This window comes from Scatophagus argus, chromosome 4 (assembly GCF_020382885.2).
Source record: "Scatophagus argus isolate fScaArg1 chromosome 4, fScaArg1.pri, whole genome shotgun sequence".
In the NCBI taxonomy this organism is placed as follows: domain Eukaryota; kingdom Metazoa; phylum Chordata; class Actinopteri; family Scatophagidae; genus Scatophagus; species Scatophagus argus.
The window spans coordinates 10,971,854-11,548,569 of NC_058496.1; the positions used below are offsets into that span (position 1 = coordinate 10,971,854).

The 576,716-nt window shown below is 41.4% G+C and overlaps 17 protein-coding genes and 1 long non-coding RNA gene across 46 annotated transcripts; 6 read left to right on the forward strand and 12 right to left on the reverse strand.

The window, feature by feature from the left end:
• Window positions 1-26,404: 26,404 nt before the first annotated feature.
• plk2b (polo-like kinase 2b (Drosophila)) lies at window positions 26,405-32,295 on the reverse strand. The gene is made up of 14 exons (XM_046387666.1): window positions 31,792-32,295; window positions 31,592-31,699; window positions 31,354-31,470; window positions 30,989-31,118; window positions 30,602-30,785; window positions 30,205-30,403; window positions 29,922-30,069; window positions 29,620-29,714; window positions 29,175-29,307; window positions 28,932-29,012; window positions 28,376-28,535; window positions 27,952-28,081; window positions 27,688-27,798; window positions 26,405-27,482 (listed from the first exon to the last, which is right to left on the reverse strand). The coding sequence occupies exons 1-14, from the start codon at window positions 31,975-31,977 to the stop codon at window positions 27,291-27,293; spliced, it is 1,974 nt and encodes a 657-aa protein (XP_046243622.1). The 5' UTR covers window positions 31,978-32,295; the 3' UTR covers window positions 26,405-27,290.
• Window positions 32,296-32,822: 527 nt separating this feature from the next.
• On the reverse strand, window positions 32,823-37,119 carry si:dkey-190g11.3 (uncharacterized protein LOC567059 homolog). 4 transcript variants are annotated; one of them, XM_046387669.1, is made up of 6 exons: window positions 36,965-37,119; window positions 35,539-35,712; window positions 34,218-34,322; window positions 33,896-34,036; window positions 33,770-33,820; window positions 32,823-33,672 (listed from the first exon to the last, which is right to left on the reverse strand). In XM_046387669.1, the coding sequence occupies exons 2-6, from the start codon at window positions 35,704-35,706 to the stop codon at window positions 33,487-33,489; spliced, it is 651 nt and encodes a 216-aa protein (XP_046243625.1). In that variant the 5' UTR covers window positions 35,707-35,712; window positions 36,965-37,119; the 3' UTR covers window positions 32,823-33,486. The 4 variants fall into 4 exon arrangements, with proteins under 4 accessions (XP_046243625.1, XP_046243626.1, XP_046243627.1 ...); XM_046387670.1 differs by lacking the exon at window positions 36,965-37,119 and adding an exon at window positions 36,528-36,958; XM_046387671.1 differs by lacking the exon at window positions 36,965-37,119 and adding an exon at window positions 36,852-36,870.
• Window positions 37,120-37,625: 506 nt separating this feature from the next.
• Window positions 37,626-46,577, forward strand: rab3c (RAB3C, member RAS oncogene family). The gene is made up of 5 exons (XM_046387672.1): window positions 37,626-37,743; window positions 39,566-39,790; window positions 43,164-43,282; window positions 46,136-46,260; window positions 46,387-46,577. The coding sequence occupies exons 1-5, from the start codon at window positions 37,726-37,728 to the stop codon at window positions 46,575-46,577; spliced, it is 678 nt and encodes a 225-aa protein (XP_046243628.1). The 5' UTR covers window positions 37,626-37,725.
• LOC124058430 lies at window positions 44,777-49,934 on the reverse strand. 2 transcript variants are annotated; one of them, XR_006843253.1, is made up of 3 exons: window positions 49,527-49,683; window positions 46,371-46,703; window positions 44,777-45,231 (listed from the first exon to the last, which is right to left on the reverse strand). It is a non-coding gene; the product is annotated as an uncharacterized LOC124058430 (long non-coding RNA). The 2 variants fall into 2 exon arrangements; XR_006843254.1 differs by lacking the exon at window positions 44,777-45,231 and having other exon boundaries at window positions 45,718-46,703; window positions 49,527-49,934.
• A 901-nt stretch (window positions 49,935-50,835) lies between these two features.
• Window positions 50,836-211,063, reverse strand: pde4d (phosphodiesterase 4D, cAMP-specific). 5 transcript variants are annotated; one of them, XM_046387674.1, is made up of 17 exons: window positions 210,802-211,063; window positions 193,826-193,883; window positions 180,450-180,688; window positions 73,962-74,153; window positions 72,099-72,135; window positions 71,906-71,982; window positions 71,425-71,474; window positions 66,670-66,782; window positions 58,700-58,793; window positions 58,140-58,315; window positions 57,906-58,004; window positions 57,629-57,793; window positions 57,303-57,402; window positions 55,623-55,777; window positions 55,359-55,481; window positions 54,865-55,047; window positions 50,836-54,774 (listed from the first exon to the last, which is right to left on the reverse strand). In XM_046387674.1, the coding sequence occupies exons 2-17, from the start codon at window positions 193,868-193,870 to the stop codon at window positions 54,256-54,258; spliced, it is 2,367 nt and encodes a 788-aa protein (XP_046243630.1). In that variant the 5' UTR covers window positions 193,871-193,883; window positions 210,802-211,063; the 3' UTR covers window positions 50,836-54,255. The 5 variants fall into 5 exon arrangements, with proteins under 5 accessions (XP_046243630.1, XP_046243629.1, XP_046243631.1 ...); XM_046387673.1 differs by lacking the exons at window positions 180,450-180,688; window positions 193,826-193,883; window positions 210,802-211,063 and adding an exon at window positions 174,646-176,581; XM_046387675.1 differs by lacking the exons at window positions 180,450-180,688; window positions 193,826-193,883; window positions 210,802-211,063 and adding an exon at window positions 136,887-137,300.
• Window positions 211,064-220,015: 8,952 nt separating this feature from the next.
• Window positions 220,016-225,644, reverse strand: elovl7a (ELOVL fatty acid elongase 7a). Its single transcript, XM_046387682.1, has 8 exons — window positions 225,492-225,644; window positions 223,434-223,523; window positions 223,057-223,247; window positions 222,510-222,590; window positions 222,316-222,372; window positions 222,066-222,171; window positions 221,775-221,911; window positions 220,016-221,647 (listed from the first exon to the last, which is right to left on the reverse strand). The coding sequence occupies exons 2-8, from the start codon at window positions 223,495-223,497 to the stop codon at window positions 221,399-221,401; spliced, it is 885 nt and encodes a 294-aa protein (XP_046243638.1). The 5' UTR covers window positions 223,498-223,523; window positions 225,492-225,644; the 3' UTR covers window positions 220,016-221,398.
• A 232-nt stretch (window positions 225,645-225,876) lies between these two features.
• Window positions 225,877-238,392, reverse strand: ercc8 (excision repair cross-complementation group 8). Of its 3 annotated transcripts, none has more exons than XM_046387679.1 (13): window positions 238,238-238,392; window positions 237,467-237,524; window positions 236,884-236,979; window positions 236,454-236,555; window positions 235,285-235,408; window positions 234,141-234,222; window positions 233,068-233,136; window positions 232,916-232,982; window positions 232,212-232,315; window positions 231,341-231,465; window positions 229,338-229,535; window positions 227,560-227,658; window positions 225,877-227,020 (listed from the first exon to the last, which is right to left on the reverse strand). In XM_046387679.1, exons 1-13 carry the CDS (start codon window positions 238,302-238,304, stop codon window positions 226,955-226,957), a joined length of 1,257 nt encoding a protein of 418 aa, XP_046243635.1. In that variant the 5' UTR covers window positions 238,305-238,392; the 3' UTR covers window positions 225,877-226,954. The 3 variants fall into 3 exon arrangements, with proteins under 3 accessions (XP_046243635.1, XP_046243637.1, XP_046243636.1); XM_046387681.1 differs by lacking the exon at window positions 238,238-238,392 and adding an exon at window positions 237,620-237,846; XM_046387680.1 differs by lacking the exon at window positions 238,238-238,392 and having other exon boundaries at window positions 237,467-237,846.
• On the forward strand, window positions 237,930-251,199 carry ndufaf2 (NADH:ubiquinone oxidoreductase complex assembly factor 2). 2 transcript variants are annotated; one of them, XM_046387684.1, is made up of 4 exons: window positions 237,930-238,132; window positions 247,422-247,511; window positions 248,488-248,528; window positions 250,545-251,199. In XM_046387684.1, the coding sequence occupies exons 1-4, from the start codon at window positions 238,018-238,020 to the stop codon at window positions 250,785-250,787; spliced, it is 489 nt and encodes a 162-aa protein (XP_046243640.1). In that variant the 5' UTR covers window positions 237,930-238,017; the 3' UTR covers window positions 250,788-251,199. The 2 variants fall into 2 exon arrangements, with proteins under 2 accessions (XP_046243640.1, XP_046243639.1); XM_046387683.1 differs by lacking the exon at window positions 237,930-238,132 and adding an exon at window positions 238,609-238,874.
• Window positions 251,200-251,945: 746 nt separating this feature from the next.
• smim15 (small integral membrane protein 15) lies at window positions 251,946-254,377 on the reverse strand. Of its 4 annotated transcripts, XM_046387687.1 has the most exons (3): window positions 254,222-254,314; window positions 253,034-253,078; window positions 251,946-252,639 (listed from the first exon to the last, which is right to left on the reverse strand). In XM_046387687.1, exon 3 carries the CDS (start codon window positions 252,604-252,606, stop codon window positions 252,382-252,384), a length of 225 nt encoding a protein of 74 aa, XP_046243643.1. In that variant the 5' UTR covers window positions 252,607-252,639; window positions 253,034-253,078; window positions 254,222-254,314; the 3' UTR covers window positions 251,946-252,381. The 4 variants fall into 4 exon arrangements, with proteins under 4 accessions (XP_046243643.1, XP_046243642.1, XP_046243644.1 ...); XM_046387686.1 differs by lacking the exon at window positions 253,034-253,078 and having other exon boundaries at window positions 251,946-252,637; window positions 254,222-254,377; XM_046387688.1 differs by lacking the exons at window positions 253,034-253,078; window positions 254,222-254,314 and adding an exon at window positions 253,786-254,186 and having other exon boundaries at window positions 251,946-252,637.
• A 2,374-nt stretch (window positions 254,378-256,751) lies between these two features.
• Window positions 256,752-298,290, forward strand: LOC124058436 (zinc finger SWIM domain-containing protein 6). Its single transcript, XM_046387690.1, has 14 exons — window positions 256,752-257,500; window positions 280,631-280,987; window positions 282,242-282,390; window positions 284,382-284,532; window positions 286,090-286,269; window positions 286,673-286,843; window positions 286,954-287,100; window positions 287,595-287,741; window positions 288,594-288,854; window positions 289,877-290,012; window positions 294,917-295,074; window positions 295,250-295,413; window positions 297,000-297,081; window positions 297,185-298,290. The coding sequence occupies exons 1-14, from the start codon at window positions 257,068-257,070 to the stop codon at window positions 298,048-298,050; spliced, it is 3,402 nt and encodes a 1,133-aa protein (XP_046243646.1). The 5' UTR covers window positions 256,752-257,067; the 3' UTR covers window positions 298,051-298,290.
• A 21,200-nt stretch (window positions 298,291-319,490) lies between these two features.
• On the forward strand, window positions 319,491-320,281 carry LOC124057661 (transmembrane protein 252-like). Its single transcript, XM_046386130.1, has 2 exons — window positions 319,491-319,756; window positions 320,020-320,281. Exons 1-2 carry the CDS (start codon window positions 319,491-319,493, stop codon window positions 320,279-320,281), a joined length of 528 nt encoding a protein of 175 aa, XP_046242086.1.
• Window positions 320,282-322,189: 1,908 nt separating this feature from the next.
• pgm5 (phosphoglucomutase 5) lies at window positions 322,190-346,488 on the reverse strand. Its single transcript, XM_046387691.1, has 11 exons — window positions 345,523-346,488; window positions 343,589-343,751; window positions 343,149-343,295; window positions 342,770-342,895; window positions 342,470-342,660; window positions 340,989-341,143; window positions 333,196-333,311; window positions 329,907-330,042; window positions 328,967-329,150; window positions 325,384-325,521; window positions 322,190-323,132 (listed from the first exon to the last, which is right to left on the reverse strand). Exons 1-11 carry the CDS (start codon window positions 345,778-345,780, stop codon window positions 323,043-323,045), a joined length of 1,704 nt encoding a protein of 567 aa, XP_046243647.1. The 5' UTR covers window positions 345,781-346,488; the 3' UTR covers window positions 322,190-323,042.
• A 217-nt stretch (window positions 346,489-346,705) lies between these two features.
• foxd5 (forkhead box D5) lies at window positions 346,706-349,703 on the reverse strand. The gene has a single exon (XM_046387695.1). The coding sequence runs from the start codon at window positions 348,403-348,405 to the stop codon at window positions 347,338-347,340; it is 1,068 nt and encodes a 355-aa protein (XP_046243651.1). The 5' UTR covers window positions 348,406-349,703; the 3' UTR covers window positions 346,706-347,337.
• A 632-nt stretch (window positions 349,704-350,335) lies between these two features.
• Window positions 350,336-363,055, reverse strand: cbwd (COBW domain containing). Of its 3 annotated transcripts, none has more exons than XM_046387693.1 (16): window positions 362,929-363,055; window positions 362,342-362,506; window positions 362,047-362,133; window positions 361,461-361,557; window positions 361,110-361,201; window positions 359,129-359,188; window positions 358,450-358,487; window positions 357,182-357,228; window positions 356,385-356,471; window positions 356,165-356,209; window positions 355,474-355,530; window positions 353,693-353,744; window positions 351,942-352,010; window positions 351,757-351,822; window positions 351,473-351,599; window positions 350,336-350,822 (listed from the first exon to the last, which is right to left on the reverse strand). In XM_046387693.1, exons 2-16 carry the CDS (start codon window positions 362,460-362,462, stop codon window positions 350,743-350,745), a joined length of 1,125 nt encoding a protein of 374 aa, XP_046243649.1. In that variant the 5' UTR covers window positions 362,463-362,506; window positions 362,929-363,055; the 3' UTR covers window positions 350,336-350,742. The 3 variants fall into 3 exon arrangements, with proteins under 3 accessions (XP_046243649.1, XP_046243648.1, XP_046243650.1); XM_046387692.1 differs by having other exon boundaries at window positions 362,342-362,501; window positions 362,929-363,042; XM_046387694.1 differs by lacking the exons at window positions 362,047-362,133; window positions 362,342-362,506; window positions 362,929-363,055 and adding an exon at window positions 361,856-362,030.
• Window positions 363,056-364,533: 1,478 nt separating this feature from the next.
• dock8 (dedicator of cytokinesis 8) lies at window positions 364,534-413,821 on the forward strand. 2 transcript variants are annotated; one of them, XM_046387696.1, is made up of 48 exons: window positions 364,534-364,783; window positions 372,215-372,314; window positions 376,349-376,524; window positions 377,095-377,166; window positions 377,791-377,896; window positions 381,566-381,775; window positions 382,249-382,334; window positions 383,064-383,130; window positions 386,350-386,499; window positions 386,748-386,828; window positions 386,995-387,157; window positions 387,243-387,379; window positions 387,764-387,857; window positions 388,422-388,584; window positions 389,665-389,782; window positions 390,241-390,311; window positions 390,475-390,619; window positions 390,909-391,010; window positions 391,157-391,252; window positions 391,442-391,676; window positions 392,191-392,355; window positions 392,450-392,625; window positions 393,078-393,170; window positions 393,932-394,027; window positions 394,545-394,694; window positions 394,962-395,075; window positions 395,328-395,483; window positions 395,718-395,857; window positions 396,118-396,281; window positions 396,814-396,965; window positions 398,311-398,493; window positions 398,730-398,856; window positions 399,363-399,450; window positions 399,598-399,694; window positions 400,312-400,446; window positions 400,685-400,837; window positions 403,316-403,474; window positions 403,574-403,674; window positions 404,709-404,901; window positions 405,500-405,643; window positions 406,068-406,199; window positions 406,530-406,664; window positions 407,086-407,175; window positions 407,550-407,786; window positions 407,895-408,038; window positions 409,156-409,262; window positions 411,104-411,274; window positions 412,019-413,821. In XM_046387696.1, exons 1-48 carry the CDS (start codon window positions 364,731-364,733, stop codon window positions 412,068-412,070), a joined length of 6,279 nt encoding a protein of 2,092 aa, XP_046243652.1. In that variant the 5' UTR covers window positions 364,534-364,730; the 3' UTR covers window positions 412,071-413,821. The 2 variants fall into 2 exon arrangements, with proteins under 2 accessions (XP_046243652.1, XP_046243653.1); XM_046387697.1 differs by lacking the exons at window positions 364,534-364,783; window positions 372,215-372,314 and adding an exon at window positions 372,554-374,277.
• A 271-nt stretch (window positions 413,822-414,092) lies between these two features.
• On the forward strand, window positions 414,093-483,429 carry LOC124058442 (aminopeptidase O (putative)). 10 transcript variants are annotated; one of them, XR_006843255.1, is made up of 19 exons: window positions 414,377-414,735; window positions 415,207-415,295; window positions 415,389-416,260; window positions 416,588-416,757; window positions 417,274-417,523; window positions 418,350-418,563; window positions 419,050-419,171; window positions 435,072-435,285; window positions 436,425-436,531; window positions 442,656-442,758; window positions 442,964-443,071; window positions 443,646-443,689; window positions 446,517-446,577; window positions 450,454-450,516; window positions 451,649-451,735; window positions 459,365-459,440; window positions 469,661-469,777; window positions 474,713-474,799; window positions 474,913-474,962. XR_006843255.1 is itself a non-coding variant. In XM_046387699.1 (19 exons), exons 3-18 carry the CDS (start codon window positions 415,431-415,433, stop codon window positions 475,051-475,053), a joined length of 2,718 nt encoding a protein of 905 aa, XP_046243655.1. In that variant the 5' UTR covers window positions 414,377-414,735; window positions 415,207-415,295; window positions 415,389-415,430; the 3' UTR covers window positions 475,054-475,061; window positions 482,730-483,429. The 10 variants fall into 10 exon arrangements, 9 of the variants coding, with proteins under 9 accessions (XP_046243657.1, XP_046243656.1, XP_046243655.1 ...); XM_046387699.1 differs by lacking the exon at window positions 459,365-459,440 and adding an exon at window positions 482,730-483,429 and having other exon boundaries at window positions 474,913-475,061; XM_046387704.1 differs by lacking the exon at window positions 459,365-459,440 and adding an exon at window positions 482,730-483,429 and having other exon boundaries at window positions 435,159-435,285; window positions 474,913-475,061.
• On the reverse strand, window positions 482,500-510,233 carry fancc (FA complementation group C). Of its 2 annotated transcripts, none has more exons than XM_046387709.1 (15): window positions 510,073-510,232; window positions 506,943-507,141; window positions 502,520-502,607; window positions 502,301-502,395; window positions 497,148-497,255; window positions 496,990-497,054; window positions 496,281-496,445; window positions 495,929-496,085; window positions 492,012-492,067; window positions 491,785-491,884; window positions 489,501-489,576; window positions 488,236-488,344; window positions 486,983-487,157; window positions 485,764-485,976; window positions 482,500-484,930 (listed from the first exon to the last, which is right to left on the reverse strand). In XM_046387709.1, exons 2-15 carry the CDS (start codon window positions 507,102-507,104, stop codon window positions 484,739-484,741), a joined length of 1,761 nt encoding a protein of 586 aa, XP_046243665.1. In that variant the 5' UTR covers window positions 507,105-507,141; window positions 510,073-510,232; the 3' UTR covers window positions 482,500-484,738. The 2 variants fall into 2 exon arrangements, with proteins under 2 accessions (XP_046243665.1, XP_046243666.1); XM_046387710.1 differs by having other exon boundaries at window positions 484,796-484,930; window positions 485,686-485,976; window positions 510,073-510,233.
• A 14,145-nt stretch (window positions 510,234-524,378) lies between these two features.
• Window positions 524,379-574,403, reverse strand: ptch1 (patched 1). 2 transcript variants are annotated; one of them, XM_046387712.1, is made up of 24 exons: window positions 574,173-574,403; window positions 570,244-570,436; window positions 556,421-556,610; window positions 555,955-556,024; window positions 555,717-555,808; window positions 553,801-553,999; window positions 553,528-553,649; window positions 550,876-551,023; window positions 549,285-549,416; window positions 548,943-549,098; window positions 548,405-548,503; window positions 547,246-547,371; window positions 544,203-544,321; window positions 542,949-543,630; window positions 542,228-542,537; window positions 540,660-540,802; window positions 536,024-536,207; window positions 534,075-534,355; window positions 532,027-532,164; window positions 531,663-531,805; window positions 528,287-528,386; window positions 527,832-528,188; window positions 527,189-527,735; window positions 524,379-527,082 (listed from the first exon to the last, which is right to left on the reverse strand). In XM_046387712.1, the coding sequence occupies exons 1-23, from the start codon at window positions 574,299-574,301 to the stop codon at window positions 527,190-527,192; spliced, it is 4,659 nt and encodes a 1,552-aa protein (XP_046243668.1). In that variant the 5' UTR covers window positions 574,302-574,403; the 3' UTR covers window positions 524,379-527,082; window position 527,189. The 2 variants fall into 2 exon arrangements, with proteins under 2 accessions (XP_046243668.1, XP_046243667.1); XM_046387711.1 differs by lacking the exon at window positions 574,173-574,403 and adding an exon at window positions 572,016-573,592.
• Between the last annotated feature and the right edge of the window lie 2,313 nt (window positions 574,404-576,716).

Below are 576,716 nucleotides of genomic sequence, written 5' to 3' on the forward strand. Positions count from 1 at the left end.
AGGGGGAAGAGGAGGAAGAGTGTGAAATGTTGGTCGGCTCTGGCAGAGAGAGAAGAGGATAACTTGCTCGAGAGCAAGCAAGCGAAATGAATCATCGATGGGATCCCATGAACACAGGGTGGTGAAACCTCCCCCTTAACGATTCCAGAGGAAGCCTCTCCCACAGGGTGAATAGGTGAGATTCAAAGAACTTCCCCCTGCAGTGAGAACATTCACCTCTGTGGTAGTAAATCAGGACATAGATTTGAAAAGGTGTGGGTGAAGCTGGGGTCACTAATGTCAAGGAGCAGCAGAATCCTTAACTGCTGTAAATCGCCTGAAGGCTGTGGCCCATTGCCAGTTTGCAGTCATGAAAAATTAATGTAGGGATCAAGGCATTTAAATTTTTGTGGAAAAACACTGGTCTAAAATCCTACCTTCAAGCATGTGTATGCGAAGAAATGCAAGCACATATTCTCCCCGGTTTTTCAAAAGCAACATGACTATATTTCTGGCATATTTTAAACATTACTCCATATCCTCTTTGCGATTCATGCTGATTTTTCACACTTGTGTGGGAATGTCCCCGAGAATGTGCCTTGGCTTGCACGACCACATAATGTGTGAATGCGTAGTTTCCACACACCTGTGCATGTCTATGTAGCAAGCCAGAATTTGTAAAACATTTGATGTCATGAGCTAAACATGACAGCAGAGGATATCAGTGAGAAAAGGAAGGAGGGGGGGATCTTAAATCATCAAGGACACAGCTGAGACTAGATTATTCAACCGAAACACACAGAAAGAAAGGCCAACACATAAATGCAATAAAAGAACTGATGATATGTCCTCTGGTCATTCAAATTCAATTTCACTTACTGGTGTGATACAAAAGTAATCCTGCCTTCTAACTAAGAAAAAAACAGGTCTGCTTTTTGACTGAGCCTCAGGTGATACAGGTTAACAAGAAGTACATTTCAGTGAATGACAGAAGGGAGAGTCACCTTGGCATTGCATGATGATTGTGTCACTCTATTGGAATGGACACTGACAGTAGTGTGTCACGTTCTACAGACTGCAGAATTTCAACGGGGAATTCAACCGGCAAATTTGACTCCCTGCTTACACACTGGGACTCAAGCTGGATTTGAACATATTTGTGTTTGTAATTGCTAAGACACTGGTCTGCATTGCAACAGAGATTGTATATTAAATGTGTACTGTGTTATTGTCATTCCTGTGTTTTTTCTGGAAGACACGGTTACCATTCCTGGTAAGCAGGAGCGGCACAAGCATGTGAGGGCATCCGCCAGTGAGAACTTCCGTGACAACACTGATCCACCCTTCTTTTATAATCCTGAAGCTAGATAGGGAACTAATATAAATACTACAGTATTTTGTGTGGATAAAGAAATTTCAGAAAATGTACTATTTTGACCGTCAAACACACAGTCGGATAAAGTATCAGTTTCTTCTTGCAGTACAGGGATTGGTGTGAGATGTAATTAGTCTCATCTCAAATCAACAGTCTGCTTCGGTTAATGAAAAATATTCTTCCAACAAATCCAAAGCAGCTTTAGTTACAGGTTGTATCTTGGGCATTTAACACACAATAGAAGTAGAAATTTACATATTCTGGTTCAAGAAGCCCTTGGCTTAAGCACTGTGGTGCATATTTTGTCTCACATTAATTCGGCCCAAAAACCAAACATGGCATCTTGAAGTTCCAGTCTTCAATGTAGGGTTGCAGTCTTGGTGCAACCCCTCGTTGAACCTCACTGTGGTAGGAAACTAGCTGCATTGTCTAAGAAATACAGAACGTTGGTTAAATCCTGACTGGCAGTGGAATGTTCTCGCTGTAGTAACTGATTGTCTTTCAGGCTTATGTGTGTGCTCGCATGCACTGGTGGGAGGCTTGGATACTTTCTGTATAGGTTTATCATATAGAAAATACAAATCTCAGTCAGATTCACATTTACACCTTTGGTCAATCCCAAATCTGTAACATTAGAGCATGAAAATTCCACAAAAGGACCTTTTTGCAAACTGCAAAATATTACTCCTACCACAGAATTAAAGATGGTGGAATATCATTACAGTTGCTGATTTACAAATCCTTCTGTGACACTCACTTCCCTCGAGATTGCTGAGGTCTGATCCACGTACCTCTGCAACAGCTGAGGTCAAAAAGTCCTGAAACAAAACAGGATGAGGATTTGTTGAATGGACTCCCTGTTTTTCTCATGAATGCTATTTTGGAAAACTGTGCACAGCTGATCCAGATGTTGACCTACAAATGTCCTTTTTAAAACTACTATACCTTGGTTCTAGCTCATCACCATCCATTTTGTTTAGATTCACAACTTCCTCTAATAAATATTTTGGATTTCTAGTACAGTTTGGCTCAACATTCAGTAGTTTCCAGAACTTAAGTGATACTAATTCACAGGTTAAGAGTATGTTGTGATTCAGTGCAGTGTTTTCTGTCAACAAACACCGTGGAGCTGTTGACAAGATACACTGTAAGGTACACGTCATCCAGTGTGTCAATGTTCAGCGATATTGCAGTGTTAACCCTGGAAAACAATGGATGAGGTAACTCTTAGAGGGTAAAAAAAAGGGCCTTTCTTTCATGGATGCTTTGAACACAGAGGAAATGGGGGTTGGGGGTGGTAAATAGAGATGGAGAAGAGGAAGGGGAGGAGCTTTCAGGCCTTGGTTCCCACTGACTGTGTGCAGCTGGAGGAGTAAAACAATAATGTGAAACAAACAGTGAAAGGAATAAACATGACTACTCCCTCAGGGAAGTCCCTGTGGTACCTGCAGGATAATATGACGGCCCGTGTTTCAGCAGATCCATGACATCAGAAATCACGTACGGTACTTCAAAGTCAAAGTCAACTTAAGTTATTTAATCCTTTATCACACTACCATTGGGTCAAAATTTTAAAACGCCCAATAATTTTTCAAATTTTTTTTAACACTAACACACTTAACTGAAGTGGTGAGCATCAGCCGTATTTTCATTAAGATGCTTTAGTTCAAAGACCAGGGTTCCCACGGTAAGTACAGCCTCACAAAGCTGATATTTCTGTGAAGTTCTTTCATTGACAACATCAGCCATACGTGTGAGTGAAATCACCAGCAGCTGAGGTAAAGCTTATTAACAGTCATTGTTCTCATAATTATCCCTCAGCATCCAGTTGAGCTTCCGGTGTGCGCTGAGTCATCTGTGGCAACTGTCATGGAGAGAGAGAGAGAGAGGGAGAGAGGGGGGAGAGCAGGGGAGAGGGTGCAATGTTCTTGGCATCCAGCACTGAAGTGCGGTTATTTTCACTTTGTCACAACCTGTTGTTGTTCTATTCTCTACAGTCTATCATGCATAGTCATGGGCTGTAACTAGTTCAAACTGTCTTTAAAAGGCATTTTTATCACCGCATATTGATTTCATTTTGTTCAAAGCGTGCAAAAATTGAATAATTAAACATGGCTGCACTCCCACCTGTGTAATTTGGACTCACCTTTGGAGGAAGACGGACGAAATGAAGAAGCAGTGTGAGAGAATAAAATGAATCTTTTAGGCATGGAGAAGAGATTATATAAAGCTTGCTCTATCAGAATGTTCTTCCATACAGGTTACTTTGCATCATTTACTCAGATGGCTCTAATTTGCTTCTCAAAACCAACAGTCAGTGATTGTAACACATCAGCGTATGAACATCTGCTGACATAATACATCAAAAAACACTGTAGTGCTTAACACCGCTAGATATCCTCACCACGGATAACACACAGCTGATTTTGACTAATGATGCAGCTTGTTGGTTTGTAAATATTTGTCTCCTACTATGGCTGATGCAGCTAGCATTATCCAGACCTGCTCCCCCATCGTGTTTACCCACACGCTAGAGAGAAATGAGACGCCTCTGTACCCTCAGCACTTCATCTGGCTCCTACCTCTGTTTACCAACCTACATGTGTCCTCATTATAACGCAGAGTGCAGCTGGCTAGACAACAGGCAGGGGCTTGTTGTCCTGAACCCTGCGGCTAGTGTACCAAAGTTCACCACATCAGGAAATCCCTGGATCAGTTAAGGACCACAGACGGTCAACTACGTACCAGTTTGCCAAGATACATGTTGTACAAGTTGTAGGAAGTCTGTTAAACAATAACCATTTGACAGTGGTACTTGAAATGCTGAAAAAAGTCCAGTTTGATGTATTGAAAAAACATGATTTGATTCTATCTATGAAAAGGTCAGTCTTCAAACTGTCTGCTATGTTGTTACTATGCAGGAAGTGCACTGCAGAAGGATTTGCAATTTGCAATTGCAAAAGACTGAAAAAAGAACAAAGATGAAGGAGAGAGAGAGAGAGAGAGAGAGAGGGGACAGTGAACAGAGTGGGTGACCTTTAGTGGACAGACAGGAGATTGGAAAGAGCAGCACAATCTTTTGAAGCTCTTTGAAGAGTCAGAGAGGTTTCTGGGCAGCTTAACTGGTTGTAATTACATGTTGCTCCATCTGGGTGAGAGTACAGAGCAGGCACCAAGGGCAGGGGGGGTGGGAGTAACTGGCACTGTGTGTTTGTGTAAATTCAGTATAGTAGAAGAAATGTTCTCAAGCCTGCAATCAAGTGACAAATGCTCCCTTGGAGATTTGTAGTTCGATTATTGCTGCACTAACCGGAAAGTATTTCTGCTATGTGATTTCTGTGATCTTCTGTGACAAAATTTCCTCCAGGAACATAGTTAAGTTGCTTTAAACTTAGACAAACTTCATTGCTGTAAAGTCAGAAAAATATGATGTCAGAATATCACCCTGCAATGTAATTGAATAAAAGCGCCTGGAATATAAGTGTGTGGAGTGTCTCTGTGTGGGTACAAGAGAAAGAAAGTGCGAGGCAGAAGGACTTGCTCTGGATGTGTGTGTAGCATGCATCTGTGAAGCTGTCTGTTTGTGCATGTACTGATGTGTCCATGTCAGTATGTGTCTGTGCGTGTGTGTGTTAACCAAAAGTGTTAAGTAACGGCCACATGGGGCAAGGGTGGCTAGTGTTGCTTGGTGGATGAACATGATGACTTTTGACAAAGTGTGTGTGTGTGTGTCCATGTGTGTGTGTGTGTGTGGCTGTAAGGACCACGGCTTCAGTGGAGCAGACAAGCTTCTTAGACTGAACTTTACTGCCGACTGAAGCTTCGCACAAACACATAAACACTGGCGACCACTTTCCAAAGAAAATGTTCCCTTTCTGTGCAGCATTATTGCAGGTGATATATTTGAATAGAAAGCTGTTGCTGTGACATGTTTACAAGTAGTATCAAGTAGTAGGACACAAATGCATTACTTATGATTGTATAATAATCACTTAGGAACATATCGTTAACCACTGGTTGGCATATAACAGCTTCCACAATAGAAATGATATAAATTATTATTATGTTTAATATCAATATCAATGACTTTATCACTTTCATTGTTATTGATATCATTTTTACAATTTACATAAACTAATTACATCAGTATAATCATTTCATCATCATTTTCTCACCATCACTACTTCCAAGATTTTTATTCAGATTACATGATCCAATAACACATCATCATAATCATCATCATTTTCACAGCTTAGTCTAAATAATCCTCTCCCTATATGGTCTGTTATTAAATTTCCACAGCATTATTGTTACATTTTTGAACAAGCACGTTATTCTATTTTACTTCGTTTTATTTAGTTATTTATTTTTAATATTATTTCCGTGTTGAAATGCTACAGTGGTAGCACAAGCAGTGACTCATGCAGGCAGGGGAAGCTGCTGTTGACAGGGGTGACCTTAAGAAAGAATGGCTCGTTGATACATCATCTGTGTGTCGGTCACCATGGACATAGCGACAGGAAGCAACACAAACCTGATGATCTAAAGAAATGCAGTGTGGTGTGACTGACATCAGTGGAGTTTGTCATGGTAACTCAGTATTGCTTGATGAAGTTTTAGATCAGGATTGTGACTCTGAAAATACTGTGACTGTTGGAAATGATAACATTCAAAGAGTTTTACATCTTTTTTAATATTCAGCAACCAGTATACCAGAAACAAAGACGCCAGTTTCTCCAGTCCTAAAAGCCCAAGGAATCAAAAGACCCCGCCAAGTTTTTTTTTTCTTTTTATCCTTTAATATTAACATCTCCTGATGCTGAGTCAGATCTTATCATATTTTTGTTCACTTTCCTCTTACATCTTCCTATATCAAGACCTGGATCCTGCTCTGCCTCTTATTTGCTGAATTCCCCCTACTCTAATTGGCGTACCTTGATATTTTTACGCTAATCCAGTTGTATTTAACGTCACTGTATATTGCATATAGTGTTGTGTCATGGATAACATTGATTCTAAAGGACTATGAGTTAACAGCTTGAGGCTGTATATTCTGCAGTAGTGTCTGTGCTCTCACAGTAAACACACCTGGGATACACAGAGCAGACAAGCTGGATTTCCCCTCCACACACACTGAGCATTAAAAACCAAAATGGGACTAAAATTACTTGGTTTCAGCAAGACGGTGTTAGCAAACTGTTAACTTGTAGTCATGCCTAAACTGAACTCATGAAAGCAACCAATCAGAGGCAGGGTAGAACTACAGCAATCCTACAATAACACAAACCAGTAATTCAAATATGTTTGACAACAGAATAGCTCTTGGGGTTGCTGTACACGTCTTTGTCCAAGGACCCATTGTCTCATAAAGCGATCCTGCCTTTCAGCATAACCTGATGTATTAGATTCAGCTGGGTTTGAATGTACAAAGGAAGCAACAGATGAACATTTACACCTAACACAATCATTTTGTCTGAGTGGTGTTGTTTTCAAAGAGAACAAAGACAACTACAGTAAAGATGGAGTCCTTATGGTTCAAGGGTTTCACTGGTTAATGAATTTGAATTTCAAAGCTTCAGCTGAACCTTTGGAAAGACCTCAACAAACAGATCAAGAAAGGAGGGAAGCGTGTTCTTTTTTTCTTGTTCTTTTTCTTTTTTTTCTATAGTGGTCCTCGTGGGTTGTACAATGTGTGTCAAAGAAACGTAACCTGGGTGGCACAAAGTCAAAGGTTGCTATGCACCTCAGACAAATGCCATAAAGCAGAGATGAAAGGTGTATCTAGCAGCAACTACAGACATTTTAATGAAAACTGAAGGGTTGTATTGTGTAATTGGTCGTAAAATGTCAGGGCAGCCAACAAAATAATGTAACGTACCTATCCCTGAAGTACAAATGTCACACCATGTAAACTCCCTGCATAAGAATGGTAGTAATGTCTGGAATCAGTAAACAATAGACAAAGCCTGCTTTGGCATTCAGGGAATGCAACTCAACAACTTCACACTGCAGTGACCAGTGTTTAAGTGACATCCTGAGAATGACTGGCATACTGATGCTATTTATCATATGACACGAGCAGTAAGCATGATGTCACATTCTCACATTTATTATGCAACTACCCTCACCACTCACCCTATTGGAAATGACTTAATCAACCCATTACTTTGTTTTATTATTGAATTTTAAACCTCAGTGGTCTCCCATAGAGAGTAAATGGAGTAAACACTGTGAAAAGTGTAATGTGCATTCAGCACATTATCTCAAGCTGACTCCTTGTATGAGAACACCCCCGTTCTCATACAATCGTTCATGGTCGGACATTTTTGTAATATTTCAAAAATATTCATACTCAGATATTCTACAAAGTCCTGCATCTGGCCACTTTCTACAGAGGAAACAAATTTAACAACAGACTTAAATTTATCCTTAATATATATTGTAAACCTGAAGGAGAGGTGCAAAGAGAATGAGGAATCTAATTCAAGAGGTCAAAGAGCTCTTTGTGAGCACATCTAACAAACATACGTCACATCACGATGCTCTGATATTTCCTGTACTGACTCATGTCATTTTATCTCTTTTATGATTCACACTTCACCTCCATGACCCCTTCGTGTTTCCTCTCTTCCATCCCTTCGTATTCGTTTTAGCTTTTAAGGATTTCATTTTGCATCTTACTGCCCATCTGTGTGCTCTCCATCTCACACAAGCTTCCTCTTCTCTCCCTTCATCACTATGTGTCCTCTATCTCTCTGCCTACTGTGCACATTAGTATTCTGTTCAGTCCCAGTCGGTCTAAGCAGGGAGGCTGTGGCTGTCTGCTCCTCTGGTCTGAACCCACTGGAGTGAGGCACCCCAGCATGGTACGCCGCTTTATTCATCAGTATGTTATTACTCAGACAGACACGCACATGCACAACCTCACACGTAAGCTTTCTGCTGAATCTCTACCTACCTCCATATCTCATCTGCACCACCAACACTCCTCCCAAACACACACACACACATCCACCATCTCTCTCCTCCTGTGTGGCGGTAAGCAGTGCTGCTGCACTGCGAGCCACCCCGGAGTGCAGTCGGAGCTGACAGATTTCATTAGAGCTGTGATGCAGCCTGTCTCATTGTCTGCCTTGATAAGTCCTCAAGGATAACACAGATGCAAGACATCACGACACAACACAGCACAGCACACAGCACAGCGCCCAACAGCACGACACACAACACAGCATGACAAAGCAAAACAAAGAGAGAGAGAGAGAGAGAGAGAGTGAAAAAGGGAGAACACAGCACGACACATCATCTTGCCAATCACCTTGAAATTACAACAGGCAATCAAGCAGTTTTATATTCCAGAAAAGCCAAACTGCATCACTGTGATTTTCATGTGAAAGCCACGTGTACTGTAAACACTGCTTCCTGGAGGACTGGGCTGCAAGGTAACAATGTTTTTTTCACAGAACATTGACTGTATCTTAGTAACCTGGGTGGCATTTGTAAAGACATTCAAATGTTCACTGGAGCAGAATATGCTAATTCTGACTTCAATGCCAACTCAAGCAAAGCAGGATACTTCAACTCCTGCTTGGGAAATGTGATAATTTCAGGCACCCAGCCTGCATATTTCACTCTCATGCACTCAGGGTATTCACAGCAAAGAAGGGCAGCTCTGAGAAATGAAAGCAGAGATCTGACCCTAAGGCCGTGGCTGTGAAGAGTTTGGAAGGTTTCATGTCGTCACTGAGATCTGTTGTGAGTCTATAAACATGTAATGCAAACACACAGACAGACAAACACACACACACAAACACACTATTGTGTTCCTGCTGTCTCATGAGGCACCAGTTCACAGCCCAAGGCCTCATTTTCCAAATATCAAATCTGTCACCATGCACACAAACCCTGTGATCTCAGTCAGCTACATATCACTTTCAGTACAGTCTTGATAGCTATGTAACTGCTGGCTAAACAAGCATTGTCAGTTGTATCATGTTTTTGTAACCATATAGTCTTGAAATGTATTAAATTATAATACTTAAGATTTCAAATTTGGTTGATTTAGTGACATTCATGGTTAATGCAAGTTAATACTACAGGTCCCAGAAAGTGAAGCAAACCTACTTTTATAACATTTTAATGCAGAATTTGCTGATATTCTGCATTTTCCTGTCACGCTATGAGCAATCATAATCTGCTTTTACGCTACAGGAGCTGCATTCCACACATCAGAGCAGAGTAAAGTTGTTTACCTTGTTGATAAGTTGTCACCTTCACTGTAACTTCAGGTCAACAGTGGCCCTGCATGAATAAAATGCAGCTGGAGCCAGTGGGGGCTGTTTGCAGTCTGATTCCCTGCTAACGTCTCACAGAGGATGTTCCTTCTTCTTCCATTACTGCCTGCAACGAAAATATGTCAGTCTGTTATATTGCAGATGCATCTTTAATGAGCAATGCTGTACAGTCCTGTGTCTGTGTTTCAATAAAAGCCACCCCTTGTTTTGACTGCTGAGTGTGTTTCATGTGAACGTGCAGGAGTACGAAATGCTCAGTTTGCATTGGCAGTAATTAACGCAGCTCATAAAGGGCCATGTGAGAGTGAACAGTAAACAGTTGGGTGTGTGGAGGCAATATGAGTCTCACGTGTTCATGTCAGACCCCGCCACAACAATGGAACACATTATGAAGAGAGGTAAGTACCGATGTAAATGCTAATGTTGAAATTTGTTTCTCCTTCAATAGCTACAAAAAAAAGAATTTGATTTCATTAATAACTTAACGGTTATAACTTTGAATATGTTGGACTGTAGTTTTCATTTTCCTTTTCTGTAGATGCAGGGCTATTACACACACCACATCACTTGTCCTTCACTCTCTGAACATCCCTCTGTGCTGCCCAAACGAATCAATACAATGAACCCGATAATCTTTAATGCTTAGCCACTCATGGTACTCGCATTCTGTATTTATGTCAGTGATTTCAAGTGGTGCTTCTACGTCTTCTATGTGCCTGTTGTGCTTGAGTTGTCTGGTCAGAAAGGTTGAGCTACATTCCACAAACAGAACATGATGAGAACATTCATGCTGCCAGCAGAATAACACTGGTTGTCTCCATGAACTGCATGACCTCAACATCTCAAATAGGCCAACTTATTTGGTTGAGCACAAAGCAATCAAACTGTCTCTTCAGGCAGAGACTCCTCTCTCTCTCTCTCTCTCTCTATCTTATTTTCCTATCTGCCTGAAAGTCATTGTATTCCCACAGAGCCTCCCAAGCACTGTGACAAAGTCATTTCAAGCTGTGGTCCTGTGAGAGCGCAGTGACGTTCTGGGACAAATCAGACACCCAAATTGTACTCTGCATGACGCCTGTGTCGTACGCAACGCTTCTGGCATGCTGAATTAACTTGTCATTTTTAGGGAAAATGCAGAATGTATTGTGGGTTGTTGAAGTGCTTAAATTTTTATTGTCTGTAGAAGCTGTTAAGCAGATATTTTACCTCATTTTCAAAAGCATAATGGCATAGCACTCTACAAGTAAAGGCTGGTGCGGCCTCACCTTAATTCTCATTTCTCTGCCTGCTATAAACAAGTGAGTCAGCCGTGGTATTGTTGGTATGCCACTGCAACTGACTGGTATGAACAAGCTAAAGGCATTCAAAGCAATAATGATACGGGAGGCACACTCAAATGATCTGTGTGTGGATGTATCTTCTCTTTTGCTTTGCCAAAAAATATGCAGGTCTTCTCAAGATCTTTTGTCTCATGAAAAAAATACAAACAATAAATTCAAATTCTGTTCTAGTAAAAACAACTTTTATCCGAGTGTGGAAATAATTTTGGTTTTTGTCAGTAAAATTGCATTTAAAGTTTTGGGGTTTTTTTGGATTTTCACTGTGAACCTTCAGTATTTAAACTCTGACGGTGTGAAGGAGAAGTTCTCAGCAAGACAATGTGTAAACCTCTGAGCTGCCTGACAAATAGTTTAGCAGTTCATTCTTGCTTTAATTCTTGCTTTTATTCTTACACAGCATGACATGCCTGGACATTTTCTGTAGCTGCAGCTCAAAATTAAGCTCTGAAAGAGAAATCAACTGATCCTGTTGCAACACAGGAACCAACATTTAGCTTTACGCATGTAACTAACATATCGCAAATGACTGCATCACTCCTGATGTGTCAGCGAAGTGATAGAGTAGAGTAAGAGACGCCCATGACGACCTCAACACGATCAGAATCACCATCAGTTTTATTGTCACATATGTTTACACATGCAAGGAATTTGTCTTGGCATCAGGTGTAATAACAAGATATAAATCTAGAATTAAATTAGGAATTACAAGTCTTACAAAAATTGAAAAAGTATGTGCAGTGAAATGACTGAAATTTTTACAATTAAATTAGCACAAAATATATTCCTGCAGTGTTCCCAGTGCTGAAAGAAAAACAGGAAGACCGGGAATGAGCGTTAATGTAACGCGTAAACAAGTTGTAGAGCACACGTAAATGTTCATATAATGTAATGTAGGAGCGTTAGAGTCCATGTTGGGGGGCATCCAGGAAGGTGTCTGGACTGATGATTTGTTTTTATTCATAAAGGGAACTAATATTTAATTGATCATTGGTATATAGCCAATGGCAGCCTAGTTAAAATAAGCTGAACTTAACACAACTTTTGAGTGACTACATCTGCGTCATCAGAGAGAAATCTCTCTTTCACACTGCGCAAAGAATACCAAAAGCCAAATACCATCATGAAATCACATTGTCATTGTGTCTGCATTTTCCCATTGAGACTGTAAATTTAAAAGCACTGTGTCCTATATTACTTTTAATATTTGCTCATCCTCTGCCATTTATCAATTGTCTGTCTCTATTCTGAAGCACTTTGTGACGTCTGCTCTTGAAAGGTGCCCCCTAAATAAACACGTACTTACTTGATTGTGTCTGTGGATATATTGGAAAAAACAATCTGCACACAATATTCCTCACACAAAATCCAACAAAAACAAACACGTATTTCAGAGATTTCATTATCTGTTCTGTGATAACACAAATACAACCTCTTGCAAATACACAACAGTTCACTGGGGCTTTTTATTTCAGACCCTTTCTTGATTTGTGCCCCTGAGGTGAAGAGTGAGTGACTCTTTGATTTCTGCTGTGAGAAAAATCACTCTAATCTCTCAAAAATCACATTTTTATCTCCTTAAAAGTACACATTGGTGGATGTTATTTAACGTTTTGCACGCGATGAGGATCTGATTAAAACAACCTCACTGATCAGTTAATGCATGTCCAGGTGGTAGTGATTGAGGATTGCTTTTTAATTGTGAAAACTAATATATTACTTCACTGTTTCTGTCTTGTCATATTTAGCGGTAGTGGAACCATTGCAGTTTTGTCGCAGGGAAACTTTCAGATACAGTTTTATGTAAATAGCTGCACTTTACAGTATGTCCGTACACTTTAACGCACAAAACCCTCCCAAACCCAAATAATGTCTAATCTTTAGAAAACAAGCAGAAAATCCACTGCACTGTTTTTGTTATCCTGCTAAAGGCTCAAGTGCACCTGTCGAGGAAAGCAGAGACAATGGGGTAAAATGAGCTCATCCATCAACTCCTCTGAACCCTTCCCATCTCTCTTGCCCTGCTCTCTGTTTCCTGTTGTGCAGGAAGCGTGGCTAAATCCGCTCCACCCAATGGTTGCAGGGTAAACACTGTGTTGGACAGAGAGCTAGAGAACAAGGGCGAGTGAGCTGTTGCGAGTTGTTAATAAACAGTCAAGTCTGATTACGGCTAAGTGGGACTCGTTGGGCAGATGAACTAAAGTCAATCTTGATTCATTAATGGAAAGTGAAATTAAAAATTAATCCATCAAAAAGCAAACAGCTTTGCTGAATTGTAAGGCATGAAGCAAATCTCTGCAGCTGCACATTTCTATTGTAAGAGGCTAGCAATAGCTCATTAACTCAGGAAACAGTCTGGCAGGAAAAGAACTATTGGGTTAATTTAGGTTGCAGGAAGCCTTGTGCTTAGACAGCCAGCTCTTTCCTGCTGGAAGGGAAGGTGTGACTGCTTACGCACTCACTGATCTGCATCTGCAGACCTTTTTATTTGCCCTCTCCAATCTGCAGTTACAGATATTAGTGTACGGTAAGTGGAACAAGGGTTTTTACTGTTAGCCATATCTCTCTTATCGCGTTTATATAAAGCACATAATGCATCCATTGTCAGTTAAGGGTTTCATATGGTTACTGAATCTTGAATGAGTGCTTTAAGGGTTACAAAGATGCCATTACACAGTTGGGTCCCATAGCTGGGCTGTGATCATAAAGTGGCTAATTGTGTACATCTCTTAGGTTAGTGGCATATGCTGCTGGTGTTTGTGGTCTGCTACTGTTGATGACTGCTATGCTGCTGCTGTTTTAATTAGGCCAATTATAAAATGGGAGATACAATTTCCCACTAGTATATATCGAGTCACACTAGCACATTTAACTGCTGACTAATGTATGGCACTGCACTTGACAGTCATGTTCCAGATGCAGATACTGCTCTTCACAGACATATGTCAATGGTGTGTCACTAGTCGGGATTGTATACATTTGACTTTCATTGGTGACAGCTGCCTACAAATGGTGTTTATCATCTAGTATGACATTGTGGCACAGTTGGCATTTTATGTAGTTAAATGCCTGTAAAACAAAACAAAAAAGTAGCAATCTGTGGAACAAAAATAAGCTGCTTATAAGCGCCACAGAATAACATTGTACAATATCTGGTATACAGCAGTGGCATATGCCACAAAGCTACAGTTCAGCAGCATTCACTCAGCCATTCACAGGATGAGACAATAAGCAAAAAATCAAGAATGCTTCAGGCACCAGCACATCCCAAGTCTACAGAAGCACGGAAGGCATGACAATTACAATGTGTGTGGAGTCTGTGCAACTGAATACTTTTTGTCTTAGATTCTATTCTAAGAGATGCTCCACCTTAATTACCATCTGTCATCCCAAAGTTGTTGTTTTTTTTCATTATTTATTCACTGATCAGTGAAGTATTTACTGACAAACTCAAAGTATAAAGGTATATTTTAAAGTCTGTCTTATTATTAGATGGCATGTATTACGCATTTTTGCGACAGCGATGCTGAAACAGAAATCAGTTTCTTGCCTATTCACTTCTCATCCCAATCTAAATGATTCATCATAAACGTGAGAGAAAGCGACTGAAGTGGTGGAAAAGAGTTTAAAGGGGAGCCTGCAGCTGAGTAATGAGCTGTTGTTTCTGCTGACATCTGTCAGAGCTTTGCAAAACCTGCTCATGTCTGTACTTTTAAGCTACAGTATATCACAGCAGTCCATCACAGGAAACTAAAGGAAACCTCTTCACACCCTTAGTGAATACCCACAAGGTCTCTCCTGAGTCAGAAACTTTATTATGTAGTGCATCTCACTACGGTGAACATTTGGCAAGCAAATGGTATTTTGGCATTTGGTTGCATTTAAATATCAGTGCTCAATTTGCCATTTGTGAGGTGAAGTGCAGCATATTTCTTAGTACTACTGCTACATCTCATTGGTAATTTTGCGCTTTTTCAGATGCCACATAAAATAATTTTGTTTATAAAAAGCCGATAATTCTGGCTAGAGCTGGTTTGGTCTCCTGTGGTCTCCATGTGTATTCTCTCCCTCTTGTCCTTATAGAAACACAATGATTAACAAAGTGACACACATGCATGCTCATACACACCACCACCAGCACCACCACACACACCTTGCCCTAATTGGCTTGCTGGATAGCTTTCACATCTCCCCAGTGCTCTGACAGTTGATTGCTGATAGACTGAAACTGCACATCCTGCTGTGAGGCTCCTGCGTCAACCCATCGTCATTCCAGTCCCCAAGTCGCGACAATTACACCCCTCCGCCACCAATCTTTTTATCTCCTAATAATTCCACAACAGTCGCACATTTTCTTGTAGCTGTTCACAGTGAACAAAACTATGAGTTCAGCCCTCCCTCATGCCGAAATTCTATTTTCTTCTCTTTCATTGACACATTCAAATCATCTGTAGAAAAATGGCTGCACTGACGTGAATAAAACATCATGAATAAATCCCACAATGGGGAACACGGTGCCATAATTCTGCAGTTCAATGCAAATAGAAAGCAGAGGTAGATCCATTAACTTTGCTTTTATAAACTGATTAGCTTAACAACATCCAATTTTCCATACATCTTCCTAAACCTAATAACAATTTGCAAAAACAAAAAAATGTATAGAGTCCTCATGTACATGTTTTCCTATATAGAAAAACCACCAAACAATAACTGAAATCTGGATAAAAAGAAACAGTACAAAATTCGCCTTGTCAGCCAATTTTGTTTCCAAATTTACATTATATATTATTTCAGAAAGTTTATGGTACGAAAAGATGTGGTTTCAAACTTTTTAGTTTTAGTCCATCAACTGAAATTGTGACTTGATCATTCATTTTTAATTACAAAAAAATCTATAAATAATAATAATAACTGAATTTACATCTATACACCTCTTAGATTTATAATAAGTTGAAATCAAATGTGGAAGAACATAAGTGGGTGTCATCTGCAAACAGATAAAACTGCAATATCTTAACAGATTTCATTACATAAAGAGACTGATCAGTAGCAAACTCTGCATATTAAAAAAAAAATACCACACACATTTAGTTTGAAAAATATATTAAGGCTATGTCATCATGTTTGTAGTATTGTTTTCATTAGAGTACTTCAGGCTCAGATTTTATTGATGAACGGGCTTGGAGAGCTTAGGACAAAGTAAATCTAACAAAGCAAAGTGAAAAACTGCACCTCTGTCTGTGGTTAGCAGCTTTCATAGAAGCAAACGTACGATCAGTTATGCACAGTAACTGTAAATGCATTGAGGTACTGCAATGTCTACCTCACTTTTTGTTGTTGCAGGTTTAGACAATACAGTACAACACATTTACTTAATACAACTGGTCTCCACTGTGTTATATAATCTTTGAGAAGTGAAAGCCTAATGTATTTTTAAAGGCGTCAGTCCCCTGAAGCCCTAGAAGTGAAATGTCTTCGACTGGGGCTGTGACACAAACGCTGACGCTGATGTCACTCTTAGTCTCATAGTCTTGTCTAGTCAATGCGTCAGAGGTGAAGATTTCATTTATTTTGAGTAACAAGGGGAGGTGGTGTGGGAGGGGTGTGGGGGGTGTGGGTGGGCATATGTTTGAAACAAACTGACAAATACCTACAGTTTCAAGTTTGAGTTTTATTGCCAGCTGGAAAATCATCCTATGAGTTATACACGTTAACATGTGATCTGATAATGTGTGTCACTGGTAAACAATGATGTCATTTTTATGTGCAAATCCAGATGAAAGACACACTGCCAGCATTATCGTGGCATCAGACTTTCTCAGACAAGTGCATAAGGGCTGAGTCGAAGCCTCGAAAAAGATAGAAGGATAAAAATACCTGACAGGATCTTTTAGTGGACTGAATGGAAATATGCACTGTGAAGGCCTTCATTCCCAGGGGTTGAATCAGAGATAACATCAATGAGAATCTGCTAGATGAATTACCCACTGTTCTTGGTGTTCTGCTCGAATTTTCGTGACAGTGACAAAAATAAGCTGGCTTTAATTATAGTGCTCGTTCCATTGCTTTTTCCTGCGCTTCCTGCATGTTAGGAATACTTCCGTGGGGTCTGAAAACGCCTTACTGCATATGTGTGCTTCGGTGTACATCTTACTCTCTCACTGAGACAAGTGCATGCAATAGTCAACAGTCTGATAGATATCTAACAATATATGCCTCAGGTAAGACAGCTGGCGCCCACCTCATGACTTCAGACATACGTGCATCTCTACACGGCATCTAGGTATCATTATCTTCCTGTGGTTTTGGACAATGGTTCCTCAAATTAAAAAACATGAGGAACAATGAACAACAGCCTCTTCTGCTCAGAGGTGACAGAGGCAGATTGCAGATAAAAACAGTACGAGGCGCAGTGATTGCCCAACTACTTTAAGTATCTTCCTCATTCTTGATATGGGAGTCTTGACAGTTGGGCTCTGAGGCATGTCTGGACTTGTTAATACTGTTGCAAAGGCTTGCTTGTAGCAGTGATTTCCTATATTTGTGAAGCATAGTCAAAGGGAACGCTTTCCACCACTCTTATCCAGTTGCTGATAACTGAGAGATTGAACTGTTCATGCAAGGTGCCTTAGACTGTATCTAACACAGTCTGATAACGAACAGAAAACCATTGTTGTATTTTCTACAGTTGTTTATTCCTATTCAGGGCCATAGGTGGTCCTCCACGACACAGAGATGAAACACACAGAGAAGTGAACTGTCCCTCTACAACTGTCTCTCAACACACTCAGCTCTTCAGTAACTCCCACCTCTCTCTGCAGTCATTCCTGTGTGGATACAAACTAGTTATTACAGTCATACTCAGTAGATAATAAAATTTTCAGCTCCTTTACTGAGGAAAGAGTAATAACATGGCACTAATAAAACTCAGAACAGTCATCCAATAAAATATCTTACTGCGGTTAAATTTCAAGTTTAGTACACAAATACAAATACAGAAGTAGGATGTCCTTAAGTAACACAAGTTAACATGTTCATCGTACACAATGGTCCACCTCTGAATTAAACATGTTTTTAGATCCACACAAAGAGTTAAAGCAAGGCATCTGGACTATGTAGAAACATAGTCCACTAACATAGAAACATAGTTCTCTATGTTTTTAGATCATCACGAAATTCACTGATTTTAAAGTTGTAGCAGGTGTGTCGGAGTGGAAGCGTGCTATTTCACGCTCTGCTGAGTTAAATCCGCAATGCTGCTTTGTATGTTAATAGTTCACCTTGTATGAAAGTAACAAGTAACTGCATCTGTCAAATAAATGTAGTGGATCAAAAATTAAGATACACCCTCAGAAAAATACGTAAAGAAGAGGAAAGATGAAGTAGCCTGAAATAGAAATTTCCAGAAATATACAAGTGAAGTACAAGTACTACAAAATTGCACTTCATTTCTCGACTTCCTGAAAGGCCTTAAGAGAGGCCAGTGGACCATTACAGAAAATTTACACCCACATCTATAATTTAGAGTAATTTGTTTGCCTTTGTACCAAGAGAAGAAAATCTGTGGGCAAAACCCACACACCTACGGGAAAACATGGAAATTTCACTGTGACAAAGCTGAAATTCAAACTGAGCCACCGAGCTGCAGTGAACCTGTTTGTGCAAATCCCTACCGTCGCACATGACACTGTAAATACATTCAAAGGGTGTTAGTCAAGCTTTGTGGGTCTGCAGGTGGGCTTTTAGCTGACACACACACACACAGATACACAGACAAAACTTACGATAACAGGCAGTCATCACATCACTCTGAACTGAGGATGAGTAAAGCTGTTTGTCTGTGTTGCTGCACTTAGCCACAGTAGTCGCACAGGTGAGCACAGGAAAGCCTCACACCTGTTCCAGGGCACGGAAAGTAAACTCATCTGAAGGGCAGACAGCAAGTCCTAATATGGATGTTAAAATTGCCCTTCAAAATGACAACCAAAACAAACTCTCACATGCACACATTTTAGAAAAAGAACACCTCTTGTTAAGAAAAATGGTATCTAGTTGGTCTTTTGACTTTTATTTTTGGAACTTTTTTTTTTTTGGCCTCACTGATTTATATTAATAGTACTAATGATTATTTTCAAAAGACACTGATTATACTGTGATGGATCATATACCTTTTTATGACAAGAGCAATATGTTGAATGTGTTTCCCTGGAAGCAGCTTTACATGGGCCCTGGACTTTTGGACTTGTGACCCTTTAAAATGAAACCTTGTCTCCAGGGAAACCCTTGTCACGTGTCCTTAGAGTGTTAACTAAACAAAGTGAGAGAGCATTCTCTCTTAGCTCATTTGAGGTATTTATGTATTTGCAGGAGGTACTTCATAAGAAAAAAAAAATTCAAAACACTTTCAGTGATGTGTAACTAAACTAATTATCAAGGATGCAAAAACAAAAATTAGGATTCAAAGAAGTTTTTTGGCTTTATTTGTCCTACAGATTATGTTTAGGGATTTGCAGGTCTGGTTATTAGCTTGTATTACACTTATTAGTCCAATTACTACATTAAGGTTTTCTTAGTGATTGCACTTAACCTCCTACTCCTCCGTCTAGCCTTAAACTCATGTGCCTTATTGTTCCCATCTCATCCGTCTTGCCAAATAGAGGATATCCAGTAGGATGTGTTCCTGTTCAAGTCCCCTGAAAGGAATACAAACATTGACAACAGCTATTGTCCTGCTGCATGGGTAACAGTAAATGGCATGACAGTTTGTCAATGTTATTGTGTCAAATTTGACTGTCTGAGGTTTTTTTCAGTCATTCTGAATCACTTATGACAGCTGCGGCTGCCCATTATTTTTATAGCAACCAATAAATCTATGATTCTTAACATCTGTACCTCTCAAACGGCTCGTTTCTGCTTTATACATTGTGAATACTAGCAGCTTAAAAAAAAAGATGAAACTTGAATCTTCAAAACAGATGTTATCTGAGTCCCAACCCCTAATGAGTTGACTCTCATTTATATTTACTGTACTGATGTTACCTTATCTTTGGCTCTTGAAGTAAATTAATGTTGAAGCCAAAAAAAAAAAAAAAAAAAAAAGCTGAAACAAAAGAACCTGAATGCGATAACAATGTTTGTATAGCATCATGTTTTTGCAGATGTTTTATCTGGGTGGACACTTCCTGTGGGCATGTGCTGAGTAACAAGAATTTTGCTGGTGCAGAACAAAATGATAGCAATACAGCAGATCAGCTGTGGATAAAAAAAAAAAAAACAAAACACTAAAATAAATTAAGATAAACAAGATGGGACAGCAGATGACCTGAAGTGGGAAATCAGACCCCAAAACTACTGCATTGAACATGTGCATATCCCAAAACTTTAGGCAGTTCTACCAAAATCAAGCTGTTCTGTAGACAAATGAGGTCTTGAATGATTGAAATGTTGTGTGTGTGTGTGTGTGCAAAGAGAAAGATCCATTCATTTCTGAATAAAATAACCAGTGTCTCAAATGTACACCAATTTTATGAAATAGTATGATCGAAACGTTTAACCGAGGAAGTGTGCACGTTATACAGGATGACTAACAGAGAGCAACCAAATGAAATGCAGCTGGATGTTTACGTGAGGGGGAAGATGAGAATACCAGTTGCCATAGAAACAGTAGTGTGTGTCTCCCACTCAGCTCAATGGGAGACCAAGTGGAGACTGACGATCTATTATCAGAGATGATGCATTGATTGGCTCATTGATGGGGTTGTCAGACGATTCCCCGGAAACGTTGCCCTACCACGGTAATCTCATGCCAGTCTCCTGGCATTTTACCTTTTCTTCCTCATGCTGAAGCAGGCAGGGATTTTTCATGAATCAGAGTACCTTGGCACACAACGAGGACAGGAATACAGTACGGTGAACAAACAGACATGATTGAGATGAAACTGCCACCTGCATTAAAATGAAAGGGCTTCATTCTTAAAGCAGTTTCAACTGAGTGATGCTGAGAGGTGGTTGTTTTTTCTTGCTTTCGGTGAACACATTCAGCTGCACGTATCGAGTAAATAAAATAGTAATTCAAGGCTCTCCTGTGGTTCGATGGTTAAGTCACAGAGACAGCAGTACATGTTTGTCTGCCACACAGAACTTTTCAGTCATTAATTACTCTCCCTAGAAAAAAATCACATTGCAATGTGCCCTTTTTCCTCTTCAAATGTAGCTGCTTTGAAAATGTTTTTGTGTTTGTGTGTCAGCCCTGTGCACTGTCATCAAAGTTAAGGGTTAGCCTCTGTGTGGAGATTCATCTTCCCTCAGCTGACATCATGAAGCCGGTCCTCCTCCATCCGGCACAACAATACATTCGTCCACCCCTGCATCAGTCCAATGCATGCTGGGAGAGCAGCAAATTGGATAACTTTACCTTTGGCATTTACTGGACGAAGGATTGTAACTGTGGGCTCGGAGAAATGCCAAAGGTACGTGGGTTATGTCACAGATCTTTCAGTTAGAAACTCTGAACAAACTTTGTATTAGTCACTGTGCCAAACTTCTGGAACTCTGTGAATGTATACTTAACTAATGTATACTTAACTCTTGTAATAAATTCACAATGTTAACTCTAAACTCTAATTAATTAAATTTACGGTCATCCACACGATTATGAGGTTTTAATGCTAAAGGTTGAATGTAATAAACAATATCAGAACAAAGAAGGGTTCATCTTTACGTTTGCACTCCTGTAAATTTGGTCACTTACAGAACTCTGGTTCTCATCCCTTAAGTTTGCAGTTTTATTAGAGCAAAAGTTTGTGGGCAAGTCATGACACTGCTGAAGCTCTAACACTGAATCAGTGCGTACCCTTGTATCAACAATTATGCATCTACTATCGTGACACTGACACATACTTATATGAAAATACATATTGTATTAGTGTTACATAATCACATCTCTGTCTATCAGTGACAACAGAATGTAGAGCTCCGCCATGAAGCCAGAGAGGAACACTGAAACATTGATATTCAACTATTAACTTGTTGAGCAAAGTGGCCCCGCCTAAATTCAAAAAAGATGGTATTAGTGTGTGTGTGTGTGTGTGTGTGTGTAGGATTTGCTTTGTCTGTTTATCTCTACTGTGAGTCACAGGATTGAAATGCTGCTTTGAAGCCTCTGGAGTTTCCTCCCTCCACAAGGCAGGTAGGTATTCAAACACTTGCCACACTTCACGGATCTTCGCTAAATTCCTTGCTTTCCACATTTAGTCTTTGAACCACATGCCTACACTAATTAATGTAATGGAACAATGAGAGGAGGACCATATAGGCCACATTTATTCCATTCAATGTTCTGATATTAAGCATAAACATACAAGTATTATTTATCGCTTTACAATCTTTCAACACTACTGTCCAGATTTTATAGAGTAGCTGTTGAACAAAAATCAACACTCAAGCTGAACTACAAAACTGCAGCTTCAATTGACAGTTAGAACAAATAAAATGTAATTAACTGTATCCCCGATAAGACAAGTTGAAACATTTGAGCATGCGAAACAAACTTCAGAAAAGTCGCTATAGCACACCCTCTCATTTGCTAGTATGGATGGAATGTGATCTCTACCATGTCAAGAAGAGCTTAAACAGTAATTACTTCCAAACCCAGCGCATTTCAATGATCATCTGTGCAACTACTATGCTATAATGACAGGATGGGGAGGTTGATGCTGCAGGATGTTTGGGCAAGCTCTGGTTTCCACAGGAATTTAACCAAAAAAGATCAGATTCCTGGGGCGGAGACAGGTTTTGTTTTTGTTTCTGTCACTGTACTGAGCTGTGGATTCATGAACCTCACTATTAATTTTATTGATCCATGATTATCATATCACTGAGAGAAAGATCTGGCTACTGGACTACCGTACAGAGGAAAGAGTTTTCATACTGAGTACAGAGGAACTGTAGGAGGTCTGAGAATTTGTTGAACTATCACTATATTTGGAATAGTTTTTATTTATATAAGAATTTTATACTCAAGTGATAATATAGCCCTTACAATGTATAATGGTGTTACATTTTCCTCATTTGAGTAATGGCTCAAGAAAGCTCAAATGTGGGTGAGTTTTTCTCAGTTTCAGTCTTATCTTTGCCCTTTGTCAGAAGGTTGCCCACACTCACAACCATGTGGTGTATTTATTAAAGAAGTCAGCAGGTCATTAATCCCATTTCCAAGAATTCACATTCTCTACTGACATCACGGCGGAGTGTGCTGGTGCGGTTGTTATTATAAGAACTGAACATCAAAAAAAAAAAAAAATCCCAGTTATAATAATCAGCCTGTGATGCTCATCGTCTGCACAAGACAGCCTTTTTCAGCAATCAAAAGACAGGGTGACGTAGGCTGTATGCATGGTTCGTTTCAGTTCACTCCAGTTCACTCATCTCAGTTCACTCCGGAGTTAGCCTGACACGTGATTAATGTCTGAATAGAGAAAACTTCCTTGTAGTTATGTGGTAATTACACTCATCTAATACTACACGAGGCACAAATGTTTAAGTAACAATTGAATCATTGTAAAATATACATATATATTGATTGAATTGGTTGAATGGGTATTTCAGTTTACTGAAATTATAATATACATTTTATTTTGGCTCATAGATTCAAGATGATTCTGAGCAAGCTTGTCCCTGAACTCATGACCTTTCTGACAGAGCCAGAGATGTATTTTAAGGAGCATGAGCACAAATGAAAAGAAATGTTAAAGCCTCAACACATTTGCATAAATCTCTGTGCTTGCAGATGGAAACAGGAAGACAGAGCGTCTGCTAAAAGCAGGCAGCAGTACAGCAGCAAGGATGCAGTGCTCATATGGGCTGCCTGGTGCTAAAGATTGCAGTCATGTATGACTGAAAAACAAGCAAGTACGAGATTTCCTTTCACCAAGGCCTTTGGTTTGAATGTGAGATCCCTCTCTGTCTTTCTACCTCCTCTACCCTTTGCAGCTGAGTTGGACTTGCCAGTACTCTTTGATCCATGAATAAACCAAAAGCTATCGTATCAATTCAGAAGGTTCTATTTTCAGCCAGGGGATAAAAAAGACTTTTCAGGAGAGATAATTGTACAAAATTACAGGAATCAGACGAGGGAGCATGAAGGAAGCACAACAGAGCATAAGTGGCCACTGCATCTTACAAGTTGACTCATTCTCAACATTTGACGTATGAGAACACCTGGAAGGAAACCAAATAGGTTGAGAGAGAGTGCGCGTGCCCGCACACACAAACACGCACACACACACACACACACACCTTTTACATGTTTGAACACGTTCAGAAGACACTTTTTCTTGGTAAGACTACTGTATTTGACCAGGTTTGCACTAGTGTCAACTCTACAAGTTTTGGCTGCTGCACATTACTCATCTCTGTAGTCGATACTGTAGTCATGTGGGCTTCAGTATCGAGAGAATGGGCAAAGCTACAGTCATCCCGGCTTCTTTATAGTACATCTGTTTTTGTCCACATAGTTGGAGGAGGAGTTCTGACATTTGATATGCAAAGGCCCTTTAATCTCCCAAGTGCATCCCGGTGTGTGAAAATATCAAAGCTTGTGCTTTTCTCTCTGGCAGAATATGCCTACTATCACTTTTAATGCCAAACTGACTCACTCTTCTGCCTGCAGAGAACTTTATGATAGAAGCTGTGGTGTAAAGATCCCTATTGTCGCTCCAGCTTAGGCTCATTGCAGAGCTAAGCCTGTCCACATTCATAAGACTTTTCCCACTGGCAACACGGCATAACAGAGAAGCAGCTTTGTGTGGGTGATACTGAAAACTACTAGTGTCATAAACATTTTTTTTTCACGACAGTGACACTAAGAACGTCAAGTGAAGTCACACTCAAAGCTCTTTGAACTCCACGGGGTTTTCTAATTGGTTCATATGTGTTATACTTACAGAAGTGGAGAAAGTTTCCGTGAGGCCAGTGATGATCAACTAACATTTGCTGACTCACTGACGGAATCCTGACCTGACCTGAATTTTTGCTTACATCATTATAGGAGCTGAACCTCATAGAATCTGCAGCTTTTCTTTATCCTTGTGTGCTTGAGAAGAGCCAGCAGTCTGTTACTAATTTGGTTCAACCTACTGCACCCATCTGATGGAAATGAAGCGCTCTTGTTCAGATGTTGGGACCGAGGGTAAAAATGCCCTTAGAAGGCCAGTAAACTTCACATCAACAACAAAATCTATTTCTGTCCGAGTGAGGCATCTATTCCAGGGGCCATTACTGTCAAAACACGTGCACTCAGACCTGGAGGTGTTGTCATGAATAATTCCTGCTCCTTCTTTTTGTAAGCTACTTCCCATTCTGCTTCTGTCTGTGTGGGTATGTTTATGCATGAGGCATTCATTATTGAACTCTGAAGAGCAAAGATATTTTGAGTGAACATCCAAGGGGATGACTCAAACATCCACGTTCAACTTCCATCATTACATAAGCACAGAAGGTGAAGAGGTGTTCAACAGACCGCCGGATCGGATACTCAGGTGGGGAAACGGGGAGGGTGCAAGCGGAAAAAGCCAATCAGTAGCAAAATGTATTTAGAATTTTAAAAAATAAAGTGTCACTACAGGAGTTCTGACTTTGAGTGAGGAGAAGCTGTGCTAGCTGTCTCTTACAATGCCTTCATTGATTTCCGACTCTGACCAAACTGGTCAGCAGTTGCTTGTTTCCATGGTTATAGTGAATTCGAATTCGAAAGGATGTCCAAGAATGATTGTAGTCGCTATGCCTCAAAAGCTCTGACGCAATCGCTGACATCGTACGAGCAAGTCTGTCACTTCCATTAATCCGTCTCTCCTTCTGGCTGCACGTCACTGTTTGACTGTCTTTCCTTCTGTATTCCTGAACCATGCAGCTGGCCTATCTGTTCTTCAGTGCCCTTGTTTGTATGCGAAGCAATGCATTTCTGTGTGTGTGTGTGTGTGTGTGCTTGTGTGAGATAACTTCAGCCACTGTGCATGGTCCTTCATCCACAGGGGGGTGGGGTGGGTGGGCTTGAGCCAGAGTATAAACAACTTCAGTGTAAACATGCCCTCTATCATGCATCCATCTCTTTCTATGCACCCATTTCCTACTGTAAACACAAGTTTTAAGATAAAATACTTGCTTTGACGTGGACCAGCGCAGATATAAGTGTAATTACAAGTTGAATCTAACTCACACCACACTGTCCACTGCATGAACCCAAGAACTGCTCATTATATATGAAACAAACAAGGATATAGTTCATTTTTAGATTTGTTTAAATGCTTCAAAAAAAAAAAACACACACACACACAAAAACTTCTATATAAAACTTAAGAGCATTGATTTCGAGGAAAAAACTCAAAAATAGCAGTAAATATCTAACAACAACAACAACAAACATCTTTTCTTTTTAGAAAATTCTCTTTATTATTAAATAAATAAATACTGCACTTTTCTTACACAATAATTTATTCAGGACATTTTCTACTAAGGTGATAATGGCTCTTAAGGGGTCCTTAGAGGATCCTTGGTAATGTTCTTTCTTTTTTTTTTTTTAAATGTCATTCTCTCCTCCTGCCTCCCCTCCTCCCCCCTCATGTCACCCTTCTGGTTTACAGCTCAGTGTGCTGAGTCCATCTGTCCGTTAAGAGAACCGATCGCAGTTCTAAGTGTGATGTTATATCCCTCACACACACACACACACACACACACACACACGCGTCTGCTGCCTCCACACACATATTAGCAAACCTTTCCTTTGCACTGCTGAGCTGGCTGTGATAAACACTATACATCATTTACAATATTCCACAGTCTAACTCTGATTACACCCAGAGCATCAAGTTATGCATGATCTCTATAAAACAGCATCAACTGTACTATACACATTTAAGCTGGTGCCTGCCCAGCATTTGTCTTTACTTCCCAATCATCCCTCTTTTCTCCCCCACAAACATCTGGGGTGCACATTCGTACCAACATACTCATTCCAACAAGCTCAGTCTTTCCTCTCCTCCAACAATTAACATACAAAACAGCCCTTTACTCTCTCGTTGTGCTACATTTCATTCTCCCATCCACTGAGTCCATCCGTATTATTTTTTTTTCCACCTGCACCTCTGCTCAGTCACGAAGGTGCGACAGTGTAGGAATGTTTAGTCACTTTTCCAAAGGTTCGACCACAAACTCGTCCTTCTCACACAGGTTCATCCGAATCCTGGTTCCACTGTAGCACTGCAGTAGTACGACGGGTAGATTTAACTCTGTCCATGGCACGTTAGTGTAGATTTAGCTGCATCTCTGCAGAAGCATGTTGAGGGAATACACCATGCGTTCGCGCAGGTCGCTGGGGCAGCCGGACTTCAGCAGGCAGCTGAGTTTGAAAGTTTTGGAGACGCGTTCCTCGTTGATGTATGTCAGCATGTACTCATCCCTCTGGCAACAAAGGATGATCTTGGTGTGGTCATGGTAAAAGTTGATCTTTGGAGATAAAAACAAAAAAAGTTTGTTAATTAGTTTCTTTTGACAGCTATTGGTCAAAGAAACTGCCCGTTAACTTCTTATTTGGTTTGTGGTATAACCCTCCTCCTCTGTTGCTGGGAATACTGTTGCCTTACACCTAAACAGTACACCTCTGAGCATGACATGTAATGGCTGTGCTTCCTGTGTGTGTGTGTGTGTTTACCTGGAAAGTGCCATCATTAAAGAGCATCATAAGGGCGCGGTCGGACTTGAGCCACTGCAGCAGGTAGAGTCTGGGCATGTGTGCATCTGTCATACTACCCAGATCCCCGCCCTGAGAAAGCAAAAGAGGAACACACCAGGATTAGACAAGTTGCAACATGAATGATATCATTTCTAATGCTTCAGGCAACAGGGAGACACATAAAAGCAAGAGAGATATAGATTACAGGAATAGAAGAGTGGGGGGATAGAGATATTTACTTACATCCATGAGGTTCTCCTCCATGTAGTGGGAAAAGTACTTGAGCACAGTCACCTGGCCTACAAAGTGTTCAGGAACCTCACAAGTGGGGAAGACAGAGCACTGGCCCAACTCTGCATAGTAATGGATGGTCCTGAAGAGATGAAGGCAAGGAGATAAACAAAAAGTTATGCAACCACTAAAATAAACATGTAAACAACAAGAACCAAACATGTGTGGATTTCCTTTACTGACTTCCTGACATTTAAAATCAGTTAGTAGTCTTATTCAGGAGTAGTTGAATTTAACAAGTCAAGGCATCCCTTTACTTTGGTAAAGTAGTACTATGTACTACAGCAAGCTTACACAAGCCACCTGCATTACAAGCAGTGATTAATAACTTTCAAACTGAAGGTGGAGTATTGTGAAAGCACAGAATAGTGCATACTTTCTGTCTGGCAGGAGGCTCATGTGAGTGCCGTTGTTGAAGAGAACTCCCACGGTGTGATCAGACAATTGGTAGCCAAAGCCATACTTGTTGGAGTAGTCCACCCATTTAGTCACCCACTGAAGATTGCAGCAGTTTGAGCCCTGAGGAATGTCATCCGCTGCAGGGTGAGAACACAAAGGAGGAGGATTAGAAGGTGCTTACAGGGAAGATTTAAAGACACGACAACCTTAAATGTGCAGCCTTGTACATTTGCATTTAGTAAAGCACCCGAGAGCTAAACTGATGCTAAACTCTGACGCTCAACTGCTACTTGGCTTTTAAGTGTCATCGGGGAGTCGGGAGGACATTTGGTTGCGTTAATAAAATCTGTGAGTGAATTTTCGAAAATGAATGGAACATTAATCTACATGTACTCCTCGTGAGTCAGAGTACTTTGATCATCTCTCTGTTTAGAGCAATGAGCTTTCACTGTATCATGAGACCTTTAAGTGTGGAATAATCTCATCAGTGGCTGCATGTATAGGCCATGACTTTGCAAATCATTTCAACTCACCTTTAGGCATACTCTCCAGACATCCCCTCAACACACTTGCAACAGTCTCAGCCACGCTCCCTGTCGTGTTGTCTTCAAGACCTTTAGGACAGACGACAACATTCGGTCATTTAGCGTGACGTTACGTCGGTCAATTTTCTCTGTCGTCAATGCACTGATTCAGTTTCCATGTGTGTAAAACAGAGTACTGTGTATACTGTCTCTCTGTGCTCGCTGTGTGCGTGTGAAACGAGGTGAACTTACATTCGCTGCTGCTGCTGCAGCTCCCCAGACTCCCTCTTACGATCAGACGGATGGTGTCTCGCGTCGACGGGGATTGGCTCTCTGTTGCCGGGGCAACAGGGCTTTCGGCAGATGGCGGAAGTAGACTTCCATTCTGAGGTGGGAAATTGGTGACGACAGGGGTTAGAATCTGCGAGTTTAGATCATCTCTTCCGACTATGACTCAGCGGTCACCCACAGATTCAAAGTGGTTGGCTTTAATGGTTTGAAATAAGTGCTTTTAGTTTGTTCAGAAACTGCTTGTTAGAAAGTTTAGTACAGCACCATTGTGACTCATTGGATTCTCCTCAACATGATATCTCAAATTTACTCATTTTTTTTTTAATGGCTCCATGAATAATGTACCGATAACATCACCTATGCTACATATCCTGTTTTGTGTTGAATAACTGAACACATAAATTACCTCAGAAATCTGTTTGCTTTGTTGTTGGCTGATGGCAGTTCTCTCCAAATCATGCTGCAGTTTGTAGATCTCCTCCTCCTCTTTGGTTAACTTATCTATCAAAGGCAATAATGACAGCAATTTTAGCCAGCAGCTACATAAACTGATACCAGAGCAATGTGGGACAAAATGTGGCACACGCTTGCAATCTTTCCAAAAACGAGATTTAATGACAATTTTACAAAGTGAAAAATAACTGGCTGGTGTGACAAGCGGCGTTTCAAGCGGCACATGAGTGGCTTAGTGGTTGATGTAATACTCACTCAGAGTCTCGTAATATTTGACCTTGTCTCTTCTTCCGCCAAAGAGCGCAGCGGCAGCTTTCTTGAAGAAGCTCTTGGCAGGACTAGAGACATGGAAATCTGGTGGTGAATGGCAACAGCTAGGCGGCAGACGTTCTGGACTGAAGCCCTGCAGAGAATGAAACTGGGTCAGTGTGCAGCGAGTGGGAAGGGGGTCACTGTCATACTCCCACAAAGTGACATTTACAGACAGACAGCCAAGAGAGCGGAAGAGACAGACAGAGAGGCCAAAATGGTGCCTAACCTGTGTGAAGAAGTCGTGCCTCAGAATGTGGTCCAGGTTTGGTCTGTCCTCTGGGGTCTTGGCTAACAGGTTGGCAATCAACTGCTTAGCCTGTGGCGACAGGGAGGAGGGCAGGGAATAACGCGCCTCTCTAATACACCTGTATGTCTCCTTCAGGTTGGTGGTCTCAAATGGTGGCCTGCCCAACAGCATGGTGTACCTGGAACAGGACAGAGGGCAAAAAGTGAGTGGATTCCCATCTAAAAATGTCCTAACACTCATCAGACAAGTGGTTGTAGGCGAAAGAGCAATGCATTGATCCATGAAATATGAAACCAATGTGTCATAAATAAAAATCAATTACTAATTACTAAACCTTTTAAGTGCCTAATGGTGAATTTATAGTTTGCCTACTCACATTACACAGCCTAGAGCCCAGATGTCTGATTCACAGCCGTGGCCCTGCTTGTTGAGCACCTCAGGGGACAGGTAGTTGGGAGTCCCACAGATCGTCTTCCTCCTGTTTCCTGCTGGCTCCAACTTGGCAGCCAGACCAAAGTCTCCGACCTTCAACTCCATTGACTCGCTCACAAAAAAGTTACCTGTGGGGTAGAAAAGGGGAATGAGAAGATGAACACTTGATATGCAACCTAGGATCAAAGGCTAAATACTGCACAGATTGATTAAAAAAGGGTTTGTTTTTTTTTTTAAAAAAAGATATCCTCTCTGTACATAATGCATCTTCACAATTGTGTGCAAAGTGTCTCAACATTGCAATGTGTCAATTTCTCATAAAATTTCTTACCAAGTTTCAAGTCTCTGTGAAGGATCTCTTGTTCGTGCAGGTACCTCAGCCCAGAGACGATCTGCCTTAAATAATAACGAACCTCTGGCTCAGTGAGCACTTTGCGAGCCTTCAGGATATGGGCTAATGACTGCAAAAGGACAAAGCATAGAGGAGGGAATGATTATATGACCATTTCCTGATGTGTAAATGAAGTGCTGTATCATATTTATTTCAAATATTTGTTCTTTTATTGCAGGGGTATCCTCTGTACACTGTGTGCTGTCTCATTGACTTTAGGTGCAATGCAGGTGTTATCCAAATTTGAAACACGGCAGTGGCAGAGCGTTAGTGGGAACCTTCAGGAAGTGACAAATAGCACTTACTTTTCTGCTGCAGTATTCCAACAGGATGTAGATGTTCTCCTTGTCCTCAAAATGGTGATAGAAGTGCACTATGTGCTTATGGTGCAATAATCTGTGCAGCTCAATTTCTCTGTCAATCTAGCGTGAGGGGGAAAAAAAACGAAATAATCACAAATTAATCGTAACTCTCAAGACAAATATTGTGATAACCGTCGTCCTGTCACACCAGCGCGCACAGGCACCGGAACTGCACGCTTACCTTCTCCCGTTGGTGAGGTTTGGAGACGCGCGCATGCGGGATGATTTTGGCTGCATAAACTTTGCTGGTGGAGAGGTCGGTCATCTCATAGCATTTTGCGAACCCTCCCTGGAAAGAGGAAAAACACAATTAACGTGCCGTCTTCGGTATAGCTGGTAAATCCAACAGAAAATCGACCACAGATTCTATGCTTGTGCTACCTTTCCCAAAACTTTTCCACGGCAGTAGCATTTCCCCGTGGCAGGATCGGTGATTATCCTGGCCATCTCTGAGGGCGCACTGCGCTCATCCATTCTCTTTCGGCGAGGTTCGCTGGACCTCGGCGTCGGTTCACACATACTGCTGCTGTTCGTCTGTTGCGGTCCGCTGTTTCTCCGTACTTCCATGAGTGATGCCTTACACTCCCAAACTCAGAATGCAGCCCGGAGAGTCAGTCTCTGGAGTTTTATACCCTGGCACCCTCCCCACCCCGCCGTCTGCCGCCCTCTCTCTGACGTCACGGTGTGACATGAGAGCATGAGGTCTAGCCTGATATCGATCACATTGCATGTAGCCTACATTGGTGTTGCTGACGGCACAGACATGAAAGCAAAGGCGATATAACAGATCGGATTCATGTTTTTAAGAATTCGTATGATCGTCTGCATCGTCAACCTCCACCCACAACAATAATGAAGCCGGGGATGGCGCATAGTTTACCTGTTTAGTTGACGGCGAATGGACCTTTTACATTTTGGTGTAAAATACAATTCAAGATGTTGAAAATTTGGTGCACCTTGTTAGACGAAATATCCACTGTGCAGAGGATAAACATTATCTGTATTCCATTCATGATCACACCATCCTGTGTTTTAGCAACAAACTGTTTAGAGCACTAGCACCCCCAGGCGGAGATTTCCGATACTACATTGTATTTAAAATTCAACACTGACGCGTGGAACTTAATTAGACTGTTCAGTGAACTGTGAGCAGATGTATGAGTGGAAAGGATGTAGAGGTGGTAATAATTCATTGGAAGATTCGTGTTATTATAGTCTGCAGAGGCAGGCACACTGTAATGGCACTGCAGGTGCTGCAGAAACTCAGCTTGAATGACAGCAAAATTCCATCTCGACCAATGCTGCACGGTACCTCAAACTTTGTCTTTGTAATTTTTTGTCGGTATCGAAATGAAACCAAAGCAACATATGATTAAAATCTTAATTTTGATACACAACCAAAATCAAATCACTTACTTATTGGCAAATGGCCTAATGTCCAGCAAATTTATTGATATACTTTCTTTAGATTTACTGCAAACAGACAGAAACAGAGCTTTATATATAACCATGGTTCTCAGACTAAGACTAAAGTGCCTATTAGTCTACCTGGTTACATACTCCACATATGTCACTCAGAGGTCAGGTGGCACATATAATTATTACAGACCACCTGTGAGGTGGTTGTGCACAGCATGACTGGGAGACCAACAGAATGAATAATTATAACTACAACCCCACAAAAGAAGGCATGACAGAACAACTGAATAAGATTCAAAACACTGACCTCACAATCTCTTCTGTAGCATGCTGCTAAAGAGGCTTCAGGTTGATGTGAAAGTAAGATTATTTGTAGTGTAGTCGCAAATTGAGAGCGGAATCAACAGTAATAGTCAAGATAGGAGCACAAGACTGACTTCAATATGGCAAAGGTTCAGGGTGTTCTGGTAGTGAAAAGACTGGACAAAAACTGCAGGAGCTACGTGATGTCAAATTTATCGTGACATCTTTTTCAGTCAGAGTCCATGTCATCCCATCAATGCTCAAAGACATCTTTCAAAAGGAACACAGGGAGGGTTTAGTGCTGCGGAGAATAGTGCCGGGAAATAACGAAATAACCCTGTGACTGTCACTTAATTACACCAGTGTGTCCGTTACTTTTCTTAGGTGTGAGCGCACGCTTCTAATGTCATAAGCAAATGCCTGATCGAGACCGGAGCCAACAGAGGACTGCTGCGGCCAGTTGGGGAAAGGGAAACGACATGTGATGACACGAGCATCATCAGGAAGCTCTTTCAAAAGCTTCTCACCCAGCACGGGCATCTGTAAACCAATCAGAAAAGGCTGCATCAGTCACTTCAAATGCTATGCATGCTTATAAAGTGTCAAAAGTTAAACAGGAAAGGAAAGAAATACCAACCACTCCTGGTGCAAGGAAAGCTGTCACATTATTATAAGCAGATAAATCAGTCTGTGAAAGAAGAAACATGGTTATACAAGAATTTAGGTCAGATAAAGGAATGAAATCTTTATATTGAGGTCTTACCCTCCAGAAGTCTTTGTTAACAAAGGTCACCTGCCTGGAGGGCACTCCTTTCCAGTGGGCTTTGCTCCTGGCATAGGCCACTAAAATGGAGTTAATTTCAAAGCCTGTGCACTGGAAACCAGCAGAAGATGCTGCAAACACCTGCAAAAATCAAATCTGTTAACATGAAATACAGCTACCATAGCCTACAGGAGGAGCAAGAGAAAATACAAGCATGCACAAAACACTCAGATTCAGTCTCCACAAGGAATGTAAATGATCACGAGTCAGATTAGCACTCTAGTTTTTGGACACATGTGAATGCGTTTTGCAGCTAACTTACCACTCTTCCATCTCCTGATCCCAGATCTACTAAGCGACCCGTTCGTCCCTCAAGCAGCTTCATAATATTCAGTGTTTGATCTTTACTGGAGGGCAAATAAGGAACCTGATCCACAGTGCAAACATACAGCAAGTCAATACATGTGACAGGTGGTACAGCAATTACTGTTGTTATTACAAGCCTTCCTTACTATCACGTTGCTAAATTATCAAAGTGACGTCTCTTAAAGTTAAGTAGGAGGCATCTTGTGTCCAGCAGCTAAACTTGTGAAATGAAAAATATCTGCATTTTTGTATATTCTACAAGCTAGTTAGCAAGCTAGCTAGTTAGTAAATAAATTAACAGATCATCCTTTGCATGAGTGAATTTAAGAATAGTAGAAAACAAATTGTCAAATGTTCATTTTTTTCTGAGTGGGGATGCCCCAGTGCTGACTCCATGGCTACAGCTTTGCTCTAAACAAAGCAACATGAATGTCTACACTGTCATGTGAAAGCATTTCTGGATATGCACCATACTGAACCCACTTGTGCTTACAAAAGCCAAATCCACGGATTGCTGTGACTGTAACCTTGAAATTAATGACGTACTCACTGTCAGTGAAGCCTTTTCTGCAATACCCGTCTGAATGACAAATTTAGGGTCTCTCTCTCTTGTCTCTAGCTGAGGTAAACTGAGTTTAATCTGTGATCATTTAACAGTTCACTGTTTTATGTGAGATACAGCTGTCCAGATAAACAAAGCGACACGTCATTACAGTAATCCAAAAAACACAGGTTAGAGGTAAATTAATCTTGAGCGCAAAAGTAGCTGCACGTTGATCATATTTAGTAAGTATTAGCATTAGCTTTAAATACTAATTCCTCTGACTTTAAAATATCAACACAAATTCAGATTCTTCATCTGGTAACAAATGTCTTACTTAATCTTTACAGAACACATCATAACCTGCCCCTGATTATCAGGTTTTCCTGTTCATCTTGCACTCACAATAAAGAAAAACAGCACATGCTCCATTATGTTAGCAAAAAATTGATCTCTGCACAAAATGTACTTCAGATTAATGCACTCTAGAAGGCGATGCAGTTCTCCATAATACATAATCATGGTTGTAGACTTACCCTTTTCTTCTTTTCCCCACATTTGTCGCTAGCATGGAGCACTATGCTCCAAAATAAGCAAATTATCGTTATTGTGAAAGTTATACTACATCTTGGCTTCTTTTCTTTGATTTTGCACAAACATGCAGCATTCGGTATTTGAAAGAGTGGAAAGAAGGCAAAGCAGGCTGGTAAAAACAGAGAAAGGAAACCTCAAACACCTGCAGTCTCCAAGGGATTTTGCGAAAGCCGGGCATAGTAAACAGGCTCCATACTCCATACAGGCATGTGATCAGAGCGCCTAAGGAGGCCGAGAGGACTGGATGGGATCTGCTGGTAGGGAGGACTCTGCCTTGGTCCTGCAGAATCACCTCAATGGAGTCCTCCATTGCAAACTTCCACCGATAAAAATCCAACAAATGACGAGATGTTGCTGCAGCTGGTAGAAAATATCATTGTGCATGGAAATATCTGTGAAGAACTCTCTAATGTTCTCTACTCTGACTGATACTGGATTCTTTAGGACAATACCAATAGTTCATGTAATGTGGAAACGTACAACAAGAACATTTTTGGTAAAGATCGTTTATATTTGGCTTTTTGTAGGCAGCTGGAGAAACAACCAACCAATAAGATCTTAGAAAGTTTGATTCAGAATGAGATCAATGTACACAGCAGGTTAGCTAACTGGCTACATTCATGGATGAGGTGGAACAAACTGTAAGCTGCTATCTGTTGTGAGTAGACTTTCAGAAAGAAAAACTCAAAATAGCAATTCAGTCTGGTTATCAGGCTAGACATTTTACAGACTACATAATAAAGTCTTTGTTTCCAAATGACCTCAATTTCTCAAGGCCTTTTCTTGTTATTTATTTGCCAACATACAGTATATACTGAAATCATATCAGCCCGCCGTAAAAGTAAAAAAGTAAAAGTAATTTCATTTTTGTAAACTAAATACTTGAAGCCATAACGCACAATTTTGAAGCCCATAATCTGTATTTATGTTACAAAAACCAATACATACAAGCAGTTGTGATCTGGACATCTCGAAAATGTTGATCTTTGTTTGAAAAACTGGATAAAAATCAACCAAGCAGTTTCCTTCTGTAAACAGATACAGCTCAGTTCACTTTCAAAAGGGTCAGCGAGCTTATATTGCAACTACTGTTATTTGACTTCTACTCATATTATTTTGTTAATCATTTACCACATGGAGGCCTTTGAGAGCTGCCAAGAAAAAACATCACCAGAGCATCTTTTCCAACAGCAGATGGTGCCACAGTGGCCTTTTCACATGCGGAAACCTCTAGAAAAGTTTTGTTTACCACGCGTGGCTCATGTACTGAAACAAAGTGAAACCAATAGCAGCTCTGTTTATTGTGTAACCACAAGATTTGGCTCACGGACCGCGAACGAGAAGCTCCACAACTAAAAATTATTCCAAATTTTCTGACTCTGGAAGAATCCGTTGCAAACAAACAAAAAAATACGTTTACGTATGCGTAAGCGGGCGAATGAATAATTAACCTACTAATGAGCAAGATCCACGCAAAACGGGTGCAGGTTTGGATCATTTGTGAAGTTATTACGCAAAACCTTCACGAAATATCAGTTTGCAAGGGCAGAAATGTTTGTGCAGCTTACCTGACCCGCCCCTTCGTCTGCTGCGCGCTCAGCAGCCTGCGCACAGACCCGCCAGTCAAAGGCCAGTCAGTCCGCACCACATCCCGCCCTGTAACTCCATACACGCCCTATCAAACGCCTGCAAACCGGCTCATGCAAGACGCCAGACAGCGTCAGGGCTCGGATCCAACTGTAGTCCTTCTTACATAATGCGTGTTGTGTCTGGTGCTGTGATCTTTCCTAGAGCCTGGTGAACTATAAAAAGCAGTGCCGGCTTCGGGTGTGAAATGATTAGTAAGAGATGTTTCCATCTCCAGCACTTGTTCAGAATAATTGCTGATACGAGCCCGCTGGTCTTCATTTCCTCATGACAATAGCACAGTTCTGTCTCAAATGAAGCATCCAGGTCTTATAATCTGCCGAAAAGAAGGCCGAAGTGATTACAATTGCAAAGATGCCCATGTTGTTGTTGTTGTTGTTTTCACTTCCGTTACGGCCTCATCCAGCACTTGCTCCCATTGAAGGGCGCATAATAATATTCATCACCACTCAGGCTTCTCCTATTTGCTCAGCCGCTTGCTCTCTGAAGCGGAGCTGGCTGCATGTGTGTGTGTGTGTGTGTGTGTGTGTGTGTGGCAGCAGGACCCACCGAAGGTGACGTAAAAGGAGAGGCCATTATATTTGCTTCCTGAAAAAAAAAAAGACAGAGAGATGCTATCCAGCTGGGAGTTCATTATAGCCAGTGGAGCGAATTTTTGAACAGACAGATATTACTGCCAAAAATGGACCTGTACGGAAAGGTAAGCCGCATGACTTTGTTGTAAAGCTACGGCCAATATCGTCCTACTGCCATAACGTGAGCGGCGAGAGACCGAGCAAGGGTTTTAAATGCAATTTTAGTCTCACATGATGGGGAGCGATAGCTGCTTGTTCACAAAAAAAGAGAAAGAAATGCGAATATATTTTCCTGCGCTTCCACAGTAAACCGTACAGCTGTTGGCAGCTGTGACGCACTGCACGCTGAGTAATGTAGTCGAATCTCTACTTTTGAAGTCGCCGTCCTCCGCCTCTCTGGGCAAAAACTACAACCTCCATCCAAACCCCCACCCCCCACCCCTCCATCGACGACGTCAGAGTCACGCACGAAACGCACTTCCCTTTGCTCGTGCCCATCTCACGCGAGCCAGCCCTTCATCAGCTCAGGGGCGCGTGCCACATCCGAAGCGCAGGGGACAGCTCCCAGGTGCTGGAATTGGTCCGTGCTCCAAAGAGAAAGAGAGACACGCCAGAGGGGGGAAGACAATCAACGCCTGCATTATACACAAACATAAAGCTCGTATTCTGCAAAAACAGGGGCAGATACAGATAGAGCCGAGGCCTTCAAAACAGGTTTGTTCAGCCAACGTTCATTTCATTTATTATTAGTTACGTGGAAGAATTTCACGAATAGATAAAAATGACCTCCTGCCCAGAATTGCTCGTCTAACGTTAGCTGGCATGCGGCTTCCGGCTCATCTACACCATGTCATTTCTTATCAGATCGGCTGCTTTTATTGTGGTGTGCGTAAAAGCAAGCGATGCACTGATATCTTAAAAGCGATGTCCTTGCAAATCCTGCCTCGGTGGTGGTGTTTTTTTTTTTGGTTTTTTTTACACGGAAGCGAATAGAAACCGGTGCAGGATGTGCAGGGTCGAGGTCCGGCATCTTTTATATGCGTGGATACGAGGAGAGCTTGGCTGCTCACGTTTGCCATTAAAGCGCAGTGGCTTTGTGAAAACATTCACCTTGGAGCAAAATGTGCTCTTGTCAGCTTGGTCGTAGTAGTCGCGTCCTCTCAGGTCGCTGACTGCTGACAGCTTGCACAGAAACGCTCAGTGTAGGTGTTGTTATGATGAAAGATTCATTTCGATTAAATCCTTTGTACAACAATAGGCTATAGGCCTGCAGTTTAATATATGGAGGAAGATTTCATGTACGATGAAATTGAAATCGTATGTCTATCAGGAGAACCTAAATGTAAAAGCAAAACATCAAACGTTCAGAGATGTGAATAATAAAATGAAGAAAAAAATTGGGATGTAAAATTGTTCTACGAAAGTGTGAAGCTGTATTTTTTTTTTCGTTTTTCCATTAAATGCCCACTTTGAAAATTTAAAACTGTATTTTGCACAATAAAAGTACTGACTTTGAATTGAATTGAAACAACAATAATGATAATCCCTCTGTTCCATTAAAGGATTTCAGAAGCTTCAGGGAAGACAAACTCAGCTTTTTCAAAATCCTGGTTATCTAATACTCATCAATACAACAGCTTGCTGTGTTGGTCATGCTGGTTTGCCTGACACAGCCTTCTGTCACCTCTGATCTGTGGCCTGTTCAGCAAGCTTGTACTGTTCCCTGTGAACAACATCTAGCTCTGTAGTCTCTCTTTTACCTCCTGGACTATACATCTGCTAGAGGTTGCTCTACAAAACGGCTGACAATCACCTGAAATACAAATAATCCGTCCTTTTGTAAGATGGGTTCACATCTTTTGTGCAACACAGTGCTGGAAAGCTTCAAATTAATTCAAGGTGAAGCTCTTAATGCAGTCTCTTCAGCATCTCTTTTTGTTATTGCAGATGGCTGCCACTCAAGATGTGAAAGGGAAGGGAGAGGGAGGGGACCAAAACTTCGACTACATGTTCAAGCTGCTGATCATCGGCAACAGCAGCGTGGGCAAAACGTCTTTCCTCTTCCGCTATGCCGATGACGCCTTCACTTCGGCCTTCGTCAGCACAGTGGGCATCGACTTCAAAGTGAAGACCGTGTACAAGAATGACAAGAGGATCAAACTGCAGATCTGGGTATGAAATATTAACATCCAAGCATTAAACATTTAGAAGTGAGCCCAAAAATGTCTGATTCAAACCAGAAGTGAAATATAAATATCAAAGATGTGTTATTTCTGTTTATCCGGCACTCTCTGGCTGGTCAAAACCAGAAAATAACTTATTTGCTTGAATAGTCTGTTGGTCCACATGGGATTTTCATAAGATCTAAAGAAGGTCTTGTCTTCTGTAGTCTTTCTTGACTACAAAGCAGCAATGTACAACAAGCCACAGTTTTACTTTCACGTTTCTTTGGTCATGCCAACCACGCACAAATTTCCATTTAATTCAGTTAAATCGAGAGAATTTGCATGTTGAAACACAGTTAATGTCTGGAAAAAATTAGTTTTCTGTTGTCCTCCAAGGTCTGCTGGAGGACTACCTCAGCTCTAAGGGGGAAGGGGACCTTCAGAGGTGCCCTGCCCCCTCGTTTCTCTTGTTCTACTTGTCTTTGTGTTCCCGCAGAGTGACTCCTGTCTGTAAAAGGCTGTCAATCTACGCCCAGAGCCCACTTTCTCCTGACCTCTGCCCGTATCTTTCTCTGTTGATCAATACATTTCAAGGACTGTGACAGGCTGCGACTTGATGGCTCTATGCTTAGCCAAGTCCTGCACACACAGGACCACCTATGCATTAATTCAGTTTTAGTCATGGTTTTGGCTCTGAGGACAGATCATGCTTGCTTGGTATGAATGGACACGCATACATTCTCATGTCATGCTGCATAAATACTTTGCACTATGTTATGTTATACATGTCTCAGATCATGAAGTGTATGTATAAGGTTTTTCAACATTACAGTTTTGTTTTTGACCATCCCAGCTATGCCATTTTACTATATTGGTATTTTAATTTCAGCATCTCAATTCACAACAAAATAGTACGTTTGGCCCTTTGTTCCTTAGTCCTACAACATGTGGCACATCAGCTGTGCACTTAATTAATTGAAAAAAGCTTTGGCTGTGTTGTGTTGTCTTGATGTAACACTCTACAGTGCAAGTATAGAGACAGATGGAAGTCTCAACATTACTGACAGGAGACTAGTAAGTGTTAGTTTGGCGCACAGTGGGGAAGAACACAGAAGCAACACCTTCCTCAGAATGTGTGGGCAACTGAAGAAGGTTTGAGGCTGTTTAATTAGGAGTTTATCTGAGCTACTGAGGCTGATCGTCTCATAATACCTCAGAGACAGCAAGGGGATAGATATCCAAGTTACTCTCCCTTTCTTTCTTTGTGTACAACAACAAGTGCCAAATTTGCCTCAGAGATTTTGCTCATTCTTGTCATACTAGTTGTCTTTTGCAATAATTAGCCATCCCAAGACATTTGTTGTTTGCTAATCACATGAAGAGACAAAGAAGTGACCCAGCAGGATGTGAAAACTGGATTTGAACAGTCTAATGGTTAATCGGGATAATGTGTTTTCATCATTAGCAAAGACAAGCATATTGAGGGACAAAAAGGATTGCCCTTGCATCCACATAATTGGCCTGTCTTTTTTAAGTGGGCGCAGAGAGAGCTGAGACTTACTGTACAGTAAGTGGTCATTTGAAGTGATGGCTATTGGCTATCGTCATTGTGGCAGACGCACCATTAATCTGCCGAGAGATAAAAGTGTCAAAGTACACCGTGCAGTTGTCCCTATTGTCGCATTTGGCTGATGTGAATAAAACACTACTCACTGTTGCCAAGACAAACCTTATGAGAAACTGAAACTCACTTAACTGAATGAAGAAGAGTCAAGGCAAGCGTCAGCCTCTGCTCACTATCTCTCCGCTTGAAGCAGACAGGTTCTTGGATTGATTTCTGGTGAGCTGCAGACTACAAGCGAAGCTTTTCAAGGAGCTCCAATTTACGGCACTAAGCATTTTTCTTCCCCTGTCCTGCACTTGTCTTTTTTAAACTGAGAACAAGTGAACCAGCTCAATAAAATAGCCTGGAAATGCAACGGTCATGGTCAAGCACTTGAATGTCAATCTATAGGATACAGGACAGTCTCAGACTTCAGAATTTAGACAAGAAAAAAGACTGAGGTAAAAAAAAAAAAAAAAACATTTAGATGATTTGTACATCCCATATCAAAATGTGGCACTGTATTGTAAAAAAAAGTAGATAAATTAATCATTCATGTAGTTCTACAAAAAGATATATATACAACACTAGCAGCTGACATAAAAAATGTATACATTCACATGCAATTTTGGTGTCATTGTAAAATGACAAAAGGTCCTAGCTGTGGTGTGTTTGCGTGTGTGTGTGTAATGGGCAGAATGTGAGATCTGTCTCTGTGGAGTGAAGGTCAGAGCTGTCCTCTGGCTATAACAGGCACACTGTTGCAGCCATGTACAGACTGATAGAGAGCAAAACCAATGTGGCAAATACAATCCAGAGCTGCCTGTCAGGCTTCAGTTTAACAAGAGCCAAGTAGAGCAGCCAGAAGTCCTCCATCATGATTCACAGGAGCCTGCAAACACACTTGTTGTGGGTGGAACAACAGTGCAGTAAACATGCAGTATAACCAGGAGGGACATCACTGGGTTTTATTATTGTATAACTTAGAAAATAACAAATCTACACATCTGTGAATAATTGCTGGAAGGTACGTCGAGGAAAAAGATCAAACAAACATAAATGCTCATGTTCCTCTTCCTTCCTCATGGACACACTTGCTGCAGAAAAGCTTCAGCTGTCTGAATTGGGCTCCATTAGCATTTTCATTTACATCTTGTAGCAGAGGCTGCAGCAGCCGCTTGTTTCCAGGGCAATCTGTGTACAATGTACTACGTCTCGAATGCTGTGTAATCACTGGCCTTTTTTCCCCCTCCTTTGAGCAATGTGTTCAGTCTTATCTTGAACAGCAAGCAGTTTCTGAATTTTTAAATAATTTATCCTCAGGTTTTTTACTTTTTTGCCATTTTCTTTTCTAAGAAATGCAAGCCATAAGCCAAGCTGTGAACACAGCACCACAGAGTGTGCTGCGTTCACAGCCGAGTGATTATTTTATTGAGGAAAGAATCAATCACTTTAGCCAAAACTAAATCACCGTTTTTGGCATCTCATCAATGCAAAGCCAGTGAGACAATTAGCGTAATGATTCTTTCCACATTGTGAACACAACAAACATGCCCTTAAGTAAATATAGATGTAGATATGTAGATAACAACCTAAAATGCTGCTCTAATATGAAATAATCTCTTAGTCGGTACAAATAGTTGCAGATTAATGTCGGCTCATTTATCATTATAGACTGGAATGTGCTCCACATGGTTATGTCCACATTGCTGAACCTGACAGTGTATATATCCTTCAACAGCCAACAGCAGTGCTAAATAATGTTGTCTGTGTGTAGGACACAGCAGGCCAGGAGCGCTACAGGACCATCACCACTGCCTACTACCGTGGGGCCATGGGCTTCATCCTAATGTATGACATCACCAATGAGGAGTCCTTCGGTGCTGTGCAGGACTGGTGAGTCGGTTTGGGCTCTCTGGCGTTGGTCTGCTTTTGACTGTTTTTAATGTATTTCATCTCTTATGTCGCGAGCCTCGCATCAACATATCAAAAGAGCCTTCTGTCCGTCACTATAACACAGTCAGTTGATATTATAGTCTTCCCCAAAATCTAAACAATTTGCCATCCTTGTCTTTAATAGCAATAACAGTACCTTTTTTCTCTATTTGACAGTTTTGTTATGTAGTGTGTATGTTTGTGTGTATCTTTGTCAGGCTGAGAGATCTAAGGGAAACTTGTCAAGGTCGTGGCTCTCGTCCATTCATGAGTCACACAATCGTCTGCAGGCCGAACAGTAATTCTCAGCCAAGCCCAAATGTCTGTGATTTATGATGATGCATTCGTGTCTAAAACGGGACTTGGGAGGCGACGTTCAGCTGGCTGCAAAAACCAGGTTTCTGGGTTAGGATTCTTGCTCTAGAAACAAGCACATTTTGACCAGCACAAACAGCACAGCACAACAGCCAATATTAGTATTGGTGAATACTCTTTCTCCTCGACTCTCTACAGGTGTTCTGTCAACTTCCAGTTTATTTACAACCTGCTGTTCTATATAGTTATCTCTTTCTGCCGGACCAAAGAGATTACGTGAGCACAGAATGAGCATTTTCAGTTCAGAGATTTCCTTGCTGTAATATTCTCACAATGTAACCGTTGCAGCTGCAAGGTAATAACTCAGACTTGATAGAGCTGGTGGTGTAATTTTCCAGCTTACACTTGCATGTTATATGACTTGCATCCATTGTAGGAGTATGACAATCACTATTAAGGTCAGTGTCTGCTTGGCACTCATCACTTAGCCAGCATTGGTTGACAGTTGCTTTAGGAAACACCTGTCATGGCTAAAGCACCTGCATTTAACCAAAGTGAACACACATTTTAAGTTTAGCATGGTTTTAATTTAAATATTTTTTTATTATTTAAATGCACTGTATTTAAATGCTGCACATCATCAACATGATTTGCATCAAAATAAATTTTACGTCGGTTTTCTTGTATAGGGAGGTTAGAGCCAGACACACCTATAATTCTTTTAAGGCCTGTTTGACACTTTGATGGAATACTGCAGTCTGAGCACCGTCTGTGATGGGTATCTTAATTAATGGAGCCAAGTGTGTGTCACTGGCTGTGGCAATACTGGAGGGTTACCTGTGAGCTTACTTGCCAGACAAATCAAATCAGTCAGCTGTATGCAAGGGAAAAGGGTCCTTTTTTACCTTTCATGTAGGCAGACTTCCTTCTTTTTGCCTTTGCCACAGGCTTTAATTCCACTTTCTCGTTCCCTTGTTCTTCCTGACAAGGTTGTAGAAAAAAAAAAAGGAGGTTGCCACGGCAACGGCTCCTTCTCGGCCTGTAAGCTTGTGACGTGCTCATTTCCCGACAGAGACAAAACAGGGAAATATTGTAACGCTGACATAACACACAGGGCCTTTAAGAAATCATACTAATTAGTTACATACTGCACACAAACAATTTTATTTATACATTTACTTTCAATTTTTGACCTCTCAGCTGTTCTCCACAGGCCTGATTGTTCAAAAATCATTAGTAAATACAGACTGTTTGTAGCCTGCATATGGTACACTTTATACAAACGCAACTGTTTTTCTGTCAGTGAAAATTATCAACATCAGTGGATTCAAAATGACCCACATGTGAACCGCTATAACAAGTCAGAACTGGACAGAGAGAGGAGGAGTGCCAACATCATGCTGCTCTCTGTCTTTCTGAGTCGTTTCTTCCTTACTGGCTCTCTCTCTAATGCTTTCAGCCTGTGGTATGTTAGCTGCCCTACTTAAAGTAAAACAGCAACACCACAGAAGGTATTTGTTCCCCTGAATTCCTTCTTGACATGTGCTGGAGGTCAGACCAGTACAAGGACCCCTCTGAATTTCACAGCAAATTTCCTGTAGATGAAAATTGAGAAAACTGTTATTGTGAGAGAAGCTTTGACATGGCACAAAATTTTAATTATTTCTTTAAAGTAAATACAGTATATATGGTACAGGTAAGGCGTCATTATATGTATATCTAGTAATCCTCTTGTTGAAATGGAGCTTTCAGTTTTGAAAATTTAAATCAGTTGTCAGGTCATAAAAACAATGATCTGTTGATCTTTACAAATCCATGTGTGATAGTCTCACAGTAGTCGTCAGTGCTGGGAAAATCATTTTTCCTCATCAATTTAAATTTTAAATAAATATAACAGTATTAAGTGTTACGGTCGTGCATTAAGGTATTAACAACCCAGCACAAGCTACTGTAATTGGTTGGTTTAAAAACTAAAAGAGCTCAATCTACTGAGCCTATTTACAGGGTGCACCGTCTTTGCAGTTAACACTTATTTGTGATTAGCTGACAAACCATTTTTGCATATATCGTCAGTGACATAATACAATAAGATAGGTCTTTATTAGTCCCGCACTGGGGAAATTCACAATATACCCTGTGTACCTATGATATCTTGCCAGATATTCGTAGGCCATACAGATAACAGCTTACAAACATAAGTCAGAAGAAGCAAAGGAAAAGATGAAAAGTATCAATATAAATTAGCTAGAAAATGGCAAATAATAAGCAATCTGAGAAATAGTGACTGTCTCCAGTGCAGGGTGCCGATTGACCCACTTTTCTACTGCTGCCACCAGTGACTCAAATATGACATGGTGACAAACTCAAGGTGATGTAATCGCTGTTCATGACCAGTCCAAATGGCAAACAGACTTTCTATCAAGTTGTTGTCTCTGCCGTCTTTCAGGTTAATCTCTTGTCTTTTTTTTTTTTGCTGTATTTGTTTCTGGTCACGTGCAGGTCAACCCAGATAAAAACCTACTCGTGGGATAATGCACAGGTGGTGCTGGCTGGAAATAAGTGCGATATGGAAGAGGAGAGAGTGGTCTCAGTGGATAGTGGCAGACTTCTGGCAGAGCAGTTGGGTAAGCCATGTAACCTGGGTGGTGTTTTTCCACGTGTCCAAGCCTTTCCCAAAAATTAAATCATAAATCTTCATCACATGGTCGCTGTCGTCTCTTCACGTTTACATTACCTGCTCTCTTTCCAAGGTTTCGAGTTCTTTGAGACCAGTGCGAAGGACAACGTCAACGTGAAGCAGACCTTTGAACGTCTTGTTGACCTAATTTGCGACAAGATGTCCGAGAGCTTGGACGCTGATCCAGCTATTACCACAGGCACTCCCACTGCCAAGCTCACAGACAGCGCTCCACCTCTCCAGCAGCCTGGATGCAACTGTTAGTGACTGATGTCAGGAAGCAAAGCGAGGGCAGCGCAGGTCCTGTAAGGTGGTAGTGTGTGCAGAGTTGTGTTCTCCCTCAGCAGTATCGATCCTGCTAGTGCTGCTTTCTCTGGACTAGTTCAAACCCTGTTGAGTAGTAGAGTTACAAAATCCAGTTGTTATTATCTCTAAACTTTAACACCTTATATCAAGAGCAAGTAAACAGACAAACAGGTATGGCTATTGTAAAATGTGTAACTTTACAGGATATCTAGACTACAGAGACACCATATTCTCATTCTTTAGCTATTTAGTGTGGTTATAAACCAAGTACGGTTAATAAGGCTGGAAATAGTCCATAGTCATGATGTACAGTTTATTCTAAAGACCTTTAAAATCTTTAAGACCTAGAATTATAATAAAATGAGGGATAGTCAGTGAATGCTTTAATTATTCTTTTATCTTTTACTTTTTGTACAGTATGAATTTTCCTTTTATAGGATTATTTTGTCTCCTAAAGCTGCCAAATCTATGATTTAGTGCACTATAGGATGTAGCGGCTTTCTTTTGTGTAACAAGTGTGTGGCTGTCGTGTGACTGTACAGTTAAGTGAGTGTGGATTTGCATGAGTGCAAGTTTTACGTCTGAGTCACAAATGAGCGCAACTTGCTCATCTAAATCTAATCTACCTTGGATTAAAAAAGTGGCCTTTCAGCATCTCCAACACGGCCTCTGTAAGTTCCTCTGTCACGCTAACTTTTGGAAGGACACCAGTACGTATAACATTGATGTGAGTACTGTTCCATGTTTTGCTGTTTGTAGATGTGTGATTTCTCTGATAAGTGTATCTGTGAATCTTAACAGCAACTATTCCTGATGACCCTTTACAGTTTGATGCAATGAGCATGCTGCCGAAAAGTCAATCATATGTACTCTTTTGTCTAAAGCTAAACCTAACCTTCCTCTGATTCCACATGGACATACGATCCAGCATTTTATCAAATAAAAATCTCACACTGACAAGGCAGTATATAATAGAAAACAACCGATTATCTCTGGCAGGGAATGAACAGCCATATATAAAAATATTCTAGAACTTTTCAGTCAGCATGCTAAAAAATTCGTTTGTACTATGAAATTAAATCCCTTCTTAAAGAAAAACCATCATACAGACATACTGTAGATTAACATGGGAGGCGGCCCTGAGGAGGCATGCACAGTACTGTAGCAGTCTTAATGATAACTTATGTCCATATTTAATAAGAGTTGTAGCTCATTTTAAGATGTAGAAAGAATTTCAGTTCTGCAATTCATAGAAAAAAAACCAAACATTTGTGCCAAAATGTCTCAGTTCCTTCAGTATCGTCAGTTGTTTGTTGCATAGTTGAATAAAAGCTCCAAAAAACTGCATGAAGTCAGTCTTGACTTAATTATATAGTTTTATATAATAATAAAAGTGTGTGTGTGTGTGTGTGTGTATGTATATATACATACACACACACACACACACATATGTGTATATACATATAGAAATATATCACTCTGTGTTAAGGATTTAGAAGCATTGTCATAGCACTCGCTGTGAGATGCAATGGGCCAACAAGTGCAATATTTTATGAATGAAACCCTGTACATAGTTCCTCCTGTCCTCGAGTACGATGACTATCTGCAGTATGTGAGAGACCGTTTGGTCACGGTGGTTGAAACTGTTGTACAATCTCTTAAAAAATAGAAAAAAAAAAAAAGAGTGTGTGTGCTTCATTCACTAACTGCAGCCACTGAGTGTGTGACTTGGTGTGTATGTAAGTGTGTATGTGTGTACCTGCCATATTGAACAGACAAATTACGTAATATATTGTATTGTTTGTGTATACCTTTTGTACAAATGTATCCATGTACTATATGCTGTTCCTGCTAACTGTCGAGTGTTGATTGAACTTGTGTTATCATGTCAAAATGCAGTGTTATTGTGAAAGATAGTCAGAGGGATACATATGGTCCAAGTCATATACCATACTGCTGTAACTCCAGGACAAGGGACACACATAAACTAGTTCAAAGACCCTGCCCATATGTGTGCACACGTCCTTTGTGCGTGTACATCTGTGATGTGTGTAATATTATAATTTTATGCCAATAGCCATGAAATAAATTACTGTATTGATCTCCAGTCAAGATTCATTTAATAGAGGAATAGATATATGGCAGTTCACATGCCCAGTCACTCACTCTGGTCAAATCTCATTTTAGAACAGTAGCCTACTGCTTTACACATGACTGAATATATTTGTTTCTCAGAGTGCAAGCAAAGTAAAAAAAAAAAAATATATATATGTTTTTGAGAATATAGGAAATAAATAAAATTCTGCTAGTGCGTCTCTGTCCTGTCTTTCGCTCCTTGCTGACTTTATGGAAGCATGAAGGGGGGGGCGTGCTGTTTCATTTGTGAGCAACGAGCACCACCTAGTGTCGGAGCGCTGCACCTACGCCAAGATGCAAAATCTGGTGATACAATGTGAACGTCTGAAAATGCAATTTGTCCATATTTTTGGTGGTCAGCCGAAGTGGTGGAAAATTCATTCACTCAAGTACTTTACTTGATTACTTACACTGTATGCTTCATATTTCTACATTACATTTTGGAGCCAAATGTTGTGCTTACATTTAACGTTGTACAATTGTACAATTTGGTAGCTACAGTCTACAGAGTAACTTTGCACAATGAAATTTTAGTCCCGATTAATATTGATATTCATTAACCCAAAAGTTATTATAGTTACAATTAGCCTCACCTCAACAGGTAAATGATTTTAACAACGACAAAAATAATATTAATATAGTGGTAAAATAAAACAAAATTTACTCAAGTTCTGAACAAACAAAATGTCTGATCAGTTCATTTCAAAAATAGAAGACCCGAACTGCAGAAGCAGACACGGGAATGAACATAGGAAACGTAAATACACTTACGTAAAGAGCGCACGTGAAGGAGGTGGGGTAACACAAAAACTAAAGGCGGCTGGAAGTCCAATTATGATCCAAATGAATGCGAGACAAAACAACAGAAAAATATCCAAGAAAAAAACGAAAAGGGAACACGGTGAGAAACTAAAAACTAAATACGCAGACTTAAGCGTCTTAAGAAAGAAAGAAAAAGACAAACCGGGAGGGAAAACAAACAAGGCACAGGTGAAACTAATTAAGGTAATACAGAAGGCGGGAAAAAGACAAACACAGGAAATGCAAAAGTAAACAAGACACAAGAGGAGAAAACTACAAAATAAAACAGAAACTAACTAAACTGAAAATCCAAACAATGTCAAGTAGCTGCATGTCAGCTACAACATGAAATAGCCTACTGTAAAACAGCAGTACGTCAGTAATAATTACCCAACAATCACATAATAATAAAGCACTAACAGCGGCCATTCTGCTGCATGTCTACTTCAGCCTTTGATATTTTGCTGGTATTACTTTCGTTTCCTTTATCCCAGGACCTTCACTGGTAACAAAGTATTTATACGCTGTGGCATGGCTATTTCATTTAAGTAAAGAATCTAATCAGATACTTTTCTTTTCAAACTGTGCACATAAATATACCAGATTTATAAAAGAGTGTATCTATGACCTACTGTAGTGATGTCTGATGATGTCAAAGAATTTATTGATCACTTCATAACTGGTACTGTTACAGTATTATATACAACATATAGTATTCTTTTATGTCTCTGTTGTAGATTCTAGGATATCAACTGATGGGTTTAAAAAGTTAAAAACCAAAACCAAAACCAAAAAAACAAACCAAACCAAAGGTTATGTTACAGTTGCCGTTACAGCCTTTTCTTCTTAATCAGGGATGTGATGATAACTGCTTGTTGAAATGACCAGCGGATGAAGTTGTTCAGATAAAATGAGTAGCTGAGTGACATTTACTGCTCATGTCTTTCAGCACTCAGAGATTCATAAAAGCTTATATGCAAAATAAAGAAGAAAAAGTTGATGTATCATCTCAAAAACATTATTAACATGGATATGTGGAAGATGCTATATAAAGAAAAAGTTTGTCTCAACAGAAAAACTGCAAACCACTCTCACTGGCTTAGGCGTGAGACAATCTGTGGGGAATAAATGAAATGCTAAATAAAGAAAATGTGTTCAGAATATTTGCAACACTTTCTCTCAGGCTGTGATTTCTTTCATCAGTGAAGTAAATGTACGTAGCATCCGTCCCACACTTTTATATCACCTTCGAATACAATGACAACAAGAAACCAGTGACTAGGCAGAATCAACCCATGCTTTATTTAATCCATTGCATATAAAAACTTTTTTTTTTCATTCTTTTTTATTTGTTTTTTACATAAAGTTGTATGATCTACAGTGCTATCCAATAAACTGCAATTAACAAGGAATCCATTAAAATAACATTTTAATTGTCTTGTGAAACTTCCAGACAAGTTGGCATTCTAAAGACATAACCCAAAAAATAATTGTCCTGAAGACCTTTTTTTTTTTTTTAGTTACAGTTTGTGTTTTCCTTTCATACCATAAAAAATAGAACACATAATGAGAAAAACCCCACTGTTTCCATTGGTCCAGGGCTGTTTAGAATCTACAGTATGTGTGTCAAAAGAAGAGTCCCATTTTCGGGACAATGATGCACTCACCCAAAGCCCTATCCCCCCCTCCCCCCTACATAAATATACTAAACCTTTCTCCTGTCCAGGCAGAAAAATGTTAGTGGTTTTGGATATTGCAAGTAATGTGAGTGGAACTGTGGGCCGAGCATAGATAAGCAACACACCGTCATTGTTTCAGCCATAATTAATGCAGCAGTGGCTGAACACGCAGATGTGTCTCAAAGATTCTGTGCTTTGTAGGCTGTGGTTGAGCAGCAACTACACACTCTTCTTGCACCCCATTCAGTATTTGTAGCTGTGATACAGCCACATGGATGTGCAGATTGCACTGCAGTAACTCTGCACAGACACAGCAAAGTTACGTCCATATCGTTTTACATCAGACCGGTTGTGTCACATCTTTGAGCGTAGTAGTGCAGCGCAGGGCGTAAGGAGGGTGCAAGTGGTTCCGACCAGGTCTACAGCAAATAAGACTCTTGGACATCCGGCTATAGGCCACACATCACTCAAATAGTAAATCTATGACTTGTGGTTGAGCTGAATCTCTGCAATCGTTCGCACCGACACCTACATTTTCCAATGCCACGTTTTCGACAGAACAATCTGTGTTTGGCTGTGATAGTGAAAAGGCAACATTTTCAAATTCACAACAGAAGTCCAGGTCAACCCATGCCAAAAGATTCACTAATGCAGCAAAAGAGAACTAGAAAATAAACTAGAAAAGGAAAAGGCTAAAGTAAATGACATGCGCTGAATTTAAGGCACAGCCCATGGGCCAAGGAACAGTTTCTTTTTAAAAAACAATTTGGCTTTCCCCCTTCTCTTCACTGAGCTAGTTCTCAGATAAGCAACATGTCGATGGATCATTTTTACACTGAAGCTCATGTGTAATAAACATTCTCTCAACAAGAGGTACATAATACAGCCACACCATCACCAAAAGGGATGATAAGAATCAACCATTTACGACAAACGGCATTATGATAGTAATAACATTAATAATTATATATTATATACAGCACAATAAATATATGTTTGTAAACAGCGATAAAACCAGAAATTTTTATTACAGGTAAGGGCATTGGGTGAGGATGAAAAACGAGAGGAAAAAAAGTCTTGGCACAAAATGAAAGATTAAATAAAAAGTTTGGAAATGACACATGATTAAAAGAAGCACTCTTGAAAAAGCAGTGTGCAGTATTTCAAGTGTTTTTTTCTTTTCTTTTTTTTTCATTTGTTGATTTTCTATATTTTTATGTACACACAGAGAGAAAAAAAAAATCATATTTGGGTATTGTAACTGGCAAGCCTGTATTGTGTTCTATGCTACAGTGAAATATTTACTGTACCACCTTTATATGGCAAAACAAAAACAAAAAAATAACTCAACAAATAGAAACAAAAACACACCAATAAATAACAGCGTCAGGTGAAAAGTGAAAAATGAGGATGAGACTCTTGGCTAAGGTGTAAGACCGCACTGTATTGATGAGTGACGAGCGAGTGTTTTTGGCGAGTTTAAACATACTAAAAATATTAAAGTGGCGATATATGAATATATCAGTGCATTAGGGTATCTAAGTAGAGGACAGTCTTATCTGATGACTACACAACGGAGCTGATTGTCTTGTCAAAAGACAGCAACTGGGCTTAATGTTGTAATGGCAAAATTAAACATCACTTTAAATAAATCGTTACACCTTAAAAGAAAACAAAGAGGCCGAAAATAAGCAGGTATGCAGCTGTAGGTGTTGTGTGCATCAAACAAAATGGGCAAAAAATAAAATAAATTTAAATTAAGGGCAATAAAAGCTTTCTGAACATTGGTATAAAATCACCCCAGTAGTTTTTAACACCGTGTCTATTTCTGTGTATTTCAGAGCACTAATCAAGCTTCTAAAACAAGGTGCTTTTTGTATCATCTACAAAGCATTGCATTGACTCAGGATGTGTTCAAAAGAACTGCAGGCAACAACAACAACAACAAAAATGGAAAGGCTTCAATCCACATCACAAACAATGTCAATGAGAGTAAAGCGTAAGACTTCGGGTTCCTGCTTCCTTCTCAGTGAAAATTCTCACCAAAATAAGAGTTATTATGAATAATTTCAACCCACAGAACTAACCAAAAATGACTTCAGTGGCATGGGAATAGTAGTATAAATGCTATTTGAGCAAGTGCAAACACCTCAGAACACTTCTAATGTAATCCAGCCATGAAGATACCCCTTCAAAACACTGACACATTTCTCAACCATTAGTGTCCAAAAGTTCTCTAATCTTCTTTGCTAACAAAAGAAAGCCTAAGATTGCAAAAGTAAATTCTAGAAAATATCTGCATCTTACATACAGTACAATACAAAATTAAAGAGGTCTAGGACAGCATCATGGCTGTTTGATTTGAGCTTTGTATCAGTCAGGTTTTCAAGGAAGACTTCCGACATCAGAAATGTGTCTTGAAAAGCTCCCCAGTGTGCTGCAGCTTTCATCTCTGTGGCGTCCCGTCAGGTTTTCAGCGGAACAGCAGCGTAAAATGCCTCCTAATTCGCAGTGGCGAGGAAATGACCTAACCGAGAGGGAGATTCTCCTTGAACACAACGATAAACCGTCTCTGTAGAGCATGGGCACTTGATAAAACACACAAACACTGCTAAATTTTCAGGCAAGGCTGAGACGAAGCGGAGGGAAGGAAAACGTGATATTACGTATCGCAGGAACAGCACTGAGCAGAATGCAGAACTGCTCATTGTGGTCCTAAACTTGAGCTTGTAAAAGGGTGGGGATGTAAAAGTGGGGAAAAAAAAGACACACCACTTCAGTACAAACGGGAATGGAAAGGAGTTTTCCTGAGTGCAAAAAAACTTGAAGAAGTACCGGTGGGCGTGTCTGAACAAAGATGGCAGGAGGAGCGGCCAAGGTGAAAATCAGCGCACGCTTTGGAACCATAACATAGATGTATAAAAAACACAGACAGACTCCACAAAACCCAAAAAATATTCTATAAATAATCATCTGTCATTACTAAGAAGAACAGTTAATCAGGTGCTGTCTATAAACTGCTATGTGTCGGTGGTTCTCTCTTTCTCCTCTTTCTCCTCTTCCTCATCCTCTTCCTCTGCTACCTCTTCCTCCACAACACATGGTTGTGAGCAGGGTGTCTCCCCCTCTTCCGCTACCTCCTCCTCCTCCTCCTCGTCATCCTCCCCCACCTGTTCGTCCAAAGGAATCTCTGTTGATTCAGAGTCCTGCGTGCAGAGTGTTTTAGAGTCAGTACAGCTGTTTTCCTCCTCTTCCTCCTCCTCCTCTTCTTCCTCTTCCTCCGGCTGGCTGCCACTGTCTTTCTCGGTGTCCGACTCCCCGTCCTCCTCCAGGGTGAGCTCAAATTGGAACTTGTCCCCTCCTGGGGGTCGCGTGCCATCTTCAGGCTCGTCCAAGGTAGGAGAGGGGCTTTGGGGGATGGTGCTTTGGTACCACTCCCTGTTGTCTTCCAACGTGTCCAGGATGTCCTGGGCGTCCGGGTGGACCAGGTCAGCCCATGTCTCCCACAAAGGGTGAACAATATAGTCTATAAAACCAACCTACAGGAAGCATGGAAGAAGAACACTCAGTGTGTGTTTATCCACAATATGCATGTTCATGTGCACTACATTTGTGTGCGTTAATATTACCTGGTTCTTTTCTACTGAAGCATTGTGCTTGTCACACATGGGGCTGATCTCCATGCCCCTCTCCCTTTCTCTGTCACCCTGACTGAAGAACTCCTCCATGATGCGGTCCGTCCACTGCCGGTACAGCTGGAGAGGCTTAGTGGGGTTGCTCAGGTCTGCACAGTGCACCATGTTCTGGAGAACCTGAATATAAGCAATAACAAGGTCTAAAACACAGCGCCTGCCAGGCTGAAACATAACTGTGGTATTTGAGGTTGAAAGCATGAAATGTTAATGAAATAAATGTGATTAGTGGATTTGTATGCAGAAGTGAAGTAGTTAATTTGAATGTTGGTTGCAAAACCTAAACCAAAAAAACCAAAGAGTCAAAAAGGGGGGAAAGAAATCATACTACTGACATACTACTAGTACTACTGTCACTACTCACATGACCTGCAAGTATTCACTTTGAAATCACCAACAGACAGTGATACGGATCTTGTTGTTATTCTGACCTGTATCCTGTCAGAGTAGTTGTCCAGCAGCAACACCCCAGAGCTGGTCACCTTCTTGGTTTCCACCATAGTTTTCAGATCAGCCAGTAGGTTCATGTGCTTGGACATGTCTGTTGCTAGCACCTGGGAATAACCAGAACAAACAGTTAGTATTCAACAGAGAAAACACACAGGATACACATAATGCACTCAGCTTTGTATCTGCTTATGTTACCCACTGAATAAGCTTTTCTTTATAGAAGACACGAAGTTCTTTTCACTTACAATGTCAATGACCATCTTTCGCAGTGATTGTCTTTGTTTTTTGGTCAGGTTTTGGAAGATGTCACAGTTCTCTTCTTGTAGAAGCTTGAAACCAACTGCTAGATGGTGGTTCTCCAACACCGATGAGTCATTGTACATCAATGCTAGCTCTGAATCTGTGCAGAGGACAAAATTGATAATATAAGTTTGTGAAATTGTGTTTTTTTTTCTGATTATAAAACAGTGTATGAGAAACCAAACTTGAAATGAATACAATAATGACATTACCAGAATGCATGCAAATTACTGGTTAATTTGAATGAATGATTTTTAAATGAGCAACATGATACATCCTTTCAACAGAATGAGATGCTAATTAAACCAACAAAGTTCACTACTAACAGGCCTGTCCAACTTCCATACGTGCAGCAACTACACATGTATCATCCCTCCCTTGCTGTGCGAGCAGCAGCAGCATGTTTTCCATTGAGAGGTTTCCCCACTCTGGGTCATTTGAAGGTCCTTTATCTGTATTTAGATTTTCCATTAAGATGCATTAGTCTTGGCCACAGTGGAACAGAGCAGCAGAGGGGAGAAAGGGGATCCTGCTCTGTTGCTCTGTGGCTGACAGAAGATCATTCTGGTGGCTCCAAACGAGGGTGACTCACACTGCCTTTACTGCAGGGATTCCCCATTTGGGCTTTTGGGAAGCACAACACACTTTGTGTGTTAAGTGTGTGAGACTGTGCAGTGTGTTTTCTGCTCTGATAAGGTATTACTAATGCTCTTATGCAACAGACACATGTGTAATAGGTCTCCAAAATGGCTGTTTAAAGTAATACCCGGTGGTTATAAACTTTATTTGTTTGTGTTTTCCTCTAAATTGTCAAATCAAGGTGGTATTTGTAGCACCCTGAGCCATGAGTGAGTCAGAAAAAGCAAACAGAGGAGGGGTTCAGTCTCTTGAGTGAGGACACCACGGAAAATCCACAGTCCTTACAAATATAATAAGGACATTTTTTTTTGTCTGTCGCTTATCCAGATCAACGAGGAAAGAGATGTTGCTGAAATTGCAGAATTGGAGGCAGAAATTGCAATGATGGCTACCTCACAACCAAAACTGCCTGCAGCTGTATGCATGGTTAGATATCTCAAGGGGACATTCATTTGCCTCCAGCTACATCTTTGGGGGTCTTTGGGGAGATGTTTTTCTCCTGTTTCCCAGGAAAGGGCACTACTGAGGATATTATTGATCTCCTCTTTGAACTCCTCTGCTTTGGAATCACATGTCACAGTCATTGCACCTGACTAAAGAAACACATGCTGGTGAAGACATGCACGTGTGTATGCAAATAAGTTCTCCATATCGTATATTACATATATATATGTGTGTGTGTGTGTGTGTGTGTGTGTGTGTACACGTGTGAGCTGTTTTGAACATTTTCTCATCAGTGTGTGGTAAATATGCATCATATTCATATTCATTTTATATATTACACATATATTGCATAATCACATGAGAAAGGATAACAGTCTGTAATATGCATGTGTGCATGTGTGTTCTCAGGAGGGAGGGGCCACAGTGTGTCTGTTCCCACCTGGGTATCAGACTCTGAGTGTGTTTTGCGTTAGTGAATATGCACTGATAACACTTCTGGGCCAATGACGTAGCTGTTAAGACAGCACCGTATTTAGACTCACTGGTGTTGATGAGGAACTGGTTGGAGACTCCAGGATGGTCCACATCGTGAATTGCACTGGCAAAGATGGCAGCTAGGATCTCAAGGTCTGTGAACACAGCCTGGTAGAAAAGAACCAAGCACAGGAGGAAGGAGGGAGGGGGGCAGCAGTGAGAGAATCAAATTGCTGGACAAAAATATCCTCGCAAGTAAGAGCCATTGATTGGACTTTGAGCAGGACTTTGATTGAAGCTGATTGTTGAAGCATGGGCTGCGTGTTTGCGCGTATATTTCTGAGCATGTGTGCATGTGTGTTAATTTACTTTGCGTGTGTTTGTGTGTGCACACCTCGAGGGCAGGGGTGGATAGCAGCACGTGAGTTGACTGGGTGACGTCAGCAGCATGTATGTTGTTATGGTACGCCACATCGCCATGGTAATGGTCTTCTAAGGTCATCAGGTAAGTTATAAAGGTGTCGAGTGGAATTTTAAAAGTTTTTAACAAGTCTCTCTCCTGCAAACCAGAAACACAAGCGTGAGTTTATGTTTACAACAATATCAGGATTCAGCAAGCATTTATTTCGTCGTAAAGGAATAAGACAAAAAGAAGAAGTGACAGTCCTTACCTGGAAAATCGTGTACATCATGACTGTCAGTGGCCGATTCCCAGAGAACTCTGAGATTTTAAAAACATTAAGGCCCCATTTATTCACATGCTCCAGCTCCTGAAAATGGAAGAGACACCATTAATAATAAATCATCCTTTTATCTTTGCTTTCATTGTTACCTGGGCCCCTAGCACAAAGTACATCACAGATAGTGTGCGCTGTATATTTGTCAAGACACACACACACACACACCTTTGCGAGTTCATCCTCGGTCTCGGTCTTGACGCCAAAGCGAGGGATATTTGAGTTTGTGAGGCTGGAGGAGTGTTGCAGCTTTTTCACCCCACTGATCTGAGACATGGGCTTGTTCTTCTTCTCTTTCTCCTTTTGCGTCTGAGGGGATGGCATCTCCACTTCGTGTTGCTTGTCTGGAGACATGCAGTGAAACACAATGTGAGTATGACAAAGTCTTTTACTGCATGCGATTTTGGGTATATGTTGTAGATGTCAAACCAGACTAAAATTAGTTTTCTTCCTGTAAATAGTGACTGTACTCGGTATGCAAGTCCTTCTACATGCTGGTTATTAAAACACTTTTACTTTGTTTGGGATCTTAATAGTTCTTGTAGTTTAAATGAGGTTTCATAATAATGATATGTACTGCTTTGGCAATATGCACAACTACTGACTCATTCTGAAGCTTGGCACCATATTTCAGGAAGGATGCAGATTTTTTTTTTCTTTTCTTTTCTTTTCTTTTTTTTTAAATTCATTCCAGACCTGTGAATCTATCTTCCTGGGTCATCACTCACCCAGGAAGGTGCTGGAGATGAACTCAGACACCTGGTTCCCAGAGCGGCTCATCTCCGATAGGTGAGTCAGCTCCCTGTTCAACATCCTCTTGAACTGAAAGCGGGACACACACACAGATAAGGGTTTCACAAAGTGAAAAAAAAAAACAAAACACTATTTAAACAGCCAGTACTCAGAGGTAGCATACACATATTGAAATAAATACCCAGGAACCACAAATGCAACTCAGGAGCTGAATAAACTCTGCTCATTTGAGTGTCAATGTTCTCAAAATATATTATTTCATATGTTGCATGAGGCACATTCAGAATGAGGTCACCAAAACAAAACCTTTTATTTTATTAAAATCACATTTTCATGATGTCAGTGAAGAAATCAAATGATTTTATTGACACAGATCCTCCCGCTGGCTGATGCCTTTTACTAACAGATTCTTTCCATCACAGGAGCTGTACCCAGGAATTTCACCATTTCTGGTGTGACACACACACACACACACACACACACAAACACACACACAGCAGGTCAGAGGGCTACAGCCAGGGATGTACGTAATCAGTAACCCATTTTCCCAGTTTTTCTTTCAGATTCTTTTTTTTCTTTTCTGCCACACTGCCTGCTCCTCCCTGCCTCTCCTTCAGCCTTTTCTCTCTCTTCTCTCTTCTGTGCCTAATTGGAGTGGCAGACCCAAATTTAGCTCCAGCTTCTGATTTGAAGAACAAACTGATTGATGTGGAGGAGGATGTTTGAAATCAGGTATTTTCCAAAGTGGTTAAAAAACAAAAATGTTACACAATGGACTGCAAAACAAAAACCTCTGAAACACAGCCGCTGCATTGTCTGAATCATTCTGGCTTCGGCCAAAATGCTTAACATATGTATATTGATTAATTATGTAAATCAATAATGATCAATTAAAATGGGGTATTACAACACTGCAGAGTGCTTACTGCGCAATTGCGTCTTGACATCCTATTGAAAAACACCCTTAGGCATTCAGTGGATGGCTTTTTAAAATGGAGACACAACAGGCAGAGAAGATTTGTAGTGTGCTTTTGTCAGGTAACAAGAGCCAGTAAGGCAGAAAAGTGACAGAGCTTTACGTACATGACATATAATTACTAAAACAAATCATTAAATGACAGTCAGATGAGGTGACTGCAAAAATTGAAGAATTGAAAGATATTTTTAAATTCAGATTTGTGGCTAACCTAAAATAAATAAATAAATAAAAAAATCCTCATTACATCAAAAAATATGGAGCAACCCAACTACCCAGAGGATTGCTGACCTAAAAAAAAAGTCTTCAGAGCTCTTACAGTTACTGCTTTATTTCATCTAAGAGATCCTTTGTGGAATTAAAAAAAAAAAAAAAAAAAGCTAAAATGACAAGTATTTAACAATTCAGTGGGTGTAGTAAAAGTGTCCGTGCTTTGAAATACAAACTCACTTGAAAATGTAACTACGTTTTTCTATGCTGCACATCCAGCCGTGTGTCTACACCTCCCAAAGCACCATCGCTTCTACGCAACACGGATACATCAAATACGAAAAATGACACACCTATGGAGCACTGTTTCATGTGCGACATGTTGGCAGGGAGCTTATACACAGTATGTTCATTTAATTTCATGGTTTTACACCCCTGTCAACCAAAAACCCAAATCTGGATCAAGGCTCAATTTACAAAAAAAGGACTTCCACTCTCTGGAAATGAATTTAGGAAAAAAAAAAAAAAAAAGCAGAGCAGAATAATCAATTAAAATACTACATCTTACCTTTATATATCCCCAGGACACTGACAGCAGATAATTTGCTTCAGGCATTTTGACAAATCAACAAAATAAATCCACAAGCAGAAAGATACAGGTTTAAAGCCCAAGTCAAGTTGAGCCCACAGCTCGGATGATAAAAGCACTAGGCAGTTAGTGAAACAAAAACAGCCCGCAGTTCTTGACAGTAATAGCCCTCAACCTGAAGAGCTTCAGCGTAAATCTGCTGCAAAGAGTCCATAAATGAAGCATCATGTTTCTGTTCTGCAAATATCCACAGAAATGAGCCCATGTTCCAGTAAGAAGAGAGGTGAAGCAGATTCTGAGAGAGGAGAACAAAGTGGCTCCCCAAAGATCTGATGAGAGCATATCGTGACCACACACACTGACATGTGCACACACACACAAGCACTCTCTCTCTCTCTCTCTCTCTCTCTCTCTCTCTCTCTCACATACACACACACAAACACACACACGGATATGGGGACACACTGCTGAGGTTGTGAATAATTGATGATGTTGCGGATGCTTGGTAGATGCCAAAGCACCAGGACGGCAAAAAATGTTTCTGTCAACAGCTCCCAAACAGGGCTGGCTCCCTGACTGCTTCTGTGTGTGTGTTTGTGTGTGTGTGTGTGTGTGTGTGACACAAGCTCCCATGTGAAGAGCACAGGCTGCTTCTCTTGCTGTGTCACACAACAGCAGCAAATCAGGGCCCAGATATGAAAGAAGTGTGAGCTCATCATCACCTCTGATTGGCTTGGATTGGAACGGAGTTGAGGTCACCTGCTGTGTGATTGGCTGGGACTGAAGTCAGTGGAAAATCTACCCCTTGCCTTTCCTTCCATTCCTGCAGTGCAGCGGGATGGGATTTTGTGCGTGCATGTGTGCGTGCACACATACTGTACATGTTTGCTGTTGTGCATGCAAGGCATTTTTGTATTACATACAACAGAGTGTGTGTGTACGTGCCTGTGTGTTGACTGACCTGACCTTCTGTACAGTATTATGTGCAAGCACAGGTTACCTCATCCATCATGCTAACAATGCTGAAAAACTGAGGTCAGCTTTCATGCCAGTATTCATGCGAGGTGAGTCACAGTAACATCACTGATGGGATGATGTAAACACACGAAAACCAATTAATCTTGCAAAAAGGAATGAGCGTCACAGTTATCTGAAGTGGGCTCAGTAGGACTGAAAATCAAAGCATGTGTGTCCACACAGGTTGCTGTGTGTGTCACGGAGCTCAAGAGGTTGTCGCTTTAGCTGGGAACAAGGACCAAACCTTATTAAAGGAAGCGTTTCAATGGAGTTTTTCCCATCAGTAACAACATGAATGGTCCCCTCGTGCATTAAACTGAAAACAGAATGCAAGTGGGAATAATGCGTCATGAACATATTTCACATCTCTGCCAGCTATTTCTATTGCCACTGATTCAACAGCGCTTTGTCATCTGCTGTTTTAATGTTCATTTGTAATCTCCCAGGACCATCTACACAGACAAGAAACCACAGACTGCAAAATATCAGGTCAGACGAGCAGCAACAAAACCTTCATTGCAAGGGTCATATAATACATCAGATGATAAAGCATAAAAATGTCAGAGGCAGTTGGGAGAATCTCACTTGAGAATATTTTGCAGGTAAAAAAGGTACAGATCACCTGAGTCCTAATGATATGGGATATCTAGGGTGAAGTAATGATTAGTGACTAGCAGGGATGGGTATTGAACTTCGATACTGAAATGAAAAGTAAAAGCGTATGACACTAAGTAATAAGTTTGAGAAAACAAAAAAGTTTTCCATTTAATCTTTAATGTATAGACAGTTGTGACAGGCCTCATTCATCAGGCGTTCACTTCCAGACGAAGCTCACTGGCGATAATTCATCATTTTGCTTAGCTATTCGTTGATCAAATAGTTCCTAATTTAAATCAAATGTATGGCAGTTTACAAAGGTTTTATTCTGACAATGTTTTCAGAACATTTAACACTTATGGCTTCTTTTATCTGAAAAAAAAATCAGTAGAATTAAATAAACTATGTATTTGTAAACTTTGACAATTAAACTTCACAGATGAATTATCCCTTCTTCTTCTCAATAAGAAAGTCCAATTAACTTGGAGAAATAAAGAGATAACTAATCAAGGAATAATGACAATGATGAACAGCACTAAAATTCAACAAGCGTTGATACAAAAGGTTTGTAAAAATGGCACAACTTGATTCAGACTTCTAAACACTGAGCTCAAACTCACTATAAAGCCCAGTGAACGCGAGTGGAGTTGCAGGTCTGCATGTTCATCATCACAATTATCCTTTTCACATTGTCGCACTGTTTTCACATTGTCCTTTGATATGTTGTTGTTGTTATAAAATATGGATTATCATCACTTTATTGGTGATGGGGGCACACTGAATTATACAGAATTAACTACAGGTAAATAAAAAAAACAGCTTTTAATTCTGTACAGAAAGTTTAATTATCAATCATGAATCTCTTCTTTCTCTTGGTGTGTTTGTGTGTGCGTGAGTGGGCATATGCACATGCACGTGTAGTGTGTCTATAATGGCTCAGTGGCTACAGGGATTGAAAAGGGACCAAACCTGTCTCTGCTTAGTTTACACCCCATCTTGACAGCCTGCCCGGCACTGGGAGTAATTTACAGCTACACTGGTGCAGATGAGAAAACTGGCTAACCGAGATCCAGTGCCTTTGATGGACTCAAGAGCCAAGCAGGCCAGCACACGCTCACTACACACACATACAGTCTACTCCTTGCAGAAGCATATACACAGATATAACACCCACAAACACACCTCTTATCCACACAGACCTCCTCTCTCCATCAGACAAATATAGTACACGCACATATTGATAGGTTAGCCAAGAGGTGTGAACACAAACTATTGGGTAAAAATTGGAAAGTGTCACACCAAGCTTAGCTGTGACTTGTGTCCAATTTGTTCTTTGGCGGAGTTACCGAAAATATCCATTCCCTGCTGTATTTAGCCCAAGACACCTACAGATCTCTGCTGCATTTGTTTCTTTTCTCACATTGCACATTCATTCTGGTAACAGACACCCCCTCTCCGCAAAACACACAGAGAGAGCAGGAACACTAATCGCCGCTACTGTGTTCAATGAATGTATCACTGATGGTAAGTAAGTCTGCTGTCCATTCATGATCTTAACAAAATGTGGTGATGAAAATCTGCACAGCATGTAGGAAGGTATCATTATAAGCGGCTAAAGGGTAATGTTAAGGGGAAAGACACCAGTGCGACCTACATAAACAAAACAAAACAAAACAAAAAGAAAAGTAAAGAACCTTTATTTTAATCGACCTAACCTTCTCTGTTCAAAAAAATCCAAAAGAAAACCTTATGGCACATTGTTCAGTTACTGAAGAATCATAACTGACAGAGTGATGACCCAATTCGGAGTCATTTCCTGGCTGAGGTAGATCTAACTTTTGAAGACATAGATGAACATAGCAGAGTACAGTAAATCTTACAGTAATCTTACAGTAAAGCTTAAACAAAAAAAAAACACCTATGAAGGTAACAGAAGCATGCCACAACTTTTTCTGAAAATGTAAAAGCCATTGTGGAAGCCCCTTCACCAACATGTAACTGAGCTTAAAAAGATTTATTTGGTGTCCTGGTAACTAAGAAATTCAACAAGTATTTGTATGGGTGTCAATACATTATCTATACTAATCATGAGCTGTTTCATCTAAAAGAAGCAGATTGATCAAATGGAAATCTCCACAAGTGCGTGTTGTGTGCAAAGAGGAAAACAACTTGCAAACGTAAATGTATTGATCAGCGCTTGTGTACCAGAAAAAAAGTCAAAGAAAAGGAAATAAACCTGTGCTGATCACGTCCTTGGTGACTCACCAGTGGATGGAATAAACATCACAATGGACCAATAAAGACAAAATGTCAGAAAAGTTACTCTGTCAGTGAATGCCTCTGTGCTGTGTGTGTGCCAACATATTATTTAAAACAGCAACAACACACTCAGGCGTCTTTAACATTAAGGTTTAAGCCAGGTTGTGCAGCATGTGTGGTGGCCAGATGGGAGATTCAGGCATATGCTGGGTGTATGACTTCTCACCTGTATACTCCCCTCAACCCCACAATCCCCCTCAAATACACCTCCAGAGAGAGCAATGCAAACCTTTAAGGAAGTAAAGTAACAGGAAAAGTGACACTTCCCAGGGAAAATGATCCAGATTCCTGTTAAACCATCGCATCACTCCTCCTCAAGGATCACTCCTGACTCAATAAGATCTATATGTGACCTGTAAAAACCCAGTGCCAGAGCCAAAGTTTAACAGAGCCCGTCAACAATCCGGACCATGGCACGATCAAAGCACTAAAAAGTTTTGCTCCATCTTATCTTCACCAGAAACTACTCTTTCGACCCTGAGGTTGGTCCGAGCAGTCTGAGCAGTTACCTCAGGAAATGATCAGAACAAATGTAGATGTAAAAGTAGAACAGGTAACTGAAAATAGACATCATTTGCAGAGTATGTATTTCAGCTAGTGTGAGATCCTTTATGGCAAATAGGTATGTCAACTTTAACCTTATGTTATAAGAGCTCTTGAACTTAAAAGAGTAACTCAGAGAAGGCTAATATTCAACACTCACATGCATTATTTCACCAAACATTATATCATTACTGATTGGAGGATGTTGGAAGCATATAAAAAAACTGTACTGCTTCCAGAAAGCAAACACAATGCACCAGCAGCTACACACAGTGTGAATGCTAAAGGACACAACTAAAGCACACATACTGACAGTGATTTTCACAGGAATATCTCCTGATATCAGCTTCAGAAGACACAAGATTCAGATTGCTGCTGCAGTTTTATTCAGAATACGTAAAGGGAGTTGCATTTTATTATTTCTTTTTAATCTCAGCCTTCCTTCATTGATGAATCAAGGCTCATGCTGAGTGTTGATAAATGAAAGTCTGCAGGATACAGACATAAAGTAATGGCTATGTGTGGGAGATGTAGTGACTGTCTTACCTATGGTGTGTGTGTGTGTGTGTTGCTCAAGTGAGGCTGGTTAGGCCTGTTGCTGTTGCCATAACAACCAGGCATGGCTGTGCTGGTGAGCAATGGTGAGTGCTCAGTAGATGCTACGGTTTTCCTGCTCACTTGCGAATGAGGTAGGTGTCCCGGTTATGCATGTGAGTGTGGTAACATCAGTGGTGAGTGTGCACACGCAAGCATGTGTGTGTGATTCCTTTGTCTGTCTGTCCTCCCCACCTCTAATACTGGTCCATCCCCCCTTGTGTGACATCACAGTGTGTGACATCACCAGAGCTGATCAGCATTCAGAGTGGCAGAGCAACCTCCCAACGCACACACATACACACACACAGGAAGCGACTGAGCATGCTCACAGCATATCTCCCAGCCTGCATGACGATGCTATCACTAACACACATAGATAATACAACACAGTCTAATGTGTGCCTTGATGGCTGAGTGCTGAAGCACAGAATACATACAGCTTATAACCAAATAATGATTGCACTGAGCAACACAGGCTGTAATGGTAACTACTGTGAGATGATAAACACTAATGAACAGGAAGAGAGGCCTGATGGCAGAGGAGCAGGTCACACATGTAGGAGGTGATGTTTATTCAACATAACATATACCATACTACTATGGATTGGATCTACATGCTCCTGTTATTTTTTTAGATAGCTTTCATGCATATCAGCTTGGCTTCTCATTGAGTAATAATTCACTGAGAATTTCAGAATTTGCTCACACCCTAAAGATTTTCTTTCTAGTTTTATGTTTCTTTATTCATGTTGCATGGTATGTGCGGATTGATCTCTAGCACTAAAACATTACACTACATACACACTATAAAATGTCACACTCACACCAAACTTTAATATCACATCCTGTTCACATCAGCTACAAAAAAAAAAACCCAAAGTGAATAGTGAATCCTGGGTAGCAGCTCCTGAACAGTTTTACAAAATTAACATAACACATTCATATAATGAGGCACATGAAGTCTGAATGGAAAACCCAAAGCCTTTATCACTGATTCTAAAAGATGCTACAAAAGTTGGTGTCCAGAGATGGAAGATGGAGGCCTTGACTCGACAAGTTGGTATGAACTTTCTTTCTTTTTTTATTATTATTCTTACCTTGTTTGAAGCCATCTCGCTGACTGAGTGTCTTGTCTGCAGTGTCTCCAGCTGGTCCAGACACCAGTCCAGCTCCTCCAGAGTCTCAGTGGCCAGTTTCTGGTAGGCCTCCTCTGCAGGGGCAAGACAGGAGGGCAAGGGGTCAGTAAGGGCCCGCTTCAGAGGGCTAGTGGACGGTCCAGGCCCGGGGTCTCCCACCCCACATACAGCTAAGCTGGGATACCCCGAGTAGACACATGGGTGACTCTTCATAGTGGACAGGTGAGCCAGCTGTGCGGGTCTGGGAGTAGGGCCTGTTGTCCTGCAGCCGAACCCACAGATGAACGGTCACAAGTCAGCTGTGGAAAAGCAAACTGATTCCCTTGGTGAAAAGAAAGCTCCAGTGGACTGCACTGCACTACAGTTCAAATCCTGGATTCTTCCCCCTTAAAAGTAAGTCAGATACAATCCCAGGAAGTACAGTTGTAGGTGACAGATGGCAAACAGCCACCCCCAAGTCAGTTGTGGGTGTTCAAGTGAAAAACAGTAATTCAAAAAAAAGGAAAAAAAAAAAAACAAAAAACACAGGAACCCACAGAGCATAAGGAGCAACAGACTCACAATCTGCCTTACACTGCACACATCATCACAGTCAGCGATCTAGGTGCATGAGGTTTACGCTGTCATTCATGAGAGAGATGAAATTCCAGTCATGTAGCAGAATGAACAGCAGTCTACTTAGCAGGCCCATGTCTGCCATAGGAGGGATGGAGGGAAGACAGGGACGGTGGAAAAAAGGATCCGGTGAGAGACTCAGAACCGGTCAAGATCCATGTCAATACTGTCCAGCACGGAACAAACACGAGATTGTTCACAGCATCCTGACAGGGTTAACAAATACAAAGACATCTCTCTCTCTCTCTCTCTCACACACACACACGGACACAAACAGACACACACATGCATACACACGCACACTCAGCCCAGACGAAATGCTAACCATAACACATCATGATTTTGTCTCCTTAGCCTCACTGCCAATAAAAACATCCATGGTATCCAGGAAGCAAAGGTTATAATCCGGTGCTGTGTATGTGTGTGTGTGTGTGTGTGTTGGATAGTGTTTCCTATAGACGCTGTGTGTATAGGGGGTGGGCTGCTGTTGCTTCGGCGTCCCTGGTAGCCAAACGTGCTGCTCTCCCCAAGCTGTACCTAAAGCCTGAGAGGACTGCACTGTGGATGGGGAAGGGAGAGTGACAAAACACGGACTGGAGTTCCAGAGGAGTGGAGCCTGAGCTGGGAGCTCCCTATACTGTGTGTGCACGCATGCTAATATGTGTTCAGCATACAAATAAACCAAAACAGAGAGGTAAACAAATAGATGGCTGACGATATGTAAAAAAGATGGAGGAGTGTTGTCGTGACAAGCAATACATCAAAGCGTCTTTCCTTTTAATGTGAAATTGAAAACATGCCCCTTTTCAAAGTCAGCCTATGTTAACAGAAAATGTCACCTTGTCAGGAGCCAATTGATATTGATGCCTTGACTAATTTGGCAAAGCACAGGCTTTTAATGTTATGTGATCTGTGATCTGGGAGTGGAGTCACTTTAACCGTAATTCAATTACACACGCGAGGAAAACAGTGGCAGATTAAAACACACAAGATTTGTGTTTACATTCAGACTGAAAGATGCACACCATTTTTGTGCCCACGCTGGACCAGTGACCGTCCCTAAACCTCTTTTGTCACCTCCTATTCTCAACAATTTCCCCCCTCTCCCGCTTCATTGTCTTTGACAAATCTCTCCCTCCTTCCATTAGTCCCCCCTTCCTCTCCCACACTCTTCGTTTCCTCCACTGATCTCTGAACATCCTTCCTCCTCCCTCCTTTGTCTCCTTTCAGTCTCTCTCTCTCTCTCCTCTTTCTTTCTCTCGGTTTCCCTCTCTCTCTCTCTCTCTCTCTCTCTGGTGTGGTGTCAGTGGCTGGGGTGCTACTCTTTCTGACAGCAACTGCACTGACGTCAATGACATTCTTCTCATGCTTAGTGCGACATCAGACACCGGCGCTCGGAGAGGCCACTCTGCCGCACAGACGCAGGGCTGCAGCCAAACTATGTACCGGAACACTCAGCAGTGAAGTTGGACTGTGAGAGGGAGAAGATGAGAGAGGAGGAGAATGAGGAGGAGGAGGAGGAAGAAGGGGAAAGAGGTGGGAAAACATGCAGAGATGACAGACAAGTAAGAGGAGAAGCTGAGATGTGATGTGATATTAATCGTTCAGACGGTTCATATAATGTCGTCATGTATTTTCCAAAAGGTTTGGAATTTCTAAGATGAGCCATTAACTTCAAATTTTACAAAAATGAACCTGTAAGGTACCACGTATGGAAACCAACAGACTACACTGTACCACAGGTGTCTCTTCAAAATGAACTGTTGCTCAGAGCAACGCTGTGGGAATGGGAATGGTATGGATAAAATGAAAAGAACAACAGCGGTAACCTTCATCTTTAGTACCTTCACTCTGCACTGGATGGATAGAAAAAATAACTACACATCTGTTAATTCCTCTTTAAAAGTGTATAGGAGACCTGGGCCATTTAAATTAAAAAATACAGTATTTATTTGGGATGTGATATTATCCTTTAGTGCCTCACATGCCCTCTTGGTTCCACATAAAGTATAAGATGCAACATCAAGGAAAGAGGGAAAGTTAGAGACTTATTTAGAGTGGTAAGTTTAAATACAGTTACAGAACTACCTGCAATTCTTTTAAAAATGATTCTAAAACACCTTTGTTTATCCTACCAGTTAGTCGATGACAGATGACAGAAAAGTGCACTAACAAGATGGAGAAGATGACAACGGGATGAGGACAGATGGGGAAAGTAAAAGAAGAGCAAAGAAGCCTAAATGTAATCCTTTGTTAATTCGCTTGTATCCCGTCACTAATTCTACCGAGTTACTAATAATAATGCCTCCTTTCTTTATTCTTTATCCGCAAGATGGCCTAGTCGCCACCTCAGCAAACCTATGCATTAAAGTAGTCAACAGTTTCAAACAATCATGCTCATGACTCACAGCTGTCACCAGTTTATGGCAGGGTCCATAATGGCCGTGCACCAGTATGATCGTATTCTAAATATAGCACAATGTCACCACGATCTGTTTACACATACATCCCATGAAGATTTCTGCCACATAACCTCCTTATATATGAGGAACTGCTTACTCTTTCCTGCACTAAATAATAGCAATAATGATAATTAAATAATTTATAATATGCCTGAATGTGTGTGTTTTTATAGGATTCTATAGGTGTTTGCTCACACCCTCAGGGATTATCTTACTAGACAAAACACGGTGAAATTATTTATTCATGGTGGAGGTTATATGGTCTCTCCTACAAACATCAGTTAGGTTTCAGCCACTGATACTGCTAAAAAGCAAAGTGACTGCCAAGGACAAGTCTATTCTAGCCATCTGAGACTGTCTGTGCCATGTCCTCCTCACAACAAAAACTCTTAAAGTAGGCCAGAGAGGCTGTGCAGTAGACGCTGTGTGTTTAGTGTTTACAGCATATTAAACTATGCAAGTCAGGTAAGGACTCTATTTGCTGGCTGACAGTCCATTCCTGAAGTATTGATATGTCTATGGCTAGGGATTAAATGTTAAAACGTGGCATTGAACTGGTGCCTATTTTCTATAAGCCAAAACTAAACACGCACAGAGAGGTGAAATTAATGGTTTCCCTTTAAATCTATTTCCTTTTATATGAAGACAACTGAAATAATAGCTCTGGAAAAAAGACAGACAAACAAAATTTGGTCTGCATCCACAACAAAACTGCAAGCTTACAAAGCATAAAAGCAGACACTGAGCAGTTGTTCATGAGCGAACTACCTGTCTCGCCAAACTTCCATAAGTTTTAGGGACTTCTGACAGAATCTTTGCTCAACAAATCGATTATTTCCATAAAAGGCTAGACCTATTCAAACTTTACAGAAAATAATAAAACCACTAGTGAACCACTTTTCAGCTAAATATGCCATCCATATCTGTATTCTGATCGCATTGGATACAACATTCATTTTCTCTGGCTCCCTCCGCAGCATGTCTGTGTTTGCCAGCTCCTCATCACCACCATGCTGATAACTCGCAATAGACAAAAACAGCACTATGACTACAAAAGCATTAGGGATGCACGATGACAGACACAACATCAAAAATTTAGAATGAAATATCGGCATCGGCCCAAAACGAGCATCCAATACGACAGGCCAAAAATGTGATGCTTTAATTCTCCGCATGTGATGCAAACCGTTGACAAAGTACCATTATATCGATAAGAGACATTAGTTTAGAAAAAACAAGTTCATATACTGACATCAACAATATATCAGATATATATGAAAATATCAGCATATCAGATATGGACAGAAATGCAATACTGTGCATCCCTAAACAGCAACATCTATATTGGTCTTAATATATTTAATCTCCAATTGTAACATATAGCTAATTCTACAAATACTACAAATACTTCAAATGTTAAGACACATGACCTGCAGTCCTCTTATTTAGCATTTACAAACAGTATATAAACATCTAGTAAAGGGTTTAGAACACTATAAGGACATTTCAAGTATTTAGTGAAGTTCTGCATTTGTCGACAACTGTAATTATTGTGATTCTCATACCCCACTATTGATCACACACACACAAAACACACTCAAACACACAAGTCATTTAGCTGCTCTTGCTGTTCACATACCTGTAAAGGTGGTCTTGGTGATAGGTGGTGGGTTACACATGGGTGATCTCCTGTCATGGGGGGAACAAACACACAAACTAAGACATTTCCGTCCCATAACAATACAATGAGTAGTTAGCCTCAAAGTATCTTATTTAAAACTTATCTAAAAGACTTTTTTCACTAAGGCAGGCCCATTTCCCTTCAATCATTTCCATACATGTAGCACTGAAGCACAGCATATGGTGAAATGCTATTGTTACTATTTTTGTAGTGCTCAATGCAAACAGCAGAGGGCGAGCAAAGACAAACTGGGAGATACTGAAGGCAGAACTGACAGGTGACTTCAAACCATTGCCTCTTGTTAAGAAGAAGATCTTAGTCATGGAGTGACATGTGATAAGCTGGCATGCTGACCATGTTATACAGTCAATCCTCCCACTATGTCAGACTTCATTTCTGTCTGAAAAAACACTAAAGCTTGGCAACTTTGGCAACTTACTTATTGGATGCTCTGTCTTGCTGTAGATTAGTTAATGCACCGAAGTTGTTTCGTACAGTTCTCAAGCTGGCAAGAACCTGAAGTGAAACATGACAGATTAGGGCTGAGTTATGCAGTATTGATCAGTTCATGACAATCCAAAACACCAAAACAAAAAAAGAATAGAAAGAAGGAAACTAGCACAAGTGCTCACCTGTGCAAATGGCGTTACAATCATATCGTCACCATGACTGAAAGACACAAGGAGAGTGGCCTTAATGTTAATTGCAGATCTACAGTACATTTGCATTCGACCAGAGGGGAGTGTGTTCATGTTCCGAAAAGGTCAAGAGGGCTGTGGAGTGGGGAGTGTGGGTCATCACATAAGATTAGTATCAGCGTCTCTGAAGCATTCCATCACAGTGACACGTTTACTCACCACGTCAGCTACCAGCTGAGGCCCTACTTCTCAACGTCTACTACCTTCAGAGCAATTTTAGTAAGACAACTGAGAATTTGTGCATCGAGACCGAATTTTTTTGGTCTCTCACAACCTTTCTCCACGGCCTTTCACACTTCCTTTCCATTCCACCCCTTATCTATAAAAGTATACCCCTTATGCAAACATTATTTCATATTTTCATTGACCTTGCCTCACTGAGTGCAAACTACCTGAATTAGGTAGAGTTTGAGAGTCTTGCTCAAGGGCACCTCGGTGGGCATTGTTAAGTGAGTGGAGGGTATTACTCATTCAATTCCAGCTAAAAGAATTTTAACCACCAAAACGTTGAGTCAGGTTCCCGGTGACCTCCAAGCTTTGTGATTGTGAACACTGTCAACATTTGTTCAGGTGACTGCAGTGTGTTAGAGTCATGGAGCTCTTCGCTTAATGCTCAGCTCTACACAGACCACAGTCACAATCAGTGTGACAAGTGACAAGCTTGGCAAGAAGGACAAATGACATGTAGGCTTGTCATGTGCTCTTATTGCAAGACAAATAGAAGGTACTCAGAGCAGAGATGATGGGCAATATGCCCTCTGGGAGCAATGGAAAGAATCTTTGCAGACAGATAAGAGGTGAAGCAGGAACACGTCTTCTCGGGGAACGAGCAGGCAGTCGTAGCTCTGTTCTGATGGGGTTTCTTTTTGTTTGTTTGTTTTTGCGAGGACTGTAAGTACATCAGCAATTTAATGTTGATGAACCCGATTTAGAAGCTGTATCATTAAGAATTTAATAAAGAGAGCTGTTCAGACAAGTAGCCTCCTGCTCTCAAGTTTCCGTGTGTATGCAAATCAGTAGGAAAAAAAAAGATATGAAAGAATGAGGCATAAAAGATTAATGGATACTCGTAATAATAGTTTTTAACGTGGTAACTGGAGAGTGGGCGTAGGTCAAGGAAGGGTCATTGGCTTAATACTCCAGAGCAAAAAGCAGCAGTGAGGAGGAAGTCTAAGATTACTGTGGGACACTATTTTTCATCCTTCTGTCTATTTGTCTTTCCTTCGGGCTGGATCGAAATGCCGCGTTTTCAGTCAATATTTTTATTCCATGTAGCACTAAGTGCATAGTACATGAAACTGGATAGTCACCATTGTGTGGGAAATGAGGGATGCTCTATCAGCATATACACTGACCCACAATATGCCAGTGGATTGTGTGGAGTGCTGTCCGCCACAGTTATAAGGCAATGGGAAATTAGTATAATAATATGATCACAGTGCACAAGTCCATCCCATTGTTCTTATGAGTTACACTGACATAACCAACAAATTGGGAAAATATCACAGCCACATAACCTAAGCTTATGGACACTTTGCGACCTTACTGCCTTCTTTATGCTACTGGTTATGCCTAAGAATAGATGTGACACCACACAATCAGCTGTTGGTCATGCACACTTCCCACCCAGACCATAGCGGGATGGCAGCTTTAGGATCTGCTCTGAGAAACATCCAGCACTGACAGGTTCAGACAGAACAGAAAAATTGCAGAATTAACCACATTTCAACACAATAAGGAGCATCTGGGTGAATTTTATGAAGGTTCAGGGGCAAGGAAAAGATGTCATGCACTCACATGTCACTGGCAATGGAGGAGTTTCGGGACATAGACTTGGGCGAGAGGTCGTAGTCACTGTCGGAACGGTAGAGAAACGACTCTCTCCGTTGGCTGTGGACAAAATTGGCCTGCAGGATGAGGCCTGAACCCGGGCTGGCCATTGGGTCCAGGGGGCTGCGCCCTGATGACGTGCCATTGTCCACATCAAAACTGCATATGGAGAGAGGGAGGGACGGAGAAAGACACAAAAAATTAGAATCAGAAAATGTGCAACTGTAATTTTTTTTAAATGAGAAAATGAGACTACATAGTAATATAAAACTAGCTAAGATTCATGCATGTCTGATGTCCTTTCAACAGTCCAAAGATGAGGGGATGAATTTTCTATTTGCACCAGTTTCCTCAGAATAAACTGCAGTAAAAATATGGACCATCTGACTGCACTTGAAGTGGTGCAACTTCTCCAGTCTTTGCACTTCAGTTCTTATAAAAAATCCCCCCAAAACATCACAGATAAAGTGCTGTCAGTAACAGACTGTACTAATGGCTGCATGATGTGGCTTGATTATCCATGTGTTAATAAATAGCAGGCTTTATGCACTTGTTAATTACATGTTAGAGGTCTTGATGACTTCAGAGCTAACCCACATACTGACTAACTCCACATGAATATATTATGTTTTTCAATGCAGCAGCACAGGCTCTGCTGTGCATTTCCATATGCTGCTGTAAAAATTGGCTCCGGTGTCATGAGCGGTGAAACTCAAAACATAACATGACATGCCTACACTGAGCATGACGAGCGTACCACGCAAGTGGGCCCTATAATGGGCTCGCCAGTGCTGCTGGCTGATGAAGATCTGTTCATAAGCTTAACCATTCAAAATTATAATCAGTCATTCCCTCATTATCTGGCAGATTACTGGATGATTATGATGGGTAGCAAACTAATTGGAACATTACCAGCAGTCAAGACTAATGCAGAAACACTGAGTGCCACCTACACACAACCAACAGTGATGCATTCTGGATATACTTTGTCTAAATTCTGCACAGGGCCACAGGGAATTCCTCTCCTCTGACAATGACACTGACTCATAGTTGAAAGGCATTCTTAAACCAGTGACACCATTTCTCACTGGGATGTCTCAATGAGCTCCTTAGTCTCCTAGGTGATTGTACGCTCAGGTGATGACTAACGTCTGTCATCAGGGGTATCTGCCTCATCGCTAAGGCTACCAAGCAATCCCATAATCCCATCTGGTGTCGATGCTAAGGTCAGGGGGGGATTCCCCCTAAGCGCGACACATACGGACGGGGATGACGTCCTCCTCTGCTCGTGTTAGGATTTTCCTGACAATATGTTTATTCATGTGGAAGAGGAGAGGAAACCTGAAGAACCGAGTAAACTGTGTGAGTGTACATGTGCTTGCATGCTGTAGAAAGCCAAGAAAGACATTCTTGTTACTAATCCATGAGAAATAACTAACATTGCTACTAGAATCCTTCCAATTTTCCATCTTGAGCTTGTATGATTGTATTTCAGATCACCAACAACAGATGATTCACTGATTTAACAAGTCCATAATTATCACTTTAATTTGTGTTTACCAAGTTTGGTTTGTAGTTTGTTGTTTCAAACAAGGAACTGTAGACTGAGATTTTGAGAGGAAGAATTCATTATGTGCTTCTGACAAAGCCATGGTACACAGGACATGCCAAGCGTATTTTCCACAACGACTAAATGGCTAACTGCTGTGCTATCTCTGTGTGATCTCTGTGAATAGCAGCAGCAAAGAGGGTGAAAACTTCAGTTGTGGAATGGGATAGTCTGGATGTCTGCCTGATAACTGAGGAAAGGGCAAACGTATTGTCCTCGTTCCTGTCTCTAACTAGCTCTTAGACAAACACACACACACACACACACATAGATCGAGAGGTGATATGCGAGCTGCAGTGGCTCCAGCAACATTTTTTTTTAACTGCTGTGTTTGTCTACCACACATCACCCCAATTTCTGTCCCTGAGTTCTCTCATTCTGTCACTCTATATTTAGTATAAGTTCAGGAGCATGTCAGTCCAAACCAGTATTGTCCACACACAAACACCCTCTTATCACATCACAAGTGCTTCATCTGTTTTCCAACCAAAGACTTAGTTGAGCGACTTACACATAGTATTTCCAGACATAGGCCAGGCCATTCTCCAGCTGTTTTGTGTGACGTGTGTATGGGTGTGTGTGTGTGTGTAATACTTAAAAAGGCAAAGATAAGAGAAGCAGTGATAGTGAAAGAAACACAACACCCAGCATATGTTTAACAACTGATTCATTATCACACATACTCTGACGTCACGTCCTTCACAGCTAAACTTCTGATACGTAACTCTACTCTCACCGTGTGCATGCGTGCATGCGTGTGTGTGTGTGTGAGTACAGCGTGAATCCACAGACACGCCCTCACTGGGAATGACAGAAACTAGTTTACTGAGGTGTTGCACCAGCATTGACATCACAGTGGGAACGCCTGGAATTTTTTTCCCTGCCCTGACACAACGCAGCAGGCTTTGATGAGCAAGCACGAGTTAGAGGGAAAAAAAAGGAAAAGGAAAAGAAAAAGAAAAAGAAAAAAGAAGTGAAAAACGTCAACACCCCTATGACTATGTTATGAGAATCAACAGAAAGCACGAGTACAACTAACAGTAGGATTGTGAAGGAGATGGGAACTAAAACCAGCATTACAAGCAGCCCGAGACACTGAGAAACCAAGGTTTACCTAAAAAGGAGTGATTCACAATGAGACAAACAGGCCAGGAAGGAAGGAGAGAGACGGAAGCAAACAGGGAAAGAGAGAAAAACTGAAAGGAAGAAAGAACGTAGCTGTAAAATATACAGTTTCATATTGATCAACAATGATGCAATTTGAGCTGTTTTTTGAATCTCTACATTTCCCCAGTGAACGCAATTAACTGATTAGATTCCCAGCCAAAACAGCAGACACAATTTTTAATTTACATGTGACTTCCACAAACATTTTAATTCGCTAAAACAGTTTTCTATAATACGTCACAAGTCAATCCATCTATTTCTATATGCTGGTAGGAACAATTTAAGTTTCACTTGAAAAACTTGCGCCGCAAAGCTAACTACAATGGCATCAATAATATCATCTGTTGAGATTGTGAGTTTGAGCAATAGACGAAATTATATACTACTTCAGGATACTACAATGTTCTAACAATAAATTAACATCAAAACATAACCACGTGTAATTTAGAGCAAATACACAAGTATATCTGGTTCCTCATCACAATTCATTGTTTTACCATAATAGTCAGGTTGGCCAACATAAGGTAGGTAATATTTTCTGTATTTCTGATGTTGTCTATAAACAACAAAAAAACCCCCGACTTGAATATAACTATTTTAGAAACTATTTTATCTTGAACAATCTCACTTCAGATCTAACACTTCACCCCAGACGGTAACATACTGGAGGGCTGGAGGTGCTGATAGCTAATCTTTGTTGTGATCAAAGCCAAATAACTGTCAGACATCTAAAGCTTCACTTCACTGGAAAATGTAAAAACATGACAGATAAACCGAGAAAAAAAGGTTTTGCAGCATTCTGAATAGCACTATGTAGGGAGTAATATAGCCGCAATAACTCACAGCTGCATGAGAAGACAAAAAGACGCCCTGTAGGGACGATGTTTCCCACAAGAGTAAAGTTTCGTGCTCGGGTTTAGAGTTGCAAGGGGGGGAAAAAAAAAGAAAAAGAAAGTTTGTTCATCGCTATCAAACCTCTCAGCATATGTTTAAACACAAGAAATGTACAGTTACGGTAAGAGCACTGAGGTGGACGAGTAGTGGCTGTTGTGACTTCATATTGTAGCACGCTACAGGTTATACATCCGAGCCAAAGGACACTGCACAGCTCTTTCATCTTCTGTCCCTCCCGTCTCAGACTCTTCAGCACTTCTGTCTTCATGTTCTTTCTCCTTCTCTGTCTTTCTCTCCCTTTCTCTTTCACACACACACACACACACACACATATATACAGACTAAATGGCGTAAATCAATGACTCATTCATGTCCAGCCCTGGGTCACTTGAGCAATGATAAACACCACAGGAGTTGATGTGACAGCAGCGTCAGGAGGCGTACTACAGAAGGAGGTCAGGGTATAAACGTCTTTGATACATAATCAGCTGAGGTGACGAGAGCGAGGCTCTGTTTTCCCAGTACGTTAAAGCAAACTTCTTATTATTGTCTCTTTAAAAAGTGCAAACAAGCACAATCAATATCAAATGTTTTGACAGTTGAAAAAAAAAGAAAAAAGAAAAAAAGAAACAGGCAAACTTTCACTAAAACTAGGACACAAATCTGGAGAGAGGATAGAAAAAACCAAAAAACCGCAGTTACAGGTGTGTTTGGAAAGTGTGCTGATCAGAACAGAGCTGTGTTTAAGCTGGCAGAGGGAAGACGACACTCGATTTATTTTAGAAAGCTGAGAGGACAAAGAGGGGAGCGAGCAGTGTAGGAAGGACAAGGGGGGACATGTCAGAGCTGTGTGTGTGTGTGTGCGCGTGTGTGTGATTATACTGTGTATTTACGAGGATTGTGATGAGCGCGTTCCATTGCATGCATGCGGGAGTGGTGGTACGTGATCCTGAACTTGTGTCTGGTAACCTTGACCATGTTGTTTGTGCAGCAACCCGTGACAGGCAGAAAGAGAGACCAAAGGTGACACACTGAGACAAGAGAGCTGACACGGATGATGCTTAAGATTCAGACATACTGCGAGTGATGGAAAAGGTTTTAATATTTATGCTTAGGAAATGTGACTTACTGCGACCGTCAGTGTACTCTGAATCCCACCAGAGACACCACAAGAGATCAGAATGTCAAACTCTTACTTGCTAAAAAACAAAACAAAAAAAAAGCTCAGGACTAACAGACTGAAAACATCACAAAACACCTTGTCAGCAGCACCTGCATCAGCTACAACATTAAAATATTAAAACCACTGAAGACAGTGAAGACATCAAAATTAATCATATCTTTACTATGCAATGCTCTGCGGGGAAACCCTGGGTTCTGGCAATCATGCGGCTGCTCTTTGCCTCGGCTTACACACACAATAATGAACCTTATGTTGCAGGCAAAACAGCTAATTCAACTGTTGAACACTCTCTTTAACATCGTTTAAAATGTTTAAAATGGCTCCATCAGGCAACACACTAGTGTATATGAACTTCTCATTTTCAGCAGTTTTTTCATCATTTTGAAATGAAAGTCAGCAGGGGAATAAACGGGGCTAAACAGCATCTTATCAACAAATAACATGTGACGCAAGACAGAAAAACAAAATGCGAGGCAGCCAGCACACATAGGGCAGTCAGGCAGTCAGGGCAGGCAGATAAGTGACTGACCACTTGCTGATACCCAGGACATGTTTTTTTTTTTCCTATCTGCCCTGCACTAATGCTCACACACCTTCTTAGTCACACATTCACACATGAGCGGAAGCAGCATGACACACACACACACACACACACACACAGACACTAAATGAATTTGCCACCCAACAGGTGGCAAATGCAGGAAATATTGGTCCATGGTAAATAAACCGCTGAGGGTTATGCCACATTGCACACTTTATGCTTGGTAACAATTTAAATTCTAATTAACATACAGTGCATGACATGAATTAGAAAGCTACACTGGAAAAAAACTCTCGTCTGCCTGAATATTTGAGTATACTGCGATGTTTTCACTGGCCAAAATTATGCCTAAAGGCTCACACTCTGTTGTTATCTCTCCCTCCCTCTTTCTCGCCACATCAGGTAGAAGCAATAAAATCCTTCACTTTTGTCATGACATCGCTCTAGTGTTCGCTGTCACTGCGGCATTCAGAAAACTCAGTCAATCATGAGAGACATATAAAGAAATCACCATGGCAATGTAGCGTCATCGCGGGTCACATGGTTCAAAGCAAACCAGTTTGATCCTATACACACACACACACACACAAGGTCCACTTAAAAATGAACCTATTTTCAGTCTTATTCATCGTTTCAGGTCTTTATTATTAAAGGTCAAATCTAGAAAACATGTTAGATAACTTGCAAGTTGTCAAGTCCTACAGGAGGACAGGTAACCTTCAACATCTACAGCCTGCCTGGCAAGCTCAAATGTGGATTGACAAAAGCCAGATGGAAACACTTAAGTTCAAAGTCACACATTCCCCACTTCTCCACGGTTTATCTCAGCACATTGTAACATCACCCCGGGTTTGAAAGTGTGGAAGAGATGCTGCAGTAGCTGTGGAACTCATTTCCAAATCCTCATCTTTAGCTTTATCCAAACTCAAGCTAACAGGCTGATGGATACTCAAAAGTCCACACACACAAACCTGAATTCACATGTGTGTGGAGTGGGTCCTTTTTAAGTTTGGTCAGGCCAGGGGACGTCAAACACCTGGACTACGTCTTAGATATGCACAAGCAGACACACAGGGAACTGCACACGTAAATACACAAGCACTCATGCAAACTTAAAGACACAAACAATGTCACAAACATAGAACTAAGTAACCCGTACAGAGACATTCTTGATGTGAATTTGAAGATTCAGGGACATCAGCGCCTCTTTCTGCATTACACATGCATACATTACACACGCGCAGTAACACAAACATCTAAAACGTTGCCTATAATTCAGGTGTTTTTAAGTGATAGTCACAAATCTACAGTAAATCTTCAGAGAACGAAGCCTTGATGAAACAGAAGAGAGGAGCGCAGGACAGATGGAGGAGGCGGAACGATTTGTCCAGCTGAGTACTGCTTTTGGTAGCCATTCAAGAAGCGGATTCATGAAAACCTAAGACTGCCAGATTCTCAGCTTTTAACATGAGAAAAAGCTACATCCTGCAGTCAGCTCTAACACTAGTGTCAGGTTTATGTGTAGCTACACGACTGCTTTCGCATCCTCTCCGCTGCATCCAACCACATCACATATTGTGTGTGATCTGACACGATATGATCTCACCTTCACAGACCTAATTAATACGTCTTCATTTCACATAAGTGTCACTTCCTGCTGGCGAGGTTGTAGAGCAGATTAATAAACTGACAAGATGAGAACACCATGAACCCTGCATGGAGGTCTGACGGGGTTCAACCGTATGCTGCTGGCCAAACACCACCCCACCAACACTGCGTATTTATCCGGGGTTATTCTGATTTATCTACAGCTTTGCCTCAGAGTATCACCATGGAAAATACTGTGAATATTAACTTCCAGCGTTATGGCTACGGTGCAGTTTCTTAGTTAGAAATGAATGCTGACAGGCAAGGACAAGTTGCGACGGGAGGGGGAAGCAGAAAGGAGGGGGAGGACGATTTGTGCCCCTGGCACTAGGCTCTGCATCCTGCATTTATCTGGAGCCATGTGCAGGCAGGAGAACGCAGTGAGACAACACATTCCTCAACATTCCTCCGCTGTTTTCCAACCTTATAGACAATTACACTAGCAGAAGGGACAGCAAGTTCTAATATAAGCACACTTATGGTTAGACACAGGGATCATGACAACTACAGGAAGGGTTATGTCATCACTGAGTCGAAGTGATAAAGCACAAAACACACCAGAGTGTAAGACAAAACCAATCTAATCTGACCACAGAACGTGTCATGCCTCGGGCAGAAATAATTGTTAGTGACCTATCTACTGAATGCAGAAGATTTTTGCAGCAAACACAGGAAGAAGCAGAGAAGTTCTGATTGAGAAGAAGCGTCATGCCATTCAGATGACAGCTAAGATGACATGCAGGGAAAAAAAATGAAGGAAGGAAGGAAGGAAGGGCTTGGGATGAAGCCGGCGAGGGAGAGGAAAAGTATTTCAGAGAGCAATCTACAGGAGGATGGAGAACAATAGTGCAACACACGAAACAATAACACACACAACAGAACTGACATGAAAATGAAGCCAACAGGACAAAGTTCCCCATCTATTTACCTTATTCCCTCTGTGTTCTTCAATGAGCTGGTGGAGCGCGACCGCGGCTTCAGAATGATACTCATCATCTGGCTCTTCCTTCCACATCCACGAACATTACATGTGCAAATGAGCACACACTCACACACCCCCCCCACACACTTTTGGGCCACCCGGAGCCCTTTGACCAGTCCTCCGCTGTGGTCTGACCACACTCCTCACTGGTCCAACAGGACCTTCCTTCCCTCGGCGACAGTCAGGTGGAGTGGTCAGGTCTGCCGAGCTGCTTGAGACCAAACCTGAGTCCAGTCGAACCGAACCCTCCGTCCAAGATTATTTCACACTGCTACTGCTGCTTCTCCTCCTCCTCCTCCGATCGTTTGACAGTAGGTGGTTTTATAGCCTGCTCTCCCTCCCTCTCTCGCCGTCACTCACTTGCACTTATCTTTCTTGCCGGATCAGTGTGTGATCTTCCTCTCTCCTAATCCAGCCATGCACTCACTTACTCTTTCTCACTGTGCTTCTCACTTTCAGGTCCCCATGTTTTTTTGCCCTATTGAGTGGTGGAAATAAGATCTCCCTTTCCTCCCATGCTGTTTGTTTTCATTCAATCCTTGCCTCTTGTCTCTCTTGCTCTCTTTTTCACAACTCTGTCCCTGTTTTTGAGTTACATGACTCTCCTATTCTCTCTGTTTCCCGGAGCTCCAGCTTGGGTATGTCTGGAGTGGGAGGGGTTGTTTTGGTAGTAGTAATTGCTTGAGGGGCGGGACATGTATTCCCCAAGCGATCCTGTCAACAACCGCCTCAAGTGCCAATCACTAAGCTGCCACGGTAACCTAAAACCAACAGCTAAAGCATGCCAATGATCTGGAGAGTGTTCACACAAAGACAGTGTTGGCTGCATTTTCATCATTCCAATAAGAGAAGCAATAAATAGAGAAAGCAAGGGATTCAGTGAAAAGCTCTTGGTTTTTTGACAGACAAACAGGGGTTAGGAATGTACTGGCACATGGCATTATCAAAACTGAGGATACAACGTGTAGGAGTGAAGACATGTGAAAGGGACAAAAAAAGGACAAATTTAATCTTACTATTATTTGCAGCAAGCTATTCTCACGCATGATATTTAATGATTTATCCATAGTTAAATGATAAATAAACTTACTTAGAGTATGTAGAGTTTTTCATTTTGTTTAGCATTTCTAATTTGTTCATCATGTATATATGTAATTTAATTTCATAATTTACATTTTAGGTTTTTTTTTCATTACTTTAAAGTTGTGATTCTATCCAACAACAGAAGCACTTCAGACCTTGGGACATCCGTTTTAAGGTCAGTCCTACATTTTTTACCATATGCACAAACAGCCTTAAAAACCAGAGCAGAGGCTGCAGGAACTCACAGCGGCCTCAGGTAAAATGTAAAAATATTGTTCCCCCCCAGCAGCCTCTAACCTTTACATACAGTCATATGTAAGATCAGCCAAACAAAACTATTGCAGAACTACTCTCTTCAACCGCCAATTACTGTGTTCCACAGTAACAGAATGGGTTTAGGTATTTTTATACCCAAGACTGAGGAGATTATTTTGGTTTTAATGTGCTTATTTACAGATTTAAAATACGACGTGCCTTGTTGGTTATATAATGGAATCATAAGTGCATTGCTGTCTATGAAGTAGGTATGGGTGTGAGGTTCAGACAGGCATCACCTGCTGTCAGAAATGTGGGCCAGGGAGCAAACATTAGCACTTCACCAGACAGACAGTTGTGTCAGTTGTCTCGCACGTCAATCACACTTGAATGAGTCAAGGAAGCTACCCCACCTTTGTATGCACTCTTTGTGCAGCCTGTAGGGTGCTGGACGATCACAATGGAAATGAGAAAATGTCAGCCTAGTATGAATGTGTCATTTCAGCGTAGTATTCAGGTTAAATATTCACATCCATGCACAGACAAATGCATTCTTTGTCAACGGTTGTGTAAAGTAGTGCCAATATTGCCCACTCTGACGCATAATCCTGCATCTCTGCATCATACACAAACACTGCAGACAATTATTCTTGGATTTTATGCTGTTGTCTCTGTTGCAGTTATCTACAGAGAGATGAGCAATACAGCAATACATCGGCAATCACAAAAAAAAAAATAGGGCGCTACAGCTTCTCCATCCCTAGTCGTAGCTGGAAGAAGTAAAAAGGTAAAATCAAGAGCAACAAACACAGAAAAAAGCACATGCAACCAGTAGCACAAAGCTTCAGCATACACATTATCCCAGCCTTCAGATTATTTCCATGTCATCAATAGTGCACCTGGGTGTAGACGTAAATAACAAGAGAGTGACATCAGTCGGAGGACATTTCTCCTTTGTTCAAGGGATGCATGGGTTCAAGAGACGGAAAGCAGAAAAGGAAAGGCATCAATCTCCAGCTCTCATAAGGAAAGAATTAATTGCTCACTGCACCCATACACTGATAATACTGATAATACATCCACTTCATGGCTACCGATGCTGCAGAGTAAATTACGTAGATGAGCTTTTATGTCACAGAAGAAAGGATTCAGACCAGAGGAAAGAGCAAGCCAGATGTCATATGCTAATTTCTTGTATACGCACATGCAGATGACATGCTTGACAAATGGCACGCAAGCAAAACGCCAGTTCACTAGCCATACACACAGACGCCTTAGCAAATCAGTACACACAAGGTTAACTTCAAATAAATATTTTTATACGCACAGTAACCTATCCCTGCACTGTTAATCTAAAAGTGCATGAGAAATCAGATTTAAACACGTGTTGATTTCATTGTGTGTCTCTTTTGGACAGAGCGGCTGATTTCATGCTGACCGACCGTGTATGGAGCACCTGAAGTGAGTTACAGTAAGTTGAATAGGCACATCTAATGCTTTCAGTGTAGCATGGCAGAACGACGTAGTTTATATCTTGGTCAAAGTGGTGAAACTAATCCTATTACCACAGTCTGCACATTCCATGCGGTCAAAGAGAGAACAACAAAAGGGAACAGTTTCCTTACAAAAACCATGGAATCCAACAGTCTTTCCTCTGCCTTGAGGCCTTATGAAACCCAAATAAAAACACCACAGACAACATGATGACAGGTACTACAAAAACAACACAACACACATACACACCATGCCATTCTACTAAGTTCAATCTTTTGAAAAACTGAACACAATTTGAGACCACATTATTTTACTTTAATGACACATCTGTGCATATTGAAGCAATCGCCCGTTCACATTGTTTCAGCGACTAAAACTGCTCAGAATTTAGGGTTTTATCAGTAAGAAACTAGCACTCTTAAGCCTAACCAGTACATAACATGAGAGTCACACTGTTGGTTGTTGTTTTCGTCTCTACTGTGAAATGTGCACAGTGATTATTTACTTCCTGGCTGCACTACTTGTCCAGGTAACTTTGGGTATAACTTTGCGACAGGGTCTAGTTGCTGGACTGACCCACGCTATCAAAAGATCATCCACGCTACATCATACCACCAATGTTTTTTTTTTTATGCAAGTAGAAGAGTCTTCGTCTTATTCTTTTTAAACTGGTGATAATTTGTCTGTCTGTCTTTAAACAAAATCAAACAACCTAACGGCAAAATTGTAATTGTCTTGACTGTACATTTACCACCATTATTCAACAGAATATTTGTGCCCCATTAATAACAGTATTTCTATTCACAGTATTTCTATAAATAGCAGGGATAACACAAGCTGTCAAAATACCAATGTATGCTGCAAATCCAGAGTATGGCACAATCTGCTACCATCAGTGTTTCTCTAATGAAACCAATATAAATAAATAACTGTCTTATCAAATAACTACTGTTACATTAATTGTAGGATTGTGTCAGTAATGACTCATTAAAACACATGTAGCTCCATCTAATGAGCACCACATAATGGAAGTGCAAAACATATTAAAACAATGTTCTGTGCAACTCAATGCAAATCAGTGAGACCACTGCCACCTTGTGGTAAAAATAAGTAGAATTCTCGTCATAAAAGCAGTTGCACAGATAAAGTGAGGATAGTAATTGACATAATGTATTGATTTTGTTTTTTTTAAAAAAAGCTGTGCCTTTTTTCCATGAAGTATGGTACAGATAAAAACACTCAGCAAATGCTGGTATAAATAGCACTTAACTAAGGAGCAGGCAGTGAGCACAGATGGCAAGTCCACAGTATTGACAGGGCTCCATCCATATCTATATGTCTACAAACGCCACCAGCCATTACTGCTGCTTGATATTCAAATACTGTAGAGGCCCAAACATACATATATGATTAAACTTCAGGTTTTGCGCAGGCACCTCTCAGACAAAGCACAGAAAAGCAGCCACAGATGTACATCAGATGACAGCACATCTCCGTTTTGGCTGGGGTCACTGAGTACATATTCGTTCAGTGTAAAAATGGGCCTAATAAGGTCTTAAAACATTTCTGTGTGAGCCTTAATGGACAGAGAGTGCTCTGATTATGAGCTTACACTCTGCTCTGGTTAGCGAACGGACCTGTCCTCCTGAACACCTTGATGCTTTAGATGATCACTGAATGAAACCTGCTTATTAATCGCTCGCTCTTAGCTCTGTAAAAGCAGGACAGCTGATTCTCGTGGAACACAGGGAAACAAGTGCACACACACACAATTACACACACTTCAAGCCGGCACGATATTTTTGGCAGAGTAAACAGCAGAACTAGCTTTGACGGAGATCTAACAACGCAACCAGCCGCCAAGCAACAACCATTTACACAGCGCTCGCTTGTGAACACGGTTCCAGTTATGTGTTGTCCAGGTGGAGCTATTCATGAGCTAATGTTCTGATAAGCGAGAACACACACGCTTTGTGTACATTTATGCAACTCATACAAGCACATAAAGAGCAATAAATGAGAAAGACAGATTTTACTTGACTGATATTGAAGTTTTCCTCATGAGTTATCTTCTCTCAATCCGTAATTAACTTCATCTCGACTTTATAAGATGCAGCATTTGGATGTTAAGCTTAGAGCAAGTAAAAACATAATTACACAGTACACATAATACATACATAAATTAAATAATGCGGTAACAGTACAACAGTACAAAATAGTTCTACATGAAAACACATCGTGAAGACAGAAAATATATCATCTAACCCCCCTCCCTCTGCCCCTTCCCTTCCACAGTTTTCAATCCCAGAGAGCGGTCATACCCTCTCCTGCCACGAGGTTTGATGTCGATGGGCTTGTTCGTGGCGTAGGGCGAGCCGTTGGAACAGGCGTGGCGGTAGCGGGCTATCCTCTCCAAAGATAGATAATCTGAGTTCACTGGCAAACTCATTTTGGTGGCACTTTAAATGACTGATTCCCACAGCGTGCACACACACACACACACACACACACACAAACACACACAGAAACACACACACACTTATGTCAAGACTGATGAGGAGGGAGCGAGAAGGAGAGGAATAGAGGGTGCGAGAAGATGTCCGTGGGAGAGGAGAGGACTCAGCATGGGTGTGACTTGAACAGGAAAAAAGATTGAGAGAGATGGCGAGAGAGAGTGAGAGAGAGATATGCATGAGAGGGAGGAGCAAAGTGCAGAGGTAGAGCAAACTAATTCATCTTTTCTCTCTGATAACCATCACCAGTCAGCATAAAGATCCATATGTAAACTTACAGTTGAATTATACTGTATAACGACATATGCACAATGCCAAACTATATAGAGCTCTGTGATGCATGATAATTAGAGTTCAATAAAGATTGAGACTGAGGTGACAATAAGATACTGGCCATCTGAAACACACTCCCACTGCAGGTAATTCTGCAGTTGTCAAATTCCATAGTGTCTCCATCTTAATGCGCACTGCTAGAAGGTTAAATTGTGTGAGAACCTAAACTCAAATACTGCACACACTGACCTGCACAAACTGATCTATTTTTGGACTTAAATCTTGGAGGGCATATTTTTTACAGGACAAGAACAAGAGATGTTACAGTACAGTGATTTCATAGTAGATAGAAGCAATTTCCTGGGTGATTGCTGGCGAGGTGTATGTGGCACAGGCCTGATCACCGCACCACTGATGGACACTTCATCAGTGGCAATACCAAAGCTGCACTTGATGATTCATTTGACAGGTGAGATACACACACAAAAACAACAGATCAGGGTGGAGTGCAGACAGTGAAGAAGTTCATCAATATAAAACATACCAAAGTTCTTTCCCAATATTCAATAAGCATAAGTAATATCAGCATACCACAGAAAACATGGTTATAGTTAGTTTCCACCACTAGGGTGGAGCAGAGTACCACAGTATGAAATTTAAAATCAACAGTGCGGTAACGTCTATTATGGGAAACACGCCACCTATCTGAGCAAAAACCTTTACAAGAATCAGTAGAGCAGCTGCATGCATTTCTACATCAATTTCTTACAATGAAGAAAATAATTGTGCTGGTGAATGTGATGCCATGGCAACAGGATCAATTCAGCTTGAACATTTATGCTGTCTCAAATGGGATTACTGTTATTTGTTATTGTGCAGTAACATCATATCAGATATTTAAACACTATGAAGACAAAATCTCAATCATGCAAACTGAAAAATCTCTCAGCTGTTCTCAGCAGCCAGCAGGTGGCAGTCTGCTCTACAGGGAACATGCAGATCAGGAACAACCATCAACAGCACAAATACACAGAGGCATGAATCTCCGTGGAGTTACGGCTTCTGCCCAGCACTGACAGAAGCAGCCAGCATGTGACAACAGCTCCTGGGTGGACTGAGAGGCTGTCATAGTCACAGACACAATGACAGACACAACAGGCTTCCACACTCATACTGAACATCAGTATGAGTGGCGCTCCCACGTTCACACGAGTGCGGGCTCAGTGCTTGAACTATAAGCATACAAACCACAACATGTACAAACTGATGAAACGCACACAGATGAATACTAGAATTCAGTGCAGATCTCTACTTCACTTCCTGCTTTTTAACAAACACACAACCTGTAACATAAGCATATGTTTGCATGGCTGCTGAGGCAGTCACACACCGTCAGTGGCAGCAACGAGCTGTGACAGAGCAACAGGTGACGGTGTGACTGTCGTCACTCAGTGTCCCTTAGGACTGAAGCCAGAAATCCAGAACCACCATATCTGAATGTTGAAACATATACGTACTGCAAATCATATTGTAAAGATATTTAGATTCCAGGGATATTAGGCATCACTAGCAGCTAGTATGGGTGGCAGAGCACAGTGCATATGGGAGACCCTAACCAAGTATTTTGGTTAGCTAAACTTGACCTACCCTGTCACCTAAACCTAACCAAGTAGCTACGATTCATAAATCAAACCAAACTGCTAGGAAAAACTGAAAATAATTGAGTTATGTGAATGACTCACTTACCCACATCTTTATTCTACATGCTTTGATAAAACTGACCTAAGTTTAAATTTGTCATTTCAGAAGATTAGAACACAGTTTATCCAAAAACTAACTTTTATACCTCAAAATCAGCCATGGGGAAATGATCCTGCTCCTTTTCCACAGACAGAATCCTACTCAAAATGTGCAGAGGAAGCGTCATCACTCAAGCTCAGTTTTAATTGGAGGAACTGAGTGTGTTACAATTGCCTGCCCAGTATTCCTATAACTCCAGCTTTCATGAAACTTGGTACAAAAACAGGTGTGTGTGTGTGTGTGTGGCTGAAAACAACAGACTCTGATGCATCTAGGCTGCAAAATGTACATAAATATATATTTATTCAGGGTGTTTTTCATCTGGCATCAAGCTTGCGTTTATGAATGTAATTTTGAAAAAACAGACCTCAGGCATAAATAAACCCTTCAGGTCTCGGTTACACCCGTGTGATCGAGACAGACAGAACTGAGGGAGACATGGAGAGACATGGAGAGACATGGAGAGACATGGAGTCTGCTGCAGACAGCTGCATAGATTAAAACTTTAATTAAAGCCTTGCAATTATATGCCTCTGTGCACAAGTCAAGTTGCAGTTTACATCCATGTCAGTCCACATTCATATATGTAGTGTGACAGAAAGCATTTTTTATTTACATGGTGCAACAACAATCACCTGAAGCTCAATATAATGAAAACCAAATAGCTAGCGGTGGACTACAAAGTTTCAAATATCTTTGGTGCAAAGAAGCTACAAATTCTAAAATGTGGATGTTTCACACACATGTCCAACCTGGCTCTGTACAATCAGCACTGTGTGAAGGCGGGCGCCCATGATTAGTGGCACCACCTCAGTATCAGGCCAAATGTGAAATACGGTCACAATCTCCCTATGGAAACTTGCACATTTGTGAAGGCACCGTTAATGCTAAAAGGGACATGTGCATTTTGAAGCAATAAATTTTGAACATTAAATATCTTGTCTTTTGTAATGTATTCAATTTAATATAGGTTGGAAAAAAAACTGCAAATCATTGCATTCTGTTTTTACTTGTGTTTTCTACAGCATTTTAGAGCCATAGAAGTTATACTCAGACAAATGAAAATGAGTCGGCAGACTGTTCCGGGTTAAGTACAAAAAAGCATAAACAGCTAACTGACTGGCTGAGTGCCACAGAGAGACACATAGGGCTGGCTTTGTGAAGAGCTCTGCTCCTCTCATGACTGGCAGGGTCAGCGACCTCGTTAGGGGCTTAGGGACAACGTAGCCTGACAGACTGGGACTAGGACAGAGGCAGAGCGAGGATGGAAATAGGAGCATTAGGTAACTTGCAGTAAAGATATATACGAGAGAGCAGCTGAATGGCAAGTTGCATGAGTAAAAGATTACTTGTGAAAGGGAAAGGCTGAAGGGCAGAATGACTGAAACAGGAACAAAAGAGATGTCTGGCAGAAGTGGTGTTCGTAACTCTGGGTATCATTTTCTTGAATTTTCAATAATTGCACTGACCTCGCTTTTGGTACTGATAGTGAACAATACAATTTTTCAATACCTTAATACATGTTTTACTCCAACATATTTCTTTTTTCATTAACAATAAAATAACAGACTTCAAATGTTAGATGCTATCTGAACAAGGGATGCTTCAACTTAATTCACTGGATAAAGGGTAATGTCCGTGATGTGACCAGTCACGCTGGGTCACCGTCACCAACTGTCTTTAAGAACACGGTAAGCGGTGGTCACATAATACATAGAAAGAGTAGATTTTAAGTCTTATTAGAATATTGCTATTAACAAAGTTGAGGTTTTGAAATCCATATTGGGAGAAAAAATCCTACTGTAAATATGTGGAGTGAGTGTCCATCCAATCCAAGCTGCATAAGAACTATTGCCAAAAAAGTCCACCATTGGGCCAATTTTGAATTATTCCCGCCTTTTTCGTCAGTAGCAGCAGCAGCACAGCAGAGATAGGGATTTGCCTCTCCCGTGCCTCTAATCTCTCTATCCATCCAACAACGGAGAACGTTTTTACCTAAGACAACAACTAAGATCGACTGTGAGGAATTAAGAGATACAGGAAGGACAATGGCGGCTTATTCATGGCTGCAAAGCGGAAAATGACAGGGAGGTGAAGGGGAGGGATTTGCTCTCCACCCATCTGTCAGATTCAACACCTGATTTGTCCATCAAGAAAGCAAACTCCACGTGAGCTAATTGAATTGTGTAAGAAAGCAACAGGGAACGGAGTGATACATCATGATGAAAAATAAAGTCTAACTGTGGCTTTAAGCTACTGCTGCAGCTTAGTGCTATGGCAACTGCACCTCCACTGCCAATAAAAGTGAATATGATTACAATGACTAGATATTCGTTTTCAGCAAAGGTAATGCGATTAAGAGACAACAATAGAAAGGTAATACAAATTAAAGTGGCCCTGTATTTGTGTAAACAGAACAGCACTCGGCCAGTCATGCTGCTTGAAAACAGCTGTTATTATGTGTGTCAAGGAGCAATTCCTTCGCCTCGCACTTCCTGCCTGCCTTCACATCTCCCTGCCCCAGCCCCTGCTAGATTCATGTTTATAATGTGGTTGCTATGGTGACCTGGGACAGGTAGGTCCCGACAACCAATCAGCTTGCAGTTGCTAAGGACACAATGGCAGACCCTGTAACGAGAAAATGAGAGCGACAGTGGGCTTCTCAGAGGGTCAAGGATGGGAAGAAGTGAAGGCATACATTCAGCACTGATTGTTTGTTAGCTGATTGTTAACATACCCTCACGATGATCCACCCGAACACTTTATTTGCAGGACGTGACTATGGTTTATCCTAAAAAATTAGCTATCCGCAGTGGCCATGACTTACCTGTGCTCTATTTATACATCCATCTGACTCACAGCCTGGAGAGAGGATTTAAGCTGGCTGAACTATTGTTTGTCTCACAGACTCACCAGAGCACAAAGGAGAAAAGAAAGAGCCCCTCCCCACCCCACACCCCTACCACAAAATAAAAAGAGAAGCGTGACCGCTGAAGATAAGACCAACAAAAGCCTCTACTTGTGCTGCGCATGTGTGTACTGTGAGTGTGTGTGCATCTTACTGAGTACATAATATGAGTGCATCATAATGCATAAAGACTGAAGTGGTATACTGAAAAAGAAAGGCAAAGAAACGCTTGTGTCAGCGTAGCTCTCAGGGTCACATCCACATCAGAAACCTGTTAAACCAGCCTACCAATGCTATAAAGAGCCAATATTATAAAAGAGTTATTTTCATTATTGTTAAATCCATCAATCATTTTTTTTACTAATCTTTTGATTGTTTCATCTACAAAATGCCAGGAAACTGCAAAAATAAAAATAATCACAAGTTGCCCACAGTGATGTCTTTTCCTCAGTCCCAAGCCTGACCTTTAGGATATAATAAAATCACATGTTTAAAAACCACTCTATTGTCTGTGCGAGCTCATGACACAGACATGACGCAGTACACGTTAAATATTAATATCATGATATGAGAGTTTAACATCAGGATGGCTGATGTCCTTGAAGATGCACTCGTTGGACAGCAGACACAGATACTGTCTTCAGATGGTTTGTGGAGAGATGAATGCATGGATGATAACTGGATTCAGACACTTATGGACTGCACAGTTTAGGCTCTTGCATGTCACACATGGACACACACACACACACAGTCCTAGCTGTAGCGCACTGCAAGCACATGCTGAAGCTAATAGGTTTAACTTGGCAGCAGTCCCAGTGATGTCAGAGTAATCCCTTATTAAAACCCTGATGACATCACCACACTGGCTAGAGTGTGAGGCCATATGCTAATAGAGAAGTTTGAAAAGTGTGTGTGTCTATGTCTGTGCACTATGTGTGTGTGGGCGTGTGAGTGAGGGATACCCTGCCACAGAAGGGTACACTCACCGCAGCCCACGTAATCCAGGTTAAGCTGTTCCACAAAACACTACCGTCACATTGGCTACCTTAATTATACTACGTCCTCATATGCAGTTTATTAAGAACATCCTTTCACGCAAACAACTGGAACCTCCAAGAGGATGAGTCAGAAGATTGCAGAAGGGTAGGGTGTAGGGTCGAGAGAAACCCGCTGACCCTACGTGTAGACATTTGAAGGCTGAAACAGGCTACAACTGCAGACTACAAGCACTTCAAAGTGTCAACTGTTGTTGACTTCCACTTCAGGTTCAAAAATAAGACACCTGGATGTCAGCTTTGTCTTGAAAAGCTTAGCAGCTTTGAGCTGTGCTACTGCTCCAGGCTATAAAAGAGGCAAGCAGTCGCATCAACTGTTAGCATTCGACTTTAGTAAATCTATGAAAAACTAAGTCTGCTGATTTTTCCACATTGTTGTCACATGTTCTTATTCCATCATACCAACATTGGCACTCCTGGGATTTTGCTGCACCAGACATAGACGAGATACTGCCAACAAGAGGAAGCGATAAGCAAGAGTTAAAACAAAAAATAAAAATAAATAATGCCTCTGATGCCAAGAGGAAAAATGGCAAATTTAAACTGAGAGACGAACCACAAATATGTTAATAAAGTATGCAAATAACACAGTGGAACAGTGATGTACACAGGAGCATTGCAGAGCAACCTTTCCAAGTTTAGTGGAGAGGAAGATAATGAAGGGGGCCCATTATGGATATGGTGACAACGGAACAGCTGAAGAGTGAATTACCTCTGACGTGGATGGTAGCATCTGATTTAGTGGCAACAGCAGGAATCTAAGTGGTCAAGGGTCAAAGTTACGGATGTAAATGCACAGGGCCCCTTTATAGCATTTATCTATATCAGCTATAAGTCAAAATATTGCAGGAAATGAGGCTGACTGTTGCTTACTTGCCTCAGAGATAAACCCATTAAGTCCCCTTAAAATCTCAACCCAATTATAGCACATTTAAGAGGGACATAAAATTTGCAGCATGAATGTACCACAGGAAAAACATGGTCAGTGGTGGCTATGTGTACCAACTGAAGTGAACGTTATGTGTAAATATTCATTGTTCATTCATGTTCTGTCATTGTTCCTGTTCATCCCGTCCTGCTGAGAGAGTGTTATTCTACACCCAACACTGTGAGATTCTGTCTTACCGGATGGATGAGAAGCGTAACAGTCGGGGTTGTGTAAGTGGGAGTGTATTTCCTCCAAGGAAACACTGTGCAGTTGGATTCATATTATGCCAGTGTGCAAAAAAAAATACTGAGGAAGGTGAAATATGCAGACTAAACATTGTAACAGGACATATAAATAAAGCTGGACAATCTACCTGTTCAAGGTACACCAGTAAGGTTTTGTATGAACATGAACTCTACAGTTAAACTCGAAAACAAAGCAGCGTCTTTGCCAAAACACTGTAAACAAACACGACTTGACAAGTCATTCACCTTCCTTTACCCTCACAAGTTTCCTGGCAAGTATTAGATGGAATTATAATACATAAGTCTGTAATATTTCTAAATCCAGCCAGGTATGTGTGCACGTGTGCGTGTGTGTGTGTGTGAGGGAACTCCCTCTCCGAGCCTAAGCGTTTCTAATCTCTTGTAATATGCCTCCTCACAAACATAGTCGTCATCATGGCAGTCCCAATCACCATCATCGTCACAAGTAATTCCCTCCTGAGATGAACATGGTCGTCATCATGCTTTCCCACTAATAAGTGGTAATTCCCATGACGATTCGGATGTTCCATGTCTTATGTCTGTAACACAGACCGCAAGGGAAGTGGCTGAACTAAAAACATCTGACAGAGTCAGAGAATGCGTGCAATTTTCTCAGATAAGTCAACACACAATGGGAAATCAGAATCTAAAAGGGGTTACCCGTTAAGCTGTGGCCTCTCACAAAAGCAGCAGCCAAGAAATCAAAGCCAGATGATCCCCCCCCCCTCCACCTTCAAAGATACTCAGACACACACAAACACACACCCAGACAGGGACGAGTAGTGACGCATAAAGCCTTCAGTCTTAGTGTATCTTGAAGAAAACCCCAGGGCTAGGCCTCCTAACTGTTTCTCTTGAAGCACATCTTTCTGTTTCATTACAACTGTTTGTTTTTTTGCTGTGGTGGGAGTGTATAACAAGCTGCTCTCAGAGAGGTGCTTTGTTCCTGCAGGAAAGGGCCTGGGCATGATAACATCTGCTGGCTAACCACAGGTTTTGTCTGGGTCAAATAGTGACGTACACAGCTGCACAGCGGCACTCCAACTCACCATGGACTGAGTAATGATATTTCCTAATTTCTTTGTTTTTTGAAAGTGAATCAACAGTGACATTGAATGTCAGGAAAATAAGGCAGACACTTTGAACCCAGCTTGTATCAACAATTATATATACTGTATAGTGGAAACAATCTTGACCAAGTACTATGGAGGTCATCAGCGATGGAACTACAAACTACTCTCTTTACAAAAATATATCACAGACAAAATAAAGCAAATCCTAATATTTTGGAGGCTGAAATCTATTTGGCTCAATTAATAGTTGCAGTAGAAATGGTCATAAGGCACAGTCTTTGTGGACTTTAATAATGAACACACATATTGTAACATACTGCACTACCTCAGTCTCTCAAGCAAAATGAAGTTATGATTTGCCACCTTTTCATTCACCGGCTGCCATTTGCACTGGCAGTCCTAGCTCCCTTAGCTCCAGCTTTAGCTTGTAACGTTTTTATTTTTGATTTACGCTGAGCTCCTTTATGCATCTGCAACTATTCTCTGCCTCCAATATGTCTGGCTGCCGAGTTGTATTCTTATTGATCTGTCCATCTTCTTGCCTCGGTCCCAGAGAAGAACTGAAGATTGAATGCCCTCTCCAGCAGCTGCTGCGTGTACAGCAGCGAGAGACGGCGTCGGCTGAGATGAATAAAACTGAAATGAAATGGATATTTAAAATGAATGTGATGTCAAAACTGCCTCTTGGCTTTTCAGCACAGCGGTTCTTGTTTGTGTTGTATATGTGCTCTAGTCATGCGACTGTGGGGTTTCATATAGCCACACCTGTTGAAGACAGTGTTATGGTCGTAAAGAGAACATTATTCCTCTCTTGTTGCCCTATAGTATTATTATTATTATTATTAATCTTTCCATTAATAAGACACAGTTCTGCTGTGTCTCTGTTACAGCTGACGGCTGAAAGAACAAAACTATACTGCCCCAACGAAAGATGGCGATTTTGGTTCATTATAAGGCAAAACATCAATGCAAAGGCACACATGAAACATATTACTACTGTTAGTATTGTGTGCATCACAATTAGATAAGCAGCCAAGCAGACAGCAAGGTTGACTCATTTCATTTGTCTGGGTGAGAAAATAGATCTGATTTGGTAAATTATTTAAATCATGCCAACGAATATATAAACTGTGTTAGCGTGTTGTTGTCTGCCAGTGTGAAAGTGAGTTCTTGGCATCGGGATTCTGTAATGACTAATGACAAAACCGTCTCGAGATATTGCTCATTCTGCACTGCATCTCATCTGGCCTGTGTTCTAAAGGGTAGATCCGTGTGTGTGTGAGGGGGTTGGAAAACACGTGATGCGTTTCTGTATAACACATAGAAGAAAGACTCTGTCTGTGTGTGTGTGTGTGGTGGGGTGGGGGGCAGAATAATGAAAATAAGAAATCCAAGAGTGGCGATGTGTGAAAGAGAAATTGGACGAGAAAGCAAGTGGAGAGCCCGGGCACAAAGAGATTTCCAGTACTGTCTGACATGAGTGTGTGCGCTCAGACAAATACACACTAACAGCAAGAAGTCCTGCAAAATAGGTGTGAAATAATGAATTGATCATTTAACAGGTTGGAAGAGAGGCCAGCTGAAATTCCTCGAACGGAGAGAAGTTGAGACAGTGGAGCCTTTGTGAGCAACAGCAGTGTGCGCTACCCTCTGAGCAGATTAAACCTGAGAGCCTCAGACATATCAGCGAGAACATACCTGTCATGCTTCAAGTGACTTCATAATCAATTTAACACTGCACTGCCTCGTGGGAAAGCTGGGGTAACAACAGATTCCAGTTAATTCTCACCATCACAGCGCTTTTTCACATCCTGCAAACCCCAATTTAATGTAAAACGAAACTAAAACTAGTGGAGAGACAATGATAAGTCATGCCTTTCTCGGGTGTATCACAGGAGATGCTAGAACAACACAAGATTAGTCATTAATCATACAACGTCGGTTACAAAATGGTTGGAACACCGCGTGTGTGTAAATAAAACAGAAAGTGATAATTCGCTAATCCTTTTATATATAATCAACTGAGAACAGTACAAAGACAACATATTTAATGTTTCACCTGGTAACTTTTACTGTTTTTCCTCAAAATCCTCAAAAGGCTCCAAAGTCATTCACAAGTAAGGATGTGGTGAGGTTTACCACTTTGTGAATCACATGATCGCATGTGGACGTTACTACACAGGCTCGGGTCAGTAAACACACATCAGCAGGGGGTCAAAAAAAAAAAATCAGGGTTCTTACACAGTTTCTATTTGACATCTGAGCACAAATAGCTAGATACTTTTTATGTTAATAGATGTTTGCTAACATGTATGTTAAATTTTGACCGTTTACACTATTGTGTTGCCAGATCAATGCTAGAAGATTACTGGTATACTTCAGGGTACCTTTTACCCTCCCCCATCTTGGACAACGGATCAAAAACTCCCTCTGGCCTGTGCTCACGCTCACACAGTTTTCAGCATTTTGGGCTGTCCTGGCTGCCCAAATTCAATGAAAAATACCCTGCCTGTATGATCAATATAAAGTAAGGATATCTCTTTCTCATGAAGTACTCAAACAGTAAAAAAAAAAAAAAAAGTAAAATAGATGTGTCACTGGAGAAGGTGAAGTTGAGCATGCAGTGTCCTCAAAATGCTTTTTTTTTTTTTTTCGGTTTTTCCATTCCCACTCACAAGCCTTCTTTCATAGTGGGTTTCTGTCTGGGTTCTGAGGGAGAGCACAGGAGAAGAAAAGGTGTGAAGAAAACAGAAGTGATACACTGTGTGGTCCTACCAGGGAGAGCAAGCGGAGAGCAGCCATAATAAGGATGAGTACATCAACACAACCCTGCACAGTAGGCTGGCAGAGATTGATGCTGAAGGTGAGCAGTGGCTCTGGATTTTACACACACACACACACACAGTATTGGTGGTCCTATGGGACAACAGTGAGTGATGACTTTGTTTTCTCAAAAGTGACAGCAGGTCTCTGCTGTCTCCAAAAAGCCCATTTTCAAAGCCTTGCCTCGGTCCCAACAACTCGGAGTGATAGAAAGTAATCTAAAGTTTGGCTGAGATTGACCCAGCAGCACTTGAATCAATGACAATGTGCAGTGTGGGAGAAAGCCTCAGCGAAATTAGATAACAATGCCTCGTGCCTTGTTAGCTTACTGACAAAATGTGCTACATCTGACGTAGCCACCCTCAGGCCCACCGAGAAAGGTAGAAAGAGGGGTACAGTTATGAGACTAAAACCTTAACTCTTTTAACTCTCTTGTCCTGAAAAAAGCTGAGAGAAGCACACCAAAATGACATGTTTAAACAATTTATTATCCACCGACAATACACACTCTGGAACATTTAGGAGGCAGAGGGAGAGAGGAGTGATGCAGCCATGCATTTCCAATCCTTGTTTTCTAAATATAGCCTTGCCCCCCCCCGGTCTCTGAGGCACTGGATTCACTTAATTGGATTACTATACATACTTTTCATTTCCTTTCTGGTTAGTGTTTCATGAAGTTTAGACAATCATATATCTCAGTTTATTCATTGCCGTGCTGAGGACAACGACGACGCACACTTAAAAATGGAATGGGATGAAAACGGCATGTGTCAGTTATTGCATCGCCGCCTCAAGAGCTTCTATACATTATGTATGCAGACTAGAAAAATAGCGACTTAGAAAGATGCTGACTATAGCAATAACCCTATAATGCAGTGTGGCCTCTTGAGAGAGAGAGAGAGAGAGAGAGAAATTGGCAATAATCTTCCTCTACTCTGGAGTGAAATGGATGTGGAATTTACCAGCAGAAATAAACACCAAAAATACATTGATGTGCTCATACCTGAATAAGTACGTGTGAACACGTTTTAGACATAAATATGCTTATTTTTGGGACTCAGTACCCAGATCTGCATCTTTGTGTAAGCTCAGCTCTATTCTCTCAGTGCCGTTCTGCTTCTACGTCATAGGTCTGACACAGAAAGATGGGACTGGTCCATTATCAAGGTACAATGAATAATACAGATCCTCCTGAAAGCTCCTCTGGACTTGTACACACTTACATACACTACTGTGATGGCGCATAGCGTTGCTGAGTAGCAAGAGAGAGAGACAGAGAGAAAAAAAATCCCTGCCTGAGGTTTAAATGGAGTCTGACAAGCTCATCTCCCTTTTTCAGAGACTAATGCTCAACTCTGACAGCCATGACAGCCCCAAATTGTTGTTGCAACGCTGTCACTGGATTTGCTACATCCATCCAATTCAGCAACACAATACATTCCAGCAGAGTGAATCACATCATAGTCAGATTTCTCTCAAATTAATAAAGGAATTAGAGCAACAAGGGAAGACTGTATCGAAGCTAATGTGAGTTAGAAGTAACGTGATTTCTCTCTCTGTTTCTCTTCACTGTTCCTATGACATTTTGACAGCTTTTGCTATCATTTAACGTTAATTATTCAGGGCTTATGAATTTCAGTCACAGCTCCAAGAGCGTACATTAAGTGAGTTATAATACTTCACTACGAAATGCCAAAACAGATACCTTGTGTCGACAGTGCCGAGGGCAAGGTTTGGTACTAAACTCTGAAGTCCGTCTACCGAGTGCAGATTCACGTTGAATCATTCAGCACCAAATTTTGCTGTTCAGGTCACACTGAGTCAGGGAAACGGGGAGCCGAAACCAATCATATGCGTGATTACAGCTTTCAAAACTCGACAAACAACAATCGCTACAACATTTATAATACGAAAAGCTGCCCAGGCCAACACGTCTAACCTGAGGAGACACCTGGACAAACAAAATAAATCTAAAATCTTCTTCTGTTTCTTCTCATTAGGCAGATTACACACCCTGCAATGGTACAAAATCCCTTTTCTTCGTTACTGTCCTGTCCTGTAACTGTTTCTCCAGCTGTTTCCAGGTGTTTGAACAGCTTCCTAAACCGAAGCAATGTCGGTGTTACATCTAAATTGGTGACATTTTTTGTTTTTTTAACAACAAATATCACATTGTTGTTATTACAGAGAGAGTAAAGGACAAAAAAAGGACCCAACCCTAGCTGAGGGCAACGTCTCTTGATTAATGACATTGACTTACATTTTACAGGCTTACTCATCTGAACTTTTCACTGTAGTCACCCCCACCTGCATGTGAGTTTATGTTTATTCAGTCTGATGCAACTGAAAGGCCAGCCCTCTTTTGCGTATGTACGTGAGTAAGCCCGAGTAGCTGGACGGACACGCTTATGTGGGTTTTTTGTGTGTGCGTTGATGTCTGAATAGAGTTCATCTGTTTCTCTGCATTTATTCTTCAACAGCTCCCCTCCACTGTCTGTTGCTGGAAAGGTCAGCTAATGTCCCTCAATTTATTCAAGTCAACGTATGAATTCAACGCTAAAACCTATTAAATAACACGAAACGGTCATTTGCAGGCACATCTCATCCTCCGCAATATCAGCACATGTATCAGCTAAATTATGGGCATCTATTGATCAGTACTCTTTGTGTCACGTGGGGTAGATTGCATTACTTTCTGATCTACAACTCATCTTTCCACATCCTCCTGCCTTTGCATGCATCACCACTAGTGTAAAGAGAGGGAAACAAGAGCGAAAAGGATGAAACATGGTGAGCACGTCTGTGCTTAGCTTAAAAACGAAGCATAAAAAAAAGACCCACAGGCCCAGGGCTGTTTGTGACTGAACAGAAGACAAAAATGTGGTGTAGCTAGTGTTGCATGTGCTTGCATGTATACTGTCACACCACAGAAAAGAATAAAAGCAAAGAAAAACAAACAGGTCTGACAAATGGCAGTATAACTAACTCCTACCAATTGTTGCACCAGTTTAATATCTTTTGCCTGATTAGCCTGAAAAACACAAATCACTGGGGAAAAAAAATGTAGTTGGAAATATGAGTATTGTTTATTTCCCAACAGCCCACTGTGATGTCATCACCAACTCCTTGGTGTCCTCCCAGTTTATAACATAGCTGTGAGACAACAATTCCCAAAAGACACTCGACCTAAGTATGACTAATCAAAACAAGACAGTGGAGAAACCCAGCAACGCAGCACTTTTATCAAGATGTTTTTCCAGCTAGTTTTGCTTTAGAAACGCATTCTCCATCTGTGTGCTTTCTATTTCTGACCAGCCCTCCCGTTTGTGGATCAACTTAAGCATTTACTGTGGGAGAAAATGACAGGAAATGTCTGGCCCATTTAACAATAAATTTCCCTGAATACATCTGAGCTGAGCTGGGAAAAAAAATTATACAGGGCTGGGACAGGCTAGGCTAACCTTAAGGGAGCTCTAACCACACCACAAAATGACAAACACACGCCAACACACACATGTGCACATCAACTCACATTTCATATATTTTAAATCAACTCCTTTATGTGAGTAAACATACATGTATGTACGTAAATTTATGAAAAAAACAACAAATACATAAAAACTAACAAGTTCACATGCGCCATCGCTACCAGTACTCACCATATCCAGGAGTGCCTTCTGAAAGGAAAATGGCTGAGATGCATCATGGATCTGTCACTGGGAACACCTGGACATTGTCCAGGCTTCATAATGAAGCTTTGTCAGGACTGATCACCCCCACCTGTTAACCTTTCAACCTTTGAACCCCTTTATCTCACCAGCTTTCTATCTAAAGACGCTGTCCCACAGTATCCACAGGCCCCAGCACAACATGTAGTGTCCCATACTGCAGTCCATTGCTGGATGCGCCCATTTAAACCAGTCTTCCGGCAAAGAGTCCTTTCTGAACTTCCAGCCTCACTTGTTTGGTCCTAGTGCATCACTGCAAAAGGGGCTGGCTTACATCCAACAGGGCAATCTTACAACTCAAACTACATAGCACCATAAAATCCACTGAGTTCCAGAAGAAAAATAAAAATCCCAATATATCAGACAATGAAAAAAAAAAAAGAAACATGAATTGGAAGCAGGCTTAAGACTAGTGTGAACTCTGTCTTCAAGTGAGAGAGTCTCAGCAGTGCAAGCTCACAGGCGGCCACCCGGCAGAACCAGCTAGGCTCTCCGGTCGCTGCTCTTTTTTCCGTGGGATTCTTCCGGCAAAGGTTTGGAAATTACTGTCCCACATCCACATGGTGAACCGGTTCAGGGACTCATTCCTCCGGAAAACATTCCTTTTCCTGACAGCCAACGACGTCAGCTGGAGATGCAGTGGTAGTCACACCAGCATGACAGAGCATGTTACACACAGAGTCACTCACACACTCACAGCCGCTTTCATCCCGTCAGCTTTGCCCCCTTTGTCTCTCTTACTTTGCGTCTCCCGCTCTGTTCTGCCCTTTCACAACCTCCCAGGGAGAAAGAAGAGGAAATGGGGAGAGAAAACACAAACCAGTGCAGCGTCTCTTCAGAGTCTCCCCTTGTCTCTGTCTCACTCTTGCTCGTCTCTCTCCCCCACCCTCCCCTCCTTGCTCCAGTCAGTGGGATGTCCTGACCCTGTTAAAGAGGTGCGCCTCCTCCGTCAGTAGCCAGTCAGCTAAACCTATTGATCCTCTTACCACATGCTGCTCTGCTTCATTCAGACAGGAACAAGTCTGCACATGTACAATTTACATACACACAGGAGTGCACATATTCACGCAGAAAGCCTCTTCTCAATGGAGTAATATGGGCAAAGTGTTGACAGAAGTAATTCCCCTCATTTCCTCCCTTTATATCCATCTTCCGCTCTACTTTTCTTTTCTTAAGTGATGTGTGTTTGTCTCTATTATAGCCCTCCTTCGTCATAACAACGCAAGCACTGGTGTTGCCCTGTCAGTTTGTTTTTGCTACCCTAAGCACACCCTTTGTCTGTCTCTACTGTCTGCATGCATGTCAGTGAACCTTGAAATTTCAAACCGCACAACAAATGCCATCTTATTTTTCTCTGCACGCACGTGTGTGTGTGTGATAGACGATTTGTGTGTGTATTACTGTGAAAGCTAGCAGGGGGCCTCTAAAGCAATGTTTGTTTCAAGAACTTGTTATACAGGATGTCATTGTCCTTACTGAGGTATAATGCATTCCTCTGTTTTTACACCAGAGGTTTGCGGCTCCAGACATAGTCTGTTATCCTGCCTAAAAGCCAAAGACCAATCAAAAAGAGCAAATGTCAAACTGTCTTTTATATCTGATAAATTAAAAAGACAATCGGATAAATCTCAGCCAATCCACAAATCATCGAATTTCTTGTTATTCAGAGTGCATATCTGTCATTTTAAGTCTGTGTTTTTCATGCATGTGGACGAGTAGCTTTGCGTGCATATTATCAGTTTGCGCATATGTATGCAAGCGGTGTTGGCACGTAAGTTATGAGTCAAGGTTGGGGTTAGAGCACTAAGGTTGTGTGTTGTGTGTGTGTGTTTTGCATTAAAAACCCATAGCTGTGGCTAAGCTCCAGTTGCTGCGGTTTGAAAAACAGGATCCAGCACCGCTTCTTACACACATCCTGCCCAACACACACGTCAGCAGCCTCTCAACTCCTGCCAAAAGTCAAACCACCTCACAGCCTCTGTAAGCCTGCACCTTCAGCCACAACAGCCACTCTTCAATAGGGTGGAGGAGCACTGAATGTTGAGGAATCTGCTTGCGGGAAAATGAAGACAGAAATGCAGCTCTCCGAGGGAATGTGGGCAGTTTGTGCGTGTAGAGAGGCCGGGTCGACAGTTAAAGCAGCAGCAGGGAAACAAAATTCAATTTAAGGGGCTTTAAAGGTTAAACAAGGAAGCAGCCAGAAAGCACCTGTTATTCATTACGTACACATACAAGAAAAAAAAACCCTCTCCATCTGTGTCTCAGATTTATTCTTAAAACAAGACAAACATCTTAGGTACAAATGGAAAATGGGGCCAGCAGTCTAATAATAGAATATACTCTCTATGTCCCTGTGAGAATGTGTCTGCATGTGTGTGGTATTGCATAATCTCAGACTCTGCTTTGGGGGCTGTTGGCCCCTGCTATACTCAACACCGATGCACTGTCACGACTCCTGCAACCTGAAAAAGGGGTGACTGTGGGAGAGAGGGAAAAAAATAAAGACTGCAAAGGCAGAAACAAATGAATATAAAAGCAGGAGAGGTGGTGACAGCAAAAGAGAGAAACACAGATGTAGAGAGAGGGTAGGCGAGAGGGCTGAAGTGGATGTATATGCCAGCGTCTTTAGAACAAGAACGGCAATGGAGAGGTTTCTCTCATCATTTTGCAGCAGTGACAGAACCCTGAAACAGCGATATGTGCCTGAAAGAAAGCTGAGACAATAGCATATTACAACCATAAGGCACAGAATCATCATCTGTGCCCCCTGCTTGTAAACAGAACAATGTATTTTCCATCCACAAAATATCCCATCACATTTGAATCAGCAGGCCTTTTCCATTACATTAGTGGTCTGACATGGCTCTCTGTAACTGGGCATCGGGGAAAAGAGGCCAGATTACACAGAGGAACAAGTACATATCGATTTCACATGTACTGACATTTAGCAAAGTACTTTTCTTCATTTCTCTGCCGATCGATTTCCAGAAAAAGCAGGCTGAACAACCTCTATAGTCACATCACAGAGCTGGTCCAACAGCACAACCTGCCAGCGGCATGTCTGCTTTAGCTCCAGGTGTTTTGCAAAACAGAACAGACATTATGCAACTCTTCAGAGCAGGAATGTAAAGTAAGCTTTGCAACAAGAAAATCAATACATGAATTGTGTTTCATATTACTGCTTAATCACATAATGGAACTGCTGTGGAGCTAAATGACATTTCTCTTCCACATTTAACAAATTAAAAGGGAAAATTAAAACCACACAGACACAGGCTTTTGGTGGTGAGGCTACTCAATCATCATATTAATAGAAAAATTCTACAGACTTTACATTCAAATAGGAAAGCAAATCTCTCTAGAGACTGGAAGAAAACTGGGGCCTGGTGCACGTTTTGTTCCTTCGAGGTAGGCCAGCTGTCCATCACTGAGTGTCGCTGTGGAAATGCACCGGGCCCGGGCTCCCTCTTTGCCATTCACAGATGGTTATGCAGTGGCATTTGAGCAAAGGTTAACTCATTCCCCCTTTGAATCAGATATTTGTAATTAGATTCCCACATCTAATGGGGACATGGAGGCTTCAAGGGCCATTTGTAGAATGTGAAGAATGTTTAAGTGCCCAAAAAATTGCTCACTTATGGAGTGAAGAGGGTTTGTCGATGCTATGATTTTAAGGCAGACCAAAACACTGAAGAAAAGGACTTCATTAGGAATTTATCAGAAAAATGTGCAAGATTACAATAAAGCAGCAGCTGCAGTCAGCGGTGAAAGAAATATGTACAGTAGACGTTATGTACTGTACTGTAATTATAGCCTTAAATCTCACCAATAAGTTACTTTGGTGAGATATATTGTTGTATTCAGTTAACCATGAGCAGATATAGTATTAAAAAAGCATTTTTGAACTACATATTCTTCAGAAATTAGGTGCTCTAATACAATTCAAAAATATAATTTTCAGTATGACTAACACCATGTGTCATCACAATAAATATTATACTTAATTGTGCTTGATTTAAGCAATTTAACATTTTTATACAACAGTGCCAGTATTTGCCTAAACCCTCCATCCAAAAATATACCTTGCTTTATGGAATGAAGCATGCAAGTTAGTTCAGGCTGTCAGCTCAAGCTGCACTGCTACATACACACATGCTACATACATGTGACATGCCTCACTCTCCCCACTGGTCTTTTAAACACACCCTCCGAATATGATGGTCTATTTAAGCTGCACACATTCCCATCTCACCCTCAGCCTGTCATTGTACTGCCACCCTGCTGTTCTCTCAGCCCCTCCACCACCCCAGCCTCCAGGCTCCGACGGGGGGGGGGGGGGGGGTTGGGGGGGCTGGGGGTGGGGTGGGGTGGTGGAGGGGTTTCTTATCACTCCCCAATTTCTCATGTAAGCAAATCTGTGGGGAGTGATGAGCTAGGAGCCTAGACCCCAAACTCCAACATGTTCTGTTGCTTTAAAAAACATTTGAAACGTGAGCTGCCTGACTGAATACAGTATATTATAGCTGTTATTTACATGTCCCATATCAGAGTCCACATCTCCATCCTCACATGGGATGCATGAAAAACTCTTCCAGAGGTGAGTATTTAACCACCAAGTGCAACAGGAAAGAGACTAAATCATCCCTTATTTGTAAATCTGCTCAATCAGATGGTGGACCAGACAACATGGATAAAAGAATCACAAATATCTGATTAAAAACACCTTTGTAAATGGTGATATCTATTTTGACTGCTTCATGAGGCCGTTTCCTACAAGCTGGTACAGATGGGAGCGTACTGAAATATCAATGGTCCATAACCTGAGGCAATCTCCACTACAACACCATCTGGTGAGGATGGATCTCACTAACATTTAATGCAATAAGGTCGGCTCTTCCCTCTCATACCTTCATTGCCCAGTTACATCGACAGAGAGAACATCGCTTTCATCCTCTTAAAGTGTCAATACTGAAATCCACAGGACATGCTGTGAATACCACACTGTGTACACTGTCATACACATAAACTGTAATTTGTTACAGGAAACTTGCCAATACACAATTTACTAACAAGGGTGTAACTTCAAAGTACACTTTACTGTGTGCTGCTTTTCAAATACCGCTGCTACTGGTTAACCCTGTCAGATGTTTTAGAATGAAAAACATCATTTAGTATTTGCTACAGAGTAGTCACCAAAACATAGAAGTTGGACTGGAGCTGTTGTGCTTTGATGCTTTGGGTTGCCATCGTAATCAACATCCCAATCAGTATTCAAAGGCTTTGATTTGATTGTTGTTTTTTCCTAAGAGGAAAGAGACCCTGTGTAAGCTGCACCGAAAAAGAGGCGAAGGACTGATAAAGAGTGTGAAATTGAAAATGGAGCCATTGTTAATATTATTCTATTACACATGTGTTTTTCTAGCTAAGTCAAAATGTCTGCTGTGACAAAGGCCATTAGAAGGTCCTTAAATGAGCAATTTTGTTCTGTGATGAACACTCAGTTGTCAAAATTGGAGAAAATATTCTTGTCTGAGCACATAGTCCTCTCATACACACTGCATTAAAATACTGGAAAACTAGAATAGTCGTTTAATTATCAAAGTGGCCAACAGGATCGCCAAGACACTAAACATCCTCTTAAAGCCAATGATGATGTTTTGAAACTCAACACAGGTCACTATGTGTGAAGCATGTAGGGGGTCTGTGGGGCACTCATCATAAAATACTTAAGGTAAATACAAAAATATAAATTAAATAACCTCTGAATAGCAGTGCAACCAAGACTGCTTTTAGACATCATTCTGTTAAAGTAAATGAAATACAGCACATTGCATTGCTCTCACATGTATTAGGCCAGTGTTTGTTTCTACAGGCACAGAGACACACCGGTGTAATTAGTTCCATGTGATAAATTGTTTGGCTCTAATTGCCTGTTGTATCCATTGCGGTTTTCATCTGTGAGCTGTGAGAACATTTGTCAAAGCTAAGGTTGTTAGAGATGTGGAAAAGTGACAAGATACATTGTTCACAAATGTGTTGATAAAGATTCATGCTTCTTCATGCACTGCTGTCATCCATAATCTCACTGGCAGCTACCTGTTTCTCTATCTGTTACTTGTGCAGATATACAGTTTTCTCTGGCTCTTACCCCCTAAAATCTCCATCTATCCCATTCAATACTCTCCACACCTCCATTCCCAACTATGGTGTCGACCCTGTTGCTCAACCCCTCCAAAAATAGACTTTTCCTGCATTGCACCAACGTTGTGTCACTGTTGCAGCCAAGGCACTCGACTGGCTCCCCCTGCACAAGTCTGAGCCTTAATCACAGCACTAGATAGACTTAGTGTCTATCTGGGTGTGATTAGTAATTCCTCTGAGGGATGATATGACCCAATGATGACCACCGGTGATACACTAATTATTGTAGGCTCAGGGGAAAACATGTCTGCTATACAACTGAATGAATGAAGTGTTTAGATCCTGTTCAGTGCAGTTTGTTTGTCTAATTTTTCATCAGAAGTTGAGAAAGATCCATAAAAGTATTTTCTCATTGAAATGCTAATCACTGCTCCAGCAGCTTTAGTCCAGTTATTTATTGAAGGTTTTAGCATTTTTAATGTGAAACTAAGACTCTCTCTAATTTCCTACTTTTCCCATCTGTTCTGTAATATTTCTATCTACCACACGACCACATAACACACATTTCATTTCCTATAAAAGTGAAACAGTTTTTTTTTTATTAAACTATAGTTTATATTTTAAACTGCTTTCAACATACACAGGCACCAGACATCTACATCGATCACTAGAGGAGGAAATCAGAGTTTTAACATTTGTAAGGCATAGGTGAAAAACAAACTGAGATATTTTTATTTTGTCATGGAATAAAAGTATGGGGCTTTCTCACACTGAAATCTGTGTAGATGAGGTGTTGAATGCAAAATACCTTTAATCGATAAAAGAATGTGCTCCTATGTGCCCCTTTGCAGCAACTGAAATGTCTAAAAATGCTAATGCAGTAAACAGTCTGTGGAATGAGCACAAATCTACATAACTGATCTGCATGAGTCTCCTGAGCTTCCATGCTCACATTCACTTTGGTATCTGAAAGTTTATAAAAGAACAGGAGATACAAAGCAGATACCGTACTGTATTGCAATACTCATATTCAAGATCAAGGATAAAACTGGAAAAATTTACATTTGACATGATGGTTGTGCTAGATAAAAAAAAGATCGCCAAACTGATTAAGATGCATCATCTGAGGACTATGAATGCACAAAATCAATAAGGCAATCTAACAAAAAGATGATAAAATCCTTCAGTGTGCAAAAGAGATAGATGGACTGATGGACCGCAGAGCCACCTTGCTAGCATGGCTAAAACAATGAGACAAAGAAAGTATTAATTCAAACTTCTGAAATAAAGCTGAAAGCTCTGAATGAACAAGAAATATGGTCTCTTGCAGATGTGAATAGCTATTTTGAAGGAAATTTATGTAAAGCAAATCAATTGCAGGGCTTTTCTCTCTCATGTTCTTCTGCAACGTCCCTAAATTCCATTAAAGGGCATGAATTATGAAGAAGGAGCAGCATGAAGCAAAAGGCATTGTGGGGGACTGGTGTGACATTAAACTGTTAAAGTAATTACAGGTTAGGAGCAGGCTATAAAATTATCTTACTCTGAAAATGGCTCAGTCTGTGACATTCTGTCTGCAAACTGTGGTGGAAAACCACCAAAATCTGTCACATACGCCCTTCCCAAATACTTGCATAAAGGGCTCATATTTTACTTTACATGCACAAAGACAAAACACAAGCTAAGGGGCAGCGTGAACGCAAAAGTTACAAAGCTAGTAAAAATGCACTACAAATAAAATCCATCATGCTCATTAGGCATCATGTGTTGGGTTACAAGGCCTCTTAAAGGAGAGAGCAGCTGCTTTAACCAAACCTACTATCACTCAAGGCGATAAACAATATGAGCAATGTGATGCTGCCATTAAATTATAAAGTAAAGCATCTGGAGGACAAAATGTGCAATGCAAATGTGCCACGTAAATGTGCCACGTATCGTTTACATAAATGACAAGCTCATAAAACAAAAAACAAAGTGTTATTTTCAGGTTTTACTCATATACTTTATCTTATCTATACGGTACACTGATAAAGAGAATTCTGCATGTTAGTAGCTCACCTAAACAGATTTGTAATGAATTTCTTTTGGTTTCTGGTCACCATTTGAAAATCTGTATAATAAAGCAGTTTAAAGTGTGATTGATTTAAAAGCCAAATGCCAAAATTATGAATGCCTGCACTAATCAGAAATAAGCTTCAACAAATCTGATATTCAGTGTCACATTTTGGAGCGTTGAAATATTAAATAAATGTTGAACTAGTGGGACAAACTGGTCCCAGTGCTCATATACCAAGAGTGTTATCTTTTGTTTCTCCAAAACACATTGAGCAATTGCTTTAAAGTGTAACTTTTAAACCCAAAATTCACTTTTTTTATATCAGTAAATCACTCAGTGCAAGTCCTGTTTTTTTTTTTACAATGTTTATTCCTGCAGAAGTTATCTTCCTTTTTCCAGAGAAAGTCTAGCAATTTTGCTCACTGTGAAGGGGACATGTTTGACAAACTTTTAAAAAGCTGGTGACAGAAATTTATGATAATGAAATGTGAAATATTTAAGATAATGAAAGGCTTAAATAGGTCTAGGCATGATGGTTAACCAGTGGCAGTTTGTGGCCACGAAGCCTGGGAACAAAATGTTGACTGAGAAACTTCTTAAAGACTGGCTCAAAACGATCATTTGCAAGTAGGCAGACTGCCACATAAAAAAAATCATCATTTTACCATTTTTTGTTAGTTGTTAGGTTACTGTTACTAGTAATGCACCTCCATATCATGGCGATAATAGCCTGGATGTAACTGGAAAGTCTGAGGAGCAGACAGTGATGGCCTTGGCACCCTTGTCTGCTGCGTGGCTCTCATGACATTTAAAAGTCAAATTTTCAACCTCCCCCCACACGCCTTTCATCCACACCTCACTATCACCAAATGAAACCTGTCAGCCCACTAGAAAACCAGGGCAGGAGGTGGTGGCTTCAAGTCGGAGACAGCTGAGGAGAGGAATGGACAAATAGTTGAAGAACCAGAGACAACAAAAATGTTTTACTGTACAGCTGAATTCAGAACAAGAGAAGAGGAATACAGGGACGTAAAATGAGAGATGGTTCGAGTAAATGTTCACACAGTGTTGTACAGCTGCAGATGATATGGGAGGAGAAATGCAGTTTTAAGATTCTGTGAAAGTCAATGGGGGGCTGACGTGAGAAGAGACCATGAGTAAGCCTTGTTGCATTAGTGTGAGGCTGGTCCAGGTTAAGGATAGCAGGATGAACAATTACAACATCCTCTGCTGAGCTGAAAACAACTCATTAGGTCTGACGGACTCTCAGCTCTCTGTCTAAGAAGCAAAGTCCATCAATAAGCAAAGACAATGAAGTAAACTCTGTTTAACGGCTCACTATTAATGCAAACATTAGCCCAGAAGAGACAGTCATGATCATAGCTGAACTGCCTGCGTGCCTTCCGGCTTTGCATATGAAAAGTTGGTGGTTAAAAACATGCAAATGTGAATGACTGTATGTGCCTACATGTGTGAACAAGTTTATAGATTCCCCTTCCTGTACATCTGTGCGTGTTTGGTTGCAGTTGCAGGCTTCAACAGAAACATTATTTCCAACTCTACATTTTTACAACATGAGATCAAAGGAAGAACTTACTGCTTTACGGGAAACTATAAACCATCTGGAAGATCATATTTGTTGAAAACAGTTACAGAAATTTGGGTGTCTGGGAAAACAGACACAGCAGGAAGGAGCACTGAGCAAAAATATCCCCATTCAACTGGAGAACCCCTGTCACTGGCAGGTATTCAACCCGATACAAAGACCCGCTGGGAAAATTCCACCCTCGTATGTTATATTAAGGCTCCTGATATTCAGTGCATTCAAGGAATTATTTCATAAAGACAAGGCGTACCCACTCTCTCACATGCAGAAGATCTCTTTTCACTCTTAACTGTGCATGGATCCAAAATTTTGAATAATTTTGGTTACTCCACTAGATTTCTGCATTGGTGTTCTTGTGTCTGGGGCAGGGCTCAGTTGGAAAATGTTGACATGGTATATTTCAAACACACAAATTAGGGTTTCACTGAATCAAAAAGTGATGATGGGGGGGATTGTTTGCTTCTGTTCTGTGGCTGCTGTCAGTTTAATATGATCCAACCACACCCACACAGTCGTGATGAAGCAGATGGAGCTTTTGAATGTCATCCTCTTAAGAAGTAATAAAAAGCTAATACAAACCATGTAACATCAAAGATGATGAAGGATGTCTTTGTCGCATAACAATTAGAGTGTTTAGAGTCGCCACGGTACTCCAGTATTGGTTGGAGAAAATCATAACTTTTGTTGCTTCACACTCATTTGATGTGTGTCAGAAATTATATGAGCTGCTTTGGATAAGGGATAATGGTGATTCAGGACTGTGGCATGTGGCATGTAGCATGACAGTCCAGGACCTGGGATAGGAAACACAAGCATCGTGACGTAACTTCAAACTGTCAACATTTTGCCAGATATTGTCAAGAGGGGACGAATTCACCAAATGAAGAAATCTACCCAAGGTACACGTACACCTCCAACAGCCATGCTAGAAAGTAGGGGTTAGATTTTTCCTCGACATGCAACACACTGTCAGGTGTGCTGTTCTGTATGTGACCCTACACGGTGTCTTCTACTGAAAAAAAAAAAAAAAAAAAAAGACATACAAATACAGAGCTTCCTACAGAGATCAGCAAAGTATATCTTGTTGCTGCTATCATTAAAATTGTCCACAAAGGTACAAAGGGTATTGCCATGCTGACAACCACCTGCTCCCACTGACTGTAAATCAGCTTCTTCTCATGACACAGTTATGTACACTGGGTCATGTAGCCTGGCCTGGTGCGGACGTCATCCAATTAGTCACCGTGTAAAAGCAAAGAAGTGATTGGGCAGAACCATTTTTTGGATGAATTTAAAGTGTTTGAATGAATTCATAGAAGCAGGATAAGCTGATAAAGAGATCTGTAGTGTGCAGAGTAAATAAATACATTTAAAGATGCATTTCATAATCTTTTTTTTTTCTAAATATTATAGATCCAAATTTATTCGCTCCCTTGCAGCTCCACTCCGAAACGCTCTCTGTGTCTATTTTTTCTCTATAAAAGGAGTAATAACTCCCTGGCGCATATAACTGAATTCTCTTAAAAGTGACTGGTATAAAGGCAGAACTCGTAAAGAAACCTTGTTTTCTTCAACTGTGATTCCAGTTGTATCACAGGAAGGTATGCTGCAGAGAATGAGTGGGTGGGGATGGGTGCAAGGATACACAGACAGAGTTATAGTGAATACAGTTATACTACAAGGAAGGCACAGACAGACAGAGATGCAAAGTGAGAAAAGCAGAGACAGAAAATGAGAGAACAGACAGAATACTGATTGGACATCTCTACATATTTCTGTCTACTGCATTGTGGCACACACTTTTATAGCCCAGCGTCAGCACAAAAAATCCCCTAAATCCCACCTTAAAACAAAAACTGCTTCTCTCTGTACATGCATACACAAAAACAAAAAAGTAAAGAGGGACTGAGAAGAGAAAGGGCAATTGTGTGAGAACAGCATAGTTACATAACCGAGAGAAGCAGCATGGGAGCTACCAAAGGGGAGCTCCTGGGCTTCTGCAAGTCGCACAATGACGCATTGCCCTCACACACATACATCCTCACACGCACACACACACACCACCCTCAATGCAGCAAATGGCACACATTCACAATGATGTTCTCCCTACAAAAGAAGCCACTCCCACACATTTATCATATTCAAGCCAACGGCAGCAGAAGTGGTGATGCATTAATTACAACACACCCCAGCACCAGAAGAGCTTAAATGCAACATGTACAATCAATTTAATCCATAAACTATTTAGAGGCCAAGAGCCACAGGACCTGAGAACCGTTGTCGTAATTCAAATACTTATTTAAGAGTATGGCGGTCTTAGAGCCACTTTCTCTTGGTCCTAAAGTGAACAGAAAAATAAATTAAATCTTTCTTCATGCCTCTGCATGCAATCAGAGTAATGCTAAAGAGTGAGATTAAGGCAAGTTTAGGTCTGTTGGATTGGAACTGTTGGATTTTTAGTGCCATGTTTTGAACATCTGCAGAGATGAATGGTTTGTGGTACTGAATTAGTTCTTCTTAGAAGATTTATACAATTGCAAATTTCACTGTCAACAAAGACTATGTCAAGCCCACTTTCCATATAGTGGCTGCACATGCACATGACATCTGCGGATCAGTATGCTTGTATTTCAGAAAAGTTAGTTTCAAACATTTGTAAACAATTTGTATGTGAGCCTCTTCTTTACTCAAACTTACTGAAGGGCATTGATTACAATGCTGGCACAAAGTTTCAGAGCCAGCGAAAGGTTGTATTAGATTATTTTTCATCAAAAATGCATCACAACATAGATAATGTTATGTTTTTATAGCTGGAGAAAGCACAAAAAAAGTATAATAGCAAAATCGTTTTCAACGCTATCCATCTCTCCGTCTTTCTCTTGAGTTCTCTCTAAACATAAAACATGCCTCGCTCTCTAGCAATCAATCTCCTTTGGAAGCTATTTTTACACCACTGAGCTGAGGCAGGATCGATTGATGAGCTACGAGGAAAGCAACCTGCATTCCTCCCATCTGCAAATGTAGGAGTGGGCTGCTGCAGAGCGCTTTGCACTAAACACAGGAAATCAATATCCTGCAAGTTAATGAGATAGACCCCCTAACCTCCGCATCTGATTAGATAAACAGATTAGCAGCAAAACACAACACTGCCATACTGCTCATGCTAGCCCCATTATACAGACTGGTAAGTCATAAAAATAAGCTGGGATTTTATTATGTGACTGCTGCTGTTTTCATTAACATTTGACATGATCATGACTAAATGATCACTGCTTATAGCTATCAAAGATGTACACACAGTATTAACTTTTAACATTCAAGGCAAACAGTGCTGAAGATGGTTTGATAATAGCTGGGGTTGAGTTTTCAAGTTTTTGACTGCCATAAAAATATAGTATTCAAGATGACAAAAGAGAAAAATCAGTGGGAATTATGTTACCTTTTGAGGTATCTCGTGTCCAAATAAAATCTCTGCTGTTGTGTTACTTACCTAGAAAGAAAAAAGAAAAGGAGGGATATAGAGGTATGGGGAGAGGGAGAGGGAGACAATGGGGGAGACAGAGAGAGTAGTTATCATGACAATCTATTGACTGCAGTGAGATGTAATTTGTGCTTAAACAAGCATCAGGGGCACACTGTGTGTGACTCCTGAATCCCTTCTCCCCCAGCCCTTAGTGGACATGTACATGTACACACGTGCACACATACACACACATACACACACACTACAGTAATGAGAAAGGCTGAGAGTGTATATCGATATACTGCAGTGGTGAGAAAACTGTGCTCTCTTTATCTCTCCATCTTTCCCAATGCAAGCCTATTGATCTGAGGCAAGCCTCCCATACTCAGCACGGGTCCGATTTCTCCTTATACCCTTCACCCTGTTTTTATCTACATACAAGTACAAGACAAAAATGTCTGCAAAATTAAAACCATACAATTACTGCTAGAGATTCTAATCAAATTTTAGAAGGGCTGTGAATAAAAACACTCCCTCTTAATAATATGTCAAAAGACACAACGCAATCATCGCTAATTCATGAAAGATCTTGGACTGAGTATATGGTGACTGGTCAACCTGAGAGAGGATATACTGTACCTTTAATTCTCATAAAATAGATTACTTACTGATCAGCAAGGATCTGGTAGAGAGCGTCTCATACTGCTCAAGTAGACCTACTGCACTTTTTGAGTGATCATGTTGCAGTGAAACTGGGTCTACTCATAGAGCCAGATGGGGTTAAGAAAATAGATTGAGGCTGAATATGTCTTTCTTTCAGAATCAAGACTTTAATAATTTAGTAGAGGAGGAACTTGACAATTTCTTGCCTTGTGCACATGGGGTCAACGGATAAATTTGGTACAGGCTTACTGAAACTAATATGTGACTTGACTTGAAAACTTCAAGAAAATGAAACAGTAAAAAAGCTGAACATGTCTTAATCAGAGTGAAAAGTAATTTCCATGAGAGTAAAGAAAAATCTGAGAAACTACTGGTGAGACAATTACACCAAAAAAGAGACCAATGTATGCCATACAAGCTGTTAAAACTGATAAAGGGGAACAGGTGACACACATAAGAGACATTACTAAGGGATGGGCAAAATTTTTGCTTTAACTTTATAAATCTGAGGTTAATCCAGTGGTGATGATTACATCACACAAAATGTTCCTGTATGCAGATGATATTTTATTATTTATCAGTTTATATATTATTTATCAAGAACCATATTATCAGTTACTAATTTCTATATAAAATTGAATCTTCTTCAGAATTATCAGGCCTATAAAGTCAACTGGCAAAAATGTGAACAATTACTAACTAAGGATGCAGCCAATGATCAATCACCACGTATTAGTTTAAGTGGATGATCAATGATTTAACCTCAACCAACACCGTAACTTGTTTTTAAATAAGTATTTTGGCATGGTTGCATACCAATGTTGAATTAAAATGACTTATTTAGGTAGATACATTTGTCTCTAGTGTTTGGTTAGGGGAAACTGTCCCCTACACGTTTATAAAAAAGAGTTGAGGTATTGTCAGACTGAAGATGGAGTGTTGATAATTTAGTCTGATATCAGGGATCAAAGTCTATCCATCTGCATTTCTTGCATTTTTCTTATTATTTTCTGTCTTGGTCAGACAGCTTGACATTACATTCAGATTAAATGTCAAGCCTGCAGAGCCAAGATGTATGTATGGAGTAACACTCAGAAAGGCAGACTCTGGGAAAAGGCAGCTCAAATGTGTCTTGCACAGTTACTTTTATGAACCCAAACAGTGAGAAAGGCAATCAGTGACACAGACAGAGAAGGAAGGCCAGGCACAAATGATGATAAACAGCACCTTAATAAAAAGGGCAGACACACAGGCAGACAGGCATATGGAAAATGACTCCCTTGCTCAACTGGCATGCAGCCACAATTGGTCATTAAATTTACACTACTGTACTATGTCACTAGTGAAGCTAGGAAGGAAGAGTCCCACACAAACAGGGGATTTACACATCACAACAGAAGATACATATCCAGGTTATTTATTTGCTATTTTGGTTTCACTTTTTATGATGAACACAGAAATACTGTATTATATTGTTATTATATTGCACTATAACTAGTCACAGTCAAGAGAATCACTGGTTTATAATCCTGCATGATTGATTCTGGCAACCAACAACCTCAAAATGAAAGACATAAATGGGACACGAAAGACTCATAACCATATGAGTCCGCTCTGTCAGTCATTCAGGAATGTCACTGAGCCGTCTTGTCTGACGGGCAAAAAGCCTTTTAGAAGACAACACTGGTGGAGTTGCCACCATCCATCCACGAATTGTCAGTGGTGACATTTATAGAGAGGCAATGGTTTTACAAGCAGCAAAGACATCAGCTTTAAAGACTCTCAATGTGGCAAGACAGACATGTACATTGCTTAAACTGTCAAACAAAATGGAAAATAATACCTGCACAAGTCCATTCTAAAACATTTTTTAATGCAAACTGAACTTTGATGTGTAAATGTGTTGTGAATGTGTGTCAATGAACTGAGAGTACTGAGAAAATAAAGAGAATATTATGTTCTCTTATGTCAGCCATGCTTCAGCCCATTTGTGACCTCTGCAAAAGCTCCACGACTCAAGAAGTCGAGCATCACTGAGTCTTTTATTGCACACATGATGAGCTCACGCTATACTTCTACAAGCATTCAGTGCCAAAGGCTAAGCTGGAAGCTACAGTGACTAAGACCCATTCTGCTCCAGGACTTTGAGCACAGGATAAAGGACAACTCTGTTCGGTTAGCTGGTTTTAATGAGGCCTGTTTCCCTGGTGACTAGATTCTCAGCTGGTGATTTATAGCATCACATAGTCATCACCTCCAAAGCGTCTGGTCCTAGAGTGAAGGACGACAGCTTGTGATCGGGAACAGCTGTGGGAAACAGGTGTGTGCTTCTCATTACGGCCATAGAAAGATAATGATGGCTTTTAATCACTGGTCCCAGATAGGAGAGTGTGCACATGAGTGTGAAGATTCTTGCTCTTGTTCATGCATTTAATTTACATGTGCATGGACATGTACATATTTTTATGTGGTATCTGTATTTTCACTCTATTCATGAAGGATTTGTGTGCAGCAGATCTGCATGTTTGCATGTTTTTAAGAGTGTATTTCTGAATAGGTCTGTGTGTGTTTGTGTGAGAGAGAGTGGATGCATAATGAGAGACAGAAATCAACAGGGAGATGTTGTGTGCGTGTGTGTGTGTGTGGACAAGTGCCCTCTCCCCAGTAAACACACTTGTGTTTCATGGACAATTCCACAGTGAATGCATCAAACAAGAAAGTAGTGACGCAACGGATTCTAGAGTCACATCCCACTTTACCACAAAGTAAAAAAAAACAGTGTCTTTGTTTGCTGGCATGGATTAGAACCCTCTTATCATGTCTTTTCAGTCTCCTTTCAGTGAGGCGCCAGAGGAAGAAAATATGACAGAATGGGAGGATGGAAGGAAAAAAAAGGGAGAGGAAGGAATGCAAGTCTGAAGCCTCACCTCTAAGCAGTACTCGCTTAAGAACATAAGCTCCACAACAAACAAAGATACCATACCGAAGCTCTGCCTAATCATAGCAGCTTATTCTCCATGACCGTCTACAATTGGGAACCCACCAATAGCTGCTTTCCCACCACTGGCAGATTTTGCAGATGCTCCTAATGCACAGCAGCTTTGCACCAATACAAGCAAATGTAAACATTCATGCATATGTGCGCATACTCTGAAAGAGATGCACTCTTTGTGCTTATAAACAACATGCATCATGCACTCATACATATGCAGAAAAAGATGAGTGAATGGGCTAATACAGAGGCACAGAACATAACTGCAACAATTAGTCTATCAAAAAAATTTGATTATCAATTATCTCAGGTGGTTTTCACGGAAAAATGTCAAACATTTGCTGGTCCCAACTTTTAAAATACAACGATTTGCCACCCTGCCACTACTTAATCTATGTATACGTACAAGCACAGAACACAAAAAAAACACATTTGACTTGACTCAAGTCAAGGGTCCTAAATATTAAAATGAATAAGTGAACTTTGTGTGATTTAGTGATCAGCACATAGGCTTACAGGTGAAGTGGAGCTCGTATGACTAATCATAACAACAATAATGAGGTTACAATTCAGAGCCAAGAAATATGCATAGGCCTAATGATGTTGTTTTACTGCTCACTGGGTTCGCTCCTGAACAGTAAGCAACAAAAAATATAAATAAAATTGGGAGCACGACCAACAGAATCCCTGAGGTGTGTCTCAGCACAGTGGCAACTTTATAGCCTTTATCTAACCAGATAAAAGCCTCATTGAGATTAAACTCCAAGAGTGGCCTGGCCAAGAGGCCAGCATAAACACTGTCACAACATTAAACACCATCCAAACACACACATAATATTTTCACAATCCTTCTGTGGATTATTAAAGAAAGTAAGGAAAGGAATTTAAAAGGTTTTCGGTTGCTGTTGTTGGATTTTTTTCTTTTTTTTCCTAATTCTCTTCTAACTCTTGAGAACAACATTTGTTGAATATTGTGAAAGTACAGGCCACATTGATTGGTTTTTACACACGTATGTATACAGATAAGAAGGAACCAGCCCAAGAAGAGATTTACACACAAAAGCCAACCAATGCAAAAGTCTGTGGACATATGAAGAGAGCCATTTAGCAGAGTACAGTGGTGCACAAGACTTCTATGTCCAGTAATAAATCATAAAGCAATGGTAAACAATGCCCAACTTCTTCAGGCACTGGTCAGGTGGAGTCATAAAAAGCAAATCACCATAATTCAACATTACCTGCAGTCTATATGCGAATTGTGCAATTAGGAAGGGACTCCTTACTGTGACTGATCCAGCACATTGTTTAAACAGACAATCCGAGCTGGTGTAAACTGCACAGGGTCATAGAAATCATTCTGGGGATATTCACCGCCTGTCAGTATACAGTAGCACTCGGTTATGTTTATGAATTATGAATTACCTGTACGGTTCATTGTAGGTGCATGGGTTGTTATACTGCTGTTTGTTTTCTAGTGTCTACTGACAACCTGTCACACGCAATTAATTTCTCCCAGGGGACAATAAAGGTATCATCATTGTCATCATCAAATTACTCTTGCAGCTTGTTACAGCATTTTCCGTCCCCATGAATAATGTAGGCCTCCTGCTCTTACATGACATCAGTCTGTAAAATGCCTACATTACTCATTAGGTCCTGAAAAAAACACTAATTTGGGTCCTCTGTAATGATTTTCAAATATCAATTTGAAACAAGCTCTATTTATCCATTTTGTGGGTCACATTTCATGATTTATTAGTTACAGGTCACTGATTTGTGTTGGTTTGTAATAAAACTAAGAAGTTTTTCTGATTAGGTTAGCAGGTGTTACTGTAAAATATCAGCCATGAGATGAGAAAATCGGGATGCGACAGAACTTTTTCACCTCTGACAATACATGGCTCAAAGTAAAATGTTTTTTTGCTGCACCACACGTAAACACACTGGTCAGCAACTTATGAAAATGGTCTATGCAGCTCAACTTGCTGAGGCCTGTGAAAATCATCCATTTGATTTATGGCAAATCCTCCATCACTTGCTCCCTCAGCCCCTATAATTTGATAAATGGGCATGCTTATCTTGTTTGTCTCTGCTTGAGGAGCGGCAGTTTATGGCACTTTACATAATAAAAGTATTTCTGAAATCATGTTTACTGTGAGACTCAGGAAGAGGACATATCATTGCTTCATTCTGCTCTGACAGCCCTCTAAGATCACCAATGCCATCATACAGAAGCAGATTAAAAAAAAAGGCCTTCAAAGAAAGATAAGAAATCCTTTATATCAATTGTCTGACCCATCCCAATCACAGAGCAACCTGGGAAATGGAGACATGGGGGAAAATTAAATGCTGCTGTATTCTGTGAGTATTTTGTTCAGTGTATCACATCGTGGTACTCATAGTCCATTCATCCGTCCATTCAGCTTGACTCATTATCTGTATACAGGTCGCAATGGCGGCAAGGTAAGCAGGGCATCCCAGACATCTTTCTCTCCAGCCACATCCACCAGCTCATTCTGAGAGATCCAAAGGCCTGACGGGATTTGTAATTCTGTCACGTGGTTCCTCTCCCAGTTGGATGTGCCCCAAAAACTTCTGTAGGAAAGTGACCAGGACACATGCTAAAGATGCCTAAAGCACTGGCTCTTTTCAAAGCAAAGGTGCAGCAGTTTTATTCTAAGCTCAAATCAAGAGACTTGAGCTCTTTGTAGCAGAGCAGTCAAATCCTTTATAGGTAGTTTCATATCATGAGGGTTAGTCAGCACAAATTAGTAGTAGCAGTAATATACCTCTTTCATTAAGATGACAGAAGCTATTTCTGCTTCTTTTAAGAGTTCAGATCAGTTTCGTCCAAAAGACTGTGCTTCAATATACGTCACACTCTTCTCTGACAGTAGAAAATGAACATCAGCAGTCTTAAATTGGGTACACTGTTGAACATGGCTCCTTGGTTGGCTCCTCTCCAAAAACACAGATTACCATTCCTCTGGATGCAAGTCTCATGCTTCATCCGGCGGAAACAAGTTAAATCTAAACAAAGAAGTCAATGCAGAATCAAGCCACTGACGCAAGAGACACAGATCCCACTTTCATTTCTTTCCTGCTCTGCTTTTTTTTCCTCCACTCTGGCTTTCGAGATAAGCTTTCTGTCGAATACCAATTTTAAAAGAAGATTAAGCAGTTCTGGCTCTCAAATCAATTTTACCCCCCGCTGCAACACGAAGACAAGTGCATACACGTAGACACCAGCTCACGATGCCTGCACGCAAAGGCATCAACACACATCTCGTACCACAGGCAAGACATGGCGCTGCAGCACCTTAATCAAACACACACACCAGAAGTAATTAAGAGAAGCTGTCGTATGATAGCCATTATTTCCTTAGTCAAATATCAAGGTAGATTAGATTCTAAAATTAGCAGCTTATTTTCAGTTTGTTATCAATATTACAAAACAGCAAGGTTGGAATCTAACACAGCAGCCATCTGCTCCTCAGTGCTCAACTAGCCAGTCAGCTGGGGCAAGATATCAGGAAATCCTCCAATCTATGTACACATAAGTACACAGTACTAGAACTGCACGTAACAAACACACATTTGACTTGCTTCAAGTCAGGGTTGCAACATATTAAAGTTAACAGCCAGTTATCAGGAAATCCTACCAACAAGTCCGAAAGCAATCACACCTTGAGAAAACAGCTGTATGCACTGAAACTGAGGTGTAAGCAAACTAAATTAAATGTGCTACATAAATAAACTTGTTTGCTTGCTTAGATACTGTTCATACAATCGGATCTCATGCCAAGAAGAGTGAAGGCACACAGAAATGTCATGTCTCCACAAGTGATGAAGAAGAAAAAAAGGCAAAGAGAGTTTGAACACAAAGCGTCCTCGAAAACACAGCACTCATGTAAGGCTGCTCGAGTTCATATTAAGGTTAGCTGCCTGTTGTCACGGAAACCAATGAGTATGTTTTAATGAGGCTAGTGGATGGAAGCACCTTTTTTTTGGGGAAATCATTGGGCAATCCAACTGTCCAAGGTCCTATGATGGCTTCTGAAAATGAACAGCTCTGTTTACTGCAAGGCCCGCCGCATCCTGATGTGTACGTAGGTGTGCACGTGACGGATCAGAAGCATACAATTTACCCAATGTGGATATAAAATGTCATAAACACTTTGAACGCAGGCTGCTAGAAGTGCAGGAGATTTTCTGCCAGACCAGGTCACTCACAGTTCATGATGTGTGAATCACTCTTCCTCACCTCTCTGTGAAATACTTCGAAGTCTATGTTTTGGATATGCAGCATTTTCTTAACAACGCAGGATTGTCACATGAATTAACTGTGACAGTATTTACATAACAATGTCACTGGAAAGACTAGTGAAATTATTATTATCATCCTTTTGACAGCTTCGGCAAGTCTTAATGATAATTCATTTTGTAGGCCGACACATGAGTATGATTCTGAAAACTATTTCAGTTCATCTGTATGCATCATCCTCAGCAGCAGCAGTTGCATGAGGATGACTTAGCTATACAGTAACATCAGTAACAACATTTTTTGTGGTGGCTGATGTCAGGTGGCTAGAAAACAGCATGAGAGAGATAAGACATTACCACTATGAAAAAAAGAGAATGAATAAATAAATAAATACCATAAATAAAACACACTATTTTAGAGACAACTGTAAATTTCAAAATAACTTTCCATGACTGATGCTTCAATCTATCATTACTTAAATGTTTGAGGCAAATGTTTTGGCTTCATGGAGCAGTTTAATCTTAATTCTGCAACTGGACCATTTTAAAGGAAGGGTTCGGAAATGGAATGGCTTAGCTTTGCTTTGCTTTCTTGTACATAGTTAGACAGGAAGGTGAATGCCACTCTCACCTGTACAAATACTAAATATGAAGCTACAGTCAGCAGTCTGTTAGCTTAGCAAAAATCATAAATAAGAGGGAATCACCTGGCTTGGCTCTGTCAAAAGGTGACACAATCAACCTAATTACCCGCAATGACAGTGGTGTGTGTTTTTGTGTTTTTAATAAAAAGTACTCACTCAACACACCGTAATAATTTGGCTTCACTCATTGTTAGCTAGCTGGAGACAGATGCATGAGTCATGTAGAACAAAGCAGATAATGTGACAGAAAACAAATGTTAAAGTTTACCTTTTAAAAGACAGACTCACAGCAGGTTAAACTCTTTGGTGCCCAGCAGCTGCAGGATATTGTGTTTAAATTACTGTTTGCTTGGAACAGCAAACACCGCTGGCTAAAGTGACAGTTTATTCAAACATTAAATACAGCAGAGCAGTGCAAAAACAGCATTTTCATGAGAGCAGGATGATCACATCTTAACCTCTTGAGTGCAGAGTTTAATTAAAGAGACCAACACAAATGCTTAGCTGGTGCTCATCTTAACAATGTTTTTTTTTTATTATGTTTCTCTCGAGGTCTGCAAGATAAGTCTTTGAAAATGAGCAAAACAAAACTGTTAGTGTTACTGAAACATGCAGGGCTACTAACACGGAGGACGAATCCATGTAGCGAAGAAGGGGACGACACCACCACCAGAGCTTTTCAAATCCCAGACTGTCCTATGAGGTGGACATTTTGAATGGTTTCCTGTTCCACTAATGCAGCTGCAGCTTGTACTGCCGAATCCAATTAATCTACAGCATGCAGATTCAGCCAATGGCACTTTTTGTTGAGAATTTATTTTATCCTTTCCTGACCCTGCAAAGTAATGAGAAAATAGGAAAATACAGGCAGTGCAGTGTCTCTGAGGTGCAGACACCACCACACACTTCTCGAGGGTTAGCTCTGGTTGAAAGAAATTAGTCCTTTTTTTGTTTTTTTGTTTTTTGTTGTTTTTTTAGGAAATTGCTGCATATTATACCTTTAAAGCTCTGAGTCAGAAAAAAACCCTTATCCACATTATGGGAGAGCAACAACTCTCACTGGCCATGTCAACAACAGCAATCTGTAATTCTCTTGTCATTCAAAGTGGTTGTTGCTCCACCATTTTCCACGTACAAAATCCACAACAATAATGAAACCCTTTCGAAATCCCACAGGACAAACTGACATGAAGCCATAAATAAGACTACATTTCTTATTTTCGTCCAGCAACAACAGCATAAAGCTGTAAAATGTCTCACACACAAGCATGAGACATTTTATATATATGTTCTTAAATAAAGCACATAAATGAAGCAAACGTGTCTGACACTAAAGCAAAAAGTGTATTTTGGAGTGTGTGCATACATGTGCATGTGGGTTTGTATGTGTTGTGGGGAAAGTGTGATGTAACTGTTATCTGTGAGTTTCCTGTTTCCCTGTTTACACTTTGTGTGGGCACTGCTGCAGTGCATTCTTTCAAGCTACTGAGCCTTTTGGGCATTTTTCTGTTTGCTGAAAAACAGTGAGACGTGTCAAAAAGCAAAACACCTGAGGACAACTTTGCTGATGTCAGTTAAATTAAAGCAATCAAACCAATTTTAATGGGTGCTTTCAGTCAGGATGACAGTTTGTATCCAGGATAAAAATAAGCTTTGCAGAGGATAGATATTTTGGGAAAATACTTAGCCTTTGTTTTCTCTCTCCTGTGGTATCACAATTGCTCTGGCCAAGAGCGTCCATTTACAGCCACAAGAGGAGGTCTGAGGCAGTGAACTTTTTTAAGTACCTGCACTAATCCTTCCACTCCAGGTCAATATCCAGACACTCCCTGAAAGCTAGCGAAAGGACTTTAGACACATAGGTGGTACTGAAACACACTCACAAATCTGCTTCTATCTTAGAGGTATTGCGAGAACCACTGGGAAGAAAATAAAACAACATGTATTATGCAGAGAACTGCAGTTCATTAAGAAAAATGTTTCTCAGCAGAGCACTCAGGATTTTATACAGACTATTACAACATGATTAGTCCAACTAACACACTGGAATCAATGCTAGATTCATTTTTTCAATGTGTTGTTATAGCATGTGAGAACAGAAACACCTATTGTAGCCTTCCTCCGGGGCATGGTAAGAAAACACAGTTCCATTAATAATTTAGTATAATGACAGAAAATCATTCATTAAATATCCAACTCCTCCAAACCATCTGCTGGCTGAGAGATAAACCTGTCACTCAAGTATCTGGCATAATGCTGTGATGAATTCATTGAAAATGTAATGAAAATTTTAAAACAGTTACATTGCAGTTCTAATGCAAGGTGCAAGGTTGCCTAGGCCTGTCCCATTATTATGCATGTTTTGTTTTATAATGTGACTTCAAACATCAGTTATGGTATTGCAAATATTTTGTCTGATAGCAGGGTCTTTCCATGGACTGCAATATAGTGTGAGCATGCAGCTGTACTAAAGAAGTCTGGAATGGGGTGGGATATAAGTTGTAGCATGAACAACAATGTGACACAAAACATTAGCTGAACATGAGCAACCAGAACAGACTTCCGAGTACGTAACGGCATATGCATATTATTGCACATGTGGGGATTTTTTTTACACACATACACTTTCTCCCCCTGTCTCGCTCACCATCTGCCTCCTGAGAAACATGAAAAATGAGGTGCAGACCAATTGCCTCATATTCAAAGCATGCTGTCCATTTTACGTCTTTTAACACTGCATGCAGAAGCACTGAATCAATGCAATCGGAGGAGACAGACAGACATCAGAAGACTGGTAATCAGGATAGGTACTTACACAAACAAGAGCGCACACACACACACACACACACTTGTACAGAGACATGCACACACTCATGAATGCGCAGATGTATTTGCACAGTCTATATTTGCACAAAAACATACGCACACAAATGCGGGCGCATAAAAGATGAAAACACACCCTCATAAAGAGCAGGATATTGGAAGCAGCTGTGAAAAATGATCAAGGGATGACATCAATAACAGGACAGCTCTCACAACACAGGAGGCAGCTGCATCTTAATTGGACATGCAACTCATTAGAACTAGAGGTGGACACTCTCTGTGTACTCTTTCTGTGTACTGAGGCCCCCCCATTCAGCAAGAGAAATGTAAGGCGGATGGGTGAAGCCGTGTGGGTCGCATAAACAGAATGGAAACAAACGAACTGCAGCCAAGCTGAAAATGTAGAGGAGAATGCACATTGGATTTCCTTCGTCATTCAGTGGTCCCCTGTTGCAGACTGACCGGTGAACCACTCGGCATCTCCTCAAATGGAGGAACAAGTTTCCTTTTTACATTCTGTAACAATAATAATAATAAAAAAATGCAGTGCTCCCCACCCAGCTCACCGCCAGGAATCCTTTGTACTACTTCTGTCTCTTTCTGTCCTCTTCGCAATTTGCTGTACGGATGACAGGATGCAGCTTGCCATGTCCTTACATGTAGCTTTCAACAACTACAAACTACAGTGAAGTGAACTCAAAGTGATAATACCAGGCCAGGGGTCTTGTTAGATGGTGGAAGATGACCCCTCCTCAGAGCAGCCATGAACTGTACAATACCCTTGTCTTCTATATTATCCAAAGACTTGAAAAGCTGATTTAAGATGCAGGGAGACTGGGTATTGTGAGCAGTAGCCAGAGGAAAATAAAGAGTGAAAGAGCAGCGTAGAGAAAAATGTGAAGATTCTCACGATTTTCTGGAAAACAGCTCACTTTCTTTTTCTTTTTTCTCCCCCACTAAGAAAAGAAGACAATGTTTTTAAGGGTATCAATTCATATCCAGAAATCTACTGTACATCCTTAACCAGATATCTCTCAAACACGAGTCTCATTTTTATCTGTGTCTTTTTGGCTCTGCAGCCATGATGACTAGCAACAAAAAAACTTGAAAGAGAGGCAGACATCACATTTCATTCTGAGTGAATTCACATGCAGCTAATAACATACCTTAAACTAAAGTTGTCTAAGTACGGAAATAAAAAGCAGGCATTATGACGTGAGAGGGTTACTCTTTAATGAGCTGAGCCTGCAAACTATCATCGGACATGACCAATGGATTTACCACAGCCGTGCATCATTAATGGATCTCACCTCAGGCTAATAAGGCTCTCACAGAGAAAATGATAATGAAAGCTTTAGGCCACATCCAACCATCATTTGAGACTTTCTATGATTAGGAGAATCTTCATCATGATGAGAATGAAGCTGTGGGGAAGGAAAAATAGCCAGCATCTCTCAAGCTCTATATCAGATATGCACAAAAGGGTACATGGCCATCTGCGGTCCATTATAAAGGTACTCATAGCAGTCATATTCTGAATTCTCTTCATCGTAAGGATGTTCTACTGAGGCTCTGGTGCAGCTGCATTTCTCACTGCAGACCCATAATCAGTAACTGAGTTCTCCCTTAGCAATCAAGCCAAAGTTACGATAGTGAAATCAGCAGAAATAAAACACAGCTGACGATAATGAGGGCATGAGCAAGAGAATCAAAGACAAGAGCGTCAAGGAAAAATGCCAGAAAGAAGCATGGAGTAAGGAGGCAAAACGGGAACAGTTCACTAATTAGACAGAGCTCTGAAACCTGTGAAGGTATAAGATGGACTGACTTTTTCTTGATGACATCATATTCCCTTTGTCCTGACCAAATAATATAAAAAAAATAATAATAAAACTCTATGCTCTAAAAACTATCCCACAGTTCTCTTGTTTTTCCTTTCATATCCACTGTCTATATGCATATTCACTGGGAGAAAGTTTACATAAAGGCTTACCAACATTCATTCAGTTTTTGTCCATTACTTTTATTTCTGCGGTGCAGCAAAAAAACCAAAGTCAGTAAATAAATATATAAATCAGGAAATCAGTGTTAATTACACAATCAGAATGAAAACAAAAACACATGAATGGCTGACATGTTCGATCAAGCACTGACAGAATCGTTCAGTGATTTTTGTTTTTTTTGAGGCATCAGAACCATATCAACATATCAAAAGACCTTTGATTCAGCCCTGCAGCTGTGGCCTCTTCAGCTCCGATTCATTCTGGTCATCATTTAATTAAATCTGGTAGTGCAGTAACCACTGCGAACATACTTTCATGTGTCCACGTGCAACGTTCAGGTCACTCGAGACCTAAACCGAGCTGAGCTGAATGTCACAAGGATCAACCTGCTTCAGGAAAAATGACAATCCCATTTAGTCTGGGTGGTATCATAACTTCTAACAGGTAAAATGATAAAATAAAAAAAATAAATAAATAAAAACATGCTCCAGCAGAACTGGAGGCGGTGTTAGTGTCCCCAACTGGTTTTCGAAAAGGTTACAGAATTTGACATGTAATGGATGTGAGCCTAACCACTTCTGGCACTGCACTGGGCTTGATGATCACGATGTGAAGAAAATGAAGAGCGGAGGAAGGAGACCGAGCTGAAAAACCATACAGATTCACAGGAGGCTGGACAGACAGAAATTTTGGAAACGTTCACTTTATAACACATTTCCAAATCACAGAGAGCGAGAAGTGGTTTGTGACTATTTCCTTTGCTGTCTGACAACACATTCGGCATTCACAATGAATACATTATGTGTCCATATACACAAATGAAATCAGGTCATTTAGGTAGTTCGTGTGTCAGCAGATCTTAATGATATGCTCCTTGACTATATCAGTAATATGTAAACTACGTGCAACTAGTTACACACCCTGGATTCAACAGCCAGTACATGCAGAATAAAGAATTCCGGATTAATCATACCTCAGAATATTGATTTCTACTTTAATAATAAGCTGTTCTGCATACTGTACTTTTAAAGTCAAGGTCTAAATCTGGTTGGTTTATCACATTATCCCAGTGTCACCAACATGCTAGTGTTACCTCAGTAATTGTTGTTGTATTAATATGGAAACCACAGGCTTATTTTAATACCTCAGAAAATTGTGTTTTTATTTTGTTTTGATTCTTTTACATCTAATGTTCAACGACTGCTACAAAACTGCAGGACATGCTAACAAATGGGACTTTATTCCATTTTGACCTTTCAAAATTTCAAAAGGAGAGACTTTCTTTCCAAATCTGCTTCTTTACAATAAAAGGGTTTATATAAAAAGGTGGTAAAAGGTTTCTTTGAAGTAAGTGGTTCAACTGTAGGTAGATGTCTGTTTCTTTCTGCAGAAGACTTCCTGCATGAGGGAACTTTTTTACATTTTTTCTGATAATGTATGGCCATTCTGCAGTCAATCGAAGTCAATGACGACACACAATAACAACGTTATAATGTACAACACATTCATTTTTAGAGGGGAAGCGTAGCACTAATGTATCATTTCCAGGTTAATCCAGTTCTGTTGTATTGCTCCATATTAAATGGAACGATTAGATGACAGCAGCATTTCTGGGGGCCTTCTTAATTTATATTAATCTTCAGTGATATATTACAGTTGGTGGGATCTGAAGTGCACCTTCAGCATATAAAAACATTTAAAAAATCTCTTCCTCTATCCTTCTCCACCTCACTCATCCTTCTCTCTTTCACAGTCTCTTCCAGTCACACTCTTATATAATCTTGGTTTTCTTATTCATGTTGGCCAGTAGCTCAGAATACTAAGTCAAAGCTGAGTCATATAACCAGGGTCCTGTCTAATCTCTATTAGTGAGAGAGCTACACCAAGACAGAGCGTGTATGTCTCCATCAGTGTACGTTTGTGTGCATGTATGCAAAACCATGCGTGTGTGATCTCATTGATTGGTTCAAATCTGGCCGTCTCTGCAAATGAAAAGCCTGTACTGTGGTGATGTGTCAGCAGCAGTAGCAGCAGCAGCACCGCTCAAATGCTAATATGTATGCAAATCACAAGCAGTCTATTCTCCTGGGTGGAGGGCAGTGTTTGGGCTGATAAAACCAGGAGAATCCTGCTTGCTACACAGCAGGATGGTAGCAGCAATCCAAAGCCACTCAGGGGAATGGAAGGTAATTGCTTAAGCAAAGCTACACCTTGAAAACAAAAAATGTTAAGAAGGGAAGGACCATGGACTCAGAGGCTGGCAATACAACAGAACAAGAGGCAAAATGCTGTTGACTATTAACAGATATATCAGCTAAAGACACAACCATTGGTAGTCCTGTTTCAACTGGAATAACTTCTCAGCAATGTCTGAAAACTCACTTAGGAGGCAGTAAGAGGGCTTCAGTTGTAAGGAGTAAAAATCCCTTCCACATCATGGTTCTGATGAACAGAAACACATTTCAAACAGCCAGTGCTGAATTTAACCATCTGAACCCCCTCATATTTAATTTGTATTTACCAAGAAAGATGACAGACAAGTACAGCTTGTATCTGAGCCACTGGGGCATTTGGGATTGCAAAGCTTTGCTGAAGGGCATTTTGTTGCAGAACTGTGTTACTTATTAATTTACTCTAAAGACATCTGCACTACTCTTGCAAGTGAATCATTTTTAATTAGCAATTTTTCCCTTAGCACTAAAATATCACCCCAGCACCTCTAAAGCTGGCTGAACAACACCTTTAATCTTGTTTGTTTAATGCATACAAAAAGCCAAAGCGTAAAAATAAAAAAAATATGGTTTTATGAGGGGTTATGTACTATATCTTGGCCAGGTGCAGTGACCTTCTCTTATCAAAGTCAAACTAAATCTCTAAAATAACGTTTTGTCGGTCATATGACTTGTAAATAATTGAGAGTCCTTGACCAACAATTACTGCAGGAACTCAAACGGCTGCCTCAAGGAAAGACGTGGCAAAAAGGAAGGAAGAAGTAGGAGATACATGCAGAGAGAGATGATATAACTGAGTGAGATGCAGAGAGAGTCGTGCGCTACCTAGATTAGCACCACTGTGTTTCGCTTGAGGTCCTTTACTCCCACACGTTCTGTCTCTTCAGCTCTTCCCATCCATCCCACCCATCCTGCATTCATCCCACACATCTATCATCAGTCATTTATCCAGCTATCCATCAATCCATCATCTGTCCACATCTGTCAGACCCTCCAGCCATACTGAAACCCCTGAGTCGTACTACCCAGTCAGAGGGGAAGCACTGGCATCAGCACCACCAGTCATAGCCACCTGTTCTCCCCTCACTGAAATCTCGCTCTCCTGTTACATAAAGAGACACTTGCACTGTTGCAATGCAGCATCAGACGCTGTTGTGCAACAGCATTAAAAATACCTCAGGGTCAGTGAGAAGGAAAGTTGAAAACAGGATATCAACAGAGTTATTCAGATGGAGAGAACAGGAAGGCTGAGTCGTGAGCATCGGCCCGTCTCTCGCTTGTAGGTGAGAGTGCGCCATTCTGCCCTTGGTTTTTTATTTTTTTATACGTGTTGTGCCTTTGTTCTGTCACAAAGATAAAAATCAATTGCTTACAACATTACATACATACAACAGGGGCGTTTCTTCAACAATAATTGTGTGAAGGAGACATGGCCCGTGAAAGCAATTAACCTCCTGTCATACTGTAAACATGTGAACCAAACACGTAAGCATGTTGTAGAAGGTGCTGTCAGTTGGCAATGAATGTGTCAGTATTTCTAAAAGACAGCTGGTCTACAAAAGTCAACATTTAATATGACGGAATTATTAGCAGCGGCATATCTGCAATAACTGCAGTGCTTATGCGCCTTTGCTATTATTAAAAACAACTCAAATCCTGAACATATCCCATCATAGCAAGGCACAATGTAATACTAAGTCTTAAGTCTGCTGTCAACATACCCAGTTTTGCAGATACACTCTTTAATTCCACACCAAAAGCCAGACTAATGCTTCTGCTGCTGTTTGCGGTAGCTTAGGCTGTAATAATACTGGCAACAATTGACTAAGAAGTAGCACACTCTACTCAAAATCTCCTTAGCCAAATTAAGCCCAGCTCAAGTATTTACAGTTTTCAAAATTCCATTATACCACCATCACATTTTGTCAACAATTTGAGAAGGTAATAATTTTGTAGTAAAATGAAACAAAACCCTTTGCACTGAACTGAAATCATTATTACATTCCAATTAAATCTCAAAAAAGTACCTTCTTTATGTCTCCACAAATAATTACAGCTGATGAACTCATCGCAGCAGAGAAGCCAATCAGCAGTGCAAGCATTCTCAAAGTGACTATAAAACAATTTGTGTATGGTTTTCACGGCGTAAGAGCAGCGAAGCAGTACATCAGGCCAATCGGTCGATGGAGAAGGATTGTCTTGTTAATGAAGTGTGGAGTGGAGCCACTGAGGGCTGTGTATGTCACCAGATTTACAGCGCAGTGGCCCTGTGATTCCCTGCAGCTGTAAAACAATGAGGAGGTGATTGGAGTAAATTGCACTGCAGTTGTCAACCTCCCGACTGCTTACAGCCATTTGATGGTGTCTCTCTCTCCCTCCTGTGCCCTCGCTCACACGTGTACACACAAACACAGCAATTTTTCTCCTAACCTCCCACACTCTCTTTATCTGTGTCTGATATTCTGTCTGCCACTTTTTTCGAACGTCGAGACACAACACAGGTACATGAGTAACACAGTGATTAAGTGGCCAGCGGTCTTATCGCAGTCTTTTCCTGCTCTTGCTCTCCTCTCACCCCAACAGTCGCAATGGAAAGACCACCATCTGACAAAATGCACATTTTATGTTCAGATTTCACCCAGAAGCAAACACATTCCTTCTGTCTGTCTCAAGTCTCAAGACTGAAAAGAATGAGTGAGCAGATACCAGATAAGTGTTTTATTCAAATTTTGTAGTCAAGGACAGGAATGAGTGTTAGTGAAGAGATTTCAAAAAACTTCAGACAGACATTTTCAAAAGATCGATTTAAAATTTGATTTTCTTCTAGCTTCAGATTTTTAATCAAGACATATACTGAAAAGACAACAATGAAAACAAGTATTGGCTGTGAAGTCACAACCTACTTTGGCCATAAAAACTAACTAATACTAACAGAAAATATAATCATCTGAAAAAAAAAGATAATGTATTATTACAGATTAAGCAACTCAACAAGCAGTTACAAGTAGCGCCATGTTTGCCAGCTGCAATGACAAAGTACTGCTTACATATTAATGCATCCATAGTCACAACCTTTCTGCATAATTAGTAATTTTATTTTCGGTACTTCGAGTATATTCTAGTTCTAGTACTTCTGACTTGCAACAATATTAGTGCACTGATGGTATGGCTATTTCTTCTTAAGTAAATGATCTGAGTACAGCTGAAGTGCAGCTGGTCTTGTTTATTCAGTAACAATTTTGCAACAGTATTTTTGATGTCTTGAGATTAGCTCTGTGTCAGGATGTCAGGATGCAGTTCCAGTGTGGCTATTTTATGTATTTTTAACATTGATTGGGCTACAGTAGCATTAACTGGCCTGGGGTGATAATGTCCATCAGCATTTCGCTACACAAACAAAATGCAGCAGAATAAATTCACCGCTAATTTGGAAGAGGGATCGTTTTATGATAATAGCTTAAATAACGCCAGCATTTCTATTTTCAGTGCAAACTTCCTTACATATCTACCATAAACAGCTAGTATTGCCAGACTGTCCCTCCATTTTGGCAGCCCTTTATACAACAAGGGTCTGCAGAAATGTATGAAGGGATGGATAATTCAGACACACTCGGTAGGTTCTTAGAAATCCTTGAGACATCTGGATATATCAGTGTCTTACTGAAAACACTTTGACAATAGATCTTACACAGGGAGCGGGTGTGATTCTTGATTCAACAACAATCTAAATGGCTAGTTGGAGAAACAATTCAAAATTCCATCCATCCATTTTCTATCCCGCTTTTCCGTCATGAGGAGGGGGTTGGCTGAAACCTATCCCAGCTGACTACGTGCAAGAGGCGGGGTACACCTTCGACTGGTCAAGATTGTAGGGCTGACACACACAGACAGACAACCATGCACATACTCACACCTAGGGGCAATGCAGAGTAGCCAATTAACCTAATGTGGATGTTTTTGAGATTGTGGAAGGAAGCCGGAGAAAACCCACGCAGGGACAGGGGGAATATCCAAACTCCACACAGAAGGGCCCAGACTGGGATTTGAACGTGAAACCCTCTAGCTGTGGGGCGACAGTGCTAACCACTGCACCACCGTGTCACCGACAATTCCAAATTGATTTCCAATAAAACAATCATGTTTCGCTCCACTGAACGTACTGAATGCCCCCTGAGTAGCTCTATAGAATATGCTGAGCAGCATTCCATTAAGAAAAAAGAAATAATTTTCTTATCTGTAATGAATGCATCATCATCAGCTGCAGATATTTAACATGTGGGGTTTTCTTGTAAATCAGGCTTGCTTGTCTGTCATGCTGACAACAAAGCTAAGCATCTTAAAAACCCATTCCAACAATGAAAGTATTATCCACATTATGGAACTGTGAAAAAACGCGTTCGGCTTAAAGTGGCACATGGGAGAAGGACGGTGTTGATGTGTAAAATTGCACCATCTGAATAAACAACCAAGTACAGACCACATTTGCGCACACACACACACACGCGCGCGAGCGGCTTAATTTGGCACACTGATAATTAATTCATAAAATTTAAATTATACAGACTCACAGGAAGCGGTGTGCCTCCGAAATAGAAAATACTATAGGAGCCATGAGATACTGTATATCTGCCAGAGCTATTAATGCCATCAGCAATAAGAAGCAAAGGGAAAGCAGAAAGAAGCAGGGAGGAGAGATGATAAATGGAAAAGAGAGGAGGAATGATGGATGAAAGAAAAAAGAAAAATTGGGGGATTAAAAATTGAGAAAGTCAGACACAAGAGTAAGTGATGAACAAGAAGGGAAACTGGAGGCTACAGCCTACTGCCATCAAAAATTGAGATGCAACACACCTAGAGGGAGAGGCAAAGGAGGAAACAGAGGAGGAGACCAGCAAGTAGCGGAGTTAAAAAATTCTGACATGCGAATTTATGTGTGAGAATACGAGAATTTTTCAATTACGTCATGAGCCCGATCCAGATGCCAGAAGGGAGGTCTCTAATGGAGGAGGTTGAAAAAAATGAGTGAGAAGGAGGCGAGAGGTACACGGGGGAGGGGGATCGAATGGGGAATAGATAAGAGACAGAGGGAGGGGATGAGGTGTGGGCGAGTCCAACACAGGCTGATAGACAGAAATAGAAGACTAATTAATAGTCAAAAACTGCAGGCAGGCAGGTGTGGAGAGAAAACCACAGCAGGAGGGAAGAAATATAGTGATGGATGGCTCTACGTATCTAACAAGACAGGCAGCTTTGGGGTATACCTCATCATCTCCACATATTGCACTACTGTATATCACAAAGAAGTAAAAGCGGAGACAGCAAGCAAAGTGGGAGGGCAGAGGAAGATGTTGGGGGGGGGTGAGAAGAGTCAGAAGGGATAACAGATACCCACAGCAGGGCAGAGAAATTGAAACAGAGATTAAAGTGGACAGAGATGAAGAGCGAGAGGGAAACTCATTATCAGAGGTGAGAAGGTTTCCTAGGAGATTTGACGTAAATAACCTACAAGGTACATTTGCTGCCATTTCTCTCTGAGATGAAAGCATTCAAGTTGAACTGCAAACAAAGTTTAATTACTCAAATAACTTATCTCACGCAGCACCCTCCTCGCACACAGAATTCAACACAGTCCCGACCTTGAAAGTTTGCCATGGGTGTGGCTTCCACCACACACTCTCTGACAAAAGACACATATATGCACTTTACACGCCTGTGCATCTCCCCTTAAACCAAGACACAACCGTGGCAACAGCTATGAATCTTCTTGTCCCTGTCCAAGTCTTACCATGTGTGTGCGACAGTGAAGCGCCTCTGTTTGTGGATGTTGTTGTTGAGCAGCATGCGGCGAAGCAGTCGTGGCGAATTGCGGGGAGAGAGGCGGGGGGAGATGGACGAGGGAGACCGCCGGTGTCCTCTTGGCCTCTCCGGCTGCAGCAGGTTCTCCCGCAAGATCTTCACCAGGTCTTCGTTCAGGCCGGAGTGTTTGGGCATGGGGGGCACTGCCAGGGTGTCCTGGTGGGTCACCCCCATGCCTCCCTGCTGGGCCATGCCTACCCCCGGCTTCACCACTAACACCACCAGCACCAGCCAAATGAATGAACAGTAAATGCAGCAAAAATATATATAAGGTATATCAGAGACAAAGCAACATGCACACTAAATGTATGCTTCTTCTTCGTCAGAGTGTGAGGATTTCCTCAAGAAAAAAAAAAAAAAAAATCCATCCAAAATCCTCAGGATGATAAATTGAAAAGCTGTGCTGGTAATTCCTCACACCAACAGCTCCCTCTGTACAAAAGCAGGAGATATAAAAGAGAAGAAAAATCCCTGTTCTCTTTCTCCCTTTCCGTCTTTTAAGGAGCCAGCAGATGAAGAGAAGCACTGAGGGCTGCTGCCTTTGTCTGCTCTGCAACACTGGATGTCTGCTGTAAAAGTGCAAGGGAGAAGATGAGGGGACGATGGAACGAGAGAGGGAGGGCGGGATGAAAAAAAAAAAAGGGAATTCCGTCTATTCCAGCCCTTTCTCCCCCAGGCCTGCAGGAGAACTCAACACATTCCGGTGAAATCGAGCCTAGCAAGAGTTTAGCGGAACTAAAATCAGTCTATTCGAGCCCAGAACAGCCAAGCTCTGTCTGGTAAACAGGGAACTCGCATTGGTTCACCAGTAAAAAGCCCCAGCCCAGTATGAATCTATCCAGCATAGCTTGTTTGAGATTTCTTCTATCCAGTCAAAGCAATTTACCCCTCCCTCCTCTCCCTACACAGAGAGCCTGACTGCTGACTGCTGACTGCAGCCAGTTTACAAGCTACTGATCCTTTGGAGCCGAGCAGAGCATGAGCATGTGCGCGAGAGTGTTTGAGAGAGGGAGCGTGTGTGTGTGTGTGTGTACACAATAAAGAAGAGAAAAACAGGCAGGCATTAGGAGACCGATATGGTAAGCCTGTAACACTGTGCAAATTGTATGCACGAATGTGCCTGAGAGTCAAGGCACATGCATCTCTCAGGGTGCATTTCTCAATGCAGCAGACAGCACTAAAAGCACCCATTAGTTATTGAGGAACAGTCAACCCAGACTCGAGAGACTTGAGAGGACATCCCTCAGAACAGCAAATTATTCTATGTGCACACCTGAATCTGCGCATGTGCATAAATTAGCATTTGGATTTTAATATTTGCACATATGTAAGGAAATCTTGAAGAGAACGATGCAGGCAATGAGATTCTGCCACTCCATTTCACTGAATTAGTTTTCTTCAAATGAGGACAGACATGCTAGTAAATATGAAAATATAGTAATATCCCACCTCCTATCCTTTTCCCTCCTCAACCTCATAATCAGTAGCTTATCTGAAATACAATGCAAACCTGCATCAAACCAGCTTTAAGTCATTCTGCCTTTAAAGACCAGACACCCTTAAAATGTGTGTCAACAGTTCACTGCACTATTATTAGATATTCAGCTTGTACAAGTACCACACAGCATACACAACACCTAAATCTTCAAGTCAACGGGGATAGCTTTAACCTGACAAGCCTAAAGCAACACAAGACTACTGATTACTGGGTCATCTCAACACAAATGCAAAAGCACACCACTAAATTATTGGTTTTGTCTTTGGCTGTTCTCTCAAACCAGTATGTAGCATAAGCTCTAGCTTAACACATAAAAAGCTGTTTCTTTATTAAGACATTCCAGACATGCAGTAACAAAAAAAGAAGAAAAAAACCCCAAATCAAAGCTTAATTACTGATCTCTCTCTGGCTTTAAACATCCACGCTAACTGCTGCACACAGGAGTGGAACGGTACAGTGACGAAATGCTATGGTTAGCACTGCAACATGCTCATAAAGAACAGGTATACATCTATGGTCACCATCTTAGCTTAGCATACTGGAGCAGAATGCTAACATCCATCCATCCATTTTCTATATCGCTTATCCGTCAGGGTCGCGGGGGAGCTGGAGCCTATCCCAGCTGACTACGGGCGAGAGGCGGGGTACACCCTGGACTGGTCGCCAGTCAATCACAGGGCCAACACACAAAGACAAACAACCACACACTCTCACACTCACACCTCGGGGCAATTTAGAGTAGCCAATTAACCTAATGTGCATGTTTTTGGTATTGTGGGAGGAAGCCGGAGTACCCGGAGAAAACCCACGCAGGCACAGGGAGAACATGCAAACTCCACATAGAAGAGCCCAGACCGGGATTCGAACCTGGAACCCTCTTGCTATGAGGCGACAGTGCTAACCACTGCACCACTGTGCCGAGAATGCTAACATTTGTTCTTGCAAACAAGATTTTCCTGGATAATTAACAACTCTGACTGGCAGGTGGCGCCAGATGAAAAATTAGACAAACACAAAATCACTCGGGTTTTACCTCCGAACAATGATTGTCTGCAAAACATTTCATGGCAATTCATCCAACATTTGACAAGATTTTAGAGCATAGTGGTGCTAGTTGGAATTTTTGGTTTACAACTTTGGCATGTAATGCAAAGCAAGCATCATGCCACTTATATTTGTAATTTGCTATATATATTATATTATATTATATTTTAAGCCAGTTAAGATATTTATCCAATATACAGTACAAACTTGACACAAATTTTAAAATGTTCAGGTGTACAGATTAAATGCACCATTTATGAATATTCCAGCTAGCACAAGATTACAACCAAGCAGTCACTCACCAATAAACTAATAACCACCTGCAGTGTTTTAGTACCTTCTAAGTAATACTGCATACCTCAACAATCACCCTAGCAATGACTTAAAATGTCCTGAAACCCGCTAGAAATATCAACCCCATCAAATGCCTCAACACAACAGCAACCGAACAGCCAGCAACACCTTAGACCCATCCTGAAGGCTGTAAAAGTATCCACTTCAAATATACTATGGGACCAATGGAATACCATACCAGTTTGAAACCTTCTTAATTGAACTCATATTCTAGACAATAACAAATTGTTGTTAATAACTGTTATGCACAAGTAATTATTTAATTAATAATTAAATAATACTTTAGAGGGAAACACACCAGTAATCAACTCTGGAGAAAAACTGTTGATTGCTGAGTCTCATTCCCAGGTCCTTAAGTAGCCTCTGACCCAAAACGTTGGGATTTGACCACCTGGGAATGAGACTCTACTCTTTCTCCATAATTACTGATGCCCCGACACATCCCAAACACTACAAAATAATAGGAAAATACAAGCATAGGGGAAAGTCTTTGCAGATACAGACACGTGAACACACTTGTAGTGAATCATAAGTGATTGATTACTTTTGTATCACATTGTTATTAGGATACAGAATTGAGTAACATAAAATTTGTGTACCCAAAGTACTTTTACCTCTAAACTGTACCCTGCTTAACTACTTCAGTATATTTGTTTACTCTTAACTTGTTATGTTCTCAGATTAAACTGCAGTTTAATGCTTCACATTTCTCTGAACAGAAACTCACCGTCCTGCTGTGTGTTTAGCTCCACTGTAAGCTATTTATTAGCTGTTAGCTCCCTCAGCCAAACACAGCCAACAGCTACACAGAAGTCCTTTTGCCAATTTCAATGGAGATTTGTCGTGCTCTCTAGGTTTAACTAGTGCGACATGTTTACGAGTTCCTGCCAGTCAGCCATTTGTAACTGAGGGGATAGATGGACCAATACTGTGAGAATTTCCCAATACTCACATTTTGTTTGTAGGTCTCACGTTGTGATTGTGACTACAGTAACAGCATGAGAAGATGCGCTCCAATGTGGTCAGGGCTAGGAAGAGTTTGTCACTTTCTAGGCAATAGTCTGTAGCCCCGATTCTGTCGGGGATAATGTGATACATGGGCAAACTGAAATAAAGCTGTCTGATGCAAGCATCTTAATGTTTATAGTGCATGCTAATTTGCAAAACACGTCCCAAGAAGTGCTTTTAATAATAAAGAAGAAAATAAAAGGATGAGAAGTTGGGAGTGGGGGCAACAAGGTACAGTAAATCAGACATTTAAAAACAGTGCATTCAATTAAAAAGACTAAAACATTCGTACATGTTTGTTGCTGAATTAATGAGGATTAATGATTGTTGTTGGTTTTAGAAATGGAAAAATCTGCAAAAAATTTCAAGTGATCAGATAGTAAGTAGCTCTTGAAACTCTTTCCCAACAACAAACCTTCTAAATAGGGAGTTTGAGTCATAGTGGCAATACCTTCAGCTTGGACGTGCGTTCAAATAAACCCATTTGGATTTGTGTGTGTCCTTGTCGCCACAATAGCAAATCCTCGTGGTTGGTTGGATTTGGAGACACTGAGCCTTCAGTGAAGCCTTCAGTGAAGCTCCATGGTGCCAACTAAAAAGAAATTGCTTCCAACACCATGCATTATGGAGGAAGCAAATGACCATCTACTCCAAACTTATCCTCTCCGGTCTTTGCGATTGTCCTCTTTTATGCTCTGGGAAATTCTATAAGAGTTATGTTTTGTAATTGTTGTACCTTTGGCCTTTCAACAGCATCAAAATGCACTGCTCAGTCATAGGCAAGCTGTAGAAGTCAGTCAGACACTTTGAGCCTGACAGCAATGGAGAGTTGCTGGCCTTCATTTGACAGCTTGCAATTAATCACCACTTTACAATAGTCAAAGGAGAAGAATGCCACTCGTTGAGCAATTATTTTATTTGCTTTTCCCTGACACGATGAACATGCATCATTACTGCCATTCTTTCCTGCTCCTTGTCCTTTCCTATCCTTTCTTTCCCCTCTTCTCCTACCTGTCTTACGGTTAGTCTCTTTTTCATTGTAAAATATTTTTTCTTAACCCCTCCCAATTGCTGCGCATGACATCTATGTGCATTTCCCCTGGTTACCAAGGGCAACGTGGATGGAGAGGGACAAGTGGATTTGTCAAGAACTAAAGGCTGGAGGAACAAAAGCAAGAAAAGGGAAGCCAATCTGCAGGGCAAAACTGTAGAATATGCAGGCACTCAAATAGATCCACAAAACACAAACATGTACAGTACAAACAAACTGGCACACAACACTGGCACGCACTGAGAACGCAAACAGAAGCTTGACGTGCACCCAGCACGGACCTGAAAAAAACATTAAACATCGAACATGGTTTTTGTGGTATTCTCAACCAAAAATGTCATATGTTATCAGTGGAATCAAAAACACTGGGAGTGAGTCAGACTTTCCCCAAATTTCTTTCACCCACAGGGGCTGGGCACAAAAGCATGACAGTGAAATGTAATCCAATAGTGTTCCAAACAATATTTAATCCTATAGTCTAATCTGACAAAAACACACCCCAAGGCCACAAAAAATGAGCACAGAGATGAATCAACATCTCGGTGAGAGTCTCAACAAAACTGATTATAGGCTTCACAAAATGCAGCTGTGTTGACGGCAGGATGGCAAGCCTTGCGCATTCTGTGGTAGCCATACATATTATAGCAAACAACAGAGCAAATACTGTATTACTGTACTGAATATTAAATACTGTAATATTCACCATACTCAGAAGGAAACGGAAAATCTGAGCATTTGGTTTTGCCTGTACTCATCTTCATACATATTTCAGCTCTGACTCACTTTTGACAAGTGTTTTATCTCAGTAATTTCCGGTTCTTCTTCTTTGTAAAAGAAAACACAGAGTGAAAAATTAAAGGGGCATGCTGTCCACTCAAACAATACATCAAATCTGCGCGTAAAGCTGAGCGAATTGACCACAGGCTCCTTGCAAAATATTGTTTAATCTTGACAGATTGGATGCCTTTCTTTTTGGCAGCACACAGCATGCCGTCATCTCACAGAACACAGTCTGGAGCCTGAGTTGTCATTGGCAAAGGGATTTCTGCTGAGTGACACTTGACTATTAAGTCCATGCACTTAATTTCACATTATGTCTGAGGATGTCGAAGATGAATGAGATGTATTAAATGTACTTGTTGCTATAGTTACCACTTCTATAAATTCAATGGTATGCAGGTAACATGTGAAAGGTGCAGGGAGAGTGCTGGAATAGTATTAAGTGTGAAAAGAGGAGCTGGCAAGCAGGTAAGAGCTTACAAGTGGCCTTGAAAGGGTAACTTCAACAAGTGTTTCACTTTACAGTTCAATGTAGTGCCATTATATGTTCAAGCCATTATAACCTCGATGCAGCTCTGCCTCCCTCATGTGGACATTTGCTAACACTGTGTGATTCAGTGGCTGATCCAGGAGACCGGGACAGTGTGGTTAGACCTCATCTGCAATATGTGCATCCTCTCTTTTTCTTCGTGTATTGTGTTTTGCTAACACTACAGCCTCGTATTCATTACTAACTTAGCATCATCAGATTAAATGAAAAAGAACATTTGGATCCAATCAATCACCCCAGTGATGAGCTGACCATAATTTTAAAAATGTGATTCAGAGAGAGCAAAAAATTGGGCTGAACTAATAAGCTTCAAATCACTCTGGTGTGCAGATTGATATTAAAAAGGTTCACAAGTGTTAATCATGCCTTCTGTGGAAGCAAAATCCCTCTGCACTTGTAAAATGGATTGATAAAGCTTATTCATGCATATGTATTACTAAATTTCGAAACATAGTAGGAGCTGTCATGCTGTTTTTTCTTTCTAAAATGACCTGCACAAATCTTTGATTACTCAATTCAAAGTTATACATGTAAAAAATAACTTCACACAATATTATTGCTCCAGTTTCTGCAAAGAATTTGGGCCAAAACATATTCACACAGACATCAGAAAATTCAGGCATTACATGAGTACACTTTTCTGGATAGACTGGGTATTCTGTACTCAAAAATGGGGGTTGATGCTAACCAGCTACTTGTAGTCACTGTAAACTATGGAAAAATAATTCTGTGCATATGCTTAAACTGACAGTAGTACATGAGTTTATATTACAAATTCATTTAAATATCAGTGTAGCTATCACACACATCATTCACACAGGTACCATAATTAAGAGGATTAAATGCCTCCAGTGTTAATCTGTGCACAGTATGGTAAAGAGCCAGATGTGACAGCAGTGCTCAGCACGCTTTTTCATGTCCTGGAAATTATTATTATTATAATATCAATTATTATAAATAATAACACAAACATCATGACAGCAGCTTCTGGGGGGGATCCAGTATCAACCAAGGAGTTGATTTTCTATGTGTGACCAATAGATGGCAGTATTTGATTAGAAATATTTTCTAGGAAATGCAAAGTTATCAGAAAGATGCAAAGCCTGAATACCTTCTGGTTGAAATAACCCTTGTTGAGGCAAATTCATGTTTCTGCAGTGTTGATGTAACATCCACTTTGTTGAGGACTGCTTTGTTAGGCCTGGGGACTCACTACAGCTGTTATTTCCTGACTATCTCAAGTTACATCAGCTGTCATCTTTAACATGACCATTCAGTGTTGTTAAGAAGCGCTGTGTTTTGGTCCCGTTGAGCAGTGACATTTCCTTTATAGTCTTAACATTTAAGGATCTCTCGCTTCGGATGACTCACAGCCTGCGATGAAAGCAGTCTGGCTTATGAAAGCAAAATGGAGACAGTCCACTACTCTGAAAAAGAAAAAAAAAAATGAAAATGAACTGTAGATTGAATGCGAATTATTAGCACCTCTCACAGGTTTCTTACGAAGGACAGTCTGTGGTGCAACAAAATAACAAGGTATGGCAACCTCAAGAGAGCCACGGGTCTGCATCAGTGCTGCCTCCAACGTACATCACAAACAACCCAGTGAGAGAGCCGAATGCTGAAGGAAGCAAAACAAAAGCTGTGCCGGTGCTGAATTTGGAGATACAGTACACCTTTCTGTAATGAACTGTTCTATTCTTATTTTAATTCGCAAACTTCCAGGATCTGCTTTTGTTTTCTTAAGTCTGAAACTACAAGTACACCGTGTATTCCCATCTCCCTTTTATGATTCTGTTTCTACCAGGGTAAAACACACATGCTTTAACCTACTTTTCCTGCTAGTCTCAATCCTCATATTTCTACCTGCTATGCCTCCCCTCCCTGTTATTCAAGTACATCTTCCTGCCGACCTGTACAGCTGGTCTCTCAGCCACTGTGAGGTTATCTCGTGGACAGTTAGTTGCCTAGCACAGCTGTCATAGTGACCCTGACAGGGACTGTGGTCTAATTCCCTCCCTCCCACTGATGGCCAAAGGTCGCACCCTCTCCTCTTATGGCCTAAAAGCACACACACACACACACATACACACACACACACACACACATTCTGGCACCTACACAAAGATGAATTACAACTGACAATGTTGCTGGGTTATTCTGTGAATAATAATAGGCAGCCAACATTACAGTTTAAGATGTGAAGATCTAGAAATCAAACTGGTAATTAGGCTCCTACTGCCTGTGGGCACTAAATAAAATATGGGCTGTGTTTTCACATTCATCATTAATGAAATCATGTGCACTGATGCTTTCTAAAGCCAGCAAAAACATTTTAATATCTCATATCCAACACTAACCCCAATGGCTCAAATTACTTCAAAAAACATTTAACAAAGTCAGGAAAAGGGGAAATGATGGAGCCAAAAAAAGAAGAAGAAAATCAAAGCGCATCTGCTGCTGATGCAATTAATTTGACACTGACCTGATCAACACTGATATTCTCTAAGCATTATGAGTCAAAGCCAATGTGCGTCAAGACTAAATGACCCAGTAAGCTAAAACTTCAAGGAGTTCTCAGTTATTACTGGGTTCACCGCCAAGGAAAGAAATAATATAGACTGCAGCCAGGATCCAGAATACTTCGCTGGAACGTTTTGATTAAATGCGTGCATGTGATTGTGCGTGTTGTTGAATGGCAGCCTTTGTGTATCTGTCTCATGTTCAGTTGCATTAATTTTGGAGCATGGCAATAGTAGTTATTTATTGAGCTGCGCACTGGCATGCACATTGCCAGCCATGATGAGAGGAAATAGGCAGGGGAGATGCAGAACAGAGGGACAGAGGGGAGTGAGGGAGGAAACCGAACAGAGCTGCTTGCCAAGAGTAAGAGAGGAGCTCAGAGCAGGCTGTAACTGACGCAGAACGACAGTAAATGAAAGTGGATGAATACAAATGACCACAGGAATAAGGAAGGGGGGTGGGGGTGGAGTGAGGGGCAAGAGGAAGATGAAGGCAGCTCAAGAAATAGCCCATGGTTGGGTTGTAAACATGGTGATCCCAGGGGGGCTGAACCTGGTCTTATGTGTCTCTGGGTGTGCACGCATATGGGGACAAATTTATATATGCGCATGGCTGTGTATGAAAAATGTGAAATGTGCAGGTTGGTTTATGTGTTCACATGCTTCTTTGTATTTGCAGAAAATACATGATCTTATTTATTTGGTGGATGGGGGGAGCGGAGACTGTGGGAAAATATGAAAAGGTACCAAGTCAACATACTCCAGAGGTTTAGACCATGTTTTATGAATTCAGCTCAGTGGTTTTATGTTGGTGGACCACACTAATAATTCTAGCGATCTCTTTGTCTTTCTTATCTGGATCTCAGTTCAATACATTATGACTAGTTTTACACCTCATCTGGTGTACATCATAAAAGACCTAAGTACTGCTCGTGGTATATGCTACACTGCATATATTCTATCCACACACAGACACAAGAGAAAACACTGCAGGTCAACACAAACAAAGAAATTACTTTGCTTATTACAAATAATACGTTAAATGAGGTAAGAGTGCATCATAATATGGCTCATTTGGGAATGGAACAATTGGAGAGTTATACTGGGATTTGCACACATGGGAGTGGAGTGGCCACTGATGCATGATGACAGGGGAATTACTCTTGAAAATTGGCACTGAATAATTCATGAGAAAATATGCGCTCAAATCAACGTTTCAACGTAACACATGGGTGATTCTCAGGTGTTGTTCAAGAATGTTCACTAGGCTGCAAAAGCTGAACTTCACTAAGTCACTAAACGATATGGGTGACCGTGTCTGGTGCTTATAAACAATGGAATCCACAACAGAAACCTCAAACTGAAGGTCGAACAAGCTAACGACTACATCAGAGATTATGAACACTTCACAGCATCAGGACAAGGATATTTTAAAGAATACATACAATAAGTACAGGTGGTCAGTACAGATATTAAATGATTTAGCACAACACTCATGTAAGATTGTTGAACTCAGAGGACACCGTTTAAAAAGTGAGAATAAGAATAACAGATATAATTAACCAGAATTTTTATTCTACTGACTCTTCTTCCTTGAAAATACCTGGTGCCTACATTACCCACAATACAACCAAAACACAAACAGATCAGTCAGAGATTCAGGTCTCTAACACCAGTAGCCAGTAATGTACTCTTGAGTGCTAGAAGAAATGAGGTGCAAGCTATATAGATCAAGTAAGTTTTTTTTTTTTTGTTTTATTTTTGTAGCATTTAGCCCCAGTCGGTGTAGCCTCCAGTGACATCACTTGAGACAATTTATCAGACTTTGCACAGCTCCCCCTGGAGCAATGGTAGATATGCAGTAAAACTCCTCAGGCCCTATACACAGATCCAATGTGATCATATTTTCTAATAGGCAGTTTTTGCAAAAGACATTCAGAAATGTCACAGCAGGAAAAGCACATGTGTAAATAATAATATAAGGATTGCTGAATTCCATTTAGCTGTTTCAGTTTCAGAGTCCTGGTACTGTGCATGCTGTCTCACTGTCAGACTGTTCTGGCTTCTTGGGACACAAATATAATAATGGTATCACTGATGTTATTAACACCTGTGCTTCTCCTGTTGGGACTTTACTGAATAGAGAGTCTTTGTATAACTGCATAATAACTTAAATTATAAAACAGTTTGTCTATGCCATCTGTAAGTTTTAATGATGGAAACTTGTTCAAACAGGCAGAAAAATAAAGCAGAAGTGCTGTTTCCAAACTCAGAGCCAATCAGTGCTGAGTATGATCTCATTATCCCATGAATTAAAATGAGAATTTCCAAAGAACCAGGCTGTTTGAGCTACTGCACTGAACTATGGGAAACGAGCAGTGAAGTAAGGCTGAAAATTCCCACAGACAACATAGGAATTTAACATGCAGTATACAAAATACTTAATATTATACATCTAAAACAACAAAAGACAACGTAGTATTGTTATTTTCCCAGAACACTGGTTGTTTCTATGCTGTGATTTCACAGCAGAAGCAATTTTATGCAAAAATGCTAACAAGAGAAAACAGTGAAAATGAAAACCACCTCGAAAAAGGTGACACCTTCAGAGGTGTCAGACAATTAGGCATTTTAACCAATTAACATGTTTTACAAGGAGTGAAAATGTGAGGAGTGATATGATAAGAAAGGGGAAATGTTATTAAAAATGTCACAACATGACAAAAATATCAAAAAATTATGAGAGGCATTACTACCCACAGCAGTGTAACGGAAGATGTGTTAAAGGCTCACCAAAATGATGTCTGTTGTGAAATCTAAACAGTCTGGCATTTTTATCCAATTCTATTAACCTGATACATAAGGCTGGTTTGGTCCAGACCCAAACCTCACACAGTTTTACTGCCCAGTTCAGCCACCAGCTTCTTAGCACTTCTTAGCAGCTCTAACCTCTCCAGCATGCTGACGGTGAGAGAAAGCCTTGAATCTTAAGCAAACATATTAATCTTTCAGAGACACATGCAATGATGTGGTGCATGTTTTGACACCAGCCAAAGCAAAGTCCTTCCATCAACAGTTTCCAAGCCACACTGGAATAACAAAGAGCATGCGATGGAAGACTGCAGGAACTTATGAATGATGAGAATAGAAGTGAGGCAGATGGGAAAATACAAGTTGAAAGAGGTACGATTTCTGCTGACAGCATCACAGTGAAGAAAATGAGGGAGGTCAAAGAGACCAATATCAATTTAATGTTACTACAAAGGAGTTAGCTCTCTTTTTACCAATTTTTATTGTATATGCCGTACTTCCTCCCTTAAATGTTAAGTTCAGTTTATCTGTTTTAAGTATACTTTGGAATGAAGCTTCTATTTATTATTTGTTTTATTTTTATTGAAAACATAATCATCCACTCACTGAAATTTAAGAGAAGATCACCATGAAAATGTCATCCCGTCTTACTTCATCTCAGATGGCATTTTAAAGATATATATAATACTAAAATTTGAATAAAAAAAGTGATACAAGACTCACCATTCAGGTTTCTGTTTTTATCATATATAAATGTTTATTGCTACTAATTTCCTAGCGTTCTTGTTGCAAAGCCAGAGTTATTAAAATATGAAACAAAGTTTCCAATGCGTAAATGCACAATCAAGTATCTCCACTACCTGGAGAGTTCATTAAGCTTGTGTGTTTGTGGGTGTGTGCACGAATGTGTGTGTGTGTGTGTGTGTGTGTGTGAACCCTGCGGCATTGTATTTATACAGAATTAAATTCTACAAGGTAATGACGCAAAGACCATTGACAGATGCAGAATTATATTTCAAGTCATTCTAGTAAATCTTTTTTCCAATACATAATTTGTTCCCCTTTATTCATTAGTTTCCAATACTGAATGAGAAAATGCCATTTTCTTAGTTACTAAACATATTCCATGCCATGTTCTTTTCTTGAATAGAAATCGATCCATGAAAAGCACCCAGGCAAACCCTAGACATCATGGATACTAACGTTACACTACGTCACCTAAGTGATAGAATGATGCTTTGTGCAAATTCATTGTGAGGTCAAGATCTAAGTGTTGGTCAACATGGTCATGAACTCGGCCTACCTGGGTGTGGCCTTCATTTAGGTTTACAGTACAGATAAATAACGCAATGTCATCAGCATAACAGTGAAAACTGTAGTTAAAAGAGCTATTAAGCTTACTTACACAAAACTTCCCACAAAAGGTATGTAGGTCTGATTCTATCTGTAAATTCTAATACATACATAATACATACAGAATTAAGAAGAATTAAGAATCACTTTATTGGCAGTACGCATATTTTTACATAGACACACAGAATTTGTCTTCTGCATTTGACCAATACTTAGTTGAACACACGCAAGACCCAGCAAATTACATGCAGTGAAACACACACACAGGAGCAGTGGGCTGCATCAAGCACCTGGAGAGCAAATTAAACTATTTGCTATAAACTATTAACTAATTAAACTACAAGAAAATTTCTGTCTAAAATGCGCTTGGCTATAAACAAGATGGCAGTGTGCAACATAATAGACAGCAATATATGCTGTGTTTATCAAGTTCAAAGCTATTATATATTCATTTTTTTCCTTATTATACTCGTGACTGACTTCCTTGTGACATATTTGCATAGCAATCCGTTCACTTTTTGAATCTGTGAGTAAACAAAGACTACCTACAGTCAGTATCATTATTTCATGTGCGCGGGTCACATGATAGTGCAAAGTATACATTATGTCTACTTTCATGAGAAGGTAATCCATGAAATGAATAGGTCAGCTGGGAGGCTGAGAACAAAAAAGTTTTTCTCTGCCCACTTTAGCTCATCATATTTCTCTTGAGGCAGAAATACAAGCAAGTATGTAATGTTTATCTACTGTAAAATCAGGCATCCCCAGCTCTTATGTGGTTCTCTGTCATGGAGTTCCTACATGTTACTATCTTGGAAACCACACACATGCTTACTGCAGTGACAGCTTTTCATCAGTTATCCTCGTCTCATCATGTTAGCTTTCCACAGCCATCCTACTCTTAGCTTTTCCACAGAGCACTGCAGTACGTGCTCTAGCCCCCGACTTCCACCACCCACTGTTCTTCCATCCTTTTTTCCCTCCCAACATGCCCTCTGTCGTTTCTGTGGCCCCAGCGGACGTGGCTGGCGTGACCCTGTCTAAGCCTGACGGTGGAAGAGTGGGATGCGAGGGTGTGGGGGGGCGGCTCTTTGTCCTCTCCACTGTCCACTCCTCTGTGCTCCCTTTCAAAGGAAACATGCTCAGTATCTTCATGCATGTGCAATTTCTTCTCTCAGATGTGCACAAGCTATCCACAATCACTGAATAATTACTGTACAAACCTGCTGGGCTGTTGTCCTCTAGCTCTTGAGCTGGGTTAGCACAGTACTATGATTCTTTTCACAGCTGGCAAGATGAAACAATGCGTTTCCTGACACATACAGCATGCCGAAATATAGAGAAATTGTGTGCGAGACAGATGAATGCTAAAAAATATTACATATCATAACAATAACCAACAATTTGTCACATGGGGTTGGCATGGATGTAAACTGCAATGTTTTGATTTGTAAACACCAGTGCTCATATGCTAAAGTCTGACAAAATTGAAAAAAAAAAAAAAATTGCACTCTTGAATCAATAATTCTCGCCTTCTAACTACTTAACTGGTGGTCTCCATTTAGCCTATTGGTATATTTTTGCTTGCTTATTTTCATACCTGTTTTTAAGCTCTCTCTTCCGACAGAGCCACAAGCCAATGAAAAATATGCAGCAGCTGTATTATTAAATATCTCAGCACACAGGAAATCTCTCAACTTCACGCTTTTATTTCCAACATTTCAACTCTGAGAAAAAAATACACAATTTATGTCACAGAGGTGCATATAAACACAGACGTTTCCAGAGTTACAAAGCACCTTCATATAGCTTCTCAATAAACCTACTGCATTACAGTCATTGAATGACTGAACTGTGCACAGGCTCCAGCTCGGCTGCTGCTGAAGGGCTTGAGTACCGTGATATTTATCCCTGCCTCCAGATTGCAAAAAACACAGCCTAAAAGCAACAATATGATAGAACACACGTGTCAAATACCTGACGAACACGAATCCAAACTGAAAACACGATGTAGACCTGCACATCCAGTCATTTCATCCAGGCAGCTGTTCCAAAAGAGTGCTCAATTAAATATTAAATTAATACATCAATTCTGTCTGTAAATTAAAGTTCAGTGGCCAGCAATTTCCTGGATCCCAGCACCTTGGACAGTGATTATGATCCACCTGTAAGGCAGGAAACCACTATTGACTTTTACTGCTATATTAACATCAGGGAGGTTTTCAGTTCAGCTAAAGGACATCCAGAAAATACCTGGAGGTGGAAAATAAAAACACTGGAGATTAAGTTTGTCGGTATCCCACTAAAAATTTTTGCGATGGGAAATGTAATGTGCGCAGGTCTGAATGACAGCTATAGGTAAATATAAAGGCACAGTCCAGTGTCTGATGAATTTTATGTATTATTTGTAGCTACATAATAATTAAATTAATCTCAAAATTAAAAGAGACTTAGGTCACTGTACTGATTGAACTCCCATATAGCATCAGATACAGGACTCTTCCAAACTGTTCAGGTGATCAGAGAGGCAGAGACGGACTTTAAAAGCAGCTGTCTCACACTGAAAACAACTGGCTATTGAACCCAGAGTCATTTCTCATGCTTCCAGTGTTTATGCTAAGCTAGGCTAACTGACTGCTGTCTGTAATTTCATATTTAACAGGCAGATGTGAAACTGGTATCGATGCTCTCATCCAAATCTTGGCAAAGAAGCAAACTTGTTTTCCAAAAAGTCAAACTACTCTTGTCCTCAAATATTGATATTAGATTGTGCAGTATTAGTCATGCATTGGCGCACAGTCTTTTTGGATACATTCAACTGATTCCAAAGGCACAAGCTGGAGGCTGCAGGGGTCTGTACTATACATGGGCCCCCTTTTGCTCTGTGGCTCCCTTATCAGAAGCAGGGATCCTTTCAAGATCTCCCAAAAAACACTAACAAAAACAATATAATACTAAAGCTCTGTCACATGTGACCCCTGAGTGGCCATATTGTATTACTTAGTATGAAAAGCTCTCTGTTTCTTCTCTAGAGAAGTTTGAGAGGCCACCCAGAGATACAAAAACTAAAGAAAAATGATAGGAGCCTAAGCAGCAAGTACTTCTCCAACTCTTTTAAATGTTATTGAAAAACTTAAAAGTAGCAAGGGAAAGATATGGCAAGATGGGCATGAAAAGATGAAATTAAAAGAACAAAAGTGCTCGGAAGAAAGTCAGTTGTTAACTTCACAGGCAGGGGAAGTCAAGAGCTTACATTCACATTACATAAAGATAGACTGCAGACCTTTTCTGCATGTTCAAATTCACCCTGCTCTTTTTTCTCTGTTTGTTACTGAAGAGTCACTTAAGGCTCCGAGCTCTGCTCCACTTTCATCTCGTCTGGTGTATCGGGCATTTAGCTGTCTCTCAGCACTTCAGATAACAACCGTAACTCTCAATGGGCCTCTCACTGCCTCTCTGATGTATAGCCTATTAGTACATCCATGTACAGTACGCGAGTTTCGGCAGGGTCATATCTTATTCATACGATTTGCTCGTAGCCCCTTTTGTGAATATTCTGTGCTAGCGGACATCTCCCATACACATTCTAACCTTGTTTCTGACTGATTCGTTCATAATTTCATTCCTTTTAGCCTTGGGTGATTCTGTTTAACATAACAAATCAAATTTACATGGTTCAAGCGAAAGTACAAAATGCTGCTTGAGTTTCAGATCACAGAAAAACCCCAGCCAGGCAATTTCCATATTTCAACAAATGCATCTGCAATAATTACTTGACTAATTTGCTTCACACTGGATAAACTTGAACAGCGTAAGCCTAAGAGCAGCTCTCTGATACGTCTGGCCCTTATGTGTCTTGCTCAAAAGCACAAGAGAAATATCCACTGAGGCATCTCTTGTTCACTGATCTGCAATCCTGATTCCAAAGAGACAAATGAAAAAGAATGCGATAATTTTCTAATCCTTTTGGTCATATACTCAACTGAAAACAGTGCAAAGACAATATACTAGGTGTCTTGCCTTATGTAATATTTAATGTTGAGACAGGGGCCAAAGAGGTGTGAAACACATGACTGTATAAAGGATATTACTTCATGGAACCATGAAACATTCTGTACTTTGTTCTTGGCAAACACAGTTTGTTTTTATTTAAGTTTTCCACAACATCCCAACTTTTTTGTCAACAGGGTTGTATATCCAGAATGTGCTGACGTGTGTGGAATTCCAAAAACTAGAAATATATTCCTTCAATCCCTTGGCTTTATTGTGGGCTGTGGCCCCAGTCACGCTCACGCATCAAAAAACGATAAAAACAAGAACATAAAGATGAGCATAAATGCTTCAGAACATATACTGTGTGCGTGTGTGTGTTGCTGGGAGAATAGGAAGCAGGGTTTTAGCATGCATGGACATGGATGGGGCTGCTGAGATGAGGAAAAGAACACAACAGTGGCTCCTCTATTTAAGTGTTTATGTACCTAACCTACAATAGTCAGAAAAAAATATTTGTTTCATTATCCACTTAAAGAGTGAGGAAGAGTACCTTTGGCTGGTTGACTGACTGACTGACTGCTGAACGCCTGGTGTTTGGCAGATGGTGAATCACCTGATTGGCAGCTTGCTTACTGAATGAATGTTTCATTGGGTGGCTGGCTGTTGTTTGTGCTCTCTCCTCAGCTGGGGAATTGGTTATATTGGCTGCCTGGCTGATTGGCTGACTGGCTGGCTGGCCCACCTTCTGTTTCTAAGAGGACAGACCCACTGAGCATGCACACACACACACACACACACACACACACACACGCACAGAATCACATACACATTTAACCTTCTTTCTCCTTTTCCACACTGTGTATACATCAGCTCCCCAGGCTGTTGTTATTAATGAGCTTCCTAGAGATACGTCGCAGTGGGTGGATGTATTCTCTCATGACCACACACATTTACACACCAATGTCAATGCTTTTCATATTACTGTTTGCTATGACAAACCACATTTTTAAAAACAAATCAACGCAAAGTGTGTGAAGTATTTTTGATACTGTCTCCATGTTACTGTGTTCAGCTGCGATAGACAGCAGCAAGCCATCCATTTAAGCTGGAATCAACAGAGAAGTCTAAGTGCTCCAGCAGCCCTAACACAATCACTAACCACAATTGATCTGTGTTGGTCAGGAAAGCACTACATTGCACAAAGCTTTGATATGCATCACCCGTAAGCAAAGAGCTGCATGACCTCTATGAAACGACCTCTGCTGACCTCAATACCACACGCAATCTCTATGCAATTTCCCATTTGGGTTAAGATGACATGCACATGTTCAACCCTCGGCCAACCCTCCCAGGACACCCTCTACAAAGCTCTCTCCATGTGTAGACATCCCTTCATTCAACTTTTACCATTTAACATTCGAGAATGTATTAGCTGTTATCTCAGGCAGAAGGTGACAAAGCAAAGCCACACTGGAATGCATAAATACAGTGACCGAGTATTACCCGCCCCAACAGATTACATCTTAATCCCTGTTACTGAGTGGGTCTGTCTATGAGCAGGATATCTCAAAAACATATCAAGCCTACAACATGAAATAAACCATGACATAAGGAGCAGCTGAATATGGTGTGGCAATGATCCAGATCATTTGATTGCTGCTATTAAAGAAGAGCATCTGTTAAGCACTGTAGAGCATACGGGCCAAAGAGAGACTTGATCCAGGACATTGCGTAATTGCCTGCAGAGGTTTTTATTCTTCAAATGCCTGGTCATTCAGAGAAATTATTAACATTTCAGAAAAAAAGTTTGTCGCAGTTGCATAACATGTTTCACTGAGATGCATAAAATTAAATTGCTGATATTAATGCAGTTCTTTCTTCAATAATGGCCGAAGGAAATAGAGGAAACTAATTACACTGCTCTGTTTTGTTAAAAAAAAAAAACTGGCTTTTAGAAAACCCACCAAGCCTTCAGCTTCTCAGCTGCTTCTGAGGACAACAACTACATCCCATAGGGAATTTACTCTATAACTGTAGCCCCCAAGGTATCTGTCAGGCTCACAACACAATCAACAATCAACAGTCTGTAACAAAGCAATGACAGACAGCTGAGGTCATGGAGCAGTTGGGAAAAGCTTGTGTTTGACTGGCTGCCTGTTTATGTGGGCCTACAATTAAATCAGGAACTCCATTTGCATCTGTGCTGTCCTGTAAACAAATTCATCTAACATTACAGAAGTGCCGTGCAACGCTCAACTGTCCAGAATGTCATTATGCCCAAAAGGAAAAACTGACTTACTGAGAGTGATATTAAAGTGTAGAATTATTGTGCTGCACTGTTCAGTATTCAGAGTTTTAAAACTTGAACTCATTAGGATGAACTTCCCCCATCATCTGTGTGATTGAAAGCCATGTGGAACAAAGCACAAAGACTCAGAACGTGCCAGCTCTTTCCATATGTCTTAGTAGTTACAGGACAAAGTAGGGCCGTGGTGCTTTTGTTACCGAGCTTTGAAAAGATACAGAAAGGCTGCTGCTAATTTGGGTAGCCTTCTCATTAGAGCAGCACAAATCGGGTAGCAGACATCTGCAGATGAGTGAACCTCGTAACACTTCAACTACTCAAGCCAGATGGCTCAGACTGGATGAACCCCACAGAGAGTGCTTAGAAACAGCTAAATATGTCACAAATTAAGAGATAAACCTGTCAGGTTACACCTGTCCCGCAGCGAGCTTAAAAACTGCTTAGCGCTGAGATTTCCAAATTGTGAACAGATGCATTTTTTAAGGATAACCGTAGAACTGCTGCCATTCAAACTTCACTGCTGAAAATGCAATGGAATGTTAAAAAATAAAAAAAAGTAAACTGTAAGTTATATCAGAATACCACATGCATTTAATAAGGCATTCAACAAACACATTAGTATTAAATTACGTGAAAACATAATTAAAAAAAATAGCGCCTTGCCATTTTCCAGACATCCACCTAAAATTTCAAGTGTAAATTTAAACTTACGAAGCTATCAGCCTTTTAGACTGAGGGTTGAACTCAAAATTAGCCTTGTAGAGTAAAGAAATTCCCAAAATTGTCTTCTGCAACAGTGGCCATCTGAAGCTTTAAAATTTTATACATATTTGAATGAAAAATATCATGCAGTTTCACTTTGTCTCTCCTAATCTTTGCCCCCCCCCCCCCTCAAAATTCATTTCCTCCATTTCTCAAATTTCATGAAGATTTCATCAACCTACTGGAAGATAAATCAATCATGAACATCAGCCCTCAATATATTATTCTGCTCAATGGATCATTTATATCAATGCATAACCCACCTCCTCCTATCGCCACCATGTTCTACAGACTGTCCCACCATTCAGCCAAGAACAGGTTCACTACTAATTTCCAAAACGATTAAACGTTAAAACCTTTATGTTTCATTCATTCATTCTCATTTATTCCTATTCATCTAAACTTGCTACCTTCTTATTAAAATTACATTTGGGGTGATTTCAGACCCACAATAGTTTCTCTGGACAAGGCCAGATGAGCTGTGGCTCTGCAGGTATGGATAACCACAATGCAGAGACCTCATAACAACAATGTTGCAAAGCAATGAGAAAATATGCAGCACACAAAACAATCAAAACCACAGGGGCTAATTTCCAACACTGGTTCCATCAGAAGGAGACAAAAGCTTCACAACAGCTTCTGACTGTGCACACCAAATGGAGTATTGGCAAAGGTTTGAACTGTTGAATGTTTACATGTCTGCAGAAACACGGACCCATGCATAAAGAGCAAATGGAGAAACATGTTCCAATTCCCCTTCTCATGCTGTTTGTTTCACTGCACAGCCTCTAATGGTTACATATCTGGTCATGAGAAACACGCACATTCTTTTCTTTGTCTTAGAAACGAAGTGTCATTTACCAAGTGGCATTATGAAGCATAAAATTCAAAAAGCTCTCAAAAAAAAAAAAAAAAAAAAAAAAGTGGTGATTCACCAGTTCCATTGCCAGGTTCTTGTCTACTTCCCTCTGAGGTGCAACCCCACTGACAAGGCAGTTTCCACTTGCAGAAGCCAGACACTCATTAAGAGGAGTAGGTTTCACTGTTCCCAGAACCCCTCCAGTGGCACCTTGCCTTTGTCAGTATGTAGCAACACACAGACTGGTGTCAACTTATATCCAACCACTTCTCCTTAATTTCCGGAACGGTCGCCCCCTCTAGGCACATTCACTGCTGCTCGGACACGTCACCATTTAACTTTTCTCTGAACAGGGCAGCCTGTGTGGCATCAACCTTCAAAATAATTCTATACATACACAAACAACAACAACAACCCAGACCAAAACTGCTGTCAGTACTTTGCAGATAATTGAATTCTGTTTTTATTTACGATTTAACGTCCAATCTGTTTTTGGATTTGGGGTTGTCCAGTTAGATATGTTGCTTGATTGCAGTCGGCTTGTTCCAGGCTGAAAATCTCAACAGAAAAAGTCAGAAAGATGAATCCTATTGACTTTTTCCCTCAAGAATCACTATCAAGTTGACATTTTTGGTTTTGAGTGAAATATCTTCAAAATTACTGGATAATTTCCGTGTCTTCAGAGGGTAAATTCTCATGACTTTGGTGATCCCTTAACTTTTTCCTGTTATGCCACAGGCAGGTAAAAATTCCAATTTGGTTCCAATGATGGTATATGGTATATAATATTCCCAGCAGCCTCAGCTGTACTTTATCTTAAATGTTTACTTATCGCAGGCTAAACTAAGATAGTAAACCTTGTAAATACTACCATTGTAAACATCAGCATGTTCACATTGTTAGCACTTTGCTGTGCTAAGCGCAGCACTACAAAGGCAATAGCACAGATGTAGACTCTCAGTCTTGTACATTGTTATCTCTGCCTTTATGTGATTGTGTTGAGAGCAAATTTAATTTAACAAGTTTTGATACTGGATGGCATTGACTCTTTCCCAGTGTGTTCATACTGTGTGGAAAAAAAGGGCAACAATACAACCCCAACAAGTCTTGTTGTTTACTAAAGTGATTAGCTAGTTTGCATTCAGTTAGTTTCACCGTAGTACGTTTACATTTGCAAAGTAACTCCACTACTGCAGATCAGGTGTGGAAAAAATAAAAAGAAATCAAAAATCAGTGGCATGTTTGCTGACATCCTACCATATTGATACAGTTGAAACATTTTTTACATAAGAACAAAAAATTGTCTAAAATTTTTCTGTTTTAAAAAAAATAATAAAATAAAAAACAAGATGAGATCTAACTTTGCTTCTTTTGCTCATTTATTTAAGACATAAAGACACTTTGAAAGCTGAAACTACGGACAACTTTTCAAGTTTCAGTTCTGTTCGTCAGAGTCAAAGAAGAGCACAAAAGTCTTTTTTGCTTTTACGTGAGGTTCCCTTATAAACGTCCTGTGCAGTTAGTTTTGCAAAAAAGAAGCATATAATAAGCTCTCCGAAATAGTCTCAAGCTAAAGTGGGTACAGACATATGCAGCGCACCATCTGATTTTCATTGAAACAAACCTGGTGATGCCTTTCCAACTCCACCACCAGCAAACACAAGAAAATACTGCATCAGATATGCCAAGCATCAGGTAACCTCTTCACATTTAGTCAGGCTGACATTCATATTCAGTACAGCAGCAGAAGACCACTGCTTGACCTTCAGTTTAGCCTCAATGGATCTTGGTTATGTGGCAGCATGGGGACTTTGTTTTATAGCCATTGTGTATTTGATGCAGCTTAAATCCTGATCTGTGGCGCTGCATTCATCAGCAGAGAATACATCAGGGAGCAGAGACACAAGGATACTGGGGGAAATTTATGTATACACAACTCCTCTCTGGGGAGGATGTGAGACACTCAGAGAGCACACGACAGCAAGAGAGAAGCAGTGGAGTAAGAAGTCAGGCTCTCAGTCTTAGTAAATATCAGCGAGGGAAACAGCAAGTGTGATCCACATTAGCAGAAAAGGTATGCACAAGCATAACAACCACTTAAATACATTTTAGAGTAAGATGGTTGTCTTTAACAGACTGTGTCGGCTTGAACAAAATTAATTAAGCAGCGTTGTGTCTTATATCTAAATTTACAGCTTAGAGTTCTGACATCTCAACCTTTTTATTTCACTGAGGAATTTTATCTCCTGAGTGAAAGGCAGAAAATAAGAGACGATCTCATCACAATCACAGCCACTCATTGTGACAGAGGTGATGAAAAAGTCATGTTTTTAAATGTGATTTATAGGCATGTGAATCACTGTCTCACTGCCCACACATACATTTATACATATTTGCATAAAGCAGTTGGAGTCTATGAGATAAATACTAGAGATCAGAGTCACTATCTACGGTTAACAGAAAAGAAGATTTACGCTCAAATAAAATCCCTTCTTTAACATTTTTTTTATGTAAGTCACATTGAGCCGAGCTAATTCATAAAGGTCTGCGTATGCTGGCTTCATTGGCACACATATTCTCAAATAAATAAATAGAAAGATGAACTAAATATACATAGCACTGAAGTGAAGACAAATGAGAACTGCATTATGTGGGGAGGACAACAGCAAGGACAAACTGGGAGGAAAGACCACTTTCACTGTGAAAAATATCAGCTTTCTTTTTTGTTCATACACTCCATATAAAATCAACTGGCCACAGAGTTTCACACTAAGGAAGTATTGTGGTACAGGGGAATGTCCCTGTTCACAGCGTATATGGCACCAGAGATGTGACTGGTGTAGGACCAGAGGACAAACAGTGACTCAATATGATGGACAGACCTGGAGTCTCTTACATTCTGACTCAGGGGAAATATGCCAGAGGGCATACCTCACTCATTATGGCACACACGCGCTATGGCATGTTTGCACACTGTGCAGCTCACAACTTCAAGGCCATGGTTTCAAATTACAGTGCACACTGGGCGAGAGCAGCTCTGAAGAAGTTGTGAGTACTAGTGTGTGCCATATTACATATCATAGAGTGGAATTCTTCCGTGCTCATATATAATATCTTTTAATGAATTGTTTTAAAAACTTTTTAAACGTCTTTTAACAATGTGACATCAGTCAAACCAGTTTCCTGCTTCTCTCTCTCTCTCTATCTTTGCCCTGCTTCTTCTTTAACTTCAACACTGCCCATTTGTAGTTTGTGCAAGTCCTGACAGTGGGTGTGTATGATAGATGGAGCAAGGCAAGAGAAGACAAATGGGTTAAGATGCTGATGTGATTTCACTCCCTGACGGTGCAGACACTGTACGGGGATGGCGTGGTGTCGGCACGCCGTGAAGTTTGCCTGCTACAGACCTCGTCAACGACCGCAAGCAACAGCAAGTTGCCAAGCGTGAGTCTAACAAAGCTTTGAAAGGGAGACATTCACTCCACACATTCAAGTGTCAATTTAATTAGTGCCATTGTTTGCTTGTTAGGCCTCACAATTAGCATGTATACCCATAGCAAAAAAAAAGTAAAATCTCAAAACTACAGACTTCTTGAGAAATATTTTGCCAAGTTTAATGTGTGACTGTACAACACATTAAAGAAAAAATGTCCTAAATGGTCAAAATACAGTGAGCATATTCAGCTTAGTTTTTTTTTTGTTTGTTTGTTTTTCACATTTCCAAACCCTGTAGCTTTTGCAGTATGAATTTCTGATATGCTACAACAGAGCCTCGAGTCATCTTGGGCTAAATGATGTTGATGAACACAGGCAGGTAGGGCCATCCTGAGGGAAGGGATAGAAGTAGGCCACAGCGATTCGGTGCTCTAAGATGGCCTGCAGACACAACAGATTTTTTTTATTGCTCCTGCATGTAGACCATATTTCCCTAGCTGTGACTAACTATGTGAACACCAAATACAAAAAGTATGGAGGGGAAAATTCGTAGGGGCCACAATTCCTTTATTCACTTTGTGAGGCTGTTAGCTGTTTCCTTGACACTTTCTTTGCACAAAACCCAATGCCAGGCAAACTATTTTTTGACACTATTCTGTCACGCAAATATCAGGCTGAAGACAAACCAAGTCTGTTTATCAGTGATATTAATCTGGAAGGAGGAAACTGCCAACAGTTGTTGCGTTGTCGTCATGATGCAATGGTCACATCCATTTCTCCTTATTTTGTGTGAAGACAGTGATCCTCAGCATCCTCAGACCACAAGGCCTGAAACATTTCCAATCAGCTTCCTTTGTAACATAACCTTTTTCTGCATTCTACCCTCATGCGTGCATTTACTCACCAAATTAAAAGGAAGTCTGTGGAGTTTTCTTGTAAACAAACAAAGTTGTGTTTACATTCAGTGTTTCTCAACAGAACGCGCTGTGTGTCCTTGAGGTCTGACAAACAAGCTGAATGTTTCTTCTTCCTCGGAAAAACACTTGCAGAACCAATTTTCTAAATATTTTAAATCATGCAACTTTTACATCGGCTTGCAGTCGTCTTCCCCGCCTTTGTTGATGCATTGCTTCTCAGTGGAATATGGTGAAACTGGCAGCCGTGAGCATACACAATTCAAACTAAATTGGGGCACACTGATGAAAACTCCACGTTTTTACTGGTGTTCAACATTTTACACAGTACTTAACAACTTTCACTCTTTTCTCTGTATGGTTCTACAAGTCCTACAAAACGCTTTGATAAACCAACAAGGTTATATTAGAGAAAACATCATTAAACCAATTCCAGACCAGACAGAATTAGGCCACATTCCTAAAAAAAAAAGATAGCTTGTAAAGACAGCCATCAAAACTAACCAGGACACAAGAATGCAGAGCATATTTAAAAAAGTGGGCACCTACTTAACAGTTTTATGACAAGTGCTTGAGACAAGACCTTCCTCTTCTTCTCCTGCTCTCTACAAATAACCTCCCTACACTCCTCTTTCCTGCACTCTGCTCACTGTCCTCAAAGCATCCTCATGAGATCTCGTCACTAATGAAATCAGTGCACCCCTCTAACTAATGTAGCCATGGTGACTATTTCCCAAATGAGCAAGGTGACCTTCTGTAAAATGCATTCAGGGAAAATGCAAGCAGATTATGATTCACCACAAACTGGATGGATCTATTTCATACTTAAATAAATCTAATTTACTGTACAGCTGGCCTTAAAGTTGTGCCATGCAAATGAACAACACAAATCATAGCATGGATGGAAATGCTACAGGGAAGCCATTGACAACATTAACCGTATTGGGAGCTCATGGGTTGCACTTATTTCTACAGATTTTCCATCGAGATTCTTGTTACTTCAATTCTTAAGATTGACAGATATGAACAAGTGCTCCATATTTCTGAAAAGCTGTTGAATGTGTGCTGTCAAGTGTCACAGTCTGTGAAAGGTGAAAGCTACAGCCCTTACTCTGCCGTTTTTGTGTGGGAATGACATGTTTTTATGCAAATATCCAAGTATTAAATGTATATATTTTCATGGTAAAATATCTATCTTTGAAGTCGGACTTCAGACTAAATTATTCTTCATGATTTTCCTGGTCACATATGGGTAAATAAAACTAGAATAAATCAAATTTTAAAAAAAAAACATGGATCATACAGATGCAATGGATGTCATAGCCACATTTCAAGTAATAGCCATGACAAAAGTGAGTATTTATGCAGATGACAATTTTTCACAAAACAAACAAACAAACAAACAAAAAAGGTAGAAACTGCAAGGAAACTGTGACAACAGCAGACACACAACAGCGCAGTCAGTTGCACCTCAAGACTTACTTGTAAACAAAGAGCTGGTCGGCAGCAAAAGTGATGGAAGAGAAAATAAAGACAAACCAACACATTGCTGCAGTGGGTCTTCATGCCTACTCTTTATGATTGCTTGATTGTGTTCTGGACAGTGGACCAAAGACAGACATGTGTGTGATAAAGGAGAACCAAAAAAACAATTTTGACTTGATGTTAAAGCCTAACATGTTTGCTCATACACTGATCAGCCACAAGTCATCTGTTTATAATGCAATGTTCGGCAGGGAAACCTTGAATTCTGCCAATCACATGGATGTTCTTTAACACAAACCACCCACCTAAACATTACAGACAGCTCAGGAATGTCTCAAGGACCACAACAACGGCCTGCAGACTTACCAGATCCCCACCTGATCGAGAATCTGTGGGATGCACTGGAATAAGCTGAATCCACCTGTGAAAACCTGTTACTCTTGGACTTAAAGAAACTAACTAAACACAGTTAAGAGGAGCACGGCCTATATTTCTGTGAAGTAGTTGACACTGTTCAAGCTTACTCCAAATGTGTACTTGATACTAAAAACAGTGGGTGGGATATCATTGTAACGCTGTTAGCAAAAGTGATACCATTGGCGGTTTAGCATCCATGTAACACAAATCGAGCAACAAGCACGAAAGTTGGATCTCAAGATGTTTGGAATGTACTGGAACCAAAATGGTATTTTCTCATAGAAAGTTTGTTGCAATGACTTTTGCTCCTATAAATACAGACAGCAGTCAAGATTTACAATATGTTTACAGAAATGTTAAAATAATTTAATATTGGAACCTCAAACACAAAGACTGAATAAAGTGACAGCCTGTAAATGACAGTTTTATGAAAATCATTAGAGGAAGTTCACTTTCATTGTAAAGGTGGTAATCTTAGTAGGTCAGATGCAGCTTGTGTAGAACAGAATCGCCTCTAATGATGTTGCATTTACAAAATTCAGTAGACAATCTGAAGAGCTCTGCTAATGGCTCTGTAATAAGAGCCATCACAAGCAGCCTGTCCATTCTTCCCCAAGGGTCTTCCTACAAAATCCATCTCCTGTTAATAAGCAAATGGTCCTGGGCCGATTTATTAGCCAGAAACATCCCCAGAGTGACATAAAATCAACTCATGAGTCATGGTCTTCAACTGCTACTCCACCTAAAATCTTTTCAATATCAAATACACAAGCCCTGCAGGCTTTAAAGTCAACAGTTAAAGAAAGCTGCATCCCTCAGAGAGAGCTTGTCATGCTCATCTTGAATTTGTGTCAGTTGCAGTAGATTACAGCAGAAAAAAAAGACTCTGAATGTTCCTAAAAATTTCAACAACTAATGCAGCACATTATAATTTTCCACTGTCCATCACTACACTAGGCGTTTTCCACTCAGTTTTGCTAAAATATGCTAAAATCTGATGAAATACACGGCTTCATGTCGTAGGCACTGTGGGAGGTTGCTTAGTGCCTACTTTTGCAACAGTAGTTCCCCCATGCAATCTACAAATGGAAACATATATTTAGTCACAGTTTGGCAAAACAATGACTGTGCAGACGGCAGAGATGAAGAGATTATTTCTGCTGTCAGCCTTTCAAGAATATTAGGGATGTCACTGCTGGGAAATTTTCCCACCAGTTAATAAACTCTTGACAACACTGCAGATTACAGCAGACATTTTACAAGAAAAGTTATTCAGCGACTATACTCAGTATCTGTAGACCTCTTACAATCTGTGTAACATTCAATCATTTCATATCTCATTCAGAATCGAAAAAAAAAAAAATGCAGTTTTGAGTTTATGCTCTGATCAAAAAGGGCTGAATTTGACTTTGATATTTCATTTCTTCGGATTTGTATGACCCTGATGTCAATCCAAAGTCTTTGTCTATGATAGGTCCTTGGTTTAGTCAAGTAAGCCTTAGTTAAATTAGCGCCTCCATGATAACATTTCGAAGTTAGAATATTCATTTTTTATGTCTGTTCATACCCTGCGGCTGTTTGGAGATGCTGGGGCTCTGTTTGACTGTCCTTTCAGTGTATTTAAATGTGTTCAGTCACAAGCAGGTGTCATCCAGCAACGAGGTACATCTGAGATCTGACTCCTGCTACTGTGTGCCACGACTCTGTCAAACTCTGTCAAACTTCCAAACTTTTAGCTTGGAATTGTAGTGGCGTCATCCGACAAGGCTTCTTGTCACTTGTCAATGTGCCAACTATGGTATGGGCAGCAGGAAAGTAAAGTACTCAGTGTATGCGCTAACACCTAGTAACACCTGTAACACATACTGTCATGGGAAGCCTAAAGCATATATGGAAATCTGAAAATTACATTATCAACTGTGGGAGAAACAGAAACTTTTCTTTTGTGTAACCATGAAAGCACGCAGCACTTCACTACAAGGTCTACTGATTTCTTTACAACTTTACAATTTGAACAAAAATAAGAAAGGAGACTAGTCGAGATGAAGTCTAGGTGTCTAGCATGTTGATGTCTATACTTGTACAGTAACTCTACAACCACACTGCTGAACGTAACTTAATTATGCATTCATGTTTTCAGATGGACTGTTTCTATTTTCTAACAAAACTGCAAATTACTGTTTCTGCATGGAAGATAAAACTGTACACCAGAAAAGCTCTGAGATAACTTTAATTTTTAATGCCGTGTCACCATAATCACCTTCAAGTTAAATTCCTTTCCCCCAGTTAAAAAACTGATCCCATTTGCTTTGTGACCGAAGCTGTATTCTACTGCACACCACACAAGGGCAGCAAACCAAACAGGGGAGCTGAAACAGCCTCAAATGTGCACGGAGCTGCATGCATTAAGCGTGGAAGGGAAATATAATTTTTCTGATTTGCAATCACAAACAGCTGTGCAAAATTACTCAAGCTACCATATTCACTAACACAGGATTCGTTTATTTAGCTTTCGTGAACACTGATGTAGAGCTAGAGGATGGCTGTTGTCCAAGTGGTGAAGATTCAACCCCCTGCAGGATTGCTTTCATTTCTTGACCAGTGCAAGCTGGTTCAGACATATGCATGGCAGGTTGTCAGATCAGAGCTGACAAGATGCAGCAGGAGACATGTGGGCCTGAGAGGCAAATCATTCAGGACCAAGATGCTTAAAGAGGAAGGCGAATCAATAGACATAAACAGCATGTGTGAGAGCACGACAGAAGTAAAAAGACAAGGGGAAAGAGGGAAGGAAAAGATGAAAACTAGAGTAAGTGTATGGCAGTATGAGCCTAGGTGCGCAGAGCAATGTTGTTATTTGTGAGCGTGCCTGTGTTTGTTTCGATGAATCAGGAGAGGGAGAAGATACGTTTCAAGACAATGCACTGACTGACAGAAGAAGGAAGTAAATTGGCAGAGATAAAAACAAAAAAAAGAATTATCAAAAGCCGAGGAAAGTAATCTGAGAAACATGCAGGGGATATTAAGGCCTTGCATGACTGACAGTTCAAACAGCTCCCTTTATTCATTCCATTCATTGCATATTTATGCTGCACATGCTAAAACCGGCTTCTTCTTTATTTAAATGTTTAGTTTCATATTCTTTCAATAAATATATAAAATAAAAATATTCTATTTTTATTTAGCTTATATTTCTATTTTATTCAACTTTTCATTTCAGGTTTTTATATTCTACTTATTGCTCATGGGACCTGAGTCCTAATTTTGGACCATAGGCATGTAAATGTGAGCTGGTATGACAATAAAGTTCCTTGAATCCTTGAATCATTCCAATGCAGTATAACAACAATGCTCTTGTACATGATACCTTGTGACTTCAGGTTGGGAATTATTTTTTCAGGGCTGATACCAATACAGATTATGAGTAACCAAGGAGGTCGACAATCAAAATTTGAAACCAATATACACCTTCAGTAAAAATGAAAATCTCACTGTCAAAATTTAGAACAACCATGGAACATAACTAGATACTAAAACCTTCCACTCCTTTACTTTTTGGAGGCAAATGTCACACTTTTTATGCCATTATATTTATTTGATAACTTAAGTTACTAATTACATTGCATCATCTTTTATTTTATTTTATCTGCAATTGGACAAATGCTAAATATCGAATCCGACATGCAGTCTATCACTCTTCCATTTCTTTCAGCATGTGGTAGAGAACAGTTGCCGTCCTGCTATCCGCCGTAGCCTAACTGCTCTACTTAAGCAGGTGGGTGAGGCAACATGTTTTCCCTGTGACATCACTGGATTTTCCCGAATGTCGTTTACGCCACAAAAAAGCACCATACATTGGTCTACACAAGACTGTTTTTTCAATCTAAGTGTCCTCCCAGGGAGAATGTGATCATCACCACTTAAAATGTTTTTTTTGTTGAAAATCTGTCCACCCAGTCCTACAGGAAAAAGAGACATGAAAAGAATTAAACTTGTTTTGCTCTTTAACAAGCCACCTTTACATGATATGAACCGAACACTGAAAATTAGCCTGCCCCCTGAAACATTACAGAGGTCATCCTTGTGGCCAAGGGTTTATTAAATAAAGTGAAGCTCAACAACAGTCATAGCAACAAGTTATTTGTTTCAATTAAGCTCAGTTCAAAGACACAACAAAACATCAACTATAGACCAACTACAGTGTTAAACTGTTTAGTCAGCTTTAAAGTGGCACAAGTATTTAATTAATTCTTTAGAAGCAAGTATGGGATCACAACACTACAACATTTATGGTTATAACACATGGTGCAAGCAGTGGAGTTCGGCTATATCAACACCATGTGCATTTTAACGTGTAATAAATGCTGGCAAGTAATTTCTGTTTTCCTAGCTCTCTCCACAGCTTTGATACATGTATCCTGACAGAAATGATCAATAATTCATGCCTCTGTATGGTCTCTCTCAAAGCTATCAGCAGACCCTAGACCAGACCAGTTGCTAGCCCAGCTAGAGTCTTTACCACCCTGTGGAGTGTAATATGATCAGTAGAGCACAGCCAGCCAAGAGCTCAGGGAATCACCCAGCACCAAGCAGGCAGTCTAGAGGAGCTTTGGCTTGTAGCCAGTGGCAATGCTGTCCTTCAGAAATGGTTTTCATGCATTTTATTAGCCTAGCAGATGATCAGTGAGGAAAAGGGAGCCGGAGGGGGGCTATGAAAAACAAATGACTGTTCCTGCTGGTAAAAATTAGATGACCAGTCCTCTCTGTTTCACATACGCTGCTGGAGTTCTGTTTCTATTTGAGATGTCACCATTTCAGCACAGCTCCTCTCTTTTATGAAGCAATAATGTTTTCCTAAAGCCAGTCAACACTCACGCTGGCCTGCGGTTCCTGTCTGACATAGTCCAGTTTTGACGCTGGCTAACTGTGTCCACCAAGCAGGATCCCTCTTATCATCCCCTCTTGTCTAACCGCTTTACAACAACAAATGTATGAATAATGTGTAAACATGAATTTTGTTAAAGGTTTTTTAATCAGTATTTGCTTAGGTATAGGATATGACTGTGTACAACTCCACTATCCGAGAATTTTTCTTTACTTCCTTTTTAATGCAGTTCTGGATTATGTAATGATCAAGGGGAACTTTCTGACACAGAGTACAAAGAAAGCTATTCCTGCTACCACTTTCTTTGTTGTGACTCTAAAATTGATGGCAATCAATGAAATAGATTTGCGTTGTCACTTCACACTCGACAAAAGAGTAGCACAGACTGCTTAACTGTCTGCATTTATATTTCTAAGTGTGCCAGCTCGCAAAATGTGCAAAGCTCCACCATAGAGAACAAGCTGTACTGCAAACACAGAATGTCAACATAATGTATGCTTGCACAATCACACCATTTACCAGTGTATTTTATCCCAATAAAACCACATTTTCACCACTAGACTTGTATCATTTACCTTAAGTTCCCACCCTCATGAAAAATTTGATAAGAGCTGCCAAAAAAAGTAACACGCACATGGCATTGGTATTAGAATTGAGAGGAGTTGTTATGGTAAGATCAATCCCCTTCACAGAATGTGCTGCCCTTCACATTTTTACAAGATGTCCTTCAGATAATAACATGGCATGCTAAAGGTAGTCTAGAGGCCTTTCATGATCCAAATCCCCTCATTTAACCGACTCATGTGGTATCATTACTGGTTTCAAGGTAAATTCCAGCACAAAACAACAGATATGTGAGTCGAGGTCAGGGTTCTTGAGGAGCGATGAGTGTAACGCTTTGATGGAGGTTAGGTAACTTTTCTACTGAATTACAATTAAAGAATGTCACTTTATAACTGTACATTACAGACCGTGCTTGACTTACTAAAGTGGTCATAGTGAATACTATAGGCTTGTCAATGGATTCTGAGTAAGTGTCAAGTAGCATGGATTTTTGTGTCTTCCCATGAGAAGAAGAATTAAGAATCACTTTATTGGCAGTATATTTATTTTTACATACACACAGTGAATTTGTCTTCTGCATTTAACCCATCCTTAGTTGAACACAAATGCAACAGCCAGCAAATTACATGCAGTGAAACACACAGGAGCAGTGGGCTGCATCAAGCGTCCGGGGAGCAAATTGGGGGCTAAGTGCCTTGCTCAAGGGCACATCAGTCGACTAATGGAAGAGGGGAGCATTTTTCGCGTTAATCACTCCACCACACCTAAATTTTTCCTGCCCGTCGGTGGAGGAGCACACGGCTGCCCCCGTGTTTGGGGGTACCATAAAGATATAGTTACTTAGTCCATTCACTTGGAAAAAACATGTCCCATCCACTTGTATCCATATATTGTATGACCAGAGTCACTCTATAGCTGTATCAAGTAGTTTTTCCACTGCATGGTCCGATTCGACTCTAATTTCTTTTTCCATTGTGGAACAAGCAAGGTGAGCCAGTACTCAACGGTGACATGAAAGCATTACTGGTCTGCAGTGGGTTAATTCATATAACTTTTTTACTGCTATAAAAGTAGTACAGCAACTTTGTGTGTGCGTGAGTGTATGTTTAGCAGAAAATGTAAAACGTAGGTGACAGTTAAGAAAAAGGCCGCAGCTTCTCAAGTAAAGTAAAGCTCCTGTGTGCTCTTAATCTTAATATTTTTACTATATGTAGTAGAAATATCAGGAAGCTTTTGGGTAAATTGGCACCTCAGTGTGTCTGCAACTTCTTGATGTAAATACTCAGAGTTCAAAGCCCGAGTAAGTCACAGGACTGGTATGAAGAACATCAATACACCTTCCATTTCTGTCTGAATGAAGAGGTCAGTAAGACTCAGGCTGGCATTCACTTAATTATCAGCTTTGCCTGCCTTTCATACGGTGACACTAAACACACACAGTGGAAAATCTCACAGACACTGAAATTATCACTCATGACCCATTTCATTACCCAAGCTACATGATGTTTGATGATGATCTCTGCTAATAGAAAGTTTAGCAGCATGTCCGCGGTGTGTTCATTAGCACGTTCTGGACATATTTCACATGCCTGGGAGTACAGCCACGCAGTATACGTGTACTGTGCCAGTTCCATAGCAGCCTATGCAGCATGATTATGGCTGTGGCTGTGGTTATATATAGCCACATACCCAATAGCAGTTCCTGCCTTGTTCACAAACACCCTTGGGATCTAATGACACAGCCAGGGGGCTATGCTTTATACTGGCTAAAAACCTCTCTCTGGCACTGCCACTCACAGTAGGAGGAGGAGGACTGGTCTGAGAAAAATCAGCGGCTATTAAATACAGCATGGAGCAAGCGTGTATGAGTACGTTTTCCAACTGCTGCTGTTGGGGTGAACAAAAAAAAAAAAGTCCAAATGGAGCAACTTCCATCCCTTCCCTCCTCAGATGTTTCATCCTTTTTGTTCGAACATTTCCTTTTCCATCCACAGAATCGCCAAATCCTGATAGCAATTTGACGGAGAGAAGAGAAATCATGATCATCCTCTTCACTGACATCTCGACAGATAAAGAAAAACCCCCCACAACATCCTCCATGGCAGGGACAGGAAAACAGTAGGGGAGAAATTGGAGAAATGCCATCTCCTCATCAAAGGATGCTCCAGATTCTTTCTGAGGTCTCACAGAGGCCCTGAGCAGCATCCAGGCTCAGCCTAGATTGTGACACATTTGGGTGATGTGTTTTACCTTGGGGCTGCTGGACCTTGCACCAAATGAGCTGCTCGGGCACCCACAGCAACATCCACACTCCTCTGAGGGAAAGATCTGCTGTCCTTTTCTATATGTAAGATTGATACCAAGTGGAAGTGTTGAATAAGTAAGCTGGCTCTTCTTATTGCTTCTCTACAGGGGCACTGCCTCAGAAGATGTTTAAATCGGTCTGTTGTAATCAGGAAATACGTCTATCTGACTTGAAACACCAAGTTGACTGCCGAGTTTTTTGTGCGACGATGTGTGACCTGCTGTCTTGATAACTGCAAAAGTGAAATGAAGTGAAAAACTTAAATATAAAACACGTACATCACACAGCATTTGTGTGAAAAGTATGAGTTAGTCGTCTTCTCATAGCTCAGCTGTATGTTCTCAAAGGCTGTTGAAAGGCTTTTAAAGCAATCCGATGAATGCCAGAACTGCAAATTTTCTGACGTTCAAACCGTACAGCCAATAAGGCAGTACGCCAAGCTACGTTGCTTTCACGATGCAAGAAATTGCCTCTTCTTTGCTCTAATGTGCTTTTTAAGGTTTCAGTTAATTATATTTTATACAAGATGAAAATAATTAACTTTAACTGCAGCTGTTTTGCTTTCACGCAACAGCTGTTGTTCTGATTGTTTTGGAATATGCGGCGCATCACATAATCGCACTGCCATTGTTAACAATGTGTCACGGGAGGGTTGTATATTATTATTCCCATTGCTACTGCAAGATGTGTTCATTTAGTGACATCCACACCAGATGAAGGCCCTTGCAAGTCACAGTGGCAGCAGACATACAACCCAACAGATGTACATCCATCCATTTTCTATACCAATGCAGAGTAGCCAATTAACCTAATGGGCATGTTTTTGGTATTGTGGGAGGAAGTCGGAGTACCCGAAGAAAACCCACGCAGGCACAAACTCTACATAGAAGGGCCCAGACCGGGATTTAAACCTGGAACCCTCTTGCTATGAAGCGACAGCGCTAACCACCGCACCACTGTGCCACCCCCAACAGATGTACATAAAAGAAAAACAATCAAATGACCCTACTGGCCAGCTACAAATGATGGCTTGCTGGTGTGTGGCTTAAAAAGGGTAAATCTTGATTTGGCCTTGTGTTAATGTTCTTGTATATGTACCAGAGTGCAGTGTGGCTCTTATGTAATTAGCCTCCTGTCTAAAATTTGATTTGTTTGGGTTGATCTACATGTTAATTATCCTCCTGAAGCAGATGTGAAATGTGCTTGAGTGATCTCCGACGCAATTGCATTACATGGGCTAAATTTCACCGTGTTAGGTTAAAGTAGCAATTCAAGGCAACATTTTAATATCACATGGATGTATTAATCCAGCATACCACTTTGTAATGTCACTTCCATCTGTGCTCTCATCGCTCCCTCCCTCCATCCCTCTCTGGCCTCTCCTCCATGTGACGGAGTGTGCCACAGTGACAGGGACTATTCTGTCTGTCAGCCTGACGAGCCAGTGCGCTTTCTATAGTTGACTGCTGACTGGACCTGCAGGCAAGAGCACTTATGTATTAACAAAAAAAAAAATGTTCTTTCAATAAAATAAAAGACATAAAAGAAACGGCACTCTGCTTGAGAGAAACTTATATCTGCAACAGTCACTTAAGCCATGGAGCTGAGGTGACCTTCTCAGATTTCATTTCTGTTGGGTCCTCGTTTTTTTTCCCGCCCTGCCTCCCAGAACAAGTGAGTAATTAGAGCAGAAACATTTCCCCACACGCCCGGGCTGTACGAGTGCAGAGCTGCTTTTGTATCTTTCTGTCTGTCTGCATGCAGGCAGACTTCACCAAAACTGCTGTTACTGCAAATATTACTGCTGTCATTTTACAGTAGCTGCTCTGGTTAAATACTTCCAGCGCAAGCAGCATCTGAAGAGGCTGAACTTGTCACATGTGCACTAATATTATCCATGTTGTCATGTGCAGTGAGTCAGATTATTATGAGTGTCATTTCAGAGAATGTGGTCACCATGCATTAGTGAAAACGCAAAGCCCTTCCTCCTGTATTCCTTTATCTCAGACAGCAGAGAGTGATTTCGCTTACAAACACGAACACTAGTCTATCCACTGATCCTAAAGAGAAGTGGTATAAATCATTTAAAGATCACTAATCTTAAGGACACAAGAGGCTGAGCTCACCTATCGAGATTCCCTGTGACCTGCATTTGGTCAACGCCTATCTTTCATTTACATCAGTATCTTTTGTCATTCTACAGTAAGTATAGCTACATCCCTGCGTGCCCAGTATGCCAGATACCTAACTAGCAGCACTGAGCATAAAAAGCCCGTACTAGCCGTGCATTTATCCACCACTCACTTACCCTTTTGACTTGACATCCTTCCCAGGCTCACACATCTTTCTCACCTAAACATCCAACTGTAAGCGCCAGAAAGATCCGTTATTCTTTAAAAAAATATATATTAAACAGAAGTTGTGAGATAGGGGATTTATGTGTCAAAAGAGGCATGACCTCAATGCTCTTACGACGAATCTTTTTTTTTTTCTTTCTTCTTTTTACCTTTTTGCTATCGTCTGACCCAAGCATACTTTATCCATCCTTTATTCACCACCACAGCAGTGTTCATGACAAATGCTTTTGACAGCGTGGCACAAAAAGTGACGGAAAAACAGAGGTCGGACACGGGCTGAGTCAATAACGTAGTATAACGTCCTCAAAGTTAGGACAGAATACGAGCCAAACCACTTATCCGCTCTCGCACACAACGCCCATCTTCATCGAGGGAAACTAGAGAGAGAGAGAGAGGGGCAAGATGAAGAAAAGCTGTTTGCCTTTTTTGCCCTTACCGTCGAAAACCTTGAAACGACGACGGCCACGACATCCTGGATTTCTTCAGCCCGGGTCGGTGCCCCGTGTCCACTGCGTAAGTCCGGTCCATGTTCCTCGGGTTGAGGTATCTCTCGGTGTCCGAAAAGCCTCTTTGTCTCACTCGGTCGTTCTTACGCACACCCAGCGCGTGGTGGAGCGGAGAGAGCGCTGCCTGGTTCTGCTGCCTCCAAAGATGTTTAGGCGCCTTCGCACTCACGCCGGTTCCGCCGCCGGTGACCAAGGACGCTGTCCCCACTTTTCCGCAGGCAGGGTCCATCCTCCTTGCCAAGCTTGTTTAAAAAAATATTTCTTAAAAAAAATAAATAAACACTTTAGGGGAATTCAAATACAATGACCCCGGGGAAGGTGATGGGAGGAGGAGGGGTGGGGGAGCTTAACAACCTTGCGAGTTGAGGTGTTATTAGAAAAAAAAAAAAATAGCCCCGAAGGCAAAATTAGAAACCTCGAAGTAATGGAGACAACTTTAAAAAACAAAATACTCTGGGTGCTTCACGTCCAGTTTGTTTTTTTGGAGCTCACGTAATGAGTTTGACTCCCATCAACTTTGTCCTCACTGCCCCGCAGAAACACGTTGGACAGAAAAATGAATCCATGTACGCATCACGAGGTGAACCTCGATAACTGCGGTTAGGAAGGGGTGAACTGTCCCTAAATGAGGCTACGGGGAGAAACTGTCTCAGCTCAGTCTGATTTCCAAGTGCTGTCCGCTTTCCCTGCACACGCCCATTTCAGCAAGGTGCTTGTGTTGCTGCGGCAGTTCGAGATGTTCAGTGCAGGACGGTCCACACGGGCGGATGATCTCTCCAAAAAAAAAATTTAAAAAAAATCATGCAAACTTCTTTAAGCCCCCGCGACGATTGTTCACTTGACGTACGGCGTGCGTAAAACCATCCAGACATGACAACACTTTTCTTCCCTTCTGAAGTCCCCCCCAGCAGGAACAAGCGGAGACGGGATATAGGGAACAAGATAATACATTAAACATGAGGGACCCACCCAAAGGACCTCCCCTGAAATAATCCATGAGTGAAAAACAGGAGGTGGGATGATGCGGAGAGCCAGGTGGCTAAATCAAATGAGACAACACTGAACCAGTGATGATCCAGTAGTGTAGTTGAGATTTAGGTTTGTGGAAGTGAATATAATTTACCAAATTAGGAACTTATGTGTGACATCAGGCATTAATACACTGCAGGTAAAATCAGCTCACTATCACAGGAATTAATTAAATTGTGTGGGTCATGTGTGTGTCTGTGCCTGTGATGTCTACTGCGTACAGAGGAGCGCAAACACCCAGCCAACTTGTTAAATCTCTCCTCGACTGTTCTGTTTGTCATCATTTCTAGGGAAAGAGGAGACTGCTTTCTTTCTTTCCTCTCCTTACACTTCCCCATGCAGCAGTGCGGGGATTGCAATCTCTCTTGCCTTAACAGCAGAAATGCAATCTTGTCTGAAATGAGGTGACTTAAAACACGCGTGGCAGGTAAGCGCAATGGTGTCGAGGCAGCACACAGTGCAAAGATAAAGGAGCACATGTATGCACACATGAGCAGCTCATGTGTGGACTTTGTGTCGGTCCACCCTTACCCTCCTGAAGCGAGCTATACTCCCTGCAGGGACACACGGATACAGCACATGCAGAAGAAGAGACCCGAGACTTTATTTGGATTTTCATTTGATTTATTTTCCATTGCTTTGTTCCCAAACATTGTCGTGGGAACGGGTTCAGCTTCACCAAGCAGTGTACCGGATAGGCAACTTCTTGCATTTGCATAAATGTTTGTCACTTGGATTTAATAACCATGTAAACATCAAACATCTGTTGAAATATATACCTGCCAGTAGTGAATATAACATGAGCTCTTCAAGCCATATGGTGCTCTCAGTCAACATGATGAAAACACTACATTGAGATGTGTTGATATATTATTTTTAATACTAACTCACTTTTATCCTTCTGTTGGTTTTCTTTTCTATATGTGCTGAATTAGACTGATCACTGAAATAAGCCTTAGTGCCATAAGTACTGATTGGTATCTGTGCCAATACTCAACTTATTTGACAGAGCCAAATCTAACCATTTCCCAGAAAATAGTTTCTCAGTTACAATGCAATTTTACAAACCTTCAGTGACTTAAAATTAAATAAAAGAGGGGTGAGTGAGGGCTATAAATTCTATAAAGATATCCACTCTTATCAAAAACTACTGTAGGTATATAATAAGTATTTGCTTGTCACTGAGAAGAAGCAAAGACAAATACTGTTACCTTGGACAGAGATTAATATTTAATACCATTTAGTCCATATGTCTTGAGAGATTTCAATGTCCTGGACAAATGGGAATAATTATGGTCAAATATTATCTGTGTTTCAAAAAAATCATGGAGATGGCTGGTGTCATGCATCACCAACCCAAAGTGTCTGAATTTGGAAATGAGGAAATGAGAATCAGCACTCAATTATCCATGTCTTTTATTCCAATTTAAACTGTGCCTGTGCAAAGCAAATTTTGTTGACATGTTACTTGTGTGAGTCTTACCCCCTCATCTAGTTTGATGTTTGGTGTTTATTTGCCCTAAACAGCCAAAACACCTTGCTGTACATTAGCCATAAGTCAGTCAGGAGTAGGCAGGCATTGGAGGTTGCAGCTTGCTACAGCAGAGTAATTGAGAGACAAGAGTGAAGATAAATAGACTTTTTAATCCCAAAGAGTTAAAAAAAAAAACAGCTCCAGATCAGAGCAGAATCAGGTTGTTTATTCCTCCAGAAACCCCAGCTCTGCCAACAGTTCTTTCCTCCAGAGTCTCTAGGTCTCAGCAGCTGAGCAGCTGCGCAAAGCCTGGCAATGCGTGCGACTTATGAATATTTTCAAACCGGGTAAATATGCTCTTCAGTGACTTTGTAAAACCACAAAGTGAAAAATGTATGGTGTAATTGTTTTCATCTAGATGATGACTGGAGAGATCTAAATATGTAAGACTTAAACTGATTTTTCTAGTTGAAAAAGGGGTAATTATTGGACAATGGAAACTCTGACACTGGTACTGTTAATGGACTAATGGACAGACTCATTGTTTTGTATTGATATTATGAGAGCTTCTAATAAAAACATAGTGGACTACTTTGCTACTTGGCATTAACACTGCAGTCTCATTCAGCCACATACAAAGTTATTGAGACTAAATTCAGTCAAAAGTTAGAGCTGTTGCATTTAGTGTGGCATGTCTTCTATCCTTAATGCTTCATAACTGTATATTTCTTCCCCACTGTTGTGTTAAATTATAGATGAATCAAGCTTGAAGCAAAGTCGAGATGTATGGCCCTAAAATTCTGCCCATCACCCATTTTTCTACCTACATCCATTTTTTAAAGGCTCATACTTAGCATGTTCTGCCATGTAATCAGTCAAAATTGCTTGATGTGAGGTTAAACTTAGTGGATGCTTTGATTGGTAGACTGTTTTTTTCTCAGAAGGGCTTAAAAAACAATAAATCCGAAATCAAAGCCAAAAATGTTGTCAGGCATATACTATTGAACAACAAAACACTTTCTTTTCATAACACATTTGTGCTGCAGGCAATAATTTCAAAAAGTAAGATTAGAAAATAAAAAAAAAAAAAACTTTTGAAGTTCTCCTTCCAATGGAAAACAAGGACAAGAAAAGGCAAAAGGCAATGACATAACTGAAAATTGTCAATACAGCTGTCTGAAGTAGAGGAGATGGGGACAGGCCTGTGCTGCATTTGTCTTCCTTCAACTATTTGCACAACCTCCTTTCAAATAACTCAGTTGGTATCCAACTGATGTGACACTATTTTCAAAGAGTGGTCAGTCAAACACACTTGGGAAGAGTTTGCCCTTTACTGAAGTTCACATAGAAGTTTGCAGGCAATTATTCAGGGGATGGGCTGGCACTGCATCTAATGTCTGACACTTTCTGGCATTATCACAATGACTGTAAGTAATTTATTCAGTGCCCACTATGCTTCTTCATTATGGGTAGCAGTTTCTGTTGGTGATACGGTAGACAATTTCATAAACGGTGTAGATGTATGACACACCAAGCTACAAACAAAATATGTCGCATTTCCTGGAATCAACATGTTATTGATATTTACGTAGGAATAACAGCGGAAACAATTTTTTCATTATTGTGCATCAGAGGTGTCATGAAAATTGCTCTGCCTGCAATGTAATTTGGCACTAATAGGCAACAGTTTTTCTTGTTTCCCTATAGAGACATCTACAAGCCAATAACACTTTCTTCTTGTTTAAATCTGTCTGCTAAGTCTACTGGTTATGTTCTCTAATTAAGGCCGTTTTAACAAGCTTAGGCCTTATTAATAAGCTTTACCTCACTACTCATTTCTCTGTTGTTCATTGACTCTGAGACACTGCAGCTTCGATCATCCTGGCAAAGAGACACAGAGACAGGAAAAGGAGGAAGAAATAAAGACTAAACTGGTGCATTTTCTTTCCCATCTGGCACATGACGAGCTATTGAACAGTGTTATGCAGGTAACATGATGTTGATGAGAGAGATACAGAGCCTTTTGAAGCATTACGATCAAAGGCAAGTCAATAGAGCATCACTTTCTCTTTGATTGACGATTTAAATCTGTCGTGTTATCCGATGGAGAATACTCCCCAGGACAAATGGGATTTTCCACTGACAGATAGGTTTGGCCACTGAATTCATAGCCCATTTCCAACTGTCTGCATTTATGACATCCCCAATAGACCTGTGTCTTTAATAGAGAATGCTGTTTGGTATGTTTGTTTTCTGTCTGCCCTCAGACAATCAAACTGGTTGGTGTTTGTCTCCGCCAAACCTCATTTCATCTAAACCACTGATACATTCTTCAGCATTATCTGAGTGTGATTCTTCTCTCACTTGTTGTAGGGTAAGTTTTCTAAGCATCTGAGCCTGTGAGTGCACACTAAAAGTAATATTGAAGATTTCTCATACATGTGTTTGTACTCTCTCATACAACTGATAAAACTACATATTTGCCATAATCTCTAAAAATGAGACTTTAACACTTTCTATATGTTACAGGAAATGTCTTACAAAACGCAGATAATTACAGTCAAAATTCAATAAATGATATGTATAGGACTACTAGTACTTTAATCAAAACCACAACAAAAAGGTGCCGATCTTTAATGGTTTCTTTTTTTTATGAGATGCTGCTTTTATCTTGTTTATCATTTTTCAAAGGGTGAATTACATTCCATTTTAAGATTAGTAAGTGACGGTGGTGGCAAAAATTTATCTATTAGGCCTCATTATTTGATGAGTCACACTCCTTTGAGAATGTAGCCAGTCTGGGATAATTTAAATACCAGTGGCTTGCATGTTATTAAAGCATACTTAAAGCATACCACCAATTTTTCCAATTATACAGTATCTTTCAGGGAGTAGGACAAATTTGCCACATAGTGACTGCGACCACACCAAACCACTCAGTAACTTCACTCAGAAAATGTATCTCTTTTGGGATAATTCATCTTCAAGGAGATTCCAAGCACATAAACCACAATCTGTAGTAATGTAAACCAGTAGATGTTTAAAAACAAAAATGCATTTCAACCTCCAAACAGTGTCAGGTACTTGATGTGATGATGTGCCTTCAGTCACCTCAAACAGGTTCTGTATTGATCCAACAAACCACTCCACTCTACTCAACCCCTGCTCAAATTACGCATTCCACTCAAAGACATTTTGTGGGTGAAAAGAAGCATGTCCACATTGTCCTACCTGCTAGTGTCAGCGGAGGTGATGGCGATGAGTGGTGGGGTACGTAGTGGCAGTGTTGTGGGCCGTGGTGGAACTGTGACTGTGTCTGACTCAGGCTTGCGATCACAGTAGTACTGTTCTGCCTGTCTAAAGGCCAAAGGGGGCAACTGGACTGTCCGACAAGACAACCTCCGCACAAGGAAAGGCTCCATGCAGGTGACTGACCCAGGCTCCGGGGAATCAGATGAATCATCGGACACCTGGATGAGGAGGAAAGAAAGAAGTGTGGAGTTGGTGAACACAAGAAGAAGATATAACAAACCAGAATCAGAACAAAGAAAAACATGCAGATGTTTCTTCACAGGGAACTAACAGGAGAAGCTAAATGAAACACTAAAATGGGAAGCACTAAAATGTGAGAAAAGGACTTATAGCACCAGATATATATATTTTAGTAGCTAAGTAATATAAAGGTCCCCAAGCTCAAAATGAAAATTTATATCTATTCTTAATATTTCTTTTTTTTTATTAGTGGGGGTATACTTTTAAACACTTAAGTGGGGAAAAAGGAATGTGACAGCATGCAAAAATTAAGTATAAAAAATATTCAGAATTGTAAGTATGCCTATAGGCACTTAGAGGGCAAATAAAGGATCGAATCATATGGATTTCAATACCACATTTCTGCTCGGTATTATTTGTAACTGTATTGTTAAGTATTAATGTCTAATTTATCATTCTGTTGACTTAGAATTTATGTCACAATAATCATTTAGAGCATTTGATAACATCAAATAACATATGATGATATTATTCAACACATACTATGAAGGTCTATACCAGTCTTACCACTTATTATTACATAATTTATTGTATTTATTATTAATTTAAGTTAAATTTTGTATAAACTTAATTTTTTTTTTGACTGGTAGCTGTTAAAAAGATTAAATAACATGGCAGTGTGAGAAAGAGTCAGTATAAAATCATCACTTTTCTGTTGGGTCAGTGTTACAGGAACTCTGGTTAAGCAACACCAGTTTAGTTTCCCAGCAAAACTGCCAGCATGAACTGTGTTGAATTTGCCTTATGGAGAGAGGACAAGTGCGGACACAAATGGAGGAGAATGATTTTGAATGATTGCAGTCACCTCAAAGACCTCTAATCCAGCGCCATTTTCAGGTGAAAGTTTTCATTTGATCATTTGTCAATTTAAGAAACTCACAGTGGAGACGACTGTTGACCTTTAAGAAATAACACAAATAGTAAAAACACCAACTACATTGCACATTGTACTTGTTTTTCCATTGTACAATGTGTCAGATTAGCTATTCACTATTTAATGTCCATTTCACCAGTATTTTTGTATAGCATAACTCATCATCTGTACATATACGCTTGTAAATTATGTCCATATTCCTGCCTATAGTCTACTACATTTAATGCACATATCCATCTGTATATGTTCAAAGTACCCAATCTGTAAATCACTTGTAAATTATTCACATAATATACCATGTACATACTGTTAATTTATTGATTATATCTGCACTTCTGGTTAGATGCTAAACTGCATTTCATTGCCCTGTACCTGTGCATGTGTAATGACAATAAAGTTGAATCTAATCTAATCTAATTATTTTCTATATGGAAAACAGCTAAAGGAGCCCTGATATATTTGTCAGGACTTGATATCTCAACATATAGAGGAGAATGGAGACTTATACACTATATGTATATAGTATATATGTAACTGGTCAGAAACAGGGCTCCAAATCTATGCTAACCTTGTGCCCATATCCAGCTGTAAGCTAACACATTAGCTATACAGTATCAACTTGAAGGGTCTGCATAACCAAATGCATGTTTTCACTTACTCTGATTAGCTAGGCCATGACATGACCGATATCTGCCATCTTACCAGGTGCAACCAAGCTGGTCAGAGGGGATACTTATTTCAGTCAAGCACAGTTTCTACAGCCTGCGCTGTCCTTATTCAGGTCTAATCAAGCAAATGTGTGAAAACACCTGTGTACTGTAGGTAGACCCTTGGTGTTGAAGGCCTTTAATGTGTCAGACTGTCATGGATTTCTGCCCCCATGTGGCCAATAAAGTAACTAATGCCATCTTCCTAGATTAATTTATTATTTATAGGCTAGCGTATACTCTTCTTCAATACATTTTCTCTTACCATTGTATCAGGCCAACACAAAGTGGTGCCAGCCATTTAGCGACAAACTAATAACATGGTCAAAATTTCTAAAAGGTTTTCTGGTTCTGGTTTCAATTTTCCTCTTGCATGTAACTCTACGAGTAGTCTATGTACTTTATGTATGTATCATAACATTTATTGTCATTAAGAAAGTAAAGTGAGATGAGTCAGGTGAGAACAGTTTTATTAACAAGATTACACACTTTCGGGAGGAATGATGGATAACGATGGATGGTCCAGGGGTAATGTTTTATAAAAAAAAAACAAAAACAAATCAACCATGAAAGCATACAATGCCTAAGTTACTAGCACTGTAGCACACACAAATTAGGGTTGTCAAAATAATCTGTTAATTTTGATTAATCAATCACAGAAAAAATAATGTGGTAAAAAAATTTAAATATGTTAATTTTAAATTTAAATTTAAAATTTTGCCTGATTAATCACATTCCAGTGTCCTTTGACCTGTTCGATGATGGTGTCAGATGAGAACATGCTGCTTGGTCCCATGAGCACTTCAAGCCTAAAATATTACCTTAATGCAAATCATTTCACGGCGAACCCAGAGGCCCGAGCTAGACTTGATGCTAGCGCTAGCAGCCACCCTCATCAAGCCACACTAGACCAAGTCTACCTGTGACCAACTAAGTAAATCCCTTGCAAAATGGATTGCAATGGGCTGCAGAAATATTTTTAAATACTTTCACATGTATGTATGCAATTAATTTCGATTAATGAATCACAGAGCACGTAATTAATTAGATTCATTCTGTCTCTTTGACAGTCCTAATTTAAATAGAAAGTCCTATTAAGGAACCCAGAAAAAAATGAAAGCTCAAAGTGAAAATGACACAGCACACCAGGTCAAGACAGGAGAAAAAAAATGAAGCGATAAGAATTTCAGTGGGAGGCAGGAACCATCCAAGAGCTCAGACTGTGTACATCTGAGGTGAGACCAGTATGAGAGGACAGAAACTCATTCTACAGTGGAAAGTTAACTGCGAGGAAACACATCAAGAGGTCAATATACCATTAAGAGGTTGACGGCAGCAGTACAGCCTCTCCTTTAAAAACTGCTCCAAGGCAAGTCTCTTACATTATAGTCAAACGTTTTTTATTGAATTTATGCATCTGGAAATCCATTGGGAGATATTAATCTTATTTTGACAAAAACCAAATAAATTACGTAAAGCAAATTACTACTTTTAATATGCAAATCGACATTTTGCTTGCTTTATCTTCCCCAAGGGACTACTTTTTCCCTCTAAATACACAATCCAACCAAGACTTGGAAAGGAGTTCAATTTCATGTTTCTTCTTTGGTACAATATCCTGAGGGACAGCACTGCTAGGCAATCAGTTATTTGCAAATTGAGTGGTTCCAGGACTATCTTTGATTCAGGGCTTCATTTGAATACACAAGCACACATATGGAGTGAGCTGGTGAGACAGCATGATAAACTGAAGCAGATTCTGTGCCATTAATCCTGCCTCAAACCATGAGGAGTTTTCATTTGTTCAGCATGAACAACAAAGCCTTCGCTTTAAGCGGTCAATCATTAACATTTACATTCCACTTAAGATCTTGTCCAGGTAAACGTGTAAGAGGTCCTGTAGAATTCTGTTAAACCTTTTATTTTATCTGTATCTGTATTTATTTATTTATTTTGACACCCCATTTACAGCGATGCATGTACTGTGTATGTCCTCTGTTGCCTACATGTACCCACTCAGTCCAATGCAAACAATACTGCCGGATTTTGTTGTTAGTTTGTGGTAATTTGGTCAAACAGAAGATATTAGGAATATGCACTGTGTGAGAACAATATAAAATCAGACAATGAGGCTTTGAAAACTACATTTCGACACCAGATTCCTCTAAATGACGTGTTCATAAAAACAGCTAATAGAATTTTCAATTAAGTCTGTGATTTAGCCTTACTTAAAATAATCTAATAAGAACACCAAGTTGAAATAAATTTTGGTCTATTTTATGTGTAACAGGTTTTCATACAATACACTGAATTGCTGTGCCAAGCAGAGGTTCTGATTGGTGCATGTATGGCCTGGGGCACCTGCTGAATAAAAACAGCTATTCACCCTCCAAGTGCAAACAAATAAATTTTCCTAGCAGTTAGCTTCACACTGCACTAATATGTCTCTATTAGGCCAGAAGGACTTCTCAGAGCAATGACTTGCATGTATGTGACTGAGTATCTCCCCTCTTTGTCGTGATTGAACGGTCTCACCCTCCCCTCCATTGTACACCTCAACCCCCCTTCTTCCCGTCCACCCCTGCATCCACCAAGATGCCAATCTTCATCCAGGAGGAAATTGAGCCTTTCATTTCTACATAATTACCTGTATTAGACTCATTGCCATAGACGGTGCTTTACAGAGTGGAACGAGGAAGCCAACATGATGAACCCTCACTTTTCAGCTGGCTGAAGGTAGAGCAGATGGATGATGGATCTAATGATAATCTAATGTCAGTATTAACCATGAAGTTCTTCGACAATATATTCAGCGACATATGATTTACGTAATGGCCCTTTGCTCTTCTTGTTGCTCTTACAGTGAAACAGAATACTGTTTTTATGTACTACGCTTTGGCCTATGAAGGCACTTTATGAATGATCTGTGCATTTCATTGTTGCTTACCTTGAGGTTTTTTACTTTTCCATGCATAAGCCAGTAATAGACCAGAATATGCAGATTAAGTAGATTAAGTAGCAAAAAGAGTGTTCATCTTGAATGACAAAGACATAATATGCAGGAATTTCCAAAAAAAAAAAAGAAAGAAAGAAAGAATAGACGCAACAAATATATTCCTGAGCCTGTCCCTGCACAGAGCCTGTCAACATCTTTCTTGACCGGTGTGTTTACATGCAGCAATTGACAATAGCTGTACATTATGCCTTTAAAATTTGGTAATTTTCTATTCAACATTTTGTTTGTTTATGTCCCGAATAATATGTAGAAGAAGAAGAAAAAAGAAAACTAATAATAAAATAATAATAATAATGAGAAGAAAACTAAAAGAATAATGGATGGCATGTGAAAATAATTTTAGTCACAAAGGTTAGGACATCCAGTGTTTGTGTGTGTGTGTGTGTGTGTGTTTGTGTGTGTGTGTGTGTGTGGATTATACACACAGCCCTTCATTTTCACTCACTTGTGCTGTCTCTCCTAATGCCTGAAGTGGCTCTTTATGATAAGCGGGATCAGTGAAAGGTTAATTGGTCTGCTGTGACTCTTCTGTACTCTCTGTGTACTGCATGTGCCAATCCATTGATGGTCCGGATGAACTGTTCAGGCAGCACGGGCCACTGGTCAGATTTTATGACATCAGCAGACAGCCTTGTGCTAAACAATTAACATGTTGTGAACTGATTAAGTAGTCTTCTGTTTTATAGGAAACTGTAAGAATAAAATAAAGCAGATTTTTTTTTTGTACAAACTGCTACAGAAATTTGTTATAACTGGCAGGCAAACCCTACCTCCTGTTGCTATACCTGCCAATATTTCAAATGAAACATATGCAGGTAACAAGAAAGTGAAGGCAGGAGTTGCTACCTAGCTACTGTAGCTACTAAGTAGCTAATTAATATTAGCTCTCAGTTGAAAACAACATCGATTTGAATTTTTTCAAATGCTTTATTTATTGTTTGTGTTCAACTTTTACAGGGCAAAAGGCTTTGAGCATGAGATGTAACTCCAGCTGGCATTACTGAATTTACAACTGTCTAGAGCTTAGATTAAGCGTCACTTGAGGTCTATACAATTTTAAGATATCCTTTTGTGTCTGGGTGAAGAAATACTTCATTTCAAATATAAGTGATTTAGGGTGCATTTAATATGGTTTGGGTGGATTGGTGAATAAATCATCACAAAACAGGTCCTCTCCTGCCTTGAGTCCTTAGCTTATATGAGTTTGAAAAAAGAGCTGAGAAAAAAAGAGTTACCGTGAGTACAGAGGTATAAAGCAGTGCAGAGACAAAGTTTGTTTAATCTGCCTGAGGATACTACACATCAGCGTGTACTACCCAGTGAAATCTTTGATGCCGTTATAAAATAGGTAATTTGCAGTTTTGTGAGCCAGACTTGAAAAAACTCAAAACACAACACAACTCATACTCTGCTTTGGTTTGTGCTTTTGAAATGAAAATGGTTAAAAATGTATGTGCATCCGAACTTTTGATCAAGAGACTTGTCAGAAATGCAATCATACTGGCTCCATTCAGGTAGTTTTCCCCATGGAGACCTCATTTATTCATGTAAAGACTCAGATGTGGCCACACTCCTTCATTCTAATACATTCCCTTCATCCTAATTCAGTCATCTTCTGTATTCATCCCTGACTGACTTTTCACTGTTCCATTTTACTAATTGTCCTGCTGCAGCTCTGTTTACCATCCGTCTGTCTCCATTTCCAAACTATATCACTGGGGATTAAACTGTATCACTCGGAGATCTGGTGTAAAAGGTGATTAAAGTTACTCTTCCCCCTCATGAATGATTTATGAATTAATTCATATCAATTAGCTTCACATCAGTTATTTTGTCAGCAAACAAGAATCCATCCCATTTTCATAAACTGAATTTTTCATTAGCACCCTTTCTTGTCCGTTGACCTTTAGAGAGTTTAAGATGGCGCTGACATTGCTAGGGTCTTGCTTACAAGCTCACAGTGGAGACAGCATCTCTTGTTGTTTTACGACAATTATGCTCACATAGAAATAATTTCATGAAAAAATAACAATATGTGAAATGATCAGCACGCAGTGCACGTGTCCATGTCTGGAGAAACGCTGTTTCTCGATGCCTCTTTCTTCATCCTTCCACGGCATGTCCTACCAACACCACAGACAGAGGGTTTCAGAGCATTACCTGCGGCTAGTGGAGAAACATTCCTGTACTTCCCCTCTTCAAAAAATGTCACTCTTTCAGTTTATGATGACTTTATATCAATGTATGTTACATCATTTTTGGTAAGAGACTGAATCAGGAGCCACGGTGACAAGATGAAACAGGTAAGCTGTAAGCGGCTTCACACACCAAGCTGTGATCACAAAATGCTTCAAGGGTTACGTTAAAATGCACATCATCACTTTAAGCCAGGGGGCAACCTGCTCTGTGTTCCTTATGTGCAGCCTTACATTTTGAGGCCCATCATTCATCTCTGCAATCTGAATTTAGCAATTGATCTTATCAAAGAAAGAATCTTAAATGGATTCTGGGTAAACCCCGGGAGCAATGAGAGAAGTGGCTGCGAAAGAAGTTAAGACAGACAAAGACAGGTAAAGAGAGAGGGAAAGAGTCAGGAGATGAAAACGAAAGATTGCTACTGGAGGAGATGCAGTAAATCACCAGGTTGAAAAAAAAACCCAATTTGGTCCTTCCATTTATCTGCTAGTACATAGGCAGTTCTTGGCTTTCTGAAAGCCAACACTACATTTGAAAGAAAGGAAAGAGAAAGCAGTTTTATCTGCAAGCTCATTTTACTGATAGCCTCCTTGGCTCCATCAGGAATGCACAGTGTGTGCAACCTGACTTATTTACGCAAACTTGATATCTGTTTCTCATGTTACTCCACAACCAGCTGTCACAGGTTTGTTGGGCACATGCTGTCTTTCCTCAACAACACAAATTTATCTGTAGCTTTATGGTGAGAGTTGGTGGTATTTACTGCCAGGGTGTGTGTTTTTTTTTACTGCTTTGTCTGGTGGATTATGTAGTTGTAAAACACAGTATCCTGTGGGGTAATAAAAATTAACACAGTTCAGTTCCTACAGTACACAGTCCTCACAGCTTCACTGCAGATTTCATATGTATCAGAAGATAAAGAAAGGAGAGGTGGTGAATTGGGATTGGAAGTGTACTATTGTGTATAAATAGTTCCATAGGCTAATGATATGGTGTTCAGACACGGGAACAGTGTTTTGCATTGAAAACATACAGAACAATACTGGTTTAATGCATAAATAAAACATAAGGGGCCCCCTATTGGACTTGGAAATGACATGGTGAAACTTTGACCACGTGTCAAGTTTATTTTTAACAGCTGTAGGTAACATCCTACAATTTCTGCAGATGTACAGCTTTATGGAGGGAAAAACAGAAAGAAGATAACACATTGATAACGGAGAGGTTTTTACCGGAAGGGCCAGTAAATAGTTTAGACCTTTATTGGTTTTTTGAAGGTCTAAATCCTCCTTTGGTCATCAGAATACCTCTGTTTCACAGATACTGTGTGATAGCGCCATGAGGTACAGTGTGAAATACTGTGCATGTGTTGTTGCACCACATGTGGCAGTAATGCTGAATTCAAACAATCTTCCTGTTATTTACCTTCAGTTGTGAAATATCAAACACCTTCTGGCCTCTGCTGGGTATCTGCTGCTACTGTTATATGCAAATTACCATTCTGTTCTTAGACATTCATAGCATAGGTGAAGCAATAGGATTTTCAATTTCATGTGACAGTGTATCACATACAATTCATATCTGCATCACCCCTTGGGCTGTACAGTTTGAACAAACATTTTTTTTTCGATTCGGATGTGACAAAGCAAACCTTTGATAAAATATAGATGCTTCTAACAAGGTTGCAAAAAATGTCAAGATGTAGCTGTTGAGGCATAACACACAGAGGACACTGAAGCGGCACATATCCTAATGTTTCCTATTTATCTCAGCAGCAAAAGTGAGAAAAATGATACGCGAGAAAAGATTAAGTGCGAGAAAACTAGAAGGACAGGTGATAAAGAAGTAACAGTGGCATACTGAAGTGTCGTGCTGGAGGTGGTGTGGGACATGAATCACTTTGTTTCAAAGAGACCCCCTCTAGGAGTCTAGAAGGCAAGAGAGAAAATGTCTGGCAGGGACATGACCTACAGTCTTCCTCTGCTTCAGGCATGGCTCTGTGATGCATTGGTCTCTGTGCGACTAAATAAGAGGAAATACCGAGAAAGTACCTCAAATCTACAGGGAGGGAAAAACTTTTGCAGCAGATGCAGTGATAATGCTAGATAACACTGATAGGTTTTTGATAGGTTGAAGTTACTTAAGAGTTACAACACATTTTCTGTATTTTTCTCATCTGTGCAAAGGGTAAGGGTCGCTGTACTGTAATATACCGAGATAAAGTGAAGCCAACTTGCAGTGTTTTGTATCTGCAGACAATACAGCTGCTGTGCCTCGACCGTTTTGTAATAGGAACATGAGAAGGAAACAAACTGCATGTGTCATCCACGAATTGAATCTGGGTAAACTGTGACACTAACAGGGCGGCAGATTAATGGCTCCATGAATCCTCCAAGTCGACCTTCCCGGGCAGGGTTCACACACCACTCTTCATGCATCAACCCCACATCCACACTGAGATACCCTACCAAACACCTAATGCAAGATTAATCACACTTTAAACACAGTCAACAGGCTGTGAAATGAGAATGGTGCTCGGGTGGTAATGTTTCTTTACACGAGCTGCAGAAGAATAAATATTGAGCCTGCTTACCCTCTAACAATCTGATTGGATGATTGTGCATGGGGCCGCCTTTAAGTGCAGGCTGCACACAGATAACCAAAAAGGTAAAACAAATTCACCCCCGTCTGAGCTTTGGCAAGCTCGAGGGGGGCAATTTCCTTAACAGTCTGTGTATGTCTGCTTTGCATGGAGTTGCTTGCTAATCTAATTACATGTTTCAAATATGCAATCGATTGCTCCACTCTCTCATAAATAAATAAGCAGGTAGATAAGCTGCAGCTCAAAAACAATTAACATTGTTTGCACTGGCCCTATCAAAACACTGATAAGAAGACTGCAACTATCAACTTTATCTGAACAATGACCTCCACTGTGTGTGATGCAGTAAAATGTTCATTTGGATAAAAATAGTAGAAGGTAGATTAAGAGAAAAAATAGAGAGCCCTTCGCCTCTGAACCAAAATACTAAAAACTATCTCTTGGTATTATTGTAGATAAGAGGTACCTATCTTTAATAGGTCTTTAAAATCCTGAAGGGGATTCCAACAAGTGTTTTGAGCTAGAGCTTTTTGGGAATTGATCACAAAAATGCACTTCAAAGCATTGCACTTTGTAAAATGTCTGTGTAAGTGGTTAGGGAATTATATAAATCATTACTCAGTGGCCCAACCCTTTATTCCATTATCCCATGGCCATTGTCTTCATTTGATCTCCTGTAGCTGCTTCTTGTGCTGCTCATCCTTCAGTCACTTTTCCGCTTCTCTGATAATATCCCCCTCTTCTGATTCTGTTCAATCTAATTTCCCCTCTCTTTTCATTTAGTATCATGTCATCCACTTCCCCCTTCCTCATTCTGCTGGGTCTCACCTGTACATGCTGTCTGTCACCTGGCCTGGCTGGCGATTAACATGATTTTGAGTCAGCAAATGATTCAAGCTGAAATCCTCCCCCCGACCCCCTGTTTGCACTCTTCCCATGCATTAAATCTCTAACCGTCATCTTGACCACATCCCCTCATTCGCTCACCTCACCTCACTCAAAACCCTCCTCTTTATCCTCGAGGCCAGAGAGGCCCAAACACACGGCCTGGATGCTCCCCTGCTGAGCTCTAATTGGTGATCAAGATGTGCGCGTGAAGAAGACAGAGCGGCGTTTGGCCCATTTCTATTCCCTCATCAGATTCATAGGGCCACAGTCACATCTGCGTAACCATGGTGATGCTGATAAGGTGACTCATGACTATTCATCAATGGCGCTGCCTGATTGGACAGCCCCCGAGAGCTTTGTGAAACGTATTCATCAGCGCAGCCTGTGTCCCTGCTCTACCTCAATATGCCCTTCAGCACGACGAGGGAGCATCTCTGCTGCTCTCTGTTTGTTTTTCACATTCATTTCTGGCCTTAACCTCCCTCCCTCCACTTCTCCTCTCTTCTCTCTAATTACGTGTCCTCTCTGGACGTCCCACCCATTTCTCTCACACTTGTCTCTCTTTTCCACCACTTTTCCCCTGCTCTCTTCTTAATTGATGAAGACATTCATCACAGGTACATCTGACATGGACTTTTGCTCATCTCACCAAACCTCAGCTTGGTAACAAAATGCCGCTCATATTTTACGGATAAGATTTAATGGGAAACTGAATTGCAGGACTTACTTTGTAATCTTACTCCCACTACTAATAAAAAGAAGAATTAAAAAATTTCAAATTGTTGTTTTACCCCAGGACATGTTTGAGTAGTGTACAGTGTGTAATTTTAAAATTCACTGCCTTCTCAGAGACACAAAATGTGAATCATCAATCACTTTCTGTTCCATTAGTCATGGTTTTATTCCATTTTAAAGGTCATTTGTTTCTAACGTTGTCAATTTTGTTTTGTTTTTTTAGAAAAAAATACTTATATTTATGCAGCTCTTTCTAATTTTGGGCCAGTGGGACCACATGCTTTCTGCTCTAATGTAATGTTATGCATCAGTTTGAGCGGCCTGTCTCTATTTGGATGTTTTTTTGATGATGACCTCTGGCTTTAGTGTTTCCCCACAGGAGTTCATCAGCATCAGCATTAATTTAGATTTTCTAAAAGGGAAGAACACTTACAGTACAGAACTGTTAATTATATACTGTTTAATACAACACCTATACAGTTATCCCATGAAACTACATTTGAACTACAGAAGAGATAATGACACATTGATCAGCCACAACCACCGACAGGTGAGTAATAGCTAACTAGCCTTCTTTCTGTGGATTTCAGTATGGATTTGTCGTACCCTGTTGGTTTAACCTGTTCAACATATTTGTGAGGTCTGCCAGCAAGCAGTTTGTGACCGAGGGGATAGATGGACTGGCACCACGTGAATATTTTCACATCACCTTCATGTTTTATATAGGCCTTGAGTAACCAGCTGTTACAGTAACTACAGTAACAGTATGGGAACAGACGTTCCGATGTGATCGGTTTGCTATTTTCTAAGCGATGGTCTGTTCATCCCAGACATGTTTTGTGTCCTTTCAAGCCCTGCAGTACGCTGTGGCATTTTAGAGAGTAGAGAAACTGTCTTGTGTGTTTATCTGGTCAGCTCTTCTGAGCACCTTTTGTAGAGACCACCTTTAAATTTAAAAAGAATATCAGCCAATAACAATCAGTGACTGATCAAACAGAGAACGCTTAATGGTCTTTTCACACACCATGTCTTAGTGGAAATGTGTGGAAAACTCAGCACCATGCTGTAACAGTCATTTAGTCTGTCTCATCTTTCACTATGATTCAGTCAAGTGGGCCATATGGCAAACTTCCTGCAGGAAAGGACATAGATTTCTCTTTTGAAATCTGTCATTTGTATTTAGGCTGATATTCCCACAAGTGTCTTTTGTGCATACGCAGTGTATTTCCTCTCTGATGTCAGCCAACCTGAAAGACTTGCATACTGGCCCTACGTTTGAACCTCAACTCAAGGTCAACAGCTGTGGTGTATGATTGAATTTCTTATTCATGCAAGTGGGGGATCAGTCTGATGGTGTCTGCTGCTGCTCTATCCGGGCTCTATCTCTCTTTGAACACAGCAGTTTTGACCTCTCTAGTTGTTTGTAAGGATTTCCAGAAACCTGCCTATTACATCCAGATGGACAGCACTGGCTGATGGACAGCTTGCACACAACTCTGACAACAACATGTGAGTTCCCAGATACAGCGGGTTAGATGTTGATGGTAGTCTAGCTGTTGTGGGGGAGGGTGAAGGATATATGCAGTGAAATTAACACACCAGTTTTGAATTTATGTGAAGTTTGAATAATACAGTGCTATAAATACAACAGCTGAAGGTAGAGATCTCCGAAGCGAGGGGACCTAAATTAAAAATAGGAATATTGAAATTATTGGTTGTCGTGCTTGTCAAATGTGTGTGCCTACATTTCTTTCCAACCATGGCAAAGATGTGTATTTTTTATTTCTTTCAAGATCTTTCAAGTATTTTTCAGGAAAATATGCCAAGCATTCTCTTGTTTTTGTTTTGTGTGATCTTTGGGTTTGGACTGTTGGTCATAAAAAAAACAAGGAATTTGGAAATATCAGGTTGGACTTTACAACATCGCAGTTTAGAAAAATTGATTATCATCTAATGAACAATAAAACACAAAATAGTTTTTGTCTTCACTGTCACCCGTATTACAATGAAAGTCAATGAAAGTTGGTGCTCACTTACACTGTCCTGCTGGTTGTCGTCCCTGGGCCGGTCATTCTTTTGCATGGTGCAGCCACCTCTGAAAACAGATAGGATTCAGTCAGAGTTAATCAGAAATGACATGAACAAAAGAAGAAGCAGATCAACTAATTCCCAAAGTGCTCATGTAAACGTTTGGAAGTAAATGAAACATTCTGCTGGATTTTTTAAAAAATTAGCTTTCCCATTAAGTTTCGACTAAATGAAAAAAGTAGATATTGTGTACAAATCTGTGAAGAACATACACGCAGTATTTGAAATCTGTTGTTTAAGTAAAGTAGCACCATTTTGATGGGCTGAGGTAAGTTTATACCAGCTCCCAGGCCATTGATCTCTAGGACAACCACATACTTATGTGTATGTGTGTGCTGAAGGGGCAACATAATGCATGCATGTGTGTTGGTGAGAAAAGAGCCATCCTGGGATCCACTGGCCTATTAGAATGCATTAGAGTGCAAATGGTAAAGGTCAGTGAATTATCAGCCAGAGTTACACAACCCTGTTCTGTTTACCTGGCCTAATAACCCAGAGCCTACACCTGCCTCTCTCTTTACCCCCCTCTTTGTCTTTGTCTCTCTCTCTCTCTCTTTCACACACACACACACACACACACACACACACACACACACACACACTCTTAACCAAGACCACTTACGCTGAACTAGACGTTAAAAACCATTCACACAGTGTAAAGTGTTGGGACACATGCGGAAAAGCCTGTGGAACTTCAAAGAAGAAAATAATCTAGTTTTGATCTTGGTTTGATTGGAGCATATACAGACAGTCTATTTGTGTCTCAGTATTCACGTCACGTCGAAATTTCACCACAAGAGGTATCAAGAAAGAAAGCAGACAATTCAGGAATCCTCATTTGGCTCTGATTTTTTGAACAACACTCACTGTCCTCTCTGGATATTTCTGTCGTGTTTTATGTGGATAAATATATGCACTCTCTGAATGATATATTTTACTTCCAAGAATGACTTCCTTTATGAGTGTCTATGTTCCCCATAATGATATCCAAGCTAACATTTTTTTTTTTTTTTTAATCAGCCAATCCCATGCAACACAACACCTGCATGTCGCTTGCAATTTACTACATAATCCTTCATTTCCATGGTCCATGAGCTTAGAGGCAACACCACCTCCGCTCTGTCTCCGTGAACCTGGACTCATCTACACCACTGGATGTACTTTGAATGAGAGATCAGTCAAACGGGTCACACATTATCCTCCTCTCTGGTATTTTAACTCAGGCCCATCTCCACTAAATAGATGTGGAGTGACAGGATAGCCAGGTAATTACCACAAACAGAAAAAACAGACAGAACTACCTGGACAGTCTCCATCGATTGGGCTCTGAGGAGAGGGGAGGAGAGGAGAGAAGAGGAGAGGGATTGGTCATGACAGGGTACACAGGCTTTGCATGATGTTGCCTTTGGTATAAGTAAACTGTCTTTGTTCATTAAAAATGTATTACTATTAAAGCATTAAAGAGAAATATATACCTAACCACTGCATGAATACTTGGAGATATGTGCAGCACCAGACATACACATGCATATATATATATAATATGACCAGTATCGCCTCATATCGTTAGACTTTCTTGTTGTAGTTGAATACACTCCTTTCCACTCTTTGTCAAAGTGGCATCCAACGGGGAAAATTTACAGTTTTTTTTTTCTTTCACACCAGTCATATTTGCAGCGGTTCATTTAAAATACAAAGTATTTACACTCATACATTTTGTTAATTTAGGCCGATGAAAAGTGTCATTCAGACTGCAGTGTGCCCCCAAATAATCACAGCAATGTTAAGACGCAGATTTGGTCATCCTCTACTGCAAGTCAACCACAGTTGGATTTGGTAGGGTTGGAATATAATCTGAAAAGGCCAGCAAATCTAAAACGCTCTATGGGACAAGGTACACAAGGCTGATAATCATGAACACAGTGCACAAGATAACCTCAGGGCAAACCACAGCCTTGACCTATGTTCATATTCAGCTATTTCTGCAAGTGTGAACTGCTATGACCCATCATGCTTAACCACAGCTACAAGCTCTGACTGGACTTGCAACTCATGACTGATTTGTCTCAACAAGCCACCAAAATATCTTGACGTAGCAACACTCCAAGATACGTAAATTTTCAGTCTAAGCAATTCTTGGCATTTCACATTTCACAATCCTTCTACAGTCACTAAATGTTCTAATAATAATGCAAGTCCTTATGATTGTGTTGTCTGCAGAGCCTTGCTGCTTATGTTGTACTTGACACATCCTACACAGTTCAACTTCTATTGTATCTGTGCCTGTCTGAGAAAGCCAGCCAATTATTTCAAATTTGTCTAGACTGCAGTTTTGAAACAATAAACAGCTAGTCAAAGCTGCTCTTCTCTGGTTGTACGTTGCACTTGGCACAGCCTGACAAACTGAGGAAAATTAACAGGCAGGGCAATACAAACTTTCCCAAATAATGCAGCACAGTTGACAGTTTTCATCTATGAAGAATGCACTGTCTTAGCACACTCTGTTTTGTCATTAACAAATGCTTACACAAATTCAGACTGTCATGATCAACTTAGCAAATTATTCCTGGTTCTCTAAGTGAGCTCAAGCTGTTCAAATGACTGAAATAAACTCTCTTTCCATCTCTTGCTCTCTCTTCGGGGAGGGCCTACAGCCCAAATGTGATGAGTCTCCAAAACAAGGTGGATTTCAGCCTTGAAAGCACAGGGCTAATTTAGTAGAAAAAACAAAAAAAAACTGAATCAGCAGGAGACATGGCTCAGATTCAGAGTGCACTGAGGGAAAAATAAATGGATAAACAACGTCACACTCTTCACCACAGCCAGCCATTATTATTCACCTTGTAATAGGCACTCCTGAAAGCTGGACTAATAGGATACAAGTATTGTGACTTGCGTATTCTCAATCAAAACTGTAGCCAATGACCGCTTCAGCTTTCTAAATCATCACCACCGCAGTGATCCGAACTGAGTTGTCAATGATCGTTCAAGCATATGGACTCTCTCTGTGACACAAATACATTTTTATACTAAATAACCAGTCGCGTGGTGCTCTTCTGTTTCAGACACAGCAACATGGCAACAATTTACCAGTTTTTGTGATGCTTGCAAGGTCTTTCAGTTGGCAACACCCCTGTCTGTGCACTTAAATAAACAGATCATGTTTAGCAAGCAGGAAGCTCTTATTGTTTGTGTGTCTTGAGTGTGTGTATGTGTGTGTGATGGATCAGCGTGGCAACAGCGCAACCACAGGGGGTTGATTTCTGTCTGGGCTCAAGCATTAGTTGCTTGAGGTGCGGTTAGATTTAAACATCCTTTGCCAGAGAGACCCAGGTAGAGTATGTATGTATGAAAAGTGCCCTCTGCAGATGCTATTTCTCCCCCTGTCCCTTTGATACACTCTCTGCTGGCTCTTTCAATTAACCTCCTGCCATCTTTAGGAGAGCGATGACAGTTTATCCTGTGTGATCACATTAAGCAAGTGAGTCAAAACTGAGCTGAGCTATGACTTCTCACCCAGCAGTGGAAGGTCACGGCTGTCTGATGTGTTCTAAATTTCAACTGCTGTGTGAAACGTCTCTTTTCTCTTGTTGAGCTTCCACAGCTGCTTATTGAATAATCACTCAAAAGTATCTCAGCCTTTTATTGTAGCCATTCAATCAGCTGAGATGAGCAGGCACTATGGTTCTATTGAAATAGCCAGCCACTTTTATTCTCTTTGTTGGCAGATCTGCTTCGACCATATTAATCACGTATGCTTTTTGTTCAATTTGCTAAGCTAATATTTCGGAAAAAAGCCACTGGAGGATTATACATCGCTGACATTAGTAGTCAAGCTTAGATGATAAATACTAAAATGAAGCAATCAGTCAAAACAAATCAGTCAAAGCTGTTGGAAAGGTCAATCTTCGACTCTAAATTAAAATAAATTACAACCTATTATATGGTACATCACAATGTTTTCAGATTAAATAGGTATTGCTCACTAAAAGCTCCCCATGTACCATCTAATCAGTCTCATTTCTCAGCAATTGACTGAAGTGGATTTTTCCACATCTTGAAGTTACTTAACTTATCTAAAGATGGCAGCACAAATTATCATCCTATTGATTCAGTAATTGTATTTTGGTCGCTGATTGCAGTTTTAAGATCACCACTGAACCACTTTTGGTGTAAGATGGGACTTTGTAGTGAGGAATAAATAAACATAAAAGAAGCCTCAGCTCTGTGTGTTGAGCAGCAGCAGTGAAACATAGCAGTAGCTCCTCCAAGTGGTGCTGCACTTACTAGGCACAGAGGTAATAATATGAAAGATGAGTCTCAAGTTTATTTTTATACTCTCTCATATGGAGAGACACTACTGATGGTCAGATCTGCAGTAGTCACTGCCTTTGTCTGGCTCACCTTGTCCTGTCCTTTACACCCAACTACCATTACCTGCCACAGCAATCCCTCAATCCATACGTCACATAAATCAGCTACAATCAAACCACTGGAGGGCTGTCACCTCCCCTGACACAATCACACTAACACACATTCATGCCACAACATGTGCGCGTGTTCACACACACACACATAATAGTGTGTGCAAAAGACAGATGTGTGCTGTCACTGGGTACAGAATCTCAATTTCTGGTGAGATTATGACAGTCCTTTTTCTATATTTCAAAACTATACAGTTGGTCACATGCAGTGTCTGCAGAAGCTCCAATTTGCTCTCAAGTAAGGATAAATTGAAAGTGGCTGTTATTAAGCCATATCTGGAGAAATAGCTCAATTTCCTTTCCATTCATTCCCTCAGCACTTTGTTGACAGTGATGAGGCCTTTGTAGCAGCTCGAAACAATTTCACAGCAAGTGGACCAGGGATGAAAATACAATAACATTTACTTGAAATGTAAATTAGCTCTCACACCTCAAGCTCCTTCAAAATAATTGTCTTATATTCCATCTATTGTCCTGCAGACCAGAATATGAGTCACACATTTTATTGTTTGTTTTTTGTGTGTGAAATTGGGGTCATCAGATGTGGGAATATTTTTTTTATAAAAACAGCTTGATATTCAACGCATCTGCGATGAAGCTCTATCTGATTGAAATTACCTGTATTCCAGGTTCTTCACACAATTTATTGGGTCACTAACCACTGACAGATGGATTGCCTTTCTATAATTTCAGTTAAAGCTAAAATAATAATTCTGTAATAAACACTTGGATTTCCTGATTTTCACTTTTATAACAATAATAATAACATCAACAACAATAATAATATGACAGTTCAATAAAGAAGGCTCTGCCATAAAAAACAAAAAGGATTATTTTCCAGTAAAGAATGCTGATCAGGTAAGTTCGACTACATGTGCTATGTGGGCCAATCCCACTGCTGAGCACTAGCTATGAAGAAAAACGTGCTCAGGACAGTTTAGTTTGGGATTGCTACTCATCTTGTGAAAACAATATGATATGTTCTGAGGTGACATTCATAAATCTGGGTTTGACAGACAGTGACGTTTACCGTGCAGGGAGGCTTGAGCTCAGTTATCAGGAAGCATTAGGAAGCATTGGGTGCAGTGAATTTAATCCCCACCATTATTTTTTTAACCTGCTTCTTGCAAGTCTCTCAACTTAATAGAAATGAAATGAAATCAATGTATTACTACTCTAAAGTATAAGTTCATGACTTAACGTTTTTAGAAAATATCTTGTTTTTTTGAGTAAATGTTATCACAATTCATGTTTATTTTATGCTATGAGTATGCAATTGTACCAACAGCCCTTTATTTTTAATGTGTGTGACTAACGCTATAAGTTTGCAGGTCTTTCAGCTCACAGTTTTGATTTTACATTGAGAAAATTTCCTGATATTAACATTGCTTTCAGACACAGAGGACAGCTGCTCATAGCAAGAATGCTCAGATAAACCCACTGTACACTACCTCAACAGGACCAAACTGCTGTCAGACATTTGGTAACCAGCTCATAAAGTGGAGCAATTAGCCGCTAATGCGATATATTTTCCCCAGGAGAGTCAAGTGGACACAAACACTTCAAATGAATAGTGCTCCATATCCACTGAATGTGTAAACCAGTGGGTTCATTAGCCAAAACAGATATCTCCATTTTGATTTATTTGCTTAAATTATGTTTTTGGTGCAGTCCAAGGAATATCAACTTGCTGTTGGGTCATTGGTGAATGTACCAAAATTGTGTTTTACAACTTACTTTGCCAACCCCAAGCGGACAAAAAAAAAAAAAACATCAACTAATGCTGCTTTAAAGGCACAATTTGTAAAATAGGGCTATAATTTTAGCTTAAAAGATTGTGAATGTGAAGAAACAACAGTGCTAGCCAGTTATCCCCAGCCGGTCCTCTCCGGTAACAGCACTTAATGCCTCTGGAGGCAATAATTCAGCAAGCTACTTTCGCCTTGGAAGTGTTGTGATTCTGTGTGTCTAGTCCCAGCCTGGAGTTCAGCTGTGATTCACTGGTTACAAGCCCCATTGCCCAAGTTGATAATCACAGACCCATGTGATTGCAGTTCAGGCACGATCAAGTCAGCTGTAGAGCTAACTGAGCTAACAGTAGCTATAGTTACAGCCAAAGATAACTCCAGCCCAAGACAATTACAGCAAACAATAAACAGAACAGCAGTTGGAACTGCTTTTGGATTCTGGCCACATTGTGTTAAAGTTACCTCTTTAATACAAGGTCAACATCAGCCCAGTATATTGACATCCACACTGACAGACTATCAGACCAAAGCAATCTGACAGTGGACTGTATTCAGATTGTAACTCTACTGTTATTCAATCTGTCTTGGCCCTAAATTGTAGTCAGGAAAGAATAAATTAGAATAAATTATTTTACTGTAATGTTATAAGATCCAATTTATAAGCTTACAGGAGAAAAAAAGACTGCTGTTTGTGGCCTTTAAAACAGTATACTGTAGAACTTCTTCCTTCTTAAAGTGAACCACTAATTAAGGAAGGCTTTGTGTCAGCATCAGTTCATAGCTCACTGTGGAGCAGTTAAACCAAAGAAACAGTTGTGAAAAGCCTGCAGTGAATTAGTATATTGTCTCACAGTTAGTAACAGTGACAGTCCACATTGGTGATGAACAATCAGCAATATAGCACTGGAAAAATACAAATCATACTACATTGTAAAGCTTACTACAATTAAATTCAAGCCATAAGGTGGATGCATGAAAACAATGTGCTGCTCTGCTTTGAACTACCAGCAGAGGTCCCCAGAGAGCCTCTGCTGCTTCTCTGCCTCACACCAAGTTAATCCAAGTCATTCTCGAGACCCTTTTTGCCCTCCACTGTGGTGAAAACATGCTACAGAATTAGACATGATTTTTCATCCACAGACACATAATAAACTAAATAAAACTGACTAAACTAAATTTACAGTATACATTGCTTACACTGCAGCTGGTACAATACTGTATATAGACTATTTATTGTTGATCCGATAAAAAAAAAAAAAAAAAAAAAAAACACTGCACAGTTTTAAGCATTTGCATCGTTCTCTTTTTTTATCTTGAATTGACAGCCTTTTTTCCCCTCGCTGTTTCACACTCACAAGGCATTGTCTACAATCCCGTTGCTAATACACATGGCCCGCTATGGCCTCATGACATCATTGACCCAAGGCAGGAGTAGGCCCCGCAGAGCTGGGGATGAGTCACTCCCATCCGTACAGCCCAGCAGAAAACAGCAGGCACACAGTGATGAGCAGAATCCCATCCTGCATCTTCCCCATCAGATGTGATTCAATATGGACACTGATGACTGACTGAGTGCAGACTGCAGTATCTGTTCATGTCAAGCGGGCACAGCCTGTCTTAACGGCTTCTTTCTATCTAACGATCCAGCTAGTTAGAGAAATATTGGCAGTGTAGTTAATGCTGCTGTCCCTTGCTAGTCCTGATATATTAACATAAACTTAAGAAAATATGCCACAAAAATGAACACAAATGCAAAGACAGATGTGTTTATGTTGGGCTCTGAAATGAAGAAGAGCAACATGAATTACAGTTAGTCAAATAAGCACAGTTTGCTTATTGTAACTTAAACTCAAAATGATATTGATTGCCCTGCAGCGTCATTGTGTAACAAACAGAGTTTGACTTACTTTCCAATGTATTGTTTGTTTATTATTACTCACAGTACACAGTCTTACAGTGTTAGGAGGTTTGCTGCACACATGCGCACACACACACACACACAAATGCACACACTGAATAAAACCCCTGACGCTGTGCCCAGACACATTAGAATATTTTTACTCAAGACACGATACATTTTCTCCCTCGGTACAATAGCTTCAGCTCCTGTGAATGTGTCTGCCCTGTTGGTGTTACACCTTCTCTCTTCCACAATATTTTAACAGACAGCATTTCTTCCATATGAATAGACAAGCCAGTCCGAACACAGTATTCAACACAGCTACAGAAAAGAGCAATTAAAGTGTTCATGCATATATGCTGTGAGCATGTATGTAGTACTTTGTCAGAACTGTAATCTAGCAAATATTGACATAACCTTTAATTGACACTTGGAGTATTACCAGTATATATGCAATTTTCCTCTGTCACAAAAATGTGTAAATTTTAATTTGTCATTTGTTAATTTATAGCTTTTTGTTACACTTTCCACAAAGTTTCATTCTAAACAAAACAGCTAATCCAAACTAAACTCAGCAGTCTGAGTTTAATGTGTGGTTAATTTAGCTAAACTTGCTAGCTGAGTGCATCCCACAGTAAAGCTCACTTCAACATTATGGGTGTCTGTTTCATCACTGTCTTACCCTGAGCCTGATGAATGGTTCTTATCTGTTAGCACGTGTGCACGCCGTGGGGAGACTGGCCTTAGACGTCTACGAGCAGAGCCTTGAGGTACGGGTTGGCGGACCATGTAGGATGGAACAATATGACTTCCTGCTAACACCAAAGTTGTCTAATTAGACATGTTCTGTTATGGTTTGGCGTAGGATGTTTTCTGTTGTGCTTTTCTTTTTGTGCTCTCTCTGTTTCCTTCTCCATTTTCTGTTCCTTTTGCAGAGCCTGTGGGTGGCAGGGGGTGTGGCTGGCTCCACCTGTTGGCAGCTGAGGCACACCTGAGTTCTATCAGCCTATTAACTCCACTTTATAATAAGCTTATTCTACGCTCTACCTCTGTATGCTGTTTGTCAGAGTCACCTGGATTCTCCTGCCAAAGATCTCTTTCTGTCAGCCAGCTTTTGTTGATTAAAAGAACCTTTTGTTCCCTCTCACCAGTGTGTTTGTCTCTGCTTTGGGGTCCTGTTCTTAAAAGAACCTAACATGTTCTTCGTAGTCTTAGTAACTAGCCGGTTAGTGACTGTCTACAGTCTAAAATATCTTATGTTTCCTTCTGAGTTAGCTGCTTAGTTACTGTGTCCATCCCACAGCTTCACTAAGAGAACAGCTGTTACAAATTGGCGAGGGCTAACGTAATGCTATCTAAGTTAGCTCATAGACAGTAAATTACTCCAACCTGAAAGCCAACGCCTGTTACAAACATCACATGTGAGCATGGAGGCAATCCACTTTACCTGCTACAGTAGCTTGCTGATTATTTTACCTTCAGTCCCTTATCTTTATGGTATTTCATCTCTTACTGACCACTGTCATTGAAGTTATGTTCATTATTGTTTTCAGTTTTACATTTGCTTCCACTCTGTTTAGTTTGTTGATGTGCTAAACCATGGTGAAGACAGAGGGCAAGAGCAGCTTTGTTACGACAATAATAATGTTATATTCAAAGCCTGCTCTTCAGCCCCATTTTTGAGCAACATTCACTTTCATGTATGGGAGACAAACCTTTGCAGCAGATCATATGTAAAATGTTGTGCAAAATTCACTCTGTACAATTGTGTTCTGGCGCAAACGCACAAACAGAGGTGTATGTAGTAAATGTTATTGCCAGTGGAGGGGCTCGTTCCCCTGGGCAGCTTGCACGAACGTTACACAGGGTTAAGTTAAACAAAGCAGACAAACCAATCAGCTGAGGACAAGACGGCCAAAATTCCGCTGCTCTGAGGTGATATGTCATTTCTTATTTGTCGTCTTGTTATGTAAAGAAAACCCATCCTTTAAGGTTTTTGTTTAGCCTCGGATTACATGAGGAGAGCAAGGGAGCTGATTAAATATCTGTAATCTTATTTTTATAAAAACATTTCCAGTGGCAGAAACACAAGGAGATCAGGGCTGATTTCTCCGCTGAACCCCTGCGATGATCGGATTTGCCAGTTTGAAACAGCATCAAACCACAGAGAAATGCTGGCTGCTGTTGATGTAATACCAGACAACCATAAAACCCAATGTTTTCCAGCAGATATGCTTACCCAACTTATTCATCCAGAGAAAACATTCCTCGTTAATTAGGACTGAGCAGGATAGTCGATGTCTTGTTGATGCATCAGAGTCAAAGTAAAACAGCAGGACAGATTTATCACAAACTCTTGAATCCCCTCAATTATTATATGGAATTGGGGCATGTAATGTAAATAAAACCCTTAATTCACCCAGCGTTTTGTGAACAAGCCAGTGGTATAGTCCCTCGAACATCTCAAAGGCTCGTTTCAGTAGAATCTTCACTAACTCTATCACAGATGACCTTATGCAACAAAGCACACAGTGCATATGTATTCAGGAAAATAATGCATATCTTTCTATTATATTCAGTACAACTCATTGTTCAAAGGCCTGCAACTGTATAACTTGATCATTTGTTTGACTGATTTATGAGACAGAGCTGACTGCAAACCCATTTTTAAGCTGCAAATCAACATGTTACGATATATGAGATTAATTTAGGTCTGCCTGAGGCTTGTGAGCCGACATCCTTAGATGGTCACATGGCATTAGACCTCGAGACATTACTGAATGCTCTTCCACCCACTGCGGTGAGGGATGCAGAGTGTGGGAGTGAGAAAGCAAAATAGATAGTGACGTTTTACTACATTTATCTAGTTTGAACCTGAAAACAAATGAAATCTAGCAACAGTAGTAAGCAGCCATAAAAACAATGCACCCTTCAACTCTACACTCTGCCCTGCTTGATTACTTTTCATTCAAGGGAACACTTCTCAGCATCCAGATAAATAACAGATAAACAGGAATATGAGGAGGATAAGAATATGATGAGACATTCTGATATCTGTAAGTGATGAGCAGTTATTGGCACTGTATTACTGCACTGCAACCATCAGGTTATGTGGTATGACATCATAGCTTCCACATCCAAAAAGTGTGTAAAACATTTGATGGCGAACAAAATAAATATGCCTAATTTCAGACAACTAAAACTGAAATATTTAATACACAAATGTAGAACACATACCACATGCATAGCTAATATTTAGTGTATGGAGGCTTTGACCCCAGCCTGGTATCATAGTTCATCTTCCAATTCCAAGGTTCGTTATGAACTATAACCATACAGAGCAAAGAATCATGTGATGTAGCACTGAGCATAAATCACACCAAAGACAACCCATCTGCTATTAATCAGATATTATTTTGGGTGTTTTTGGATCAAATGTTATTTTTGTGACCCTTCTGTCTGATCCGCGGAAGAACCGCAATGAATGACTAATAGATGTCCATGCAGGTGTTGCATGCTGCAGCACCCTGATATGATTCAGCCATCAAGCATACTGTGGCTAAGGAGAGGGCAAGAGGGGGGAGACAGGAGGGTGTGTGTGCCAGGCAACACTTTAGAGAAGGGAGCAAAGTGAGGTTGTCCTCTGAAATGTCATCTAGTGCTCACTAAATAACACAGCTGAATTTGAAAACTTTTGACAATCATACAGTGACAAGTGAGTAAACCAAAACAAAAATGTGGGTAAATGCCATTTATAAAGTATGTAAAACGGTACATAAAGGGCATTTACCTGCATTTACCTCCACCACAGCCTTACACACAATTAAAAGATAAGTAATATCAGCCAATATAGAAAATAAGTCCATATCGAAAACCAGTAAATATGTAGATGTCATCAGCTTCAAAGCAATCAAAAGCAGCTGCCAGTAACTGCAGAGGTATAACAATAAACCTATTCAGTTGAATTAAATTATCAACTGGAGATTTTCAAAATAAAAAATCAGCTGAGTGTAACATTACAAACGCCTTCCTGGAGAGACTGTCTGAACATGCGTTCAGTTATTCCCACATTTAAACAATCATCACATCTTGTTCCTTTCACTGACAGAGGGTTTTTTATCTCGCCTTCAGCGTTTGTCTTTTCATGTGAGTGGACAGCGTGAGATATGAGCTAGTCCTTTTCGATTACCCCATCCTTAATTCAGGAGAGACAAAACTTAAGTCAACAAGGTTGGAAAGTACAGGAAGAACACAATTAATCTTCCGAAAATGTCCTGCGGCAGAGTAAAAGACAGAGCACATCCCACCTTACTGAAACAAAAGGATCTGTGTTTGACATTGCAAGCAAATCCTGCCTGAGCTAATGTTAGCTGGCTGGCTTCACTCCACTCACAGACCAAGAAGGATTCTTATGACCTGAAAGGAAAGAACAATAATACAGAACACATCAACAGTTACCTTTGTTTTAATATAACTGTAGCTAACTAGCAAGTCATCTCTTCTGGCAAGAAGGCACATGTAGTAGATGTCATTCAGAAATAAAGGTGGAGGCTCAGTGTAAATATCATGATTACGCTCAAACCAATCCTTTTTCGAATTTGTTGCTTGAAAAAAAAAAAAAAGTCAAACAATCCACGTGCCAACCCTACATTTATTCTTCCCTTCCTTGCACAAACATTAGCTGTCAAAGGCACTTAACTCTAATAACTCTGTGGTGTCTGCACACCCCAAGCAATGCAATCAGTTCTCAGTGAGAGACAAGTTGACATGTTATAGTGCAACTCTATCCAGTTGTTTGACTCTCTGTGGTGAGACTGGAACAGTCATTAAATGCTGAATACGCTCATGTAGTCTGTTACAAGCTGTGTTGCTGGGGTTTTTTTTCACTATTGTATATTATAGTCATGGGGTAATGCTGGACAGACACTGTGTTTGTGTGTGTGTGTGTGTGTGTGTATGACTGCGAGAGAAAAGTAGGGGGGTTGGGTTTCAAGGAAAACATTGTCACAGTATGCAGAGGCACAAAGCTTTTCTAGACTTTTGTGTACATCTTGAGAGCCTTATTGCCCTGACACGGTCTAAACATAGAAAATGTCAACAGCTGTTTACGGAAAGTTTTCTTCAGCACAGGAAAAACAAAGTATTTTCTATTTGTCAAACAAAGCACCAGGATGTGCCGTGCGAGAGATGACCAAAAGATGACCAGCACATTCCATCACTCTCTCGAGACAGTATAAAGCCCCCCCACCCATTCCGCTCACAATCCTGGCCCAGGCAGATCCCAAATCACTAGCTGTGCATCTTTAAAAGTAGAGTAAGCCGCTTCTCTGTATTGAAGAAAAAAAAATAACAAACACAATGACAGGATTTCCAGTGTAACATGGGGACAGGAAAGTACAAGTGAACTTGAAACCCCAGCTCTTTCTCTCTTCTTCTTCTTCTTCTTCTTCTTCTTCTTTTCCTCTCTCATGTCCCTTGGAGGTCATTCTTCCTGTCTAACGTAACAAAGTCCTCACACACAGATGCTGCAGCAGAGGGATTCTCTCAAGTATCGTCATCTGTTTCGTCAGTCCCTGCCCTGCATACGCTGGTGTACAAGACACAACTTAAAGGCTAAATCTGATCCAATGCTGACCATAACAATGTGACTTCATAGTAAAACGTCGCGTTTTGGTTCCTTTGATACCATCCAGCTGCGCTGAAGGTCAGCTTTTATTAGGCTCTACAGAGAGGGAGACTGAGAGGGAGACAAATTCATCTTTTTGTGTCTTTTCCTCTGTGCTCTTTTGGACACATCTGTGTAACTCATTATGTGTCATGGGATGGTTCTAAGGCATGCTTATGGTGCTGCCTTGCCAGTACATGCAAAGGGCAAAGACTCCATTAAAGGTTCAAAAGCCACACTTATCCTTGGATTTTGTATTGAACAGCACATCTGTCATCTATTCATGACAATATTGCCAAACATCCGTAGACAGGGAACATCTTTTACCTCAGCAACTCCATTCCTGACCCCATTCAGCGTGCCTGACCCCGCAGCCTCTCTCCTGTCGCTTTTAAGATAAAAACAGATGTAAAAGTAATAGATGAAGATACCTTTCAAGCATCTATTTAAAAGGAATGGACTTCAACAATAAATCAGCAAGCCCAGTAAATTACATTACATTACATTAAACTTGATAGCCGAGCAAAGTCCCAAAATGACCCCTAAAAGCCCAAAGTACACAAAGACTTTCCTTCCCATTATTATGGGAACAGAGTTTCCAGATACTTAAATGCCTTTGGCTCTTTTTTTTTTTTGTCTTTTGCTTCCTTATCTGTGTTGGTGTGTGTGTGTGTCTGTGTATGTGTATGCATATTGCAGTCCTCCTGCACAAGAGGTTTAGACGACTTTTGCATGCTCTCCCATGCCAGAATAACAGAGGAAAACAAACACTGCCTTTATTACAGTAATGAATATGCTTTGAGAAACAAATTATATGATTTTTCCATTAACTCCCAAGCATTAAATGTCAAGAGTGGCTCAAGGAAAACTGTGACATTTGACTTTGCTGGCACCAAACACCGCAGTCTTCTGCTGTTTCTTGACCACTGAATCTTGACCCCTGGAAACTCAGGACGGCTGTGTCACTCATTTTATTACTCGTAGCTGCTCTTGCTAACAGAGCCACGCACTTGAGTCAAGGTCTTCACTTTCAGTTTAGGTCTAACAGCCAGTGGAGGATTTATGAATGCAGAGTACATACAGACACACACAGCTACAGAGACTGATAAGACATCAGCACCAGTGCAGGTGCTTTTTATCTCTGTGCAGTCCACACAGACTACATTGAGCCAAGCTCATTAAACTGCACTCCCGTACACTCACATTGGCAAGAAGCAGCACTCATTCAGAAAAAAAACCCTTGGGGCAACATAAAAACAAGGATACAAACAGAATTTTTTAAAGAGGATAAATTCAGCTTGCGCTTTGTAATTTCCTCTGATGGTTTTAAAGTTGTCATTGTCTGGCGGTAAATGCTTCATCACTGAATTGGAACTAAGGAGGAAGAGCAGAGCACTAACACTCAGTTTAGGTCAGAGCCTCTCAGCTTGTGACCACAGCCTCTATCTCAGTGCTCAGGTGATGCACAGGTGAAACAATAGGCTCAGTGTGCCACTCTCATCACACAGATTCATCCACATGGAGGTGGAGTGCAGCACTTGCTGGCAGTCTGACAATATGTATTTGCATAGTAGAGGTCAGGTACAACACAAGGCTCCCTGTGTTTTACACTGCAATAAAGAAGCTCAGAGACAAGCAGGCTGACAGACACGTAAATATTAGAACCTGTAGGCTCATTCCACTGCTTTGAAGCAATAAAGGATAGCAGAAAGCATCTTTTTCTTGTTTCTGTCATATGCAGAATTTTTAATCTTTTTTATCTTTAGATGGCTTCAAACTGGATAAAAGAATGAAAAAGTGGATTGTAGAGCTGTCATGGCAAACAAAGTTCATAACAATCCTATTTGAGTCACAGTCTCCACCTGTGAGTGGGGGCTGAGAGATGAAACATAAACAGGTCCATATGTTTGTTAGTTCGTCATCTGGCTCAAAACTAAATCCTCCTGGCTCTAATTTGTAATGGCGTGATGTAACTTTTTATACTCAATCTTCCTGTGTTCATGCAAGTGAGTACACATCAGTACACTCCTTGTGTGCAACATTTGCAAAATTGTCCACTTCATGTCACAGCAAGCTGTTTTGATTAATTGCATGAGCATGTCTATGGAAATCAATGGAGCCCTTCTTTGACTGAGCAGCGGAGGTGATAACTCGCTCAGAGGGAACTGTGGGGAGTTACTCAGTCACATGTGGCAGTTGGACAAGGAAAACTCTGACACCTGGGAACCCTTCACACACCCTATTCACACACATTCAGTACATTCACACTGAAACATACACACTGACAGACACTGTTGTCACCTTCTATCTACTTCTATTGTCTATCTCTGCTTATCCCTGTTTGCCTTGCTCTCACTCTCCTCCCCTTGTTGCTGTTATAATGTCAAAGTTTAAAAAGGGTGTCAGGTCATACTTGAATTTATCTGTTTACATGGGAGTCAAATTATACTTTTGTTGATGATCAGAGACTCAAAGTGCTCGCAATTGGAATCCAAACAATGACTGAGTCACTTCTTGTTCCCTCTGAATTTACGATTGTGCGACTGCAGCACAATTTGGAGCAGGCCTATTTATAGCTGACTACTGCCACCACCACCCTGCAGCCTGAAAGTCACACCAGGAGATTTTGGGAGGGGAGTCCTTGAGCTCCTCTGTCAATGCGAGGCATTGCAGTGACAAGGCTGCTGATGAGGTCTGGACACTGTTAAGTCGCACTGCACTGTTCCCTGCCCTAACACACCAAGGCTGCATTCTTCAAAGACACAGAATGTAAATGCATACTCTCAGGAATCAAGTGCATGTATACACCTAAGTGCATGCACACCCATGCGTGTTATGTAAACACAAACGCAAACCATGTGCTCACAATTGCACATGCAAGCATACAACTTATAATTATATAAACAAGAGTAGAGAATTTATGTTAATGCATCTATGGTACGTGTGCATTTCTTATCATCTTATTATTTGTGCCAATGTTATTACTAGGACTGATGTGTTACCTTTGATATGATGTCTCACTTTTGCTCCAATTGTAAGTCCTCAGAAAGAAGAGCTACTGTACTACTGTTACAGTTCTCACTACAGAGGAGTGACAGGGTGGAAAATAGGGTAATATAAAAACTTACTTTATATCTTTTTGAGAAAGTTCCAGAAAGAGTTTATTTATCCACTCCAGGCTACCGTACAGCGTCCTCTGTCTGCTTTCTGTGAGTCCCAGTCAGACAAACCAAAACAAACAAAAGTATCTGGTCTGCATCTCTAACACAGCAAGTCCCACACTGCTGCTCTCTGATGCTCTGTGGAATAAGGAGCGAACTCTGTTCACAGCGCAAAGGCTCACAGCCAGTCATGTCAGAGCTGTTCCTGCCTCTTGGCCAATCACTTGCCTGCTACGCTCCAGCCTCCCACCTCCCTTCCTCCTCCTGCTCAAAGTTCCCATGGTTGTGGTCAAACTCGAGAGGAGAGAGGAGAGGAGAAGAGAGGGGTTTACAAAGGGTGGGGGGGTTTGACAAAGGGAGAAGAACTGCTGTAATATTGATATTATGGGGAATAGAACAGTTGTGGAAGCATTTCAATTAAGGAAGAATGACAAGCAGACAGAGAAACAAAACTGTAGAAACTGCGTAATCTAAAGGTTTGCCCAAGTTTTAAAGTTGGAAAATTGTCCTTTGACACTCTCATATCTGATCATTAAATAGGTCAGAAAAGTGTCCAGCAAGAGATGGTTTGCATAACTTAGCATAATATGGAAATGTCTACCTTGCCTCCGAAGGTAACAAAATCTTTCTGAAGTTCATTAACAAACATATTTTTATTTGTTTAATCACCACAAAAGCTGCAAGGTTATGTGCCAGACTATTTCTTGGCCTGAAGCAGTGACTTCGTGATTTCTTGTCAGGGCTACTAAATTGATTTTAATACCTTCAGACAGAGCCAGGCAAGTTGTGTCTGATATCACTCTTCATGCTAGGCTAAGCTAGCTGTCTCTCGGCTCCAGTCTATACTGACCAGTCAGATATGAGAGTGGTATCAATCTTCTCGACTTAGCAAGAAATCAGACAAGCACATTTCCCCTTTCAGGGATATGCAGATGAATGGCAGGTCAGTGAATCCTCAAATTATTTCCTTGTCCGACTTTACCAGATCTTTTCAAGACAAGATAATTGACTGTGATGTAGAGAGAAATAAAAATCTGAGCTATCTGTTTTGACATGTTTTGCTAAGGAGCACACTGACAAATGCACAGTTCCCACAGATGATGTGGCTCTCTCTTGACTCAGCAGCCACAGGGAATACAACATAACAGAGACGTGAACTGCAAATTTTCCTTGTATGCAACAATACACTGATAAGAGAGATATGGCTTGTGTTACAGAGCCAATAAACATTTATTTAGGCTCTGAAGCTACCAGTGACACACATTCTCGTTCTCATTCTCATTCTCTCTCTCTCTCTCTCACACACACACACACACACACTCAGACACATTTCTTTTTGTCCTGTGGGGACTTGAGTCATGGTGTGTGATTTTGACATTCAGGACTTTGAACTGCGACCGGGTTGTCTAGAACATTTGAATAAAGATCTGAGATAATATTAACAACAAAAAATAAAAAATTACATGAGGATGTGAGTGTGGTGTGCGGGAATAGCCATAGCTCAGTGGTAATAACTCATTGCACTGGACTGGTGAGCCTTTGAGGTGCAGGACGATGGATGTTTTCACCAAAGCTAGGTTAGGTGTCTCCTAAACCCTCTTGACTGGACAGGGAAGTACCAATCATCTCAGCCAACTCTGCCAGAAAGAAAAAATGTGTATTTAGCAGTTGTTGGTTTGGTGTTATTGTTAGTATTTTTCCACTGTCTGTTCTCCTCGTCTGTCTTCCTGTGTGCTGGTGTGTCTCACCGTTATCCTATCCAGAGTGGAGGTGGGTGGTCTCATCTCTCCTACCTGCATTCCTCTCAACTGCTCAGCTTTGAAGGCAATCATCCCCACCGTCTTCCTGTGGCTTATATAGACCGGGTCCTCCACTCCATCTTCACCAGATTGTCCCTGCAACTTTGTGGTATCACATTGGCGTCTTTATGCAACATTTATCATTTATCGTTTTTTTTTTGTGCCTCTAATTTTTGTCTGCCCTCTGCATTACCAGTTTTTCCTGTCTTCTCTCCTCTCTGTTCAGACACTCCTTTGTTTTCCAAGACCACATGCACTCACCTGACGCTCAACCCCTTGTGCTTCCTTTTACTGACTTTGTATTGTTTAAACATTTTGAGCATTTCTTCAGTATAAACTTTTGACTTTTAAGCTAATTTTTGGACTGGAGTGTTCTGCTTATGAGGATCCCTTTGTTGAAATATTAACAGCAAAATGCCAAGTATTTTCTTAAACTCAAGATCCACTTCCCCACTTAGCTTTTAACTTGTTGTCTTCCTCAGAGGAGGTGGTTGCAAGCTCCTGAAAAAACGTTATGAAATGGACTGGGTGTAAGCATGTTTTTGTAACAGCTGTATAACTTTCAGTCTGGAAGAGCTTAAAGTCTTCAAACAACCCTGGCGATGCCATAGTGTTATCATCTCGGATATCTCAGCTTGTATTTGGAGAATTTAAATGGAAAACAGAAAGCTTCTTGTGTGTTACAAACTGAGAGCAGACTGACTGAAGGACGTGGGATTCTACCAGGCAGAAAGGGTGCATTAGTGCATCATTGTATTATGGGAAGTGTATGAAATGCATATGCATTTCTGCAGCTTTACCTGTACAAGGGAGTAGATGTTAAGAAATATTTAAATATATATATATTATCTGTCCCTTGCAAGAGTCCCAACTTCATAGAATTACAGTAGTGAATTTTTGGAACACCCCTTTAAACTGAATTGGACTGCAGGTCAAAGTAAGTTCAGTCAGAGCACATGTGTATTTCCTTGGGTAATAAGGACTTCACTGTTATAGTACCTCAGGATTTATGTATCTGGTCACTCCACAATAAGACCCATGAATCAGTCCCATGAAGCTGCCAGAGAGAGCAATGCAGCGCTTGTGTAAAATTGCTATGTATGGCAAACATCAGGAATAATCAGATCAAATTAAAGTGTGTGTACTTCATGAGCGGCCCCCTCCTTCTCGTTCTTTCTTACATGTCTGGAACATATTCAGCTGAGGGTTTTGATTTGGACAAATATTCTCCAACACACTGTCCACGTTCAGAGTGTTAATTCAAAAAATGATGGCAAACAATAACTACAATAACAAGGACGAACAAAGCTCAAAGAGTCCATAAAACCTCACAACGCACTCAGAGGGATGAAATAGCAGGAAACAGCATCCGACAAACATAACTATGCTGTTGTCACTTGTGAGAACCTCTGAAAACACATTTTGAGGTAATGTTTCCTTTGCTACCTGAGTGAAAAGATTCACTTGCATAAATACACACTGAAGGTAATGTACCTCTTCCCTCATCCAAATATTGACTGGAACGATGAGCAGCTGTAACAGCCAGCCATTTTCACAGAGGTGACTACCTCTGCTGACCTTCTCATCCATCTCTGGTACAAGACAGAAGTGCAGTGAGCTCATTTGAGTCACATATTTTATCATCCAAGGCTGTGTGTAAAACAAACGATTAGTCAGTGGTAAAAGGTAAAAGGAACAGTTTTGCTTAATATTTACTTTCATGCTTCAGACTCAGATTAGAGGATTGATATCACTTAAATCTGTTGTTCCAGTATAACGTCTTTTAATACGAAGCTGAAGCAAGAAGACTTTTCTTAGGTTAGCTTAATGTAAAGACCAGAGACGGGATCCAAGTGGGGGAAAAAATGCCCAGCAGCACCTCTGAGGCTCATTAGCACACAGATTACATCTCATTTGTTTATTTGATTTTACTACACATTAAGTGGCACACTGTTTCATAGCCAGGAGCAGTGTCTTCCTGAAGTTTTGTCATTACTGTGAGGGTACTGGACAACATTCAAGATTCAATTTAACATTAGACCGATCCACAAAGAAACAGTCCTGCATAACCTGCTATAAAAGCTCATCTTCTCATTTTTAATTTCCCTCTTTTATATGAGTTAGACCTGTGGTAAAGGCAGATTTCTGTTTTCCCTCTCTTTCCAGTCTTAATTCTAAGCTAAGCAAACCGTCTTCTGGCTCCAGCTTCCAGTTCAACAGTCAGGTATCGATTCTGCAATGACAAACTATTCCTTTAAGGTGTAATTTTGCAATGAATGTCTGAGCGGTAAATTCAGTTTTATGACAGGAGGACCACCGAGCAAGAAGCAAGACAGACAGACAGGGATAGAGGCCGGCAGGCAGGCAGGCAGTAGAGCAGGCAGGCCTTGAAGGAGCAACCAGGCAAACAGGGATGTAGGCTGGGATTCAGCAAAGCGAGCAAGCGGAGCGCTAGTGTACGAAGCCCTGTGGCCCCAAGGCTCGGCAAACTCACAGGAGTGGAAGGGTTATGCTAATACTATGCAGAGGGTGTACTCTTTGTTCTTCTTTCATACTGCTGCATCAGAACATCATACACTGGGTAAACAGCAGGGAAATGAATGCAAATTTACATCTGTAATTTGTCAGACCAAAAAGAAGTAGTTTAGTCTTTAATCTGTAAATCCTGAAGGATGTAAGGCTGAAAATTCCTTGAACACATGAAAAATCTGTGAGCAGTCTACATAAATAGCCTTTCTTCACCAATTGTCCCTAAACAGATATGACAGCTTGCAGCAGAGGAGGCTGCAGCTGACACACACAGAGCAGACCAGACTCACTCTACTGAGACCTTACTGGAAGACAAGGTGGTGATCAATAAGTCGGCTTTGGGACAAATGATATACTGCAGCAGGGCAGATAAGTACCTGGGAAACATCCCTCGGTCCAAAACGCATCGTATTTGTTCCACTGTCGTGCATCCAGAGTTACTGCAAAAGCTGTTGACAGCAACCATCACAGAGGGGGGGAAATGATGTTCTTCACGGTGTGAGGTGTGGGGACTCACTGTTCTGCCCAAAGGGATAAACACACAGCTGAAATCATGCACTAGAGATGTAAAGGTGCAGGTCCACAGCAAGTCCACATTGCTTGGATAGTTGAATGCAGATTTTCATTGAAAAATGTAAAAAAAATAATAATAATAAAAAAAAAAAACACCATAAGGAAGATTTGAATGTGACAATTTGCTGCTTTTATCTGTGGCATTATTTAGACTTAATGCACTTTTCTCTGTCGTTTTGCAGAAAAAAAATCACTTGAGAGATGAATCAATAATTCAGCTTTAAACATTAGCAAAGAGAAAGAGAAATCTTGACACTGAAATCTAGATGTATTCTGCCTCAAAACATCCAAACTAACAGATTCATCTAAAAAAAAAAAAGATTAAAAAAATATAGAGTTACAGTATCTACGGTAAGACAGGCGCCTTATACAAATGCTTTGTATAGACAACATGTTGTGGCAGACTGTCTGTTTGTGGTGGCGTTGAACACAGAGACATGACGTCAAGGCACAGAAAAAACGATCTTCCTCCACCAACAAAAAAATATAGATCAAGTTTAATTTTACATAAGACTCTAATCAGGTCAACACACACAGACGTCTCCAATTTAATGGCACGATGAGTAAAAGCAGAAGCTGTTCAGGTGGAACAGTAAAGAATAGCACACTGGCGGCACATCACTTTTCAGCCACTCTGATCGCAGTCACTGTTATTTAAACTGTAATAAGCCAAATCATACTTATTTTTCCTTCTTCTTTTTAGCAGAATGGATCTTAATAGATGAAGAAAAAGAGACAGAGAAGGAGACAGAGGACGATTAGGATATTATTAGGGCAACCAAATACCCACAATTATCTAAAATACCAATAATTATTATTCTCAGAGAGCCATCTGCTCTCTGCTGACAGTCAGCAGTACACACACACACACACACACACACACACTGTACCCAGTTCTGCTCTTGGACTTAATAGACCACCGGGGCAACACTTTGCTCCCTGGAAGCTGTGGCTAAAATTCACTGTGCATAATCACCAAGAGGTTCAAGAGATGTGACCAAGCAGACAGCAAGCTCAGGTTTATAATGTGGAACAAGACAGTGCAAAGACTGAAGGTTTTGCTTCCTCTCTGCTCACTCTGTTCTCTCCAACACAGTCACTATTTTTCTGTCTTTATTGTTGTTCTTCACCAGAAAGATTCCAGGGGGCTGTCACCCTTCTGCAGGATAGAAAATCAGGAGACACACTGAGGTGGTCTGTCGTCACGCGTCACAACTAGTGCTCTTAAGCAAACAGACATGGTCAGACCAGTGTTGCATTCAATGTTGCCACTGCCTGGAAGCGTCGTGATCTGGCATATTAGTCTCCATGAAGAAAAGCAATTACGGCCTAAATTTTGTTTTTTCTTTCTCTTATCTGACATCGGCTTCTGCTGTGTGTTGTGACTCTCCCATTTTAAAAGCCCAACGAGCTACCATCACCACAGAGGTAGACAGCACCACAGTTTGTGATATTCTTTCATATTTCATATACAACTTTAAATGAGGCGTGGTGTGAAAATGGTGGCATCTTGTTTGGAGAGTCACAACTACTTTTAAACAAAAGGTGCAAAGTTGTGACGGTGAACCCCCCTTCAAGGTCAATTAATTACTCAATTAACTTACAATCTAAGTCAAAGCTGGACAAATTACATTTGTAAGTAGGCTATTCCAGCTAATCTGTTTCATCAGGACTGTGTGGGTGGGATTATTGAGTTTGAGTCTGATAGTTGCCTGACAACATAAACAAGAGCATGACATTTTTTATTGAAATGTTGCCAAAACCTGATTGGTGCTCAGAAGTACATCAGCCTCAAACTAATGAGAAAAGCCCGAATCCAGAAATCACTCATGTGGAATAAACAAAACGCCTTTCACTTTGGATGAAAATTTCATTGGTGAGAAACTGAAACTTTTGAGAGCATTCAAAAATCTCTTAATTTAACTAATTTAATTTTTTTTTTTTTTTTTGGAAAGGATGTTTTTTTTACAAAGGTTTTACAGCTGACTGATATAGATGAAATGCTTGAAATCAAATTAAACTGCACTGTAACACTAATGGTCCATTTAACATTTAAATGGATTAAAATGCAGAAAAAATGTCAATGCACAAATACAATTAGAGCTTGTTGAACTTATTTATGGATCACCGACAAACAGAGGACATAATCTTGGGATAAGAAGTTTATTTCCACTGTCAGACCTAATTGAAACTAAAGTTGCAACATGTCTACGTAATTAATTATAGTCTGAGGTAGCAAAATAGTTTGTCTGCAGTTAATGATCCTGATTTTATTGGATATATCAGAAGCAATTTTTCTTACAAACACAAGTGGATGGCAGCTGTTAGCAATTAGTCTGATTATCATTTTGCTACTTCTGCTGATCCTCATGAAGTAAATTTGAGCTAAATGTTCTGTGCAAATCTCAGATACAACTGAGATGTTTCTAACATTAAAAAAAAATACAGATTTTAAAATCATGTGGTTAAAGGCAGGAACAAATGCTGCCTCATTTGTGTTACACACATTCACAGTGATGTGCTGTCTCGCACATTCAGCCTGATAATGACCTAGTTATCCCTTCCTCTCCCACAGCAAGACCAGGGAAGGACCTGTGAGGGTGGCTCCGAGACAGACAGGGCTTGTTGGAACTCATCATGGTGGAGCGCGATCATCCATGCCCTCCAAGGATTGGGCTGGCCTGCTGCCTGCTCTCATCTTTCCATTCAGTTGCTTTTCAGCACTCATTTACCACATTATATTTATGTGGAAATCAGCGGACTTTAAACAATTTCTGTCATCTGTAGCCGTACTCATGTCAGCTTCCTTTTATACATTAAAGGCTCTCACATTTGCCATAACACAGCAGAGTGTTATTCAATAAAAAGCTCATGGGCTGTTGGTTGGTATCATTATGTACCACTTAAGTGCAGAAGGACGTACTGATACATAATAGACAGGTCAGTGTGCTCTGCTGCTTCTTGGGTGTGACTGTGTATGTGTGTGTGTTTGTGTGTGTGTGTGAGAGAGAGAGAAATAGACAGACGGGGAAGTGTGGGTTGTTAGAGAGAGAGAGAGAGCTGCATGTTTTAAAACACATAAAATATAATTTGTTCTTTATCTGGACTTTAAAATTTACGAATTGGAAAGTTTACAAAAGATAGACAGAGCCAATAAAAAATATTCACCCCCCACTGGAATGTTTATCATCAAGTCTTGCCATCAACAGAAAAACAACCCTGTAAAGTCAAAGCGAAAACAGATGCAAACTTCATTGCCAATTTAAAATACAAAAAAACTAGTTTCATTTAATAGATCCACGTTTGGCAGCTGTCTCCATTATGTGTGCAATTTCCCCATAGCTCTATGGGAAAAACCTTTGTAAAGTTGCAAGGATTATGTGAGTGAAAGACCTTTTTCAGGTCCAGTCACAAATTCTCAGCTGGATTCAGATCTGGACTCTCCGGGAGATTAACATGTTTTTCTTAAATTATTCCTGTGTACCTTTGTCGTTTTGCTAGTTTTCATGATTTACCTTAATTAAAATCAAGTGCATATGCTCCTCTGCTGGTTGAGAAAATGCATTTAATGTGATGAGAACCCTCATGAGAGGCCTCTATATAAATTAAACTATGTGGTCGGGAGGATAAAAAATCTATTCCACTAACAAGTTTTCACCTGCCAACAGCAAAAAAGCAATTCCCAGTTCATTATCCTGCACATACGGCCAACCACATGGAGGTACAGTCAATGTTCCGAGATTAAAAAGGAGTGTTGCTCAATAACACGTTCAGCCAGGTGACTTATAGCAGGGGTTCCTGGTTTGCATGACTGTGAAATCAATTGTATCTATTGTTACGTGGTGATCCATCGTGTTAGAATGAACTGAAAACTACACAGCAAACCCTCTTCAGTCTTAATTAAACAGCACCTCCTGCTGGTGAAAAATGGATTATTATAGTCAGGTCTAAGCTTCAATGAATCTGTATCACCTACAAAGTATTTTTAGTAATTGCTCAGTAGTTCTCAGCTCACCAGAAAGCAAGCATTAGAGTGTAGCAGTTGTCCTGCTTAGCAATGCATCCTGAGTGATGTTGCCGTCTGCAATTCTAAAAACAAAATTAAGGCTGTCCAAAACTGATTAGCTTTTAGTGATAAACAACTCGTTTGTAAAACCCTATGAATGAAGTTCTAAAACAAACTGTGATTATCTTCCTTATGTCACTTTGTCTCACTCAAATGCTTTTAAATTTTTTTAAAAAAAATCCACAAATCAAGAAAGACAAGAACAAAATAAAAATTCATAGTACATCACTTGTTTATTTTATATAAATACATATAAAATACAATATAAACAACATTTCATATTACATCATTTCTTATACTACTTACTATTGCCATTGGTGTAACTGAACAAAAACAACCAGTAACAACACCTATTTGTATGCATCATTTCTGTAAATCTTGTGTTAACATGGGCTTGCACCCGAATAAAAAAAAAGTGGAACTCTTTCCAGCCCGATGCCTAGCTCAATCCTGTGTCCTCAGTCACCAAAAGGAAACAGAGTGTTACATTCACCGTTCAGTTTAAGATCATCGTAACAAAAAAACTACTCCCACAGAGCTTAGTCCAAACGCACTGCCTGACTCCATCTGAAGACAATGTTAGCTTCAACACATGGAGCGCAATACTTAAAAGCAGATGTGCAAGGCTGCTTGTGTATTTTGTCTGGCTCAATAATGAAACCACACAATTGGGCGAAGTGAGGTCCTGTAAAAACTGTTATTTCACGATATGCCTCAGTGTGAAGTAGCAAAGCTCTGTTCCGGATCCTACAAGAACCACAGCGGGCTTTCCTCTCTGGGATCTTGGCCACACCAACACTTCATAGGACAATGTTAAAGTCAGGAGAATAAATCGACTTTACTGGAAGGAAAAACTGCTCTTTTCCGTGGGGGTCTGCACCAATCAGCAGTGGCTGTGACTCAAGCTACAGAGAGGTGGCCATGCATGCGTGATCAAAACTAAAAAACAAAACGCCCTGTTCTGCATGCATGTAACCATTTAACATGTGTAGGCAAAACATCACGTCGACTCAGAACAGTAAACATCATATTAGAGCAGGTGAAATAAACAACCCTCAACTTTTCAGTGTGCAACTTTTTTAAAAAAAGAAAGAAAGAAAAAAAGGATTTCCTTAAAGGCTTCTGAGAAGATCAATCAAGTTGACCATAAAACATGATGTCAGCATTAGAGGAGGCCCAGTGACCGACTGTTCAGCTGAGGGCCCTGCGGGTTTACCATAGGCAAAGCCCTGTCATCATTTTTGAGTAGCAGAGTTGATTTTTGACAAGTAAACTATAAAAAAAACTAAATTGTAGGAGAAAAAGGAGGAGGTACCTTTAGAGGTTTCAGTAACAGGACTTGAGTTTTATCTTCAGTGTAAACAATATAATTAAAAAAAAAAAAAAAAAAACCCTTCATCTCAGGGTCAATAAATCTCTTAAATATGCATTTGGTCATAATTTAAAGATTGTCTGTTGCAGCTGCAAGTAGGTAAGCAATCGAAAAAAAAAAAAAAAAATTACAGTCCAGACAAATTAAGGGTTGAACCTCAGAATGCAGTGGTTTGCTTATGTAATGAGGTCAACCCTGAAACCCTCTCGTGAGCCAAGTCTTGCATCACTCATCTTTTTCATGACTGGCATTCCCATTCATAACTCCATTGGTGTGGTGTGCCCATGTCTGAGCCTGCAGCACTTTAGGCAGCCTCTTGCCCTTGGTGTAGGCATGGTACCAGAAGTTGAGGAAGAGGAACAGGAAAATCAGGCCATACAGCCCGATGATGTAGATGAAGATAGGGAACTGGTACGGGCAGTCCTTCATGAAGAAATACTGAGAGATGTGGCTGGTCACCATAACAAACTGAATCTGTGGAGTAATAAAGAAGGAGAAGTTGATTCTGTTGCAAAGGATCACCACAGGTCTTTATAAACTACACTCAGAGAACATAAATACATGAACAAACAGCAGGTTTGCATAAAAGCACTTGACATACCAGCTGAATGGTGGTGAGGTATTTCTTCCACCACAGGTATTTCTGGTAGCTGGGGCCCATGGCAGTCAGGCCATAGTAAGAGTACATGATAACATGGACAACGCAGTTCAGCAGGGCGTGGAATGTTCCCATACCGCCTGAAAATAAGGAACGCACCAGGAAAAATGAGTCACAAAATGTCAAAATTCATGTGTCATGGAACATATTACTCGCCTTTATTTAAAAAAAAAAAAAAAAAAAAAAAACAAACAAAGAAAACAAACAAACAACACACACACAAGGAAATCCTACCTGGTGCAAACCGAACTCCAAACCACCAGGTGAATGGCATGATTGAGTGATGGTAGACATGAAGGAATGTCACCTGGCTATTTTTCTTCCTAAGTACAAAGAAGACCTGGGAAGGGAGACAAGTATAATTTATCATTTATACATTTGCAAATGTATAAATGTAAAATTCCTACTTATAGCTTTTCTGTAACACTCTACATAAGGAAGTGTATTCAACTCAAATGTCTGACTAAGATTTTTTGAGACTTACTGTGTCCAACATCTCAATGAACTTTGAAAAGTAGTACAGCCAGCATACTGCCGCCATCTAGAGGAGAGAGTAAAGAATATTTCAGTACTGGTTCAGAAAAAAAATAAAATCCTCATCCAAATTGTAAACTGCACGTTTGGAACCGAATTCTCAGATTCTACAATGCATCCCGGTCTGTAATCAAGTACCCTTACCCTTATAGCTTGCGGTGAATCAGAGTAATTGACCAGGTCGCAGTGAAAAGAGTATCCTGTTCCCCATCCCGACATCACAAACTGCGGAGGAAACACAGTGAAGAGTGTGGTTAATTAAAAATTAAAAGAGGCTGTGCAAAAGGCCAAGAAAAATTCATAATAACTTTTAAAGGTTTATTTGTCAGAACTCTTTAGATGTTAAATTGCCTAAATCTTCAACTTTGTTTCAATGTTTTTCTTAATCCTTTCAACAAAAACACGGTGCATTGTTAAAATTAAGTACACCGACAAGAACGATGCAGTAAAAGTGAGGTCATGTTGAAGTTATGAAGCTCTGAGGAAACATTTGCAGAAAACAGTTCATGGAATGGCTGCACCTGCCAATCAGGTTTATGCTCACAAGTGACACAAGTGACTATTGAACAAGAGCATTTCACAATAGTGCTAATGGCCTGTGACCCAGCTCTGTTCCTCACAAAAGAGCCCAACAAAACAAAAATGCTAGTGTTGGCCATCCAGCATTTCAGCAGTACAAACGATGACTCACTTCATAGCACATGTAGAGCGAGAGAGCCACCACGCTGAAGTTGTAGACTATGAGGACTCCTTTGAGGTCAAAGGCTTTGCGGTTCTCCATTATCCGAGGCCCCAGCGACGTGACAAAGTAAATGTACGCTGCGATGATGATCGTCTGGGGGAGAGGAGACGACATAAGGAGCCAGTTCTCCGTCCGCGAGTCTGTGAAGAGAAGTACGTGGAGGTTTAGGAGCTCAGTAACGTTCGGATACAGAGAAAAGCGAGACGCTGAAGCATGCTGGGAGAATCGCTAAACAGAACCCCCCAAAAAATGACAGCGTCTGGTTTGAAATGAACATGACATCGAGCCATCTTGAATGCTCCGTGTTAAAAGGGTCAAAGACTCACCTGCTTTCTGGATGAACTCATCATAAATCAGTGCGGCTGAGGACTTTATATCGTAAAACTCCATTTTCACACAAGTTCCTTTCAATTCACCTGAGGAGGAAAGGCAAAGATTAGAAAGTCAGTTTGGGCCAGACATGAGCTGCCAAATGCCACTCATTTGGATAAGAAGTACAGAAGCAGAACCGGTGATATTCATTTCCACGTACAGCACTCAACTTAGCTACAGTCTGAAAAACTATCAGGGTTTCTAATAGCTACTAGTTCCTCCACTTTCATAATGAAGTCTGAACAGGAAGTCTGTCTCTCCCAAACAGCTTCTGCAAAAGTCAAACCAGTCTGACTTGTGCTATACACCAAAAGCAACAGCACAGAGAATTTGTTGCACATGCAACTAGTCCTGATAGTATGCTAATAATGTTCAGCTCAGTACACTCCCATGGCTGAAAGACTGAGCTGTTTTTCTTTTGGGGGGGGGGTGCAGCCATTCTTTGCTGCTCCTCTGAGCTGCACACAAAGCTAAGAGTGTGCAGGGAGTACAATGAGCTGCTGTCAGTGTCTCTCCGTTTCAGAGAGAGAAACATTGTGCCAAGAATTTATTCAAGAAACATGCATACACGGCTAATGTGAAAATAATTTGTCAGCCAATTACAGTATAATCTATGTTTTTCCATAACAAAATCATTCCACCCCAACCCATTATGGGCAGCTTTTATGATAATACAAACTTAAAACAAACATGCAAAATGTTTTACAAGAATTAGAGAACACTTCCCCATGAGAATAAACACTACACAAAGAAAAAGAAAAGGGCAAAATCACTGCTTAAAGAAAGAGCTCATTTACAGTTAATTCACACACTCATAAACTGGCGAATTTTCAAAAGTGACACATTTTTCTGGTGTGAGCGCTGCGGCCGCTAATAGTGGCCCAACTAGGGTCAAATCAATCAGTTCTACAAAATGAAACATGTCAGTAAGAGTTTCTGGACATGAGGCGATGCCCGACGGAGTTAAAGGGTTCATATTAACCCAACTGAGGAAAAGTTTACAATGACTGGCTTGACTGGTTTAAGGAACGTGCCAGTATTATGGGAAATATGCCAAGGGGGGACTTCTCACAGAGAAACACATACCATAAATCAAAAGAGAATCTCACTACACAGATTATGTTTTTATTTCTACAAAATTGCTGCGCCACTTGTGAGGAAAGTGAATGTAAAGGAATAAAACAAATAAACCTGCCATGTCTGCTAAGGATAAAACCTTACATGACAGGTTTTCAAGGTGTGTCTACATGAATGGAACAGGAACTTGAACAGGGCAGGGGTAAGTTTTGGTTGAAAGGTGAAGAGGAAAAAAAATAGGCATGGCAGCCTGGAGTTTCTACACTAATTAAAATATGGCAAGCCTTGACATGTCAATTAAGAATTAAGGTTGCAGTCATGGATATAAATGCTGCTACTCCCATGCACCTCCCCATTTTGTGTTTGCAATGACAGCTCCCACGATTTACGTTTGAGTGGAACATGGTCCCACAGTATTTTAAAACTGAAGCAGATTTTTTGATGCGTTGCCCATAAATAACATTAATTTCACTAATAAGGCAATTAAACAACAATAATAGTCAACCAGACCCGATTAAATACATGTTTGGATGATGAATCATATCTGAGAACTTTAACCCTGCCTCCTCACTCAAGAAGCCCTATTAAAGTTAATTTCATTACTGGTAAAAACTATTAAAGTTTAAAGTCATGTTAAGGCACTAACTTCGAAAAACCCCCTTCTTACAAAGTTCGGCAAGGTGATGCACCACTTACGGCATCAAAATGAAGAATTAATGGTTATTTTTTTTAGTCGGTTTCGGACTTATTTTCCACCATTTTTCACACCAGTATCGCTTCAGGTTGCTAACTGATGAGGACCAGGTGACGCAGCAATTGACGAAAAACAAGTCCAACATCCGACTCACGACAGGAAATTGTTTTACTAAGCGTTAAGCATTTGGGGTTATTTTATCACCTGCATCATCACGTAATGAAAAAGTCAAATTACTGACCTTTGATACTGCTGCCGCTGACTCTCAAAGAAAATATTGTCGGTCCGTCAAATAGTCCAGTCCCAAACCGTCAAGCTTCCTCCAACAGGTGTGCTTCCACCTTCCTCGCTCGCTCCTTATGCCACAAATCGGGGGGGCGGGGCCTCGTCTTCAGTCAAGCCTCCTCGTTTTCTGATTGGCCAATTTGTGGTCCAACAACGTTAGATTCAAGTACATTCTTGAGTGGTGTCTCACTAAAAGGATTTTGCAACAATACAGTATAGTATGCAGGTTTCCACTTCCGACGTTATTAACGATTAGTTTCAGTACAAGAAAAGGAACTTACAATTATTACAGTTTTTTTCCACACAGCAACATCACAGAAACAGGTGAAAGAAACAAAGCAGCCTTCTCAGTGCATTTATTATAAGACAAGAGCCTGTACAATTCAAGACACTTCAGGTAGTTTGAGCAAATAAGAGGACAAAAAGAGAACTGAGACACATTATATGATAAAACGGTATACTGGATATAAATAACGTTTTAATACTCAAAGTGAATAAGAATGAAATATGTTTAGGATAACAATAGTTATCATTGTAGTGTTTTTGTTTGTTTGTTTTGCAGGGAGGGGGCTCATTTGGCTTTCAGGTGTTCACATGGTAACAAGGCCAATATGTAAAACTGTGACGGGTGGGACAGAGAGAGGTTACAGTATCGCTCCTAGTTTCAACAAGTGATAACAGCAGAACTGGGAAACAAATACGAAGTATGACAGGCGATGTCAACAACACATTATGTGTTTCCGATGAGCCCAGTTCCTCACATGTAAGGATTACGTCCTCTACTCAAAAAAACACACACAACTTGAAAGACTGATGCCACACCTGTTTATAAAGCTCATAAAGCTCTATCTCTGAGCACTACCGTGTCCATTTAAGCAAATTCCTCTAAATATATTAGAAAATGTTTAAACGCCATATAGTATCAGCATCAAAACAGGTGTGACATGACAATAAAGATGTGTTCTGCTTGTCTTTAAACAGCGAACATTTTGTAATTTGTACAATATCAGATGTCCCCCATGGTTACAAGGAATTACTGAAAATAAAAATTCGTTTTCAAGAGGACTTCAGCTACATGAAAGCTGTTGTGAATACCAAGAACCACGTTGGCTTTACATTCAAATAAAAAAAACATAACAACAACAAAAATGCTACAATATATATACTAAAAATTCATAAACATTATTAATAACATTGCGCAGATTTATAAAGTCATGTAATTATTTAGATATTTCCTTTTAAGGCTTTCATCTTTGTCTGTAAAGATGAAAAAGGAGAAATTACCCTGAACACATAATTATCTTCACAAGTGTCCGTGGACCTGTCATGTTTTGACAAGTTAATTGTGAAGGATTTGCATTCAATCGCACGGTCACACACCTGTACACGTACTCTGTCTACACATTCAAAACACTGGCATTAATCTTCATCACTGCTCCATGCATCCTGAAAGGCAGGGTTCACTGAAGTCTGCCCCACAGCACCCTGGAAGGAATCAAAGACATTCAGCTCAATACCAAGTCTGAAGGAATACACGTCTCGGTAAATAATCCATTCTAAACATAAGACATGTCATAACCATATATGGGTAAACACACACAAAAAAAACGGGCACATCCCTGTCCAATTTGCCTGACAACAATTTGTATATGACAGACAACAACTATTGCTGAGTTCATCTGATAAAACTACCAACCGGTTAAACTGGAAAGAGACAGGTGATGAGGAGGATTTGCAATTCGATAAGCACTACTAGAATGCAAAAAAGTCATGACACAACTGACTAGAGGTGACTGAAGTGCATCACTATGTGCTGGCTTACACTGTGGTTTCATTATTTAAATTCCTGAAATGAAACACCACAAAATAACAAAATAAAAGTTCAGAAGACACTGATTGTAATCATTGCGTTCACACCGATGCTATCGTTGGGCCTGAGAATACGACATAAGACTATAAAACACTTGAAACAAAGTCTGTTCGATTTTAGAGTGTTATTTGATTTTCCGCATCTTGTTTTCTACCTGATTTGCACTGTCTGCTGAGTCTTCTTCCACGTCCGAGACACGGAGGACAGGAACCCACGCCAGGATGTTACAGTCTTTACCTCCGCTGTACAGCTCCTGCATACATAGAAGAAAGAGGACACCTCAGCTTTGACACATTGGCCCACACACTCTCAGGAGGAAGAAAATATGTCACCATCCAAACAATGACATCAGCACCAAGGGGAAAATCAGCGTTAACAAGCATAATGAGGACCTAAGAGTAAAATAATTACAAGCTCAAAACTGCCCACGCAATGCAAGTGAACTCATGAGACACTTTGTCAGTGCCATGGGACCGATCAGTGCCGTTACACCAGACAAACGGACTTGAACAGGACGAGGTCTCATTTCCTAAAACTCTCCAGGGTGAAGAGCTGCTGAACTGCATTCTTATGTTGTACTTACAAACCATGTGTGTGTGACAGGATGCTGACTTGGCTTGTAACAACAGGTGCATGGGTTAGACATCCTTTTGCAATTGTTATGGTTATGTAACTTTAATGTAGTTACCTAATAATTAAGTTGTCGCTAATGATTACTACTAAACTAAAATAATAGTTTATTATTAAAGGGCAACTGAGTAGAAATACACAACTAAACCAGTATACTGATAGAGTTTAAAACTTTATACTGTCAATTTTGGTTATACCATAAGATGAGTGATATAGAAACATGCATCATAGTTGTACCATGGATTTACAGATATAATGGGAGACTTCTGATTTCAGCCTACAGCTTGACTGAAATTAAATACTGTTTTAGGTCAGATATTATGTTATATTCAATATTTGGCTAGTTTGTGTGTCGACTGTAAAATTAGTGACTGATGTTAAGTAATTACCTTATTAAAATGTGTTATGTTGGCAGCTCTTGTACTTGTTGTGGAAAGTTTATAAAACAACAAAAAACAAAAACAACAACAAAAACATTAACCTGTTTGTTACCTGTGAGAAAACTTCACTTTAGGTTTCACCTGTTGCTGAGCCTCTTGTCACCTGTGTGTTTGTGCATTTGTTCTTTCGCTGGCTTGCAATAAAAAAGAAACAGTGGAATAATAAACTCCGAAAAAGTAATAAACTCAAACTGGTAATTTGTCATGTACCAAGGAAAACAGTTACTGTGCATTACATAAACTAATGAAACACTTCACATTTTGCAACATCTCATCCAGCCAGTCTCATCCTTCAATCCTTAATTGCCAATAGGTCATACTACAGGTAATGATGAAACTAATGTAACATCTATTTGTGATTCTGATAAGGAAGATTTAAAGAAGACCTTTTTGCACTGAGACTTTCATTGTGTGACTTTTGAAAATAACTAATAACAGCAGTCAGAGCCGACAGTTAGGCAATCAGGCTGAGAGCACATACTTGGTTCACAGAAAGAGGAAGAGTGTACTCCGCTTTTTAGTAGCCGAGTACAGCTCAGGAGGTGTTGACTTAACCATGTTATCTAATCAGGGGAAACGGCTTATTTGAGACTGCCATGGTGATTGCAAATTTCTAATAGCCCTTATGTAGTGACAGCACCACAACCACAGAAGAGATAAATTTAAAAAAAATGATGGACAGAAAAAAAAAAAAAAAAAGACCTCATTCTCTCAGCGCCTAAGAGACCAACAAGAACTGTCTGCCAGAGCAAACAGAAATAAACGGGTGGAAACACCAACAAAGGCAGCAGCGCCGCAGATAGATGGGTATACGGGTCAGATGTGGGGAACAGTCACCACCTGGGACTTCGGTGTGTCTCACCTGGTAGTCTGGGTGGAACTCGCAGCAGTCGACGTTGTTGTAGTGACCCCTGAGCATAGTGAGCAGCTCTCCTGTGTGTAGGGCATACACCGCCACCGAGCTGCCGCATGGCACAAACACAAACTCTGGGCTGCAGCCACGTGACACTGTGAACTGCAGCTTTTTACGACTCTCGTTGCACACCTTCCCATAATTTACCTGAGGGACAAACAGTGAAGGCACACAATGTTCAGATCATGTTTGTATGTGTCCAGATATAAACTGCTAACCCTAAATAATGTGAGATGATTTTCTGGGTGAGTATGAAGCGTTTTCATTTTTGAAACAGACACTTTTTGTTACAAAGAAATGTCATTTAGCGCACAAAACCAAAGCAACAACCGCTTAACCTCAAAAACGTCAGTCAAAATCCAGGATGCCTACATGTTCCTTCCAATTAAATTCAAGACATTTCAACACTTTTTAAAGCTTCCTATATCTGAAAATAAAACAGATTTCACATGGAAAAAAATGAAAGCAAACTGCTAGCTTGCAGTTTCTTTCTACACTGCTTCTGCTGGGACATGCTGCATATCTTCTGGACATATGGCCAAAAAAGGGATCCATACTTGAGGTCCAAAACTCCATAGGATACCTTTCATTATTCTCTGGAAAACAGTACAGCGAGACATTATCGTTTTAGGGCTTCTAAAACAGAACTGAAGGAGTAAACTATTTCAGTCTAGATATAGTAATGTCACACAATGTAATTCATTCATTTCCAGGACTTGCAGAAACCCTGAAAATAAAAGCAAAAGGATAACAAACAAGCGAATTACTGCAGCTTGGTGGTGTAGAATTACCAGGCCTAATTCATATCCAGGTTACACCATTCAAACCTGTTCGATCATAACATATTCCTTTTATAGTCCTTGACATGCACCCGATACCCCTGTTGCTGTTGCCCACCTAACATGGTAACTGCAGCATAAAGGCAGCAGAACAGGAGACTGTGTGAGCCTGGGGCAAACAGCATAGCTTCTTTTGGCTTTAGGGTAGGCTTGTTTATGAGTGAAGTCAGGTTGTGTAATGGGTTGGATATAAAGATTTTACATTATTTCACACAAAAGCAAACATTTCTTTAAGACTGGCATCCAGTTGGTTCAGACTGTGCAAAAACACCAAGTCAGAGGGATCAGTGTGTGTGGATGGATGGATGTTGTAGTGTGGATGTAGGCCTGATCTCCTGTCACCTCTTTTCTCTTAACATGGTCACAACCTGAAATAGTCAAAGATGGTTTCCTGAAGAGCCTGTAAGCGGAATGATGTGAACAAGGTGGTCCAGTTTGGTTAACACTGACACACTGTTGGTTAGCTTGTTTACATACTAATTTCTTCCTTTTCATCATACCTGACAGGATGATTATTTTATTAGCATCCGTTTGCTTGTTTTGATCCCAATTTGAAGGTTTTTAGATGATATCAAACAAACAGGTAACGCTCATAACTCATCACAGCGACCTGCTACTCATGAAAATATACTCTGGCTTCTTGGATGTCACAACTCTAATTATTCCAACTGTTCTTGTTTTTTTCTGGATTTTTAGAGATATACAACATAACTACCAACAATTTCTAATTTCTATTGAGTTTCAGCAAATGTAATAATGTCTTTGTTACACATAAAGTTTAAAACATTGCTAATATGCAGGTACTTCTTTTATGAGTGATAAGTGGAACCATGTGTCAAAAGGACTACTGAGATCAAGTATGGACAGTCGCGCTGAATCTGTATTTAAGAGATCACTGATGACCACAACAAGAGCAGTTTCTGCAGGTTCCAAAGCCAAACAGGAACCAAGGATGACATTTCAGGTACCTATTGAAACTGTTCTTCACACTTCTTTTCAATCAATTCATTCAAATGAAATGGTTCTGCAAGAGCTGCGCTTTGCATAATCCAAAATCTTAGGTGGGTTGCAACGACAAAGCATTTACTCCCTCCCCTCTCACCCACACCTTACCAGTGTGTTTTCTCCAGTGGCGCTGTTCCATAGTCGCATGCGGTCATCAGTTCCAGTAGTGAGGAGGTAGAGGCCATCGCTGGTAAAGCACAAGCCATTCGCTCTGCCATTATGAGCTGTGTTCACTGGTTAAAGTGAAAAACAGGTATGGGTGACATGCTTTTTGTCAACAGTGCATATTTTTTTCTATCACTTCTCATACTTCTCAATCAATGACACGCTTTCAGTGCAGCTGTTAAAAGCCCCCTTTACCGGTTTAAATGCAAAATGGCTTCCTTTAGAGACCTCCACACCCTCCCCACCCCCACCAGGTCTGAGCAGGACTTCAGGCAAGACATACAGATACTGTATATGCACAATGTTGATCTCTCTTCCAGAGAGACAAGCTCGGTTGTGTTATCCACAAAGTTCTTAGTCTTCATGTCTGACAGAAGGAAAATGTTGCTGTAACAGGAATAAATTTCAGCTTTTGAATTTGTCATTAGAAGCATTAGTTACCAGGAAGGTTAATTATGCGACTCTAAATGAATGTGTGTCTCAATTTTTTTTTAGTTTCTACTTAAAGGCTTTGGTGTGCTTTAGCTTCTACCGAATAGTATGGTTGTGCAACACAACTATAAGGTATACCATATACCATATCCTAGGTTTGTTAAATGAATACACAACAGGGTAATTCCCTGCTTTAAGATACTAGCAAGTTTTACCCTGCCAGTTATACCCAGAACAATAATTTCTGTCCTGATGACCTTCAATGCCTCCATTTTTTCAATCTCTAAGTAAAGGCTAAAATATCTTCCAATACCCTCCCTACTCAGGTTGAATGAGCAAAAAAAACACTGAAAGAGAAAGAAAAGGGGAGATGTAACAGTACCTGCCTCCGAGGAGGCTTTTGACTTGTCTCCATTGTGCTGGTCCAGAGTGAGAAGGCTACCAGAAGCCCGACGCACATCCCATACTTTGACTTTGCTGTCTGCACTTAGAAGAAGAATGAGGTGGTCATGGTTAATTAACATAAAAAAACAATTATGAACTATTTAAAGTAAAGATGAGTGTGATCATCCCAGTGTAACATAGGGATTTATAAGTACAATACACACTCAAATTAATGATGAGTTTCATATATGCTAGTGCAAACAAGACAGTGTTTGTATTTAAAGGTTAGTTTTCGTTGGGAACTAACATGCTACTCCATAATAGAATATCTGAGTGCCTCTCTGTGCCAGTTGTTTTCAAAATCACTTACAGTCCACAGGGACAGCAGCACACTGATCCCAAATGGTTAATTAGCATGTCTAATGTAGCATAAAACAGGTGGGGACTGTATCTGCCATATGCTATACTGACAGGGCTACTAGAGCACCACAGTTTACATGTGATGTGGTGACATTATCCTTGACTCAGGGTTGCAAAGTGGCCAGATGGGCAGGAACTGAGATGACAAGAACTGCTGGGACAAAAGAGGTTTGGGGTTGTCCTGTACGTGGCATTATACTTTGATGTGACTCTGAGGGCAAACTAGGTGACCGTTTGAGAGAGTGAATCTCCATAGGAAGACTGGCAGTTAATGATGCCTACCTAGCAGTGGCTAAGATGTGCTCATATCTGGGTGACCACCGCACAGACAGGACCTCTCCTCTGTGACCTAGATGGGAAATGTTATTGTTTATGTTTGCGAGGAAAAACAGCAGGAAAAGTAAGTGTGTCCATGTGTGCACTCATCCACTAACCCTGAAGAACATGAATGCGTGAACCAGACTTCAAGTCACACAGCTGGATTTTAGGGTTTTTGGTGCCAACTGAAAGCACAAACACAAAGACACACTGAAGGGAGACTCAAATGGCCACCATTATTTCGTTATTTCATTAAACACTGAAGAAAGGAAGTTATGAGAATAAAATTCAAGTTGAACATATCAATCACACAGGTTTAATATTACAGTCCCACTTATCAATATTGTCAAATTTTATAAATGATGATAAGCGTGAGTGTAATCTTCTACAGAACGTGTATAAGGAAAATGTTCTCCCTGAAAAGGTGTGGTAAATATGAAAACAAACTTCTGATAAACGTGAGCTAATACGCCCAACATGTACATACATGGGATTGGAGAAGGGCAGGGCAGTTGCTCAAATCTAACAGAACAACAAATATGACTGGGATGTTATTAAAATCTAAATAGCCTAAATTGTGCAGAATTAATGAGCTACATGTGCTTTTTAGGAACATATTCCCTTAAGAATGTCATCCTAGGTAAAACACAAGACTGTAGGGATGAATGAAACTTGTCTGACAAGCATCTGAAACAGCTCTGAGAAGGAAGAACACACTAACAGACGCTGTGCTTGTCTCTAGATTAGAAATAGGCGTGTCAAAGGGACTGTGTGTGTGTGTGACGGGGAGCACCTGCCCTGTGTGTACATTTATGAGCACATACTCAACAGGCACGAGTAACCTGTTGGGCCTGTCTGGTGACGTTGTGATGTGGCACCTAAATTCTTGCACTTTTTTTTCTCCACAGAAATCTGCCTCTGACTCTGAATCCATGTGTAACCAGCTCCTGTTCCACTTCTGTCCCCTGAAGGAACATGTCACTTCATAACTTGAGGTAAAAACTGGGGTAGTGTTGGTGTCTGCAGTGGGCTGCAGGGAAACATTTGGTACAACGCTTGAAGAAACAAAATGACAATTAAAAGTAACTAATGACATTTTTGTCTTAAGTTCCCTGCTTTCTAGCACGCAAATAACAGAAAAGCCAACCCCAGCTGGTTTGCTCTGCATCACTGAGATTCGCACACACACCTGCGATGAGACTGTGCTTCCTGGCGATGGGAGACAAGTGGTGGCTGTAGACATTGCCCTCAAACTCAAAGACTTCAGCAGGCTGAGGAATCATAAAGTGAGAGAAGACAGGAAGATGTACAGACAAGAGGGTCAGTAAGCTATGGCAGAAATTCAGCTCTGTATGTATTGTGTTATATATACTCATACATGCATGATAAATGAACATTTTAATTTTGTGATGAAATATACAACCATGACCTTAATAAAGAAAGCCATGTCCCAATGGTTTAAATATAGTATAACTTATATATAGTATGTATAACATGTAGTATATCTTGACCACAGTGCAGGGAAGGCATTTGGAGAATGAATTAGGTAAAAATAAAAGCAAGTAGGGATTGAGGGAGGGTGCAGCAGCTCAGAGCTCAGGCGGCAGCTCACCGGAGCAGTAGCAGTGGTGGTTACAATGCAAATTCTTCAGCAAGTATAAAAGCGTTTCTGTCCCCCATCTGTCAGTGTGTGCCAGCACCGGCATGGACTCGGCCAATGGGCACACACACAGAGAAGGCTCTGTTTGCATAAAAATACCACACATACAAATACACAATGTGCACACCAATACAAAGCACACGATAATATGGAAATACACAACCCCAATAAATAATTTAACAGGTGTGAATTTGTGTGCTTGTGTGGGGTACAGAGACACACAGAGGAAAACAAACTGTGGGTTCTTTTCTGTCCCTTCCTTGACCTTTTGAGGTAACCATGCTGCCAGTGTAACTCTAGCACAGCTAAAGGCCTGCCATATGGGACTATGTGGCATAGAAAGGTAGAAAGCATGAAGCAGAAAATAAGAAAGAGACAGGAAGAGACAGTGAAAACAGCAAAAACAGAGAAAGGGCAGTGGAGCTATAAGAAAACAAATGTTAGCTAGGTACTTCATAAACCAACCTCCAATAAGCACTGAGTTAGCTGTTCATTGGTGACACGCATACAATTTTATGGGTTGATTCAGTTCTACTGCAACTATTAATTTATAGTGGACATCATAATATTGAAAGGTCTTTCTAATTTTGTCTGTCCCAATTTACATACCGCACACAAAGGAAGTAATTGTTCAGGTGTACCTAATACACTGTTAACTCAATTGTTCCATTACCTTCAGTGTCTCAGTGTCCCAGACTTTCATAGTCTTGTCAAAGGAACTGGAGACAAACATGCCTGTGTCGTAAGGATACCACTGGACAGTCTCGACACTGAATTTGTGGACGTGCCGACTCGACCTAAATTAAAAAAAGCCATAAAACAGTAGTCATAAAATGTGACCAGAGTACTACACAACTTCACACGCACTGATTCTTGATTAGACTCTTTTGTGGCCTGTATAATATAATTATGTCCAAAACACAAAAATACAGCATTGTAGAAGTATTATAATGCAAATATAATGTAAATTAATTGCATTTGATGAGGTTGATGCACATGATTCTTGCAATTTTTGCATTGGATCCACATTATATTACATTACATTAATATAATGTGGCTTATGGTTGAATGAACTTATTGTATGTTGCTTTGGATAAAAGTGTCAGCTGAATAAATGTAATGTAGAGTAATCTGTGTCTTGAGAACAATCAAGACATGTTTTATGCATTTAAAAACATGTCACTGATAAGTTCTTTCCCCTAAAAGTTCAATTACCTTATTAAAATCTTTAAATTACGGTATATTTAATTTCTAAAGGATGCTGTTTCACTGAAAAGTCATTTCTCAGTGTATGTGCACTCAAGGCTTTAAGTGTCCACATCGCATATGTGTAAGATGGATATTTTACCCCAACTGGCTTCCAAAGTAGTTGGGATGACACAAATTTTGTTCATAGGCATTTTCAATGACTTTCCACTTTAGCAGAACAAGTGAAAACAGATCATGTGAAAACCTTTGAATGTCAAACTCTGCACATACAAGCTCAAACATTCAACTGTAGCACATATTTGAGTGATCGGGGACTTTAATGGTCTGTTGTATACCTGTTCAGCCATGAAGGTGCATGCTTTCTTGTTTCACAGAGTAACAATAAATAAATTCTGACATAAGATTATCGGTTCAGTCACATCACCACAAATTAGACATGCATCAGAATCACAGCACAGCAATCATTCACATCACAACTAAGAAACAAACCAAGTAACAAATGAGGAAAAAGTAATTCTGATCTTGGCCATTTCATATTAGTTAAATGTGGGATCTGAAGGACATGGTAATCTGAAAAACCGGTGCAGTGGAACCCTCTAGTGGGTGTAATGAGTAAGTGAAGTTAACACTCGCCTGCCTACTGTGCAAACTGCCTTGCAGGTGTACTGTGGTTTCCCACTAAAGTTCTCCAGGTCATAGATGACGATCACTCCATCTGCTCCGCCAGACAACATGCTAAACAACAGAGAGGATTCATATCACAGATTCAATTATGTCCACCTCCACAGTGTCATTTTTTTTAATACTAAGGTATGCCTGCCAGCAGCATGAAAATAAAACTTTCCATATTTTACATTGTTTGAAGAAATTTAGCGCTAGCATTTTTCATCTGTTATTTCTCTATGCTCTGTGTAGATGAAATTGAAATGCCATTCACCTCTTTTGTAATGGGTGCTTGTCACAATATGTTGCCAATATAAGACCTTCAGCTGCAATTGTTCAAATTTTTGTAATATATTAAACTATAGATCAGTAATTGTAAGTTAGGACTAAGTGGACTTACTATCTGCCCTCTATTGCTTCAATGTCAATGGAATTGATGCCATTTCCATGGATCCTGTCCACGTCTCTGTCGGGATTCAACTTCAGACCGAGTACCCTTTGGAGATACAGAAGAGGAGCTATGTATCGCTGGGCATTGGACGGTGCACTAGCTCATATCATATTTTTAAAGCCTTACTAGACCATCAAACGAATGCATGAGAAACCAAGCCAAGAGAAAAACACAACAAATACATACTTTGTGCTGCAAATAAAAAAAAACATTAAAATGATTAGATTTAGTTAGCTCAGTTGGCCAATCCACAGAAACTTAACTACTGACAAATTTTGATATTTGGATGATCACAAAAGTAATTTATTGAGTAAAACTGACGAAGATTGTCTGGGAAAGCAAAAACAAATCGTCAGACATACAGATGATTCTCTGTCTTTATCTTTTTGATACTACCATGGCTGGAACAACTTGATATATCAAACAACGACTCCATATACTAATATTTCAGGTTTACGATCCTATACGATAATCCAGATGTTATACTCTGGATTAGACTAGTCGTTTTACTTTCTAATTGTAGTTCTCTTACCTTCTCGTTGACTCTGCACGCCTCAGTCGCAGAGGGTCATCCAGACCAACCTGCCGTGCTGATAGAAAGCCCAACATTGTTTCAGTTTGAAGAAAAACAAAATCTTAAATCATAAACTGCACTAGCATTTAATATATACAACCATTAGCTAACCGAGCTCGAGGGCTAGCATGTTGCCTACACTGAAGTAAGTTTTTAATAAAACCAGAAATGTTGGCTGTCCAACAAGGCATGATATTCTACCCAACACCCCGTAATAGCTTAATGTGCCAATTAAATCTCCTTGGGATTCTCTTCTTTCACAATTTATTGTTTATTTTACACAAATTTCAAGTAGCTTTTGTCAGCTCAACGCAACGGTCCGCCATGTTGGAACGTAAAGTCCATTCTATGACGAGTGCGATGATTGGCTGGTCAAGTATAGCCTTCCAATCAAAAAACAGTTTATTGATTCTCTTTCCAAACCAGGAAGACTTGCATAAACAACGCAGTGAAAGGACAGACAACTAAAAAAAAGGACACACAATACACCTTCGAGTTATGCTGTAAAGATGAGCAGGATTGCCGGTGTACTACGGCGCGCGTTTGGATTAGTACGTGAACATGTCGGGACAGATCATTTGGGGAATAAATATTACTTAATCCCAGAACAGAAGACATGGACAGGTAAATTAAGCCATGTTATGCTAAAATTAGCCGAGTCCTTTACAACCTTGATGCCTACAAACCGATTAAGACAGTTTCAGAAAGTAGCGATTAAACTTAACGTACCCTTCTTCTGTCCATTACACACCTCTATACAGGCAGTGATTGTTTTCATCAAGACGAACGTGTACATTTTCTTGCCTAGTGTGTCATGTATAGATAGCTACGGATAGCATACTCTAGTTTAAAAGATTATTTGATATTCCGGCTATGTATTTTGTATTATGTTATGGCTCTAATCCCAAAATGCGTTGCTGTGGATATGACTTTGCCTTTACCTTTTAAGCTTTATAGTACAAGCCTTTTACCACTAGATGGAGCAGTCGCCTCAATAAGAGCTTTCCCTTATTGGTGTCTTTAATATGAATTCGTAGTCTGTATTTAACACTGCTTTCAGAATTTTATTAATTATGGGACAAAAATTATGGCAGCTCTACTGTCATTTTTCTTCAAATAGGAAAGAGTCCATTTCTGTTGCAGATGAAATTATTAGTTGTCTGTGATGGGGATTTAGAAGAAGGTCATATATTCCTACTGAGACATGGCAGTGCTACAGTATGTAATGCTCAAGCCAAGCAGCAGAACTGTGTCATCAGGCTAATCCATGCTGGGATGCCAATAGTGTCCTTCACACCATCCCTGGCTGTTAGGAAGGCCAAGGACATGCTTGTTGGCCTTGCAGACTCGGGCGCCCAGGCTTACAGTGAGTCCTTCTCCAATTGTCCTGTCTTAAAGATGTTTTTCTAAGACGTGGAGATGGTGAGATCATTATGATGACTCATCTCAGTAAAGGGAAATGATGTTTAGTGGCACAGGAGTCTTTGTTGATGAGACAAACACAACACGCTTGTCTTTTGTAAGTTGTTTGCAAAAAAGCGAGACTGACATCACTTTTATCAGATGATAACCTAAAGAAATTGCATACCAGCACATAAACCTTTGGAGGACACGTAATGACGCACTAAGTGTATATGAGTCGTAAGTCCTTAGCAGAATCCAAGCTAGAAATCCCACTTCCCCTTGCCTTTACCATCATAAATCATCATCAGCATGGGTCCTACTCAGACTATAGGCTGCAGGTCAGGGGTCAGAGGTCCAAGATCATGACCTTTGCCTGCTCCAGACATGATACTGTTGACTAACCAGCCATGGACTCTTGGCTTGTCAGTAACACAGGGTTAGGCTTCATGGTAGTCACCAGAATTATTATGCCAAAGCAGAATTAACTCCCATTCCCAAAACTATATTTCTCTAATCTGTAAACTGCACTGTACAGCTGTAATCTGGGGATAATTGTATCCCACCTACACATGCTTGTGTTTTTGTCTCCCTCTCTTGGTGCCACATTAGATGAAGTCTTTCCTCGACTAACATAGGCTGAATGGAAATCATGCAGTGCATGCATTCAGTGGTACTTTTCTCAGAGGACAAAACCAAGCTGTTTTGCTGTTTTGTTTTGTTTTGTTTTGCTGGAGTGGAAGGACCTCTAAAAGACTACAAGCCCTGATTCTTTTCAGACTGAACTTGACTTTGCGCTTCACCTTTTCTCAGCAGTTTGTGAGGAAACTTGCACCCACCTCATATTTATAATTCATTATAAGCCTGCTCCTCCACCTCTAGCTGTCAGACTATTCAAATGAGACATCACAGAAGCCAGTTTTTCAGCACGCTACAGGCTACCATATTCAAGGTCCAGTCACAATGAATGACACTGTGGAGATGCTACTTGGCCTGTAGAAAAATTGGTTTAGGACAAACACACTCCTAAAAACCAGAGGGGCACACACACACACAGAGACTCCCATACATCCATGATAAACAAATAGAAATATTTGGCTTGCACATTTGCCTTTTTCTTTCTCTGCCATTCACCCTGTCCAGCCTTGTGGAAATAAAGCAGATGCATTATTCAGTCCATATGTCTTGCTAAAGCGAGCTCTTTTTGATCTTAAACTGATAGGCCAAGCGTGGGCTCAGGGCCTTAAGGCATGGACCGCAGGGCTTTTCATTGCAGCACACGAGTAGTGGTTGAAGTAGGTGAGGAGTCTCTCTCCTCTGCTTCTTGCTCTCGTTTTCTCTATCTCTCTCTCTCTCTCACACACACACACACACACGCAACTCTGCCTACTTCTTATATTCATTTGTCCATCCCTAGTGTTCAGTCAATCCCTCTCTACCTTTATCCATGCTTTGCTGCTCCCATTTTCTAGCTCTCTCAATCTGTTAACTTTAGAAAACTGGGGCGTAAGCAATTCTGTGTGTGGTAGGCTGTGTATGAGGATGATAGTGGCTGCTAAGACAGAAAAATAAAAGGGAGCAAGTCCTTTTTTATGAGAATCTGTCCTATCTGGTCTCAACAACTGCCCACATTTCTCCTGAGCTTGACCTCTTTATTTGCCTCCAGTTAGTCCTTCCTTCCCTTGCCCCTCCCCTTCATTGTTGCCTCTTCATTTTCCTCCTTTGAAGTCAGTCCAGTGAAGATTTCTATTCACAACAGTAGAACAGTTCAGCAGTGTGGAGGGGCAGACCCAGCAGAGAGCTTTCTATCCCCCTCTCCTCAGATGCTGCTGCACATCAAAATGAAAAGGCCTGAGTCTGAAGTACATGCCTGGAGAGGGAGAATGTCTGTCTCTGTTTCTGTCTTTAGAAAAGGTCCAGCTAAAGAGGCCTACTGTGTGCTGCTGCCCCATAGAAAGATCTGTTCTATAGGCTGTGGAGCCCCAGTGATAGTTGTCTGTGGCAGGGCTACAAGAGAAAGCCACTGGCAATCTGGCCACTGGTCTTTAGAAGGTCTTTGCCTTGGTGTTGGCTCCATAGAGCTCAATAGACAATCTATATTCTTCTCTCTTTCTGTTTGCGTCTGTCCCCCAGGCCCAACTCTGCCTCACACTGCATGGGGCGCCATGTCATGCTGCCCAGATGAAAGCAAAGCATTCTGCGGATAGGCTCATTCGTCTTCAGCAGTGGGCCTGCAGCTTTGACGCCTGCCTTCCCTCCCTTTATTTAGGAAGAGAGGCGCGCTGACATTATCGGCCGCTGCAGGCACATTTGAAAATAATTGCCTGTATGATTGCTATTTTTCTTACCTCTTTGAGGAGGTGTAGCCTTTGTCTTGGAATCAATGGCTGCTCAATACTGGACAGGGGAAAGGCAGTTTCCTTTCATGTCTCAGTGAAAAGGATGTATTTTTAGCGCTATTCATTTTGGCAGTGTGTGCCATGCAGTTTTAATCTATTGGTCCTCTCCACTGTGTGGAGAATGGAGGATTCAGAGGTTCTTCAGAGGTGCGCCACACTGTTGCAGAAAAAAGATGCATTGACTTGTCGTCCTATCACTATCCCTCTCTCTTTGTCTATTATTTATTTGATTCCCCAGCTCTGTTCTATGAAGTGAAAAACTGAAAAGGCCTCAGTTCTGCTATTTCAGGATGGGTGACTCTGGAGACTGAAGGAGTTTGTGTGCATGTGTGTGTTGTTGCAACAGTGTGTGCATCTGTGATTATGTACATGTGTTTGTTTGGCATGGCGACTACACACTGTGCGTTTGTGTGCATTTGTGCCAGCTTTATATTTTAAAAAAAAGAAAAAAGGGGGAAAAAAATGCGATTGTGTGTTTTCTCTCCACTTCATGCCCAAACACACTTAACACAACAACAGATGGCCGTGTGTCATCAGAGCGTTGATTCAAGCCGCATATTTCCACGGAAAGAATCGCAGCGGAGGGAGACGAGGGTCCAAATGGCTGTTTATTCTGCCACAAGTCATCCCCAGGGTGTGATGAAGGAAGGTCTATCCTACAGTAGGACAAGTCAGTGTTTACCATGGAGCGGCAATGTCCAGAGCCACTACAGTAAATCATTTTAATTGATCAGCAAGTTTTCAGTGCATGGGGTTTAAATGAAGGTTGTTTAATCATTATAGGGAAACCAAGTGGATTTAACTCATCTTGCTGTATACTTGTTGCCAAGCGGGTATTTGCCTGTGTATGTGGTGGAACATCATGGAGTGGCTTAACTACTTCATTAAAAAGGCATTTGAAAAGATAGATGCTGAATATGAGAAACAGGAACAGTTATTTCTTATGGTAGAACATTACAAATGGGCCTGGCTCCAGTATCAGTAGTTTAAACATTTGGAGGTCTATCAAACACTGTGTATCTACAGCAGACCCTTCTCACAACCTATAAAATTTATATGAATGTGATTATTTGTGCGAAGTGATTTGCTGTTTGGCGAGCAATCATAGACAACTGATGATTAATCGAATGCATTTTCCCATTTGGCCCAGATAAGATTCACCGTCCAATGCATTCATGTCTCTCTCTGGTCAGATGGCCAGCAAGATGTTTTGACACCTCAGGGCTCCTTGTCTGTCAGAAACTCAGCCAGAAAGACTGACTGACAGACAGACACACACACACACACACCGACACATGAGCAGACATCTCCCAAAGCCTGCAGCTGCTTATTCAATTCTGAATATTTTAATAAAACAGACAGGCAGAGAAAAATAAGACTAGGAGTAAGGGAGGAAAGATAAGGCCGAGGAGGCTCACAGAGGGTGGAAAAGAAGGTGGGGTATAGAAAGTGAGTGACAAAGAACAAGGCGGATGCTGACATATGGGGTGAAATTATAGACTGGGGGGAAGAATGGAGAGAGTGGAAGTGAAAGGAGGGCTTCTGACAGAAAGAGGGTGAAATGAGTGGGTGGAACAGGCAGACAGATAGAGGGGGAGAGATAGAAGGTGGAGGTAGGTTAATGGATAGAGAGAGAGAGAGAGAGAGGTGCAGTGGAAGGGGGTTAGATGAGAGTGATGGAGGTGAATAGAAAGGGGTGGACAGCTTGGTGTGTGGACATCACACGCATGGGCCTCAGAGGAGCTGGGAGGAAAGAGGGGTGTGCGAAGAACCCCACAGCCTCACAAAGGACTTCCTGGCTCGCCGCGGCCCTTTTTTATAACCCATCGGGCAGGAAGGAGGCTTCAAGAGGATGGGCTGTCTTAAGTGGAAGAGGCTAAAGTATCTCTTCCACCCTCAAGTACGCCCGCGTTTGGTTAAAAGTAACACACAGGGGAAATCAGAGTATTCTTTTCAGCATGTTATTACTTTTTATATGAATTATTCTCCTCTGTTCTGCTGTGAGCCGCTCAGGCCTCGGCGGGATCGACAGCAACAGGGACAAACAGAATGAGGGCTGAATTTGAAAAAAAAAAAAAAAAAAAGAACAGCAGCAGGCCTACTTTACACCTAAGCTCCTCCTCTCACCACAACCGATGCAAAACAAGGGCTGGCCTTTTCCCTCTAAACCTCATCCCACGTCACTCGGCTCAGGGCTAATGGGTAACCATGGTTACAGGTCTCACACATCCCTTCCTTTTTTTTTCCAGGGTAAGAGATTGGAGAGCAAAAGAGAGAGAGAAAGAGAGAAGGAGAGAGTGTCAGTATTGGTACCTGGTTGTCCTTGTATCACTGATGCTTATCGGATCACTCCATCTTCATAAAGCTATCCATTATCACGCAGGTACTGGTCCCCTCCCCATCCCTGTCCAACACACAACTCTGCTGGAGAGGAATAAACTAGGCTGATGGGTTCGCTTATTCAGGACAGCTTTTTGTTCTACCAGAATCAGGCCTTCAAGTCTTTAGCTCACACAGCAACGGTGCCTGAGAAAGCTGCTAACTCCACTGAGCAGCTTGAGCTGCAAGTGGTCCGATCTGTTCAGAGACATGTGAACGTAGTGTTTTTCAGGATAGACAGTGTCAGCGTTGATGATGAGGAGCATGAGATGTAGGTGCACTAGTTGGCATAAAATGCAGAGAGCTCATTCTGTTTTGCCCTGTGTATCTGAGCTTCTAGTGCTCTCTGTACTCAGATGTTGCCAATCGAAGTGTGTTCCCCTGACATCTTGTGTCTGTAATCAAAGAAAGAGTGCACACCACAAGAGAGACAGCCCGAGACACCCAGAATGACATTGTGGAGGTGAAAAACCTCTCAGCCCCCTCCCCCCCACCCCATGCTGTACTCACCTGGGAGCTGATGTGTGAAGTTGGGAGTTTGGTGTGTGTGTGTGTGTGTGTGTTGAAGCAGGTGATGGAGTTTAGCAGGGTGTGTTCAGGGTTCAAAGAGCAACCCCTGGAGCACATCACGTCTTATTCTAACGAACGGGAAGGATAGACGTACCTGCCATTTTATTGGCTCCCGATCTGGCTGCCACGGCAACCCCTCACCCATCTCGCCTCCCTGTCTCCTCCCTTCCTTCCTCCCTCTCCTCTCCCCTCCCCCCGGTTCCACAGCTAGGCTCACAGATGAGTCGCGCTCAGACAGGTGAGATGGCTCATGAATATTTATGTGATGGGATTTCATTCCTCCTGCCGCTGGCCCCTCCCCCTCTCCAACGCAGTGCTGCGTTTGTCCTTCACGGTAAAAAGGCAGCGTCCTCGCTCCCGTCCCTCAGGTTAATCTGCCTGCTCTCTAGCCATTGTGTGTGTGTGTGTGTGTGTGTCTGTGCGTATTTGACTGGTAAGTAGGTTTCCCCCTAGTGAGTGATGGGAAGGCAGGTCTGTCACAAGGGCCCCACTGAGATTGAGAGTTCCTAACACCTTTCATACATCTCTTTCTCTCTCTGGTGTGTGTGTGTGTATGCGTGTGTGTGTGTGTCGGTGGGGTGGTTATCAGCTGATCTTAATTATTTTTCTGGTAAAAATACAAAACATTGACTGGTTAAAACTTAATGTTAAGATTTTACAGCATTCCTTCATTTCACATAATTGGAAATTGAATAATCTACTCCCAAAGAAGGAAACTTTGTTGTTGATTTATCTATTAAATAAATAATAATAACAATAATAATAAATAAATGGATTGAATGAATTGGATTTGATATAGGTTTTGTGTTTATGCTCTAGTAGGTTGTTTGCTTTGAAAAATTAAAAAACAATCTTTAGAGTGATTGTTTAGTTGCAGGAAGTCTCTTAAGCTGAGAAATCACAAGTTCTGCTATTCTGTGTGAAGAGTAAGGTTGTATGCAATGATTACATCCTTTATTAAACCCCATTTCCACAAGTATGTTTGTTGTGTTCGTTGTACTAATTCTTTTGTCAGCTCCTGTCAAGTAATTAGATTTTTTTTATGGAAGCGGTGCGTTTCTTTTGAACTTCTGTTACAGAATGGTCTACAGTCTTAGTCTGCGTCTTTTTCTGCACTTGTCCCAGATCAGAGATTATCAAGAGAGCGAGATTCACCCCAATCAGACTGACAAGCCTCCTCCCAATGTGTATGTGGTGGGAGGATCAGCCGTGTTTCATAAATATATGTACATACTGTATTTGTTATTCAAATCCAAGGATAAAAGCCATGGTGGAAGGGGTTTAGTCATGCTGCAAAAGCGACAAGACAAGAGGAGAGCCATGTTGGAGTGTGACAGAGAGTAGAGGGGGAGATGCAACCTAGCGGAGAGAGATAGAGACAGAAAAAGTGGGTGCCTCTCTTTATGCTTGTTAGTTAGGCATTAGCTGTGGCTAAGCACATTGCTTGTGGGGACTGTGTCATAATTGTACCATTTCAGTCTGCTGCCACCCACACCCAATGCAAATATGGATACGATCTGCTTATAATTAGCATACCTGTTAAATGTATTTGTTAGTATTGCCTAGAGAACACAGCCTTTTGTTTGCTGGCGGTTGTTTTTGTTGTGCTATCGCAGGGGTTTTCTAGGAAACAGTTTCTCAAAATAAGGCACGCATGTAAACAAATGTTAGAATCATAGAATGTGGTTTAAACATCGCTGGGCCAGCTTGGCAGATAAGGGGAGAGAAATGCATTTGTTTTGTTTTGTGTTTTTGTTTTATTTGTCTGACTTGGATATCAGAAAACTAAAGCTGCAGAGCTGGAGCCTGTGAGGCCCTATAGTGATGATCTAGTGGGAACCAAAGGAGAACCAAAGCAATACTAGCCTAATTAGCTGACCTGATTACTATATAGGCTGGATAAAGTATGGAAAGGACTCATGCTCATAAGGCGTAATTACAGAACATCAGCATATGCACGACTTCTTTTTTTTTTTTTTTTTTTTTTTGTCATTGGAACTAGTTTAAAACCAAACACACAGCACAAGCACACAGCCTGCTGTATACACGCTTAGCCACTTCTGAGTGCCATCATTCATCCATCCCTGTGCCATAGCTATTTGTTATGGCTGAAGTAAACATTAAGGCCATCAGTCTGGGGTGTGCACGGAGGAGCTTGCCTCCATTTGTCCATGTCCAGTCAGCTGCGGAGAAATGGTGATGGAATCCTGACAGATTGTCTGTGTTTTGGAGCGTGTTGTTTTCCTTGCCCATCCATTTTTCTCCTCCTAGCCATGTTTGCCATGCATCATCACTCTCTCTTTCTCTCTCTCTCTCTCTCTCTCTCTCTCCCCCTACTTCTACCTCATCCTCCTTCCTTGCCTCATCATTTCTTAGAGGGATGAGAGCGATGGAGGGACATCCGGCTACCTGCAAGGAGAAACTGTGGAAGCATGACACTTGTTCTTGTGAACACTGTATGAAGCTTTGTAGCACCAGCACAAAGACACAACCACAACCGGTTCTTTTTAATTGTCTCGCTCTCTCTTATGCCATTTCTGTCTCTCTCCATTGCCCCCCCCCCCCTCCTCTAACTCCGTCTCCGTGTCATTGTGTGCCAGCCAAACTTGTCTCATCAGCAGATTCGACCAAAATAATTGGCGGTGGCCTTGCTGAAAGCGAGCATCGTGCTGTATACAGATAGGGAAAGGAGCACTTAATATTCCACGCAGCTCGTGCCTCTGCTGTTCTCTGTGATATCTGACCTCTTTTGTCTCCTGTTCGGGTTGATGTTGATTTTGGAGGGCATTGTTAGCCGGAGCGCTGTGATTGGAAGAGGTTGTCAGTGAGGGGGGCTGTGGTTGGTTGGGTTAAAGGGAGGTTGATTTGCATAAAGGCTTAGCCCAGATTTGGAGCCACTCAGCGAGATCTGAGGAGAAGGGCCCGAGGGCCACGAGGTAATCATCCGTGGCCTGTCACAGTGCTGTCATCCCTCTGTGTATTTGTGTGTCTGTGCGTCTGTCTGCATCTGTGTGTCTGTGCGAGCAGGAGACAGAGCGCATTGTGTCTGCGCCTCTTTCTGTTTGTTTGTATTCCTTTGCGTTTTGTATGCATCATTGTTGAGCATCTCCATCTCACTCATGCTCCCTCTCGCTGTCTTGCTTTTTTCTTTTTTTCTTTCCCAGGAAGGCTTGTCCGTGCCAGGCGGATGGTAGAGGCAGCCAATCCTAGAGAATACGAATATATAGAAGGCAGCATACCAGTGGAATGGGACGGTAAGTCTGGACTGCGGCATCACCGTTACATACTTTAACTATCACCGCCATGGATAAATGACAATGTTAACAAAAGAGCTACCCAGCAGAGTACACAAAGTGCTGCACAAATAAAATGGAATAACAAATTCATGGCAGCATCTATTGGGGCCTGAGCTAATCCATTGATTTCCTATTTATTGTCATACTGCAAGATGGGGGTTGGGAAAAGTGTATTCATGACTTTATCAAAGACGCCTTCTGCTGGTGTTATACAACCGTACCATAAAATAGTGTTTCAAATTTCTTACAACTGGATACAAACTGTTCCCTCTGTCTCAGACTGGCTTTATCCACCTTAAACCCCTCATCCTGCTTCGCCCCATCCCTCATGCATTTTCATCAGGATGCAAATAAGAAAGGGATGAAAGAGGCCCAGAATCCCTGCGCTAGCTGGAGGAAGAGTTAGAAAATCTCTCTCTCTCTTTCTGGTTCCCTTTAACCTGCTCTGTTGTGCAGCCAGCTCAGCCAAAATAGAGCTCCTTTAACAGAAAAAAAAGAGATGACAGACAGGCACAGTTCTACTCAGGAGGAGAAAGAAGGACAGAGGTACTGATGGAGAATGACGGAGTGTGTACTTTTAAATTCAAAGATCAGAGAAGATCCACACTTTCTCTTCTGAGACACAGCACTCAGTGGCCCAGCTCTGCCTCTATCTGTGTTTTCACTTCATCATGTGTGTAACTTAGATGTGTTTAACATGCTGCACGTTTCCCTGTAGTTTGCTAACTGAAATGAAACGAAACAAACCAAAAACCCTGGATACATTTTCCCAGCTATCTTGGTTGCTCAGTAGTTGCACTGAGGTACTGTGGTGCCCCGAAACTCAGTGAAGCCACAGCCTTTAAATATGACTGCAGGTCTTGTTTGTGCAGCGTATGTTTGTGTGGGTGTTCTCACTCTTTTTTTTTTTTCTTCTTCTCTCCTACTCCCCCAGCTTGGATCCGAGGCAGACGGAAGGAGCCCCCCTCCATCGAGGTATGCCCCCCCCACCCCTCAGCCTCCCCACTGCGCTGATGGTTGGACTCTTGGGGACTAGTTACAAGGGAGGGAAAGAAGCAAAGATGGAGAGGAAGGGCTTTGATTTGTTTTATCTTACAGTTTCGAACTGAATCCAGGAACTTTGGGGGACAGGTGTTAAAATAAACAGCAGCTGAAGTGCATTGATGGCGAGACAGAGAGCAAAGAGAGCCTCTGAACAAGGGGCTCACTGACACCATGTCCTAGTTTACTTTCTTTTTCTGCAGCAGAAGCCTGCATCGTGGCTTTTTGTGTTTTATTTCTGGCAGTCTTCAAGACGGGAATGGTGAAGGAGTGCAGTTTTTTCCCCTCGTGTACCTCTCACTGGGTTTATTGCTCTTTAAATGTGAGAATGCTGGAAATTATTTGTGGGTCTATAGGAAATCCCTTGGAAGGCCAATACCCAGGCAGTCTTTCTATCTCTGTGTCCTCTCTCCCTGCCAGCGGCCAGTGCCATCTCCTGCCTCTGTTGCCAGAACATTCTCTTCCAATTTTCTGCCTAGCGTCTGCCCAATAGCTGCCATCGACAGCTGGACAGTGTTGATGTGGCCAAGGCTTCACTCCCAGCACATTACCCTACCCCTTGTCACGCTCCCTCTCTTCCTGGTCCAAGCCGACATAAATTGATTGGATTAAATCCTGTCATTAACAGGCTGGAAAAGCAGCTCAGTATGTTTGCTCCCCCCCCCCCCCAAAGCGGGGCTTTTTGGCCATGGCTGTCCCCTCTCTTTTCCAGTCCTTCAGTTCTGCCAACACACAACAGCATTGCCCACTCCTCCCTTCCTTTTTGGTTTCCCATGCTAGGGAGAGGCTAACATCACTGGACACACGAGCTGTGACTCAAGTGGATAACTGTTCTACTGGTGGACTGAGTTCAGGTTATAATAGTTTCCATGAGCTGGGGTGGTTGTTTAAATTGCAAATGCCTCCTGTCATGTTAGTTTACCAACTCGTTCCAAACGCTACACTTTTAACCAGGTTTTATTGGACCAACATAGATTAACTGAACAAGGTTGTTCTTTTGCTAGTAAATGGTCTACTTCATGCTCAACAGATACCGACCTTTCATTCCTGGAAGCTTCCCAGTGCAACTTTGTGTCTTTTCTACTTTTGGCTGGTGAGCAATTGGCTTTTGGTGCCTTCCTCTGAGAGGAAACAGAGGCCGCTGTTCAAGGATGGGGAGTCATCACTGGTTCAGTTCTGCAGGACAGTTTGGACTCTCCACTAAGTGATCATGTAGTCACACTCCATTTTCTTAAATTGTCAGGCAGCTGCAGCATCACCATTTTCAACACCACAGGCACAGACCTTGGTAGATGAGGTAGTGGTGGGTGATATGACAGTAAATTTGTCAGGCAAGACTTTGCCGTACTGTTTATAATGTGGTAGCTCTCCCTTTAATATAGCTGGATGGCTTGAATGTCATTGAAAAAGGTCCCAAATACTTCTTCTTGCCTGCCATAGACAGCAACATTAACTTGTTTTTTGTATGGGGTTGCGGGCTGTCAGATTGAATACATCTATAAACTACAAGTTAGATTGTTGTGACAGTGGATTGCATGCTCAGGAGGCTCCTCATTTCTATTTTGTGGAGTTTCTGTCAGCGCCATCAAATGTGTAATGAGGAAGTGTCGATTTTAGCATAAACTTGAATTACCTTAATAATTTTTAATTAATTAATCCATCCATCAATCTTATACCTCTTATCTGGCTCCAGGTTACATTAATTAATTCATTATATTACAGGGAAGTATTGTTATATTGCTGGGAAGTGATATGGATGTCAATAAATTCATGTACTTTAATTCTCAGCTCTGTCATTACTACTGGTTTTCCATTATTCTTTGACTGGTATGGCCATAAAACAAGATATTAAATCGCATTCTGTGTGGCATTAAAGAGCTCTTAAATTTAATTTTGTGAACACTGCAAAAACCCATAACACGAATGTATGTCCACCCGTGCGTTTTATAGGAGCTGCTGAGGAATGAATCTTACAGGGAGCAGATCAAAATAAAAGCTGAGGAAGTGGAGGGAAAGGATCTGGCTCTGCAGGCCAAGGAGTATGAGGAAGGTCTGGTGGCGACCCCTACAAGGACTTTGACCAAGGGACATGCAGCCACCACCAGCTTCGGCAAGGAGGAGATAAGCGAAGACCCCACCAGCACCGGGAACACGTTCCAGCCTGGCTCCTGGATGCCCAATTCCAAGAAATAGACAGAGACATCCATGTACACTGAGACCACTGTGCAATGTAAAAATCCAATAGAAAATCCCCGCAATAAATACTACCTCTGTGAAAGTGATATTCCATTTTAGTTGAGAATTTGATATTTAATCTTCGACACACCTCTCAGTGTACTGTGATCTAAGTCCACAACAGAGGAAGTATTTATTTTGAGGCTCTTTTATTGGACTGTATTACATTATACGAGGGATTCTAATTTTCCTTTTCCTCTCTGTATATTAAGCATACAGAAAACAATAAACATCACACAATGATTTAATGCAGGTGAAAAATCTGTTAAGAAAGGCAAGAAAAACTGGTGGTTGTATTTGCAGTAGTGATTACACCAACTACTGTGTTTGATGTTTAATGGATATCTTAATAAAGTAAAATCTAATAAATTGTGCTTATTTAAGTCACTTCAATACTGGGTCTTTATCTATATATAAAAATAAGTACAGAGATAAATAGAAAATGTTTTAAATTCAAGTTGATCATCAACAGGCCTCAGGTATGAGGTCGACAGAAACAGCAGTTTTGTTAAATATCCCAGAGAACGTTTTTGGACATTGTAAAGATGAAAGGTATGACTTGTTGAGGAAGCATGTGGAAAAGCTTGTTTAATCACGTTGAAATAGATAAGATCACTGTTCAGTCTAAGTCGAACTCTGCAATCAGCTACGATGGCGCCACAAAACCGTAACAGCTGTAAATGGCTGTGTTAGTGTTTCTGTTTACTGTTTCACTCTTATCAGGTCAATATTTAATGGCAAGTTGGCATCTTACAGCTGTTACAAATTTTTCATTTATGTTTGACCTTCCTGTACTGCCAAGGATACTCAGAACCTTGGAAGTTTCCTTTTAAACTCGTTGTTCAGGCTTCTTAGGATATTCCTTTGTCTTCATACTTACACATATACCTTGCAGAAACAGGAGTACCTAACCTGCATTCACCTCTCACACCCTTATAGTTTTCTCTTTGACATTAGAGTCAGCAGATAAAGGCATAATTACATGCACTCTTTTCCAGTGTGAACAAAACAAAACAAAAAAAGTCATAAAGGGATGAATACATTTTTTATGTAGTGTGAATGAAAACCACTTGCAGTATTGTTATCGCTTCAATAATTAAATCCACAAAGAGGAAATTCAATTTTCTGTATCAATCGTGAAAACTTTATTGATTAGAAATCAGTATTTTGGATATTTTGCAGGTGATTTGAAAAAGGTTCCAGTATGCTCATTACTACATGGATGCTAACAATGGAATACAAGGTGCTGCAACAGCGGCACAATATTATCAGCAGATATCTGTATAAAAACATCATACAGATGACCACCATGCTCTTGCTGACCAAAGTCCCACTGGGACGAGCCTCCTCCAGGCAGTACTGTCCGTCTCAGCACTGTTAGGCCTGTGAGTCCAGTGCTCCTACTCCTACCCCCCCAACATGAGGTGTAGTGGCCCTGTGCTGACAGTAGGGCTGGGATGAGGAAGGGCACTGTGTCATTATTTGGAATAAGGAGGGCTGTGGGCTTGGTGGTTGCTCCTCTGTTCTTATGCCCTCATTCTTCCTTGCAGACTCAGTCTTTCTTGGTCCTCTTGGCCTTGGCTATGTTTTCCTGGCGTTTCTGCTTTTTCTTCTGTTCTCGATCACGTGCCTCGATCATCTTGGCCAGTTTCCAGGACAGCAATGCACTGGCAATGAAGAGAGGTGTGAGAGCCAGTATGACAGTGGTGAGGAAACCGTAGGGGTCTTTGGCAGCCCACTCCACCACATACTCTGCCCATGCCCGAACGTCAATCATCCTGTTCAGCTACGATGAGGCTTAATCAAACCTGGGAAAGGATACCAGGAGAAAAAGCAAATGAATAGCCATAGCAGTGTGATATGTAAATAAAACAATTACAGCAATAACCAAAGGACATTCAGACGATAATGATATCAGGAGTGGGTGTTATGTTATCTACTTTAACAGTGTATACAATTTCTTAACTACCCTGTCATACCATGTACAGTAATTCCTACTAAACCAATTGAGAAAGTGTTTAGAGGTAAAACAACCAGACTAGTGAGGAAACAATAAATCTACAGTAAAAAATAACTTCCAACCACGTTCATAAGTCACTGTTTCAGTTCTTTATTAAAGGAAAAATACCAAATATTTGCTGGTTCAAGCTATTCAAATATGAAATTGGTCTTTTGAACTGAACTGTTGCCTTTCATACCTCTCTCTCTCTCTCTTCCCATGTTTCCTGTCTACCTCTTTACCCACCCATCTAATAGAGGCAAAAATGACAAAAAAAAATAATGTCAAGAGAAAATCCCTTTTTGATATACAGCAATCCTCATTTAATAAAATCTGACAATTACCAATTTGATATCATCATATGTTCAATCCAAAATGACAGGCTATTCATCAGGATTTTACTGTTGAGTACTTTATTAGTTTATAAGCAGTCAGATAATGCTCATTACAGTGGGATGCATGGTCGGTGGGAATTAAAAAATAGTAAGTGAAAACAGTAAAAGTTGTTTTTGAGTTTTTCGGGTCATAAGAAACTGCATCAAAAGCAACTGACTCATTCAAGAACTAATAAAGCATCACAGGCAAATAACAAAATATATTCAAAACCTTTAAGAGAGCATTAGGAGCTCATTCTGAGTTGGGCCTCTCAAGTGTTTTGGACTCCCTCTCGAAAACCACCTGACTTGTAAACAAACGTTAGCTTCTCTGTACAATATTGTTAAAATCGACACTGCAATAACAGATGATAGGTTAAAAGCCAAGTGATTACAGACACACGGAAATGACAACGGTCCTTGTAAATAGCTGGAACGGTAACTGCTCAATTCCAAGTTAACTAAGATCAGCACAGATCGCTTACATCGACGTCACATTTTGCAGCATGTTTTCAAGCCATAATCCATCGCTGTTACAATGGTACCCAGGGATATGACAAATCAAGTCTCGGTATATTCTTACCAAGAAATTTAACGGAAGTCAATGTTGCTTGCTCTGCTTTCTTTACAGTCACTGGCAAACAAACAGCCCACTTAAGGAACCTCTAATGACGACCCGGCTAACTAGCAACAACGCGAGACGCCGATAACTGTGATTTGTTAGATGGATTCAGAGATAAAAACTGTTACCAACCTTTAACATACACACGCACAAGCTAACTAAACGATTTTATTTAGCAATAGGATTAAATTTGGATTTCTGAGATTTGAATGAAAGATTTATATTCTACTGACGTTAGCAACGCTAGCTAACCCGCCCATCCATAACGGCCTAAATTTAAGTAGCAAGAACACAGAGTCTCGGCTAAACGGCGCAATAACAATACACAGGAGTGCGCCGAAACAACGAATGACTATTTTCATATTAGTTGGTGAGAGCAAAAACGAAGTAAACTCACTAAAGTGTAGCGAATTCGTTTGTATCCCACGAAGTACCAGCTCCTCCCTGCTCTAGGAAGTGAAACTGGGCGGTCACTACTTAGTGGTTGGTACTGGCTGTCTAGTGTTGTGACGCGTTCCCCAACACGTGGGAAATGTAGTCTTCTGGCCTCAGAAACCGGATGTATGGAATAACCACCAAAATACAGGACAGAGTCCTCCTGCATGAAAAGCAGTGGAATGTAAAGTCCCCTCCTTTGTTGACTTTGGAACTACTTGTGCCTTTTTATTGATTATGGTTGCTTAACTTAACTTCTTTCTTGTAAATATGAAAACTTAAATTAATACAATGCTTTGGCTGTTAGATTATGGCTGATAATTTGTATAACTGTATGGTGGTAGTACAGATATTTACTATGATAATTTAGTGTCCTTATGAAGTATAATGCTGATTAATAGCTGGACATTAAAATTCTTGAGTAATGTTTGTTTTTCAAGAACTTCCAGTAGTTTTAAATTAAGAAACAGACATGCAGAGTGTAAGTGAAAACAGGAGTAAAAGAATAAAAGAAATTTAGAATAGTAACAACACCATTTTTGTTGTTATTTATTATTCAGGAACATGGACATGTGACATAATGTAATTTGAAAAAGCTTTGTAAAGGTGAATCATCCCCTGAATTACTCTGAAGATAACACCTTTGAGATTCTTTAATTTGTATAGACTTTTTCAGTGAATTTCAGTTCAAGTAATTCAAATGTTTGTGAGTACTGAATGTGTATGACATATTACAATAAAGGTATTGATGATAGCAGTAGAAGAGCAGACCTGTGACCAGACAGATTTTTAATAAAAGTTATGGCCCTATCTTATCTGTGGATATACAGAAAGAATACAAATGTGTGTTCCATTAATAGCCTCTGCTGTAAAAGAGTTTCTGCTGGATAATGATTAAAGTAAAATAATGAAAAGAGATTAACTATACAAAACTCTTGAAAAACAGAAAAGTCCACTTTGTTCCTATACAATTGGTTGATAGCTAGCTGGTTCTGAAATTCAGATTATGTGTAGAAGTCAGAGTAAAGCAAACAATAAGGCAATAACTGGTAAAGAAAAAAACGAAAAGAAAAAAAGCAAAAGGCTCCAAACAGCCCTCTGAGAAAGATGACTAACATAACAAAGGAGGACCTGCTGGCTTTGTGAACTTCCTGTGGGGAAGTATTGAAACCAAATCAGGTTAGACCACATCTGCTCTGTCCATACGGTGTGGATCACTTTCAGAGCAGTTCAAAGGCCAGCCTTTTACTCACAGGGGAAAGGAAAGGGGCAACTGGGAATACAAGCAGACACATTACAAGCACACATTCTGGTTTACCGGCATAGTTTTGGCCAAGTTTTATAGACAGTTTAGAAAAATATCTCCAATCTGGTGGCTTTCGTGTTACGTGCTTATAATTATTAGCTTCTGCTACTTGTCTCACCAGGCGGGGAGAAGTCATGGGGTGGGAAATGAAGCCGCACCCTAAACCCCCGGATGACTATTTTCCTCCTACAGAAGTAGGCCCCCTTTTCATGACACAGCTATTGAACTAACACTATCAGCAGACAGGGAGGAGGACCATAAAATGACTGCACCACAATTTATAGTTAGCCAGCTCCACTAGTGGTGTGTGTCATAATGGTTACAAGAAAAACCACTAGTCTGGCCAGACCTTGAGGAATTTTCAACATCCTTTGATTCTGCTTTTTCTACTGCAAGCTGATAGACTCAACTGCTGCAGTGAGTAAAGAGTAGAGATTATGACTAGACCCACAACTCTCAAAGAAGGTACTTCAGAAACTTTGTGATGAACTTTGGTAAAGTTGTAACACTTGGGAGAGAAAAGGCTGAGAAGAGAATGTAAACATGTCATCAGTATGGATGAAGCTCCAAAAAAACCTGGCTCCTTACCCTTCACCTAATGCAACTTAATGTCACAGTAGAGTCTTTATGTATGATAAATGCCCATATATTTCAAAACATACATCCCTAGTTTGTAACAGGCCTTTTGTTCAAAATTCAAATGTCCTGAAGATATCCCTGAGGACATCATTTTTCTCAGGGATCCAAGCCACTGAAGTTGTTTACAACCCCCTCATGTTAAAAACTCTGAAGAAACCCTTTAAAACTGAAATAAATATTACATGTATGCTTGCAGGGAGACACAGAGAGAAAGAGAGGGATTAAATGTCTACACAGACAACAGCACAGTAAGCAATACCAAACAGCTGACCAAAATGACTGACTATAGAGGACAGGCATGTCCAGCTCTATATCTTTATGTTCCCCCTCCCACGTCCTTTCTGTCTTTGACAGCTGAGAGTCCTTTGGACTGAGAAATCGAAAACAACCATCACGTTGTTATTGAAGAAGCTGGAGCCCGGGGTGGTAGCAGAGGCTGCAAAGGAAAAAAGTCAGTTTTCTTGCCCCCTTTTACCCCTGTGGGAAACTGCGAGACCGCCCCTGGATTAAGTCCCCGCCTTTAAACTCAAATAGAAGGAAACTTCAAAGGCCGTCGGCCGCCGGGGCTCCGCCCTCACGCTCCCGAAAGGCTTCACAAAGGATTTGCCGACGTTCGGGAATTCCGCCTCCAGTTCCTTTTATAGCGCCACTCGTGCGCTGGCAGCGCTCCAGGATCCCGCCCATCCCGGTTACTTTGACAACACAAAGGACTTCACGGAACTCGCAGGATCCGCCTACCTTTCCAAATAAGGGCACTCTCTCCATGTACGGCAAACAATCGGCGCGAGATTACCCTTTTCTCTTCCTTATCCCGTTTATATGATCGGAGAGGAACTGCGCTTCAGGTTGGAAGCGGTGCGATCATGGCCGAGCGAGTCCAGCAGCCCCCAGCCAAGCGGCTCTGCTGCAGGCCCGGCTACAACCCGGCATGCAGACAGGGGCAGCGGGCTGGAGGAGTCCTGTGTGGCGGCGCAGGGTCCGCTCCGGGAGGGTCGGGGAATGGAAAAACGCACAACCCCGAGTCCTTGCTCGACATCGCGGCACGCAGAGTCGCGGAGAAGTGGCCGTTTCAGAGGGTGGAGGAGCGGTTCGAGAGGATCCCGGAACCCGTCCAGCGGAGGATCGTATACTGGTCATTCCCGAGAAGCGAGAAGGAGATCTGTATGTATTCCTCGTTCAACGCCGGAGGAGAGGAAAGTGGAACTAGCGGGGACAATAATGACGAGACCCAGCTGCCTTTCCTACGGGGTGTCACTCTGTTAGAGGGTGGCTGGGTGGACAACGTATTGCAAGTCGGTGAGTGGACTATAACGTTACGATAACACAGGAAACAGCGTATATTAAACAAAACATCTAACTCGCACCGTTTGCCTTTTTTCTATGGAACCATGCCAGACTTTTAAAGGGCTTGTGTTTGCCTTCCCTAGACTTGTGTATTATAAACAATGCAGGGTATTTCCACAGCAGTCTACCCTATAGCTGCGTGAGAATAGGCTATTTTCAGTCAAGCCCGTAATAGTAGCCCACTTCTCCTTGTTTTTGCCCACTGAGCTGCGCGCATTGAATTGCCCAGAGCCATCCCAATTGGAAGCTTAGCACTTTGTTCCTATTTTTATGTCTTTCCAGCTCTCCATGCCCCCACCAATGGGTACGCAGACAAAAGCCCCCTATATCTTTTCACCGCTGGCTAAATAGACGATATTTAGAAAGGGTGGGAGGGACGGCGATTTAAAGCCACAGTGCTTCTATTTTGTTTGCCAAACACCTTTGTGAGACAGAGTGAAGCTTTGCTGCTCCCTTCCCAATATTCAGTTAAAGCCCAGGCTATATGAAGCTGGTAAAGTCAAAGATCCTTTTTATTTCTCTCTGTTGCACGATTTGTGCTAAAGCTCAGAGTAAACAGAGTTGCTTTAGGCTCAGCAACCCCCTGCCTGCCTACTTGCCTGCCTCCCTGCCTGGTTGGCTGCCTTTGCCAGAGCCACAATATTTCACTGCAGTCGTCAGTGCAATAGACTCAGCTGTCAATCCGACTCCCCACCCTTGGAAACGGTTCAGGATTCTAATCCCATTAACCCCCCCCCCAGTTCATCTGAATCTTCATGCATTCTGCAAACAAGATTTTATGCATGATCTTCTTCCTTCTCCCTCCCCTCACCCTCTCTGTCTCTCTCTCTACCTCCCTCTCTCACTTCTTGGCTTACTATCCCTCCAAAGAATCTGTGTGGAGATGGCTTCAGCTCTTGTGGGCTCAGAGAATGTGCAGTGCACAATAGTAGCCATGGAGCAGGCAGACAGGCAGGCAGCTCTCCCTCCCTCTCTGGCCTGTTTACCAGATTCCCCAGCATTAGACTCATTTATGTGCTCACTCTTTTGGGGCTTTAGGAAGCGAAAAACTCAGCACAGGGTATAATAGTGTGGGGCTTCAGCGAGGAGGTGTGTGTGTGTGTGTACGCACGCGCATCCGCGTGCTATGAAAAATAGTAAGAAACAGTGACAAAGAGGGTAACGGGGTCATTTTCTTTAGGCGTGCTTGTGTTTTTGTGTGCGTGTGAAAGAGAGAGAACAGAGTATGTGTGGGGGGTTTGATAAACACAGGGGGGTTGTGCGTGCATCTGTGTGTGCATGTGTGTGTCTTCGTCTGCACGGGCTGTCAGTCTCTTCCTGCATGCTCATAGAGAGTGGAGGATGACAGGCGAGTACACAGCAGGAGGAGGGCATGTTATGCTGATTGCAATTTTTGCCACAGATTTTTTTTTTTTTTAGCTTGGGTAGATAAAGCCAAGGAAGGGAAAATGATAAATAAAAGATGCAATCTACTCCAGGGGACAGGCAGCCACTGGAGAATGAGGGCTTAAAAGCAGGGCAGCATGGGAGGGGGCTGTCAGCCACATCACACAGCACATGTATTGGCCCATCAAACACATACAGTGGGTCTGGCCTGGAAAAAAAAACAGTGCAGGGTGGTTGTGAGGGTGTGTTTGTGTGTGCACACAAGCATGTGTGGCTTTGTGTGGCTTCTTATGTGTGTGCTGTCAGTGGGATGGGATTCAGTGTTGATGATGAAAGACAGTAGAGCAATAGAATAGATGCAGAGGTTATTGTGTAAGGGGGGGGGGCTAATATACTTGAATGGATCTGCTGTCGCCTTATTCCTCTCCTCCCCCTCTCATCTTCTCCTCCACCTCCCTCTCTCCCAAGTGAGCAGCTATAAAACTCTCCATATTTACTCCCCTAAGGCCAACTACCAGCCCCCAGTCTCCTGTGATTATTTATCTTTTTCTCAAAGACATTAATCACATGCTTTTTCCTTTTTTCCTACATCTCCTTCCATATATCAGTGCTGCAGAGAGAATGGATAGGGGGATGGCGTTTAAGGGGAAGAGCAATAGATTGGGTGATATCAAGAAACAGAGGGGAAGCCTAGAGGGAAAAAGTGGGTGGAAATGCAAAAGAGGAAAGAGGCATTGAAATGGTGATTGCAAGAGAAGGGATGTATAAAAGTGAAGAATGAAGAGCAGAGAAGGGGAGAGAGTGAGATGGATGGGTTGGTCTTTCTTCCACACGAGCTCATCTGTTCCAATGCCAGCCTTCGAGATAAATATTCATATATGAATGCAAGTGTTATGTTTCAGTCCACTTCTGTAACAGCGCCATAAACCTCAGCTTCGACCCTCTTGCGCTCTTTCTACCGTCGAATTAGTGATGAATTTCTCGGCCACTGACCAGGTAGTGGAACACATACCTCACCTCAACCTGCATGAAAAGGTTCTGTGTGTAATAATACATCACAAAAACTGCAAATTAATAAAACGAAGTCTTGATTTTCTTTAGTTTGTCAATCAGACTGTGCAGTGCTGCAACTGAGCATCATTTACCGGTACAGAAAACTTCTGGAGCCGCCTGTTCTGATCACAGCATCTGTTCTCTGGCCCCCTTGTGTAATTTAGACTCGGCGGCTCATCATGCTGAAAGGAAGGTTAGCATTATGGTGCCCCGTCCTCTAATTATAGAATTCTAATCCTATGGCTTTAACATGGCATGACAAAGCATGTTTGCACTTCATTACCCTCCTTCCTGCTTTAGTCCTCCGGTCTGGGTCAAGTTCACCCCCACTTCTGTCATTCATTTATGACATGCTCTGCCCTGCTCCTCCTTCCTTTGACCCCTCATCCCTGTATTTCTAACTCCCTCTGTTTGCCTGGAGGGCTTTGTGCCAGGAGGACACCCTTCCAACACACACACACACACACACACACACCACACGTACACCACCACCACTTCACTCTTACTATCCTGTTACCGTAAGCCCCATGTCCCTATGGAGTGACATACTGATGCCGGGCATATGTTGCTCTCTGCAATGTCATTAGCATAAGCTACATGCTACAGTGTTACAGCCTGTTTATCCAGCTCTCCTTGTTAGGCAAATTTTTCACATGAACATGAAGCTACATGTCATTTTTATCATGCTGCTGTCCAAGAGTGATGAGTTGGACCCTTTGTTGAGGCTGTTTTAAAATCAAGCAGAACAGAAAGCAGATATGCATATCTTGTAGCCTATTTTGGTGTATTTTCCATGGTGGTGTTGTTGGACTAGATAGCCTATAATATTTTGCCTTTCCCCTGCCTAAAATATCACTGAATGTCCATAGCAGTCATGCCTGTTTGAGTGTGAATGTCATCCTCCTCTGCTCCACCTATTTTAGAGACAAATTGGTGTGTGTGTTTGGGTGTGTGTGCATATGTGTGTCTGTGTTGTGCTTCTGCATGCTCATAACTCAGGTTAATTTGTTCACGCTCTGGAGAATCTTAATTAGGTTTCTGCGTCATCTACTCTCTCTCTCACTCTCTTTTTATCATGATGTCAATGAAACGGTGAAATAACAACCAGGCTGGTGGTTCCCTGTTTTTTAACCTATTCCTTTTTAGTTACACAGATGGTGAAAATCATAACACAGACTCTCCCAAAGCTTATGTTTAGCTCCTGAAAAGTACACTTTGGGCGAGTGAATAGACGAGCTGCAAATCCATATATTTTTTCATACTGACTTGAAATCATAAGTGTGCATAGCATTCAGGCAGAATCGTGGCTATATCAAACACAGTCTACAGCAATAAATCACACAGATACAGACAACACCCACAAAACAAAGGGGCTGATAAAATAACAAAGGGTATTTGGGCACACTAGTAGGTTATTGTTTCTGTGACAAAGCAGTTAACCAAATGCCAAGGAGAAATCTGTACCTGTTACAAAGGTGGTGTAACACTGAGCATGTTTGTTCAAGAACACACTTGTGCACGTACACACATTTTTGTACCCTGCACTCCTTTTGAACTAAGAATTAAGAGGGCTTTTCACAGGGTTTCTTGAGGACCCACATCAACATTTCAAGCATTTTGTCCACGAAGCGCAGAATTTAAGATGCCAAATGTAAATCTTGCATGAGCATGTTGTCTGCGAGACGCTATCAGGCTAAGTTGGATTTTTGGTGGTTGAGGGCTTATTCTTTTTGTTTGTGTGTGGGCTGTTTTTTTCATGTGGGTGGATCTGGTTTTATTTTCCTGTTAGGTTGGAGAGTTCTTTTTTTTTTCCAATGCCCATCGAGAATGTCCCCACATGCCTGCTACCAAAGACAGAACACTTCCGAATATGCCGTTTGTATGTTTGTGCGACTCAGAACTTAAAGAGGTGCAGACGCAATATGACTCAGGATTTTTGAAAGTGAAACAGTAGGTTAAGGAGAGGTTCTTCTTGAGGAATCTGAGAAAGTAAACCTTAAAGCCAGATCGGATGTCATTTCTGGACCAGGCTCTAAGGTGGGACCATCTAGGGAGCAGTGATCCTGGATCTGGTACCTCAGGTCTACCCCCATCCATGTGACTATCCCTGGGCTTGTATCGTCATGGAAACATGGCTGAGCCTCGAGCTAGAGTAAACAAATGGCTGTCCTGGGGGGAGAGAAAGAGGGGCAGCAACCGCATCCATGTGAAGAGACATCGAGTCTTTAGGGAAAGTGCTCTCTTTCTCCCTGACTGTGTGTATCTGAGAGACTGACTGAAGAGAGGCCTTTGTCCCATTATGTCCACTGAATGGATAGAAGATAGCATGCATTTCAGCTGTCATGTAACGGCAACACGTAAGCTCACTCCCTCTTTGCTTGATTGATATGTATGATATGCTTGTATAGGCAAAAATTGTGCTTTGTATATGTTTTTATGTTCTCACTTGGCATCTTTGTAAATCTGAAATGCGTTTACAAGATAATTACTTTCATTCTACTTATAATAAGTTTCAGAAGAAGTGCAATTTCCCCCTTCGATTACTTACAGAAAGTCAACCCTAGCCAGTTGCAGCCTGGGTGGCCCCCTCCAGGGTTGAACTCATAAAGCAAAGCCTGACAGTGCCTTGCTGTAACCATAGAGTGATAGATGACCACTGGTTCTTTTGCTAGATCTGTCATGTTCCCAGCCCATCAGAAGTTTCCAGAAGGTCCCAATGGTTGTCACATCTTCAACTCCAAACTCTAACCAACCCCATTAGCAGACCCAGATGTGCCTCTAGATATGTTATTCCCACCACAGACCATAACTTCCTCTAGCCAGCCGTGTTCCAGTTTCTGCACCCAGCAATAACGGTCTCCTGCTCCTTGCATTTCCAAGACGTACCATTAGACAGTCCTTCTGCCATCTCAGGCTAGCTCTGTCTGCCTTATTGCCAGTCCTTCCACCTGACTGGAGCCAGCCTTCCTCCCAGTCCCATTCCTGAGCCCAGACATTGCTGTTTCCTCCCTGCCTTTCTCAAATCACCATTCCCCGTTCCAGCCCTAGCCACCATGCGTCTGCCACACTCCCAAGCCTATTACAAAGTTGCCCAACGACCACTTTTCAAAATTACCCAGCACGCTAGTACTGGCTCATTTTCAGAGACGCTCAGTGTACAAGATCAGCGTGCATCGCCCCTGTTGATATAAACCAACTAAAGTAATAAAGTTCCAGTATGAGCTCTCTAATGTCTGCCCCAGTCCCTGTTCCAGCTTGACTTGTCTCCTGTCCCAGACTGTGGCTGCTGGGTGTGCGTCAGCACAGCTCCTCGGCTGGATGACTCTGTCTAGGAATCCAGTGTTCCTTCCACAGAGCTCCTGCCCCTCTCTTCTCTGTGAGCACAGGGAATGGAGCAGAGGGAACAGGCGATAGAAAGGCTACTAAATCCACAACGACAAGGCCCTATTAAAAGCTGTTTTTTTCTATTTCATTTAATGACTTTTATTACCAGCCGCCCTTCTCTCTTCGATTTGGCAATAATAACAACAGGGGAATGCAGCACTCAGCGTTCTCCTATCTGATGCTCCCTTTCACTTTTTTTCTTTTTAATGAATTCCTCTTTGCACCAATGGGCTGCTGAAATAAGCACAAAGCAGTCCAAGACTCTGCTTACTGCAGTGTAAGGTTCAATGTACGAGTATGTATGGTGTCTGTGTCTGTGTGTGTGTGTTTGTGTATGCATGCATTTACTACTTAAGTTTGAGAATATGTATTTAAGACCACACATGCTGTCACTGTTGCCACATAACAGAGCTTGTCTGTCCAGTTTGGTCAACAGCTGTTTCTACCCAGAAGCTAAACAGCTTTGGATCAGCCCAAAGGCTGCAGCAATTTTGTGGGGTGTGTGTGTGAGTGTGCGCACGCGTGCACACACTCACACACATACGTGCTTGATCATGTGTGTGTGTGTATGTGTGTTACCTGCTGTTGTCCAAGATTAAGGGCAATATTTTTGATCCATCCCAGACAAAACTGAAAAGTAAAGAAAGGAATGTGACCTGTAGTGCTTGGTCTACATTAAACTAAGTTTTAACACAGCCTCTGCTTGCTGACAAGAGACCACCAAGGTCACAAAGATGCTTCTGTGTAGTGACAAACTAACCTTGACTCTTGATGTTATTGTAAATGATTGATAGATTGAGAGTGGATTTATTCCTACAGTCCGCTTCCTGGAGGAAACTTTTCTCCACCAAATACACAGGATTGTTGGTAAAGGCAGATTCTTTCAGCCCCCTTTTGTATGTGTGTGTGCATGTGTGTAGGACTTTGTGTTAGTTAATAGTTCAGTGAGTGTGTTTATGGCTGTGTGTCAGGCTGAATAAAGGTGAGACATGGTAATGATAAGAGGTTAGTTGACATTCCCGTCTGTCATCATTCCCACCCTATCCAATTTCAACTCTTGCACACACACACACATAAACACATGCTTTAAGACACACACTTGCCAGCTACGAGGTGCCTTAGAATAAACAATAGCAAAGGATGAGGGTTTACCTGTCGCTGACCCCTATTGCACATACAAACACACATACAGAGGTGTCCACTCATCGACTGGTCCCTCCCCCAGCATTGAGCTGGCCTAATGTTGACCTCCTCACTTGATCCCCCGGGATTTACTTAAGTCAAAGGTCAATCTGGTCAGAATGTCCCCCTAGCAGCCGATTGCGCAGCTTGAAAGACAGGCCCAAGCTCACATTATTGTTTTCCAATAAACAGCACCTTGCTTGATTGAATATGTCTTTTGCATGTTTCAATAAGCAATTTCTCACATGAGAGATCAGTCTGACAAAGGACAAAGTATATGCCCAGTTATTTTGTCCTTTTGTGGAACAATAGTGAATCTGAGCCAGATAGAGAGGGGGACTTTACCCCCTCCACGCTTCTTGCCCGACAGACTCAAGTGCTGTGTGAGCTATGCAGAGGAGGAGGAGGAGGAGGAGGAGGCCCTGAGAGTGTGAGGTACCTCTGGCTGAGCCTGGTCCAATGATGTCGTGGCCATGTGGCATGTGAGACATGCACTCACTGCTCTGTGGTGGAGCTGAATAGAGCTTGAAAGGCTCTCCAGGCATGAGAGACAGCAAGACTGACAAAGAAAGAGAATGAGAGAGATTCAAATGGAAGGAGAGGAAGGCTTTCAACTGACTATGGAATTTTGTTTGCCCTTCTAAATAGTCTTGTGTTGAAGGAGTTCTTTTTTTCGTTCTTGCATGTTTCCTTACTCTGCAACCCAGCGAAGGATAGGCAGTGATAGATAATGGATAGATGGATGGATGGACATTTCCTTGCTTGCCTGTTTGTTTTTTCTGATCTCGTTCCTGCTCTTCATCTTCCTGTCATCTTTTGTTCTTGCTCTTTTACTCCTAATCTCACCATACCTGTGCATATCCTCTTTCTGTTTTGTGCATTCCTTCCCTGTGTTTATAAGCTCTCATGATCTCTTTCTCCCCTTCTCAGTTCTCCAGTTTCATTTCCCAAGCCAGGCAATAGAAACTCATATCTTATTTACACTGCCCCTATCTAGATACAGCATGTTTCCATAGTGTTTCCTGTGTCAAAAATCCCAAAGGAAGGCTAGTCGGCTAGCTAGCTCCTGCTGTATGCGCTTTGCTCAGTGCTAGCAGTCTGTATCCAGACCTTAGAGGCTATCACTGTTTCTACATTTAGAAGCTCTCTGTTTACCAGTGTGTGGAATTAGGAAAGGAACAGGACTTGGCCTATTTGCCATGGTGTCTTTCTCTGAAGTGTTTAAGTGATCCTCACTCTGATGTTTTCCAGGCATTTAAGGCCAACCTGGAATGTTTTAAGCTTTCAGTGCGCTCTGCCCCACAGAAATTCATCTGGTTTCATTACTGAATGAGCTGTTCAATTCATAACCTTGTTTACTTATTCTCTGATCAGGCAGTTCCTTATATAAATCAAAATTTTGATAATTACAGACAAAGACCTAGTATGGTTGCTTTCGTTTAAACAAAATTGGACCTCTGAAAACATTGGTTTCTTTTGTTTGGATAAAGGGGATTTTATTGAAAATCAGGTTTTTATTTCTCATTTTTATAGTGTATTGTCGTTGCAGGGTTTGAATCTGTATGTTGGGGTACATCCTTTGTCGTACACATTTGCTGGGACCTTCTTTTTATCATTTGTGGCTAGTGAAAAAAATTAGAAACATAAATCATGTCTATGCTATGCTGTGCTCATAGTCCATACAGGACTTGAGTGTAGGTGAAGTACAGATCTACTGTAATTGTTACTTTCTACCACCTCGTGTTACTGCCGTCCTGTCTGTCTGCATTCCTGCCCAAAACCTACTGTACTATCTAGCTGTCTGTCTGTCTTGTTGTCTTACTGGATGTTAGCTGGCTAGCTGTCCCTCTTGGGTGGCTACATCACCTCACCTCCTACCCCATGTCGCAGCCAGTGACAGTCCAGCCCAGGGAGACATGGGTAATGGTCCACTCTGATGTACAGCCTGACTCAATTGGACTGGATGGCAGACACACGCCTAAAATAACAAAAGGAGGGGAGAGAAAGAGAAGGGGGTGGAGAGGGAGGAGGGGAGGAGAAGGAGCGAAGCGATCGATAAAGCAGGGACACATCGCCTAATAAAGATTTATTCCTTTTTTTCCCCCTCGCCATCCTCCTTGGCAGGGCAGAGAGGGGGAGGAGAGAATGTGATTAGTGGACTTCTTCTCCCAGGGTGCCTCTGATAGCATGAGCGTGTGCCTGCACAGCAGTATGTATACCCCAATGCGTTGTGTGTATTTTTGCATCTCCTGTGTGTTTATCGCACGTGTCTCTCCCTAGAGCAGAGGGGGTTAAAAACAATCTTGTCGTTTATTCTGCCGGCAGTGGCACTAGCAGCTGCAGCTGTGTCCCTGCCTCTCTCTCTCTCTTCCTGTCAGCTAATATTTAGTTAATCTTTGGTCTGGGACCTACGGGACTGGCCGGAGCTCCTGGTGCCCCATCCATCTCGTACTGATCTATATTCCATGCTGGATCCCTGTGCCATTAACCACCACCGAGGGGAAGAGAGAAGGGGATAGAGAGGCGTAGAGGTAGAACGAAGACGAAAGGGCAGATGGGTGAATGGAGAGCCGTACATAGACAAGAGTGATGGAGAGAAAGTAACAGGGGGAGGGCTGTCTCGTCTCAACACTAAATGAGAGAGAAAGGGAGGAGAAGAAGTGGGCCGGCTGATGCACTGAAATGTCTCCTCCTAATTTTTTGGAAAAGAAGAAATCTGTCAAGGGATGCAATTTTCAGATCTTTTCTTTATTTTTAGAGCACACCACTCCCATTCATTCACTCACTGCCCCCTCCTTTTATTTCTTGTCCTGTTGGGTACTACTACTGTGGATGGGCTTTTATATAGAAGAGCAGGTGGAATTATTTCAATCCAGCTGAAAAGAGAGTAAACAACAGATAGGTAGAGTCTTTTTCACAAGGAGGTGTGAAAGGTTGAGGAGGAAAAAGGTGCGGTAGGTGGAGGAAAAAGGGGGAGAAAAAAAACAGGCATGGGTGTGGGAGTGAGCGATCTGTATACATAGAGTGGGCCACTTCATTGATATGCATTGTGTAGTTATGAGGGAGTCCACCTGTGAAGACTCCAAGTGCTGAGTCACTCACTAACACACAGACTAAATGCTTTTATCCCAGACGCCTGGTCCATCTGAATGGAATATAATAGGCCATAAAGTACTTTGCTAGCAGTGGCTGCTTGCCCCATGGCAAATCCTCGCACCTCGCTCCCCTACTCCAAATCTCATTTCGCCACTTTTATGGAAACAAAGCGTGTATGCCGTCTGCTTTAATTACATCATTTTTTTCCTCCTACTTTAAATGTTTTCTCTTCTTTCCATCCCTCTTTCCTTACTGTTCCTCTTGCGGTGCTTCTCAGACGGCCACAGAGAGCCCTCTCTTCTCATTCAGCCCCTCTGTATACAAAACCTCCTGTATCCCTCCCCCCTTCAGTCATGTATGATCCCTTTTGCTGCTGCTGTGTGTGTGTGTGTGTGTGTGTGTGTGTCTGGGGCACCTGTTTGGGATCTCGGTGTGTGTTTAGGGTCATGCCTGCAGGTCGTGCGTAATGAATAGCAGGGCTGTTGATGAAGCACAACTGGTTGAGACGGAGGTAGCCAGAGAATAGTGCACCAGTGACGGAAGGAGAGGAGGAGGATGGAAGGAGGGAAGAGAGGACTGAGGGAGCAGAAGGACCAGCGAGGGAGGAAGGGAAGAGTGGTTGCAAAGCCAGCGAGCCTTAACCACCTTCTGTCAGTCTGTCTGGTCTCAGCGCTGTTTTCTCTCTCATAGGAATCTAATGGCTTTTCCACTGTCCTCTTTCCAAACCTCCAACACCACCCTCTCTCTCGGCTCTCTTCTTTCTCCCACTCTCTGTTGCTGTGCTATTTTTTTCCTTTCTTACTCCTCTCCATCTCCTCTCACTTTCCATCACTCTGTTAAAATTCTACCCCGAAGTCTCTGTGCTGTCTTCCCCCTGCTACCTCCCCCTCCTTTTCTCTCCCATCCAGCTGCTGGCCAGGGGAACAGCTGACTAAATCTAAAGCTGGGGCCCCTGGCTCTGGCCCTGGCCCCAGCCCCAGCTCTGCCACAGCAGCCTCCTCTCAGCCCCCTCTCCCTCCCTCCTCTGGCCTCTAGCCCTGGCTCCTCTCTCAGCAGCCCCAGCACAGCCCTGGCCCTGCCTCTGAGCCTCGGTTCCAGCTCTGCCTGACTCTCAGCAGTTCCCTCCAACCATCCCCCTCCATCCCACTTCGGAGCTGAAAAGCCTCAAAACCCCTCTTTCTCTCTCTCTGTTTTGCCTATAAGCCTGCCCTCTCTCTTTCGCTTTTTCTGTTTTTTTTTTTTCACTCTGTATTTCTTGCTAATTCACTTGCTTCCCCCTCCTCCCTGCTCTAATGTGCTGTAGCTGGGCCCCTGGTACAGTCCCAACTTATCTGGACTGAGGCCTCATCCAGGCTGGCTGCAGTTCAGTTCTCTGGCTCCTCTACCATCCTCTCTAGCCAGGCATCTTTCGCTCTCTGGCTAGTAACGTTAGTCACTGTAACTCATTGTGGCTCGCTTTACTCCAAGCCACGTTTAGCTTGTACATTTGGTTGTTTCTGGCTCAGCACCTCCTGCAAAGCTCTTTGTTTCCTTTGGTGTCTTTTTGTCTCCTAGACTCTTGCTTCCGTACATCTTTTTAACCTGTGCAGATGGGCTCAGCCCAAGCACAAACACATACGCTTGACACACGAACACGTGCATCATGTGAGAGCGTGAAGCATTTGACACATGATTGGCAGCAGGGGGAGGATGGGGAGAAACAGTAAAAGTGGAAGTGGTCCTTGTCACATCTCCAGGCAAGCTGGGGGCTTGAGTTTGATTTCTGCCCAGGGAAAGGAGCCTCTTTGCCCCCCCCCACCTCTGTGGCTGTCACAGTGAGGCTGCAGGCTTGTGTGATGAGGTGCAGGCCCAGGTTCCACCATCACTCTAAAGGAACAGACCTTGTCAACAGAAGACACCTGTCAATGCTCTTCCTTCTCTTTGACACCCAACTGCAATGAGATGAGCGACAGGAGGGCTGACAGAGTGAAGTCCAGAGTGCACCCCACAGCTACAGTGGGATGCACACACAGACATGTTCCAATTGTATGGAAGTGGGCCAAGGAAGCCCAGGAAGGAAGAAACAGAGTCAGTCTGCACCAGTTGAAGAGACATCAGAATCTTCTGGAACACCTCACAGCTCCTCACAGATTGTTATGCAGCCCACTCCCTGTCTGTCTAATGCCCAATACAGCCTTTGTCATTCTTGCTGTCTTTGTTGTCAATTTTTGTTGTTTTGATTTTGTGTATGTGTGGAGACGAAATTGGGGAGAAAAAGCAGCAAAAGTTTCCTGTCGGAGTCACGTTTTCTCTTGCTGACTGACAGATGCAGGCCGATGAAAGCAAATCACAACGTGCCACAGACTTCAAAGACTCCTGTGTTCCGCCGTTTATTGGCAACAACACATAACAACCTCTCTCCCAATGTGGATTCTTCAAAACGGGGAGGGGGGAAGAAATTCTCGATGAAACAGAGGCAGATGACAAAGATGCTACCATCCAAACAGCTAGAGGGGGTAGAGGGAGGAGGAGGGGTGCTAAATAATCAGACCTAAGCGCTGTAACCGAATCGGACTGCTTTTCAAAAGCATTTTCAATCAAAACGGGCTTTTTGATGCACACTGATTCTGATACCAGGGATGTTTGCGTAGAGAAAAAGTGATGGCTTGAAGTTGTAAAGAGCTCTCTTTGCCTTAGAGCTTTGGTTCCTCACTCTGAGGCTTGTTTTTGGTATGTTTTTGAGTGTGTGTGTGTGTGTGTGTGTGTTTGTGTGAGTGTTCTGTACGACCCAGCGCAACAGTAATTAACTAAGTGTAAAAGCTAAGAAGTAAGCCACTTGGTTCTGCTCTCCTAACCTTACAGACCCCACCCTTTCCCTTTTATTCTTTCTCTTGTCCAGGATAGCAGCCATTGACTGCCACTGACCTAATTTGGGAAAATTTTACTGACCTACTTCATGGGTGAATGCTGACTTGCCCAGGGGAGGGGATTCTCTCTCTCTCTCTCTCTCTCTCTCTCTCTCTCTCTCACACACACACACACACACACACACACACACACTCCTTACACTCCTTATCCTTATGATTAATATACAGACCCTCAACCTCCGTTATGGTTGCTATGGTACTGGACGTAACCCCCCTCACTTGTGTTCCCTCCGTCACCCATCTCTTGAACCCCCTGTCATTGCCTCCTTCAGCATGCTGGCATCCCAAATGAATATAATGAGGATCTCAAAGTACAGACACGTGATAAAGTATAAACAAAGCAGTTGGCTTTTGTTTCATTTGGTCTCAGAGGTGACCTAGTCCTTCACAAGTCTCTGAACAGACATAATCGGTGTAATTGCATACAGATATGGTTATTCTTCTGTCATCTATGAAAATGCTAATTTGAGCTAATTTCATCAAACATTGTAGAGGTGCTTTGAGTGCTGAGACAATCACAGTAATTCTTTTACAAAATTAGATGGATAGAGACTACAGTCTGTGGAGCAATGGTGATCCCGGAGGAGGATTGGCATCTTTAACCCACTTGTATTAAAACGAATTCAGGCATCGTTGCACTCCTCTAGCAGGCTAATTCCCAGTTGACCGGACACATATGATACTCTGGAGGGTTTCGGAAAATGTGTTGTCATAGTTGGCTTAGCTTTGCCCTTTTTAACGTGAGGATGATTAGCAATAAACTTCTCTGCCTGCAGCCTCCCACGAGGACATGGTAGTTGGAAGCAAGTCTAACCTGATTGAGTATTTTGGTCATGCTTTTGTATTATTCTTCACAAGCTTGTGTGCATTTGTGCTTGTGTGTGTTCGAGAAAAGATGAGAGGTATTTTGTACTTTTGTTTCCATATGTGCAGACCTGCCTGCTTCCTTGCATCCTCGCCTCTGTATGCTCACTCTCGTGTGCCCCCACAAATATGACCTATGGATGCAAACACATACATGCACGCTCTCACTGAACAGACGTGTGTTGTGATGGCAACACATACAGATGTCAACAAAAGAGGCCTCAGGGTGAATATGGTGTGCCTCTTGTCCAGGAGGGTACAATCTATCTCAATGTAGCCACGAAAGGCAGCTATTTACATGAAACGAGAGCCGTTTCTGGTAAAGAGGGGTCTCTCTGAAGGTTTTGATGTCAGCTGCCTGCTTTTAGCTTGAGAGTGGAAACCTAAACCATCTAGAGAGGGAGAGAGAGAGAGAGAGAGAGAGGAGCGAGCTGTAAACTTACAGAGAAAGCTCAGTCCCCTCATGTGGTTGCAACTCTTCACCCTGTAAGTCTCTCACCGTTTCCCCTCAACGCACTCTGAGAAGGCCAAGCGTAGAGTGTGATGTTTACAGTCTGCACACACTAAACCTAACCCCCCTTGCTTTATAGCTTATCCTTAAGAGAGTGGTCCTAACGTCAACGTCAATATTTACAGGAATAGCCCGCAGGCAAGAGTATCGACCACCACGATTCTGCAGAGACATATTCAACCTTTCTATTGCCCCCCCCCAACCCTCTCTGCTTTCCCTCGCTTGTCTTCATCCTGGTTATTCCAGTTCTCTGCAGCAGCCTGTCGATCATGGCGCCAGGTGCCTGAGATATTTGTCTTTGGGTTGCCTTTGTTGTGAATTTGTGTGTGTGTGTGTGTGTGTGTGTGTGTATACAAGGTGTGCCCTGCATACGCGTGCGCAGCATCTTCGATGGGGCCGCGGATTTGACAAAGGCTCAACGGCTGTTCAAGAGATGCTGGATGACGCGTGTCAAGTGATATTAAATGTGAGAGTACCTCCCCTCCTCCCTCGTTCACTCCCCCCTTCTGCTCTGCCCATCCCTCCGCCATGGACTGTGTCTGCTGTGGTTAGCGTGAGCTATGACACTTTTCGCTGGGTTTTTTTTTTTCTTTTGGGGGGAAGGCGCCATGCCTGATGTACGAGCCCTCACATCTCTGTGGGTAGAGTGGACACTTTGGCCTACATAAGCTGTGTATACAGTGGCACACACCAGACTTGCCACATTACACACGCTTTGCTCTTTGTAGTTTCGTAATACAGAGAAATCTGTGTTGAGGTGGTTATTGTGTGAGCTGCATGTTTGTCTGTGGCAGTGATAATTCCTTGGTAATTGCTAATTAACGGGTTAGGATTTGTATTACAGTGCTTTTGTTTGGTCTCTGTCTTCAAAGAGCGATGCAGCTGTAAATCCAGGTCACCCTCAGACAGGCCACCCTCTTATGCTCATTGTATTTTGGAAGACAAATATATATCTTTGACTTTGGTATATAAAGTGGTATGTAAAAGGTTAACACATTTTTTGGTGAATGTAACATTTCTCTGTGGTGTCGGTGTGTGTTTTGTGCACCTGTGTGTGTCTGCTTCCATCTGTGTCAGGTAATAATGTAGAAGTATGAGTTGTGGGCCAGTGTGCTCAGTGCTATAATGGGACACTCTGAGCTAGGGGATGTTGGGGGATGTTTGGCAGGGAAAGGTTTACGCCAGGATGCAGCATGCGCTGCTGAACAGAGAACAACGGGTGTGACCTCAGTGACTCCAGGAAGGAAGGGGTTAAGCACGAGCCGTCAGGGCTGCATGGGCTGCGTTACGCAAACTGGCGGCTGGCTGGAGCTGAAAGGGGAAGTGCTGAGCTCAGAGGAACACTGGCTCAGAGCCATCACTCCCTCCTCCCCCCACTGAAACTCCCCCCTTTGCCTCCCCTGGCCCTATTCCCCACCTCCCCGCTACAGCTGAGCGCTCCCCATGCTTCCCACCGCCAGGCGTGGTGATGTGTGTTGTGTGTCTGTGCGCCTGTGCTGGAATGCAGCTTCCCCCTCGGCTGGGGCCTGAGTGAGTGAGTGTGTGTATGTGTGTGGGTGTGTGTGTGTGTGTGTGTGTATGTGTGTGGTGTGTGTGTGCGCACGTGTGTGTGTCTGTCTGGAATGATGCCTCCCCTTGTCTAGTGTGTGACGTCAGTACACACAACGGGTCAGCTTAGGGCTAGGCAACATTCTGTGTGTGTGTGTGTGAGTGTCATGGGAGGGGGGAACAGGGGAGGAGTCAGTTATTGGAGAGAGAAAAAGGAAAGAGGAGGGGCTGTTTGTGAGCAGAAGGAGGTTGACTGCAGGGAGTCACTGAAGCCAGTATGCGTGCATGCATGAAGGCATCATGTGTGTGTCAAAGGGTGGGGCTGTGTGTGTGTGTGTGTGTGTGTGTGGTGGAGTGTGTCGGGTGACTTTCCAAATGGAATGGGAAGGGTAAAGAGTCTAAGGTTATTTCCTGGCATGGATAAGTGAACCTAAAAAACACACACATATTCACACATGTGCGCACACATTCATGCTGTAGTTTTCAGTCCAGTGCTGTTAGTGCCCAGCTATTTTCATATGCAAATGAATTCTCTTCACTTTCAGCCATATTGGTTTCCACAGTACTTGCTTCTTGTTTGTGTGCTGTGCTAGCTTTAGTCTTTATGCTGCATTCTGTTCTGTTTTTACCCTGTTTTGCTTGTGAACTTTGATGTCAAGACGAATTTTTGAAAGCCGTTTTATCAAAAACATTCTTTACAAAAGGATTTATGGGACAAAGTTCAAATTAAGCAAGACAAACGTGTCTGTAATCAGTTCTGACAAGCCCGGCAAATGTCATTTTGACACACTTTCTACATGCAAATTATGCGTGAGGTTTAACAAACAGACTCCACCTCACAATCGCACATTCTGAAATATGGCCATATTCTTTGTTTCTTCTCTTCACAAAGTCTTCTTGACTGACATAGACTCCCCTTCCTCATAGGGAGAAGGACAGTAGCGCTATAATGTCTTGGCTGTATAGGTTTGTCATTAGAAAGATACTCAAACCCTGAAGTAGCAGACAATGGCTTTTCAATGGATCCCATTACCACCATCTATAGTTTGCGTGGCTCTACTGGGACAGCCCTCTGCTGATTACGTGCATTCATTTCCAGCCAGCTGTAATTTCATTCACATTAATGAACCTTGCACACGGATTGGGATAATGTATAGTTAATGTACAGCCGGGAGACGGAATTAGCAGGCTACTGACTTCTCCAGTGACAGATTTGTTGAATAGCTGCTAAAGGGACAGTTCACCGAATACCACACAGGGCTGTGCCGTTCTGAAATTACACCTGTAGTAATTCTACACTTAGGTTTTATTAGTTAACTATGACAAACATTGCCTGCTTTGTTAGAAAATTTTATAGAACCAAAAGCATTTTAAAAAGCTCATGCCTGTTTTTTCTTTATTAGCTTGCAATAGCTACATTAGACAATGCTATCATCTTTTTAATGTTATCAATAACAGTGGCATCTAAAGGAATAATTTGACATATGAAAATATATGTAGTTTTTTCAGGGTTTGATTAGAAGATTGATTCCACTTTTATTTGTACAGTAGGTTCGCTTAGCTTAGCATTAACACTGGAAATGGGGAAGAAGCTAGCTTGGCTCTGTCTTAAGGTAACAAAGTCTACCTGCCAGTATGGAAATAAGGACGTCACTGCTCCCGGACAAGAAATATCCATCTTTTCTATACTTTGTTTTTTGTACAGATTAAGCAAATGAGATATGATGTACTAGAACACCTAGTAGGCAGATCTTATTACCTTTGGGTGGAGTCAGGCTAGCTGTTTCTCCCAGTTCCAGTACTTTTGCTAAACTAAGCTAATCATCTGCTGGCTCCAACTTCACGTTTATTGCATGACATGTGAGTGGTATCAATCTTCATCTAACTCCTAGCAAGTATCTGAAAGTGTATTTCCCAAATGCTCATACTATTCCTATTTAGAAGAATCGTACCTCCGCTAATTCTCCAGTATAAAAGACCCAGTTCCAAATATTTGACCTCCCCAGAATTTCATTTTGCAACCAGGTCTTCCATCTGTTTCAGACGGGAGCTCATTTTCTTCTTTTTGCTTATCCTTTTTTGTCTTGCATCAGTCTTGTCCCTGAACAGAGGCTCCCCTGTCTTTCTGTACTGGTCAGCCTTCTGAAACAACCTCTGGGATCAGTCAGCAGAGCAGCAACACCAGCTCTGCCTGACAGGCCCAATCCAGCAAAATTAGAATCCATTTGGAAAGTGATAGTTAGAAAATTGCAAGTCATTCCTGATGTACCGCATGGCAACTAAGTGGCAGCAGCCCAGTAGTTGACTGTCATTTCAACCGCCAGCTGATGACAACTCCAATCACCCACACAGCCGTCAGTGCACACACACACACACACACACACACATACGGATATTCTTTCCCTCCCATCCCAATGATTAGCATGCAGATTTTGCTGTCAGAATCTCAAGCGGAAGTAAAAGCATTGAAATTCATAGAATATCTCAAAACATTAATTTATGCTCGTTTGTGTCTGTCAGGATAAGCATTCAGACTGTGAGATGGTGGATGTGTATGTTGGCGCACGTGTGCATGTGTGAGGATGTGCGGCTGATGAAAACACAACTGGGGAGGAAGAAGCTTTTTGGTTTATCAGAGGGTTTGAGGCATAAATATGGCCGCTCCTGGAGCTCAGCTGTGTTATTGCAGTCTGCCCCACACCTAGCACACACACACACACACACACACACACACACACACACGCCTGGAGCAAGGTCTCCTGCAGAATAGCATTGATCTCTGTTTATAGTCTCTGTATGGGTGCTTCCTTATAGGACCACACACGCACGCATGTACTCATTGTTACTCACACAGACCTACCGCTCTAAAAGACAGAAAGCTTGTATTTATCTTTGTAGCCTTAGTAAGTGGGCAAGTTCAAGGAGCCGCAGTGAAGGAAATGCTCCTTTATCCGCGGGCGGGGGTGGCGGTAGGAGGTGGGGGTTGCACAGTAATTCTCAACCTTTCCTCAACTTGCTGCAGAACCATACTTTTCTTCAGCTGTGGCTCAGATCTCCTTTCAGTAGGGCCTCTCACTTCAATCAAACCAAACATACTGGATTGTAGTCTAGTAGCCTTTTCTCAGCTAGATCTTAGCAGGCTACCTTTGGTCCACTTAGAGTAGGAGCCCATGGTAAAGCTCCAATTACTGCTGGTGGGCTCTTCTGGATCAGAGAAGCTCCAGTGGGGCAGAGTCAGATTCAGGTGTTGCTCTCTGAATGTCTGCAGCTCAATGGGCAATTTGATTAATGCCCAAGGCCGAAGTGACTCAGCACAAGCGAATGGCCCTTAAATGTCTGTTTGCTTTCTCTGTTCCTCCCTCTTTGCTTTGGTTGACTTGGCCCATTTGTTTTGTCTTATTTCTTGCGCTGAAATTAATGTAATCCAAATCTCACTCTCACCCAAACACAAATTCAATGTGTGCTGTCTGAACTGCATGGTGTCATATTCGATTAAGGTGACAGTCACTCATGAACCAATTTAGCCAATCAACATAATGACCTTCCCACTGCTGGGCCTGAACTTTCTCCAATCGCTTGGGATTTTAATTTGATTGTGGAAATATATGTATGTTGCTCAATTTAATTTACTCCTGTGATTTTGGAACTCAGAGCATTTTTGTGCTTATGCTAGCAAACCTTTGAGGCCTGGTCCTCAATACCCACCGCCTGCTTTCATGAGGGAAGCTAAATCCTGTTTCATAGGGAGCATATAAAGGCGGTATTCTTCCTTCACCGCAGATGTGCATTGAAGGAGTTGCAGGTCTTAGGTTGTGCCTTTCCTCGGTGAAATAAGAGCAGGAGTCCGGTATTTCTGGGGCCCCTTGTTGGTGAATAGACAGAAGTGGTCCTAGCCGGTCAAGAGAGCGCACGCTGGCTTATCGGCACTTGTACAACTTCAAACTAGAGAGAAAGATAGAGCAAAGGGCTATTTGGGGGAATGCTTTGATGTGGGTCCCCCAAAGAGTGTGGGTGGTCTGCAGGCCTTTGTGGGATTTGAACATATATATACATACTCTAATTCTCACTCACTCTTTCACACACTGTTCTCGCTGCCTTCCACAGCTCTGTGGGCCAAGTGTGATTTCACCAGGGCGGTCAGAAGGGGTTTCTAGGGCAACCTCACTGAGGTCTTGTTCTAAAAATGGCCGCCATGGTTACTTTGAAAGCCAACCCTGGCCTCTTGAACATGCACAGAAAAGAGCCCTGAGCACCACTCAGGGAGGGGAGCTGGGTGGACTGGGTGAGGGGGAAACCAGGCTCTTTAATAGCTAGCACATGAGACATTGAAGGTTTCATACCCACCCAACCAGGAGTCATGGGAGGTGTGTGTGTGTGTGTGTGTGTGTACCTAAACAGTAATATCCCTGTACTCAATGCTTGGCTAAATTAAAAGGGCATTTTTGGCGTGAGGGGCAGTTTTTGGTGCCCAGACGATTGGACGGGGAAAGGCGAAACTCATTACCTACCCATCTGTCAGAGAGTGAGAGAGAAAGAGCTGTGGGAATGTGGATGGAGGGAGGGGTGTATGAAAGGGGCTTGGAAGGCAAGAGAGTGAGAGTGTCCATTAAAGCAAAGGGAATCACAACAGACCTTTTTTTAAAAAAAAAAAAAAAAGAAAAAAAACAAGGACAAGTCTTTTATCACTGTTTAGTTTTTCATACTCCATGTGTTTTGAATTTTTAAAAAAGTATCCCTGTTAATTTTCCCTGTGGGGGGGGGGGGAGAAAAACATTTGCAAAAGAAAGTGCAGCTGCTTTTACGACAGTCAGATATATGTGTGTGTGTGTGTGTGTGTGTGTGTGTGTGTGAGTGTTTGTATCAGAGGTTGATTTTTCTTTGAGGTCTCTCAGCCCCACATGTTTTTGATGTTCTCTTTTTCTCTCCCCTCTTTGGACCAGGGGCCACTCTTGAAACATAAGCTTGCATCTCTCTCTCTCTCTCTCTCTCTCTCTCTTTCTCACACACACACACACACACACACACACACACACACAGCAAGTATTAAAAGCCATTGCTCATGTGTGTGTGTTGTTACACAGCTATATATGCTACTTCTCAATTCTGCAACCAGCTAAACCTTGTCTGTCACATTTAGGAAGCTGTAGACTTACAAGCTCGGACCACTGCAAATGCTAGTGGCTGCCATATTCGATCCACACTCTTCTTATAAGTGAACATGTACTTCTTCTACCAGATGGCTTTCAGAATGGAAAGGCATATCTCCATGGCAATGTTCTGCAGCTCGGCACTGTTACACATTTAGATAGGCAACACTTCTCAGTTATACAGCACAACGGAGCTGCAACGATCAGACGATTAGTCGGTTAGTCGATCGAAAGAAAATTAGTGGCCAAATACTCAGATAATCTGTTCACTGTTTGAGCAATATCAAGCAAAAATGTCAAACAATTCCTGGTTCCAACTTTCTGATAATAAGTGAAGAGTCTATGCGGTTTTTGACTGTTGGATGGTTAAAAGGTGTAATGTGAAAATGATCAACAGAACCAAAAGTGAAATAAATAATTAGCTATTTTTGAGTTTTGGTCATATAAATTTGCAGTCTATACACTCTCACACAGAGGTTATTTAAACGGGTTGCCTGACAAATAGTTAGAGGGGAAACTGCAGAGGAGAAATATAAGGCCTCTGTAACCGGTTTGTTTTAATTTATATCCATCCAGAGGGCAAAGCTTACATTATGAGCAAGGGTTGCGACCCTGTTTACTTCCCTCTCTCCCCTTTCTTCTTATTCACCTGCATTCTTAGTGCTGCCCATCGAGGAGGAAGGAGACTTACTTTGACCTGACCTCCGTTGAGCTTGCTTATGTGCACCTCACCCCTCTATAGCCCATGAAATATTCAACTCCTGCCCCGCCCAGAGAACGCTTTGATTTCTCCGTTAATACATGCTTGATATCACAGCGATGCAAGTGCTCAGCCCTTTGATAAACATATTAAAGAGATGTATGCCTTCGCCCGGTCCACATGCATTTCAGAGATCTCTCCTGAGCACATAAATGCATCCATAAGCTACTTTCTGTCTCTGCTAACCACTCCCATTATTAATAAATGCATGATTTCTCGCAGCGGCTCAGCGTGTGCTTACATGTGTGTGTCTCTTTCATATGCTCATCAGTGTGTGTTTTAGGCCACTGCAGGGAACCCCGCCCTGCTCATTCATATTCATCCTGGCATAATGACTAGCCGCGCCTCCGGATAGCTCAGTCAGGATAAGATCAAACATTACATTCAAACAAGAGGCTGTATAATTCATATTGTAACAGCCGCGCTCACTGCTCACTTCCTCATATCTTTCTCGGTTCCTCTTGCAGCAGAGCACCAGAGTTCTTGCACATCTACATTTCTGTCAGGCTCATTTACTCTTGCTCAGAGTCATAGCAGCTGGTCCTGATCATGCTCTCATGATAAGAGAACATGGGGCCTTTGGCAGGTGACTGTGGCCAACTACTTGTTCAATCACATCATGAGTGCATTTTTTTCTTAAAAAGATTTGCTCAATAATGTCGTTTACTGAAGGGCACCTTCATTAAATTTTCCAGTTGTTTACTCTGGATGAAGACAATAGATGCCTGATCTTGTATCGGTCATGCTTATTGTTGATTGGTTAAATAATTCAGCCTTAACAAACAAACAACAATGTTGCTCAGGGTAAAATGCAGTAACTAGAAATAGCTGTATTAGTTTATTACTAAATGAGTACAGCAAATGAATTAAGTGAAGCAGGACTCCAGCCAATAGTTATTTACATTATCCATTATTTTGAAGATTATGTTTTTGATTAATTAATTCATTTTTTGTTCTATAAAAGTGAGAGCACAGGGTGATGTCTGAAATCCAGAGATGTTTAGTTAACTATGACATAAGACAAATAAAATCAGTAAATGTTCACTTTTGAGAAGCTGGAATGAATGAAGTCTCGGCATTTTTGTCTGATGGATTACTCAGTAACGAATTGATCATCAAAACTGTTGTAGATGAACTTTTAATGACTGGCTAATCAGAAGGATGATGAAAAAAGACAGAAGCCAGGATGCCTATGTGCATGCTCTACAACTCTTTTAATTTTAATTATCCCCTTTTCTTTCTCAGGTTTCCATCTCAGCGGCACAGTGACGGACCCCGCCACACCTTCATCCCCAGAGCTCGTCTGCAGCGTCAGCGTCAGCTTCGACCGCTGCAAGATCACGGCGGTAACATGCACCTGTGGCAACAAAGACATCTTCTACTGCGCCCATGTAGTGGCACTGTCACTTTACAGAGTACGGAAGCCCGAGCAGGTCAAACTACACCTGCCCATCTCAGAAACCCTGTTCCAGATGAGCAGAGACCAGCTGCAGAAGTTTGTCCAGTACCTGATTTCTGTCCACCACACCGAAGTGTTGCCTACTGCGCAGAAACTGGCTGACGAGATTCTGTCGCAGAACTCGGAGATCAACCAGGTCCATGGTGAGTGTGTGTGTGAGTGTGTGTGTCTGTGTGTGTGTGTGTGTGTGTTCCTGCCTCTACATGAATGTGAATATTGACTGCATGATGAAGGCTAAGTGTGGCAAGATCAATGTTACTCATTAGTGAGATCCAGACAGGAAAGGAGAGACCGTGTGCTTCTAATCAAAACTATAGACCTGTTATTTACCTCAGAGAGAGAGAGAGAGAGAGAGAGAGAGAGAGAGAGAGAGAGAGAGAACGTTACAGAGACAGAGACTAAGAGGTTAGCAGAGAGATAAGGAAAGGTGCATATCTCTTGTTATCAATACTGTACTTGCTGGACAAACTGAAAGACTAACAACCCAGAGAAAGCGAATCAACTGGATTATAACTGTGGTAGTGATAAAGAGGACAACAAAAGGGAAGAAAAAGAAAGGGGGAAAAGAATCATACAGGAAACAAACTTCGAAAACTGGGAAGGAAAAGAGCAGAGATGTGAGAGGTGGAAAGAACAACAGAGATCAAAACTTCTGGGAACGCAGGACAGAAATAAATAAGCAACTCAGAGAATGAAAGAGAAGAGAGTCCATTGTCACAAGAGTGCCGTGATGAAGAGGTTTGTTTTTTCACAGCCTATTGATTTGTCGCTCCTCCATCAATAACTCTATAAAACTAAAACACATCATTTGGATTAAAGCATCTAACTGAATTACTTTCAACAATAATCCATTTGCGCATCAATTTTTAGGTGCCTGCTCGTATGTATTTACTTTCAAAAAAACCTATAAATGTCAGAAAACCTAACCATGTTAATTTCATACCATGTAGAAAATAAGAAAGTCCTCATGATTAAGAAAACTGAAAGAGAGAATGGTTGACATTTCCTTAAAAAAAAAAAATAACTTAAACAATTAATCCATTGCCAAAATCATTTGCAGTTGTGTTCTTGTATTTAGGAAGACATGAATAAATGTCCTCATGGATGCAGAAAAAGGAGTTAAATTCTCCCAAGTAATTTAGCTTTTTCATCACCCACCACCCGTTAAGGGTTAATGCTTTTGTTAATGTCATAATGAGGTTTAAATTGTGATCAGTAACAACAGGATGTACATAAGACTTGAGCCTAGTCTGGATGTAAGTACCGACTATTTCAATCGTTCCATACCGGAATTACCTTTATCATATAACGAATAAATGGAATGGAAATACATTGGCCTAATGCACATATATCATATCTGTATGTGTGTGTGTGTGTGTGTGTGTGTGTGTGTGTAGGGGCCCCGGACCCCACAGCAGGAGCCAGTGTGGACGACGAGAACTGCTGGCATCTGGATGAGGAGCAGGTTCAGGAGCAAGTCAAGCTCTTCTTGTCCCAGGGAGGTTATCACGGCTCGGGCAAGCAGCTCAACCTGCTATTCAGCAAGGTTAGAAGGCAGCAACATTTAGTCGCCACACACAGAACGTAACAACACGCATACACAAAGCATACCGACCCCCGACTGTCACGGCACACGGCACACACGCTCACACACTTGCTGTGCCTGTGTAGCTTTGCCTTCCTCCCTTTGGATACTCTGTTTGCAACAACTGCAGACTCATCCTGGTCCTTCCCTCTGCATCCTGCTCATAAACACCCCCCCCCACCAAGTGCACTTGCATTCTCTTCGATTCCCTAAATGAAACAAGGTCATCTCTGTTCAAAGCAATCCCAGACAAAACAACTTATGTATATTAAAGTGCATGCTGGAGCTGATCGCATAAAGGAAATGTAAGATGAAGAGGGAGGAAGAGGCACTATAGACTACTCTGTACCCGCGATTAAATGATTACATGAGAGAGATGTGTGGTTCATTCTGTTGCGTGGTATTACAGTGGCACAGCTAGCATTAATGTGTTGTGTACTATGTAAAGACTGCGAGCCAAGGCCATTATCATCCGCCCTGCCCAGCTTTCAGAATGTCTCTTGGCTTCATGCTCTTTGATGCCTGCTGTATGCTTTTCACCACATACACCCACTGAGAGCCACATATACATTTGTCCACTCGCACACTTGCCTGGAGAGTCACATTCACATTCGTGCGTGCACTGAGCTGCCCTCGAACGACAAACACTCACTGTAAATGCATTTGTGTATGTAAGCGTTCGTGCGTCTCTGGCTTTTTCTCGGTGTGTAGTTGTGAATACATATTGTCACTCCTCTCACCAGTGAGAAGAAAAACACACATGATTTGTGTGCTTTTGTGTGCACATGTCTATGAATCTTATGGGGTTTTTGTGTGTGTGTGTGTGTGTGTGTGTGTGTGAGAATTTGCTGCTTTTCACTAAAAAAATGCCAAGAATTCTTAAGAACGGCAGATCAGTTTAAACCAATGTTAACCTGACTTTTATATACCCGTGTACCCAAGAGTTGTTGTGTTTCCTGCTGTGAGAAGATTCTGAAAGAAAAGTTCTTATCTTATCTGAGATGATAAAAAGAAATGGTTAAAATACTTAGCGTTGCTTTATAAACGGTCTTTTTAAAAGCATTTCACACAATTTCTTGTATTTGTTGTGTTACATTTTTGTCCGCATCAGATTTTTACTCTTTTTTTTTTTACCATCTACAATAACTGCTGACAAACGTCTGGATTTAAATACTGAAAATACAATAAAGCACAATGTCGCTTCCTTGTAAGCAGGTTTTTTTTTGTGGATTTTTGTTTTGTGACTTCTAGATTTGAAGAATATTTCTCAAGTGGTGCCACAAAGCTATTTTATTACTACAAAATAAAACTATATAGGGCATAAAATTAGTTTGAATTTTTCCTCTAGTCTTGTAAGTCAGGCTTGCGGGGAACAAAGGCAAAGACTCGCATTAAAACAACATTTTAGAGCAAGCAAAGGCTGTGCAGATTTGCGAACATTGAACATTAATAGTTCCAGCTGCCCTTGACACTTTGCACCACTTACAGGCAAACCTGATTTGACCATGGAGGTTAAATGTTGGACGATACCCTTTAAGTAAGAACAGAGCGCTGCTGAATCTGGAACACTGACTCTGATTTGTCCACAGACGTGCAGTAACTGTGAAATGGATTTAACTCTAAATATGGTCCGTTCCTTTTAAAGCACATCAGTCAAAAATGGTTTGAAAGTGCCATCTAAGGTACTGTTTGGTGCTTGGTTCATTTTGTTACTGGTAAACTTCCATCTTCGTCACTTCGTGACGTGCTTGTGTATCTGTCATTTCGTTTGTGCGTGTTTTCCTGTGCAGTTCTGTGTGTGCTGTCTGTAAGTCGTTGACAAATTCTTGCGGTGTGTTTGTCCTCTGTAAATCTGTTTGTATAAACTACAGGAGTGTGCGGGTGTGTACATAACTGTCCTGCCCCCTCTCTCTCTCTCTCCTCCCCCCTCTCCCACTCGTCTACTCCTGTAGGTGAGGGAGATGTTAAAGATGCGTGACTCCAATGGTGCGAGGATGTTAACACTGATCACAGAACAGTTCATGGCCGACCCTCGACTGGCGCTGTGGAGACAGCAGGGCACCACCATGACCGACAAGTACAGACAGCTCTGGGATGAGCTAGGTGAGAGGGAAAAACACACCGCAGACACAGACTGACTGTCCTACAGATGTACACGCACACACACACCTCTCACACCCTGTATGCATCAGCACGGACAGATTCAGTAAGGTGCATGATCGAACTGAGACATTGACACAAAGGCACGTACGTATTTTTCCCTCCCGTATGTTTATTTGTCCTTTGGCGTCCGAGACAGCCAGTACAGACACATGTGCTCTCATACACGCACACGTCACTGACAGCTCAGTCCCTCCCTCTCACTGTGAATGTAAGTTTGGCAGCACAGCAGAAGTGTCTTTGTGGATTACAAGCCGTTTAATGCGGCACATCACGCCTCATCAAAACCCCAAATATTATGACCTTCGTAATGTTTTCAAACACATCACATTATATATTTAGTTGATGCGACAGAGTGCTGCTTTCCATGCAGTCATCTGGTTTGATATAGCGTGTAGTTGTTTTGACAGATGTACTGTACCTACAGCAAAACACTCCCTCACAAACCACAAAACCAACAAGCCCGTCAAAAGGACAGCAGTCGTGTTGTCTCCCGTCTTTGTTGTTTTCCTCTAATGTCTTGGTTGATGTTGCTGCCGCTGTTGATGAAGGTGTTCGTTTTCTCCCTTTGGTCTTGTTCTGCACTTTGTGAGGACAGCGCAGTGATCTCATCTGTTTCAATCCCACGTATTTTTGGAAGTGTGTGTACGGTCTCTTTGAAGTCCACACTTCAAACCCTTCTTACCCAAGTCCTTATCACCACCTGATGTGTGGTGAATGCTGCCTCTCGGCGCCACTCTCTCTCCCTCCCTCTCTTTCTCTCTCCCTCTTTTGTCTTTCTCCTCTTTGAGCCACAGCTACTCCTCTCCTCCAGACACAAAGCCATGCCTCATTCACTTGTCCTCACCCATGTCTCTTCATCCAAATCATCTCCGCTCCCATTTCATTTCCCTTTTTTTCTGCTCTTCCTCTGCTCTGCACCTTTTGTATTCCTTTTCTTTCTTCATGTTCTCTCTCTGTCCTTGTCTTCGTCCTTCCTCCTAAACTCTCTCTGCCTTTACACTCATGCATACGTATAACACAATCACACAGACAGACAGACAGACACACACACACACACACACACACACAGCAGCATCTACATATTTCCAGCAGTCTTGAGAGTAAAATCCCTGAATGTGCTTGCATCCCCAGAGACATAGCCACTTTTCATATTCTGTTTGTTCCAATTTACTCCAAAATGATGTGTGTGCAGTCAGTGTTGCCTCGGGACTAGTTAAGTTCTCTGTTTTCACAGACTTTTTTGTTCCGTTGCAAGATGGCGGCAGCATACAAAATGTGCACTGAAAGAAAGAAACACACTGCTATGAGTGCTGCGCATCTTTGAAAACTGCCTCCAGCCTTCAGTCTTGCATGATATCTGTATTTAAGATTTTTCAAACCTCACTGTACTCCTGCAATGTATGACAGTGCATTGTTGACTTCGTTGTTGCACATTGGAGTTGGGCAGCTGACTTAAGTGTGTGTGTGTGTTTGTTTTGTGTTTGTGTCTATGTCCAGGTGCCCTGTGGATGTGCATCGTACTGAACCCCCACTGCAAACCAGAGCAGAAGTCATCATGGCTGCGCCAGCTGCGCAGATGGAACAGCGTGGACGTCTGCCCCTGGGAGGACGGTAACCACGGCAATGAGCTGCCCAATCTCACCCACTCACTTCCTCAGGGTGCCCATGGCAACCAAGGTCAGTGATTGGCAAGTCAATAACATATTTACTTAGTTATAACGTATCTCACCTTTGTGAAGGCGAGATGCGATTTTCCTCCATGCAGCCCATTCACTCGCAGAGCCTTTTGTCTCTCTCCCTTAAAACAGCCTGGCAGATTTTCTGCAGTGTGGAAGCTGATGCAGGCTGCCAATCTTGTTAAGTAGTGTAGGTGATGGCAATGTTTGTTTATAGTAATTATGCTAATGTTCCAAAAATTAACATGTTATTAATAGATATTAAGGGTACAAAATGTTTAAGAACACAAAAGCACCCAAATGACCACGTTTGTTGGCGTTTTCTGCCTTCTTTTCAGCCCATGGGGTTAATCTAAATCCTCACATCTCCTCCTCTCTCCTCTTCCTCCTCCTTCCTCCTGCAGAACTGCGCCCCCACAGGACTGTGTTCACACGGGCCATCGAGGCCTGTGACCTGCACTGGCAGGATCGACACCTCCAGCACATTATTGCCAGTGACCTCTACGCCAACTACTGTTACCACGACAACCAGGAGGGCTCCCTCTTTGACTCACGAGGCTGGCCCTTGTGGCATGGTGAGTATATGTACATGTAGGTGTGTGTGTGTGTGTGTGTTTGGACTGACAGTCTCGCCAGAGGAGGAATTTTTGGGTTAAAACTTATTTATTTATCTATTTATGCTCAGAACATGTCCCTACGGCCTGTGCCAGGGTGGATGCCCTGCGTTCCCATGGTTACCCAAGAGAAGCCCTCCGACTGGCCATTGCTGTGGTGAACACGTTACGGCGGCAACAGCAAAGGCAACTGGAGCACTTCCGCCGACACAAGAAAGGTGAAGCTAGTTTTTATTGCTCCCGTTTTTCTTTATTGTCAGTATACAAAGCAAACAATTCGTTCAAACGGCGTTCTCACAAACGCCACCATCCTACAGCCATCACATATGTAAATATGCCGCAGTATCAAGGGAAAATAAAATTCTGGACAGAAGAGAGAAGGATAAGTCATCTGTTTTTGGATGCTGGAGTAGTTAATTGCTGTTAGCAAAGAGAAAACATCATGTTGTGTGATTGTTGAAATAACTTTATTCTTTTTGTCTCTTCTTGTTCCTTATCATTTGTCATTCATTGTCAATATCGGTTCGTTTGATTTAAAACCTGTTGATTTTCCTAGTGCAGGTCACTTTATGCTGTTTTTTTTTCGTCAGTTGCTCTTTTGGAAAATGAAATTTCACTTAAGAAAGTAGATTTTTTTAAAGAACATGTCATTGACATTGTGTTAACCGCATCTCTGTTAACTGTGTCTTTGCTCTGTCTTGTCTTGTCTCAGAGTTGCTTCATAAAGGCCATACTTCCATCACCAACATGGAGGGCTGGGTGGGACACCCCCTGGATCCCATCGGTACCCTGTTCAGCACCCTGACAGAATCAGGACGAGTGGGAGAGGAGGGCTCCAACACCTGCTTAGACCTCTCAGGTGCTGCTGACTTACAGTCACTTACAGCTGGCATCCAGAATCAAACACATTCACACAAACACATATACTTAAATATAACTCTGCGTCTATGACAACATATAAAAAAATGTGCAGTATATGATTTGTATGTGATATATATGCTGTATAATAACATACTGTATACATGCATAACATAACATAACCAATTACAGAACAATACAACAAGTATATCATTATACAAAATTAACAGGAATCATGAAAGTACACAAACATTTGTGGATGTTTATGAAATAAAAATGTTTTGACATGCTGTATATTATTCCCAGGCCCTCCCAGTTTTTTTTGTTTTTTTTTTAACTATAGAATGACAAAATACATGATTTATACTTACATCTTGGCCTCGTTGACTACAGTAGTGTAATTGTCTTTTTTATCCTCACGATAAGACATGTTTCTCTTTTTTTCATATTACATTAGATTGCAGATTTTAGAAAGCACACTTTAAGTACAGATTCAGCTTTAGTCTCTTCATCTCACCTTATCGCCACCTTTTTTTCCCAATTCTCCTCTCATGCACTCTGCAATCACTTCGTCCCTCATCGCTCACAGAAATAACCCTCTCCTCCGAGGTAGAGAAGTGAACACAGGAATGCTCCTGAGGCGCTGATCTTTATTTTGGATGGTCGTTGGGTTCAGACCTCTACTGTGTGACTGACACGGTGGTTTTCCATAGGAGACAGACTCATCTAGTGTCCCAACCCTCAGAGAATAACACACACATTGACTTCCACTTCATGCCAACCCAGTTGCTTTGTTTCACCTCCCTGTCTCCTCATCTTACTCTCCATTTTCCCCTGTCTCGCTCCTGCTCAGACTGCTCCAGTGTTGTAAGCCGAGCAGAACTCCAACGGATGCCCGTGCAGCGATTGCTAGGAGACGGTGAATCGTATGTGGCACTGGCGGTGGAAACGGCCCTCATCGGCTTAGGCCAGCAGCGGGTGATGCCCGACGGGCTGTATGCTCAAGAGAAGGTGTGTCGCAACGAAGAGCAGCTATTGGCCAAGCTGCAGGAAGTGGAACTGGACGACTCTTTGGTCAAAATCTTCCGTAAACAGGCCGTCTTTCTGCTAGAGGGTGAGAGGCCACAGATAATAATAACTGATAATATCTCACCCTTGTTGTCTCTTTATTTCACTACATCACTCAACAGACTCCATACATTCAAACACACCACCTCTCTTTCTTTTCTCTCCCTACCACGCACCAACAGCCTACACATTCTTGCTAAAACAGGAAAAAACACATTGGACTCCGTCTCGCTATTTATTATCCTTTCATTTTGTGGTGCAAATAGAGCCTGAACTGCCCTGGGCCAGACCAAAATGAGCTCTTTACACAGTAACGCCAGGGGTATTGTGTCAGCACACATGCGTGCACACACAACAGTGTGTACATTTACAGGACTGGGACTGGAGCAGAATGAGGTTTGGTTATGGGAAAGGCACAAGGAGGAGCAGAAGGAGGTGGAGGGGGAGGTGGCACATCCTGACAGGCCCTAACCAGTCAAGCTCAGCTCCAGTCCCCACCCAAACCCCAGCTCTGCCTCGACCCTGGCGCGACCACCCACCTCTGGCTCCATTACTAATGGAGCACCAGGCTCCGAGGCCTCTGCGGGCCCCCAGAGGCTGCAGACGCGCCACTGTGTGATGTGGTCTGTGGCTTAGGAGCCTGTTGGGGTTTAAAATAACCCACCAGAGATGAGGGGAAGTGCAGGAAGAGATGGGGGTGGGGAAGGGAGAGAGCACGAGGCCAAGTCTGCACACACGACCATATGGTTCTTGACGTCACAGTTTGCTTTAATGCCGCGTGGCTGTGAGACTTCCTGGGTGGGAGGGATGTACCAGATAAGTCACTCCTCTGTGTACTATGGAAAAAGCACCACTCAATCTACAGCAAAATAAAAATTCACTTGTTTTTTTTGGTGGTCTGTTTTTACTGCATATACCATAAATTTTAATGCGACACTGTGACTTTTAATGGCGTGATGAGACAGATCATTGCTTTATTGCTAATTTTTTCCACTCCTTTGTTCCATCACTAAAAACAGACCCTCTTTTTTATGTGTGATTTTTTTTTTTTTTTTTTTTTTTGAGCAGCTGGTCCATACTCTGGTCTTGGAGAGATCGTCCACCGAGAGAGTGTTCCCATGCACACCTTCGCCCGCTATCTCTTTACCTCTCTCCTACCTCATGACGCTGAACTGGCGTACAAAATTGCACTGAGAGCCATGCGGTAGGTCTCTTAAATGTGTGTGTGTGTGTGTGTGTGTGTGTGCTTGTGCAATCTTGTGTGTTGCTCTGATTATGTCAAAACCTTGTAAATCAAATTTTATTGATTTTCGTTTGTAGAATTAAATGCTGATCCTTGGATTAAGAAAATCCTCCCAAGTTTGGACTAATGGAGCATTGCAATGGAAAACTCCTAAATAGAGGGTGGTCACTTGCAAAATGTTTTTGTAAAGTGGAGACTTAAACCCTGTTGCAGACTTATCCAGACTTATTGCAACCAGCTGACTGTAAATAGACTCTTTGCAGACTGCAGTCAAACTCACCACATTCAGATTTATACAGATTCCACCTCCAAAACCTGTAAAAAAGTTTGTTATTGTGAAGCTTCCAACTAAAGGAACTAGCCTAAGCATTACAAGATAATGTGTAGTGATCCCTTTTTGGTTCAGACTAGTGCATCCTGTCCCAGGGCTTTAAAACCAGTCATGAATCATGGCTTTTATCAGAGGATTTTAGAACTACAAGGGCGGTAAAAAGTATTTTTTCTGTGTTTATTTGGGTGTCTGTCCCAGGTCTGACTGTGCGTTTTCCATGTGATCTCTCTATATTTAGCCCCTGTGTGTATTCATCTGTGGACAATGTGTACATGTGTATGTGTGTTAATCAGCCTGCGCTGCTGTGTTTTGATGTTGTGACCAGTGGGAGCTGGATCAGTGAATATTAATTACATTAATGAGAGTGTAATTAGTGTGGCTGTAATGAAGAGGAAGCACACATACACACACACACACACGCAGGGCCAACAGGGAGAGAGCACTGTGTGGAAGATGTTTGTTGTGTTTCTGTAAAGCCAATCTTCTCAAAGTCCATCGCTGAAAAACTGGCAAATGATTAGTGAATGAATGAGAAGTGAGGTTTTGTTGTTGTTTTTTTGATTTCTGGCTTTGCGCCATTATGTGCTACAGTCGGATAAAGCGAGAACAAACAGACAACAAATACATCATTCACACTTTCTTCCAGTTGACCAGTCAGAAGGCGTCAGGACCTGAAATAATGTGCTTGCAAAATCAAAACAACGCGGCTGGCTTTCTCATTGAGTGGCTGTGTGGTTCCAAGGTTGCAATATAACCACTTGGTGTCCCCTCCTTGCATCCAAAGCCACATCCCAAAACCTGCTTTCCCTGAGTCAGCCACTCCCCTCCCTCCCTCCCTCCCTCCCTCTACTACTTCCCATCACCTTCTCAGTTTCCTCCCCTTGCCTCCTCCATCCTCACTTTTGTGGTGTGAAACCGGCGATTTAGAATAATATGGCCACTTATGGGTGCTCCTGGGAGCCAGGGGTGTCTACTCAGCACATAATGAATGTGTGTAATGTAGCGTAGTGTAATATGATAGCATATACCTCCCCAAATCCCACGGGATGGCGGACAGTTAAATATAGAGGAGGAGGTAAAGGAACCAGGGCTATTTTAATGGACCCATTATAACACTATCATTGATACAAGGAGAGAGAAAAAGTCTAGCTCTTTCGCTCATTTACACACACACACACACACACACACACACACACACACACACACACTTTTTTGCTTTCTGCTTGCTTTCACTATTTGCCTTCTTGCTCACAGCTGCTCTCAAACCAGCTTTTTTTTTAATGCAAGAAAAGTCATACGCAAATGCATATCCAGTAGATGTAGCAGATGACTGTTTTAAAGTGTGTGTATGTGTGTGTTTATGCACTGTGTGTGAGGTTAATTAAAGTGTGCGAGAGCAGCATATGCTGTGTGATGGCTTGGTGTGAGCGGCCAACACAAAAACAGTGGAGCTGCCTGCTGGTTCACAGCCTGCCTAGAATTTGACTGCAGCCACAGTAGAAGAAGTAGAAGAAGAAGAAGACGAAGAGGAAAAAGAAGCTCACTGCTGCTCCAGAGACTGTCCTTATCGCAACTCTTTGGAAGCCAAAGAGAAAAATCCCAGCCACCTGTTATCATATGAGATTTTCGTATGAGATACAAATCTTCCAGTGCTAATGAATCTAGATCCTCGTTGTAATCCACAACCTTTGATCCTCTGCATAATCTGAATAATCTCCGAATATATATCACTGTGTATGATAACTGTAGTCTTAAGGCGATGAAATACCAATGACACACAGTGTTCCTGAAAACAAAAAAAATTTTGAATATTGTGAAATAGTTTAACATTCTGTGACAAGGCCTGCATTCAAACTTTGAAGTAAAAGCACATACATTTGGCAACAAAATGCACAAAATACTCATAATGGCCAATGAGTGACAAATAATTATATCATAGCATCATTATCAAATCAGTGTAGTAGATTGAAAACTCAATCTTTGGTGCTCATGAGATGTGTTCCACACCTCTTATAAAACTATTGCACAGACTTCAAGCTGAAAATAAGGCTGTTTTCCTCTGTGTTTTTACACTTGACAGTGAAGACGTCTCAATGAGGTACTTGCTTGTGTAGAAGAAAAGTCTTCACCCAAAATGGACACCATTTCAAGCATCAAAGGCACTTAGGAGGAGCGAACTAAAATTTGGGCATACCTTTGCGGTCATGTATGACTTGATCACTCCTTTCAGGCAATATGAAGCTTTCCCAACTTGGAGTTGGTGTGTAGAGCGGAGATCTTCCAGCGGAAGTGACACTTTGTTGATAGATGTGTGCTTGATGGATTATGAAAGTGAAGGGTGTTTACAGTCAGAGGCGGGAAGGAGCATGAGGTAGAGAGGTCAGTAGTCACAGTGAAGCTGACCAGAATCCGGTGGGGCCTCAGAATTTAGGTAAAACCCGGCTGGACTGCTTTTCATCGACGTCTTCTCTTTCACTTCTCGTTTTCATCTTGTTCTTGGCGTGTGTGGATTTGAAAGCGTTAGTATGCAATACAGTGTGTATGCTTTGGTTACTATTCCAGAAATAATCCTCCCAGTCTTCATCATTGACATCATTTCTGAATATTAGCCAACTCTGTCCACTTATTGTAAGGTGTCTTTAAATGGTCCTTCGCAGACTTCCTCTGCACCGTCACCCTTGAATATTTCCAGAGCGACAAGTATTGCTGTGTCCCTTTCAGATGTGACAGGGTGCCACAGTGCCACAGGACCCATTTGACACCAAAGCTGCCCCCTCTTACTGCCTCACACCGGGATTGATTGCCTCTTCCAGCTCACTCTGTTGGTGTTTTATATAATTGATAATGCAATGTTTATATCCAGTCATGGCAGTTCTATAAGAAATACGACTTTAATCTGATGTTTCGAGCCCACTTGACAATGAGATGAGCGTTTGTATAGCACTATTGCATACAGAAGATGATCAGGTTTATAGCCAGTGAGCAGCGTTTTGCAGTAGTTTACAAGGTACTTGATGAGAATGCACCCGTAACGGGGAGTATACTGTACTTAAACTGAATGCTTTCAGAGCGCTCCATTAGCATTTTTTCATCTTTTTTTTTTTTTGTTTCCCATGGAACAATAGCCCAGTATGGATTTTCCTTCCAACATTTTGGGGAGGTTATTTTTCAGCAGGCCAGGCCTCTCAAGCTCCTATCCAATGGAGGCCTCTGGCTCTCTGGTGAAAACCAAACAAAGACAGGAATGTTGATGAGGCCTCCATCTTTACCCAGGGCTCTTTTTTTTTTAACTTTGCTTCACCCCAGGAAGCTTCCAGAAGGCCCCAGTGTGTTGGAAGCTTTTAGCAGCTCTTTAGATGTGTGTGGAGCGAATCCGGCTGTTGCTAGGGCTTCCGAACTTCTTCGTTTTGCACCAAGTGTCAGTGTTCACACTCGCACGTATCTCGACTGGATTTTTGTCACCTCCTCTCTCCGAGAGACGAGCCCTGCTTGTGCCCTCTTGGGCAAAAAAACTGACTGATGAATACGCTGTTTTTTGCACATGCCTTTACTCAGGAGGCAACAGTATCACATGCACTTTTGCTCTGAAATTGAAACTGGCATTTAGCATCACATTGCTTTTACCGGGCTGCTTTGATGTGTTTTCAAAAGGGCAGGTGTATGTGTGTGTGTGTGTCTGTGTGTCTGTGTCTATCTGAGCATGTGTGCGTGCATGCATGCGTGCGTGCTGGCTCTTTTCATTCATGTGTGTCGGTATTTGTTTGATGTGTGTCCAGCCTTACGGGGCTGGAAGGTGAATTCCTTAATTTCCCCATGGACTCAATTAGCTTTGTGATTGGCTGAGGGAAGGCCAGGTTGTGCTGCCTTCTGAAGGAAAGAAGACCTTTGAAACTGAGGTGGGAGCGGAGGGAAGAGAAGTGAAGCAGAATGGGAGATGAGCCGGCCACAGTGGTAATGGTGGTGGTGGTGCTCGTGGTGTTGGAGTAGACTTGGCGCTGTCAGTATTATTATAATGAGAGAGAGAAACCAGTGAAGCACCTTCATCCACTAGCAGGTGTTGCGCGGCTCTGACTTCATTATGACCAATTAGAGTGAAGAAAATACTAATTATACCTTGGTTTCTAGGTGATTAAATACTAGGTTGGAAGTAAATTGCAGGGATAGGCTAAGTGTAATCCCCCTGTGATCACTAAAGTCATTTTCATTTTGAAGTCGCTTTCAGACCATCATAATGAAGACTTTTTCTGTCTGTAGAGTATATCTGTCTGTCTGCTTGTTGCTGTATGACGACAGAAAGTTATTTCCCTATGATTTTGATTATTCGTAGACCTTGACTGTCTCTCTACCTTTCTCTGATTATCATTCTCTCCATTTCTCTATTCGTATTCTGGTTAAATGTACATTTAAAGTGTATCATTATTTGAAGCATTGTAAGGGCATTATAAAATTTTATGTCTTTAATTAACACAAATTCACTTAAGTGGCAGAGCTGGATCTCATTTGCGATCTCTTTTTCTTTTTTTTTTTTCATCAGATTGCCGGTGTTGGAGTCGACGGCCTCGTCCGGTGACCTGTCACGACCCCACCACATCGTGTCCGTGGTACCCAACCGCTACCCGCGCTGGTTCACCCTGAGCCACATAGAGTCTCAGCAGTGTGAGCTGGCCTCCACCATGCTCACTGCTGCCAAAGGTGCAGATATATTCACGAAACACATAGAGAGAAAAACATCTATGCTGCAAACGTACTCAGTGTTAGTGAAGACTCTCAGATAGTATTAGCAGCAACACGCATTTTGTATATCCAAAAGTGCAGCAGTAAACTCTGTCCTTGCCCTAAAGAATACCTGTGTGTGAATCCCTTCTAGGTGACAGTCGGAGGCTGGAGACAGTCCTGGAGTCCATCCAGAAAAACATTCACTCCTCGTCTCACATCTTCAAACTGGCACAAGATGCGTTCAAGATCGCTACTCTGATGGACAGCCTGCCTGACATCACACTTCTCAAAGTCTCTCTGGAACTGGGACTGCAGGTACGCAAACACGCCCACATTCTTTGTCAAAATGGGTACCGCTGTGTATTTATTCTTTACTTTGATAGAAGATTATCAGGTCAAGGTTGTAAATATTCATGTGTGTATAAATTAAGCCAGCAGAATCACTATTTTAGTCTGGAGACAAATGAAGAACCAAAACAAATTTCCATCAGATTGCTGTAAGAAAATGTTTGGTGTTACATTCATTATGTGTGATAATAATATTCTCTTCATATCAGGCTCCTATAAAGCAACGCTTTCTCTCTAAAATGAGTGTAAAACTCATTTGAATACTTGAAATGTATCCACTAGTTCTTGTCTTTCCGCAGCAAAATATTTGATCCTTGAAACTCTTGAGGATAAAATCTACTGTAAATGCTATTAAGATAAAGTTATGTTGAGATCTGTTGGGTCTGTGGGAGGACTTTATTCTTTAGCTTCTTTATCCTTTCTTTATCCTTTCTGAAACTGAATGTCTTTTATGAAGCTTGCTAATTTTGCTTCAGAAACTTGATTATCATACTTGATTTGCTTTATTGTTTTTAAGCCACATTTTAATGCAAAATTTTCATAGAATTCTTTTTCACTTAACTATGCATTGTACAGTTGAATTCCACTGAAATGCACTGAAATGTAAAGGAAAATGTGCTAGGAAGCCTTGTTAAGTTGTTTTTATTCTTTTGTGCTTGACATTTGTGAACAAGCCTTCAGTGCTGTTGTAAACCAAGCTGATCTCGGAAAGACCTTCCCTTGCTATGTCCCCCATACGTTCCATTATTTAAGTGTTTCCTTTGAAGGTTTGCTTGAGGGTTTGTCCTCCTCACTGCAGCTGTGTCCCTCAGCCAGTTACAAAATCCAACAACGAAAAGAAGGCTTGAGTATCTTTGATGACAAATCAATCATGAAAAAATAAGTTAGTGTTTAATGATTGTTGAAAACGTGATGTAGTCCCTGCTCTTACACTTGTTCAACTTTACTGTGTTAGTTGAAGTAGGTATCAAAAATATTCAAAAACAGTGGGGATGGCTGGGAATAGCAGAGATACGCTACATAGACAAAAGTATTTGGACACAGCTCTATTAGCTTTACTATTGAATTCAGGTGTGGTATGGGGCTGTTTTTCGGGGGTTGGGCTTGGCTCCTTACTTTCGGTGAAGGGAAATCTTAATCCTTCAGCAACTTTGTGGCAAAGGTTTGGAGAATGTCCTTTTCTATTCCAGTGTGCCAGTGCACAAAGCAAAGACCAAGTTGATTGGTTTGCGCAGAGCCCTCACTTCAACCCCATTCAACACCTTTGGGATGAACTGGAACGGAGTATCAGTGTCTGACCTCACAAATGCTCTGCTGCATGAATGGACAAAAAAAATCCCACAGAAACCATGTTATGGAAAGCCTTCCCAGAAGAGTGGAAGCTGTTATAGCTGCAAAGCTGTCTGTGTATTTAGAGTGTGATGACATTAAAGTCCCTGTTGGTGTAATGGTATCCAAATACTTTTGTCCATATTGTGTATCTCAGTTATGGAGTTCATATTTCCTCTCGCGCTAACCTGTAAGCACCTCTCCTTTTATTCCATATTTCTCAGGTGATGAGAATAACTTTGTCCACGTTAAACTGGAGGAGGAGAGAGATGGTGCGCTGGTTAGTCACATGTGCCACTGAAGTGGGTAAGTGAACCTGACTTCTGACTTGTTTCTCTTTGATTTGTTTCATAATGACACTTGATTTAATCACTTAACCTTCAAACTTTGTGTCGTGTGTGTCTCCCAGGTGTGTATGCCCTGGACAGCATCATGCAGAGCTGGTTCACCCTCTTCACCCCTACAGAAGCCACCAGTATTGTGGCCACCACTGTCATGTCCAACAGCACTATTGTCCGCCTCCATCTGGACTGCCACCAGCAGGAGAACCTGGCTTCATCCGCCCGCACCCTGGCCCTGCAGTGTGCCATGAAGGACCCCCAGAACTGCGCCCTCTCTGCTCTTACACTCTGTGAAAAGGACCACATTGCCTTCGAGACAGCCTACCAGATTGTACTGGACGCGGCAGCGACAGGGATGAGCTACACACAGCTGTTCACTATAGCACGCTATATGGAACACCGTGGTTACCCAATGAGGGCGTATAAGCTGGCGACATTAGCTATGGCTCATCTAAACCTCAGTTACAACCAGGACACACACCCGGCCATCAACGACGTGCTGTGGGCTTGCGCGCTCAGCCACTCGTTGGGGAAAAACGAGCTTGCCGCCGTTATCCCCCTGGTGGTGAAGAGCGTGAAGTGTGCCACCGTGCTCTCGGACATTTTGCGGAGGTGCACGCTGACCACGCCGGGCATGGTGTCGGCGCTGCACAGTCGCAGGAACTCTGGGAAGCTGATGTCCCTGGACAAGGCGCCACTCAGGCAGCTGCTGGACGCAACCATCGGAGCCTACATTAACACCACGCACTCGCGGCTCACACACATCAGCCCACGCCACTACAGCGAGTTCATCGAGTTCCTGGGCAAAGCCCGGGAGACTTTCATGATGGCTCACGACGGACACATTCAGTTCACCCAGTTCATAGACAACCTGAAACAGATCTACAAGGGCAAAAAGAAACTAATGATGCTGGTGAGGGAGAGGTTTGGCTGAGGGTGAGGCCGGGGGTTGCCAAAAGCTCCCCTCCCACGCTAGTACTTTTCTATTAACTTGAGTCTGCCTTTTGAACTTCTTTTGGACTTAAAAAATAGACAAGTAAAAAAGAGGGATGTGACTTGTAGAATGAAGCAAAAAGAGAAAGGAAAAGATGACAAAAAAATCAACAGAGCCACATGCGGTATTATTGTTCTTGCTGTTGTTATTGTTATAAACATTATTACTATTATTATTATTATTATTATTATTAATAATATTATTACTACTATGTGTACAGAAGTGTTTTTATTTTTCAGAGGAGAGGAAATTTGTCATGTTTTGAATGTTTGTGTGTATTTCTCTACATGTGTGAGAGAGGAAAATGAAAAGTGAAATGGCTTTTTTTATTTTATAACTTTAGTTCCTTTATTTTTATGATTTAAATCATCTTGGGTTTTTTTTTTTCCCTTTTTCAGTGTATAATGAGTTATATGTTGTCAAGTGGCTGAAGCCCTTCTACAATAGCACTCATGTAAAAACGAAAAACAAGAGGAAGAAGAAGAAAAAACCAACGTCTCGGCATCCTCAAAGAGAAACTAAGGCTTTAAACCACACAGAGCACCTCCCTCTGTCCAGGCCCTCACCGGTGGGCGCTGGGCAGCACTGCACAGCTTAGCTCGGCTCGGCACAGCTTGGGTTAGCACTGACAGGAAAGCCTCCATCAGCATTTCTTTACACTCAGCAGTAGCAGCAGCAGCAGCACTTGAGCAACCATTAGTTTTCTCTGGGTCCCAGGCATTAGCTCCACTGCACACAACAATGCTCTTAGCTAACTCGTGTTGTTGTTGTTATTGTTGTAATCTTCCCCACCTCCATAATGATTACCTGTTCATAGACAGAGGACAGTATGTAGGCGCAACAGCGATTAGACAAAGATAATAATTATTCTTGTAACATTATTGTAATGTTGTACAGCTGTGATTTTTAACAGCCCAAGTTTTACTAAATAACCGTTACAGTTGAGTTTTATAGTTGAAGTAGATACAGAGAGGGAGACGACTACCTCATGATAAGGTATTGAACCTGCTCCCTTTTTTTTTTTTTTTTTTTTTCCCTGCTATCATGGTATTTATAATCTCTGATAGCTGACAGTGTTAATTAAACAGTGAGACCAAGGTTATGAGGAGATGTGGAGTCAGATTCCTGCTGTGGTGTTTCTGTGCTCGGCTCTGCTGTACGTCACTGCCCTGGCATCGGTACTTAACCCCCCCACCCCCACCCCCATCCCCACCCAAAAAAAAAAAAAAAAAAAATTGGCTCCAACACACTTAGAAGATGTGTCAGTATGTCAGTCCCCTCTCATCTCTGCAGTCACCATTGTAGACTAGGCCAGTGTCATTTCCCTCTGTGCATGTGAATCATAGAAATTAGACTTTCTACTGTTATAGTTCATTGTGTGGAACCTTCAGTAATTGTCAACCAGAACGTTCTCAGGGATTTCACTACACAGGAAAAAGGCAGAACAAATGAACGACTGACTACAGGAAAAAGACAAAAACACGACACAACATGAGCGAGCATTTATTGTACTCTGTATATATGCCATAGTATATGTCTGAATATGGAGGATCTGAAAGTATATGTTAACTAATTTATACAGAGTATTCTATGTAATGTGAAATACTTGAAGCCGCTGTAGTTTGCTCTCTGTCTCTTTCTCTCTCTCTCTCTCCTTCTCTTTTTTGTCTCCTCTTTTTTTTTCTCTTTTGTTGCAAACAGAACATATCAGAAGGGTTAGTCTGACCTCGTTGACGGCTCGTTGGACTCACAAGGCCTGTTCATATTTGAGACGCTGGATCCGGTCAGAAATGCAGGTTGAGTCAAATTGTGATGGTGGAAGAGAGATTTTTTTTTTTCTTTTTCTTTTTAAGTTCATTCCTGCTGACTAAAGCATAGACGGGGGATGGAGGTATACTTCAGGCCATTGGTCGATAAATGGTTGAAAACACAATGCTTTCGTAACGTACTTAATTATGCATGTAAGCTGTTGCACTAGCCTAGTTTTCCGTATGATCCTTTGGGAAAAAAATAACAATAATGTGCTTTACACGTGAGCTAATTGGAGACGAATCTGGTTAAAAATCGTGTATTATGTGTCCAGCCTTACATGCATTTGAGGTCACCTCTCGGCTGAAGTCTCCCTCGTGTTGCAGTAATTTAACCCTTGTCAGAGTAACTTCATAGCTGTGCAACTCAACAAGACTCACACTGATAATAATTATGCACAGGTTCAGTCTAGCTAAGATTTAAAAACAAAACAAAACAAAAAAAACACAAAACACATCTCCTCAGTTGTCCCTTTCATTCACCGCAGAATTTTTCAGTGTCTCCTCTGCAATGTTCAGCTGTCCTATCATTACTTGCCTTTTTATCTTCTTTACACGTTTGAGTTTTCTTTCTCTGTGCATCTTTTTCTATCTTGTGTTCATTGAAGATAAAAGCAGCCTTTTCTCTTGCCTTGTCTTAACGCTTTAAAGTAACCAAACAGGAGATCTGTCTAACAACCAAACGCGTTCTAAGAGGTGAGAGACAACCCACCTTGGTCCCAGCTTTAGTGTCCTTAATTAGTAAGTGAATGGCTGTGTAACTCATGCTTTAACAAAGCAATTCCTCACGTGTGTTTGGTGGAAAAAATACGTTGTCCAGTGTCTCTAGTTCTCTTCAGAAACAATTTCCTCTGAGTCTTTCTAGCTGTTTTTTTTTCCAGTTTTGTTTTGTTTGTGTAGGAATCTTCTGCTCTCCCATTTTATTTATTACAGTGACCCATGTATACATGCTTATGAAATTAAGATTTGATACACCGATATCAATTTATTTATGTAACTAAATCACTGTTTTATAATCTTGTTAATGAGTCAATAATTGATTTTTTTTTTTTGTTTTGTTTTTTTTTTGTTTTAATAAAAGTTAGTTTTTTTGAAATGTACATCCACGTCCTCTGCTTTCTTTCTTGCGCCCTGACATAGGAAAACATATTTTTGTTCGGCTGCACTTTTGTCTGTCATGCATCGTTACGGGACGCGGCCTGTGAGCTTGAAGGGGCGCGTCCTCGGTCGGCATATCAGCGAGCGCTGATCAGTCAGGACTGTTCAGATCTCCATCGAATAGCGGTGTCAGAAAAAGGCGGAGAGGGATCACTCTCCCTGGCAGCAGCTTTCACGCTGTCATCTCAGGCGAGCTGACGAAGAATATGAAATGTATCAATTGATATTCCCATGGTCTTTGTATCTTCTGTCAGGCAGCCAGGCTCAGCCAACCACAGTAACCTGTTTACATGCGTCTAACACTGACAGTGGCATCACAGGATGACTAAATCAGTGTATGTAGTTTGTCAGGTTTGTGTGTGTGTTTGTATAGACATGTTTTTGTGTGTGCTCCTTGTTTGCATGCCTCTGTGTCTGTCTTCCTGCAAGTGTGTGTGTGTGTGTGTGTATGTGTTAAAGCCTTTAGAGAGCGAATGGGAACAGGTGGTAGCTCCAGACTACAGGAGCTCCTGACAGCAGTAAGGTCCCCAGACTCCCAGCCCCTCATTAAACATTGACACAAAAACACTGCAACTGTCTGTGTGTGAACAGTAATGAAGCGCAGACGGCTACACCGGTATACACACTGCAACTTAGCGCAGCACGAGCTCTCGGTCCGTGTGTGTGTTTGTGCGTTGTCCATCTGTGTGTGCTCATTAATGAGGCACATTTGTTCATAGAGGTGTCCACTTAGATATTGAGGAATTCGTCAGGTTTTGCAACAAAAGCACCCGTCTGCTGTCACAGGCCAGAGAGAACTGTCCATTTGTTATGTGATGGATGCATGCCTGTGAGAGACAGTGTGTGTGTGTGTGTGTATGTGTGTGTGTCAGCATGAAAACACACATGTATGTGTGAATCCATGCAAGTAAGTGTACACATGTTCGTGTGTGTGCAGGACCACTTCCTGTGTGTCTGACCTGTGCTCAGGTCCCTGCTCAGTTCCAGTTGGTAATGACGTCCCTTGGGTGTAGCGCAGTACAGCAGCCTCCTCCGGTCTGTCTCACTGTATACTCCTAATGACACCATGATCACACACTGGCCCCTTTCATGCCAAAAGCCCTCTTCCTCACCGTCACCATCAAAAATCCTATATGAAGCGTTCACTCCTTTGCTTTCACCATCTCTCTCTCTCTCTCTCTCTCTCTCTTTCTCAGGCACACACACACTTTCACTGCACCATGGCCGTATAACACATCAAGTCCTTGACGTTTTCTTGTAGATCCATTATTCTTTATAGTTTCACATATGGAGAGCGTATTTTTAAGTCAAACCAAAAGTGAAGAGGTTCAGACATGCTACGGAAGCAAAATGTAGCATGTACCTTTAGGTTTATTTTTGTGCTAAAAGACAAATGCAGACAGGGGAGCTAAAGTTCCCTGCTAATGTCCCCTGCAGCTATTGGTCCTTACACAGTGTAATCTATAGAGTTGCCCTGGAGGTATTTAACCCCACTGTAAATTCCCCTTTCAAGGTTTTCCTTTGATGATATTTTCAATATCCCTAAATGTAAAACCACAGGAGTCTCCTGGATTACCTGTCTCCTGGAGTCTTAATTTTTTAATTTTACTGTTTCTGAGGAATCATGTTTTTCTTAGCCTCCTTTCAGCACTCCAGATGTTACTCTGTGATTCATTCACACAGCTTCCCCACATGAACGTGGCTGATAAAACTGGAAGCATTTTTTTTTTCACCTGTTATCCAGTGCTGTCAAATGTCTATACTTGTTACCTGGAATTTCCACAAAACTGCATTGCATTGTTATCCCCTTCTTCTTTGCTGGAACAATAGTTAAGTTTGCTACATAGGCTGCATCTGTGGCCAGCAGCTTGGGGTAGTAGTAGTTGCTGACAAATGTGCACCAAAACCCTGGGAAGGTTGGTATTCCAATGGCTCTAAATACTGCAAGACCCTGAGCCTGAGTCGCCACTGCATTGGAGAAGAGACCAATCAAACTGTAGCCACTTCAAAACAATTCATTTTTGCAATTGGGAACAAAACACGGCAATATACAATAGTTACAGGATTGACCCAAAATCTGAAAATGTTGTACTTATTGTCTTATTAAAAATCATAAGCGTTAGCTTCCACTCACCATTAGTATTTGCTCTCTATTAGTGCAGCAGAATTTTATGTAAGTGATCGGATGCTTATTGCCGAGATAACTCTAATCGCACTCTCTTCTTCTCCAAAGATTTAATGGCACCAGAATGGGGATTTAGCGCAACCAGCTGTTTAGTGGGTTGAAACACAACAACATTAATAAGCATTTTTTGTGCCAATTTTTGTGCAAATTTTCTGCAGAAAATGACTTCCAAGACCCTGGATCCTCATATTCATATTCAGCATATTCATATGCTGTGAACCGTGGAATATTTCAGAGTTTTATCTTCATTACCAAATCACTCCTCTCTGCAAATATAACCCTTTCAATGAATGAGTTGAACTATCCAGGAAAAGCCCACAGCCTGAGCATTTACAGCATCTGAAAGTGCAATCTGTTCATCTAACACTACAGCTTTCTGCAAAAGGTCTAGGGCCTTTGTGGTGCATCTAGCTTGCTATCATTACAGGAGTACAAAAAAAGGATCATAGGCATGTGTTCTTCAACACAGCCTGCAGCATCAGCCCGGTTACCACAGGGACCGTCTTCCTTTCCTCCTCTTCTTACAGAAGACCGTTGGAGTTTGATCTCCCCTCTCCCCCTCCATCAGCCCCGAGGCGTCTGATTAAATGCTAATTAAAGCCGTTAGCGGTGCTATCACCGCTGCTAACTCCTCTCTCTCTGTCACAGAGATTAATGCCCCTCGTTCATCATCCCACCTCGCCCAGCCTGAGTACCTGCCCAGCTCGCAAAACCTGATCAAGTCATCAGGCCCCAAACCCCTATCCTGCGCTCCCTCCCACCGCATGAAGATGGACGAGGGGTTTAAATTTTAATTTGAAAATTGCCCTCAATTACTTCTGCGGCGACCACTTGCCGGAGCTTCTCATGTGGTTGAGTGGAAAGGGGTTACAGCAGCGGGTCAGTGGCCGTGATGAGCGATAAGGGGACATTAATAAGAAAGGCAGAGGTTCATTTAAAAGCAGAAAGGACAGTGGGAGCAGCTTTCTCATTATTTAACTCCCCCAGCTTTATTTAAAGGACTTTATTTAAGGATACCAAGTTAATGTGTCCTCCAGGACAGACGGTTAAAGCGCCTGACAGAGTGAGAAAGTTACGGCCATAACTTACACCCTGAGCACACACTGTGGTGCCATCTTTTTTACCTCTTTTGACATTCTCGCCATTCTCAGGCAGAGCGGAACGAGCCTTGGAGGGACATAAAATGTTAGAACAAAGTTACACACATCATTTAATTTTATTCTTTCACAATTTCTGGCCCACAAATGTTTTATTGGTTCCAATATCGGTAATCATTATAAGCTATTGGAAGATATTGAGCTATGTATAACAAGTCAGCCAAATGTCATTTGAACCACCACCAGATCGGCGGAGCTCTGCCCTGAAATGCGGCTACTCTGTAGTGCCTCATCTGGTATTTGTTTTATGCATATAATTTTCACTGAATTGCACTCATGCCACTTGCACAATGAGGTTTTTTCTCTTTTTCAAATACCTTACAGCAAATAGGATGCGGGATGTTAGCGCTCAGTACCACTAGTATGTGTGTCGCTTTAACTCGCTTTCTCAAATTTTATCCCCACATTGTGTCTACTGCTCAGCCAAAGCGACAAAACTGAACCAACAGTCTTGTTATACAGTGGTTTAAAAAGACAATTAAAGGTTGAGCATGTAGGATATAGTGGCATCTAGCAGTGCAGGTACACACTGCAATCAACCGAACACCCCTCATCACCTCTCTAGAGTCAGTGTTTGCTTTGTGCTTTCTGTGTTACTGTAGAAACATGGTTGTGCAACACAGGGGACTATGTAGAAGAGGACCTAAAAGGTTCATTCTTTGGTGATGAAAACAACTAACAACAACAATTTTTGCTTTCAGGTGATCATACACTACTGAAAACATTGTTATTTTTGCCAATATTGTATTCAGTTTGTGCTCCTAAATCCCCAGAAATCTAACACACTGGACCTTTAACAAAATCCATTTCCTCATATAAACTTCAGAAAACGGCCAGAATTGCCCTTTTCGCACAAACAGGAGATTGTCCGTGCTCCACTGAGATGTATGCTCACCTACTGGAAATACTCCGTCTGGTGAGGGGTGGTGCTTTGGTTGAGCGTGCAGAAGGAGGACACATCCATAATGATAACTGTTTTTGCAATGATATCAATACTGCATGTATTTGGATGTGTCCGCAATACGCAATATCACTGACAGAGAACAAAGCAATATACCGTACAGGCACGAAAAGATCATCATCCTCATCAACATGTCATGCTGAATTGCAGTGAATTCTATTAACTATAACCTGCTCTATTCGCAATTGTGCTCAATCAGACATTGGGACACATGCACCTTGTACTAGGGAGCCAGCAGGGTAAAGTCTATTTGCGTTCACATATACGCAAGTAGATTTTGGGTGACGTTCAGAAAGGTCCAGGGTAGGCGTGCATGTACGGATGCGTGGAAATATACAGAGATTTACGCTGTTACGACCCTACTGCTCCCACCCAAAAAATCCTTCATTTCTCATTGTTATTGCCAACACTCTGCCGGTTGCCTGACGAAAGACTCTAAATCTGTCAGCCGGTGTTTATAGTGTCACAATGAATGCTGAGAAATGGAGGAAAAACCCACTTGACTCCTCTTTCCTTCTTGTAATATGTTTCATAGACATAAACACACATGTAACAGAACACCGTGCCTACATTACACGTGAATTTGATATTTTGTAGTATGGAAATGGCAAAAATATTCCAGTCCTGAAGACACCATAGAGATGAAATTTGAGCTTAAAAATGACTTCATGCCAGCCTCCAAATTCTTTTATGCTTGCAGAAAAGCCCTCAGAACCCAACAGAGTTCCAGATTCCAGGTGACATGACATTTAATGGTGTGTGCAGCCTGCACAGGTTCAGGGGCTGCACTCCAGGAATAAACAACGCCATAGTCAAGGTTAGCAGGCTTCCCAGGAAGAGATAGCTTTAACATTCCATCGCTGGTTGATTAAAAGCCTAAATGAGTAACAGCGTGATGTCCCCCACTCACTCCATCATCCAGTCTGCGTTTTTTTTTTTTTTTTTTTTTCTTTCCGGCAGCAGCAGGCACCGTGTGTCCGATGAACAGGAACAAAGAAGGGGGAAAAGAGACAGAAAGAAAGAAGGATGGAGCGACAGGAAGAGGAGAGAATGAGAGCATATATCAAGGCCATTTTCAGTGACATTTGTGCTCTCAGTGTGGAGAGCCACTATGAATATCAATATGAACCCATGGAGAGGAAACATAGTCCTTTTTTTCTTCTCACTGGGCTATTCATGCACACAAGAAATCTATTCAAGTCAATGTAATGGCCAATCTCTGAGCCTGTGCATGGCTGTGTGAACAGTGCAGCCTCGGCACTACATCTTCCCTCTCCCTCTCATGAGTGTGGCTGGGCTTGTATCAGTGAAAAACACTTTATGTCAAGTGCAACTGTGGCGAACACTACAGTATGTAAATCAGATTGGATTAAATGCTTGCATGAGTAGAACTCGAAGGCACCAATCGGCAATAGCTACCAACCAACAGTTTTCCTCTGTATAATTTTTGTTGTTTTCACATAGCTTTTCCTCTTTTCTTCCTCATCCTCTTCCTCTGGTGCTTAGAGATATCGAGTCAAAGGGATGCAAATCTACCCACTTCCTTCCTCCCCTCCCCCATCTGCAAACACAGATAGCCCCAGGCCAGTCCCAGGCCTTTCTATATGCAGAACCAGTGACAGGAGTTACGCATCATTCTCCCCCTGTTCCCTCCCTAACAAGCTTCGAGCCTCGCTCTCACTAGGCAGCATGTATGAAGCTGTGTGATTGGTTCGGTACGGTAATAACAATACGGGAATAGTGTGCTGTCTGCCTCCTCCCCTCTGCATGTGGATCTTTACCGCCTCCTCGCTCCTTCCTTCCCTGCTCACCTTTTGTGAGGGTGTGTGTGTGTGTGTGTGTACGCAGTATCTGTGTATGTGTGATTGTGGACTGTTGGCTCCAGGCTTATTACTTTAAGTTGTCTCCAGCCCCGGCGCTAATCCCTGTCTTCTTCAGGGAGGGATAACAATAATACAACAAGATCCAGAGGTACTAATGAAATCCTATCAGGTTCCTAAGTCTGAATGTCAGAGCGAGAGAGGAGAGAGAGGAGACTGGGAGTGTATGAGGTATTGACTGAATAGAGACTGAAGTGAGAGAAGGGGAGGAGGGGGGGTTGAGGAGGAAGAATGAAAGGCAAGGAAGTGTAGTCATGAAGAGAGAAAGCAATTACTGAAAAGCGGGTGAATAAACAGTGAGAGCGAGGTTCGAAGTTCGAGGAACATAATCAGAGAGGGAGAGAGTGAAAGGAAGACAAGAACGGAGAGGACTTATGCCAAGAGAGGAGATTAAGAGTGGATGCGAAAGTTGGGTTTGAGTAGGGACAGAACGTTTTTCTCTTCAGTGACTGAGCATGCAGCAGCTTCAACACATCAGCTCTGACTCAAGTAGGTTTCAGACCCAGACCAATACTCCCTCTGCGTCTCCGCCAGACCCACATTCACCCCTGGGATTGAATTAGGCCTGCCCCATTATACAGTTGCCATGGGGACCCTGACACCTCCACTGACGAAGTGAGAGACACGCAAGGCTGAGTTGCTGATCAGAACGTGTGTGTGCGCGCGCGTGCACAAGCATACACATACGTTGCAGTCTGTTCCTGATAAGTATTCATTCCTGTTTGTGTTATGCACACGTTGGAATAATTGGTGCCTTTAAAAATCTATGGCTAATATAAGCATTTGATTTTTATTCATCAGCTCTTCTCTTTTTTGGTGTTGTTTTCTTTGCAAGTTTTTAAATACACAGTCCAATTAAAAAGTCACATGTGCATATTTCTGTTTCTCCCCTGCATAAACCAATTTTTAAAAAACAGATTTGTGAGTATTTTTCAATAATAAAATGGGTTTTTCAATTGAATTCTTTAATTTATTCAGGAATATTTAGTCCTTTCACTTTATCTAGAAAATATAGCATCAGCTAAGCAAAATCCACAAATAAATAGCTGAGCAACTGTGAAGAAAGACAGAAAGAAAGAGAGAAAAAGAAATATGGATAGTATTGTAATTTACAGTGACGAAAATCAACCAAAGTCACCTTTATGAGACTGTTGCCGTTCCTTCAACACTGAAAACCTTGAAGACATGCCAGTAATTTAAAGTCACTTTGTCTTAAAATCTAAAAGATGTCCATAGAGTGTAATCCCTTAGAGACTTTTTCCAACTGTGTAACAAAAATCAGTGCCTCTCAGGGGCAGAGCGTTTCAACAAGCTGAAAATCAAACACATTTGGCCGACGCCTGGGAGAAATATCTGGCTCTTTAGCTGCTAAATGCTGCACTATGTTCACCAGCTTGTCACTAACGCTGTCTGTCTGTGGTTTGGTGCTGGGCAGGCAGCATGAATTCACCAGAGCATTTTTGCTAAAAACAGCTGCCTGCCACAGCTGCAAAAGGGGTCAGTGAAGGGAAGTGAGGGTGAATCGAAAAATTCAAGTCACATCCTGCAAAACCAAAACAATCAGTTGAAAGACACTGGAAAATCTGAGGGGAACTCCAGAGTCTGATCATAAATGTCTGTGTGTTCATCATTATGAACAAGTCTCTGAGGATGTACAGGTGTGTTACATTAAACAATGTCCAAATCAGCTTTGTTTATTTTGTTTAGTTGTTTTAGGATCCAAAAGGTGGGGCACAAGAAGAGCAATCTATCTCTGCAAATTAATCTGGGATAAACTGATTATCACAACCTTTCCCAAGTCCACGTGTCATTCAGATTTTTTAGTTTTATTTCAGAAATATGTAGTCGATTAGCTCGGGCACAGCTCATATATCTCAAAAAATTTCCATTGCATCTAAATTTATTCATGTATTTATTTATTTCTCTCATTTCACTCGTGTCTCCCAGGAAAACCCGAGCTACCTAGATCCCAGTTAACCACTTATAACACCCTCACTGCTCACACACACACATGCCAACACCTGGATGAATTCTGAAAGCAGATACCTTGTGTGTCTCCTCACACTGAAATTTTGTCACCAACGCAGTTCTAATGGATGGCCAGAGAGAGGATGCCACCCACAGCACCATCTGGCTAATGCCCCGTCCTCTGCTTATGAATTACGCTAAATTGTGCCCAAGAGAGAGAAGCCACATGTTCATTATGAAAGCTGCAGGGGTATTAGAGATCCCCTGAGTCGCACCAAACGAGCTGCGTGTCACAGGACGGTGTGACACACAACACGGTGCCATGGAGGGGGGGGGGTGCGGCTTGCGGGAGACACAACCTTCTCTAATAGGATGCATTTATGAGGCAACCTTGACTGAGTTCTGACAGGGTCGGTTTTCTATAGTTTCAAGTATGACCAACCGTTTTGTTCGGTTAGGCCGTTTTGGTCACTGTCAAGTCACTGTACAGCCACTGTAGATTGGATGAAATCAAGAGTAACTGCACTGATGGATGTCACCCTCAACACCAAGTGACACCAAGACCTGCAATGACACACTGTAGCCATTTTGTGGCAAAATGCTTACAACTGTAGATGGTGTACCCGAACCACCATTAGGTGTCTTTATCTGTGTCTAGACCATCATGAGAGCAGCCTAACAGCATCTGTCAGTCCCTGCAAAAAACCCCTCTGGTACCATAAAAGACCGGGGAGTCTCACTAAAGGAACCGAGGCTAGAGAACCCAGTGGGGACCCATAGGAAGGTATAGAGAGAAATAAAATGCTTCGCTGTATTTTTTTTATTTTTTATTTTTTTCATCATCTCGCCACTGTGTGCCATGCATCGCCATGTAGGCAGATGGGAGAGGTGGAGGTGGAAATAAAACATGCATGAGTCGCCTGCAGCCCAGGAAAATAATTACTGTCATTTAGCAGACATGTAGAGGAGAGCAGCGCAGCCCAGTCTGCCCACAGTACACCACCGCCACACAGCCTGCATACCGATGAAGTGGAGGGAAAACAGAGAGGGAGGGACGAGTGGGAGAGAGTTGGGTGAGAGAAGGCACAATGTTTCCCTGTTTGATGGTAATGGATGCCACAGTTTATTTTAGGGATGTTTTCATATGTCACTCACAGCTGACAGAGTCCAGGGCACGTTTGCAATCACAAGGAATTAAACAAAGAGGCTCTTCTTTTCTTCTGTGTCTCCTCTCATAGCTCCAACACGTACGTTATGGAGCGCCGTTCTAGATCCGCTACTCTCAAAGAAGACCAGGAGTAGCCTATATTTCTCCAAAGATCAGAGAACAAGATTTGACCTCTGTGTCTTGGCTGAAGCTTAATTCTGTTCCTCTCCTCTCTTTTTAACTCTGTCACTCAGCCCTTCTCCAACTCCTCCTCCTTTTCCTCTGCATCTGTCCATCTCTTTCCTTTTCGTCCCCCTCCTTCCCTTCTCTTCCCTTTGCCTGGAGTCAGATCACAGCACAAATTTATAGGAGATGGAGGGATGCCAGTGGAGGTCAAACGTGTGAGCGGCTCCCCGTCTGACTCCCCTATCATTCTTTATGGCTCATCTAGTGGCGGAGCCTTCATTACCCTGAATTATACGCTGCGATTATTACCTCTCCCCCCCGGCCCATGCAGGACGGCCCTGGCCTTATCATCTTATCATCTTACCCAGGAGGAACGTAATATGGGAACTCTTGATATATGGCGCAACATCTGCCTTCAACATGACTCCACTGCGGATCTTTGAACTTTACATCCTCACATTCACAGCATGTGATGTATATGGTGTACGGCTGGGATCACAAGCGCATTTGTGGAGAGCTAAAATGAGCTGCATTATATGATGGGGGTATGTGCATTCCGTGTAGATCCACATTGTATATATATTATCTACATTTAATAAGTCTTACTCATCCCTACATGATTAGAAATTATAACTTTGTCTCTCTGGCACTAAAGCAGAAAGCCATCGAGGTTAGTTCCATGCCCTGTAACTCAGTCTGTCTGCTTTCCAGAAGTTCCACCACACCTCGGCTATAAAAATGTCACAATGTGATTAAAGTATTTGAGTGTAAATCCCACATTTTGTAAAATATTTTCCTGATGCAGTGGCTACATGCCTTTTTTTTCTTCCCATCTGTTTTTGATGTTTGAACAAAATCCAGCAATGACCCAACTACAAAGACATCTGCTTACTAAACTAAAGACTTGCCCTCATTGTTCTCGATTTTTGATCTAGTTGGTGCTGATTACATCCTGAAATGTAGACCGAAAAAATGTAAGTTGGACTCACTTTGTTGTTGTTCCTTTTATCACCAACAAATCTCCATTACACATGTTTATTACCACAACTGAGGTGTCAGTGTGAAGCCTGATTAGCTGGGAAACCAGCAGGGTGTGCAGATAGCAGCAGGCTTTGGCAGCCTTGATATATTGTACTTTTTCACAACTCATTTTTGAGTGGGCACATTGAGAGAACCTGCACTGTATCGCGGTGTAGATATCAGTGCAAGCACAGAGGGGGGTAGCAGATGAGAAGTGCATGACACGTGCAATGCAGTAGGCTTCATCGTCTCAGCTAAAAGTTTGCAAAAGTTTTGCCTCACAGATTTCTTCGTGGAATATCAGACACATATCATTTTTTTTCTGTTCTGGTCAAACCTTAGAAGTAGCAAATGCACACCAGGTGAGGATCTGCAGCTGAGGATACAGTCGTATTGCTTTTTCCACCTGAAAATGTGTCGTCATCTTGTGGGATAAATACTATTCAAGCCCTTTACTCCAGTAAAGAAAGCAGCATGATGTTGAAATGCTCCAAACTGCAGCCTCCAAATGAGCATTAATTTGAACAATAACAAAAACTAAAAGCCATAGCCTTCATGAATGGGTGGGTATAAGTGTAAATGTATGAATTATTGGATTATTATTATTATTATAGTGATGATTTAAATATTGATGAGTTAAAGGGACAATTCACCCAAAAATCAATAAACACATATATTTCCTTTTATCTGTTTTGCTGTTTGTTCATCTGGATGGTTTTGGTGTGAGTTGCCAAGTTTAAGAGATATCTGCTCATCTGCCTTCTTTCCAGTATAACAGAACTGAATGGCACTTGTTGACAAACTTGACTGCAATGCAGCAGTTAATCAAGCATAATCCACAAACCTTACTGTGAGTAGTTTTGCAGTTTTTTTGTAAGAAATACTTTCTTTCTACCAAACTACACCATATCACCACGCAGGTGGAAACGTGCATCTACTCACAGACAAGAGTCTTGTGCTCGTGACCTGGTGGGATGTAAACATCAACTGAGTCCTCCCTGAGTGAGCTGTACTGTTAGCAAGTTTAGCCAGCCTCTCGTCCATGAGAACAGAAAGAGGTCATTCCTACTTGAAACAGCTAACAATAGAGTCTTTATTATCTTTATTGATTGTTTCATGATTTATGGACAGACACATTTCTGTTGACTTTTTGAAATGTATTTTTTTGGCACTTTGAGGGCCACAAACAAAGTGTCATCTGGTTCTATTACATTCAATATGAGGTAGACAATGGTAGATGCAGTTCACATCAAAACAATCCAGATAGATAAACTGTGTTACAATTAAGAGGAAAATATGTATTTTGACTTTGGGTTGAACTGTCCATCCAGCATTTATGGCACATTTCAATGATCTAACTACTCAATATGGTGCTATTTTATATTAAAATGCTGGGTAATCTCTCTTTAACAATTTATCAGTCTACCATGTAAGATAATATGGATTGAATTAAAATTCTATACTTAAGTAAATATTTTCATGAAATACTCACTCAAAGTACCATATTTCCACTAAAATATAGCATAAAGAAGATTGAATTTAACTTAAATACTTGAAGGTGCAGTAGGTGATTGTGGAGAATCATTTCAATGTTGTCAAATACTGACACTTGGGGCAAAGTCTCAACATTTTATGAAACTCAACAATCAACTTTCCAGAACCACTTTTTGTGCCTTCAGAGGTATATTTCATTGAGTTAGGCAAGGCAAGGCAATTTCTTTCATGTAACAAATGTAATATATTTCTCATATAGCACCTAGTAAAATGTAACAAAGAAAGATCCAGATGATCCAGACTGATACAGCAGAAGCAGATGTATTCTTTTATTCCTTGGTACAACCCAGTCTAACACTGGATCCTCCCCTGCCCCAGATGCACAGTACTCACTACAACACTGTCATAAGACCCTACCCGACCACTCAACGTCTGTTTTCTTTCAGACACCACATTTGTAAAACAAGCTTCAGGAATATTTTCTCAGACTTCTGACATTAGGGTCCCTCCAAGGCCACAAAAGACATTATAGGCTACACCTGTTCTCACAGTGAGATCATTTTTTAAAATCTATGCTTTTGATTGTGCTTTTTGACTGTGATTTGCTGTAGACAAATCGTGAGCTGTGAAATTGTCCTGAGGATATTGGACTGTGTGTTCCATCCTTTGTGTGTTAACTATTCTTTCTTTCTTTTGCACTGCCTTCATCTGGCAGTTTACTTCCAGGGAACACGACATGAAAGCTGAAAGTGAACACAGCAGAACATCCTCGGCCATCAGCTCCATCAATGGGTACAATTACCAAACTTGTTGGGCTGTATCATGACCTAAGTGTAAGTACAGACTCAGTAGGGGGTTGTAGACAGGATTTGGATGACACATACACTTACAGACACACACACACACACTGCTCACCTCCTAGTGTGCTGCTATATTAAGCACCAAGGCAGGGAGTCAGGGAGCAGTAACAGGGCTATTAGGACTCCCAGGGACCCTATCGATCTCCTCATTGATCCCCTCCTGCCTCAGCCGGTCCAGACAACTGCAAGGGTTTATACAGCCACTACAGGGAAGAGGACATGCAACATCAGTGGATGGACATGAAAAGAGCCGTAAGAGAGCCATTTAGAAGAACAGACAAAGAGAATCTGAGTGGTTGTGAAAGTTTGAAAAGTTTAAAACCTTCCCTCCCTCCGACTTAACTTTTACTTCTCCTCCTTCACTTTTCTTCCATCCATTCTTTTCCTTATGACCAAATTTTAACATCACTTTTTCTTTCAGCATACACGCATCACATTTTACAGATCTCTTTTTATCTTTAAAAGCGTCTCCAAAATGGTAAAAAGCTGGTGTTGTTAAGTGGGAGGTTTTACAGTATGAAGATGTTGGAGCTGAGGAGATTTATAATCTGTGACAAAATGGGGAAAAATCTCAACCACAATCCCCAGTGAAAAATGGAGCATCATGGTTATCAAAACCAGGCAGGCTGGAGCATTTAGCCAGCCTCCAAATGGATCCCATTAAAGTTACGTGTGACTGAGGAATACATTTACTCCACATGATGCACCCACCGGACAGGCTGCGGTAGAACAAAGTGATTGTTTAAGTTAGACGTCTTAAATCTTCTGGTATTAAATAGTTTTACCAAGCAGAGCTGCAGGGCTTTTGCTCACCGGCTGCTAACATTGCTGAAAGAAACTAATGCAACATCTCCCCCACTGGACCTCTCATGGTACTACTACTGTAATGACTATTTCAAATGCTGACCATACAATGACCGTGTCTATGTTACATGACTATATACACTGACTAATAATTGATAGAAGAGGTGACCATATAATAAGTGAACTTGTGTACTGCTGAATGTGCAGTCTCACCCTGATGTGTATTAATGACGGAGGGGATGGCAGGTCCTCATCAGAGTCCAGTTGATTAATAACCAGCCTTTCACTCCTTCCCTCACAACTAATGGCTCTCTGCCTATAATTATCACTCAATAATGAGGTCCAAAAGGCAGAAGAAAAGACTTGTGTGTTTGTCTGTGTGTGTATGTGTGTGTGTGTGTGTGTGTGCACACCACAGAGAGCTTAATTTGGAGGTTCATATGTAGTGGACTGTATATTGAATTCATTAGTTACTTATAAGTGAGTAACTCCTGCAGCAGTGGAGTAAAGTTATTCAAATAAGTACACACTGAAAGTACTTTACTTGAGAATTTTCATTTCATGCTACTTTATGCTTCTACTTCACTACATGTCCAAAACGAGTGAAGCAAAAGTATGTTCTTTGATTTCCCATATGGGAGCTGAAACACGATAAAGTCCCCTTATTGAAAACACGATGTATTGCCAAACAGGCCTAACACCAACCCTACATGGTCAGAAATGAGCTGGCCTCTACATGTCTCTAAATTGTGAAATAATAGTTCCCTGTGTGGTTTATTACAGTGGTGTAGCAGTTTTAATACTTTACATCTGAGTCACATTATAAAAGAATTTTAATCTTAGCCAGGATCTGAAATTGTTTCACTACACATGCATCATGAATATTTGCACTTTGTTGCCCCATGTCATTCAACTGGTGGCCTTTTTATTTTGCTGCTCAGACAGCCTGAGTCCACCGCTGCCTCAGACATCACGGTTCGCGGTCAGCCCCGTTACACCTCAGCCACCAATACCTGGACAAAGTACTGAACAAAACAACAAACAGGTGACGGAAAACCTGTAAAATGAGTGGAAAATTGTAGATGCTTCCATGCAGAGTGTGCAGCTCACTCAGCGGTTTGATCATTTTCAAAGTTGCGTAAATCAGATGCTATGGCTTTAAGAGTCACCGTATCTCAAACCAATTTAACACTTCTCACTGATATGTTAGAAAGCACTCTTCACTTCCATCATCAACTCTTCAAATGAGGGAATATCTGTCTGAAAAAAAACTGTGTTCATCCCTCTATAGCGCCACAGACTTGCCAAGGAGTATGTCATGTGTCATGGGGTTTTTCTCTTTATTTTATCACTGATAAAAATAGTGGTAAGTTAGGAAAAAATACTTCAAACTTTTCTTTTCTTGTAATTTGGGTGAACAAACCTATCTTGTAGCTACTGTTCAGAGCAGCTGTAAAGCTATTAATAACAACAGAGATAGTGTCAACTACTAGTCAGTGATAGACCCTAATAATGAGACAGCGCACCTCCACCCCCACCCCCCTTCCAGCACAGTGACAAACAGGTGCATATCAGACCACCATCAGGTCCCTCCACTGAGGCCACCAAAGACCCCCTAAAACACACATCCACATGCAGCGTTTTTACACAAATATAACAAGCCTCCAGAGGGAGGAAGGAAAAACACTTTGAAACAGGATTTCTTACCTACGGTGGATCTGTTATAATGACACAGACACTGAAATCCCCCAGAGCAATAATGCATTCCCAGATGAAAATTACACCACAGTACAGGTGAACACTTGTCTGATTATTTGCTGACTATCTGCTTTATGCGTGCCGAATACTGCAGTGTCATTCTCCTGAGATTAGGAGTTTGTTTTCTCTAGCAGGTCAGCTCATTCTTGCCAGACAATTTGTGATAACAACGCTGACGATAGTGTTGTCAGAGAGATCTTTAGGGACGTGCTGCTAACATCATCATCGCTATCTTCAGTATTGAGTAAAGCACCTGTGCTGTTGAAGGAACTCTTTTTGTCCCTTTTCTCATGCATATTGCATCAGACTGATGAATGTGTAGATCAGCAAAAATGATTTTGAATTTGCTGAACATTTACAAGTGCCACTTTTAACATTCCTTACTTGGTCATTTCTGCCTATTAAGAAGCTGGTAGTCTATCCAACATGGGCATCAGATGCAGGGGTGTGTTAACTTGTCACACATCACCGTGGTGCAATATCTAGACACTACCCAAGCTGAGCTCAGGAGATTAACTCCACACTGACACAACTGATCATAAAACCGTTACACTCTCAGAGTATCAATAACAGCTCTGATGACTGCGCTGCATTCAAAACAAGCATAGATATGCGTGCGTGCATAGATTTCATTCATAATAGCTTCCAAGAATACTCTACTGTGCCTTTCAGAATAATCATCAAATGATGACTCACAATGAAGCAGTAGAGGCTACAGGTCAAGGACAAATAAAAAGTACAAATAAAGTAATGCACAACAAAATCTAACTCTATCTTTTTTCCCTTTACATTTACACGATGTAAAGTTTTGGCTTTACTTGCTCGCAGATTGTTTATATATCCATCTGTGCAAAGCTGAAAGATTGCAGTTGTTTAGCACAAAAAAATGTGCATATAAAAGTATGCAAAAACCTTTACTGAAGAGGATAAGAGCGAGATCAACAGACGACTTTCACAGAAAGAACTACTGTTTACAATCACCTGATCTTGCAGCTTAGCGCATAGTTTATTATTCGGCTTTATGTAACAGGGACATCATAATGTCACTGTAGAGGACGTTTGAACATTACAGCTTGTTATAAGCATCCAGGGCAAAGTGCAGAGCATTTAAGGATATAATTCTTTGGATAGGATTTACATAATCTCATATTTGAGAAGAAAAGTAAGAAATAAAAATTAAAAAAAAAAAGAAATGTACAAAATTATACACAAAGCCAAGTGTTGTTCTTATACAGCCTGTTAAGAGGAGTTCAATAATTTCATGCTGGACATTTATATTCTGAGGTGCATTTTATAAAGAACTAGAATGACTTGATTGAATGATATGACAAAGCTGACAAGAAGTTCAAAGAGGGTTTCGTTTGCTTGTTTGTGCGCTATCATGCTGTGAGCCAATTTCCAGGTCCATGAGAACAGCTTTATGGAAGAATTACCGTCTGACTTCTGCACTGTGCTGTGTCAAAGAAAAATGTTGTGCAATATTTCAACATTTTATCACCACGGACTGTCTCACACTGTGGGCTCACTGCCAGCCATGTAACTGACTGTGACAACTGAGAAGCATCCATCAAAATAAAAATGAATTTCCTCACATGGACATGAGTACATCACTTCTTTTAAATCTATTAAAATATTAAGGATTTTCTTTCCCCTTTTCAAATGAGAATCAACTCAGTATGTGCAATGGGTTAATAGTAAATAAAAGAATCAGATATAACTAATATAATACTATAATACTAATGTTGATATATCCATAATATTGCTTGTCGCATGTGCCACTATCTGGCACTAAATGTCATCTGAGGAATTTAGAAATTTTAAATCTATCAATCATCTATCATAATTTATCATAATTTAAGAGTTCCAGTCTAAAGTTCAAATAGTTTCCTTCCTGTTTGCAGCATCGGAAACTTTTTCTTTTTTCAGTATCACAGGTAAACCGTTGTATGCATAATTTGGTTAAAAAATAACATTAAGGGACAATGGGGCAGACTTAAAAGAGTTAAGAAAAGGTTAAGGGAAAGGGATTTACTTGACTAGATATCACAGCAAACACAAAATATGAAAAGTATCACATGATTGTGTGTTTGTTTGTGTATATGTATTTTGCTACCTACAAGACTCAGAATTTAGTTTAGACCCTGGTGTTCAGCTGTGAATTGGTGGCAGTTTTAAGTCACCATCTCAGGTACAGGTTCAAATAAGATAAAATTAAAAGTAAACTGAGAACAAATACAATTATCTTACTTTGATAAATACAAAAATTTCTAGCACTGCTGTTGAATTCCCTTCACTCTTAAGATTTTAATTATAATAACTGGGAGTAACAGTAGTGGCAGGAGTCTTGTATGTATCAATTTGTATTTAAATAAAATATCTTTCAGTAGTAGTAAATTTAGAATCATGGTACCTTTACATTATGCAATATTATTTAACTGCCACTGAGAAGAGCACTGCTATTTTTTCTTTTTCCGACTCTAATGAAGGCAGTCACATCTAAATTTAAAATTATTTCAAAAATCTACAATCAGTCATGTGGCCACTTTTTGACAGTCTAAGGAATATGCTGAAGCTTGGAGCCCATAACTCTCTATTATGAAGTTTACTCTATCGTCATGTTGTTGTCTTAACAGCTATCAGCCCAAAGTATTTTCTCTGGCTGCCTCTCTTCGCTCTGACCACAGATTAATACTGTGTTAATATACAACCAAGAGGGCAGGAACATCCCAGACACCTCCTCTTATGTCTGAAGAAGACACACACACCTTCAACTGCAGCATTTGTTGGAAGTCAAACTTGGTAATAGGATTTATTTATACTTAGGAGAGTCTAAAAAGCAGCAGCCTCCTCGGTACAGTTGTCCCTGCAGAGGTACTAAAGAGATCAAACCACAAGACACTTAACTGGTACCAGTGTCAATGAGACTTGCGAAAATTCTCCATCAGAGGACAACAGGAAACTGAAATAAAGAAGCAAAAAGTGCGTTAATCGATGATGAACGTGAAGAAGCAGCTGTTATCCCTGGCCCATATTGCCATGGCTGGTGTGGGATTTGTGCTGACCTGCAGCGGGGCCTACGTGTTGTCCCTGCAGACGGTGTACGGGTACAGCTGGAGGGTCATCTTTGGCTACGGCCTGATTGTGGCGGGCACCCTGGCTGTGCTCGTCGGTGTCTTCTGGTCCATCTGCCACAGCATAAAAAGCAAGATGTACCGGGGAGGACAGCATGAACAGCACATCCAGGTCTACACTATTGAAAGGTATGACATTGATGCTTTGTACACCACAGAAAAAAGTTTCTTTGTTTTCCCATGAAAAATTAATTCAAACAGAATTTCTTGAATGATGATTATATTGTATATCCAAGATGTCTTCAATTTTTAATCTACTTTTAGGGTGTGTTTTTTAACACCGTGCCAACAGATGAAAACTACTCAAACAACTCTGGAATTTACCGTTCTTCTATCGGCAATGAGCACTGTTCTGATCAAATCTAATGCATTGAATGTCTTTGCCTATGCAGACCAAGGTCCTTCCCTCCATCGTACGAGGAGTCCCAAGACACCCAGGTGTGTCGCCGTGCAGCCCCTGAGTCTGTGGTTCATGGAGTGGATGTGGTGATGAGCCTTGCTCCTCCCCTGTACAGCCAGGACAGCTCAGAGTCTCCAGACTGCAGATGGAGCTGGGAGCAGCCTCCTCGCTACAGTCAGGTACAGCGTATCCAGCAAGAGGCGGAAGCAGACGGGAGCAGGGAAGCCTCGAATGGATGCTGGAGTATTAACTGACTGATGATTGGAGATTGTTAATAGACATTATTCTCTGAATGAGCAGAGAAAGAAAACTCCAGAAAAATGGCAGATGCCTCCATACCAAATGACTGAGCTCAGAGACTTGTGGACATCTCCTTTGTGTCTGTAACCTCTGAACTCTGTCTGTGCTGACCCCAAACTGACAGGACTGTTTCGGTCTTAAGAGAGGTACGGCCTGTTGTGGTTTTGTGTTGATGTTGCTCAGATGGTTTTTGTAAAACAAGGATGAGCTGCATGTTATATTTGCACCTTATATATATATGATAATACCCTTGTTCTAGGGTGATTTATTTTGTGGAATAAAAAACTTACTGTAATGCTCAAAGTGTTTATTTCTCATTACCAGATTTGTTTTGCATTAGAGATCACTGACAATATCATCAGTTCTTTTCACATTCCTCAAGACATTTTAGAATTGTAATTGTTTAGAAATTGTTTTTTACAGGTTAATCACCAGAAAGCCTAATACAATGCCAAAGCAAGTGCCAAGATAGCAACATTAAAAGTAAAAAAAAAAAAACAAAAGCAAAACAGATGCAAATACCAGAATAGGCTGCAACTGATTTAAATTCATTTCACTAACTATTGCAAGTGGCTACAGCAGGTTTTCTTTAATGAATAATCCATCCACCTGACTCTGTGTGGCATATCAAAATACTGATTAAACAGCATGATTAATACACACATGTGCCTTGGGTGTGACCACCATAAAAGGCCACTCTGTAATGTTCTATGCTGACTGCAGGAAGGTCCACCAGAGCTGTTGCCAGTGAACTGAATGTTCACTTCATGAACGTAACTTGTCTCCAACGCTGATCCTGAGACTTTGGCAGCACGTCCGAGTGGCCTTCGAACCAGGCCAGCTCAGACCCTCTACACGTGTCTTTGTCACCTGCAAGATCACCTGAGACCTGCCACCCAAACAGCTGATACATAAAAATTCACATCTGCCTATCATTTTTAATTTAGTTACAACTGAAAAATGATTTGCAGCTGTGTCAGTAGTTCATTGAGTCTCTTATATTTGTATAGCGCTGTCTTTAATAAGGCTGATTGTGTCTTTGACTCGTGAGGCAAAGTCTTTTCAGTCTCTCAATGCTGTATTTGCAGGCTACGTGTTTGTTGTGGATGACAATGTGACATGTCCTAACACACCGTTTAACAGACTGAGTGCTCACTTAAGCACACTCAGTTCAGCTGAGCACTTCAGCACAATAAAGCTCCCAGCGGAGCAACTTCAACTTTGTAGCTTGATCACTTCCTGCACATCATAAATGAAAAGTGTGGCTCTTAATTACATTCAAGAAATGTATTCATCTAATCATGCCCCCATCTATTAGCTATGTCTCTGACAGACAAACCATTTCTGCTGAAACCTAAACCGTCTTCTTAGCGACATGTGATAAACTGGCATTGATCCTCATCTAACCTCAGAAATAACCCCTGACATTATAAAACATGTGGATGGGGCAATAACCTGTAACGCCTGACAAGTAATGTCTGGCTGACTAAGTGAACACATCCTTGCGGATATCCACTGGCAGCTCGTAATGACGGTAATCAGTGTGTTTATGAGTTCCTGCTCCGTGTGTCCCATTCAAGCCGTATAAAGATCAACCCTCTTCATTTCTTATCTCAACATAACAGCTTCAACACATTTCACACTCGGTTCAAAAGCAGGTGCTGTTCTCAGTGAACAAAAGCCTCCTTTTCCTCAAGGATATTCAATCACCACATGATATATACTATCAGCACAACATGGTGCTCTTAATTATGAAGTATTTGTTTAATTAAAATCCAAAAATGCCTAAGGGCATCATTCTCAGTCTGATGTATTTTTATTTGTCCCCATTAGACCTGTCCGATTCAATTAAAGAAGGCAAGTGCTACACACAAAAAAGTTTATTTAGTTTTAAAAAAAAAAAAAAGTAATAATATATTCAAATATGGTTACAGCCTACGCATTCCCAAAGGCCTAAACTGACAAGCTGAAGAAAAAGCCCAATCAGTAAACAATTCTAAATTATATATATATATTTTCATCACCCACTACTCCTTTTGCTATTGTTGTTTTACATCTTGAATACTCTGTCCTTAAGTAGTAAACATGAGTCAAGATATGCATTAACATTGATTTCATAATAGACATGAACTAATTGTAATTCAATCCACTGATATATTAGTTGTGATGCAAGGCCTGTTTTATTTCATATTCAAACAACAGTTGGATTATTTCTGAATGAAACTACTGGAAAGAAAACACTGTGACATATATGAGGGGACAGGCACAACATGAAAAGTGAACACAGCACTGTTATACAAAAACAGCTGGGTGAAGTAAAAATGACTTTCTAAGGCTCCCTTAGTAAGTCTTGATAAAAGCAAAGCCACAAACATTAACAGTCAGTCTGCACATTCATAATATGTTTGCTCTTTATAGTTTTCATCATTAATCCATGGTGAAAATTAAATAGCCTCCCTGTTTTTCTTACTTTCTGTAACAGATGATAGCGGTCAATAAACAACAGAGAAACCTGTGTGCAACATTAACTTTCTTCTTGGAAAGACAAAGCACCCTCGTTTTAGCTATTTCATTTCAAGGAATTAAAAAAAAAAAAAAAAATGAGAACGGAGCTTCAGAGTGGGGATTTCAAAAATGGCAGATAAGCATGGAAAATCTTTCCTCTGTGTGAGCAGGTAGATGCATGTGTGTGTGTGCCTGCGTTTTCCTGGCAGCTCATGTGATGACGTTGGGGCCACGGCGTCCCGTCCTCTCGTGGATGTTGGAGATCTTCAGGGCGATGGCGATGAGAGGACCCAGCACCACCTGCAGTGAGGAACAAGCCACAAAAGGTTTTCAGCAAATTCCACAACGACTGTGGACGGTTTGAGTCATGAGAGGTGGGGCGCTTTTGAATACTAAAATTTCATAATGATATGAAATTGAATGTAATGAAATTTCATAAATCGTTGCTGTTTGTAACTTTGTAAACTTGAAGCATCTCTATTAGTGCATATGGGTTCAGGTCACTCAGCTAATCACTATTCAATTCAATTTTATGTATATATATACACCTTTTACAATCAAAATTGTCTCTAGGTGCTTTACAGAAACCCAGAGCCTGAACCCCCGAGCCAGCGGACAGTAGCAAGGAAAAACTCCCTTATCATAATTACCTAATCACTAGTTTGTCCTATGGCGGATGGTTCGTTTGGAAGAAATTTAGCTAAAGTTAGTCTTTTTTCTTTTTGGTTTTGTCTTTGCTGCTTTCTGTTTTTTGCACTTCTTAATACCCACATAACTGTGGGACAGTATCTTATAACCCTGAGGTGGTTAATAAGTACATGCTTGGACTGACACTTAAAGACTCTTTGTTTAGTTGTGCAAGGCAGCACATACATGGTCGACATTGTGTGTGTGTGTGCGTGTGTGTTTTGTGTTTGCCGCCTTAAAACACAATGCAAATAAACTGACAGATAAACAGATTCCAGAGCAGATAACCTAGATTCACCTATGCTGACCAAGCCCAATAAAAACTGTCAACATGGATGTTGGGAGGATTTTACAGAGAAGTCAACCAGTTCTTGTTACTTATTAGAGATGATCCATTCATAAAATTTGCACAACAGGAACACTGGGGTGTACTATAGAAATTATGTATGAGGAAAGGTTGAATTGCTTCATGACAGGCGTGTAGCCTGGGCCACACGGAGCAAAAATATGCTGAAAATTTTAAAATGAAATGACCAAAATCTGATGAACAAATGAAGACCAAGAAGAAATAACAGGATCTTTACACAGCATGTACAGTATATGAATATATTTGTACTGCTCAGTGGCTTGAGATGAATCAGGTGTTTTGAGTTTGTGTTACTTGTCCTGTAGGTTTAATACAAAAACATAGCCTACTTTGCTTCTCAGCTGAGTGGAATTTAAAGCATAGCACACTATTAACCTAAAGCCATAAGTATGTTGTCTGATCATGTCTGTAAGGGGTAGTATGGGGCAGAATCATTAGGAACTGAATTTATGATGTAACATTAATAATAGATCCTAACAGGTCACACAACATGAGGAAGAAAATATAATGACCATGTTAAACACACTTAATAAATGAATCCACTTTGGGGCTCTGACCTTTGAATTTCTGGTATCACTTTTTATTGTTAAATTATTACACTTAATAAATGAGGTAATGACTGTGGTGTCCTGTAGATTTGGAATTCTTGCACCTGAACTTAGTTTCAAATTTTAGCTCATTCCAACTGACAGTGCTCAAATCTAATAAGCTTCGATACTCAACTTATCATTACAATGACTTTGCACGCTGAACACATTATTGTTTGTCTTTTTGTGTCTTTGTTTTGTTTTTGTTTTTGTTTTATTGTTCTTGTAGAAGCAGGAAAGAATGGCAAAAAAAAACAATCTTATAACCATTTAAGTCGTATGGTTAGGTGACCAAAGCTAAATGAGGCTGTGACTGCAGTTTTACAACCCCTGGCTGTGGTTAAAGTACACTTCACCATCCACAACCACACAAGAAAATGGTGTCACTAATCACTCCAAAGTCTACAGGACAATCAGCTTCAATAGTGTCTTATGAAGCTGCATTACGCCTCATTACTGCATGAATATGACAAGGCATTTCACAGTCTGCATTGTCACTCCTGTAGCTGCTAGCGTCGCCCTATTTTCTCATTGTTGTTCAGTCTAATACACATCACAATCTAAATACCTATACCTCGCTCCATATGTTCTGTGGAATATAATATGAAACAAAAATACATAACATCATAAAATATTACTCATGCTATTGTCTGACATAATGCAATAAAAACTGATCTTATCTGTTTTATATTGACTAAACTGGCAGAATATTGCATATCAGATTCATTTTGGATGAGTGAACAACATCTCAGGTCATAAACTGATAAGTGAAGACGCCCTGCTGGACACAGAAAACACAAACAGAAGTGGATGTGCACAAGCACATTTAATCTCTGATCGCTCTCTCTCTCACACACACACACACACACACACATAATCTTGCAGACATACCATCACACTCCCTCAGTACCTGTGTCTCTCTGTTATGTCTCTCAGGATCTCTCTCGAAGCTCTCAGCATAAATGCGGATAGTGGCACCCATGCCTCCACCGCTCCCGCTCATCCGAAACACAAGGCGAGCTGCGTCAGTGAAGATGATCCTTAAACCCTTGAAACAGACAAACCAATGTTTTCATGATCAATTTGACTTTGCTTTGTTTTCATTTACTGATTCTGTTTGACAAATGTCCACTACAAGACAAAAATATGCCTCAAAACTCAGTAAATAACGTCAAAAATAGCTCCTTTGATGCCTTTTGTGGTGCATCATTGTTAAAATGACAGTATAATCATAGTAACAGTATTATTAGGCAATAAAAGTTTATCTACTGCTATAAATTTAAATACATCCACTCATACATCCATTTTCTATACCGCTTATCCGTCTGGATTGAGGGGGGGCTGGGAGTCTATCCCAGCTAACTATGGGCAAGAGGCAGGGTGCACCCTGGACTGGTCGCTGGAGTATCTGGAGAAAACCCACGCAGGCACAGGGAGAACATGCAAACTCCACACAGAAGGGCCCAGACCAGGATTCAAACCTGGAACCTTCTTGCTGGGAGGCGACAGTGCTAACCGCTGCGCCACCATGCCACCCAATTTAAATACAGAACATAATTATTCATTATTTTCCAATCATGTAAATTAGCACTAATAACAATCTAAAACACAAAAATGGTTATGGAGTCAGCAGAGAGAACAATCTGCAGAAACATCAGTTCTTTATTGTGCAGTAACTTCAAACACCCACTAGATGCCACTAGATACTATCATTGTGTTTAAGCTGGGACTGTGTTCAACTAGAATTTACAATGTAGGCTACTACATGACTGTATCCTCTAGGGTGCAGTCCATAAAGTGAAGTGAGGTCATAACTGCTCTGGATGTTCAGTGTCATACCAACGAGCTTGGTGAACTCCAGCCCTAAGCTGATTTCAAGGATGACACTTTAGGTGACCATTTTTGTTCTGAGAAACATTTTACACCAAAAGAGCAAAGAAAAAAAACCCCAGCTGCAACAGCTTCCGCTTTTAACGCTTTGAACTTACCCTCAACCTCTTCAGGAAGAACAGGATATCATTGCATTGGGGTAACCAACTACAACTCTCACTGGCTGACATAAGAGAGATAAGACTCTTTGACTAATGGATATGTGATGACTCTTATCGGTCCTAAATTCCACAGTGCCGCTTCCCTTACTCCATTAGAGAAAAGTCAAGCTCAGGGGGAAAACCACATTTTTACATTTCAAGTGAATGCCATGACTGACTGTGCTGTAATTGTCCAAAGCAATAGTTTCAAAACATTTTTATCAGAGCAAGCAGTATTATAGGAGTAAAAAGTCAAGTGGTAGTCCTTCCCGGCTCATCCCATCGCAGACCAATAGCTTTTTACCACTTCAAACTGTGACTCAGTGTCCTCGTTTATAGACCGTGGTAATAAAAGTAAAGTAACTCTGGTCCACTCGCCTTTCTCCTAATCTGACTTTGGCTCTGGAATATTGGCCCAACATGTCAAGGTATGGGTGAGGAGGGATGGCGATAATAAGAGACGTCCGTCTGCCTGCCTGTCTTTCTTTTTGTGAGTGTGTCAGTTCATCTCTAACAATAGACTAGCAGTTATCAGGAGGCTGACTTATGCCCGTTAAAAACAATGTCAGCTGCAAAGCCCCGGGGGCCTTGAGTAGAGCGCATACCAGCCAGAGTGTCTGCCTATCTCAATCTAGGTATACAAAGGCAAAGGCAGTTAACTGCATTTTTAGTAAGACATCTCGCTAAGAATGATTATGGTGTGAATAAATGTATAATTGCTTTCCACAGAAAAATACAAAACTGTCCAAAAAAAGCCAAACCTCACGAACATGAATGCTGGTTCAGTATTAACTTACTGCTACTGAGAGACGACCAGCCGAGCTAGCTCAGTCTGCAGCAAGCAAGACTTAACTTAGGCGTGTAATTTATTTGATTTGGCTAAGCTACGGGTTTAATGACATATTTTTATTTTATATTGACATACTTTAAGAACAATAACAATACAAAGTAGCACAATACCCAAAGTTACACAAGTACAGAATGTAGTATCTCTTAGGTATTATGCATGCTCTATGACCATGATTTCTATTTTTCTATTCATCATTAATTCCATCCATCAATCAATCCACTGTCAGTGAGTCTTGAGACACGCAGACAATGCAAAATGAATTCAGTAGTCGACTGCAAAAAGCTGCTGTGCCACTTCTGCGTAAATCCCCCATACTCTGTCTTGTGTGTGCCAACTTTTCCCCTTTCAAACACACTTGCAGTGGAGACACCGCAAGTGAGACGACAGCTGATATAATTCTGTCCTGGGAGGAATGTGCACTGTAATAACACACAGTGGGGTGACTGGGATGCTGAGGATTTACCAGGGAGGTTAAATCACATTCTGGGGTGACTCACTAACTAGCTGTGGAGCTGCTGTAACTATGGTAACAAGGTGGAGTGATTCACAGTGGGGAAAGCAAGACCTTTATTGTCATTAAGGTACAAAAGATGAAGCTGCTGGACAAATTGCAGGCACAACCTTGTCAACAAGACAAGCGTGAACATGTGGTGGACATGCAAGCATATGCATGTGTTCACACTAATGTGCAGGGACAACTGAACGGACAGACACTACAAACCAAAATGCATTTTTAGTGTGTATGTGGTATTAGGTGAAGCAGAGGCAAAGAAGTGTCAACGCCAGGGATGAGTTTCCACACATTTCCAGGCAGAACAGAGGGAGTCATCTGGGTAAACTTCACAGATATTGATGGGAAGAAATGAGGGAGGGAGCCAGAGGACAGGAAGGTATTACTGACTGAGGGACTTATCAGTTTGTGCAGGGATGTGTGTACTCTATGTAATGTGTATACATGTTTAAATTTGTGGTTTTAAGATGGAAGATAGACTTTCATGTCCAAACATGGAGCCTCTCTAGTGAGACAACATTGAAGCTTAGTGGGTGGTCCAGCTCGCAAGAGGCCGATGAGTGAGTGAACGTGTCTGAAGAAGAGCCCAGAGAAAGTGTTACTGTAGGTGTGGGTGTGTGTATGTGTGCACTGTTAAAGATACCGTTGGACAGACCTGAGCCCATGAAAAACCGAGGGCCCAACTTGACAGACAGTCTGATAACATGCGCAACACACACTGCATCTTAAGATAGATAATGAAAAATACAACATAACACCTGGTGATTAGTGAAAGCTGTTTTTTCCCCTATGGACACAAGAAGCAACGGCTAACCTGTTCCAAACCTGAAAACAACCTTCAGAAAAAGCAGTATCTAGTGAACTACCCATAACTACCTATATAGGTTATGGTACCTAGACATTTTATGGTAATTTTGATCATTATCTTTTTGAACATCTTTGAGTTTGATGTTCAGTGATCAAATTTTAATTATTTATGTATTTTTAATTTCTTTTAGGTATATTTTTTTAATTATTTTTTAATACTACATATATGGTCTATATTAATTGTTTTACAGTTTCTTTTCTGTGTTGTTTCTTCCCTCTGTCAGCCCAGACTGACCTGGTTTCGAGCCACTGTTCCATCCACGGGGTCAATGTACTCAAAGTTGTCGGTCCTCTCCACGCTGTATATGTGGTCCCCTACGGCAAACTTCTGGCTAGTGAATGCTTTGTCTGTAATTACAGCCTCCAGATCCCTCATCAGGTAAAAGGCTGTACGTGGGTCCAGGCCTTCATAGTCAAACCTAACAAACACGACACACAAACACGTAAATGCTGCCTTATAAACTTACCTGCCATACACCACTCACACATACAAAGGCATGGAAAACAAGACTAACGTGAGAGGCATACATTTTAAAATGTTGCTTTTTGGAAGAAAAAAAAAAAATTCTCTAACACATTTTCAAGTTGGCTGAGTGTCTAAGGCCTCATCAATGACTACAACAGTGGTATTTAAAAGGACCCTAAACTGCAAGCGATGGGGTTTGTCATGCTGATTGGTTGATTTTCCTCAAAATGATGACAGATGTTTATGTTTTAGGGACATTTTTGGGTCCTGGTCCTTGGCCTGTCCTGTATGTCCTCTCCATCTACATGTTCTGGGAAATCTGCGTATAATTAGGAAACCTCTCTGTGGGAACATGAAAAGCTGCAGCAACTGTCAGTGGGAACATTGGCTGCAGTAACTATCTGTCCCTCTCACAGGGGAGAAGTTAAAATAAGAACAAGTGAGAAGCAGCGAGGAGGATTGGAGGAGACATGGATGAAGGTGAAGGCCTGGGAGACATATTTGGCTTTGGTAGAGATACAAGGGATTGAGACTTTTGGGAAAAGGGAATCATGAAGTCAAGCTCAAAGGCTTCTAGATTTAGAAACATTCAAGATATGATGATTCCAACAAGGCATGTGGCTCCATGATTTAAACAAGAACAGACCAATAATCCATGATGAAAGCACAACTCCATATTCGGGGAGATTATTTTTTTTTTTCTTTTTACCTGCAAAAGTAGTGGCGTCCAAACTTGGCCCAGTGTTCTCTGACAGTCTGCTCCACACCCTGTTTCCTAGCAGCCATGATGGACAACCACATCAACACTGACCACAGGCCATCTTTCTCACGAATGTGGTCTGAACCTGGAGGAGAAAGAAAACATGAAAAACACTTCAAAAATTAGTTTCAAAGAATTATAAGAAAATGGTTGGCAACCCGTTAGCTTAGCATAGTTTAGCACAAACAATGGAAAAACAGAGTAGCGATTCTGTCTAAGTCGCTACTCTCAGCCAAGGAAAAGTCCAGCATATGACCTCCTGTGAAACAAGCGAGACATAATGTGATAGCCAGTGGGTGTAAGTAGGTGGATATTTTTTGTCTCACCAAAGAGCTAGCTGTTTCCCCCTGGTTCTAGTCTTTAACCAACCAATCCTACTGCAACTTTAAAAGACAGATATGAAATCACTCTAATCATCAGTGCTCAGCACAATAACAAATAGGAGTGTTTCCCAAAATGTCAAAGATTCTGCAGAGGCCTGGTGGGAAGACCCAGTCGCAGGCTCGGATTCTTAGCATTTTTGTTCGTACAATGATGCATTGATCTACAGGTTGTATCAAACAAATAAAAGAGTTCAGTTTAGGTTAGTATTCAAATCTACTTTATCTAACAGAAGGTCAGGGAGACTGAACATCCTGATGCAACCCTGTCTCCTTCTCCTCACCCTAAAGCACACACATACACACAAATAGTTAAATAGTTTACACTCTTCAGTCTCGTTCACAGGGGAGTTATCAGTCTGTTCTCAAAAACAGCTGCACAGTAAGGTATCTGTTAAGTGGACACTTTGACATTTTAACAAGATTGAATATGACAGTAACGTTTCCGCAGCTGAGAAAATGGACTGATCTGTTAGGTTTCACTTTGCAAATACACATACATTTTTGCATGAAGAAAACATGCTAGTATCATTAAGCCTATTTTATAGCAAACACAAATGCTTTGCTTTTGTTTTGGCACGAAACACTGAAAATGAAACGTATACTTCCGAACTCTGTGTCTGGCTCTAGCAGCTTACAGCTGTTAGGAAACTGACAGTTGCTATTATTTAATCCCCGTCCTGCTGTCTGACTTCCTTCTCACTCTCTGACAGACAGAGGCAGAAGGGTCACCTAGTAGAAAATACAAATCTAATTATTATATACCACCAGAGCACAACCAGACCTTTTCCATCTACACTGCAAAATGTCTCATAATTACAGCTGCTCTTTACAGCTCAACACTGCCACTCCAACTTGTTATTGCCATTTATGTTAAAGTGACGTCAAGACTTACAACATAATGATGGAACGGGGAAGTCCTAAATCAGTGCTGTAAATGTAAATCCCAATGTTTGTCCTTTTGACTGATCTTAGAAATGTACACACAAAAAGCAGAAAATGTCTCCCAACGAAATTTGTATTTCATGTTGCTAGCTTCTATTTTTACAAATGGTGTTAAACTACATGTTGGTGAAACAAATTTTCAATTCTGAAACCGGCATTTTCCATCCCCCCAAGCCAAGAAAATAGACAACAGAATATAGAATAGAATAGAATAGACAAAGCAACAGCAACAACACCTGCACTGCAATGTTTGACAGAACTTACTAAATTAACACTTAGTATAGTTCATGCTGTGCTCGTCTGAGTAAGTGAACTAGAGTTAGTAAAGAGCAGGAGTGGCGTGCAGCTCTGATGATTTACTACTCAGGGCTCTCTCAGGACAGAACTTTTGGCCTTACATGGGTAGACAACGAGTAAGCTCCCATAGTCCTCTGTGCTCTCTACGGCTCTGCTCCTTCCATTTCTCGTCAATACTTCTCCTGTTCAGACTCTCCACACTCCCTCTGCTCTCTTTCCTGCAAACCTCTCTTCTTCTGTCTCCTGTTCACACCCGCTAACATTTTTTCTCTCACTCAGGGCCTATCCTTTCTTAGTCCCTATGTTGTAAAAGTTAGTCATCATGTCCAGTTAAAAGAGGAAGACAAAGAAAGGAGGTAAAGCCGAAAATAAAACAGGTCAGAGCTGTAAAAAGACGAAGAGGAAAAAGCAGAGGAGGACACTGGAAATGGAAAGATAGATGTAGAGGGAGGGCAAACGCAAGTATATGTATATTATCTGTGCATGCGCATGTTTTATATTTTCTGACTGTGTGTGTGTGTGTGTGTGCATTTGCATTCATAGAAAACATTGCCCCAGGAGGCCTGTCTGCATGTTGCAGTGTTTCAGGGAGCCCCCTGTCTCCTTTTATAGCAGAAGAATGGGGATTATTTACACATGCAGTCAGGGTCACAGCCCTCACATCTATTACACATCTCTGACGGCAGCTACAGGCCGTCAGGATGCACTGCTTACAGCTCTGGACCTGGAACAGACTGGTGAATGTGCACAAAAGAAGGAAGAGGAAGAAGGAAAATTGTGAGAAAATTTTTCATCTTTAAATGGAAATGGTGATTTCATCAATTATTTGTGTGAAAAATATTTTTTTTTCCTTTTGTAGTTCAAGCCATCATTCCTATCAGTATAATAACATTGCACATTAATTGCTCAGATCTGGGAAAGTGGCAAAATTGTAAAAAGGCCCTTAAAAGAAAATCAGTCAGTCACATTCAAACTTGTGACTTCCAGCAAAAAAAAAAAAAAAAAATTGAATCTTGTTCCATCTGATAAGTTTTCAAACCCATGGGTCTACTCTTCTAAATGGGCTTTCTGGATCATATCTTATTCTCTCACAGTACTTAACCAACCCCACCAATGCAGCCATATGAATTCTTGTTATAACGTGTCTGCTTGTGTCTCTTGCTCCACTGGATTTGTAGTGATACTACAGTATTTTTAGATCTCTAAAATTACCTTGTTGAGTATAGCGTTATCATCATGAATACTAATGAAGGTCAAACATAAAAAGCAAATTGTAATTAACTGCGATTTCCCTTCAGTGTCGAGGGAAGGTTGACTGGACAGGCTTTGTGTGTGTTTAAGTCTCTGGTGCATATCCACAGTTAGCAGCAGCTGGCCAGTACAGTCTTCTATCGGTGACCATATTCGCAGGCATCTCTACAACAGTTGTTCCTCAGAGGAGGGGATTTCACACCCACCCACATTTTCCAAGCTGGTTGGGGGATTCAAACCTGTGACCTACTCTTTACAGGATAACAGACTGCTCCTGCGTTGAATCTGTATTCATCTATGTTGATGACACTCAGCATTCATAAATCTGTGTTTGGATTGTGAGTGAGCCGACCGTAGCCTGATACCTGTCCCAAAGCTCTCCTCCCCGCATAGGGAACAGCGCCCAGAATCCATCAGGTTCCCAAAGTACCTCCAGCCTGTGGGAGTCTCGTACAGCGCCAGTTTCATGGCTTTGGCCACCCTACAAACACATAAAGAGGAAAAGAGAAACAAAAACAAAGCTAGTACTTTGTGCTCATGAACAGAGAGTCTGCTCTAATATCTAACGCCAGCGTTTCCTAGTTCTGATATGGAGATATGCTTACCAACAGTCCTCTTTCCTTTGAAATAAAGCAAACCAAATGCTGTACGACAAGCATAACCTGCCAAAAGCTCATCCAATAACTTAATAAGGCAAAGGCAGCAAGAACTAAGTGACTTCACCTTTTAGCTGATGTTTCCTTTGAACCTGAGCCATGCACTCTCATGGGGAGAGGAGAAGAGGGAGTAAGTGTGTGTGTCTGTGTGAACTTTTTGGTGGAAATTTACTGAAAAGTAACTGGCTGAATATTATGGAATTACAGTGACATGATTGTAAAGCATACAGTTTTAGGGTTGATACATTTAGAAAAAAATTAAAATAACATGATATTTAATTATGAACAACATTATGCAAAGCCAAAGCAGGTAATTATAAGCAGACTGCTTTAAATTCAGTAAAAGGCAAGGTCATAGCTAGTCTTGAAAATAACAAGGTCATGTCCTCTTTTTTGTTTCTGCAACCAAAGGTTTTAATGGCGATGTGGACGAATTAATTCATTCAACCATTACATACAAAAAAAGTATACAATTTGGATTTAATATAACTTTTTAGAACCAGTAATTTAATAGCTCTATAAACAATATTTTAATGACAATGGATCAGCAACACTCATCTCATTGTTATGTTTTGGGGCTTTTTTTTTAGTATTTTGGTTCTCAGAGTATAGTTTTCAACAGCAGCAGGCAGCTGTACACCACAAAAAGCTCTGATAAACCCACTGTACTGAACAACAGAGAGACAAAGATAACTGACGAAAATGGTGGAAATATTTCATAGCTATGTGGAACCAGATTTGTCCCCCAGGTTTTGGTGGAGACCAAAGAATTTAAAGAAATTAAAAGTGAATATAGGACTAAGATTCATCAGCGTTTTATCAGCTAGTCTGCTGTAGCCAAACAATCAGTGGAAAGAGACAACTTTTTAAAAACAAACTTGAAGCAAATACTAATGGCACAGTGTAATGGCCAGAGAAAAATGACAATCCTTTTTTATACTGGTTCCCCTTAAGCCTCACTTTCATTATGCTATTAGAAAAATGACCAGTTTTCTTCAGAGATAGAAACCAAGGTGAAACAAAAGTGAACAGCACTCCAGTGTTGTGTAGCTGTGTTTCCTCTTACCACTGAGACTTGGGGGTTCATAACCGACCTTGAGTTGGCATTCTTTCTACTAGTCCTTTTATCATAGTTCTGAGACAAGAGTTTCTCGTTGAAATTGGGATTCTTTGGTCTTTCCTTGCTTTGGACTGCCAGTAGCAACTACAGGAGCTGCAAGGTAGAAGACCAATAATACCACTTGGACATGATAGGGAGGGAAAAGTTGAAAAGCTGTTTATTTCCACTTTTAACTGAACTATTTTTGGACATGATAAGAATAATAAAGAAGAGGATTTTGTTTGTTTTTTCTTGTGGCTAAAAGTGGGTGGGGTTTCGCTGGAGAAATCTGTATTCATGACCTCAGTATCCTTGTTTTATCATTGTGAAAGTTATCATCCCAAGCCTGCTTGCAGAGATATAGTTTGTTGTGAAGATGACCACCCAGTGTCCTTTCTGTTCTCCACAGATCACTCCTCAACCACATCCTCCACTCCTCCACAATAACCATCACAAAATGTAAACAAAAGTTCCCAGGAGTCAACCAAACAATCGTTGGACAAAATATTCAGTGCAACAAAACAGTCGTTACTCCCAATCTCAAATGCTTATGCTGTGGGATGCCAGAGGAATTCACAGGGCACTATGTGGATATGGGTGGACTTCAGGGTTTTTAAATGGCAGTACACAATCATCATGCACATAAATAAACCCCACTGTGCAGTTGTTTACATGAGGATGGGATAAATTACCAAATAAGAGTGACCAGCTTTAATCCCCTCTGGGGAAGTGAGAGCTAGAACGGAAAGCCTGGCATTCCTTTAAGAAAACAGAAACTCTTGCCTTTCTGATTAGCTTTTGACATTTTAAATGGCACGTTCACGGCCAACATAAGCACTGTAACTGACCCAACTAGTGCTCAGTTTTCAAACAATGTTGCAAAAATGTAAGGGGAAAAAAAGTGTGAGCATAGTGAGACTCATGTTTTCTCAAGTTTGAAGACTGCACTAGCCAAGTTTTAACTGAATGACATAGACACATGCATAGCACTTCATACAGAGATACAGACTTGGGGAGACAAGCAAACAATCAGCAGACAAGTTCAATATGACCTTTTCTACATTTATTGTCTGACATTCCTCAGACACAGTCAGAAATAAATAAGAATTTTTTTTGGTTTAGATCCTTTGGTATACTCAATGGTAGTCATCAATAGAAACAAATACAAACACATGCATATCTAAACAGATACAGCACATTGTTTCAAGCCAGCCAGGCTCAGTGGATGCTGAATCTCTCTCCACAGGCACTGCCAAAGCAGAAACATTCTGGCAGATGTGGACGACTGGAGACACAGGGAATAAACTTGGAAGGTGTCTATTTAGGGCTGCAATCCCCTGTGAGTAGGTGTGACCTCTCAACTGTAAAGTTTTACAGCGTGTCCATTTTCTCACACTATTATCAGACAGAATTTGTGGTAAGAGTGGAAATACGGTGCCTTTATCATGTTCAATTTGGGTACAAGGCATAAAATTTAAAAACTACAGAAATCAATGGTTATTTTGGTTTGAATCAGGCTTCAAGGATTTATTGATTAAGGATCGATTGCGTATGGAAGCTGGAATGTGCCATCAGAATAATTCTTGTTCAGATTTTTTAAGGAGTTAATAAGAACTAATTTCATTTTTGAGATACTTTATGTGGAGTGGTGAGTATGATTATCTTAAGTTGATACAGTTCCTAAAACATTTTATTTTTTTACAAATTTTAGAGTTTCAAGTACACTATGTGAATGTTTTTACTCACATTATATAGACAAAAGTATTGGGATGGGGCTGAGTTGGGCTGGGAAATTCTATGCTTCCAACTTCGTGGCAACAGTTTGGGGGAAGGCCCTTTTTTATTCCAACATGACTGTGCCCCAGTGCAAAAAGCAAAGTCCATAAGGACATGATTGGATGAGTTTGGCGTGGAAGAACTTGACTGGCATTTTGGTCCCGCATCAGTGTCTGACCTCATAAATAATCCACTGCATGAATGGGCAGAAATTCCCACAGACACACTCCAGAATCTTGTGAAAAGCCTCCTCAGAAGAGTGGAAGCTGTTAAATCTGCAAAGCTGTCTCTGTATTTGGAATGCAATTTCATTTAAGTCTGTGTTATTGTAATGGTCAGGTGCCCCAATGCTTTTGTCCATATAGTGTACATATGAAGGCGATAAGGCTACTATGAGAAAGATATGAAGATGAAATGAGATTTAACAGAGGCAGAAAAGGCCTGTCAGGATGATTTGGACACCTTAACCCCATAAGGTGAGGAGCAGACAAAGATTTCCTTACCAGGCCCAGCTATATCTATCATTAAAGCCTCAGTCTCAGGGCTCAAAGCTCAGAATTACAAACTTAAAACTGAAGCAGACACGTATGACTTCACAGATAGTGAACACACACACAGACATGCATACACTAATCAACCAATATCTCCTTTGTTTTCCCACTGTCTCTATCTTTCTGTATATCTCTCTTGTGCATCAGTAAATATTGGGGAGTAATGTGAAGGATGAGGTCTCTCCACGCCTGCGGAGTGAAATACTGCCAGCTTTCGGCCTTGGCTTGATATTTTACCCAAACATAGCATCCAGTGCCCTCTTTCCTCACCTCCCCCTTTGAAAAGCGCTCAGCCTGTGCTTAAAAGCATTAGGCTGGCATTCAGACAAAAAGCACAGCATGCTGGAACTTTACTTGGGCTTGAAATGTGAGTTCTCCTTGACACTCACTGAACAACACAGGAGTTTAATACACTGAGGATGTTGCCATAGTGGCCAACACTGAAAACATTTGAAATAATCAGAGTTGAGATGATTTCTGTAAATGGTCAAAGCTTTTTATGCTTTGTGGAATAAGTAACAAAATATCTCTCTGACGTCAGTTCAAAACTAGGCTTTTCCAAAGCAGTGTCAAATACATATTTACCATTTTATAATATTATATCTGGGGAAAAGAGTGCTTGTTGTGTCTTGTTAATTCAAGATTGTTGTGTCAATGTTTAACTTGGCTTCTCTCTGCATCTTGCTTCCTATCAAAATATTGGTGTATAATACAATATTTGATCCTTATGACAGTTGTACAGTATATTCGCAACTGAAAGAGTGCAAATACAGTAAGATGTTTTGCCTTTGTGTATGTTATTTTGAATTTGATGCCAGCAACACATTTCAAACAGAGTATCACAAAAGAATGCGATGCAGCTTTTTAGTGCATCTATTGTCATAATAATCTGTAAGATAGCAGATACGACAGAGATGTGTAAAGACTCAGCACGCACACAAGTTGAAATAGATGGCTAACAGTGATGGATAAATGGTTGAGAATAGTAAAAGTACAGCTAAGAACTGAAAAGGGACTTAAATTTAATTTAAATGAGCACATCTGTAACAAGATTGGTGGCGATGATGGAGCGGTATTTGTTAGGGCTGCTGGGATATGTTATCAAAAAAACAGCTGGTCACCACTGCTCTATAACAACACAATGAATCCTTAATGCCAAATCAGGCCAAATTTACCATATTTTTTCTCTTTTGTTTTAACTGCTTGCATCTGTGTTGATTAACTGTGTTTATCATCTGTTGGTTTATTTTTCTATTTCTCACTCCAACACAGCATCATGAAAAACATGACACAAATAAATGAATGCTGAAAAGAGTGTGTGTCTTCTGACCACATTCGTCATCCTAGTAACCAACACAACAGCAATTAAAAAAAAAAATGTTCAGCTACTGCACAACATTAAACTTTTGGCACTTTGTAGTGCCAATCAGTGATTCAGTACAAGAACTTGTACCTCATCCTGCTAACAGGCACACCACTGGCTCAGTCCTCTCTTCTCTCTACATCCTCCCATCCCTGGAACAGTTAAAGGAGAGGCAGATGTTTCCTTTACCAAAACTTCCCTCCCTCCTTCTCTTCCTCTGACCTCTCCCTCCCTCCCTGCATCAGCCCTCGCTTAGAATATGTGCACTGAAACACACTCACACACACACACACACACACACACACTCAAATGCACACAAATTAGCAAAGCAGACAGCCTCGCACCACCTAAGAATGAAAGATTTAACACCTGTAACTGCAGAATCTAAACTCTCTCTAAATTCTCATTCCCTCTGTTGTTTTCTTTTATTCCATCTGGACACACACAACTACATACATGCAGTACACACACCACCGCATTTATCAGGGCTTTTATAATACAGTTTGCTTGACTACGTATAAACACACAGCAGGGAGGGTTGCTCAGTCTAAACACTCGGTGTACAGACACACACACTCAGGAGACTCGCTCTCCTAAAAAGGCCCACACTTGGGCCGACTCCATGGTCCAACACCACACTACTAAGTACTTCAACACCTCCTGGAGTTTGTCAGAGACTTGCAGGCAGTGTCCACAAAGCTGCAGTGCTACGTTAGGAACTAAAGTGGCGGTTATGAAGCTAAGAGTTGAACAAAGTGATCTGTCCTGCAGCAATGTCAGTAGTTATTTGTAAGAGCTCATAGAAGAGGTAGGTGTTCGAATGACCACATACCCTAGATTGTTCTGGTGAAAGTGGGTTCAACAAAGGAAAAAAAAAAAAAAAAGGAAAATCTTATATAATGTAATTTATTTCTGCTCAAAAAGCCTAGAGCATGATATTATCTGTAGTTTAGGTTTTGTCTGTAATAAACTTCACATTGTAAGGCAGATCCACTTCTCAGCAGATTACACAACCAAGTTAGAGTTTCCAGGAAATTAAAGTTATGCTATCATCAGTACAAAAAAGGCAAACACTGAGAAAATAGACAAAAAAAGATGAAGACGATATTTTTAATCTCAACTAATGAAAAAGCCATTTTATCTGCAATGAATGTGTGTGTGTGTGTGTGTGTGTGTGTGTGTGTGTGTGTGTGTGTGTGTGTGTCCGCTGTTGGAGAGGTCTGTGGCTCAGGGTTGTAGTGGATCATGTGACATTTGTGTCTCAGGGTTCAGTCAGTGTGTGTGTGTGTGTGTGTGTGTGTGTGTGTGTGTGTGTGTGTGTGTGTGTGTGTGTTTGATGAGATGAGGCTGACATGGGAGCCAGTGTGAGCAAAAACTTTAATCAGCTCTTTCAGTGTGATCATTATGGTTCAACATCACAAGATGCAGCCTCAGGCAGGGAGCAGTGAAATACTACACAACAGTGTCCAAGTGATGTGTGTGTGTATGACTGAGCATGTGTAGGATGACCAGTAATTCTGTGATGTAACATCCCACTTCATATATCTAAGCATCACTTTTCTTTTGTAACTGTGAAGCCCAGAGAGATCAAAATTGGCAGTGAGGTAACTTCCTTAATGTCTGCCAATGCTAACACATACTAATGCACACACTCTCTCACACACATGCACACACATTGAAGGATTTGCACACAAAGACAGACTTTCAGACAGGCACTTTCACACACATCGACTGATGAATCCTGTTCATATGCAGCCATTCAGTGTTCAGGTAGAGTTCTGTACCAAGTGATTTTTGTTGCCTAACCTTGGACATTCTGTTATGGAAGTCCAGGACCGCCGATATTGAAATAAGAAATATGTAAGTAAGTTAAAATAATATGATAATATGAACATTCTGCCTGATATGCTGAAGAAGACATTGATAAATTCCCACCAAAATCTAATTTGACCATGAAAAAAATTGCATACATTCACACTCACACATACACACACACACACACACACACACACAGACTATGACACATATGATTGCACACACAATCAGACTTCCATAGGTCAAGATAAACACACAATCATAAAGACTTGCAGACAGCTTTCGACATTTTTCAGAGAGGAGAAAAGAGCTGGGAAACAGGGCGGAAACAAGACAAAAGTCAGTAAATTCCAGGTCATAGAAGGGGTTTGTTTAGACACTTACTGGAGCTGCAAGGTGAAAACCTCATACTTCTAGTGCTTGGACACTGAATCTGACTCGACAATATTTTGCTGAAATATAATCTGAACTAACTATAGTTGATCTTTTCTGGGTCCCTCATTGTATTAAATAACACATTTCCATTTAGCAGCATTCTTTTGAAGCTTCAGTGGGGTGCGGTGCTGGGATCCCTCCTTCTGGAACAATGTTAATAGGGGCGACTTTAGCTGGGATCACATCCTCTCACTCAGCACCTTCTGCTCGGCTTCAGTCTTACATAACAGACAATATTTATAGGCAGTGAGTAGATGTGTGTGGAGGGGGTTGTGGGTATGTGATCTCACAGTCTTATTCATAGTGGGTGAGTCTTTATCTGAGAGTGTTGGCCCTCTCCAGAGATTGGGCTGCTGCAGGAGTTTGTAAAGAGAGGTTGATGGGGTGTGACAAGAGAAGGCAAAAGCCCTGTTAGATCTACTGAGTGTATCTGAGTGTAGGAGTGTGGTAGGGTGTGTTGTACCTGTCGAGGGCGGTGCTTGTGGCCATACTCCTGGCAAAGCCTTTGACTCCCATTTGTCTGAAGTAAGGGATGGTGGAGAGGTTGGCGGCCATGATGGCCAATGAGTCTGAAGGGTTCACAAAGAAGCCGTTTTCTCCAAGAATCATGTACCGGTCCTGAATACAGAACAACAAATAGTACATTATGAGTCAGTTCATGAAACTAGTTAATAGCTTTTAGTGTTTAATGTAAAGTGGATGACTAGCAGACTTTTTAGGTGACAATCAAAGGATAACGCTGGTGATCTTCTATATTTTGCATATGATCAAGTGACTGATCTTTCTAACATATCTTAATCCTGTGACCTCAGTTATTGTCCAAAAATTATTTAAAACACATCATTTAGCCATACCGCTGTACTTGATGACATGTTCCTTTATTATGGTGAACATTGACACTGCAGATACAGTACACTGTCCAACTGCTTTAAATAACCACCGGATCAGCAAAGGTGTATTAAGCCACAGCTCAAAATAGTCCCCAACAACTGCACTATTCACTCAAGTTTGAGCCATTTTTGAATTGTTGAGTCTGTTTGTTTTCTGTAAATGACGCTAGGGGCTAAACGCTAGATACAAGGGGTCACAAGATAAATCTAAAAGGCTGCAAGATGATTACAACACACAGCACACAAAATGATTAGGGTACTTCTAACACTGAAATGAAAATCATTCAGGTTGTGCTTCTTTTGGACTGGGAACCAGTGCCATGGATGGAAATGGGAAGCTGAAAAGTCTTTTAAAAACCCAGTGCTGATTTTGTTCTTTTCAAGGGTATAAGACTAGTCTTATACTTTGACAGAAAAAAATACATGCAAAAAACGATGTTGCACAGAATATATTATTTCAGTATATCGTGACTATAAATCTTGTTTAGCTAACAGGCGCACCGCATAGCTACTGGGCTGCAATCAAATTTGGCAAAGTTGGATTTGCAGTTCTGATGTACAAAACAGTATAAGACACAAATCACGAATAGATTACAGTTTGGAAGATACTGATTGTAGTATTACGTAACAGCACTCCCAAAAAAGAAACATTCATGCAGTAAGATTGCAACCTCTGGTGCTAATGACTGTGAAGATACCAATCCTGCAGGGAGAAACAGATTAGATACAACATAATTCTCCGGATGCTGAGCTAATTTACTTAGCAACGGGTGTGTATGTGTGTGTTAGTGTGTGTATACAGCAGAAATGACTGTTGGGTGACACTGTGGAAAAAGTGAGCCGTTTGTTGGATCCTCACATATACAGTATTATTCAGGCCCCACTGCTTTTCTTCTTGCTGTCAATGAGCAAACAAATTGAAATGTTCAGAATCTCCGAACAGGCAAACATTCACTGATTTCAAAAGTTTAACTTTTGAACACGAGACGTCTCCTGCTGCGCTGAAAGGTTCATTCTCAGTGTAACTTCTTCAACACTTCTTCAAATGTCTTACCCCATCTGCATCAAATGCAGCTCCAAAGCCAAAGTCACCTCCTTTCATGGCCTCTACCAGAGAAGTAGCATAAGTCAGGTTGGGCTCTGGAGGTCGACCACCAAAGTCCTCCAGAGGGACACAGTTGACAGCAGAGTTAGCAGGAGCTCCCAGCTCATCACACAGGATCCTACGTACATAGGGGCCCATCACTGTAGCACAAAATGAAGAGAGAGAAGAGAGGAGAAACATACACAGTGAAATCCTCCAAAAACATAAACTGCTCACAGTTCATATGAGGTAGATGATGAAATGTCTCACCTCCATTCATGGCATCTATGTGTATCTTGAGTTGATCTGGTCCTGTGAGAAGACTTTTAATGGCACTGAAGTCGAAGATGTTTCGCAACAGTTGTAGATACACCTCAACTGAGTCTACAATCTCCACTGGGAACACAGCAAAGAGACAATTAGTACCACATAACAGTGTGTTTGTATGTGCTTGTGCATTTAAAAATGTTGTGCAAATCCCTGTGTGCTTCCAACATATAGAATTGTGTGCCTGAATAATAATATTTATAGTATGGCTGCACAGATGTACTTGTCTTCAGATCATGTCACATTTGACTTGACTATTTTGTTTTAATATGCACTTATTAGTAACAGGCACATGAGTGTGTGTGTGTGTGTGAGAGTGTACCTCTGAAAGGTTTGAACTTGTTCTCCAGGTCAAATTCTTGTCTTCCTAGCCTGGACAGGTCAATGCGAAGATCAGGGCAGATGGCATACTCCTCGAGGGTCCGGCTCACCTGGTGGATCCTCTCCATCACCGTGTCCGGAGACGGGCCTGCCACACAAAAAGATAAACGAGATTAATTTATTAGTCATGATACAACACAGGGTTGTACAATATTGTGTTAGACATAGTCCCTTTTTGCTACTCACAACATACAATTATATAAATTAATGACATAAATAAAAACATACATATTTATATGTTCAAACTTACCAAACACTGGCATTCATTTTTACCTTCCGTCTTTAAAATCGGTTTCAAATTCCTTCCTTTGACTTAAAACATTCTCAACAGGGAGAAACAAGGGGAAGAATCAGAACAACCAACATTTTCTTTTCCCTTACCTCCATTTGCCACATTGAACTTGACCCCAAAGTCTCCACCAGGGCCTCCAGGGTTATGACTAGCTGTGAGGATGATCCCGCCTATGGCCTTGATCTTCCTGATGATGCAGGAAACAGCAGGGGTGGACAGGAGGCCGTTGTGACCAATCACGAGACGACCAATCTGCACAGCGCAAATATTATCAAAGAGCAATGTCAGGAGCACATCGTGTTTACTGGTAAGCTAAAATTGACTTACAAGATGAAAGTTCGGGGACCTAGTCTCTTTTGTTTCCTGAATGCTGAGTAAATCTGCCCACTGGTCTTGGTGGACCTGAAAGCAACACTGGCCTACTGCATCTTGTCATTCTACAGGTGAGTAACTGACAGCCCACTTTAAAGATGAAAATGATCTGCCCCAAGAGGGTATCTAAATCACAGAGCTGCACTCTCTATTTATAAATATGCTACTTTTAAAGCAGTAATACCACCAGCATCTCATAATTCCCCTGCATATCAGCTATTCTAAATAAAAGTGTCCTCACTGGAGAGGAATTTATTCTCCTGACGTCAGCGTATCCTCCTAACATCCGGCTTGTTGCATGTGTATATACAGGACAGGCAAAGAAAGTGAGAGAAAACCCTAAAGAATACACTCGTCAAAATACAATTAACCGGCATGATGCTGTGTGTGATCAGAGTGTGTTTTATTTCCCACCGTCTTTAAATTTTATTCAGTAACCAGAGAAAGAAGGATAATCCGTGTAGTGTGTGGGTTACTTCCAAGGATTGCCATTGCCGCAGCTTTTGGTTCAGTGCCATGTGACAGGGTATCCCCAAAGCATAAAGTTTGGCCCAGGAGAAGTGGAACAGAAAGAGGGAGAGAGAGGGGGAACATATACGTAGGCAGGAAAATAGAGCAGGATGGATGGAAGTGCTGATAAGGCTGACAACGAGGGACATTTGGCCATGCCAGCAGAAAAAAAGGACGGAGTGATCTCAAAAACAAATTATATTCCCTTCAGATTTTCCTGTGGAACCTGTCCAAAACCAATCACAAAGATCTCAGAGCAAGCGTTTCAGAGTGAGCTAGCTGCATGGATTTTCCCTTCCTCTTGGCCTCTCTCACTCCGTCTTCCTATTTTCATTTATCTCCTGCTGACACATAAAGAGTTCACTCACTGCAGATGGGTTAATGCTGTTTGCATGTGTTAATACTGCGGAGAAGTGCTTTCATGTCCAGACTGTGAGCTGAGTAATTGCATGAGCTAAACATTATATGTCAGCCTCGACTGTAAAGTTTAAAAAGGTGGACCAACTGCTTAATGCAATGTGTAAATACAGAATCCATTAATAAAGTTCTGTTTTCATATTTTCATTGAACACGCCCCAAAATCCTGTTAGCTATGTTTTTAAGAGGTATTGGAAAAATTTCCAGTGACAGTTTATGTGTCGCCCAGTCACTGTCTTCTTCTGGGCCCTCATCACAGCATGTCTGTAGGTTGTGTCCAATTCACACGAGAAGTGATTTTTCACTTCTCACACTTTAATTGTAATAGTTTTATACAGGCCTAATGTGAAGTTATGCATATATTTTTACAAGAAAAAAAGGGAAATTATAAAAAGTCTGAAAAATAGACATAAATCTGCCTGACAGAAAGCTGTTTTTCTTATTTCTTAGAAAGGCAATAACCCTTAAGACCCCCCCCCCCCCCCCCCACACACACACACACACACACACTCTGTGAACCACTGGGCTCCAGTAGAGACATCACACCTATTCACACCCTGAATCCAAAATTACTTTTAAATGTAAAACTTTCAGAATCGATCTTCGCAACATTAATTTGACGTCAATAAGAAATGGCAGTAATGTTAACCCTGATATGTCACAGAAGTGTGTGGATGAGGTCTTTGGATGTGAAGACTGGCTGCTCGCCCCGCTCTCCTCTTACCCCGTTGGCAGCCGCCATCTGCACTATCACCTCGGTGGCGGTCCGGGTGAAGTAGCGGCCGTCGCTGCCCACCACCATGGTGCAGCCCTGCCTGTCCCGCAGGTCGATGGAGGACAACACGCTCTGGATGTAGTTCTGCAGGTAGTTCTTCTTCCCCTCGAACACCGCCGTCTTCCTCCGCAGCCCATTGGTACCGGGTCGCTGGTCGTCGAAGGGGGCGGTTTGGACCGTCACCACCGGGATGGGGCTCGTCTCCATTCTCCTCGTCGGGACCCAACGGGTGGACACACCGATCCAACAACCTGAAGTTTGTTTTAGAAGTTTGCTTTAGATGATGTCCGTCCAAAAGAGATTTTTTTAAAAAAAAAAGTTAAAGTGGCGAAATAAAACAGATGCCAAAAGATGGACCTTGATAAAGTGTAAAGCCCCAACGCAGGGATGAGCAGAAAGGAAACACCCAGACGAAAATGTTCTCGCCTCGGCACCTTAAGAGAGCTGCATCCCTCAGCAGCTGCTGAGCATTCAGCAAAACTCGCCTCTGCTGCTGGACAACTCCCTCTTTTTTCCTAATAAGCCTGAACAACTGACTACAAGAAAAAAAAAATTAGGGAGGGTCAGAATCTTCAAGGCCCACAATCAGCTGAGCCTCCGACCAAAAATAGACCTTTGACTGATGGCAGAGGAGGAATTGTGTCGGGACCGGGCTGCAACCGGACACTGCCTGTGTCTCTGCTGTGCGCACTGGCCGCTGTGAAGGCTCAAGCAGCGGCTTCATTAGCAGGACTTTATGAGAGGAAAGTGACAGCGAGCTGAGCAGAACTTTACTTATTACTAGTAAAGTTGTTTTTTTTTTTTCTTTTTCATTTGTTTCAGGATCTTATATGTTCCGCATCATCTCGCTCTCCTCTGCCGTTTGTCTGCATCTATTTTTAGTAGTTCTTTCAAGTGCAAAAATGAATGGAATCTGTGCCAGCGTAAATATTAATCCCCACAAAGTCGGGAAGGCCTTCACAAGAAACCAGCATCGCGCGTCTGCTCCGATTAACATTTGGTAAACAGCGCGACCTTGAGGCGAGAAGCAAGAACTGAACTTTTCCTCAACACAAAGAGCGCTCAAGTTTTGAAATAAATAAACGCATATTCTGTATTTTAAATTATTTTGTTGTTGTTGTAAATAAAACTATTCATCCTTTAAACTCTTAATTCTGAGAAATGGAATCGTAATGGTTACGACAGGGACACGCTTCAATGCCTTTCTTACACAGAAGTATGTTGGGGTAAGGAAGAATAAACTGCGGAGGTTTAAACAGTTGAAAATCACACTCAAATTTATTTGATCAGTTTCGTCATTTCATCAGCGGGGGCCTCTGCAAGTTTAATTGAACAGCTGGCATCATCATTATTTTTGCTTGAAACGCTTCAAATTGAAGCGTAATCGAATTTCGGCCTATTTCAACTCAAAGGTTTTTAGTTTGTTTTGGTTTTTGCGGCAAAAGTTATATTAAGAATAGACTCTAAACAGGAAATTACTAGACCAAATAAAGAGATTTAAATGTCAGATATTTTCATTTATTTTGACACGTTAATTAAGAACAAAAACACATTCATCAACGAGGGTTTCCACTGCAGCAACTTCCACAAATATATTAGCACTCATCTTATTTACATTGGTTTCTTTAAAGACATTCCTTTTGACTGTCAACGCACATAAATATCATGCAATTAAAACATTTCTTTAAGAAATGAGCTACAAAAACGTGTCTTCACATAGCATCGAACATTTAGACACTGAGAGGTTTCACACGACAAAAGCCTTCAGCAGGGAGGGTAAGAGAGTCTGAGATGCTCATTTATTAAAGGAGCAGTGCTCAGCATGGCAGGAGGGCAGAATGGAGTCCTGGGAGCCTGCAGGATCGTCGGAACCAGACAGGCAGCAGGGCCCGACATGAGATGACTGTACCCAAGAGCGCTGTGACGGTTCTGCTGTGGATTTGGGTTCTGTGGATTGACGGGAGTGGGTTTGCTCATGATGCTGTCGATGCTGAAAGAGCACTTTCTCTGCGGGCCAGGCTTTGGCTCAGGGGCTTCTGCTGCGCAAAGCTGCGCCCTGAAGTCTTTAGGCCCACTGCACTTCCCGTGAGTGTTCAGAGTCTGAGGTAAGAGGTGATAGGAAGAGGGGGGCATCATGATGTTCTCCTGCAGGGGCATGTACCGGATAGGAGCAGCGTGTGGGGGGCTTACCTGGCCCTGTACGCAATACGGTTGCCCGTATGGCCGGTAGCAGTTCAAGTTGGAATAAAACATAAGTCCGTCTTTGCTGAGCTCGGGGTGGTTTCGCTTGAAGCGCTTCCTTCGCCGAAGAAAGCTGCCGTTGTCGAACATGTCTTCTGAAGCAGGGTCCAGAGACCAGTAGTTACCTTTTCCCGGGTTTCCGGGTTCCCTCGGGATCTTGATGAAACAGTCGTTTAGAGAGAGGTTGTGCCTGATGGAGTTCTGCCAAGCGGGGAACTTGTCTCTGTAGTAGGGAAACTTGTTGCTGATGAAGTCACAGATGCCACTCAGCGTCAGCTTCTTCATCGGGCTCTGCAGGATGGCCATGGTGATGAGGGCAATGTAGGAGTAGGGAGGCTTCACCGAGCTGTTCTGGGCTTTCCTGGACGGCGGTGCGTCTGCGCAGAAACTGTTCTCGCTTTCCCCCGAGGAGTCCGGCTCTGACGAGTCAAATTCAGCGCCAGATTCTGCCGAGGAGCCGGGGTCCGTGGAGCACTCATTTCTGTATAAACGCCCGTGGGTAGGCTCATCCTCGCCCACTATGTCAATCTCATCCTCGTCTAGAGGCAAAGCTGCGTGTTGTGAAGCTTCAAATTCACTGGAGAGAGTCATCTTCGCACGCAGAGTGTTCCAAAACGCTGTGCGTAAAAATCAAAAGGCTCTTATTCATGCGTAAAAGGTCTGGTTCCTCTCAAACCCTGTAAACCATCTGTTTGCTGTAGTAATGAAAGCTGAGGCTTTATACTGTACGCTGAGAGCCTGCTGCCCTGAAGGCCAGTCCCATTAACCCTCTGGACCTATCAGAGTAGGCCCTCACCGCGGGGAGCCAGAGAAGGGAAGCGCACAGGTGGGGGGATTTGGGGAGTCCTGTAGTGCGCACAGACTATTCAGCCAAAGAAAACCCAATTTCTCGACGGCAGTTTGTGCACTTGGCAAAAAATGTATGCATTTCGTTTAAGTTGTCAGACGGTTGGAGTGAATCTTCAAGATTCAGAATCTTCAAAGTAGTAAATGTAAGACTGAAAACGAACTGCTTCAGATCTTACGCATCTTCGTATTAAGACAGTCATTAGTGAGTACGAGTTAAAAACAAGACTACAATTAATACAGCGCCATTTCAGGTCAACACTTTTTGCGCTCCTGCAGCAGAAGCATATACGTGAGCCTGATGTCATCCTCCTGCATCAGAAATGCGGACGTTACCAAAATGAATTTCTATGTGGCTGAATCATGTTCAATCTTGACATTTTAATCATTTGATATTACAAATCGTACAGCTACACAGCAGGAGATGGTGTGTTCTTGGGAACTTTAACACCACGCCTAGCTCGTGATAAGAAACAAAGTGTTTCCCTCTTCAAACCCCCGCAGGTTCGTTTAGTTTGCCACCTCTGGATGCCCGTGGGTGGTGTGACCATGAAAATGGCCGTGGTGGGGCTTCCCGCAGGCTGCAGAGAAAAGAGGTAATAGTCGCCTTAACGAGGCCATCAGCATCAGAATTGAGTAGGAAACGGCTCAGCTGCACAGAGAGGCCTGGGCTGCAGGGCTCAGGTCGGCTTTACGACCGGGATGAATGAGCAGAGCAATCCTCAAAGCAAACCGGTCCAACAGCGGATATGTGATAAATCCGTGCTGCTAAACTATCTCCATTGCAAATGACCAAGGTGGGAAAACTCCACCTACTTCGTCACCTGACTGTCCCTACCGTGTGACTGCCTGAGTGGGTGAGAGATGGTTCTCACATGACTTCCAATAAAGGCTCACGTAACAGATATCAGAAAATAAAATGGCTGTAATTTGTCAACTGTTACAAGTTCAAACTTACTGAAGCGACACGTACGGAGTGATGACACCTCACACAGCAGCAACAAGTTCAACATTTACTCATAAATGAAATCCTCAGTTAAACTGCTGTGGGATAACTGAGATAAACCACATTGTTGCACATGGTTGCTGTTTTTATTTTTTGCAGTATTTTGAAACAAGGCAAACTAGATGGCAGGTAATAAGATGACTGAAGATTTTTAATTTAAAGTAAACCATCACATTTTCATCAGGAATAAGTAAAAACAGTTTCCTATTTCAGATTAAATAAAATTAGTAACAACAATACAGTGAAGGTACCACCCAGACATTTAGACGATGGATCTGTTAAATAATAAAATAATTTAGTTTTGCATGGCATAAATGCCAGTTATTATGGCCTTTTTAAGTTGATGTTAGTAGTAAAACATTACTTTAGCTACAATACTTGAAATATCAGACTTACGAAACAAACAGTCTGCTATAATCACAGTAGCTGACTGGATGCAAAAGTTACTAAGTCTTTGTATGTGTTTCGTAACAATAAGAGCTAAGATGTTAATGCTCTTGGAGGCATTTATCACACATTGTTGAGTATTATAGTGAACTTACCACTTCGACACAAAGGCACTTTGTCTCTCTTGTTATGTTAATAGTCTGCCGTTGTCAGCTCGAAATAGCCATTTTTAGTGATGGTTAAAAACATTATTTTCTTTAGGTATATCAGAACAGTCACAGATGTTCAGGAAAAAAAAAAACTTTATTTTGAATAATTAAAAAAACAAAAACCCAGGATGTTAAAAGCCAGAAACATGAGTGAAGTTATTTCATTTACAAAGTACCACACTTGATACGGTATTTGCAACTTCCAACACAACTTGGGTTCACAACTTTCAAAAATTGCAGATTCTCCTCTTTGTAAAAAATACAATTTACTGATTAAACCTCTGGCCCTTTGGAGCTTCTTTTTGTGTGTGTGTGTGTGCGGCGTGCACATTTTAGGGGCCATTACTGTGATCTTAACCATCTTCTGATGTGACTTATGTTCTTGTAGGAAAGGAGTGAAGTCCCAGATTCATGGATGACCAAAGTCACAGATTCTGATCCAGAATCAAAAGTTTTTTAGTGCACAGAGGAGAGAAGAACTTACAACAACTTCCTCTCTGCTCCTTTCACCACTCTAGAGATGAACTGTTCCTGCAGAATGTCCCTGTCCAGGTTCCTACCTGCAGAACGGAACGGAGGCATACGTGAGCTTACGATGGGCGACTTTGGTTCTCAAGGTCAGCCATTCCTACAGTAACAGGGGCCTGTTTCTTGTTATTTTTAAGTTTTGTTAGTTGTGTTGAGCTGCCAATTTCCAGAGAATCTCCCTTGAAAGAAAAGCTCAACTGAGACTCAAGGAAATATTCAGTTGTTATTCACTTATAAATGCTCCATGTTGTTTCATTGGATGCTTGCATGTTGACAAATTTCACATTTTTGCAGGTTCAGTTCACATGCTGTGCAATGAGTAACAGACTCATAGGAAAAGAGTATCTATTTTCCAGATAATTTGTATTAAATTACCTACTAGTTTCTGGGAACATATTTAGGAAATTGTGGACTTGTTAAATAAGGCGTTACTCAAAATTATGAAGCAGTTTTACAGCCAAGAACTACTTGCTAGAATCAGAAAACTGCTGAACTGTAAATTTGTCAATAAAGGTTTTGTACTACCTCCATTAGCACATACAAAACAATAGAAGATTGTTAAAAATATCAAATTTCATCACTTTTATGCAGTTCAATGAGTTCTGTGTGTGTGTGTAAGACTTGTGTAAAGAGCCATATATGAAAGGCGTGAGTGTGTGTGTGTGTGTGTGTGTGTCTTCACCTATAAAGACCAGTCGGTTGATCCGCAGGTTCTCCTCCCAAAACTGTGGTGTCTCATTCAGCTCATACAGCTCATGGACCCCCTGCAGCATCACTTGGTGGGCTTTACCTGCAATTGATACTATGCCCTGGAAACACAAAAAGAAAAACAAACGTCAAGTCACAAGTCACGAGTAACACATTAGCCACGACTGAATGAAGAGTCTGGAACCGAATAATACAGATGATAAAGTGGCATTTATTGATCACAGTTTCCACTGGGGTGACTATTGTGCTTTACTGTACCTTTAACCGGATGACAGTCATAGGTTGCCCTTCTTTGTTTTTGAACATCTTCTCCCATAGCAGATCCTGAAAACGGTCGAAAATGGGTGTTTACTTTACAAAGGACTATATTGTGTTAGGGCTAATTAGTAATGGCATCAGGGATACACCAACTGGAGGGTCTGAATGATGCAAAGTGAGTGTACCTGGATGAAAACATTCAAGGCATCCTCTAGGAGATCTCCAACCACTTCAAACGTCACAGTTAAAATACTCTGTGGATGACATCAAATATAATATGGAGAAATTAATGTCTACAGCAAATTAAACATTTTGTGCTTTCCAACATATTAAGATCAGTGAAATCCAGATAAAGAAATGAGATGTTAAGAAAACACGTTAAAGTTGTAAGCAGTTGTGACTGAAGTTATCAGATTACCTAGTAATAGCAATACCACAATATGTAAGTACTCCATTACAAGTCCTGCACTCAAAAGCACATATGTATCATCAGTAAAATGTACATTAAAACAGTCAAATTAACATATATGTATATCTTTACAGGAATATTATTCCTTAACATGCAAGCAACATTTCAATGTTGTCGAGGTGGAGATAATTTTAAGAAACTTTAGTGAAACTGTTGGATGGCTTATAACTGATATGTAGCGGAGTGGAACAACATAGTAGCGTAAAATGGAAACACTCACGCAAAGTACAAGTGCGTTTAAGTTACATTCCATCACGGCGCTTATGTTTGTGAGATGTTTTCAGGCTGACTTTTAGTTCACTGACAACACTTAATTTAAACACATACTAACATCATTTCGACTCACTGAAACCAGAAAAGTCATTACGAAAGTTAAGCCATAGAAGTGTTTTTACACCCCGGCTGATGACTTTGTCAATGACTGTGTCAAAAACCACAGCTCCACTCTGCACCTGAAACCTGGTTACCGCACCCCACTTTATCTGCCTACACCCCCTCCATTCCCTCCTCTCTCTCATACACACACTCTCTCTCTCCTCTCCATACTTCCTTACAGCATTAAAAGGGCACTTTGTAGATATTTGGGGGTTTTGTGTTGAAGTGTTAAAGTTACACACTTCCTTGTCATTTGGTATAACAACAGAAAAACAGCATTCTCATTTACATGAAAAGAGCAACATGGGGCAGAGGAGGAGGAGGAGGGGGAGAAAGGGGTAGGGTTTGAGGGAACGGTTGAGCTTCATGCGGGAAAGGGAACCTGAAGAAAACAGACAACAATGCCGTTATTTGCCCACACAAACAACCCTCATCTCTCCTCATCCTGTGATAAAAGTTGTATAAAGCACAACTGAAAACAACATGAGGCCTAATTGCTGCGAGAAGACATTTGGTCTGACGGAAACATCAAGAGAAGTGGTGCGAGATTAATCCTGGGATAAATATTTTTAACAATTAACAATTCCGTTGAAAAGGACTGGACTTAATTGGTGCTTGAATGTTGAAAATAAGCTGTGTATCCCATTCAGATCTGATGCTCAGTTGCTCATTAAAAGGTCAAACACTGTCTGTATACTACATTTTATGACATCTGGTTTCATTTCAAACAACTGTAAAGCCATAACACGTACCCAAGACTCTACTCAGTCTAGCCGAGTCTAGTGTCGAGTCTCCTGAAGCCTACAGGATGATTATACTGCAGTGTATGACTGAGACTGGGTCTATTTGTGGTGTAACAAGAAAACATCAAAAGCTTCAAGTTGACCTCAACACAAAATAAACCAAAGCGGGGAGGGAGTTTTCACTAGAGTGTCACAGCCCGGGGGAATGCAAAGCACAGCGTTAACCTGCAGGAAATGATGTGTTGAAAGAAATAAGCAAACAGATCAAGAAAAACTGGAAGGAAAGGCATGCAGGGCGAGTATAAAAGAATGAACGAGACAAAGTTACGGACGCGCATTCAAGCAATACCTTGTCAAGATGGGGCCTCGTGGCTTTCATAAGCCGGAGCTTCTCTGCTAGACTTTTCACAAGACAGAAATCAGAAATGATTAAACCTTAAACATTGTTCATCCAACATAATACACTCATTACCACTCAGAAAGTAACCATGTTGCATATCATTCGGACCAACAGTTCAAATGCATCCGTCAGCTGTACCACATGGCTGCTTTTGCTACTTTTGTATGATGACGGGCAGACACATCTTGTGTTGGTAAAAAGGTTCACACAATAAAGATATTATTTTGTCATTTTAAATATTGCTGACTAAACTGTGTGCTCTCTCTCCCGTGGCTGCTGACATTTCAGACTGACATACAAGGGTGCACGCAACCACTGATGTGGCTTTGTGAATCGATATTGCTTTATTTTCAGGGATCACAAAAATCTTTCCGTTTCCATTTGAGTTGTTTTAGGATAAAATGTTTTACATGACTGACTGACCGACTTTATTCAAGACTTTATTATGGCATTTCTGCTTAATTCTTATTTGGTGACATATTTGTGTTTTCTGTCTAAACCTATTGTGAATAAAAAAAACAAACAAACATTTTTTTTAAGATTAAACAAAAGTTAAATAAAATGTTCATCTGAAGCCACAAATGTTCTTGAGGATTTTCCGCTCTCACGGTCAGACATGCCGTATCAGTGCTTAATGACACAGGTTTGAATGGACTTATGAAAACTTTAGAAATGGCAAATCCTACAAAACAGCACCACCAAACAATCAACAGCCCTTGTTTTCCCCATCAGACCTCCTCATTCTCCTCCCCCCTTCTCTCTGACCTCACAAGGAGGCTAAATGTTGTGTCCAGCAGCTTGAGCCCTGCGTGCTGTTAGTACCACACAGGCGGAGCGGCGGGGGGCCGCTTCAAACAGCCAGCGTGGGATCAAGGGGAGGAGGGGCCTGGACTCTCAAAGGCAGGGGGAAAGGAACTATCTGTTGGGACAAGGGGGACTCCTCGGGAGCCAGTGGACACACACAGCTCTAATCCTCTGCAGCTGGTCTCAGAGACACTGAGTGAGGGCATGTAAGAGAGCTTTAACACCATGGCCCATTACATTCACATGAAAGGATGAACACCGACTCTATTCATGAGAATGACATTCTACAGGGGACACAATATGATGACCACCCCGCAGTGTAACAGGGGGACGCTCTATAAAAGAGTTCGTTAATTAGAGAGAAACATGGTGAGCAACAGTATCAAAGACTGCTGGGTGCACAGTTCAGACAGACTCGCGACAAGGGCCGTCAATGCAGTCAAAATAAGTTCTTGTTCTTTCACTGTAAATGTATGTCGCACACATTGGGATGACCGATATTACCAACCAACACACTGTTATCAACAAATACAGTATGTCAGCCCTTAAGTAACAGGAAATAGCAGCAACAAAATGCACAAAAAGGGTTCACAGTAATTTATTAAATAGTTTGTCATTTGTGAAAAGTCCTTTATTTGGTGCATTGAGCGTAACGAGCAAAGTGCCATCTAGTATCATTACATTCACTATATGCTAACCTAAGATAGATAGGCCTTTATTAGTCCCGCAGTGGGGAAATTGTCAAAGATGTCTCAAAACTTGCCAAAACTCAGCAACTCACACCAAAAAATCCAGCTGGATGAACAGCACCACAGCTAAGAATATGTATTTTTGATTTTTTTGGTGAACTGTCCCAAACAAAAAAAAACCCCAAACACTTTTATTCTTGATTGTTGTGAACATGAATATGGACAAAACCAACTCACTTTGCTCCATCTTTAGGGTCAAAGGAATGCAGGTCCAGCACTTCAGAGAGATCCACCCTGCGGAAGAAGATCACTGATCGCATTACTTTTTTAAGTAAAGTTACATTTAAAATCAAACTACACCATAGTAGGCAATAAATCAAGAAGGACAAGTTCAGTTTTTGCCACAAGTTGGCTAAAACTAACATTAAGGCTGAAGGAGTGAAGTGGCTGGAGCAGAAACGTGTGGGGCTGTTTTTCGGATTAACCCCTGGTTGCACGGCGTCTTTCATCTGTTCACCCTGGTCTGAACTCTGTGGGGGTGCGGGATCCAAAACACACCCAAACCTTTGATACACACTGCTTGTGTAGCCAGATGCTACCTGGAGTCAATAACATGCTAACACACATACAGACGCATACTTGCACGCACGCACATTCACACATATGCAACCAAGTCGGGTTGAAGATCCAGGGTCAAAGAGCAAAGAGTTGTGGGTAACTAGAGACCACTGAAGGTTTGGTGTTTACTCAGAGTGCAGCAGTTTGTGTATGTATACGTGTGAGTGTGTGTGTGTTGGGGGTTTTGTCTTGACCAGTGACACGCCTGAATTGCTTCATCTTTGATATATAAAGATCTGAGCAGGAGCGCCACGTGGATTTCATCTGTTACACACCCGACACAAAGCTACTAACACAAAAAGCAACTTACCTTGACTTTTGTGTTTCTACAATCTTGACGAGACCATTTACAGATCTGAAATGAGAAGAAAAAAGGCTAATATTTAGACAAGGGACAAATTCATTCCTACTACCCTACAACTTTACTTTTCTTGACCGAAGAACGAGGCCAACTGTTGTACATAAAAAGCTAGGTAAAAAAGAACACGGAAAAACAGATATTATAAGTAGTAAAAGTACATGAAGCTGACCTGACTGCGTCTCGGATTTGAGTCAGTTCCTCTTCATTCACCAGGTCTGTCTTGTTGATTATGGTCAGGTCAGCGACAGCGATCTGCCTAAAAAGACATTACATACAACGTGGGCATGGCAGGCGACACATTTTGTACAAGGATCACACCAAGGATCACAAAAAGTCCTCTAAACCAGCTACATCAGGAATGCGCCGCCGTGTGAATATCTCTAACAAGTTGTGTTCATGATATTTATCAGAAGACTTCTTGTGTATTTCTGTGGCTTTTCGTGGGTGGCATTGGGCAATAGATGCCAAACTCAAATGGGAGCTGAGTGCTGTTTAGCTTGGAGGTGAAAACACAAACAAAGAGCAAGAATGCAAAGGGTCGTGCAACTGGTCTCTCTTCATCAGAGTATTTGTTCAACACCAACAAGCACGCAGCTGCTGGAAGAGACAAACAGAGAGACGCCCAGGGAGACAGAGAGGCGGGTGGCAGGAGTACGCCTCAGAACAGCATGTCATGAGGCCTAGTGTGGTCTGTTTAGTCTTAAAGGAATACTTCAACATTTTGGGAAACGAGCCTCCTCGCTTTCTTGTTGATGAAACACCGCTCAAATATCTGTACGGTGAACATAAAGCTACCAACAGCAGCCGGTTGGCTTAGCTTAGCACAAAGAGTAGAAACAGAGAGAAACAGCTAGCTCTAATTCATTAATAAGTTTCATCATGCTTGTTTAATCCATAAACAAAAAGGTGAAAAAACAAAAGCGAATAACTGTATTTCCTAAAGGAAACATTTTACAGCAAACATACCTGGCTGCTTCATTAACGAGTCCGTCGGCTTTTTCCTCAGTTAGTTGCTACAGGAAGCAGAGAAAGTGGATATGACTTACACGTGCAATCAGAAAATGAAAGGAAACTTTGTAGAAAAAACAAAGATGCATGTGTCTGAAACAGCCAACACAAAAAGAGACAGACAACAAAGAAAGGCCGATGTTTCATCTTTGCAAACTAAGTGACTTTCTCAACATATGAAACCACAGGAGATCACTCTTCATTTTCTGTTTGCGTCTTGTGCCCACGCAGGGGATGCAGCTTTTTCCAGAACGGTTTAATATGTAACAACAGACAGAGCAGGAGGTGTTAAACTGGATCCTGACCCCGGAGTGTCAATCTGACATTAATCTGTCACTGCACGCTTCACCGCCGCTTCATTTCTGAGGGAACTGAATGACAAAAAATGTATTTAAAAAAAAAAAGGTAATAGAACGGCCACTTGCCGGCCGCTGCACTGACAGACAAAGGCCCTTCAGAGGGCGTGAGGGCCCAGTAGCACACGTTAACTTGAGACCCCTCAGACAGATGGATAGCTTATGGGACAGATGGGGGAGAAAGGGAGATGAGTGAATGTGACAGGCCTATTACAGTGGTCACATCTCTGATATCAATTACTCCTTCACTACCAGTTATCCCCTCTCCTTCTCTCTGTCATTATTCCTTCATCTTGCCTCGCTCTCCAATGAGAACACAAAAGCAGCACCTCGGCCATGAAATGTGTCACCTCGCCGAGCATGACACCTTCAAATTAGAGCCCATTATCTGGGTGTCACTTGTCTTGTCCCTTTTAAATGCCACACGAAAGGCAGGATGTGTGTGTGTATGTATGTGTGTGTGTGTGCTGTTGGGAGTTTTACGTCAGTCTCACAAGCTGAACGGCATATTTGGGATTTAAAGTTACAAAAGCACAATTATTTTGGAAAACAGTGCTGATGATTAAAGTTTGGCAACAAGAAGATCGGGGCTGGAGCCAATGACAATATTCAATATTGCATCTTTTCTGATTATGGTTTTTTGTTAATGAGTTAAGAAAAAAGAAAAAAAAAGACGACTCTGCAATGTAACTAAGTACAATTTTTTTCCAGTACTGCATTAAGTACAAATTTGAGGTACTCGTACTTTACTTAAGTAATCCATTCCAATGACACTTTTTACTTCTGCTCCACATTTATCTGACAAATTAAGATTTTTACATGACATTTGCTAAACATAAGAAACTTCTCAAACATCTCCTTCGCACATACCTGCAGTCCATACTTGGCGTCGATGACAGTGACGATGCCTAACAACGACAAAGCAATAGTGATCAGTGAGTCAGTCTAGTGCCACAACTCTTTTGCACATTCCTTTCTGAATTGCGGTTGCCTTTTGCTGTGGAGTTTTGTCCGTTTGTCTAAACCACTTTCCCTGAGTTCTCTGAAGTAGACTTTTGGTCTGCTCGCCTGTCACAACAGAGCAGACAGCTGAGCATTTAATGTGAGGAAAGGGACACCGTTCATGCAAACATACTCACACACACACACACCATTAAAACATAAACACATGAAAAGAAAATATGGGCAAGTCAGAAAAAATGTTTCCTCAAAATTGGACTTTTGTTGAAGATGAGATTTAGAAATCTTTCATCATAGCACTTCAGATTAGTAACTGATGAAGAGAAGAAATACAGAAGCTTAATATAAAGTCTTTCGCTAGAAAGGACTTTTTCTTTTTAAGTTTAAAAATGTAGCCTTCTATCCTCTCCATCTGTCAGTACAATGTTTTCACGAGAGAGCACCAAATTGAATTTTTACTCTTAAGTTAAACCAGAGATGGCTGAGAAGTTTGATGTTTGACACACACTAGACGAACAGGTTAAGAGTATTGCCGCTTCTGATTTCCTCGCATGATGGACAAAGACAAGCAGCGTCACTAAAGTCTTACCATCCAAGTAGATGTCACTGCCGAGCTCTGCATCGACCCAGAACATGGAGGCCACAGCTCCTGCCAGAGGATACAATCTGGTATAACGGTCTGTTGTAAACGGCTGAAACCCACAGTTACATACAAATCTAAAGTTTTCAAAACAGTACATCATATTACGCACATATCATGTTTAAAACAGTATTTAAATGAACTTTTTGATGCAACTAATGATTGTTTTTATCATCGAGCACGTCGCAACATTTTTTTTTTCAATTGATGGTTTAATCACGTGGCCTGTAGAACATCAGAAAATAGTGAGACGTCCTGATCACAAAGTCCTAATGGATATGAATATGAAATATAGCAAAACTCAGAAGCTGATTTTCTTTTTTTCTTTTGGCATTTTTACTTGAGGGGTGATATTGATAGATCATCAAAATTGTTGTATTTCATCCTTTAATAAATAAATCATTTCAGCATTAAATGAATTAACTTTATTCAGCGACATCCACATCTTAAGGTTTTGGGTTTAAAGTCAGTATTGCATTATTTTCAGAAAGTCTGCATGCAGAATCTGTGGAGCAGATAAAACCAATATCACAAGCTTTCAATTGTTTATCTCCTGCTGGTATATTTGGTTTGTTTCTATTTTCCCGTGGACGTGGTTATTACAAGACCCTATGTTACCATGCCAGCCACAGCTTGTTCACATAATGCACTTTTGTCAAACTGCCAAGCGAGAATAAGAAAGCATTGTAAATATTTGATGGCTGCGTAATGAAAACACTGTTTTTGAGTGGCATGTTTCACATAACTCATCCAACCTCTTTCCTGAGCCGGAGAGGAGAAATCCCCCGGGAACCGTTATGACTGACAGCACTGCCAGGGCCAATGACAGACCTGTCCCAGTCGATAAAAAGCCTGTCTCAGCCAATGACATGGCAGAGGAGTGAGGACAGCCCCAGTCTGAGCGTGCTCTGTTGGTTCTGTCTGCGAGGCCCAGTGGTGTGTGTCTGCCCATGCCGGTGCCTCCTGACACCTGTCACTTAGCGACACACCCCAGTCGCCACAGCTCTCGCCCTGTAATGGCCTGATATTGATTTCCTGATTCAAAGGTGAGAGATGAACGGACAGCTGGGCTTTTTTTTTTTTCTCTGTTGCTGATGGAAATAGGCTCCTTGAATGCTCCTGTCACAGCAAAACAAGTCTGCTCCCCAGAGTTACAAAATGTTTAACTTCTGATGTGGGCTTTACAAAGAAATCTGCAAGGGTTCAACCATTATTTACACATATAAAAGAAAAAAGGGTCTTAGGACATGGCTTTTTCCATAGGACATAAATAAATATTTAACCAGACTCTGGGTGAAAATGAATTTACCTAAAAGTCCAGAATGGTAATATTAATAGAGGACACTCAACAAGTAAACTCCAACATGACTTCACAGCTGCTTATTCATCACTCATTTGCTTCCAGATACTGTGACCATAACACAGAAGTTGGTTTTTGGAACATAGTGTTTTTGCAGGGTTTTCAAAGGGACACGAGAAACCAGATCCCACCTCTCAAAGGCCTTTATTGCTGATGCTGTCCGACCATAAGGGCCAGTGATGGCGCACTTTTAAAGAGCTCTGTATGGTGCGGGTTAGCAAAGGGAGCAAGGCCTGTGTCAGCAGTTACTTTAGTTCTGCCAACACCATTTGTACAAGTTGGTCGGTGTTCATGTTGTATTTTCTTACTCTGCGGCGGTGTTTGTGCCAGCTGACTTCGTGTGTCTCAGCGCGTGCATGTGTTTTTGTGCGTGTGTGGGCTGAAAGAACCGCATCCTCTCTTTGCCTCTGGCCCACACACACAATCCAACTCAGAGTGAAACAATAGAGGCAGATAACTTTCTATAAGGCTCCCAAGGCCAGAACTTGAAAAAAATAATGGTCTACTTAACAATCAAACGCAGATTTAAACGATAACTGATCTTATTTAACTTTGCAAAATGTGTAATACCTGGATCAGCAAGTCCTGTGGTTTCCAACAGGATGTAGTCAAACTTTCCTTTCTTTTGCATCAGGTTCTCGATGGCTTTAAGACCATTGTCCCTGAAAATTGAAGAAACCGCAACTAATTATTAAAAATGGCATATGCAGAACATTTTGTTTACAGAAAAAGGGCACAGACTGTCACATAAAGCAAGAATCTATTGTCGTGTAAGCCCAGTGAATGCCAGACATTCTACTACTGTCACTAAAATAAATGTAAAACACCATTACTGCGTACTTATCTTCAGAACTTAAAGCAACAACTCTTCTGGTTTAATTGACGTTGTAAAACCAAATGGGATAAAGTTACTCTACGTACTTGACGGAGCAGCACAGGCAGCCATTTCTCAGTTCGAGCCACTCCTCGTACAGCTCTCCTGCGTGGCTCACTGCAAGGGACTTCTCCAGGGCGCTGCCTGCAAGTGGAGGACGAGGAAGGCAGATCAATCAGAATCAGCTGATAAAGACAAACATACATATTGCTGCATATTTTGCACGGTAAAATTACAGATTTTAAAACACCAAACATAAGATGTTACAGATCCTTTCAACAAAAAACAAGAAAATAGAAAACTGGCCAAACCGGTCTGATTCAATATTAATATAAAGCCATGAAACTATAAGAAGAGATTATTAAGTCTAATGCAAATGACACATGTTGTTGTACCACAGTTTGCAGCCTTTAGATACTTTAGATACACAGTAAAAACACACTTCTTTCAGCTTTCTGCAAAATTGGTACCATGCTGCTCTCTTGTGGAAAGCTGCAGAAATAACACAACAATCATCAGCCAGGCAATAAGTTCATAGTATTTTCTGTTTGTTTGCTTCTTTGTTTGGCCTGAACAAATTCAGGTGAAACTACAACTATCTTTGATTTCTCTGAAAGACATTAAGGAGTTTACCCTCTCCAAATTCATTGAGTATGACGGCAATTCGCTTGTTGTGTTGTTCCGTTAATATATAGTTCAGGAGTGTTGTCTTTCCAGCACCTGCAAAGAGACAAAAACATGATTTTTTTTTTAAGGAAGTGTAAAATTAATCATTGGGTGCAGCATCAACAGTTGCCACTGTAAAATAACCTGTAACAATTATGAGAAGCTCTACATAGTGGTTGTGTTGAGGGGAGACTAACGAATATCTGAGCCTGTAATCCCCTGAATAAGCTCATTAAAGCTGTGACAGATACAGATCTCTCACCAAGGTAGCCGGTGATGATGGTGACAGGTATCTGCTCTGCAGGAGGACCAGGCAGCCTGTCGATGGGCACCAGCTCAGGACAGTCATCTTCCTCCTCCATCACCACGCCATCACCATCCATGCCAGAAACAGCGTTTGTCAACAGGGACTCAAGAGGGACCTGATCTGAGACAAGAGGACATTTGATAAACAAAAAGAAGAATAAGATTTCAAGTTAATGACAAATCATGAACAAAAACATATATCAGCCATATATATTTGACACACATCACACAGCCTACGGTAATATTCTATCATATTTAGTTTAGATCATTTATAGATGAGTTTTTAGTCCTAAAGTTATTCGTGCAATTGCATCAAACAAGACTGATTAGCTACATTTTTACTAGACGAAATCTTTTACGTCGACAGAAGACAGATAACGTGAACAGTGTTACAGTGTTAGCTGCAAAGTGTGTACTGGCTGAATGAGCATAGCAAACATTTAGCATATGTCTGACTTTATCCTCTCCCACTACCTGCTCAATACGCCACGACAGCAAAACAAACCGAATTTCTCTGATTTATAAAGACTTTAAGCATATTACCAATTTGTTCCTCGTGTAGAAGTAGATATTCAAAGTTTTAACCAAAAACGATCTCCTCTGCTGTTGCTTTGGGTTTTGACAGCGTGCTACACAGTAAAGGCTCCGTTCGAGTACTGAAGGGTCGATTAATTGTTCCGCTTTAGTTTACAGTAGTCGAGATACAAAGTCAACAGCGAGGAATGAATATAAGGAATACTAATACATTTTTTAAAAAAATAATAATGACAACTGTTGAATCACAATAAACACACAAACATTTTATTATATGTATTTTTTTTTGGGGGGGGGGGGGGTAATCGTATACTGACTAGTATCAACCACAAGAGGGCGACAGAAACCATTGAGAGCATACAAGGTGAATACAGGCTACCTGAAACGCCTTACACCGACATAAGAACAACAATAACCTAAGTGTTGAATATCACAGAGCTGCCATCTTATATATTTTTTTAAAGGAACTTGCAGCACATCGCACAGAAAGTGTACAAATAATTAACACCATTCTTTGACAATAACATTGCAGTAAAACATGTTATACTGACATCTAAAGAGTTACAGATCTATTGAATTGGATGCTACGTCTATTCCTTGAATGTAAACACTTAAATTCACATAACAAAGATATTATTGTTCAAACAATACATTAAACAGATAAAACAAATTCTATCACATGCCTAAAACTAATTCAGAAAGAAATTTTACATAAACTAAGATAAAATGATGTCATCAGTCATGACACAGAAGCGCAGAGTTAGCTGTAAAAACAGTCTTTATGTGTATGTCTATGTATAAGCCTTATTTATGTGCCAGTAGTAGAAGACTTTCCGTGTGATGCCCATCCCAACATGCTTCATCAGTGCACTATATCTTACAAAGTCTGCTGAAACTTGCCAAGCACATCTGTGGTGGAGGCTTTCTGCATATTTGTTGAGAAGGATGTCAAGCCTTTCCGTCAGAGTTACAGCCACAGCCATAATGTTGTTAAACAATCCCAAGTAAAGAGTTAGAATTCATATTACCTTTAATTTTCACCACAAAGTCAGACAAGCTATCCAATAGGGAAATATTAAGTTGATCCTGCATCAAAGCCACATTTTTGTCCCTTATGGTGGATTAAAAGAGCAAATTGAGCGTCTTGCAAAAGACACATAAGGAAATTCAAGTTCAGAAATGACATGAATGAAATTTGACTTTGAGATGTGTGATGTTCTTAAATGTAGAGCCGAGAGAGTGAGAGAGGAGGAGGAGGAGGAGGAAAAACGGATTGCTTGATCAGTGTAGGGCCTCAAAAAGTTCAGAAACTACCCTGTCTGCTGTTATGGTTGTTTCATTTTTCACTCATCAGAAACTTGACCGGGTTTCTCTCACACTGTACAGCATGAGGCCCCCACGGTGTGGATGCTTTGTACAGAAAGAGGAGGGCGGTGTGTGTGTGTGTGCGTGTGGGGGGGGCTGCCAGTGAAGAAAACCCAAAAGCTTTTATCTCCGCAGCGAGGGAGCGCGCGTGCCTCATCCAACTTGTCCCATCGTCCCCTCCCACCCTCGCGCCTCCAGCGTCTCTCTCTCTCTCTCTCTCTCTCTCTCTCTCTCTCCACACACACACACACACACACATAAACGGGATGGCTCAATTCAAATGCGGAAGTTTACACCCAGTGAAGCCGCTGCCGCCACAAGGAAGATGAGTGTTGACATGACAGTTGAGCTGTAGCGTGGAAGAGAAGCGGCGGTGCGGCGGTGACAGCGAGGCGCCGAAACCGCAGGAAAACACCAAAGACAGCGCCGCCGAACTGGACTCACTCATGGCCTCTCTGGGCAGCGCAGACCGACGGGCATTCGCTCTGAAAATCAACAGGTAAATATGTATATGTACATATATATATCCTGTATGAAGCTCCGCTTGTTTTGGTGTCAAGTTTGGTATACGGGTGAATGAACTCTTGATACCTCTCCGGAGCTACGAGGAGGGAGTAGTGTCTTGACAGTAGGAAGGCACTCCACAGTGGAGCAGGCAGCCACATGTTGTGAATGTTAATACTCCGGGTTAGTTCTCTTTGTCCTGGAAAAGAACAGCCTGAAGGATAAAAAACAAACAACTTAACTGCAACTCCACTGTCAGTGGAAATAATTCACTTCTGTTAATGGAGACAGCCATGTGATCAATCACGAATCCATTAGTTTTACCATTATTTACACACACTAATACTCTGCTGTGGGGAAACCGTGCTGATCCCTCCGCACTAAGCTGACAAATCTGTATTCTATCGGTGTCATTTCCTCATAGGAAAGGATGAGGATGCCGATTCTATATCTGCTGTTTCTAATGTGACCGTTTCCTGTGGTGTGTAGGGTCTGACTGGCCCATAGTGCATACTATCAATGAGTAGGGATGTGGTCATAGTTCCTGCTGAGATGCTGACCAGGTGTGGAGGAAGTATGCACATGGAAGTCTATTGTGTATCCCCCCCCCCAGTAAGATTCATTAAAACAAATACTTCCTATGAGTAGCAGCACAGGCATATCAAGCCTCTCCAGGGCTAATAGGTCAAACAGACTGCCTTGTTGTGCATTTTGTACAAGATGCTGCTGCACTTTAACGGTGCACCCGGATTCATTCACATTGTGGAAGTGGATGCGGGTAGAGCGAGTGCACGCTTCAGTTTTGATGAAGGTGGATGATGAAGAGGAAGCAAATTGTTTACTCTAACATTTGTTTTTTTTTTTGGGTCCATGCTTTAATCCCCTTTGATCCTCTCTTTAAAGCACTCCTAACCAAAAATCTCTTTCCTTACTTCTGCAGCTTTCACAAGCGTGCCGTCTAAAACTTTGTAACTTGGACGAAAATCTAAGATTTATATTTAAAAGTTATGTTTAATTTACGTTCTTCCATCATTAACTTTAATGAATCAGTCCTGATGCAGCCGTGCAGTGAATGCGCCATAATCTTGTTTTTAACAGCCAGGAGAACTCATGGATACTTGCTGTGTTGTGCTGTGCTGTGCTGTGCTGAGCAGAGCTGAGCTCAGCTGCTGAGTGATGTGAGAGATTTCGGGTCACAGCCTGAATCCATGAGCCAGCAGAGAGGCTGCTTAGAAGAAGCTGTGCTGTAGCAAAGCACAGTGTTGTGGAATATGTGGTCGTGAAGGTGCAAACAGCACAGCCAGCGAGCGATTGTGAAAGAGACACGGTTTGTGTCCATTGACAGTGATTTCTCCGGGTGCTGTGAGATTTAGTGATAATAACAGAATTTCAGGTTGTTTATTTGTTATGTTATGTTATGTACAACACATGTGTACAACTCTTGGAGATGGACTCTTAGATGGACTCAGAGGTGGGCCAGTCTAGGGCCAATGCTAGGTTGAGTAAGCTTTAAAAAACATCAGACAATCAGTACTTTGATTTTGAAAGCCTTTCATCTTATATTATAATAGTGGACAGTAGAGAGGTGACTGGAAATAATGTGAGCGAGAGGAGTGATGATATGCAACAAAGGTGCCTTGGTCTTAAATACCTGGAGTCCATTAGGGCATTTTGATATGTGCCATTTCAAGAATCATGATCCAGCATATGGGCTAAATTTCAGGTGCACTGGTCAAATAAACTGCAAAATAATGTAGTCTCTGAAGGTTAACGGCCTACATAATTGTGGCATTTAAAGCTAGACACAAAGAGGCCACACTTACTAAGAGGAACAGTGGTCACAAATTGAAGCAAGTGTTATGTAGTAAGCTGGAAGACCTGTTAACTGTCATCCAAACTGAGGCAAGGTCTTGTGTCAAGCCCTAAATATTCTATATGTGCTCATGAGCAGTTCATCTCTCCATCTCTCTATCGGGATTGAGCATGAAGGAAATCCTGCACACTGTGAACCAAGTTTCACTTCACTTTTTTTTTTTATGTTCATGGCAGTTTCAAATCAGGAAATGTGTGTTTCTTAATAAACACATAAAAAAAAGAGGAATGGAGAAGAAGTGGGAGAATATGTCAGTTAAAAATTCAAAAGGCCAACATGGTAAGTGTGGCACTGTTTTCAGCTTTGGTGAGTAGACTGTAGGTAGTGAACACTTGATATTCTGTTGTTGAACATGGTGTTACTTATTAGCATATGGTAACAGGTGTGAGGACAGCTGTGGATGTGGGGCCTCCGTCGCTCTGTACGTTTAAGTGACAGGGAGATCCGGATTGAGTTGCATGTGATTTCCTCTGGGCCCTGGTTAATGACATCTGTTAATCCTCATGACTGTTGGTGGGCCACCGAGTGATGCGGTGGGTGGAGTGTCAAAAAATGACTCATAGCTACCCAAAAAAAAAAAAACATTCAATAAATGACTTGGTCTACGGTTAATGCACTCAAGTTGTGTTAAAAGTTTTATTTGGTCACTTTTTCTTGCTTGGAGCCGTCTGTGACCTGAATCCTGCCAAATGACTGCTGTGTTTGTGCGTGCCTCCCTCTGACAGGAAGCTGAGCTGTGATTGTGCTGATAGCAGTAAGACCCATTAAGTCTGGAGACATATGATAGTATGAGACACACAGTGGGGGCATCCCTTTGGACCGCTTCCCCTCCTTCTTGTCATGTACACCACACTACCCTCTTATTTCCTGTGTTTCTTCTCTTCCCAGTGGAGATATTTATGGGAGAAGGTTTTTTTTCTTTAGGTATAAAATGAAAGCTAAAGGATCCACCCACCTCCAGTGGATTGACTTGATAATAATGATGATAATAGGGATAATAGGGGACTCTTGTCTGGCTGAGCAGCATGCTGGTTGGGAGTTGTGTCGTAAGGACTAAATAAAGATAATCACGAGTAAAATTATAGATTTTTCTATCTGGGGGAACCTATCATTAAGAAATGGGGTGGACTTAAACTGAGGAATGCTTGGCCAACGATTCCTGAAATGTTAACTGGAACACACCATACAGCAAGTGCAGGCCTGCGTAGACAGCATGACGTAACAAAAAGGGGTCGACTTCTTTCCACAGGGAGGAGATGTTAAAAGGTTTTCACTCTGGAACCCATAATGAGATCTCTTACCTTGTACGGCTGGGTGTCCTTCAAAAAAAATTACATTACCAGTGCCCTTAAAGTAATATCAGAACCAATAGAGCACTTCATTTGAAACCTTTTTCCTCCATGCTCGATAACGTGTTTTATTACTTGTCCTTCCCATTTTTTCCACGTCATGTTAAATTGAAGAACGCCTGCAGTGATTGGCTGAGAACAAAACCGTAACAGGAGTAAATGTTTTGCCAAAAATCTGCATGCAATACAACACAGGTACTGTTTGACAGGAGAAGTTTTAATACCACTTGGTACTTATTTTGGTCAATGTATTTAAGGCATTGAGTTCTGACACCGAGCCTTCTTTTGTGTGGGTACATAAGTTAACAAAGACAGACAGTGAACACAGAGTCAGAGGTTTAATTGCATGATATGAGTTGGTTGGTGAGGGGAAATCATGAATATAATCCAGGCTTTTACAGCTGGTAACAACACTGTCTGGTAAATCTACACTTCATCTACCTTTGTTGTCTAATATGAACAAATGAAATAAGTAGTCAAGTTGATTAATACTTAATTATTATACCAAGCAGTGATATGGTGATGATTTTGATATGTGTGATATGATTTATAATATGTTTCCAGCTCTGTTACCAACTTAAAGACAGGATAATTAGGCCAAATATGCTGAGACTGTATTTATTTTAACAGTGTGCCCGATCTGTCATCACTCTGGATTCATTGCTGCAGTTTGCTGTCAGTTTGCTGTTGTAATTCTGGCTCCACTTCAGCTACTTCCCTGGTAGCAGCTGTTTAAAGAGTGTCGTCCTCATCGGTGTTGATTACTTCCTCTAATTATAGCTCATGAAGAAAGACAAAGGAAGCTGGAGAAGGATTTTCTTAATGGAAATTCAAATATACCATCCCAAACAGGGAGCATTTATTGACATTATGAAATTGATTTTCTGTGGATTCGCTTGACCTTAAGGCCTTGAAGCCTGTTATATTGTGACAATCATTATGTTTACATGCATACAGGAAATCAGGTTACTCACAGGAAACAACACTGACGTAATCTGGGTACCGTAAAACTTTATTAATGCAGCAGATTGCACCTCTGCCCCGACTTTGTTGTGGAGCCATGGATTACTTTCTTAAGCGTCACTACACAGATAGTGTATGTTGTAATAAAGACAGTGGCTGCACTGCCGGCAAACATAACCACACGTTATGTTTTTGGAGTGAGATGGGATTCAAATTCTGATCACTCCGCTGTGCTCGCCGTCTGCTTGTATTTTATTTTAGGATAACGTCTTCACTCTGAAAGGGTGGTGGCGAAAAATATGCCTCTCAGGGAAAGCCACTATGGTCATTCTCAGAGAACTCAGACCTGATGCCCTGTGCCCCGATGAGGCACAGAAATGTCAGAAGCTGCTTTCCAGACCACATCTGTCAACCTTAATAACAGCTGTTACTGAAGACGGTGTTACTATGTTTGAACTGAACTCTTCCTGTTCGATCTTCCTGACCTTTGGTGTTCTCTTAGCTGAAAGTATTACTGGTGTTGTCGGTAGTCAAATATTTGAGCTCTTTAAAGTGTTGTCTCTGGGTTCATCCATTGCAAGAATTCATGACTTGTTCAGTCTTAACAGTTTCACTAAAAAGTCACAGTCAAGTCATATTAGGCTCATGATTCAAGCTGCTTTTGCTATCATTTCACCCAAATTACCAAACTTGAAGCCCAGCTTTTGGGCTTCTTGACAAGAGCAGCTTTGGTTTTATGTAATAAATGATGCCAAGACAGGCCTGTTAAAGAGAATGACAGATGCTGTCTGCTGTGACAAGTTGTTTGTCCACTCGTGGTAAAATAATGTCTACTCGGCTATTTTGGCAAGAGCTGATTACTGTTTTACTTGCCTGGTCTTTTTATAGACAGCCCCTGAATGTGTCAGCATATGTATGCGTATTTTGCAGTAGTGTGGGTTGGTGTCCATGAGCATTTTCTCTCTGGTGGCTATGAAAGATTCTGAGGGAGGGGACATATTGGTTTTGGAGTGGTAATGGGCTCAGTCTGTACACTGTGTAGGGTTCCTTTAGAAGTCAGCTTATGAGAGGGTTTTACAGGGTTTAGATTGCCTTGGGTACAAGCCTAATACACCCAACAGACAATCTGTCCTCATGCAAGGAAAGTCATTCTTGTTTGCTGAATTTGTCTTTCATTTTCAAAACCCAACCATCAACCTTTCCTGCCATTCACAGTTCAAAGTGAAACATTCTTAAAACCAGTCTGACCAAAGAGTCAGAAGTGATATTCTGGCCTCGTGCCCAGACGTGTGTTAAGGTGGAGGTGCGGAGATTGTTATTCCTTGTATTGACCTAAAGCTTGCTGGAGCTTTGTTTTCTTACCTACAGTGTCGTCAAGCTCCACAGCCTTAAGGGATTTGTCTCATTGCATTGAAAGAAGTAACTCAGCACGTTCATTACAGACATTAGAAGCATAAGAAAGTGTGTAAAAAGAGACTTTAAGTTGTTGACTCTATGTGCCGTTGTGCCAGGCAATGCCATACTGCTCTAATACACCTGCAAAGTGTCCAGCACTGGAGGATTGTGGTTGTATTGAGGAGCTTTAAGGTGTGAGTGTTTGTATAGCAGGACATATGTACACTCGCACCACCCTGTTATCATATCGTTTATAGTCTACTTTGTAAGTTAAAGTGACTTTTGCACAAGTCACAATTGCATAACAGAGCTGTTCATAAAAGAGTGAAAGTTGACAATGTGGCCAAGCATTCCTGTATTTGTGTCTGTGTCTGCTCATTGTGGAAATCAGCATGCTGGTGTGTGTTGTAATTTGCTTCGTTGGCTCTTTTTTGCAGCCCTGTATTTTTTCTTCCATTGTTGATTTTTACTTTTTACATGCTGTCATATTTCTCTCCTGTCTCTTCTCTTTGACTGTGGAGTAGGTATGTGTTTAGATAATACAGTGCTGCACTGCTGGACTTTGCTCTTTGTGTAAATTTCTATACTGTTCTCCCACCCGTAACCTTCCCTGGACATTTATGTACAGTACTGTGTTCACTCTGCATGTTATGTGGTTGATGATATGGGCGGGAATGTATTATAAACATCTCAGACTCAAATAGAGACGATTGTGTTCTTCATTATGGCCCTTTGAATTGAACTGTAAACCATATGCATTTTTACTAGCTTTTATTCTTGTTTGGTGGTTCAGTGTTGCTGCGGAACGTTTATGATATTAGTTTTCAGATGTTTGCATGAGGCCGTCTCACAGATTTTACATGCTTCATGAGTCTGCAGCCTCAGTGGCTTTGACATGCTGGCATTCTTCTATTGCACTGGTGTTTATGGGTTTGTGGCGCTAATTAGTAACTGAGCTGTCGTAACAATGGCCTTGGGGACATAATGAACCCATGAGATGACCACAGGGGAAGCAGTCGGGAATGTGACCCATTTACTTAAGTCTTTGCCCTCTAACTCTCCCCTGTGTGGCAATGTCGCATTAAACTCTTTCTGGCTTTCACACATGCCAAATAAGCACATACAAATAAGAGCAATTGTAACACAAACAAAAAAATGGACACATGTACTCATGCTTATACACACAAAACTGGCCTCTCATCACTGAAGCGCGGAGAATAAAGGAGCGATTGTGTAGGCTCAAATGATCCAGTAGATTAATTGCGAAGAAATACACAGTGCATTAGCTCAGCGTTGCATAGAGCTGAAATGTGGGCAACGAATTGGGACACTGGCTTTGTTGTTGTCATTCTCTGTTCATCCTTCTTTTTGGAGAAGGTTACAGGCAAACACACACAAACACACACACACACACACACACACACACACACACCCCATCTACCCAATATATTTGAATACTACTCCATTCCTATGTCATGTTGATTTTCTGCTCAGTCTGACCCTTAAATCAGGACACCATATTTATTCCACTGCCTGTATGGCTGCCAGCATGACAAAGCCTTTATGAGGCCAGCAGAGACGTGCTTCTGTAGAGAGCAAACAATAGTTTGAATGGCATCACCATGGCTGACCAATTCAAACCAATGCAGGGAGGAACAATGCTCGAATTGCTGTCGCGTCTCTCATTAAGATACACTGTGTGCGTGTTGTTGAATTTGTCATAAAGTTAGGATCAAATCAAATCTAATATCCCACACTTATGATATGCTTGTGTAGCAGCTATTAGCCTCTGCTGGCAGAACACAAAGTCTTATGAATTTGTATATGTTTCCATGCTGTGTTCCAGGCACTCCTCTGCAGAGATTAGACGAAACTTCAGTGGGAACTATGGCTTGCAGCACAGTCGAACCAGCTCCAACGCTTCGGCCACAGGGTATCTCAGTGTGGTGAGTTCCCGTCCCCCGAAAAGAAAAGAAAACAGCAACTTTACTTTTGGAGTAATTTTCATCAGGATGTGTAACTGTGGCTGACGGGGCGGCTGAGGCCCAGGTACAGCAATTGGACAGTCCGTGGTTCAATTTCTGATCCCTGAAGTCTGCATGTTGTTAGTCAAGGCACCGAACCCTAACATGTGCCACAAGTGAAAATGCAACTCATTTCTCATATGTGAAATGGGTTTAAGAATATAAGCAGTCTAAAAATTAATGCTTTTTATATAATGTTACTTCATTTAATACTTGCAGTGTGATGCTAGTGCATACAGCGACTAGAAGGATTTTTTCCTCTAATGCCGCACTCACACAGCTTATGTGTTTGTGCGCACACCACCAAAGAGCTATAAGCAAATCTTATTCACATCCTCTTTACTATCATTAGTGCTGAGAATGTCTGACTCAGTGTGGTGTCTGGTCTCCAAGATTACAATTTGAATTTGAATTAGCAAAATCATCCGTCTGCATTTCTGCAAAAACATTTTTTTGTTTTTTTAAGGAAGAATCGTTCTTCCTCTTACGATGTATGACGTGAGAACTTCATATCTTAACATGCTTCTGTTTAAACCTGCCACGGTTTGGTTTTGGATTTAACAGAGTTTACAAACCTAGTATCCCCTAGTTTATGCAGAGGATTGAATGTCGTTATGTTGTTTTCTAGCCTCTTTATTTGAAGCCTAGCAGACAGTTAGAGTGATTCCTGCTCTCTCAAGCAAGCAGACAGAATGATGCACAGTAATCCTTTGCAGGGATTTGTTCCCACTGTGCTCTTAGTCTCTCTGTGGTACCCTCTGAACCTCTGTCTCTGCCTCCCACATTCAGATATTTTTCTTTCAGTCTTTTTGCTTATTTCTATTTCTGTCTCTGCCTCTCATTTCTTTGCTCTCTGTCACCCCACATCTCTCTCATTTAAAGTTTTCTAAAGCTCTTAGGCGCTAAGTCTCCTGACATATCTGTGTGCATGACTAACTGAGCTGAAGCCCTTTGATACTTTCCCAGTGATGATCCCTGAGCTTGTCAGCGACAGGGTGTGAGGGTGAGGAGGAGGAGGAGGAGGAGGAAGAGTGCCCGGACCATCCATCCCATCCCAAGATTGTAGAATGCAACACGGTTAATCTATAACCTGCTTGGGAAATGGGTCAGTGCTTTGGCTACTGACAGGCAATGGATGGTGCCTGCTTACCTTGCAGCTTACACGGGCAAATCTTTAATATGGCTGGATTTGGGATGTGGGAGAAGGGTTTTAATACTATAATCTCTGGGATGATAGTTTCCCATTATTCAGCAGTGGTTTCTTGCACAGGGATGAGGGAGGGATGTTTGTTGCCGCTCTTGTCACGTGGAGCACTTTGTTGACTATTAAAGAAAAACTCTACGAGCAATGTTGAGTGATCACTTTTGCTCGTTGTCAGTTATATTTACCAACTGAGAGATTAAGAGGAACAGCCGCATGTGTTCAGTGACTCTGTGTGTGTAGAAGCAGTGTGTGAATGTGCGTGGTTCCTGTTCCTGTGTGTCGAAACACCAGTTGATGGAGGGACGCCTTGCTGATATCACTTCCTTCAAAGTCTTGTGGTTTCTCTCCTACAACTGCAAACTGCTTTGTCTGAATGCTGGAAGCTGCTGTCAGAACATTTTGTGGGTTCAAACAGTCAGCCTTAATTTAAACATTCATTTTGACTGGCTATAAATTCCTCCTCCACTTTTAATAACGCTGATTCCACCTCCTCAGATCCACTGGAGTTCTTAGCATCTACAAATATGAGGATCAGTTTAAAGAGGATCTTTGTACCACGTTGTGGCTTAGTTTCATCAAAAAGCACCCAGCGTCAGTAGGTGCACACTGTAGGTTCCCATATCCGGAGTGCGCCATTTTGTACACTTCCTTTTTATGGTGCAGTTTTCATTTTTCAGCCGGGTAAGTCTCCAATATCTGTATGAGCACAACTGTGCTTTAGCTTGAGAATGAGTTCATTTAGAATTAGTTAGTTAAAATTTATAAAGTTAAACTTGATTGTCTTAAATATTGCAATCAAGTCAAATGTGGCTGTAACAATGTTTGTCGTGTCTTTTACGTGTCTGTTTTCCGCCCCTGCTCAGTTTTTGCCAGTGCACATTCAGAACAGTGATGTTGGTTGATGCATGTTGTTATTTTTTAAATAAGGCTCCAAAAGTGACTTATACACAGTCTCAGTATGTATGTATCAAAAGATGCTTATTTTATGTGTTTATGTTGCATTTGTATGCACAGAATTACAGTCGTAGATTACAGCGATTGTTACAGGTGAAAGTATTCATCTTCATCTTTGCTCTTCTAAATAGTAGCAAAGGTATCTCTTTTATAAACACAAATGGGTCAGCTGAAAGAGGTTCTGGCTGTTGATTTGGCGAGGAGAGCTAGTTTTTTGCTAGCTCCTCTCGTGACTCCACAGAGCAGCAGGCGCTGATCAGAGGCATGCATAGATTTGCATTCATTTGTTTTTGTTAGCCTGCACACCAAACAAGAAAAGGAGGCCATGCTACAATGATTGTTTGAACTTTGAGGCAGAGAGCCAGAGAAATGCACACATGGAGAAGTCTGCCCCTGTACAGACACTGCTGAGGTTCACGCCTCCTCTGTGGAAAAGGCGTCTAAGGTTTTATTCATACTGTGGGCCTGTCTTTTAAATTAATAATCATACGGTTGTTCTGTCTAGCTATGTGTGCCTTCTGTCCTTCTTGTGTCGCATGCTGGTAACCATTAATAATAAGCCATGTGGGACACGCTGCTCTGCAGAAAAAATATCCCTTAGGGTGGATCGATGTGCCGAAACATGTCCGAAGACAAATGGAATTTGCTTTGCTTTTAAAAGTCAAGCATAGCTGTGACTCACTTGGTTGCTGCACTTATCTCTACTTCTTCTGTGTGTACATATTACCTGTTAGTGTGCCTGCCACTGGCTGGCTTTGCTCTGCATTTTACGTTTTTCTGTCTCTGTCTGTGCACACACTTTCTCTCAACACCCAGACTTTTACACACTGCCCAGTTTTCTGAAAGATGCTTTCTGTGCACAGTATGCATGACTAAAAGCTTAAAGATTTTCTGTCTTAAAACTGTGCATTGTATATGTAGAGAGTTATGTAACAGTTATTTAGGTAATCTTTCAGTATGATACCAGTGATATCAGTGTGGCTCAAGTTTATTTTAAGCTTTTGTGTATATCAGCCACAGTCTGCAGACTGCAATCAGATTTGTGGTCTGCCTAGTTTGTTGCCACTCTTCACAGAAACACCTGCTTCATGCAGGTTCCCCTTTTACAATCGTAGCCAGCCAGGCACCACAAAGGGATGGCTCTTATCTCATCACTTGTGTTTTTTCCCCCTGGTGAGCTCTTTTTTTGTGTGATGATGAAAAGCATGTCCATTCTTCCCCTTTGAGTGCCGGTGGGAATTTGTTTCATTATGGGCACTGATCATTTGAACATTTGAACAAACAGACATTTCAGACCATATGTACTGTACATAAAAGTGGTTATAGCTTTGCCTTTGATCTCCTGTAGCTCTGGAGTGCAGATTAATAGAGATTGTGTCTAAAAATAAGTCAACAGAAAAAAGAAATGCCTGGCTAGCTGATACAGGCCGGTTTGTGCCAGTTTCTATTGAAGTAAAAACTCCAATCTTTTGTTTCTTGTCAGGGATGAGCTAATAGAAAATTGTCATGATTCAACATGTTTGGTCCCACTTGCCTTCCAGTCTTTTCTTTTTCATCTGTAAGTCTTTGTACCTTTAGAACTGTACGAATGTATCAGTCACCCTCTATATTAATGTATTCACACATGATTAATGTATTTTGTTATTTTCATTTACCCTTATGAAGCCCTTCTAATCATCCACTCGAATTTTAGAATCCTCAAACTACACTTACACAAATATTACTTCCCATATGCTCCTCATGCTATGTGCTGTGCTTCCTAACTCTTCCCTTCCTCCATCACCCCTTCGTCCTGCAGCCTCAGTCGTATGACGCTGTGGAGCCCTTGGACCTGGAGGAATTCCTGATGTCACAGTTAAGAAGCGGGGATACAGCCCTGATGCAGGAACTTGGAGAATTCCCTGACGATGACCTGAAGGTGGAGCAGGTGGAGAAGGAGTGTCGCACAGTTCGACACCCTGTCCCTGAAGACGGGTGGGTCACAGGGGTTGTTTTGTCAGTCGAACGATGGTCTTCATGCAGTCAACTACTGAATCCTCATTCTAGTTTTTAGCAAATAGCTTTTGTTTACAATGAAAGTTGTGTGCAAAGACATCTTCCCAACTGATTCCCAAGTCCATTTAGGAAGGTTCATCTTTTTAGTGTGTGTCCAGCCAGTTTTGAAAGTTAAGTTGCAGCGAGCTTCTTGACTAAAAAGATGAACAATATAAATTATTATTGTTGTTTATTATTTTAAATTATATTCATTGGGAGAAATATAAACAAAGCTGACATAAAGGGCAGATAAGACAGTTCGATACTTTACAAAGATTCGTTTACTTAGTCATACATCTTTGCAGAATAAGTAGCATAGTTTTTTTTTAACTGCCTGCAGTGTTGTCACTGGAAAATTATTCTGTCAACCTGTGTTTTATTAGCTTCTTCAGAGCATTCACTTATCCTGTACCTTGACCATGACGGGTGGATTAAGATAAAAGAGGAATGTTTGCATGTGTGTCTGCATGAGAACGTGTCTCTTTATCCTCCTCGTTCCTCTCTTTGTAGATTGGAGTTGGACCCACATGTGAGAGACTGTGTAAAGAGTTACACCCAGCCGTGGCTTGTGGTCTCCAGAAGGTAAATTGTCTCCCGCAGAAACACAGCTGTTACCATCTGAGTGTTCAGGACTCTCTGAGTGTGATAGCATGTGGTCTTATGTTTGACATACAGTACACAGCTTGACAAAATGACAAAACTAAATCTGTTTGTGGAGTTAGGACTAGGTGTTTATAGTGTGGAAATGATTCCTGATGGGGTGTTCTCTGATGTACAGGATGCTGTTGAGTGTAAGTCAAGGTGCTCCAAGCTATATATTCCAACCATAGACACTGCAAAATCACAGAACTATCATCTTTGCTGGTAGCTATCACACTGTGCAGCAGGTACCATCTGTTTGAGAATATGCCTGTGAAACAGGAAGCAAGAGAGAACCCGATGGAGACTATACACTGGGATCCCCTGTCTGAGACTTTGTAGTGTTCACTCTGTCTCTCCCACTCCCTCTTCTACTCACACTTTGATCCTATACGCACATGTACTGCGACTGTGTTGCACAAAGCTTCTGTTTTTGTTGTTATCTAGTTTGATTAGAAGTGCAGAGGTGTATCAGTCATAGCCATGTGTGTTATTTTTGATATGTGTGCCCTTGTCTGGGTCTTTGACCTGATTTGTGTGTGTGTGTGTCTGTCTATGTGCATGAAGGTGCCAGGGGGATGGCTGGGGTGCGTATTCAGAGCGAACAGGCCTGCACAAACTCCTTCGGAAACAGACCTTTGAGTCCGACGTCCAGCCAGAGAACCCGCAGCCAGTAAGAAACACAAGCCAAGCATGCATTTAACTCACGAAGTCACCTCCTGACATAAATTAACCAACAAATCTTCAGTGTAAAAAAGGTCCTTACTAACATTTTTATTCAAACCTTAGTCTTATATATACAAGTTTTATTTAGCCTGTGTCTTAACCAACAATCTGTTACTCAATACAGGAGAAGTTGGTTTTCTTCAGAGCCAGTGTTGCTACACTGGAACAATGCTTCACTTCTTTCCCTCTGCAGTTGTTGTTATTGTGTCTGTCTGCTGTTGTGTATTACTATTGTGTACATGCGCTTACTGTTGTTTGAACAGTTTATGATTAGGTCTTAAAATGAGAACAGCCAAAAATAAAATGTTAGTTCTGATAAAGCACAGAATAGATAATTAGTATGAAATTAAAGAATCTAAGTTTAAATGATTGATTTGACTGATTTGGGAAAAATTAAAGAGAAGTGTAGCCTGGCTCCATACCAAGTTCAAAAATATGCCCACCAGCACCTATAAAGATCACAAATCAACATGTTTTTAAAATATCAGACTATTTGAGGCTGTACGGGGAGTTGTCCCTATCTCTTGGTGAACAACAGGACTAACTTTATGAGCTTTTACCGTGCAAGGTCGCCAGGCCGGTTGAGGAATTGTTGTTCCTCAGGGAATAGTCACACTGTATAACTCCCTGTTAAACCACAAATTGTTGTTTTACCCTTTTCTGTTGGTGTACATATTAAACCAACAAGATTCAGTGTGTGATTCGTGCCAGTAGCCTAATAGTTAATGTGCATACCACAAAACTGCAATGCCCACATGATTCTCAGCTCGGGTATCTTTATTGCACGTCATTCCTCTCTTTCTCGCCGCATTTCTTATTTATATGTCTACAACACTATAAAATGAAACCAAATTAAAACAACAACAAGGTACAATATGTAAATTATTCAGCTTTAGGTAGATTGGTAGGCATTTTTTGAAAGCCAGACTGGTTGTGTCTCTCAGCTTTCAGTCTTTTTTGCTAACCTCCAACCTGAACTCACACAAAACTGAGACTGATACTAATCATCTCATCTAAACAATGGTGGGAATGCAAACAAATGCATTAGCCAAAATGTCGTACTGTTTCCTAAGCAGAACGTCAAGAAAAGCTTTGTTCCAACTTGTTGTCCTTCAATGCCACTATGTTGCACTTAGTTAAAGTTTCTTCTGTGAGAGAGGACCATTAATTGAGAGCAGTATGGTGGTCCATACTGATCAAGTCTCGAGAGAAACCGTAATGCTGAATGTGGAGGGTGAGGGAGAAGTGGGAGACTGGGGTGGGGGATAGTGAACACAACAGTATTTTGTTATTCCTATCACTCTTTCCACTGTGACAGTGGCTCTTTTCAAGTTTACTGAGGCAGGCTTGCACAGAACTAAACCTGAATATTACACACTAGAACCCTCATTACTTCTACATGTTTAGCCAGACAGTCAGAGATGAGTGATTAAATACACATTTCCATTTTTTTTTTAAATTCTACTGTTTAAATCAATAGCTTATGTCTGCATGCCTCAGGCCTTTGCTTTTAGTGACGGATCCCTGCATCAGTACCTCTCTGACATTATTTCGAGCCAAGTTCCCATTCTCTCTCACTTCCCTCTCTTACCCTTTTGTCTCATAGTAGCCAAATCCCTAGCTCCCAGCATCAGGCAGTCCCTGCCAATCCAAGCCGCTCCCAGCCTCGGGCTAGTTACCCAGCCAGTCTCAGCAGCCCCCTCCTGTCACCCCATCCTTGCCAATGCTGGTTAATCACCCAAACCAAAAGGCCCTTATTACCGCTGTGGGCTTCCCATGATCTGCATGCCAGAGAGTGACAGAGAGGGGAAGAACAGCACTATTGTCCTTCAGTGCTTAATGGGTTTCTTCTGTGGTCCAATCTGGTTTTAGCAATAGCCCTGGGATCATGGTGTGATGGTCCCTTGGAGCCTCAACAGGGTGAAGCTTCACCAGGGCGGAAGCTAGGTCAATCCTTGCCTTTGGTTAAAGAGCTGGGAAATGGGAGTGATGGATGATGGAAAATGAAAGAGACAAGAAGAGAGGGGTGGCAACAGAGGTTGTTCAAAGCAGGATGTAGCAAGGGAGCAGTGAGGTTGTGCCCTGCCCTGTAGCTGAGTCTGAGTAATTCCGTATGGTGCCAATGTCAGCCTGACAGCCCTCTTACTGATGGGCAGAGGATGCTCCAGTTTTTAATCCAGTTCTAGCTCCTAATATGTAAATAACACTTGAGATTGTTATGTGCTTTCGCACTTGACTTAAAGCCACAAGCGCAAGGAAGTTTTAAAGATGCTCAGAGATTGCCTTTGCTTTCCCTCCTCCTGGGGAGGAGGGAAAGCAAGACTGAGAATTTTGATGCCAAGATGTGTTTTTGTTAATGTTAAAGTTTGGATTTATTCATATAAGGTGGTAGAGTGTGGCATTGTTCATATACTGACATTTACTGAGTTCAAGAATTCTGTACATTCCAACTAAAAGAGTGTAAAACAAGTTGGAGACTGCGGGGCAACGTAAATGTTTTAACGATATATGACAGAAGACATCATTTGTGCATGTCTAGTGGTTAATTCTCCTCGCAGATTTAACTCCAGGGTATCTGAGAGGACACATTTGAGCACATTTGCATATCACGCTTGTATATTAAGTGAGCTCATAAGCTTTAAGCTCATGCCTGTGCCTGGTGCTCATTTTTTTCATCCAATGGGTCGCTGCAGTTAGGGTGATGGATGTCAAATATATGCTGCATCGAGTGAACTTGTTTTCCAGGTTCCAAGTTGACTTTGCTGCTTTTATTTTGTCTGGTAAGCCATGAGCTTGCCTGGAGATCTCTGATTTCTGAACTCGATCAGTTAATGTACAATGCATTGATGCATAATTCAATTGCTGTATTTTTTTGCATTGTGGTGACTCATTTTTATGTACATTACTATTAAAATACAGCAAGAAAACTTCATGTTAATAACAAGGAGGAAGCACCTGCAGAGCATTATTGCATATAGAGACTCATTTTGCATTGTGTAGCATACGGTGCACATCAACACGAGCCCGTGTTGTGTGTTCTCGACATCGAGTAAGCCTGGATCAGAAGAAAACAGAGACTGTCATTGTCTCCAGGCCAAAACAGAAGCTGTCTAGACTGCATAAATGGCCGTTAGCTGTTTGTTTTGTCTGCTGACAGGCTGCAGTGTACACTATGTTGCTGAAGGATCATAAAATGCTGTGGAGGTATGGAGTTGCTACTTTGTTTGGAGATTTAAAGCTGTGTGGGAAGGCTAGGGATGAAAATCATGAATCTCTGGGGAAGTCCAATAGAGTTGGGAAATGTAGCTGTTTGTTTTTTTTTTTCAAGCTACACAAACCCCATTTAAATAATATTTTTTAAAAAGAGGAAGAAAGGGCTTTGACCAAATAACCATAAATATGGCATTCATTTTCCTGCACCACCAGTTTTCTTTAATGTCTCTCGTGATATCATCCCTCTGGATATTCTGCCTTAATACCCCCTTACTTTGCTCATCCTTTATTTTTCTCTTATTTTTTCCATCTTTCTGCACATTTCATTCCCCTCACCCACTCCTCTCTGTCGCCCCCCACGCCTAACTCCATCACCACCCTTTTCTTTCTGTCTTTGACCCAGGTCAAGTCTCCAATTCTAGCAGGGCTGAGTGATGACTCTGGCCGTACGCTGACCTCCTCAGACTTTAACTTGCGGTGTTTGACCCCGGACCAGAGAGTGGAGGGGCTGCTGGCCTTCAGCAGTCACGAGGAGCTGGACCGCTTCAACCAAGAGGCGCGGCAGGGGAACAGACATCCCGAGCTTTTTGCTCTGTGCCCACCATTCGACGAGGTGAGATATGGAGGGAGCTGGTATTCACATGCAGTAATATATGAAAACACACATGCACATGGAGCCATGTGGGACGGGGTTAGTCTCCGTCTCTGTCTATGTGTACGTGGTCCATCAATATTTATGAAGCATGTAAGAAATATTAATTACCATAAATATGAGACATGTAACAACATTCCAAACTTCTTTTTTAAACAATACTCAATTTTTAGACAAAAAGCATCTTTTTTTTAAGTAAAAACATCCAAACATTTCTGAAGTTTGTTCTAGTTTGATTTGCTTATTTTTCTTTTTTTTTTTAACAATTTGAAGACATCACCTCATAGTTGACAAGTAGAGGGACCCTCTCTGTGTTATCTATGAAAGTAGACACCTGTGAATCTCGTTTCAGATCCTGAATCTTCACCAAATCTAACATCTCCTCCCTTTCTTTCGTAATGATTCGCAAACTTATTTCTGCTATCGTGTTCCAGGAAGAAGCAGTGGAGATCCGGCCCCTCCCTGACTGCCCCAAAGAACACATTGGAGACCGCATCCTGATTCGATGCCAGACCATCAAGTATGTCATACATTCTCATCATAACTGCAGTGGGCTGGGGGTGGGAGGTAGGGTTAAATAGCTGACTTTTGTCTCTCTTAAAAGTTTTAACAAGGAATGAACAGTTAGTTGTCTTAAAAGGAAATTATTCTAATGCGCCCCTTGTTTATGAAAATGACCCTTTGCTTAGCATTTAACATACTGCACATTCTTGCATGTCGCATCTGATCATGACAGAGCAGTCGTTTCAAAGAGGCTTCGCAGTAGATGAGAACAGCGCAGTGTGGGAGAGTACAGTACTGCTGTGCGGTGGTTGTTGTTCGTCTCCAGAAAATCACTGTCCCTCCCTCTCTCTGTGGGATTTTGTCTCTGTGTCTTTCTTTCTATCATTGACACACACAGGCACACACATACACACACACAGAGTTTCTCTGCCTTTCACTCTTGAGCTCAATTGTCCTTCTTGCAACCCATATAATTGCCAAATGTTTTAGTTGAACTCATTTCTTTGCTTTTGCAGTGGTTTGGCCTTATCCTTTAACCCTAGGTTCAAACATGTCATCACTTACTGCAGCACAGTTTGTTGCTTCCCATTACAGAAATAACCTACAGAAATAGAACAGAATAGGAAAAAAAAAACAGAATAGTGCAATAAAAGAAAAACTAGGGTGTTAATGCTGATTATGTTAATTATTCGTCTTTCCTGCTATTACTGAATTACTCGTTTCCATTTCCTTCTTGGCTTCATAGGTTTGAGATTGAAATTGAGCCCATATTTGCCTCCATGGCCTTGTATGACCTGAAAGAGAAGAAGAAGGTAAGAAATAGCTTTGCTTCACAGTTGTCCTTTGTATTCTTAATGTAGCCTTAATGGTGCGTCTAATGAATGTCCTGGAAGCCTGTGTTCACTTTGCCACTTACAGTACAGGCATTTGACAAAATAACAAAGAACTTACTAAGAGTAGCCCTGCAGTAAATGCCAGTTTGGTGATGCTCATTATGTGTGTTTGTTGTGGAGACTGAGTGTCTTTGACTTGATGTTGAGTCCATGTTTGATCATGGTTGTATAAATCTATGACTTGCATATTGTATTTAGTATGCAAATAACTCAAATTTCTGTGCTCAAAACCTTTGCAAATTGGTCTCTAAACATGCAAATTGCATGCAATTGGATAAATGAGTTTTATAAATGCAGTCTTTTACCAAAAAGCACCTTGTAAAACGTCCAGCCCTGTGGGTGAGGGTTTATTTGTGGCAAGAGGAAGTATTTTGAAAAATCACCATGATTTTCTGACAGATGCCAGACAAAAAAAAAAACGTAGAAAGGTCACAAGTAAACCCTCAAGAACACTAACAGGAAGTTGCGTTTGTGATTTTGATGAGGTCATCGCCTGCATTCCTAGAAATGTGGTTTAAAGAATGAAAATGGATCCGCATTCTATAAGCTCAAAAAATAGCAACAGAAAGGCGCATTTGATTTATTAAAAAACATTTTTCATGTTGTCTGCTGTGTGTCATGGGCCTCCTGTTGATGTGCGCGGGTCTATTAGTTTCTTTTGGCAGTAGACGTGGCAGTGAGGGATCAGTGTAATCTACACGGTTTTATGTCTCATTATCCTCACGTATTTATATCCCCAAGGGTCTTCATGTTTTGGTTCTATTACTACTAATACCGCACCACATTTTCCCCGTCAACCATTTTGAGCCGTGGCTGTTAGCGTGTTTTCTGTGGATTTACCCAGCTGGATAGTTTTTTGGGTGAAGGGGATGGAAGGGTTTGGTTTGTACTTAAGTGCTCATGGATCTCTCAGAGGAGACAGGGTCTTAGCCACTGGCCTTGCCCTCTTCTCAGGGCTACCCAGATGCTTTCTAGCTTGCCTGCAGGAGTGATGGCTCTGAGATTGTCTTCTGGGTGAGATAGAGCAATTTAATGCCTTATAATTCTGAAAATGGACCCTATGTAAGACAGTACCGAGTAAGTTATGCACTGTATAAAATATTTCACCTCTGTGTCAAAGGATGTTCCTGCTTATGCAAGTCCATGGGAGCAGAGCTGAAGTGTCACATTGTATTTCACTTAAGATGGCCAATTTTATTACGTGCCGAGTCAAAGTGTGTCCTTGTGGAGGTCAATACAACTTCCTGCCTATTACACTGAGCAGAGGCAGATCCAGACTGTCGAAGAGCTATGAAATGTGTCTCTGTCTGACTGAAGGAGGAACTGTCAAGCTTGTTTTGTCAGTTAAATTCAATTCTAGTGAAACTGTGAAGCATTTGCTACTGGCCCATTTATCTCTAAACCCTAAAGCTTTTACTTACTTTTTTACTTTGTCTCTTCGAGAGTGTTATATTTTATTTTCTACCACATTCTGGGCTGCCTCTTTGTCTGTCTCAGTTTTCCTACTTTTTTCTCTCTCGGGAATTTTGTTGCCGTGTCTGTGTTTGCTTTTTGTTCACATTAGTTTTGTTGTTTCACATCTGTTAAATCTGCAGCAGATGTTCACGTAATTCCATATAATGCTCTGGTTATTAATCATGCCTCTCTGGTCCATCGGCCAGGGTGCAGATGCAGGATTTGACCCGACAAGTGGCCTACTTATGATATCAGATTCACAGATATAAACTGACAAAGAGTACACATGCTAACAGACTGATATATCCCCACTGTAAAAGGAAGTAAGACATGCATGTTTCCTCCCTGAGTATACTACAGGCATTTAGCAGCCTTTGCTTCTGTTATTCTAAAACAAGACAAGGCAAGCCTAGTACTGCTGGACTGTGACTGCAACCCATTGAGGGGACACAAACAGTGATCAGAACAAGTAAACCTCAGCGTTTTTCCTATATGTGGTGTCTATTCTGTGATCAGATTAAGTTTGTCTGTTGTTTGGTTCAGAGGGAGAGCTTTCAGCTCAGCAGTGTAACAGCAGATTCATGGAGCTGTGTAGGAGAATGAACGAATTTGTGGAAACATAGCTGATGTTTGCCCAGAAACGATCAAAACTGTCACATTTGAATAAAGCTGTTAAAGGGGCCTTTGGATATGCCAGGTGTTTCTGCATAGTTGCTAAGTTGGTGGGGTGGCAATTGTGCGTCACATGCAAACGTTAAGCGCTTACTCTTAAATGCTGTGTCAGTCAGATACATAGTCTCTGTGGTCTGACAAACATAATGCTATAAAGAGCTATGGCATGCTGTGTCAACGGGAGGAATGTTGAAGGTTGACTTTCACTGATGAATGTTAATCTAATTAATTTTGGATGTTAACTCTGAATGCAGTGTCTGACTTGTTTGTTCTGTTTTGTAAGCATTTGAAGCCTAACAATCTATGTAAGTCAGCTGGCTTTGATTACTGACAAGTGATTTCCGTAAGAAATAGGTAGAGTCCTTCACTGTAGTCTGTTGAGAACTTTCACTCTTGTAGTAAGTGTGCTTCTTGTTAAAGTGAACAGGGTCGTTTCTGAAATCTGTGCAGGAGATTATTATGGTCTATGTGGCTAGTTAGATCATAATTAACAGTATTAGATTTATAACAAATCAAAAGCGATCAACCTAGAATACTTTTCTGATCATAGTTGCTGTATTGAGGATTTCAGTTAACAAATCAGCAAGGTTTGGCTGCCTAGAGCTCTGCTGTGTTGTGGTCAATGTAATAGAGGTCCTGTGGGATGAGCAGAATGCAGGAGAGTGGTTCAGGGCTTTCCAGTGAAAAGGATCACATGACATGCAGCAGACTGAGCCAGACCAGGACATATGGCTGTGTTCCTGGCCTGAGGTCATTAGGAAGGCGAGCAGAGAAACGGTGGACTGGAATGAACAAAGGATTTTCCAGGACCAGTAACTGGTGCACATGAAACCAGGGTCCTGGAGCCTTTTCACTGGAAAATATTGCGCCTTACAGTGACATTTTTGCATTTTTATTCTGCCCTAAATTTGATGTCTTTAAAAGATTATATCAGCAAAAGTGTGAACTTTTTGTAAAAAGATGCTTCTCTGGCTCTCAAAAGTTAAACTTTTTCATCTCGTCTCCCTCCAGATATCAGAGAACTTCTACTGTGATTTGAACTCAGAACATTTTAAAAACTTTTTGAAACATCACACTCCACATGTGGATCAGTCCACCCAGGCCAAATCTGCCATCTTCTCCATCACCTATCCTTCCCCAGACATCTACCTGGTCATCAAGGTAATCCTGAAATCCATAGCACCTATGAAAAAATATTAAGAGTAGCCAAAGTAAGAGGTTTTGGCTGTACTTGTCCTGTCTTAAGATAACTTGGTTTTATACCTGAACTGGTTTTATACGCCCTGCAATTCATTGCAGTGCTGCCTTTGTATCTTATTTTGTTTGTGTTTATATACCTTATACTGTACCTTTACCAACAAACTATGGATTTTCTTTGTTTGCCTTTGCTTATCCTGTTTGTGTTTTAGCTTGAAAAAGTTCTCCAGCAGGGAGAGATCGGCGACTGTGCTGAACCCTACATCACATTGAGGGAATCCGACTCTGCAAAGGTAACGTGGCAGAGCGATTTTTTGTCACTAAGTAGACTGACCACAAAGAAGATACTGCAATTTCACCTTTTACTATCATTGTGCATTCGTAGTATACTATGTCCTGAAGCTGAAGGTGATTTTGGCATTAATTTTGTAAAACTTACCTTTGCTTTTGGTCTTTTAGAACAAGGACAAGCTTGAGAAGCTGCGGGGTCAGACGGAGTCGTTCTGCCAGAGGCTTGGTCGCTATCGCATGCCCTTTGCCTGGGCAACCATTAATATCATGGAAGTCATCTCGACTGCTATGATGGACCGCGATGTCACAGACTCTGACAGCTTAAAAGGAGGTCTGTGCTTGGGTGCACTTGTTCCAGGGACTTGCGTGCATGTATAGCTGTGTGTATATATCACTTGACCTTTATGTTTTTCCAGGTAAATCAAGCAGCATTGACCGGAGAGCTCAGCTTCCCAGGAGGAATTCTGAACGTTACAGTACCATTGATGATCAGTTTTGCAACATTTCAGCTTTCAAGACTGCTGTCATCACTATCTCCACCATCTTCAAACAGGTTTAACCGTCACCCAAGCACAAAGAGACAGACTAGTCCATGAAAAATATGTTATTTCCTTGAGGTATGAGATAAGGTATAACAGACAGAGAAGCTTGTATAGTCTCAGCTTGGCCTTGTCTCATACTTGGATCAAACATGCCATTCCATCAGTTCTAGAAATGCCATCTGCCATAAAGCCATGACTCTGGGTAGATGCTAGAAAATCTTGTGTGAAGCACTGACTCCAATGTTAAACCCATTTAAACCCATTTAAGTCTGACACTGTTGCAACTTATGTGTTTGTTTCATTTTAACATTATATTCTGAGGCTTTATTTTGCTTCAACAGAAACAATCACTCAGTTGGTAACTGTGTGTGTGTGTGTGTGTCTGTGTGTGTCAGGAGGGAGATCGTTTGAGTGATGAGGACTTGCTCAAGTTCTTGGCTGAGTTCAAGAGAACCTCCAATCCACAGAGGAGAATGAAGATAATACCAGGTCCTTTCTCATAACATTTAAACACATCTTTTATTTTCTGTTTTTTTTTTTCAGTTTAATTATTTTTTCTTCACAGGAATTGCAACTTTCTTGGACCAAGTTGAAAAAATTGATGACACTCTCATGTCTGCTTGTTTTTTAATCTATATGAAGAAAACCCAAAATGTAGCAAAATGGTTTTAGAAAGTCTTACTGTCACCATGATATTATTATTACCATGATGGTTTTGATATGAATTAAATAATAGTATAATAGATATAATGTATTAATTAAGTTGTTTTAGAGGTGCTGGTAGACAGATTACCTCTGGACAGAGCCAGGCTAGCTGTCCCGCCCCATCCTTAAACCAACCGTCTACTTGCTGTAGCTTCAAACTTGAGACATGAGATTGATCTTCTCATCTCACTTGTGGCAAGAAAGTGAATAAGCAGATTACCCCCTAACTGAGACCTCTTTCTTTCAATATTGGTTTGACATGATGGAATATTATGTGATACATGCAGCATATTCTAAACTATATGCAGATTGCTGATTTGTCAATTTCTCTTAACTTGTGGCTTAAAGGCTCTATAAAGCTGGAAATGGCGCCGGTCCACGACACACCAGCGGGATGTTTGTCCACTGAGCTTATTCCCCTGACACCTGTGGCTGAGAAGAGCCCTCGGGTAGTTAAAGAGGTGCTGGAGTTCCCGTCAAGTGAAGTTTATGTCCCTCACAACATTTACAGGTAGGTTAGAATGCGTAGTATATACCCAAATGATCGCACACTTAATTTACCATTTTTATACTTTTGGATATGATCTTTGTTTGTATCCAAAGCCACTCAACTTAGTGGAAGGAAGGAAAATTCTTTCATATGAAAATGTCGTTTTAATGCCTCTCATACAAATTTTGTACATCAACAGGATGGGATACAAACACGGTTTTGAGAAGCAAATGATTCATGGCTTAAGGTTTAAACAGGTTTGCTTGCTGTTACAGACAGCTATTTCTCTGAAAAGCCAGAGGCAGCAAGAACAGTCATGCTGTACCCATCACTCAAGAGCTTTGCACATTTTTTAACATAGTCCTATTTTTAGGTCTCCCCATCCAGGCTACCTGTGAAATTACCTTGTTGTGTCACAGTAAAGAGGCAGCCTGTGTCAGCAGAGACTTAAACCGACAATCGGTTCCAAAGTTATTTTGGTTTTAATAAAACAATAGTAACATCAAGTGTGAACAAGTCCTTTGAACGGTGATTGCACACTGACGTTTCCTGAGCATTTGTTCTGTGGAATATGTGGTATTTTCCTGTACTCCAGGTTACAAAACAAATTACAATGTTGTATTAAAAGCACAGCTAATTACAGAGTTAGAGTAGAGTAGAATAGAGTAAAAGTCTTTATTGTCACTATACAAGTACATTGAGACGCCAACAGTTGCACAGATTAAGAAACAATATGTAAGAGCAGTTAAATAGAATGAAGATTCTAAAATATACCAGAATATGTACAGCTAAAAATATAAACAGATATACAAACCTACCTAAGAAAAAATTACAGTTGTGAGGAATAAATAGATAAGGTGCAGAGTATGCACAGCAACAAAGCGGTATTGCACGACAAAGTGGCATTGCACAAATCCAAGTATTGCACAAAAGACAGTTGTTAAGACTGTTCTGTGACATTGCAGTCACTACGTGAATCAGAGATTGCTGTACAGACGATGCCATCTAGTGATGTATAATGAAACTGCTCCATGGTAAACATAAGAGTGTTTTGCATTATTTTTCATGTATTTTTTTCTTTCCTGTCCCATATCTCTGTAGGAACCTGCTCTATGTCTATCCCCAGAGGCTAAACTTTGTCAACAGGCTTACATCAGCAAGAAATATCACCATCAAAATCCAGTTTATGAGCGGAGAGGACCCATCCTGCGCTCTGCCTGTGAGTGCTGCTGTTTTTAAGCCGTGACCTCACACCACTGTCATAACGCTGACATTGATTTGTCCTGATAATTCCACTGGAATTCCTAGTGTGTGCGTTTTGTAATGTAATTAACCTCAATAAATGCATGCACCGAAGTTAAAGGAGAAGTTCACAAACAGTAACCAGGTGTGTGTTTTCCTGTGCAGCATTTTGGTTTTTAAACTGCAGTGGAAGGAGATTAACAAAAATAAGAAATATAAAGGAAGATATTTACTTGATTTGATTTGACTTTCAAAAAACCTTTGAATGCATTTGTGCACAGAGCGAGTACTGTTTCAGTGTGTGAAGACAGAACTGAAAATATATGAACCTGTCCTTATTATTTAAGTGTGTTCTGAAAGTCACCAACTTTTAGGACCTGTCGGGTCACTAGTGTAGTTTGACTAATTTGTTTGTTTTTCCTTGTCAATTTTCAGGTTATTTTGGGGAAATCAAATGGCCCTGAATTTTTACAGGCAGTGTACACCCCTGTCACCTACCATAACAAGCAAGTACACGTTATTATAGTTACACTGCACTGTTCGTGAGCCTATGCTTGTCATTTAAATGCTTTGAATAACTCTGTCTCTCTCTCTGTTTCTCCCCCTCACTCATCCCTGTTTTCCTCCATGTTTTTTTCTTTTGTTTTGCCATATTTTCCTATCTCTTAGGTCCCCAGACTTCTATGAGGAAGTGAAGCTGGTTCTTCCAGCCCGTCTGACAGAGAGACACCACTTGCTGTTTACTTTTTACCACGTCAGCTGCCAGCAGAAGCAAAACCAGAGCGGCAGCTGTGAAAACCTCATTGGATACTCTGTGAGATTTTGTCCTTTACTGCCCAATCGTATTTCTTAATGTAGACTCTGTAAACAAAGTGCTAGAATGCTAACATTTGCTTTAATTGCATATGGGTATGGTTGGAGGGTCTTGTTAAAAGAAGTGTTTTATAAGGAAACTCACAAGTTGATTACATTTAAATTGGATAAGATTCATTTAATAATCAATAAGAAATGATTTTCTATTTCTAAATTGACTACAAAGAACATTTCCTAACCTGAAGTGCACTTTGCTCATACTCGTTACTTTCCGTTCCCTTTTCCTTTAGTGGCTGCCCATGCTGAATAATGATCGCCTGCAGACTGGTCAGTTCTGTCTTCCGGTTGCCTTGGACCGACTACCTGTCAACTATTCTCTGCACGCGCCTGAGGTATACAAACCATATCATTCAATCATCCTGTATGTTCATATCATGCTACTGTGTGTGAAAGGAGCAAAAGTATTCAAAAAAATATATATATATATAAGGTTTGAGCACAGATGCACCGTAATATTCACTGTGTGTTTGTTATGTAGAAACTTCCTCCTCAAGCCCCCCCAGTCAAGTGGATGGAGAGTCACAAAGGACTTTTCAACCTCGAGATCCAGGCCGTGTCATCTGTACACACACAGGTGAGTGGGGATTGCACACAAATCAAGTGTGCATTCTGTTGCAGCAATACATCTACCCTGGAGCATTACACACACTCTGCCTTATTCCATTTGTTTCTTTGCCTCTTTCATTATTCATCTGTTGCTTTGTACCTCTCTGCTTACTGTGTAAGTACCACACTGCAACAATTCATCAATTTTCTGCACCAGGACAACCACCTGGAGCGTTTCTTCACCCTCTGCCACGCCCTGGAGGGTGGAGCTATGTTCCCGTTGCGGGTCAGGGATGAGAAGATCCCTGAGAACAAACTGGAGCATGAGCTGAAGCTCAGCATCATCTCCTTGTCCTCCTCCAGTTTAGAACCTCTGGTCCTCTTCCTCCACCTGGTGCTGGATAAACTCTTTACTCTCATCATGCAGCCCATGGTGATTGCAGGCCAAACTGGTGAGGAAACGGCTAACTGAACCAACGCGTTTTGGGAAAAGTTCTAGTTGTTACGCATGTGGTTACGCATTTTTTTTTCTTATCCCCCAAATTATTAATTTTTCAATCAAGTGTGTCTACCACTTCCTCCGACCAGCTTCACAGTGGGACAACTTGCTTCTTTTCTCTGTGTTGCATTGTTGTAAATTGAATGTCTTGGACTGTATTTTTTGACAATTATTGATTAAATAATTAACCCAGTATTTTGAAATCATTAATATACTCAGTAAGGAAAAAGTTAAAAGTAGCGACTTCAGCAAAACTCGCTCAACGTAACTCGTTCAAAAACATTACACGAGAAATTATTTGAAACAGCAAATCACATCGCTCAATCACATTTGAAAATAATAAATAATAACCGGCGATTGTGTGGCATTTTTGTTTTGAATTTCTGCAGAAAAAATTTTTTTGTCAATGAACTACTGGATTTAGCAAGTAACATTATTATGTGCATGTTCATTTGTGTGTCCTACAGCCAATCTGGCCCAGATAGCCTTCGAATCAGTGGTGTCTATTGTCAACAGTCTTCATAACAGTCAGGAGCTGAACAGGGACCAGCAGGGTAGGAACAGCCTCCTGGCCACCTACCTTTACTGGGTGTTTCGTCTGCCTGATCCCCCTCAAGACATGCAAAATGCGGGTAATGACTTCATGATTTAACTGGATATCATTTTTCCTTTGAAATACTTGCTGTTTGTAAAATTTTTTTTGTGTGTGTGTATCCATTGACTCAGGTTCAGGCAGTATGATACCTTCTGCAGAGAGCCGTTACAGCACCATGGGTCGGGCCACAGCAGCCACAGTCGGTAATATGCTTCTCCAGTCCAGAATCCGCAGCAGTAGCAACCCTGACATCCCCGCTCCGTCTTCTCCTGAAGACAATGAGGTCAAAAACATCCTCTCTGTCAAGGTACAGAGACTTTCCTCATGCCAGTTTTGTCAATAGCTCTCTGTAAGAACAATCACAACACCTTGAATTGCAGTGAATTCAGAAAAGGTTTTAGTGTCACATAAAATATGCTCAGTTTTTCTAGCTACATAGTATTCAGGTACTCTTTGGAGGAAATCAGTATTGATTTAAAAAGTACTCGAGATAGACCTTTACTAAATTTGCCCCAATTTTTGCTGAAAATCCCTATTTCACCAGGTCAATGTATAGTTTTATGTACTTGGCAAACCACGCACACACACACAGTGTGTGTATATGTAAATGTCAACGCATGCTTACCCATACACACAAAACAGTCATTTGCTATTCATCCCCACAGTACATTAGGTATTGTAATAGGCCACTTGACGCCCACTCTAATGAATGCATCCATCACATTCAATGTGATGGAACGTGTGTGTGTGTGTCTCCAGGGCCACAACAACCCAGGCAGCCGCATGTCCACCTATGTGGACGTAAGCAATCACCAGAACCCCACAGGAAGCACCAGGCCATCCAACAGAAAGGTAAAAAGTTCTCCCTTTCTCTAACTTTTTCACGTCTCACCACCAACGTATGTGGAATAATACACCGCAGGTACAGTTCGCAGCACCTTGACGCTGGTTTAATTTATCATAAAGCTTCAGTGTTGTTACAAGTTGTTACAGTTATTTATAATATAGTATAGTTAAGTTATGGCGGAGATACAGAGCTGGTTTTAAACTTGTTTGACATTTGAGTCCCACCTGTATGTCTTAAGTGTTTTGTAATTATAGTTTGATATGGTAATACATTCTATTTTAGGATGGATTTAATTAATTCTTAAATAATTGCTCATTTACAGTGTGGCGACTCTACGCTGACCTAGAAATTGGAATTAAACAAACATATCATTAGCACAACAGGTTATATTTAACTAGAAAATGTTTCTTGTCTTATCTTAATTAATAAAGAAACATTTTCATAAGGGTTCTTCTTCTTTACTCTGAGGCTTTTGCCTGTATTTAGCAGTCCACAGACTTTAAACATCCTACTGTACAGCTTAGTAAGTAGAGCTTTCAACTTTCAGTTCCCTCTGGTCACCACAAGGTGGGAGTGTGATACTGAGCACTCTGTTACTGTGGTTCTTTGGTCATTTTTTTATTTCCTGTTCAAAGCTCAGCTAGTATTTCAGTATTAATTCACCGTGATTTTCAGTATAACACTTGCAAATCCCTTTCTTTAATTAAAATATTCTTATTTCTATTATATGCGTCTCACTTCAATTTGTGTGTTTTGGCTCTTGCAGCAGTTTCACGAGGAGTTGGCCCTGCAGATGGTTGTCAGCACTGGGGTCTGCAGAGAGAATGCATACAAATATGCCTGGTTCTTCTTTGAGCTGCTGGTCAGTGTGCGACTACTTTGGACTCTAATGATAAATGAGTTTGGTGTGATACAAGTGACTCACACCAAACAGTGCGTGACCTTGTGGCCACACACCCTGAAAAGATAAATGATTATTTTAATGCGTGGTGTACTAGAGAGCATTTTGAAATCATTGCACTCTGTAATTTATCAAGCCGCTTGGCTGTTTATCTTCTCTTTTTAGTTTTGGAAGGGTATCATCACTCACATTCACATTCATCCCTTCAGCTCATCTCATTTATTTATGTTTCATCCTTCAATAAGTTCACTATGAGATGCCCAGTTTAATTAGTAGACTTTTGTAATTTCAGGATAGAAACTGATGGCAAATAATAAAAAGTTTGTCTTTTATGATCAGGTCACCATATTTTTCAAATTAACTTTGCATCTGTCAGGTTACTTGAAGGATCGATGCTTTCAGTTAACGGGCTTTTTCATGGTATCCCCTCTTTTGTTCTCATCTGAGTCACATTGGTTGTGTGTGATCACTTAAACAGGTGAAAAGCATGGCTCAGCATGTGTCTAATCTCGACAAGCACAACGTCCCTCGAAGAAGCCGCTTCTCTGACCGATTTAAAGATGACATCACCACCATTGTCTCTGTGGTAACAGCTGAGATTGGGACCATCCTTGTAAAACAACATAAGGTGAGAAATATGATGATGATGGTAATAACGATACATTTTGCTCATCAATATCTCAGTTAGACAAGTGAACTTCATCCACCTCAAACTCTTCCCTACATTTGTGTACCTCCTGTTTTCCTGGTTTGCGTCAGTGTCCTTCAAACATCAGGGATTTGGAGGTGCTAATTATATTTGCCTCTGTGGCATCAAAAGTTCACAACTAGATGCTCGGCAAGATCCACTCAGTGCAGTTTCCTGATTGCTGTTTGTTGACTGTTGCTGTTTTAGGAGGTAGACCAAGCAGAGAAAGTCAACATCAGCCTGGCGTTCTTCCTCTACGACCTGCTGTCTCTCATGGACCGAGGATTTGTCTTTCAGCTGGTGAAAAATTACTGCAACCAGGTAGAATAACACTGACAGCAAACCAAATCCACGCCGTGTTTTTGATTGAATGTACTCAGTGAAATCCCCTACGGGAACTATTTCGTTTTTGATTCTGAAAGAAAGGCTCCTGTGAGTATGAATAGGTTTTTTTTTTTTTCTGAATCCGTTTAGAAGACATTTTTGTATTTATATTTTGTATTTTTTGAAGCACTATCATGTGTTAATTGATTTTTATTTATTTATTTATTTTTTGCTCTATTTTCCTTCCAGATGTCAGCTAAGAGCGTGTCAATGCCGACGCTGATCAGCATGCGCCTGGAGTTCCTGCGAATCCTGTGCAGTCACGAGCACTACCTCAACCTGAGCATCTTCTTCAGCAGCCCCGCGTCCGCTCCTGCCTCACCATGTCCATCTGTCTCTTCACAGGTCTGTCCACTTATGAGTATAAGTAATTCAGGCATCCAGGAAAATGTTTCATAATTGGCAATTTGTCAAGTTTTAGGAGTCATTAGATAGAGTAAATTAGATTTGATGGGATATATTTTCAAAAAAAGCTGTTCAAAAAGTACTTCACTTTGCATTAACGAAAAATCTTACCCCAGTCAAGTTCCTGCCCCTCTCATTGTGGCTGATGCGTGTTTCCTTTGTCTTTCCATTCAGAGTTCCGGCTCGTGTAGTTTTCAGGAGCAGCAGAGGATCTTGGGGCTGTTTGAGCTTTCTCAGGAATTCAAGCAGCAGCACTACCTCACCGGTCTGTTGCTAACAGAGCTTAGTGCCGCCCTAGACATGGAGTCAGAGGGGTATGGCAACACAGACACCTTCAAGTTATTCCTAGGCTATTCCCCTCCTTATTAGATAACTCACTGGGGAAATTCACAGTGACTTTATGGCTTTGTTATTACAAAACTGTAATGTGTGTTAAGTTTTACACACTTTCAACGATATTCACACATTCTACATCCCTCAGGAGAGAATAATCTCTGTTAATATCTGAGTCCTGCACATTCATGTAATTCAGGAGTTAAACAAGACTTTTAAAAATGCGTATGTGCATTCACAGGGGAAAGGTCCAGAGAAAGGCCATCAATGCCATCTACAGCCTGTTGTGTTCCCATGATCTTGACCATCGCTGTATTAAACCTGAGGTCAGAGCCAAGGTGGCTGCTCTCTACCTCCCGCTGGTGGGGATTATCATTGACTCCACCAACTATCTGGACTTCACTGGTATATATACGCACAAACACACCAAACTGACATAAATCATTCAGTTACTTGCACTTGAAGGCCTTGCTGACGCGCAAAGTTGATATCTTCTTGTCGTTTCTTGCATAGACACGCGTATAGTAGATTAACTCGCAAAGTTGCAGTCTTAAACCATACAAGCACATAGTCATGAAAAACCTCATAATGATTCTGCAGGTCAGTGAACTTTTTAGGGGCAGAAATACACCCCACCTTTGACAGTTGATGAAATAGTCAACTCGCTGCCCCTTAGAGAGGTTATCGTATTTACACTACAGACAGAGTGGAATTGGTGTTTTACGCTTCCTGTAGAACTCAGTTTTGTCTTATTATCAATTTATCGTACCCACCGTTGTGTAATCAAATATAGGAATCAGGTATGTGTTAGTGACTGATACAACATAGATGAAGAACGTTTTGCACAGTAAAGGCTGTAATTCAGCCCTGCGTCTTCCATTCCTCTCTTCTTCAGTTAAACATATTTGACATATTTGACCCCTGTTTGTCCCCGTAGTTTCTGACACGCGTGGTGGGAAAAACAAGACGGGCGGACCCGAGGATGACCTTGAAAGTGTCCCACCCATCAATCAGTCTGTAGCCATGGCGATTGCAGGGAACCCCTTCAACACGCTGGGGCGTAATGTCCTCATTTCTATGGCATCCATGGTAAGATTGTGAAACAGTTTCTAAATGTTAGAATGATTATGACTATAGCATGCTTTTCATTGTTAAGTAGGTGAGTAAGTTCAAAAGCGCACATTTTAGTGTGTGTGTGTCTGTGATGGTGCATTTTGCTTCCTTACAGGTGAGCTGTACTGAGATAGATTGATTAGCTGTCAGAGCCACACACACACTTCGTCCATCCTGAAAAATCACACACACACACACATCTGTGGGAGATGGTTTATGGGCAGGCATTGCCATCATAAGTGAACAGGGCCGTCCTCCCTGACAAACACATCCATCAACTGTAGCCACAGCAACAACACAGGCACTAAAACTGAACGCTGCCATTCTCTTACTCTTTCTTTGCCTCTTTCCAAGACATGAATCAGTTTCAGTTTGTATGCTGTTACATGAAATACTGTTGTGGAAAAACTGATTTTCACAAAACTGAGCCATTGGCATTGGTATCCATCACAAATCTAAACATGGCCGCCAAGTGCTTGTTCCACATTTTCAGGCAGATCTCCTTCAAAGAGTGTTTGAATCGTTTACTTTTAGCAACAGAAATGATTTTTCATGTGAAGTATATTTTCAACTCGACACGCAGTGATTACCTGCTATGAATATTTGACTTTGGGTGAGCTTTCTCACGCTTCTTCTGGGTGAGCTTTCCTCCATCCTATTGTGAAACAGAGACCTGGAAACCAGGTTTTAGGTGGGACACCTAGAGCTCTAGGAGGTTAATGGCTACATTTATCAAAGCTGCCACACACTGAAGCAGCAGTAGCCCTCTGCAGTAGCGATTCATCATCACACGAATGACGGTAAATTAATCTGCCGTAGATTTAACACCTATTAAGATGGGGAGCCATACTTCACTAAAACGTGTGGCAAGAAGTTGCCAGCCATGTTTGTGGTTTAGAGAAGCATGTGAATGATGTACTGTTAGTTTGTTGGATACACTTGTTATATGACTCCAAGGGTAGAGTGGGAGAACACCACTGACAGTGTTATGGATGTGTTTCATCTCTCAATGATGAACAAAAATTCATTGTGCTGTAAAGCATTCTGGACCAAAGCATTCTGTAATGCCATAATATACATCGAATACAATTAAAGGGCATATACACAGAAATGTTTCTCTTTTTTTTTCTCACAATGAAATACATTTTGTGTGCATCCCTTTGTTTTATGTACTGTAGGTAATTTGTCTGAGTGCCCATAAAGCAGATGCAGATGCACATTTGTGTGTACGTCTCTGAGTGATTGCACAGCTTGTTTCTGTTCTGTGAGAGACACACGGTACTGTATCATACTGCATATATGTCTCCTCTCCTCTTCCCAGCAAGGTAAATCTGTAGCCACCCTGGCAGCGGACACCAGTCGTCACCTGTTGGTGTGTTTCCTGTGGGTGATGAAGAATGCTCACAAGAGTCTGATTCAGCGCTGGACTATGGATATGCCTCCCTCGCAGCTCAACAAGCTGCTTGAGCTCCTCACTATCTGTGTGTCCTGCTTTGAATATAGGGTCAGTTTGTTCATGTTTTGTGTCATTCAGTGCAGCAGTCATTTGAATTCGTTTTATGCTTACATAAATACAGGTGGAAACTTTGCATCAGGAATGGCTGTGTATTTGTATATTTTGTTTCTATGTGTGTTTGTCATGCAGATTGAGGATAAATGCACAGTATTTATTCCAAAATATTAAAACTGCATGCTTTTCATGAATGTACCTGACGAATATGCATTTGTGTGTGTTTGTAGGGTAAGCAGAGCACTGACAAAGTGAGCACTCAGGCCTTACAGAAATCTCATCAGGCCAAGATGCAGCTGGAAGAAGCCCTGCTTAGAGGAATGGGAGCCCGCGGGGAAATGATGAAACGAGTTGGAGGTGTGTGTGTGTGTGTGTGTGTGTGTGTGTGTCTCCTTGCACTTAGAGGAATCCTTCTTGGAATTGCTTGTCTGTCAAATTTAGATCTGCATTTTCTGCTAAATTTTGAAGTTTTGAACTTGAACTTTCTCTAAAACTGGTGATCACAGAGATTTTCAAAACGTTATCAGTATTTTATAAATGTGTGCTCAGCAAGCCACTGCAAGAGTCGATTTCAGGTTACAGAGACTGTGTTTAGGCACTCGAGGTCTTAATGTGATAGTCAGGAATTTTTGAAAACTTATGTCTGCACTGTATTAGGAACCTTTTCAGATATGGATGTACTCCGGTACACGTGCACACTAAGTACAAATTTGTTAATTGTGAAAATACAATTGCTTCATATTTGTCAACTTTTTTTCCCACACAGATCATCTAATTTGCTTCCTGCACTGAAATAAGCTTTTTTTGTCACAGTTCCTATGGTAAGGTTAAGTAGATCATCTGTAATCTGCAATCCCTCACAGGCATGGATAGGACCGTGGGTCAGAAAGAGAACCTGCGATGGAGGAAAGACCTCACACAGTGGAGACAAACTAATGACAGACAGGATAAGTGAGTTGTCTGTTGTCCAGTTGTCAAAATTTCCCTTTTGGCTTTACTGCTTTTTCAGTGTCTATCAGTCTGTTTTGCACCCTGCCTTTCTTTGCTTTGATCCTTTCCACTCTGAATATCTGTCTCATTCTCACCATCTTCCATCAGGACTAAAGCAGAGTTAGACCAGGAGGCTCTGATCAGCGGAAACTTAGCTACAGAGAGTAACCTCATAGTGCTGGACCTGCTGGAAACCATCGTACAGGTACAAGTCATGCAATGTCTTTTAATACTGCGTATAAAGTACGTGAGCCCTTTGGCAATTTGGCATTAGGTATTCAATTACAATATGCTGTAAGATTTTCCTAATATTTTACAGCTGCAGAGGGATCCAAAAGTCAACAAGAGATTGTTTTTCATCAGGAAGCCCTATTAGAAAATAATCAGTTGATTTGTATGCTTAAATAAAATATCAGCAAAGTTCCTGATTAGGGATTCAAGCAAACCATGATCAGCATTCTTGAGAAATGGACTAAGCCTGTCCAAAGCAGAGCAATGTCATGCAGTGGCTTATCACCATAAAACAAAAAAAAAGAGCTGCAAAGGTAAATGTTTTTAATAGCTGAGAGTGAACACAATATGAAACTTGTTGAGCACGAAGGTGGCATAAAGTGCCATCTACATGTGATACATCTCAGTTTTAGATTAAAATATATGTGCGTAGACCACCTCTCTGCTGTGAAGTTCACTTGTGCTGTTTCTGAGCAGTTAAAACATGCAGAGTTGCATTCAAGTGGCTTCCTATTGTATCAACTCTGGAGACAAATGATTTGTGTCACATGATTTGGTGATTTTATTATTTTTTTTCTGTCTCCTGTTCAGGCAGTTCCATTAGCTGACTGTAAGGACAGTGTGGTTGGTGGGGTGTTGAAGGTGTTGCTCCACTCCCTCACCTGCAACCAGAGTACCACTTTCCTCTCTCACACCTTCAGCACAATCAGAGCTCTTGTTGTCAAGGTACTTTCATTATGATTTGTGTTATTGTGTGTGTCTGGTTACACTTTGTGAAAATTTAGGAGGAGGTGTGTGGGTGGGTGTGTATACACGGACACTGTCTGTGTCTAAATTAAATGTTCTTATGTGCTTGCGTGGGTGGCAAACTGCTGATACAAGCCTGAATAATTTGTGTAGCAGTGCTTGTGCGGCTGGTTTCATTTGTCTGTGTGTGTATTTGCGTGTGTGCCTTTGTGCGCAGTTTGGCGACCTGTTGTTTGAAGAGGAGGCTGAGCAGTGCGCGGACCTGTGCCAGAAGGTGCTTCAGTACTGCAGCAGCCCTGTCGATGAGAACAGGAGCCAGGCCTGTGCCACCCTCTACCTCATCATGAGATACAGCTACAGCAATGCCAGCGTAAGCACACACACAAAACACTCATCACACACGAAAGATTATCCTATTCGTAGGTTCCAGTGGGCCGTAAGGATTCGCACACAAGTGGAATCACCTGCACAAAGAAAATGTCAGGCACGTGTTACCTTTCTGTCAGATAAAACCTTATCTAACATCTGAGCTTGCAGAAGAAATTGCATTTATGTCAGATTAAATTTAATTTAAGTGCACATGAGACAGCTGCTTTTGATGCACATAGAAGCTGGGAGTTGCACACATCTTATCCTATCTTCTCCACTTTTCCTCTCCTTCTCGCTTTAATGTCTTTTCTGTGTCTATTTTGAGCGTGCCGCAGAAAGTTTCTGCTGAAGGATGTGTCTCTGAGTAGAGAGCAGAGAGAGATATGTCACTGTCTGCTTCTTCATGTTCCTACCCCTCTTTAACTAATGACAGCCAGACCTCTGTGTGTGTGTGTGTGTGTGTGTGTGTGTATGTGTGTTTCAGTACATGTGTGTGAATGTGTAAGTATATGTGAATCAAGTGCAGGGAGAGAAAAAGAGGAAATCAAGATGGAGATAGTCAAGTGTTTTTCCTAGAAGTGAAGCAATGATGGGAAGAGATAAAAAAAGACTGAAAAGAGACAGATCTGAAGGAAGGGAGGTTTAGGATAGAGTATCTTCTTTCATTCTGTCTGCTGGTTTGATAATTGCTGTTGCAGTCAATATTTCCTGTGTTTACAGTCTGTACACTTTAATGAAAGTCAGGCACCAGCCTGTGGAGAACACTGACACAAACACACGCACACACACACACACATACACACACAGCTATCTCCAGTTTAAAGAGAGTATTTCCCATCTGCGTGTCCCAGCATATGTTTGTTTATATGGTGTACACAGAGCGAGCTGTGATCTGAATTAGCGTAGCAGCCGTATGACTCATTCATACAGAGCTTACTCTCTACCTCTGCCTTTGTTTATGTTTTCGTCCCTTCATCCGCCCTCGTCTCGCTGTCTGTATGTCACACACACTTTTTTCCCTTCTCAATCGTTTACTTTCATTTTGCAATGTTGTAACGAGCAGAGAAAATACCGGGCTTTATCACCAGAAATGGAACAAATCACTAAAAAAAGAAATACCTGTGGTTACAACTCGTCTCGTTGTGGAAAGGTTGGAAAGAAAGCTTGAGGAACAGAGGCAGATGAAAAAAAAAATGAGAATGAAAGACAAAGAGGGGTTATACGTTGACTTAAGCTATCGTTTAGGCTACTTTTGAGTGTGCACACACGCATACACACTGAGCTAGAGGGCATTGATGGGTGGTTAGGCTCTGGCTCCATGCTCAGTTGAACAGAATGGGGCCGTAGAGATGATCCATGGGTGATTATGTCTCTGCTAATGGGAGATCATTTCCCGCTTAGCTGGTCATGCTGGAGATAGATGGAACTTCACACATACACAAGCACACACTCTCGCACACACGCATACACACAGTCGTCACCAGCAGAGGGTAGAGGGGTGTTTGTCAGGTCCGTTTTCTTGGGCAGGTAGTGTGAAGGATGCAGAGACAAGGAAAGGGAGGGGACGAAGGACAAAGATTGAGGAAAGAAAAAACCTAACAAAACAGCTTACCAATGTTGGTATTACTTGTGATCCTTACTCATGTCTCCTTACTCATGTCTCCTTACTCATGTCTCCTGCAGGTCTCTAAGTCTGTGTCCAAACAAATAGGAATAGACTAACAAATAGCAATAGACTAACGCAGTATTCCATGACGTGCAAATGATTTGAAACTCAGGTAAAGTCATGTAAAGGATGTCTAAATAAAGAGAAAGGAGTTCAAATTTTTATACCATAAATGTCAGTAAAATGCAGAAAAAAGAAACGTTCCATTTTATGAAGCGCATTTATTTGTTTGTCAATCGTGTACATGCATCAAGCCTTCTGTTTTATTCTCACAGAGTATAGCAGCCATTTTTTAAATGTACATATTACATATACTCACATAGCTTAGTAGTACTAAACCGCTATGACAAGTAGTAGTAGTAGGAATTAAAGATAAATATGTAATTATGTATATATAATAAAAGATAAATATATCTATAATCTATATTATAGGACATTTACCAACATGCAACTGACAAACAAAATAATGCCCTGACTTTGGTAACAAGCCCCTTTTGTTAAAATAAATACATGCTCTGGCCATTATTCGCAATTTTATGGTAACTAAGCAATTTAGAGGCAAAAGTAGTCAAATAAGGCCAGAATGAATAAATGTGCCTTATCTAGCAATTGAATGTATTACATTTTTTCTTTAGCTTGCAGAAAATGCATCAAAAGGGAAAACCATTTCAATTTTCCGAGTCTGCGGAAATCCATACGTGTGTCACCCACCTGCAGTTTCACACCAGACATCTGCACTTTGTCTTACTGTATGATAAACACTGACAAATGTTGACCAGTGGCATTCACTATGGACTCATCTGTCTCCGTCAGAACTTCTCAAGAGTGAAGATGCAGGTCACCATGTCTCTGGCCTCGCTTGTGGGCAAGTCCTCAGACTTCCAAGACGAGTACTTACGACGCTCACTCCGCACCATCCTGGCCTACGCGGAGGAGGACGCAGAGATGCAGAACACTCAGCTGTCCTCACAGGTATGAAATAATACACCCAATCACACACACTTACTGTTTTACCATGCTGATATTGATCGTATTATAGCCTCATATTTGCCTTTGCGTTTGTATTTTCAGGTGGATGAGCTTCTAAGAAACCTTAACAGTATTTTGTCGGACACAGTGAAGATGAGGGAGTTCCAGGAAGATCCTGAGATGCTCATGGACCTCATGTATAGGTGAAAATCACAAAAGGCTCACCTCTCCTCATCTCTCTCTGTCTTTCTTTCTTTTACATCTCTTCTCTCATCACCCTGTGTCTTCTCTCTATGTTGCGCTGCTGTTTCCTATTTCTCTGTGGTCAGGACTGTTTTGTCTCTGTTTGGTGCCCTTACTATGGTAACCATGTGGTTGCAGTTTAGTCTTCTGATCTGGCTTTGTGTATATGCAAATGCAAACAGTGTGTGTGTGTGTGTGTGTGTGTGTGTGAGAGAGAGAGAGAGAGAGAGCGAGAGAAGGCAGAAGGAAAAACACTGAGACAAAGAGAGCATACATGTGCTGTATGTTGATTTAGGCAGTTTACCTCAACATGTTCTGATGTCACCTGCATGCGTCATTTATAAAGCACCTTTCTGTTTGGGTTTTGGTCTCATTCACCTGAGGAGTATTTGGCAGCTGCAGAGAATGACCCGTTAGCTTCACACACTTACCTAGACTCACCCCCACCCTCTAGCTCTTAAACACACAGGTCATTGATGCACCAGACATTTGGTCCCCAGATGCTTGAATTCATTCGTAAGCATAGTATAGTGACTCACCTGCTTTATAAACAAATTCATTCAGAGTGTTTTCAGTTTATTCCCATGTTGTCAGGCTAATGATTATGTATGCATTCCAAGCACAGGAAAACATTTTCCATATTTTTTTCTTGCCCATAAAAACACTAACTGACCGAAATACTAATTTGCATCACTGCTGTTCTTACTCTGATACACATGTTTTGGTTGTAGATATTCACTCTATGTATTCATTCCATGGAGCGCTACAAATGCTATAAGGACTGAAAAAGCATAAAACGTAACTTGTGGTGTTTTAAGAACAAGTCACTAAATACATCATAACTACAGCACTTGCATTAACAGCTTGTGTCTAATAAAATTTCTCGAAAATTCAGGTAACTGTATTTGCAGTTTAGTCTCTTGTTTACATTGTACTAAAAAGGAAAAAAAATGAAAAAACAACAACAACACCGTCTTTCTCTTCCTCCTCTCAGGATAGCAAAAGGCTACCAGACGTCTCCTGACCTGCGTTTGACCTGGCTGCAGAACATGGCAGAGAAACACAACAACAGGAAGTGTTACACTGAGTCGGCTATGTGTCTGGTCCACGCTGCTGCCCTGGTGGCTGAGTATCTCAGCATGCTGGAGGATCACAAGTATCTGCCTGTTGGCAGCGTCACCTTCCAGGTAGAGAACAAAAATACAGATGCTCTCACCAAATGAGCAAGGAACTCATAGTAAACATGGATTAAGGAAAAAAAGGAGCAATCACTGCCACGCAAAATAAGCATTCATCATTCGTTTGTCGTGACTGTGGGTTGTTTTGTTGAACAGGGGTAAAACCGCCCCTGCACAACATCACACATCTCCCAACAGAATATTTCCAATTTTGGTTGCGTGTGTCCAGAGGGGGGAGCTGTAAACTTGTAACGTCAACATATAAATATGGTCCCCTGGTAGGGTTGCTTAACACAGTGCCTTTGAAGTTGAAGGAGGGGGAGGAAGGGGTCGTGGGGGGACAGACAGTTTTCCCATACTGAAAACAAACAGTTATAACAGTGACTATGAAGATGCTGTTATAGATGAGCTGTGTCACACACAGGACCTCTGCAGAGCTTTGGTACAGGACACTTTAACCTACAGCAGTCAGCAGGTCATTGATTGGATGCTCATCAAATTAGTTCCGTTTCCCACTGTAGGACATCTCTGTTTAAAGTCAGCCATGTGATTGATTATTTGATTAAGAGGACTAATTTATTGATGAGCTTACCGATTTTCTCCTCAGAACATCTCCCCCAATGTGCTGGAGGAGTCTGCGGTGTCGGATGACATCCTGTCCCCGGACGAGGACGGGGTGTGTTCGGGGCGCTACTTTACTGAGAGCGGCCTGGTGGGATTGCTCGAGCAGGCTGCTGAGCTCTTCAGCAATGTAAGACATTAAAGCTGTACTGATATTTATGATATTTATATTTAGAAACCTGTACGTGTGTCCCTAATCCATACTGTCGTGTTCAGGCTGGAAAAGTGGGAAAAATAAGCAGTAAAACAAATATATCTGCTGAATTTTTGCAACACGTTTGGTTTCTTAAAGTCAGCGTTTGGCTGCGTTTGCACTTGGACGTTTTGCCTCATTTCATGCTAGTATAGCACAGTCAAGTATGTTGATTTCTTATCTACAAAGAAGCAGTATTAGTGCACTACACAGAATTAGTACTGAAAGATGAGAATCATTTTTTTTGTGAGGATTTAATTTGTAGATTAACTTGTTTTACTTGGTTTTATATTTTTAGTGTTAAATGCATATAATTTTGCTTCATTATATACATAACCAGCAGTGATGGCTGTCTTATCAGGGTAGTCTCTTTGAAGCTGTGAATGAGGTCTACAAGATCATCATACCTATCCTAGAGGCTCACAGAGATTTCAGAAAACTGGCATCCACTCATGACAAACTACAGAGAGCCTTCGATAACATCATTCAGAAGGTAATAACAATACAGCACCGTAGGGGTTTGCTTATTCAGTTAAAATTAAAATACAAATAAGAATGACAGTAAGTTACTGTAGTAGGTCTTTTGCAGAATAAATTTTCTTATTCAGTATTTCTTAAGTACATCGGACCTTTTACTTTAAAATTACTTAACTTTGATCCTTGAAAAAGACTGTTATTGTTGTACTTAAGTCAATCAGTATCAGTAAACTCTTCAAAATGCTCCAGTAAATACCCAATAAAAGGCTCTTAATGAGAAGGAATATGTTATTGATGTCATACTGATTAAAGGCTAATATAAAATACTCTCTTTGTTTCCCTCTAGGGAAATAAGAGGATGTTTGGAACCTATTTCCGGGTGGGTTTTTATGGGTCCAAATTTGGCGACTTGGATGAACGGGAATTCATTTACAAGGAACCAGGGATCACACATCTGCCTGAGATATCACACAGGCTGGAGGTACAAGAGAGAAGGAGGAGAGCGTGCATATGCGCACTGATATGCATGTTGTGAATTAATGTGTGACTGAGGTGGATTGAAAGGGGAAGATGGTGCTCCGCTGCAGGACTGGTGGAGTCTGTTAATGACTGAAAGGCTCTGAGAGAACAGAATGACTGAGGACAAAACTCACAATTATCCGTCTGCTTTCAGTCAGCTTTTAGGGAACTTTGGAAAAATTCATTTACATGCTAAAAAAAAAGAGAAATAATGTCATGATGAGCAATACGCCGTCAGCCTCACTCTTCAGTCAAACAAGTCAGTGAATCAATTGCTAAATGAAAATCAAATTAAGGGTTTTTTCAACATTACATGAATAGGAATGAATGGCAATGAAATCTATACTATCTTTGACTAAAAATCTCAGTAATTTCACTCCTAGAATTTCTACAGTCAGTGTTTCGGAGACAACACGTTGGTGATGATCAAGGACTCTACACCAGTGAACAGAAAACAACTTGACCCCAACAAGGTCAGTGACTTTAATGACAGTGACTGCTGCTACGTGCCTGTACTGCAATTAAAATGTTTTTTAATGCGAATAAATTGTAATCATGCTAAAGGACAGATAATGTTGAAATATAAAAGACAACATAAATATAAATGACAATATAATTTACATATAATATAGTCATAATATAATATACATATAGCCTTTATAAAAGCATTACCATTATAGTGAGTTTATAAAGGCTCAGTGTGCAGACGTCGTGTATGAAGCATACATATTTATACAGAATCAAACTCCTGTGATACATTTGAAAAAATGTGTGCTAAGTGTATTTTCAGTTTGTATTTGCTAGGTTTGAGAAACAGTAAACAGTTAACTCCACCACTCCTCTTCAGGCTTACATCCAGATCACTTATGTGGAGCCCTTCTTTGATGACTATGAGATGAAAGACCGTCTGACAAACTTTGAGAAGAACTTCAACCTGCGGCGCTTCATGTACACCACGCCCTTCACTAAGAGTGGGAGGCCACGGGGGGAACTCAACGAGCAGTACAAGAGGAAGACCATCCTCACCACCATGCATGCTTTTCCTTACGTCAAGACTCGCATCAACGTCATTCAGAAAGAGGAGGTAAGTCCCAGATTCATGGTGTATAACATGTAGCGGTTGTCACCTTATTTGTTGCTTTATGATTGCAGTAATAAATTTGTAATGCAGTGTTACTATTTTCGTTTCCAGTTTGACCTCACTCCTATTGAAGTGGCCATAGAGGACATGCAGAAGAAGACTAGAGAGCTAGCAGTTGCCACACATAGAGAACAGCCCGATGCTAAGATGTTACAGATGCTGCTACAAGGCTCTGTGGGAGCCACTGTTAACCAGGTATGAGCATTTCAGAACCTTTGTCAATAAAGGCACTGCTTACGTTTTACACTACTGTCTGCTCCTATTACCGCTGAAATGATCACTTTCTTATTGTGAAACCAAATGATGGATCTTTGGATCATATACAGCCCCTTTGTCCCCCTGAGTGTTCCTTCTTAATGTGCAGGGGGGGAATAAACCTGAATAATTTACCTCTATTTATCTTATCACATTTCCAGTTTCTATTGTAGTCACAGAGTGCAGGTGGGAGACATGACAGTGATCACACATCAAAGCCTTCACCCCGTCCATAACCCTAATCCCTCCTTTGCTTTTCCCCTGATTTAGTTAAAACGTCAATTCATAGCCCCTCTTCCTTTCATGTCTCTGCAGCACGCCATGCTGCACCGGAGGTCCCTTTGATCTGATAGCTTCCAGGTCCTGCCAGCATGGTGAATGTTGGAGTAATGAAGAAGCTAGCTGCAGCGCCTCCGCTCCCTCCCTCTATGCTTTATCTTAGAGTGTCTAATCTGACAGGTCCCTTGCTCCGACCTGATGGTTGTATACATAAGGCTAATGCTCAGCAGCTCCGTAAACATATAACTCTTGACTGTAATCAGCACAGGAGGCTGGTTTTCTGTGTGAGTCTGCAGCTCAGACCGAGGACTGAGGCCCAATGCGTTTATGATGCTAATCAGAGCTGTTTAACTGTGCCTGTCGTGATGCAGCGGCTGTGCTAGCGTGCTGTGGTTTTATGATGAATATAAGTTAGGATAACAAGATCTCAAACTGGGCAAATGGGAGCCAAATGGTGGGCGTACGCAGGGTTAACGGTGACATTAGCCATGCAGGAGGCTAATCATGGCTCCTTCTCTGATCTGATATCTTCCTCATGTTCTAGTTCGGCATCTCGGTCCTTAGCTACATTAGGCATTCAGTTAGGAAGTCGTTTCCTCCTGTTTGAATGAGGGGCTTTCTCATCCCTCTTTTGTTCATACGCTCTCCTACGCTTCCTCTCGTACCTCCTCTCTTTCCTTCCTCTGTTCCGGTTTTGCTTTCTCTTTCTTTTGTCTCTCTAACTCTGTCTCCTTGTTTTTGTCCCTTTTCTCCTATCTCCACTCCCCCTCTGTTGTAGGGCCCATTGGAGGTTGCGCAGGTCTTCCTGAATGAGATCCCAGCAGACCCAAAGCTCTTCCGTCACCACAATAAACTGCGCCTTTGTTTCAAAGAGTTTATAATGAGGTAAGATGGGATCAAAGAAACACCAACTAGTGACGACACACACTGCACCAAGGTCATGCAGAAATGAGGAAAAACACCACAAAAATCAAGAAAAACATGGACTTTTATGGCGACCCATGAAACTAAAGTAGTTCACCAACCATTTTGCTTGAATTTTTTGGTTGCAATAGCTGGCACTGGCTCTGAAGATGGAAGCATAGAACAATGCTTCAAAGAGATTTCAGAGTAGACAATTCAGTATATTTGTGAGACTTCTTGACTTAGAGGGAGTGAAAGTCTTTTCTAGGATGCTGTATGAACACTCCTGCTGTCGGTGTAGGAAGATAAAAGAGCAACATAGACAACTGTGACTGATGTGCTGCTGTTTAACCAGAGTGTCTGTAAAGATTGCAAAGATGGAAGTGATAATCGCCTGCAAATTGCATACCAGATGTTAAGCTAAAGAAATCAAACAGGTGCAATAAAAGGAGTGTGAAATGTGTGTGAATAGGTACTTTTTCATTTTCCATGTGACAGTGGAAGATATTCTTCCCTGTAGTATAACTAAGTACTTTTTATTCTGAAATTGCAAAGGTGTATTGTTCCAAAGAGCTTCATTATATTTTGAATATTCAGAATATAATGTAGGAGAGGTGAGGGTGTTCTCATATATCTGTGTCTGTGTGTGTGTGTGTGGTCGCGTGTGCTCTCATATTGTGGGCATGTGCTGTTTGCCGCCAAAAGGTGTTTTTCATTTTCTCGCCTTCATGTCACTTTCCAGCTGCCTTGATTGCTACAAGTAGGTTGGCAAATATTTACTGTAATTTCAGAAAGGTTTATTTTTTAACCTGGATCCAGGCAAGCTGGCACTGGACCCTTTGTATGCCAATCTTCTTGACAGTGAAGTTCATAAAATATTCTATTTGAGAAAGAAGTATTTTCTAGGTTGGTCAGCTTTTTCCCTGCTGACTGAACTCCCATCACATGCAGTTTGTCCTCTTCAGTTATCAAACGCACAATTTGGAAAAGAAAGTTTACTAGTCAAAGATAACCATAGTTTATCTCTCTCTCTTTTGTTTTTGGATAGCTCAGAAAACCTGTGGGCGATGTTAAAAACACAGAAAGATAGATATTTTTATTATTGAAGAAAGCTTATTTAGTACATTTTTAAATGGAGGTAAATATTGTAGATACTATTTATTAAGATTAATTTTAAACATTTCAAACCACACACTCAGAGAGCTACATACATGCAGATGTTTTTTATGGCTTGGCTTTTACACTTTTGAGCTGTGCCTAATGCACTTTGCATTGACTATTTACTGTATACTGTTATGCAACACTGTACTTTCCATGTTACCCTCATTTAAAGCTAAGAGATAAACTCAGACATGCGTTAGCAATCACCCCAGTCTCTGATTTCCTGCAGTTTGCTCTGTATGTTGGCCATTATATGTGTCATGACAGAGGACTGTGGGGAGACCCCATACCTGCCCTCTGCTCTTAGCTCAGCTCAGATCTCGTGGCATTCTCCTGTACTGCTTTGACTTGGAGTTTCACCTCTGCTGCTCCTTTAATTTTGTTTCAAAACACAATTAAGAAGGGGCATTCACTGTTTGGCTCACATTGAAAAGATCTAATAGGCATGTAGGAGTTCCTTACAGTCAAATTCTTACATGCAAAGGAGTCTAATTTAGGTCAAGCAGAATTTCTGAGGGCTTGAGGATATAGTGGGGATTACTGCAAGATTGGTTTTTGTTGAGGTTGTTCGTAAGTGTGAGGTTATGCATTAAAAATGTCAAGGAGTATTTTTTTTATTTGCATCATAAAACTAATTTAAACCCCTCTTCTCTGTTTTGTAGGTGTGGTGAGGCAGTTGAGAAGAACAAGCACCTGATCACAGTGGACCAGAAAGAATATCAACAGGAGCTCAAGAAGAACTACAACCGCCTAAGAGAGAGCCTGAGGCCTATGCTGGAGAGGAAGATTCCTGAACTCTATAAACCCATCATCAGGCCTCGGCTGGAGAAAAGGTAAACAGATCCACTCAGTCAACAGCCAATACTGCTTTGACAAGAGACACTGAGGTGAAAACAAAAAACAGCACATATCATTGATCTTGTTATCACTCCCTATGATTGCTAAACCCAACGGAAAGTGAGAACAAATGGATCTGAGCAGAGATCCATTCACACTGTCCGTGTCACCTCTACTAATATTGATAGCTGAACCTGAGCCACAGTACACAGATTGAGAGTTGAACCAATACCACAGCCAAATTGCTCTAATGTATTACTGAAGACTGACTGCTTAGCAAGTGCTTTTGTGATCGACCGTGATAATCCTGCATGCCTGTGTCTTGTAGCAGTACTGAGATGAGCATGTATTTCAAAGGGATACCTCTGTAACGTGAAGAGAGCTTTCAAAACCAGATACGTATTCTTGATGAAATTAACATGGATGTGAGACGATATCAACGCCAGCAAAACAATATGAAATTAGCAAAGTTAAAAAATAACAGCCCTTTTCATGCTGGATTTGTTAAGGCCATGCCAGCATTAATATTTTAGAGATGAAGACATCCGAGAAAGATCAACATGGATTATTGGGTTATTATATACACAGACATATCTGCAATAAGCATGAAAACGTTTACTGTACGTCCACTTCTACCTGCCATGACGGTTCCTCCTCCTCCTTGTCATTGTCATTCCTTGTCATTTGTTCCTGTCTTCTCCCGATCTTCCCTCATCCACTGTCCTCTCCCCCACTCACAGGGAATCCTTCAAGCGTCTGAGTTTCCGCAGAGCTCATGAGGAAAACTCCTGAGATGCCATGGCTCGTCTGAGAGAATAGAGAGAAAGAGCTACAGAGAGGAAGGGGAGGCTGTCACACAACGGAGAGAGGAAGAGAGAAGATGAGATGAAAAAGGAAAAAATGAAATAAGGAAAAGAACTGCTGGTGATACCCTTTCACTCCCCTGTGCTGAAGTAGTACTTTGTCTCCATAAAATGGAGGTTTCTCAACAGCCCAGCAGTGATTATTGATATCTGCTGCATGTCCGCTTTTATGATTTCATGGTTGTTTGTTACTGGAGGCAAAAGCAGAGTGAGCACATAGAAACAGGGAGTTGGGAATCTGAAGCAAAGTGTAGCTTATTGAGTATTTCACTGTAAAATCACCAGATGCTTTGGCTCTGTTGATTTCTCTTTTTAAGATAACTGCAAGTCCTAGTAATGCTGCAAACATTAGAGTTCCATTAGAGTCTTTGCTGGCCTAGAGCCTGCATGCGTGCCGATAATGATCATGTACTGCGTGTACGTAAATGTGTGAATGTATGTGTGTTTATGTGGAATGTTTGTGTGCGTTTGGAGTAGAGATTTTGGTGCCATACTGAAGTCACTTTGTACTCTGTCAGGATAAATGATTCTACTATGTTCTAAAGAGCCTTTGAAATTCCACTCTGGGCGTCTATGCATGGTATGTGGCAGTTAGAGCCGAAAGAGCGGGGATGGATTTGTGCACTGGAAATATGGACACAATTTCCTGTGTTAACTCTTCAGGCCATTCTTGTATTATTAGCGTTGGACATACAGCATTCAGCCTTGTGGCTTATAGAAGAGTTAAAGTTATTCAGAGTTATCTGATGTCACTTCACAGGAAGCAGATAGACTTTTACGAGGCTCAAAATTACACATAAGCTTATCTCTAAATCGACATTTTGTATATAGTAGAGATATTACATCAGATAGTTACAAAGGTTTTTTACAAAGGTCTGAAAAACTATTTTGCATTTTATTTTATGGAAATTTATTTTTAGATGAATAATAGCAATAATGATGTCAATTGGAAATATTATTCAGTAGGCAGATTTCAATGTCTGAGTGTACTGTAACAATCTCAGTGTATGTTCCAGTAATCTCCGTACCTATTTGCAAATAGATCACTTCTCACAATACACACAGTGCCAAATTTAAGTCCTTGTTTACTTTAGAACTGAACCAGAAATGCAATATTTTGAAATGTTGCTCCACACAGTTGCTGAAGCTGTGCTTTATGCACTGTGAATTAATTTTTTTTTCCATATTTCAGAATGCTTTCTGGAGCTGAAATTCATTACTAGTATTTAACAGTGAGTCAGATTTTATTTTTTTTGACATCCCTGAAACAGCTCATCTGTGTTATGTTGCAACTCATACTGTAGTTCAGTAATGTAAACCTGCTTGCTGTTTCAAAACTGGATATACATTTTTATAAACATTATTAATTGTCATTTATGCTCTGTTTCCAGGTACATCTCTTATTTATGAACTGTTGAATGTTTTTAAAATGGCTAAATAAGGTGAAAATATTATAGAGTACGTAGAAGTAAAATGTACATCCATTTTTGAAACATACATTACTGAAAGTTAGTGTTATAAGATAAATTGGTGGCATTCAACCATTGGAGACTGCATTTGTTTCTTCATCTGATATTTTTTATGTTCATACTTGTGTTTTACTATGTGGAATTTTTAATTTGTCATGCATACAATGTTGTTGAAGAACCTGAATAAAAGTTAATATATGCACATTTGTCATTGCTGGTTTGGTGACTCTTTTTAAACTTTGATTCTCAATTGCTTTAAAGTGGAAATGACATTTAATAATAATTATTATTATTGTCAATCAGTTAATACTTACAGATTTGCATTTAATTTATTCACAATTTCTATACATCTATATCCACATTATTCACATTTTAGGGTTAAAGTATCAGAGATTTATGCCATTTATTGCTGAGTTTTCCTCCATAAACCTTATAAGATAAACTGACAGGCTACTGAGTTTAGAAGGCGGGAAGGACAAGAGAAAAAAACTACAATCGACTGTTGTCGCGTCGACGTGACGTAATCACTGCGCGACTTCGACGTTCCGGAAACAGGTTAGTTGTAGATTTCATTCACAACTAGCCAGTAGTTGTGATTATCAGCGGCTTGTCAGCAGTTACAGTTGGACGTGATGTTAAACACACCTTTACCTGCGACGGAGCTTTATTTCTGGCGGCAAAGCTGCTGTAGTTTCGGACGTTGAGTTTTGAATGCTGGAAAACAAGAGTTAACCCGAAGTGTCTCATGTGAAACTCTCAATTAGCTAGCGTCACTCCAGCGTTAAGTGTAAAACTCAAACATTAATTCAGTATGACTAGTCTTTTGTAGCGTCATTTATGAGTCTCAATGTGTTGCTGAGCTGTCGGGTCTTATACGGCTTCAGTATGTGTACATACGTGTATCAAGGTGTTCAACCGTTACTTAAAATGTATATATTTTTTGCCCTGTAGCCTCTAATTTTAAAAAAAGCAAAGATGAAAATCTTGATGATGGAAACAGTTATCTTCATTTTGGTTTGAGTTAAGCTTGCAGGAGAGGCAAGCTCTTACCTGTTTTGCCTGCAACTATTCTGTATGTGTCCTGACCTGTTACAGTTTAAACTTTCACAATGATCTTTTAGTAAAGTAAGAACCTTTAACTATTTAATCTTCATTTTTTTTGAAGAGTACCAATAATTCATTTTATAACTTGGAACAACTCTAGTGTAGTGTATGTTACTATACTAAGACAAAGTTAGGATCAGAATGGTCATATAGATCAGAGTCTTTTTTTAATGCCTACCTCTAACATTAACGTGAAATAACATGGGTTTTCTGGCCTTTCCTGTTGGTGTAGATATGATTCCTCTGTTTTTGTGTGCTTGTAGTTTATGAATATACTCTTGCACTGAATAACCTCTGAAGGTTTTTCTGTTGTAAATGTTAATTGCACCCCGGTCTTTGCCAAGCCTGCTTCATGCCCCAAGCAGGTTAAATGGATGGATTGTGACAGCAAAAACTCGTAGAAAAGTAGCAGAGCTTTAGTACAGGCTACTGCACACAGCTGGTCCTGGCATTGGTCTGAGGTGCTTTCCTGTTTGTGCTTTCTTAACACAGATCAAAATGCCATCGTGAAACTTTTTCTGTTTGGAAACATTTGTGGAATGAGTCAACAGATGGAGTTTGGCACTTCAGTTTGAGTTTGAGTTGAGCATACAGACCCTGACAGATTTGGCTTCATTGCAATACGCTGCCAGAGCACTTCATTCACGGGTTTTATTTTTGGTCTTACCTCCTAGGTTTGGCAATCCTCTCCTCAACTCTGACACCGTTTGTGTGACATGGAGCCAGACGAGGACCTAAACCCTGTCACAGATGACCTTCCACTACGAGCCAATACCAACCACATACTTGTCAGGCATTATGTGCTCGACCTGACTGTTCAGTTTGACAGGAAAGTCATCAGTGGTAGTGTTGTTCTGTTCCTGGAGCCTTGCTCTGGGGTGGAAACTGAGGATGATGTTGGACCTGGAGCTGCTGAGGGATCCAGAACTGTAGAAGCTGGAGGTAGTCAGGATGGGTCTGCATGTAGACTTCACAATGTGGAGGATGGTGCAAAAGGACTTGGGAACACTACAACAAGTACTGATCAGATGTTTGGTGCTAGAGAAAGAGACAGAGCTGAAATTCAGCCTGTGTCCGTGGTCGGATCACAGACTACACCTGAATCCAAAAATATTCAGTCTTCACGTTTGTGGGAAACCACCAGTGACGGGGATTTCACTTTGGTGCTGGACTGCTGTGACCTCAATGTGTCAAAGGTCGAAGAGGTGGACATCACCTCTGTGACATCCATGTCTTGCCTCCTACCAGAAGTTGCATGTGAGAGGTCATGGATAGGCTCAGTGAATCCACAAGCAGCCTTTATCCAGAATCTAATCTCCATGCCCAGCAGTCGATGGAGGCATAAGCACCAGCTCTTTTTGCTGTGTAGCCGTGCCTCTGGTGCTCAGGATGGCAGCTCACTGCAGTTTCACAGAGATCGATGGAGTCTGCAGGTGACGAAGAAAGGGGTGGCATCACCTCAGGAGTTTCCTCACGCTCTCAGGATCTGCTATGAGACGAAGCCAACAGGAGGCTCTGTGAGATGGACCACAGACCAGGACAACAGGTTCATCTCAGGATGCTTATAATTCTAACATTTCCATCAAACAGTGGTTTCATAGTTAGAACCCCCCTTAAAGATTTTAAAACTGGCAGCTGGCAGCACATCTGCTCTGATTTTTGCCTTTCAAGTTGCAGTGTAATATTGTGAGCTCGCCATGTAAGAGTAGAATAATTCTGATTCATTAATTCAGAAAAGCATGCCCCAGGCTCTTATATTATGTTCCTTGTGTGGATGCTGTATATGTGTGTGTGTGTGCGCACGCACATTTGATGGATCCTCTGAGTGTTGAAATGAGGGTTGTTTATAGTTTACCATTGTTTATCCTTCCAGGGTGTGTGTTTACACTGCCGGCTCTCCCATCAACAACCGAGCCCTTTTCCCCTGCCAGGAGCCGCCTGTTGCCATGTCAACATGGCAGGCAACAGTACGGGCCCCCGGTGAGTGTGTGGTTTTGATGAGCGGGGAAGAGCAGACTGCACCTATTGAGGATGGAGACACAGGTAAGCATACCTTCTTCTGTCTTTAAACCCCTGATTACAAAATGTGGTTTAATTGACTGTTTGTTCAATTGTAAAAAATAAATAAATACATTTTACTGAATTATAAGCAGGGCTATTCATTGGAGCTCAATTCTTCTTGAGTAAATGTGTCTGTAGTAACAAGTATTGAAAATATTATGCAAAGTACAATTTTGGTGTGATAGGGACCTGGATTTGGGTATTGTTTTAAGCAAACTAGTCAGAGCTTTGTAATATAGTTGGATTCAGAATGACAAGAAAACGAGAATTGCAAAAATGAATATGTAGCTCTGAGTCATCTGAAATGTTTGAACGAACGATACATCATTTTACAGGTTGGTTGGGGGGAAAAACTGTCTAAAATAAACAACAAATCAGACTGAATACTGCCTTCCTTCATTTCTCTCTCCAAGCCTTTTTGTATGTTATCTAAACTCCGCTTCTCTACCTTTTGACATTTTCATTTTTTCTCTCCTTCCCCTCTCTTAATTTCTGCAGGTTTCTTAGTCTGGAATTACTATGTCACTATGCCCATGCCAGCCTCCACCTTCACCCTGGCAGTGGGTCACTGGCGTCAAATCTCAGCAGGAAATCCCCCAGCACTGGGAGAAGGGGTGAGGGACAAGGCCGACTGTGGCAAGACTGCCAAACTCAGGGCTGGACCTCGGCAGCAGGCTGATGCTGAGTTTGAATCTGGACTTGGAAGCTCTACCAGCAAAGTAGTAAAGGGCTCCCCACTCCAGACTAGGTATTTTATTATTTTTCCTGTGATCTTTTCTTCTCCAGACTGTTATTAACCCAAGTCTGGCCCTTCAACATTCCCTGGTAAAACTTTCCTTTCGCCATACCAAAAATGGTGTAGGTGAAATTAGGGTGATGGATAGGGTGCAGCACTAAATTAGCTTTTTATGACAACTACGTTAAAGCTTGCACCAGAGAACACTGGGTTCAGTGCCCAGTAGAAATTATTTTTGGAGACCAAAAATGTAAAGCTGACGTAAATCTTGTTGAGGTACCAGATAAAGGATAGACACTGGGGCATTAGAGAGGGTTGGCTTACTGTGGGCAGGGCAGAGTTGGGCTGGGGTCTCCCTCTCCACTGGCCAGCAGGTTGGCAGGTCTGCCAATGATTTCCAGTAATCCACCTCCTCCCCTCGTGGTTTTCCTTCAGCAGCAGCCCAGCTGTAACCTGCTGCAAGCCCCAGGAATCTCCCACTACAAGGCAGGCCTTTATTTTCAGTGAATGGCTGGAAGGAAACTTGGATGTCGATTGAAACCTTTGGAAGAGTTCCGTTGCTGAGGATGGAGTTAGTCCTGGATATTGGATTTAAAGTCAATGAAACTGTATGTCACCACCTAGATATTTTTGAGATCTCCGTGGTTTGACTTTGTGACGTATATATTCCATATTTCCACTGCTTTTATTTCCATGCTTGGCACAGAGAGAGGGGACACATTGTGCCACATTCAGTTCAGCAACTCTAGAACTGTATATTCTTTTGATAAGAAAATTCATTAAATTGTTGCTATTAACCTTGGATTAAACTTTTCTTCCCCGTTTTAATTTGCTACAGCAGAGACCAGACCACCCGCACAGACTCTGTATTCTGTTACTCTTCCCTTGAGGATGAGGGGCTCTCTGCAACTGATTATTCAGGCATGGTGGATGACGGCATCTCTTGTTCCCATGGCGACTACCCTTGCCGATTTACTGAGCGGTCGGCTAGGTCCCAGCGGGTGATTCCACATCGTGTGTTTGGCCCCGTCAGCTTGTTGCAGAAGGCCCAGGTGGAGTTTTGACAAAGAGCCACTGAGACTTGAGCTAATTATATTTTATATGATTAGAAGAGACAGTTAGCATCACTTAATGTTTGGATTATTATGCCAGTGGTTTTCAACTGGTTTTCAAAGTATGAGACTCGATTCACATGAGGGCCACTTTCCTTTATTCTAAATGGAAAATTCTAGCTGCAATAACATAAGTCTTGAGTCAAAAGCGTTTCAGTCAGCTCTGAGCTGATGATGCCTCATAGATGAGTGTTAACGTCTTCAAGAACAAACAGTGAGTGCAGTTGACTCGATGCTTCTAGGTATCCTCTGATCTGGATCACATAGAACCATTCTAAACAAACACGACTGTGTGGAACAAACAATTATATGTACTCCTAAACCACTGAATAGCCTGTGTTTAAATATACAAATATGTAATTCAAGAAAAACTTGGAATTGTAAAGTTGTCAGCTGTTTTGAGAAACTTGATGTTTCCTTTTACAGGCAGTCGTCAAGCTGTTGCCTCGATGTCTGGCTGCAGCCCACACCATCCTGGGGGTCCACCCCTTTCCCCGCCTTGATGTCCTCATTGTCCCAGCAGGGTTCTCCAGTCTGGGCATGGCCAGGTAATTTCACTGAGGTCTTTGGTAGAATGGGTGAAGGTTTAGATATAGTGCCATAGCATTTTACTGTATTCTACATGTATTTAAAGCAGGTACATGCAGGCCAATTTCTTGTAAAAAAAAAAAAAAACATTTAAGATATGCCACAACAAAGTTACCGGCAGCACTACTTCCTGGTGTTTCTGGTTTGGTTTTTGGGTTGCATCATTAAGAACATACTGTACTTAACAATTGAAACCCTCTCGCTGTGCCTCAGTCTTATTTGGGGTGACCTTCCTCTTTGGAATTCTTTTATTAAAGAATTAAAGAGTCCAGCCACAACTGCCTTTAAACCCTATTCAGTCACTTGTCATACCCCCCCCTCCCAACCACTTTTACAGCTGGCCTGTGGGACTTATCTTCTGACCTGCTTGCATGTCAGTGGCCCATTAAGGACAAGAAAAGGAAAAAGAAAGAAAAGAAACATTAAAATAATCCAGCAGTGCTATATTGAAGCCAGACAAAATGTAAACACATAAAAGTTGGCAGACAAGGGGATCTTCAGCCTCTACTTAAAACCCTTTCCCATACACTATTCCTGTCTTCTTTCACTGGCCCATAATTAACCCTCTTCTTTTAATCACTTTTTCTATCCCATCCGTTCCTTCATCCTTTTTCCAAAATGCTACTCCTCCCTTCCCTCATCCTGTTTCCAAAACTCACCACCGTTTTTCCCTTCATCTCCTTTCCCATCCCAAACAGCTCTCTGTGTTTTCTCTATTCCTTTGTCCAAACATAACATGGTTCTTGGTTCTTTTTTAATTCATTTTATCTAACTTCAAGACCCCAAATCCCTAACCCCAAACCCCGATCTTCTTGCTTGTGATTCTTTCACTGAGTCGGTGTGTTTTTTGTTTTTTTTTTAACCAGCAGATGTTTCAGGTGGTCAGCAGGCTCTCTGCTCCACACTCGACCTGTGTGTATTTATATACGTATGTTTGTGTGCAGTTTTAGTAGAGGTCTGGGGAAAGATGGGTGGGTGCAAAGCCACAGGATGACAGATTCACTGTTTTTCCTACTATAGATAATTCTCTTCTATGTATTGCTTCGTTCTGTCTTCACACTCACCACGTCCCCCTCTTTAACGTTTTTCCCCTCCATTCTCTTTCCATATTTATCCCCCTTTTATTACCCTACTCTCTGTTTTATGTTGTCCATCTGTCCTATCATATTGGTAGTGTCCTGCTTCTGTCACTTTTTCTGTACCCTTCATTATCTCTTATTTTTCTCTCTTCATCTCCTGACTTTCTGTTTTCCTCTTTGCCCTCATAATATCCACAAATCTCCAAGCTTGCTGTGTTTGCTGCCCTTCTTTGTCTTCTCCATTGCTCTGTACAGTCGCTGGCTCTCCTAACTGGCCTCTAGCATTCTACAGTAGTGATAGTTTCTCTGGAAATCAAGTTTTTTATTTTTTCTGCACTATAGTACCGTAAGCTGGCATATGGTACGCATTTAGATATTACTGAAAGCCAGCCGGTAGCCATATGAATTAAGTTAAAATTGGAAATTGTTGCAAAATAAAGACCATCAATGGCTGGCCTTCTTTCTAAATTGTGTTGATAAAGTAAACTGATTAGGGTGGCCAGTGAACATTGTTCCAAGTGTCTGCGGTCTGCAACCATAGTCTCTCTTTCTCTCTGTCTGCTTTTTTCCTCTCCCTCAGCGGCCTCCCTGGAGAAAAGTACCCCAGACAGGATATGAGCTCATACCTGAATATGTATTCTGTGTGAATTTCTGACGTATGGCCAAGAGTGGTCTCAATCAGAGATGTTTTGAAGGACAGAGGGCGACAAGAGGGCTGCAGCATGGACCTGATTGTCAGCTTTGCATACTTATTTTGACTACTTCACCCAAAATACAGAGCACTCTTTGATCTATGGAAAGTCTTTCCCCCCACATCTTGTGAAAATCTGTCTCCCTGCTGTATTTATTTTGAACGGACATCAAGTGCTAACACAGTGGCTGTTCTGGTGTGACTGTTGCCTGACGGATGTTTTCTTTCCCTTATGAGGATAACTCCCAGGCACTTATTCCTCCTGCCCTGACTGCTTAGACTCCAGTTAGTTGCAGATGACAGAGCAGAGATTTAAAGCCTTCATTAAGCTTCAGACAGCACCTGCACTGACTCCCTATAAAACTCTGCATGGTTCTCAACCCAATGTCAACTCAATGCATCCTCCCCTCAGCGCGGGTGGTTTGGTCCTGCATGCCTCTGCGCTTAACCACGGGGTTGTGCCATAGGAAGGCGGGGAGGTCAACCAAAATGGAAGCGTAGATTGAGATGGAGATGAGAGAGAGAGGCAAGGAGGGTAAAGGCGGGGTTCACGACAGGCCAGTGAACCCCCAGGATGTGGGAGAGGATGTGTGGATTATTCCCAGCAACAAAAGCCATTAGCCCCTGGAAGGACTTCAGAGACTGGTGCTATTTAATCTAGAGATTGGGAGGTATGTGGGCCCCAGTGCTTGGGACCAAGCCAAGCACAGTTTTTGTTGCAGTGCCCCAGTGGAAACAGCAGGAGTGGAGGGTCTATGGGATGGGGAGCTGCGATGGGGTGCTGTGGTGTGATACAGAGAAGGGAGGGCAGAGGCAAAACAGGGGAGGATTCACAGTGGTGTGAAGTTTTTATGCTGCGATACAGAGAGGGAGGGCAGGAAACCGAAGATTAAGGAGTCAAGTAAGGGCAGGTCTGCATTCAAGGGCTGTGCCGAGTACACTGTGCACCCACAGGACTTTCTGATTTACACACACACACACACACACACACACACACACTGCTAGTCTTACGCAAATGTAGCTTCCAGGAGGTAAAGCCAGTCAGCGGTTAACAGGATTTCACATTACCAATTTTTGTTTATTTTATGTAACAAAGATAGCATTGGTCTGTTATATTTAAACGTCATCTATATTTTCTACTTTGGCTTCAGGAATTCTTTAGTAATCCAAAAACAGATATTTGCTTGTAACTGTGTATGCCAAAGAGTATCAGTATTTTTTTTATTCATCTATCTGTACACTTAAATATTGTCTTTCTGTTTTTTTTTTTCTGTTGAAGCATTGCTGTGTGTCCTACCTTCATGCTATTATTAGCATTTTTAAGACTTGTAAGAGTCGATAAAGGAGAGGAGTGTAAATGCAGAAGAGTTAAACATTGATAAAGGAGTAGATAAGGGAAGATGAAGATGTATCCGAGATGAGAAGAAACGAAACACAGCATAGCTCAGGAATCTTTGAAAGTTATTTCTGTTTTCACTCCATTTAAAATTGTAAACCAGATGTCTAAATGTAATAAATACGAGCATGTGTGTACATGCATTTTTACACTCATGCCTTAACTTGAACTGTTTTTCTTTCTTTCTTTTTTATCTGGATGCATAATCTCATTTCATCTCAACCACGTCATTTGGTTCCGACTAGCAGTGACAGGAAGGGCACGGCATTTCCTCTCGCTCTTTGAAGCTGAGGTCTATGTGTCCCAAAGCGGTGGCTGGAATAATCAGAAATCACTGCGTTTCCAATGTGCCCAAATGTAGACATGTCTGGCATTAGAGGAGAAAGCGGTGGTTTCCCCACATTTTGTAGAGAAATGGCACAAATGTTGAGACGTGTCTTTTAGTTTTGTGGGTAATGTGGATTTTGTTTTGCTTCACTGTAGACAGGCGGATTCCTGTGCTTGTGTTTGTATGAATGCATGTATTGTTCAAATGATGGCGTAAGGATGTGTATTTAGCGCAATGGGATGACGTCAAAGGAATGCTACTCAGATCATTTGTCATTGGTTATTGTCTGCTGTTTTCTCTGGTGGTGAACTGAACACGTTTGTTTTTAAGTTAACATGTTTTTTGGGTTATCCTCAAGTTAAAGGTGTAATTGAGCTGGTTCAATCTGCAACTGACTGTTGTTTTGTCGGGGGGGGTTTTTGTGTTTAGTGAAAGCAGTGCTGTCCCACACCACTTGATGACGAGCGCTGTTGAACCCACATACATACTTACATATCAGTCTCTCAGCATGTCTTATTGCACTCCCAGCAGAGTGATACAAACACTTTGCGCAAATATTGCTTCTTGCAAACATATTTATTGCCAAAATTCTTTTTGTCTTTTCCAAATATGCCCGATTTTTCCTGATTGGACATTTCTCGTTCTCCTGTTCTGGTGTGTTTGCACCACTAGCACTTCATAGGGGGGTGGCTGCCTGTGGAATTAGGGAGAAAGAAGATCAAGTATTTAAACTGCTTGTTCACTTTGCAGTACGGGAAAACTAGACAGCCATATAACTGTCACAGGCACTAGGTAAAAATTATGACTGGTGTATACCTCTTGACCTCTCTAAGTGGCAGTGGAGGATTTTCAGCCTGACTTCAGCTGACTGCATTGTTTGTTTATGAGCTAGCAGGAAGTTACATCGTTCATTGGGTCCTGTTGGGAAGAAGTAGGGAGCTCGAGTGCCGGAGGGAGTCGGTACCCTGCAGGATAATCTCTCGTTGCCCTGGAACTCCTTAGTGTACCACCTGAGCTCTTTTTCATCTTTAATAGGGTCAGACCAGTGGTTTTGCATGTTTTAATCCATTACCTTAGAAATCAAATATTCTTCACTTTGCTTCCAAACACTTCATCAAAGCATACCACAAGCGTTCAGATTTGAATTCCTATCTTCTTGAGAGAAATTGGGTTTTAATTTAAATACCGTAGCAATTATTGTCACATTACGGTATTCCCACATGGTAATGCTGCTGCAAGAGAGTGTATTTATTTCAGACTAGCCTCAAAACAGCAATATTTTTAATGCAAGAAACAACCAAAATCACATAACAGTGCTCACACGTTTGCTCATGTTTTTCAGCCAATAAAGCATATTAATTTGATGGCAGCAGACACTGAACCATGCACTAATAACTTTTCAGTTTTCATGGCATTCCAAAATGAGCAGAAATTGTTGGCAAGGAAATAAATCTACAAACTTGCATGCTTTACAAAATGGTCAGCAATAATGGAATGAATCATCCAAAACCAACAGCATTTGAAAGATAAAACAGATCATTAAGGAAAGGTCATTATCTTTGAGAAAAGGCATTGCTGCTTATTACCATTTTAAATGGTAAAGTAAATATCATAGCAGACCACAAAATGCAAATTAAAAAGATTAGATGCTAATCTTAACCTTCCCCAGTTTCCAACATGAGTCTCGCTCTTTCGCCTTATTGGCCATGATTTCTCATTTCTTTGCCCCTATACTGAATTGCACCTCCTGCCTTCTTGTTGGCCTGTGTTTTCCACTTTTTTTCTCTGTTCCTCCTTTCTTCTGTCCCAGTCCTCCCTCTTCTGATGTCTCAGTGGATTTCTTGCCTTTCTGCTCTCCTCTCCAGTTTGATCTGTGAGGTAACCCTAGAAGTGTGTGACACAGACCTGCTCTTTCAGAAGGCAATCGGGGCAGGCCAGGGAGGGCGGGATGTGGGGGGTCAGATTTTTTTGGCATGGGAGACAGCTGTTAATCAAATAGTCAAGGATGAGGTGTTTCTTTCTTCCCACCTTGAGTGGATCTTCCTCCCTTCTGTAGCCACACAAAAGAGTTGAAAAGGCTGCTCTGCATGCCTGCACCTGGACATAAGGAGAGGGAGGGTCTTGTGCACACTTAAAGAGATTGCAAGTAGTTGAGATTTTTAGGTAAGCTTTATTTCTTTTTCTTTCCAGTTCTCTTTGTTCCTCAGCAGATCTCCTGCTGATCACACACGGGGCATCTCCAGACCCTAGCATTGGCCATTACTATGCATCTCTTCTTTTTTTTTTTCCTTGTCTTATTTCTTGGTCAGGTCTTAATAAAGATAGCAAGACCCTGTTGTTGCATTTTGTTATTGCGTTAGCATTCCTTTCTAGTTATCTTGGGCCTCTCAACTTCCCTTCTCTATCTACAGTATAGGTTTACATGTTCTTCTATAGTACCTTCTCACAGCCTTTTACTCTTCCACTGCTTAACAGGAGAGGATTATAAAGTTTGTCTGGAACATGCAAGTATCTCTCCACAAGAATAATCAGAAAACAATTCATGCACGACAGTTTTTGAATTTTATATTTATGACTGATTGTTGGGATGTATGTGTAACATTGCTCAAAATTACAGCCACTATTGTATGTGGGGGTTTTTCCCCAGGTGCCATATATGCTTTCATTGTCATCGGTGGTTGGTGAGTGATGGTGCGTTGTTCTGCGCTGCCCTTAGATGTGAACCTGGTGGCAACAGCTGGCAGATAGTGCTGCATTTAACAGTAACACTGACACACTGTGCCATAACTCTGGATTAGAGGCTGTGGCAAGACAGGCTTGTCACTGCACACCAATTCCACTAACTAATGGATGAATCCACCGTCCCATTCCCTAGAGTGATGGATGGGTCCATTGTATGGCATAAGGGACGCTGCTGCTGGTCTCTGTGTGCATCCTGGGGCGTGTGTGATACTGGGACCCAGAGGCTGGGGGTAATTTCATTTGTCTGTGCAAAGCCAGACGGCTTAATGTCCGTGGGACCTCTGCGCTGAACCGGCCAAAATGAGATATTTGAAACAAAGTGCTGTGAAATGCTCGGTGGTAATGCTTCTGATGTCTGGGTTTGCTTATAGCCTTGGGGAGTGAGCTTGGCTCCACGCTGGTCAACCAGTTGCTTTCACAGTAGGCTGTTTTTAGCCATCCTAGTGGCGTGGCTCTCTGGATGGAAGTGTTGATGATTCAGTTTGCATGTCGGTTAATCAATCCATCAGTTTGGTTGGATTTCCATGAATTTTTGTGCAGACATTAAAGAATTAAAGAATTTCCCTTCGGGGATAAATAAAGGAATTCTGACATTAAAGGACATACAAGACATATAGCACCCACACCAGCAGGTCATTTATGCTGTGAAATATTTCAACATCTATTAGGTGGATAGTTGCATATATTTGTGCTTAGTAATAATTGGCAAATATTAGTAAGGTAAGCATTATACCTGCAAAGTATTTTAGTATCATCAGTGGGAGCATGTTAGTGTGCTGAAGTTAGCAAATAGTATTCACCAAGCAGCCAGCTTGGCTGCAGATAGTTACTCTTGTTTAAAATCACAATGATACTTAATTTCAGCTATGTACAGTTGACTGCATTTTTGACTGCCGTATGTCCTCTGCATGCATCCTCCGTTGTCTAAGCCTTCGTAAGGCATAAGTCTGATAATGTTCTACATTTTCCGTAATTTCATTGATTACCATGAAGAGCCGAAACCAACAATTGACTGGTCCTATTATACAAGGGTTGTTGTTATTCCTCTGTGTAGAGCTCCATTGTTGTCCAAAAACTATTAAAAACACATGGGCATAATAGAACTAGTACTGGTCTTATCTGTGTATATGCCAAACATATCTTCTAGCCTTATGATTTACTTTCTGGGTATGCGCACCCCTGAATATGCAGTCTTGTTTCTCCTGCTGACCCAGCCAGTTAGAAGCAAGGCTGAGTGGTGCAGTTATATCAAGTTCTAAATAATACTTTGATGCATATGAGTGGGCCACACCTCTGGGTAACATGTTCCCTCACTATGATGCTCATGGGCACTGTAGTTTATTTTGAGTCAATACATCATACTTTGTCCTGCTACCATAAATACTCAACAATGCACCAAAGCTGGTGCTATAAATAATCCGCACCAAATGTTGCAAACTGTCAAGGTTCCCACTGGTCCTTGAGGTTACTAGGACTAAGACTAAGATAAATAGACTTAATTAAAAGTACTTGTATATATTTATGTTTTGTACAATAATACAATTACAAATGTGTGTCCCCCATAGTCAGTTTCATGTGCCACCTGCATCAAAAGACTGCGCTGATGATGATGCAGATTATGGCAAGCAAGCGAGAAGGCTAAAGTTATGTCCTGGAAAAAGTGAATTGTAGCACTCGTGGCTCACCAATGACATTTACAAGGACAGGCTTGTGCGTAACACAGCACAATTGTCCACACGTGGTAGTCTCGCTGTTTCTGTCCACGGGATCCATTGTTGTCTCCGAACTTCAGTAAAGCACGCTGATTCCCATGAGAAAAATCAGTACCTTGATCCGTGTCTCATATTATGTTGTGTCGAAACCTTAAATTTGAGGGAATTGGGCATGGAAGGTCCTTGAGAAGTCTTTGAATTAATATTTTCAGAAAGTTTGAAAGAAAGTTTTGTATAACATTTGATAAGAAACATGCTGCCCAGCTGTTTAAATTATTTTACCTGCTATGAAAGTGAAAAATGCGTAGCATGACTCATTTTTTTAATATTTACATTTTAATCAGTAGGAACCAATGGGCTTGGGGCTTAGAGCCACAGATAGACTGGAAAAGTACAAGGATGTCTTTTCATAGAATCTGTTGACAGTAAAAAAAATGTGGAAAATCACCAGGCTTATCCTATAATTGTTCTCCTTTACAGTCGCATTGTTTGGGCTGCATTCCTTCCTATCTGTTAATACCTGTTGCTTGCTCTTGCACCTTGTTACAGTACTTTTCAAGTGATAATCACTGTTTTTTTGTAAATGGGTTGTTGCAAAAGTATTTACATCAGGCAACTTTCACCCACACTATATTCATCAGCTGCAGGTTTTAGTCTGACAGGCAGCTCGGCCAGCCTGAAACCTCTTTAGAAGAGACAGCTCCGCTCACTGGCTAATTTCACTTCGATCTCGCCTTCATCCATCTTTCCATTCTGTCAAACACTTCTTACACAGCCCTGCAGTACTGAGCGGTCTCACTTTCCATCTCCTCACTGTCTCATTCTCTCACGTTACATAAGACAGAAAAAATTAGTCTATTTATTACCCTCCAGGCAAGAAAATGTCTCAAATTATAATCCTGTGAAATAGGTTTGTCCTGTCTTTCTCACTGAGGCGGACGTGGAAGCCAAAAGAGAGTTCTGAGTGCTGTGTGATGAGTGATGGGGTTTGCATGCAAATAGCTAGACTGATACAGGAATGTGGTTTATGTCACATAAATATCATGTCGACACCACCCTTTGGCTGATTGACAGGCTGGTTGTAGCCAGATGAACTCACTGCACTGCATTAGTGTTCATTAAAACACTGTTTACGCCCTTTGTGTTATTATAATCAAATTGTATTTTATTAAGACAGTGTAGGACGGTGAAACTTTGATCTAAAAGTTTTATTGTGATTTTTGTGGGTAGGTGCATGTGTACATTTAGATATCGTCTATCCTTGTTCCTTGTTCTGGTCTTTTCTCTGCACTGTCATTGTTTCTTGTGGCGTCGCTCACAGAGATTTCTTGCAGTTTAATCTACAGCATGCCAACATTCAACCACAGTAAGGGAGCTCACCCTTATGGACAAATAAGTGTCCTTACTGTTTGAAACAACAACACACACACACGCACTCATTCACTCAAGAACATTCCTCTGGCATGACATCAGTTTTTCGTCTCTGGAATAAGCGAGGAACAAACTGCTGCACTGTGGATTGTTTTATTGTTAAAGAGAAGATGGATCAGACATCTGCTATCACTTCCCAGCTGATATGGATTCAAAGTAGATTTTCTAAAAGTATGTGGGTGGGTGTGTGTACGCGTGTCTGTACCTGTGACATTCAGCTAGTTTATGGGGGTGCTTTGTTATGCCTGCATCTTATACATTTATTGGATCTTCATGTACATTTCTGTGTACATAAGCATTGTTGATCTCATCAGGTTACGACCCATATGGATCCCATCAGTGTGATACAAACTTGACCTGCTTAGAGCCAGCTTTCTGCATATACATATGGGCTTTAAAGATCAAGCACTCAGCACTCAGCAACTGCAGTTTAACCTTGAAACCTGCCACTTATTTATCATGTGCCAGCACTACAAGGCCTCATTTTCTCCAGACTCAAGCAGCAGAGTCGCCTCCTTGTTCCTGATGACCTCTGATATCTTTTCTGCTATTTATTTTCAGTTTCTGATGCAATGCAGTGTATGTGGGTGGGGCGGCTCTCTGGGGGCCGCAGTCTGGCCCCGTGTTCATGTGATCAGGCCCTACATGGAGTGGCATTTGGCCTGGCCCTACGGGGCCCCATCTGAGAGCAGAGAGCTGATCTGCAGCCAGCCTGGAATGCCAGACATTTGAAGTCAGACTTGTTAAAACAGAATGAAGGCTGGTAGGAGTTTGGTCAAATAGGCCCCTGTGTCTAAAATAGCCTACAGACTCTGTCTGAGAGGGAAGGGAAAGAGACAAAGCTTCTTCCCGTAAGCTGACATTAGGAAAGGACAGCTCTCCAACCTTTGCTTGAATAAAATAGAATAGACAACACTGTAGATTGAGTGCTTATTGTCTTTCACGTGGCATCATCTCCTTACCTGTCAGTCATTGTGTCCTAAATTGTGTGTGTGTGTTTCTGTTATGGTATGCAGTTATATGCGGAATGTGTTAAATTTCACCGCTGATGCAGTAACACACCACACTGTAACTCACACACACACACGCATGCACACACACCCACCCACCCACACACACACAGACACAGGTTCAGCAGTTCAGCATTTATCTCACCAGGGAGCTGCACTTGGGAAAAGAACAAAACTCCTCATCAAACTCGTCTCTCTCTCTCTCTCTCCCATATGAATATCTATTAGATAATTCTTTCTAATTGTTTCACTTTCTAGATTAGCATTTTTCTCTGTTCTTTTCCAGGCGTTCTTTCCATGTTGTTCAATCATTTCGTCATCTTTACTTTGTTTCTCGTTCTCACTCACTCATTTGCACATACAGTGCACACTCAGCTCTAATCATCTTTTCCCTCGTCCCTCCGTCTCGTGGGGCTGTTTTACTGGTGTCCCAGCTATGTGCTTAGCTGGGCTAGGGATGTCAATTACAGGACTATGATAGGGCCCCTGCTGCATTATGCATGGAAGTGTCCCACTGGGGAAAAAATGGCCTACAGCCAGGAACGATGGATGGAGGGATGAATAATGGATGGAGAGATGGAGGGGCGAAATGCTATTGCAATCTGTGTCTCACCAAATTGAAGACTTGCCCTGGTGCACACCTGTGAAGCTCAGGGCCAAGTCACCCTGGGTGACTCACAGTCGTGAGGTTGACGTGTGAGATAGCACAGGAAGGCTTTAATCAGTATTTCATTTTGTGCATTAAGACCCAATGGGATCCCACCATCAGAAAGGTCTCTAAGGTCTTTTGTCTATTATTCTGTATGCAGACAGCCTGTCATTGTGATCACTTTTGTTTTCCACCTGCATATACAGTACGCATGCCAGAGTTTGTGTACATATTCGCTGAGCGTATTTGCACATAGCGTTCTCTGAGCCATAAGACATACCATATAGAGGCAATCAAGAGCAAGAAATATAATTATTCCAGTCTGACTGAGTCTAGATTTGTGTTTGGCATCTAAATAAACATGACAGACTTTAATTCCATTTCTGTAATGCATTTTTTAGAAGAACATGACTAAGTGGAACAGCATAGAGAATTAATTTTTATTACACTCAAACAGAGATAAAAAGCATCAAAAACAGACACATGACAGGGGCAGCAAATATCGACGAATTTACATGCTCTAAAGGCATCAGTCACCAAGTTTGAATCAAACATCCCATCATTAAACATCTGGTAATGTACATTTTCACCAGAAAATGATTGATGATGAATTTCTTCACCTCTGAGTGGCCCACATATTTTTTTTTTAATCTGGATTATCTTAATGAGATTTTAAATCTGGAAAAAAGTCAGTAATACAAGTAAAAAGGAAACTTTCTCGGAATATTTTGGTGCAATATCATATATTGAAAGTGCTCTTCAGTGTGAATGTTAAGAAAACCAAAATATCTCAGTTGTTAAAATAATGAAATGAGAGGGGTAATTTTATTACCGTGAACATTATCACAACACAATCCAATAAGAGCAGAAGATTTGTCACAAGACAACCAGTAAAACTGACACTGCAGTGGACAAAAGCATCAGAAAATGTTCATTTTGTAAATATTGTGTATCTAGACAGAATTCCAATATCTGTCTCTTAATGCTTGATTGATGTAATTGTTGTTTTAATCAGTGTCTTTAGTTGTTTTGCAAGTCACATTTGCCAATTTGCCAATCAGACATTGGAAGCATAATGTGGAATAAAGACAGCATTTGCTTACAAATGAATGCTCATATTTGAAAGTATTCAGGGACAACATTGTTTGTCTCTGCAGCACAGTTTACATTCAGATCTGTTATGGAGATGAAAGTTGTATGAGCATGTTCAGGTGTGACATATGTATGAATGTGTGTAAAAGTCTTCTTGTGTACTTGTGTACCTCTGACAGGTCCCTGATGTCAACTAATGTCAGTCAGTGTATCAGCGAATGTGAAAGTTGCTGTTGTTATTCATCGCAACCATGGTGGGATGACACTATTTGTCACTGGAGTGATGGATTCCGCATCCCTCAGAGGAGCATGTGCAAGTGCCGTCTCTGAAAGGCTGTCTTTGTGTTTCACACTCACTCGCTCGCTCACACACACACATAACGCACTGCTGGAGCTGACAACAAAGACGTGCTTATCCAGTTGTGGGGGAATAAGATTAGGCTACAAAGAAACTCATAAGGCTAATGTTAGCATCTCCTGCTCCAGTGAGAGCCTTTGTTTGTGTAATCAGGAAAAACATGGGATTAGATTTGAGATGTTGTCTCGGAAATGATGCCCATAAGACCTTACTGTATGATGGTGACATGTTCCTAAATAACAGGCCTGCCTTCTGTATGATAAAACAATCCTTGTGGAAATAATGAGGGCTTGTGCTCTTCAGATATCCAATTTTGCTTTCCTCTAAAATAGACTGTCCTGCAGACCTGGCCTAACCTATGTCTTTACTCAGATATTTTCCTTTATAATTGACTTGTCACCTTGATTAGTTTATGGCAAGGATAGAAAATAACTCCTCTGTCATCTGGTGTTGTAAGATGCTAATCTTTCCTTGATGAGAGCAGCTCACATTCCTTTAATTCACTGATGGCAACAGCATATGATCTTACCGTAGCAGTTGGGGTAGACTGTGGATTCTGCAGGTGAAGTAACTGTACACAGTGGGTTCCAGTGGTTGGAAGAGTAGTGCCAATCTTTTTAATTTTGAGACAGAAACTAAGTTGTGTGGTTTATTTTTGGATAGTTTTGTTTACATGCATTTATATTGACAGTGCTTCTAAAAAGTCAAATAAAATGACATGAAGCATAGAGATGAAGAAATTTCTTCTTTCACATGGAGGCATCTTTAACATATTTGTCACAGGAGTAGGGTGACCCTGATACTAAAGTAGGGATCTGCAGTTTGCCATAAACTCTCCCACTAGTGTCAGGTCAATAGTGGCAGGGACACTTAAGATTTAGAGAGTGTGAAAGGAATTCAAGACAGTCCTGTGTTGTTATATGGGCCAGGAGAGAGAGACAGAGAGAGACCATTCATTTGCACCTCTGTGACCTCTCTCCCATTCTTCTGTTGAAGAATAGCCTGCCTCTCATGCACAGTTGCCCCCAAGCCCCTCAGGGCACCCAGAGCCTGTTACATAAGAAAAAAGTGAAGAATGTTCCAGAAAAGTCTTCAGTCATGACTTTGGCTTTGACTGAACACTCCTACTGGTCCTGTTGTACCCGCACTGTCTCATGGTTAAAAGTCACGTGTCCCGTATTCCTGTGTCTTTGAGAAGCTTTGTGGTATGGACGTTTCAGACAGTTTTTGTTCAGTATCAAGAATCAAATGGATGTGATTCAAACTGCAAACTTTTTTATGACACAAATATAACTTTGTTATCCTTAATGCCATGCTGCTTGAGTGTTCCTCTTAGGCAGTCGGTCTACCTTTTTGGTATAGAGCAAAATATCTCAGTTATTGAATGCACGCTGTGAAATTTAGTACACACATCCATGATTTGCAGACAATGCACGTATACTGACTTTGTGATTCACATATTTATGTTTCCCTTATGACAACTCAAATTAACTTTTGGGGTCCCTTTTCATTGAGTGTCATTATCAGGTGAAATTTTTGGTTTGTCAGTGTGACTGAAAAATTACAAATCTAATGTTCTTCCCATTTTGTTTTTATTGCTAATTAGCAGATGCTAGCTGACTGAACTAATATGACGAAGATGTACGTTCACGCATGTTTGCATTGTCATTGTAAGCATGATAATGTTAGCATTTAGGTTAAAGCCTCACAGAACTGCTCGCATGGCTGTGGACTCTCAGTTTTGTCAGTGTGTTTTTGTGAATAAAGTTCTTGTAAATAAATAAATTAAAAAAATACTTGACTGTAAAATATTTCTAGAGTTTTTTAATTTAATTTAGAATTTAACTCCATTTTAAGAAAATTACAACCTCCAACATGCTTATTTCTTTAAAAGGTTTTACTACATTCCTATTTTACCAAGCAAGCCCAACCCCAGATTCTTGTATCTGAATGAGGTGTGTGCCTGTGCCAATCCTTTTTCAGCAGCTCAGTATTCTCTCCTGGCAAGAGTCATGTGTAGTGAAAGAAACTTTCCAAACCCTCATCAAACCTAAAATTTACTTCCTTGATTGAGAAGAAAGGAGAAGTTGAGGGAGAAAACCACATTCTTAACTTTTCCTTTTTTAATCAGATGTCTAAAATGGACATTAGGGGAAACCATTATCTATACAAAATAGTATTTACCAACTCACATTTGCAAACAGTTATATTGGAATTTAGCTACTGACTGCCTTGTTTTTCCCCTCTTCTGTTTTGCTTGACTCAGAGCTTTGATAAGCTGCTCTTATTGGCTGAAAAGATTAATGAGGCTTTTGAATTGTTGAGTAAGAAACACATATACAGGCGCCGGTACAGTTATGCTTATCTTAGGTGTTACTAAAAACTCTTCCAGGTGTTTTTCTTTTTGTACTTCAGCATGTGAATGCTGCACATACAGTATATCTGTTTAGAGTGTTGAGGAGAGCAAAGAGGGAAACACAAATTACTATATTTACATACACTTCAGATGCACATGATCTAAAATTTTACCATATGTCATATCCAACCATATGTTTAATTTCCTTGTAGGAAGAATGAATGGCTGATCTCAATTAAATTAATTTTTCGATAAATCAGTCTCAAGTGTGTAATTATTGCACATGCCTACAGTTTTCTAAATATGGTCATATGTCATGCTTTGATCTCAGTTCTTTCCTTTTCATCTTCATAAAGACTTTAAGAGGGTAAGGGTTTGGTTTTTAATCATCTATTACCATAAAAAATCATGACATCTTCTAGACTCTCTTTAAACCTAAAATTTGAAGCATTGCCTTGAAGTCAGGTTTAGAAACAAAGTGAAAGAGGAGGAGTGGAAGCTGTAAAACCACCCTGCTTTGATAAATATACAGTTACATACATAACAGTTTGGCAGAACCTCTTAATTTTTTTTCTAACCCGTTGTTGGTCGACAGTTTTGGTTCAAGGAACATGATGTTCTTGCTTAATGTTTGTACAGGGCAGTTAGGTTTACCAAGAACTCTTGATGAGTAAGCAGCCCTTTGCTAAACAGAATGTAGAGGATGGAGAAAGGGATGGGCAGTCAGTGACTCCCATTGTAACACACTTGTGTTAGTTTGTCTTGCATGGAGTGTTCAGGATAAGTTTTCTGTAATCATAGGTGTGAAACATTACCTCAGTCAGGCTTTGATCATGTTGTGGGCTGGTACTCCATATCTTTTTGGTTTTTATTTCTTCTCAATCAGCACTTTTTACTCACATTAATTTTCCATATGTTCTTGTCTTTCTCTTACTTCCTGACCTTCCCCTTTATAATTTTCTTTCTTGCTTTTTCCTTCTTGTTCATCCTTTATTTCTGTCATTTGTCTTCCCTAGCCCCCATATAATCTTCCTGTCCCAGAGTGTACTGTATGCCTCGAGTTCTGGTTCTGGAGAGAACAGCCTGTCTCTGTGTGGGTCCAGGATGTGCCATGAGATTGCCCACTCGTGGTTTGGCCTGGTTATTGGAGCCAGAGACTGGACTGAGGAATGGATCAGCGAGGGCTTTGCCACCTACCTGGAGGATATTATCTGGGCCCAAGCACAGCAAGTACGGTACAATCGCTGCCAGATGACTGTAGTTTACTACAGCTATTTTAGTAACTTGCTAGTCTTTTTATGCTGTCACCCCAGCTAAACACTTCTGGAAGGCAGTAGCAGCTTTGAGATACACTAGTTAAGCTACTTGTGAAGCTCGTTTTGCTGTGGCCATGCTACTACTGAGAAAACAACTTTCTCTCATTCGAAAAAGTGAGTATTTGTGATGTTTATGGAGTTTATTTCTTTCTTGTCATAGAATAACTGCACAGCACGGCCCAGCTACTTTATACCATAATGCAACACCTCATGGAAACACCGGTTAACCCTCCAACTTTCCATTTCAACAATTTGTATACCAGGAGTTCCAAATAATGCTGTTGTGGTTGGCATGCATGTCAAGTAGAGTTGGCTATTACATTAGTGTTGTAAAACCATACGTCAAGCACACAATGGAACTGTTTATAAAGGCACCGATCCAAGTTCCAATGCAAGAAAGTGCAAACAAGAAATAAAAACTACTTTTGAAAGGTCAGAGGACTCGGCCAAACCAAACAAAAATAGTAAAGAAGTTCCTGGGCCAACCACAAAATCATCATACCCAAACCCCTTGACCTACTGAAATGTAAGAAAACTAAACTTTTACTAGCATTTTAAAGAAGTAGATCATGGATCAATGAAAAAAAGAGACAGGGTACTTCACACTGCTCCAGATGTCCTTCTTATTAATTCTTATTAAATAAGGGTATCTACAAATAAAATAGGTAAACAACAGGACAATGGAAGAGGGTGTGGTGCTAGTATGAGTGACTCCTTTTCTTGCAACACTAACTTCAGCTCTAATCCTGGAGGTGATATGCATTCAGATCTAATCCTCCTCCTTGCTTTCCCAAACCATCTGGAGTTGCACAGATGTTTTCTTATGTTTACACCATTTAATCATTTCATCTTTATCATATGAACTTGTCTGAAGAAGTGGATTTCAACAGACCTGTTATTGCTCCCAAAATCAATCAGACTCAGTTACAGGGATAATGCTTGCTTTTGCTGGTGAAATTCACCATATTTAATTTTCTTCCTGGACTCTTCTTTGTTCTGCCTTAACCTTTTCTCTTTCCCTTACATCTCTTTTCTCCATATATCTCCCACCAGCTCTCTTTACAAGAGACAGGAGAACAGTCTGACCTGAAAGCCTTGCTGAGGTGGAGACGACTCTCTGATGAGTTGAAGAACTCAGAGGAGGAACTTCAAATCCTCAGGTGTGTGGTGTGTTGGTCAAGTGCATCTGTTTCAATTATCTTAGCATTGTTACCACAAATAGTGTAATAGCACCTTCAATAAGCATGCTTAAAGAAGGACACAGCACTATACAGACACAAAAAATGATCCTAAATGCAGACTGCCGATTGCCTTCTCCACTGTGAGTTTTATCTTTAGACATTAGTAGAAGATTACGAAACCAGTCTAGGTTTCGACATTGTAGACAAAAGTATCCACACAGCTCTTTATGGGGCTGGGCCTCTCACTTCCAGTGAAGGGAAATCTTAATGCCTCAGCGTACCGAGACATTGTGGACAATGCTGTGCTTCCAATTTTGTTGCAACAGTTTGGGGAAGTCCCTTTTCTATTCCACCATGACTGTGTCCCGGTGCACAAAACAAGGTCCATAAAGACATGGCTGTATGTTTTTGGTGTGGAAGAACTTGACTGGCCCATACAGAGCCCTGATCTCAAAACCCACTGAACACCTCTGGGATGAACTGGAATGGAGATTGCAAGCCAGACCTTTTCTTCCAACACCAGTGCCTGACCTTGCAAATGCTCTACTGCATGAATGGGCAAAAAATCCCACAGAAACACTTCAAAATGTTGTGGCAAACATTTCCAGAAGAATGGAAGCTGTTAGAACTGCAAAGCTGTCTGTGTATTTATTTCCCTGTTGGTGTAATGGTCAGGTGTCCCAGTATTTTTGTCCCTATATTACCTCTATGTATTTTGTCTATATTTCTTTTGTGATATAAGTGTCATTAAGTTTACACAGATCTTTTGTTTATGATTCACCTTTTCAAAATATCCATTATGACAGTCATTTCTAATTGTTAACTATTAACTGATAAACTTTTGCCCTGCCTGCAATGCCACACCTAAAACACACATTACTGTGCCAAAAGATGATCCTGAGCATGGTGACTAATAACTGTTTGAAAAGACCAATGCTGAATCAAAACTTTTTTTTATACCTGCACAGTAGTCAGAATTCACACAATGAAAAGTCTAGCCCTTAGACAAGGTAGCATAGTGCATTTGTCCAAAGTAGACACAGTCTACCTTTCTTAGGTTGAAGAATGCTTTTGGTAGTGTCTACACGTGCAGACGACACACGTGAGCTTGAGGTATATGCATTCCAGGAGTACAGGTGTGGCAAGTATACTCAGGTGTACTGTACTGTCATGCCTTAGAAAAGCTGTGCACACAAGCATAGTGAGCACGCACAAACACAAACTCTTCATCTGATCCTGACAATGTGGGACCCACACCCTGTTTGTTTTATCCTCCATGGAAGCACAGTGTCATCAGGGGATTATAGGTGTAAACCCCAGCCCAGACTGGAGTTAACTGTTTAAGGGTGGAAATGTTCACACATGTTAGTTCTGTGATTTTCACATTGTATCTCTTTGTTGGAGTACAGAACTGGAGATGACACTTGTAGCATAGTTTGCTTTTGGCATTGACGCTTGTCAGCAAATCAGTGTGCTATTGATTTCATATCACTTCTTTTTAAGGCTAACTTGTAACTATGTCACTTGACCCAAAATGTGTCATCACACAGTGGAAACGCTTATGAGTTAATGGTTCTCTGTTCCATTTCTTCTAAATAGTGCAAGCTGTGCCAGGTGAAAGCTTCACCATATAATATAGTGATTTCCTCGATTCATGGCAAAATTTACCCAATAATCAAAAACACATAGTATATTTCCTTGATTGCTGTTCATCTATATAAATTCTTCCAGTGTGAGTTGCAGAGTTCAACCAAGGACGATGTCATTAATATTTACCTTCACCCTGCCCAGCTCAGCCTGACCATGAGTTGGTTGGTTGCATGAGCGGATGCGTGTTTTGTTTTTGTGTGGTGATACGGCGTAGTTTGGTAGAAAGAAAATAGTTCCTAATTGAAACTGCTCATAACACATTATGTGGATTATCTCAAGTAAACAGGTCATGATTTCTGTAAAGAGACATTGCTACTGAATTGAATATACACCTGCAGTGTATGTTGTGCAATATGAAGTTTCACCATTGTTGTAGACTTAAACATGGTAGAGTTTATTATTGTGACACAGGGTATATCTTGAAATAGAACACTGTGTGTAAGCGAAGGGGTTAAACATGCACTTGAGAGTTGTGTCTGTCTAACAGTCTATCAGGGTGTTCCCCTATAAGGCAGATGCACGGGCGATTAGGAGGATGAGGATCAGGTTTCTCTGCACCTGATGGGGTCAAACCAACAACATAAAACCAGCATGTGAAAAATGCAAACAAGACATGTACTCACTCACGCACAGACATTACATGCCCATATGCACGGCTGGATACATTTTGCCTTATTTTATGGCAAAGAAACACATTAGTATTGAAAAAACACAAGTAATTGCTTAAGTGGCACCCAAGGAAAAGACTTCTTTTAATACTCACATTTCTTAAAGCAATGATAAAGCATTTCGAGGCATAAAGAACCCTGCTCATACATTATCTTATTATCTTGCATACAGCTTTTACTCTACAAATGACACTTTGTAGAGTAAAAGCATCATTATGGTCCCATTTGTATTTTTTCCTCTGCTAATGACATGTACATTTTAGTGGAGCAGAGCAATAAGTTGATGTTGTTATTTATTGACTAATATATTATCATAATGTGTCATGATTTCCAAATTTTAGGCTCTGTTTCCTGAGTTTGTCATTTCTGAATAATTTCCAATTAGTTTCCTGGAAAGAACTATGTAATTTGGTACAAATTATATGGAAAATAGAGGCAATGTTAAATTATATCCAATTAATTGTTGTGTAATCTAGAGAGTCTTTTAGTGCACAGCATGTCAGCTGAACATGCAAAATGTGAAATGTGCCTAGAGGCAAGCATACAATTCAGCATGAAGAATAATGTTTCCAACAATGAATGAATAATAACTGAATATTTACTTGGATTCAAGCTGAGCAGTTCTTTGAAGGCAATTGCTGCTGGTCCCATGTGCAGTACTAATTTACAAAGTTATTCTCAGGAACCCCTTCAGAAAGATGTTACAGACCGACAACGTAAAGCTTTTCCAAATTTTAATAGCCCAACTTGAGTTTTGATACAAAATTAACACAAAATAAAATTAGCAATTGAAGTTCTTGCTTTGCTCACACATTTTGTCTGATTATAACACATTACAGTCAGGATTGCCCTTGACCTGGGGAACAATCCCCACAAGAAATCTAAAACTTTCTGGTGCTTTTGACTACATCTCATGGATCTTTGGGAGGGAGAATGTTACTCCATCTCATTTCAAGGAGGTTGTCTTTCGATGTATGCGACGTGCTTGTATTTCTTCTCTGGCCAGTGATGTAGACACCTTGCCAGTTGGATGCTCAGACCAGTTTTGTTCCACTGTTCATTCATTGTTCTGTCATTTGGTCTCTCATCCTCTCAATCTTTCACCTGACTTTGATTGTGTTGCATGAGATTTTGAATATTGTTGTCATACCCTGATATATTGGTATTGTATTAGGAAAACTAAAGGGGCAACAGAATGTCAGGTATATCAAGATCTTAAACTAATAAATGCAAACCGGTCGTCACAGTCTACAGAGAACATTTAGAGAGAACCTGGTGAAGGTAAAGGAAGTGCATTGGAATATACCGAGATAAATGGAAAACCTTGGCAGTATGCAAGCATAAAACCCACACATAAAGGCTGAATGGCAGATTGTGCTTTCCAAGTTCAGTGGGTCACAATCGACACCCCTTGATCCAGGAGGGGCCCCAGTGGCCAGTGTTTATCAGTCCATTTCAGATGAGTTATATTTAGGGCAGCCTGGGCCAGACGCCATTCTCCCTGCTGATTCACTGCACTGCTGGGAGTGCTGCTCTACCTTATCCGGTTTCCACAGTCAACCCAGTGTAATTTGTCAGGATATGGCTTGCGGAGCTATAACCTCTCTCCCGCTCTCTCTCTCTCTCTCTTGCTCTGTGTGTTTGTGTGTGTGTGTGTGTGTACATTTCACATTAAGTTCTGTCAGTAATAGCTCTTGATTTCCTCCCGCTCTTTCTGTCTCTTTCAATCTCAGACACACCCAGGTGTATGCATGGCTACGCACACATACACACACACACACAAACACAGACAGACAAACACCCTCCCTCTCACACACATGGCCTACGAGTCAGATAAGAGCACCATTTATTCTGCAATACATTGAGCTATTGTGTGATTCTCCAAGGCAGCGAGCAGCTATTCCTCTTAAAGCTATAGTAAATCATCTCTGACAAAGAGAGACAGCAAAAGACAGGGATTTACACATCCATACATCCCTGCTCTGGACAGTGGGAAGGGTGGAGTTCCTTTGTCTAACATGGCAGTGATGGATCAACTTTTTTTCTCTGTGCGCTGTGCCACCAGTATCCCTGACGCACTAAAACGACACATTTTCTCTTTTGGAAATACATGTTCTGTCTTTGTTTTTGTCTCTTGCCTCAGTCCCTCTTTCTTTCTGTATGTCTCTGTCTGACACACTCACTCACACACACACACACACACACACACATTTTCCCGGGGATACAGCACGTCCTGCTGTCTTAAAGAGTATAGTTTATCTTATCAGCAGTAACAGACAGACATGGGCATTACGGGCAAGGGACTGGACAGAGGGTTAAATAATAACTCCATGATTAAATAAAAGGGAAATGTGGAAACGTAAGAATCTTGTTTCATCAACCAAGATGAACGGTTTATTTTATAATCCAGGTTTGCCTGTAACCTACTGTGTTTTGCAAATGTGTTTTACTGTTAACCCAGTTCCACTGACTGTCTCAGAATATTGACAGGCAGCTTTCAATTTACATACAATGAGCATCATTACCCAAATGTTCCAAAATGGATTTTCCCAAATCAGTTCGTTAGTGTTTTTTCTCTGATGTATGTATGTCATGATGCACACATTCACTCAAGGAGGAACACACTATGATGAAAGGGTGTCCAGTCGAATTTAGAAATTCCAGGAAGCTGATGACTTCCTCTCTCAGTCTACTGAGCAAACCAAACATTCCTGTCTATCTCCTGTCCTCGATTTCTCCCACACATGCTCCTCCTCCTCCTCCCATTCTTCTTGTGCTCAACCTCAATCTATTTCACCCCCCCCCCATGTCTCCTCTTGTGCTCACCGTGCTGGACAAAGACCTAAATATATCAAATATTTGAACAACTTGTGGCTCACAGCTGAAGCCAACTCAGGAGATTTAACAGTCGGGTTTTGCGTCATACATGAATCGGTGTGAAGACTTTGTGTTTTGGGTGTCCCTGGACATCTAAGTATGTGTGTGTGTGTGTGTATGTGTCTGGCCCTGTCATGAAGCGGTCCTGTGGAAAAGTGCTAGCCAGTGATGAAGGGTGTATTGATTGGTGGGCCAGGCGCCTAGCGTATCGACTTGGCAGGAGGGTGATTCTTCAAGGCCTTCCTATTGGCACACTGAGTTAATCTGCTCAGCCTGATCAATACTGGCTAACTGAAACTATCATTGCACAGCATCCCACGTCAGCGCCCTGTTTGTTTGGCTTTTATTGGTTTTATGTGTGTTTGTTTGTGTGTTTGTGGGGGCTGAAGGGATGATTTGTATCTGTGTGACAGGGAAAGCGAAACCGAGAGCATGCCTCTTTTGTGTCTGTAGATGGGGGTGCTTTTTTTTGTGGAAGTGTTATATGTTCGCTCAGTGAGTCATGGGCAGTAAAGTCAAAGCACAGCACTGTGAGGCCACATAAACAGCATAGCATGCTATTGTAAATCTTCATCTTGATTTCTAGCCTGCCTTGGGCAAAGTATGGTAACTTGGCAATGTGCTCACCATTGAGAGGACCAGCTGAGTGGCTGGATTTAGTGTTGCTGACAGTGTATTCTTGCTCTGTAGAAATTGTGGTAAAATGTCTGTAAGAGTGCAATAAAATAAAAGCTCTGTGCATAAGTTCTTTAGCCCCATCCTGCTGTGTTTTAGCCTTTCTGCTTGTGCACCATCTCGTTTAATGAGGGTTCTGAACATCTCTACACACACCCATTTGCTTACCTGTCTTATCTTTCTTTGTGTTTTTTTTTATTATTTGTGTCTCTGGTCTGTTTGTCTTTCCGCAGACCTAACACGGAGAACACCGGTCAGGTCAATGAGTCCGGCTCTTCCACTGTTAAACATGCCCTCAACCCTGACAAAGCCTTCATGCAAGTCCATTACCTCAAGGTGAGATTAATGTGGAAAAAAGAGAAGGAAAGGGGCGGGAGGAAAAAGGAAAGGAAGGAAACTATTTCAAAAAGTCCTTTTACATGGTCAACTACTTGTGACGGTAGAGGTGCTTGAAACAGCCGTTGTGATCACTGCAGATGCTGATGTAGTGTTTCTCTGTTGTCTTTGATGGCTCACGTTCTTTCTTTTGTCCTTTGTGAAGGGTTACTTCCTCCTCAGGTTCTTGGCCAGTCAAGTGGGAGAGCAGCAATTCATCGACTTCTTCAGATTATTTGTGAAGAAATACCACGGGCAACTCATTTTATCTCAGGTGAGGCTGTAGTGTAGGAAACAAATTTCTACTTAATTAAATGAAATCTTGTTTTTGACCTGCAGCTGCTGAGAAGCTGTTAATAAAATCTGAGCACAGATTTGAGCTGTTTTGATTCGACCTTTCTCTGAGGCACACTTTTATTTCCATAAATTAGTAGGAGGCTGATGTAAGCGCCATTGCCACTTGGTTACAGTAGTTGAAAATACACCAGCAGCATTTCAAAGCGATGACCAGCCACAGATATTTATTCTGTTGGGGCCATGAAGTTGAGTGATCACACCTGGACGTCTTTGTGTCTGTGTGTGTGTGTGTGTGTGTGTGTGTGTGTGTGTGTGTGTGTGTGTGTGTGTGTGTGTGAGAGAGATACGTGATGTGTTGCACCTGGCTCCTGTTTCTTCGGCGGCAGGCTGAGTCTTCCCACTAAATAATGGATGTAACATAAACACTGTTTGACCTTGTACTCCTGACTTAAGATCAGGTATGCCTTTCTCTTTCTCTTTTTTCCCTTCCTCCCACACCTCCCTAATTGCCTCCATTTCTGTCTGTCTTTTTGCTTGTTCGTTCTGGACAGGATTTCCTAAGAATGCTGCTGATTGTCTTTCCCGACATGGAGAGGTATGTAAGTGCCTATGAATCACACTCTGTGTGATTCATGAATAATGAAAAATATGTGTAGACACATTAAGACCACTTTGGTGTATTCTCAAGTGTTGGTAGCATGGTTTCCCGTTCCAGACAAATTAAGGATATACTTTTTTGCCAATGTTCTATTTGAATTCAAATTTACATCTTTTTTTTCCCCCCAACATACGTGACTTGTTAGTAGATTTACTGGTTAATACACGAGGAGAGTGTTGATTTGACCACTGTTCTTTGACTAACTTGGTCTTGCTGTAGAAACATGACCAGCGAAAGCTCCCAACACAATCCTGTTAAGAGAGCAGTCTCAGCCACTCTCTTATTAATTGAAGTGTAAAAGGATAACTGCTCCTCCCGCTCTCCTCCTCTCTAATTTTCTCTGTCCTTCTTTGCGCTCGCTAAATCATTCAGTTCTCTATTTCTTCTGATTGCCTCATTAACCTCTTCTTCTTCAGTCTCTCTCTGTCTCTCTCTCTCTCTCTCTCCCTCTCCCTCCCCTGTCTATCTCTCACTATGTTTCTCCCAGGCTTTAACACTTCTTTTCTTACGCCTCTCTTCCTCAGCACCCTTTTGTCTGCTCTTAATGTTGTCTTTTTGCCTTTTCTGTCATGTGGAGTGTGCTGCTGGACTAGCAGAGATTGATTGAATTAAACAGAGGGAGGTGGGGACAGTCAATATTTGGATTTGATGCTTCTTTCAGTAAACAACCTGCTAGAGGAGTGAGAATTTGCAGTGGCTATTTACAGTGCTGTCTACACTAAAACAATTTTGGGATTTTTTTTGAATTTTTTTAATTTGAAAATCTGGCTGGATTGTTTAGGGAGGACAGTTCTGTAGTTAGGGGACAACTGTGCAAAAAATGTAGGAGAAGAGGTTTAATTACTTTTACGGTTTTTGGGAAAAGTCGAAATCTCCACAGGGCCTATATTTTGGTGAAAGTGTGCCAAATACAGCTGATTGGTTATGAATTTTCAAAGTTTTAAACCGTAATTGTTTTGGTGCAGCCTTCCTGAAGTTCAGGATGAGACTCAGTGTTGAGAGTCATGGCTGCTTTGTGTGCAGGGTCATGTATGCTGCAACAGATTTAATGGGGAACATGCTATATTTAAGACCAAACATAAAAAAGATTAACACACATTTAAAAAAATCAATGCATTCACTGATTTATGTCAGTAAGAAACCACTGTTTTCCGTTGATCACGCCACTCTTTCTAAAAAAAACAGTATGCTCTCATCTATTACCATTAAAGTGAATAACCAATAAAATGGCATGAAGTTACCAGGCTCAACATGAGAAAACTGGTGGATACACGTCTGTCTGCTCTCTTGAGACATAAAGCTTATCGCTATCTAGTCCTATTATGAAACAGTGTCTGACAGTTCATGTGGAGCATTAACTGTATTAACCTTTTGTTTGGCACACAGGAAAACTATGCTCACGTAATCCCATGTAATCTTACCTTATGCTGTCTCACTGCTGGTGCTGCCGATGTTAAGGCTTTACATTCGTATTATATGTATTATTCTGTCTATGCTTCAAGGTTCTACGCGCCAACAGGTAAAATTTCCCTGAGATAAAGTCATTGATGACATTTTTAATGTCTACTTTCTTGGCAAATCTTTGCTTTATGAGGAGTATTACCTCTTTTAGTGCATTGCTGAGTGTAAAGAGACATTTATGAGCTTCAATTTACTGAATGCCCACTCTCCATCTGCCAAATTTGCCAGCCAATATACAGTGGGACTCAGACTAGTGTGTGGAAGCAAGGAGCACAGCCTTGACCTTGCAACAAAATGCCAGTCTTTTAAAACATTTTTTAACCACTCTAGCAGCAGTGTGACTCAGTGTTGGTCAGTCTGTCTATTGGCCCTCCAGCTTGTTAGTCCTAAGTTAAATATCTTGACATGTCTTCAATGGATTGCCATTCACGCTCCACAGAGAATGAATTGTTTGCTTGTAGGGTAACACTAGCCTTCAGTTCAAAGTGTTTCAGGGTGGATGAAGTACAGTTTGACTGGTGCATGCTGAGCCGAGTCTGACAATGTGGATCAGACAAGCTGATTCTTAAATGTGTTTAAATAACCAACACACACTGTTCCCAAACTTATATCTTGATTTGTGAAATAGACAAGGTTTAATCTTTATGTTTAGATAAAGATGATGCAAAGATGTGTTCATTTGAGAGAAGATGGATATAAAAAAATGTTGACAACAGCTTTTCATTACAAGATAATCTCTTTGATGGGCTGAATATCACAGAGTAATGTACACTAATAGCTTCAGACTAGCCAAGTGTGGAATTTTCCTCAGGCAGGCAGGATTGATGATGGGGAAGTATGCTGTGTAGTACTCTTCAACTTAGTGTCTACTTTGCATGCTTTACATATTTGTATACACACAGTGAACTATTTAAGAAATATTTGTTTGTGTGCATATTTGTCTCCACAAGCCGGTTCTGTCACAGTGTGTGTTCTGTGCACAACCGTTTTCATGTGCAAACCATTCACTTGAATCCCTCCTCAGCTACACACACGCACACACACACACACACACACATATTATTGCTTATTGTACATGCATACGTATAAATCCAGCTCAATGTCTGTACATGCTGTTTGCTTGTCCTTGCATAAGAAAGTGGGTGCGCCCCTCTTTTTGTTTAAGGTGTTGCCCTAAACGTCAAGTCTGCCATGACCTTAACGATGTTTTCCCACAATCGTGTTTTTATACACTGTCTTGGGCAATAACAGTCATTGCTATAATAATAGGAATAATACTAACACTTGTGCCACTGTGTTTCAGAAAAGGCATTAGCCTCGGTGCTATTTATGCTGACTGGCTCGATCAACCAGGAATCCCAAAGGTATGAACAGTTCTGCTTTGTTTTGTTACTGATTTATTGATAATGTTGCATTACTCTGTATGTATGTATATATATATATTTATATGTGTGTGTGTGTATGTATAGAGAGAAAGATAGATGGTATACAGTAGATATAAATATAGATATAGGTATATTTACTGTAATGTATAAAATAGTACTATTTCTGCACTCATAGTGTGCACAGTATAGTATAGTATAGTTTGGGTTTCTGAACCTCTCCTTGCCCACTGTATTCAGAGGCATCTGTCCTAATTCTTTGTCATACGGTGTGTCAGCAACAAAATGAACACCTGGTAATGAAAGCGTGATATGAAATATTCGTGCTGACAGTCATTGTACAGGACCAAGTAGCACTAAGTAGTAGATCCTTTCATACCTGCTGAATGCGTGCATAGGGCGATCAGGTGTTCACTAGACCGGCTTCTGGTTATGGAGGAAGTTACTTTTCCAGTTTTGCTGATGGTATAAGTTTGTGTAAACTTCATTACATATGCTGCAGCTGTCGTTATTTTACCTTTTTCTCAACTCTTGAAAAGCAACACAATTTCACTTTTATTTCAGTTTGCTGTGCCAGCTTTCAACCACCAGATATGCAGTCAGACTGGCTGTATTTGAAAGCCACGTGCAAAGAATCATACTGACTGCAGATATCTGAAGATTATCATCCTTAATAACGAGTTAAAGATTATTTAATCAACTGCGCTTCAGTGTAGATGTTGTGTTTGGATCCAGTTCAAGCCAGCAATGCTACATGCAGTGAAATTAGTTGTGAAATTTATGTAGCCCATATTGCAAATCGCTATTTGCCACAACCTGTGCAGCATAGGATACCTTCTCCTTTTTTGGATGTATTCTAAGAATTTGTTTTTAGATGACAGGACTGGCATGGTCTTTGTCTCAATCTTGAGCAGCTATAAATAGCGGTGTAATGACGCTCTCAAAATAAAAGTTATGTCTCATAATAGAAGCAAATATAAATCCTACAGCTTAAATGGCGTGTGTCTGTTAGCCAGTAGGCATTTTGTAACAGCTAGTTGATGAATGTTTTCCCTGACAGCATAAAAACTTGCAACATATTTGTTGATTTTCAAGTCGGTGTCCAAAAGGATCATCAACTTAATTGCACTGTAAGGCATCACTGGCTTTTTATTTAGCATAACTAGTGCTCGAATGAGATTTTCACACAGTTAATTTTATTGTAGTGTTGTTCAATCGTCATCATCACCTTTGTTACCAGTCTGTTACTGTATTTTGACAAGGTGAGCAGTGCTACTCTGCCTCTGTCCTCTAAACAAGAACGACCCACAGTCATAGACACTGGATAACAAGGCTACACTCATACACACTCACACAATCAATCCACTTTAACAGCTTCTTCAATTCTACCATCTCCATGGTAACTGATCTTAATTACCAGTGTGTGTGTATGTGTGCATTTCTGTGTGTCTGTGCTGGTGTTTCTGTCTGGGAACCTTCACCTTCTAGATTATGTGATGATGTAACTGGAGCCTTTCAGGGGGCCTCTGAGGGTGGGAAGGACAGCGTGGAGGGACTGCTGTTTTCTCACACCTGATTGGGTGATGGCTAGAGTGTTCTTGCAGGGGCTTTTTTTGTGTGTTTGATGTGCCAGTCACCGACTAATAAGATCAGCCAGATCGATTGAAACCTTTTACAAATGCAAGTGCCTGTGTATTATGTACACTAGACACACAAACACATTTTTATGCCTCTCTCTCTCTCTCACTCTCCCCTCTGTGCCTCACATCCATCGTTTGACAATGTGCTTGAATTGGAGAAAGGCAGGAAATGGTTTGGCCTAATAATAAACAATGACATTTGCCAATCCCAGAGTAAGAGATGTGGAATGAGAAGGCCACTGCTGGCCTATTTTAGACCTCAGAGTTTAGATGAGTAAGCCCGGATGGATCTAGACTGAGATATACTGTTTAAATAAAGCCTACCCTCAATTCACCAGTGTTCAGCCTGATAACGTCTCTGAACTCCTATAACTTACATTCGTATTTTATGTTTTTTCTATATCTGTGTGACTTATTAATGAATGCCTTTTTTGTCATTTTCTTAGAGTGACTTAGACTTAGTATTTAAGCACTGTAACATTTATTGTTCTCCCAGGCAGCAGATTGGATTTTGATTTACCTTGAGGCAAGAAGCAGCTGACATGACAAAGAAAAGAGTGGCAGTTACTGGAACCCAAACTTTCTCTGTTAGAAATCAGGACTTTCAAACCTCAATACATACTCAATACTATAAAAAATGGCGCATTAGCTGTGTTTGTAGCTTTTGAGAAAATACCATAAAATCCTGTAAGTTTTCACTAAATTCTTTTTTGTCTCATTTACTTGTTTTTGATCGGATTGTTTGATTCAAGTCCTGATATGTTATGTTACGTTATCTACGTCTGTGTGTGTTAAACGCTATTGAATGTGATGGATTTTGGTTTATTTTTTAATGAAAAAAAGTGTATCTATTCTAATTTTGGTAATGGTGTTGTTATGGTCTGGCAACGTTTCTGGGATTAAAAGATCTTGGAAGATTTCCATACTTTACAAAAAAAAAAAAATGCAAGCAAAAAATATCTCAAATAAAAACACTCACCAAACTGGAGAGGAAAAAAATAAAAACATTGCTTTAAAGCAACATGATTCATTCGCTTCTCATGCGAGCTTATGAGTGAGAGGTATAACTTATAACTTTGACACGCAATCTGATATTGATTCACTCAAGAGACACTACACAGACGGGGGCATGGGATGAAGAGAGACTTTGAGGTAGACAAAAGCCTTGCTATTCAGGGAATGGTAGTGGGGATCCAGGCAGCATAAGAGCTATGTGTGGTATCCTGTTACACAATGCCAATTTACTGCTTCAGCACTCGCTATGTTCTATACAGCCCACTCTAACACCTCCCTCACTCCGTACCTCTCTGTGTCTGCCTCTCTCTTTCCATCCTTGGCTTCTATACACACCTTTTTGCTATTTCTGCTGGAGTACCTGTACAATACACAGGGAGAAGTACTCAGGCATGCAGTTTTAGCATTAAACCTTTTGTGTGGCTATGGTAATGCTAATAGCTGAAACAATGCATGCGTGCATATGGGTTGGTGTGTGTGGTGGCTGTATGAGTATGATCTGTCGCAGCTGTAGCTCTCATGTTTATGTTTGTGTGATTCAACATTACAAACACCTTGCTTCCATGTACGCCAGTGTGTCTCGTTATTTTACCTCACTGCACACACACACACACACACACAGCCCTCGCTGTCTTTTCTCTGATATGTGATTCACATCACTCGAGCAGCGGCTCTGCTGAAAGCCTTAATAAGGTTAGAGAGTAAGTGCTGTGTGTTTGTGCCTACTAGCTGCCTTCCATGCGTAGGTGTGTGTTTGCATGGACGCTTCTATGCATGTGTGTGTAATGGTGGAGGAGTGGATGTGTGGAGGGCTGAGGTGACTGTCTGTCCTGTAGTTGCTAGTTATTCAGGTGATTTTTTTTTTCCTTCCTCCTCCTCCTCCTCCTCCTCCTCCTCCTCCTCCTCCTCCTCTCTTCTCTTCTCCTCCACTCTTCCTCCTTTTCTCTCATCCTCCGGAGTCAATTCACGAGTTTCCGTCAGAGGAACAAGTGATCGCACTCCCACCTCCTCCCTCTCCTCCCACCTCCCCTCTCTCCCTCCTCTTCCTGCTCTGCTTGGGCTCTCTCTCTCGCTCTCTCTCTCTCTCTCTCTCCCTCCCTCCCTCCCTCCCTCTTTCATTCTCTCTCTGCCTCTGCAAAGCATTCCACTCTGTCCCGATCACTTGCCCCTGGCTCACCGCTTTCCCTTCCTCTCTGTCGTTCAGTGGCTGTATGAAAGGAGCGCCGTGTGGTCACAGGCGAGGCTGGTGGAAGAAGTCAAAGCAGAGGTAAGAACTCTCTCTCTCTCTCCTCTTTTTTTCCACTGTCTTGTCTTCAGGGAGTGGCAGACAGACTCGGGGGCAGCTTACAGATTTGACACATTGCACCTTAGACTGTCTATGATTGTCATCTGATACTCATCACTCCTTTTTCCTTCACCCAGTTATTCTGCACTTCCTCTCTGTTTCTCTCTGCTCTGTCTCATTTACACGCTCTGTTTCAGAATGTTTGATACCATCTCTTAAGTCTGTCTGTCCACCTCTCCCTCTCTCATTTGCTCCCTGCTTCAGTCTCTCCCTCTGTCTGTCTCTGAGTGAAGTGCGGCACACAGCGCTGTACATCTGTTGCGTGTCATTCTCTGCTGCCTATCAGATTTCTCATAAAGCTTTCATGTTGGTCCTAATTGCTTTGCCTCTGTTTTCCAATTCTGTTATTTATCTTTCCGTTAAAATAAAGCCCAATCAGAGCTGAAGAGAAGTATCTGTCAGATAAGTTATAATTGCCTTAAAACACAAAGAATACCTGAGTGATTTTTCTTCCTAGCTAGAACTCTTCAACTTTGTCTGTTGAAGTGTTGGGTTTTTTTTAATGTTTCAAACTGTACCATGAGATAAACTCAGGCATTGGAGAGCAGATAGAGTTTGGCCTTGATAGTGATTGGCTGTTTAATGGAGATCTATGGTACAGGGAGTTGCTTTGCTCCAGGCTCGGTCACAGCAACATACTTTCACTATTACTCTTTTGTCTCGGCCGGCTGTTTGGGCTGGTTATATATGGAACACAAGTGAGCGCTGAAAGGTTGGAATTAATTTGCTTGTGTGAGGGAGAGAAGGAGCCGTAGACTGTTTTACATTTGTGTGTCTACTTGGCACTCCTTCAAGGTTTGCATGCTGGGAGTGTGCATATGTATATTCCTGTGTGCCTTTCCGCTTGAGAGATGGAGAGTGAAGTCTGTTTATATTTACTTTCTGCTGTTGTATGTAACCACTCACTCGTTCTCTCACTCCATTTCCTCTCTCCTTTCCATCCCTGTCATTGTTACACCTCTCACCCTGCTCATTCAAAACATGACACTTTGCTGTCTGTCTCTACCTTCTCCTCTTTTTCCCGCCTTCATGCCCCCCCCCATCCTTCTTTTAGGTTGTAAAATGGATTCTCTTCAGTCAGAGTCATCAGGGGAAGGGCAGAAAGCGGAAAAGAATAGAGCCCAAGGTGAACTACAGAGAGGTAGGAGACACTTGACTGTATTAAGGGCTCCATATGCCATCCCTTTGCTCTACTCTAAACTCTGAACTCTTGAAAATGTCCAGAAAACTCTCTGTTCCTGTCTATGTGGATCTTCTCCTGTATTGAAGTAGCTGTGATTCTTGAGCTGTACAGAATTCTTGTTTGTGTGACGACAAAATTATCCCCAGTTATGTTGTGTCTGCAAGGACAGACTACCTTGTACTTGTCTGTCCGTGTTTATATTGTGTCGATGTCCACATATTTAACCTTTTAAGAGTTTGTATACATCACATGCTCTCCACTGTGCTTGTGTGTGTGAGTGTGTGTGGTCATGGCCAACGTGTGTGTGGGATGGCATCTGTGTTTTTCTGTTGGGAGTGGGAACCGTTTAGCCTTGATGTTGTAGTCTTGAACCTTTGTTGCACCCTTTTTCTCTCTCTCTCGCTCTCATCTAATACTTCCTGTCAATTTGCACTGTTTGCTACCAAATAAAATGCCAAAAAATGCATGAAAAACATTGAGAAAAGATGGCTTTGAATCCGCCTGTAGTGTTAATTAAGGCTCTCTAGGGATAGCTAATCCCCTCCACCCACTAATTGACACACACACTTGCACACACGCCTGTATCATTAATGAACGCACACTGATCTATAAGCCACAGAGGGCCAGAAGTCATTAGCAAGACGAGAGCAGCTTTTAAATATCAATCTCGATATGCTCACACTGTAGGAAACATTGGCATAGTCTTTCATCTTTTTGTTTGCTACATTTTATGGCATGAATAAGTTAGGTAAGTCCCCCCAGGTGTCTTTGAGTAAAATTTTGGAAGGAAAAATAAAACAGTCATTCAGTGCCAAGAAAATTTTATGTTCCCTGTGACTTTTTAGGGCTTTTTATTTCCCTTCAACACTTTATATCGCAGCTTTCAACAGATGTAATATAAGCTTTACTCACAAGCAAAGGTGCACATGTTTAAGTTGTGGCTGAAAAGCAGAGAGTATTCATAAAGCTTTGTGTTGGAACATGATTTTTCTGGATTCGATTACCTCTAGTTCCTGTGTTGTAATTTGGAACGCGTAGCGAGTGAAATGCCTGTATAGTCCGTGGCCAGTGCAGCTCACTTTAACCACCTGATACCTACCGTCTGGCATATTTACAGCACACACACACACACATACACGTAAATGCACTTACTTCTAAGGGGCAGCAAAAAGGGCCTCTTCCTGTGGGGGGGGGCAGAGAGTGCTGAAATCACCCTCATGAAAGAATAGCCAATTACTGTCCACTTGGCCATACACAATAGTGAGAAAAAGGAGGGAGGGATGGACGAGTGGACGGACGGATGGAGCGAGGGAGGGAGGGGGGATTAGGGGCAGGGGGTGTGGGAGGTCAGCGTTTGAAGTTACACCATAAAAGCTATCCTGAAAGGAAACACGAAGTGGCCCCTCCCCCCCTTTTCCATCCACCTCTCTCTCCTCTCTCCCCTCTCTCCCCTTGTGGCCTGGCCCTCTCCTCTCTCCCTCCTCTACATCTCCCTCCCCTCCCTTTGTTTCTGTGTACAGAGAGTGCCCCATGGATGGACCAGGTGTATTTTATATCACTCCTTCATGTACTTCAAACGCCAAACAGCCCAATTTCTAGTCAGCCCCTCCTCTTTTCATCTGCCTCTCTTCCCTTTTCTCTTCCCTGCATCTACCAGCCTGTTGCAAGGCTGTAAATCACTCAGCTGACCCAATCACCACAGGTGGAGGGAAGGCGGGTTAAAACACAGGAGACAGGAAGGTAGAGGATGAAGGGGAACTTGGGATATATATCTGAGATAAAGTTACAACTGGAGCACCGAACAATGAAAGAGAAATGTGAAAAAAAACAACGCTAGACGCCACCGCTGGGCATCATGTATCCCCCTGTGGTTATCATTTCGGATTGGAATGGAAACATGTATTCAAGCCACAAAATGATGTGCTTGGGAAAAGAAGAGAGCAGGGGTTTCTTACGGAAAGTGAATAAATAGGTGACGGAATGACTGCGTGGCAAGAGAAAGAGATGAAGAGAAGTAGAGCAGAGCAGACAACAGAAATCAGTAAGACGGGATTTTCGGAGCTGAGGGTTGAAGCACGAGCGAGACCAGTGGTGGGTTAGAAATTGATGATTATGAATTCCAGTAAGGTAATGAATCTGTTGCAGGCATTTAAGGAAATGAAGAGCACAGTGGATAGTTGAAGAGATGAGAGAAGCACATGACAGATAAAATATTACCGGACTGGTCAGATGAGGTATGAGTGGTTAGGAAGAAAAGATAGCAAGAGAGGGAATAGAGAAACTAAGACTTTTAGTGGGCAGGAGTTAGGCTGAGCCAGGGTCGCATTTAGTGCTAATGACATCATGGATGATTAGGGAATACACACACGCACACACAAACGCTCACAAACCTATAGATGCACTCAGTGGAAAGACCCAGACACCCCCCACAGAGCAGCCCCAGATCTGGTCCATTTAATGGAGCCAAAGTTTATTACCAACTTCCCCCCGTCTTTGTTTCTGTTACATTATTGATTCACACACATTTTAGTGCGTGCGTCTGACTTTTCTGTGTACACGTAAAACTTGCGTGTGTGTGATTCCAGTGTGTGTGGAGAGGTCTGTAGAGGGATATTAGTCACGGCCGCATGGTAATGGGCCTCATTTTGCTCTCATTTTCATCTGCGGTCTCTGTAATGAGAGGGTCCGTCTGCCCCTGCTGATCAGGACAGGAAACCCTGTAGGGGAAAAGAGCTGGGAAATAGCGGGAGACCTTGGCTAACTTTCCTGGGAATGACATGCTCCCCTGCTCTTTAAAGATGCTATCTGTAAGTTGTGATTGATCTGGGTCTCATATTGATTAAGTGGACTCCATGGCAAAATGCCTCAAAGATGATCAATATGTATCACGCCATGCTTAAACCTTTCCTGAAACCTCAGAGTGCAGCTTTGCCATGAAGGGTGTTCAATACACTCGGGGTTCATGGAAGAACTCGCCTTAATGGCTGACAGATGCAGCAAATCTGAAATAACATTATTTTAACTCTTACACTCACACACACAAAGTGAGTAGAATCAAAATCATGTGTTTACCTGGTGATTTAAAATTGTTTCTGTTACTAGGGTAAAAGAAAAAGAAACCTTCCGTATCTGAGTTTGTCGTAGTTCCAATTTACATATCTACACTGGAATACAATATATTTAATGCAGTACGACACGTCCCAGCGCCTTTGGTGTAGATGTGATAAGGTTCTGTATATGGAAAGTGTTTACATAGCTCTTCCCCTGGATAAACAAATCCGGGAAATGGTGTAATCCGGAATTCCTGACATTCCAGTAGAAATTGTTCTGCACCTCACTTTTTTTTTTAGACTTCACAGTGCTCACCTCCCTGACGCTAAGGCTGCACGCTTATAGCGTCCATGTTGTTTCCTTCGCAGTCTCGTTTGTTTGAACCGCACATGCTAATTTCTGCCTGTGTAGTATTAATCCTACAGAATAGAACAGCAACAGGTCAACAGAAACTCTAACTGTCGATACAGGGAGCCATAGACTCGGAGCTCAACGCATCTGAGAACAGAGACATATTTCTGTATACCGCTAAAACTTGACAGCTGAAGCAGAATAGATGGATGATGAGTCAGCCTCCATCTCACTGTCACTCTGTCATCTCATTTGCACTGGCGTGACAATCTGCACCTTCCTTGTCGATGGTATGGGTTACTGTGATAACACATGCTACGTGGTTTGTGGCTGAGAAAATGTCAACAAAAACAAGTGTAGAGGAACAGGCTGTCTTCAAAATGAAGGCACTGTAGGAACAGACCTGGAATCAAGGATCAGTGTTTAGAATCAGAATCTAAACACTGATCCTTGATTCCAGGTTTTCCAGATGTTGCAACAACGTTCTTTCATTCTTTCTCCGTGGTAGTGGAATAAAATTTGTCCATTGCCATGGAGAAAGCACAGTATCACATTACTTATGTATTGAGCTTTGGTCACATGACAACATGTGACCGTATGAGGTAAGGGGATCCAAACGTTATGAGCGACTTTTGTTTCCAAGGTACACATGAATGTGAATCTTAACTGGACATGCTAAACACATTCAGGCCTCTAGTTTGATAGCTGGCGTACAATAACAGCTCATCCGAATCTCCAGTTAAGTACTTTTCATTTCAACGTGCTGTGAGTGGCTATCCTATTATTATTTACTATCATACTTAGGGCATTTTATGCCTTTTATTAGGAGCCACAAGCAGAGAGATGAAAAGAAATTATGGAACAGACAGATGAGGAAACAACATGAAATAAATGTTCCTGCTTGAACTCTAACAGGGACCATTTAACTCTACTGCTGTCAAATTAAAGACCTACCGAGGTAAAGCAGCACAGAGCATTTTGCTCCTATAGAAGTGCAGGTATCCCACTTTCCATTTTAGCAGGGAATGTAAACCCACAGAGAAATGAACTGAATTCGAGTGGTGACTGAAAATCGTACTTAGGTGCGATGTTGATGGTTTGACAGGGGAGGCAGTGGTGGTAACTCAATGCCCTGTGGGAGGGTAAACATAAAGGAGGCCATGATCAAAGAGCTTCTTCAATCGGGTGGGGTTTGCAGGTGGTGTACAGTACAGTACTCTGTAAGTGGAGGATGGGGAAAAAGGCGGGAGAGCACTGTTGAAACAGTTTCAGTCTGTGAAACGTAAAATAAACAGGCTGAATTTAATCCTCGTCCATGTTTTGCCAAAATAGACCCAAATGTGTTGTGTGTAATAAATTATGAGCCATAATGAAAAAGACTGAGTGACAAATAACCCAACAGTCTTCTCTGTTTTTCTGTTACAACCAAATCTTCCTCTCTTTTTGTTTGTTTACTTTGACCAGTACCCATGAAATAAAGCATTATTCGCTCAGTAATAGTGTTTTTATGGTGTTTGTGTTGTGCTGTTTTCTTTGATGAGACGTCACCACTTCAGGGTGCACTCAGCCAACATTTCAGCAATTCGAATTTGATGGGGACCCATCACACATCTGGTTTTCCTTCATCTTTGTTCTCTCGTCTGCCGTGCACCATCTCCTGATTTGTACAGCCGTCTCCCCTTCTCTTTCTCTTTTCTCTTACACTTTTTCTTACTTGCTCTATCTCCCTCGTTCTGTTTCTCTCTCTCCCTCTGTGATTTATTGCCAATGAATCAGGGATGAGGGAGTATGCCGGAGGAGAGATGGGAACATTCAGGGAAATGGCTGTTTCCGGCCAGACTTCATCACATCAGGATGGGAAATGGTCGGAAGTGTGTGTGCGCGTGTGTGCATGTGTCTGTGTGTGTATGTTTCTCCATTATCAGACCGACTGGGGATCAGCTGAGAATCCACTACTGTGAGCCACAACCCATTAATTGTCTTTAAATGAAAGAAAAACTTGGGCTTGAATGTAAAGAGCTCTTCAAAAATAATCCATTCTATTGCTTTAATGGAATATTTAAATTGCAGTATTTCTATCTGCGGGAACTTCATCAAATATAATTAGAAAGGTCATCACAGTCACAGTGTTTATCATGTGTGACTATGTGGTTCACTTTTATGAGTCCAGTTCATGTTGTGCTACTTATCTCTTCAAATCTTTGTATGTATCTCTTTATCATTTTATGTTGATAGAGGATTTGTGTGCACCCATCACTCTGGGAAACAAGTGTATTGTAGTATTGCAGAAACAGCTCTTAGATCTAATTCTTAACCCTGACATATGATCATGAGCTGTGTATAATAACTGAAAGTCTGTTATGTTCAGGAGCGTTTCAGACAGTAAAAATTTGCTGCAAAATCAATTGATTTGTTCATCGAGGCTCAATAAATCTGCACAAATATTTCATGTCGACTTCAGTTCTGTTAACTTGAACACCTGAATTCATGCTGTCGACCAATAGGAAACCAGTGCAAATGAATGGACTCTCGCTTTTGTTAACAACTGGATACAAATTTGAGAATTTCTTTAAAGAGGTGAAAGGCGGAGATGATAAAGATGGTTTCAGAGAGCCATGCTCTTATCTACTATCTATCTGCTTTTTATATGGCAAAGACATTAATAGATGGACTGACAATAAGTGCACATATTGTACTGTAGCCGCAAAAGAATGGATTTCTTCATTCTTTCGAGTACACTAGATGAAAAGTCTCTCAAGGATGAGCTCAATGGGAGAGTGAGCGGTAGTGAAAGTTCAAGAGAAAATCAGAGGAGAAAGGGAGAGAAGGCGAGTCCAGGACAACACAGCCGGAGTAAAACAACAGATCAATAAAAGTATCTTACTGGCTTTGTCATTTTCTGCAGTAGCTGTTGTGAAAAGTGCTGACCAGGAAGAACAGACTGTGTGGGAATCAAGGGATCAGTGTGGCAAACAACTGCTGTTTGATTCAGCCTTCTGTCACACACGCTTTGCATCAATAAGCTGTTGATCCAGCATTACCTGCCAAACCTTCAGTTCATTTGTGTGCCTGTTTGTGTCTGTACCTTTTTTGCTTGTCACAAAGCTTATACAGTAAGCGTGGATGCTCCTCTACAGAACACATACCCAGCTGTGTGGCCACATGCTTTACTGCACTGTTAACTGGTAACGCGTCCAGTATATGTGACTCCAGAGTTTAACCTGTAAAACCCATGCCGTAACATGACAGGATATTACTGTATAAACTTCCTGAGCGTAAAATCCGTGCAGCCCCTGTAAAAGTGTACATGACAGAACTGTGTTTTAGTTTGACTGATGTATCACGGTGCCGTACTTCTAAAAAATAATGGGAAATCACGCTGTTTAATGCTCAATTACTCAAGTGTTAATGCGGCCAAAGTTCCTGACGTCTGTGCTGATGGAGAGTGAAAACGGTTTTCTCATTTGATAGGTAGTAGAGAAAAAGGAAGAGCTAGAAGAAAATTAAAATTTATCAGCAGCGCAAGTGTAAGAGATGGGAAGAATTATGTGCAGAGAGGGGAGGAGAGGAGCGAGAGGAGATGGCTCCATTTGTGTTGTGTTAATGAGGGAGAGCGAGACTGAAAGAAAGTGAGAGGGAGTGAGGACCAGCATGTATTTGTCTCATTTATCACTCAGCAGCAGTTCTGTTTTCGGGGTCATTTGAAGCTCACAGCCTGTCTCATTTCGTCCGGGGACTCCCTGCAGTCTGCGTGTGTGTATGTTGTGTATGTATACGTGTTTGTGAATGGGGGTATAGAGTAAAATTGGGGGTGGGAGGGGTGCAAAGAGATCACCAGTCTGGGTTGACGATGCTGACAAACCATTTAATGGCGGGCATATCTGCTCAGAAATACCACTTAGAGCTTCATGACTCTTTGAGGAACGCAGCCAGGGCACACTCTCATGCACACACACACACACACATGCACATACACAAGTTGCGTTGGGGAGTTCTGGGGATAGAGTGAGGAGTAGTTACACAGAGCAAGAGTAGCTTCAACAGGCTTTTCACTGAAGTTGTCGAAAAGGACGAACACCCTTACACAAAGACGCATACACGCACGTGCACACACACACACACATGCATTCTGAATCCCAGAAGCATTTGAGTGTCATTAAAGTGCAGCTGTGTTTGTCTTTCCAGCACACATGGAAAACACATCAGGGACAGAGGGAGAGAGAGAGAGAGAGAACACAGCCTGCTGAATATGGCTGCCACAGTGCGTACAAAACGAGCACAGCACTTTGTCACTCACACAAATACACATTGTTCATTTTGGAGTCGATTCAAACGCAAATTTAGACATTCAGTGTAATGCAGTGCTATAAAAATGCACTGTAGCGTGGAGGTCATGGTGTTTAAGCCAGTGACGCTTTAGCCAGACACTTAGTGTAGAGTCATGTTCAATATTGGCCTGGGTTGTAAAATGGAGCTGGCTTTTTAGTGGTGGGAAATGAATCAGTGCTTTTCACATAAAATCAGATTTAGGCGTCACCTCGTAGCTTTCATAGGTACAGTACGTAATGTTGTGTTTGCGTGTCTGTGTGTGCGCGTATGAATGCGGCGTGCTGACTTCTAAAACATCTGTCTTTCCTGGTAACGACTGGGGAGCCGACAGCACTCTCAGACAGCCCTGACGCAATTAGCCTTGTCAAAAACACACGCGCAGGTACACACACACAGATACGCACATGTGCATGCATGCAAAAAGTAATTTCAGCTGTATGCTACCAGGCTCATAGACGCTGAAGATTACAGAAATCTCTGCACATGAAACCAATAACGAGGTGTGTAAGATTTTTGATGGTGTGTTTTGGGGGGGGGGGGCTCGTTTTCACACAGACTTATGATGCCCTGCTCGCATTTGCTGAGTTCACTGTTGTATTTATGCCATATGATCTGGGTTGTTTTTTTGCAGCAGTCTGTGTCCTGTAAGCTTTGCTGCTGTTAAGTCTATATTAAACTCCTGAAGATGGTCAAACCATTATTTTAATGAAGTGGCTTGTTGTCAAGAACCCAAATGCACAAATGATCCTAGACTTATATTACATGGATGAAAGATGTGTTTCAAACCAGTCACTTTCTGAAACATGAGAAGAAAAAGCTGAACTCTTCAGTAACTGATGATTTTCACTAGTTATTAAACTGCAGATTATAATTAATCATTTGTGTATATGGTGTATAAATGGTCAGAAAATTGGGAAAAATACTCACCTTAAATTTCTGAATCCGGAAATGGTGTCTCTGAAATTGCTAGATTTGTCTGACCAATGGCCAAGCAGCCAAATATATCAGATAAAAATCAGTTTACTATCTAATTAGGAAATATTCACAATTAAGAATCTGGAGCAAGAAAATGTTTGGCTAATCAAAATGGTCAGTGGATTCTCTTTTGATTCCACTTATCCATTGATTGACTTTGTTGTGGCTTGAGAAACGTTCTTGTGACCATTAAAAATGTATATCCCTTATTTTTGTCCTGTTACAATGAGAATGATGAACACGTTGTATCACTGTGACGGAGCTGTGCACACTATCGGTCAGACTGTCGGGGGGTGAAAACCCAGAACTACTCTCTCAGTCTTTCCAAAGGTCTGGAGTAATGTAGTATTAAAACAGTCAGACAGACACATATGAAAGTGTTCAGTTGTTGCCAACAGCCATACTACAGACGACAGTATCGGCTCCACGCTCTCCAGTCTGGGACATCATGTGTTGCTAAACTGGATGTGGTCTTATCAAAGGAAAAAAAGACAGAAGGATTGTCTTCCTGGGTTTTTAATGCAAAGTAAACAACAAGTTTTGAATTTCTCTCCATCTGTTTTTCCCGTCGGTGTCTCTCTGAGATGCTCTCTCTTACTCCATCACTCTCCTGCTTCTGCGGTGTCTTCTGTCATTCTCTAATATCAACCTCTTTTTCCTCTTCATTCGTGTGTATGTCTGTGTGTGTTCGTGCACGTGTGCAGTGCATGACTCCACAGCTGTGTGTGCGTTTCTGTCTGTGCAACAGATATCTGGGTTTAGTCCATCCCACATACCTCTGTCAGCTCAGACTGCTTGAACCCAGCCAGTCTGGAGTTCAACCAGGAGACAACACACATACATTCTGCACACTCAGCCACACACACACACATAAAGACACAAAGACCAACAAAGAAGGAGATAACACAGCTCAAACAAATGCAGAAAGACACAGTCGGTCTCCTCCTGAACATGACCTTTGTTTTTGACGGCTCTGGCGATGTTAGCGTCTCTCTGCTCTCTCCTCTCCCTTTCTCGTCTTTTGCTGCCACTTCCTCTTCGTGTTTGACTCTTGCCTGCCAGAGCCATCCCATGTTTCTTTCTCCCACTCTGGCCTTCTACCTCTTTTCTTCAGTGTGTCTTTCAATGGAGGTAGGTGGCAGCTATCGTGCCACGTTGGAGGTCATCACTGGTGCATGTTTGTGTTTTACCCCCATTATGGTTGTCATCCAGCTGAACCCGGACGATTCCTAGCTATGTGTGTGTGCGTGTATGCTCACTTTTGCTCGCTATACAACAGCATGATTAAATTGCCAACATTCAACTGCATGAAATGAGCTTACAAAATTTTGACCTGTCACTACATGTGTGTTTGTCTGTGTGCTATTAACCCCTTGGAGTTATGATAATCAAGAGCAGCACACACCACTGATAATATTTATCCACAACCCCTTTCAAGGAAACTGCAGTGTGGCTGGTAGCCACTGTTGTTTTTCTTTCCCCCCAGGGATAATATTTAACCATGACCCTAGGCTGCTCTCGCCCTTTCAGTATCAGGCCAGAACAAATGACATGAGGAAATTAAACCTGGGTGCTCTGCTATTTTCAGCCTCAGTCACTTTCATATTTCCGTGCCTTATGTCTTCAGGGAGAGGGCAGATATCTGTGAGATAACTGAATGTACCTTGTTAGTGCCGAGCATCAGGTTTTAAATGAATTCCAATACGGTGATGAATTTGGATTGGGACGTCAGTATTTCCCACAGAATGTTGTTGTTGGCAGGAATAAAATCCACCAAAGCCGGATATAGGCCATCACACAAAACTGAAACTATAACTATGGAAAATAAATATGGAAAAACAGTCACACAACAACAAGAACGGGATACACTGTGTTGCTTAAAACTGGAGTTTTGGGATTACAATGACATTCTATGAGACAGATGTATAAGATACATTGTACTTTGAATACACAGAAATGACATTTTAGTATTTAGGAGCATCAATCCCTTGTTTTTTTTTTATTATTTGTTGATTTAAAAAATAGAAATATAGAACTTATCCTTCACAAAGTCCTTTAGAAGCATGTATCTTCCATCAGTTTGTCCATGTGTAGTTTCACCCCAAAAAAATCCTTTATTGGTCATTTCTGCACCATCCCTTTCTCCTCACCTCTGTCTTTGTCTAAGCTGGCGTCCAGCTGTTTGGATGTGTCACTCCAGTGCAAATGCTGCAGATGTTTTCTCTCACGCACAAACAGTAGTCCTTTTGTTTCAGCGTTGTTTCAGAGGCTTCTCTCTTTCATAAGTGTATGGGTGCTGCAGGGGCAAAGCACTCGCCCGCTATCACTGAGAGACCGCCCCCCATTGTCACTCCTACTGGTTGGTAAGGGCACCTGCGTGAAGGGGAGTTGGAGGAGGTTTTTCAATGAAGGTGACAGGTGAAAAAGGCACTGAAAAAGGTCCTGTCTCTACTTCCCCAAAACAATGGCGGTAGAAAGGACAAATATTGTCCTTTAGGAGACTTGTGCTTTCCAAATTTGTTAAGAAATGAGTGAAACAATAAAAAAGATATCTGAAATGTGTATGTGTTTGAGAAGTTGTTTGTGTCTCCATTGGGAGAGGAACAACGGGTTGTGGGAGGAGAAGGAGGAATGGTAAGCGGGAGGCGAGGGAGGCATCCACTGGAGACAGTTAGATTTGTGGCTTGCGTCAAAGCATAGAGTGCCAGAGATTAATTAAACTTCCCCTGTTTTGGAGGTGTGTGCGTGTGTGAATGAGTCAGAGCGGTGTTGAGTAGGAGAGAAAACATGTTAATTGCCTGCATGATCTATGCCAAATTGCAGAAACATAGAATTTTACATAACAAAAACACACCACTTTCTGCTTTCTGATGAGCTGAAAAAACCTGCTTTATGCCTGCTGAAAGTGCACATGTGTACTTGCATAAACTCTGAGTATTTCTCCATGCGTCTGCATGTGTTCCTGGTTGATTCCCCCTCAGAGAAGGTAGTCATTCCCCACTGCCCAGTCCCACTGTGTGTGCTTTTTCAGCTTAACCCCTGACTCACAACCCTGCTGTGACCCCATGCTGGTTTTTGATTGGCTTGAGACTGTGAACTTGCAGGCCAGGAAGGAAGATTGTTTGGGGGGGGAGTCAATCGCAGCTACCAGCTAGCAGCTGATCAAACACATGCATACATACAACCATCTATACGGATGCAGACTGGGTTATATACTGGGGAACTGAGAAGAAGTAAACATGAATGCCTAGTACATGCTCAAAAATGTATCCAGCGCACAGCATAAACGAGGCACATTGACTTGTTTGTTTTCCAAATGGGCTCTGTTGATTGGCAACGTATTGAACGTGCTGTGAATATTTGTTTCCCATTACATCCATACTCAAGCTGGTGAATATCCCTGACAGTTTGCCAGTTGTTAGCGCATGTGCTCATGTCAGCAGACACACTGATGAGACAATTGATCAGTCTCTGTGGTCACAAGCTCATTTCAAAACTTGAAAAGCTTTCTGAGCTCTTTCTCTTGTCCGTCTGATTCTGCCTCAAATGTCTTCTATATTTTTTGCTTCCTGATTCAGTTAACGACTGACTGCCACAACCAGACCAATACACAAAAATATACACCCTTATCCTGATCCTTGTAGATTCTGTTTGTTGATTAAAGCAAAAACAAACGCTATTCATGATTTGATTGGAGATAGACAGTCTGTATCTGTAGGTCATCACCAAGGTCATCAGTCTATGACCGGCACTATCGGTGAGATCATCGCCGTGCTGCAGCTGCAGCAGGTGTGACATCATTTGAGCAGATGATAGCACAGAAAACAGCTCCATTTCACAAGTTGAAGGGGTGACATGTGACTCACAGATAACCTTTCGCGCTCCAACCCATTACCCGAAATTGGTTTACAAAAGCTATGATGTCAGCAGTCCTTTTTATAATGTCTTTGGAGACCTTGTGAAGCCTCAGGATTGCAGTATCATATTCCCACAGTGTATGAATTTATTTTTCTTTAACCCTTATCATATTCATAGCGTCCTCTCATTACTGCTGTGCTTTTTACTGAAATCTCCACTACACGCTTCTGAAGCAGAGGCTCCTGCTCTTGTGTGAGAAGCTTCCTGCTAATGTGACCATGTATGTGTTAATTAGATAAAGTCATTACTGAGAGAGATAGTGAGGCTCCGTCTGCTACATGGAGTCAGACATTATTTGTTTAGGTTTATGGTTAGAAATGCTCTTTATGAGTGGTAGAAGTGGTGCATGGATTTCAGAGAACCGTATGACCACTTGCCAGCTACTAACGGTTTCTTTACATCATTTGGTTTCCAGGTTTTGTTTTTTTTTTCCTCTTTGCGTGCCATTTTCTTCCTAACCATCTGTCCCATTTTGTTGCGCATTTTAAATCTGCGCAGCTGTATAGAGCAGTTACAGGCTAATTAAAAGTGTAAGTATTTGTGATGCTATTTATGCTGTCAAGGCTGTTGAAAGAATCTTAACAGCTGCTTGGTGTACTGTTTCTCCTCAAGCCCTGAGCCTGCCGCTGCAGTTTGAGCAGATGAATGCTCGGGCCCTAAATCAAGTGTAAAATAAAGACGGACGGAGAAAGATAAAGGATGCAAGGAGGGGTTTATAATTGGAGGAGCCAGACACGCAGTTCGGTCCAGTGAAAAGGAGTTGGTATGGAGACGGGGAGCCGACAGTCATGGAGACAGAGGCAGAGTGAAAGGGAGGGATTTGAGGGGAAGAATGGGTGAAACCTTAGTACCTGAGGCGTGGGCTGAGGCCTTTAGCTGCTGGTGCCAGAATGTGTTTTTACGAGCCTGCGGTCAGACAAAAATAAAAGGCAACCGAGCGGCATCACACACACACACATAATTCAATGGCCTCTCATAGTTTGGTTTTATAATGTCACAGTTACTCGGTGTTGCCAGCCCCTTTAATGTAGTGTGACTGAACAAGCAGCACACTCTCCCCCATTGGCACTGAGGGTAGGGAGTAAGAGAAAGAAGAAAGGGGAGGTAAGGGAGGTTAAGAAAGCATAAGCAACACCTCTGTATTCCTTTCAGTGGTGCCAAGGGCGTAGAAAGAGGTTCCCTTAGGGGCTTTGGACTCATTATATACATTTTATGGGTCATTCTCTGACTCCCCCCCCCCCCCCACAACCTCTTCTGTGCTTTTTCTCTTTTCATGTCTGTCTCTGTTTTTGTTTGTTATTTGTCTCTCCCCACATTTCTTGTCATTTCAGTTGTTTTGTTTTTTTTTTTAATTTCCTTTTTTGGTTTACCTGTCAGTTATAATGAGACTGACTTGTTATCACTACAAGCAACCTGTATAAGTTTAACAGTTCAAGCCACAATACCTTGACCAACAGTCCAGTGAGAGAAAAGTCTAAAAACCAGAGCAAGAAGTAGGAGTAAAAAAAGACCAGCGTTATTTTTCTTGAAGCAGAAACGTGGGAGAGTGATTCAGTTAGCAGAGGTTATCTGAGGTTCCTCTTGTAGAGATGTGATGCTAAATGGCAGGTGACCTCTTACTGTAACCAGAGACTAAAAGGGGTGTAGATCATGACCGTCTTTAGCGCTGAGGATGTGTGAGGGATAGAAGAAGAAGAAGGAGTGGAAATCTTTTGAATCAGTCCTGTCAATTGCATTGAAAAGGGACACAGGCTCACCCTCCTGTGTACTGTACAGAACGCAGAGCGATACTAAGTGATGTTGCCATGGAAATACTGAACCGAGTGATGGATTACTGGAAAAGGATCGAAATAAAAAAATTAAGATTTATGTTTTTGTTTTTTTTTTAATTTGGAGGACCCTTTTTTAACTCAACTCCTTTACTGCAGCTCTTTTGGTGTTACAGTTGATGCTGTGTGTGTGTGTATACATTCCGTACAAAAGGCCAAAGAACTTGGATTCATTTTGTGCTGTGCGAACATGTTATGCAGCAGTGGTAGCATGACTAATGTTGCTTAGTCCCATACACCCACACATATGCACTCACACACGTACACACACACACAAAATGTAGCTGCTTCCTCCTTTTGACTCTTCTCTCATCACTCTCATTTTCTCTGACTCCCATGGAAATTCCATGCACAGCATTGCACACATATACATCAACACACACACTCTGCTGTATACGCATTGTAATGTATTTATAGATTGTTTTTGACATCACATCCTCTGTTTACTATAGCTGGTTTTCTCATTGAGCTCTCCATCACTGTGGCAAACTGTCTATATTTGTGCATATGTCCACTCGTGTGTGTGTGTGTGTGTGCGCGCGCATCATTGTTCAGTAGAGGTTTAGAGGTCAGTGTGTGAAGGGTACATTTCAGCTTCATATTTCTCAGAGGTCTTTGTACTCATTATAGAGAGAGTAACCGACTGGTGTCGGTGGTTTGTACATAGATGGAGTGTGTGCTGGTTTGTGCATTGTTTTATATATATATATTTATTATCCTTATGAGTGAGATTACAGGAGTGTTTGTGTGTGTGAGAGAGAGAATGAGCGAGGCTGTGTATTTTTTCTTCACCATTAGCATTCCTCAGCTTTGATGGACAGTATGGGAATGAAATGCCTCTTTCATGTGGCCAAATTCTTTTTTGTGTGTGTGCCTGTGTGTGCGTGCGTGTGTGTGTGTGTGTGTGTGTGAAAGACAGAGAGGAGAGATATTTTCACATGAATCATTGAGATGGAGAGGGATACATTTCCCCCTTCAGTGGTAAAGTACTTTCAGCACTGTACTATTAAGAGCTATTGTTAGAGTTACCCATGACCTGGTCATGACAGGGGGCTGTGTATGGATGTGTGTGTGTGTGTGGTTTGTAAGTGTTTGTGTGCCATTCTTCAGGCTGTACCCATTAATAAGGGAGTACTCAGCCGTGGAGTTCACCTTTTGCCCTATAATTGCTCTCTCTCCCCTGTATCTTTGTCTCTCTCTCTCACACACACACACACACACACTCAGCTGTACCCTACAAACACAATTTCAGTCACCGATGTGAAGTTAGATTCCTCCCAAAGCAGTTGTCAAACACTCGGTGATACTGACCTACAGTTGGAGTGATGGAAGAAATATCCAGTCACAGTTGAGATTTTTCACATAGGATGTTTGGCTAAATCAGTGTGCAAATAGTTACAGTCCAAGGCGCAGTACAGAAGGAGACACCATTGTGAAAAAGTACCACAATACTCATAGAAAACAAGATAGATAGATAGGTCTTCTTGAGGTTTTTGAAGACAGAGTTTTAGCAGTTTTTTATTGTACTGGCAGAGTCAGTCTTTGTTGCATCAGGTTCATTTTGGGTTCACGAGCACAAAGAACTCATGGGAAACACTTAGTGCACATAGTGAAGTAAAAAGTACAGTATAAAGTAGCATAAAACTCTACTCATGTACAGCACACATACATGAGTAGAGTATGAGAAGTAGATCATACAAGGTTGCTGTTGATGTTGGTGATTTCACCATGGAGATGTTACATGTGATGATATCGTGTGTGCGTGTGATGCAATGTACCATCATTGACCAGGAATTTGTTTTTGGAGACACTGGTGCAGACTTATTGATTACCACCATGGCAACAAAAGTACATACAGGCCCAACAGGACCTCACTGTCAGTGCAGAGGGATGGATGTGGGTGTTGTGGTAGGTGTGTGTGTGTGTGTGTGTGTGTCTGCTGTGTATAAGACGGAGAGAGAGAGTAGTGTTTCGTTGCTGTGGACTCCTCACTTTTCAAAGGGTGGGAGAGTGAGAAGGCTCATGGGTGGGCCCCGGAGAGACCCTTTAGAGATGTAGACGCCACTTCAGAAAACACTCAGCTTTCACAAAATGGTGGGAGGAGGGACGGAGGAAGGGGAGAGTCGATCGAGGGTGAAGGGAAAGACTGGATATCAGATTTTCCACGGAGTTAAATGATCATCAGTGTGTGTGTGTGTGTGTGTGTGTGTTTAACTATTTGCCAGTATAGTCTGGGTGTTATTCCCTCAGCTTTAAGAGTTACACGCCGAAACACTTCCTGGTTTCAGATCAGATATTTCCCAGCAACACAAAGGAGGCTGTTTACCAAAGATAGCTTTAAATGGATAGGCTCTTTACGAAATAGATATTGCATAAATGGAGCTATTTACTCCTTGCTGGATGTGTTTACCGGAGTTTTGTCTGTCTACCTCCTTCTCTGTCACATTCTTTTTTTTTTTTTTTTTTCCCTGTCGCTCTCGCGCTCTGCTTCACTCAGTCACACACACACTTCATACCTATTTTCACTTCAGTCTCTGCTGGGACTTCAGCCATTAATTGTGTCCCAGACTGGGACCGGAGAGTGCTGGGTGTATGCACGAGAGATGCAGGCAAGGCTGGGCACAGCTCTCTCCAGAGGAGGAAGTCGCTCTCTCATATCACTGCCCACATCCATCCTCAGAATGATCATCTAAATTCACCGCTTTTTTCACCGCCGTTTTCACCGTCCCTGAAGATGTCGGTCATGAGAACAAAATAGCTCGTTTCCTTCAGGTTTGCCTTCAGAAAACACGATCAGTGTGTGCGCTATTAAGAGCAGCGTGGCACCATGTAAAAGCTTTTTACTTTTCTCAGTTTTAAGGCGCTGTCATCGCTGCAGTCGGGGATTTCATAGCGTCTCATAAACTACAAAGAATAAATGTTCTAAAAGATTCCCTTTTTTTTTTTTGGCAGCATGTTTGCTGCCTTCTTTTCTCTACAATAGGACAATATCAAAAAGGACAACTTCACTGCTTTGTTTCACTTCTCTCTCTTTCTCTGTCCTTGATTTGAGTTCTAATATTTTCCTTTCATCCGTCCTCAATTGTCTATTTTGTAATATTTCCCAGTTGTACAAGATTCACTTGGTTTACCATATTTATTCAATTGGTATCTCGGCTCTGTTTTATTATGCTGCCGTTTCCTCCTTTTGGAAGGCTGCATTAATTGCCTGACTTTATATTGATGTGTATTTTCCATCAAGCCTTCCCCAGCACCGAAAAGAAAATGCTTATATTATATAATTTTGCCAGTTTAGTAGTTTGAAGCTGCTGGTGTCAGGAGGATGTGACTTTTTTTTTCCACAATGTCCAATAATATGTCTCAGTAGATTTTATGAGGAAGCTTGTGTACGTTGGCACTATTAATCTCATGATTGGTTTTGTCTCCTCAGGTGACGTCGGAGCAGCTAGTGATGCTTTTGGAGCTTCTGCTCGAAGAAGAGGAGCTAAGCGTTGCAACAATGCGCGCTCTGGAGAGAACTTACGACCTACAGAATCAAGACGCTGAGGTAAGACCACACACACACACACACATACATTCACACATGCTCAGACAAGTAAGCGTATCCATCCAAGCTCCATAATCTCCTTCAATAATTAAAGAAAAAAAAAGGTTTCCTCTCCCTTCTATCCCAAGGCTCACTGCTTAGTAATGTGTAGTAAATTCTGCTGTAATAGCAGCTCTCTTTACAGCCACCATTACTGACTAAATCCCAAAAGTATTCGCTTCATGTTTTAGTACTATACAAAGTTCCTTAATGGTACTATTAACGATGTTTGTGAGTATGTTCGTGTGTGTTTTCTTGTCTGTGTTTGTGCTCTGCAGCTGTGTGAAGAGTTCTTTACTGTACGTTGCTGCCTCTCGCTACGGGAGCACGAGTGTGAAAACGCAGCTGTGGCCGAGCCCGTAAACTGTTCACGCTAACCTCCATCGTTAACACATGGCTCGTCTTGAAAAGAAAAACTTGATACATATTTAGTTTTTTACAAGTTCTTATTAATTATATGAGCTGTTTTGTTGGGTCAGTAATGTATATAATGGGGCTCAGATGTTCTGCTGTACAGTGCCAATTGAGCAGTTGTTGTACTGAAACCAGACATCTAAAGTCGCATCTAAAGGCTTTTTTATCGTTCCCAAAATCACAGTCAGGCCACTACTTCAAGTTCTCAAAAAAAAGAAAAAGTCGCCTCTAATCTTTCCAATATTTCTGTGATTTTACTCACTAATTAAACTCGCAGTCACAAGCTGAGGTCACTTCGCGTTTGGCCTCGGGTCCAACTTTAGGTCCAAACCTCTTTAGTTGGACTTCCTGGCAGATGAAAGCAGAATCTCATCTGCAGTTTCCAGGAAAAACTTTCAATGTTCGCTAAAAATACACAGGGCCATTATGCACATAGTCAGGCATGAAAACACGTGCTCGCTCTCTCTTACACACACACACCTGCATGCACCTGTCTGAAGGCAATGGTCCTGTCCTAATGTTAGCAATCTCATTCAGAATCACATAAGTTCTCTCCTTATAAATGTGCCCATTTATTCTCCTTTCTTTCTTTCTTTCTCGTCCTTTCTGTCTCCTCTTACGATTGTATTCGTCTTCTCACTCAGCTTTTCTGAATCCTCCACTGAATCCTCTTCAGAAGGGCTGAGGATTTAAAATTCTTGCACAAATACAAAAGTGAGTGCAGTTCAGCTGCGGTCCCTCACTGTTTACTTCACAGAGAATGCGAGCTGAGTGGATGAATACTGGATTATAGGAATGATTCTTATGGCTTCTGAAGGGCGGTTGGTAGTACGTCGACCGCAGATGCATCGTGATAAGACAAAACAAGACACAAATTGTTCACCCTAAATATAGAACTGAAAAAAAAAAAGAAATCTCCTTAACATGATTGCATACCTCTTCAGTGACAGCCTGTCCTGATTTGCTGTTTTAATCAGTTTTATCAATCCATTTTGTAAGGTATTTTCTCATTACTACAGCTTCATCTGGCACGGCACGCTGTTACATATACAGTAGTTTGACCACCTGTTAGCTGCTTGTCCAGAGACGCTTATAGTATCGCACAGTGAAAGTGATAAAGGTGCGGTAAAGAATGGTGTGCAGTCTGTGTGTGTGTGTTTGCGTGAGCATGTACGCTGTAGTGAAAGTAAATCCGTTGCTGACCGCGGCGCTGTGCGTGCGGCGGGCGGGACTGCTTTGTGAATGGCGTGAGTGACCATGAATGCGTCTGTGAGCCGGAGCATGTGTTTGCATGTATGAGAGTGAGAGTGCATGACTTTTCCCATGAGCCTCATGTGATGTGAGACGCTGTGTGCTTCTGTGTGTGTGTGTGCATTTGTGCAGTTTTGTGACCGCATTTCTGATTTTGTGGGAGTACACATGCATGCTTGAGTGTGTGTGTGTGTGTTTGTTGAAGGCCATCTGTCGGTCAAGCACACAGAAGACATTGTCTGTTTCTGCCCAGGTTAGGTTTACCACTTCACTGTCTGGTTCCACATGTGAGGTGGAGAAGAGCAGACACAGGAAGAAGAATTATTAAGAATAAACCAAGGAGTGTCTGAGGACAAAAAAAAAAAACAAAAGTCCTAGTTTATTTGTGTAGCCTTTCATCACAATGACAGTCTCAGTGGGTTTACAGACTGGAAACAAAAACAGCTTCAGAAGTGGAAAAAAATAGATGAATAAAAATTAAAACCCTGAAGCTGCGTTCACATGATAAGAAATTTGCTCTTTGCTCACCGCGAGCGGTTGCAGAGGCGAAGCGCAGGTATAAGGTCTTCATCGTTTCATCATCTCTAACATTTTTGAGCAACAAATCAGAATTTATATGTAGCATGATGGGATGTACTGTTGCTAAGTTGATGTTCTCTTGTCAGCAATTGTTAGTTTAGGGTGTTTTTTTTTCATCTGCCTGCGTATGTGTGTTCTGTCTGTGCCACACATGGCTCTTGGTTGCTCTTTGATTTTCGGGTGGTGCGCAACACCAAGGATAGCACTGAGTTCTCCCATAGGAAAACAATGGGACTGCCAGCACAGAGCGTTTTTCCCGCTGATCCTGTGTAGGAGCTTTGAGAGGAATCACAGAGGAGGGAGTCCTTTTCCAGGCCTAATAATCTACATTGGACAAATGACTGTGATAGTGTAATGGAGCACAGATGTCAGGTTGAAAGCAAAGCTGACACAGTTAGTTTTTTATTCTGTTATTGAGTTTTCGCAAAATGAATCATTAGCTACACATGCATGTTTGAATATTTCAAGCAATATTCTAGGCAAAAATGGCAAACATTCACTTTTCACATTCACTGCCTGAATCCTGAAATAATTGTTAGATACAGCCTAGTTGAAAGACATATCTGTTCTAACAAGTTGTATTTCAGTTAGTTTTCATTATATACAGTTGACAGTATATTTCCTCTCTTCATCCAGAAAGTCAGTATATGAGGCTGTGTTTGGTTGTCTGAGCATGCAAGAATGCTTGCATCTCCTCTCCATACATGTTTTTGCGCGTCTTCCTTGTCTATAAGAGTCTGAATTTATGAGACGTGTAAGTTTGTCACGGTATGTGTGAGCACACACACAGTATGTTAATATCGGTTGTGGCGTTGGTGTATGTTTCAGTATTGGCGGAGGGTGAAGGAGGGGCGGTGGTGCACTAATAAATGAAGGAATGTCACTGTGTTATTACATGTGCTGTCAGAGAAAGAGACCCAGTGAGAGGAAGCAGAGTCAAAAAAAAAAAAAGGAGGGTGGGGGGCTAAGGAGAGTCGCACCAGGCAGCTGCTCTGCCCCAGGGCTCTCCCCAGGAATGTAACCCACACAGGGAACAGCTGCTGGGGCTACGCAGGCCAGAAGTTCAGGGCTGGCACCAGAGGGTGCACATGCCGTACACACACACACACACACACACACACACACACACACACACACACACACACACACGCACACTCCCACATTCATGAACACAGGCACGCATATCATTGTTCCTTGAGCGTGTTAAACCTATACTCATTGCTTTTCGTCAAGTCTGCTTTGGGGTTTTTGCAGAATGTGAGGGTCAACAGAGGAAGAGAATGTATGGAAATAATTGAAAGTTTTGATGAGAGAGAGACCTTCTGAGACCAATTAAATTCATGTTTATTTTAGCAGGTTGCGACGTTAATGCAAGGATTTAAACGTGGCTATTTTAAAGGGAGCGATCTAAAAACTCCTACTACGTGTGTGCTCACATTCACATGGCACTCAGGTAGATCCGTTTGGCGCTCTTTCTGGAATACTACCTGAAAATGAATATCTGTACAAGTGTGTATAAATGCCCAAAGCTTGAGCTGTTGAAAAAGAATCAATCACACCAAAATCCCACGCTTGGTCACCGTACTCTCCAAAGGACTAGTTTATTATCCCGAGTGTGTGGAGATAGTTATGGAGGAGATTGAAAAAACTGAGCCGAGGGAACCTGTCAGGCTTTAAAGAAGTGACAGAGCTTTGAAAGATTTTTCATCTTGATTTTTTACTTTTTTTTTTTTATCCGTCTTCTGTCTCTTTTATCATCCTCCTGTACGTCTCCTCCACGAGAGTGTTTCCATGTACAAGTGCACCGTGTATATCCACGCCAGCGCACGTGCACAGACGCACACGCACGCTCCCAGCACATGATGAAGTATGATGGCTGAGGCGGGGACAGAGCCAGTCTCTGATCTCTCCTGTAACCTCGGCAACAGAGCCCCTATTGATCCTCTGAGAGAAAGGCCACGCATTAGCTTTCACACACATGCACACATACAGTGAAAACACACACACACTCTCTGCAAACACACACATGCGCTGAAGAATTGAATAGAACTTTTTGAGCATGAACTTTAGATTTCGATGGTTTCCTTTCTAAAGTAAAGTTCACGTCTGTTAATCCTCCGATTCTGGATGATTCTTTTCATTGTCAGTGGAGCAGCTTCCAGCTTTGTCTTTCAGCTTGTCAGATGAGCCATTTGTCTTTTGTTACTGGTGTTGAGGGAGACCTGATCAGATTAATTTGTGAGTGCACCAGCCAAAAGCATTAAAATGAAATGTCTACCTAAAGGGCAACTTTTTAAAGAAACAGTGAATGAAAATAACAGATTGAACGCCATTCTGCTGTGTGCGATTTTTTTTTTGTTTTAATCAGTAATATGAACTGTGTTTAAGAGTAGCTTTCAGGAGGTCAGCTCCAAATGTTCAAACACTTAAACACTGATACAGGCAAGTGTGGTTATTTTAATTTAACTTTTTTTTTTTAAATGCTTCATTAATTGATCTTCTTTTTTTGGGTTTTCTTAGTTCTGTTTTGGTCGATGTTGACAATATTATGTGGCCATTTTTTGCCAAACGTTTTCTACCTCAAGGTCAAATTTGCGCTTGATTCCATTAATAGTTGTTTTTTTTTTTTTTTAACTCTGTTTCGGCTTCCAGGTGCGCCATCGCTGGTGCGAGCTGGTGGTCAAACATGCGTACACTCGGGCTTACAGAGATGTGGAACACTTTCTGGTTCATGACCAAGTAAGTAAATACACACAACTGCTGAACACTTGATCTGTATGGTACAAAACACTTTTAGCATTCTGATTCAGCCTAAGAAAAATGAACTAATTGCCTGAGTATGTGCGTTTCAGGCCATGGGTGTGTATCTGTATGGGGAGCTGATGGTTCAGGAGGACCCTGAGCAGCAGGCTCTGGCCTTTCGCTGCCTCTCATTGGTCCAGGAAGAAATGGACCAGTCGGCACGCAGAGTGGTGGAGGAGATGGTCCTATGACACTGGAGGTGAAGTCTTATTCTGAATCTCAGCAGCTATAACAGCTTCCACTCTTCTGTGAAGGCTTTCCACAAGATTTTGGAGAGTTTCTGTGGGAATTTTTGCCCATTCATGCAGTAGAGCATTTGTGAGGTCAGGCATTGATTGCACTGGCACTGGACTAAAAGGCCTGGCTCGCAGTCTCCGTTCCTTTTCATCCCAAAGGTGTTCAGTGGGGTTGAGGTCAGGGTTCTGTGTGGGCCAGTCAGCTTTTTCCACACCAAACTCATCGAGCCATGTCTTTATGGAGCTTCGCTTTGTGCACTGGGAGCACAGTTTTGCCTTCCCCAAACTGTTGCCACAAAGATGGAAGCATAACATAACATTGGCATGCTGAAGCATTAAGATTTCGCTTCACTGGGACATCAAGGGGTCTCACCCAGCTCCTGAAAAACAGCCCCATATCACACCTGAACTCAGTAATAAAGAGGTGTGTCCCCATACTTTTGTGTACATGGTGTATCACCACGACAAAGCATTTCAGCAGAATTTTTCAGATATTCTGTGTCATCTAATCATTTGATATCATTGTTATTCTTCTTCTTTTCTGTTTCATATCTCACCTTTTAATCTAGACTGGCGACCATAAAAGAAAGCTTTGTGTTAGATTGTTCCTGATTCCATCTGCACCAGTGGACAGTCCACACTTGAGTCACTTGGCTACTTATTCTTCACATTCTTCTCTGAGCTCATTGAGTGTGTGTGTGTGTGTGTGTGTGTGTGTGTTTGTCGACTCAGAATGGGGCCTTTTCTGTGGTTTCACAGCAGCGCCATCAGGATGTGTTTGTCAGAGAAGGAATTTGGGAATGTGTTCCTCAAACAAACAACAGAGGGAGGAGAGAAAAAGGGAGAGAACAGGTCAGTGAGCGTTTTTGGAGGATCTCAGGACGGTTCCCGCTCGGTGTGGGGTGATTTTTATACCGCTGGCCCTCAAATTCCTTGTGTGAGAGTGTGTGTGTGTGTGTGTGTACATGTAACTGCAACTATGGACCCCTGAGCTTTTTAACACTTCAGAGCAGTGAGGGATTTATTGGTCTCACACTTAATGCAGGGAAGAGAAAAATTTACGGTTTAGACAGACAGAAAGGGAGGGGAGGAAGAGAGTGAGCGGAAGGGAGGAATGAAGTAAAGACAGGTCTCTTTGAAGCTGCCCATCTTTTCATAACAGTCCCGCTATTACTGACACTAACCTTTGAATAATGAAAACAGGCGATTAAACAGATCTTGGCTCGACAGTTCAACCATAGTAACCTAACTATTTTTCAAAGCTTTTCAACAATATAGGCATATAATTTGGGTTAAATGCAATCGCTACAACACTGTGAAATCTTCTCAGCATTCTCAGTCTTTTAATCGTTTAACTCTCAACTCATTACATTTTATTAAGATTCTTTTTGGCATTTTCCTTTAATTTGATAGTTTTGATTATAGATATAAAACAAGCTTCTAAATTTAGCCAGCTGTGTTATTATCCAGCATGCCCCCAATTCAGTGAGTAGCAGCTCAAACACGGCGTCTGTGACCTTGGTCAACACGGCCTGCGTCAAGAGGTGCCGCTAAATACTTGTCCCCATCAACCTGAGTGACTTACAGCCCTAAATCCTTTTTTAGGCTGTGACCAAGCCACTACAAGACAGGCTTTTATCTTCAGACACACGCCTGCATGCACGCACGCACACACACACACACACACACAGACAGAGACAGCTTTATGCATTTGCTCAGGATGTGAAAGGCTTTCTAGACAAGTGCTCGGCATCTGGCTCAGTCCTGATAAATCTCTCTCACACACACACACACACACACACATACGCGCCTATCTGTCTGTGCCCGCAGATCTTTTGTCATCACCCTTCACTCCCTCACTACACCTCCCTGTGGAGCCTCGCCACAAGTACAGGAGGAATGAAAGGGAGCAGCACAGACTTAGAAGAAAAAGGAATAGAAGAAGAGGACAAGAAGCATTTAGAAATTAATACCCTAACTTTTGCTATCGCTTCCCTTTGGACCGAACCAGACAAGCTTCTGTAAACATCAGTGCATCATGCTGGTCAACTGAGCAGAGCTTCAGAGCTCTCTCCAATTAAAATGATGGATGAACCGGCCTCTTCGCTCCTTTTTCATATTTCTCTTTGGGGAGACGGATTCACGTTTTACTGCTCAGTTTGTGTTCACTTGTGGCCCTTTCTAAAGCAGAACACTCCTCCATGTACACTTTCACGCAATGATACGCAGACCCACAGCACAGAGGGATTAGGCTGAGGCGGGCTGTGAGGGTTTTAACTGAAAACAACATGTCTGTCAAGGCGCACTCCCCGCTCTGCGTTTTTTAAACCTAAAAAGGACAACCCTTTAAAAGGAGAAGGGTGGTCTTTCCCTGTCCTTTTTGTCTTCCCCGCTCACTCCCTCGTTCTTTTCCTTCCCCGGTACATGCCTCTGGAATCCCTCTTGATCCGCTTAATGAGGGGCATATCGCCGGGTTAGCCGAGCGTGGCGAATGGGAGAGGAGGAGAGAGGTAACCAAGGAAATAGTGCGAGAGAGAATGAGAAAGAGAGCGAGGATCTACAGGTCTGGTTTTTCATGACTGGGCCCTGATGGCAGATGTGAGCGAGGAAGGAGAGAGAACAAAGAAAGTTAGAGATATTTCATTTCATGGGTGGACTGGAGCTGGACTTGTGGATGTAGTTAGAGGAGGGGAAGGGGGGAGGAGAAGAACTTGCTCTTTCATGTCTGTGCTGTGAGGGTTCCTGGCGTGCTGATTTGTGACTTATGATAAAATCACATTGCCAGGGATTACCACACAGCCCTGACCCAGCCGACTGCCATTGTAACCACAAACCCTCCTCTGCACATGCACGCGCACATGCACGCAGAAACTTGAAACTGAAGTAGACATGATTATCTAAGAGTGCGTTTGATTGTGTTCGGAGAGTTGATGATTTGAGAAGAAAAAAGGATGATGAGGGAGCCAGAGGGTCTTGATAAGTGTAAGTGTGTGTGTGTGTGTGTGTGTGTGTGTGTGTGTGTGTGTGTGTGTGTATACAGGTCAGTCCGCCAGACAGGTTTTGTATCCTCTCTCCAGCCAGGCACAGAGCTTAGCTGATTGGTGAACAGTGATTGATTTCCTCTTTGTTCACAGTGGCTAAGTTCTGCACCTGAGGAGAGCATGGCCCAGACAAGCAGACAAAGGAAGACAATGAATTGGTGTGAAAGAAAAGAGAGAAAAGAAATGTTCTTTTTAAGTTTTTACAGTGGCGGGCATGTGTGTGTGTGTTTGTGCTTTTGTGAGCGCACAGTGGAGTGGAGTTATTGAAAGCGTGTTTATACATTTCAGTCACAAAACTCCTTGGCCATTGTTCTGTGCTGTTTTCTCTTTCACCTTTTCCTTTTATCTCATTTCTTTCCTCTCCTCCCTTTCTCTTTTCCTGCCTTCTCCCTCAGTTTGGTTTAACCTCAGTCTAAATATGCCCCATGTCTTCCAGCCTCACTTGCATTTCTCTAAAACTTTCCACTGAGACCCTCTCGCTCAGAAGAATTAAACACAGGAGCCTACTCACAAATTCAAAACGCTGTGCCACCTTACTAATGAGCAGCGCACCACGCTCTCCTGCTTTGTCTTTCCCTCTTCTTCCATATTCCTTCTATACCCTCAGCCTCCACCCCTCTGCTTCTGCCTCCTTATAGTTACGCTGTATAAAAGATAATCCTGCAGATGATGCCAATTGCATGCTGTGTAGTTCTAGCGAAGGTGAGAGCCAAGTACCTCAGGAGAGACTGTACTTCTAGTACTAATGAGGCCTGGGGAGACACAAATACAGCGTAATGCTGCTGACAGATATTTCATCAATCCAGTAGCCACCATTATTATCCTCATCATCATCCGTGTCCTACTCTCTAGATTTTGGATGTCTTGCTTAGTTCACCATTTAAGGAAATTAGCTTGCTGAGATTTAGATGAGAAGATGGATGCAATTCTCATATGTTCAGTATGTGCTTCAGCTTGACCAGTGCTTCATTTTTGATTCGATACTGATTTCTATATATTTCTATATATATATATTTTTTTTAATTTAATTGCAACATGTCAGCGCTCTTTGCTGAACAAGCCATGTAAGAGCACCACTCTTTCTAAATTACTTCCAAACTAATTTGGCATTTCCTTGATGCAATTTCCTGTCACTTATCGGTTGATACATACATTATATCGATATAGCTTTTATAAATCAGTGCCGGCCAATTTACTGGTTTAGCACCAGCTACTGTCAGCAGCTAAGCTTAGCATAAAGACTGGGAACAGGCAGAAACACCTGCCCTGGCGCTGTCTGTTGCTAACAGAATTTGCCTACGAGCACCTCTGAAATTGATGAAAGGGTTATTTTGCACGTTTTGAAATTGTAAGGGAGCGGGACGCAGCGTCAACAAAGCAGTGAATCAGATGAATAACATGTTTCTGATTGTTTCACGGCGGTAGAAAAACAACCCTGAAAGGTGCCGTATTGCCGGATTCAGCCACAGCGTGCGCTTTATCCTGTCTGCTGCGTGCGTGTAGTTCAGCCATGCCCCCGGCCATGTTCAAACAGACACATGAAGGTTAGGAGGTTTATAAGTATTAATGTCATCATCAGAAATGTCAGGTCACGGGGGAAAATGTTTTTTTAAAGGGCTTGGGAAAATAGTTTTTAGATGCCAAAACATGCGTACTCGGACCAGTATTTGAATACTTCATTTTCTTTCAAGTGTAAAAAAGCCGAACTGCGGTTATACAAGGGGTTATGTTCTGTTACCATTCTTCTATTAGGCTCTCAAGTCAAGAAAGCATATTTCCCAAAATATCAAACTATTCCAAACTGTTTAGATACAGCGGGGTAACTCGATTTAAAAAGACATGCCTGCTGCAAACCAGTGCTCAAAATCATCCTTTAAGAACTTAAAGTGCTCAGGTTTTAAACTTCAAATCACTTTGGCAGTGAAAAGTGGCGTCCGTGCATCCCCGGCTGATGTGTATTGATTTCAGATCTAATCTCAGCCTGAGGAGAGATCCATAAAGCAGAGAGATTCTCACCAAACACACTTTCACACTGTGAAGGAAAACAAGACCGAGGTGTCAAAAGATGGAAATCTTGCAATGATGTCAAAGCTTTCCATCATTTAGGGATGGCAGTTTCACTTTATTAGGACGCTTTAGTGTTTCTAGTGTGGATTTACAACGCAGTATACGTTGTCTCTGATGAACGAAAGGCTGTGATCCTGCGAAACAGTCACTGATAACGAGAGAAGCAGGAATCATCAGATGGGTTACCCCACACGCGTTGTTTCCAGCATTACAGAGCGTGCTGAGGGAGGGTTTCCAAATTAGTCGAGATAAGCTTTAAACATGAGAAAACAATACAAAGTGCCAGCCGTTTCTGCCAACTCTATCATCAATAAATCTCAGTTTGCCTCGCATGATCCAAGAAATAGATTTGTTTTGGAACTGTTACACAACAACCGCCATTTTACATCTTCCTTCCAAACAATAAGCTTCTTAGAAAAAAAAAAAAAAAAAAAATCCTCATTCATCTGTTTCAACCCAGGTTGTTAATACATGCAGCTGGTCTACATGTAAAGAATCACTCATGTAAAACTTAAAGTACTCACCAGCAGTGGCTTAATGTGTAACCTTTGCTACAACGACAGTGTAGAAGTCCATTGACATACCAGCTGATTGTAATGCAAAGCTATCCTGTTCTGGACCAATAGCTCCCTAATCAAAACAGTGACAGATGGCTGAAAATATATTTTAGAACTGGTCAGTCTTTTTTTGGCAAATCACATTCGCGAGGCGGGTATTATAGCCCTCTATATTCACGACGACAAAATGGCGACTAAACGAGGACAGATGTGTGAATTAGAAATGAGGGCCATGTGGAGCCTGCCATTTTTAGACCTATATTTAGGGCCTGTTAAAAGAGTAATGACCATCAAAGGCCTGTAAAAGAGAGGAATTGCCATCAGAGCGCGTATCTAAAAGGTGATTTATTACACTCTAATGGGAGGGAAATGGCGCTCTGCACATCAAAGGACAAAGCAACATTGTATAGAGACATCGAAAATAAACTTATCAACCCTCTTCTCTTCACACGACTTCACTTGACTGTTTGTTAAACGTTGAGTATATTTTAAGGAGCTGTTGCGTTTCAAAGTGTATGTTGGCAACTTTTTCGGCTTTAAGTAATGCAGTATGTATGCAAGCTCCACACAGAAGGTGGTGAAATGTGATTTTAATGGATTTACAGCCAGATTTTTTTATGATCAGACTCCTAAAAATAGTCTCATAGAATCTTTTATGCTAACCGTCCACCAATCATTCAGGAGGGCTCCCTCCACCCAGCAGTGGTCTTGCTGACATCGCGATGGAGGGGTTTCTACCATGTCAACCACACCTTTCACCAGCTAGTGAAATCCAACAGTCTCAGCAGTTTAAATGAACCTTCAGTGATGTGGTTTCTTGTGGGTTTGGCAAAGTGGAACGCAGCCTGACACGCAGCCCGAGTTGGCATCGCTTTTTACTTCATTACAGACACACTGCAAGGGGAAAAAAATAAAATAAAAATGGAACAAAATATGCGGTCGTAGCCAGCCAGTGCTTCATGAGAAAGAGAGATTTGGGTTTGGCTTCCTGTGCCTACTGAGCTGATAATCAGTCCTATAGAACCACTGGCTCAGTTCAGCAGGAACAGGAGTCCAGCCCACTCACCAGCGAACCGGAACACACTGGCTCTGGGCTCAACAGGCTCATCCTTCCATTTTTGCAGATTACATACAACAGTCACTTTTCTATTGGACAGTAGAATTTTTAGGAGTTTTATTTTCTGTCTGAGTGCTTGAAATCACCACCTCCATGTCCATGATTTCACACAGCATGTGCATTGTTGTTCAGTGAATTACACTGATGATTACCGTAATTTCCAGACTATTGAGCGCACCTGAAAATAAGCCGCACCCACTAAATTTATTAAAGAAAAAAAAAACACACTTGTATATATATATAGGCCACAGGTGTCTACGTTGTCAGTCTCTCTTTCGTTGTTTAAGCCGCAAGGTTCAAAGTGCGTGAAAAAAGTAGCGGCTTATAGTCTGGAAATTACGGTATTCAAGAGACTGGTCGCCATTAATTGATTAGTTAATTGCCAGAAAATGGATTGCTAACAATTTCGGTAATTGATAATTAATTGATTGTGAGGATTTGTTGTTTTTCTCTGTTTTATGTGACTTTAAATTGAATACATTTGGTTGAACAGCTGGCATTGCAAAACATTATCATATCAGCATATAAATCAACAAATTAATAACAAGAACCTGCAGCAAAGATTTGTTTGTAATGAGATGTTCGAAATATCAACATTACAAAGTTAGTCCATCTGTTCAATCAAATTGATGAGATCCTCTTTAAAACTCTTTTGGTTAATGGTTTGTTTTCAACTTTTGGTATCCACCTCAAAAACCTGCTCGGTATCTGTGCCTAAACTAGATTATTTGTACGGACCGAACACAGTGTTCAGCGTTTGCCTTCACATCAGGTAGATATCAACAGATTGTTAAGACATCTACCAAATGTTCTGTAATTCTCCAATCTATATGTATCTTTCTCTTCCAGGTTGCTGACTGCAGATGGAGATGACAGGAGTTTGGCACACGGGGGTGTATGGGGGTCCAGCACTCACCTCTTCTTCCTCTGTAGCAGAGGGGACGCTGCAGAATCGCTCGGCAGCGTGAACACCAGAAGGCTGTACTCTTCCTCTACAGCCAAGGCCAACTGGCAAGTTTTAGAGCACAGCAGTTCTGTTCATTCAAGTCTAAAGAGAGTGTGATTGTGTGTGTGTGTGTGTGTGTGTGTGTGAATTAAAAACAATACCAGCTGTTCAGAGTGAGATATGATGTTGTTGCCTGCATTACTGTTGTGGTAAGAGAGAAAAATTACATCATTTCACCTGTTGAAAATGACAGATCATGTAAAAAGACTTTGTCCCCCCCCCCCCATTCACATTTAAGAACCTGAGCTGCTGTGTTTAAGTTTGTTTCTCCGTGTGTGCGTCGTGTGGCTGCGTCCGTGTGAGTTCATGTTTGTTTAGTCTGAAGCCACGATCTGCTTCTTAAGAGTTTAGAATGGAAATACTTTGTCATGTTTTCATACATAACAAATTACTTCACTCTGGCCTGCGACAACGCTGGAAAATATACAACAGACAACTCTGGGTATTTCTGCAAGCAGAAATGACAATTTTTCTCCGTATAATTTTAAGTGAAAATCTTTGATATGTTCACGCTGAAATAAAATGATGTTTTCTTAAAATAAATCCATGCAATGATTTTTCTTTAAGCTTACTCCATCACTCATTGAGCAAAACCTGAACATAAGTTAGTCTCTCATGGCTATTATGCGGATTTCACATGCAATTAAGGGTACCAGTATTACAGCCAGATTGTCATTTCATAGGCATCTGTTTGTCTATAAGATGTTGGTTGTTAATGTATTCATAAAACAAGGGGGAAAAAATTCCTGGTATATTTTTGTTCACAAATGCAAGAAAATCTTGTGAGGTCAGCTTTGGTTAGATTTCTGTGCTGCTGCCTCTCCGAGGTCAGACGAATTTATTGTGCTGACTGCAATGTCTACTGATTAATGAGAACATCTTTCCTCACATTTTTTAGCCCATTGTTAAACTGAGATCTGACTGCATAATATTTCTTTAATAAGAAATTAGGATGGCAGCGTTTGTCTGACAAAAAATTAAGACGTTTACGTGGAACTTCAGTAATTAGTCTAATCCTTGGCAACATTTTACTTTTAAAGGTGGAAAACATATCCACATTGAAAACACACTGAATAACATTAAGTCCAGAACAAAACATCAGTGATCCTGAACGATGCCAACTGAATAATTCTGAAATATAATTCTGCTTAGACATTACAAAAATATAAATATACAATATATATTTGCTTGTAAGCTCTGTCCAGCTCAAGCAGTATTCATAAAGTGTGTTATGTAGCACATTATATTATTAGCATCATTATATTAATATTCTGAAATGTTAGATACGCTTAAAATTACAGCTCCAACAAAAAAAGGACAGAGAACAATTCATCTCCATAAACAATGAAGCAACAAAAAAAGGTTCACATAGTCAGTGCTGTCAGAAGATATTTTTCATAGGAATACATTTTGGCACAATTGGTAATTATGCAAAGATAACTGGTGCTTAGTTGCCCTGTCCTCCAAACCTAAACATCTTTCAGTCAGCAAAGCGTAGCATGAAGGATTTAAATTGTCAGACAATTACAGTATATGAGTGGGAGGACTGACACGTTGTACGAGCTGCTGCTTCTTTGCAGTGTGATCTGTCGCTGCTCGAGTGTCCTTGTGGGCCTTGTAGTTGTGTTATGTGTGTGTGTGTGTGTATAATTGCAGCCTCTCCATGTAATCTGTCCTCCCTGTGCTGTTTTGACACACTCCTGTCATTGTACCGCAGCATATCTGCACCAGTGTGGCTATTTGTCATTCTGCTAAGGTGTCCTGAAACCCCCCACCGACTGTGTGGTTATGTGCATTAATGTGTGTGTGTGTGTGTGGGTGTGTGTGGGAGGGGTATGTGCTCCCGCCTGTTTCAGAGTGTCTGTGCTTGGTTCTCGGCAAGGCTTGATGCTGCATGCATATGCGTTAGTGTGTTTTGAAGTGCCTCGATCCTGAGATGAACTCTGTTAGCGTCGCTTGATAAGCAGCTTCCTTCGTCTAGCATGAGCTCCAGTGAGCTGAGAACGCACGCTGCTTCAGCAACAAGACCAGACCAATCCACCACCTGGACTCACACACACACACAAAGACACAGACAAAGAGCAAAACTGATTTCAGAAATGGCATTATTTCGAAAAGAAAAAGAAATGAGACTCATTATTGGTGATATAAATTTCAGCAGAACGGACAATTCTAGTTATGTGTTTTAAATCAAACCTCAAGATATCGATGTCACGCTCGCGTATTTCAAAACGTATCCACATTCAAATGATTAGACATCCAAAAATCAAATTGTGGTGTACATGGAATGAAAGGGTTTTGGATACAAATAATGCTGAATTACATCCGGGTCTAAAAGATTGAGTAACATCTAATCTTTAATTCAGGATTCAGATAATATTCAGCCAAGAATTAAACAAGAGTATGTTTTGTTTTTTTTTTTTCTAACTTAAACAAATTTAAAACATTATTTATGATATACTATGATATAGTGTTCACTTTATTGGAAACTATTATGTACATGACAGACCTGAAAAAAAGTTTCTACTGGGAACTTGTTGTGGGATTGTTTTAACTGCTGCTTGCATAATAACGACAGAAAGAAGCCAAAACATATGAAACGTCCTATGAAAGTAATCAGTGTAATGGGAATTGGAACATCTATAATTCTTTGCAGAGAAACACTGTGTGGTCGAAAGCTCCAGAAAAGCTGTAAAATGGACCTTGTGGTGAGATTTTGTTTTTTGTCATCTGCTTTTTCCAGGGTCAAGACTGAACTTTCAGTCTCAAATATTTATTTCACAGCAGAACAAAACGTACCATGAGTCATGTTGTGCTTGACTGTCCAACCAGATTATAACAGATTTTGGGGTGGTGGGGGACAGGTTGTTTCCTCACCGTCTGTAAAATCTCTGCTGATCCATTCAGCGATTGTTGGAAGAAAACAGCAAAGTTGACTACGAGGTTGAGGATCAATAATGGCGACTGTGACGGTTGCTGAGGTTGTGGTGTCAGCAGAGAGACCAATGACTGCAGGCGATCAACAGGAAGAGGACGAGATGAGACCAAGAAGAGGGAGCGTAGGTGGTCCCATGCCTCTTTGGCATGCACCTGGAAACATGTCACATGATAAACGTAAGGGCAGCTGACAGATGTTTATTTATAGACCACGCTGGAATCAAGCATCGCCTTAAGTATCTTTTCAGCAAATAAAAATCAATAGGTTAGTAACTCACAAATGATGAGCAAAGACAACCATGTGTGAGTTGAACATATGACTGTAATGGGGGAGATGCTGGCGACGACAGCGAGTCTCCCAGGGTTATGAGAGGAGGCGGACAAACAGGAGACAGAGATGAAACTCAGGCCAGCTGGCCAGACACTCACTGGGAAATCAATACTACATCGCCCTTTTCACCCGGCTCCCCTCCCTCATCTGTATCTCTCTCTCTATCTATCTCTCTCTCTCTCTCTTCGCCGCTGTCTCATTCTCTCCCTCTCAGATAGGGTTCATCAATATTTTTCCCTTTAATGTGCTCTTCTTCTTCCTCTGAATTTGTTCTCTGGCTTTAAAAGACAACCCACCTGCCAAGACCAAATAACAGGCCTTCCACATTGTTATGTTGTTGAGTTATGATACTGCACAAGCTGTAGACAAACTATCCGAGATATCCACACTACTTCTTTCCCCAGTCATATCGCACAAACCTCAGAAACGTCAGTACGGTGGTGTTCTTTACCATTTAGGCACAGCACTGTTTCAAATGTAAGAGCAGTAACAAAGCTTGGTAAGATCTTCAGTCAAATGTCACCAGATTTCCAAGATAATGGCTACAAAATAACGAGACCTGTAGTCTGCAGCGGCGGCTGCAACTCTGTGAGGCTGGGCACAGTGGGGCTCAAGCTGAATATTAACATCAGCATGTACAACTGGAACTAATGGTCATTAGTTTTGTATTTGGAAAACTCAGAGATCACCAAAGTCATAGGGATCTATCCTCTGTGGCCAAGAACATTGTCATCCCTAGATCCACTCTCCTAGCATGGTTTTAAAAAAAAAACACAAATAAACAATAAGATATATGAAAATAATTTCCATTTTCCGAGAAAACCTTACCAGGTGTAGTGCTCTGTGGTGCCCCCTGTTGGTGGGGTGGTGGTAGAAGGTGAGCAGCCACAGGAGAGGACTGCAGTCATCAGGCCCTGATGTCACCAGCAGCTGGAGAACCACCTGCACCCAATGTGCACACTGAACCAGCAGAAACCAGGCCTCAAACATGTTGAGGTGCCCCCTACAGGACAGGAGGACAAACAACGCTCAACACTACAGGTAGAGGAGCTGCTTCAGCACTTAGGGACGGAAAGAACTGCAGGATTTCTCCTTCCTGTTGGGGTGGATGTGCATGGAAACATGGTAGCTAATTGAATATGTTTGTATTTTAGAACTTCGGTTAGAAAAACCAACTCATTTGAAGATGTCACCTTTAAATATGAGGACTTTTCACTATTCTCTGACAATTTATAGACAAGAAAGTTATACCAGACATCAAGTCAGTGTTCAGCTGTCAACTAAACATGGACAGAAAGCATGATTCTGGCAAATCTAACATGAACATGAGCATCATAGTGTACTGTAAAATGTGAAAAAAGTACACATTTGCCAGGACAGATTTAAGTGGACAGAGAGTTGCAACAATGAAATAATGACTTAAAGTTAGACGAACGATGTGGATCTCTCTCAAAATTCCCTTATACCACCATTAGAGCTCTATTCCTCATCCTCCCCTCATTCCCACTGGCTCTCAAACACAAACAGCAGCACCCCTGTGCAGGGCCCTGGCATCTGCGTCTTCACTCAGAGCAATTCAACACAGTATTTTCCCACCGCTGGCTCGCAACAATGTTTTGGGAATTTTGCATGGAGCTCCACAACGGAGCGGTGATCGGGATAATGGCCCTGTTAAAAACAACAGTTGGAGGGTATCAAGTCAGCCATCTTGATATCAGCTGCATCAGTTGGACATCAGCTGCTTTCTGATTTTTTATCTGCATCCCCTATCCTCTCTTTACTCTAAATCCATCCAACCAAGGCTACTTCTCTGGTTATTGTTCTACATTCATTTTCTCACTCTTACAGGGCTTTCCAACATTTGTTTTCTCCACAGCTTTCCCTTTCCCAAGCTAATAGCTTCTAATGAGCACTTGGAGGAGTCATGTGGAGCACCAGAACCTCTCTGCTGTGATGTAAAGGGAAAATATCTGACGAACCATCTCCTCAACAGCAGCTAATGGATATAAGAACCACACAGGCATTCAATACGGTGGTGGAAGCAGATGCATATTAGCACACTCTCCCTTTCTCACTCTAACCTGGTACTACTGCTGCTGTCTCCACCTCCATCCTCTTCCTCCTCTGCAATTCTCTGTAATAAGCCGCTGAGCCAGTTCAGGTGATGTCGCCAAGCCTCCCGAGGCATGTCTGCAAAAACAGGTCCAGAAATACAGACAAAATGATGACTTGTAAGCACACGTAGAGTTTTTCCCGAATATTAAATGCCAGCTAACACATGAACGCTAAGCTAAGCTAACTGGGTGCTAGTGGTAGTTTCATAATAACTGTAAAATCTTAACAATCTTTTCATTTAGCAAGGAGGCCAAAAACTGAAAAGAGATGCAAAATACTTTAAAATTAAATACACAGTCAGACGTGTCTGAAAGGTACTGCTGTTTAGACACAAATCAATTTTGTACAACTTTCCAAGTCAACTCAATTATTTTCCAAGCAACTACTGTTAGTAATTGCAATTATTCATTCCTGTTTTCCAGCTATTATTTTTAACTGCTTAGAGTTGTGTTTATCACGTGCCACATTGTTCTGTCAAAAATAACTTTCCTACCACACATCAAATGTAGCAGTAAAAACCCCTCCAAACACTTGAAGCTGACAAACAAACCCTAACAAATATTTCAAGTGCTCGATATCTCGAGCCAGGTTTAAACAATGCAACGCTGAGTCTTAATTTATTTATTTTTCACAAGGATCACAAATCATGATAAAACCTCAAATCCTCTACTTTTCACAGTAACATTTCCACCGAGTCTCTGGTGAAAAATTGCCCTTCTTCACATACACACACACAAACACACGAGCATAGTAATAATTAACTCAGAGTTCTGGCTGGGCTACAGTGTGTCCCTAAATGGCCCCATTCATGTAAATCATTCCTGCCTACAGGCCAGTCTGGGCACACACTGATAAGCACTGCTCCGCTGTGCCCCTGCACTCACCTACTGTGCATCGATTCAATAGTAAAGATTCCCATACATGGACACCAGATATACATAGTTAACACAGATTCTGCATACAGAACAAGCAGATATATGCAGTTCAACATTACAACATCTTTTATACTTGAGACAAAACACTTCACACTGACTATAACTGATTAACAAGAACAAGATACACAAGAGCCCATTCACTCTGCAGCAGGAAGACTGTATTGACACACAGTTAAAGAATACCTGAATGGACTTTTTCCCTCACAAAAGAGGGTTTTGTGCATTGTGTCAGAAGGAAATATCCAGAAGCGGACATGCACAGTCAAATACAGATGAGTGTATGTGTACACACTGACCTGACGGCAGGGTCAAGAGAGGTGCTAGCAGACTCTGAGGTGACTGTGGGAACAAGGCCTTCAAAGGTACACTTGTCTGAAACAAAACAAGTCACAATTTTTTTCCTGGCCTTCATAAATGTAAATCTCACACACACCCTGAACTCATACATCACTCTGTGCTGAAATCCTGAAAAATGACATTTTGAATGGGAGGCTGTGTAATGGTGATACAGTGAGTGCTAATGTGTAATGTAGCATGTAATAGGTAGCGTTTAGTGCAGTGTGACAGCAGCCATTAAAACTGAGTCCACCGTAAATACACACTAGCACTGCCATCTACTGGTTAACGGGGGTGAAAAGAAGTTCAGCTATAATTTACAAAACACGTAGCAGGTAATGCATCACACATACACCATATAAACAAAAGTATCCAGACACACTGGGGCTGTTTTTCAGGGAAATCTTAATGCTTCAGCATACCAAGACATTTTGGACAATGCTATGCTTCCAACAGTTTGGGGAAGGCCCTTTTCTATTCCAGCATGACTGTGTCCCAGTACACAAAGCACCGTCCATAAAGACATGGTTGGATGAGTTTGTTGTGGAAAAACTTGACTGGCCTGCAAAGAGACCTGACCTCAACTCCATCAAACACCTTTGGGATGAGCTGGAATGGAGATTGTGAGCCAGACCTTTTAGTCCATTGTCAGTGCCCGACCCACAAATGCTCTACTGCATGAATGAGCAAAAAAAAAAATTTTTTTTAAATTAAAAAAATTACACAGAGACACTCCAAACTCTTGTGTAAAGCCTTCTTAGAAGCAAAGCTGTCTGTGTATTTGGAATGCAGTGTCATTAAAGTCCCTATTGGTGTAATGGCCAGGTGCCCCAATACTTTTGGTTCTTTAGTGAACCTTGTGATACATCTGGTCTCTTGACAGTCACACAGGGTTTTTATACAGTATATGTGTGAAATTCTGTGAATACTGACAGTTTTAGCAAAAGCTGAAAAGCACACAGTGACACATCAGTGTAACAGCTCACTGCAGTTTCCACACAATACAGGTGTTTTATTTGTGCAAAGTTATCACCTGCAAATTGATGATGTAAAAGCAATTTACATCTATTGTGTGCGAGGCAGAGGTGAGAACTGTGGTGTGTGTAAGCAGTGGAGAATTAATCAAATGTTAAGTGAATATGCCTGCAGAGGGAAGGTAATTGTTCATCACCCTGTGTGTAAAAGTAACCACCCTTTAAATTCCAGCAAAGATGATGAAAAAGAATAATTAGACATCTGTTGTAAACTTTAGAATTTGTTGTCACTGAAAGTCTCCTGTGGCACTAACGAAGAAGATATTTAGATTCTTTGATCACCAGTTATCAGAAGTGTCATTGAAAGTGCAGCACCCTGATGAAAACAGTTGACTGCTGTTTGTAGCCTCACAGGGCTTCAATATTTGCGATTTCGTCACCTCAAACAACCAAGCCAGGCAAGAAAAGGTGGAGCGTGGTGACAAGAAGACAGGGATTTTTGTTTTGTTTTTCCACACAATAATCAAACTTTTAAAATGCTAATATTAATTACATTTTAATTTCTAACTTGATCTTTGTTAAATATGTAAAGATCAGCTGATTAACTAATGAGTTAAAATTTAATTCAATCCAATTAACTGCCTGGATTGAATCTGAGGTTTGGTGAAGGATAGCTTTGAAACACAATTAGTACTGCTGAAAACTGATTAAGTCCCTTACTTTAAGCCGACTTAATTGGTGTTATGCAGTTTTTACTCGTCTCCCCAAAAAAAACACTGAGAGACTTCAGCTTATTTAAAATTCTGCAGCTTAGTCATTAACCAGGGAGACAAGCAAGAGGGAAGAGCATATTATTCCAGTTTTAGCTGCACTGCACTGTAAAAATTGGAATCGATTTAAAGGTCCTCCTCCTTCTATACAAACCCTTAATGGGCTAGGACCAAGCTACAGTGCTAACTCTACTGTTCACCCGTTTGCCTTCAAGAACACTGTGGTCATTTGCTGCTGGTTTATTGAAGCTTCCCAGAAAAAGCCTAAAGAAAATCAGGACTGTAGCAGAAAGCTACAAACATATCTTCCCCCTTTAGCATTTAAGGAGCTTTGACTTTCCAGATAAGGCTTGAAGCTTGTTGTTCTCGTAATGATCATCATTCACTGATATCATAATAATTAATAATGGGGTGGTTAATCACAATGAAAATAGTTATTAGTTGCAGCCCTGAAGAAACAAATATTTAAGTCAGACTTTGGCTGAGAAATTAAGGCCTACCTGATGCTGCAGCAGTGCCAGTTCTCTGAGGAAAAGGCTGGTGAAGGTTTGGATAAGATACTTAACCATCACAGTCCTTTCAGTCTGCCTAAGGATGGACCTGTTGGACACACACACACAAACAAACTGTAGTACATCAACAAAGTTTGTAAACAAACTTAGAGAAAAACAGCAGGCCAAAACATGTGGGAATTAAACACACAAAACACAGACACATCAGCTCTTACCTGAAGATGTCATTCACAATCAAGAATATGGAACAGTGTTGAGCACAGGCTTTAGGCTGTAACACACAAAAACACTTTTTTTTCCCACAAAGTTTGTAAAGTCATGCTGCGTCAGAGATACTAAATTCTACAAATTAAAGAATACACAAATGTTAAACTCTAAATAAAGACCACTGGGTGTCACTGTTGCATTGTGTACAAACCTCCGCTATGGAGCAGTACCTCCCTGTTCTCACACTCTCTCCATTAACCACTCAGTTTACCACTCTGTCAGTCCTGCCCTCACACACACACACACACACACACGCACACACTCACTTAGCCTCTCATATCTGCCTAACACACACTCATCATCATGTGTTTTAAATTTAACACATTCTAAAACTCCAAAGCGCAAACATTTAACAGCTGCACTGTTCATGTCTTCTCTCTCTACATGTTTATATTTCTTCTCGTCCGTAATTATTCTCCCTTGCACCCCCCCACCCTCCCCCAAACACACACACTTATATATTTATACAGGGACATGTGCTTCATTATAGGGAAGCACATGTAGTCTACCTTACAGACTTTAATCATAACACAGTAGTAAAGAGACTCAAGAGAGGGCCAGAATCAGTTATGAGCAGCTGTTTCATTTAACTGATTTACTCACAACCGATTAATAACCAACCAAAAACCACCATTTGTGTATCAATTTGAGTATAATATACACCACAAGGATTTTACCACATCAAAGTCAAATATGTACCAATAACCTGCAGCCTGATTCTATAAAACTGAAAAAGGGCCAGAGTATCACAGCAATTAAATTGAAGTCTCAGTGAGAGGGAGTAAGAACAGCCCCACCCAGTGTTTGTATGGTGCCATTACAACATTCCAACATACAACACCCAATGTATAAATCAAGCATTTTCAAACTCAGTTTTGACATGTCTCTTTCTGTTTAATTCTTTCAGGCCAGCAAACAGCTTTAATCAAACAAAACAGGGTTCATATGTCACTGTTTACATGAGCACCAGCAATACATTGGCACATGGTTTATATATTTCTGTGATTCTGTGCATGTGGGTTGCATGCCAGCATGCATGCATGTGTGCAAACTGTCATGGTTCCCCCTAGTGAAAACAGATGGGTCTTTCTAAGCGTCCTCGTCCATACCTTACCACTAACACTTCAAGGAGGGTCAATTACAGCATACAACAAACATCCTGTTTTTGGCAGTAAGACCTAGGAAGTGAGCGTTTATTATTATTGGGCCTGTGTCTCTCACTGGATCACAGGGGCGTGAGACAAGCCAAATCGAGGAATGTGGGCCTAATTTCATGTTTCCCATTTTTGATTGCAGTTTAAACAAGCGAGTGAAAGGGAGGCGAGGAGAGAGACAAGCCAGTCGGCCTCTCTTGCACACGTGTACATCAACAGAGACTCATATACGCAGACGCACGTGTGAAAAGCACATCTGACATCCAAACAACCTGAAGGCTAAGTGAAACCTAAACGTATGCCTCCCACCCTGCTAACTACAGACACGCTATACCAGATGCAATATCATAAACAAAGCACAGCGAATGGGGGCGCGTGTGTGTGTCAGGGTTTGCATGCATACATGTGCGTGTGAGCGAGCAAGGTGACAAAAACAGAGGTCAATCAGAGATGGATAAGAGGGGAAACAAACAGATCCATGATGGGACAGAGAAGTAAACAGTGAACAACCGCCTCTCCGTCTCTTTCTCACTCACTCGCACTCTCTCACACTCACAAACTCTCTCTCACGCACTGTGTAAAATGAACTGTTTAGAGAACTCCTCTTTCCAACACTGCAGCTCCTACAAACTCAAGATGATGGAATCAAGTGCAATCAACTGGCAGGCATATTCCTGTACATGCAGTGTTAGTTATTCCCATCCACGTACACCGGTGCGTTCCAATCGAACTTAATTTTTAGGAACCGTTCCTAAACTGAAAATGTGTGCGCTGCTAGCCTGTTATGTACACAGCTCAAGTGGACCATCACTATGGGAAAATAGGAGAGACACAACTGACAAACTTCGCCCAGGTTAACATAAGGCAGGTAAATTGTTGTTATGCCGACATTTATAGTGACCAAAGGCAATGCACTCTGCACATGGAATTGTATCGTTGGGCAAAGATTTTGGAGCAAACATTTGTTGAAAACAAGCCTACACAGATTAATTTGCTCCCCTGCACTCTACTTTGATGTCACTCCTATTCAGTGGATAATTACAAGGTCTGGATTGTGGTAGACATTGCTGCATTTAATTTCATTGTTTTGTCTGAATTGTATAGCTTCAGTGACACATTTAATTATTTTATTGTTTTCCTTGCTTCCCAGAACAACTTAACTAAATTGTCTAATGTGTTTTGAGCCATTGCGGGGAAAAATAAAAAGGTGGCCAAGTGAAAGGAACACAAATCACTGCTGGTACTTTGTGACTGCAATGTAGTAATGAGGACATCGTCTTCAATAACAAACTAATCTCAATGATCTATAAATCAAAAATCACTTCTGATTTTTGAACTGGGCATGATTTTAGGTTATGCGAAGTGAGGAGTAGCCAAGGACTCGAGAGACAGAGAGTTCAGTACTTACCCAGCACAGTAAAGGCTGTGCAGCACAAGCCAAATGATGTGAGATGCAGTTTAAGGCTCGCCAAATGATGTGAGACGCATGCAGCGCAAAGCCAAATGGTGTGAGTTAGCCAGGCAAAAACAGTCAATAAAGACCCATCAAAAAAAGCAACGGAACGCTTCCAAGAACCATGCATATGAAACATTACAACTCCATACCTCATAATAAAATGAGAAGGCTTTATATTCAAACTGTTTGGCTTCACAGTTTACAAAGCAGTTCAAAGTGTATGGCGTGTACAATGATTTCTGATGTGAGACTATAATTTAGGGCAGATGGGTCAAACTACGTACATAACAAACCCATTTAAAGGCAGCATCAACACATATTTTGTATTGAATCTTGAATGCTAACAATTCATACAGCAATAAGGATTTGCAGTGGCACACGATGCTACAAATTTCTCTTCAACTCTTAACTATGACGGTAAACTGTCAACCATTATCACATCCCGCTCTCTCCTGTCTGTTTTCCGTCTGCCTCTTAGCTATCAAACATCATAACATACATATATATTACTTACTCAAGTGGATGTTAGACATTTTCATACCATTTAGATGCGCTCTCATGATTCGGTCACTCAGTCATCACTAGTCAGTTCTCCAAATACAGTAAAATGCATTTTGGCTGTTTGGATGTAATAGACTACTTCCTTCCCATAATGATACTGACAAAACAGTTGCTTGTGGACATAAATGCAGAAACCCACGCAGGTATGGGGAGAACATGAAAACTCCGCACAGAAGGGCCCAGACCCGAACGCGAAACCAGAACCCTCTTGCTGTGAGGCGACTGTGCTGACCACTGCATCACTGTGCCACCTCATGTGTGATATTTAAATCACGTGTTTCACAGTACAGTTTCTGTCACTTGTAAAAAGCAGATTTGACATTAAAGAATAAGATCGATTAATTAATTCATTGTTCATTAACAGAGAATTCATTGGCTAATTATTTCAATACTGATTAATTATTTCAGTCTCTTTGTTTTTCAAGCAAAAAAAAAAAAAAGCCAGATATCACTGGTTCCAGTTCAAATGTGAAAATTTAGTCTGTATTCTGTTCTGAATTGTGCACTTTTACAGACCATACGAATAAATAAGAAAACCAGCAACTTAATCTATAATGAAATTAATAATTATTTGCAGCTCTTTAAACATGGACTTACACATATTTTGTCATACAAACCTGACCACATCTACTATAGAAATATATGACAATTATTTTTAAGTTGTGGTTTTACCTCATAACAATAAATTACCCACCAGCAGTGACTGTGCCAGTTGCTGCTTTAGCTTCTGTGGTGCAGACCCTGTGTTGGTGAGAACATGCTCCAGCAGACTGAGCACTGCTTCCTCCAGGCTGGACAGGTTGTGATACCACAGAGAGATGACCGCCTGCTCATCTAGTGACACACAATGCCTGGGAAAAAAAAAAATAAAAAATGCAGCAATCATATTATGATTGCATCACAAATAAGACACATCACATCACATCTGAAATATTCTGGCAACAAACATGATTATTTTTTTGGACATAATTTTAAAAAAAATAAACATTTTGGAAAACATATGTTAAAGCCTAACAGCAGTGCCCGTGTGTGTCCCCCGACTGTACCTGGAGTAGGCAGAGCTCAAGGAATTCAGGAAGTCTTCACTAAGTCCTGCCCTGACACAAGTCACTGGGTGCTGCAGCAGTGCACCAATGAGAGGAGCAGCCTCGGGACATGTGATCAGGGGGATGCAAGCCTCTGAGGTGGCCAGAAGTCTGTCACATGAACACCTGCAAAGGATCATATAAACAAATATATGGGTGATTTTAATGGACATCATTTTAAACCGCTCTGCAAGCCAGTTATAACTTCAGTGGGGAAGACTATTTTTGGAAGCTAGTTTCTACTACAGTTACAATAATGAGTCAAGTGATCATCAACTATTTTGATAGATGATTAATTATTTAGGTATTTTTCAACCAACAATGCCAAAATTGTTTTGTTCCAGGTTTGTTAATGTGAGGATTTGCTTGTATTGTAGGTCAGCAAAAATAAAACACATGAAAAGATTACACAATTTTTTTTCACTTTTTCTTGATATTTCCATCCATCCAATTTCTATAGGGACTTTTCATGCCTTATAGAAATCTTTAAGAACATGAAAACTCCACACAGAAGGGCTCAGGCCCAGACTCAGACCCAGAACCCTCTTGCTGTGAACCAACAGTACTAACCCCCACACCACTGTGCCGCCCTCTTCATATTTCAAAACCCAAAATATTAATTAAGAAAATAACAGCATTTGAGTCAATAGTGAATAGAACTGTGCTGTACCGTTGATTTAAGTCGCCCAGAGAACTGCAGCTCTTCTCAATGTTTCGCTGCAGCAGCGCCACCATCTGAAATGCAAGAAAGAGCATAATCCACATAATTACATACAGTATGTATCAGTGCTGGAAAGCATTATGCAGGCAGCAATAAAGGGCTAATACCTTTTCCAGGACTTTGAGGTGGTATTCTTTAGGTGGTACACTGGTATGCCTCATTAATGCTTGGGCTGCACCATCGTCTTCTTCTGTAGCGAGCTGACACAACACTTTCTGTGGACAGGCAGGCAGAAGATTATTGGCATTTTATGGTTATATCTGCAACAGTGGACAAGACTTCAATACAATGTGCCGAAACCCCAAGATCCATAAGATCAAAGCTAATTAGGTACTGGAATATAGGATGACTCTGTGGGCGTCACATCATTTGAACCACATGAGTGAAGAAAAGGCATTCCAGTAAGTGAGAATGTATGGACAGCATATGAGCAGCTTCAGAAATTAACATTCTTTGTTACAGAGGGCCTGGGTGTTTTACAAGCATTTTTCAGAAGGGGCCTCATCATACACTGATAAAACTAGACTAATAAACTAAGCTGATTCACGGCTGTGAAAAAAAGTGAGACATAATGAAGAAACAAAGAGAGGGAACAGTACTGTAAGTTATAATGTTAGAAGAGCAGTTCTCAAATCTTTTAAATGTCAAGTTTTTCCGGGCATTTTCTGCTACAAAAAGGTATTACTGAGGGATGGTGTTTCTCAGATGATTAGAAAGCAAATAAAAAGGTTTAGGAACATACTTATTTTAGATTCTGCATGTCAGCATTCTGAAAAATAAAAAAGACATGCCAAACAGCATTCAGTGGTCAAATGATTGATACACTGAATGTTTGACAAGAATTTTATTCACTGGTATTCACTCAGAAGTGTGATGAAAACCTATTACTTTGAATTAGGATTGATTTAGTCCTCTATTTGAACACAATAAGTTGATTCACTGGTACAAGTTGAAAGGAGTGATCCAACACAAACAGCTGAGGCCTCACAACTTCAATGCACATCTGTTTTTACAGCTTCCATGAACCAAAAACAAAGAGACATCCCCACCACTAAGAGTAGACTAAAACAGCACAAATCTTTTTCAAATTGCAAATAAAAGAAGATAAACAAGAGATGAGAAGAAAAAGACTGAGGGAGGCACAAAATGTCAAAAAAGGAGGCTAAAAAAAAAAAAAAAAAAGAACAAGTGAAGGAGAAAAAACTAAATCCCAGGCAGTAGAGCGCTTCAGTGCTGTTGGTGGAGCTGTGTGGTTTCTTTGGCCAGGCTCTACAGCACGCCAAGATGCTTACCCTCCACATAGTCTCCCAAAACAATCCCAATCACTACCATCTGAGCATCCTCAAACCCTGTACACTGAGTCCATACAAAACCAATCACACTTATCCCACCCCTTAAGAGGCAAAGTGGGGCTGGGGGATAAGAGAGGGAAGTGAAGCTGGTTAGAAGGAATGGCAGGGACTGGAACGCACTGCAATAGCTGCATTTGGAGCAAGGAAAAAAGGGTGTGGTCACCAGAGGAATGGGAATGAAGGGCAAATGGATAGATGGATGGCAAATACTTTAGGTCAAAAGTCATCTTTCACTCACAGAAAAACAGCAACCAAGCTGGCTTTGGGGGCTTGGATATGCTGCTGCCATAGAAATTATCCCTCTATAAATCTAAAATTAAAACAGAGGATGTAGAAAAATGCAGGCAAAGACTTGGGTTGGTTTTGATGGCTGCCTGTTAACAATTACTAAGCCATGATTGAATTCTCCCAAAACCAATGAAAGACTCAAGTTTAGCCTCAGATGGTCAAAACAGCAGAAAAATAGTACTGAAAAGTAAGAATGATCAAGCAAAGTAACTCAGATATAAGTGACACAGAGTGCATGATAGAAACGTGTAATTTTAAAAAGTGACTTTTCCTCCAAAATTAAAAGGCCACATCTTAAATCTTTTGTCCAACTGAATTTGCCGAAACCTCTAAGGCATTTCATTTGTTTAATTATACATAAAAAGGATATAAAATCTGAAAAAAACTACACACACATATATATGTATTTGGGCTAAACAAACAAGATGAGAAATAAGTACAAATAATCATTTCAGTGAGTCAGATTCAATGAAAGAGAGATACCACCCAAGATGAAAGAGAAACATGAAAGGGGAACAGCAAGTGAGCAAAGAGTCCAAAATATCTTTCAGAACTATAAAGTAGCTCTGGGGCCTACCTGCGGTTCACCCTGTTCAAGTCAGTGAAGATACACGTCAAAGATTGAGCGATGAAACAGTCCATCCTCCAGCCCTCTAATATTACACTTGCATGCTTTACTTATCTGTCATCTCCTCAGAGATCATGACATGTTAGAGCAGCACTGTGTGGTCCTCCTGTTAGCACAGGATGTAGAGAAACAGGCTGATTGAGCTAATGACTATCTGACATAGCCTGCAGCTATGTGGCTGTACCCGGCATTCATCAAACCCAGTGAGAATGCTCAGATGTGGAGAGGAATGGATGGATGAACGGAGGGATGAAGGGAAGACATGAAGAAGAAAAGGGCAAAATACTCTCCACACTATCAGAATTTGCAGAGGAAAAATACATGTGACTACTAACGGCACATACAGTAGCAGTAAAACATGTGTTTTTTCACAAATACTGACAAACATATGCGAGCAACATGCACAAACCTACACAAACAGAGTATTTAAAGGCCACTTAGTACCAGACCATCAGTCTATTATGGATGCAGCAAGAAAACAATGTTGGGGAGCAAGATCAGACAGTGCTAACAGAAAACAGGCTGCATTCTGCATTCCAGGACAGGCAGTCCAACACAACACAGACACAGGGAGAGACACAGAGACGGACCATCATCTGGCCTAAAACCATACATCTGCCCTGCTCCCCCAGACGGGATGAGCTGCGGTAAATACGTTTTTTTTGTACTTCCCACCATTCCTGTCATTTGCGGGGAGTGGAAGCATCTTCGGAGAAGAGACGGAGAGTGAGGAGAAGCTGTAGAGTTGGTTATGAGCTTATTGTACTTGCTCATTCCAGTCGTGTCCTCCATGTAATTTTAGTATGAATGGACCCAGTGAACTCTAACTTGTCAGTGTTGCAACTAAAGCATTTAGCTAAAATTAACTACTTCTATACAATGTTGAAAACACAATTTAAACCTAATAGTGAGCTACCAATTACTCCATTGATTACTCAACTGATCGATTAATCGGGCCTATTTCTGGCATTCTGAGATAATTGCCATTGGCCAATGACTGCATGCACAAGGAAGATTAAATCTGCATCCACAGGCAGCCTCATCAGTGTGGCTGCTGTGGAGCAAAGTCAGTGCTCTCCTTTGTGTCAGTTTTGTCATACAAAGATCTGCCAGATCTTTAAACATGTACAATGTTTACAGTCTGTATAATGAGAGTGATTACGGCCATTTAGTGAGAAAATACAAATAATGTTAAAAGACATTAACTAGCTAAACTAGCGCACAGGCCTCAAAACTATTGGATTGGTGTTTCCAGCTGCCAATACTCCCAACTAGTGGAGCTGGTAAAACATTTATCAGATTTGTCATTTGTTATGAGTGAAAACAAAAAGAGTAACTGTGAAGGCTGCGTAATTAAAAATGGAGATCTAAACACCGTCTCCACTGCCCTGCACATTCACACACACATGCATATATTCAGACATATACCAACACAAAAACATGCAGCCATACTGTAGACACAAACACAACTGAGCACACATGTACTCTGCTTCCCCTCTTATGGGTCAAAGACCATCTGGCAAATTCTAGGTTTACTTTCAAGGCCCTGTTTTAATTAGCAAGATGTTTTATTAGATGAGAAATTAATCAAAAGAATACAAACACACAGTTAATCTGGCAAAAATGTGAAGGTTCCACATTGTTTATCATAAGCCATCTGTGCGAACCCTCTCAGAGTTGAAAACTGCAGAAGCTTTATTCTCTCTGTTCTCTTTCCCTCCTTTGTATGTGTGCCTTGAAAACACACAGTGAGCAAGATCAACCAACCATAATATAAAGGCTGATCCCTCTCTGGTGACAAGAGGCAGTGAAACAGTCAGTTTTAATTTGCTTTCAAAGTATGTCTTACAATTTTGGGCACAAAAGGCTTAGACTAAGAGAGACCAAATCTCCATTATTCATCATCCATGTCCCATTGGAGAGGAGACACAGAGGGCTGGCGAAAGAACTCCTTTTAAAAGTAAATTAGACAGAACGTCTCTTCAGTCGCCCAAAGACATTCAAAGACAGATTCATTTTACAAGTATTTTCTAAAGAGATGATAGTCAAGAACTAATTAGGACAAAAACATCAGAGCTGAAAAATATGAGAAAAACCATATGATGGATGACTGGAAGTGAACAAAATACTGTTATGAATGGGTGGAACTAGCTTGGTTTCTCAAGAAATATTTAAATACTTTAATACTTTTATATTTTATATTTTAATACTTTATTTTTAATACTGAGTTTTTGTCTCCACCTTTCCCAGCTTCCCTCAGTTGGGATTGAGTCTTTAATGACAGTGTACCCTACTAGCTGGATCCATATGACCAATGAAGCTTGCATCATGTTCACTAGCAGGTAAGTTAACCATAGTGAGTAAGCTGCCATTGTCAAAAATAGTTAGGAAGGAATTAAATGATACAAACAAGCATACATAACTTTGATTCATAGTTTTAATTACTTTTCCTTAAATTAGTTACTCCTTGAGTTATAAAATGAGTTTGATCATTTTACACTTGAATTTCCCTCGGGATCAATAAAGTATCTATCTATCTATCTATTTATCCTTGTTTCTCTCAAGCAAAGTTCTTGTACAGCGTTGATTTTTTTGTTTTTGTTTTTTTGTCAAGAGAAAAATCAAAAACTTTTGGCTTATTATAGAACATATTCTTTAGTGTGAAGTAATTTATTAAGTGCCAAAAGTAAGGTATTCTCCTGGGACTGGTGTCTGGACACTGTCTAAAATAAAAATAAAAAGAAATGTGATCATTTTTAATCATTTGAAAACAGTAGTTAGTAGTAGTTAATGATTTTTTTTAAACATGTATTTGTGAATTTGACTTTAGCATCACGACTGCATCCTCGTGTCTGTTTTCGTTTCGTTTCGTTTCGTTCATCCTCCAAAGTGTCCCTTATTTACATATCGTTAATATGTATATATATATTACACCTAATTTACTTCAGTCAAAATTCTCTATTAACAGAGATAGAAAATGTGAAGTTAATACCCGTATCCACTGGTTGGCTCTTCTTTCCACAGCATTTCCTGGATGCTCTGAGTACAGTCCCCACAGACACTGGAACAACAGACTTCTGCTAGTGACTGCAGGCAACAAGACATCGCAAGTCACAACAAGTTCATCTGTCTCTATACATAGTAAGAATATAACACCCCTTACACAGAGTATAGGCATCAAAGATTATTTGTCTGGACCTGATCCACTCACCATCAGCAGTGACATAAGGGTTCCAGCACAGTCGGCCAAGAAACTGGCCTAGGAAGGGCAGCCTCTTCATGGTCTCTGTTGTAGAGCTCTTAGGGACAGACCAGTGACAGCCACAGACAGGAAAAAAGGATTTAACAGTTTGTATGTTTTTCATTTTAATACACTTACATCTTCAATCCGTTGATATTTAAGTGGGTTACTTCTCTGAGTGGAGGGTATCGACATTAATGTGTTTTTTTCCTCATTTAGCACATAACATGACAGAAGTGGAGCACATCCAAAAAAAGAAAATCTCTTTCATAATTTCAGCATAATATAGATGTTTACACATCCTTGCCTGTTTCATCCTCTTATCTCCATTTTAACCTTGTGCCAAACACAAGGCAAAAAAATGCAAACAATCACAAGTCGACTTAATGACTGTGGATACTGAGTCGACTAGCAGGCACATCCACAGGTGCACAGTGCATTACTCATGCATTACCTTTGTTTCCTGTGTTTTAGTCATGTCACAGCTCCCACCATAGTGTCAATAGTGAGAGATACAGAGCACAGAACCAGGCTCTGGCTGAGGCTGCTATACCTGTAAGGGTTTAAGTATGTGTGTGTCTGCATTTGTTTATCTAGCTCAAAACATCAGACCATGCGATTTATGTCACCTCGCAGCCAATTAAAACATCCAGAAGGTTTCAAGTTAGGGCAGACACTGCATTTAAAAACTTTAATAACCCTTAATCCTCACTTTCTATACATTTCAGTTTTGAAAATATTTTATTTTCCCAGATGACATTCACTTGTAAAATTTCAGACTTAAGGTTTGGAAAGATTCCAGTAAAATGTCAGGGCGGCTCACTGAAATTAATGTAAAATAAGACCGCGTCTACAGTCCGTGTGTAAAACAACACTGGAGCTGGTCACATATTTTAATTATTAAAAACAAGAAGCAAACAGAAAGTGATTATTAAAACTTGTTTGACAGTTCAGCAGACTCAAATTTTGCTCTTTGACGAGACATAGCAGACAAATGCCTTCTGTATGGACAAAGACAAGTAATTTTTGATTCAGGGTAGCACTGCAAAACAACATTGTTCTTGTGGCATCTTATCATTTTTCTGGGTTTAATACATAAACAAAGCGCACAAAATGTTTAATATGATGACTGCAGAGTAACATACAGTCAACAGATCAAAGAGGTGAAGCATTAAATTTACAAGCATGTCTGCACATGTGTGTATGAATCATGTTTATGTACATTTATAGTATCACTTAGTGTTAATCACATATTATCAGACTACATCATATATCCTACCTATAAGCTAAATAAACTGTAGAGACCAGCTTTGATGCAGGAGAAACCTACACAAAGTACGGTACCACCTGTAACTGAAGCAGTGTGCTGTTGCTCAACCAAAGAGGATTTAGCCAATTTCACTGACATACACGTACACACAGCTGTGCCCTTAGGTGATCAGGATCTGATATGATCCTATTATGTGAAAGAAGGTAGACACTGATTTGTCATATCGCCCACAGACATTTTGGTGAGCTTCAAAACATTTTCCCCTCCTTGTCCTGTGTCTTCCTTCAAGGCTCATCATTCTATCCACCTCAATGACATTCCTGCAAATCATGCAAACATGCTCCTTTATACATGTTTCTTTTGGTGAGTTTTATCGAAAACAATATTGACTTTTAAGAGAAAAATGTGTAATTAACAGTACTTTGTGGGTATTTGTAAGTGAGGAAGAAAAGAAGATGTGGAAAAGGGGAAGGGGGGGGGGGATCACACAAGGTCCATATGCATCAATCTTGCTTCATGCATCTTTCATCAGAAATAATCACAGACCACTGAGCAAACAAGGCTTCAATGTGGAACTGGATAAAAGGAAGACTTTAAGGTAACTTAGGACCTGTATGCTACACAAGAGCATCAGACAGACAAGGAAACTAACTTGACTCACTCAAGTGGATGAGATCACCGTTAATGAGAAGCAGAACGGTAATAGGCCAAGCAGAGTTTCTCTAAATGCCCCGATTGTGCACCCTACAACTCCACCAATGCTATCCGGAACACAGCCCTCACATTCAGCCTTCCTATCAATCCAACAACACACGGTAAACGTTGTCTGTGAGTATATATGTGCATCAAAAAAATGCCACAAAAAAAAAGGAATGTTGATCAACAATAATACGTTTTTTTAATGCTTTGTCACTGTAGGAATGTCATAAGAGAAAATCAAGATAGAAAATTCATCACTGATTTTCAGGGTCAAATCACACCATCAACACTGTCTCTAAGGGCTTTGAGGCAATCTTTCTTGTCTTGATTAGGTACAGACATGTCAGACAGAAGTGATTATACACTAGCCAGGGAGGCAAATGAGACAAGTTTATGGACAATGATGAAGAAAACAGTGAGGAAACACTTCACTGAACCCCAATCAGAGTTGCCCGAACATTAAAAAGCAAAGTTGCTATGGTGAGAAAATAAATATACACTAGACGGTATTGTTAAGTCCTCTACACCCTGCACCCATCTTATTTTGAGCAGCAGGATTTTCCGATCAACTACTTCGAGAAGTGGTGTAATACTGCAGCAGTGTTGCTGTAACTGTTGTAAGCACTCTTTAAAGGAGATCATTTTGAGAAATGTGCTGATTTGCTTTCCTAAAGTTAAATGAGAGAATCGATACCACTCTCATATCTGCTCAATATGAAGCTGGAGTCAGCACTAGGTTTTCTTAGCTTAGCATGAATAATGGAAACAGAGGGAAATGATTAGCCTGGCTCTGTCCAAAGATATCAAAATCCACTAACCAGCCCCTATACTTTACATCTGACAAATGTTGCATCTCATTTATTTAAAAACTGAAGAGTAAACATGTCAGTTTATGATTTTAGAGGATGTTATGTGAGAGACCATTTCTAGGCCAGACACAGTGACACTGTAAAAATCTCCATTGATTGCCTGGCAACCTCACAGTGAAGTTACTGTGGAGAAATATGACAACCGCTGTAAAATGGCAAGTAGCCATTTTCACTGATTAAAAAAAGTGAGATATAACACGTTAATGAGTGAGTTACAGATTCACTGCTAGGTGGATGTGTTATGTTCAGACAGAACCAGGCTACTTGTTTCTCTTTGTTTCAAATCTTTACACTAAGATAAGCTAACAGGCTGCTGGGTCCAGCTGCATACTGAATGAACAGATAAACAAGTGGTATCATCAAACTTTCAGCAAGAAAGTGAATAAGCGTACCTCCCAAACAAATGGCCAAACCATTATTTTAGGAAGTAAAATACTGAGATAGGAAACTTCTTCCACTTCTCTAACTAAGTGTTAACCTGGAAATTAATAATAACTAGGAGTGTTTCTTGGAGCACAAGCAACAGGAAAGTTGTTAAGTCATCAAAGGATGAAAAATGCTGCCAAGAAGCAGGCTATCCTCAGCTGGTCTTTTATGAGCCCACTGCCAGTAAAAAGGATTTTAATCCAATTAAGCTATACCGTTCTTTTCCATGTCTTTATATGCACTCCATTATCCTGCGCACACTGACACCTCTGACATGACACATACTCAGAATAATGCTAACAAAGAGGGAGACTGGACGGACAAAACTAACAAACAGTTAATGCTCTCATCTATAAATCTATGGCAAGATGCCAAAGCTGACAGAAAGCGTAACATATGGATTGTAGAGAATCACAAATTAAAACCTGCAAGAGCACAGGACTGTAGACTGACACCTAAAAGATTTCTTATGTGAGAACAAGAGTATATTATGTGAAAGAATAATGCAAATAAAATTGTTAAAAAGTAGCGAGACGGAGTGCTAAGGCAGGAAGGAGGGGGCAAAGAGGTAGTAACACTGAGCTGAACACTGAAATATCACAGTCCTGCACCCCTCCTGTCCTCTGCCTCCTTCCCAAATTTGCTGGACCTGATATGGGGATACATTAGGTTAGCGCTGGAGGTCCCACTGTGGTTATTACCTGACTAACTCAACACTGCAGCACTGCCAGCCATACTCGGCCTCTGTACAGCACAGAGCAGCCTCTGTTAGTAGGACCCTACCAATGCAGGACTTACTGTTCATGCCCTGGCTTCAACGAGGAGTGAGCATGTGCACGTTTTTGTGTGTTTGTGTGTGTGTGTGCTTGGTGTGTTGGTGTCTGAATTAACGTAGTGCTTCATTAATCAGGTGGCTCTTTGGCCCAGTTCATTAACTGTTAATTTACTTAATCAGTTAAGCTGTGTTAAGCCTGTAAAGCAGGCCTCTTGTTGGATACGGACCGTTTTATTAGACTGAAAAGACATCTGGGAAATAACTAGACTATCCAATTGTCCAGAATGCAAATCTCAGCACTCTCCCTTTCAGTCTGACAAAGTTGACAAAAGATGAGTTTTCACGACAGCTCACCATGTTGTTCATATGTGTGAAGAGTTGCTGGAGGAAGTCACTCAATTTTCTCAAGTGCAGGCAGGTGTCTTTCTGAGTATGTGGACTGTCAGCCTGGCCCCAAGCCACTGCTTTGTCCAGCCAGAACTGCATCTCCTGGACGTTCAGCACGGGCTCTGCCATTTGCTGGAGCTTATTTAATGGCTGGAGTGTATGAGATCTTAAAGAGAGACAAAGAAAAGGACCATAGTCAAGCCCAAATATTACAAAAAAACAATACAAATATCAAATAATCTGTTCTTAATCCAGTGTTTTCCGCTAGTATACACAATTCCAGCTAAGATTAAAGATTTTCCCCAAGTGTTTTACAGCAAACAAAGACTACCTCCACAAGTGTGAGTGTGTGTCAGTTCCCATTTTGTTTGTTTCACACACATCCACAGGTCACAAACGCACGCTCACGAGGATGTAGGCAATGCAGTTCACACTCGTGCAAGTTGTGTACTACCACGCTGATCAACAGCAACAAGCAAATAGACACAGCAGGCCAACAAATGCAGTGAAGAAGAAGATGTGGCAATTAAGGCTTATAGCCTTACAGTATATTTACAATGTAAAGCTAAAGCCACAGCATAGGCACTAATTACCAGGCAGCAAAGTCAAAGCTCTGTGTTATATTTTATCATTTTCTACAATTTATATTTCGACTATTTCTTATTTATGTTCATGTCATTTATATTCTAGCCTCTTAATTTTGCTCTCAAATTGCACCACATTGTTGTACTTAACAATTTTCTTCCAGGCGAACTGTAATATTAATAAAGCCTAAGAATAATAAAACCTTAGACAATAAAATTCCATTTATTTTGTGTGTAAATATTACAAGGTCTAATAAATGCACTAAATATATCTGGATAATCAACATAAGCCTGCCCCTGTAACTGCTGGGCTCTACTTTACACTGTGCCTGTGTGGGCCACATTATCCTCCATTTCCTATTAGAGCAGAAGAGGATAATACAACAATAATTGGAAGCGGAAAATAAACTGAAGCATAGTGTGTTAATCTGGTTATGTTAAGTTCTTATTGCCACAATCGGTCACTCAAACTTTTAGGCTCCAGGTGATCAAGTCCTCTCACACACACTCATAAAGGCCTACTGAGAGCTAAGCAGTACATTCTTCATTTTTTATGGTGACGAAAAGAAAACCTTGGTGGGGGGGGGGGGGGGGTCTGTGTCACAAGTGTATCTGAACATAACCTGAGAATGGTATGTGTGTGTGTGTGTGTCTATTTGTTGTTTTTTTGCCGTAATGACAGGTCTCGGTGAGACACCACGGGGTTGTGTTTTATGATCACCTCATTGCACATGATTTGTTTAATGTCTTGCCATCATCTCTGCTGGAAAGCCCCTATGGCTCGCTGATGTGAATATATAAATACTCATTTTCAGGGAGGAAAACAGCTCAGCTAAATTAGGAACAAACGACTCTTGTTGACTTGTGTTGGGGGGGCTCGGTTTCAGAAGAGCAGAGGTGGAAAAGAACCACATGCTGAACACCTAAGAAGCGGATAGTCTCTCACCCACACAGACAGTTACATGCAGACACTGTCCTTACATAAAGTTGCTAGCACAAATCCATGGCACACGGGCAAAAAAATATGTACCTGCACAAAAACACGCTCGATAGCAGCCCTGGTGTTGGCTGAACACATTCTGGAGCAGGAACGAGATGTGACTGGTCAAATATTATCTTTGAAGATTTGTTAAACTAAGCTTGTGGACTCTGGATAAGGGTGAGTTTGCTGTTCCAATTATGAGATTGTTGACATTATTTCTGTATAATCAAATCAGTTAAACATCACTTTCTACAAATTTACTTCAGTATGCTTCAGTGTGTTATATTTAAAAACACCTGGAGTAAAAGTGATTTAGGGTTGTCTCAATACAAGTCATAAAAGGAACACTTTTTGAGTAATGTACTTATATATCATTCTGTCAGCGTGTGTCATTTATCACATGTCCACATGCAACCACACATTGATACACACCTAAATAAATGAGTGGAGAAACACATGAATCCATACAGGGCATGAAACATCATCGAATGGTTTGGTGAGTACTGATGTGTTGTGAATCATATGCTGCGGCTTTCTTAGTGATCATATCTCAAGACAAATGAATACCTATTATAGATTCTGAATGTGATAATTACTGACTTCATTCATTTATTCATTTGTTTCCATAAAATTTTGGAAAATAGTGCAAAAATGGTCATTACACAGATTACAACTCGCAGTTATTTTCATTACGGACAAATCACACAGTTTTCCTAAAACCCATGGTGACACCTTTAGATTGCTGAAAGAAAACACAGAGACGTACTGTTCTAATAGAGATAAGGAGCAGCATCACATCATCAACCAACTAGCAGATCAACTAATCCTTTGATCAGCTAGTAATTTCAGCTCTACTACCCACAGCATCTCAAAGTCCAAGGAGCAAACAGCACTGGACCCAAAGACATTAATTTTACCAAGATAAAGCAGCAAACCCCCCACATCCGAGCACCTTGAACCAACGATGTTTGGCATTTACAGTTATCAGCTGACTAATGAGCTGATCAACTGATTCCTTGAGCCCTAACCAAGAGCATCTGGAGCATCAGGAGCACAAACGGTTCTTCCTGCCTGGTGATTTAAGAAATATAAGTCACAAACTCCCCAGGACACACCGAGGCTGCGAAGTGAACATATGAAATCGTAAATAGACAAAGATGTATGACTGTAACCATTAAAGTGATTAAGAGCAAATTAGTCCTTTTTACCTGACAGTTTCCTCTATACACACTAAGCTACCGTACTTTAGCATGATTGGGTGCAACAACCATACCAAACCACAGGATGCCAGTATTTCCTCCACTCTACTGCAGTTACATATGGTTAAAACACTTAAATGTAAAGATATAAAAGAACAACAAAATACACCTGTTGTATGCCAGCCACTGTCGCTACGAAATGAATACACCTGCGTTTCAGCTTTCTTGAGGGACGACCATCATTTCACCTGTTAGCTTTTTAGCAAGTCATAATCACTCTACAGACGTATAAATGTCAGCCGCCTACACCCATTAGCTTCAAGTGGACTTACACGTAAAAAGGCGTGCAGGCATCAAACTGAAATCCTAAAGGAGCAGAATTCAGTTGTATCCATTCATTCTGCGTGTCTTTAGACTAGAGGACAATCTATTCGCCCCGCGATGAAAAACAAACTGAACTTCCCTCTTCTCTCCAAGTTCCGCGTGCGGAAGTATGCTATTGGCTGAGCGCGCACGTGATCTACACCCATCCTCCTGGCAGAGCCTGCTGGGAAATTGAGTCACATGGCTGTAGGGAACGCACAAGCGCAAAGCCCCTCTAAGAAGACACTAAATGTCACAAAAATAAAATAAATACAATGCGTTACTTTTATGCTTTTTACATTGGATATTTATATTTACTTAAGTGATTGAAATTTTTGAGAGAAGCAACTACATTGCGTGTTGACAAAGTGATTGCAAGGCATAGTGAGCTTATCTGTACGACAGCTTTCAATAACATGGCAATTTACAGTGTTTTAAATAAGAACAAAAAAAACAAAATGTGCATTTAAAAATAATGAATTGAAATACAAAATAGAAATAAGCAGAAACTGAATGAAACAGAATAAAGTGTCAAATGAAAAAAATAATGAAAAGAAAAATTGCAACAACGTTTTCTAGATGTTTGAATACTGCTCCTCCAAAGTACATGTTTTATTTAATTTTTAACATCACAAATGACCTCAAAAATGATCATAGAGTTAAATCAGAGTAAGTTATGTAAAGGGTGTGCACGCCTTAATTCTGAAGTCCTATTCAGATGACTTGCAGCATTAATTTATTTTGTATAGTCCTCATGTAAACAGCTTGATCTGTATAAACTGTCTAATTCTGAAATAAATAATAATTTTGGGTGAAAAATTAAGTCTGTGTTTTAACCTTCAGCACATTTTGCCAGGATTTTAAATAACAGTTTGACCGATCTAACTGGCCTTGATTTTCAAGATGAACCTGTCACAAACTCATTACCGGTTCTAGGGGGGTGTGCGTGCATAAGGTTTTTTTTAAAAAATGTACACCTTCTTTCTGCATATGTGTATGTTTAAGTTCTCATCTGTGTTAGTGTATACATGTGTGTCATACACTTAAGGGATGAAGCTCCAGAGGGTTTAAGCAGAGTGCATACCATAGCCAGGAATTTAAGGGTCCAGAGTGTGTCCCTTTGGAACCCAAAGCAAACTTTGACTGTTTCCTGGCCCAGCATGGCTCAAACTGACAAATCACCCAGGGGCTCCACTCCGACCCTGAGCAGCCCAGGACAGTGCATGAGGAAACCGTTGTTGTTTGTGCATGTGTGTGCTTGTGGGCATATGTGTCTGCATGACAAAGAGATTATATGCAGTTAAACTGCGCACACACACACACGCACACACACACACACACACACACACATAAACACTGTTAATGTGTCTTAAATATGTCCCTCTTGTGCATGTGTCTGTGTGGTCATATGTGGCCATGACTATTAATGCGTGCGTATACCACTTGAATACCACTAAATATACACATACAAGCCACGGTATGCACTGCTGTCGGTAAGATAGGGGAATGTGTTTAAAGTGGTCTGGTGGTGCCACATTAGACATCACAATTTCTGTGGTAGGAAAGCTTGAGCCTGTGGATGTATAAATATGAGTGTGTATGTGTGTGCGCGTTGTACAGACATGTGCATGTGCAATATGTGTGTGTGCTATTTCTCCTCTCATAGTTTGATGTTTGTTGTCAGTTTTTTGACCCAGGGTAATGAAGAACTTGCCATCACATTCACATCATCCTCCACCATTATAAATATATGGAGTCTGAAGTTATGTCTACAGGTGGCGTTTCACACTCAAAAGATTATTCTCATTTCAAGGATTTTAGTACTTGTGACTCATAAAGACTATTTAAAAAAATGTAAGCAGCGGTATTGTCCTTTCTAGTGTAAGATTATTTGTGATCTCTTCACTTTGAGTTTCTCAAACAGCTGGGAATGTACAGGAGAAATGTAAAGCCTTTATGAAAACATTTCAATCCCCGGTCTGAAAGTGCTACACACACAGACATAAGTACACACTTTATTATAATTATACACATTGTATAAAACACTTTAAAATTATTCCTGACTGTGGATTAAAGAACTTGCATGTACCATATTTGTGTTGGTGTCTCCATCAGTAAATGTCCAGTGAAGGCAGCAGTTAAAATCATAAGGCGCTGGCCCAGGTTCACCATCAGCTCCACCCTGGCTGCCTGCCTGGGCCAACATGTGGGTCACCCAGGGCTAGGTCTCTCCACATGCAGGGTGCTGTGCTGTGCTGTCTGTGTGTGTGTGTGTTTGTGTGTGTGTGTCTAAGTCTTGTAAAAACATCAGCATATGGGTTTGGGACAAGGTCCCTGGCAATACTCGATAAAACGAGAGAGAAGGAAAGAAAAACCACGGCAAAAACTTGAGAGAGTGTGGTTTGATGCCCAAAGTGGAAACCCACACACTGATGTTTTTGTGTGTGTGTGTGTGTGTGTGTGCGTGTGTGCATATGGATGCTGGGAGAAATGTAGTGTAAACCACGTGTGTTTTTACTGTACTGCTACTCTGTGATTATTACAGAGCCAAGAGACTGGTTGTCACGCAGCAGGGCAGCAACTCTTCCATGTGTGTGTGTGTGTGTGTGTGTGTGTGTGTGTGTGTGTGAATGCTTTCATGCAGGAGGCCTGATCACAGCCAGATATTTGACATTGCCAATTGGGCAACTGGTCCAGCAGAGCTTAAAGATTAAAACACAAAAAGGACATTTACTGATAGGCACAAATGTATTCATTCAAAGAGTATTACTGGAGACAAACTGAAAGATAATTAGTAAGAGTTGACATTCTCTTTCTTATGTCAGTTAATGTACTTTTTTGTTATCTGAAATTCGCAGGTGCTTCACCTCACTCCTGCCATTCATCAAATGTTATCCCACTAGATCATTTAAGACAACATAAAAAGCACAGCATGACATTATGTGGACAAACTTGGAGGTTGTTACAACTTTATCATCTGTAAATTATAAATCCAACTCAAAAAACCCCAACCCTAAATAGATTTAATGGGAAAAAGGCAACGCATGTGACTGCTAATTTTTTGAGGTATAGTTGTTTTTTGACCTTGTGGTTTGGCCGGAGAGAGATGGAGCCGGGGTGGAGAGCTTGGGTATCAGTCTCTGGAGCTTATCCTGTGCTCACTGAGACCAGGAGCTGCACAGCTGCTGACAAATTTGTCAGTTCTGATCCAGACCAATCCTATTACCAATTCTGGTCCAGACCAAAGTCATTACCAACCTGTGCCATTACCACTGCGACCCTAAGTGACCTGACGCCTCTCTCAATGCACCACACACCAATGCTGCTGTGTTTGAAGGCCTGGACTCCTGTGAGTGTGTGTGTGTGTGTGTGTGTGTGTGTGTGTGTATACCACAAGAGGAAAATATGAGCTCTGCGATAAGCAGCATTAAGCTCTCTTTGCGTGCACTTTGTCCTTTTATTCTTGCATCCAATTGGGTTTTTCTTTCCCAAAAAGCACATCAACTGTTCCACAAAAACTACTTTTTCTTTTGAATGTTTTTTTTTTTTTAACTTGCACATGTAAGTAAGTATGACCATGTTTGTCCAAGCAGGTTTAACCCAGCTGAAATTTGTCTCCCTGCAGCTCAGACAAAAACGAGAAGACAAGACAACATAATGAAATAATAATTTGATAAAACAAGATATTACATTACTCTCAAACTACACAGGACCTCAGCCTGTAATTCTCAATACGCAAAAACAAACCATGAGAAAAGAACAAAATTGGGAACAGGAGTTTGACTGGCTTCAGCACAAGTATTGTCTCCTGTTTGCGATTATTTTATGCTCCTGTACCTCCTGCCTGAAGAAAACAAGATTATTCTTTTTGCCTCCCTCATTGTTCTGGTGCTGCAAACTGAAGTGATGAAAAGGAGACTCCACCTAATTGACTTCTGCTGCGAGAAGCACCATTTCAGTGTGGGAAGCTTTAAAGTTGCTTGTAGTTTGAACTTGTGTTTGAATCAAGCACAATCGATTCTTCATGACTTTTCAAGCGTAAATTGGTCTCTGACAAGTTCAGTGTGATGAAATTTAGTGTTCATCAACACAACTGTGTAGGCGTCTTGATCTCATTAATTCCGTCCGCGCTCACACCATTCCAGAAAAGTTTGAAAGGCCAGTCTAATGCTAGTAGGCGAACAATGAAACGGAGCCACAGCAACTCAGCTAAAAGCTGGACTGATAGCTCTCTTTTATGAACAAAGAAGCTGATTTGCTCCTGTTTTTCTGAGTGATAAACATGTTTTTTGTCACTTCCATCTCTTCTATTCTTTGTTTTTTGGTTTTCAGCTTGGATGCCAGACAATTGTTGAAGTGTAAAAAATATAAGGAATTTAGTTAAAGATTTAATTGAGGACCATCTTGCAATTAGGATGGTATCCGACTGGCTAGACCGTCAATGAAATCACTTTATACTTATAGAGTCATCTAACAAAAAAAAAAAAATGTAAGTGACAACATCTCTGTTCTGTATTGGAAGTCCATTAACCATTTCAAAAAGGGTTTGACCACACAAACTGACCACACTACAGTTTAAAAGCCCCCCGCAGTGTCAACGTAAGACAATAGTTTTATGGTTTTTCCAGACAACATCAATGCAAAGACATAAGCAATGTGCCACCTTTGGGGGACTTTTTCTACTCAACACTGCTCAGCAACAATGGAGGGTTGACAAGTAAGTATAAAGATAATGAGCACCTACCTTTTGAAATAGAATTGGATGAATGCGCGTTTATACATCTGAATTATTTAATCATTATCGTACTTTCTTTGCTCAAACAAATAGGGTTTAGATTATGAGTTATATCTCTCACTACTGCCTTTCTCGACTCTTCATTTTGCTCTGTCAGCCTTTTAATAGAATTGACTCTCTTTTCTATTTTTTCCTTATGAACATGGTTCATACCCATCTCTTTTTGTTTTGCCTTGGAATTACATGATGAGGAACAAAAAAATGCATTTGGTGTTTGAGTATGTATTTTTGCTTTATATATTGTGTCTTATCTTCTCTGTCATTTGTTGTCTTGTATTATGAACTTTTACACTCTTTTTGTTTCACTTTAATTGGGGCTACACTGGGTCGTTGCCTTCAACCTAAATAACACAAAAACATATAAAAGTGGATAATAAAAATTCATCACAGAAAAGCCTTTAAAGGAAATCATGACCTACGCAGCCTCAACTGCCTTATAATGTCTGATGTGTGTAAAATCCTGCCCAGAGGAACAGCTCTCACCTTACATAACCCTTATTTTTTAAACATTTCTCTAATGTAAGAAAATCACTTACACATCTGCTCATGTGTAAGTGGGGTCAAAAAAAATTTAACAACAATACAAACACATATTTATTGTATCGTACTTTCTTTTTTATGCAAAAACACATGTAGTCACAGGAACACACTTTTTTATGGCGATTCCAGGCATTTTAAAAGCATGCTTCTTTATTGCTTTGAGAGGAAGCTGGGGATTGGCTGAGAAAGGGAGAGAGTTTCTGTGACCAATGTGAAACAGCACCACATGCATAAGCCTGTACACACAGGCACGCACACACACACATACACACACACACACACACACCACACACAGTATTATCTGCAAACTTCAAATTCACAGAGATGAATAGGAAAACGTTATCTTTACAAGTTTGTGCATGTTTATTTAACATAAGAAATAAATTCCAGATCCATGCTATGCGTTTGTGTGTGTGTGTCTGTGAGTGCGTGCATGTGTGTGTGTGTGTGTTCGTGTATGTGGATGGGTATTCCTGTAGTAGAGGGAACAAAAATCTGTTGACATAGTTGCATTGTGGGTACACGTCTTACTTATGGGGACAAAATGCAAGTCCCCACAAGGTAAATCATTAAATATCAGGGTGAGGACTTGCTTTAAGTTCAGGTTGAGGTTAGGGTTAGGATTAGGCAAGTAATGTTTATTGTTATGGTTAGGTGGTGATTAAGCCTCCAGGAAATGAATGTAAGTGTATGTAATGTCCCCAAAAGTGATGGAAACAAGACCGTGTGTGTGTGTGTGTGTGTGTGTGTCCACAGGTTAATCCGGTACTCCCTCTGATTACAGATGGCCACGGATGACACAGCTGCCTGCTAGAGTCTGGTAATGAACCAGTAAGAAGAGAACCAGCTGAGAGTCCACATTTGCAATCAGTCAGTAACAAAATCATTGCCAGTAAAACTCCAGCTGTTACATCTAGCCTCTAACTTCTAATTGCCTCTTTCACCGGTAGATTAAAAAAAAGAACTTACTGGTAGTAATCATACTCAAACAATTGTCTTAAATTTGTCCCAAGAACTCTGTTGTTTAAATTGTCTTAAGAGGCAGCTTAAAAAACATGTCAGCTCTCCGAGATTTTGTTAACAATCAATCTCAAGTAAGATACCATTACAGACTTTTGATAAATATTAGGAAAAATAAAGGAGTAGTCACAGCAAAATCGGACTTCATCTAAATCTAAAAATCTATAAAAAAAACTGTTGCTCTCTTTCTCTAAATTTGTTACATGAATTATTTTTAATGAAAGTAAGAGCAAAAAGGAGTCACAGTTTGTGGTGTTTCAAATGCAAGAATTACTTCTGTCAAAATTGGACCCTGGAGGACTACGCTCGACCCGAAAGTGGTAGAGAGTCAGCTCCTGGTCAGCCCAGCTTTGTCCCAGTCACTCACCTATCGTCCAAGTTCAACAACCCCGGTATCAGAACTGTGTGTCCGTTTTTACAGTGACATACTGTATCACACACGTACGTTTATTCATACAGTCACATGCAATGCACACACAAGAAACACACACATGCACACACCTGCTTTCTATTAGTCCACTAGATTGCAGGGAAATTGAGGGGGAGTGTTAAACACACACACATCCATCTATCTGCCCCTCTGTCCACGATAATTACACACTTCCTGCTCTAAAATCCTTCTCCGACAGCTTCCACTCCAATCACGTCTTTGTTTAAGTTTGTGTGTGTGTGTGCACGCGTGTAAGGGCTGGTTTCATCAGTGGTGAAACAGATACACCTCTTAATCTGAGTAAATATATGATCGAGATATGAAAGAAAACAATTCGCAGCACCTCTGCTTATTTGCACTGTTTCAGATGTTTCTCTGCAAGGCAAATCTGCCAAAAAGTCAAAAAATATTAAAGATGAAATGCACAACATCCAGTCCCTCTTGATATTGCACTAAAGAAAGAGCAAACGAGCAAGTCAGACCATAACAAATTAGGCAGTGCCGATCCAAATATGAATCAAGATTCTGATGCATTTCTCGCTTCAGATATTTTCAGAAAGTTTGTAACCAGATAGTCACAATTTTCTGTTTTTAACCAAGACAAAAATGGTGTTTATTAAGCTTGAGAAACAGGAGAATTTTCTCAACCCTTAAGGAAACACACACTCCTTCAGTATAGCAGAAATATTCAAAATCAGCCCATAAGGAGACAAACTTTCTTATTTAGTTTTCACTGGATGTAAAAGGTATGAAAAATTGTAATCTAGTCACATCACTAGTCTCAGGTATGCGATGGTCATTTGTCTGATTTAACAAATTTGTCAAGTTAGGGTTGGTAATGATGAATGTTTACATCTAGTGCTTTGCAATTTTCCCCTCACTCACTTGGGCTTCAACGTCTTGAACTAGGACACTTCAGTATGTGGATAGCAGGGATTGGAATTTGAAGCTGTGACGAGTGTATCAGCTGGTCTACCTGCTGAGCCATAGACAGGAGTGCACTTTTTTATGGTTATCATATCCAATATTTGACTGGTTTTATCTGTGCTTGTCAATTTCAGTAGCCTTTTGTCTAAGGGAGCCCACCAAGACTTAAGCTCCCATTAACCAAACTGATAAAGCAATGAAGAATTCATTCATGACACTGGAGGTGAGTGCTAGTGAATATCCCTGACATTTATTTTTATTACTGTATTCATCTGTGAATACTGTATAAGCTTGTCTCTGTGCAACCACATCGGGTATGAATGTACATATGTGCTCGCATCTGCATATAAATTTTCTGTTCATGTGTCTGTGCATTGATTCAGACTGAGCCTCCCTCTGGGCTCCTCAGAGTTCTCCTTCGGCCCTGCTTTTCATTAGGCGTCTGTCATTGTGCCAGAATCAATAAGCACAGATGTAAGAAAAAAAAAATCTCTCTTCTCCTCTTTGTGAATGGGTAGATCATTAGCAAATTCCAAAGTGTTTACCCTCATCACCGAGGAAAGACCCTCCTCAACTTTACTGTACTTTCAGTAATTTGTAGCACTATTATTTCCTTTATGACCTTCAGTTTAAAACCCTCCTTCTTAGTAGTAAGTGTTAGTGACATGTGAAATCATGTGCTCCAGTTTTGTTTGGCTTTGCAGCTTCGTATATTCGCTCAACACTCCCAGACACACATGAAAATATTTAGCTGAGGGTTTCTTTTCTTTCTCTTTCTTTCCGTGTGTCCTAAGATGACGCATCTGTTTCCATACATTGTTGCATGTTTTTTGGCGAAGACAAACAGAATAGTTTCAACAAAGAGGTGGGTGGTGTGTGTATGTGTGTGTGTGTGTGTGTGTGCGTGCTACCAGGACTACATTAAACAAAAGGCAGAAATGATGACAGCTTCCAACCCCAGTTTGTCATCTTCAGTGTAAATGGCTGTACATCACATTAACATCTTACATGTGCTCGGTCCAATCAGAGCAGTCACACACAGTTGTGTCAACGCAGCAGTAATGAAAACAAAAGAAAGGAAAGCAGGAGCTGGGAGGGAGAAGGATAGAAACAAAGGCAAACAGAAAGGAAAGAAAATGACAAAAAGAGAGAAGTCTGATGGAAGCAGGATATAAGAGAAGGAGGGCAGAAAGAGAGAAACTGAGGGCAGGATAAATTCTTCCAGTATTAGCGGAAGAGGAGAGATTATGATATGGCTTGGCACTGCTCTGCAGCACTCGTCTGTAGCACAAAGAAAGAGTGGGGGGGTTTTCCACCTCCACAGAATAAATGATGCGAGGGGAAATGGGAGTAAACAACATCAGTCATTATAATTACTCTCATACGGCTACTCCCATCCACCATCAACCATCCTCCAAACCCCCATTCAATCTCTTTCTCCCTCCATTTTCCATCTGCCTTCACTCCTAATCCTTTTTCTGCCCCTTCTCTTTGACTTGATTACACCTTCACTTCACTCACTTTCTCTTTCTACCTTTCCTCTGTGAAGTTCTTTCCCGTCCTTTCTGATGACAGTTTTGACATTAAACTGCTTGTTTCAGGCCTTAGATCTCAAACTTGAGTAGGGTGGTCTGGATCTGCTCCTCACAAAAGAAATATGAAGCTGTGAAAGTTGGAGAAAAATACTACAAATGACTGCGCATCAGCATTTCGTTTACAGTATTGTCTGAATGCAGCGACAACAGCCAACAGTAATAATAATCTTGGCAAGCTTCTTCAGCTTTTTATTGCAGAGAGATTTCGATCTTTGGCTCTGTTGATGGACCTCTTTTGCAGTAGAAGCCTTTGAAAGCTGCTGAATGCATAGTGAGTCATGTCAGCTGTTTCTAAGAATTGGATGTGGTTGCCTCGTTGTCTTGGACCTCCAGGATGCTCCTTTGCTCTTCTTCTCTCCCTGTTCCTCTCGGAGGATCCCTGGAAAGCTGTAGCAGTGTGCAAGAAAACCTGTTAAATAAAAGCTTTTAAGGGGATTCACTCATGTCATGTATGAATGACAGAATGGTTGGGTTTAAAAACAATGTTCTGATCCAAATTGATATATAGCCAATAAGAAAACAAGGCTAAATCTGACTTTTAGGTCAGGCTAAGCTACCATGCCAACATTTGTTAATTAGCACTAAATGTCAGACATCATCTGGGGACCATGACTATCTATCAAATAGATATTTCACAGGATAAATTCGACCTGCTGCTTATGCAAGAGGAAAAGTGGAGGATCACCAGAGGATCATCAAAATCATTGGAATTCATCCCCCTGGGATCATGAATCTGTGTGCAAAATTTCATGAAAAGCCCTGGAATAACTGTTATTTCAGTCTGGACCAAAATGGCATGCCAACCGAGTGACTGACACCTGCTATTTGGGTTCATGAAAGTGCACCTGTCATTTTATCGTAAATAGTTAAAATACAAGTGCACGAGCGCAGACTTACTTCATGTCAAGAGCAACTGAATTCCAATTTTAATTTCTCTCAGACATTAATTCCTCTCAGAGATACTTAGAGAAAGAGAGAGAAGACCGATGCTAGAGTCCCTAGCAAACCCAGCACAGATCTACACTCTCACTCACATTTGTATCCTGACAACCGTGCATCACTGTTTTCTCCAGTATGTCAAATGCCAAGCATGTTTCTCACATCTCATTTGCAAAAGGGCTATTTTCTTGTTATTCACTACTGCAGTCTGCAGAAGAGCACTTCAACGCTGAGCTTATGTAAGTCTGGCCACCGGGGACTTGGACCTCACATTCTTCTGGATCGGTCTTGTAGGAAGAATGCACTCCCTCTGTGGGAGATAAAAACAGCCAGCCAAGTCAAACTGGTCCCTGGGTGGGACTGAGCACCAGCACCAACACCCGCCCAAAACCACCCACCTTGAGACTGCTGACAGAATAGAAGAGAATAGAATAGATTAGAAGTGAAATATGTTTATGATGTTAGGGCCTCTGCAGAGACATGCCACATGGCATCACAGGTATTCTCTTGCCTCTAAAGAATTTGTAAACATTTTCTTTATGAAATAGTTTTGGGGAAATAAACTTATTCCGTTGCCAAGACATAATACCTGTCATTTTCAGTGTAAACTGCTGCACAGAAATGTGAGAGACAGATAATTAGCTTACATTAGCATGAAGACTGGATGCAGGGGAAAACAGCTGACCTGTTAAATAAAATGTGCTTACGTCCTCTGATTTTACTAAACAAAATGTTTTATCATGTTTGTCTCATTCATATACAAATATGAATATGGAAACTCCAAGTTTAATTTCCCCTTATTTCAAGTCATTATGCTATGACAAGTACTGCAGTGTTAATCTATACATGCAAAAAAAAAGATTTTAAAATGACAAATGGTAGTTTTATGTGAAGTTAAAGTGAAGTAAAATTCAGATCAGATCTTTAGACAGAGCAAGGCAAGCTTTTTGCCTCCACTACCAGCTTTGAACTGAGATCTTCCCAACTATATCTTGAACCATTAAAATGTTGAACCATTTCTCTGGAGCAAAACTGCCTTCTCCCACCATTTTTAATAGTCTCATGATGCATTTCCTTAGAAGTCATCTTCAGTCAAATGTAAAGTCATGTAAAGACAAATATTTTCAATCTATGGAGTACAGTTCTTATTCACTCTGCATTCATTTGCTGGTATTTGGAAACCTCCAGCGACTTTGACAATCTGACAAACAGTCCTTGCTTCTACGCATCTTGTTGTACTTGTACACATGGAAGCAAACTTGAGTCCAAAGTTGAATGGTTTTCAAGGTGTCTGTGAGGCCTCAAAGGTAAAATCTCCATTTGTCTGGATCTGGAGCTGTATCAACACACCATGTGATGCTTCCTGCAGATTTATTCTTAAACTCCATTTTAAAAAGAACGTGTAAATCTAGTCCTGGATCTGGCAGGAGTGCATGTGTGTGTTTTGTGTGTGTCCTGCAGTCATGTCAACAGAGCAATCATTCATGTAGTGGAGAATATACACTCAGAGGGTTTAACTCTGCCGGCAAGTGACGATGGACAAGCTTTTCAGGGAACGAGTGAGGGATGGAAAGAGGGAGATGGAGGGACAGATGCAAGGAAAAGAAGGACTGGAACAGAGGAATCAATAATTCCCCATTATATAATTTGCTTCACAAATGTGGGTTTGAGGTAACAAAAAAAAAAAAGGAGGAATTTAAGAAAAGAAATTAATGAATTAAGGAAGAATGCAAAAAGCTGTACTTTGTATCCGCTCTATTGTCACCCAGTCTGGGCAAAGAGCCACATTGGCTCCTCTTTTCCTCTTTTGTCCTGCCTCCATCCCTCTTACTCTTGGAGGACAGGTAAAGGAAACATTCATTAACGGCCTGGAGCTCGTTACCTTCAGTGGAGCACTCTTCACAATATGTGTAGTTCCACCTCTGAGAGCAACTCTTGAGTGTGTGTGCCTGGGTGCATATAAGTCTGTGTTTGTAAAAAGACCAGAGGTGAGGGGGGCTAAAGGGTAAGGCAGGGCCACAGGAGGGGGTTGTGTTGGTTTGGTGACCCGGGGCCCTCCAGAAAAAAAAGGGGAGTGCTGGTGAAAGAGTCCTTAAGAACATAAGAACTCAGTGAACCATGTCACCCGCAAACAACCAGGGGGTGGTCCACATATTTGCTGTTATCCACTACTCTGCTGTTTGCTGTTACCCATCCTAAATTTGCTTTTTGAGCACCCAATAACGATCTGCACGAGCAACACCTGCATCATTTACTAGCTTTGTTCTGTATTCTCATCGAGAAACAGACTAAAAATGTCAAGACCAGTTAGAAAAGTTCAAAACGTGACACACAACACCCTGCCACCCAGCTTCCCAAACACACTCTGTTATTTGTAAGATGTCAGCCTGAGTCTTTGCACTGGTGGGACAGCAGAGTAGTGTGCCTTTATTGGCTTTAAAAGATAATGACATGGCTACCGCCTGTCTCTCACCACTGATCCAGGGTCAGTGAGTTTCTCAGCCTCAACGAGGTTCAGGTTAAAATTGTGGCTTGGGAAAACTGACCTTCTGTTTAGGAACAGAAGAAAGGACGGCTGGATATTTCTAAAATATCATATAATGCATAAGGTTTAATTGTATTTTGAAGGTGCTTTAGTTGTACATTTCCTGCATGGTGACCAGTCTAAAACATTTTCTTACAGCTTGGGAATAAATAGCTGCCACCCATGCAGCTGACATGGTGCTCTCCCTCTTTCACCATCAGTGCAGCAAGCTCAAGGCCACATGCACTTTTTCATTACAGCGAACAGGCCAGCTGTATTGTAACTACAACCAATTTCCTTGCAGTCTATAAAGCTGTCAATCAAAATCATACAAAACAGGGAGTGGAGGTGGGGGTGCTGGGGTGGAGCTGGGTGGGCTGTTGGGGAGGGCTGCAGGGCTCCAGACCAGATGTCACAGTTTTACACTGCAGGACATGACGGAGAGAAGGAAGCCGGGAGGAGGTCATGTTTTCCTGAAGCTATGCCTAATAGAGAATACCAGAAATATTTTGACTTGCATGAAGATGATGCTTGTAGTGGCTTTCATTCATTAAAGTTTATTAAAGAGAGTGTGTATGAAGAAGCATGTGGAATTCAAATCAGAAATTAAAGGTATGATTTTATATATATTGGGAAATAAGCTTTTTTGCTTTTGTTGTTGTTGTTGTTATTGCAATGTTGCATGCAGGGCAGGAATTATACCATGGCCAAACATCCAGTGCTGTGGATGCCTGCAATGTGGCCATAATGGCCCCTCTGCCACATGCCCAAGTTGGCAAGCCGTGTTTTGGATTGATCACTGTGTCCTTAAAATGGAGCTATGATTATTTACAACTGTATGCGGCACAGCAAATAAACAAACTAATGTTATAGTGTAAGTATTCATACATTTGTGTTTTGAAGTTGACCAGGATACCGTTGTAAACACATTAAACTCACAATCAATCCATCCAGAGGATGGACTTATTTTTCCCAGAAGCTACACAGTGAATTAATAATGTTATGAATCATTGTTTGAATTAGTGTGCGCGCTTTTTTTGGAACTATAAAGCAAACTCAGACATCGACCACTTGGTTCTCACTAAGCAAAATCCAAGTACCAACACTTTTAAAGCTCACTAATTAACATGTTGTACCTCATTTGCTTAATCCAGCCACAAAGAAATGTAAATGTGCTTTAAATGGGCCTTGATAAGAATTAGTCTAGCACATAATACTGTAACACAGCAAAGAGATACAGATGTAAACAAGATATTACACTAATTAGTGAGCTTAGTGCTGGCCAGTATTTTAAACTGTGAACAGAAACAAGCTAGGAGTTTCCTGTTTGCCAGTCAATGTGCTAAGCTAAGCTGTGTTAAGCTAAGCTAACCACCTGCTGTTATTGCTACATATTTAACATTTAGACATAAGAGTCTATCAGTCTTCTTAACTCTGCAAGAAAAACTATATCTTTAAGCACAAAACCCTTCTGAAACAATCAACTCACAGTCAGGCTGAAAACATCTTTTTAAATTTCATTTATTAAAGTTATGAACAAAGAGACAAATAAGTTATATTTTTATTTGTTAGAATTCTATCAGTGTTTGAACATTAACATTTAGAGAGCTAGTACAATTTTCTACTTTCATGGCTAGCCTTTGACAAACCCAAAGAAACAGCTGTCTCTCTCCAAGGATCGGAACATAATACTGAAGGGGAGGTGTCGATGTCTCACAAGACAGTTAGCAGTGAAAGTGTGCACCTTAAGGTTTTTCTGTTATGGTATATCATTACATATAAACTCTTTAAAAATATACTTCTGTCAAATACCTTGACAACTACTATGTACACTACAAAAATAAATTTTCATATAAATAAATTATATGGCATACATTTATCTTTGTAACTGAAAACAGCATACATCCACGCCAACCGAGACCAAAATGGCAGTCTGGAAGAACCACTGATTTTTTTTTTTCCTTTTAAAATCCTCTAAGAGCTATGATGAGACCTGTAGTGTAAAATGTTATATACTCTTTTTTTCTATTTAACATTAGTAAGCACTTTATACAGATCAAACTCCATTAATGTAAAAACATTAAACTGTAATAGTGTTTTTTTTTCAATAGACAAAAATCCCTGCATTTGTTATCCACTGGCATCACGACAATAATGAAAGAAAATAACAACATATTTTATATTACAAAAATATAAATATCGCAATTGAACGTTGAAAACAAAAAACAAACAAACAAACAAAAAACATTTAAAAATGAATAAAACAGTTGCCAGCTATGGTTCTCTCCACTACTGCCAATGTGACATTGGGAGAAGAAAAAAAAAACAAAAACAAAAACAAAAAACAAACAGAACAACCTATTTCATGCAAGCAGCTGACGTAACATGTTGGACAGAAAGAGGAAAACTGCAAAGACTTCTGAGAAGAACTACACATGAAGTTCAACAGGGAGTGAGAACGTAAAAGTGGAGTTATCCTGAGGTGTGGAGGGAGTTAGTGAAGGGGTCAAAGGGGCCTTGGTCTGGAACTAAAGGGGGTGGGGCTGGGGGTTACAGGTACGAATGCTGACAAAGAATATAAACTGGCCGTTGCTGGGAGAGAGAGACAGACTGGCAGTGTAAACTCTGACCCCTGAGGCTCTGGGCTGTGCCATTTTGCAGTTGAGGGGGGACATCCAATTAGTGTCACGGCGTTCTGTTGTGGATTTTTATTAGCTGAGGTCAGTGTGGACGGCTGAGGCCTAATTGGGGCCAGCTGTCTTTACTGTCACTAAAGGAGAACTGAGGCAGAGGAGGAGGATGGACTACCACACACACATAAATGCTTATACAAACAAATAAACTGAGACAGACAGAGTATCATCAGGCCATATAGGGCTTCGCCCTTAGCAGGCTGCGTGGACTAGCTTATTGGTTGGACAGAAATAAAGAGCTACTTGAGGTGAGATATTCCTGTAAATGAAGTTTAAATGCAGTCAAGTGCCATGCTGAATCGGGAAGTACAGTATACAGTCTGAGCTTTAGCTTATCCACGAGACACAGCCACTTCGGGTACAGAGTTAGCGCCCTGTGTTGACCCTGTTCCAGAATCAGTAATGTGAATGTCCCTGTAATGGCAGAGTGAGTTTCTGAGGTGGGTTTACTGAACATATGTCAGTATACAAGACAGAACCTGTTTTGAGCCTGCTAGGGTTAAACAATACATAACGTCTTACAGTAAAATATGACCAGAGAGCAGCCTAACAGACAGTGATACAAAGCTGAGAGCAGAAACAGGTTCCAATGCAGAGGCGATAACTAAAAAAAAACCCCCAAAAACAAGAACAGCTTTAAAATTTCTTCATATCTGCTCGTCTTAAATAGCACGCATAGCGTGTCAAGTTAAACAGTAATTGTTTCATAACTACCACAGGTTTGTGATAAAAATATTAATAGTTTAACATGCGTACCTTTATACAATAATAAACACACACACACAGACACACACATTTATATACCATAGCCCTGTTTGATTACTCTAACAATTTCCCTCATGTTTTAAATGAGTGCAAATGTTAGTCTGTTCTGAGGATGTATCTGATGTATAAGCCAGAAAATAATGGGGCGGTTTCACATCATACAGGCCTACACATTAATTACTAAACATACACACACACATACGCAGACAGATCACTTCTTTTGTTTAAAGAGACATTTGCATAGAGTTATAAATGTATATTACTTAAAAAATATTTTGAGCAGCAACAGTGAATGCTGACAGGTTTTTTTTTTTACTAGACGAAGCTTCCTAATGGCACAGATCCACAGTTGAGTGAACAGTAATCAGAGATCTATCGCTCTCTCTCTCTCTCTCTCTCTCTCTCTCATACACATGCATACATTTGCACATACACACACATGCACCATATAAAATGGCAGCCCCAGTCTGTTAACATGAGGAGTTGTACAGCTCCTAAAATTATAGCTACTTTTTGTTCATATTTACATATGTATACATCTTTTAAATATGGATAGAAATATCTAAGACAATAGTCCACTGGGTTACAGTAAGAATGAGCACCATGACGGCAACACTGGCGAGTTTCCTGCTGCTTAGGGCCGTGGGCGAGCCGGGCTGGCTTATTCAGGGCTGGGCTGCACCAGGCCATGTCAGCTGCTTAGTAATACAGAGAAGTCCATCTTTGGCTGTTGTCCTTCCATTCTCCACAACTGGAAACAAAACGAGAGATTGAATTGTTAGTAGCTTACAATGAAACACAATTTTTAAAAGGACAACTATATACATATGGATCTAATGAAGCAGCTGACAGCTCACCTCAGCTCGCCCGTCTGCCACTGTTGTTCTCAGCTGCCTCAAACTCCAAATCTTGAAGCTCCATGGCTTCCACCTTGACTCCTCTGGTCCCTGTGTGGGTGTCCAGTGGCACATGTGGGTCCTGGAAGGCAGGCTCCGGCTCCTCCGGCCCAGATGGGCAGCAAGTGTTTGTTGCTGTGTATCCTGGGTAAGAGGAAGCGGAAGGGCTCTGGTTGGACAAGGGGGCGGGGTGGACAGCGACGGTGACGGAGGCTGAGGCTGTTACCGTGGTGATGGGTTGGCAATATGGGGTGGAGTTGGGGTGGTGGTGTGGGTGGTGGTGGTTAGGCTGTGGGTTGTGGGAAGAGCGGGCCCTGTGGCCTGCTGAGTGTTCTCTATGGCCGTGTGAGCCATAATGGCCCCCAGCCTCAGTAGCAGTTTCAAAAGCGTCCATGCGCGGGCGGGCTGGGGGCGGGACCTGCCAGTGCAGCTGGGTTTTGGGGTCCCTGCTGTCATGCTGAGTAGCCCTGGGATGGGGCCCAGAATCACAACCCTGAGAGGAGACAGACTGTAGAGCAAGACAATTAGATATTCTGTATATAAGAATGAGCCAATCTGTGACCTTAGATTCATACACGCAACGCAAAAGGCAATATCCACTTACTGAAGACACAGTATAGGCTGGAGGGTCATGCTGTCTGGCTGAGCGCCTAGGCCCTGATCCTGCTCTCCTGTCCTCCTCTGTCCTGGCTGCTCTGCCCCTGCTGGTGTGGAGGTGGTATTGCTGCTCCTCAGCTCGAGTTTGTCCTCTGTGAGAGGGCAGGTTGTAGTTCTGCAATTCCTGGCTGATACCAGACACAGTGGTGTTAGAGCTGTACTCAGAGTCAGACGAGTCTGAAGCTGCACCAGAGGTGGTGGTAGTCGCAGTGGCGGGGTGAGGACGGACTGAGAAGTGGACCACGTGAGGAGGGGCCTCTGGGGACGGGGTGGGTAAACGGCTACGACCATCGACTGGAGATACCTGAGAGGTGAGAAGGGAGAAAGCAGCAATGAGTGACAGCTATCACAAGCTAAAAAAACCAAACAACCATTCTTGCAGTTGTATTCTTGGGATCTTACCTCTGGATAGGGCCCAAAGTATGACAGTAATACTGGTAGAAGGACCAGTCCATTGAGTACTCCGAGAACTGTTAGGATGGCCAACACTGCAAAGAAATACCTGCAACACACCACAGGCATACACAAAAGCAGTTGAACAAAGGATTCCAACTTTAATCTCAGGAACAATTTAACTAAATGCAGCATGTAACACACTGCATGCAAACAAGTTTTTCTTTTCATTTGTGATACAACTGAAACACAATTACTATAAATACCATACATCATGAACAAGGAATTTATTTATTTACCCCCCCCCCCCCCCCCCCCCCCACAAAAAAAAACAACTTACAATTAAAAAAGCTGCTCAGGCCAACACAGACAGACAAGAGGAGAAACAGAGCAAGCGGAGAAACAAAGAAAATATCTGTGCAAAACCACAGAGGTTTAGACATGGGGAGACGTGCAAGATCAAGCAATACACATGCCTGAAATAATACTTACACAAAGACACTCAGCCTGCCACTCCCCAAACACACAAATATACTGTATATAAACCCCCCCACAGATAGGCAGGCATGCGCTGTGGTTAGGAGGAGCAAAACAGAAAGGTACCTTGTGTGTTTCTAAGTCCTGCCAAAGAGGGTTAGTCTTAAAGAAGCCACAGAGAGAAAAGAAAAGGGAAGCATAATTAGCTGGAGCTGGTTAATTCAAAGGTACTGGAGGAAAGAAAAAAAAAGGGGGGGGTATCAGGGGCAAGGGTACTTTCTCTTGGGTGTGTGGTGTATAAGCAAACATGGAGAAAACAAAGCAGTGAGGAATGTGAAGGGAGGGGAGAAGGGGTAAGGAGGGTAAAAAAAGGGGAGAGAAGAGGAGAGGCAAGTGAGGGGAACGTTGAGGGGTTGGGGGGCGGCATAAGAGGACAGGGGCCCTAAGAGAGAGGGAGAGGCAAACAAATGAAGTGAAGGGTATAGAATTTAAACAATTTAGTCTAGGAAGAAGAGAAGGGGACCCTCAGAGCGCCACCCCTCCCTGGTCTCTCTCCTCTTTCTTTTTCTCGCTCTCTCTCTCTCACTCTCTCTCTCTCTCTCTTCTCTGCCTCACTTCTCTCTCCCTTCTTTCCAGCTAAGCCCCTGTGAAATTCCCGGCCACTCTGCAATCCCCTCCGTCTAATTAAATCCCCAATGTATCAGGTAAGACCCCCCAATCTCCACTCTAAATCCTTCCCTCTCTCTCTCTCTTTCTGACACATTGACGAACCACAAGCCCCTTCAACCGACTCTTGACTATGCTGTAACTGAGGTGTAGATGCACTGGTATGCTGCGCTGCTGGGCCGCAAACTAGATACACATTCATAAGTAGTATGTGTGTGCTTATATCAATATGTGTGTGTGTGTGGGTGTCTGTGCAAGCGCGTAGTGAAGCAAGCATTTTAGAGAGGAACCATGAATGAGGAGAGCAGGTTCTTGTCTTCCGAGCACGGGTGGCCTCGCCGTCACAATGCTGGTACGCTATATCTGACTGTGGAAACTTAGTAAATATGTAAAATGCCCCAGTGACAATCTGAGTGCCTGAGTACAGATGCAGTCGCCTGCTGCTCCAAACTAAAGCATGCTAAAAAAAAAGCAGAAACAACAGAAACAAAAAGAACCTGTACAGCGTTGAAGGCGTACTTGGCACCTGCCAGGTAACTCGGATTAGAGAGGAAGTATCAATAGAAGCCTATTGCAATCATAGGTTTGACCTGAATCATGCCAAATTCAATTTGAATTCAAGTTTCAAACATGGAGCCCTTGGTAGTAAATGGCAGGCACTGAAAGCAAGTACCTATGATTTTAGTTTTACCAGAAAGCAATTCACACACCTTCACACACCTGCATACACACTAAACAGTAAGTGAAGCCCATTCACCCATCCTTTAACTACTTGGATTTGATTATTACTGAAATAAATGTGTCATCACTGCAGTTAGCATTTCCATACACACCAGGAGGGGTAAACGCCACGTCACCTTTGGACCACATGTATGCACACACGTACACATGCACGCGTGTGGCCCACATACCAGGCTGAGTGCCCCGCCGGGCTGTTTAGAGTGAAAACATTCACAGGGCTGATGGGGAAAAGTCAGGGAAACATTTCTTTCGACCCAAGCAGAAAAATACGAGCCGGGCCTGTTGTTATTGCACCGTCTTGGGCCACAACTTTGTTTGCTCAGACAACAGCAGAACCTTTAAATGGAGGCCTGCGACTGAGCCAGAAACCAGAGTACACCACTGGAGGTGAGGAGAGAAGGTCCATAGGCCTCCCTGTGTTTGTGTGAGTATGTGTGTATGTTTGCATGTGTCTCTCTGAGTGTGTATCAGTGTGTTCTCTAACTGAAAGGCACACCATCATTGACCCCCATGATTACAAGGTCAGAGAGCAGGTTGGTGAGTGTGTGTGTGTATAAGATTGTGTGGGTGTGCATGCATGAGCGCCAGTCTGTGCACATTACAGAGTTTGTGTGCTTTTCTTAAAGGAGTAGGTCAACCAAATTATACAGCTACCTCAGTGACTTTAATTTATTCACTGAGCTCACTGGAAACTTCTCATAATACTTCAGGCTCAAGAATGTACAGAATCATTAATTTTTCTCCATGTATGGTGACTGGTTGCTACCTTTTCTGTCTGTTGCACACAAGGAAGGACACACACACACACACACACACAGACACACACAGACACAGAAGGAGCCATCGATGCAGAGCCCCCACATTGCGCCTGTTTTCGCCTGTCTTTTCACAACTACCCTCTATCCTCCACCCCGTTACTCCTTCCCATGCTTATAAATGTCTAGCAAGGACAGTTAAACTTGCTGAAAGAGATTACAAAAGCCAGAAGACTTTCCTGTACCCCCCTTCCCTCTCCTTCTCCATCTACTCCTTACTATAGCCCTCCTCCTCCCTATTCTCCATCCTTGCCCTGTTTTCCCTAACATGTCAGGCACTACGGGTAGAAGAAGAGGATGAAAGAAGAAAGAAAAAACACAAGGGAAGAGTTTGGCTTCATTCTAGGAGAGCAAGTCCCTAGAAATCATCCAAAAAAACCAACAAAAAACCAGGTATGTTACTGGTAGCTGGAAAAGGGTTTACAGAGAGGGAATACAAAAAAAGGAGATGTGGGTGGAAGACGAGAAAGATATTGAGGGAGGGAACAGAGGAAGAAAGTGAAGAGGCTTCATGCATGGTTGGTGTCTCAGGTAAATTCCTGTGTGACATACAGGTTGAGGCACGGTCTCAACGGTCTACTGAAGCCGCACAGATGCCATACAATACCTTTGTGCAGCCTCGTGAGCATATACATTCGGTTAAATGGATGTGGCATTTTCTAATGGGGTTTGGTTTCTGTTCTCACCTGACGATAAAGTCGAACTCCGACCCAGCGAGCATCAGGACACCTAATAAGGTGGAAAAGGCTCCATCGAGCACTGGAGCAAACATGTGCTCCAATGCCAGCACTGCCCGCTTGTGACGATCCCCTATGGCTGTCAGGAACGCCTACAACACACACACACACACAAAACATCATTTATTTCTCCGTCTTGAGGGGATCACTGATACACAACCTGAGAAGAAGAATCAACAATACACATTTCAGGATTCCTGGGATGTTCCAACAATTCGTTTTATAGAATTTAAAATGAGAAAGTAAGAGAAAGAGTCAGCCATTCACCAACCCTAAATATTTTCAATATTTATTTCTGTATCCGTATGCTTACCAGGGCCACATGGACAGTAAACTCCACTCCGATTCCCACAGAGGCGATGAGGATGACCACAGGAACAGCACTCAGTTTGATTCCCATCAGCCCCATGAAGCCAAACAGCTCCACAGTCATGAGAGAAAGCACCAACACCTGAAAAGGTAAAGAGAAACCTCTGTTAGAGAAGATGTGGCTGACAAATGTATATGAAAAGTGATTTTAAACAGTTAGTCAAACACAAGTCAGGACAGTGGAGGTAATCGTGTGATAGTTTCTGTTTCTTCGTCTCAAGTGGTTTTCTCTTCTGTGTTTGAATCCAAAAGATAATAATAATCATAAGAACTCTCTCTGCAAAGCATTAACAAAATGTAAGCATTACAACGCACATTTCCCAGGTGACAGAGCTGAAAAACATATGTAAGCACAGTGGATCACATGACCATAAATGGAGATAGTCCTCCTCTTTACTGTTCTATAATAAACAAACTATTATTCACTGCATGTGCTGTGTGAATTTACAGCTGACCTGGACTTTGAATGTACACAAGACAGATAGGGACAATAATACATGAGGATGATATGTGTGAGTATCACTATGCTACAGATGTGGTAACCATACATGTGGGTGAAATATGTGTGTGTGTGGACGCTTCAGTGCAGAGCAGGACAGGAGCTGGGAGTAAATGCTATTATCAGCTGACAGGTGTCAGGTTACATGGGGCCTAAATCCTTTGAAGAGGGCTGAGGTGGGCAGGGGAGGGAGCGGTGTGTATGCATGTGTGTGTAGTGTGTGCGCACATACTCACATATATACAGTGAGTGAGTATGTGCATTTGCGTCCACACGGGGGTTAAACTCAAGTGCATTTTGGGTGATCCAATCACATATGTTGAGAAAAGACTTTAAGTGAATTAAACTCGCATCCAGACTTGACTGTTTGGGGACTTCTAGATATCCTGAGACACACAACTCAGGCAAAACTTTCAAATATGTACTTGCATTTTATTTTACTTTACGTCACAGTTTTTCCAGGGATAAAAACAAATGTCAATCGAGACCACGGACAGGAAGCAAAACCAGTTAAGACCTCCTGCAAATTGATATCAAGTTGATTCAAAACATCTGTATAAATCTTAACACAAGCTCTATAAGGGGCTCTGTGGTTGAGAAGGATTTCAGGGCAAATCACTGAGAGGGTCTGACTTTGTGTGACTGGCAGTGGTCTGGTCCTGGACAGAGCAAATGGTTAAAGTTGACGCCTCTCCATAACTTGTCTTTTGATCTTTCTAGTAAAGCCTGAAGGATGAACATGAGGTCCCCTCCTCCTCTGTTTAAGGGCTCGGGTGGCCTGGCCACTGCCTGTCGTAAAATACAACCTACCAGAGAGAAAAACCAGAGCGCTTTGTGTAAGTGTTTCTGTGTGAGTTATGTACCTGTGTGTTTACACATTCATACTGTATGTGTGCAAGTATACACATGTCTGCGTGTGCTCAAAGCGTGTTTGTGTGTATCCCTGGACACTGCTCTTGTCAGAGGAGGGGGAGAGCAGGAGCATGAAGGATGGAAATAAAATCAAACTTTTTATAGGTATAGAGTGGGAGCAAGTTGCCTGAGCAACTTTGTGTCCTCTCCCCATTTATTTCTGCGTTGGTGTCTAGGAGTGTTGGACTAGACTAAACAGACCAGCCCTAACAAAACAGCACAAGATAAACACTGGTGACTGGGGCTACAATAACACACAGCAGCCCCTTCTCCTTTCCAACTCTCTGCTCTCTGAGATGGCTTCTGGACCACACATAAAAACCAGGAAATAAAGGGAGGGGAGCAGGAAAAGGTTTTTTTTTTTTAAATAACTAAAGGTTGGGGTTTCTGCCTTTCTATGTTAAGGAATGAGCCCTTTTGTAACATAGCCTACACCATAAACATATGAAACCTGCAAGATATTATTAATGAGTGCAAATGCATCTTTCTCATCAATCATCTGACAGAAAATCTGGTGTAATTTATGGGAATGTGTGTGTTTCTCAGCCAGCTTCGTATAATATTGCATCTATAACACTCACAATGATGCCAGCGGTCCATGGGTTGAGCAGGAAGAGAGCACAGACCAGAAAGGTGCAGGCGAGCACGACACTGATGGACAGCAGGAGCCAGTGGCGCAGACTAACGTACTGTTCCCAGAACAGAAAAGGGTAGCCGTTGGGGTAGGAGGGTAGGCCTTGTCGGCTGTAGTTGCTGCAGATAGCCCGCACGCTCTCGATGGCCTCCACAAACTGCGGCGTCTCCCGGAGCCCGTTGAGGTAGAAAGGGAACTGTGCGTATTCGATGGGCTCAGCAGCCGGGACTGGATGGTGAGACAGTAAGAAGGAGATCATTTTGGTGGAAGTATTAAAAGGCAGGACTTTATTAAGCTGCAGTCACATAATTTTTACTAGGCCCCATGCACGGGGCCTTGGAAGCCAGACGACAATAAAATTTCTATTCAGAGAAACAGATTGCTGAGGAACATTAAGGGAGCAATCAGATAAATCAACAATAACAAGGATGACATCTGCAGATGATATTTTCTATTCTGTTCTGATTAACTAGCATTACGTTCTAAGTATTTAATGTATCTGCAGAAATAATTTTCAACTTGTCAGCCAAACCACTAATATCAAGCTACATCACTACATCTGTGGGCAAGTGTGTGTGTGTGTGTGTGTGTGTGTGTGTGTGTGTGGTGGGGGTGGGCAGAGTAGTGTGAAACAGAGCTCCATTGACTCAAACTCAGCCAGTCTGTGGTCCAGCCTGGCTAATGAGGACCTATCAGTTCCAGACACAGCAGAGTGTCAGAGCTGATGTTGATTCACAGTAATTACAATGTCAGAATCACACTGCCACATAAACCATAATATAGACACGTAAATACACATACCTGCCTGTCATGAAGTCATATCTGGTTCTGACAAAACAACACATTCTTTCAGGTCTTTACTTGCAGTGTCAGTAACTCAACATCTCTCTATCCATTCAGCTCACTAGCCACCTATCGTTTTCCTTTTAAGAACACAGGTTTTTGGACTGTCTGGTGCTGGTGTGAGTGTGTATATTCCACACTGCCTGCAGGGTCAGACAGGAGCACTTGCTAACATGCTTTGGCCCTTTATAATCTCAACTATAAATTTCCATTAGGACACCAGTTGGCTTTCAGCCAATGCAGATCTGCTCCAGGGGGCTCCTGTATCGCCAAGCACTTCACGGTGCTTATCCAATCATAACCCCCCCCCTTAAAGGACTTCCTGCTTGTTACCCAGTTGTGCTTCCCACCCAAACTCAGTCTCTCCTAGTTATCCAATCATTTTCCTCCCCTGTGGAGCACTTGCTGACTTGCACCAAATCACAGGCTAGAATCAAACAACAACATGACTGTACTTTTTTCTCTGGGTTACAGTCTGTGTGTGTGGTAGGGAAATGAGAACAGGGTGTGCGTAGTGTTTAGGGTCACTGAGTTTTAATAATGTATGTGTGTGTGTGTGTGTGTGTGTGTAATGCAAGGGCCCCATGGTAGCCAGGATTATAGCATTCACCACAGGCACCATTTGAAGAACCACAGTGAGCCATGTCTTGGTCCTCAGCCTTGCAACCTGAGCTCGCACATATACAAATACACACACACACACCGCAGTGGTACAGTAAAGTCTACTACCTCACTTAAAGCTGTGAGGCAGACAAGGAGCTATAACTCAAACCACAAGAGGTAAACACTGCTCACATGTAGCAGCCGCCTTATGGAACCTAAAAAAAACCAAGACCAATGAACCCACAAAAGTTTGGATTCAAATTTCAGTAAGAAGCTCTTAATGTAATTTGTTCAACTGTACCGTAGCAGGTATGAGCGTTAACATTTCAAATTAGCTTCATTTGTCATAGCTAACAACATTATTACTGAAATTTCCTTCTTTGTTTTGAAGCAGAACTTTTCTGTTACAGCATAAGGCACATTTTGTGAACTTGTGTCCTGTTGACTTACTGCTGAGGCGTGTCTCGGGCATGGAGTCAGTACGGTCGTGAAGCCACTCGGGAGGGTGTGGGCGAATGTTGGCCTGCGAGGCGGCATATGCCACAGGATCATTGCTGACCCAGGCAGTTAGGTAGATGTAGAAAGCGCCGGGGTTGATGATGCCGTCTGCATCCACAAGCCTCTGACGTGTCAGCTACAAAACCCAGAAAGGAGATGAATTAATGATGGTACCACTATCACTAATGTATGTTCAATTCTGTTCTACTCTCATAAACACATTTGGATGCATTTTATAGGCTTGGATTATGTCCTTCACTTTGCTGGTGAGTCAAGTTTTGAAAATTGGAAATGGAACAAGCAGCAAATAGAAAAAGCCTGACTAAGGTCAGAAAATAGGTGGAGCTTGCATAGGAAATCATATTGCTGCCGTAAAGTATACATTGGACTCAAAAATGGTATTGTGGAAATAGGACATGTTTAACCAAAACATTCTACAGGTGAGCTGACCACAGAAATGCTTATTTATACACATGCATGAGTGCAAGAGAACGGAGCAGCTTTCAAAATAAGAGTCAAATATTAGTTCCTCTCTCTTTCCAACCAAAGAAAAATCAACAAGTCAAACACTGGTCGCCTTTCTGAAAATTCCCGTAATTCTCATCACAGCTTCCCAGAATTATCATGCCACATTAAAACATGGAAAATATTGAATCAGCTTCTTCTCAGCTTTACATACAGCAGATATTGGCTGGCCAACCTCAGGCCCAATGTCCTGACCATTCTGAATAAATTTGTGAGGAAGCCTTGCAGCAATTTTCTGTCAAGAAGCAGCTGCTGAAGATGAATGTGCTGCCAAGTCCTCTTAATTCCAACAATGGGAAATGTAACAATATATTGATATTTGTCCTATGAGACAATAAGCTGGCATTTTCGCTACTGTACTTTTTTTTTTTTTTACAGGACTTAGGCACAGGGTCCAAGTGTTTTTTCACAGCACCTTAACCCTCCCCTCTGTATGTGTGCCCGAGAGCGGACACACATACACACCCTTCACATGTAGAGTGGACAGCAGAGCAGAGAGGCCATGGTGGAGACAGTGAAGCGGGTGAAGTAAGAAAAACATTTTACTCAAGATGATGACAACTTGGGGAAATAGTAGGACAAGCAGAAAAGGAATACTTACACCTGCTTTGTCTGTATTTTTTGTTTTACATAACCAGGGTGAACTTGTAAATCTAATAACGATGTGTTACAAACAAACTAAAACAAATTCGGTCCATATGTAGCCCGACTTAACCTGTCTTAGTTTGCCACATATCTTGAAATTTGGTAAATTCTTGTAAATTTAGCTACTGGCTGAGATGACGGTCCTCCCCACCCCTCCAATCCAGCCTCTCCTCTCTCTACAAGCGGTACCTAAAATTCACCTGTGCTAAAATTCAGGGAAAATGCGCTGATTTTAGTCAAATAACATCAAATCAAATCACACGACCACATGATGCCCCAACCGCTACCACAGCACCAAAGTCCTCCATAAACACAGGGAAACCCCAGGATTAAAAGCTGTACTAATTAAAACTAACTCTATTAATCAGTTGTAACATTATCAGTATTCTGTACACGCTACCAACATGATTGGATGAAATAAAATTTGGTGATCCTTCCATGATTCCTGCTTAATCTTGTTATCCTTAACCATCTTAACCTTATAAATCTTAGCATGCTGACATTGACTTTGAGCATTGCTGTGTCTAAGCACAGTCTCATAGAGCTGCTAGCATATCTGTAGACTGTTCACGTTCACAAACCCAAAACTGTAAGCACAATGTCGTTCAGCTCAGATTCCCTTGACCTGTAGTCTCTCTCAGTCTGAGAAAACCAGGGGTGGGGTGAAAAAAAAAGACACCCCTGTCTGGATACATAGTTATCAAGCAAGTTCTGTTTCAGTGGATGTCATTTACTGCGACAGCCTTGGAGAATGGCTGCCTTGACATCCTATGTGGAAACACTTGAGAGTAGCCCAGCACTGCTACCTCCTGAGAGGTAAAACCATTACTGCGCACCCCTCTGTCACTCTATCTTCTAGGAACCATAAATCCCTCCTTCATGGAGGCATGGAGACTTTCTTTGGGGTGAAGCTGGACTCATGGGGTTATGTGGATGAAGAAAAGAGTAGGTAGTTTTTTTCTGATGGGGGGTAGGGAGAGAAAAAAAATTGCTCGAGTTAGCGTAACAATAAAAAATTTGGCTGGAGTCCCTGAGCGCGTCTGTGTGCAGTTAACCTGGTTGTTAACACTGAAGGAAATGCCACCCAGCAAATGGAGTAGAGCTATAAAAATAACACAACATCTGTACAAATGTTGCTCACACTTGCTTCTCCTAAACCCTACGGGTACCCAGAATGCCTGGCGCCACAGACCAACCGGCCCGGAGAAGAGAAATGCTCTTGATAACATTAGCATTGCCATCCGTAGCACTTTCAAACTTTCCACCTCTTTCTTCTATCCATACCCACCTCCTCCAGAGCTTTATCTTTCTATTTTCTCAGACACACACACACACACACACACAGACAACCAGCTTCCATATGATTCCCAGACAAGGCCATAAGGAATGAATGGTTGCCCAGCATGGAGAGAAATGTTAGGAGCAACAGATCAAAGGCAGAACACCTCTGCACAGATCCATGGAGTGGCATATCAAAATAAAACATCTAGCTTTACAATTTGCCTGGGTTGGAAAAGATCTGGTCCTGATTTTAAGGGCACAAAAAACAGCTACTGCTGTAAGTGTGTGCACAACAGCCCAAAGCAGAACACACACTCAGAAAATACAAATGCACACAAGGAGCTGCCACAAAGGCATCACATGTTTCATCTCCCCTCACTGGAAGAGGACACAGCAGAGCAGCACGGAGGGATGGAAAGTCGGAGACAGAAAGAGATGGAGAGAGGGAGCAAGAGTGGCAGTGCAAGAAGGAGTTTGTGAAGGAGAGTTAGAGAGAGAGGTCAAGAAAGAGAGCTGGATTCCAGAGGGTCTGGATTGAATTTAACAGCGGGATATGCAACAACTGTATGTCTTCAAGCTGTCACGGGAAGCCCAGGCAGCTCCGACGGAGGCCCCCAAGCCTCACGGCAAGTACGTTTCCCTCACAGACGCAGGAAACGATGTCACTGTGCTGAACAACCAGGCCTGCCTGTGCTTCCTGCTGGCTAGTAGTAAGGATGGGAAGACAAGTATAATGCTCTAATCAGGCTTAATGGGTAGGAGAAACAGCCAGAAAAAAGCACCTCGGAGTAGAGTGAGAAAGCTTTCACACTGTAGACATGCATAAGATGAATACACACTCGCACACAAATTGTAAATATAAACAAATACAAGACACGGTGGAGCTATGTGTCAAAGTGAATAATCTTCGAGGTGAATGATTTCAGCGTTGAAAAGGACGTGGCTTGTTTTGTGTTCGAGGTTTTGCCGAAATCCCGGCCAAGTATTTTGTTTTTATATTTCTCAAGTTCCTTATCTTCTGTTTTCACTGTTTCCTGCCAAAGAATGCAGCCATGCATTCATGTATGTTTTTCTTTTGGAGATGGTACTGAAGCGCTAAACTAAAAACAATGTGCAATGCCTTGTTGAAGCAGAGCAAACTTTCTCAGTGCCACAAACGCAATCTTTCCCCTCATTTCCTCTTTCTCATTATCAGCTGGTTGGCATCCCTCTGTCGACATAGTGGCTTGGTTTGAACTTCCACTAAGTTCCTTTCTGGACTTTCTTACAAGACCCAAGCTGCTCACTAGCTTCACTTGAGTCATTCTTGGATGTCCAATACCCCTTCAGAAGCTTGAGTTTTTCATATGATTAAAGTGACTACAGCTCTGCTGTACACTTATTTTCCCTCCTTTGACTTCAGACGTTGAAATCATTCAGCTGCATGACGAGGCCAACTATCTCAACTGATCAATTGTCAAAGTATGCAACATATGCTATAAAACTGTGTTATAAATCCATGTCTTGTTGATTCCACTTCATTTTGACTATTCTGTTTATTCTTAACCACAGAGCTTCAGAATCCAGGCTGATTATTTATGGGCCCATTGGGGTCTGGAGGAGTTTTATTTTAGCCTTCCACTTTTCATAATACGCACTAAGTCTGCACAAAGCGTCATACTAAAAGGCCCAATATGCTTGATGCTAAGAGGAAACATCTCACTGTCAAAGCTTTGCATGCACGCACATATCACACACACACACACAAGATTGGACAAATGGTTTAAACAAAGAGTTAATAGATTTTTCAGAGGCAGGCTGCAGCCTCAGTGAAAGCTTTAAATTCCTGGGCTTGGTAAAGTCATCACAGAAAGAAGATGAAGACAGACATAGTGAGGAGAAAAAAGACGAACAGAGTGAGGCAGTTTTAAGCCCGGTGTGGCTCTTCCAGTCCCAATCACACATGATCAATTCATGCACATACAACAGGACAAAAGAGCTTTGGTACCGGTGTTGATATCTCTCAAGTCTGTCCTCAGATTGCAGTCTGAGTAATAAATTTAGCATTAAAATACAGTGTGTGCAGAAAGATATCATATCTTAACTTTTAATCTATTTTGATGGGAACAACTGGCCCAAGTTTAAATCCTTAAGATACCTGGTTGACGTTTATAGGCTTGTCCCTGCGTCCCGTCTGCACCAATAGCTTGTAAGCCAGCACCCCATCGTCAGAGCCGTTCCTGTAGTTGTTGTGGGTGATGCGTCCAGCCTCCCAGTCCTTGTCAAATGCCTGCTGGAGACCTGCAGAAAACCACAACAAGACAGATTGGTTAGATGTGGATGTTTGAAAAGGTTACATGCTCCGTTATCTTCATACTTCCTTTCCAACACATCAACAAAGCCCAGTTCACAAGAAAACACAGCACATAACAAGCCCAGGATAACACAACACTGAAACCTAACCCTAACCCTATAATAAGCATGATTGGTTTAATATGATAACTTGGTTCCATTTTCAACCACCAAGCGAGACTTCAAAAGCCTTAAATCTGCTGCTTTTGATTCAAAGCCATCATTAGGGAATATATCAGTAACATGTGTCTCCTTTTCTATACTCCTCTCTAATCCATATGTGTATCACTCCCCTCCTCTCGGCTCTCCCCCAAGGCCCATGCTGTGGTCTGTCTGTGGGAGATGTTGTTTTGGGTCTCGTTCCTTGGCCTGTCTGGCTCCAATTTGTCCCACCATTGCAGTGAGCAATATCAGACACAGTTCTCTCTCTCTCTCTCTCTCTCACCCACACACTCTCTGTGTGGTTCCCAGCCGGCTCACACACAGACTCACACAATGTGTTTTATCCCTAGGGGAAAGTCAGCGAGTGCGCTTCCTCATGGAAAATGGACCAATTTTTGGATTGGCTTGACATGTGGAAGATAATATTCCTTTTCAGTAGCAGATTTCTTTAGTGCTATCAGTATTCAAGCAGCAAACCATCCAACAATAAATCATGTTATCATACAATATTAATGTAAGATATCATTTGCATTATTTGTTATCACTTAGTTTTCCTTTCTACAGATTATGTAAGTATGTATATGTTTTCTTATTTGGGGTAGGTTGCGTGTAAACCCTATGTAGGTGTAAGAATATGCATGTGTGTTTTTATATCTGGACATTTATATTCATTTGCATTGATTATAGTGCCTTAGATTTAAAATGTGTGCTTTTTATGGCTCTGTCAAATTCCTGTTACACTTTGTCACCAGTCCTATTTCATTACTTTTATTCGTTGGGAAACTGTGGAATTTATGTCTACATCTTTTTTTGGTTCAAATAACAATAAAAATTTGATCACAAAACAAAATTAATTTAAGCTCCCATTAAATTAAAGATGTGGTGTAGTGCTCGTTAAATGCCAAATACTGAACTTTTACAAGCAATAAATTAAAAGAAGACAAAAACTTGCAGTACTGCCAGCATCAGGTGCAACTATCTCTACTGCCATAGGTTCTGATATACTATATGCTGCCTAATGCCAAGTATACAGCTAAGCAAGACATAAGTGATTTTAATCAAGTCACTGTACATTTTACAATTTGACTTTTGAACACCTGCCTGGCATCATGTTTCCTTCAGATTCATGTCAAAACCCAGAGAAAACTGTTCATAAGGACGTAAATCGCAGACAATCTTGATATTGATATATCTCAGTATTAATAATGTTACCTTGCAGCCAATCCCTCAAGTAGTGAAGCCACATGCGGGGAAGCTGTCCATTGTCCTCCTTCAACACGTAGCGAACAGTGTGGAACCTCTGGTGAAGCTGGTGCAGCAGAAGCTGGTTCTGGGGGTATTCGGCACGCTGTGTCACCACATACATGTTGTAGAAGGAGAAGAACTTAAACTGGGCCCCGATAAAGTCGTACTCGCTGGTCTCTCTGGGCACGATGTCCGTCAGCTCCAGGCCATCCCTCACCTGGGTAGTCCCGTATAAACTGACTCCCAGCAGGCAGAGGAAGAGCACAATAACAACCACCTGAAAGCCGAAGATTCAGCTTCATCAGTTTATTCACTGCTATGATATCCAAAAATAAGACAATAAAATGAGTTGTAATAAAGAATTTTACTTTATGTCATTAAGCAATAAGGGGAATGCATGAATCCATCTGGTAAAGCAAAGAATATCTGGGAGGCTTTGAGACTACAGGCCACCCACTAGACTGAAGTCAGACTGTGTGCGAGTGTGTGCGCGTGTGCGTGTGTGTGATCTTGTATGTGACTCAGATAGATAGATTTCCTCCAACTGTTCAGTTCGGTGACTAACCCTCCCATTCAAATTATCACCATGGTGAGTCAGTACAAACACACTTAGCTCACACAGAAGCTTTTCCCCTTCTTTCTCTGACTCTGTTTTCCACAAACACCCACACAGAGAAGTTGAACTCACCTTGGTGGTGGGCTGCAGAAGGAAAGGTGCGTAGTGCCTCTCAGCAAAAGAGGCTAGGGTCCAGCGGGAGCAAGGAGGCTCGAGGCAGCGCAGGCCCAGCGAACCTTCTCCAATCTGGGACAAAAGGTCCCGTGTGGAGCTGTTGTTCTCCGGGCTCTGGGCAGTCGATGAGGCTGCATCACTCTGTGGAACTGAACTAGCGTTTGAAGCTGGGCCAGCAGCAGGAGGTGCAGGATGAGGATGGGAGAAAGGGGCAGAACCTCGTGATCCCCCATGACCTCGGCTACTGCTGTTGTTGTTGTTGAGATTGCCACGATTGCTGCTGCTGCTCCTGCTGCCGCTGGTGTTGCTGCTGTAATAGTCGTTGTTAGGGTTGCTCCTAGCTGGAGCCGTGTTGATAGGCTGCACAGAGATCTGGGATCTGGGCTCAGCTGTGGTGTAGAAGGCCTGAGTCCGGGGGTCATACTCTGTCCTGAGCTGCACTGTGGACTGCATGGTGATTTGCGTCTGCTGGGCAAAGCCATGGCTGCTATAGGAGGGAGGGGGGCTGCTGTAGCTTGGGGGTGGCGTTCGATACGAAGGAGGAGGGGTGCGATAGGATGGAGGAGGGCTGTAGCGACTCCCGTCTGCCCCATCCAGGTACGTATGAGGCTCGATCTGGATCACACGATTGGCACATGGGCTGAAGAGATAAAGACGATGGAAAAATGTCAGAACATGGACTGCTGCAGACACATCATTAAATCTTGTTAAACTATTGGCCTCTAAAATCGAATGTTTCAACATTACGGTATTCTAGCAAAGCATCTGCATTAAATCTGTTAAAAATAACCCTTTCTTATTGTGAATTCTTTCTCTCTTCCAGCAACATGCAATAGACCCAGCAAGGGAATTTATTTGTGTGTGTGTGTGTGTGTGTGTGTGTGTGCATGCGCACAAATTTACAATCACTGTGCCAACAAACATGCCCAGGCTGGTTGAGTTTTATAAAGACTGCCACACATAAACAGACAATCAAACTAGCAAGCAGCCAGACAGAAACAGACAACTTAAGCAGTAATTAGGTTTCGACTAAGGAGGATTAAGGTGAAGATATCTTGAGATAACTGCGCCTTGAAGTTACAGAATGTCAGATCAGAGATCAGAGGAACACATAAAAGGAAGACCTAATGGAAAGTAGTGCAATAACCTCCATCTGAAATGAGAGAACTTCTGTGTGTGTGTGTGTGTGTGTGTCTGTACGCAAACACACACCTGTAGAAGCAGCAGAAAATGTCGAAGCGTCGATCTTCTCGTCGGTAGAGGTCCATGCTGAGGATGGCGGGGAAGATGAGCAGCACCATTGCAAAGTTAAACACAACCACCACTGCAGCCTGAAAGAAAAACACAGAAAACACTACGAGATTAAAATCCAGTGAAAACAAAAAATTAATAGTTTTTTTTTCCATGCGAGAATGTAATTAAAGGTAAAGAAAGGTATTTGTCATTAAATATTCCTGCATCTCAATGAATGCACAAGTTCCAAACTGCAAAATAACTGTGATCCAAGGCCTCAAAGAATTACAAAAACACTGGGAAGTCCTACATCTACCTTACAATAACATAATCTGGCGTCAAGGAAAAATTGACTTTCAACACATTATTAGTACCTTTTAAGACAGAAAACACTGAGTGTGCAGAGAAAATCGAGGCATCTGTGTGTGTGTGTGTGTGTGTAATAGAAGCCAGTACAGCGTTGTGTTTAAGTATTTGAAGGTGGTGCACTACAGCAGAGGGTGGGGGTTGGGGTGCAGTTGGGGCCCTGCCCAGAGTACAATCTGGATTTTGCTTAGTTGCCAGACCACTACACACACACACACACATTTACTCACATTCACAACCAAACACACATACACACACACACAATACCGTGTGTGCCAGACCACCCAAGGAGCTGGAGGCCCGCGGGGCCTGAGGTGATGAGCAAGCGCTGCGGCTGTACAGACAAACACACACCTCTTACACACTCACAAAAAAAGTGCACATGCACACACGAATCTGCTGTGAGTTTAAAAAACTGCACAGCCTCCTACTTAAACCACACCTTAACACCAACCACACACACACACACACACACACACACACACACACACGTCCTCAGCCCCCTTCATTCCTCAGCTCACTACTCAGCCAACAAGAGAGACATAATGTGAGAAATAGAGGAGAAACCTCTGTAAGTAGAGTAGAACAATTAATTCTCAGCTGACCCACTAACATCCAGACAGATACAGTATGACTCCACTCACACACATAGTGACCACTAGCTGACCCCAGAATGGGGAGATTTATCATCACATCTGTCTTCCATGCATGAATGTGTGTGTTCCTGTGTGTGTGTTTTCGCGTTGTTATCTGGACAAGATTCACATTTTTTAAGAAAGCGAATGAGAGACCCAACAGAGTGACGAGAGAGGGAGAGAGAGGCGTGAATTCACGGAGGAGTCGTCCACAGGAAGTTTTTAATGCTGATAAAGAGACACACGCACTTACTGACACACATCTCTGCATGCATGAGTACCGGCGATTGTGATTGTGATTCGTGTTTAATTGTGTTTGTGTGTGTGTTCCATAAAGAAGATGGGTATCAGCACGATTGTCTGCCTCACTGCAAGTCAGCCCTCCACTAGTCACAAAACCACAAACTAAAGTATGCGTACTATGTGTGTGTGTGTGCGTGGGTCTGTGTGTGCGTGTGTGTGTTGTGCATGTGTGCGTGCCTGTCTCTAAGCGCACGTGCATGTGTGTGTGTATAAAACGCGGCTGCATGGATTAGACCCATGGGGTAAATGGATCATGTTTGACAGACTCGCTGTACTAAAGCCATCTATCCACACATGCTAATATTGTACTGTGTGATATTGCCTCACTGTGTGTGCGTGATTGTGTGTGTGCATGTATGTGTGTGTGTTAGAGAGTGATTAAGAAAGGGGGGTGAGCGAGAGCGAGAGAGAGAGAGAGAGAGAGAGAGAGAGAGAGAGAGAGTTCACCATTTTGCTCATCTACAGTAGTGAATACTGTGCTCCCAGGACAATCGGTCACTTATCTTACTGCAAATAATTGCATACGTGTATTAATCAGCAGCAGTCTTTGTATCTTGCATTGTCACAACACGAGGTGATGTCTAATGTATTTATTCTGTTTGTTTGTTTGACTGATATGTTTCAGGAATCGATTTAGCATTTAAGCTGAACGTAGATGACAAACGTCATAAGCTTCCAATGTTTTCCCCAGAATCTGAAATAAGAAAACATGATTCACTTCAAGTCATGATTTAGTGAGATTTTGCTTCATATCTCAGAGGTGGTAACTCAGAAGGGACAAATGCTCTTTGCCCCCCAGAGTGCAAAACACATCTAGCAATGGTAGATGATATTCCTTTCCTAACACACCTTACTGGTCCAGGGATCAGACAACCAAATATACCTATTTTGTACCTATACCAATTTTCTTTCTGTTGCAGAGATGAATGACAAGGCTGCATCACACCACACCTTGTGCACTGAGACAAGGGACAAAACAAAATGTAACAGGAGAAAAAGGCATAACACAGTTTAAGAAAACCTGTTTATGTTCAATTTTTGTATGTATGCTCTGTTTTCTTCCTCTATCCTTCTATTTCTTAGACTGCTGCAAAGACTTAATACAGGAGTCACCACAGGTTTAATATAATATTGTCTTCTCTGTGCAGTGTGTATCACTGTGACTGGGCGAGCGGTTGTATGAATTAACTATTCAGTGAGTCATTTTGTCAGACTGACAGATGTGTCTTTCTGTCCCACTTTTCACTGTTCTGGTGACGTCTATAATTACTGACAGATGTTAGAGAAGTCATAGCTCCCCTCTGGATCCCTGCACCTTAACACACACACACACACGCACGCACACACACTTCCCACACAAATACTACAACTCTCCACACTCACACATACACACGAGCATGGAAATACGCAACTACACATGTGTGCGTGCACACATACACAAGCACGCACACGATGATTCAGTTACATGGACCTTAGTAACAGTCTGGACAGACATGGGGCCACCACTAAACAGCCTCAAAGAGAGAGGGTTGGATGGATTTAAAAAGCACACACACACTCCTTCTCTCTCTCCCTCAGTTTGATGAATGAAAGCAATAAAACAACCTTCTGGAAATCTGGAGCCAATGAGGACTGGAACAAGGCTATTAGTGAGAGAAAGGCCGCACACGACTGAACACACACACACATACACACTCACACACACACTGTGGGCATACCTGTAGAGAAAAGGCTCTGAGTGCCGGGATGGGGATGAGGGCTGCCATGAAGAATGCTGTGACGTTACTGATGGAGGTGAGAGCCACGCTGGCCCCTGTTCTCTTCAGACACTCGCCCGTACGGTCCTGACAGCGATAGAGGCACATGAAATGAAAAGCAATTAAAATCAACTCCTTTGATCAGATTTTAGCCTAAGGCAAATGTGTAATACTTAAGCTCATGTACAATTATCATAATAGCGATATGACTGACAGTGATTGCAGCGTTTCTGGAAGCCCTGGAGTGCTCTTAGATAATCCACCTGGGCCTGTCTACTTGTGTTTGAAGAACAGCAGTAAACATAGAACGAAAGAACACAATGACATGCTGCGCCTCAAAACAAATGCACTTTGAGTGCTGATTTTGTTGTACTATTTCTTTTGGCAAATACACATAAACAGAGCAGTTATAAACACATGCACACAGATCCAGGTTGGCCTGGCGGCAACTGTGTGAAGATTTGAGGACGTGCAGGACCACACAGGGAGTGTGTTTGAAGACATGTGCATCTCTATGAGCCTCTGTGTGTGTGTGTGTGTGTATGTGTGTGTCAGACAGGAGAGATCAGGTTCAGCTCTGTTTAGTTTTCATCTCAGCCTCACAAAGGAAGCTGGGGGATGAGGGAGGGATAGAGACAAGGGCTAGAAGGAAAGGGAAGCAGAGGAAAACAAAAACAAGCAAATACATGCCTGTGTTTTCCCCCTGCGGAGGTGAAACTTTATCACACGCGTTTCTGTAGAACTCAGTGTGTATTTAGTCCACTGACTTAATATTCACTTATACTGCATGCAGCAGGCTGAAAAGATTGTGAAGCTCAGCTTGGTCAAATAAATCACTTTGTAATTAACTTCTGATGGAAAGCAAAGGCTCTGACAAATGTAAAGTATAGTGATAAGACAAAACTGACTTTAGCATCATCTAATACAGATTGTAATGGTTGCCGATCTGTTTTTGGAAAGGAACATCTTTAATATGGAGCATTGCTTAGATAAGAGTGTGTGGCACATGGGCTGTTTGATGCTACATCACAGGCACAGACAGGCTTTCACGCATTCCTCTATGGAGGAGATAAGACAGCAGAGGGGCAGGCACAGGGTGAGTGCGGGATGTTTGCCTCACCTCGAACGGGATCCTCTTGTTCTGTCCAGTCTCACTGAAGGCATGAGCGAGGAGGAAGACATCATCGACTCCGACGCCCAGAGCCAAGAAGGGCAGCACCTGTCGCACACACACACAGTAAAGTGTACAACGTGTCCAACCTTTGTAAGGTGTACAGCGTGTCCAATGTTTGTATTGATTTCTCTCTCACGGTTTAGCTCTTCTGTGTCTGTAACATCAACAATCAAACCCTGGTAAGATTCCTACGCCTTTTGACTTGGTCTTTGATCAGATAGTTTCTGATTTCAATTGTGCAAATTTTATTTTGGCAGACTTCTTGTACAGGTGGTTGTGTTTACACATTTAAGAAATACATGTTTGTACTCCTTAACATAAGTTCCTCCACAACATTCAGGTCTCAGATCTTTGAAAGAAATGTGATCATGTCTGACAGAGATTGCTCATTGGCTGATTTTTAATGTCTTTTTTGAATCAGTAGATTTTGGCCGTGACCAACTAGCAGAGCAAAGTGGCTCTCCTGGAGGTGTTTGTGACTTACCTGTGTGGTGGCGGCATTGAAGGAGATGCCCAGGAGAGAGCAGAGGCCGAGGCCAGCCGCCACAGACAGTGTCACCAGCAGGACACCTGCCAGCCCCACTGCCCCCTGAGACTTGGCACAGTCCCACCGCAGCATGGTCAGACACGCATAGGCCAGCTAAAAAAAAGCCAACAGGTGATCCACTTATCTTTCTGCTGCACGTGTAAGTCAATCATTAAGTATCAGCGTCTATAACCATATCCTGATTCTGCTCAAAGCTGTTCACAAAATGAATTTCTCAATTATGAAGTAAAATTTTTGCTCAAAAAGTGTTGTTGTCTTTTTCTCTGGTTCTGTTCTCACCATCAGCAGGTATCCACTGGCTACCCGGATGACACTGATGTCAGAGAAAGATTTGAGAATGTCTTCCAGAGTGGTGGTGGTGAAAGACAAGACCTTCTGAGACGAATTTGCCGCAACACTCTGCAGCACCGCCTAACAACAGAACAAACAAACAGAAACAGGTAGACAGAAAGAGGCAGAGAGAGAAAGGGAAGTAACATTAAAAATTGCGAAAAAAAAAAAAATATTTCTAAAGATGTAAAAAGTCTTTAAACAAACTTCTCCAGCAATGAAAAAAGCTGAATGATAATAAAACAATAATAAAATATGTCCCACAAAAATGTGAAATTTGAAGGAATTACTGTCTTACAATGATCTACAGCTCTCTTTTCCTTCCTACAAATTTTATTCTTGAACTGAATCAGTGCAGGTGTCTTCAGTCTACAGGCTAATATAATTTTCCCCACCAGGTTCCTCCCCTCATGTAACAGCGCAAAATGTGCACCAATTTCCAGTTTACAAATGACGTGCAAAGCTGTCTGATATCCCAGTAGAATAAGTTACACCTTAAATGACAGCCAAACGTTTTAGCCTGTCTGATGAGTAACATGTAATATGCAAACTTGGCACTATGTTCAGAATAAATACATCTGTGTGTGTTGGTAAGAAAGGCAAATTACAGCCCTGAATAGTAAGCTCTGCCTCTGCTGTAGGAGGCATTTGGGAGAATGTGCAGACAGTACCGTGACGGATCCTCTCCCTCTCTCAGTATCTCAGGGCAGACAGATGGCTTCAGCATTGAACTGCAGTTACTGCTCAGTGGGGAGCAATGCTGGCTGACACACATTAGGAAACACACACTAGATCACACACACACTCGCACCCACGTGTGAACTCGCACATGTGTGAGGCACATACCGACATGCACGCACATACTATTCCTGCAGACACGCCTAATTGTGCATAATATCCTCCACAAACACAAACACACACACACACACTGCAAGACTATTTGGCATGTTTTATTCCATTGATAAAAACACTGCATTCAAATGAACAATCACACCTCTTTTCTATCAGTGATCTCTGGCCTTAAAGATGAATGATATGCACGCGCACACACACACACACACACACACATACAAGGTCACACCATGTCAAAGAGGGGTTGGGGCCCCCAAAACAAAGACCAGATGATGTCACACATGAGCCACCAATGGGGCCACAGCTGGGAAAGCGATTGTGTGTTTGAGTGTGTGTTTGTACATGAGTTAAATACAGAGAGAGAGAGAGAGAGAGAGAGAGAGAGAGAGAGAGAGAGAGAGAGAGAGAGTCAGCGCTCCCTTAATGTATTCCAGACGTGCTCACCCAGTTGCTCTATTGCTCCTCTCTACTGAGCAGTAAGAGGAAAGCTTTAGGCCTTTACCACACACCAACAGTGGTCCTAGTATCTATCGGGGGCCCGGGCTTTTGGATGGGGCCTTTTCATGTTCACCTGTATCCGGCCTGTGATTTACAACGTGGTTGTAGAGGTTTTAAGGTAGATTTTCTCTTCCCTTGCCCCCTTTTGTGGATGTCTCCCTCTCTCATTCCTGAGTGTTTTGGCCCTTACCTCAGCGTATCTCCTCTGCCAGGCTTCCAGTATAGCTGCAGCCTTTTCTTCATTCCAGTTGATGTGGGAAACCTCCTCGTAGCCCCGAAAGTGCTCAAACATCTGCTTGGGAGTCATCAGCTGGAACATGGTCTGTAAGGCCTGGGCACTGGAAAGGAGGGAAGGGGGAGGGTGGCAGAAAAAGGGAGGAAAAAATGGAAAGGATGAAAGAGGGAGAACAAAAAAGGAGGAGGTCAGTGAGGTGCAAGCTTTCACTGAGGGCACAATGCTTACACGAGAAGATGAACAAGGCAAGACTCTCTGGACGGTGCTGATAATGGAGGGTTGAAACTTGAATTTTGAAATGTATAAGACACAACAGCAGTATTTTTTATTTGATTCCAACCACTGATTGGCATGAAAAGCTTTTGGTTATTGGAACTCATTCCACAGACAAGGAGTGCAAACATTGTATGTACCTTGGACATGCTTTGCCCACGCTTGTCAAAATAACAAAGTCTATCAGGAAATTCAGATGAAGATGGAATAATCCCAGAAGCTCATCAAAACAAAAGGCAAGAAGCTCAGATCTTCCTTAATTTCTAAAGCAGGAGATCCCAGAACAGAAGGGCTGCTAATTCAGCTGGTAAAGGAGGGAAGAGGGAGAAGAAAAGAAATACATCTAAACCACAGCGCCTGGAGCACATTGGATTACAGTCATCATAAACAATTGCGTGTGAAGCACACCTGCTGCGTGAGCAAAATGTTGTTCCATCCGATTTGACAACTGAGCCAGGAATACAGACATGAGCCACACAAACACACACACACACACACCGCACAACACAAACATCCACATGTTGGGCCATCTACAATTTTTCCAATGAACTGAATCATTTTCTTTATAAAATGAAAGAAAACAGTGGAAAAAAAAAACGCCTGGAAGAGTTTTCCAGAGGCAAAACTGACACGTTTAAAATGCTTGTTTTTTGAAAATCAATGGTCTAAATCTCAAAGCTATTCAATTCGTGGACCTATAAAAACATAAAAAGCAGAAAAATCTCATTCCAATTTAGTTTCATAAGGTCACAGATCTGCTATCCGTTGAGTAATTGATATGTTGTCCAGCATTCATTCACACATCAGAAACAGAAGTGGCAAATAATGGACCTAGTGTGTGGACTGCAATTATTCATCCTCATGTCTGTCCTCCAGGTTGGTCGCGTATCTTGCAGGTGTCTCAGCGCATTGCTAATATTTCTTGCAATTGCATGATACGGCAACAGAAAGCATCCAAAGAAATATGCAGTTTTAGACAACAGCGACCTTGTTTTCCATCAAGATTTTCCCCTCATGGACGACTTCAGTGCTGAATCAACATGCCTCAAAAATATAGTTCCATGTCTTACCTTCTCTTTATTCCAAATAAAACAAAGCAGATGGATGGCACAAAAGACTAGTATTTCAGAAAATTTATAGACTGGATTTGATAGTGATAAAGAAAGTACCAGATTCCATAATAAAAACATATCTGGTCCTCATCTACAAGATTCCAGTTCATGTTCTGACAGATTTTTAAAAGTGCTGTGATATCTAATGTAATGAGGAATGCACAATCCTGATGCACATATCAGGACGGTTTTAAAGTACTGCAACTAATTAGTCATTTAAAAATGACTCAGAGCTGAGGACCAGCAGTTGGTCAGTCTATGTGATTTCAATTTGTCGAATTTTACAAACTGAAGAAGGAGACATCAGATAGTCATTTACTTTATGAATGTGATCTCTGTAATATGGTGGTAATCATGGTAATGGTGGCAGTTAGTAAACAAGATGCAGAAACTAAATGCCAGCAGTAACAGCCTGATGGACAGAGCAACTAAACCACACAAACACACACACACACACATAGGAAGGCACGCACAGACACCCTAATGACCCAACTTTGCCAGGAAAAAACTCAACCACAAAACAAACAACGCACCCCACTGTACTCTGTGAGCAGTACATGTACAATGTGTGTGTGTGTGTGTGTGTGTGTGTGTGTGTACGTATACAATTGCAATTTCAGATCAAAATAAGTGGCCTATTAGCAAAATGCAGGACAATTTGTACAGCATTACCTGTTAAAGGGACTGTCTTATTGGTTAATAAAATGTGTACTTTTGAAATTCCTGTCTGTAGTTCATGTTTCATAGCTACACAAAAATGTATAATATTGTAATGTGCATAATATAGTGAGTGACTGAATGTAACATGCTCTGTTATGGATGGTGTGCAGCTTATTTCAGACGTAAAACAGTGTAATCTATAAGCTTTGTCCTGGTGCTTGAGCTGGAATTAAGTCCATGTACCCCAAATCGCTGTATATTTGGATAAACTAGCCAGGCAATAGATCACTCTGTGCACATGTGTGTGTGTGTGTGTGTGTGTATGAGTGGGTAGTGTCCAAGCAGAGCAGCCAGTGCTGAGCAGGAACAGCTGGAGCTCTAAGATTTCACTGGAATCTGCTAATGACTGCAAGATTTACAGCACAGAGCGCACACGCACGCATGCATGCGCCGCTTCGGAGAGCATAAAAGAACAAAAAACACACACTCTTTCCAGAATAAGCCCTGCAGTGATCACAGCGGTGTTTATGAGGGTGTCTATGTGTAACTACGGGTATGTTACCTGAGCAGGGGTCCGCTGCCATTCTTGGTGGTCCCTCCTACGATCAGTTCCTCCTGCCAGTGCATGTACTTCCTGGACAGACCATGGCAGCCGCCACTCAGGGCTCGCGCCACGTCAAATGGCTGGCGCAATAAAAGCAATGGACGAGAAAATAACTGTCAGCATTTGGTCTCACCTTTAAGACTTGGTGTTTTACCAAAACGCATTAATGTTGCACATACACACACACACACATATTTGGAGGCACAGGTGTGAGCCCACACGAGTGCTTACCTTAGTTGAGTTCTTATTGGGCGCAGTGAGGGGACAGTCAGGGTCAGCAGGGTTCAGACAAGGCCTATCCATGTAGCCGTGTCCAACGTCTGCCTTTTCCAACATGTCCTCAAAGCTTTCCACGGGAAAGTTTGCCCTTCGCAAGTCCTCGAGGAACTCCTTAGGGTCAAAGTTGGTCCACTGCAGAGGGTCTTTACCTCTGCAAAGTTGAGTAAATATGAATATAGCTTAGAACCTTTGACCATGTGCTGTCGTTCTGTTTCTGGCCATTTATTTTAATTAAACATTCATTTTTACTTTTGGTCTTCCTTCCTGTTGGTATTCAAAGGGTCAAACTCACAAAGTTAGCCAAACTTATTTGAAACAGAAACCAAACGCGAGCCGCAAAATGATCACCTCGGCTGGCCATTGTAAACATCTTTCATAGTTTACAGGTCAATTTCCTGGTTCATCTCTGACCTACAATACTAACGACTGACATTTTGGCTGGGTTTGACCACCAAATAAAATGGTTTAAGTAACCCAGTTTACTGATACCTTGTTTCCAGCTTGCCTGATTGAGCCCTTGTGTTTTTTGTTAGTTACAGTTATTATAATCAGTGGAAATGAAGGTTAAAAACTGTGACTATAGGCTTGAATTTTCCTTGAAGATCAAACAGTATATGCGAGAGCATTATCAAAGGAACTGTTCTATCAGTTTTATCACCGTATGTTGTGCCTTTCTTTTCACAGACATGTACAATTCCTCAGCTAATTAGATTCTAAAGAAAATATTGCTCTCATTTTTTCACCACTGTGTGAATTTCAGGCGTTTTATTTTCTTATCCCTTGTCTGCAAGGCATTTATTTTATCTGACACTACATTTCAAATAATCATAAAGAGAGACAGACAATCAGAGGACACGGTGCGTCCCAGGCTGGGTTGCATTTGTCTGATGTTAGGCTGTAATTACGTTCAGATTTTACCTCACAAAAACATTCATATTTTTGAGAGAACCAAAAGATCTATTTCTTGCTAGGGGACAGAAAACAATAAATGGAAACCAATTCCCTTCGTGCAATGGCACAGTGTTGGATTCCTGCTCCAAACCAGTCCTTGTCTCTCTATGCCTCACACATTCCAATCTCTCTTTCTCTGAATCTCTCTCTCTCTCTCTCCCTCTGTCATTCAGACTACATTGTATGTGCTTAACCAGGCTTGGGTTATTATTCCCAGCCTCCCAACCAGAACATAGTAAAAACCTTATTTACCATCTGAGACTAAGGGGCAACACACACACACACACACACGCTGATACACTTTCACACATTGACCAAACACATGCATTCACTCATGGCAATGGCACACATTATATGCATGCACACACACATGCAGAGGTAAAGGTCCGTTGAGTAGTACTGTAGCAGCAGGCCATTAGCAACAGAAGGGTCAGACAATGGTGTGAGGCCCAGGGCTGGAAAGAAACTATCGCCAGTGATACGCATGCCAGCAACCACTACAATAGAGCCTTCAGAGAGGATGAGTTCAGAACACACACACACATGCACGCACCAATGCAGGCATGCACGCACGCAAGCTCTTGTTCCTCTGCAGTGTCTCTTTGGATGGGTTTGGGCAGCCTCTACTGAAGGTTGAAGGTGTAAAAACAAGATCCAGAGATCCAGATCTCCACCTCCTCACTCTCTCTGTCTGTCTTGAAAGCAATCTGAAAATACTGTTACCATATACACTAATTCCATAACCAGGCACTCATGAGCTCAGTGTTCAAAGTCTTACTGTCCCTAAACATCACCTTCTTAAATGTTTTGCTGAGAAAAGCCCTATGTGTGCCCAGTGAAGTTTTTTTTTCAGCAGCGTTTGGCCGCATGCTTGACAGAGGTTGGTCAATCAAAAAAAGCAATATTCATGTACTTACGGGAGATAGACCATCCCAGACTGGAGCTTGGCTCCCTCCCAGAAACAGTCCAAAGGGGTGATGATGAGGCAGGGATGTAGCTTTTCTATGATCTAATTAGACAAACACATCCTAATCAGACAAACACATTCCCACTCACAGCATGATTTAAACACAATGATTCACACAATGACGAGTTGAATTAGTAGTGATCAATACAGTAAGGTCAAAATAGGAATGCAGATTATTTGTGTCTTACCTGGTCCATAAAATGAGTTTCTGTAACTAGTTCTCCTGATTTGTAGCATAAGTGTTCTAATTTCCACTGTCTGAAAAGGAGAAAAAAAGAGTTTCTGTTTAGGTTTTGTCACAGCTATATAGTACCATCATCCCTTCAGGCTACACCGATCAAAGGATGATAATAAATGATGATAAAATTTTCATCATTGTAAAGTACTGCAAACCAAAACATGAATACAGAATACACAAGTATGTGTAGTTCTGTATATACTGTATACATGGATTTGATGGAACAGACAAAACATCAGACACAGCTGATGAGTGCAATTCAATACAACAACACCAGAAACTACTAAGATTATGACAGTTGACTCTCTTCCAAGATTAAATGATTTATTAATTTGGAAAAAAAAGACTTGATTTGAATTGGCGAAATGCTTAAAAGGAAAGACTAGAACGTGGTCAGACGTGGAATAGTTACCTACCTGTTATAAAGGTAAACATGAACTCTGCTGGCTCGAAGAGCTGACTCCAGGTGCTGCAGGAGCGCCTCCACTGTTAGAACATTGGCTCCTTCCTCCCGCGGCGTCTGGATCATCAGCTGAGGGTTAAACATGGCCTCCTCGCCTATCTTCTGTCGTGTGTACTTCAGTTCCTGGTTCACACGCCCACCAACTGGACAAAGAAGAGAGAATGCGTATTTGAACCTTCAGTGCAAATATCCAAACACACTCTTATTGATCTCAGATGCTTTCGTTTAGGTGTAACCTGATTTTAACTTAGGTTTTTTGTCCACATGCACACAAAAGTTGTGTTTCTGCGGCAAGTATCCACAGACTACCACAGTTTGTAGTAAATAAATTCCACATTCAAAAGTTTGTAACAGATTAGGGATAAAAAGTAAATGGAAAAAAGATGAAAATATGCCCGAAGTCTCTCTAAGTAGCTAAATAAAATCAAGAAAGGATTAAAGTACATGGCTGGCTTTGATTATGTGCTTTAAAAACTAAATGTACTTTCAGTAAACACAATGACAGACAGCAGGATCACACTGCCAACACATCATAATACCATCAAATCCACACAACAAACAAAATTTAACCTTTCTAACCAAACTTTTTAATACAAAGAGAAAATAATGAGTATTATAGTGTATTAATGTACAAACACTGACAGAAAGTGAGACAACCCAAATCCAGATGAACCCCCCACCCCACACACACACGCACACACGCAGCATCATGTACTAAAACATCTGTGGCTCAAGAAGTGATCCTCTGTGAAAAACAGACCCGAAGACATCTCAGCCTGGCCACAACATTATCACACTTGTTCTCAAACAAAAGCACTTTGCTTACAGTGAGCTTGTACTGCTACAACGCCAAACATCCTAACTCCTTTGAATCCAGAGGAGTAACGTCAGTCCAGCAAATCCACATCTCACTAAAACAAGCTCAACGTTTCTGCTCAAATTTGCTAACAAGTCAGCCACGCCAGACCACATTGACTGCATATGAGTATGACAGTACACATGTGTGTGTGTGTGTGTTTGATAAAGAGAAAGAGGCTCTCGTCCAGACTTTGCTCCCAATATCGTGGAGGGGCTAAGCCCTGTGCGTGCGCTCTGAGCTCTCAGCTAGCCCGAGCTACAAAAGCAGCCTTTCAGGCCCTTTAGCTGCCCTGCTCCACCCCAGTGCAGCCAAGGCAAGTCTGGCAAAGTCCCTCTCACAAACACACACGAACAAATGCAGGCAACTGCAGTCATGCAAACACGGGTGACGGCTCAATTTTTCACTGCAATGCAAGATTAATCAAACGAATGACAAAAATTTTAAATCCATATTTAAGTTTTGCGTGTGTGTGCCCACAAGTGCATCCTTTAGTTCGGTGGATCTGTGTCTGATTTATGAGCACAGGATTTGAGCCTTTCCATCGTCAAGAATGAACTTTTGGTGAAACTTGAGTTTATAGTCTTCTTCTTTCACTTTTTCTCTCTCTCTCTCTCTCTCACACACACACACACACACACACACACACACACAAACACACACACACACACAAAAAAAAAAAAAAAACGCAGAGTGAGAAAGCCGACTGTGTGAAAAATCTGTAACATTTTATTATGGCTTAATCCAATTTAAGAATTCCGCTCGATTCGTGCAACAGCAGGCATAGATTGAATATTTTCTGCCCATTGTAATGGCATTAAAGTTGAACATAAGCATGCCTGTTCTGTTGAGCTGGACCACCCAGTCAGACCAATGGAACAGGGAGGGAGGGGGCCATGTCTTGGGGCATTAGGAAAACACACTTGATTTCTTTTTTTCTGGACCCAAACAGCATTCCCATCTGATCCTGTCTGAAGGCATGTTTATAATACTCATCATTAATAGCAGGCCCGGACTAACCAGAGCGACATGCTTTCCACTGCTGGGCCAGCTACACAGCTACGTTCCACCAGTCTTCCCTGCAAAAAGCACGCATGGAACTGATTTAGACCCAGCGCACGCTGACAGTGGCGCACTAACAAGTCTACCTCTATGGTACACTCAGCGCTCGGAGGAAAAGCTAGCCTGGGGCTCGGTTGAAGTACACGACCACGGGGGAACACAGGTATCGAAAAAGAGGCACATCCATTTTCAGTTTTTACATGCGCAAAGAGATGAGGAAAGGTCCGAGGGAAAAAAAACTTGGGAGGGATGAGCTTAAAAAGAACTCACTGTCTGTTTTGAACGCATTCCAAGTTGTGGACTGCCACCCAAAGACTTTGAGTTTACAGCAAGCAGCGGGGAATGGGACAAGTCGAAGGAATGTACTCTCTCTCTACAGGAAACAGCACATCACGGCCTCGGGCTTAGAGAATTCCACACTTCACAAGGTTACAGCGTTTTGGGGTCAACACTCACACAGCCTCAGGGTGAAATTAACACCCCAGCTGGACCAAGAAAATGTGTGCATGTGTGTTTGAGCGCACTGGCGGACGTGCAAGCATGCGCGTGTGAGTGTGTGTGTACACACAGCTGTGTTTCTTCAATGACACATATTCCCATATTCCTTCTCCTCAGAAAACTAGTCGACCCCGGCATGTGTTGATATCTTGGAGGTGTCCCGCTCCAGGCTCAGCTGCTGTGACTTAAAACAAAGTGTCACTGACTTTCAAATGCGTCCCATACCAGCTCAAGTTTTCCAAAAACGTCCTTTCTATTCTGTATTTGATTCTTTCTTTCATCCTCCTCTTGTCTTTCAACAAATTTATTTTGACCATTAATAATTGTTTTAGTTTTTCCATTTAGACACTGCTCATTTGATGTCAACACAGAACCAGAGGAAGACCTCAACAGCCAAAACCCGCCCCAAATATTAAGATTACAGTGACATGCAGATAAATCCTGACTTTCGGAGAGTTGTAACAAGGAAATGTTTGGCATTTTTGTATGATAAATTGCTTGGGAGCTGAGAACTTAATTGGTTGATGACTGGTTAATTGCTGAAGTTATTCCTGCCGGTTTTCTTTGTCTTTGGTGATAATCAAGACAACAAGCAATCCAAACATGTCACCTTGGTATCTGCCAACTTGTGGGCATTTACCATTCTGACACTTTCAGCAGGTTAATCGTCGCAGCCCTGAATCAATTATTAGGCCAATCATGTCAGCGCTGCCCTCGACCATCCGAGGAGTTCGTGTGTACTGCGACCTGTGCATGTGGGTGTTGTGTCTGTATATGTGTGGTACCATGCTCGTAAGCATGCTTGGAGAATAATAAAAAAAAATCTTTAAAACTACACTAGTTCTCAAAAATAGACCCACACAGGATGAAATGAGAAGAGATGAGAACTCACTGTGTCACTGTATTGGAGCGCTCAGTGCGGGTATTCAGTGTGTTGCATAACATTAACCCCTGGTCCCCGCTATTCTCCAAGTAGGGGAATGGGAGGGTGGTGGGGACGAAAAGAGAGAAAGTGGGTTTCTAAGGAACTGACATCACCCCCCTTCCTCCTTTCAGTTCTGAGCTCCCCCTCCTCTTTATACTCTCATTTTCTCTCTCTTTGCTCTATTCAGCTCTACTCCGTGATTGGCCAGATCATGATGGCAATCAGCCCGGCCCCTCTGTCAAAGCCATCCCACCCCCACCCCTTTACCCTCGCCAGCTTTCTCTGCTTTCCATGCAAGACACAACAGCATGGCCCCACCCCCTGCACATCTCTTACGCCCGACAACGGAAGCATCCTGCACTTTCAAGGAAAACATGCACCACCAGCAGCAGCAAACAACTCCTACAACTCTCAAGTAGGATGCTGGTGTTAAGAACACACACATAGACAATTTGCTCACACACTATGAACAAATACACCACCTCCCAAAAACACTAACATCATAGCGCATTTGTAACCGAACGTATTCGTAAATATATTTATTAATAATGAAATAATGCTTCCAACCTTAAAGCAGATCTAGAATCAGTTTCACCACCACTAACAGGGGTCTTGTGCTATATATGATCTTACTATAAAATCCTAAAGGGATCATTTATATGTGCATGAATACATGAATATACTGTACTAAGTACATGTGGCTAAACACATCTTTGTGTGTGTGTATGAGTGTGTGCGCGTGCTTGCATGTGTGTGCAGAGAAAGGATTAGCTGGATTAAGCACCCTCTCAGCAGGGACCTCCTGTAGCGAGGAGGAAGCCCCCCAAAACAAGGTCGTCTCTCTGCCACCAAGTCTACGGCGACCTCCCATACCCTGAGGGCCCTATACTGTGAGAAGAATGGAGAGGAATACATAGAACACCTACTTGATAATGTGGTCTGGAAAACATTCCCAAAAAATACAAAAACAGCCAGAAAGCTTCAAGGAAAAGTACACGACTCCAGGACTTTGATACAGATGTTCTGAATGAGGGATGCATTTATCATGTGCTAAAGACAAGATGTTTCTCAAATGTATTCAACAGGAATGGATGACAGAGATGTCACGTCACCAAAAATCTCAATATACAAGACCATCTCAATATACAAGACAAGCGGAAACAAAGGAACAATCACATGCTGATTTTCAAGTTACTGAGCACTGAAAAACAACATGCATTTGCCTTTTTCTAAGCCCAAGTGGCCTGCAGATCTTGGTTCCTGCAAGTGGTCTTTCAGGTACGGATTACCACAGCAAGATCCCAGCTCATGTTAGCACACATAGTACATTCATGTGAAACGTAGAATATCCAGCAAACTGAAGAAAGAATGTAAAGGAGATTTGACCTTGCTTGGTCACTGTTACTGCTCAGATTGTTCAGTTTGAGTTTCCCACAGAGCGTCCGCTCCTCACGTCACCAACTCCGCTTTTCTCCTACTTCCTGCTCATCTCTTTCTCAGCTGCTACTGCCATTCACCTGACAGAGCTTTGATCACGGAGAGGAAGCCACCTGTTGCCTTTCTCCACTTTTCATCTGCTTCTACCTACTACCATCTGCTACCACTTTGTGTCTGTCCCTCACTCCATCTTTGTGTCTTGGTTTATCCTGCCAAGTATTATTTGCCGTTTTATGTTATCGAAGCTACATCTCGACAGACCCACTGGAAACTCGAATCGAAAATATTGGGAAGATTTAACAATAGCGACGGAGTCAATGTGTGTCAGCTTCCCGTAAATGAAACAGCTCTGGAACAAAGAAAGAAACAATTAGCTTGAATTACTAAAAAACTGTCTTGATTTTACTTTACTAATGGGCAACTTTCACCTCAAGCCTTTTATCATCTGCTGGAATACATTAGTAGAAGTGCAATAGTGTGATTTCATCACGCGCATCCACTTTTCTTCTTCTTCTATCAAAGCCACAAAAGCCTTGCAAAACACAGAAACAGCTGGTCTCCCCGTTTGGCTTTGTTAAAGTTGGATCATTTATTGTCAGTAATTTAAATCAAGTGCTCCAATGCCACATCCTCCTTCTTTCTTATGCGCTTAAGACATTTCACTATTCAGTGCAGTTCTTACTGAAATATATGAAGCCATGTGGCAGATTTGATTTTTAATTTTTACCATGAATCGTAATCCTTCTGTTGTTGCTTGTCATAACGAGCCCACTGTTTTAACGTGAGTTTAAGGGTAATTTATATTCTCTCTCTGTTGGAGCAGTAACAGAAAGAGTGCTAGCAGTGCTGGCGGTTGGGTTAGCAGCCTACACAGCAGTATGCAAAGCAGTAATAGCAGTTTTGAATGTGGGCTCTGCGATGCAGGTGTGCACACAGCCACAAATATGTGATGAAAGGCCTCACTGAGAGCTGAGACCCTATCTGACCCATAGTGAGCCCCTCCTCACTCTCCTGCACTCTCCCCTTCGCTCTCTCTTCCCCTCCCTCCTTTCAGCCTTCAAAGAGGAGGGGGCTGCCACACGGAGGACGGGTATAACGAGCAAGAGTGAGTGACTACGAAAGGAGAAGAAAGATGTGAGAGGGTGGCAGAAAAGAGAAAGAAATGATAAGAAACTGAGTGGAGGTGCTCTGGCACGCAGCTGTAGCCGAGTGTCTCCTCGAGCAGCGCGACACCCCTGAGCACCTCGACCCCTGACACAAATGTGACACCCCAGCTGCCAACCCCTCATCTCAGGACCCCCACCCACACCACCAACCCTCGCCCCCCCATCCCAACATTACCATATGTATGGCTCCCCTCGCCCCTGATTATGCTAATCACCTGTCCGGCCCCTGCAGCCCCTAAAATGGGTGTATTTAGCAGTCGGCTGGCTCCCAATGCAGCTTCCCCTGGGCTCGAGGTGTACATTCACACACTCATCAATGGGCAGATTCTTCCACGTTGCTGCCTTCATTCAGGTCCTACTCTCCCCTCCCAACCGCCCACCTCCACCCCAAAAAAAAAAAAAAATCCTATTCAATGCCAGTGGATTCACAGAGCACTGGAAAGAGTAGTAGGGGAAGAAAAGTTGACAGAAAGCCTGTGTTTGTACCATGTGCGTGCATGTGTGCTGTGGTTGTGGATCAACCACTGGACACGTCCACGCATCCAAGACATTATGTATTAATTGGTGTGTGCGACCAAGCTAGAGTAGTGCTACTGCCATTGTGATGTAAAAGCTAAAACAAGAGACATATAACAAATAATTAAAATAACCTTCTAACAAATCTTCAATCAATTCCAGCTTTGTTGTTAAAAAAAACCCAAAACAAAACAAATCTCATCCTGTGGCTGTGGTAGGTGCCTGTCCAATGCAAGCCAGGTGAGCGATCTCCCCCTGCTGCATTTTACTGCCCTGTGACTGGCTCACAGCCCAGCCATAACAGACCGTGACATGAGCCTGAACAGCCAATCTCAACCAGCCATCTCTCTGTCATTTCCTGGAATGATAGCCCATGATTCCAGGTATCCCAAAATCACACATTCCTAAGTGTGGGATAGAAGACAGAAGCAGAGAGAGTGTGAATGGAAGAAAGAAGGAAAGACAAAAAAGCTATATTTCTTTGCCAGTTACTTTACTCTTGCATTAGATTTCCCATGGCTACTTTAATACCTCAGTTGAGGGAATATAAACATGTTAATGTTAATTAATTAAAAAAAAATTTTCATTTAACAAAATATTCCCGAACTGCTTAATGTGTCAACATCACGGCGGTAAACACAACACTGACAGACTACTGCCACCTTATAAAGTTTATATGCTAGACGTATTAGCAAACAGTTGCTTAATTGTTTGCCAATCTGACACATGTAATTCCAATAAATAATAATATAACGGGGAGAGGGGTGAACCATAACAGTGAAATTGTGGGTCAAAACGATGAGCTGAAAGACCCTAATGTGACCAGGAAATATAATAATAAAGCCCAATCTACTTTAGTAGCTACTGTGAGCAGGAAATATTTAGTGGATTCCAACTTCAAAACTTGGACTATGAAAGGCAACAATGTAGAAGACCTAGTGGGGTTGAAACAATGATTTTTCTTCCATCACATAAAGTTTCTGGAGCTTTAATTCAGTGTGCAGATGTTCATCTATTAGTGGTACTGAATTTGTTACCACACATGTGGCCTAATCATAAGATGGGCTCTGCACACAACTACCAATGTGCACTACCTGTGAGCCGCTCTGGACAAAAATGTCAGATGTAAATGTACAAAGAGGAAACCAGGGATAAAATCACATAAAAATCAGGCCTCTCTGCACTTAACAATACATCAACATGTTGTGTTGTTCACAAGTGCCCTGATGTTCAATTGCTTCAGTAAGACTAACTTATTATTTTAATTTCACACATACTGACTCAGTCTGCAGCTCCAAACCCCTCAATCATCCGAGAGAGGAAATGTTTTATATCTCTGTATCTTTATGCCTTGCATGTGCATGTGTGGTACTTGTGTAACTGCTGTTGCAGCCAGATTTCTATGACGTTGTGCCGTAGGAATTGCAATGAACTATACTGCTATGCAAGCAACACATGTGTGCCAGAGGAGCTTAAAAAATTCTAACTGCACACACAATTTGGAAATGTTTATGGTATATTTGCATGAAAAATTCTTTGCGCTGCAGTCTGAAAAGCATCAATCCACACCCCAATCTCTCTCCTGGTGTACGGTAGGCACTGCAGCCAAAACACAAACACACTACTGCTACTATACTCCTGCCCCCACCCCTCAACACACACACACACACACACACACACACACACACACTCTAACACTCTCTCTCCCTCTGCTGTTTTGTGCTTTCTCCACCCCTCTGGCAGTCAGCGCTCTGAGGGAGGGAAGAGAGGAAAGGGGGAGGGAGGGATAGGAGGGGAGGGGAGGGAAGGGAAGGAGGGAGGCCAGACCACCCTGCTCTCATGGCAGGGCTGAGTGTTTACATTGCCGTGGCTCACTCTGTAATACATCTGGCATTCTGAGGCCACTCTCTCCAGCCAGGGACGGGGGAGTGGTGGAGGGGGCTAGGGTAAAGAGAGAGACCTTTCTGGCAGAGAGGAAAAGAGAGGGAAAGGGAGAGAGAGAGAGAGAGAGAGAGAGAGAGAGAGAGAGAGAAGGGGGAGGGTAATTCTCTCCACAGTCTCCTGTGGTCGGTCATTCGCAGGGCTCTGGTTTTTGAATAAGAGCGCCTGAAAGAATGCAAAATGTAAACAGAGAGCTTGGAGGCATCTCAGGATGTCGTTTGTGAATGGGAGTACGTTTGCCTCGAGAGCAAATACACACACATACACACACGTCATGCTAAAAGAACAATTTTTTAAAAGTTACTTCGCATTTGCTTGAACCAAGTAGGGATAACACAAAACTGCTTTCAAATGAGGGAGAGCCAGCCTGAGAAAACATCGCTGTAAGTCTGTGTACAGTACCAGAGGCGCAATGCTTCCCCACACTAAATCCCTCACCAGCTAGCCTGCACTTTTCATCAACTCAGAGAGTTTAACACAACACGCTGGAATGTTATTCCTTCTATAGAGGTTTAATCCTGTTTGTAGTGAACTGATCAACATGAACTTAATTGGGTCCAGTTTGGAAAATGTAAAAAAAAAAGGGTGCATGCGTGTGTGCACGCTCACATTTGTGTGTGGCTGCCTGTGACTGTGTGAGTGAGAGATGGGGAGAGAAAGACAGATGAGTCTGTGTGGTGTATTCTGCGCAAACTAGGAAAAAATACTGGGTGTGGGCGCATTTGTGTGTTAGACTGCTTGTGGCTGCTGAATGAAAGTGGTTGGAGATAGAGCATGAGGGATGGAGTGAAAGAAGGGGAGAGAAAATAAAGGAAACAGATGAAAAAGAAGAAGAGAAGATGGAGAAAATAGCAAGGAGGAGGCCCATCAGCATGGCCTGCCATGCCAGCCCTGGTCAACCACCTACTCATTCATAGAACCAAAACTCCAAAAAGCCTTTCAGCATATGTGTGTGTGTGTGTGTGTGTCTACGCATCCATGCATGTATCAGTGCTCCCATAAACATCAAAAGCAGGATAATTCAATCATGCAAACCACAATCTTCTCAGTGGAGACGCCACAGTGAGGGCGCTTCTCCTCCCCCTCCTCTTCCTCCTCCTCATCATCTTCTTCCACAAGAAAGGATGTCAAGGCTTCTTCCGCATGCACTTAACATTATACTGCTCCCTTCACCACTGCCATTACCAGCACAACAACAAAACAACCACCAACTCTGTCAACTCAGCTCTAAATCACACTAGATACAAAACAGACATGCAGGGATGGGAAGGAATTAAAAAAATGAACGTTTGGTCCTATCAGACTGAATTCTGAAAACCTTAAATCAGGTTCAGGGTGCGCACAGACATGGACTGGCACCATTTTAACTGTTGACATCTGTAGTTTTTCAGTCACAAGCGCAATAAATTAAGAACATTCTGAGAATATGAGTTTGAATTTGATTCTTTTGCCCTAATAAAGAATCTTGTTGTTTGTTTATCATATAGTTAGTATTATACAGTCATGCAGGGATTAAAGCACAAATGATATCAGATTCACTGCCCTCTGCTGGAGGACAGATGTCAAAAGGTTAAACACAAATTCAGAAAATGAAACACTGGTGCAGGAGAACAACGCATGCTCTCCAAACTAAATCTGGCTCATGAGATGCGCTCACTTTGGCATATGCATACAGATTCAAACCCATGAACATATACAGAACATAAACAACGGCTGGTGACAGCTGCCACTTCTGCTGCATTTCTTGCACCCCTCCCATCCCGCCCCCCCGCCCTCCCCTCTGCTGTGAGTCTTCACTCTGCACCCAGGCTACAGAGTGAGTATCAGGTGAGGTTTTAAATAGCGGGGCCTCTGCGAGATGACCTCAGGGTCCCAGGGGTCTACCCCCGTGGCCCCTGGCCTCTACACTTATGCCCCCCAAGTAAGCGCACCGGGACCCGGGGCCTCTTTTCAGTCTGTGGCCCTGAGACTACAACCCATAGTCTTATGCCCCAGTCCAGGCAATAAATCTGTGGACCATAAACTTATTTTGGCTTGAATCACTCACACATTTCTCTGCGTCAGTCAACTCAAGTCCATGACGAAAACAAAAGGCTTCCTCAGGATGCTACAGGCCCCATCCTCTCTTTAGACAATGCTAAAGCCCAGATTACAATACAGCTCCAGCTCATCTGTTTAACCCCCAGCTTCGACGTCAACCCGAAGCTCGAAGTTGGAGCCTCAAACGCCTTATTGTCAAAGTTTCTCCTGCCTGTACCTTGTCTCACCAATCAACACGGCCCCACAGCCACATCTCCAGGCCCTCTCTCAACACAGTACCAGAGCGAAAGAGGGAGCCTACAGGAAGGCCAGTGTTTACGCGATACTGTTTTAATTAGAGGCAGGAGGCGCTGCTATTTTCTTTACAATTTGGCTTATGTTTGCCTTAACCCAGAATGCCAAGGGATGGCTCTACTTTCCATTTGTGGCCAGGAGGAACTCTGAAGCGGACTTTTTCTTCTCTTCTATGTGTCTGCCCTCTAAATGTGGCTGACTGTTAATCAGCAGCAAGTTCATATGAAACCATCTGCAATACGAAACCGATGATGAATCTGGAGTCGAACAAGGACATGTGTGCTCGTGTGTGAGAAAAGCACACAGGGGGCAGTGGGGTGTGTGTGTGTGGGGAACACAAGACAGGAGTGCACAATACTACAACTTCCTGTTTGAGCTAATAATTTCCTGTGAGCGTCACAGTGGACATAAACACAGCATTTATCTACAGTGTGGAGCCAATCTGCTCTAAATACTACGTAGGAATAAAGACTTCAAAAGAATGTTACTATCATTCTCTAAAAGTTGAGCGAAACACAAACCCCCATACATCCTCAGAGGTTGGACACAATCGCCTCTTTGAGTAGGCATGCTGTCTCACTCCCAATTGGTCTCTGTCGCTTTGTCTAATGAACAGAACTTCCTGTGTCTGAGTGTTTATAAACAGTGCTGAGTGAGCAGTGTGTGAGAGAAGACAATCCCTGCGAAAGCTGCGGCACGTGATGGCGTGTAGAATAAACACACTAGTCAGCTCCGGCATGCAGCTAATGGTGGTCTGCAAGTCACAGAAAGCAGGTGACAGCACTAACGTAAAAATGTAGCTCCAGTTGAACTGCGAGATCCAATATGAGCTGGGTGTGTTGAGTGTGTGCGTGTGTCCACAGGCCACACAGCTTCCAGGCGGGGTCGTCCACGGGTCGCCTGCGGAGGGCAGTTCCAAATGAAACATAAACAGCCGCTCTGTCCTCTCTCCACTTTTTCCTCACGGACGATGGGCCAGTCCCCCAGCACGGCCCAGCAGAGCGTTCCACGATCCAGGCAGAACTAATCTATCCCTCAGCTGTGCAGTCTAATCTAAACAAACAGATCTCTCCCTAACAACATCTGGAACCCCTCATGTCCCGGGACCTAGGAAACCACTGCAGCCCGGTCTTTTTGTCAGCGTGTGTGTGTGTGCATGAACAGGTCTCTGTGCATTAGCCAGAATGAGACTATGTTGTACATGTCTACCAGAGATCATTAGACTTGGTTCAACTGTGTGTAAGGGTCAGCCTAAAGCTGTGCTAAAACTCTATGGTGTAACTTAAATGAGAAAAGTAAAAGAAAGCCCAAGCAAAAATGAGGCAGATTTAACGCTGGTGGGAACACCACAGAAAGTATTACTCAGAAAGTATCTACTGGCTCTACAGTGGATACTTTCTGAGTAACTTATAAACCTTTTATTCCACGATACATCTAAGAATGACGACAAGAGCCAATCACAAGTTGCCAGGGCTAAACTGATCTGACAAAAACAAAAGCGTGAATCCTTGCATTATTCTCTGATGTCCCTCTGCATGCTCAGAACGCTCCAAATAACAGGTTCGCCAAAAATATGACTAAACACACTATTTCCACAAGAGATCCCAGCAGGGCAATAGTGTGACATGATAAAATAAAGAAGGAAAAATGTCACATGTCACAATGTCACATATCACAAGTTTACCGAAACCAACATTTGTGTCCTTCAACTTCTTATTTTATTTAATTGTTTAAAAGAAAAAAAAACTCAACAAATATTCCATTTACAATAATATGAATCAGGAAAAGTTGACAACCATAAAAACAGAATAACATTCGGTTCCCCCTCACCACAGCACACACGACTGTGGCCTGATATGTGAAAAAGGATGTGAAAAAAGTGTGTTCCTCTGACTCCAATCAGGAGTCCTGTACTAAAGAGGCTCCCCTCTGCCTAAACTGCTGCCAACTGCGCCTGCGCCACAGATTGGACCAACACGCTGTCTGTCAGACCCCTGCAGCAGCACTCAAGGAAAGAACAGCCAACCCGGGCAGGAGGTGGGGGATTCTGTACAGGAGTCCATCTGCTTTAATGTTTGATCTGATGAGCTACACAGTTTTGATTGGAGTGTAGTTAAAAAATGCGACAACGACAGAGAGGGCAACCACACAAACATGACAACTATGCTTAAACACAGTTTCGTTTATTTTGTCATGACCAAAGAAAATTAACCACTCATTTTCTCAGCAGCAAAATCTGCTCCTCCATTCAAGAGTCCTAAAGCCAACTCCAGCCTTAAGTGCAGGAATGCGGATCAAAGGAAAGGGGAAAAAAAAGCACGGCCCCTTACCCTTACCCCACAAAGCACCACCCATGCGCAGAGTTCCTTATTTTCTTAAAAAAAAAAAAAAATTCAAGTCCTCATGAGTTGTTTCTGACAAAAATAACAAGCGAGTGGCCTATCCACTCCACAAAGACCAGTTCCTGTCCGCACTCCACTTTTTCCCTGCAGCCGGAGACAAATCTTTTTGGAAAGTTGAGAGCTGTCCAAAACGGGACCACACACAGTCTCTGAGCATTCAACTGCTGGGGGCAGGCAGACACACACACTCACACACATACTCACTCACACACTCTCACAAAATGGCGGCTTTGACAAAAATTTCCTCTGCCCCAAAAGCTGCTTATGAACTTAATTACAACCTTACTTCTGATTGCACTTTCAGTCACCTCTTGCACATCTTGTGTGTGCATCTAACATGGTTTGAGTTTGTCTGCAAGTGTGTTATGAATCAAATAAATGTAATTATTTTCAAGTTTAACTTGGCCTCCTGCCAGGGCCTAAACAATAAACAATCCCCTTGCCTTGTTTACTAGACTATCTCTTCTTCCAATCTAAACTTTGCCATCCCCTTTCAAACATGCAACATCAAACTGCATAGCTTCAAAAGCACAGAAAACAAGAAAATTCCCAGTATCCTACATTCAAACACAAAGACACGAGACAAACAGATAAACTGCACAATTTGTCAAAACAGCTAACAGTAAATCAGTGTCTTACCTTCAACCCAGAGTTTCTCCACATCCGTCTCCAAATTAGCTGCCCTTAAGCCCACAGCAAAAGCTCCGAAAATCATGAGGCCCACAACCAAAAACTTTCCGCAGTTCTTTTGTATGTAACAGCCCAGCCTAAATAAAAGTCTCTGGAACTTCGCTCTCAGCCACAGAGGTGCTTTCCTCCCAGTCGCCTTCCCCTGTGACGAGACAAGAGTCCTAATGTTACTGTCAATTACAACACAAAACACTCAGAGCACTTACCTGGGCAGGTAAACCTGTAGGATTTCAGAGAAAAGGTTTACAAGGTTATACTGGCAAATAAATTTCCATCAAAGGTGGTCTCAAACGTGCTCACGTCAGAGTCTCAATCTGACCCTCATTTGAGAAGAATCCTTAATATGATTCACATCAAAGCTGCAAATATTTCTTTAATGAAGGCTCAGATGGGATCAGGAACTGTAATGAAGATAACAGAAACACATTCGCTGTCTCAGTCCGCTAACCTGTGATGGCTGAAATATACACATCTGCACAGGGCCGTCTAAAAACCGCTGAGGACTCCCCAGAGTGAGAGCCACAGGTTCTGTCATATCAGTAACATGTATAAACTGTAACCTTAGCAGGACACACGCACATGGAGGATATCTTCATCCCCTACGCGGCCCACACACACAGCCTCATCCACGTCTGTCATTTCACTGATACAGCGATGAGTTATGAAAATGTTAACACAGACAGACTGACGGTGGATGTCACAGGGTTGTGCTGATTTGCTCTATAACAGGGTTTGCTGCTGGGGCAGCCGCACCACAGCGGATGGAGGTAAATAAAGGACATAGCTGTCAAACCACAATTATACAGTAGGTGGCCGTTTGATAGTGAGCCTCTCTCGGGTGTCTCTATTTCACAGATATGCTCACGCACAAACAAAGCCTCTTTTTAAAATCCTACCATAAAACAGCACAGCGTGGTCCCTGTGAATGGACTGAAAAGCAGACCTACCTTAAAATGGAATAAAAGCTGTGCTCCCCCTCTCCACAAAAATCTCATATATTCTGGGAGTAGTGTAATTTGTCACTGGCGTAACCTACATCAACATCCAAGCACACCCACACATCAAACTGTGATATTAAAGACCCTGAAAAGGTGCATGTGGTAAAACCCGCAAATACCCCCCCCTACACACACACACAACCCCACTCCTCATCCACCAGCCCGTGTGTTCCGGCCTGCACGGGGAGTGGAGGAGCCATCACGGGGGGACTCACAATATTTGTGAACGGAAGAGGGCAGCCACATGGATTTTTTTTTCTTTACTCTCTACGCGAGTCGCCCGAGTTTCGATACTGTCATACAAACTTTCAACTGAGCCACCAAAACTGTTTACGCAGCCCGTGAGCTGAGAAACATCAAGCTGGATGTTATGAAACAGAGATCGGCAGTGCTGACTGAGTGAAAGCGGCATGTTTTGCCCTGTCTCACACCGTTATAGGTTGGGATGTTGTGTTAGGAACAATCGAGTGGGTCCTCTTTGCAAATGCAACCTGTTTCGCGTCCCGAAACAGAAGCCGGTCGCATTTAGGAGGATCTATAAATGTTGCACAAAATAATGCAAAACAAATTTCGCTTCACAACCTTGCCTTACCCCCGAGTCCCCCTTCCCAGCCCGTCCCCGTTACCTAGCAGCGACTGGACATAGTTTGGCCACTTTTTCGGCGAATACAATGAAACCAAGACCATAAAAGCTCTTTCCAGCTTAAGGTGGGAAATAAGCACCTCGGATATTTGCTCCAACGCGAAGCCCGCATCGCAGTAACTCGGCCGCTGCAAATACTCCAAATCCAGCGGTGTGCTGCGGGCACAGTCCCCCCTGTTCCTCCGCGTTATCCTCGGCCGATCGGGGTCTCTGTTTTCCTGCTCGGAGGGCGCATTAGCAGCCGAGGCCATGTTGCGGGGACTGCGAAATGGTTACCGTTTCCCACTTTATAGTATTTCCCCGAAAGCGTGTAGCGATATCCCAATGCAACAAAGTTTCACTCTCGGAGATCTCACACCCGTGAAGTAGGACTTCATACTCCTGTTGGAGACGGCGAGTCAAAGTCTGCGCCTTCCATCCCAACATTTCGTGATCCGGAGGTCTCCACCGCTTTCACCGCATTCACCGAGTCTCTTTAAAAAAACTAAGTTTCTCTCAAAAAGCGACGTGCGCAAAGTGATTCCCATACACGAGTCGTCGGATAAGAAACCTCGATGGTCGTAGCATTCTGGTGAGATCTATGTGGTCTTCCCCTGGGCCGCGCGTCACGGCCAGCTCTGAGATTCAATAGATGAGGGAGAAAAAGACCTCTCTCCATTTGGAGGCAGAGAAGGAGGAGGGGTGAAAATAAAAAAAAAAGACTCAAGATCCCGCCTCTGGGGCTGTCAGATCGCAGGACTTTCTTGCATCTGATTGGTTCCAGAAGGGCAAAAATTACTCAGCAAACACGACTATTATTAGCTGCTTAGCAACAGCTCACTAAAGTAGAGAGACCACCCAGGCAGAGAGACCTCATGTGTGCATCTCCAACTTCAGGGGAGGCTTGCCGAGAGCCAAACGCGCTTGGTGCATTTGGTGTTTTGGGCTTCCACATAGCGCCCTGCCGCTAGAAGGAAGCGTTTCCCTGAGAAGAGCATAAGTCCGAGGCAGGGTACACCGTCTGTGCGTCGGAAGAGCGCCGAGGAGTGTCACAACTGTAGTTTTAAAGTCTGACTTTTTTTTTTTTCTACCGCCACCATGATGGTGGTAGTTGAGCCTCAAATTACAGCGGTTCAAGGAGAGGTCCTACAGTGTGGTGTTGTTACAATGTCAGACTCACTTTAGTACAGCTTATAGCCTGGTCTTTATATCCTATATAATGCAGGCCTACTTTTGTGATCACTCTTCGTAAGCTTTTTGGGCACATAACGGGAACCAATCGAAAGCTTTAATAGTTTTGGATTCCATCGTCTAAACTCATAATCAATTGTGCTTTGTTCGCCTCGACGAAATCCAGCAACATACATAATACAAAATAATAATCTTTTGGCAAAAATATTATACACAACCATCTGTGGCAAAATGTTGAGGACATTTTCAAAATGGCAATGTATAGTAATGATTTACGCGCAAAAACATTCTCATTTATCTTAATTGTTTTCGTTTTGTCTTTCAAATTAAATAAGCTCTTATTTCCAGACCAGCTGCAGAGACAAATGTCCAGGATCTAATTTTTACATACCAGGCTACGCATGAAGTGTGAAACATCTTAAATTCAGCTACACAGACCTGCTGTCTTCAATGTGGATTTCATCAATATTTTTTTTAATCTTTAATCGACTATATCGGACTATTATATGATTCGACAATGTCAGATAGCCTAATGCAGTAGTCTGACAGCCAGACTTCTCTGAGTGAGGGCTGTGCTGCAGACTTACGTGCATTTGCCCAGCTGATTGTTTAAAAATTTGAGTAAAATTTTGCAACAAAATAGGCGCATAGCTGAGGATTTAAAGGCTTGCCAGGTTAAAACACACAAACACACACACACATCATCATCATCATCATCATCATCATCTTATTGATGGATTCAAAGCAACATGTGTTTTTTTAAGAGTCAGTTATCTTCAAAATAAAAACCTTCATGACGGAAAGCATCACCAAAGTTAAAAACGAAATTGAAATGGAACAAAACAAAAATGTTTAACCAGGACTTTTCATTAGTTATAAAAGCTAATTTCACCCCATTTAACCTGAGTTAATGTGGATAATAAAACAGGCATAACAAAACAAAGGGACTGAGTGGTAATTAGCCCGTGCAGCCACTTGATGGACCAGAAGACCTCAGCAGCCCAGACTTCACACCTGAGCCATCCGAGATCAGCAGCGGCTCGTCTGGCCGCCAGCCGCGCACTTACCATCTTCACTTCCAGGTGGGGAGAGCTTTCAGAACAAATCCGTGATATCCGCCCCGCGTGGAGTCCGAAACGTGTCAGTTTTGATAATAGAACGGCTTTATTGTTATGAGCAGGAAAAAAAAGACGCATCGTAATCCGTCTCGGTCGCAGGCATCCTGGTCTGTCGGAAAAGGTTCACTCACGATTACATGGCTGTTACTTTTTGGCCACGTGGGTGGTCCCATTCGCTCCACAGGCTTTCACTGTCACGTGATTAGCCCAAAATTGTAAACAGTACCAACCCGCGCACAGCAGCATCCCCAATGACACACACGCGCGCGCGCACAAAAAGAAAGAAGTAGCAAAGAGTTGCATGCTGCAAGAAAACACGCTTGCCACACACCTGCACGTTCACAGGTGCACACACTCATTTGAGTGCATGCATACATTTAGACACACACACAACTATAGAAACATACTTGATGCTGCTGAAGGCATGCATACATGGCTCAGACACTAAGTATATGTTAAAACTATAGGTGTGTGTACACTCGTGCACATCTTGACATGCACACTTAATCACTGCTGTTGTCTATTTTTATTTACTCAGCAGCCTACACAGAGTTATCTAATCAGTGCCATCAACATTTAGATTTTGTTTTTGGTTGGAGGGTTGTAACAATAACATCATTTCACTGGCATCAAATATCCCTGGTGTGGTGTCTGAGTGGAAAACAGCATCGAAGGAGGGAACAAAGTTAGGCTGTGATGCCCCCTAATGCCCCCGAACAGAACCAGGCTTGTCTCAGTGGGACATGGGAATCGTGACTGCTGCACCATATCTGTGTAAGACTCGAGCTAACGCTGTAGGACTCCATCAAAGAAGTGCCGTAGGTCATTGTGGAAAACAGTCCTCCTTCTTTGAATACTGTAGTGTAGAGGCAGTAAAGATATGCCAGTAAAAATGCTCTGAGAGGTTATATTGCAAGCATCTGTGTGAACTAATGAAATGCGTATGAACGTATGTGCATAAGATGCCAAAACACCCCTGACCCAAACACAAGCATTTTTTTTTTTTTTGTTTACCATCATGTGCTAATATCGATCAGATGGGCAAAATTGTTCACTTTTGGAATAATACTAAGTAGGGAGAAATGTATTCCAAATTAACTTCTTTTAATTTTGGTGTCTGCAGGCAACAGTGTGGGTTTCAGACTTTTGTGAGCAAAGAGGGCATCTACTCTGTTCACGCCTGTAGGTTGTGGTCCTTTAAATAAAGGCATAAGGATGAAAACATTGAGCAGTGTAACAGCTGAAAAGCTGAAAATGTTTAGTTGGAATTTAGGTTGGTATAAAACCAAAACTTTCAACCAGAGACAGCAGCAAAATAGTGCTTTTTAGCCTGTTTTTAAGACGTGTGTAAAATAATGTAAAATATATAATATCTGCTGTTAGAAATGGACGCCACAGTTGTTGTTTTGTAGCTCCGAGGCTCCTGGTGATTCATGTCATTCAGATGAATCAAGTCATCTTCCCGATCCACATGGATTCTTTGAAGAAGAAAAGCGATAAAAGACTCGTTTCAGAACTGATGGAATTAGGCATAAATGCATCAACAATTTCATCATCCAGTTAACTTCTTTGACCCCCGGCAGGGCCCTTCACACCTCGGCTGGTATCTGGCTAGCAGCCATGGGAAAAAAGTGGAGAAACCTTGTTTAGTGCATGTGCTTATTTATGATTTGCAGGTGGATTACAGTTCAAAGCAGAAATGTGTTAACACATTAATATCTTTAAGTCAAAAATAAGTCTTTCTTGGAACGCTCATTGTCAGGCTTCATGTGGAGACATCTGGGGATGTCTGGCCAGTGTCATAGCCTTGAGAAATGATCAACCTTAACCTCAGTTTGTCACTTTGATCATGTATTCTAACAGCTGCATAACAAATCTGTTTCCGAGGTAAACAGCATCAGTATCAAACCATTCAAGGCCTCTTGTACATGAAAAACTGTGTTTCAGTGGTCTTTTTTGTTGAGTAGTTGTGATGTAGAAGTGATGGCCCAGCTGGGTTTGCCAGCCATCGTAAAGCTAGATGGAGGAGTTGTGCAAGGTGACCGGGCACCCACTCACATTGAAAGCCACTCTCGGTGAAATGCATTGAAAAAAAGGGAGAAAAACAGCAAAAAGAAAGAGGGAGAGAATGCAAACAAAGCACAGCTGTTTATTGAAAACAAATGCACTCAAGATTCCAATTAAATAAACCCCCCCCCCCCCCCCAAATTATATGACGACTTTGGAGTGAGGGATCACAAAGCCAACAAAGTGAAAGGTAAATTTAGTACCCAATCACAACATTCATAATAGCAGCTCTGGTTCAGCTTTGAGCCGCTAATTTAATCCTTTAATTTTTCCACAGCTGACTGAGAGCTTTCACACCTAATCAATTTAGATTTCTCCATAAACTCTGTGATATAGTTGCTGCAGTCAGATTTTTAAACTGTTTCTCAGCTGCCATTTCTGCGTCAGATCAGTGCAGTCCACTTACACTTCATTCACCTCAGTTTT

Bases quoted from the DNA above. Each gene is read 5' to 3' on its own strand.
- plk2b (XM_046387666.1), bottom strand. From the start codon at position 31,977: ATGGAAGTACGGAGAAACAGCGGACCGCAACAGACGAACAGCAGCAGT. The intron at 31,471-31,591 runs GTAAGCGTGCAG...CCCTCACGCTAG, and splicing joins AACCTCACCAACGGGAGAAG to ATTGACAGAGAAATTGAGCT. The intron at 29,308-29,619 runs GTAATTTATGTG...TTCCCACCTCAG, and splicing joins AAAGCAAACAGATTTCTGAG to AATGGAAGTCTACTTCCGCC.
- si:dkey-190g11.3 (XM_046387669.1), bottom strand. From the start codon at position 35,706: ATGGAGGACTCCATTGAGGTGATTCTGCAGGACCAAGGCAGAGTCCTC. The intron at 34,323-35,538 runs GTGTTTGAGGTT...ACTGTGGATCAG, and splicing joins AAATCCCTTGGAGACTGCAG to GTTCCTTATTTGCCCTCCAG. The intron at 33,673-33,769 runs GTTGGTATTTCT...ATTGGTTTACAG, and splicing joins CTTTCCTTGCACCAGGAGTG to ATGCCCGTGCTGGGTGAGAA.
- rab3c (XM_046387672.1), top strand. The intron at 43,283-46,135 runs GTGAGTCGGTTT...GGTCACGTGCAG, and splicing joins TTCGGTGCTGTGCAGGACTG to GTCAACCCAGATAAAAACCT. The intron at 46,261-46,386 runs GTAAGCCATGTA...TCTCTTTCCAAG, and splicing joins ACTTCTGGCAGAGCAGTTGG to GTTTCGAGTTCTTTGAGACC.
- pde4d (XM_046387673.1), bottom strand. From the start codon at position 174,944: ATGGACCCTGCCTGCGGAAAAGTGGGGACAGCGTCCTTGGTCACCGGC. The intron at 58,005-58,139 runs GTGTGTGTGTGT...TTCCATTTTCAG, and splicing joins CCGAGGATGAACTCGCAAAG to GAGCTGGAGCATGTGAATAA. The intron at 55,778-57,302 runs GTGAGTCTAAAT...TCCTCTGCACAG, and splicing joins CCAGTTCCTCATCAACACCA to ATTCAGAGCTAGCATTGATG.
- elovl7a (XM_046387682.1), bottom strand. From the start codon at position 223,497: ATGGAGTTTTACGATATAAAGTCCTCAGCCGCACTGATTTATGATGAG. The intron at 222,373-222,509 runs GTAAGGGTACTT...TCTCTCCTCTAG, and splicing joins ATTCACCGCAAGCTATAAGG to ATGGCGGCAGTATGCTGGCT. The intron at 221,648-221,774 runs GTATGTCAAGTG...ATTACTCCACAG, and splicing joins ACCTCACCACCATTCAGCTG to ATTCAGTTTGTTATGGTGAC.
- ercc8 (XM_046387679.1), bottom strand. From the start codon at position 238,304: ATGTACACGTTCGTCTTGATGAAAACAATCACTGCCTGTATAGAGGTG. The intron at 236,980-237,466 runs GTAAGAGAACTA...GTATCTCCAAAG, and splicing joins CGTGCAGAGTCAACGAGAAG to GGTACTCGGTCTGAAGTTGA. The intron at 231,466-232,211 runs GTACTGTTACAT...CACTTTAACCAG, and splicing joins AAAAGCCTCCTCGGAGGCAG to TGAACACAGCTCATAATGGC.
- ndufaf2 (XM_046387683.1), top strand. From the start codon at position 238,652: ATGAAATTATTAGTTGTCTGTGATGGGGATTTAGAAGAAGGTCATATA. The intron at 238,875-247,421 runs GTGAGTCCTTCT...TTTCTTTCCCAG, and splicing joins CTCGGGCGCCCAGGCTTACA to GAAGGCTTGTCCGTGCCAGG. The intron at 248,529-250,544 runs GTATGCCCCCCC...TGCGTTTTATAG, and splicing joins AGGAGCCCCCCTCCATCGAG to GAGCTGCTGAGGAATGAATC.
- smim15 (XM_046387686.1), bottom strand. From the start codon at position 252,606: ATGATTGACGTTCGGGCATGGGCAGAGTATGTGGTGGAGTGGGCTGCC.
- LOC124058436 (XM_046387690.1), top strand. From the start codon at position 257,068: ATGGCCGAGCGAGTCCAGCAGCCCCCAGCCAAGCGGCTCTGCTGCAGG. The intron at 280,988-282,241 runs GTGAGTGTGTGT...GTGTGTGTGTAG, and splicing joins GGAGATCAACCAGGTCCATG to GGGCCCCGGACCCCACAGCA. The intron at 287,742-288,593 runs GTGCTGCTGACT...GCTCCTGCTCAG, and splicing joins CACCTGCTTAGACCTCTCAG to ACTGCTCCAGTGTTGTAAGC.
- LOC124057661 (XM_046386130.1), top strand. From the start codon at position 319,491: ATGAACGTGAAGAAGCAGCTGTTATCCCTGGCCCATATTGCCATGGCT. The intron at 319,757-320,019 runs GTATGACATTGA...TTGCCTATGCAG, and splicing joins CAGGTCTACACTATTGAAAG to ACCAAGGTCCTTCCCTCCAT.
- pgm5 (XM_046387691.1), bottom strand. From the start codon at position 345,780: ATGGAGACGAGCCCCATCCCGGTGGTGACGGTCCAAACCGCCCCCTTC. The intron at 343,296-343,588 runs GTAAGGGAAAAG...TTTGTGTGGCAG, and splicing joins GTTCAATGTGGCAAATGGAG to GCCCGTCTCCGGACACGGTG. The intron at 342,896-343,148 runs GTACACTCTCAC...CTGTGTTCCCAG, and splicing joins CAAGTTCAAACCTTTCAGAG to TGGAGATTGTAGACTCAGTT.
- foxd5 (XM_046387695.1), bottom strand. From the start codon at position 348,405: ATGACTCTCTCCAGTGAATTTGAAGCTTCACAACACGCAGCTTTGCCT.
- cbwd (XM_046387693.1), bottom strand. From the start codon at position 362,462: ATGGATGGTGATGGCGTGGTGATGGAGGAGGAAGATGACTGTCCTGAG. The intron at 355,531-356,164 runs GTAAGTTGCTTT...CTTCTTCCGCAG, and splicing joins GTAGAAACACAAAAGTCAAG to GGTGGATCTCTCTGAAGTGC. The intron at 350,823-351,472 runs GTGAAGACACAC...TCCGTTCTGCAG, and splicing joins CAACCGACTGGTCTTTATAG to GTAGGAACCTGGACAGGGAC.
- dock8 (XM_046387696.1), top strand. From the start codon at position 364,731: ATGGCCTCTCTGGGCAGCGCAGACCGACGGGCATTCGCTCTGAAAATC. The intron at 391,011-391,156 runs GTATACAAACCA...TTTGTTATGTAG, and splicing joins ATTCTCTGCACGCGCCTGAG to AAACTTCCTCCTCAAGCCCC. The intron at 394,695-394,961 runs GTGAGAAATATG...TTGCTGTTTTAG, and splicing joins TCCTTGTAAAACAACATAAG to GAGGTAGACCAAGCAGAGAA.
- LOC124058442 (XM_046387701.1), top strand. From the start codon at position 415,431: ATGGAGCCAGACGAGGACCTAAACCCTGTCACAGATGACCTTCCACTA. The intron at 443,690-446,516 runs GTATGTAAGTGC...ACTGTGTTTCAG, and splicing joins GTCTTTCCCGACATGGAGAG to AAAAGGCATTAGCCTCGGTG. The intron at 474,800-474,912 runs GTAAGTAAATAC...TGTGCGTTTCAG, and splicing joins ACTTTCTGGTTCATGACCAA to GCCATGGGTGTGTATCTGTA.
- fancc (XM_046387709.1), bottom strand. From the start codon at position 507,104: ATGGCAGAGCCCGTGCTGAACGTCCAGGAGATGCAGTTCTGGCTGGAC. The intron at 497,256-502,300 runs GTATTAACTTCA...GCCTGTCCACAG, and splicing joins GAGCCAACCAGTGGATACGG to AAAGTGTTGTGTCAGCTCGC. The intron at 496,446-496,989 runs GTACAGCACAGT...GATCCTTTGCAG, and splicing joins CTGGGCGACTTAAATCAACG to GTGTTCATGTGACAGACTTC.
- ptch1 (XM_046387711.1), bottom strand. From the start codon at position 572,186: ATGGCCTCGGCTGCTAATGCGCCCTCCGAGCAGGAAAACAGAGACCCC. The intron at 547,372-548,404 runs GTGAGGCAAACA...TATCGCTGTCAG, and splicing joins ACAAGAGGATCCCGTTCGAG to GACCGTACGGGCGAGTGTCT. The intron at 531,806-532,026 runs GTAAGCATACGG...TGTGTGTTGTAG, and splicing joins TTACTGTCCATGTGGCCCTG to GCGTTCCTGACAGCCATAGG.